Genomic DNA, 576,716 nt, shown 5'->3' with positions numbered 1-576,716 from the left:
CCCTCTTTAACGTTCATGGTGCTGTGCATACTCATACCAAAATGGTCCGTGTTTTGAATGTCTCTTATGCCTTTTCTCATGTTCTTTTGGCTAAAAGTTTTTTACTGCGACTGTCACTCAACAACAACCTCATTATCTCAGATGTAGCCTCACAGCACCTTTCCTCAGATGCACCATTCAGCTGTCAATCCTGCTCTAAGGCCTCCCCACTGCTACTGCCTGGTAGACCTGTGGAAACTGTTCAGCCATTCTGATACATGTGCAGCACTGGAGGCATGAAGAAGTTAATACCACATGGGAAAACAGGAAACTCTAAGACACATTCTACAAAGCTTATCAGAGGGGCCCCTTCAGATCACACAAGGTTGAAATCAAGATGTTGACCAAGCTTGACTCTTATTTGGAGGCTTTGAAGGAGAAGCCGTTTACTCCAGTGGTTGAAGGAATCCAGTTCTATGGCAGCCACAGGGTGAAATTCTCATTTCCTTGCTGGCTGTCAGCCAGTGATCACTCTCAACAATTTGAGATTGCTCTCTGGTCCCTGCATGTGGGCCCTTCCATCTTCAAAGACAGCACACTGAATCCTTCTTACACTTCACATCCCTCTTAATTTCCTTCTGCCACCAGCCAGAGTATATTTATCTATATAGATATGTAGATATTTATCTATATAGATATGTAGATTTCTATATCTATATAGATACAGCTATATATCTATATAGATATGTATATAGATAAGTAGCATAGACTAAGGCTGGAAGGACACCCAAGGAACAAGTGGCACTGTGCTTCCCAGAAAATGAGCCTCAGTGGCTGGAAGATAAGGTTGAAGAGAGAATTTTTCATGAATACTCTTTTATGAGTTTTAAATTTTAAACCATGTGAATATATTGACTATTTGAAAATTAAATAAAGTTAAAATTAAAAAGAAATGCAATTATCTGTCATTGATGTTATAACATCTTATTGATATGAGAAGAGCTAAATATTGAAGCTGATTCCAGTCATACAATTTGATTTTTAAAAAACAGATGTAGCAGGGTTGTCGTTTTGAGAAATTATCTAAGCAATTTAAGCTTGTCATAGATTATCTGCCCATAAAAGATGCCTTTTATACAGGAAATAGTAATTCAGAAAGCAATCATCGTGTTATCTGGTTACATTTTAGACAGTGTAAGTCAAAAATGTAGGAATATAAAACTGTTGGTTAGAAGTTATTTCTGGTGCCCTCAAATTGATTATAGCTCAAAAGTGGTGGAAAAGTGTGCGCCATACATCAGACTATGAAACTAACAGACAAAGGCATTTTGCTCTTCTGTGAAATGTTATACAGAAAGCTTGGTCTTGAAGAACATTCCAGGAAGATTTCTGTGGTTACTTCAGAGGAAGAATTCCTTGATTTTGGTAGGCCTCTTTTCAAAATAGCCCTATGTGCTTCCAGTGCCATATTGAATTTTGGCTACAAAACTCACAATTAGTCAGCTATTAGCAAGATTTGTATTGCCTGGAAGTATTTTTTACTTTGAGCTTCTCTCTTTTTCCCTTTTGTGGAATTTCAGCAATTTACAGATAGCAAATTTATAACAGCAGTTGTTACGATCCCTTATAAGCAAAGAGATAGCTGAAGAGCATATGTCAGTCTCTAAGATGAACGAATAGGAAAATTTGAAGAACTGGGCCACTAAAACTTGCTAGATTTTTCATTCTTCCACGTGTATATTCCATGAACAGGAATGAAAGTCAGTCCTGCTGAGCTGTTATTGAAAGAATGACACAAAACTTTCAGAAGTCTCCATTCAGTCCAGACTGGAAATTCCAATAATTGATTTTTTTTTTCTAGGAGACATAAAGCTGAAATATGATGACTTCCTAACATTTTCTTAAAGTCCTAGTTTTCTGTCAAGTCCTTTGTTCAACACGGTATTGCCTATTTAAAGAATTGGATCTACCCCCATTGTATGAGTTTTTATGCTGTGTAACAAATGATCACAAATTGAACAGCTTAGCACTATAATCCACTTATTAGCTCACAGAACTGTAGATAGGAAGCCCAGGGGGGCTCAGTTAGGTTCTCTGCTTCAGATCTCACAAGGTTGAAATCCTGATGTTGACCATGCTTGACTCTTATTTGGAGGCTCTGAAGGAAAACCCACTTGTTCTGGTGGTTGAAGGAATCCAGTTCTACTGGCAGCCACAGGGTGGAGGTCTTATTTCCTTGCTGGCTGTCAGCCAGTTATCACTCTCAGCTCTTAGAGGTTGCTCTCTAGTCCCTGCACATGGCCCCCTCCATCTTCAAAGACAATACGTTGAATCCCTCTTGCACTTCACATCCTTCTTACATTTCCTTTAGCAACTGGCCAGAGAAATCTCTGGTTTTCAATGACCCATGATTAGATTAGGCCTACCCTGATAATCTCCATTTTTCCACACAAAGCACCACAATCATGGGAGTGATGCCAGTGGCAAAGGTCATCAGGACCATTTTAAATTCGGCCCACCATGCCTGCTAATGTCCTCTCCTGCATTCACCATAGAGTGAGCACACAAATTGTGATGTAAGCAAACACGGTCTTTAGGACTTTCCATTTATGTCTAATTACCAAATTCACAACAATAATTCTGTCTATCAACAGGTCTGAATCAAATCAACTCTTTGTCAGTTCTATGGGATACCAATGCCATATTCTGTTCATTCATAGGAGTTATAGTTTTAGGTACAACAGTCAATAGTAAACAAGGGTCGATTCCCGTTCCCCTCACCCACATATATATGCCTAGGAGTTATAGTTTTAGGTACGACAGTCAATAGTAAACAAGGGTCAATTCCCGTTCCCCTCACCCACATATATATGCCACATTGGGGGTTTGGTTTTGTTTTGTTTGGGGATTGCATGTTCATTTAATCACAGTCTAAAATTTTTCCTGAAAGCATGATGATAAAAATGTACCAGGATTATGAATACTACAATATTCTAGAATTCTACAGGGCATAACATGATGTATTCTGGTAAGCTCTCTGTGAGTCAGGATAGTTGAGCTATCTGTGGTAAAAGACAAAACACACCTCTGCCAAGACTAGCTCAGCAATCAGAATGATTAACTCCGAGTGCAGAGCTTGGACTTGACTAAGAACTGGAAACTCACTAACTTAAGGGGCAAGTCTCTTCTCAGTCTCCAGCCTCATGTTTAATTGGAGAACTCTGTTAATTCGAGATGCAGAACAACTTGAAGGGAAAAATGTGGAAACTGTATCCTCACATTAATTCTATTCTAAATACAATGGCTTCCTTTTCTGATGGTCTCTGCTATATTTTAAGCAAGCATGAGATATGAAAGTCCATTTTATAGGAAGATTAATCAATGAAATTTCAAATAACCAGTTCACTTAGTGAATTTAATTTTCTACTCACATAATCTAGACTTATAATGAAAACTTACAAGAATATTTTTGTGCATAAAACATGGCTATAATATTTTATATTACAGAATTTTATTGCTTTTTCTGCAGCATCCTTCTAAAAGTAGTATTAACTACATTTTTTTCATTTTACACATGGGAAAACTGAGACTAGAAGGTGGATTTGATATGCCTGAGTCACATGGTGTGACAGTACAAGAAAATATATAAAGATTTTCAACTTCCATTGTGACCACAAAAAGAAGGTGGTTTACTTGCACAAGACCAAACTACAGGATACGCTTTTTTTTTTTTAACTTTCTATGTTTTACTGATCAGATAGGAATTTAGTCTTGATAAAATTACAAAATCTAATATGAGTTGGATTAAACTGAAGAAAACGACAAAACTAGGTGTTTTTAAGCTTAACAGAAAAGCAAAGAACCACCACGCAATGCACCTACCCTAAAAATTGCACTGTTGGTTCCTCTCACAAGTGTTAGCCCACAATATTTCACAGGATATATCATCACATGCTAGAAGAAAGCATAATTAAGATTGCCTGCTGGCATTACCCTATGTTATATAATCAGTTTATTCAGAAGCCCCACTTTGTCTTCCGAAGGTTGATTCAGGAGCTTCTTAATCTGACAAGGTATGTTTTATTATGTTTTCATTCATAATGAATATTGGAGTAGTTAATGTAGGAGCTGATTCTTTATTGAAAACAATATATTATAGAGAAAAACTCTTACTCCATCTGAAAAAGCAATCTCCCAGTTCCCAATTTATTAACCATCTCAGTTTGAGTTTTTCATGAAGCTAATTTTTAATTGTGTTCAACAAGTATGTGAAAGGTCTTTTATACTAGGAAAAAAAAAAACAACAATGACTATTTTAGGCTAAGTGCTTATTAAGTAGCAAAAGCAATGAGCTTCACTTAGTTTGCATTTAATAAACCTTATATTTATTGAAGCTTGAAACTCTTGGTTATTAACACTTACATAACGTTGATTTGGTGCTTATATAAGAGCATGATCCAGGTGACATTATCCAAATTAAAGAAGAGAAAATTCCTCATAGGGATTACCTACTGCTTATAAAGGGACATTTTAGCACTACCTGAAGATCTGCTATACTAAAGTAAGCTTCAGGGGTGGTTAACAAAAATATTCCCTGGAACCCTAGAAATAAACCATTGAATTTTGAAACATTAATTTACCTTCCTATGACTTGATTCTAGTAGGTGAGAATATACTTTTAGTCCCAGATATGTAGTTTCTGGGCCCTGGTAACAACTCTCACCCTTCTTCACCATTCCAAAAATCCATAGCTCTCCTGGGAACAATAGGAGTTTTTTCCAAAAGATAGTATTTATTCAATTCCGAAATCATCAAGGCCTTCTGTGGGGCAAAGAAATCAGTCCATTCACAAAATCATTGCTGATAACATTTAATTATGTAAGCTGCCATTTGGTAATTGTGTAAGTTCAAGAGCCAAAATATGAATTTATATTTTCAATTCGTAGTCCGGATCAAGATTATTCTCAAACCAATCTTGAAGGGGCCAGATGACATACCAAGAAGCTATTTCAGGGATGATCTTCTAGCATTAATTTGAAAGAGTGAAGAATCTGGCTTTTTTGTTTGTTTATTTTCTAATACGTTCCAGAAGCCCCTTCAAAGCATGAATACATCTTATTCATGGACTTGTTCGAAACACCTTCCTTCTATTTGTGACTCTCAGCGGCAGACAATCCCCAAGGAGCTACTCTGGGTGTGCCAGACATCATGGACCTGACAATACACAGAATGAGAAATGACAAGCTAACCCTCCACTTGAAATCGATCTGTTCCTTTAAACTTTGAGGCTTAAAGACTTATTTGTCATTTTTACTCGCTCTGTAGATATGGAATTCTCTTGCAACAGTTTTTGGGGTTGAAGTTTGGTCACTGTGCAGTATTTTACTTCTTTTCCTACTTCAGGGATGCATGGTCTGAGTATGATTTATAGCCCAGCCAGTAACCAAAATGACGACATGTAGGAAAGAGGAAATTCACTGACTCCAGAGCTGAGCATCCATCTCAAAGATTTACAGTAAAAATGACAAAGAGATACCCAATAGCCAAGAAGTACTGCTAGACTCCTTGAATTCATGGTGTTCTTTATTTCAACCCATCTCAGAAACGGGGTGGAAACAAACATTTTCTGATATTCCCCTCACACTACAGTAATGGTGGTAATGGCAGTGATGCTGAGAGAGGAGAAAGAAAAAAAAAACAATCAGGCAGGCAGTTAGGGTGGGTCCTTGGTTGAATTCTTTAAAACAAAATAACAGCCTTCAGGCACAGATAAGGGAACTTGCACAGGGGGCCTTGCCTAAGACAGGCCCACAGCTGCACACATAAGAAAAGCTACCCAGGTGACTTGCCCAGACACGGCCGCAATGGAAAATACTGTCTCTTGACACATGTGCAGTAAGGGAAACAAAGCAATATGGAGTAACCTAAGCTAAGGGTCCACATATGCACTAGGAGGATGGGGTGGAGCTACCAGAAATTTGCACCTTATGCAAATAAGATGCTCAGCCCTCATTGGTTTCTTAATAAAAGCCTTCATATTCAACTGTAAAAACAGCAACCCTCTTCCAGGTCCACTCTCCACAGCAAAGAGTTTTCTTTTTACACTTATTAAACTTTTGGAAGGGCACAGTGGCTTATGCCTGGAATCCCAGCACTTTTGGAGGCCAAGATGGGCAGATCACGAGGTCAGGAGATCAAGACCATCCTGGTTAACATGGGGAAACCCCGTCTCTACCAAAAATAAAAAAAATAAAAATAAATTAGCCCGGCATGGTGGCATGCACCTGTAGTCCCAGCTACTTGGAAGGCTGAGGCAGGAGAATTGGTTGAAATCGAGAGGCAGAGGTTGCAGTGAGCTGAGATCACGCCACTGCACTCCAGCCTGGGTGACAGAGTGAGACTCTGTCTCAAAAACTAAAAATAAAAAACATTCACCTCAACCTCACCCTTTGTGTCCGTGCTCCTTAATTCTCTTGGTTTTGAGCCAAAGAACTCCACGTGATGCCTCACAATGAGAGACTGCTACATTGGCAAGATTGTGACAATGTTATTAGTAGTAATAGTAACAATTGTTGTAGAAGCATTACAATTTGCTATCCTTACAGTTCTGTAGTAGATTTTATCCTCACAGTTCTGTAGTAGATTTTACTATAACCTTTGAAGAAGACTTACTGACTCTAACCGAGAAAATAACTAATAATATATAAATAGAAACAATTTTACACTGTTGGTGGGAGTCAGACTCCCACCAACTAGTTCAACCATTGTGGAAGACACTGTGGCGATTCGTCAAGGATCTAGAACTAGAAATACCATTTGACCCAGCCATTCCATTACTGGGTATATACCCAAAGGATTATAAATCATGCTGCCATAAAGACACATCCACACGTATGTTTATTGTGGCACTACTCACAACAGCAAAGACTTGGAACCAACCCAAATGTCTATCAATGATAGACTGAATTAAGAAAATGTAGCACATATACACCACAGAATACTATGCAGCCATAAAAAAGGATGAGTTCATGTCCTTTTTAGGGACATGGATGAAGCCGGAAACCATCATTCTGAGCAAACTATCGCAAGGTCAGAAAACCAAATACCTCATGTTCTCATTCATAGGTGGGAATTGAACAATGAGAACGCTTGGACACAGGACAGGGAATATCACACACCAGGGCCTGTTGTGGGGTACGGGGAGTGGGGAGGGATAGCATTAAGAGAAACACCTAATGTAAATGACCAGTTAATGGGTGCAGCACACCAACATGGCACATGTATACATATGTAACAATCTGCATGGTGTGCACATGTACCCTAGAACTTAAAGTAAAATTTAAAAAAAAAATGAAGAAGAAGAAGAAGAACTAGCCTAAGTGTGGTAAGAGGAATGAGGAAGAATCTTCAGGTAATACACAAAAAAATTCCATGAGGGAAAGCAAAGAATTTGAAGCCAGAAAATGTATGCCCGTAATCAGCTAATCCAACTTGAGTATTTATTGAATCTCCCTGACTCTCAACCTTATCATTCACACAATGAGGGATTAAATAATATCCAACTTTCTTCTCAATTCAGAAATTTTAAGTTTCTATAATTCAATATGTATCTGTCCAGTAGGAAGTGAATATTCATTTCCCACCAAGATTACTACCAACTCTGCATTTCACATTTTTAACAACATAAACAATATTTGTTTGTTTTTCTTATTTAACTTTAAGCAACACTTGCCCAGCCATTTGACCAAGACTATCAAATACCTTTCCTCACAGGCTGACCATCATATTATGGTTTGCCCAGGACTGTCCCAGTTTTATAAGTCTAAGTCTGTTGTCCCAGGAACCCCCTCAGTCCACTCAAACCAAGGCAGCTGGTCATGCTTCTCACCACAATATTATACCAGTCACTCCCTTCATACCTCCCTTCTCCTGCAGGTTCCCTCAATGAAAAAATTCAGGTCCACCCAGTTACTGATTCAATTTCAACCAAGATAGACCTTCTACAAGGAACCGTAACAGCTGCCTTGTAATGGGCCTGGAAAGCTTTGGCCAGTTGCTTGCTCACTGAGAATTTATTCCTATACTGAGCCTGAAATCGTGCTATAACCCTGTGACCTCTTAACAATGGCCTTGACAACTTGGCAAACATTTCCCCTATTCTCAGATAGCGGTTGTAACCTGTGTTTGTATTCCTAAATGAGGGTCAAAATTCTCTTTGAACCAGTTAAACTTCCCACCTGATAGTGAGTTCTACTACTCTCTCAACTTCTATGAAATATCCCTCAGACTGGGCTCTCTTTCCCTGTTACAAACCCTCCACCCACTCCTGATGAGGAATCTAGACCAGCCTAGATCAAGCTGAGATGGCCATATACCTCCGAGCACCATAATTTGTGCTAACAGCCACCTTTGCCACCATCCCTGGTTCCTCTGAATCTTGGCTTCCCAATTCTCCCGCTAGCTTGTTATTGGAGGTTCCAGCATGAGGTATGAGGTTCCAGCCCAAACTATGGCCATGCTCACTAACATGGGATATTACCCTGTCATCCTAAACATGGCATGTCTCATCTTCGATTCCCTTATCTTTGATTTATTGCTGAAACCTGTTGTGGAACAAGTGGTGCAAATGCAGTAGCTCGGGTTCTCTCCCCACATTGGTACCAGCTGTGCCGCAGTGTGGCTAGAGAAAGGATTAAGTCAGAAAGAGAATGAGATTGCTAACACTTCTGACTCTCTTCAAATACTTAATGACCAAACTAGAAATTCATGCAACTTTTTAAACATACATGGATTATATAATTTTAACACGAAAAAAGCATTCACAGAATAAACCAGGATCTTCAGCCTCACATGATGTCTTCAGAGGCAATGGGGTAAGAATTGGATCTCCTGACAGCTGTCAGTCAATAGATAAACCAAGAATATTGTTTGAATTGAATTCACACTTTCTATTGGAGCTCTGCAATCCTTAGTGCCAAGCACCAGGAATAATAAACACAAGCCCTCTGAGGATGTAAGACCCTCCCTTCCTGGCAGAAGGTGAAAAGTAGCCGTGCTGCGGCCTTTAGGAAAGTAAGATCCTCATTCTAAGCCAAGACACGGACCTCACAAAAGGCATAGTCAAATGTGGGGAGGAGAGGAAAAGTCCAGTAGCAAGTATTGTCCAGGGACTGTTTCCCCAACAGCAGTATCAGAGGATAGGATTCAAGTGTTTCAAAAACTGGGCAACTGTCAAATTAAAAAGAGAGTCAAGACCCGTATTCACCACATGCTGGATAGGGAACGGCACGCAGGTTGGGAAGTTTGAAGTAGAACAGAGGACAGGAAGACAGGCAAATTAAGTAGTGGCAACAAAGAGGAGAGCAGTCATGGGGCAAAAAGCCAAGAGCTGCTGGAGTTAGAAATTGCTGAAGAGGCAGGATTGGCACCTACTGTGGAACAGAACAGCAGAGCAGAAGGGAGAGACAAAGGGAACTATCCATGTCAGGGTGGCAGTCTGCTGAGTCAGGGCAAAAACTGAGCTCTCTCTGGACAAGACAAGGTTATACTGGGATCTAAAGAGGTGTCATGAAGGTGATGCACCAGTGCTAAGGCAGGAAACCACGGAAAGGGAAACTAGTGGGTTTGCTTCTCCATTATGACCTCATTCTTAAAACTTCTGACAAAAGGCTCACATTGCTAAGTTCTTGTTCCAGCATTTCACTGCCAAGTGCCAGAAAAATCGGGTATGTGAAATTACCCCAGAGACCAACCAGACATTTAAGTAGTAAACTCATACACGTCCAAGACTTGTCCAATAAGGAACAATGGAGGAACCTACTAAAAATTTCTGCAGGGTCTGAGGGTTATGGAATTTGGTCAAACTCACTTTCAATAATAGTGCTCACTGCTGCCATTAAATTCCAGATGTGTAAGATGGAGTACAGGAGAGGCAACTGGCCTAGGAAAGGCCAGTGACAGTCCTTCTATAAATCCTCCAATGATCCCCACCACCTCACCCTCCCTGAAACACACACACACACACACACACACACACACGCACACACACACACATTGGAAGAAGATTGAACAAAGAATTAAGAAACCAAAAGTCAAGATCCAGATAAGCCACTCATAAATTATAAAATCTTAGACACTATGTAAATGTTCAGACTTAATTTTTTTATATGCAAAAATGAGGGTAATAATGTTGCCTTTCAGTCTTATCACAAAAATAAAAAAAGTAAAATGTGAGGAGTATAAAGTGCTAGAAATGTACACTACCATTATGACTACATAAGGATAATAGGAGAAAGCTTTTTTATTTCATTTCATTTTTTCCTTATTTCTCTACCTAAACCTACAGAAATATGTTACTTCCAGATTGAACATCTTTCAATCCTAGTAAAATATGACAAAGTACAGAGAAGCCAAAAAAAATTTGGAACATCAAGCTCATCAGAAATGCTGCTTATTGGCTGGGTGCGGTGGCTCATGCCTGTAATCCCAGCATTTGTGAGGCCAAGGTGAGTGGATCACTAGGTCAGGAGTTCGAGACCAGCCTGGCCAACATGGTGAAACCCCATCTCTACTAAAAACACAAAAATTAGCCAGGCATGGTTGAGCATGCCTGTTATCCCAGCTACTTAGGAGGCTGGGGCAGAAGAATTGCTTGAACTCAGGAGGAGGAGGTTGCAGTGAGCTGAGACATCCATAGTACTCCAACCTAGGCAGCGGAACGAGACTCCATCTTACAATAAATAAATAAATAAATAATAATAATTTAAAAAGAAAGAAAAAAATGCTGCTTATTAACAGCAACTGTTGGATACTGTCTGCATACTAATCATTAGCATAAGATTAGCATAACTGGCTCAATGCACTAACACATTACAACAGCCTTTTCCCTTTGTTTCTCTTTGTATCCCTCTCACATTGTACATTTTACTTTGTCCTTCCTCCAAAATTATGATATTTACCTGATTTTCCACTGGTAGGTCTACTTGTCCTTGTGTATAGAATTTAAACTCACTTGATTCTACGTTGAAACATTATAAATATACCTTATTTTAAAGGTCTGCATAATACAGTTACAGTGTCTATTATTTGTGGAATCTCCTTCTAACGGAGACAAATCCTGAAGTCACTGTTCTGGCCTCATGGCTTTCTTTACACTTAAGAAAAGGAAAGGGGGCCGGGCGCGGTGGCTCAAGCCTGTAATCCCAGCACTTTGGGAGGCCGAGACGGGCGGATCACGAGGTCAGGAGATCGAGACCATCCTGGCTAACACGGTGAAACCCCGTCTCTACTAAAAAATACAAAAATCTAGCCGGGCGAGGTGGCGGCGCCTGTAGTCCCAGCTGCTCGGGAGGCTGAGGCAGGAGAATGGCATAAACCCGGGAGGCGGAGCTTGCAGTGAGCTGAGATCCGGCCACTGCAGTCCAGCCTGGGCAACAGAGCAAGACTCCGTCTCAAAAAAAAAAAAAAAGAAAAAAAGAAAAGGAAAGGGGACCAAGGAAAGTGAGATGGAGAAGAACTGGGAATACTAGCAAGATTATAATTTGAAATTCTAAATTGTCTTGGAATCCTCTCTCCCCCATCCCCTACATCCAACTGCTCACTAAACTTATCTTTAGATATATTTTCATTCTGGCCTCTCTCTCTCTTTTATTCTCAATTTCCTTTTCTAAATAAAACTACTGAAAACTCTTACAATACTATTTTAACTGGTTCTTTCTTTTGGTCCTTCATTCATCCAGTCCAGCTTCCAGCTCCAATCAGCTGTCTCTGTTTAAAGCCCTCTAATTGTTCTCTGTTGTTTACAGACTGACGCCGCATCTCCAGGCACTGACCCTCGATCACACATCCAGGAGACAGGTGACAACATCTTAGCACTTTTCACCATGCATCCTCCTCTTGAATCAGAGCGGACTATTAGTAACTTTCACTAGGTGAGATTTTCTTAAATGGAAGCCCATTAAAAAAAAAACATTGGCCGGACGCGGTGGCTCATGCCTGTAATCCCAGCACTTCGGGAGGCCGAGGCAGGCAGATCACTTGAGTTCAGGAGTTTGAGACCAGCCTGGCCAACATGGTGGAACTCTGTCTCTACTAAAAATACAAAAACTAGTTGGACATGGTGGGACATGCCTGTGATCCCAGCTAATCGTGAGGCTGAGGCAGAAGAACCGCTTGAACCTGGGAGGCGGAGGTGAGCCAAGACTGTACCACTGTACTTCAGCCTGGGTGACAGAGCAAGGCTCCATCTCAAAAAAAAGTTAGAATGATCCTATCTTTTGCATCTTACAGATTAGCTTTCCATGTAAAAGGTCTTTCTGCTCTAGACAATAAAACCATTGGTCTTGTAGAACTTAGAATTGGGGAAAAAATTACCAAATCTAAATTATAGCACACTGCTATGGTTGCTGATTTCCTTTACTCTTTCAGCAAATATTTCAGTGATCCCACGACGTGTTCTTACAGTGCTTGGTACATAAGACCAAGTGAATAGTCACTGTCAACTGGGACTGTTATGAATTCTTTTTTTTTTTTTTTTTTGAGACGGAGTCTAGCTCTGCCGCCCAGGCTGGGGTGCAGTGGCCGGATCTCAGCTCACTGCAAGCTCCGCCTCCCAGGTTTACACCATTCTCCTGCCTCAGCCTCCCGAGTAGCTGGGACTACAGGCGCCCGCCACCTCACCCGGCTACTTTTTTTTTTTTGTATTTTTTAGTAGAGACGGGGTTTCACCGTGTTAGCCAGGATGGTCTCGATCTCCTGACCTCGTGATCCGCCCATCTCGGCCTCCCAAAGTGCTGGGATTACAGGCTTGAGCCACCGCGCCCGGCCTGTTATGAATTCTTTATAGAAGAAACGTTAATCCATGTAAGGCCCTCTAGACAACAGGGCAAAGAACATCCCAAATGATTTGAAAGAGCACAGAAGAAATCACAAGTGTACATATACATGGGGGATAAGTTTTAGAATTACATAATTATAATGAGCATAGTATGTTAGAGAACATAAAATTAATGATTTAATTAATGCCAAGGTCTGGTGCCACCTGTTAAAAAAAATTATAGCAACTTTTGGGTACAAGAGTCATTATCTGCACGGAAGTGGGAGGAAAGCTAAGGATGAACTCCACATTGTATAATAAATATCTCATGTGTCACTTTCTGCACCTAGGCATGAGGGGTTTTGGTAAAGTACAGAATGAGAGAAGACAAAACAAAGGAAGGAGCTTCCCAGAACTGGAGCATATGTCAACATTTTCAAATATTTAGATCTCATTAAATAGGCAAAATGATACCTTCAAAAGGCCTCTTTGATGTGTTGACATTAATTTGTTGTGATTTACTGACTTGCTGGGTCAAACCATTTCTTTTAGGATTGGAGTTCAGTTTCAGGTATAATTTATCTGGATAGCATACTAATTATTAATTCTCATGTTAGTTTTAGAATAACTGAATAAAATAGTGTTTCAAAATAGTTGGGGAACATCATAGACAATCCGGAAGTAGACCCACCCACTTAGGATCAATTGAGCTGCAACAACTTGGGGAAAGTAGAGAACACTATTTTGACAGTAAAAATGAATGAACTATCGACACACTCAACAACATGGATAAATTTCAAAAACTAGTGTGCTGAATGAAGGAAACCAGACACAAAAGAGAACACACTGCAAGATCCTATCCATATAAAATTTTACAACAGTCAGAACTAGTCTATAGTGATAGAAATCGGATCAGTAACTACCTGGGGTAGGGGGTGGAGATTGGCTTTCTGGGTGATGGAAATATTTTACATCTTATTTAGAGAGCGGTGGTTACATGGTATATCCATTTCCTAGTGCTGCCATAGCAAAGTACCACAAACCGAGTGGCTTAAACAGCAGGAATGTATTGTGTCGTAGTTCTGGAGGCCAAAAGCCTGAGACTGAGGTGTTGGCAGAGCCATGCTCCCTCTGACGGTACTAAAGAAGAATGTGATCTGGGCCTTTCTGCTAGCTTCCAGAAGTTGCTTGGCTTATGGAAGCATAACTCCAGTCTCCACATGGTGTTCTCCCTGAGTGCAAGTCTCCATCTCCAAATTTGCCCTGTTTAGAAAGACATCAGCCATATGGGATCAGGGCCCACCCTAATGGCCTCATTTTAATTTGATTATCGCTGTAAAGACCCTATCTCCAAGTGAGGTTACATTCTGAGGTACTGGGGGCTAGGAATTCAATATATCATTTTTTTGGAGAGGACACAATTCAACGCATAACATATGGTTACACATTTGTCACAACTCATAGAACTGTACACTTAAAATGTGTGCATTATATTTTGTATAAATTATACTTCAATAAAGTTGATTTCAAAGAAGTTGAATACTTATAAAAATTTTATCATGCAAATATATATTATTATCAAATAGAACTTAAAATGCGCTCTCTCTACAATAGCATGCTATAAGAATAAAACCTGTTTTGTCCTACAGTCTTCTTAACTATATTAAGTCCAGCATATTAAATTCAGCCAAAAGACATCATTTCTTCCATTCATTTTCATTTATGAAATTAACCAACTCTTGTTGAATGCTACTTATATCTTACATAAATTGAGTTATTTCCTGATAAGAACTGACTTTTTTTTTTTTAATGCAAGGATAGGAGTACAGTTAAGTAATATAATGAGGTAATGAAAAGAGAAGTCAAGTCTAGGATTCTACATGATTTTAAATCACTTTACTTTGATTTTATCAGTGGAGTGCAATGTTGAAGAGGAACTTCCACCCTCGGATGAACGGAGGAGACCTCTATAAATCCAGAGACTTGCACAGCAAAAGGCATCTAACAGACCAACTATTGATACCCTCTTGTTGGAGACATACAGAGGTCAGGTGCTTGTCTCGAGGTCACATGGCTAAGATGTCAAAATGGGGACTGAAAACCACATCTTCTGACAACTTGACCTATGCCCTTTCCAAGCCCCTTCTCTGTCCACACTCCTGTACGCTCTGTGAAACGCAGAGAGGGGGAAGAGCTTAACATAATCACCACAGAAAAGGAGGATAGAGTTTCATGTCCAAAAATGTCAAACCCGAATGTCTTGGTGGATGAAAATATGAGAATGAAAAAATGCAATACTCTAAAATTGAATAAATTGTATTGCTTATATTTGGAGCAATCTTTATTGTGGATATGTAGTTTTTCAGAAAATTCCTGTCATGTGGTAGTGTGTGAAAGTTTGAAAAATGCAGATGATTTTTGTCTTAAATGGTTCTCAAATTACATTTTAGTATATTTGTAAGAGTTTATGTCTTTGGTTAATTAAAGTGCACTCGTTTTTATTCTTTCAATTATAAAAAGTTTCTTGCCTTTAAACAGAGTGAAGCCATAGAGATAGAATGTTATGGCTCTGTAATAACCAAACAATGCAAAGTGAAATACATTTTATTTGCCTCATTAAATAGGACTTCTGACACTATGGCATAGTCCTTGCAAAAAAAGAAATTGTCTGAAGATATAGTAATTTGTGATGTGATCTCAGTGTATATCATATATATATACACACACACACATATATATATGCATACTTGTATTCATTCTTTTATTTAATTCATTTATTAAATAAAATGTGTTGAGCATTTATTACAAGTCTGACCCACCACCATAAGATTGAAAACATGAAAATACGAGAGTATTCAAATTTTCCTTTCCATTCCTTATCAGAAATATTCATTTAGTCTGTAACAATTCTTAGAACAAAATAACAACTTCAGGCCAGCTGCCAAATACCACTATCAAAACTCTTTCTGGAAACAGATGCAACTTTGACTAACCTCACTGACAATAACTTAATTTTTCCTGGGTTCTAGGTGGTCTAGGTGTCCCAGACACAGTAGAGAAATAAAATAAAGACCCTGATACCAGGAAGCTTACATTCCATTGGGAGAAACAAAAATAAACAGATAAACAGAAAATATAATGCCAGCCAGGAAAGAAGAACGAGAAAGCATGGTAGAGAGGTAGCAAGTAATGAAGGATGGGGATTTGCCATCTAAATAAGATGGTCCAGGAAGTCCTAAGTAGACGACATGTGCGCAGAGACCTGAACAGAATTATGAAGCAAGTCTGTGTATGTGTTGGGAGAAAGCATTACAACCAAAGGGCACAGCAAGGGCAAAGACCCAGGTAAAAACATATTCAGTATGTTCAAGGAACAGAGAGACCAGTGTGGCTGGGGTGCATGGAAAAGGGGGAACATTATAGAAAACAAGATGGAAATGTAAGTCCTGTCTTTGATTTTACAGTTAATGGAATAGAAAGTCTTCTGTAGTGTTCTAAGATAAAAAGAGACATAATCTGATTGACGTATCTAAAAGGTCACTTTGTTTTCTGTATGTAAATTAGATCTAGGGGAACAAGAGTAGAAGTCATAAGGCTTTTGGTGACAATCAAGGCGATGGTTTTGACAAGGGTGATAATGATGAAGCACTGCTTAAAAGTAGTTGGAGTTTGGGTGTATTTCACAAGCAGAGCCAAAGGATTTATGAATGTGTCTTGGGTATAAAGGAAAAATACCATCAAGGTTGAGCCTGAGCACTCTGATAAGTGGTGGTTTCATTTATTAAAATAGGGAAAATTGAAAAGAAGAAGAAACCAGTGCTTAGTTTAGAAACATGATAAGTTTGAGATGCCCACTAGGCATCTAAATGGAGATGTCAAATAGTTAAATATGTGAGTCTAGAGTTCAGGGACAGCTTGAGACTACAAATAAAATTTGAGAAACACCATCGTAATAATTTGTAGAGCCACAGGACTGGAAGAGAGCACTCAAAGAATGAGTGTGGATTAGAAGACAGGAGGACCAAAGACTGAGGCCTGGGTCTTTAGCAACATTTTATGGATCTGAAAGAGGAGAAGCAGCAGCAAAACAGTCCAATAACAAATGGCAGTGGAGAAGCAGGAAAACCTGGGGAATGTGGGGTACAAGAATGCAACAGGAGAAAATATTTCAACATGGTAAAAGTTATCAACTGACTCAAATGTAGTGACAGGACAAGATGAAGACAAAACACTGCTCATATGGAGATTGAGATAGAAACTAAAAATGGACAACGCAGGGCACTAGTAATCTCCATGTAGAGTATAGCTTGGGACAATACCCACATAGAGTAGGCGCAACAGAAAGTAGCAGATTGTGGTAATGTAGGTAGTAAGTATAAAATCATTTTTCCAGCAGTTTGGCTGTGAAGAACAGAGTTATGTGGCAGTAGCTGGAAAATAAAGATGTTTATATATTCTATATTTTCTAGTCACAACTACAAAATTAGTTCTGCCCTATAACCAATGTAATGTGCATAGGTGGGGCTTTTCAAATGTACAGGCCTTTTCTTAAATTATAAATTTTAATTTTAATAATGGCCATAAAATTTGACCTCAGGACGTACTTTTGATACTATCTGGAAATGTTCAGCAGGAAAAAATACTGAGAAATGTGAAGCAAAATTTAGTTTCATTGAAGCTACTAAGCATCTTAGAGTTCTTCTTCCTCTCCCAGAGGACATAACCAATTACTGCACACACCAGAAACACTCAATAAATACTAGTTGGATTCAATTTTATGCTACCAAATCCAGAGAAATTAAGGCTTATAGAAATAAACAAAATAACACTTAAATAAAACATCTGAGGTTACCTACAGATCAAGGTTCTGCCAAGAAATCTCAATGGTCATGTTCACAAAGTGTAGTACAATCTGGACAAGAAACACCTTTAAAAGACATTCTGTAAAAGCCAGAAAAATGAAACTGAATTAACTAATTAAGAGATAGGTAGACAATGATAATTCCCCTACGTTTGTATTTCATCTTCTTTATGTTTTGTAACCAGAAATAAAGAGCAAGCCTTCTCCAAGATACCGTATCCATTCTCCATGTAATTGAGTTTCTCTTCTCTGAGACTGGCAACTCTTACAAGATTATTTCTTCTAATTAAAATAATTTACACTATGCACTCCAGATTAGACATCCCTTCTCCATATATCCAAGATTCTATCTTCAGGAGACTTGAGAGAATCTCCTATCTTCAGGGAAAGATCACCCTTTCCTAGCTGCTACATCTCACTCAGATGTACTGAGGGGGTGTCCCAAGCCCCCTCCTCACTACCTCTCAACATCCAGACTCAACATCACTCTTTTGTGAGGCCACCAGGATTCATCGAATTATGGTTCTTCCCACTACTTAAATCAGTCGTCCTAAGAAATTCCAACTCCCAGGTGACCAGTTATCTACTCTAATCCCTACGACTCTTTATCCCTGTGTCTGTCCCAATCCCTGGGTCATCCTCCACTCCTGAAATTTATATTGTGCCTTCTGGAATTCAGGTCAGACATCTCCAGCACGCCCAACCACCTAAACATGTCCTTAGGGTCTTTATTGGCCTTCTTCCTCTAAGTGAAACCTGGGTCTCCCTAGGGGTGTGATACCCCTGAAACCCTCTCAAGCAGTAGTTGTTTTTTCCCACAATCCCCAGACCCTGGATGGGAGACTCGGAAGTTCCCTCCTTGCTTCTCATTGCCACTTCCGGACCATTCTTCTTCCATCTTTCCTGAAAACTCCAGCTTTGAAGCCCTGTTTCTCAAAAACCTTAGCATCCAGCTTACTGCCACTCTCCACAAACTACTTCTAATCTTGACTCTTAGTAATGTCAATACCCATATAAATGATTTTTTCAAAGTCCCTGGACTCTCAGCTCATTAAACTCCTCTTGTCCATAATCTTGATCTCAACCTTTCTTCAACCACAAACTCCCATGGTCATAAACTGGACCTTGCCATGATAAATTAAAGCAACTTCTCCTAAATTTTAGTTTCAAGGATTCAATTATCTAAAATACAGCAATCTTTTGGCTTTAATAAAATTTCATTCTATTAACCTTAGCCCATTTACTGTCCCTCACTGTTCTAAATTCTTCTTCTTTTTTGTCCTCATCAAAACTTAAATTCCATTTCAATCATTATAAATCCTTCCTGGTAAACACTCTAAATCCCTTGCTTGTCTCACTTCATAGCATTTGAACCCTGGTCAAATTCATCTCTCCATTGTCACTACTCCTCCATCTCTGCAGCTAAATACTGCTAGAGGAAAATGCACAAAAATTCTGGTTGTTCTTACTGTCAATTCATGACTTCCAACTTCCAGTGGGCCCAAAACTTATGTTACATTTTCTTAGTCCACTCACATTCTCATTTACTAAATGATTATAAGATGCCTCTCCACTCTTCTCAAATCTTCAAACTTCCTACCCTCTCTCTCTCCCAATTAACTACCTTTAAAAAAAAAAAGAAAGAAAGAAAAAACTTTACTGAGAATATTTAAACAATCAGAAGGAAACTTTCTCAAGTTCCCACCACCACTACATTGACTCACCAGCATGGTCCCATACACTATTATTTTCCTCCTATTACCGTATTTCCGTGATCCATAAAGTGTGGTCTCCAGGCCAGCAGCAGCAGTATCACTTGGGATGTTGGAAATGCAAATTCTCAGATCCACCCAGACCTATTGAATCAAAAACTCTGGAGGTGAGGCCCAGCACTTTGTGTATTATTAGTTTCTTTTTGAGACAGGGTCTTACTTTGTCACCTAGGTTGGAGTGTGGTAGTGTGATCTCAGCTCACTGCAACCTCTGCCTCCTGGGCTCAAGTGATTCTCCTACCTTGACATCTCGAATAGCTGTGAGTACAGGCATGCACCACCACACTTGGCTAATTTTTGCACTTTTTGTAGAGACAAGATTCCACCATATTGCCCAGGCTGGTCTAGAACTCCTGAGCTGAAACGATCCACCAGCCTTGGCCTCCCAAAGTGATAGGATTACAGGTGTGAGCCACCACACCCACTTTGCGTTTTAATAAGTCCTCCGAGTGAGTCTGATGCATATTAAAGAAGTTTTAAACCTCTCTAGATGATTTCAATATGCAAGTTTAAAGTCCACTGCTATGAATGAATGAACCTACTTCTATCTAAGGCCAGCCCCTTGATTTGAACACTAGGATCCATCTCCCTTTGGCCTCCTCAAAGACATTACTGCAGCAATTCTTTTTTCTCTCTTTTGAATCCTCAATCTTTTTTCTCTACTAGATCATTTCCAGTTTCCTAAAACATGTTCTAGCTCTTGTTAAAAAAGAAAATAGAAAATCCCTTGACTCTACTTCTCTCTCCAGTTACTGCCCTATTTCTCTGCTCACTTTTCTAGCAAAATGCTCTTAAAAGAAATCTACACTATTTCCAATATGTATCTTTCCATTACCATTCTCATTAAACCTGCTTTAATCAGGTTTGCCCCTATTAGTCTATGAAGTTTGGATGTGTCAAGGATACTGATGACCTCACGCTGCCAAATCCAATGGATAAGTCTCAGTCCTTATTGTACTTGGCCTATCAGCAGCAGCTGTCACTGTTGATCACTCTCTTCTCCTAGAAATACTTTTGCCACGTAATTTCCAGGAAGCCACCTTCTCTTCTCTTTAATGTTTCCTCCCTCCTACATTGGCAGCTCCTTCTGAGTGTTCTTTCTTGATTCCTCCTTAGAGGTGGAGTCTCCAGGCTTTAGTCCTTGACCCTCTTCTATTTTCTTTCCACACTCTCTCCCTCAGGGGTCTCATCTCATCTAAAGATTGTCAATGATAAATATCATCTATACACTGACATGTACAAAATTTGTATCTCCCAGGAAGACGTTGTTGTGATTGCCTCTGATTTGCTCTTGAGGTCTTTCTCTTTCTGGAGAGTGACTATAAATTCTAGCCCTGCCCTCAGAGGGCTCCAGGGAAGGGGATCGTGGATGTTTACAATGTACCTTTCACATATACTTCCTTTTTTTTTTTTTTGAGACGGAGTCTCAGTTGCCCAGGCTGGAGTGCAGTGGTGCGAACTCGGCTCACTGCAACCTCCACCTCCCAGTTTCAAGCCATTCTCCTGCCTCAGCCTCCTGAGTAGCTGGAACTACAGGCGCCCGCCACCGCACCCAGCTAATTTTTGTATTTTTAGTAGAGATGGGGTTTTGCCATGTTGGCCAGGCTGGTGTCAAACTCCTGACCTCAGGTGATCCGCCCACCTTGGCCTCCCAAAGTGCTAGGATTACAGGCTTGAGCCACCACACCCGTGATACTTCTTTACCCCAGTGGATGACCTAATGCCTGAGTGTCTGACTTGCTACCAGGTGTCTCTTTCACAGGAAACCTGTTTATACTGCAAGATGCCCTTGTGACTTTTGTCTGATCTGTATCCAGTTTATTCCTACCAACATCGCTGCTCTCTAAGAGTCCCCTGACTAGGAAAGAAGTTAGGTTCAAGTGTGTTGGTTAGGTGAGACACAGAGGACGCAACACAACAAAACTCATGAAATACAGAAACAGTTTATTAATTACAGATCCCAGAATGAAGAGGGCAGCATGCCTCTCAGGGCCAGTGGGAAGGGGGGTAGTCATCCAGGACACACACACTCAACCAGTGAGTGGGAGGCAAGAGAGAGAGAGAAAAGGACCTTTGAGCCAATGCCTTTACCAAAGTCCAGGGCATTCCCCAAGCAGGTTTACCAAGGGGAATTCTAATTGATGGGTTTGAGCAAGAAGGCATGAGTTCCTTGGAGGTACACTGTGACTGAGAGGTGATCACTGTGGCATACGTACTGTCCATGCTGGGCTTGGGGGTTAAGCCAAGAATGGCTTGTATCACCAGAGAAAGGTTAGGCCATAGGGGGTTTTGAAAGAGTGTATGTTTGAGAAGACAGAGGAAAAAGAGATCCACCAAGTTTCATAAATAAGAAAATAGTGTGGTGAGTCAAGGAGGTTATATCTAGCTGTCCCATAGGCAGATGGTTACCAGGAGGTGATTGTGTTGATCACATTGAGGGACTAGGAGAAGGCAGAGAACTGTAAACTGTGTCACAGGTGATAAAGCCCTGTTGTTGGTATGTGAAGGTCCAACTTACATTCAAAATTGATGCTTAGGTATGATAAAATTATAAGAATTCACTATAGTCTCTCTCTTAAAGTCAAGACTCATAAAGCCAACTGCCTATTCCTCACATCCCAAGCGACATCTCAAGCACAACATGTCCAAAACCAATGCTTGAGCTTTCCTCAATAACTGCACTCCTTCCACAGCGTTCCCAAATCAATCCATGGCAACTTCATGCTTCCAATTTGGAGTCATCCTCAATTCCCTGACTCCTCTCTTTCCCTCACACATCTCCTGCCAATTCAATTTATCAGCAAATCTGATTGGCTCTACTTTTAAAATGTATTCAGAAACCTCCCCTTTCTTACAACCTCCACTGCATCCACCTGTTCAAATCACTCTCTCTTGCCCAGATTAGGCAAAAGCATCCTCCCTGGTGTCATGATTCCACCTGTGCCCCATGTCAGTCTGTTCTTAACTTAGCAGCCAGAGAGATACTTTTAAGTGATGTTCGCTCAGGTCATTGCCTCACACAGAACTCTTCCACAGCTCTTTGTCTGACTCACAGTGATAGCTAACGACTTCTCAGTGCCTGACAATGCCCATGAAACTCTAGTCTGCTATTTGTCCGAACTCATCTCCTCATATTCTGCTCCTCAATCCCTCCTCTACAATCACACTGATATCCTTGCTACTCCTCTTCACATCAGCCACGATCTCGCCTTAGAGCTGTGCCGGACACTATTTGTTTGCCCCTCCAGGCACACACACTCTCCACCCTTCTCAAGCCTGCTGTGTGCCCTGGAAGGATAAACTCTATGACCTATCTCAATTCTCCCCCTGGCCCTCTGCTTCCAGGTCAATTTCACCCAATGGGGAGCTCAGATGAAGATGTAAGGAAGGGACAAGAGTGGGGTCAGGGGGTCTTTACTCCAGTGCTTCTTTCCTGCGGTGTTTATGCAGATGTCACATCCTCAGCCTAAAGTCATAGCTCCCGGCGGGCAGACTCTCCACACAGCTGTCTCTTACTCTAAGTTCTAATAACTACTTTCCTGCCACTCAGGCAGGCTTAGTGATGATGATAGCACCCCACTGTCTCCGTCTCCTAAATACCATACTGCCCCTTGTCACTTCCCTATAGCCTGCTCACAGGTTTATCATTGACACTTTTAAAAATGCTCTTCACAATATCCAGTTTGATTGTGTCATCGATCTCCTGCTCCGAGTGATGCAGGCCCTTTGCATTTGCTGTTCCTCTGCCTGCAGCAATCATTTCCAAGATACTCACACCGCATGCTCCTGCCTCTTTCAAGTCTTTGTTCAAATGTCCCCTTCACATCAAGGTCTTCCCTCTTCTACTGACTTCAAATTTCCTTTCTCCTCTCTCCCTTTGCCCTATACATCTTTCCTACAGTGATTTTTATCCATGACACCTAATCGCACTCTAAATATCAATTGATTCAAATTCACTTGTTCATTTTATTTATTGCTTATCTACCACCAGCACACTCAGCACTAGAAGCTAAACTCCCCAAGGCCAATTTTGGTTCTATTCACTGCTCTAATCCTGAGCCTTTAGAATATTGCCTAATTGCAGGTGGTCAGCATGCAAAACAAAAACAAAATGAGAACAAACAAGCAAAAACAAAAAAGCCTCCTAAATCCCCACAAGGTTAGGAGAGCTTGAAGATTCTGCATGTTTTGCTAAATGAATCCGTGATTGGTTCAGCCTTGTCCAGACCCAGTTGATTCGTTACCTAGAGATTTTGCTGAGTCTCACCACTGGTGACTCAAGATTCATACTTGCACAGGTTAAACCTAGAAAAGACAGATTTGCCCTTCAAATTCTACTTTTAAAGTACACATTATAGTTCAAAAATCATTTTAGCTGCTTAATTAGACATACGGCAGAGTCTCAGAAGTATACAGCAGCAACAGCTCTTCAGTTTGATACATGTGATTACTGAGTGTTTTCTATCTCCTAGCAGTTTATTGATCCTCTATTTTGTGGGTTTGTAGTAGAAAATAATTTTTCTACTCAAGTAATTTTGCATGGATGAATTCCCAACATCTCAGCGCAGTTATTCCAGACTGATGTAGGAAACCCAGCAGTCCTGCATTTCTCTCAGCCTCTGGGTCTGTAAAATTCTCTGTATAATTTTCTTGCTCCCTCAGTTCATCTTTCCATCAGTAAAATTAGGAAATTTTTATTCTTTTCTGGATGAAGCTCTCTTGACACCAGCCTGCCCAGGATCCAAACACAAAACCCATAAATAATTTAAAGTTTGAAAAGCCATCACTCTGATGATTGTACTTGCATCTTGTTCTTAGAAGCTCCCTTTCATGTGAGGATCTGACAATTTTTTTACTGGCATTATTGGAGGATGGCAGTCAACTCTCTTCCTTTTTCCACTGTGACCTGCTTTGGAAGTCTCTACCGCTGATTTAAGCCTGCTATGAGAACTCCATTCTTCCAACAGATGATAAAATAATGCTTTCCAAGGTTTATGCATTGTGACTAATATTGTTGGAAGGATCCATTTGAATGTCTTTTACACTCTGATAGAGATACAGGATAAAATTAACATTGGCAATATCTGAAATTGATGTCCATTGCCTATGTATATTTCAAAATGACAAATATCAACTGATGCTACAGAAGAATCATTTTCTGTCAATTGTACAGGAGGATTAATAATGCCTTGATTTATTGGGATGGAATGTGTTTACTTGGAAGGGGTCTGCACATAACTTTCTGAAATAGACATTTTTAGTAAGTAACTAACTGTTCAATAGTTAAGATTGTTGGTTGCTATATATTATAATAATAACTTGTATTTCATTTGTGGTTAAAAAGCCGCTCATTCATTATTGGAAATGTGGAATACATAGAAACACAAACTAAAGGAAAATAAAACTCAGCCCATTGCCATGTGTCAGACACAGAAGTGTGTTAGATAGACCCCTTCAAGGAAGAATGTAATGCCCAGCTTTGAGGAATGTCACCGTCAGACGGCCTCCACCTGTTCTCTCCTTCAGCAACTGCCTCAGTTTTCAAGCTGAGGTCCTGCTCATCTCAGAACAGCCCCCAGCCAATAACCAGGCAAGGCCAAAGTCAAGGAAGTGATGCAAAGGCCTAGCCATGTCCATCCACTGTGGCCCGCTCTAACAGGCAACCTTTGTTCCTGAGCTCCCACTGGCCTAGTAGAGACTGTCAAGCCTGCATCACAGTCTGATAATTCCTCTTTCTTCCCCTTTCCTTTCATAGGTATAACTCCCCAATAATCCTTCTTTTTTAAATTGAGATAAAAATACACAATATAAAATTTACCATCTTAATCATTTTTAAATGTACAGTTCGGTAGCATTGTCTATTCATTGTTATGCAACAAATCTCCAGAACTTTTTCATTTCACAAAACTGAAACCCTATATCCATTAAACAATTCTCCATTTCCCATCCTGCCAGCCTCTGTTAACCACTATTCTACTTCCTGTCTCTATGAATTTGACTACTCTAGGTACATCATGTAAGTGGAATCAAACAGCATTTGTCTTTTTGTGACTAACCTATTTCAGTTAGCATAACCTCTTCAAGGTTCATTCATGTTGTAGCATGTATTCAAATTTCCTTTCTTTTTAAGGTTGAATAATATTCCACTGTGTGTCTACACCATATTTTAAAAATCTGTTCATCTGTCCATGGGCACTTTTGTTGCTTTCACCTTTTGGTTATTATAAAGAATGCCTGCTATAAAATTGGGTGTGCAAATCTCTTCAAGACCCTGATTTTAGTTCTTCTGAATATACTCAGAAATTAAATTGTTGGATCATATAGTAATTTTTGATTGCTTGAGAAATTGCCATACTGTTTATCATAGTGGCTGCACCATTTTACATTCTCACCAACAGTGCACGAGGGTTTTGATTTCTCTACATCCTTGTCAACACTTGTTATTTTCTTTTTGTTTCATAGTAGTCATCTTAATGGGGGTAAGGTGATATTTATAATTTTGGTTTTTATTTCTCTAGTGATTAGTGATGTAGAGTATCTTTTCATATGCTTTTTGGCCATTGGCATAACTTCTTTGGAAAAATGTCTATTCAATTTATTTGCCTATTTATTAATTAAGGGTTTTGTCATTGTTGTTAAATTGTAGGAATTCAGAATATTTTAATATTTTCAATATTATCTCTCATCAGATATATGATGATATGGTTTGGCTGTGTTCCCACTCAAATCTCATCTTGAGTTTTGGTTCTCATAATCCCCACATGTCATGGGAGGGACCCAGTAGGAGGTCATTGAATCATGGAGGTGGTTACGTCCATACTGTTCTCATGGTAGTGAGTGGATTCTCATGAGATCTGATAGTTTTATAAGGGGCTTTTTCTCTTTTTCTTGGCACTTCTACTTGTTTCTGCTGTGTGAAGAAGTATGTGTTTACTTCCCCTTCCACCATGATTGTAAGTTTTCTGAGGCTTCCTCAGCCCTGTGGAACTGTGAGACAATTAAACCTCTTTCCTTTATAAATTATCCAGTCTCGATTATGTCTTCAGAGAAGAAATTAATACAATAGATTGGTGCTGGTAGAATGGGGTGCTGCTGTAAAGATACCCGAAAATGTGGAAGTGACTTGGGAACTGGGTAATAGGCAGAGGTTGAAACGGTTTGGAGGGCTCAGGAGAGGATAGGAAAATGTGGTAAAGCTTGGAACTTCCTAGAGGCTTGTTGAATGACTTTGACCAAAATGCTGATAGTAAAATGGAAAATGTCCAGGCTGAGGTAGTCTCAGATCACACGAGAAACTTGTCAGGAACTGCAGTAAAGGTCACTCTTGCTATGCAAAGAGACCGGAGGCATTTTTCCCCCTGCCCTAGAGATCTGTGGAAATTTGAACTTGAGAAAGATGATTTACTGTATCTGGAGTAAGAAACTTCTAAGTGTCAAAGTGTTCAAGAGAAAGCAGAACATAAAAGTTTGAAAACTTTGCAGGCTGATGATGCAGTAGAAAAGAAAAACCCATTTTCTAAGGAGAAATTCAAGCTGGCTGCAGAAATTTGCATGAGTAATGAGGAGCCAAATGCTAACCACCAAGACAATGGGGAACATGTCTGCAGGGCATGTCAGAGAGCTTTGCAGCAGCCCCTCTTACCACAGACCAGAGGTCTAGGAGGGAAATATGGTCTCCTGGGCCAGGGCCAGGGCCCGCCCCTCTGCTGTGTGTACCCTCCAGACTTGGTGCCCTGCATCCCAGCTGCTCCAGTCATGGCTAAAAGGGGCCAAGGTACAGCTCAGACTGGCTTCAAAGGGTGCAAGCCTCAAGACTTGGCAGCTTTGTGGTGTTGAGCCTGTGGGTGCACAGAAGTCGAGGTTTGGGACCCTCCACCTAGATTTCAGAGGATATATGAAAAGGCCTGGATGTCCATGCAGAAGTTTGCTGCAGAGGTGGAACCCTTATGGAGAACCTCAGCTAGGGCAATGTGGAAGGGAAATGTGGGGTTGGAGCCCCCACACGGAGTCACCACTAGGGCACTCCCTCGTGGAGCAGTGAGAAAAGGGCCATCATTCTCCAGACCCCAGAATGGTAGATCCACCAACAGCTTGCACTGTGTACCTGGAAAAGCCACAGACACTCAAAGCTAGCCCATGAAAGCAGCTAGGAGGGGGCCATAACCTGCAAAGCCACAGGAACGTATCTGCTCAAGGCCCTAGAAACCCACCTCTTGTATCAGGATGCCCTGGATGTGAGACATGGCGTCAAAGGAGATCATTTTTAAACTTTAAGGTTTAATGACTGCCCATTGGATTTTGGACTTGCATGAGGCCCTGTAGCTCCTTCATTCTGGCCAATTTCTCCCATTTGGAACAGATGTATTTACCCAATGCCTGTACCTTCACTGTATCTAGGAAGTAACTAACTTGCTTTTAATTTTACAGGCCCACAGGCAGAAGGGACTTGCCTTATCTCAGATGAAACTTTGGACTTGGACTTTGCAGTTAATGCTGGCATGAGCTAAGACTTTGGGAGACCATTGAAAAAGCATGATTGTGTTTTGAAACCTGAGGATATGAGATTTGGGAGAGGCCAGGTTGGAATGATATGGTTTGGCTATGTCCCCACTCATCTCATCTTGAATTGTAGTTCTCATAATCCCCATGTGTTGTGGGAGGGACCTGGTAGGAGGTCACTGAATATGGCAGTGGTTACCTCCATGCTGTTCTCATGATAGTGAGTGGATTCTCATGAGAGCTGATCATTTTATAAGGGGCTTTTTCCCTTTTGCTTGGCAATACTACTTGCTGCTGCTATGTGAAGAAGTATGTGCTTCCCCTTCCACAATGATTGTAAGTTTTCTGAGGCCTCCCCAGCTCTGAAGAACTGTGAGTCAATTAAACCTCTTTCCTTTATAAATTACCCAGTCTCGGGTATGTCTTTATTAGCAGTGTGAGAACAGACTAATACATATGATTTGCAAATACTTTTCCCATTCCATATGCTGCCTTTTTACTCTGTGGATTGTATACTTTCACGCACAAAAGTTTTTGATTTTGATGTAGTCCAATTTATTTATATTTGTTTTGTTGTCCGTGCTTTCTAACCAGGAAATTGGGGTCAAAACCAGTGTCAAGTTTTTCCTTTATTTTTTTTCTAATAAGAGTTTTACAGTTTTATGTCTTTCATTTAGGTCTTTGATCCATTGAGTTAATTTTTGTATATAATGTAAGATAAACATTTAACTTCATTTTTTTGCATGAGGATACTCAATTTGCCCAACACCATTTGTTGAATCCCCAATAATCCTATCACACTCCTAAATTTATCACACTGTCACTGCCCAGAAAACCCAACCAGCACATCTCTGAACTAGAGGTAGCTACTACTAAGATTTTGTATTTACCTATTTCATTCACACACACACATACACAGACACACACACACACACACACACTGCTGTATATGCTGCTTTTTAACATAACAATTAATTGTATATGTGTTTCTGTTTCAATAGCTATTTTCAGCACTATCAAGTTTTAAAATTCTGCAGTGAGGCTGGGCATGGTGGCTCACACCTGTAGTCCCAGCACTTTGGGAGGTTTAGGTGAGTGGATTTCTAGACCAGCCTGGGCAACACGGCAAAATCCTGTCTCTAGAAAAAAAATACAGAAATTAGCCAGGCATGGTGGTACACACCTGTGATCCCAGCCAGGCATGGTGGTGCATGCCTGTGGTCAAAGCTACTTGATGGCTTGAGCCCAGGAGGCGGAGGTTGCAGTGATCTGAGATTGTGCCACTGCACTCCAGCCTAAGCAGCAGAGCCAGACCCTATCTCAAAAGACAAAATAAAACAAAAAACTCTGTATTGACTCATAATGCGGAAGTATCGATATTCACTTAACCAATGCTTTTTAATGGCCATATTTTAGATTCTTATGAAGGTGGTTTCTTAGGTGAATAATTTAATTTGATGTCCTCCAGGGGGATGATTGCTGGAGGATTCTATCTGGCTATCTTGCTCTGCTTCCTCCTTAATGGTCATATATTAAAATATTATTTTATTTTAAAAATTCTATTTCTTGATTGACTTACAAAAAAATTCTATGCTTGAATTATAGGAAAAAAATGTAATAGACTGATTATTCTTTCAATTGTTCTTGTTTTCATCTTCTACTTGCTTATGTAAAATATGCAAAAATAAATATTTTAAGCTTCCATGCCCTACATAAAATAGAATTTGCTAGATGAGACCTAAGAACACACTTAATTCAAGTCTGGTTAGGGGTGAAGCATTTTGTAATTCCCTGAGGCACAAGATTCCCTAGAATGGCAGAGCTATTTGTTGCTACTGTTATTGCATTTGACCTCAACAATGACCAATACTAAGAAGCTCATTCTCATCAAGCTCCAAGCTCTTGTTGTTCTGGAACTCCTAACCCCAGAAACCTACTGATTTCACCGGCTCACAAAACTCTGAAAGATTTCTGACTCCAGGTTAAGAACAACTACAGGTAGAGCAAAGCACAGAAGCCAGGACAACAAGTTTCCCCTTGGCCTGTTACTGGTTCTGTTATTTTAGTTACAGCACTGGAGCATCCTGAGGCTTGTTTTCCCTCATCTCTAAATTTGCAAGAATAATTCCATTCTGCTTAACATTGTTATGAGCTTCGAACAAGAAAATATGGGAAAATAACTTATGAACAGAAGGAAGAATACAAATTTCAGTTGTTATTTTTAATAAGTAGTGAAATGATGCAAGTGGGCAAATAACCAGTGACATCATTGTCCCAGGCTTCTGGGGAAAACAGGAGAACAGTCAAACTTCAATTTTAATGTGTAAAAAACAACTCACCACAGCTATTCACATATTTGTTAAGTTTAGCTAAGTAAGGCCCCAAAATACTATTCACTGATTGACTGGCTACAGGCTTCTGCCCTGTCAGTAGCAACTCTTTAACTATCATTGAGTATTCACAGCAGCCAATGTTAAGAGATTCTAGAGTTCTTACACATACACTGATGACCAACTGGTCTAAGTTATGCTTAACCATAATAAGCATAGATTCCAGGCAGTGTTGGCATAATCCCCTGGCAGAATAAGCCAATACCATTGGTTCCAGGCCATTTGATACTACCTCTGAGTGAAGTCACTGCCACTCAGATGTGAAGAAATTGCAGACTGCCTTGCTTATTGTTGAGAAAAGCTAAAGCCTACATACAAGTCCCAAAGGGCAGAACAAACCTGGGATTCTACATCTTCCAGCATCCTCAGCCCCCGAAGTATAATGAAACAACTCTATCTGAAGTTTCCTGACCATCTTACCTTCATTGTCTTCACTTGCTCCTCCTCCTTCCTCCACTGCAATCAAATGTGTCTGAAATGAGTAAGCTGCAACTTATTTAAAGCTTCAGTTATGAACACAAAGAGAATATTCACCGTGGTCTCTCTGTATGATTATAAATGCCTGTGTCCCTGCTCTAGTTAAGAAAGGGAGACTCTGTTTTGTGATTCCTGTACTGAAATACCCAAAATATTATATTGTTTAGTCTTTCAATCAAGTGTAACTAAAGTCAGTATAAAGGATCTAGCCTGTTTGCAAAGGAAGGATCAAGGCTACGGAAACAGAAAGTCAACTTGGCATTGCTGATAACTCTGGATACAGCACAGTATCCAATGAGCATCTTAACCGGCTCAAAATCTTCTGGCAGCATTGCCATGGGGACTGTAAATACTAATGTGCTGAAAGAAAAAAGCGACTTCAGTGAAGAAAAAAAATTTGTTGGTGGGGAATTAAGATCAAAGCTTCTATTCTCCAAGCTCCAGTGCTTTAGTGGGTAGACAGAAAGGGAGATAAAGAGGGAATAAATGAAAATGAAAGAAAACCTGTTTTGCATGTAAAGATGTAGCAGTTTTTGTCCAGGTTGCAAGCCTAAATAAGACGAAAAAGATATAGATGGCATCCCTCCTCCCTCACCTCACACACCCATTTGAAACAAGTCAATAATCAATCTCTGAGGTCTCTCAACATAACTGTTACCCAAGAATAATCTTTCCATCCTTTCCTTAGAGTCCATCCTCTCTCACATCGTCTCCACAGTCCCCTCCCAATAATCCTCTCACGACCCCAGTCCTGCTCCGGTGACCTTGCCATGCCTTCATACACCTTGGCTATACCAATCCTTTACTTTCTATCCACTCCTTCATCTGCCGGATAGATCCAGCTTCCTTAACACCAAGTACATTTCTTTTGATAAGCTGAACAATGACCCTGATATCATGAAATAAAGAGAACATATTTCTGTTTTTATCTTGTTTGTCCTCATCGTGGTATTTTCCATTGTTGGACACGTCCTTGATTCAGAATCCTTCCTCCTTAGCTTCTAGGATATCAGTCTCTCCTACCTTTATTCCTACTTCTCCTTCTGTTCCCTTTCAGACTCCTTTTCTAGGTTTCCTTCCTGTCAATGTTTAGGTTTCCTAGGCTCTATCTTAAGCCCTTGGCTCTACTCAGTCCACTAACCATCCCTAAGCCAGCTTATCTGTGTATGTGTAGATGGTTGTCCTGTAACTCATGATCCCCTACCGGGCTTCAACCCTGTCCTGCTCATGTCCTACAGGACCCTCAGACTCAATGCATCTGAGCCCCTTCCAAGCCTGATCCTCCTATATCTCTGTGAATGGCCCTGCTTGTCACTCAGTGGCCATGGCCATACACCTCACAGCCACTCTAAAGACTGCCCTCTCACTTGCCCTTTCTCACCCAGTAGTCACCATCCCATAAATTGTACCTCCTTTATTTGTATCAAAGTCATCTTTTCCTTCCTTCTTCACTGCCATTATTAGTACTCATCATTTTCCTCCAGGTTTAGTGAAATAGCATACTAATTCATCTCCCTGAATGTACTGCGCTGCTCTCCCCTTTCAATCTCTATTCTAGTCACAAGTAGAATAGTGATTAAGAATTTTGAGATTTTAAACTAGGGGTCTGTGAATTCGGAGCACATGCTGGCCATATTTTTTATGGGAAAGTTCTCTAAACTTCAATTTCCTTAATTCTAGAATGAACCGAATAATATTTTTCTTAGAAGTTTGTTAGAAGTATTAAATGAGATGTTATATAAGTAACTCTTAAAACATTGCCATTTGTTTTTAAAATAAATAAATCTTCAATAAATAAAGAAACCCTTCCTCTATTAACATTATCTTACTACCACACAATCATATTAATTATTTTACTTTGTTGATTATAATCCTAAAATTACTTTTCAGAGCACCCAAAATATGTTCAGATTCCTCACTGTAGCTTCCATGAACTTCATAATCTGGCTTCTGCCTACCTTTGGTTTCATCTACTTAACCACCTTCACATGCCTTCTCTTCACCAGACACATGAGACAATTGTGGTTTGCTAAACAACCTGTTGTATCCTCAGCATATCCACATTGCATGCATGTCAGGCATCTGAAGAGGTGAAGACACAGATGAGGTTCTTGTACCTACAGAGTTTATGGCACTAGATTGTAGGGCAAGGGGATACAGTGAAGCCAAAAAACACTTATAAAACAATCTGAAAAAGCTTTGATGTAGCACCATGCAGATGGGGGTACACCGGAGGTATTATTCCCATCCACGTGGAAGAGCCTCCAAATGAGACTGTGGGGAAAGTGAACATTATCTAGGAGCTTTTGAGATTTGATCTGAGTTTTAAAGAATGAATAGGAATCTTCTAAATAGAAGAAAGACATTCTAAATAGAGGTGAAAGCAATGCGGATATGCTGAGGATACAACAGGGCATTTAGGAAACCGTAGTTTTCCCACCAGTCTGGTGAAGAGGTGGCACGTGAGGGCGGTTAAGTAGGTGAAACCAAAGGTAGCCAGAAGCCAAATTATGAAGATCATTGAAGCTGCAATGAGGAGTCTAAACTTATTTTGGGTGCTCTGAAAAGTAATTTTAGGATTATAATCAATGAAGTAAAATAACTGTACTAGTCCATTCTCATGCTGCTGTAAAGAACTGCCTGAGACTGGATAATTTATAAAGAAAAGAGGTTTAATTGACTCACAGTTCCACAGGACTGGGGAGGCCTCAGGAAACTTACAATCAAGGTGGAAGGGGAAGCAAATATGTTTTTCCTCACATGGGGACAGCAAGGAAAAGTGCCAAGCAAAAGGGGAAAAGTCCATTATAAAACCATCAGATCTCATGAGAACTCACTATCACAAGAACAGCATGGAAGTAATCACCCCCATGAGTTAATTACCTCCCACCAGGTCCCTCCCATGACATGTAGGGATTATGGGAACTACAGTTCAAGATGAGATTTGTGTGGGAACACAGCCAAATCATATCAATAACTAATCAGATATGTACTGTAATAAAGGAACATTAATAGAGGAAGAGTTTCTTTATTGACTGAGGATTTATTTTTAAAATAAATATTTAAAAATATTTTAAAACAGGCAATGTTTTAAGAAGTATTTATATATCATCTCATTTACTTCTTCTAATAAACCTCTGAGAAAGGTATTTTTAGGTTCATTCTAGAGTTAAGGAAACTGAATTTTAAAGAACTTTCCGATAAAAAAAATATGGCCAGTATGTGGTCAGAATTCACAGACTTCTAGTTCAAAACCTTGAAATTCTTAATTTCAGTACAAGTATGACAAAGGAAAGGAAAAAAAGAAGGAATGAAGTGAGAAGGTAAGAATAAATGAAAGAAGAAAAAACAAAGCTGTTACTTACTATGGTAAAGTTCCAGGATCTTTTTTCTTCAGCTTCTAAGAACTCACAGATTCCCATTTTCCTCCATCAAGAGCTGCTGTAACCTCCCATAGAGAGAGTTCCTGCCATCATTTCCCTGCACGCAGTCTCCCAGGCAGCTCTGCTTCTGCGCTTTCTATTCAATGGAACCCCTGCCTCCAGCTCTGTTTAATCCACCTTCATCTGCAGCTCGTCACCCTTACAAATAACCCTTTATTAGTTCGAGAAAGATTTATTCCTTTGAGTTCTTATGGTGCCCTTACAATGAGGAGAACAAAAAGACAACATGTGAAAGGAACTAGAAGGAGGAATTTGTGCTTGTATTATTCCTCCGTAGTAACTCAGAGATTGATTGAACAAATATAGTTTGAGCACCTGCTCCTTGCCCGACAGAGCCTTATGATCAAGAAATACAATCGTTGACAAACAAGGAAGCTGGGTTGGCAATAAACTCACAAATTAGTGGATTCTTTCATTTATCTTGTGTGTGTGTGTGTGTGTGTGTGTGTGTGTGTGTGTGTGTGCGCCTACTGCATGCTAGGCACTTTTCTAGGTGCTGGGAAGATAACAGGGGCCAAAACAGAAAAAGTTCCTGCTCTCAAGGAGGTGATACTTTAGTAAAGAAAGCAGACAATAAACACCTGGGTTGCTCTAAGGGTAAAAGCATGGAAAGGAGCGAGTATGGCCACTGGGAGATTAATTATCTGCTTGAGACTCTTCAATCAAGAGGTGATTGGACATTTCTTGGAGTGGGGTGGTAATGGTGGTGAAAATTATTGAGTTCTGTAGAGCCAGCTGGATCTGCTAACAGATTAGGCATGAGATATTAAAAAGAAAAATGGCTGACTTTTTAAATTTTTTTTCTATATTTGTTTAAGGCATGAAGTATCACTTGGTTACACAGGTGTCTGGAACTCCTGGCCTCCAGTGACCCTCCCACCTCAGCTTCCTGAGTAGCTGGAATTACAGGCACGAGCCACCATGCCCCACAAAAATGGGCCAGTTCTGACACCAATGATTTTGCGTGTATACCTAGAGAAAAGGAGTTAGTTGCTTTTGTTTGAGTTGAGAAAGTCAGTAGAAAAAGTGGGCTTTTTTTCAATGAAATAAGAAGCAAGATCAAAATCTGAAAGTAGAGAATGGAGAGGAAATGCTAGAGGTTGAGAGAAGAAAATTAAATGTATGGAAGAGCATTTCATTAGTTATTTTCTTTGTGGTCTGAAGGTGAGAGAAAGATGAGAGATACTATTTGATTTTAGATTTTGGATGTTCAAGATACCTAGAAATAATGACAGCAAACATTTATATACTAATTCCCACAAGTCAGGCCCCATTCTAAGTGACTTGTATATATTATTTTATTTAATCCACACAACAACTCTTTGAGGTAGGGTCTATTGTTAACTCCATTTTTGTTGTTGTTGTTGTTTGTTTGTTTGAGATGGAGTCTCGCTCTGTTGCCCAGGCTGCAGTGCAGTGGCGCGATTCCAGCTTACTACCAGCTCGGCTTCCTGGGTTCCCGCCATTCTCCTGCCTCAGCCTCCCAAGTAGCTGGGACTACAGGCACCCACCACCACTCCTGGCTAATTTTTTGTGTTTCTAGGGAAGACAGGGTTTCACAGTGTTAGCCAGGATGGTCTCAATCTCCTAACTTCGTGATCTGCCCACCTTGGCCTCCCAAAGTGCTGGGATTACAGGCGTGAGCCACCGCGCCCGGCCCTGTTACCTCCATTTTACAGATGAGAAATACGAAGCACATAGACGGCAAGTAATCTGTACTGATCACGTAAGTTGGCTGATGAAGACATGACTTGAACTCAGGCATCATGATTGCAGGGTCTGTTCTCTTTCCTACCCCCCTGTTCTATACGTAAGTATGCAGATGAATGAGCACGGACTTAACAACTGTGCAGAAAAGGCCAAAGATATCACCAGGGGAACATCAGCATTTAAATGATATTTAAAGCCAAACAGCTAGATGAAATTATGTAGAGAGTGAATATAGGCGGAGGAGAGATTCCTGTGTTAAGCTCCCCAGTGTTTAGAGGCAGTAACATGGGGAAGATTCAGCAAACGAGCTAAGAAGGATGGCGGTGGAGGGAGGACACGAAGAGAACCAAGAGGATGTGGTGTCTCAGAGTTCATGTGTGAAAGTGTCTCCCCTAAAACCTCAACCTTCCAGAGAAGTCTAAGGGTGAGGACTTCACACAAGATGAGCAAGAACCAATTTCTTCTGGGGCGATGTTGAACCTGGAAATGAAAGCCAATCTTTCTTGGAAGACCTGGCTTGCAGAAATGTCAATCTTCGTTTCAAGCCATGGGAGAATGAGAAGCAAGACTTTAGGGAAAGAGAATAAAATAGATGTGAGAAATAACAGAGTGAGAAAGTCTTCAGGGTGTCACTAGGCCTAAATGCAGGCATCCATGATTCCCAGACCTTGGATTGCAAGAGACTCCTTAATATCTTCCCATGCCCACTTTTGCTTCACATAGTTTGAATGTGGCTTCCATTACATACAGATACAAGATTTCAAATCCAACCTCTACAATGACTGGCCTTGTGAATAAGCAGAAGAGGCACTAACAATATGATGTGTAGGATTCTGGGAAGAGCACCTTCTTGAACAGACATCTTCCCTGGTCCGCCAGCTGTGGTTTATGAAATTCCACAATGAGGATGAAATGGAATCACCATTTACAGAGTACTTTCCAGATGTCTAACCCTAAGCTAGGTACTTTTAAAATATTATCTAATTTAGATAATCAACCCTTTGGACTAGAGAAAAAGCTGCTTCTTCGAGAGTCCTTGGAAGAAATGCCTCTTCTATATAAGTAGGTTCAAAATATTGTATATGTCTTTGCCCCACTGTAATACTGGAGCAATATTAATTATAAGTAGGCTGGGCATGGTGGTTTATGCCTGTAATCCCAGTGCTTTGGGGGAGCCAAAGCAGGAGGATCACTCAAAACCAGGAGTTCGAGATGAGCTTGGGCAGCAAAGCAAGACCCCATCTCTACCAAAAAAAATCATACAAATACAATATTTAGAAATGTCAAAAATATAATTGAATGAGAAGAAATCAGTGAGACAAGGAAATGTGAATTATCAAACTGGAGACTGAAACATTGGAAACAAGATTAGGGACAGAGGACAGAGGGCTAGGAGTAAAGTGAAAGCCACAAAGAAGACAATAGCAGGCAGAAGTAAATCAGGTGTAAAAAGAAAAGGCAAGAAAGCTGTAGGCAGCTGTTGAAAGAAACATGAGCAGACTAATAGAAACCGTCTGGAAAAGAGAAAGACTTGCTCATGGAAATGCCTATTAAGAGAATTAATTATTGCTCAATATGTCAGACAGGCATTCTCAACTGGATTATAAGGTTTGAAGAGATTACACAGAAAGGAACAAATGTCCTTAGTTATCACGAGTTCAAAAAAGAGGATCTGCCTGGATTCAGATTAGAAGCAAGAGCAGAAGAAGAATGTGACATGAAAAATAAATGTCTGTGAAAGCCAGTTCTCTATTCCATGGAAAGCTTTCTATTTCTAGCTGGTATAAATAACAGGATGTTATACTTGTAATTGAGCTACCAAAACACAGAGATATCTAATGCATATAATGTGTGTTTGTGTGTGTGTGTATATATATATTTATATATTATATATAATTATATATTATATAATTATATATATTATATATATTTTTATATATTACTTTATATATTATTTTATATATTATTTATTATATATTATATATAATATAATATAATATATAATCGTATATTATAATATATATAATTATATGTAATATAATATATAAATTATAATATTAATATAATTATAGGTAATATTATATATAATACATAACATATATTACATATAATAATGTTATATATAATTTATATTATAATATTAATATAATATATAGTATTATATAATATATAATATATTTTATTCTATATAATACTATATATTATATATAATTATATAATATAATATATAATATGTAATTATATTGTATTTATATATTATAATTATATATATAATTATATATGTATCTGATTTGGTAACTAAATTATGTACATTACACATGTAATATGTTCTACCAAGCATATTGTTAAGAAAGGATTATGGGAAGGATTTAAGGTCAAGGTGACAAGGTTGCCATTTGGTGTGAAGAAATTCTTAGCAGAGTTCATTGCAGTGGGAAGAATCAATGTACAACCTTTACAATAATACCACTTTTAGAAACAGGAAACCTATCCAATACTTTGAGTGTTTGTTCTACAATTTTTCCTTTCCCAGCATTCAGGGTCCTATCTGCTTACTATCTGTGATATCTGCTAACAACCTATGGAATGTTCATTCAATTTTTTGAAGCTCAAATCTGCCCTCCCACTTGTACTTTCCCATCTCAGTCTCATTAGAGTTCTCCCTCAAGCAATTCTCTAATCAGCGTGTGTGTATAGAAAGACTATTTCTGAATGAAAGAGATTGTAATGCTTTTAAAAATGGTAGGTTCAAATGCCACTTGAACGCTTTAAAATGTTGACCCTTATCACAGACACAAAAAGAATGCTAAACTTGGAAGGAATCTGGGCATCATCTGGTACGCAATGTTCATTTTGTTCACAAATAAACTAAGACCCAGATAGACCAGAGACTGGACCAAGGCCACACTGAACAGATCACACAACTGGAAAGAGATCAGAGGTGTTCCACTCCCAGCTCCAACTTCCTTTAAAATATACCTTCTTGGACTTTTTAAAAACTTATATAAACTCCTGACAGCATTTGAATCTAGACACGAATAGCTAAAATAAAGGGGACTACTAAAAAGGCAGCGAATTAAGTCAAGAATCTCAACCACACATACCATTTTTTCTCACAGAAACTATTAGCAATTCAATGAAAGTTGGAAGGGGAGGGAAAATTGTAAATAGAAAAGAATACTCTATAATTAAAGTTTTTTGTTCTAGTTATCTATGTACCACATGGATGATTACCATAAAGTTATCAAAACATTCCATTCATTATACGTTCACCAAAAATAACTCTGGAAAAAAAATAGAATCCTGGAGGGATTGGTTACAGGCAGAGGGTAATCACTTGAGGGTGTCCTGGTCCTTTTTCAGTGTAAGCATTGGCAGCAGAATACAAACACGTCTTCATCCAAAACCAATAAACAAAAAACCCATAAGGCTGGTTGGACAGGTAGGGCAGAATGGTGAATGTTCTATATTAAATTCAAAAACTGTTTTAAACCGAAAAGGAGGTTTCTTACAATATGAAAATGGAAGCACTGATTACATAGTGAAACGAAATAGAATTTTTTTTTTCTTTTTTTCTGAGACAAGATCTCACTCTGTCACCTAGGCTTAGAGTGCAGTGGCACCATCTCGGCTCACTGCAACCTCCACCTCCTGCGTTTCAGTGAATCTCCTGCCTCAGCCTCCTGAATAGCTGGGACTACAGGTGCCCACAACCACACCCAGCTAATTTTTGTTTTTGTTTTTGTTTTTGAGAAGAAGTCTTGCTCTTGTCCCCCAGGCTGGAGTGCAGTGGCGCAATCTCAGCTCACAGCAACCTCCGTCTCCTGCGTTTCAGGGATTCTCCTGCCTCAGCCTCCTGAGTAGCTGGGATTACAGGCATCCGCCACCAAGCTCAGCTAATTTTTATACTTTTAGTAGAGACGGGTTTTTGCTATGTTGACCAGGGTGGTCTCAAACTCCTGACCTCAAGTGGTCTGCCTGACTCGGCCTCCCAAAGTGCTGGGATTACAGGCATGAGCAACCACGCCTGGTCAAAATAGGTCTCACTCAAATCTCCCAAGGTTCAGGAAGGTGCTTGCCCTGTCCGGATCTAGCACCTCCTTCCTGTAGATGATGCAGTACTAGGGAAAAAGAAGACATCCACTGATTGCTGTGAGGTCCAGAAATTCAGGTGAGGTCTCTTTCATGGCAGGGAAGAGAATGTGTAAAGACAAGTTACTCCGTGTAGGAAGAAGGGTAAGATATGAAGCCTGCAGGCCTGTGGGAGAACGGAGAATCCAGCAAAAACCCAGCTAAGTCAGGTACCAACAGATACTGAGGACTGGGCCATTCCCAGACACAAATCAGATGAGCAGGCCAGTGGTAATTAGCATCCCTGCCCAGGGATCTGAGAAACCAGCAAGGCTCAGATAAGCAGCTTGATTCTGTCTTAAAGAACTTTGATGAGACAACCTAAGGCCTTCACTTAACCTGGACTGCCAGTGAATATGAGTCATTTGTTTCAACCCTAAGCCATTTTAATACAGTGACAGATGAAACTAAAGAAAATGTGCTGCCTGCCCAGAGAAGCAGAAACAATAGGCCTGCTCGCTTTTCAGGGTATTAACCTTGAGGGGAGAAAACTGGCTTTGAGGACAGAGGAAGGAAGCAACAGCCTCCCAGGCATTAAAAAGATTAAGGGAAATAGTACTGGACTGGAGCAGAGAGGAAATTATTTGCCTGTCTCAGAGAGGACATTTCTGTTGTTATTGCCCCTATAAACTATCTTCACCCTCAGCCCTAAACCGGGCAGGGCTGATAGGATTTGTTGAGGTCATATATCAAGTTAGTCTTGCTGAGAAAACTCCAGGGGGAGGCCTGGGGCCAAGGAGTGCCCTGAAATTTATCTAAGTGACAGGATACTCAAAGCAGCAAATGGAGCGCTTGCTTGCCCCTATGGACATCACAGCCAAAACTATGCTAATTAGAGGAAGGTCTCTACCTTAGTTCCAGGGAAGAATAAAGGATCCCCAGGGTTAACCAATGACCACCTAGAATCCTTATAAACCAGGTTTGAACTTAGGTGAAAATGAAAGAAAAGGTCTTGTCATGAATATAATCAGAAGTTCAGAGATTTCCAGCAATGTCAGGAGAAAACATGAGAGCTGTAAGGTTGCACACCTGCCCTATTCATCGTATTGCAAAGATCAAGATTATACAAGTATTACAAAAGCAAGGAAGCTGTCTACTTAGCTATAAGGGGAGAAGATGTGGAAAGACATTCAGCCGCTGGGCAAATGCTGAGGATGTCTGAGGGTCCTTCAGGAGCCCCTCTCCAGCCTGTGCAGCCACCCATTTATCACCCTAAGGGCGCAGAGACATGAATAATGCCGAGCAAAGTCACAGACACACTCACCCACTCTCTGTGTAACACAGTCGGCTTTAACACATCACAGCCAAACACATTCTACTTGCTTAAACAATAGCTCTTTGGGGTTCATAGCATGCTCATCGTCTTCACATGAACCAAAAACAGCCCTTTGTCCTCCCCACTGCCCACCAATTATTTCAGTCTCCAGTTGTGTTTCCCAGGAAACAGACTTTCTAAAGCAGAATGTGGCATCCAGACACTCTACTGAGAAGAGCCCTTGCGTTCAACACCTAAGGGAGGGAGAAAAAGGGAGCAGGATTTAGCAGGAAAATGCTGAGTCATGATGCTGACTCAACGACAGCTTCAACCAACTCCAGGGCCAGCTCCAAAGTCCTGCCCCTTCAGGGTCGTCCTGAGTTGGGCCAGGATGGCCAAGATTTTATACCTTCACTGAGCAGTCCCTGGATCTGGACCACTCCAGAAATGAGTGCACCTTTGGGCAAGGCGGCTCACTGTAGCTCAGGCAGTCCCTGAGGAGCTGATGGCTGAAGGCTGATGCCAATAGCACTCCCAACAGCCGGGCAACAGTTCTTTCCTTAAAGCGGGATACGGACCACACAGCACAGCGTCTGCCAAATGTTCTACATGCATTTTCTAAATATTCACTAAACTTCAGAAAAACATAGGTGGAATTGAAGTTTGAACCTCCCAACCTTTTTCAATGCAGAAACCATAACACGAAAAGAAACATTTCTAAGTGTGAAAAATGCTTTGATACCTAGCACCCTGAAGAATTAAAGTAACAACAGCCTCTAGTATTGCAATGCTGGAACAAAGATAGAAAAGTTCCTCTGTTTTAAAACAGCCTCTCCTCTCTGTCTCCTTGTGAGAAAGGTTTATGAGTTTCAATCGGTCAGTGACTCCTTGTTGAGGGCCTGCTGTGTGCTCAGCATTCCACTAGATTCAGCTAGGCAGGATGCCAGAGAAATACATCACGCGGTCTCTAACTGAGGATGGTACGGTCTAGATGGGAAGGAGAATAAAACACCCAAGAGGATAGGAGAGCATCTTTTTGCTCAATTGCATGCTCCTGGGAGCTTTAGGTATCATGCTCTAGCAAAAAGAGCACAGGAAACTCAGCTCAGACCCTGACTTCTTAATTACTGTATGAAGCTGGTCACTTTATTGATGTGAGGTTGTTCGAGACATTTATGTCTCTGAGATCAGTTTCCTCATCTTTAAAATGGATCCACTCTGCCTAGCTTCCAGATATGAAAATGAAACGAGGCAGGGGTTGTAAACATACGTTGTACATCTTAAGAAACAATGAACATGCTTGCTGCTCTCTTCATACCCAACTCTCAGTGTGTCAGAGAAGAGACAGAAAAGCTGATGAGAGTTGGAGAAGTCAGAGATTTAAGGGTAGGGGTCTTTCGGCAAGGCCTTGAGGTCTTGAGCCTTTCAGCAAGGCCTGCAAGCTGGCAACGTTCTGCCTACCCAACATGCTCATAGTCCCTGTGGCCTGTCCTGCACAATGTTAAATTTGTGTTTACTTTGAATTCCTTCAGGAGGGGCGCATCATGCCTAATGTCTGTCTGCACAGCCCAGTGAGCAGAGAGCAGCAGGAACGGAGCTTGGGGTGAAAGACTTTATATTCTTGAATCTGCTGCAGCCCAGGAGAAACACACAGCAGAGGAACTACAGGTTGTCTCAAGGAAGTCACGAGGAGCTTCCTATAAGGATATGCATCTGTATAGGAGGGTTTAAGAAAGCTGGAAACAAGCCTGGATTGGAGGCCGTCAAAAGGCGAGGTTTCTTTTTGTGATGGATTAGCTTACTAATTTTTATCTAGGAGGCAGGCAGGAAGGTGAAATTGAGGTTTGAGGTGTCACGGGCAAAGGAGCAGACAGAAGGAGGGATCTTAAGCCTTTTTCCTGTTAGCAGTGTGGCCTTATCTCTGTCTTGTCCCAAGCCTGGTCACCGTGTAGCCCTGTCTCAACAGGGTGTCTACTCTGTGAGCATGTTTATGATCCATTGGGAAGATCACGGACCATTTGGATGTCTGATGTCTCAGCAAATGCATACATCTGCAAACTTCCTGGCTGCATTAGCTGTCTGAGTTTGCTAGCCTACCTTCATTGAGGTGGGATAATTTGTGAGTTAAGAGGTATAGGTTGAGAGAGGCCTAATTCTGACAGGGAAAGATGATACAGAGTGGAGTCTTAATGGATGAGTAAGAATGTAGCAAGCATTCTCTACAACAGAGATCATCAAAGTACGGCACCAGACAAGCATCATCTGCATCACCTGTGGACTCCTTAGAAATGCAGATTCTCCGTCTTCATCCCTCACCTACTAAGTCAGAAACCCTGGGGATAATGCCCAGCCATCTGTGGTTTACAAGACTTCCCAGTGATGCTGATCAGGCTAGAGTGAGAACCGCAGCCTTGAAGTAGGTGAGAAGGCTCACAAGTGCAGCTATGAGCAGCTCAGTGCAGCTAATAAATACTAGTGTGATTAGGAAAGGCTTTAAGGGAGAAAAGGGTGTTGAATTAGGCCTTTCAAGAGGTGGAAAAGTAGGTAGGTGTGAGGAGGAGGAGGAGGAGAGGCCGCCATAGATACAAAAACAGCATGAGCAGATGCTCTTGCCTCTGACTTAATTCTTAGCTTGGGACTTGAAGTCCAAAGATTGCAGTGCACTGAGGTTAGAATGACAAAAATATATAAGATAAGACCAAGGGTGCATTATTCTGGATTTTCAACTAAAATGAAGACTTAATGAGGAACTTTCCCAACATTAGTCTGAAGTAGTGAAAAATGCTTCAAGCAGTCCATCCGGAAGTTAGAAGTTATCAGTCAGATAATTATAGTAATTGAAAGAGATATTTTAGAGCCAAATTAAAGAGGATGTAAAAGTTACATTAATTGTCTAGAAGGCAGCCTTTGTATTGAATATGATAACACAACCTCAGCTATAAGCTTTTAGTGAAATTAAATCTCATCACGCCTAGCCAAACTTGTGACTTTCCCATATGAAGGAGTGGAACCCAACTTCCGGAAAAAACTGCTGCAACACCCACTTGCCAAGGTCTTACAAGAGGGGGACGTGACATGGAGGCTAAAAGGAACAAAACCATGATCCTAGTGAAGAAAAGACAATCTCCTTGATTTTGGACTTAATGAAATTACATGTTAACCAATTGAATCATTTCAAATCCAAGATGAGGATGTTTCAACTAGTCTTTTCATTTATCCTGGGTTGGTTTGGTTTTGTTTTTCAGAATTGATTGAGTTGCTTTTACCTTTCCTTGCCACAGGAATGCACCTGACCAATTATTCATCTTGTCTACTCCTTTGACGTGGATGAGTTTGTGTTCTGTAAACATCTTCCCAGATTGTTTTCTGGACCTTGGAATTCTGTTGAGAGTGCATGACTGATTTGCATGCTTCTGTATCCTCCCTGGCTCCATACCTCATGCAGATGTTGCCATTTATGCTTTAGCTTTTTCAGCTCCCTTTATAGCATGAAGTAGTTTCTTCATGTTCCTCTAATTGCACCCTGAGAAATTATCTATCCACATACTCACTGGCAAAAAGCAATAGCAGATGGCTTTAAAATGGAAATAGGAGTTCTTCTGGAACCTTAAAGGGAAAGATGGTGTGCAGGGAGTGGATTAATGTGCATTTCACAGTTTTAGTTCCCATTAAGAAAACTTGACTCCATCAAATCAGATACTGACTTGACAAAACTATTCATTCTGTGATGGTTGACTTGCCCTTCTTCAACAGTGACATAAGTGTCTGACTTCAGGGAAATAGAGCATTTTCTTTCCTCGCTGATGAGAAAACTATTCAAATGCATGGCCATAATATTTATTTAATTAGATTTCTGAAATCTTTCTATGGAGAAGTAAATGCAAGCCCTCCCTCTTTCCTCTTTAGACCTATAATAAAAGAAAGCTGACTTGCAGTAGTAAAATATTTTAATGTGATTTCAGTCTTCCAAAAACTGAAATTTGGAAAACACAAATTTAAGAGAAGCCTCCTATAAACTATACTGTTATTTTAATCAGCTCTTCTATTCACTTTTCTTTTTTTATTTGCCAGCTTTCCTTTTAATTGTATCATAATAACTGTCTAGACTCTGTTCTCAACTGTGATGGATTGTAGGAGACTTTGTATAAATGATGCTAGAAAAAAATAAATTAACGGTACTGTCCATTACAGTACTGTGCATTAAAGCTAGGATCAGAAAAAGCACTGACCACTTACATACCAGCTAAGATGACCTACTGTCCATTTTCTTAAAGGTTAGCGCTTGTTTGAAGACTTATATCTACCTTCCTATCAAAATGCAAGTATATAACTAAAGTGCTTCTGCACAGCCAAGGAAACTATCGTCAGAGTCAACAGACAACCTACAGAATGGGAGAAAACTTTTAATCTATCCATCTGACAAAAGCCTAATATCCACAGTCTACACGGAACTTAAACAAATTTCCAAGAAAAAAAAACCATTAAAAATTGGGCAAAGGACAGGAACAGACACTTCTCAAAAGAAGACATTCATACAGCCAACAAACATATGAGAAAAAGCTCAATATTACTGATCATTAGAAAAGTGTAAATCAAAATCACAATGAGATACCATCTCATGCCAGTCAGAATGACAATTATTGAAATGTCAAAAAAAAAAAAAAAAGATGCTGCTGATGTTGCAGAGAAAAAGAAATGCCTTTACATTGTTGATGGCAATATAAATGAGTTCAACCATTGTGGAAGACAGTGTAACAATTCCTCAAAGACCTAGAGGAAGAGATACCATTTGACCCAGCAATCCCATTCCAAGGTACATACCCAAAGGAATATAAGTCATTCTATTATAAAGATACATGCACTCATATGTTCACTGCAGCACTATTCACAATAGCAAAAACATGAAATCAACCCAAATGCCCATCACTGACAGGTTGGTTAAAGAAAATATGGTACATATACACCATGGAATACTATGCAGCCATAAAAAAGAATGAGATCATGCCCTTTGCAGGGACATGGATGGAGTTGGAAGCCATTACCCTCAGCAAACTAACACAGGAACAAAAACCAAACACTGCATATTCTCCCTTATAAGTGTGAGCTGAACGATGAAAACGCATGGATACATAGAGGGAAACAACACACACTGGGGCCTGTGAGGGGGAACAAGGGAAGGTAGAACATCAGGAAGAATAGCTAATGGTGGCTGGGCTTAATACCTAGGTCATGGGTTGATCTGTGCAGCAAACCACCATAGCATACATTCATCTATGTAACAAATCTGCACATCCCGCACATGTACTCTAGAACTTAAAATAAAGGTTGAAGAAAAAATGCAATTATAAAAAGTAATGACTTACAACAATAAGTATGTTTCTGTGTTCCTATTTAACATATTGTTTTATACTAGATGCAAAAGCTTCATGATAATCTTCATTTAGTGTTAAGTTACAGCTATGATTATAATTGTATCTGGGACTGGTCTTATGAGTTTTGAACCTTGGCAGTTTCTGGAATCACAGAAGTTCTGACTTCTTCTGTGATTCCAGGAACTGCCAAGATTCAAAGTCACAGTTATTTAGGATTTACTTAAAGCAACAACAACAATAACAATGAAAACATATTATATCAGAAGCAACTCTTCTGGGCTGATATTTAGTCAGTAGGTACTGGTATAGTCATAATGAAATACTTTCCAGCAGGTTAATCAGCTTATGCCCTGAGCCTCCCCAAACCCAGTGCCCTTCCACTCTACCTGGGCTGTCTCAGTACCTCCTCCAGTGACTCTATCTCTTAATGACTTGGCAATGAAAGAACGGTTAATACTTGGCTCATTAAGGAAGCTCTAACCATAGAATGGTCTGACTGGCTACTACTGATTGATTAGTATATATGTCATAAACATTTTAACGTCCTTCTGATTACATCTTATCAGTTACCATCTCAGTTAACATCTTAGTAGCAATATATTGGTTCCTTCTCCCATTGCTATAAAGAACTACCCGAGACTGGGTAATTTATGAACAAAAGAGGTTTAACTGGCTCATAGTTCTGCATTTTACACAGAAAACATGGCTGAGAAGTCCTTAAGAAACTTTCAATCATGGTGGAAGGTGAAGAGGAAGGAGTTACATCTTACATGGCTGGAGCAGGAGGAAGTGGGGTCGGGGAGGTGCTACACACTTTTAAACAACCAGATCTCATGAGAACTCACTCACTATCACGAGAACAGCAAGGGGGAAGTCCACCCCCATGATCCAATCACCTCTCACCAGACCCCTCCTCCAACACTGGGGATTACAATTCAGCATGAGATTTGGGCAGGGACACAAATCCAAACCATATCAATCAGTACCCTTGTGATAGTAAAGCCAGGTAGGACTGGGTCTCAGAACAACCTCTGGATGAGTGGAAAGGGATAAAAAGGAGGAAGAGTAAGCCATGAGGAGGGGGAAAAATATGATGGATGGTAGGGGGCTATTAATTGGAGGCTTCAGAAGACTGTTGTAATGGAAGACCTCTACTTCACAATTTCCTTTCAGGTCAACCTTATGAATGCCAATTACCTAATTGCTGTATTGGATTTTTCTCTGAGACAAGCTGATTTACTGTGTTCTGCAATATGGTCAGACATATTCAGCCTCTGAAGTTAAAAGCTGGTGATATTCAAGGGTGAGAAGGGTTCTGCCTACAAACATACATATATCTAGTAGATGCTTTGCCCCACCCAGATCTCCTTTGGTGTGCATCTGGGCACCCATCTCCAAGCTGTCCTAAGTGTGGGTTTTCGGTGGCTCATGGATGCACCGTCTTCTGGATAATTGGCCTTGGCCACGGAGAGCCCCTTTTCCTGGACATAGCTGAGACCTAAGCTTCCATCATCATTGGAATAGCTGCAGCTAAGGACTGATGATGCGGCCAGCCTCTTTGCAGGTTAATTTTGTGCACCACTCACACTCCAGAGTTACCAACGGCATCAGGCTGAAGTCACAGGTCAGCTATAACCACACCTTTGCTTAGTTTCTTCTCCTGTGTCATCCTGCTTGTGTCATGTCCTTAGAGATGTATTTAAAAATCTATGCATCAGGCTGCACTTTTAGGGAACCCAATGCATTTTTTCAAAACACAGAAATTGAAAACACTTTTCTTTCTAAATATACATGGCAAAAAAATTGTATTAATATAGTTTGGATATATGTCCCCTCTAAATCTCATGCTGAATTGTAATCCCCAATGTTGGAGGTGGGGCCTAGTGGGAGGTGACTGGATCATGGAGGCAGATTTCTCATGAATGGCTTAGCACTATCTCCTTGATGCTGTCCTCGCCATAGTGAATAAGTTCTCACGAGATCTGGTCATTTAAAAGCCTGTGGCACCTCCCTCCACCACACTCTTTCTTGCTCCTGCTTTTGCTATGTGTTGTGCAAGCTCCCATTTTGCCTCCCATCATGAGTAAAAGCTCCCTGAGGTCTCTCAAGAAGCCAAGCAGATGCCGGCATCATGCCTCCTGTACAACCTGCAGAACCCTAAGACAATTAAACTTCCTTTCTTTATAAATTACCCAGACTCAGCTATTTTAAAGAGATTGCAAGCAAACCTCTACTCCACAATTCCCTTTTAGGTCAATTGTATCAATGCCAATTACCTAATTCTAGGATTTTCTCTGAGACAAGACGATTTACTGTGTTCTGCAATGCGATCAGACATCTGAAGTTAAAACCTGGGATATCCATGTGTGGGATATTCATAAGTACTGTTCTAGCAATGCAAGAGCAGCCTAATACACATATGGACAATATTCAGACCTCTTACCAAACAAATTCGAGAGATATCACTACTGTGTAGCTTTGATTTTCTACAAATTATGCTAACTAGGAATCTAAAACAAATTGAATGCTGTGGCTCCATTGGCGCAATCGGTTAGCAGGCGGTACTTACAAAATGAATTGAAGCTCTGCATTTCTTTTCTGTCACAATACCTTTTGTGAGGGAGGAGGCATGGAATTTCATGGTTGAAATTTATTCTTTCCATTATGCTTTCCCTACCTCTGAAAGAGGTATTATCCTGCACAAATAAAGATTGGAAGGAAACTGTCAATACTTTGAAGACCACCAATTAACCACCTCAGCTAATAAACAGAGAAGGCACCTGGGTATTTGGGGTTTGCCCCCACCCCCACCAGATTCACTTTCCAACCTTCACTACCCTCCTTTGAAATCCAAGATTTTAACTTCTAGGGCCTGCACCAACAAGCTTCCTTGCCCTCCAGCTTTCAGTTTGGCCAATGGAAGACACTGGCCAGGGAATTAAAAGTTTAGTGCAGAATGACGTAAGCACTTTTATTCCAACAGCAACCTTCCTGGCAAGTCATCACAAGCCAGCTCTGGCCTCCTATCCAAGGACACTCTTCTTACTGGGTGGCCCTCTTCATGCAGCCACTCTACGTTCCAGTCACTAACTGCTTCCTCCCCCTGCCCCTCAGCACTCCAGCTTTTTCTGACTCCAAAGCACTGCACTCTTCTTTGATATAATACTGCACTTAACCCCACCCACATGATTCTAAACAATTCCTTTGTTGAACTCTCTTCTCTGATCCTTTTTGAGCATTTTGTTTTCTGCTTGATCACTGGGGAAAACAATACAACATCTTAAGTTGGCTAACATCAGAATTGAAAACATTTCTTACTCAAAAAAAATGCAATCTGGTAAAATATATTTAAGTAATTCTCATGGTATTGGATTACTTAGTGATATGGTTTGGCTCTGAATCCCCACCCAAATCTCACCTCACACTGTAATCTCCACGTGGTGCAGGAGGGACTTAGTGGGAGGTGATTGGATCATGGGGGCAGTGTCCCCATGCTGTTCTCATAATAGTAGGGGAGTTCTCAGGAGATCTGATGGTTTTAAAGTGTGGTGCTTTCCCTTCCTTCTCTCTCCTGCCACCTTGTGAAGATGTGCCTTGCTTCCCCTTCACCTTCCTCCATATTGGCAAGCTTCCTGAAGCCTCCTCAGCCATGTGGAACTGTGAGTCAATTAAATTTCTTTTGTTTAAAAATTACCCAGTCTCAGGTAGTATCTTCATAGCAGTGTGAGAATGGACTAATATACTTAGTAACTCCTATACACATTGCCCATTGATTCTTCGGTTATATTGTCATTCAATCATTGCTTTATTTATTCCACCAGTTATTGATCACCTAAGATTGATGCTCTGTGAGCTACAGTAACCATATGAGGCACATGACTATAGTGTCATGCACTACATCATACATTTCTTCCTATGGACAGTTTCTAGCTTACCTTTGAACAATAACTGTAGACAAATGAAGATGCTAAAGAATGGAAGGAAAGCATTCTGGCCTCTGACAGGGACTGAAGTGAGAAAACCCATGAATTATAAGGAAGTGAAAAGTGACTTAAAAGACTAGGTTTCTTACAATAAGCAACTGAAGTCCCACTCTGGAGAGGGCTCAGTGAAGAGGGTGATCAGTCCTTTGTACAGAAATGTCTATACCCTAGAAGATGCCTGGTAGCTAAGTAGACATTCTTGGAGCTGTGCTAAAAATTGGAGTGAAAGAGTCCCAAAAGCTTTGAAAACAATTTTCCAGGCTGCCCTAGCTCAGGGGCATGTCATTCAACAGTGAGTAGTCAATTTAGTGAAAGTCAGTCACACACAGTTTGATAGTCTCAAGACTAAAAAAACCAACTGCGTGACTGAATTTTTTATTTTTCACGGTAGTCATTATTGAAGGAATCTGAATTTTTCATATGATTGTTTTTAGAATAACACTGATGTTGAAACTTTGCATTATTCTTTCTGCTGCAGACATCTCGAAACAGAAAAATAAACACTGCAGAGTAGAAAAGTCTTCAGGGCAAAAGACTGGCTTAGGGCACCTCCTAAAAAAAAAATCTATAAGCAGCCAGGTGCAGTGGCTCATACCTGTAATCCCAGGAGGGATTGGGAGGCCAAGACAGGTGGATCATGAGGTCAAGAGATTGAGACCATCCTGGCCAACAGGGTGAAACTCCGTCTCTATGAAAAATACAAAAATTAACTGGCTGTGATGGTACACACCTATAATCCCAGCTATTCAGGAGGCTGAGGCAGGAGAATCGCTTGAACCCAGGAGGCGGAGCTTGCACTGAGCCGAGATCACGCCATTGCAACTCCAACCTGGGTGACAGAGTGAGACTCCGTCTCAAAAAAAAAAAAAAAAAATATATATATATATATATATATGTTCTCTTACTATATTGCTATATTTCTGAATCATAACTAAATGCTTTTTCAAAAAAAGTATTCTTTAAATGAAGAGTTGAAAAAATGTGAATATAATCAAGAAAAGCTATTGAGTTTAAGATAAACAGAGAGGGTGGCCTTCATCCTTAATCCCCACCATCTGATCCAGTTCCTGGTAGTTTCATAACTTTGTTGAATGACTTTTTTAAAAAAGCGGGAGCTATTTCTAGATGACAATAATCCCATCTAAGAGACTGAAGAGACATTTGACAAAGCTATGCAGCAGCATAGCAAATACTTAGGAAATGGTAGGTCCACATAATGTAAATTTATTTGCAGTCACATTAGGTGGATCTGTAAGTTTATTTTGAAATATAAAGACTTGATTATATTTTTGTGAAATACAGTCTAATTTCTATCATATGCTCATCTTCATCATACCTGCTATTTGCATTTTGACATCATGAGGGGAACAGGAAGCAGTATCTGCCCTAGGCACAAATTCATCTCCAGGTGAAGTGAGAGGGATGACCATTTCTTTGGTTCACTTGGTTACACTTGGGGAATAGGGATTTGGGAGAATTTGGGAACCACAGAGCCATTGTTTCTAAGGACTCTTCCCTGGTGCTGCCAGATTTCACAGTTTGAGGTTCACAACACAAGACACTTGGGATCTTCCCTCTCCTTCCCGTTCTGACATTCCAGTATGGGGCACTGTTTGTTGGCTGGTCTCTGTTAACTACAAGGGTTCGTCCATAGGATAAGAAATTTGGGAGTGAAGTAGATTCCCTGTCCCAGGCTTCAGAGTGCCTTGGGAGCTGGATAATGCCATTTAGCACCATATTCCAAAGCCAAGGTCAGTGCTTGGTAGATGGAAGACATGTAAACACTGGTAAGCACATGTAAACACTGGCTGCAAACATCTGTGGAGTGTATCAGTGCATTTTGAGATTTAGCAGAGGAACATCCACTGCACCTTTCCAAGCGGAAAGGTTTCAAAACCATAAGCAACTTCATTCGGCAAGGTAGGAAACAGATGTATTTTGTGCACAATTTGACATGAGGTAACTTTTTGGAAGGTATACGTGATAAGCATAATATACTCAACTTCCTAGAAAAATCAATGGCTTCCATGTATATTCAAACCAGGAGGTTTGGTTCTTTATGTATAATCGTTAATGGTCAACTATGGCCAAGATCAATTTAGTCTATACACTTTGGTATGGAAAGACTATTATGTCTTTATTTCTTTAAATCAACTTAGTTCAACTTTATGACTCACTCTATTGGAATTCCTACTCATGCTTGGCCCCATCCTCTAAATCCCACCACCATGCATGCACACACGTAGGGCGCATACACCCACATGTATAGACACATGCTCCCAGATAAGGCACTGAGAAGGCAAAGAAAAGGATAAAACAGCAGAAAGATCCTTCTAAGATCCTTTAATTTTTTGCTCTGCTACTGAATACATCTATTATGGTCTCTTTATGTGTAGTGACACAGCCTCTGGGTCTCACTTAGGGATGGGGATTTGGGTAAGGCTGGGAACCACAGAAGTATTCCTTTCTAAGGTCTGGTCACTGTCTCTGGAACTGCCAGACTGCAGGGCTTGAGGTCCTTTCTCCCTTTCCCATTCTGACTCAACTCTTTCCCTGCGTTCAGAACCACTCCCCTTCTCACCAACTTTGGAACTCCGTTTCTTCTAAAAGGCTGAGATTTTTATATAAAGCCAAAAAAAGCTTTGGATTTAAGATTGCTTATGTTTTCTGCCAGACTAACATCCATGTGGCAAGGAATTTCAAAGCGTGAATTCTGCCTTGAAATAGAGCAAGGAAAAAACAGGTAGAAGAGATAAAATTTATTTCCTTAGATTGTCTGCCACAGTACAAAATCAAAGTGTTTTTGGTGAAATGCAAGAGGGGTGTAAGCGGATATCTGTAAATACCAAAATAGGCAAAAAAAACACAGGTTCATAAAAGATGAATTTTAAAATACTGTTTTAGGAATTGTTTATTAATCATTATGATTTTGAAACAATCACTTTAATTCTACATTTTTACTCATCCCACCTGAAGTTCTAGTAGACTGCACAGTGGCGGGATGACAGTGTGATTTGTGAGGGTGTATCTGTGTATGTTTTCCTCTGAACTCTTACCTCACAGTATCATTTCTCTCTCAGGAGCTTGGTTTCTTTGAGAAATAAATTTAGAACTCAGGTGGGATGTCTGTGAAATAGAGGCACAAAAATCCTAGAAAACAGTTTTTTCTGATATTGAAATCTACCTCTGATAGGCATGATTTACCATCAGGTTACTTTGAGACTAACCCAACCTCTTCATACACATTTTTCATATATGGCATAGTTTGTTAAATATTTTGTTTTAAATACAAAAAAAAATGTGTTTGTGAAAAATTATGAATTGTTTCCAACTGACATGTTGTTCTAAAGCAATTTTTAAAACTTTTATGTAGAATTATTTATTCTTTTACAAGTTGACTGAGTATTCTGCTTAAAAAAGAAAAAATATTTATAAGTATATGGATAGATGCATTTTTCATGAGGAAAGAGAAATTAATATTCAAGATTTGTAGGCATATCACTGAGCTATGCTACGTGAGTTTCTGTGGAGTATATTCTCCTAAAATTTTGACCACCTACTATTTCTTGGGAAATGAGGCCCATGTTATGTTGTCACTAAATAGTCAATTAGATGCCTGCTTTCAGGGACAATTACACATTTGGTATGTTTGCACATGTCTACCAAATGTTTTCAAAATGCTTTGAAACCCAAACACATTCTAGAAGAATTGGCACTATTCTTAAACCCGTCAAGGGTCCTAAAGTTCCAGTAACAATCACAGCTTCCACAGCTGGGCTCAACATCTGTTCTGAATATAATATGGTTTGGCTCTGTGTCCCCACCCAAATCTCACCTTGAATTATTAATCCCATAATTCCCATGTGCCAAGGGCGGGACCAGGTGGAGGTAATTGGATCACGGGAGCAGTTTCCCCCATGCTGTTCTTGTGATAATGCTGAGTTTCATGAGATCTGATGGTTTTATAAGTGTCTGGCATTTCCCTTGCTTGTACCACCTCCATTTTGCTGCCCTGTGCAGAAGATGCCTGCTTCTCACTTTTCTTCTGCCATGATTGTAAGTTTCCTGAGACCTCCCCAGCCATATGGAACTGTGAGTCAATCAAACCTCTTTCCTTTATAAATTACCATCTCAGGTATTTCTTTATAGCAGTGTGAAAATGAACTAATACAAAATATGTATTTACTGGTAAACAAGAAGAATTCAGAGGCTGATCTGAAAGGATCAAATCAACTGGACCTATGTTAAATGTGGCCTGTATTTAAACCCTTTGCTGAATCTTTATACTTTTTCCTTGAAGCTACTGTCTTCCATTAATGAGGAAAGATGTAGGAGAATTCTTATTTTATACTTGTTTCACTTGGTTGACAGATGTAGGCTGATAATGAGTAAGGAGCCTTTAACAAGTGAGAAGGGTCCCAGATATGGGCTCTTTCCTTGGCTCTATAAACTTTATTAAATATTTCTATTATAAGACATGACTTATAAGAAATGTTGATTATCTTCAGGGCTTGTATTTAGCTGGTGTGACTCTGTATTAACATATTGAAATTATTTGGTACCCTTAAAATTATCCCAAATCCCCTCCCACACCACTGCTGGGTCCTCCTGACCTCCCCATTATCTAGCAAATTACCTCTAGGTCTCTTCTGATTGGTTTGGTGTCCATTTCATCTAGTTATTAACTGTTTTTCACATTGTCTCAGTTCTCTTAATTATCTTGCTTTTCTGTGCTTGAAGATAAGCCAGATTGATGGTAGGGTTTACAGAATACTTTTTATAAGTAAGTCATTTTCCATTATGAAAAGAACCTTTTATTTCAAGTACTTGTTCCTTTGGAGACCCTACTAATGTAGTCAACAAAGCAAGAAAGAACTAGAAATTATAACACATCATGTACCCAGTGCTTCTCCGCCCCTAGCTTCTCATGACAATCCCTTCATTACCCTCTCTACTCTCTTGTGCCATGCGTGAGTCCTCTTGCCATCCCACCCCACCATACACCTGACGCCCAAATTGGTGTTCCTCACTCAGCTTGCCTTACTTGGGACATGCCATGTTTACACTTTCACAGATTCCTCCCATTCTTTTTATATACCCCATCCATGACCCAAACTACTTGAAGGAGAACTCCACTGGGTTCTCATCCTTAGGACCCTGCTTTTGGCATTCAAAGGAATCAATTAGCTCCACATTTCACTGCTGTAGGGATCATTGATATTACTGTGAGAATGCAAGATTTTCTCTGATTACTTGATGACAATAAAAGATCTGATATTCTGCATTCCCATGTAGCATTTTAATTGAAGTCTGAAAATGTGGCTAAAATCTCTTATTTTTTGAGACAGGGCCTTGCCTCACCCAAGCTGGGGTGCAGTGGCCCTTTGAGGCTTACTACAGCCTCAGACTTCTGGGATCAAGTGATCCTCAGCCTCCCAATGTTCTTTGTAGACAGCTTGACGGAGTCTCATGGCACAAGAAGATTAAAACAGTGTCTCCAATTTTAATAAATTTTTGCAATCCAAAACAAAACAAAAAAAAAAGAGAATGCAGGATTTGTATCTAGTAAGCTGTGTTTTAACTGTGACATTTTGGAGGCAGAATTCTCACCTGTCCTTTGTTAGCCAATCCAAATGACACTCTCAATTGTGAGTGCTACAGGCCTGGATAGTGATGTTGACTGAAGAGGCTGACTGAACCTGGCAGGACCTCTACTGCTCATGCTTACATCCCATCTGTGTGAAAGTCCTTTCCAGGAGAATAAGCATTTTCCAAAATTGTACAGATATCTCCCAAATGAAGCAGAGCTGTTTAGACCATTATTTAGTGAGTTTAAGAGACTGTTCACAGTGCCTGCCTGCATGGAGCAAATAATAAATCAGTCTGATTTTAATTTTTCGGGATGACTGGATTGGATCCCAAGTCATCACGTTGTTATGGTGTCTTTGATTTGCTTTGGCTCTAGAGTTACTACTAAGGAATAATCTCTAATCCAGTTGCACTCACCCTTCTCTCAAGTCATCTTGTGTTCAGTAAGAATATACATTACTCATTGGTATATGGTTTTAAAAGGTTTCAAACACAATGAATATATGACTTTACTTCTTGTAGCACAATCCATTAGCCACACCTGACTGCCTGATACTTCAGACCACAAATATTTAAAATCTGCTCACTTCTTGCTCATTTTAATTCATCAAAGAATCTATGCTTAAAAATAGAATGTATTTCAGCTTTTGAGTTTTCTGTGAAAGAGCCCTCATATTCTGCCTTGGTCTATATTTTAGAAGGAGACTTTTGCCTTACACTGTCCCCGTTTTGATATTTAAGAAAAAATATTGGAACATACAGGTTTGCTAAAAATGACCCAAATTACTTGAAGGAGAAACAGTAGCCAAGAGTGTGGGGGTGGCAATGGCAAAGATGTTGCTGGTTTTCAGAAATATCAAGACCATCTGCTATGTCAACAACATTTCTGCCACAGTCAAAACCAGCTGGTGAGAGGAAAGTCTCTCGGGGTGTGAGGTTCTAACAGGAGTGAAGATGGCCCTCTCTAAAGGGGAAGTGTGTTTTATTTTTTTATTTTATTTTATTTTTTTTATTATTATTATACTTTAAGTTGTAGGGTACATGTGCATAACGTGCAGGTTTGTTACATATGTATACTTGTGCCATGTTGCTGTGCTGCACCCATCAACTCGTCATTTACATCAGGTATAACTCCCAATGCAATCCCTCCCCCCTCCCCCCTCCCCATGATAGGCCCCGGTGTGTGATGTTCCCCTTCCTGAGTCCGAGTGATCTCATTGTTCATTTCCCACCTATGAGTGAGAACATGCGGTGTTTGGTTTTCTGTTCTTGTGATAGTTTGCTAAGAATGATGGATTCCAGCTGCATCCAAGTCCCTACAAAGGACTCAAACTCATCCTTTTTTATGGCTGCATAGTATTCCATGGTATATATGTGCCACATTTTCTTAAGGATCTAGAACTAGATGTACCATATGACCCAGCCATCCCATTACTGGGTATATACCCAAAGGATTATAAATTATGCTGCTATAAAGACACATGCACACGTATGTTTATTGCAGCACTATTCACAATAGCAAAGACTTGGAATCAACCCAAATGTCCATCAGTGACAGATTGGATTAAGAAAATGTGGGAAGTGTGTTTTAGAAGAGGCCTGACAGCTGGGGAGAGAGCCCGTGGGGAGTTGCAGGCCACAACAAGGTCCGGGTTTGCAAACAAAGCATAGATCAGACTGCTGATGAGGGTGTGATCATCAGAGGCAGCCATCAAGACTTAATTCTACTTGTCCTGGACATGTCTCAAGAATGCATTAGTCACACATAAGGCATTTATAGATGTGAGACACCACATTACTCACTGGAGCTTCATGTTCACACCTTGACTGGAGATGTTATGGGACATCATTAGATTCTGTTATCTCCTTTTCTTCCTGTAGCTATCCTGGAAGAGCATGATGAGGTGGGTTGGGGTGGGAGGCTGTCTTAAGAATATTCTGGGCAGTGGTGCAGCACACGAACTACTTAGTCAGAGGACACACCAGCGGAGGTGGAGAATGGAGAGTGCTCTCCCAGGAAAACATTTTTCTAGGCTATGTTTACTCAGAAAGCAAGTCATTCTTGCCACTATTCATTTCCTCCTGCAAAGCTCATGATTCTAGTTAATCAAATGGCTTCATAAAGAATGCCATTATTATTTCAAGACAGGCAGAATTGTAATCTGATAGAAAGTACAACAAAGACCTGCATTATGTCAGGCATATCATTAAAATCAATTGTACTTTGTTTTCAACCTTACAGAATATTGGGGTCAGTAAAACCTTGTCATTTATAAGTCTAATCTTTTGTATTTAGATGTTACATTTGGTCTCTTTCAAACCACTATAATAATTAGGAATACTATAAAAGTAATGTAAGTAACTTGTGGAATCTTTATGTGTGTGTGTGCTTCTATAAATGTTCCTTCTGGTTTGGAAGCTATTGGCCACTACTCTTCTATGTTACTATGTTAATTGTTTTTCAAGAAAATAAGCAAGTGATAATCTCCATTTTAGTACATCTTAGATAGTGTCTTAGAAACCCAAATGATTTTTTCTGTGTAAAAACAGAATGGCCCACCTTCCCAATTTGACTTTATTTATATAGGTAATTCTCAGAATCACCATAGATCTTGTTCCCAAGACGATTCTCTTGAATAACTCATAAGATTGCCTTCATTGCACTGTTGTCTAAATGTGAACCTTGCAGAGATTCTTTTTCATGACCGTTCATAAATATTCTATTTCCTTTTTAGCCAGACTTGTCTCTAACCAAACATTTATAGTCAACATTTGTGAGATGGCTATCAAGACCTAATTCTGCCTCCCCATACTAAAGATATTTATGTACTTACAAAAACAGCTACTTGGATTCTTTAATGACAGCTTTAAATCTTTCTCCTAAAACAGTGATTCTGCTATTTTCAAGTCTGGCCGGGAGCAGCGTGCTAACTACGCAACACGTGACTTTAGCCTGCGGGTACACTGCTACTGAGACGTCATGGTCTGGTGGATAGAGTGGGACAATAATTTACTCTCTCATTCTACCCTGAGGTCTCAGGTGACCTTGAGCGAGTCATTTGGCCTTGTTTTTGCATTTCAAGTGTCTTTCCACAACAATGGAAAAATCTTTGCATCTGTTCTCTTTGCAGGGATGCTTCTAATATTGCTTTCTTTCTTCCTGTCATACACATTCTTTTTATTATTGTTTTTCTGTTTAATATTCCCTATGATGTGAGCATCCAGCATTCCTGGCTGACTGTGTAATTATTGCAGAGAGTCACAGGAAATTTTTTTTCAAGCAGGAAGTTGAGTTAGAAAGATTAGGCAACTGTAAAGGCCCCATGATTCCCTTTGTTTCTCATTCTTTGTTGAAAGTTTGTCTACCATGGGCCAGACACGGTGGCTCACGCCTGTAACCCCAGCACTTTGGGAGGCCGAGGTGGGTGGATCATGAGGTCAGGAGTTGGAGACCATCCTGGCTAACACAGTGAAACCCCGTTTCTACTGAAAATACAAAAAATTAGCCAGGCATGGTGGCGGGTGCCTGTAGTCCCAGCTACTTGGGAGGCTGAGGCAGGAGCATGGCTTGAACCCAGGAGGCAGAGGTTGCAGTAAGCTGAGATGGCGCCACTGCACTCCAGCCTGAGTGACAGAGCAAGACTCTGTCTCAAAAAAAAAAAAAAAAGAAAGAAAGAAAGTTTGTCTACCACTATCTCCATTTTCTAAAATTGCCTTCTTTCTTTCACATCTGCCCCATGCCTCCTCCTTATTCCTTTTTCATATATTTCACATTTGTTTTTAATATTCCAAGCTTCCTAAACAAAAGAAAGGGCTACATATTACTAAATGCTGGTATTTTGGAGACGATTTATTTATTCAGCCAACATGTAGTCAATAAAAAGGCTAAAGGGCTGTCATGCAGAAACAAAACAAAGTTAGAAGAGAGGTTTAAAGAGACAAATTTTGACTCAATATAAGTGTTTCAGGCCAGGCACAGTGGCTCATGCCTGTAATCCCAGAACTTTGGGAGGGCAAGTTGGGCACATCACCTGAAGTGTTCAAGTTCAAGACCAACCTGACCAACATGTTCAAACCTCATCTCTACTAAAAATACAAAAATTAACCATGTGTGGTGGTGCAGGCCTATAATCCCAGCTACTCAGGAGGCTGAGGCAGGAGAATCACTTGAATCCGGGAGGCGGAGGTTGCAGTGAGCCCAGATTGCACCATTGCACTCCAGCCTGGGTGACAAGAGTGAAACTCTGTCTCAAAAAATAAAATAAGGGTTTCTTCTCACATAATCTCACCTGGATGTGAGTCCTGTAGGATGGAGAGCATTGCACAGCCAGCAGAAGGTGGTGATGTGCTGAAAAGAAGAGGAATTCTGGTCACCACAACAAGCTTCATGCAACTACCAGAGTTTCACAGACTGGGCCAGCAGAATCACTGGCTTGTTCAGTAAGGTTGTTAGAACAAGTTTAATGGAAGTAAGAGTTGGTAACAGTGGGCCCCATTCAGTTATTGGGAAGGAAGCTTGACAAGATAGAACCAAAGTGGCAGGCTGCAGTGTGAGCTCAGCTTTTAGGCTTTCAGAACTTTATCCCATCCTCTGCAGTGGCTACAGAACCACCATCACCACAGCAGGTAAATTCCTAGGCAGAAAGGGATGGGTCCCCAGGGAAACTCAACCTTCAAGCCAAGGACAATCTAAAACCTGAAAACCAAAGTGTAAATCCACAAACCAGACTGAGAGCATTCCGTTTGGCATGCTCTCTCCAAATTGGTCCTTTTCCTTCACCTATTTTACGTATGCATACCCTTCCCCAATAGGTCCTCTACACTATTGTGCTTATTTCTGAATGGTGCTTTTTCAAACATACCCATAGACCAACCAGCACGCACTTCCCCATTTCAAGCCCATAAATATCCCTAGACTTAGCCTCATGGCTGGCAACCCACCTTCAGGTCCTCTCTCACCATCAAGAGCATTTTTGTTGCTCAATAAATTTTATTCTGCCTTACTCACTTTCTGGTGTCTGTGTACCTCATTCTTCTCAGTCGTGGTACAAGAACTCGGAACTTGTTGAACTACAGGAGTAAAAGAGCTGTAACATTAGTTTTAGAAAGAAACTGGGATTTTGGGCAGTGTAACCATGCAGGGCTGGGTACAGTAGTTCAGGCAAGTAATCCCAACATTTTGGGAAGCCAAAGTGGGCAGATCACTTGAACCCAGGGAATTGAAACTAGCCCTGGGCAACATGGTGAAACCCCATCTCTACAAAAACTACAAAAAATTAACTGGGTTTGATGGTGCATGTCTATAATCCTAGCTACTCAGGAGACTGAAGTGGCAGAATTACCTGAACCCAAGAAGTCAAGGCTGCAGTGAGCTGTGATCACACCACTGCACCGCAGCCTGGATGACAGTGAAACTTTGTCAAAAAACAAAACAAACAACAACAATAACAACAACAACAACAAAAAAGCACACTACTGAGAAGTAGCAGGGGAAAGGCAGCCCTGGCCCCCAGAAGCTGGTCTAGCACACACAGTTACGTCAAGTTATTCTCCTGTTAAACATAAACAGTCTCACAGAATACCAACATCAAACGAGATTACTCTGAGACCATGATAAACCGAGGTAAAACAAGTCCACTTCATAATTTTATCCAAGGAAAGATAAAACCAAGGTCACTACACTACCCACAAAATACCAGATATCTCCTCTTTTGGCCAAAATGTGTGACTGCTACTTTATAATTAATCTACCATCTCTATAAATAAGATTCATTAAGATACCCAATTATAGAATTGCCCCCACTTTCTGACAGCGTTCAATCTAGAGTGAACACCTTCTTTGTGGACCCTCTCTGACATCACTCAACCAAAGTCCTAATCCTGTAAGAGGGTCTTTCTAACACCCTGTCTGAGACACCCCATAGTTTCCTATGGTATATGTTCTCCTTCTGCAATAAATTATAAACTCAATTTATTTGATTACAGGTGTGTTCCTGGTGGTATTTGTCTGGAGGGTATTGACAGTACAAAGTTAGATTCAAAATAGAAATTCAGTTCCAAGAAATCGGCATACATTTAGACAATGAGCACTTATTAAAGCTGCAAAGTTAAGAGTTACTCAAACAGCCAAGACTTGCCCCGGGGTTGTGAAATTAGTTCTCACCATGATTTAATTCCAAACCACACCAGAAAATAAAGAGTTGATGTCACAATTCTGTCTGCAAGTGAGATTTGGGGGGTTACAAAATATACTGGGCCTGCAGTGCAGAGTTAGGAAAAGAAGCTGCAAAGAGGGAGGGAAGCTGTAATTAGTAAGCTGAGCTGTTTTAATAATGCTCTGTACATTCTGGACTCCTAGAGACCAGAATCTTCATGATCAGAATTGTCCAATCTGTCAATCACTTGGAGACACATTAAAGAAAACCAAATGATAACAATGCAGTTGCTAGGATCTAGGAAAATCTTAAGAAAATCTACCTTTGAGTCATTTTATACTATATCCCTTTATTTAGTTAATTTAGTTTACATGCTTTCTCGCTCTGTCTCTTGCTCTCTGTCTCACACATACACATATGTTATCAATATATCCTTTTTTTCTACTTTCAAGCCTCTAATACATACTCTCAAGGCTAGGTGTTCTAACTTGGTTTATTCTCTGCTTAAAGCAGTGAGTCTCGACTTGGCTGCACATTAAAATGGATGGAGAGTGTTAAAATAAATAAATAAATAAAACCTCAGTGCCCAGGCCACACTCCAGTCCAATTAAATTGGAATATCTGGAATAACATCCTGGTATTGGTTTTTGTTTTTGTTTTTTTTTCCTTATTCTTCATTCCAATAGGCAGCCAAGATCGAGACCCACTGGCTTAGAGTTACTCCTTCCCCAAACAAGGGTCTCATTATGTAACTGGTGAGTCCCTTTCAAATAACAGGCCATACCCTCCAGCTACATTCCTCTAACAACACTATTCTTAACCAGCCTGCAGATTATAACCACCTGGGGGGTCATAATCTGAGAGTTCTTGGGTGAACTCAGTCAGCTGTTTTGATCCTAAAGAGTAATAGAAGCTTGAGAACCACCACTCTTCCACCAGGTATAAAGGGGTAATAATATTTAAAATAATTAAGAACAGGTTGGTACCAACCAATCAGAATTGTGCTGGGATTAGGGTAGCATACTAGATGTCAAATCTTAATTACTGGACCAAAATGAAGCACAGGGAATCCTAAAGAAGTGTATTAGTCCACTCTCAAGCTGCTAGTAAAGACATACCTGAGACTCCGTAATTTATAAAGGAAAGAGGTTTAACTGACTCGCAGTTCCACAGAGCTGGGGAGGCCTCAGAAAACTTACAATCATGGCAGAAGGGGAAGCAAACACATCCTTCTTCACATGGTGACAGCAAGAAGTGCCAAGGAAAGGAGGTAAAGCTCCTTATAACACCATCAGATCTCATGAGAACTCACTGTCATGAGAACAGGATGAAGGAAGCCACCCCCATAATTTAATTATTTCTACCTGGGACCTCCTACAACATGTGGGGATTATGGGAACTACAATTCAAAATGAGATTTGTGTGGGGACACAGCCAAATCCTATCATTCCACCCCTGGCCCCTCCTAAATCTCATGTCCTCACATTCCAAAATACAACCATGCCTTCTCAACAGTACCCTAAAGTCCTAACTCCTTGCAGCATTAACCCAAAAGTCCAAGCCAAAAGTCTCATCTGAGACAAGGCAAGCCCCTTCCACCTGGGAGCCTGTAAAATCAAAAATAAGTGAGTCACTTCCTAGGTACAGGCATTGGGTAAATATACCTGTTCCAAATGGGAGAAATTGGCTAAAACCAAGGGACTACAGACCCCTTTCAAGTCCAAAATCCAATAGGGCAGTCAATAAATCTTAAAGTTTCAAAATGATCTTGTTTGAATCCATGTCTCACATCCGGGTCATGCAGATGCAAGAGGTGGGCTCCCATGGCCTTGGGCAGTGCCACTCCTGTGGCTTTGCAGGGTACAACCCCCATCCTGGCTGCATTCATGGGCTGGCTTTGAGTGCCCACAGCTTTTCCACATGCATGGTGCAAGTGGTCAGTGAATCTACCATTCTGGGGTCTGGAGGACAATGGCCTCTTCTCATATTTCCACTAGGAAGTGGTCCAGTGGGGACTCTGTGTGGAGGTTCCAACCCCACATTTCCCTTCTGCATTGCCCTGGCAGATTCTCCATGAGGGCTTTGCCCCTGTAGCAGACTTCTGCCTGCACATCTGGGCATTTCCATACAACCTCTGAAATCTAGGTCGAGGTTCCCAAACCTCAGTTCTTGACGTCTATGCGCCCACAGGCTCAACACCACATGTAAGTCATCAAGCCTTGGGGCTTGCACCCTCTGAAGCCACGGTCTGAGCTGTACGTTGGCACTTTTTAGCCACGGCTGGAGGTGAAGCAGCTGTGATGCCAGGCACCATGTCCCAAGGCTGCATAGAACTGGGGGGTCCTGGGTCCAGCCCAGGAAACCATTTTTCCCTCCTAGGCCTCCAGTCTCTGATGGAGAGGCTTCCCCAAAGGTCTCTGACATGCCCTGGAGACATTTTCCCCATTGCCTTGGTGGTTAGCATTTGGCTCCTTATAACTTATGCAAATTTCTGTAGCCAGCTTGACTTTATCCCCAGAAAATGGGTTTTTCTTTTCTACTGCATCATTAGGCTGCAAATTTTCCAAACTTTTATGCTCTATCACCTCTTGAATGCTTTACTGCTTATAAATTTCTTCCACCAGATACCCTAAATTCTCTCTCTCAAGTTCAAAGTTCCACAGATCTCTGGTGGCAAAATGCCACCAGTCCCTTTGCTAAAGCATAATAAGAGTCACCTTTGCTCTAGTTTCGAACTATTTCCTCATCTCCATCTGAGACGAACTCAGCCTGGATTTTATTGTTCATATCACTATCAGCATTTTGGTCAAAGCCATTCAACAAATCTCTAGGAAGTCCTAAACTTTCCCAAATCTTCCTCTCTTCTGAGCCCTCTAAATCTCTAGGAGGTTCCAAACTTTCCCAAATTTTCTTGTCTTCTTCTGAGCCCTCCAAATGGTTCCAGCCTCTGCTTGATAGCCAGTTTCAAACTCGCTTCCACATTTTTGGGTATCTTTACAGCAGCTCTGCCCCCCTACTCTCTGCAGTACCAATTTACTGTATTAGTCCATTCTCATGCTGCTAATAAATATATACGGGAGACTGGGTAATTTATAAAGGAAAGCGGTTTGACTCACAGTTTCACAGGACTAGGGAGGCCTCAGGAAACTTACAATCTGGCAGAAGGGGAAGCAAACACATTCTTCTTCACATGACAGCAGCAAGGAGACGTGTCAAGCAAAAGGAAGAAAAGTCACTTATAAAACCATCGGAACTCACTATCACGAGAACAAGATGGGGAAAACTGCCCCTACAATTTAATTATCTCCACCTGGTCCCTCCCACGACACGTGGGGATTACGGGAACTGCAATTCAAGATGAGATTGGATGGGGACACAGTAAAACCATATCAGGAAGGGATCAGAGAAGCCAGGGCAACAAAGGGTCATTTAGAGGATCTGGAACAGTGACTATCAACCAGTAAAGAGGTACTTTAATAATTTTAACATTTAATACAGGCTTTCCTGTGAGTACCACCTGAATGTCAGCCTTGTGCAAACCTACTGCTAGGATAGCACCTATCCTCCTTGTAGTGTAACTGTATATTGCTATTTGAGGACCTGTTATGTGCTTAACGAATGCCTGATAAATGGATAAGTGAATGAATTTTGCCTAATGCAGATGCCCCTTTTATTTTTTCTTACAATTTGTCAAAAGATTTTCTCTTTTATAACATAGTTAACTTCTTAGTGTCTTGATAATTGCAAAGACTGTAAAGAGTTTCATTGTTACATTTTTTTCAATATTGCATATCCTGTAAGTCTACCATGTGGTTAGGTGTTATAAGGAATAACAGAAAGTATAAGACGAGATTTCTGAGTTCCAGGTATTTGGAAATACCTGTGCCTCCAAGTTAAACCTTGGTGCTATTTCATTTCATGGTGCTACCAAGACCTATGGAATCAGCACCCAGGGGAAGCATCTACGATGGCGGCATCTCAGATCCCATGGTTGGCCACTGAAGAAGTATGTTTGGGGACATGAAGACTTTCCTGTTACTCTATTCCTTATAAATAACTTCCTATTCATAGGCACAAGAGATAACATTTCCTGTCAATATCGAGTCACATGTTGCTTGATATATGTTATTATAAAAGACTCCTCTTAGTCTAATTACCTAACATTATACTGGAAGTCAAGGTCAAAATAGGCAACTGTCATAACTCCAATATGTCAGTAGTTCACTTAATTTTTATGTCTCCCTCTTGAAGAAGGCTAAACAAACCACCAACAGGAATGAAGCAGAAAGAACTGCGTTTTATTCCACAGACAGGACCCATAGTGAGTGATGAGCATCTACTTCAGTATTTTACAATTCTTAAAGTGGTTTATTAATTATAAAAATTTTCCAATTTGAAAGAATCTAGGCAAATAAATTTTATTCACATTTTTAAATGTATGACTAATATATTTTATTTGGTTTAAATATTTGATATGCATACAATGATTCAATACGATACATGCATTGTAATCAGTCTTGAGAATTAATAATTTTTACACTTATTATAGTGAAATATCCACCCAAAGGTGCTCTCATATGCATATAGTGTCAGAAATAAAAGAAACACGGTTGCCCCTTGGCTAAGACCCTAACTTTCAGGACTACCTTCCTGGACTTTTTTCAAATGATGCATCCACAAAACAAATGAATATCTTGACTTTGGACACATGATACTATCTGTATCTCACTACTTTGACTCCAGTCTGGCTATGGGATTTTCCTTCTCTTTATCTTGGAATGTTTCTTTGCTATAGTAGCATTAATAATTTTTATAATTAGTTAATATTTAATATCAACTCATGAAGATAAACACTGACCTACTCCATCAATGACTGAAATAAATTATCCAGCTTTCTACGAAACAAAAGTCCATTTTCATGTTGGTGATGGGAAACAGATGGAATGAGCGACCATAATTTAATTTAATAACAGCATGCAGCTCTTATTATTCAGGGACTTAATTTGATTATTGGTATTCTTATGATAAATGTCTGCGTAACACTGAATTTTACGCCAGTTATTTAAATACCTGCACAAAGCTTAACATTCCATTAAGGTCAATCTTCTGAAAATAAGCTGTAAGTTTATATTCTTTTAATGTATTCTATCTTTGACATCTCTCTGTATTTGATTTTTATGAACACCTGTTTCTATAGGAGACGGCTGGGTGAATTTGTGACTGGAATTACTCATAAGCAGGAAAACATGCTGGGAACTCTTTTGAAGAGATGAAGCCTCGATGAAGGGCCTATATCATACCAAAGTAAGTGAAGTTGAGAGATACTTATAGGAGAGCTGGCTCCATGAAGATGAAAAAAACATCAAATCCAAAGTATGGAGAATAAATTCAAGCCCAGTCCTACCCGGTCACATCGTTAACAAGGTCCAAATTAATCAGGATGGAATGAGGAACTGGGAGTCGTCTAAACACCAGCTGTCAACTAGTCGTGAAAGACAAGGTCGTTCTCCAAATTTTCAATTGGAGGCAAGGCAAAAAAGGCCAAAAGCAAATACAGGTGTACCTTGTTTTGTTGCATTTCGCTTTATTGCATTTTTTGCAAATTGAAGGTTTGTGGCAACCCTGCATTGAACAAGTCTATTAGCATTATTTTTCTCACTGTGTGTCTCTGTCTCACATTTTGGAATTCTCACAATATTTCAAACTCATTCATTATTAGTGTCTCTTTTATGGTGATCTACACTCAGTGATCTTTGAGTTGTCATTGTAATTGTTTGGGAGCACCACAAATGACACCCATATGAAACAGTGAACTTAATTGGTAAATGTTGTGTGTGTTCTGACTCCTTCACCAACCAGTCATTCCTCAATCTCTCACCCTCTCCTCACACCTCCCTCTTCTCTGACACATAGCAATACTGAAATGAGGCCAGTTAATAACCCTACAATGGCCTCTACGTGTTCAAGTGAAAGAGTCACATGTCTCTCTCTTAACATCAAAAGCTAGACGTGATTAAGCTTAGTAAGAAAGTCATGTGGAAAACAGAGACAGGCTAAAATCTCGGGCCTCTTGCATCAAACAGCCACATTGTGAATGCAAAGGAAAAGCTCTTGAAGGAAATTAAAAGTGCTACTCTGGTGAACACATGAATGATTTTTTAAAAAGTGAAGCAGCCTATCATTGATATGTAGAAAGTCTGAGTGGTATGGATAGAAACTCAAACCACCACAACAGTCCCATAAATCAAAGCCTAATCCGGCTCAAAGCTCTCAGCATCAAGATGCAACCCTCTTTAAGAAAAAAAAAAAAAAAAAATTCCAACTCGCTGAAGGCCCAGATAATTGTTAGCATTGTTTACCAATAAAGAATTTTTAAATTGAGGTATGCTTGTTTTTCTTTCTTTCTTTCTTTTTTTTTTTTTTTTTAAGATGGAGTCTCACTCTGTCACCCAGGCTGGAGTGCAGTGGTAGAATCTTGGCTTACTGCAACCTCCACGTCCAGGTTCAAATAATTCTCCTGCTTCCGCCTTCCAAGTAGCTGGGGTAAATTACAGGTGCACACCATCATGCTCAGCTAATTTTTTTTTCATTTTTAGTAGAAATAGGGATTTGCCTTGTTGGCGAGGCTAGTCTCAAACTCCTGACCTTAGGTGATCCACCCACCTCGGCCTCCCAAAGTGCTGGGATTACAGGCTTGAGCCACCATGCCCAGCTGGGTATGCATATTTTTTAGTAATAATGCTATTGCACACTTAATACACAATAGCATAGTGTAAACACAACTTTTATTTGCAATGGGAGACCAAAAAATTTGTATGACTTGCTTCATTGCAACACCCGCTTTATTGCGGTGGGCTGGAAATGAATTTGCAGTATCTCCGAGTTAGGCTTGTATGGAAAAACCAGGGGCATGAATTAGAATGAAGTGGCAATGGTAGGCTCCCCAACCCACCATGGAAATATCAGAGTTAGCACTGCAGCCCACATCCTACCTAAACCCCCGGTGGGTCACATAGGAAGGGCAATTACTGATAGGGTTACAACGGGAGGTTGTTGTCAAGCACATCAGTGTCCATTTGCTTCTGGGCACTGGAACATCAAGAATGGCAATCTGAAGAATATTCCAGATCCTCTGGGCTACTGACTGGGAGACAACAAAAAGATATTTATGATAAGTTAGTTAGAAAGCGGAATGGATGCCATAGATGAAACAAATAATACAAAGTCTCAGGACTTACTGATTTTTGTGTATTATGAGTAAATCAGGTCAGTTTTAGAGTATGCTTCAATCTAGCAAGACCAAGTGTTCAAATGCAAATTGGCTTTCAATAAAAGTAAAACGGGCTCAAAATAAATCAGATTAAAAAACATTTTTTCACTAAAAAATTGGGTGATAAAACCAAAGGCCATGCCAGTGCTGCTCACTGCTTTCCAATGAATGAACCATCGATTTATTCATCTGATAAATATTTGTTGAGCAAATAACATGTGATAAGCACTGTTCTAGGCACTGATGAACCAGACACAAGAGCTATCCTAATAGGGTGAGGGTCATAGAACATGAGCAAGAAAAATGCAAAATAATTCCAGAGAATGACTGTCACAGGGAGGTAATAAAGTGGGTTCCCGTGACAGAGAATGACTGTGGAGGGGAAGTGGAGTACTTCTTTCAGCAAAGTAGTCAGGAAAGGTCTTTTGGAGAAGGGGTAGTGTTTCACTGAGACCTGAGTGGTGAAAAGAGGGTAACAGGGGAACAGAGACCAAGCAGAGGAGCAAGCTGGATCAGCTATTAGGGATCAAGTACTGCATGTGCTTGATGAACTGGTTTTAGGCCCAAGATATTTCAGTCTTTATGATTTAATTTGCCCTACAGCCTTCATGCTCACCTAAAAGACAGAGATAATCACCTGGAGAAAAAGAGAGCCACTGAGGAGGACTATATGGTGTCTGTTATCCAGCCTGGGTGCAGAGACCACTCCTGCAAGAAATGAATGGAGCTGCGACAGGCCAAAGGTGGAGGAAGGCACTTTTTTCACAAGGGGCAGGCACCTGAAACCAAGGTCCAGGGGACAAAGCACATTTCCAAGTAGAGGAGGGGCCTACCCCCATTTCTTTAAGAAGCCCAGTGTGAGTCAGGCTCATTGTGCACAAAAGAAGGAAACAACACTACTTTGACACCTGGAAAGCTTCAGAAAGTGCAGATATCAGCATATTTATAGAGGACTGCACCATTGAGATGGTGCAAAGTGTAACTCTCAGGGGCCCTGGGAAGGAAGAGACTCCGTGAATGAGCCAGGGTGGAGGAGCAGGAGAAGACTTTTCACAAGCACATATAAGACACCCCATCTCCTAGGTATATTTTGTGTCTACATGCAACAACGATGAGTCAGAAAAGTGTGAGGTGTGTCACCATATCCCCAGCCTCAAAATCCCCTACAATGTCACCCTCTTCTCCCAATCTTCCCTTCACCTTTTCGTTCCCCCGAGGATATGGTTTTTCTCTGCTTTCCTCTTTAGCGATGGCTATTTTCCCTCCTAGGTCTGGAGGTGGAGTAGGTGTCCTCGTTGCTCTTTATTGCCCCTTTCAGAGAATTCTCCCTCCCTCTTCCCTATACCCTCCCCAACCTTAAGGCTCACATCATTGCTGTTATAAACTGAATCATGACCCCCCTCAAATTCATATGTTGAAGTCCTAACTCCCAGTACCACAGAATGTGACTGTGTTTGGCTATGGGATATTTAAAGAGGTGGTTAAGATTAAATGAGATGCCCCGTCTCTACTAAAAATACAAAAAACTAGCCGGGCGAGGTGGTGGGCGCCTGTAGTCCCAGCTACTCGGGAGGCTGAGGCAGGAGAATGGCGTAAACCCGGGAGGGGGAGCTTGCAGTGAGCCGAGATCCGGCCACTGCACTCCAGCCTGGGCGACAAAGCGAGACTCCGTCTCAAAAAAAAAAAAAAAAAAAAAAAAGATTAAATGAGATGATTAGAGTGGGCCTTACTCCAATATTACTCATATCCTATAAGAGTAGGCGATTAGGACACAAACATACATGGAAGAAAGACCCTGGGAAGACGAGGGGAGAAGACAGCCATCTACAAGTGAAGGAGAAAGGTCCCAGAAGGAACCAACCTTGCCAACACCCAGATCTTGGACTTCTAGACTCCAGAACTGTGAGGAAATAAATGTCTGTTGTTTAAACCACCTGGCCTACGGTACTTGCTAAGGCAGCCCCAGCAAACGAATACAATCAGACAGCCATCCTTCCTTGTTGCTGTTATCTGCAGCCCTCCTTGAAGATCTTATTTTTTGATTGAGTCCTGTTGCTGTCTCCTACACAGCCTCTGTCGTAATCCTTGGTGACTTGATTTCTATGTGTATAAGCTTTCCAACACCTTGGCCTCTCAGTTCCTGGTTCCTCATTCTGGCCCAGCCATCCACTCCCACGGCCATAGCGCCAAGCAAACTCCCCAACTGAAGTCCATGAGGTGTCGAGCCTTTGACCCCTCACAGATGCTGAGCAGGATGGGAGCACCTAAAGTCCCCAGTCAATCACTCCTGGCCTCAGGCAGTCTCCTGCAACTCCTAGACATATATGCTATATAAATATTTTCATTTTCTATACGCACCACAACAGAAAAAAAATACTAGAAGACACTGCTCTAGGTCTTGTGATTACCAATAACAGCACTCCACTCACAGCCTCACTTCAATAATCACTTTTCTTCCAATCACCATCTCCCATCATTACCAACTCCCTTCTCTAGTTATTTACATCCAGGAATGTTTGACTCCCTTGAGACCTACATGCCATTGAACCTTCCAAAATGAATATTTGTTGGATCAATGAATGAATGGATGAATTTTCTTATCATATTCCTACCTCGCCCTTTAACTTTTCTTTTTCCCAAGCTTATAGGATTAGGACAGGGCTGTTTGTGTCCTGAGGAAAAGGTGACTTTCCTGGTACACAAAAACCAAAGAAATTAATCTTTAATTTAAAATCACAGTTTGCGGGACATAGCATGAGAGCTAGAAAGCCCTTATGGCAGCCATTCATGCCACCTTTTCTCATACTCCTCGTCATGGATGTTGAGAAACACAGAGACTGTGTTTTGGGGATTCTGTATTTTTCTTAGCTATTATTCATCACAGCTAGCAACAAAGACAAGTATTCATGCAGTTGTCTTCAAGGACAATGTGAAGCAACAGTTGATATTCTGCAAAGGATTGTCCACATCTTATTTATGGATTAGATGTGATAGCATATTTTGCCCCTGCCCTCCAAAAATCCACTAAATGTAGACAGTGAAAAATTCAATAGTCCACAGAAAATGTTACAATCTGCTTAGATGTCCTAATATTACTTACCTACTATCTTCAAAAATATATAACTCCCTCTCTTCTAAAGCTTTATATATGTATCTTCAAACTCTCCTGCCCAACTAATCCTACTGAGCCATGAAATTGTAGCTTTTGGCAAGACCATCAGACATCACGATGACTGTACCTTCCCTGCCAAGATCAATAGTCTCTATCTTTCACTTGCCTTTGTCTAGGTTTCTACCCATATGGCTAGCTAAAACACTGTCTCTTTAGTTACCCTCATCTTACCTCCACCTATTCCAAAATTACAGAGACTTCTCTGTTCTTTTTCTCATTGTTGTATTCTCATAACTATCTCACTTTGAATTCTCTCGAGTCTAGACAATTAATATGTGCCTTGTGGAGGGCATGTGTTCCAAAAAAAATTTTTAAGCATCATTGTATAACATTGTTCAGCCTCGTGGGATTTTTTTGAAAGAATTTAATGTGTATTCATGTCTCAGAGCTATATCTATATATAGCTAAAACTACATATGGCTTTACGGCTGTTACTCTTAATGACTATCACTTTGTTCATACTTTACAACACTTATTATTGCATATTATGGTCAACGATTTAGGTGTCTGTTTCCTCAGCTAAACAATGAGTTCTTCAATGGCAAGCAGCAGGTCTTATTTACATTTATATTCCCAAAATCTTGCCAAGGGCCAAGGGCCTAGCACAAGTTCAGTAACGATTTGTTGAGTGAAAAAAAAAAAGGTGTCATAAAGTTATCTAACTGTGTCTGCATGTTTATGCAGGGAAAAAAAACTGGCCATTGAGTTCTACCTTCAATGATGTAACTAAATCAGTAGGGGAAAATTCTATTTTAGGAATTTCTTAAAACAACTACCCAAAATGTTCCATTGCAGAAGTAGAGAAGCAGTCACACATAGATACAGTCACTCTTAAAGCTGCTTTGGAACCTCAGATTTGACGTCATTAGTAAAACTGACAGCATCATCACCAAGAATAGAACAAGAGATCCGAAGTTGACAAAAGAAGCATGTGTGATCTACCACCATCTACCACCAAAGATCAGGTTTGATCTTTGACAAACCTGATACACACAGGCAATGGGGAAAAGATTCCCTATTTAATAAATGGTGTTGGGAAAACTGGCTAGCCATATGTAGAAAACTGAAACTGGACCCCTTCCTTACACCTTATACAAAAATCAACTCAAGATGGATCAAAGACTTAAACCTAAGACCTAGGACCATAAAAATCCTAGAAGAAAACCTGGGCAATATCATTCAGGACATAGGCATGGGCAAAGACTTCATGACTAGAACACCAAAAGCAATGGCAACAAAAGCCAAAATTGACAAATGGGATCTAGTTAAACTAAGGAGCTTCCGCACAGCAAAAGAAACTATCATCAGAGTGAACAGGCAACTTACAGAATGGGAGAAAATTTTTTCAATCTATCCATCTGACAAAGGGCTCATATCCAGAATCTACAAAGAACTTAAACAAATTTACAAGAAAAAAGCAAACAACCCCATCAAAAAATGGGCAAAGGATATGAACAGACACTTCTCAAAAGAAGACATTTACGCAGCCAACAGACATATGAAAAAAAGCTCATCATCACTGGTCATTAGAGAAATGCAAATCAAAACCACAATGAGATACCATCTCATGCCTATTAGAATGGCGATCATTAAAAAGTCAGGAAACAACAGATGCTGGAGAGCTTGTGGAAAAACATGAACACTTTTACACTGTAGGTGGGAATGTAAATTAGTCCAACCATTATGGAAGACAGTGTGGCAATTCTTGAAGAAGAATCCTTAAAGAAGGATCTAGAACTAGAAATACCATTTGACCCAGCAATCCCATTACTGGGTATATACCCAAAGGATTATAAATCATTCTACAATAAAGACACATGCACACATATGTTTATTGCAGCACTATTCACAGTAGCAAACACTTGGAACCAACCCAAATGTTCATCAATGATAGACTGGATTAAGAAAATGTGGCACATATACACCATGGAATACTATGCAGCCATAAAAAAGGATGAGTTCATATCCTTTGCAGGGACATGAATGAAGCTGGAAACCATCATTCTCAGCAAACTATCACAAGATCAGAAAACGAAACACCACATGTTCTCACTCATAACTAGGAGTTGAACAATGAGAACACATGGACACAGGAAGGGGACTATCACACACCAGGGCCTGCGGGGGCTGGGAGGCTAGGGGAGGGATAGCATTAGGAGAAATACCTAATGTAGGTGACAGGTTGATAGGTGCAGCAAAGCACCATGGCACGTGTATACCTATGTAACAAAACTGCACGTTCTGCACATGTACCCCAGAACTTAAAGTATAATAAAAAAAAAGAAAAAATACTGGAATATGAGGTGAACTGCATAAATACACAATTAATGCATAAATAATTAAAAATTAAAAAGAAGCATACATGATTCAAATATTATCACTATTCTTGGGGTCAAAACTTTCTCTTCTAGTTTAATATAGATTCTCCTAATTCCAAGTCTAGCTTTTATGCCAGTCACAAAAATTATACCCAAATATCCCAAGTCACTTTGGGAAGAAAAACAATTGATTCTATCCGTCAAATAACATTCTATGTTAAAAGCCAACTGAATCTAATCAATTTCTTAAAAACCAGTTATCAATTATGATAAATTATTTAGATGTATTCAGCCATAATAATTTTATTTTGTGTAGGTTATCTGGGAAGAGTTTGATTCAGCCCCCCAAAGTCATAACTGATTCTTTCCTGTGGACTATTGTTTATTCACCAGCCACTGTCTGAGAGAATTGAGGACTCACAAGAAAATATATAGATTTCATAGTTACTTATAGAAAAGATATTTACTAAAGACATAATCTCTTACATGTAAAAAAGCAATAATAATTGAATGAGGTTGGTTCTCTTCAATTTTTATAGTCTGAGCATGCCTGTTAACCTATATGGAGCATTTATTAGTTGTTAACAAACACTGAGACATCCTGACGCTAAAGTACAAAAATCTGCTATGATGTTGCTCCAAATATCATATTATGAGTAAAGAATGTTTAGGTCATTTTCTTTGAGCAAGAAACATGCACACTCTGTGATATGGTTTGGCTGTGTCCCCAACCAGATATCATCTTGAATTGTAGCTCCAATAATTCCCACAAGTTGTGGGAGGCACCCAGTGAGAGATAACTGAATCATGGGTGCGGTTTCCCCCATAGAGTTCTCGTGAATAAGTCTCACAAGATCTGATGGTTTTATAAGGGGTTTCCCTGTTCACTTGGCTCTCATTCTCTCTTGTCTGCCATGGAAGACGTGCCTTTCACCATGATTGTGAGGCCTTCTCAGTCACATGGAACTGTGAGTCCATTAAACATCTTTTTCTTTATAAATTATCCAGTGTCAGGTATGTCTTTATCAGCAGCATGAAAACAGACTAATATACTCTTGAATGAGGTCTACATGAAAAAGCAAATCTTTATAGTGCTCCAAACCAGGGAAGAGGTCAGCTGTAAGAATGGAATTTGAAAGAAGAAATTAAGTAAAATATATTGATATTTTAAAATTATGTCCTTTCATAATATATTGTTCAGACAGTTTTTTTCATTGTTTCTGAAATGCAATTTAAATGTAAATATATTAGAGTTTGAAATGAATAGAGCTTAATTTCATTAAAAAATCACTTATTCAATTGACATATAGTGATTTAAAGTAATCTTTTAATAGACATGCTTTTAAAATGTAACTGAAAAAAGATATTTAACATTTTGTCTTTAAATAAGATAAACTATTTACATGATCTGAAGAGATGATCCAGTTAAACATATTCTCCTATAAAGCCCAGCTAGATTTCTTAGTATACCACACTCTAAGTCCATATACATATACTTAACACAAAAATAAGCATGACTAATAACAAAAAACTTACTTTATCCACAGGCAACCCAGTGTAAAATTATCTGAATAAATGATATGAATAATCATTTATTCATAGGCCAGAGAGACCCTATATAAAAGCAAATTTTTCAGGCAGAGGTCACGAGGATTTGGAATACACATTCTAAAAGAGGAAATTCTATTCTCCTCCAGACTTAACAGGGTTGTAAGTCAGGTCACATGCTGGCTTTCCCTGTCCTCAAAGAAGCACTTGTATCTATATGCTTTTGGGGTCAATGTGTAAGACTTCTATCTTGAATATACTTCTTTTTTTATAGCCTATGTATTAGTCAGCATTCTCCAGAAAAACAAAACCAATAAGACATATAGATTTATAAGAGATTTATGATGGGAACTAACTCACATAGTTAGGGAGGCTGAGAGGTCCCATGATCTGCTGTCCACAAGCTGGATAACCAAGAAAGGCCAGTCCGAAGGCCTAAGTGCCAGGGGAGTTGATGTAACTCGCAGTTGAAGGCCTCAGTTTGGCTGGGACCTCAATAGATTGGATGATGTCTGCCCACATTGGGGAGGTCAGCTCTTCTTTATTAAGTCTACTAATTTAAATGCTAGTATCTTTCAGGAGCACCCTTATAGACACAATCAGAAATAATGTTTTACCAGGTATTAGGGTATCCCTTAACTCAGTTGAGTTGACGCAAAAAATTAACCGTCACAGTCTACTTAGAGAAACTTCAGCTGCAGGGAGTGCCAACTCCAGACTTGTTTTTTCTTCCCCACACACCTTGCTAGAACGAATCACTGAAGCAGTGAAAAATTAGCAAGAAAGTTTTCTCTTTTGATGTTTTGGCTTCTTATATGATTATGGCTGGTTCCATTCTCTTTGAACTGGTATCCTTGCTTCTCTATTTCCTAGGAGGTGAATATGTTCCATGCATTCACTTTTGTGAGAGTTCATCTCTCCCTTAGAACATTTTTCTCTCCTGGTAATTCCTGGAGGCTGGAGACTTCACAAGAGGTAGATTTTCTTAGTAGACTAATCACAGCCTGGAAAGGAGTATGCTAATGTTTTCACCATGCTTCGTCTGCCCCACACACTAATTTCAGCAAGAAATTCACCTCCGAAATGGAGCTGGAAGTAGGGTGGGGGAAATAAGTATTTTTTCCCTTCAATCTTTAATGTCCTCACTAATAGAACCCTCCAAATGGAAAGTATAGGAAAACGTTAAAATCTATGCTTATGCATAGCAAATAAATAACCCTGATTTGAAGTAATGCTGGCATTCACACTCTGGAATTTTTAGTAACAATTAATAGTATTATATTTTGCATTTATATAGTACATTATTCCAATCCATTTCCTTTTTTGATTCTCACAACAATCTACTAGGGAGACTAAGTCAAATATTTTTATTTCTATTTAGAAATCATAAGAGTAAGCCGGGCGTGGTGGCTCATGCCTATAATCTCAGCACTTTGGGAGGCTGAGGCAGGCGGATCACGAGGTCAGGAGTTTGAGACCAGCCTGGCCAACATGGTGAAACTCTGTCTCTATTAAAGATACAAAAAATTAGCCAGGCGTGGTGGTGCATGCCTGTAATCCCAGCTACTTGGGAGGCTGAGGCAGGAGAATTGCTTGAACCCATGAGGCAGAGTTTGCAGTGAGCTGAGATCATGCCATTGCACTCCAGCCTGGGCGACAGAGTGAAACTTTGTCTCAAAAAAAAAATCGTAAGTTTAAACAACTTCTCAAGTTCATAATAGAATAAAACTAGAAACTGGAGCCTTGATCTTTGAAATGTTGATTGTATACCACCAAGATTCACTACTATTTGGACAAATAGTCAACAAATATCAAGTTATTGTCTCCAGAGAAAACAATAGGCAATGCTGTAGCTGTGAACACAAAGTATTTTGAAAATATGTTTGTATATTTATTCATATTTATTCTGTGAAACCTTTAACTAAGTCTTGGAGATTCATCTTTCCTACATGACAGAAAATCAACCATGAAGCCATACAGATGGCAAGCATACTCTTTTAGAGGATTATATAAGGCTTTAGGAAAATATCATACATAATTATAGACATCTTTTTAAATACATAACATATTCAAGAGAAAAATTCAGAGGAATTTATTACATTAAGTTCTAGTTGTAGTCTAACAGTAGAATTTAAAGCGGAAGGAGGTAAGGAAGAAAGGGGGGAGGGACAGGAAGGAGTATGGGAGGATATCCAACCCACTGGGCTTTTTCCAACATCCTAAACTTAAAGAGAGTGCACTTTAAATTCAACAAAGTCTGGAGTGAATGTAATTAAAGAGTATATCAGTTAAATGTATTCATTCAGCTACAAGTAACAGAAAACTCAATATATAGTTGCTTAAAGAATTTATTTTTATAACATAGAATAATCAAGAAGGAGATAGTCTGGGCTGGTGTATTTCTTTAATAAAATTATCAAAGAACCAGGGCCCTTCTATTTGCCAGCTCTGCCGTCTTTAGTGTGGGATTATCGTCCTTGGAGTCACGAAGAGGCTCCTTGTCCTACCTAGCATTATTTGTACATTTTAAGCAGGAAGAAAGAGAGGAAAAAGCAAGCAAATAGCTGCTTTTTGCAGTACTTTCACCTATAATTCATTAATCTACACTCTGCCACATGGCCACTTCCATCTATAAGGGAAGCTGATGACTCAAGTACTTCTCTTAGAGGCTTCTATAGTACAGAAAGGCACGGAGGAGGGTGCTTTTGAATGAATCTACCCATCATATCTCCTACATAATGTTGTACTGCAAGGTATGTCTTAATAGGGAGCGCTTTAAAACTAATCCTGAAAAATAAGTCTAGAATACAGTAAGAGAAAGAAAATCAAGAAGGAGAGAAGAACACAGTGAAAATTCTGTGAGGTGCATTTTGTTTTTCTCTTTGACAATGTGAAATGTAAGTTAAAGTGGACCTATGTAATATTCAAACTTGGGAAAACTAACAAACCCATCTGAGGGCATATTAGGTGTTTGATAAATATTTGTTGAGTAACTGAATGGATGAATTGTAGACCTACTGCTTCTTTTGCGACAGTCAATTGTGCCTTTAAACTAAGGCTGTGTTATGTAAAGAGGTGTTCAGGTTTGAAAACGAATTCACTTCAGCGCACTAGAGTGAAAGGTAAAAGCTTGAGATTATGCTTCCAATCCTGATCACTAGAATTAAATCTCAAACCTACTCTTATTCAGATTAGTTTTAGCATTTGAAAGCTCAAGAGAAACACATTATTTGCTTGTTTTACTCTTTGATAAAATATTTCTAGAAAATACCTGACCACAAAACCTCCATCACTGTTAACTTTACTTTTTATCTTTTTTAAAATAAATGAAACTATAATTTCACAAAGTCTCAAGTAGAAAAGGAAGATTGAGCTTTTGCAGTGAACTGGTCAAAATTGTTGTTTTGTGGGAGAGACCTCACCCAGCTAATCTCACTTGAGCTGGAAAAAATGAAGGTAGACAATATCATGTACTAGAAGATTGGCTCTTTTTCACAGGAAAGGAAAATTATAGGTTTTGGCTCAAGTAATAACCTGAACACAATGGAAGATTTTCTTTCTAAAAAAATGAAGAAGAATTGTGAGTACATAATATAATTTAGTTCTCAAGATGAAAAAAAGCAACAACAGTGACTACACAGTATTTTTCATTTCAGGAAACTATTATCCTAGAAGATAGATTTTTTTTTTTTTTTTTTTTTTTTTTGACATGGAATCTCACTCTGACACCCAGGCTGGAGTGTAATGGCATGATCTTGGCTCCTGCAACCTCTGCTTCCTGGGCTCAGGCAATTCTCCTGCCTCAGCCTCCCAAGTAGCTGGATTACAGGCGCCACTCCCAGCTAGTTTTTTGTTTGTTTGTTTGTTTGTTTTAGTAGAGACGGGGTTTCGCCATGTTGACCAGCCTGGTCTTGAACTCCTGAACTCAGGTGATTCGCCCACCTCAGCCTCCCAAAGTGCTGAGATTACAGGTGTGAGACACTGCACCCAGCCTAGAAGATAGATTTTCAATGCTGAACAGAAACATGTAATGATTTGATTCAATGAAATCTGCACCTGTTGGATCCCCACTTTGTGGCTACGAATAGGCCCAGGGGAAACAGACATGAAATTGCATAGCGTCTGCCTTCCCATTATTCTTAATTTTGTGAAAAAGGCAGATGTAAACAGCAACCACACAAATAAACTCCCGAACACTACAAGTGCTTCCACAGAGACACCAAAAAGATAAATGCAAACAAATCTGCCTAGAGTAATGGGAGAAGATCTCAGAAAAGTTGTTAGACCCCAGTAATCTGGCTTCCTGGCTTTCAAGCCTTTGTGGAGTCCCCTCCCACAATGAGTCAGGGCTTGCCTGGATGACTAGTAGAATACTGAGGAAATGACAGTGTGTGGAATCCAAGACTAGGCCATAAAATATATTTCCACTTCTACTTGCTCTCCCCTTGATCTAAGAAAAGCCAGCCTCCATGTTGTAAGAATACTCAACAGCCCTAAGAAGTAACCTACTCATTGAGAAACTGAGACCTCCTGACAACAGCCAACCAGCTTGCCAGCCATGTGAGAGGGCAACCCTCAAGGCAGAACCTAAAGCGGAACCTCAAAGTCAGCACCAAACCTTCAAATTAACTACAACTTAACTGCAACTGCCTGAGAGACCCTCAGCCAGAACCACCAAGCCAAGCCAATTTCGAATTCCTGGACCATTGCATGAGATAAATGTTTACTGTTGTTTTACATCACTAATTTTGGGGCTAACTTGTTATGCAGCAATAGATAACTAATGCAGGTCTTAATGGATCAACTGAAATGAGCTAGACAAAGGAGTACTAGAAGTCATTCTAAGAAGAAGAAACAGAAGATGCAAAGGGACAGAGATGTGAAACAGTCTATTAAGAAATGATGAGAGACTCATACAGTGGTATGGGGTATGTGGAGTGGCAGCAAAGAAGATGAGGGTAGGAAAGATAAAGCATGAAAGCCAAGATAAGGAGCTCAAGTCTTATCACTATAGGCAATTGGGAGGCAATTGAAACTCCTAAGAAGTAGCAATAATCAGTCTCATTATTATAATCACCTATGCAAGGCTAACTATGTACCAGACATTGTTTCAAGCATTTTTTATAAATTCATTAAACCCTCACCCCTCCTACCCCATGAAATAGGCACTTCTATTATCCCCATTTTACAGATGAAGAAGCTGAAATACAGGTAAAGAGGCATGGAAGTTGAGGACTGTTTGCAAGGGAATGATTAACAAGATGGATCAGAAAAACAATGGAATTGGAGACAGACTGGAGGTACTGATGAGTACTCAGGGAAGTGTCATCAATCCGTGGGAGGTCACAGTGGGCTGAGTTAGAAGTACTTGAGCAGGTGAGTTAAAATGTAGAAAGCTGTAATCTTAGAAGGGAGTCCAGAGGCAAGAAAGATGTTGTCACTGCTAAGAAGAGGGTAAATGATAATGGAGTTAGCTTCAGGGGCAGGTGATTGGTTAATCCAAGATTAGTTCAAGACACAATAAAAAGAAAAAATAAAACATCTTATATTGGTTGTGTATCCCTTATCTGAAATGCTTGGGATCTGAAGTCTTTTGGATTTCAGATTTTTCTCAGATTTTCAAATATTTGCATATACAGTCATGTGTCACATAGCATTTTGGTTAGGAACAGAATGTGTTTATACAACAGTGGTCCCAGAACACTATATTACATTTTTACTGTACCTTTTCTATTTTTGTCATGTTTAGACACAAAATTGCTTAACATTGTGCTATAATAGTCCACAGTATTCAGTACCGTAACAAGCTACACAGGTTTGTGGCCTAGGAACAATAGGCTGTACCAGGTAGCCTAGGTGTGTAGCAGGCTAAGCCATCTAGGTTCATGTAAGTACACTCTGTGATGTTTACACAGCTACAAGAATTACCCAACAATACACTTCTCAGAATGTATAACCATCATGAAGTGACATGTGACTGTACATAATGAGGTATCTTTGGGATGGGACCCAAGTATAAAGATGAAATTCATTTTGCTTTTCATATATACCTTATGCACATAGCCTGAAGGTAATTATATACACTATTTTTAATACTTTTGTGCACAGAAGAAAGTTTTGTCTGCGACACAAACACATAGCCTGAAGGTAAGTTTATACACTATTTTTAATAATTTTGTGCACGGAAGAATGCTTTGTCTGCAACCCATTGCCTGAATTCAGGTACAAAATTTTCCACTGTGGCGTCATGTCAGGGCTAAAACAGTTTTGGATTGGGATCATTTCAGATTTCAGATTTCTGAATTAGGGATGCTAAATTCGTAAGTGGGAACAACGAAAGAAAGCTATCTAAAGGAGGAAAGAAGGAAAATGTAAAGAGTACAAAGGGTCTCAGTATTGTCTACATGGAAAAATTTAAGGCTGCCCGTTGAGAGTGAAAGGATTTACTATGAGACAGAATACTAACTACAGTACAAAAGATTGTAATGGCCATCACAGGAAGTGAGAAGGGAGCTGGCAGGTACTAAAAACCAACACCAGGCCACCAAAAGATCTCCTTGGGTTTGTATGTCAAAGGAATTCTTTTTAGAGAGTGATTTAACTGGCTAGAAAATAATCTATAAAAGCCTAAAAGGTAAACTCAAAAAGGACATAGACCAGAGTCACTGGTGTGATAAGTAATTGTAAGTGGTCTCATAAGAGGAAAAAAAATGTTATTTTTTGTTTGCTTGTTTGTTTGTTTGTTTACTGGTTCAACATTCTGTTCCAAAAGAGTTTGCTTTATTCAAAAAGTACTATGTTCTTGGGCTGGGCGCAGTGGCCCTTACCTGTAATCCCAGCACTTTGGGAGGCCAAGGTGGGTCAGGAGTTTGAGACCAGCCTGGCCAAGATGGTGAAACCCCATCTCTACTAAAAATACAAAAAATTAGCCAGGTATGGTGGCAGGTGCCTGTAGTCCCAGCTACTTGGGAGGCTGAGGCAGGAGAATCACTTCAACGTGGGAGGTGGAGGTTGCAAGGAGCCAAGATTGCACTACTTGCACCACTGCACTCCATCCTGGGCGACAGAGTAAGACTCTGTCTCCAAAAAAAAAAAAAAAAAAAAAAACACTACTGTGTTCTTAAGACCAAGCTGTGTATTAGGAGAATCCCCTTCTCACACTGATCTTACAGTCAGTTCGGTAGGGTAAAATCAATTCATAAAACAGTGGAATCAAGTATTAAATACAGAATAACTCCAAGTAAGAGGGGAAAACTTTGAAGTATGTACAATTAAGATTCAATCTGGAAGTTTATCATTTAACCAAGTACTGAATGACACTGATAACAGCAAATATTAATATTGCTATTATATTAAACCTTCAATATTAATATGGAAGGTTTGCTATTGTTATAATCAATAATAAATGTGTCCATTACCAACAGTCACTGTGTACAAAATTTGGTTTCTCGTAAGAAGGCTCTTCCGTCAAGGATATTTTTAGGGTAGCTATAAAATCATCATATCACCTCACTTTTCTTTTCCGTAGAGATTCTCTGGGAAGACTCATCTATAAATGCAGGCTATGAATTTTGCCACCTTCCCACTGGGAGTTCTCGTATATTTGTTTGTATTTTGCAAGATGTTTTAAATGCCAAGGGGGAAAGGTGCTGTGAAATTACTATTATTATGCAACTCCTGCTTTCATCTGTATTTTTCTCTATAAGCCCTTTTCCCAGTTTCTGTAAAAGCTAAACACAGAATGTGTTATCTTGGGATGTTAATGAACAACTAAAAATCACCCAGAATTGCTTCTGAAGTGAAAGTCAAGTGCAACAAAAAGAAAAGACCATCTAGAAAGAAAATCAGAATGAATATACTTATTATTTAGAGATAAGCATTTCTTTAACTGGCTCCCAAGATTTTTTTAAATTAACTAATGACCTAATTTATCTCCTTGGGAATCAGATTTCATCAAAAACCACACCAATCTGGTCATATCATTTTGTGGAATAAGTATGAATAGAACCAGCACCGGCCCCCTGAGGTAGCCTGGATGTCAATACCAGGTTTACTATCAGTTGAAGTTCTTCACTCCCTCCTCCGCTCGCCCACACACTGTTTGCATTCCTTATAATTGCACTTTTAATTTTGCATTGTGATTACATTCTTTTCTGTTTTATTTACTCTTCCTTAAATCTATCCAGGTAACTAACTATATCTAACTCATTTTGAATAACCACAGTGCCTAGCAAAGTTCAGAGCAAAAGAGAAGTGAATGTTTTTATCCTAAATTACTCATTTGATCAATTCTACTCGAAGATCAGTACGATCACCTAACACTCATCAGTTCTAAATTCCATTTAAAACACCCTTCTAAAATTTAAAAGGCAAAAGCCAAACTTAAGGTGAAAGGAGTGCTAAATAGAAAACAAGCTGAGTAAACAGTCCTTGAATATGCTAAAACAAGCCTAAAACCCACTGATGGATCAAAAGTTCCTTCATGTCACCACCACGACGTTAGAATGTTCCAAATTATATCAAATTTGTTAATTATGTACTGTACTAGATTGAGAGTTTTGTGTTCCTTATTCATCTTTGTACCCCCAATTGACCTATTAACATAGAGTCCTGAGACTTAGTTTTGTAAGAATAATGAAGCTCTTATCACTAAAATGGATGAAATGTATGTGTTTTGATTTATTTCTAAAGCAAAAATGTTTCTTCTCTGCTTCTCCTCTCTTGAGCACAATAAACACACTAAAGTTTCTGCTCATTCCTCATCTCCCCTATGAACCACTCTGTTTAAAAAATATCCCCCCCTTTTGTTCCTCTCTATCCTTCTCACCTATTTCTATTTTCTCCATGGAACCTAGCATTATATGAATTCACCTTACTCATCTGTCTATGGCCCTTCATTTTCACACCAGAACATAAGTTTCTTGTGAGCAAGACCACCATCTGTATGTTTCACCACTGTATCCAGCACACAGAACAATAATGTTTGAACCTGGCTATATACTGAAAACACAAGAGAGCTTCTAAAGTGACAGATGCCCAGACTCAATTCAGAACAATTAAATCAGGATCTCTGGAATGAGGTACCCAAACCTCACTGTTTCATCTTCTTTGAAGACTAACATGAAATTATAATTTCAACCGAGTTTGAGAACCACTGACCTAGAACATAATTGATAATTATAGGAAATGAGTAGATGAATAAATCAAAGAACAGTTGACTAAAACTCACCACTCATTGCTCAGTGTCTGACTTTTGCATAAAAAAATGCCCCTTTTGCTTGGTTCAAGGCTACAGCTTTAACCCTAAATAGCTGTCTTGGAAACGATGGATTTTAATTTGAGCATCTTTCCTTTACCGCCACTGGAAAAGCTACTCATGGTGAGTCAGTAGCAGATTCTTTGTCTGTTAAGGACAGTGCATTATGGAGCTAGAGTGAGTAAAGAGAATCCTTAGAAAATCCAAAGATAAACAAACCTATACATGACAAATGGATGGGTGTGAAAAGAGAATTGGTTAGCACAAACCAACCCATACATAGCTTTTGAAAAATGGGAGATTTTTTCCAGACAAAAATGTTTGTTATCCAGACAAAGCAGATATGCAATATCCAAAATCATCATCTCATGAAATCTTTTGAAAATATTCTTGAAAATATTTATTTTACTCTGCCTTCTCTCAATCAATAAACTCCTTATGCAGTTATTAGAGGAGGAAATATTCACGCTGATTATATCTTGCTCTTCAGTGATTTTCTTGGGCTAGATGGATTTATTCCTGTATTTTATAAGTTATTCCATCACCCACTCAGGCTCTGCTTCAACCAGTAATAGAGAAAACATTAAAAATCCCATCAAGTTCTGACGCTGTAAAAGACAGCCATGACTTTCCCTTTGGGTAAGGCACATATTTCTTCAGTCTTTCCCATCAGCCATGGGATAGTTAAAACAATAAGTGGTTGAAAAGATTCACTTAACTTACTGGAGGGGAACCTTTTCTTTTCTTTGCAAAACTCTATTCCCTCCGTCCTGGCCACAAGTGCCAGGTGCCAGGTAATATGGATTTTGACAAAAATTACTTTATCCAATTTCCAGGTCATGAAGGTGCTACAAGTAATTCCTAGGAACAGTCATTAGTTAGTAGAGTGGACTTGGAATTAACTTAGGGTTAAATTTTTGTATTTTATTTTTTACTTTAACTTTTAAGTTCAGGAGTACATGAGCAGGTTTGTTACATAGGTAAATGTGTGTCATGGAGTTTATACTGCACAGATTTTTTCATCCCCCAGGTATTAAGCCTAGTTCCCATTAGTTATTTTTCCTGATCCTCTCACTCCTCCCACCCTCCACCCTCCAAAAGGTTCCAGTGTGTGTTGTTTCCCTCTATGTGTCCATGTGTTCTCATCATTTAGCTCCCACTTATAAGTGAGAACATGACATTTGGTTTTCTTTTCCTGTGTTAGTTTGCTAACGATAATGACCTCCAGCTCCATCCGTGTCCCTGCAAAGGACATGATCTCATTCTTTTACATAGCTGCATAGTATTCCACGGTGCCGATGTACCACATTTTCTTTATCCAGTCTATCATTGATGGGCATTTAAGTTAATTGCATGTCTTTGCTATTGTGAATAGAGCTGCAGCAAACATATGTGTGCATGCGTCTTCATAATAGAATGATTTATATTCCTTTGGGTGTATACCCAATGATGGGATCTCTTGGTCAAATGGTATTTCTGTCCTGAGGTCTTTGAGGAATCACCACACTGTCTTCCACAATGACTGAACTCATTTACACTCCACCAACAGTATATAAGTGCTCCTTTTTCTCCACAACCTCACTAGTATCTGTTATTTTTTGACTTTTTAAGAATAGCCATTCTGACTGGTGTTAGATGGTATCTCGTTGTGGTTTTGATTTGCATTTCTTTTATTGGCTAAACTATGTCTTTCTAAAGTAAGAATGATTTCTTTGACTCTAGGTAATATTCATATGCTTTGGAAAGTTGTTTTGTGTTTGCCAAAAGTAAAACCCACGTGGAAAGATACTCCCTTTTCTGTCCCTCAGAGCATCACCTGAGACACGTACTCTGGAGAGAAAATCTGTGGCCTTGACCACACTTTTTCTTCATATGAGTTATTATCAATCATGGTAGATCCACCTTCTACCATTGTTTAAACCTGAAGAATTGCTATTTCCCACTGGATAGCTGCCAGGAGTGAGAAGGTGGTTAACCTCCTGTCTCTACAGAATACCCCTCATCTGCCTTTCTCCAAACCTGCGCCAACCACATAAGAGGTTTTAATTTCAAGAACTGGTTCGAAAACTGAAAAGGGGAGGGTGGGTATCTGATATCATACCCATGTGCCAAAACATTAGTAAGTCTTCAAGTGTAGGCCCTAAAAGGATACCTTTGAAGAGCCCTCTGTCCCCTGACTCTCTTCTCCCACTCACTCCTTGCAGTCCTTTCTCTTAAACCTCTTTACATCCTGTCCCCTTCACTGAAAAACTTCACCATTCTCTGATAAATAGTGAAATTCAATCACCTGGGTCCTTTGTTCATATCGTGCAAATTCGGCATCCTTGGGCTTGTGCAGAAGGTCCATGGCGATTCCTGCCCAGCGTCGACTGGTTCTGCAGATGGGAAAGGAGAACTTTGGTTTCAGGTGGGGATGCAGTGAGAGCGTGCAGTGGGGTGAAGCAAGAGAGGAGTGGGCATCACGTCCTGTGGCTGGGATGTGGGGGCCTTCTACTCAGGCTATAGATAATGATGTTTCCAAATTATGGGAGATCAAACATACTATATTAGCTTCCTAGTAGAGAATTCTTGGAATTACGGCTGCCATAACAAAATTTCTGATGTTTAAGCCATCATAAACTGGATGGTATAAAACAGAAATTTGTTCTCTCACACTTCTAGAGGTTAGACATCCAAAGTCAAGGTGTCACCAAGGCTGATCCCTTCTGAAGAATCTATTCTCTGCCTCTCTCATTGCCTTTGGTGGCCACGGGCAGTCCTTGTTGTTCCTTGGCTGATGGCTGCATCACTTCAATCTCTGCCTCCATGATCACATGGCCGTCTTCCCTGTGTGTGTCTCTGTGTTTTGACCTCTTCTTATAAGGACACCAGTCATTGGAATTATGGCAAACCATAATCTGATATGACCTCATCTTAATTATTACATCAACAAAGATGCTATTCCTAAATAAGTTCACATTCTGAGGTTATGGGTAGATGGGAATTTTGGAGACTATACTATACAACTATCCAACCCACTACATGTACTTTACCAAGGAAGGAGATTAATTTTTTCCAAACTTTCCTCCTGCCACCCCCCGCACACAACTAGCAGACAAGATCAGTTTTTATTCCTCTTATTATCATCAACTACATTCTATTTTTTTACAAAATAAGGCAAACAGAATTTCTAAGAAAGTACACACGCACATTTCAAATTGCCATAATTTAATAGTTAATAAACTTTGACACACATACACTCCACTATCATGTCATTGACTGAAGAACAGACTTCAGTTTAGAACAATCCAGAGCTCTATCCAAGGACACTTATTACTAAAGTAACAGGGTAACTTACTATATGTCAGTATCTTGCATGGACTACAGGCAGAGTTAGGGTCTAAACTATGCCATTTAAATGCTATATTGTCACATGTAAATAAATTACCCTTTCCCATTCATTCATTCAATGACTGTTCTTCATGGTCTACTATGTCCCAGAGAGTGTTCTAGGTACCAGGGAGACAACAATTAATTATATGGTCCTGTCCTGAGAGAATTTACAGACTATGTGATAAAAGATATTACACAAATAATCAAATATATAATTGAATGCATGACCAATTTTATAAAGTAAAAAGAACAGCAAGGCCATAAATCAAGGCCTTCCAGTCTCCTCTTGGGCCTGTTGATGGGCACCAGGGAGTTCATAGAAGATTTCCCTGAGTCCTGCTCCTAATAGAACTGGGAAACTGTTGCAGGGTTTGAAGTAAATATGATATAATCAGCTTTTAATTTTTGTAAACAGCTGTAGTATATGTCAATAGAATGTAGAGGGTAAATACGTGATCTTATTTGGAGTCAGATAGCCATTCACTCACTGTCACTTTCAGTGTCCACATATTTAAAGCAGGAAAATAATGGTTCATCCTCTGAGGATTGTATTAAGGATTAAGTGAGATAATCCATAACAAGTGTTCTTAAAACTACCACCCATTTTAATACAAGAGAAAGAAAACGGGAACTTAGACCAGTCTGGGAAATTCCAAATGTTTGATTTGATGATGAAAAAAAAAAAATCACATTTTCTTTCCATTAACTATGCTATTAAAAAGAAATAAATAATCAACTTTGGAAAAATCTATAAAACTAGAACCAATTTTTCAAACTAAAAGAGTCAATTTTCAAACTGATGATTAATATGGAATATTCCCAAGTTAAAAGATGAATAACACTAAAGAATATATTTTATGTTTATATACTATACTCATTGTGCATTTATAAGACTATCAATTCATCTAAAGTGCATTAATAACCTGAGTATTCAACCACATAAGGGTATTCAAGATAAGAATATTTAAATTGGCATCATTTTTCTCACTTCTTAGGCTCTGCTCATATCCAAAGTCATGAAGGTGATAGCTTGGCTAAGTTAGGAGTTAGTCTGCATTTTATGACTCCTACTTAAATAGTTTATCTTGTATTATTCAAACAATACCAGATTTTTTTAAATCCCCAGAATTCTCACTTATCCTAATCTCATCACCATTGTAAAAAAAAAAAAAAAAAAAGTAAGCTTACTGCTCCACCAGTTTTAGCTGCTGCAAAATTCATGACAAGTTATAGAAGTACTATTCTTTTGTTTCTTAAAAATATTTGACAATTGTTAAAATTGCTCTTCTAAGAACATTGCTGTGTGTAGAATTCTGTTTTCTCATTTTTGTTTTGTATGATAAGCTTCAGTGTCAGTCTAGTCAAACATATCTAAACATGAAGATCAAAAAGTAACTGTTCTGGTCACTAATAGCTGCCACCCTTTTCTAGCAAAGCAGCACACCCACAGCAAAGGCTACTTAGAGAAGAGAGTGCCGCCCAGGAAGTTCAGTTGGCTGATTTTTGCAATTGATCATGGTGCAGCTTCTGTAAACCCTTTACTAATGATGAGGCTCTTGTCCTATCATCTGCAAAATAAAGGAGATCAACTAGATTACAGATTACAAATTGGGCATCTATGGATTGATTTTCATTGCAAGTCAATTCCATTGTTTTTAATCAACCTGCAAAATGTTAAACAGTCAGGGCATTCATTTTCTAGGATCTCATAGGTCCTACCCCTCCCTTTAATTGGTTTTAATTAATAGACAATGTTTGAATAGTTTTAAAGAAAAAATGATCAAATAGAACAGACTTCCCGTATATCCCCTGCACACAGTCTCCCCTATGATTATCGTCTTATAGTGGTGATATGGTTTGGCTCTGTGTCCCCATCCAAACCCCATACTGTTCTCATGGTAGTAAACAAGTCTCATATATTTATATGATATATTTATCAGGGGCTTTTGCCTCTTCCCCGTTCTCTCTTTGCCTGCTGCCATCCATGTAAGATGTGACTTACTTCTCCTTGCCTTCCACCATGATTGTGAGGCTTCCTTAGCCACATGGAACTTAATTCAATTAAACCTCTTTCTTTTGTAAATTGCCCAGTCTCTGGTATGTGTTTATTAGCAGCATGAAAACAGACTAATACAAGCAGCTTCCTACATTGGTTACAAGTAATAACCTAGTATTTATACATTGTTATTAACTGAAGTTTATAGTTTATTTGGATTTCCCCATTTGTTACCTAACATCCTTTTTCTGTTCCAGGATCTTATCCATGATACACCATTACATTTAGTCATCAGGTCTCCTTAGGCTCCTCAGAGCTGTGCCAGTTTCCCAGACTTTTCCTTGTTTTTGATGACCTTGACAGTTTTGAGTAGTATTGGCAAAGTACTTGTAGGATGCTCATGTATTGGAATTTATCTGATGTTTTTCCCATAAGTAGACTAGAGTTGAGGGGTATGCAGAGGAAGTAACAGTTTAATCACATCATATCAAGGGTATATACTATCCACATGATTTATGACCTTTGATGCTGACCTTGATCATCTGGCTAATGTAGTCAGGATGTTCCACTATAAAGTTACTTTCTCCCTCATCTTTCCACACCATACACATTAGAAAGAAATAATTCTGTGCAGCTCACACGTAAGATGTGGGGAGTTATATTTGAAATTCTTCTGCATAGGAGAGTTGTCTCTTCTTCCTTATTTATTAATTTATAAAATCACGTATTTATATCAGTATAGACTCATGGATATTTATTTTATACTTTGGGTTATAATCCAATACTGCTTTATTTTAGTGCTCGAATTGTTGTAGCTCTTGCTATTTGCAGCTCTTTCTGTTGGCTCTTGTTCTCCTTTGACATATCCTATCAATGTAGGTTGGTTGGTTTGTTAAGGACTTTTTTACTTCCAGCACCTTAAGATGCTCCAGATTGATACTTATTTCATATGTTCTGCCCCAGTCCTAGAATCAGGCATTTCTCCAAGAGCCCTTGTTCCTTTTATTGGAAAATAGTATTGGAAATCAAAATCTGGGTAGCAGGTATGTTTACTGCTGCCAGAATATTGTTTATTTGAGGCCCTCTCAGTTGAGACAAAGTCTCTCTTTAACTTTACCATATCACATATTTGGTTACTAGTCTGGTCATTGAAGATACTTTTCTTTTCCTTGCCCAAGATCTAGATTATCTCTATGATTCCTTCTAATTCTAATAGTGTTCTTAGGATTCAATCAATTAAAGAAAGCATGGCCAATTATGGACTGAAATTGAAATGCAAAAGAAAAAAGATGAGGGGAAAATTTCAGGACAAGTCTTTTATAGGCTCTACCCAATCAGGCACACACCCCCATGGGTTCATTTCTGGCATCTATATACTTTTTAATTTTCATTTTACCCTAGTCCAGAGCTTCCTGATCTCAACAGAACTCCCTAATGCAGGATTTCTCAATCTGGATACTATCGACATTTTGGGGACAGACCATTCTTTGTTATGAGGGGCTATCCTGTATAATGTAGGATGTGCATCTATGAGACTACCCACTAGATAGCAATCACATTCTCCCTTCTGATTCTGAAAACCCAAAATATCTCCAGACATTACCAAATGTGCTCTAGGAAGTCAATTACTATAATTTGAGCTTCTCTCTATCTCTGACATACCTACAAATGGCTACAATATATAATTGTTGGTTCACTGATCCTTTTTCAACTCTCTACATTAAAAAAATCTCAGTACATCAAAGGGTTTTTGAAAAAAAAATCAATAGTAGTTGGAAGCAAGAGTAAAGCAACTTAAAGTTCTCTTCTTTGCCAAGTTAACAATATTACAACTTTAATGCAGTAACAAGCTGCTACTGTTCTGGATCCCTATTCATAGGTTTACAAGGAACACGTGGGGAACCATTTTTCCCCAAAATTGATTTTTGAGTTCTGTAAATTTTACCCTTTGATTATTATGACAAAACTTTCTGTATAACTATGGAAATAGGGAAGCACAAATTTAAAGAAAGATGAAAAACTCACGTTTTTATATTGTCTGTTTATATTCTGTCCTACTGCATTTCGGTGAAGTCACCACTTTACACAGCTTCTGGGCTTCCCAGTACCTGTACCCCTGCCCTCCTTTAGGGAAATATTCCCCTTTAGGGAAATGTTTCTCATCCAGTCAAGACATAACTATGGGCCAGATGAAATCTCATTCCTGTACTTTTAGCCACACTACTTTTAGACACATGGGAATGGTCAGTCATGTTATTGTAAAGCAAAGAGAAGTCATTTCATTTTAATTTAATTTAATTTAATTATTTATTTATTTATTTTGCTAATTGGGGAAGTATAAATCTAGGACTGCTGTTGACTTCCTCTTCATAGCTGGAAAGAATGTAGCTAAAACAAAGAGAAGCAGAGATGACTGCAATTGTGCCCAGTTCTAGTTCTGTCCCTATCTTCAGTGAGCCATCTCAACATCTGTGATGGATGATATTATTGTTCACAATGATCTCTTGTCCTCTCTGTAAGAGGACCTATATCCCTCCTATGGTCATGTCACCGGCAGCACCTCCCCGTGGAAGGAGATACTTCCCTCACCCATTGACAGACAGCATGCGTGGTCATATGGTTTGCTTTAATTGATTGAATATGGGCAGAAGGAATATATGATATGTCCAAGTAGAGACCATAAGATCCATCAGCTTGTTCTATGATTTTTTTTTCCTCTTCCACAAGTCTAAGACAGGGGCTGCTCCTTAAAACTGTGCCCCAGAATGAGAAGATATATGGAGGACAGCTACAGCCAGAATGTAACATGAACAATAAACAAAGCTTTGTTATTGTAAACCAAAAGCTCTTTCTGAAAAATTCCTTTCTCTCTCTTTCTCTCTCTCTGTGTGTGTGTGTGTGTCTGCCAGAAGATGGTTCCACTAGGTTTCTAGCCTTATAACTGAAAGCATTCTAATTATCCTGTGACTAATATATATTCTTTAGTCTGTGACTAATAAATACAACTTGGCAACACATTTACAAAGCATATTACCAAGGTCAACATGTGTAAACAAGTATACACTGAACTAGGCTATCCCAGAAGAGGTTGTTTTAGTGACTAATAACAAATTGTATTCAATATTAAACTTATGTTCAGAGATGCTAAACAAGTTTTTATAGTCACACTAGTTTGCTCTTTCTAATGCTCATATTTACATTATTTGCTAGTGTTTTTCCTAAGCTTCCTATAGTCAAATACAATAATTACTATTTCAACTTCTTTAAATAATTCTTTTAATATATTTTTACTACAAATGTTTCTTTCTACAACTTAATAAAATTTAGTTCATTGCTCAGAATTGTTAATTTACTTTGGACATGCCTATTTATTTGTTTTGTTGTATGTTAAAATTGAAACACAGTAACATTTTTCATATGCTTAGATACATAGTGAAATGATGAAAAGTCTGTATTTCCATTAGCTAATATGTTGCAGTCTACTAGTGCATATCCATGTCTGATTTTCCTCACCTTACTGTAAACACAAGAAGACCATTCTTCCCGAAACAACCTTGCAGTTAGAGCTAAATGACTACCTCTGGTTCAGTGGTTTTCAACCAAAAGCAATTTTTCCATTCACTGCCAACCCCACCCCAACCTCTAGAGGTATCTTTGGTTATCATAGCCAGAGGGGACATCTCTGGTATCTGGTGTGTAGACACCAGGGACACTGGCATGCATCCTGCAGTGCAAGGAGAGTCCCCCAAAACAAATTATTCACCCCAGCCATAGTTGAGAAACCTGGTTCTAGACAGTGAAAACTGAGTAGAAGTAATGCAGGTCAGCTCCAGGCTGAGACATTCAAGAACCTATCTTCTCTATCTGGTTTCTAAGGCAACTGTAGAAACCATGTGTTGAAATGGAAATACCACAAGAAGCAAGTGACCTCTCATCACAGAGACAGAGGTCATCGCATAGAGAGAGGAGCTACTCTGAAAACTCCCTGAGCCTTAACAGAATTTATGTGATCATTACATAAATCTGTTTTTGTCTTTAACCTTCACTGTATGTCTTAAACCACATTTCACGGCTATTTTCATAGAAGCCTAACCTATTCTATCCTTACTAACATAGTTAGTTTTATAAATTTTCACTTATATGCAATAAATATAGTACTTTTTTTAAATGCCAGGTGCATTAGTCCATTTTCACACTGCTAATAAAGACATACCTGAGACTGGGCAATTTACAAAAGAAAGAGGATTATTGGACTTACAGTTCCACATGGCTGAGAAGGCCTCACAATCATTGCAGAAGGCAAGGAGGAGCAAGTCACATCTTACGTGGATGGCAGCAGGCAAAAAAAGACCTTGTGCAGGGCAACTCTGTTTTTAAAACCACCAGATCTCCTAAGATCCATTCACTATCATGAGAACAGCATGGGAAAGACCTGCCCCCATAATTCAATCATCTCCCACCAGGTTCCTCCCACAGCACATGGGAATTGGGGAGCTACAAGATGAGATTTTTGGTGGGGACACAGAGCCAAGCCATGTCACCAGGTAATATCATATATATAGCATCGAATAGCTTTTAAACATAATGTACTTCTCAGGCAAATTTCTTTTAATATTCCAGTCATTAATATATGCTGAAGATAGAGATGACATTATTCAAGCAAAAGCAGGATTTGAAGAATATATTTTAAAGACCAGTTGGCAGTACACTCAATAAATCCTCAGAATGTAGAACATAATTATATGTGTGTCAGAAAAGGGGATCACCCAGGTCTGAAAATGAAACTGAGAAACTATAACTTTCACGGGGTATAGAATGGTTTTCCCCAAAAGTTATAAGAATGTGAAATAAGAGGTTTAAAATTTTTTTTTTCCTCAACAGAGTGAAAAACAGAGTTGATCCTATACTTCATTTCACAGCTGCCTAGCTATAGTGAGTGATATATGTTTCTAACACAATGGATGGTAGCTTAGGAAGAGGATCCAATAAAATCTATATTGGAGCCCAGCATAAAATTCAAAGAAAATGCCTCTAGTTAATCAGTTCCCTCGTACGCCAGAGAAGGGCTCACATTTAAACCCCGTATTATTATAGGTATTTAGATTAGTCAAGAGCAGTGCTATAGGGATGAGAATCCCAAAGTTTTAATTTAAAGCCATGGGTTTCCTAATTTTTAAATATTTTCCACTTTTTTTCTTTCTCAGTTAAAGTCATAATAATAATTTGTAAAACTTTCAAGTCATGCTTCAAAATTTTCAACAACCACCTTTTTATGAGACAAAAAGTTGTGTGAAACCAAAACACAAATAAGAAATGTGAGTTCAACTGTGATCACTTCAGTGTACACAATATTGACAAGTTCCAAAATGATGATACCTGCAGTAAGTATGTGTATAACTTTATATTTTCCCAATAGAGACGTTTAATTGCCAAGGAAGCAGTTAAAACCAGAACTCACATATTCCATATTTTTAAAATCTGAAGTTAATTCTATATGAGCATATCTCATGGGTAGAGACCAATTAGATGTAAGCAAGGGAAAAGAATTCCTTGCCAAATGATTTTGACCTTGAAATTTTGCTAATTTCCTTAAAACGGTCCTGTGGCAGTGAGACTGCTTGATGTCCGGGGAGCTCCACTCAACTGGTAGTTCCGGGATTCTAATTCTGTTCTAAAAGCCTCTAAAACACTGTGGACTTTGTGCAAATATTGTTGACTCTCAGACAGGTTACAACACAGAACACGATGACCTCACTATCACCCAGAGAAGGGAGGAGAAGTCCACATTAAAGAGTACCGGATACTAAATCCCGTTGTAGGAGTAGCCAACAAATTAATGTTGTTTTTTTTTTTCAAAGTCAGATAGGGTAGTCAGCCTGGCTCACATAGATCCAACTACTCAAGAAGGTCCAATCCAAAAGATGAGATGCTCTGGGAGGACAAGGCAGGCTGATCAAGTTCAAGACCAGCCTGGACAACATGATGAAACCCAAGCTCTACAAAAAATACAAAAATTAGCCAGGCGTGGTGGCACGCACCTGTAGTCCCAGCTACTCGGGAGACTCAGGTGGAAGGATTCTTTGAATCTGGGATGTGAAGGTTGCAGAGAGCTGTGATCATACCACTGCACTCCAGCTTGGGCAACAGAGCAAGACTTTGTCTCAAAAAAGAAAAAGAAGAAAAAGAGATGGCATGGGCCAAGATGGGTATACATGACAAGACTGGCTCCTGCTGATTCTCAGAGAGGGGTAACAGGTTACTGGTCATATGGGAAGTATGACATGCACCATGAGGAAAACATCAGGGTCTTAGTACCACAGATTAGAATTCAAGATTGGGTTTCTGGCACTACAGGACACTGGAGTGCCAAAGACAGAGTGGCACAAAGCCACATGGGAGCGGCACAAAGCCAACCCCATGATCTGGGCTACCTCAACACAGGTATGCACTGGTTGCTCAAGATAAAGACTGCCAGGACAGTATCTGTTATAATGACATTCTGCTTCCTAGAGAAACTGTTAAATAAAACTCCTAATTTCCTCCTCATCCTAGCCAGAACTGGTATCAAGACCAGGAGTAAAGAATGTTTGTTACAACTCACTTCAGAGCCAGTGAAAGACAATGACTGTAAAAACATAAGGAATGATTACATTTATCTCCTGAATTTTTTATCTTACATTTTTAAAAATGTTTCTATGCTTTCCTTGGAATCAAGACAATTACCAATGTAATTGTCAAATCTAAATACTATTCAATATATAAGCATTCCAGCATGGGGGATAAGTGGAGTCAGTATTATGAATTTCACATTGACAGTACATAAGACATTAGAAATTTGATTCTTAAGAGAAAATACTCAGTTGCTTGAAATTGTCTCATAGTTAGAAACTGAAATATTGAGATGAGTTTGTTCGAAGTATAAAATCATTTGTCAATGTACTGTCAATGTACAAAATATGTTACATTACATGATCTTTATTTTCTGACTGCATTTAAATTGTATCCACCATCACCTTCACTAGCCTGTGAAGGTGGAGAATGCATATTCTTCTTCTTTACAACTCTTCCTGTTACCTGACTCACAGTAGGTGCTATTTCAATGAATGTTTTCAAAAGGGATATTTTAAAACCAAGGTTATGATGTTGCTGGAAGGCTTTATGATCTTGACTTTGACGATAGGTTAAGTGTACTAAAAATTATGCCTATTCTACCCACACAGTTGATCAATAAAGCAATAACATTATTAACAGCAAGTATAAAGCCCCCTGGAACTTCCTGAATTCAGCTTCAATTTTGTCTATAGGGAAAAAAGTTGCAAGGAAGTCATGGTGAGGTAGCTCTGAAATACAAGTATCAAACTGCAGGAAGGCTGAGTTTAACAACTCAAGTTCCATTGAGTTGTATTATTATTATTGGCATCCAAATTTAAGTAGTTTATTTTTAAATATTGTGTTGTAATACATTGTTCCTAGTAAAGGAAATTCTCTGACATTGAAATAAAATTTGAAAACCAAGGAGTAAAAGAGGGAAAGAGATAGTAGTAAGCATCAGTTTATCAATTTTATAGCTAAAAATTAATGTGAAGTAGAAACAGTGAAAGATAACAGACAAACATATTGTTTCAGGTAATTCATTTATGGTACCTCATTATAAATGGAATGAGGATTTGGTTATATAAAAACTATCTTTAAAAAAGTATCAGTGGAAAGACATGACGTCCATGCACTGTGTTGAATGGCCAGGGTGAAAATGCTGCAGCACACAACAGTCCAGGATTGACAACAGCAGCCACTGTGATTGTCAACTTGTCTTTTGTAGGTGGACCACAGGAACTTCCATAAACAGTTGTATTGTCTAACCATTTCCTTTGTATTACCATAACATCCTACGTGTACCCATGGTTTTAACAGCAGACTGTTTAGAACCGAAACACAAGGAAATTCTTGGAAATTGATTGAAAATCATACATTGGAATTAAGCAATAGTTGCTCCTTTAACCAAGCATGAGCTCTCTGGCATCTCAAATTCACAATTACTTCTTAACATGGAGGCCTGATATTATTTGCCATTGATCACTAAACTTGAGTTGCTAAACTCAGCCTGCCCAATCTCCATGTCCTTGACCAAAGAAAGATTCTGCCTTATCTTGCAAATGTTTTCTCGTATCTCTTGATATCTCTCGCAAAACTCTGGGAAGAACAGGTGGAGCTATGATGAAGGCAGGAGATACTCACAAGGCCATCCAGACCAACTGTCCTAACTCACGCTATCAATGGGGAACTATTACACTTAAGATGATCCTTTTCTTTTCACTTTTCATATGCAAATATTCATAAGCTCAATGTTACTTTTAAATGTCTAGAGTGATTTCCACTAAGTGTGTATTTTTAAATGCCAAATATATCAAGAACCAGTTATTGCATTGTTTTATCTTGCAACATCTTTTAAAGGCAAGAATTAAAGAAATTGGTATCATGTATCATCATTATTTATCAGAACTTCACAGGCTACACATCTAGTTGTCCAACAAAACTTGAAGATGAGATCTTTGTAAAGAGTGATAACATGCTATTGAGAATCTACTACTTTGCTGAAGGTCCTTAGTCATCCAGTAGGTTCACTTTTCTAAATGCCTACTTTTCTCCTTCAGTGGCTTTGATTATAATTCTGAGAATAGATGCGACCCTTTTGTAATATAGCAGACAAAATGCAAAGCAGACCATATTAATCTGTCAGCAAGCTTTAAATACTCTTTCTCTTGTCTTGTGCAAAACAATCTTAATCTACCATGTATTTTCATCCCTCTGGCTTCCTTCCGGTTATTGATCTTTGTGTTATTTCTGCAAGCACATGGAAAGATTTTATTACGTGTATGAATTAAGCCTATGATACATACAGTCTGCTTTATTCAGCTGAACGTGTCTTTAATACTCTTCAAAGTGAATCTGTAAAATAAAAAAAAAAAAGTCTCCATTAAGAGCTGTTGCCCATTATAACTTCTAAAGTTACTTCATAGCCTTACACAGTTTTACAACATGCACTAAATATAAATGAAGAGCAAATAAAGATAAATATTACACATCGGGGGGCTCATAAAACCACTGTGTAATTGTCCTGTCCTCTAGCCAAGCCCCAAAAAGTAGCACATAAAGTCCTATTTTTAATGTTTTACACTTTTTGTCAAAACCTTGGGACTGCTCCCAAGATGAGGCCATATGCTTAAATCAGTAGTAGGCAATTTCTCTCTTTCTCTCCATTAAAACAACAGAAGAAAACAAAAAAAAATCTAGAAGGGGAAAAAATCTGAGTTCTGGCTTTTTAGTATCAACCTTTTAAATTAGGAAGATAAAACTTTTTATAGCAAATTATTTATTCCTCAGGGATTTATTTTTCTATAATATATAATACTGAATGTTCACAATACATTATTTTAAATAGAGATGGGTCTCTTGGCCCCAGGATATAAATACATACCATGCTATTCTAACAACCAAGAAACAGTTTATTCTCTTAATTACTTACAATTGCTTTATTCTCTAATAACATATATGATGTGTTAAGGAAATAAACAACAACTTAAAAGTAGAAAAAAATATGGAAGAGTCTCTGTGGAGTTTACGAAATCCCACTGGATGAAGAATGGAAATTCCGAGCATTTGGAGCAGGGTGGGGCAGCTGTCTAACACTAATTTTGGGTGTCAACGTTAACAATAAAAGATATAAATCTTTTATTCTCTCATCGATTACTATTATTAACAATACCATCATTATAATATTACAGTTATTATATTACTAAAAATTAATATTTAATTGATCAATCTACAGAATGTATAATTTATGTACTCATCCAAAGAATTATGCATTCTGATATCAGACAATGTAATAATAGCTTTGTATTCAGAAAGCATATTTTAACAGAAAAAAAGTCAAATGACAATTTTAATAGACTTTAAAACGGTGTACAAGTAAAAAAAGACACTAGTTTTGTACTTCAAAATTTGGAGGAAGACATCCAGTCATTAAACAGTCTACAAAACACATGCTAGCAGATTACATTAAAAAACTATGCACAATATAAAAAGAGCTGAAAACAGTCTTCACTGTAAAAATAATTTAAAATAAACTTTTCAATTTAAAATATCATCTATAGCACAAACACATCATGCAAATGGAAAACTAAATATACTGCATTCTTTAGTGTAGCCAAATAAATTCAGATTGAGACATCTTTTAGGTAGGGAAATTCAATATGACTTTTTTCAATATGACTTTTTTCATTCAATATGACTTTTTTTCTCTGGCAGTACTGGTCCTAGCTGGGTCTTTTATGCATAAAGAACAGCTATATTTCAAGCCCTTTTTATTGTAATCAATACTAAAGCAGCATTAGAATACTTTATTAATTTAGGAGTAATGTTCAAAAATGATCTGAAAAATAAATGCTTGCTGTGCAATTTCATAAAGTATGAACTTCTTGAAAGGTTAGAAGCTTTTGCAGCTAAGAAAGTTGATCTCTAGTTTTAAGCATTTTGGTGACTAAAATGAAATGGGAAAACTAAAGAACCAGAGTCAAAATCCATGATGTATAAAAAGGTGAGCACAATGAAGCAAGATTTAAAGCTCTCTAGGAATAGACCAATGCACGGAAAAATTAAATTCTACCCATGAAACAGCCACTATTTATGTCCCTGATTCACTAAAGCAGAAAGGAATTTTCAATAATATAAAGGACAAAAAAAAAACTGTTTCATGGGCAAAAGGATCAAACAGGCATTTGATTAAAGAGGATATTAAAATAGCCCAAGCATATGGGAAGATGCTCAATGTAATTATTCAATAAGGAAGTGCAAATTAAAACACAAAATAAGATACCACTAAACACCCACCAGTGGCTAAAATTTAAATGGCAAACAATTGTGTCAGCAAGAATGTGGAGCAACTGGAACTCTCATGCAATGTTGATGGAAGTGTGAATTGATACAATAATTTTGGAACAGTTCTTAATAGTACCTATAAAAACTAAATATATGCCTATCCAATGGCCAAATAATTTCACTCTTACATATATACCCAAGAAAAATAAACCCGTATGTCCCTAAGATATAAGACCAAAATATTCTTAGCAATTTTTTTTACAATTGCTTAAAACTAGAAACAACCCAACTGTAGGTTAAGAGTAGAATAAACATTTTGTGGAATATTCACCTCCCTAATTAAAAAGAAAAAGACCTATTGATTAATATAATTAATATGGATGATTTTTACACACATAATAATGAGCATATACAGACAACACATTACAGACAAATAATGACACAAAGAAATATAAACTGTATGATCTCATTTCTATTAATAATAGAATGAGCTTTTGTTTTGTTTTGTTTTGTTTTTGAGACAGGTGACCCTGTCACAAATCTTCTGTCACCTAGGCCGGAGTGCCGTGGTGTGATCACAGCTTACTGTAACCTCTACCTCCTGGGCTCAAGCAATCCACTCACCTCAGTCTCCCAAGTAGCTGGGACTGCAGGCATGCATCATTACACCTGGCTAATTTTTGTATTAAAATCGAAGTATTTTTTTGGGAGAAGATTGTGGGCAGGTAGGATTTGACAGGATATGGACTCTAGGTAACTTTCTTTTATGCTGGAAATGTTCTATGTCCAACTGAGTGGTGGTTACAGTTACACAATTGTATGCGTGTGTAGAAATTTGAACATATAAATACATAAATATATATGTAAAAATTATCACCTGAGATTTTGGTACTTTATAGATGTTATATCTCAATAAAAAATTAACAATTAAAAATTTTATATCTTGATAGTAGATACAGGTGTAAGACTTATCTCCTTTTAGAGGAGAGCACAGGAGATGAACATGCCAGATAGCTTGTTTTCTTCCTCACTACTCAGCATGAAGAGTCAACAAATCATTTGTTTTCTTTGGCATACTGGTCCTCTGCCTATTTGATATATAAATTAGTTTCCGAGGGCTGCTATAACAAATTATCAAAAACTTAGTGCCTGAAAACAGCAGAAATTTATTCTGTCACAATTTTAGAGACCAGAAGTCCAAAACCAAGGTGCTACTAGGGCATTATGCCCAGGGCTGCACTCCATCTAGAAAAGAGACCTTCCTTGCCTCTTCGAGTTTCAGGTGGTTCCAAGTGGTCTTTGGTTCATGGCTGCATGACTGCAAGCTCTGCCTCTGTCATCACACAGCTTTCTCTTCCGGGTCTCTGGGCCTCCTCTTCTGCTCTAAGGAACTCGTCATTGGACTGAGGAGCCACTCAGAAAATCCAGGATGTTCTCACTTCGAGGCTCAATTATTTCTGTAATGACTCTTTTTACAAATAAGTTCACATTCACAGATTATTGCTGTTATGATATGGACATATCTTTTTGGGGGGACCACCATTGAACCCACCAAAATATTTGTAAATTAAAATGAATGCGACTCTGCATTTATTTATTATAATACATTTAAGATAATATAATATGTAATCTCTGGCTAGTTAAGAACAATAAAAATATACATGTACTTTGTGTCTTACAGATGTAAAAGACATTTTTCCTTTTAAAATTCTGATTTGACCTTGATAATGAGATAATTTTTCAAAAGATCGCCACAGTAACCATGCTATATTTATTCATCACCCATTCATTTATTTAACCAAAGGATAGGATACAGTGTTGAAAGTTTTAGTCTTAATTCATGACTGAGAACTGATTTGGGTCAATTTTAAAGAAAGAGAGTATGACATTCAACTTTTGACTCGCTCAGTAAAGAGTTGAAAATTGCTTCAACAGAAACACTTAATGGAATATGATAGCACAGTATAGAGCACAAAATTGTTCAACCAAAACTTCCTGAGAAAGAAGTTGAACCCTACACAGGATTATTTGAACAAAAATATAAAATTGTCCTTAACTAAAGTTAACGAGCTGTTTTCTATTTTCTCCTTTTATGGTTGCTAGCCTTTGCCCACTTCAAGTCATAATGATCTATTATTAGTTCATGTAAATTCAATACATTTATTTTTCAAATATCAAACATTATATTTATAATTTTAGAAATTTATAATTTTTAGAAACACTATAGTTTTTAAGTATTGTTTTTCTCCCAAAGTTATATAAGATATATATGTGTACTTTATATGTATATTATATGTGTTTCTTTTTTAAATTTTGGGGGGTATATAGTAGATGTGAATATTTATGAGGTACATGAGATATTTTGATGCAGGCACACAATGCATAATAATCACATCAGGGAAAATGGGGTATCCATCTCCTCAACCACTTACCCTTTCTTTGTGTTGCAAAGAATCAAATTATTCTTACACTCTTACATATTTTTAAACGTAAAATAAATTATTATTGGCTGTATTCAAACAACCCTATTTAAAAATAGGCAAAAGACACGAACAGACACTTCTCAAAAGAAGTCATACACTCAGTCAACAAGCATGTGAAAAAATGCTTGGCATCACTAATCATTAGACAAGTGCAATTCAAAACAACAATGAGATACCACCTCACACCACTCAGAATGGCTATTACTAAAACGTCAAAAATTAACAGATGCTGGCAAGGTTGAAAAGAAAAGGGAATGCTTATACACTGGGGGTTGGAATGTAAATTAGTTTAGCCACTGTGAAAAGCATTTTGGAGATTTCTCAAATAACTTAAAACAGAACTTCTATTCAACTCAGCAGTCCCATTACTGGGTATATACCCAAAGAAATATAAATGTTTCTATCATAAGGATAAATGCACATGTATGTTCATGGTAGCACTATTTGCAATAGCAAATACATGGAATCAACCTAAATGCCCATCAATCGTGGATTGGATAAAGAAAATGTGGTACATATACCTTAAGGAATACCACCTAGCCATAAAAAGGAATGAAATCATGTCTTTTGCAGCAACACTGACAGAGCTGAAAACCATTATCCTTAGTCAAGTAACCCAGGAATGGAAAACTAAATATGGCATATTCTCAATTCTAAGTGGAAGGTAAACAATGAGTGCACACAAACACAAAGAGGGAAACAATAGACACCAGGACCTACTTGAGCAGGGAGGTTGGGAGGAGGCTGAGGATTGAAAAATTGCCTATTGACTTCTATAGTTATGATCTGAGTGACAAAATAACTGGACACCAAACCCCTACAACACAAAATATATCCCTGTACTAAACCTGCACCTGTACCCACTGAACCTAAAAAGAAAGTTGGAAATAATTGTAAAAAAATAGGAATGCAGAGATCTTTTTCCTTTCTTTTGGGCATATACCTAGCAGTGTGATTGCTGGATCTTATGGTAGCTGTATTTTTAGTTTTTCAAGGTAACTCCAAGCTGTTCTTCATAGTGACTGTACTAATTTACATTCCCACAAACAAGTATTCAAAGATCCCCTTTCTCCACATCCTCACCAGCATTTGTTATTGTCTGTCTTTTAGATAAAAACCGTTTTAACTGGGCTGATATGATATCTCATGAAATTTTGATTTGCATTTCTCTGATGATCAGTGATGTTGAGCACCTTTTCATATGCTTGTTTGCCATTTTGTATGTCTTCTTTCGAGAAATGTCTCTTCTGATCTTTTGCCCATTTTTTGATTGATTTATTAGATGTTTTCCTATAGAGTTGTTTGAGCTCCTTATATATACTGGTTACTGATCCCTTGTCATGTAAATCACTTGCAAATATTTTCTCCCATTCTGTGCATTATCTTTTCACTGTGTTGAGTGTTTCCTTTGCTGTGCAGAAGCTTTTTAACTTGATGTGATTCCATTTGTCCATTTTTGCTTTGGTTTCCTAGGCTTGTGTGGTATTACTCAAGAAATCCTTGCCAGATCCCAAAGTCCTGGAGAGTTTCCTCAATGTTTTCTTGCAGTAGTTTTATAATTAGAGGTCTTAGATTTAACTCTTTAATCCATTTTGATTTAATTTTTGTATATGGCAAGACACAGGAGTCTAGTTTTATTCTTCTGCATATGGATATTCAGTTTTCCCAGCACCATTTTGTAAAGAGACTGTCCTTTCCCCAATGTAGGTTCTTGGCACCTTTGTTGAAAACAAGTTCACTGTAAATGCATGGATTTGTTCCTGGAATCTCTGTTCTGTTTCATTGGTCAAAATGTCTGTTTTTATGCCAGTCTCATGCCATTCTGGTTACTATACCCCTGTAGTAATTGGAAGTCAAGTAATGTGATTCCTCTAGTTTTGTTCTTTTTGTTCAGGATAACTGTGGCTATTCTGAGTGTTTTGTGGTTCCATATAAACTTTAGGATTATTTTTTCTATTTCTGTGAAGAATGTCATTGGTATTTTCTAGAGATTGCATTGAATCTATAGATTGCTTTGGATATTATGTACCTTTTAGCAATATTGATTCTTCCAATCCATGAACATGGAATATCTTTCCAATATTTTGTGCCTCTTCAGTTTCTTTCATCTGTGTTTTGTATTTTTCATTGCAGAGATCTTTCACTTTTTTGGTTAACTAAAATAGTTGCTAAATATTTAAGTTTATTTGTAGCTATTTTAAATAGTATTACTTTCTCAATTTCTTTTTCAAATTGTTTGCTGTTGGTATATGGAAATCCTACTGATTTCTGTATGTTGATTTTGTATCCTGCAACTTTACTGAATGTGTTCATCAGTTCTAATAGCTATTTGGTGGTGTCTTTAGATTTTTCCAAATATAAGAAAATATCATCTGCAAACAAGGATAATTTGACTTCTTCTTTTCCAATTTGGATGCCCTTTATTTCTTTATCTTTTTTGATTGCTCTAGCTAGGACTTCCAGAACTATGTTGAATAACAGTGATGAAAGTGGGCATTCTTGTCATGTTCCAGATCTTAGAGGAAAGATTTTTAGATTTTCCCTGTTCATTATGATACTAGCTGTGGGTCTGTCATACACAGCTATTATTGTGTGGAGGTATATTCTTTCCTTTTTTTTTTTTTTTTTTTTTTTGAGACAGAGTCTCGCTCTGTTGCCCAGGCTGGAGTGCAGTGGCGTGATCTCAGCTCACCACAAGCTCTGCCTCCTGGGTTCATGCCATTCTCCTGCCTCAGCCTCCAGAGTAACTGGGATTACAGGTGCCCACCATCATGCCCGGCTAATTTTTTTTTTTTTTTAAGTAGAGACAGGGTTTCACCGTGTTGGCCAGGATGGTCTCGATTTCCTGACCTCATGATCTGCCCGCCTCGGCCTCCGAAAGTGCTGGGATTACAGGTGTGAGCCACCATGCCCGGCCGGTATGTTCTTTCTATACCCAGTTCTTTTAGGGTTTTTTCATGGAGGAATTCTGAATTTTATCAAATGCTTTATTAGCATCAATTGAAATGATTGTATGGTTTTTGTCTTTAATTCTATTGATATGGTATATTACATAGATTAATTTATGTATGTGAAACACCCCTGCATTCCTGGAATATATTCCAATTGGTCATAATGAATGGTCTTTTTAATGTGTTGTTGAATTTTGTTTTCTAGTGTTTGATTTTTGCATCAATGTTCATTAGGGATATTGGCCTGTAGTTTTCTTTTTTCTTTTTTTTATTTTTTGATGTGTCTTTGTTTGGTTTTGGTATCAAGGTAATACCAGCCTTATAGAACGAGTTTGGAAGTAATCCCTCCACCTCTAGTTTTTGGAATAGTTTGAGTAGCATAGGTATTAGTTCTTTAAATGTTGGATAAAATTCAGTGATAAAGTCATTGGGTTCTGGTGTTTTCTTTGCTGACAAATTTTTTCATTATAGATTCAATCTCACTACATATTGGTCTGTTCAGGTTTTGAATGTCTTCACAGATCAACTGTAATAAGTTGTAATGTCTGGGAATTCATCTATTTCTTCTAGGTTTTCCAATTTATTGGCAAATACTTGCCCATAGTAACCTCTAATAATCCTTCGAATTTCTGTGATGTTGGTTGTAATGCCTCTTTCATAATCTCTGCTTTTATTTATTTTGGTCTTCTCTCTTTTATTCTTCGTCTGGTTAAAGGTTTGTCAATTTTATCTTTTCAAAAAACCATTTTTTGTTTTGTTGATCTTTTGTATTGTTTTCTTCATTTGTTTCATTTATTTCTACTCTGATCTTTATTTTTTTTTCTTCTATTAACTTTGGATTTGATTTGCTTTCACTTTTCTAGTTCTTTAAGATGCATTGTTAGATTGTTTATTTAAAGTATTTCTACTTTTTAAATATAGGCACTTATAGCTATAAACTTTCCACATCATACTGCTTTCGCTGTATCCCATAGGTTGTGATATGTTGTGTTTTCATGATAATTTGTTTCAATAAATTTTTAAATTTCTGTCTTAATCTTTTCATTGACCCACTCGTCATTCAGGAGCATATTGTTTAATTTGTATAGTTTCCAAAAATTCCTCTTATTGTTGATTTCTAGTTTTATTCCATTGTGGTCAGAGAAGACACTTCATATAATTTCAATTTTTGAAGTTTTAAGACTTGTTTTATGATCCAGCATATGGTGTATTCTTGAGAATGATCCGTATGCTGAGAAGAATGTGTATTCTGCATTTGTTGGATGAAAATATTCTGTAAATATCAATTAGGTCCATATGGTCTATAATTCAGATTAGGTGCAATGTTTCTTTGTTGACTTTTTTGTTTGAAAGATTTGTCCAGTGTTGAATATTGAGTGTTGAAATCTCCAGCTATTGTTGTATTGGGATCTAGCTCTTCCTTTAGCACTAATGATATTTGCTTTATATATCTGAGTGCTCTAGTGTTGGGTGTAGATATATTTCAAACTGTTATATCCTCTCGCTGAACTGACCCCTTTATCATTATATAGTGACTTTCTTTGTCTCTTTTTATAGTTTTTGTCTTAAAATCTATTTTGTCTAATGTAAGTATAGCTATTCCTGTTTATTTTTTGGGTTTACATTTGCACAGAAAATCTTTAAGTTTATCTCTGTCTTTATGGGTGAAGTATTTCTCTTGTAAGCAACAGATTGTTAAGTCTTATTTTTTAATCCATTCAGCCACTCTATGTCTTTTGACTGGAGGGGTTAGTTCATTTTCATTCTATGTTATTACTGATAAGTAAGGACTTATGCCTGCCATTTTATTCTTTGTTTTCTGGTTGTTTAGTGGTCTTCTCTTCCTTCTTTCTTCCTTCCCCTTCCTATCTTCATACTAGTGAAGGTGATTTTCTCTGGTGGTATGTTTTAATTTCTTGCTCTTATATTTTGTGATTTGTTATATATTTTTTCATCTGAGGTTATCATGAGACTTGCAAATAATGTCTTATAGCCCTTTATTTTAAGCTGATGACAACTTAACACTGACTGTATAAACAAACTAACAAACAAGCAAAGAGAACACTCATAAAAACTCTACACTTTAACTTTATCCCTCCACTCTTTAATTTTTTGTTGTTTTTATTCATATCTTATTGTGCTGTCTATGTCTTAAAGAGTTGTTGTAGCTATTATTTTCTATTGTTTCATCTTTTAGTCTTTCTACTTAAGATATGATTAGTTTATGCACTCATATGCACACTCATATTTTTCTACTTAAGATGTGAGTAGTTTATGCACAATATGTTATACTATTCTGTGTTTTTCTGTGTACTTACCAGTGAGTTTTATACCTTCAGATGATTTCTTATGGCTCATTAATCTCCTTTTCTTTCAGATTAAAAAACTTCTTTAGTATTTTTTGTAAGACAGGTCTGTTGTTGATAAAGTCACTCATATTTTGTTTGTCTGGGAAAGTCTTTATTTCTCCTTTATGTTTGAACGATCTTTTCACTGGATATATCATTCCAGCATACAAATTTTTTTCCTTCATCACTTTAAATATGTCATTCCACTGTCTCCTGGCCTGCAAGATTTTCCCTGAAAACTCTACTATCAGATGTATTGGTACTTCATTGTGTGTTGTTTCTTTTCTTTTATTTCTTTCTTTCTTTTTTTTTTTTTTTTGAGATGGAGTCTCACTCTTTTGCCCAGGCTGGAGTGCAGTGGCATGATCTTGGCTCACTGCAACCTCCCCCTCCTGGGTTCAAGCAATTCTCCCACCTCAGCCTCCCAAGCTGGGATTACAGGCATGTGTCACCAAGTCCAGCTAATTTTTGTATTTTTAGTAGAGATAGGGTTTCAACATGTTGGCCAGGCTGGTCTCAAACTTCTGTCCTCAAGTAATCTGCCCTCTTTGGCCTCCCAAAGTGCTAAGATTACAGGTGTGAGTCACCACACCTAGCCTGTTTATTTTCTCTTGCTGCTTTTAGGATCCTTTCTTTATCCCTGACTTTTAAGGGTCTGATCATTAAATATCTTGAGGTAATCTTATTTGGGTTCAGTCTACTTGGAGTTTTATAACCTTCCTGTGCTTGAATATTTATATCATTCTCTAGGTTTGGGACATTCTCTGATATTAACCCTTTGAGTAAACTTTCTACTCCATGTCTCTTTACCTTTTATTTAAGATAAATAACTCTTAGATTTGCCCTTTTGAAGATATTGTCTAGCTATTATAGAAATGCTTCGTTCTTTTTTATTCTTTTTCTTTGTCTCCTCTGTGTATTTTCAAATAGACTGTCTTTAAGCTCACTAATTCTTTCTTCTGCTTAATCAGTTCTGCTGATAAATTTTCCCAATTATTTGTGGGCGTTAAAAATGAATACAATACAACTCATGAAGATAGAGTGTAGAATCATAGTTAACGGAGACCAGGAAGGATAGTGGGGAGTGGTGGGAAGTGAGCATGGTTAAGGCATAAAAAAATATAATCAGATAGAATTAATAAAATACAGTATTTGATACTAAGATTTAGAATTTTGATAGCACAACAGTGTGACTACATCCATAATAATTTATTGTATATTTAAAAATAACTAAAGAAGGTTGGGCGCAGTAGCTCATGCCTGTAATCCCAGCACTTTGAGAGGCCATGGTGAGCAGATCATGAGGTCAGGAGATTGAGACCATCCCGGCTAACACGGTGAAACCCTGTCTCCACTAAAAATACAAAAAATTAGCCAGGCATCGTGACGGGTGCCTGTAGACCCAGCTACTCAGGAGGCTGAGGCAGGAGAATGGCGTGAACTCGGGAGGTGGAGCTTGCAGTGAGTGGAGATCGCACTACTGCACTCCAGCCTGGGCAACAGAGCAAGACTCCATCTCAAAAAATAAATAAATAAATAAATAAATAAATAAATAAATAAAATTTAATTGTTTGTAACACAAAAGATAAATGCCAGAAATGATGGATACCCCTTTACCCTGTGATTATTAGACACTGAGTGCCGTATCAAAATATCTCATGTGCCCCATAAATATATGCACCTACTAACTGCTCACAAAAATTAAAAACTTAACAAAAAAAAAATCTGCTGAAAGACTCTGATGGATTCTTCAGCATGTCAATTGCAAATTGCTTTTTTTTGTTTTGTTTTGTCTTTGAGATAAACTCTCACTCTCTCGCTCAGGCTGGAGTTCATTGGTGTGATCTTGGTTCACTGCAACCTCTGCCTCCCGAGGCAATTCTCATGCCTCAGCCTCCCAAGTAGCTTGGATTACAGACATGCACCACCACACCTAGCTAATTTTTGTATTTTTGGTAGTGATGGGGTTTAATCCTGTTGACCAGGATAGTCTCGATCTCCTGACCACAAGTGATCCATCCACCTCGGCCTACCAAAGTGCTGGGATTATAGGCATGAACCACCATGTCCAGCCTTCAATTGCAAATTTCTACTTGATTCTTTTTAATTATTTTAATCTCTTCGCTAAATGTATCTGATAGGATTCTGAATTCTTTCTCTGTGTTCTCCTGAATTTTGTTGAGTTTTCTTAAAACAACTATTTTTGAACTGTGTCTGAAAAGTCATATATCTCTGTCATTATTGGTCATTGCTGCCTTATTTGGTTCATTTTGGTGAGGTCATATTTTCCTGGATGGTCTTAACGCTTGTGAATGTTCACTGATGTCTTGGCATTGAAGACTTTGGTATTTATTGTAATCTTCACAGTCTGCGCTTGTTTGTACCTATCCTTCTTGGGAAGGCTTTCCGGATATTCCAAGAGACTTGGGTGTTATAATCTAAGTTTTTGGTCACTGAAGCCATATTTGCATTAGGGGGCATTCCTACTCGAGTAACACTGTGGCTCTTGCAGACTCAGAGACACCACCTTGTCTTCAACAAGATCCAGAAGAATTCTGATTACCAAGTAAAGACTCTTGTTGTCATCTCTTACTTTCTCTCAAATAAATAGGGTCTCTTTCACTCTATGCTGAGCTTCTGGGGGAGAGGTAACACAAGCCCCTGTGGTCACCACAACCGGAACAGCACTGTGTCAGATCTGAAGCCAACCCAGTACTGGGTCTTGCACAAGGCCCATGGTAACTACTGCCTGGCTACCACCAATGTTCACTCAAGACCTTAGGACTTTACAATCAGCAGCTGCCAAAGCTAGCCAGGTTGTGTCCTTCCCTTCAGGGGAGCAAGGTCCCACAGGCCCTGAGAGAGTCCAGAGATGCCATCCAGGATCCAAAGCCTCGAGTCAGAAATCTTAGAAATCTACCTGGTCCTCTATTCTACTGTGGCTGAGTTGGCACTCAAGCCACAGGATCAAGTCCTTCCTACTCTCCCTTCCCCCTTCCACAAGCAGAGGAGTCTCTCAATGGCCACCACTACCCTAGGCCAGCAGTCAGTACTGCCTGGCTATCACTGATGTTCACTCAAGGCCAAGGCTCTTCAGTCAGCTTATACTGCCAGGCCTCGGACTCTCTCCTCAGGGCAGTGAGCTTCCTTCTGGTCCAGGTGAAGTTCAGAAATGCCATCTAAGAACCAAGGCCTGAAATTGGAGACCCCAAGAGCCTCCTTGGTGCTCTACCCCATTGTGGCTGAGCTGGTACTTAAGCTGCAAAAGAAAGTCCCCTTTCCTCTTCCCTCTCCTTTTCTCAAGCAGGAGTCTCTCCCCATAGCCACCACACTGGGAATGTGTTGGGTCACAACTGAAGCCAATCGTCTCTGAGTTTCACCCAAGGCGCATGCGAGTACTGCCTGACTACCACTGCTGACTACTCAGGGCCCAAGAACTCTTTAGTCAGCAGATGATGAATCCTGCCAGGACTAGATCCTCCCCTCTGGCTCAGGGTGTGTCTATAAGTGTCATCCAGGAGCTAGGGCCTGTAATAGAAGCCTCAAGACTCTGCCTGGTACCCGATCCTACTGTGGCTAAGCTGGTACACAAGTTGCAAGTCAAAGTCCTCTTTACTCTTTTCCTCTTCACAAGTGGAAGAAAGGGGTCTCTCCTAGAGGTGCGAGCTGTGCTATCTAGGGTTGTGGGAGGGGCGGTGCAAGGAGTCCCTAGGCTGACCCGGCATTCCACATGCCTTCCCAAGTCCACTGGCTCCGAGTCCAGCACAGCACTAGGACTTGCCCAGGAATTGCAGTCCTTGTGGTCTAGGCTATCTTTCAAGTTTATTTAGAACCCCAGACCACTTTAGCCAACAGTGGCAAGGCTTGCCATAAGCCAGAACTCAGGTGCTGACCATTGGGATGGGTGATTACCCTCTGGCTGGGGCTGGTCTAAATGCTCCCTCCATGAGCACTGGCTGAGTTCTGCCCAGGGTTGCTTTCCACTGTGACAGGTCAGCGCTGAGTTCCAATGGAAAGTCCCAGAATCACCGCACTCTCTCTCCCTTGAAGTGCACAGATGCTCTCTCCGCACCACACAGCCATTGCCAGAGGATGGAGAAGGCATGGCATCAGCAAGTCAAGACGATCTTTTCCATCCTCTTCAGTGTCTCTTCCAGTGATATGAAGTTAAAACCAGGTGCTGTGATTGCTCACTTGATTCTTGGATCCTATGAAGGTGCTTTTTTTGTGGGTAGTTACTCAATCTGGTGTTCTTACAGGGAAGATGATCAGTGGCGGCTTCTATTCAGCCATCATGCTCTGCCTCCTTTTAAAACAAATTTATTACCATAATTAAATAGCTGAAGTTATATAGTGAATACTGAGCACTTATTTTTGCAAAAAACATTTTGCTACAAAAATTATAAGTAATTTATGAGAATTGTGTTTTTAAAATGTAATTTCATTTACAAAAATTTGATTTCCATACAACTATTTATCTATGCATAGAGTGAAACCCATCTGTGTTATTTAAAATGCAGTCGCTATTGTATTATAAGAAACAACTCTGGCTTTCACCAACAGTGTAAGCAATTATCTGAAGCCAAATATCTTTATTCTTCTGTCCTCTGAAACTTAAAAAGGCAATTTTCATTTACTCAATATCTGCATTGAAATGGAGAATTGCCTTTTATTGTGCAAAAGACAAGATTCTATAAAAACTGCTAAGAAGTATTTCCCTGCATTAACATATTATGAGGTGTGGATTGTTAAAAGCTTTTCTATTATCGAAACTATAATTGGACAGATGTCTGCTACATACTCCTTTTCTGCACTAAGAGCCAGATTTTCCTAAGAGGTGACTATTGAAAGCATTTTAAATTAGAACATAAAATACTCATTGAGTATTTTGGAAATGAAAATTTTAGTCCTCCTGAAAATTTTGTAGGTGTTTTAGAAGGTAGTCTTTAAAATGCAAAGCATAGGCAGTAGGACAAGACGTAGCAAGCCAGACACAAGAACACAAAAGAAGAGCAGAAGCTGAGGGCTAGACATTTTACAGGAGTCAGTAGCTGTGTCATATCATGGAGGCATTTTCCTCAAGACACGCTGATTCCAAATGGTCTGGCAAGGTGGGGCTGGATGTCAGAAATTAGTCTAGCTAGGTTAGGACTAACCACTTGGCTACAGATACAAGCTAGAGGAAAACAGCTAGCAGTATAGCAAGGTGGTGAAGGATGTGCTTAAATTATAGGCATATCCAAATTCAAACACTATGTGAACTATTTACTAGTTATGTGACTTAAATAATCTACTTAGACATTGCTGTGGTCTGAATGTTTCCTTCCTCCAAAAATTCATATGTGGAAAACTAATCCTCAGCACAATAGTACTAAGAGGTGGGACTTTTAGGAGGTGATTGGATCATGAGGGCAAACCCTTCATGAATTGGATTAGTACCCTTACAGAAAAACCCTGAGGAAGCTTGTTTGCCCCTTCTGCCATGTGAGGGCACAGCAAGAAGCTGCCATCTATGATGCAGAGAAAAATTCCTCACCCCAGACGCTGAATCTGCTGGTGCCTTGATCTTGAATTTCCTAGACTACAGAACTGTGAGCAATATATTTCTGTTATTTATAAATTACTCCATTTATGGTATTTTGTTACAGCAGCCTGAACAGACTAAGACAGACACCCTGAGACTTGGTTTTCTTATCTGAAAAACAGGGATTAAAAATAATATCTACCTTGTAGAGTTATTATTGGCATTTAGTAAACAGTCATTATTATTTAATTGCATAGGGAGGTGGTAAAGCCAGTCTCAATCTTAATTGTTGTTAATATTTAATTGCCATCTGAGTAGTGACTCCAACAGCAATTTCTTGAAGGTGCTGCTGCTCGTTAACACGTAAGTGACAATGCTCGTCACTCTTTTTTTGTAAGATCTCAGTCAACATTTGGTAGGGGAGGCATTGGTCTTTTAATTAGAATTTGTGTCAGAATCTCATTTGTAAAGTTGTTTATTTGTTTACTTGGTTGAATAAAAGTACGTCTTTTCTTTGTCTTTTTTTCTGAAGCACTTCCATAGTGATTCCGATGTTTAACCCTAGATGAAAGCATCCACCCAAGGAGAGAGAGGTTTTTTAACAGCTAAGCAGACTATCTAGTCACCACCCAGATAGACTACAATATACGGAAGCTGGAACTTGCATTCAGAAACCAATGAGAAGGAACAGATGTGAAGATTTAGAAAATTCAATAGGGCTTGGAGAAGATCCCATCTCTGTGGATATGTGGGTCTTGGAGTCTCAACCCAGACTGACTTACTTAGGCAAATCCCTCTGCTAAAGAGGTCATGAACCTTATTTTATCACTATGTTTAGAATTGGCTCCTGAGGGCAAACAGACTCTGATGAAGACAGGTTGTCACGGGCTGGATTGTGAGCCCCCCAAAAATTCATATGTTGAAGTCTTAACACCTAGTACCTGACAATGTAAACCATATTGGAGACAGGGTCTTTAAAGAAGTAAGTAAGCCAAAATGAGGCCATTAGGTGGGTCCTAATCCAATACAACTCATGTTCTTACAAGAAGGGGAAATGTGAACACAGAAAATACAGAAGAAAGACGATATGAGGACACACAGGGAAAAGGGCATTTACAAGCCAACGAGAGAAGCCAGGGACAGATCCTTCCTCCATGGCCCTCATCCTATAGACACCTTGATCTCAGACTTCCAGCCTCCAGAACTCTGAGAAAATAAATTTCTGTTGTGCTCCTCAGTGTGGAAATTCAAGGAGGAAATGTGGAACAGAACAACAGCCTTGGATTATCCAAAGTGCTGACTGTCCAGCCTTTCTGTGAGAAATCTTTGGGTCACTACCCAGCATTGGATATTATTTGGGCACTGTTGATCAGAAAGCTTTAGATCAAAATTAAGACTAAGAAAAAATATTATCTAAATTGCTTCTTGAAACTTCTCCCTCTTGAATAAGAGACACCATGACCTAAAATGAATTAGCTTTAAACATGACAAGGTGCTTTTGACTGTTCTTTTTTGTTCCTTGAGAAAAAAGAATGAGGGCAGGACATAGGCATGGGCAAGGACTTCATGACTAAAACACCAAAAGCAATGGCAACAAAAGCCAAAATTGACAAACGGGATCTAATTAAACTAAAGAGCTTCTGCACAGCAAAAGAAACTACCAGCAGAGTGAACAGGAAACCTACAGAATGGGAGAAAATGTTTGCAATCTACCCATCTGACAAAGGGCTAATATTCAGAATCTACAAAGAACTTAAGCAAATTTACAAGAAAAAATTAACTTAAGCAAATTTACAACCCCATCAAAAAGTGGGCAAAGGATATGACCAGACACTTTTCAAAAGAAGACACTTATGCAGCCAACAGACACATGAAAAAATGTTCATCGTCACTCGTATCAGAGAAATGCAAATCAAAACCACAATGAGATACCATCTCACACCAGTTAGAATGATGAACATTAAAAAGTCAGGAAACAACAGGTGCTGGAGAGGATGTGGAGAAATAGGAACGCTTTTACACTGTTGGTGGGAGTGTAAATTAGTTCAACCATTGTGGAAGACAGTGTGACGATTCCTCAAGGATCTAGAACTAGAAATACCATTTGAACCAGCCATCCCATTACTGGGTATATACCCAAAGGATTATAAATCATGCTACTATAAAGACATATGCACACATATAATTATTGTGGCACTATTCACAATAGCAGACTTGGAACCTACCCAAATGTCCATCAATGATATACTGGATTAAGAAAATGTGGCACATATACACCATGGAATACTATGCAGCCATAAAAAGGATGAGTTCATGTCCTTTGTAGGGACATGGATGAAGCTGGAAACCATCATTCTCGACAAACTATCACAAGGACAGAAAACCGAACACCACATGTTCTCACTCATAGGTGGGAACTGAACAATGAGAACGCTCGGACACAGGGCAGGGAACATCACACACCGGGGCCTGTCGTGGGATGGGGGGATGGGGGAGGGATAGCATTAGGAGAAATACCTAATGTAAATGACGAGTTAATGGGTACAGCAAACCAACATGGCACATGTATACATATGTAACAAACCTGTACGTTGTGCACATGTACCCTAGAACTTAAAGTATAATTTAAAAAAAAAGAAAAAAGAATGAGTGGTTTTTCTAATGTTTTCTTATTGTAACCTTTTCATCTGTTTTCACATAATCTTAACCACATCCACACAAACACACGCAAACACTACCTCATTGCCTGCACACAAACACATTCTCTTAAGTCTGCCCATATAATCAATACAATCAATGGAACAGCACTTTATTGAATAGATTGTGAGTTACAGATTTTTCTTCCTTTATTTTTTAAGATAGTCTTCCTCTGTCACCCAGGCTGGAGTGCGGTGGTACAATCATAGCTAACTGCAGCCTCAAATTCCTGGGCTCAAGCTATCTTCTCACTCAGTACTAAGTATTTTAGCCAGTGTGATAGCCAAGTGTATTTTTCCTAAGTCTTTTATTATTTCAATCTGCTCTTGCCTGGAAGCTTTTCTTCATTAACCAAGCTACAGGTATTTACTGTAGAAAGATCATAAAACACAAATGCAGAAGAAAAAGAAATAAGAAATTTTACCCCTGTGGTTGATCAAAGGTAATAATGTTTCCAGTTTGTCAGTCCTCCTTGTCTCTATACTATGTGCATATAGCTCGATAGTGCTCTCTCATTCTGCACTCAGCCATAGGACTTGCTTTCGGTGAAGCAGAATTGGGCAGAGGGAATAGGTGAGCTCTGTCGCAGGTCCAGTGAGTCTTGGCTGACTGGTTGGGAGCTCTGGAGCTAGAATGACCTAAGTTGCCCCAAGGAGACAACTGACAAATGTGGCACAAACAGAGGCCTGAGATGCACTTGCATGCTTGAGCTTGCTTGCTCTTACCCTCTGCTACTGCCATAAGAACTTGGCATGCTTGCTCTTACCCTCTGTTACTACCATAAGAACTTGACCAAAGTGCCCCTCTCGTCCCAGGAGAAAGATGAGAGATTCAAGGATCAGAAGCGAGCTGTCCCAGTCATCCCCGCCAAGGCCACCTTAGATGCCACCTAGACTTGTGAAAGGGCCTACCCAAGGACAGCAGATTCACCTACTGAACCTACAGCTGACAGTAAACACATGGGAAAAGCCAAACCCAGGCCTGATCAGCTGAACCCTGTCGACTCATAAGCTAAATAGATGCTTATTGTTATGAACCACTGAGGTTTTGTGGTTTGTTAAGAATTATTGTGATAATCAACTTCTGATATACATACCACTCTAAAACAGAACAATTTAACATTGCTCTCATTTTGCTAAAGCATTTTGTGGAACTGATGGTCTTTTGATAGCTATCCCCATCAGCAGAGAGCAGGATATATGAATTTGGTTTCCTGGTTCCCTACCACAACGGCTGGAATAGGTGTTAGGAGAGAAAAATCCAACTGTAGTTCTAACAGTGGAAGTTCACTGTAGTAAAGTTGAGCAATTTTCTTTTTTTGAGACAGGGTCTTACTCTGTCACCCAGACTGAGTGCAGTGAGGCGATCACAGCTCACTGCAGCCTCAAATTCTGGGCTCAAGAGATCCTGCCACCTCAACCTCCCAAGTAGCTGGGACTGCAGGCACATGCCACCATGCCTGACTAATTTTTATTTTTATTTATTTATTTATTTATTTATTTATTTATTTATTTATTTGTAGCAAGACTGGTCTCAAACTTCTGGATGCCAGTAATTGTACAGCTTTGGCCTCCCAAAATGCTGGGATTACTGGCCTGAGCCACTGCACCTGAACAAATTAGAGCAATTTTTTATTTGCCATCCAGTCAATCAGTAAGGAAAAGACTCCAGGAAAAAGATAAAGTAGACAACCCCATCTATATTAGGGTTCTCCAGAGGGACAGAACCAAAAGAATATATGTATATATAAAAGGGACTTTACCAGGAAGAATCGGCTTATACGATTGCATGGCAAAGTCCCACGATAGGCCGTCCACAAGCTGGGGAAAGAAAAAAGCTAGTAGTGGCTCAGTCCAAGTCGGGAGGCCTCAAAACCAGGGAAGCTGACAGTGCAGCCTTCAGTTTGCAGCCAAAGGCTGAAAAACCAGGAGTCTGACGTTTAAGGACAGGAGTGGGAGCAAGTGTCTGGCATGGGAAGAAAAATAGAGAGGAGACTCAGCAAGGGAGCTTGTTCCCCCTTCTTCCACCTGCTTTGTTCTAGCTGCGCTGACAGCCAATTGGATGGTGCCGACTCACATTAAGGGTGGATCTTCCTCTCCCGGTTCGCCGACTCAAATGTCAATCTCTCTGGCAACACCCTCACGGACACACCCAGAAACAACACTTACCAGCCATCTAGGCATCTCTCAATCCAGTCAAGTGAACACCTAATATTAACCATCACACTATCAAGTCCATAGAGTAAAACAGACTGGACACTTGGAGTGAACCTGAAAGTGAAACTGGGCTGCAGCGAGGCGTTCCAGATGGAAGGAACAGTGTGTCACTGCCGTCTCTTTCCTTACAAGCAACTCTGGCCAACTTAGGTAAACAAAAAAAATTGTTGGAAAGATTCTGTTTAGCCCACAGAATCAAAAAGAAAGCTAACTTGGCAGGCTTAAGCAAGGTTAAGGAAAAAGAGTCCCTCTGGAGAGCTCAGGGCAGTAACATGTCTCTGTTGGATGTTTCCTGTAGAGAGAGTTCATTTTAACCATCCTTAGTCTATGCATTTCTCCGTTCTGAGTATAAGGTCTGGCAAAGATTATCCAAGGTTCTGGAGATGAGGGCATGGACATTTTCAGGAGGCCATTACTCTGCCCTCCACACCATCTTAGAGTGGGAAGTCCAAGTTTTAGCTAATTTTGTGAAGCTTACTCCATGTTCCTGCACATCAGTGAGTTCACCAATCTTGCCCCTCTCCATTAATGAAGTTGAAATTCAAGTCTCCAACATGAAGTTCTTAGGCAATTGGTTTTCAAAACTCCTTGAAAGAGCTGTCTTTATTTCTTGCTTCTGGCTTTTCTTTATTTAATCCTGAATCCATTCCAGTTAGATGCTCACCCCCAGCACTCTACCACTAACTAATCTTATCAAGATAACTGTGACCTCCACATTTCTAAATTCAATATTCAATCCTTAGTCTTTATCTTACTTGACGTAGCAGCAGCCTCTGACACAATTATTTCCTTTTACTTTTTCAAAGTACTTTATTTCATATATTTCCAATTTTTTCTCTAAACCCCTCTATCCTCTCCATCTCAGTCTTATTTGATTATTTTTTCTTATCTCCCCTTCATCCTAATTTCAGCATGTCCAACATATCCATGTGTTATAGACTGAATTGTGTTCCCCCCAAAAATGTATATGTTGACACCCTATCCCCCAGCATGTTAGAATATGACCATATTGGTAATAGAGCCTCTAAAGAGGTAATACTAAAGTTAAATGAAGGCATATGGGAGAAGCCCTCATCCAATATGACTGGTATCCTTATAGAATGATGAAGACACCAGGGATATGCACACACAGAGGAAAGGGCATGTGAAAACACACCAAGAAAGCAGCCATCTGTGAGCCAAGGAGAGAGGCCTCCAAATAAATCACCCCTGCTGGCACCTCGACTTGGACTTTCAGCCATCAACACTGCAAGAAAATTAATTTATGTTGTTTCAGCCATCCAATCTGTGGCATTTTGTTATGACAGCTCTAGAAAATTCATATATCATCCTTGAATTTCTTCTTTTCTCTATTATACATACTCCCTTGCAAATCTCATTCAGTTCCAATGTTTCAAAATATCATCTACATACTAGTGACTCCCTAATTTACATATCTAGTCCTGACCTTGTTTCTTAAATCCAGATTCATATATGCAATCACCTATTTTCCTTGACATTCCTCCTGGAAAGTAATAAATAGGGAATATGTTTAATATGTGGAAAACTGAGCTCCCATACACCCCTCCAATCTTCTCTTCTTGCTTCTTTCCTCAACTTAGTAAATGGCAAACGTAATTATTTTAGTTTCTCAGCCCAAACACATTGGAATCGTCTATGCCTCCTTACCTCTCTCACATCCTCCACCTCATTTGTCAGCAAATTCTGTCAACTCTAGCTTCAGAATATATAGAATTCAACACTTCTCACCACCTCCACTGCTAAGACCCAGGTTCAAATCACTATAATCTCTCTCCTGGATTATTGCAATAACTCATAACTGGCTTCTCCTTCCACCCTTGTTCTCTCGAAGACTATTCTCCATATAGCAGCCAGAATAATCCTTTTGACCTTGAGATTCTTCTGCTCAATATTCTTCAGTAATTCCCCATCAAATGTAAAATATACAGTTAGAGAGCAGGAATAAGTTATAGTAGTTGATAGCACAGTAGGGAAATTATAGCTAACAATAATTTACTGTATATTTCAAAATAGCTAAAACAAAAAAAAAAAAGGATGATAATGTTTCCAATACAAAGAAAAAATAAATGTTTGAGGTGATAGACATCCTGGTTACCCTGATTTGATCATTACACAGGTATCAAAACATCACATGTACTCCCAAATAGGTACAACTATTTTCTTTTTGAGATGCTCTGTCACTAGATTGGAGTGTAGCAGTGTGATCTTGGCTCAGTGCAACCTCTGCCTCCTGGGTTCAAGCGATTCTCCTGCCTCTGCCTCCCGAGTAGCTGGGACTACAGGTGCGCACCACCACATCCAGTTAATTTTGTGTTTTTAGTAGAGATGGGGTTTTACCGTGTTGGCCAGGATGGTTTCGATATCTTGACCTTGTGATCTGCCTGCCTCGGCCTCACAAAGTGCTGGGATTATAGGCATGAGCCACCATGCCTGGCCTGTACAACTATTATGTATCAATTTGAAGACCCCAATAGATAGAGTCATGGCTTCCCTGTCACTGTAGATCGGCATAAAGTATAAATAAATAAATAAATTTTAAAACTTAAGGTAAATACCAAAGACCTTAAGGTTCCCACGTGACCTGTCTAGTACTTTGCTTCCTCTCTGGCAATAGCACCTCCTTCTCCTTCACCTCCCTTCATCCACACTGGTCTTCTCAATATTCCTAAATGTTCCAGACGTACTCCTACCTTAGGACTCAGGCATTTGCCATTGCCTCAGATGGAATATTTTTCCGACATATCTTGATGTGGCTCACCTTCTTCAGATATTTGTGCAAATGAGGCCTTCTCAATAAAGCCTCTCCTGGCCATCCTATCTAAAACCGCAATGCATCCTTTTCCCCAGTCATTCTTCCTTTCTTCCCCTTAGCACTTCTGAAGTCTAACATTTTGCTTACTTATTGTACTCATTTTCTGCCCGCTCCACTAGAATGTAGCTCCAAGATGGCCAGAATCTGAGTCTGTCTTCACATCCTCCACAAAGCAGTGCCTGGCATAGGACTGACCCTCAATATTCAATGGCTGAGTTAGTTAACTGAATGTTCTCCAAGGGAAGGGGAAAGAACTCTGCATTGTTGCAGAAGAAGGGAAAGGGATGATATCGTGCTTAGGGTTTCCCTCAGAGAAGAGTCTAGAACAAAGATTTGGTTGCAGTTAGTTTATTTCCAAACCGATCCTCGGAAACAGCAATGAGGGAGGAGAGAGAGTCAGACACAGAGAGAGAAAAGACATTATATGGTGCTTTACTGAGGTTTCCGCTGTAAGCAACAAGAGTGGAACTCTGCCAGAAGCTCTGAGAAGCATACGTGGAATGCCTCCCAGAATTGTCTACCAGAAATATAGGAAATTGGAACATTTTTTTCACTATCTCCCATCTCCCATTGGTTGAAGGGTGTCCTCTGGGCATTAATCCCTCCCCATCCCTGCACTTTTAGGCAGCAAAATTCAAGCCAGTTGGGAGATCTCTGTGTTGAAAAAGACCCTGGGGAAGAATGCAAGAGACAGCTGCAAGAGCTTCCAGCAACATCCTGGCAGGAAGAGAAGAATATGAGCTTTCACGAACTGTCTACCACACTGTGGTTAAAATCAGAAGAGAGCTGAATAAAGGCAACGTGGGCACCAGGAGCATCTGTCTAAGATTAGGATATCGAAGCATAGGATATGTTCTTTGCAACTGATTATCATTTATGAAGATTTTTCATTATCACCATAATGGCTTAAAAACAATAATTCCCAATACTTACATAGCATTTTATGCACATTTGTATTTCCCAATTTTTTATGAGGCAAGTATTATGATTATTTTTCAAGACTTAAAAAGGGGAAGGAAAAAGAGTGTTTCTTATGGAGGTAATAATGTAGCAATTGGGGATAAAAAGATAATAACTTTAAAAACCATGACAGCTTTGCCCAGAAAACTGGCTAAGTTGTTCATAGCATCATATTACCTGGTATCCATGATAATACAATGAAATGATGCTATGAGGACAGAAACTATGAAGAGAGAAACACTATGAAGAGAGAAACTGATAGACTCCAGAGGTAAATTTAAAATATGCATTAAATATATACTTTTAAATGGTCATTCATTCCCTCTGACCCATTAATTATTTCAAAGGGAAATATAAATTTTATATTCAAAAATATTAATTATAATATTATAGTAAATAACAAACAATTGGAAACAACTAGAATGCCCAACAGCATGGGGTGATAAAATAAAATATGGGGCCTCCATATGTTCTTATCCTCTGGATGCTTTAAATTCATGTTTATGAGAAACACCCAATGACAATTGTTAGGTGACAAAGCATCTTTTAAAACTGCTTATTCAGAATATTACAAATTTGTTTTAGGTATCAATATATACACGTTTTAAGTATGTCAATGTGTATATTTATATATGCACTAATATGCCTGAATAGAAAAAATACAAGAAAAAAGTAGACCATTAATAGTGGATCATTCTGGGTAGTAATAGAAGGATTCAGGGTACTTTTTATTTTCATACCGTTCAGTATGCTTTACATTTTGAACATAAATTCAGAAATGATTGTTTTCTTCACATGTATAAGAAAATCAATGCCGGCTTTTCCAAAATTTGTAAACTAAGGTGGAAATCAAGATAAAATCATAATTTTTAAAACCCTAAAAGTAAGTCATAAATGTACATATCAATTTTTACATCCCAATCTCAATGATTCACAAGTTCCCTTTTTTTGTTGTTTTGGGGTTTTTTTGTTCTGTTTTGTTTTGTTTTGTTTTGTTTTTTTGAGACAGAGTCTGGCTCTCGCCCAGGCTGGAGTGCAGTGGCGCGATCTCGGCTCACTGCAAGCTCCGCCTCCCGGGTTCCCGCCATTCTCCTGTCTCAGCCTCCCGAGTAGCTGGTACTACACGCACCCACCACCACGCCCGGCTGATTTTGTTTTTGTATTTTTACTAGAGACGGGGTTTCACCGTGTTAGCCAGGATGGTCTCTATCTCCTGACCTCCTGATCCACCCACCTTGGCCTCCCAAAGTGCTGGGATTACAGGCGTGAGCCACCACGCCCGGTCCACAAGTTCCCTATTTAAAGAAAGAGGATTGTTAAATGTTCTGAAGATAAGTAAGATACCAAATAATCTGTATTCCTTTTATTTGGACTCCTTACATGTTTAATTCAGCATTTTACCTGTCTGTGGAAAGACTAAAAAGAAACCCTTCTCTGCTAAAACTAGAATTTTAAATACATCAATATTAAGGAGGTAATCTACTGAGTCCTTCTGGGGGAAAAATATAGATTATATTGAATATAAAAATTTGTTAGGGCAAATAAAAAAGAAGGCAGCAAACCTTTATACTTAGTACAGATTCTTGCCTCTAGCTAAAATATAGAATTATCCAAGCTACTTTGCTTTGGTAAGCTCATGAGGTAGTCCGTCTGCAAAATTCCTCTAAGGTCAGGCAAGGTCACTGAGTCAGTCTGGGTTATAGGATCAGAGGCAGCCATACATAAAGCTGTGAAGCCAGTATCCTTTCTCCTATGCACAGTATGTACCACACACAGGCACAAACCTATACTTTGGAGTTCCGGCTTCCATTCTATACCTACAAAGTCACCTTGTCCTATATCTAAACATATTCCCACTCTTACCCTAGCCCTCAGGGTTGACCCGTCACGGATCATGCTGCTTTCCGGGTAGAAGGCTGGGCTATTTTTCCATTCCTCCCCTTCTTTGTCTCTGCTCTCCAACCAACCTGAAGAATTATTTCTCCCTTAAAAAAAGACCGTAATGGCTGATGGGGCATGAAAATTCGTTATGAGGTTTTCTTCTTCTGGGCAGCAGACTCAGGGCTCTTCAGGAGGTCATGAGTAAGACAGAAGAAGGGCTGTCATAGTAAGAATTGCAGATACTATTGTCTGACCACTGATGGAAATACTCTGGGGCAGGCTAGGCTTTCAAGTCACACCAAGCCAACAGCCACCATCATTCCAACCGGCAGTGCTGAGCCCTGAAAGAAGGAGTAAATGTTGGCAAGTTTAAAGGCTGCTAAGCAGGGTTTTGTTGGAGTTGCTGGGAGCAGTTAAAAGGGAAGGTCACTAAAACTTATACCCCCTGTCTAACTGAAACTATTGCACAGCATGGTGACCATTGTTAATAATAATGTACTGTATATTTCAACATTGTTGAATAGGTTTTAAATGTTTTCACCAAACACACAAAATAATAAGTAGGTGGTGATGGATACGTTAATTAGCTTGATTTAATTATTCAACAGTGTGTGTATATATATCTCAAAGCATCACATGGTATCCCATAAATATATACAATTATTATTCATCAACTAAAACTTCTTTAATTTTTTAAAAGGAAGAAGAAAAGAGAAGGGAAAGAAACCTAGAATCTGAGTTGATGGAAATGCTCAAGGGACTCCATAGAAGCAGAATGTGAAATATTCAGCTGAACAGTTCATCTGCTATAAAGCTGAGCTGTAACCTCCCTTTCTATTACCCTATGTCTTCAGTAATATTAACAACTCACGCAAATGTCTTGTGTGCTTGATAGTTCTCACTGGGAGTAGCTAGGTGAGAAACAAGATAAGAATTCTCAAAATGGCTAAATATGTCATTGCCTGCATTTCTTTGTCAAAATTAAAGACTCCCAGCCGGAAAAGATTAGGAAAAATGCAAACCACACTTTTATCTGGGATTCCTGCCTGTGCTGCTCCACCTCCCAATCTTTTACCCCCAGTGGGAAGGGGTTCTAGCTACTAACATCATCTGATTCTTAAAAATCAAGCTGTCTCAAAGGACACATAAGCTACAAAAGCGACGCTGAAATATAAGTGCCATCAATGCCACTCCATAGTCTCAGGATATGGCCAAGATAGTTACTGAACAAAAGCAATCAGATCATGAATTTATTTGCTCCTTGTCCCTTTCCACTTAGGTTTTGCATAACAGTATTTGCTGAACAAATGAAAGCTCCTTTCCTCTGCAGGAGTTTTGCCCTTCCTCTGGAATTCTTTTTTCATGGCTTTTTGAATGTCGAGCACATTCTCATCCTTAAGTCTTATCCTCAACTGTATCATTTTATTTACTCTTCCTATTACTTTCTCTATAAGGCCCTGCCCTGGTAACTCTCTTAGGTATCACCTTGCTGATTTTCTTCATAGTAATGGTCACAATCTGTAATGATCTTACTTCCCTCTTTACTATTTCATTAATGTCTGTCTTATACATTACCTCACAGCAGGAGCCTTGCCCATGCTGTCTACAGCTTCCTCCTCACTAGAACATAGAACTCAAATGTTTGTTGAAAAGATGATGCTCAAATCTGGATTGCCAGCAGAGTTCTGTATGGGAGATTTCTGTCCAGGATACAAACTAAGAAATATCAGATCCCCAGCTAGTCTTTTTTGAGTGTGAATGTGTTTCTTCCTTGCTAGGTTCGTACTTACTTGTTAGGCCTGTGAGGTATGACACTGATACAACAGCATGAATCTTATGGCTATCAGTGCAGGTGTCTGTACATCATGCATCGCAGCAAGCCCATTGGCAGAGGTCCAAATTCGTATGAAAGCCCTCTACCAGCCAAGCAGCACACAGCTGCAAAAGAATGCTGAAGATTTTCCTTTACATACACATCATTCTTTGTGGTCATTAGCTTTATTTTGAAAGAGAATTTGGTTGTTTAATCAAAACTATTTATAGGTCTTAAATAAAAATTGGTTTAATCTTATTTCAAACTTCCATAAAAACAGTGATGTTTTAGGAATGAACTGATATTCACATGTTAGGATTATTTACCATTTAAGTGCTTGAATGAATTTGTTCTAAAGCTCTGCATGTGCATAAAAGCCTTCAGGCATCTACAGAAGTGTATGAATTTCTTTTTAAAACTACAATTTATCTTGTTCTAAATACCTTAATATTTCCTAATCATAGCAAGTCTTCTTTAATTATGTAATTAAATTCTGGATAACATCATCATGGAAAAACTGGCTTTCTTCAGATTCTCTGTAGGACAAAGTTACGGCTTTAGGACATATATTTATTTCCCTTAAAAGCATAACATGTCTTGATAAGGAGAAAATTTTTTGCATGAAATTATCTTGCTGCTTCAATTTTGTATGTAGCGGTTGAATAATTTCTTTCAATTTTTTCTCGAAAGCTAGTATGGAAAACATATTTTATTGTGCCCAATTTTCTTTTCTTTCGTTTTATTTGTATGCACATGTGTATGTGCAAATGTCACAGAATCAGTCACAGAAGCAAATTTATAGGTTTTTTGTTTGTTTGTTTGTTTGTTTTTTTAATAAATCACTATCTGGAAGTAACATATTGGGAGGAGATGGGAGGTGAAAACCCATGGAGTCTAATATAAAATAAGATTTGATGTAAACTGGCTGGGCGCGGTGGCTCACACCTGTAATCCCAGACTTTGCGAGGCCGAGGCGGGTGGATCACCTGAGGTCGGAACATCCAGACAAGCCTGACCAACATGGAGAAACCCCATCTCTAGTAAAAATACAAAATTAGCCGGCTGTGGTGGTGCTCGCCTGTAATCCCAGCTGCTCGGGAGGCTGAGGCAGGAGAATCACTTGAACCCGGGAGGCGGAGGTTGCGGTGAGCAGAGATTACGCCATTGCACTCCAGCCTGAGCAACAAGAGCGAAACTCCATCTCAAAAAAAAAAAAAAAAGAAAAAAAAAGAAAAGAAAAGGAAGGGAAAGGAAAGAAAAGAGATTTGATATAAACTATATTCCTTATCAAGCAGATATTTTTGATCAATAAATTTGTCTATCAAATTCAGCATTTTGATCAAAACTAACTCATGTCTATTCACCAATAAGAGAGACCATTAGTGATAACGTCTCTCATCCACCCCGCTTTCTACATCTCATCCTTTCCAAAAAAAGCAAAAACTCACCAGCTTGGCATCCAGGGTTGTCTTCACAGCACATCACCTAGGCCCTCTCCTACTGCTCTATCTGACACTCTATTTTCTAGGCACACTGGATTCTTCTCTACTTCTAGGTCATTGGCACAAGCCTTCAGACTTTTGTGCTTTTCTCCACAATGTTTCCTCTTTTTCCTTCCCAGCTATTCGGTCAGGATTAAAAATTAATTGCTCTGTCTTCCTGTACAACTTGACATATCTACAGTTGTCAAATTAATTGTTCGTCTATCTGTCTCTCCATCTCCCCATCTTCATCTCCTCCCGGATGGCAATAATCTCTTACCCACTATTCTCAATACAAAGCATCATTCTAACATATTCTGGGCTATGCAAGCATGCAAAGGTTGTCTAAACTATGTGTTAATTATTTCAACCTGACTGTATGTGCTTCTCCTTTGGTCTGAAATTTTCCAACTCTTAAAAGAAAAAATTTACATCTAATAAAAATACTGTCAACTAATTTTTGAATAATTTAAATGATGGTCAAAGAAATTATACAATTTACTTCCCTATGTATTTTTTTCAATCCTTATTGACTGACTGCCTTGCCACAGTATTTGTGTTCAATGTTGGATTTAATATCCACATCTTCCATCTTCTCTTCAAAACAGAGGGCAGGGAAAGTGTGCACTATTCTGAGAACAAGAGGAAAATATTGAGATTGCTTCCTCCTTCATAATTCTTGCTGATTTAAATAATTCATATTGTGTGATTAAGTCTATGAACCAGAATTACACTGGAAAATCATGTGAAGAAGGGTATGTTTGCTGAAAGTTCTGATAACAATATCAGAAAGAGGAAAAATTTACACCAAAAAAAGATGTGACTATTATTAGCAATCAAGGATTTTATCAAAAAAAAATCAGAGATCAGATTAGCTATCTCTGTCAGAGCTTACCTCTCCACCTTTTTTTGTTTCTTTAGACGGAGACTCTCACTATTGCCCAGGCTAGAGGGCAGTGGCGCAATCTCGGCTCACTGCGACCTCTGCCTCCCGGGTTCAAGCAATTCTCCTACCTCAGCCTCCCAAGTAGCTGGGGTTACAGGCGTCCGCCACCATGTCCAGCTATTTTTTTGTATTTTTAGTAGAGACAGGATTTCACCATGTTGGTCTGGCTGGTCTGGAACTCCTGACCTCGTGATTCACCTGCCTTGGCCTCCCAAAATGCAGGGATTATGGGCATGAGCCACCATGCCTGGCCACCTTTCCACCTTTGTTCAAAATGAAATTTTTATCTCACTGGTACAAAAGGAAAATTGCATAAAACCTAGCTCTTTTTGCTTAGGTCAGATAAATTAATGTATATAGGAGTGATTTTTTTTCTTTTAAAAAATGTTTAATTATTATGGGTATATAATTATTTGTATTTATAAGGTACATGAGATATTTTGATATAGGCGTGCAGTGTGTAATGATCACATCAGGATAATTGGGGTATCCATCACCTCCAGCATTTATCATTTCTTTGTGTTAGGGCTGTTTCAATTTCACTCTTTTAGTTATTTTTAAATATACAATAAATTATTGTTAACTATAGTCACCCCATTGTGTTACCAAATACTGGATCTTATTCATTCTATTTAACTATAATTTTTGTACCCATTAACCATCCCCACTTTATACCCGCTCTCTGCTACCCTTCCCAGCTTCTGGTAACCATCATTCTACTTCCACCTCCATGAGTTCAATTTTTTTTTTTTTTTTAGCTTCCACATATAAGTGAGAAGATGTGATATTTGTCTTTCAGAAGAGTTTTTAGAGAAAAACTTTGGTGATATGCTCCAGGTCCTGGCTGGTGAGAAAGTCCAAGAAAGTCCCCATTTTAGCCATCAGGAGCCTCTGATCACACAGCTTCCAAGCTGGAAGGCACCTTAAGAGTCATGAGACCCCATCCCCTTATTTTCTTGATTGTGAAAATGAAGCTCAGAGAGGTTCAAGGTTAATTTGTCCAAGGATTAAGAGTTAGGCAGCCGGAAAGAAGTGGAACCTGGTTTTTTGACTCAGCCTGGGACTCTTCAGAGAGATAATTCTATTAGTTGTTCTAATAGACTGTATTACTGTTCCCCAAATATTATTCCTCCCAACTCCTTTTAGTGCTCCGCCCCTGCAGTTTATGATCTTTTCTTCCTGCTTCTGAGTCAACAGCCTGAGTGGAGCAGAGGTGATAGACATGTAATGGCAACGAGTAATACTCTTTTCCATTGTGAGCCACTAAAGTTATGGAGTTTCTTGTTGCCATAGGCTAACTTAGCCTATCCCAACTATTACATTTTTCTTCTGCATTATAAGCAGGCTGTCTTGCAAGTGAAGGAATGCATTACCCATTGGTCTACCTGGCAACTACACTTCTGTTGTAGCTATTAATTTGGACTGTTGCTACAGATATGTTTTCTTTATTCTTTTTTTTTTTCCATAGGTTATTGGGGTATAGGTGGTATTTGGTTACATTAGTAAATTCTTTGCTGGTGATTTGTGAGATTTTGGTGCACTCATCACCCGAGCAGTATACACTGCACCCTATTTGTAGTCTTTTATATCTCGCCCCCCTCCCATCCTTGCTCCCAAGTCCTCAAGGTCCGTTGTATCATTCCTATGCTTTTGTGTCCTCGTAGCTAAGCTCCCATATAGCAGTGAAAATATACAATGTTTGAGTTTCCATTCTTGAGTTACTTCACTTAGCATAATAGTCTCCAGTATCATCCAGGTCACTGCAAATGCTGTTAATTCACTCTTTTCTATGACTGAGTAGTATTCCATCTCATATATATACATATATATGTGTGTGTGTATATGTATATATATATAATGTGTGTGTGTGTGTATATATATATATGTATCATGGTTTCTTTATCCACTCATTGGTGGGCATTTTGGTTGGTTCCATGATTTTGCAATTGTGAATTTTGCTGCTATAAACCTGTGTGTACAAGTATCTTTTCTGTATAATGACTTCTTTCCTCTGGGTAGATACCCAGTGGTGGAATTGCTGGATCAAATGGTAGTTCTACTTTTAGTTCTTTAAGGAATCTCCACACTGTTTTCCATAGTAGCTGTACTAGTTTACATTACTACCAGCAGTGTAGAAGTGTTCCTTGATCACCACATCCATGCCAACATCTACTGTTTTTTATTTTTTGATTATGGCTATTCTTGCAGGAGAAAGGTGGTATCGCACTGTGGTATTATTGATTTGCATTTCCCTGATCATTAGTGATGTGAGCATTTTTTCATATGTTTGTTGGTCATTTGTATGTCTTCTTTTGAGAATGGCCTATTCATGTCCTTAGCCCACTTTTTGATGGGATTGTTTGTTTTGAGTTTGTTCTAGATTCTGGATATTATTAGTCCTTTGTCAGATGCATAGATTGTGAAGATTTTCAACCACTCTGTGGGTTGTCTGTTTACTCTGCTGACTGTTCCTTTTGCCATGCAAAAGCTCTTTAGTTTAATTAAGTCCCAGCTATCTATCTTTGTTTTTATTGCATTTGCTTGAGGGTTCTTGGTCATGAAATCCTTGCCTAAGTCAATGTCTAGAAGGGCTTTTCCAATGTTGTCGTCTAGAACTTTTAGTTTCAGGGTTTAGATTTAACTCCTTAATCCATCTTGAATTGACTTTTGTATGAGGTGAGAGATGATGATCCAGTTTCATTCTCTTACATGTTGCTTGCCAATTATCCCAGCACCATTTGTTGAAGAGGGTATCCTTCCCCCCACTTTATGTCTTTGTTTGCTTTGTTAAAGATCAGTTGGCTGTAAGCATTTGGGCTTATTTCTGGGATCTCTGTTGTGTTCCGTTGGTCTATGTGCCCATTTTTATACAAGTACGATGCTGTTTTTGTGACTATGGCCTTATAATATCATTTGAAATCAGGTAATGTGATGCCTCCAGATTTGTTCATTTTGCTTAGTCTTACTTTGGCTATGTTGGCTGTTTTTTGGGTTTTATATGAATTTTAGAATTGTTTTTTCTAATTTCATGAAGAATGATGGTGGTATTTTGATGGGAATTGTGTTAATTTGTAGATTGTATTTGGCAGTATGGTCATTTTCACAATATTGATTCTACCTATCTATGAGAGTGGGATGTGTTTCCATCTCTTTGTGTCATCTGTGATATCTTTCAGCAATGTTTTCTTTTTTTTTTTTTTTTTTTTTTTGAGATGGAGTCTCGCTCTATCACTCAGGCTAGAGTGTAGTAGCCGGATCTCAGCTCACTGCAATCTCCGCCTCCCAGGTTCACGCCATTCTCCTGCCTCAGCCTCCCGAGTAGCTGGGACTACAGGCGCCCGCCACCTCGCCTGGCTAGTTTTTTGTATTTTTTAGTAGAGACGGGGTTTCACCAGGTTAGCCAGGATGGTCTGGATCTCCTGACCTCGTGATCCACCCATCTTGGCCTCCCAAAGTGCTAGGATTACAGGCTTGAGCCACCGCGCCCGGTCTCAGCAGTGTTTTCTAGTTTTCCTTGTGTTTTCCTTGTAGAGGTCATTCACCTCCTTGGTTAGGTATATTCTTACTTTTTTTTTTTTTTGCAGCTATTATAAAAGTGGTGGAGTTCTTGATTTGATTCTCCACTTGGTCACTGTTGGCTTATAGAAGAGTTACTGATTTGTGTACATTAATTTTGTATCCAGAAACTTTGCTGAATTCTTTTATCAGTTCTAGGAGCTTTCTGGAGGAGTCTTTAGGGTTTTTGAGGTAAACGATCATATCATCAACAAAAAATGACAGTTTGACTTCCTTTTTACCAATTTGGATGCCCTTTTTTTCTCTCTCTCTTGTCTGATTGCTCTGGCTAGGACTTACAGTACTACACTGAAGAGGAGTGACAAGAGTGGGGATCCTTGTCTTGTTCCAGTTCTCAGAGCGAATGCTTTCAACTTTTCCCCATTCATTATTATGTTGGCTGTGGGTTTGTCATAGATGGATTTTATTATATTGAAGTATGTCCCATGTATGCCAATTTTGCTGAGAGCTTTAATCATAAAGAGATGCTGGATTTTGTTTAATGCTTTTTCTGCATCTATTGAGATGATCAAGTGATTTTTGTTTTTAATTCTGTTTATGTGTATAACATTTATTGACTTGCATATGTTAAACCATCCCTGCATCCCTGGTATGAAACCCACTTGATCATGGTGAATTATCTTTTTGATTGTGTTGTTGAATTCTGTTAGCTAGTAATTTGTTAAGGATTTTAGCATCTTTGTTCATCAAGGATATCAGTCTGTAGACTTCTTTTTTGATTATGTCCCTTCCTGGTTTAGGTATTAGGGTGATGCTGGATTCACAGAATGAATTAGGGAGAGTTTCCTCTTTCTCTGTCTTGTGGAATAGTGTCAATATGATTCGTATCAATTCTTCTTTGAATATTGGGTAGAATTCCACTGTGAATCTGTCTGGTCCTGGACTTTTTTTGTTGTTGGTAATTTTTAAGTTACCATTACAATCTTGCTGCTTGTTATTGATCTGTTCAGAGTATCTAATTCTTCCTGATTTAAGCTAGGAGCATTGTGTCATTTCAGGAATTTATCCATATCTTCTAGGTTTTCTAGTTTATGCATGTAAAGGTGTTTATAGTAGCCTTGAATAATCTTTTGTATTTCTGTGGTGTCAGTTGTAATATCTCCTGTTTCTTTTCTTATTGAGGTTATTTGGATTTTCTCTTTTCTTTTTTTGACTAATCTTGCTAATGGTCTATCAGTTTTATTTACTTTTTTGGAGAACCAGCTTTTTTATTCATTTATCTTTTGTATTGTTTTTCTTTGTTTCAATTTCATTTAGTTCTGCTCTGATCTTGGTTATTTCCTTTCTTCTACTGGTTTGGAGTTTGGTTTTTTTCTTGTTTCTCTAGTTTCTTGAGATGTGACCTTATATTTTCAGTTTGTGCACTTTTAGTCTTTTTGATATAGGCATTTAGGACTTTCCTCTTAGCACCACCTTTGCTGTAACCCAGAGGTTTTGACAGGTTGTGTCACTATTATCATTCAATTCAAAAAATATTTTAAATTTTCAGTTTGATTTTGTTTTTGACCTAATGATCATTCAGAAGTAAGTTATTTAATTTCCATGTATTTCCAGGGTTTTGAAAGTTCCTTTTGAAGTTGATTTCCAGTTTTATTCCACTGGGGTCTGAGAGAGTGCTTGATATAATCTCAATTTTCATAAATTTATTGAGGTTCTTTTTGTGGCCTATCATATGTTCTATCTTGGAGAAAGGTCCATGTGCTGTTAAATAGAATGTGTATTCTGCAGCTGTCAGATGGAATATTCTGTATATATCTGTTAAGTCTACTTGTTCCAAAGTATAGTTTAAATCCATTGTTTACTTGTTGACTTTCTGTCATGATGACCTGTCTAGTGCTGTCAGTGGAGTAATGAGGTCCCCCACTATTATTGTGTTGCTCAGGTCTATTAGTAATTTCTTAGGTCTATAAGTAATTGTTTTATAATTTTGGGAGCTCCAGTGTTAGGTGTATATATGTTTAGGATTGTGATATTTTCCTGTTGGACAAGGCCTTTTACCGTTATATAATGTCCTTCTTTGTCTTTTTTAACTGCTGTTCTTTAAAGTTTGTTTTGTCTGATATAGGAATAGGTACTGTGGCTCACTTTTGGTATCCCTTTGCATGAAATGCCTTCTTCCACCCCTTTACTTTCAGTTTATGTGAGTCCTTTTATGTTAGGTGAGTCTCTTGATGGCAACAAATAATTGGTTGGTGACTTCTTATGCATTCTGCAGTTCTGTATCTTTAAAGTGAAGCATGTAGGCCATTTACATTCAATGTTAGTATTGAGATGTGAGGTACCACTCCATTCATCATGCTATCTGTTGCCTGTGTACCTTGGTTTTCTGATTTTTGTTTTTGTTTTTTAAATTGCATTTTTGTTTTAATAGATCCTGTGAGATGTATGCATTAAAGAGGTTCTGTTTTGATGTGTTTCCAGGATTTGTTTCAAGATTTAGAGCTCCTTTTAGCAGTTCATGTAGTAGTAGCTTGGTAGTGGTAAATTCTCTCAGCATTTGTTTGTCTGAAAAAAGACTATATCTTTCCTTCATATATGATGCTCAGTTTCACGGGATACAAAATTCTTGGCTGATAATTGTTTTGTTTGAAGAGGCTGAAGATTGGGTCCCAATGTCCTATAACTTGTAGGGTTTCTGCTGAGAAATCTGCTGCTAATCTGATAGGTTTTCCTTTATGGGTTACCTGGTGCTTTTGTCTCACAGCTCTTAAGATTCTCTCTTTCATCTTAACTTTAGATAACCTGATGACAATGTGCCTAGGTGATGATCTTTTTGCAATGAATTTCCCAGGTGTTCTCTGTGCTTCTTGTATTTGAATGTCTAGGTCTCTAGTAAGGCTGGGGAAGTTTTCCTTGATTATTCCAACAAATATGTTTTCCAAACTTTTAGATTTCTCTTCCTCCTCAAGAATGCCGATTATTCTTAGATTTGGTTGTTTAACATAATTACAGACTTCTTGGAGGCTTTGTTCATATTTTCTTATTTCTTTTTTCTTTGTCTTTGTTGGATTGGGTTAATTTAAAGACCTTGTCTTTGATCTCTGAATTTCTTTATTCTACTTGTTCAATTCTATTGCTGAGACTTTGCAGAGTATTTTGCATTTCTGTAAGTGTGTCCAACGTTTCCTGAAGTTTTGATTGTTTTTTATTTATATTATCTGTTTCATTGAATAGTTCTCCCTTCACTTTTTGTATTATTTTTTTGATTTCCTTGCATTGCACTTTGCCTTTCTCTGTTGCCTCCCTTTTATCTTACTAACTAACCTCCTGAATTCTTTTTCAGGGAAATCAGGGATTTCTTCTTGGTTTGGATCCATTGCTGGTGAACTAGTGTGATTGTTGGGGGTGTTGAAGAGCCTTGTTTTGTCACATTACCAGAGTTGGTTTTGTGGTGCCTTCTCATTTGGATAGGCTCTGTCAGAGAGAAGGTCTAAGGCTGAAGGCTGTTGTTCAGATTCTTTTGTCCCACAGGGCATTTCCTTGATGTAGTATTCACTTTGGGTGGGTCTTGCTGTGGCTGCTGTGGGAGATAGGGGTGACATTCCCAGGTCAATGGAGTTATGGATGTAGGGGCATTATGGCGGCCTCTGGAGTCTGCATGCCAGATTCACACCCTTACACGAGTTCTGGCCAGGAGGCTTCTCGATCAGTTCAAACTGTCACAAAGTTCAGCTGGAGATTTCCTTCTCCTTGTGGCGTTTTCCCTGCACCTCTTGCAACCCTCCTGAAGAAACCCTGTAATACCAAGCAAGAATGGCTTTGGGGACCCACTGACCTCACAGGGCTTTTCCCATGGCTTCCTGTACCTCTGCATCTTGCCCAGCTTTCTAAATTGACTCAGCTCCAGGTAAGGTCAGGATCGTCTCCTGTAAACTAGACCTTCAAATTCCCCAGTCAGGGCGTGTGTTTGGGGGCAGAGGATCTCCCTTTCCCACTTCCATAGTTTGGGCACTCACAGTATTTGGGGTGTCTCCTGGGTCCTTCAGGAGCAATCCACCTTCTTCAGAGGGTCTGTGGGTCCTCTCGGGTTTCATGATTTATTCCTGCAGTCATTCTGGAGCCAAAATTCATGATGCTAGCCACCACATGCTTCTCTGTCCACCTGAGTCAGAGCTGCAGTCTAGTCCTGCCTCCTGTCCGCCACGATGGAAGCTCAGGAGTGATTTTTCATTGGCACACCTTCACCTTTGATCTCAATGGATTATAACTGACACTGATGAAAACCTAGGGCTCAGGATTTAGCAATGGTGTAGCACGAGATGCTCTTTAATGCCATGTAAACAAACTGTCTTTGTGGCCAGTGTAATTATAATGGAAAGTTTGTCTAACTGGGACTGCCATTGCTATGTACTTTCCAGTATCATCATATTTATCAAACACGTAAAATATTAGAACTCTTATTTAGTGTACATATGAATGTGTACTAAGATTTCTTTTTCTAAATGCCTATTAAAAGAATATGTTGCATGATTCCACCCAATCTGTGAAAACTCTCCTACCATGAAATTATGTACACTTTTATATTAAAGCCAATCTTTAAAAGTCCAACATATACTAAAATGAAATAATTTAAAAGAGAGTTAGCTGATGAATAGGCAGGAAATAAAAACTGAAGTTTAGATAGTGGGGAAAAATTTGTCTCAGAAATTTTCATAGACGATTATTATTATTAAAGAAGAAAATAAATGTCAAAGCATTGTAAATATTGCAAAGGAATCACCTGTCATTTTCTGTTTTGTCAACATCTAGAAAGGGACAGGGATTAGGTAAGTGATGAATGAAAGAAATTTAATATCTGTAGGCACATTTTCTCACAAAAGATTTATCATCCTAAGTTCAATTTCTTATTAAGATGTTTCATATCATGTGTTAGAATAGTAGAATTTTCAAATTATTTGAAGAATATAGTGCCTAATATATTCCTATTTTTCTACTGGAGAATAAGAAAAGCATATGTCTATAATGGGAACGTCCTTTTACATATTCTATACCAGCAAATCTGGTACTGATTCTCAGACATTGCAACATTCAATAATTTGATTTTCTGAACCTTTCCTTTCAGATCAGTATTTACAGAAAACAACATCTGAAAAAGAATGGGAAAGAAATAAGGCAGAAGAGAATAAAGTAGTCATTTAACTGCTGGTGTATAGTGTTCTTAAACTAAGCTTTCAAAAAAACGGAGAATGGCATGAGAAAATATCCACTTTAGAGAGCAATTATCATCACATGCATAATGTTACCAACTTGGGTTCTGCTCATTAAAGTTTTAAGACTGTAATCTTGTGGCCCTTCTTAGATGTGGCATTCAAGACATGGTTGTCTCATGCTATTTGTACACATACCAATATGTAAAGAGATCAAAGGGAAGCCTGAAAGTAAACATCAAAGCATTAGAATACACTAATGCCTGATAGAATCTTTTTCTCATTATGGAAGCAACACAAAATCCTTAACCAAATTAGAAATTTATTGTGATGAAAAAATTATACAGAAATATACATACATAGCACACACACTGGCACTCACACAAAGATACACATACAACATACTGCCCTTCTTTTTAAAAATAACTTTAAAGATTCTTTGCTGCTGCATTGGCTCATGCCTGTAATCCCAGCACTTTGGGAGGCCAAGGCAGGTGGATCACAAAGTCAGGAGATCGAGACCATCCTGGCCAACACAGTGAAACACCATTTCTACTAAAAACAAATACACAAAATTAGCCGGGCGCAGTGGTGGGCGCCTGTAGTCCCAGCTACTCAGGAGGCTGAGGCAGGAGAATGGCGTGAACCAGGGAGGCGGAGCTTGCAGTGAGCCGAAATCACACCACTGCACTCCAGCCTGGGCGACAGAGCAAGACTCTGTCTCAAAAATAACAAATAAAAAAATAATAATAACTTTAAAGATTCTTAAGTTGAGAATACCAAAATACTACTGCCCTTTCCACTAAGGATCAGACAACATGGTGCTTCACAGTGTGAGTTCTGAAGCCATACTACTCAATTTTTATCCTGCCTCTTTTATTCAAGGTGTATGATCTTGGGAAACTTACTTAACTTCTCCATTTGTCAGTTTTCTCATATTAAAAAGGAATTAATTTTATATAGTTGTTTAGAAGTAGCAACTAAAATATGAAAATAAGCAACACACACATGCTATTTATTATTGTGTAATAAAAGCCACACTTTCAGTTCCTGCTCTAAAATATTATTAGAAATTAAAAGGTAGACAACATTTTTATTAACTACAACATAAAGTCATAATTGGCTTATTTGCTTTTTCCAGAAACTAATTATAAGAAGTATCACAAATGAAAGTTTTTCTATGAATAAATTTTAATTCACAGAAAACTCATTTTCTATGTTAAGTGTATGCTAATTCACTCACTTATTCAGTTATTTGGAGGGGGAAAATCCCTGCAAATCAAATTTTGTCTTCATAAATACATTCAATATTAATAAGCCTCTGTTCTATACATATCAAATTACTTTAACAAATAGCTTATGTATAAAGTAGTGATATTATAATAGATTTGTTTAAACTTTAGAGTAAAATAGTATTTTTATTTAACTTACCAAATATCTATATGTTGGGTAATATACTTCTAAAACATAAGAAAAGTTATCAGGATGGGTCTACATTACATGGTTAATCAAAGATCCAGTTTTTTAATAAAGTAATCATTTTAGAACCTATGTGGTATTGTCTGAATCCCATCTGAAGTAGAAAAAATTGGTTCTAAGTAGACTGCAAACACTTAAGCCTATATATTATAATTCCTACAGCAATCATAAGATAAACTATATAAAAATAGTAAAAATATATTAGATGAATTAAACTGATTTTTAAAATGTTCAGATAAGACACAATAAAGCAGGAAAAGGGAAGCAGGAATACAAAGACAAGAAATAGAATATAACAAATAATAAATGGTAAACCTAAACCCGAATACATCAATAAATTACATTAAATATAAATGATCCAAGTATGTCACTTAAAAGACAGAAGTTGTTAGAATGGATTTTTGTAATGATCTAATAATATGCTGTCTCCAAGAAACTCATTGTAATGAACTATATCGTTTAAAAGTGAAACAGTAGAGAAAGATATATCATGAAAATACTAATCAAAATAAAGCTGCAGTAGTAGACTTAGCATTAGACAAAATAGACTTCAGAGATTTAAAAATCAGGAATAGAAAGGCAAATTACATAATGATAAAAGAGTATGCAACTAAGAACAGAGTTTCAAAATACATGAAGCAGAAACTGATAGAACTGAAAGAATAAATAGGTAAGTTCACAGTTATAATTGGAGTCTTCAAAACTCCTCTCTCAACAAGCAATAGACATAGTAGAAAGTCATCAAGGATATAAAAGAACTGACCAACACCATCTAACAACTGTAATTAAGTGATATTTATAAAACATTCTACCAAACAATGGCAGAATAGATTTTCTTTCTATGCACATGGAACAGATACAAAAAAGAGGCTATATTCAGGGTTATAAAACAAATCTTAACAAATTCAAAGAACTTAACTCATACGAAGAATGTTCTCTGAAATAATGGAATTAAATTAGAAATGAATAACAGAAATATAACAGGAAAAATTCTACACCTTTAGAAATTAAAAGACAAACTCCTAAGTAAACCATGGATCAAAAAAAACTCAAAGAAACTTATAAAATAATTTGAAGTGAACAGCAATGAAAATACAGCATATCAAAATTTGTGAATGTAGCTGATATCATTGGGCTGTGTCCCCACCCAAATCTCATCTTGAATTCCTATGTGTTGTGGGAGGGACCCAGTGGGAGATAATTGAGTCATGGGGGCAGGTCTTTCCTGTGCAGGTCTCATGATAGTGAAGAAGTCTCACAAGATCTGATAATTACATAAGGGGGAGTTTCCCAGGACAAGCTCTCTTCTTTTGTCTGCCACCAAGTGAGACATGCCTTTCACTTTCCACCATGATTGTGAGGCCTCTCCAGCCACATGGAACAGTTAAACCTCTTTCTTTAGTAAACTGCCCAGTCTCAGGTATGTCTTTATCAGCAGTGTGAAAGCAAACTAATACAGTAAATTGTTACCAGCAGAGAGGGGTGCTGCTGAAAAGATACCCAAAAATGTGGAGGCAACTTTGGAACTCGGTAACAGGTAGAGGATGGAACAGTTTGGAGGGCTCAGAAGACAGGAAAATGTGGGAAAGTTTGGAACTCCCTAGAGAACTTGTACTTTGTGGAATTATTCACAACTTATATACTATAATAACTGAAATTTGAACAGTATTGTTGGGAGACGGATATATCTAATTTAACAGTTGTAGCTGAAAGTCATGTATATTGGAACTGTTCAAAGTCTTCGTGTGAACCGTGTTCAAAGTCAGCTGTTCTTGGTCTGTGAGTGTGAGCATTTATTGCCATAAATTTCCCTCTGAACACTGCATTAGCCACTGTATTTGTCCGTTTTCACACTGCTGATAAAGACATACCTGAGAATGGCCAATTTACAAAAGAAAGAGGTTTAATGGACTTACAGTTCCATGTGGCTAGGGAGGCCTCACAATTATGGCAGAAGGTGAAAGGCATGTCTCACATGGTGGCAGACAAAAGAAGAGAGCTTGTGAAGAGAAACTTGCACTTATATAATCATCAGATCTCATGGGACTTATTCACTATCAGGTAAACAGTAGAGGAAAGACCTGCCCTCATGAATCAATTACCTCTCACTGGGTCCCTGTCACAATGCATGGGAATTTAAGATGAGATTTGGGTGGGGACAGAGCCAAACCATATAATTCTGTTCAAATTTCAGTTACTGTGGTATACAAGTTGTGAATAATTCCATAAAGTGCAAGTTTTGCAGCATTTCAGTCCACAAATCACTACATAATAACAGATGTGCATCATGATACATGACTGTCAATAGCTTATTTTAATATCTATCAGTGATTATCACTGTATATCTATTATGCAATTCATGCACAAATAGCAAAGCATGTAGTCATGTTGTCTCCTGGTCTCCCAGTGATAAACTAATGTGACATTTTTTAAATGTATAATGAAAAGAGAACATTGTCCAACAAAGGTGAAAGCACAGAAAGAAGTGAAGTGAAATTTGAATGCAACACCGATGGAATTATAGAAGAAATAGCTGATAATAGAATGCTGACACTGCTTTATATGGTTTCACTCTGTGTCCTCACCTAAATCTCATATCAAATTGTAATCCCCATGTGTTGGGGGGAGGGACCTGGTGGGAGGTAACTGAATCATGGAGGCAGACTTCCCCCTTGCGGTTCTCGTGATAGCGAATGAGTTCTCACGAGATCTGGTTGTTTAAAAGTGTTTAGCACTTCCCCCTTTGCTCTCTTTCTCCTGCTGCCATGTGAAGAAGGTGATTGCTTCCCCTTCACCTTCTACCATGACTATAAGTTTCCTAAGGCCTCAATCATGTTTCCTGTTAAGCCAGCAGAACTGTAAGTCAATTAAACCTCTTTTCTTCATAAATTACCCAGTCTCAGGTACTTCTTTATAGCAGTGTGAGAACAGATTAATACACTATTGCTTTCAAGGAACTCCAGATATGTAGCCAGAAGAACTCATAGAAGGTAAACTTATTGACATAAATAAGGAATGCAGTAGTGACAAAAAGGATGAAGATGACTTAGAAGAAGTGATACAAAACTTCACATCAAAGGAACAGTTGAAAGTAATCCACAACACTGGGAACACTACTATGGACAACTTACTATAAACCTATATTATGAAATAGTCTGACTGACTATAAAGCTGTCTTATGGTATTGGTGGAGGGATAAAAACATAAAACAGGTTGGGCATGGTGGCTCACACCGGTAATCCCAGCGTTTTGAGAATCAGAGATGGTGTATTACCTGAGGTCAGGAGTTCAACACCAGCCTAACCAACATGGTGAGATCCCATCTTTACTAAAAATACAAAAAAAAAATTAGCCAGACATGGTGGTGGGTGCCTGTAATCCCAGCTACTCAAGAGGCTGAAGCAAGAGAATTGCTTAAACCCAGGAGGCGGAGGTTGCAGTGAGGAGAGATCGTGCCATTGCACTCCAGCCTGGGTGACAGAGGGGGACTCCCTCTCAAATAAATAAATAAATAAATAAATAAATAAATAAATAAACATAAAGCAATGAAACAGAATGGAATCCAGAAGTAGACTCCCACATGTATGGACAATTGATTTTTTTTCTAAAAATTCTCTGTTTATTCATCCCTCTCTACACCCAAAAGCCACTGGCACCATTGATATTTTTATTGTCTCCATAGTTTCTCCTTTTCTAGAATGTCATATAGTTGGACCCTCTACAACAAATAATACTTTAATATTGGCTTCTTTAACTTTGTAATATGCATTGAAGTTTCCTCCATATCTTTTCATGGCTTGATAACTCATTTCTTTTAAATGCTGAATAATTTTCCATTTCCTGAATATACCACAGTTTATCTATCTACTCACTATTAAAAAACATTTGAGGCCAGGGCATGGTGACTCACACTTGTAATCTCTGCATTTTGTGAGGCTGAGGTGGGTGGATCACCTGAGGACAATAGTTTGAGGCCAGCCTAGGCAACATGGTGAAATTCCGTCTTCACTAAGAATACAAAAATTAGCAGGCATGGTGGCACGCTCCTGTAATCCCAGCTACTCAGGAGACTGAGGCAGAATTGCTTGCACCCAGAAGACGGAAGTTGCAGTGAGCCAAGATCATGCCACTGCACTCCATCCTGGGTGACAGAGCAAGACTCTGTCAAACAAAAAAAAAATTGTTAGCTACCAAGTTTTGGTAATTATGAAGAAACTTGCTAAATACATCTGTGTACATGATTTTGCATGGATATACGTTTTCAATTCATCTGTATAACTACCAAGAGCACAACTGCTAAACGGTATGATAAAAGTACATTTAGGTTTTTGAGAAACTACTAAACTGTCTTCAAAAGTGACTGTACCACTTTGCATTCTGACCAGAAATGAATGAATGAGCATCCCTGTTGCACCACATCCTCACCAGCATTTGTGTTTAGTGTTTTGAATCTCAACTGTTCTAATAGGTGTCTATAGTGACAGGAAACAGGTGTAGAGCCATATCTCATGGTTTTAATTTGCAATTCCTAAACAATATGTGACTCGAAACATCTTTTCCTATGTTAATTTTCCATCAATATATATTCTTTGTTGACTGTTCAGGCCTTTTGCTCATTTTTAAATTGGATTGTTTGTTTTATTATTATTGAATTTTAAGAGTTATTTGTATACTACAGTTAACAGTTCTTTATCAGGTATATTTTTGCAAATATTTTCTCCTAGTCTGTGGTTTGTCTTTTCATTCCCTTGAGCCAACTGATTTCTTTTACAAAAGTGCAAAGGCAATCAGATTGTGAAAAGATCAACATTTCCACAAATGATTGGACAAATTGTACATACATATATAAAAAATGAACTTCAAACCTTATACCTCACAGAAAATTTATCTTAAAAAAATCACTGACCTAAATCAAAATGTAAAACTATAGAACATTTCAAAAAATAGGAGAAAATCTTTATCACCTCAATTAGACAAAGTGTTCTTTGGCATTATATCAAAAGCATTAGTCCTACAAGAAACAAATTCATAGGTCATATTTCATCAAAATTAAACACTTTTACTCTGTGAAAAACACCACTAAGAGACTAAAAAGATAAGCTACAGACTAAGGGAAAATATTGAAAATCATATCCAACAAGTACTTGTATCTAGAACATATAAAGAACCTTCTAAACTCACCAGTATGAAAATAATCCAATTTTAAAAGTCAAAGACTTGAACAGAAACTTCACCAAAGAAGGTATACAGATGATTCAAAAGAACACGAAAAGATATTTAACATTGATCATTATTTGTTAGGGATATGCAAATTAAAATCATGAGCAGATATCACCACACATCTATTAGAATGGTTAAAAATAAACAATTTTTTTTACAAGGAGACAGACCATCTGTAACTCTTGTATATTGCTGGCAGGAATGCAAAACGGTAAAGTCACTCTTGAAAACAACTTAACTTTTTTGATAAAATTACATATACTTACCATATGATTAAGCAATTCCATTCCTTGGAATTTAAACCAGAGAAATCAAAACTTGTGTTCACAGTAAAATCTGTACATGAATTTTATAGCAGTTCTAGTGCTAATCACCAAAAACTGGAAAAAAACCCAAATGCCCTTCAACAAATCAATGAATAAACAAACTGTGATACATCCATAGAATGGAATACTACTCAGCAATAAAAAAGAATGAGGTCAGGAGATTGAGACCATCCTGGCTAACACGGTGAAACCCCGACTCTACTAAAATAATACAAAAAAATTAGCCGGGCATGGTGGTGGGTGCCTGTAGTCCCAGCTACTCGGGAGGCTGAGGCAGGAGAATGGCGTGAACCTGGGAGGCGGAGCCTGCAGTGAGCTGAGATCACGCCACTGCACTCCAGCTTGAGTGACAGAGTGAGACTCCGTCTCAAAAAAAAAAAAAAAAAAAAAAAAGAATGAACTACTTTTATATGCAACAACTTGAATGAATGTCAAAAACATGCCTGCTGAAAAAAGTCGGTCTCAAAAGTGTACACCCTTTATAATTCTGTTTATATGACATTCTTTAAAACACAAAACTAGAGTGACAGAAAATAGGTCAGTATTTGCCAAGGGTTGAGAGGATGGAGGAGAGATAAAGGGGTGACTACAAAGGAAGAGCAAAAGGGAAATTTCTAGGGCAGCAGAACGTCTCATCTGGTTTATAATATGGTAATTCAAATCTATTTATGTGTTAAAATTGTTTGAACTGTACACCAAAAATAGTTAATTTCACTGTTAGTTTAAAAATTAAATTTTTAAAAAATCAAATTATTTTAAAATAGCAATATATCTAGGTGAACTCATTCTTTTTAAAATAATTTCAACTTTTAGATTCATGGAGTACATGTGCATTTTTTTACATGAGTATATTGTGTGATGCTGAGGTTTGGGGTACAAATGCTCCCATCACCCAGGTAGCAACCATAGTACACAATACGTAATTTTTCATCCCTTGCTCCACTCCTCTCTCCCTCCTTTAGTAGTCTCCAGTGTCTATTATTCCCACCTTTATGTCCATGTGTACTCAATGCTTAGCTCCCACTTGTAAGTGAGAACACATGGTATTTAGTTTTCTATTCTTGCATTAATTTGCTTAGGAGAATGGACTCCAAGTGCATCCATGTTGCTGCAAAGGACATGATTTTGTTTTTGTGTATGTGTGATTGCTTAGTATTCCACAGTGTGTATGTACCATATTTTCTTTATCCAGTCCACCACTGATGGGTATCTAGGTTGATTCTATGCCTTTGTTATTGTGAATAGTGCTGCAATGAGTATACAAATACATGTGTCATTTTGATAGAATGGTTTATAAGTCTCCAAAAGCAATATCAAGGAAAAAAAATAGAACCTAATTAAAGAGCTCTGCACAGCAAAAGAAACTATCAACAGAGTAAACAGGCAAATTACAGAATGAGAGAAAATATTTGCAAACTATACATTAACAGAGGTCTAATATCAAGGATCTATAAGGAATGTAAGCCAATTAACAAGCAAAGAACAAACAACCCCATTTAAAAATGGGAAACAGACATGAACAGACACTTCCCAAAAATGGATGTACACACGGTGAATAAGTATACAAAAAAAAAAAATTCAACATTACTAATCATTAGAGAAATGCAAGTGAAAACCATGAGATACTCTCTCACACCAGTCAGAACGACTATTATAGAAATTCAAAAAATAAGATGTTAACAAGGTTACCGAGAAAGTATAATGCTTATACACATCTGGTGTGAATGTAAATTAGTTCAGCCACTGTGAAAAGCAGTTTGGAGATTTCTCAAAGAACCTAAAACAACTAACATTTGACCCAGCAATCCCATTGGTGGGTATGTATACCAAAAGGAATATAAATACAATGATATTTTTAAAACTCAGTGAGATAGGCTGGGTGTGGTAGCTCAGGCCTGTAATTCCAGCACTTTGGGAGGCCAAGGTGGGCAGATCACTTGAGGTCAGGAGTTCAAGAACAGCCTGGTCAACATGGTGAAACCCCATCTCTACTAAAAATACACAAATTAGCTGGGTGTGGTGGCAGACACCTGTAGTCCCAGCTACTCAGGAGGCTGAGGCAGGAGAATCACTTGAACCTGGGAGGCATAGGTTGCAGTGAACCAAGATCATGCCACTACACTCCAGCTTGGGCAACAGAATGAGACTCTGTCTGGAAAAAAATAATATAAAAAAAAAACATACTGAGATAGAAGAGAACACAGATAAACAATACAAAGAAATTAGAAAAACAAATCAGCACATAAATTTAAAATTTGCCAAATGATAGATATCATTAAAACAAACAAACAAAAAAAACCCAGAAATCCTGGAATTGAAGAATTCACTAAGTAAAATAAAAAATACACTTGAACACGTCAACAATAGATGAGATCAGGCAGAAGAAAAAAAATCTCAGAACTTGAAGACAGGCTTTTTGAAATAACTCAGTTAGATAAAAATAAAGAAAAAAGAATTAAAAAGAATGAGTGAACCCTACTTGATATTAGGGAACCATAAAGAGACGCACTATTCAGTTTTGGTGTCCTAGAAGGCAAAGAGAAAACCACATGTACCCTGAAAATATATCCAATTATTATGTATCAAAAACATTAAAAAATAAAAATAAAATAAATTACAGATGTGCTTAGTAATAAGTCCAAAAAAAGCTACAACTATTTACAATGTATTAATCTAAATATTTGAATAATACCCTGATCCTCTAAATAGATATATGCATCTTTGCATGAAGACATGTGTGTACTAACATATATACATATGTATGGCATATATATACACACATATACACACATATATAGCATATATATGCTAACCTACTAAAATGGATGTGCCAGCTATAAGAAGAATGAATGAATTATTAGTGTTTATTTCAAAACTTCTCTCAAAACAAAAATCATTCTACTAAAAGATAAACACTGGGCTGGGCGCAGTGGCTCATGCCTGTAATCCCAGCATTATGGGAGGTCGAGATGGGCAAATTACCTGAGGTCAGGAGTTCACAACCAGCCTGGCCAACATGGTGAAACCCCGTATCTATTAAAAATACAAAAATTAGCCCAATGTGGTGACACATTCCTGTCATCCCAGCTACTTAGGAGGCTGAGGCAGGAGAATTGCTTCAGCCCAGGAGGTGAAGGTTGCAGTGAGACGAGATTGTGCCACTGCACTCCAGCCTGGCCGACAGAGGAGAGCCTCTGTCTCAAAAATAAAATAAAATAAAATAAAATAAAATAAAACAAAACAAAACAAAACAAAACAAAACATTGCTCAGTAGTACACCAATGTCAGTTTTCTTGTTTTGATATTGAACTGTGATTATATATTATTTACCATTGGGGGGAATGAAGGGAAGGATTCAAGGCACTCCAGGTGCTATTTTTGCAGTTTCTTATAAATCTATAATTATTTCAAAATAAATAGTTAAATAAATTGCACTACATCCAAATATTTGAAGATTTTTTTCAAAGCTAAGGTATGGAGAGCTTTCTTTATCTTCACACCTCTCTGTATCTCAAACTCAATTTAGAAGCAGCTAGAAGAGAAAATAATCTCATATTAGTGTTTTTGTGTAGGGAAGTGAAGATGAAGGACCAATAACAGGTCCTGGCCATGGTGCTGTTGAGTCATTGAAACTCTTAGGATGATTTCATTTGTACATACTAGAGGGCCCAACACAAACTGACTAATAAATATAATAAATATTTATAACATAATGTAGTAAGTTATATAAATATAATAAACATTTATAACATAACATAATAGACTGACTAATAATAAATGGAATGCATCGGCTCATGAAGTTCGAAAGACATTTAGGCTTCTGGCATAGTTTGATCAGATCTCCAGTCTATTTCTCTATAATTCACAGATCTCTGCACACCCTGATGTGTCAGCTTTATCCTGAGACTAGACAGCAAAGTATCTATAGCAATTCCAGGCCTCACATCAACACACCACACCACACAAAAGGAAAGACAGCTTTGAATAAACATCATGGTCTTCACTCTGATGAGAACAGTTCATTCATGTCATGCGACACTCCTGAAACAATTACTGGGACCAGGGAGACAGGATTGCATTTTGGGCTGAGCCAATTAGAGTCCAATTCTGAAGCTGGAGATCATGTCAATTATCCAGGTCAGCAGCTGCTCTATCACAGGGGAGTGATGGAATTAATGCTGGAGAAGCAACAATGATGTCTACAGTTGACAAAATTACATTTAAGTAACAAAAATTGTGCCTGCATGATAATGATTTGGATAGTATGACCAGAAAGGTCTGTTCCTTCATTCAAATAACAGACCCATTTAATCACATATGCAGGATAAAAGGCATTTTTACATAATTAGTTCATCACTCATTTTTTTCAGTGGTTGGAGAATTCAGTCATTATTTCAATACCTTAGCAAGATGCCTTGACAGTGTGTCCAAATATTAGTTAAATGTTATGTGAGTATGTACTCAGGCTCTATTTACGTAGGTCTAGTGTTTCTCAAGGATTTCACTGCCAATTTTTTAAAAATCAACTAATTAAAACAATCAAATAATTTAACCTTTATAAGATGATTAATCAATAACTAATCACTAATGCAATCACATTTTGTTTATACAATATGAATTCAACCAATTTAAAGGAGTTGGGGGAATAGAGAAGTAAGTAAGGATTTTCTTTGTTCTGCAAGTTGACAGATAACTGATTTATTACTCCCTTCTCTTCAACTCCAAAATGTACTTGTAGCTTTATCAAATCAACTGGGTATTTTGGCATTGTAAACCCACAATATATATTCGAGCCGTTTGCCAGTAAATTAACTACAATATTATGGAAGCATTTTTCATATGCAAATGTGCACTATGAAGCTCACTAAACCGCACTAAAAACCAACAGCAGTTTCCTTTAAAATTTGAAAAATCAACTCTTAAAATTTATCTTCTTTAACCATCTGGTCATAATTCTAAGTGACTTCGTTTAAAAAAAAGTGTCACTTTTCACTAGCTCAAAAGAGGATACATTTTTAAAAAATATTTTGCATTAATCTTGTATTCAACGGAACCAGGAGAAGGGCATTGATATTAGTATATTTACTATATAAAAATGTATCGGCTGTGTAAACATACTATTTTTTATATTTTAGAAATTTTTCTACATATCTTTTTCACTGTTACTCTCTTCTAGCCACATAATTCTTTTTGAAAAATGGTTTCATATATACAAAAAAGCCTTTTCATGTCTTTATTCTTTTGATTTACCCTGACTGATTCATGGTCATTTCCTTCTTTTATTCTAATTATACTGTATCATCCTCCATCTGAACCTCTTTAGCTTATTAAATGCAGAGGACCATGCATATCCACTGAGTCTTTTTTGTTTTTAAAACACAGCATAAACATCATTTCCTCCATGATTTCCAGATCAGTTTATTTTTAAATAATTTAATACTCTTTTTCACAATTTTCCCCAAAAAAGTTTGCTTTTCTTTTTCTGTCAAGATTTACTCCTTGGGAATAGCTTTCAGACTTCCTAGAATAGAGAGAAGATCGCAAGTCATTTTATTTATAGAAAAAGAAAATATGTTAACTGAGCAACTGCAGAGGAACTGTCCAAATGTAAAATTTTAGAAATTTCGAAATCACATATGTATCTTTTTCTCTCTGATTTAAATGTAGTTCTATTCCATATTATAGTTTTTAAAAATGCAAGCCGATACACTAAATCAACATAAAGTTCTGAAGCAGAAAAGATAGAGACAAGTCTTCAGTGGAGTAATTTTCACCACAAAAGTTCTGTCCTCTAGCCTTTCCTCTTTCTCCAAACATCCAGAGAGAACTACAATACAAGGTGACTTGAAACAAAAATATATTGATTCCCAGGGGTCTCTGGCAAAAATGTTAACACCTTCTCTTGCTTAGACAACTTAATCTTTAACAGTGCATGGGGTGGGAGCTCCAAAAACACGGTTTCACAAGAATGGCTTTGCGTTACATTTTTAAAGAGACATACGCCCAATAACTTAGTAATTATATAGCCAGATGAGTTTTCATTCTTTTTATTCTATCGAAATAACTAGCTAACCCGACCCCCCAAAAAAGATGATCTCAGAGAAAGTAAAGCTAATGGTTCTGCTGTCACCCCAAGAGAAACACCTTTGCAGCTGGTCATCACGTGGAAAGTCCTCTGGCTCATCTGTACTCTGTACACATCGTGTCAGACTGTGATTACATGCAGGGGTCTATCCATGCAGCATTGCAATTAACATCACACTGACTGACTTTCTTCACATCCCAAACTCTGCTTTGGTTTCTACTCATAACCTCTTGTTGTCTTTTTTTTTTTTTTTTTTTTCCGTCTGTATAAAGGAGAAAATTACAGTACCAACCTCATAGGACAGTTCTGATGCTTAACTGAGATAATATATCAAAGATGTGAGACACATAGGTTTTTCACAAAAGTAAATTCCCAATCTCGCCCTCTTTCAGCAAAGATCTAAACTAAGGGTTTTTTTTTCTTTTATGTCTTTTCCTGATCCATACGGACAGGGCTAAGGAAAATCTTCAAATGTCAACTCCAAGATTATTCAAAACTACTTTCTTTTGTTGCAATCAACATTATTCTTTTTATTTTTTTCTTTATAGCAAAAGATGCACCTCCAGCATTGGCAAATGGAACAGTAGTTTAACACAGAAAAAGCTGGCTCCTTCTTATTAAAAAAACAAAACATAACAAAACAAAACACTGAGCAGTATAATAGCAAACACCTGCAAATCATGTCCTCTGTCATGCACATATGTTTATCATTTAATCTTTAAAATGCAATGAGGGAGGTACTATAATTGTAATAATATTATTATACCCATTTTTAGAGATGAGAAAACTGAGAAACACAGAGTTTGACTTTCCCAAAGGCACTAAGAAAAAAAATATGACAGAACTGTGCCCTGAATTGAGCAGTCTATGCTTTTAACCACTATATACTGTCTCCTTATGGATGAGAATCTATAATCAGATCGTTCTGATGGTGTTAAAGCCAAAATGTGAACCAGTTCTTTCTTAGGAGACATCTGTGATGGCTCTCTTGAGATGGCAAGTTGAAATTTTTCCATACAGAGGTAGAACAGTACATTTACAACACAGCCTTTTAGCTTTAACCCCAGGCTAACCAATTTGACCTTCAGCAGCAGGACAAAGGACCTTAAAAACAAACATATTTGATGTTTTAAACTGTCTTTATGATTATTAACAAATTCATCCCGAATGCATACATCTCTATCTTGGAGATGCATTCATCTCACACTATGTATGAGAACTATTGTCAATCTGCAGAAGTTGAAGCATCTTACACAAGAACTTCTAGAAATGGCACAAATCTAACATTTCATTGCCATGGAATTAATCAGTATCACCTGATGATATTAATGGGTATGAGAGATCTTGGGCTTGATGCTGATGGGTTTTGAATGAAAATGTATTCCTTCAAAATAAGGCTTTTATCATAATCTACATTTGAGAACCTGGGTTTATATTAATTGTGCTGTATTCCTCAGTAGTTCAAATAAGCCTTTGCAGTAGATGCTAAGGAGTGCCCTCTTCAGAACTGAGACAATTATTCCCCTAGCTGCTGCAAATATTGATTGCCGAGAATTCTCAGCTGACCCTCATTCCAAGAACTGCCAGTGTCAAAAAAGAGTCATTTTACCCAAAGTTCCGACCCTTCCTCTGCGTCAGCCCACGTCCAATGATGGTCAACATCAATGTATAAGGTACTGACCCCTTAACCTCTATTTGGTTCATTCTAGGGCTAGCCCAACTGTGCCTGTGGGATAAGCTGAGGCCTTTGTTGCAACTATATCAAAGTTCAACTTCTCCCTCTGCCCAATTCTACTTTCTTTATTCTTCCAGAGTATTGATCCCAAGAGCACTCCTCCAATAAACCTGCACACAAACTCTGTTTCAGAGTCTGTTTCCTGGGGAACCTAATCTGCAACAGTTTCTAACAAAAAGAGTCTGTAGATCTTCCCACCTTCAGCAGCCAACACTGGCACAGTCCTCCCTTCACATGATGATCAATACTTGTATTTCTGTGATATATGGGCACTGTGTCTCTTGCAAGGATATTTTTTCAGGTCAATGTAATTATGAAAATTACTTCAGTCAAGGGCTGCCCTTGAAGGAATTTATTATAATGTCAATGTGCAAGATAATCCCATAACATCATTTAAGAAATCTCTAAAAGTTCAATACTGAGACCAATAGTACAGTCTGCAAAATAAGCACCAATGAGTTTACCTGACTCAATCTGTGAAATTCAAATCTAACAATAGCCAATAGTTCTATTGAAAATTATAATTTCAGGCTGGGCGTGGTGGCTTATGCCTGGAATCCCAGCACTTTGGGAGGCTGAGGCAATCGGATCACTTGAGTCCAGGAGTTCAAGACCAGCCTGGACAACATGGTGAAACTCTATCTCTACAAAAAAAAATGAAAAAATTAGCTTGGCATGGTGATGCATGCCTGTAGTCCCAGCTACTCAGGAGGCTGAGGCAGGAGTATCACCTGAGCCCAGGAGATTGAGGCTACGGTGAGCCGTGATTGCACCACTGCCCTCCAGCCAGGGCAACAGAGCCAGACCCTGTATCAGAAAAAAAAAAAGAAAAAGAAAAGAAAAAGAAAAAAATACATGATTTCAATGATTACAAGATTTCATAGGCTACTTATCTCAGGTGAAACAGAAGGAACATTTTTCTGCTAATGTTGCTTTCTCCCTGATTTTTCAAGCGTATGTGCTACATGCATCTTTTCAGAGTTTTCATTTTGTTTGCTCAAGAGTCATATGTTGAGAAGTTTTCATTCCCATAATGGAGACAAATGACATCAAAGCAAGGTGTGCTCCACAGCAAGAAGTTTGTCTGATTACCAACTAATACCACACAGTGTCTTGTCCAGTTTTCTTATATTAATCATATCCAGTTTTTTTCTCAACCAGGAAAAAAAAAAATGTTCTATTGGGCAGCAGCTTAAAAACAGGCAAAGAAAAATAGCATCTTTCTAGAAACAAAACCTATTTTGCAAAACTGCTCTGGACTTACAGCACCAATGGCAGCTATATATATGGACCTATATATGTGGGGGGACCAAAGCAATTTTCCGAAGAATCAAAAATTTGAAGCGAACATTAAAATTAATAAACTATTATTGTATTCACCAGTCATGTCTCCTAGAACCTGTAACTTTTAACTCACTGACCATTTTGTATTGATTTAACATCATCCTTCCATGTATCTCTATATTTCTTTACAGTTTTATCTGTGGTTCAAAAAAGAGAAGTGTTTCAAGCCTACATTTATATTGATTGATTCTTGTTTTACTTACAGTAGATTGTTATTTCCAAAGATGGCCACAGCAATATCTCCCAACATGCTTGTTTTTCTTACAATGCAATCTTGATATCCCTCCCATGAACCTGCAGTAGCTATGTCCTCTTTCTTTAAAAGTAGTTGGACCCTTGTGACTTCTTTGCCAACAGACTGTGGCAGAAGTGAATCAATGTGACTTCCAAGGCTTGTCATAAAAATGCCATGTTTGGGTCTTTGTTCATAAAATCTATTTGCCATGCTGTAAGTGGGCCCAAGCACCCTGAGCAAACACATCCCTTCATTGGGCAAAACTCTCCCCAATCACAGACACCCCTTCAAGTTGTGATAATTAAAAATATCTCTGGGCATTTCCAGATGTCCCCTGGCAAGCAAAATTTCCACTAGTTGAGAACCAATAGTCATAGAGATAACACGGAAAAGTTGCCAGGCAGCCATCAATTCTTTGCCTAAAGGGCACAGCACAATTCATGCCGACACCAAGAGCGTCAGTGTCCACAAGGTGTGACTGGCATCCTTTCCAACTCTCCCTCATAGCTAGGTCCAGGTGGATCTGGCAGTACTCTACAATAAAGCCTTTAAAGAGTGCTGTCATGTGTTAAATACCTTACAAAATTTTTAGAAAACAACTCTTTTACGTTTAATTTTTGTTTTGTAATCCCTCTTCATAGGGCCTAGGATGAGGACCTATGGCCATCCAGAGAAAAGTAATAGACACAGGCTACACTCAGGACCCCTGCTACCATCTCAAAGGGCTCCTTTCGGACTCAAGACACACCCAAATGTGTAGGAATCCAAGGATGAGCGTAGCTTAGACTCAGTCTGAAGACTTCACCATAATCATGTGTCAAATAAGCAATGCTCATAGCAGGACAGAACAATAAGTAACTATGCTGAGCTCCTGTTCACATTTCCATTCCCAAATCTTGCTGGAAAACATTAGCTAAAAACCATGACTAACATTTGCTTTATTCACTCATTGGAATATATGCAAGTTAAGTACCATAAAATGAACATCTCTCCACTTTCCTTAAAGTAGCCCAGACTTTTCCAGTGGTCTTATTCCAAATAAGGGATTCCCTCAAAGAGATCCAATCCAAACGGGATTCCCTCAAAGATACTTCTGCATTTCAGTGCATTAAAATTGATGTTGTCTCCCCAAGTCCCAGGCAGTAGAGATGCAATAACTCACACGGCTTTCTCCTTTCCTGCTGAAGTGTTCACAGAGGAGGCAGCTTGCTTACAAATTATTCAAATAGAAAAGCCAGATAATGATATGTTTAAACAGCTTCTGAAATATTGCTTATGCTCAATCCTTCTCATGTTCCAGGGCTGTCTATATTCTCTGGCTCTGAGAGTTCTGGTTAAATGGGAGGGCGCAACTGTGGCTTAGTCCCCATATATCTCTCTTTAAAAAGTAGGCACCCCTGTGCAGAGAGAATATGGACATTCCCAGGAAACACGTGGTAGCCACTGCCAGCAATTTTAAAGCTTCTGACTGCAAATATTCTCCCCTGGGACTAAAATGTTAGAATGAGGAGAATTTTTCTTCTTTCTCAATCTCCCCAAATGCTCTGGAGATGAATTTAAGAGTGTCTGTTAACACTGATTGACTCAAACCTCATGCTGTAGTTGCTATGTGAAATCTTTGAGAATTATTTATGTTGTTTATAAATTCAGATAATTATTTACCTATTACAGAGTAATCCTGGGTGGATGGGTGGGAGGGTACTATAATATTGAGAGTGAGATTTGAGGGCTTTTCTCACTATAGCTAAATAGATATATGCAATGTTCTTAGTATTGTATTCATGAATAGGAAGGTTCCAGTGTCACCAATAGTCTAGGACATGAATATTCAGGTTATTTATGATGAAACAGAACTCATCACTCACATAGATGCCAATGACTGTGACCTACCTGTGCTGGGTAATAGAGAAACTGTCAGTGAACCATTTGGAATGCAGATCACATGTTTCAGAGGGTGGTGTAGCTGAGCAGAGCAAAGCCCCAGGCAGGAAGGGCATCTTGCTCCTTTCAAAAAAGAAGTGAATGGGGAATCACAGGTCAAAGGTCACAGGTCACAGGCCAACAGTGTTTACCAATGGCCTGCATCACAAACAGTATCAGGCTCCTCAGCTTTGAGCAGCAAAACGAGGTTCTTTCATTTTAAGCAATTATTTCTGTCAACCAATTAACATCCTAATCTAATGGGAAAACTACTTCAGGCAATAATGTTCTTTGATTGATAACAAGAAAAAGAAATAGAACATTAAAAATAAAACTTCATGATGGACCATGACCTTTGCATAACTTTGAAGGGAAGAAAAACTAATAAAATATCACCAAAACTGCACAGCCAGTCAGCAGAACAAGTCCAGGTTAGTTCAACTCAAACTTTCATTTGGGGTGAAGCTTAACAGCTTCTCTGTCCTATCGTTTAGACGTTTCATTGGCTGGACGGTGGATGTTAGTATTTGCTTCAAGACTCTCTAGGGCAAGAATAGCTTATATTTTCCACCCAGACTTTTTCCTAAGAACCAAAAGCAGGTAAGCCTCATTAGGAATATAAGGGAGACAAAATGTAATATGGAAGTGATGGTATTTGAAGTCACTAACCCATGCTTGGGGAACATTTGGGGTAGACTTCTGAGTGCCTCTGCTTCTGTTTTTATTGTCAGTTAACTGCAGAAAAGTAAATGTGGTGGAACAAATAAAGTAAAAATGGCAAAGAAAGAAAATTAAATAAGCATATTCTGAAATACTCTCAAGAACAACAGGAGTTATGCCAAATAATGAGCATAAACACAATATTTAACTAAATGCAGCTAAAACCGTCAAAACTTTCCATTTTTATTTGTGTCCAATTTTACCATTGCTGTAACCACTGTTGGAATGTCTTTGTTGCTACACTGGAAATATCTAGGCTGCGAACTGAAAATTGACATACAAGAGAAGAAAATGTGTTTAAAAGACATTCTTGTTCATCTTTTGCATTCTCAATGGGACTGAGAATTGGACTGCAATGTGGCTATAGTGCTGTTGTACTCTGTCCAGATTCTCTTTTGAGGGTGAATGCACCCAGTTCCCAATTGCTGAGGGTCCACAGCTGCATCCCACACTGGGAACTGGCTCTGCCACAGAGAACTCCTGCCCAAGGTTACACTTCCTTCTGCAGAGAATGATCCCACAGTCAATGGCTAGCTGCTATAGGGATATAAATGTGTATCCCCCTTGCTTCCATTTGAGAGAACTTAAAGGACCATCTCAGCTCCAGAGGGCTCTTTGGGATCAGCTGGAGCCTCACTTGCAATTGAATTGGATGGAGGTTATCTTCTTGGTCTTCCTAATCTTGCCACCCTGGCTTTCTTACCAGTGTATCTCCCAAGAACACTTTTCCAATAAACTTTCTACTTCTACCTGTAGCTCTTCATCTCAGAATATCTTTCCAAAGAACCCAATCTAAGTGAGTTGATGCCAAGAGCTACCCCAGGAAGAAGACTCTAAATTTGGATTTTGGAGCTGTATCACCTGCCAGCTGGCTGACAAAAAGGCCCCACCACTAGTGGCAGGTAGAGTATAGATAGCAGCGGGCATGCTCTAGTGGTGCAATTATTAAACCTTTCACTGGTTGTACACTGCGATGTGATGCCAGTGGAAGGAGGGGCACTAACTGGCTTTTGAGATATATGAGGGGAAAGGCAAATATAAGGATGGAATTGGGTGGCTATTGAGTGCCATTGATTCATTAAAAGAGATAATGACTGGCTAAGAGTGATTAAGGACCAATTCAAGGAAAAGCGAAAGCACCAAAGGTGCTACAGGCTCTGGTTGATGTAGACTAGCTGGAACTTGGAGATTATGCCCCCAAAAATGAATCCTGAAAGAGTGCTAGACAAATGGGAGAGGAGGGAATTGTAAAGTTGGATGAGGCAGAGTTTACTAGTACAGAAGCACTCTCTCAGAATACAGATTTGACACTCTGACAAAGACCCTGGGAAACAATGCTCGTACACTGCTAGGATGGCCCTTGGAAGCTTAGGCAAAGCAATAGGTCACGCTAAGAGAAGTAGAAATGCCAGAGCCAACATAACAGAGGGCAGAGGATGGAATAAGGATGTGGTCGGTAGAAGACAGAGTTCCTAGAGGCAAAATAGGTGGGCAGCAAATGAGAGTAGTGTTTAACTGTTACAATCAGGGTGATCAGAAAAGTAGAGCAGCCACCCCAATATAAACTGGGTATCCCCTGCCCAGTTTCCAAATATAAGCCTGGTCTCACATCCAGAACTCACTGAGTAAAGAAGAGGGAGGTCCCTTTGAAGAAAAACTTTGAAACATCACAGTAAATATATTCTCATGGTTTGGGGTCAGAGACCAGAAATGATGAGAAGCCTGTGGGGTAGAGTTAGATTTGAATCACGAAGGCAAGACCATCAACAAAAGTTGTCTGTGGTTTTGAAGGGATCCAGCCATGGTGTTAGGCGTGGCCCAAAGAGGGCCTAGAAAAGACATCTCACCTCTCTCCTCACCCTCCAATCTCCCCTGGTACCTCTTTTTTGCAAATATTGGAAGCCAATTAACTGGCAAGGGAACCCTAGTGATGTGGTCTACAAGGATGAATCATTGCAGAGAAGATGAAACATGGATGCAGGAGCGAGGAGAAATGGAGAAAACATTAAACAGTATAAAAGAGGTATCATTTCTTCTATTTTAACAGATGAGAAAACAGAGGCTATCCCCATTAACACAAGCAAAATTGCAGAGACCGAATTCCAACCTAGGACAAATGATTCCAGAGTCATTGCTTTTAATCAGTACCTTATTTGCCTCTAGGCATCCTGACTTCTGGAAAATACGAATCTTCATAATTGCATAAATTATATTTTATGTTCCCAGAAGCACCTACAAGTTAGATTCTTGGTAAATGTTAGCTGATAAAGTGGCAACACCCTAATGACAGACCTGGGAATTCAATCACAGAAAGTTGCTTGATGGCCAATTCATTTCAAAGGGGAGTATGCATCATGTGTGGGAGCTGCCAGCCCTAACAAAGGACAGTGCTTGCCATTCTGGCCTTATTGAAATGCCTGGCATGAAATGACAGTGGAGAGTATCCTGCCCCCTACCAATTTGTGCTTCTGGGCTGTGTACTCCTTGGCGGGATACATGAAAACTCCCCAGGGGATACACATCAGAGTGATTTTAAGCAGATTCATTTCCTGATTCTCAACTTCCATAGGCATCGTTTCTAAAATTAGTTTGCCTAATAATGTGTCTACAGGCTACTAGTTCTCCTTTTCCCACCTCCCATCTCATAATGACCCTTCTCTCACTTTCCAAAAGAAAAGTGTATCTCTCATTCAATCTGAAACTGACACGGTGGCTCCTCCCATTGTTTACAGACCTCGGAGCCACTAAACAAAGGGACAATTGGAGACTACATTGCTCTTAAGGACCAGTACTTTAAGGACAAGTTAAGAAATTAAGGGCTGGCCAACTCATGGCAAGGATCCCTGCTTTAGCTAGCTGGCTTACTAGTTTTCGAAGTATCTAATTAGTTATTCATCCTAGAATTAGAGTTCCAAAATGAGATGACTGTCAGCAGGGTGCATGTTAATGTATTTTTTAAATTACAAAATAAAGTCAGACTTTTTCTGACAGAAAACAAGTCTTATTTGGCTGAATGATCTGACAATAAGAACTGGCTTTGTTAAGTAGGTGATGTGGTGACATGTACCATAAGCTGAATGAGCTAAATCCACTGTTTTGAAAAACATGTATTTAAAACCCTTATGCAATAGACAATATGCTGGAAACTACAACTTTTGTAACTAATTAAATTTATGGCATGTCATCTTTAAAATGTGGGGGTACATACCCTTTTAAAAAATTCTTTTAGCAAGTACATGAGCAAAACAGTTGGAGGATGCTATTCTAGACCCTGTAGTAGAACAAATTTTAGCTCTGGAAGGGATGTGTTATTTGGTACAACTTTCTTTATAGATAAGCAAACAAACATAGAGAAATTAAATGACCTGCAACCAATGTGTGAGAGACCCAGGATCAGAACCTGAGGAGCCTGGTCCCTGAGGAACGTTCCCATTTGATGCATTCCTCTTCTGGAATTCTGCCCTCTTTCCCAGCCCCTCAACCTCACTGAAAAGCAACTAATGCCAAAAGTAGATACTTGCTAAATAAATGAACAGCTCTCTTCAGAATAGAACTGTAGGCAGAAGTAGGCAGAAGCTGCTTGGTTGCTTATCCTTCATGGACTCTAGCTGTGACACCAATGCAGAGAAGTGGGATGAAATCTCAGGAGTCTGAAGGATTAACATTAGTCACAAGGATATCCTGATTGGCCACAGGTTACCTCACAGTCCCAGTCCAGTCACAGAACTGGAAGATAAATTTCACCCAAGCCTCATACAGTGATCACATCTGTCTCCTGAAATGTATGTTCCTTGAGCTTAGCCAGCTCCCTTTACTGCCAGACTTCAGCCTGACATCTGGTGGCTTCCCAATATGCTTCCCTTTCCTATTTAATTAGCACAATGCTCTGGGGGATTCCACAGGCCCCTCACAGACGTCGAGTACCCCATGTCTCTGAGAACCATTAGATGATGATTTTGCTCATAGGCAATGAAATGATATCCCCTATGGATCCAGTTATAACTTCCCATGACATTTTTATGCTTTAGTTTCCTGGCGGGTTTTGTTTTGTTTTGTTTTGTTTTTGCTTTTGGGTTTTCTTTTTTTGGGGGGGAGAGGTTGTTTGTTTATTTGTTTGGGGTTTTTTGTGGGTTTTTTGTTTTTTGGTTTTTGGTTTTTTTACTATTCTGGAGAACTTCTATTCTTCTCTTCAGTTTAATTGAAAACATTTACCTGCTTTGGGCTCAGGGGAATGAGGGATACATAAATTATCTCTGAGAGTAGGTGAGGGAAGTTGTTAGAGTTTGTTAGATTCCACTAACTTTCATGTGCAATGACTAATAGTGCTAACTGGATGAAAATCGAAAACCATATGTTAATAGGAAAAGAATCACCCATGTTAAATAGGCATACAATTATAGTGGAACATTTAATAAGCAAAGTACAAGGGCTGAGCTGACTCACAATAAAAATCACTGAAAGACATTAAGTGACCATCGATTTTGAATGGATGTCATTAATTTATGAGCAATCAATACTTTTTTAATTGGAATTTTGCTGTGTCTGGGTACCTACACAGCACAGTATATGAAGGCAAATGATAAATTCTCTTTGTTTTAGAGCTGAAAGCAGAGAATTGGAAAACAGGTCTTAGATTGGTGCCTTTATTCCACTCACTACTATCATTTTAACTTTGAAAGAAAATTAAAGGAGCAGCTCTACTTATCACAGAGACTCCAAATCTAAAGAGGCATTCTCTCCCTTTGGATATTTAAATTCTTCCTTCGCAGAGGTCCACTCCCCCACTCCGCCCACATCCTTATTATCCATTATTTAAAGAAAGCAAGGCCAGATACTTTAGAAATGGAATTTTACCCTCTTGGGAGATTAGATACTAGAAAAATCTATAGACCAGGCTGAGCTGAGAGCTCCAGATTTCATTACAATGCCAATTCTTTTTTTTTTTTTTTTTTTTTTTTTTTGAGATCGAGTCTCGCTCTGTCTCCAGGCTAGAGTGCAGTGGCACAATCTTGGCTCACTGCAACCTCTGCCTCCTGGGTTCAAGTGATTCTCCTGCCTCAGCCTCCCGAGTAGCTGGGACTACAGGCACACGCCACCACGCCCAGCTAATTTTTGTATTTTTAGTACAGACGGGGTTTCAACATGTTGGCCAGGATAGTCTTGATGTCTTGACCTTGTGATCCACTTGCCTCTGCCTCCCAAAGTGCTGGTATTACAGGCGTGAGACACTGTGCCTGGCCCCAATGCCAACTCTTACCACCTGTGTGACTTCTCTGTGCTTCAACTGCATTATTAAAAAATGAGGATAATAAGATTTAGTTCCTTAACATTATGGTGAGGTTCAATGGGCAGAAACACTATACCTGTATGACACAAGTTAGTATAACATTTGCCAATGAACACTTCTGGATGAATACTTCATATTCTAGCCTTAACTACTCACCCATTATTCCAAACTGAAAAGTTCCCAAGATTTTAAGAGACAAGGCAGCTCCCACAAACAGTACACCATGATCACGTCTGTATTACGTTTCCTTGCTCTCCCTGCACCTCCAAAATTCACATCCTTTCCAGAAAAAGCCCACTCCCCTCTGAACTAGTCTGATCAGGGCTTGTTGAACATCAGACCTTCACATCCCCTCCAATTCCAGACAAACTGAAGGATGGATGGGATGGTGTCCTGAAAACAAGGGCAGTGAGGGCAGATGCTGGAGGGGCCTGTTGTCCTGATTGGCCTGATTGTAGAGCAAATCAGTCCTAAGCAGACAATTTCAACATAATCTCTCACCTCTGTGGACGAACAGTCAATGGAGAAATGTGAGAAGAAAAGCCCCGTAAAGGGATAAGTTGCAGCAAAACTGTGAAAGCCTTGAAACTGGTTGGCCGGGCGCAGTGGCTCAAGCCTGTAATCCCAGCACTTTGGGAGGCCGAGACGGGCGGATCACGAGGTCAGGAGATCGAGACCATCCTGGCTGACACGGTGAAACCCCGTCTCTACTAAAAAATACAAAAAACTAGCCGGGCGAGGTGGCGGGCGCCTGTAGTCCCAGCTACTCAGGAGGCTGAGGCAGGAGAATGGCGTGAACCCGGGAGGCAGAGCTTGCAGTGAGCCGAGATCTGGCCACTGCACTCCAGCCTGGGCGGCAGAGCAAGACTCCGTCTCAAAAAAAAAAAAAAAAAGAAAGCCTTGAAACTGGGAAGAGAAACTGCCAGAAGAAGAAACTGGAGTGTGTTATGCCCAAACGCATCATCTGTTCTGACAGGCAAATTTCACAAGGAGCCAAACCCTGACAATTCTCCTCCCCTGTTTTTTTAAAAACCTCTTCCCTGGCAACCCCTTACTAAGCTGGCAGTCACACTACATTGCAGGTGCGGTCTTTGCTGTCATCTTCTTCTCAGTGAGGCTAATTTATTCAGATGAATGGTGCAGGTGGAGAGTGAGGGGATGGAGAAGGAGATGGGAGCTACTGCAGAGACCTGGTGCCCCCTAGGATGAGTCCCCAGCTTTGGAGTAAGACAAAGCATCTTCCCCTTATGCTCAGCTCTTATTATTGATAAATTTTTCCATCTCTGTAATGCAATGAGGGTTAATGTGTTACATTATCTGCTTGGGGGCATTTGTTTTATTTCTTTGGTAGTAAGTGGGAGAGCAAAACAATGCCAATTCACTATGGGGAGTTGACATATTTAATAAACAACATAGAAGAGCTAGCAACATAATGGCCATATCTCACACAGTGACAGTTTTGTATATTTAAATGGTGGTAGTAGAAGGCAGTAGAGAGGAAGGTTAAAAATAAACAAAAACTATATTACAAGTTTTCCAGTATGCCTGGCTAAGATGTGAAGTGCACACAAAGCACCGTAGAGAAGGTACCATATCCTTAAAATCTACCATTTAAACAGATGAAGAATAGAACTCTGGTTTTTAATAAATATTTTCTTAATATGGCCATCTGTGGTCAAAAGAGGTTAAGGCAACAGAAAGTCTGTCTTTAAGCATGGTTGAAATACTACAGGCATGTGCTAATTCCATTTTCTATATATTTGCAGCAATAATGGAGGATATATTTTTTTCACTGAGCTATAAGCTTCTATTTTAAGCTCTAAAACACCTCCACTGTCTTGACCCAGAGGTCATTTGGAAGTCGAACCAGAATATCCCACAGAAATGTGTCAGTCCTTGAACCTCTAAATCTTGCTATATATCTCACTTGTTAACTTATTTTTTTAAAGAACAAATTCTAGATTGGTATGTTTTCCAATATATTCAAATAAGTTATGTCCTTTGCTCCAAATTCCATTCCTCTCCCCAATACGACTCAGACAATAAACATTTATTTGCCAATTTTCTCCTACGTGCAAGATATTGAAAAAAATGAATAAATAATGTTAAACCTGGAATTTGCCCTTATAGAAATTTCCACTCAATAAGGAGGTTAAGACAGTGAATTAATTGTAATTCAAGATAATACTGAAAGAAATAATATTTTCTTGATAACTCAAGAAAATAACCCTCAAAACAAAAATTAATAAAGTACTATAATGATTCAGAGGGAAGAGAGATTATTTTTCTGGGTTTAACAGAAAAAATTTTGTCAAAGAAATGGCATTTATACCAAATTTTGAAGGAAAGGCAAAATTTGAAAAATCATGGAGGAGAAAAAGGTACTTCAGAAAAGGCAAAAGCTTGACTAAAGCAGAGAACAATAGAGAATTGTGTCAAATATGAGGATAACAAGTAGGTTCTTTCTGGCTAGAATATAAATTTGATCAAAGAGATCGAGAGGAATAAAAATGGAAGACCATGGAGGGCCCTAAGTGCCAAGATTAAATTTTTAAAAATTGACAAATAATAATCCTCTGTATTTATAGAATATGCTATTTTGTTTTGATGTATACATTAATTAAAGTTTCAACCAAGCTAAGTAAAATATTCATTACCTCACTAACTAATTTTTTTGTGGTGAGAATGTTAAAGATCTATAATTTTAAACTTGGAATATACGTACATTTTTTTTTAGTGTGGTCACCATAAAGTGCAATAGAACACTAAAACTTATTTCTCTGGTCTAACTGAAACTTCAGACACTTTGAGCGACATCTTCCCTTTCCCCGTTCCTCCAGGTTCTGGTAACCACCTTTCTACTCTCTAGTTTTGTAAGGTCAACTTTTTTAGATTCCACATATAAGAGAAATCAGATAGCATTTGTCTTTCTGTGCCTAGATAATTTCATCTACTGTCCTCCAACTCTATCCATATTGCTGCAAATGGCAGAATTTCCTTCTTATTTAAAGCTAAATAGCATTCTATTGTGTATATTTGCCACATTTTTTAACCATTCCTTTGTTCTATATCTTGGCTTTTGTGAATTTTGCACGTCTTGGCTATAGTGAATTATGCTGCAATGAACAGGAGAGTGCAAATATTTCTTTGACATCAATTTCAGATCTGTGGATATACACTTAGAAGTGGGATTGCTGGATCATATGGCAATACGATTTTTCATTTTTTGAGGAACTCCCATACTCTTTTCCAAAATAGCTATACTTATTTACATACCACTAAACAGTTCCCTTTCTCCACCTCCTCGTCAAAACTTCATCATTCCTCTTTTTAAGTAATAGCCATTCTAACAGCTGTGAGGTCATATCTCATTGTGGTTTTCATTTGCATTTCCCTGGTGATTAGATATTATGAACATTTTTTTCATATATCTGTTATCCATTTATATCTCTTCTTTTGAGGAAGGTCTATTCAGATCTTTTACTCGGTTTTTAATCAGGTTGTTTTTTTACTATTGAGTGGTTTGAGTTCCTCATATATTTTGGATATTAGGCTCTCATCAGATGTCTAAGTTTTTGCAAATATTTTCTCCCAATTCATGGGTGTGTCTTTACTCTGTTAATTGTTTCCTTTGCTGTGCTTTTTAATTTAATGCAATCCCAATTGTCTATTTTTCCTTTTGTTGCCTGTGGTTTTTGGAGTTCTATCCAAGAAATCATTGCCCAGATCAATGACATGGAGCTTTTCCCATTTTCTCCAAGCAACTTTACAGTTTCGGGTCTTAACATTTAAATCTTTTATTCATTTTGAGTTTATTTTGTATATGGTGTGAGAAAATGATCCAATTTCATTCTTCAGCATGTGGATATCCCATTTTCACCAATGTTTATTTGAAATATTTTTCCTTTTTTGATGTAGGCATTTATTGTCATAAAATTCCCTCTTAGGACTGCTTTTGCTGCATTCCATAACTTTTGGTATGTTGTGTTTCCATTTTCATTTGCCTTAAGATATTTTTTAATTTCTCTTTTAATTTCCCCTTTGACCCATTGGTTATTAAGAAACAGGCTGTTTAATTCTCATATATTTGGGAATTTTTCAAGATTCCTCTTGTTACAGATTTCTAGTTTTATGCCATTGTGGTCAGAAAAGATACTCAATATTATTTCAATCTTTTTAAATGTGTTAAGACTTGTTTTCAGCCTAACATATGATACCTCCTGGATAATGTTCCAGATGCACTTGAGAAGAATTTATATTCTGTTGCTGTTGAATGGAAAGTTTTATAAATGTCTGTTAGGTTTATCTGATCTGAAGTGTAGTTCAGGGCAGGTGCAGTGCCTCACATTTGTAATCCCAGCACTTTGGAAGGCCAAGCCAGGTGAACTGCTGAAGCCCAGGAGTTTGTGGCCAGACTGGGAAACACGGCGAAACCCTATCTCCACAAAAAAAATACAAAAATTAGCTGGGAATGGTGGTGCATGGCTGTAGTCCCAGCTACTCAAGAAGCTGAGGTGGGGGTATCCCTTGAGCCAGGGGAGGCAGAGGTTGCAGTGAGCCATGGTCGTGCCACTACATTCCAGCCTGGGCAAAAGAGACCCTGTCTCAAAATAAATCAATAAATAAAGCATACTTCAAGTCCAGTATTTTCTGTCTAGATGATCTGTCCAATGTTAAAAGTGTAGTATTTAATTATCCTATTATTATATTACAGTCTATCTCACTCCTTGGATCTATTAATATCTGCTTTACCTATTTAGGTGTTCCAACATTGGATGGATGCATATCTACAATTGTTATATCTTCTTGATGAATTGACCACTTTATCATCATATAATGACCTTCTTCATCTCTTTTTATAGTTTTTGACTTAAGGTCTATTTTGTATGATATAAGTATAGCTATCCCTGCTCTCTTTTGATTTCTATTTGCATGGAATAACTTTTTCCATCCCTTCATTTTTGGTCTATGGATGTCCTTAGAGGTGAAGTGAGTCTCTTGTTGGGAGCATATCATTGAGTACTTTTTTGTTAATCTATTTAGCCACTTGATTTCTTTTGATTAGATGACTTAGTTCATTTACATTTAAAGTAATTATTGATAGTTAAAAACTCACTATTACCATTTTGTTAATTGTTTTCTGGTCAATTTGTAGATTCTTTGTTCCTCTCTTCCTCTCTTATGGTTGTCTTTTGTGGCTTGATTTCCTATAGCAGTGTGCTTTGAATTCTTTCTTTTTATCTTTTGTGTATCTATTAAGGAATTTTTTTTTTTTTTTGGCCACTATGAGGCTTATATAAAACATGCTAAGAACATCACTTGTTAAACTGGTAATGATTTAACTTTGACCACTTGTACAAACTCTATACTTTTGTTCCTCTCCATTTGTTTTTTTGACATGTTTTGTAATTTTTAGTTTGTGTCCCTTAACAAGTTAGTGTAACTACAGTTGTTTTTATAGTTTTGTCTTTTAATTTTCATGCTAGAAACAAAATTTATTTTCACACCACTGTTACAGTCTAAGAGTGTTCTGAGTTTAACTATATACTTACTCTTACCAGAAAGTTTTATGTTTTAATATATTTTGATGTTGCTACTTAACAATTTTTCCTTAAGCTTGAATGACTACTTTTAGCATTCTTGTAAGGTAGGTCTAATGGTGATAAATTCCCTCAGCTTTTGTTTGTCTGAGAAAGTTTTTATCTCTTCTTCCCTTTTAAGGGACAGGATTGTTGGGTATAGTATTCTTGGTTGACAGGGTTCTTTTTTTATTTCAGTTTTGAATATATCATTCTTTTCCCTTCTAGCCTTCAGGATTTCTGTGGGAAATCCACTGACAGTCTTCTAAAGGTCCCATGTAAGTAACAAGTCACTCTTCCCTTACTGCTTTCAGTATTCTCTCTTTGTCTTTAACTTTTGACAATTTGATTATAATGTGTCTTGGTGTGTGTCTCTTTGAATTTATCCTGTAACGGTCCATTGAGCTTCATGGATATGGATTTCTATTTTCTTTTCCAGACTTAGGAAATTTTCTGCCATTATTTCCTTGAATGTTTTTCTGTCCTTTTCTGTTTCTTTTCTCCTTCTGGTACACTGATAATGTATATATTATTCCACTTAATGGTGTCCCACAAGTCCCTTACACTGTCTTTACTCTTTTCCATTCTTTTTTCTTTTGACTTCTTAGATTGGATGATTTCTAATGACTTGTCATCAAGTTTGCTAGTTCTTTCTTCTGCTTTATATAGATTGCTGTTGAAATCTTCTATTAAATTTTTTGAGTTCCATTATTGTATTCTTCAGCTCAATTATTTTTCTTAGCTGCTATTTTTATATTTTCTATCTCTTTGTTAAAGTTCTCAGTTTGTTCATGCATTGCTCTCCTCATCTCAGTAAGCATCTTTATGACTGTCCTTTCGAATTCCCTGTCACATAAATCACATATCTCCACTTCATTGGGGTTGGCTTCTAGAGATGTATCTTATATTTAGAACACATTTCCATGATTCTTCATTTTTCCTTGACTCTCATGTTTGTTTCCGTGCATTAGATAAAAGAATCATCTCTCCCAATTTTTTTAGACTGGTCCCATGTAAAAGATGTTTCTCCCCAATCAGCCCAGCCAGAGATTCCTGGTGCCTCTAAACTCCTTGTACTCATCTAACCTGATGTCTTTGTTCTTAGTGTCCCCCAAGAAGTTAGAGAGTGTCAAGTCATGCTATTGCCTTGAGAGAAGTGGGATAGAAGTCAGTTCCTTAGAATGCAGCTGAAGAGGCTAGGGTGTTAAATATGTTCCAGTTCCTTCTTTCTTTGTAGAAAAGTTGACAGCCAGAGTTTATCTCACACTTGTTCTGCTGTACACCAAGGTGAGTGACTGAGAGAGATACTTGTATTCTTGATCAGAGTTCTCACTTTGGACCTGTGGAAATAGTTGCTGAAATTTTGCAAGTTTAAAAGTCACCTTTATGTTCTCTGTAACTTAGCAAACTCAGGAATGTAGAGCTCCATTAACTCCAAGATCTAGGTAATTTAGAAGCCAGTACCTGGCTGGAAACTATAAAAGGTGGAGTGCTTGATGCTTGCAGAAACTACTTCCAGGATCTGCAGATCTGCATTTACTGATGGAGCAAGCCAGAGAAGATATTTCAGAGAGTACCCACTTTCCTGTTCATGCAAGCAAAAGTCTCTCACTCTTCTAGCAGGGACAGGCTTCTGGTATGGAGTTATTGCTGAAATAAGCCAGGGAACAAGGGTCAGGGACTTCTCACTTTCCTTTTCAGTCATGGAGAGGTCCCTCTGTCTCCTTCCAATGAAATATTTCAGGAGTTTATCTCTAGAGCAAACTGAGAAAAAGAGCATGAGGAGTGCCATCCCTTTCATTCTTGCTGGTGGAGGCGTCCAACTTCTTTCCATGAAGATATTGTAAGGCTGAAATTATCACTGGAACAAGCCAAGGGAGAAAGTGCAAGTGATGCCCACTTTCCTGTTCAAGCAAGCAGAAGTTTCACACCCTCCTTGTAGGGGGAGCCTTGTATGATCTTATCGTGAAAGCAAGCCAGGATAGAGGCATAGAGAGTGCCCCCTTTTCCTTTCAGACATGGAGAGGTCCACCCTTCTCTTTCTGATGAGAGACTGCAGAAATTTATATCAGGAGACAGCAAGGGAAGAAGGCACTCCCGGTGCCTTCTTTCTGATTTAGACTCAAAGAAGTTTAATCCTTATATGCTCCTTATTAGGCTCCCAGATACCAGCTTGTTAGAAGCCAGAGCCACAGGGAGTTCCCTGAAAAGTGTGAGGCCAAACCCTCTTTAGTGGGAAGTTAGAAGTTGGGCAGATCCCTGGGGGCTAGAGCAGCTGGGAGTCCTCACATGGTTCAAAAGTCCCTTTGTTCATTGTGCTTGAGAAAAATCCTCCAATGCACTGTCCCTACTGTTCTTCAAGCATGGTGACTTAAGATCAAAGCCCTCCCACAGGAACTGTAAAAGTTGGGTGCTATACATGTGGTACAAGTCTCTCAACCCTCTGGAAGAAGCTGGGAGTTGGAGTTTCCTTCCTAATTTTAAGGCGTTGTACTTATGGTAGGATTAGTGCAAGCGTGTCTCTGCTTTTCCTACCTGTTTGTATGTGGGTATTTTCTCAGTCTTCCAGTGTGTGGGAGACTTTCAACTGAATTCTAGCATCCTCTTGGAGAGAACTAATTCATGTGTAGGTGTTTATTTGTATGTCTGTAAGAGATGGAATAGTCAGGAGTCTCCTATTCTGCCATGTTGCTGACATCCCCAGGAAAAGGATTTTGAGTGGAGACTAAAGTATTTTGAGTAACAGTATTTAAGCACAAATTCTCTGGGTCAGACAGATTTGCGTAGGGAGAAAGTATAGGTATAAGCTACGGAAATTTTTTAAATAAGAGGTCATAAAGGGCTAAAATAAGGCAATGAGAATGAAAATGGAAAGAGAGAAAGAGAAAGAAGAGCTGTGAGCCAGGAAAACAGAATGAACAAGAGTTGGTATCAATTGGAGCAAGAGAGACATTAATTGGGGCTCATGAGTTTTAGAGCCTATGTAACTAGAAATATCACAGTCTTTGAAAGAAGACAGAGAAGAGCTACTAAGACATGATTTCAGTAGGAAGACACTGGCATAAATAAACAATGCCAATGAAGATTGCTGGTAGGAGAAATGTTACAATGCCACTGAATGCATAAACAGTGATGCTTTACACATACACATACACGCACACACACATACACACACACACACGCACAAAACCATGATTGAGTGGAAGTAGATATTAACAGAAAGAGTCATAACTTGCTTTCAAAAAGAAATTGTGCATCTTCTCTGCTAAGAGCTAGTCAAAAAATGTCAGGGGAATCAGAAAAAAAAGATTGACACTCTCCACTGAGTGGAGTGTCCACTGACACTCTCCACTGACTGGTGGGAATGTAAATTGATCCCAACTTCTGGAAGGGATTTTAATAAAGTCCACTAAAAGTTTTGTAAAATAAAGCCAAGTTATTTCACTTTTAGAATCACAGTCCAAGTACATAAATATGAAAAAGCTTCTTATAGGTGTTCATCATTAGACATTATCAAAATGAGTTGGCCAGGTGTGGTGGCTCATGACTGTAATACTAGAGCTTTGGGAGGCTGAGGGAGGAGGATCACTTGAGGCCAGCAAGGGCAATATAGTGAGACCCTGTCTCTATAAAAAATGAAAAAAATTAGTCAGGCATTGTTGTGTATGCCTGTAGTTCCAGCTACTCAGGAGGCTGAGGGCAGGAGGATCCCTTGAGCCTAGGAGTTTGAGACTGCAGTGAGCTATGATTGTGCCAGTACACTTTAGCTTGGGCAACAGAGTGAGGCCCTGTCTCAGAAATTAAATTAAATTAAAAAGTGAGTCAGGTAAATATGCTGTATCTGATTGGGGTCATGATTACTTAAGTGTAAGAATTATCAAAACATCAAATTAGACACTTAGGCTCTATACACTTCATTGTAGGTTTTATTTCAAAAAATTAAATAATAATGCATAAAAATAGAATTTCCTTCTTAAAAATAAAAGAGTTAAATACCAAATTAACCCAAATGGCCCAAGACAAGTAAGTATTACCCTTGGAGCATCCATTTGACAATATCTTATAAAATTATTTAAGTAAAGATTTAATCATGAGTGTCCCTAATGATACAGGAATTGTGTTAAAATGGTAAGTGGAAAATATAAATACAAAATGCTGTAGAGAATATAATCACAAGAATGTTAAATATACATCAGGAGAGGACTGATAGTCCTCTAATATATCTAATATATTATATGTATAGTATATTATATATTTTTATATAAATAAAATTTTCATATAATTTTTTATTTTTGTATAAAAACATATAAATAAAAATTATATATATAAAATATGATATCACTGCTAATATATCTAAACATTAGCAGTGATTGTCATGACTGAATTATGAATGATCCTTTTCTTCCTCTTACTTTTCTGTTTTGCTTTTTTGTTTTGTTTTGTTTCTGTTTTTGTTTTTGTTTTGAGACGGAGTCTCGCTCTGTCACCCAGGCTGGAGTGCAGTGGTGTGATCTCAGCTCACTGCAAGCTCCACCTCCCGGGTGGCTCACTGCAAGCTCCACCTCCCAGGTTCATGCCATTCTCCCGCCTCAGCCTCCCAAGTAGCTGAGACTACAGGCACCCGCCACCACACCCAGCTAATTTTTTGTATTTTTAGTAGAGACAGGGTTTCACCATGTTAGCCAGGATGGTCTCGATCTCCTGACCTCATGATCCACCGGCCTCAGCCTCCCAAAGTGCTGGATTGCAGGTGTGAGCCACCACTCCCGGCCTTTTCTATATTTTTTACATGCTATATAATGAGCTTTATTATAGAAAAAAAAACTTTATTAAATAGTGAGTAATGTGTCACACTCCACCCACCACCTCTCCGCTCAGTTCTTGAGCAAATTAACAGGTCCAGATGGCATATCCCTAACTAAGGATAAGAATCAACGAAAAGGATCTAACACAAAGTCTGTACAGAAATACAATAGATACAAAGGAAATAAATTAGCAAATTCATAACAGCATTGAAAACAAGGTTTGCCGGTAGTCCAGGACAATGAGGAGTTTCTAGAAGTGACAGAGCAATAGCAAACAGACTGACAACATAGTCCAAAATAGCTGAAGAAACCTCTCAGTAGACAAGTAAAACATTCTGAAACAGTGTGTTTTCCCAACAGAACTCCAGAATAAATCTACATCCAAAGGCAGTGGAGGCAGGAAGAAGAGGAATGAGACAATGTTTTAGGTAATTTAAACAGGGGCACCAGTAAAATGGCGACTCCCCTTTCCTCCATCTTCTATATTTATCCCCAGATTAGGGCTGTGAGTACCCTCTCTTAAAAACTCTGACGTTTCAGACTACCAGAGTGGCTACTGAATAGAAGAAAGGGAGAGTGTCTGTCAGCCAACAAGCACCGAGAGCCTCAAATCTAGACATCAAGCCACCTTCACACCTTACAAGTCATACTTCTGTTTTCAGCTCCTGCGAAGTTTGTATCAACTGCCAGACAAACTGGTACCCTCATCTGGACTGAGAAAATACACTTCAAAAGCAACACACTGTTTAATCTAAGTCCTCAGCAACAAATAAGAGCAAGCAAGAAGCACTAAGTTTTTAAGAAATTAACACCACAGTGGAGATCTTCCAAATTCAATAAATAATCATTACAGGAAACTGCAAAAAAAAGAAAACCTTGAAATATTAGGAGAAAAAAATGGGGTAAATATTAGAAAGAAAAAGACAAACTATTATTTTTATCAGACACTGTGAGTAGCCATCTAGAACACCCAAGAGGCACTACTAACAAGCATTTAGAACAAACCCAGGATTTAGCTGGGATACAAGATCAACACAGAAAAATTAAGAGTAGCTTTTTTAACCTGTCATAACCAATTAGAATGTATTTAAAAGATCCCATGATAATAACAAAGTATATCCTGTTCATAATTAAATTCAATAAGAAAAGTATATTATAATTATAAAGAACGCTATAAAATTTTACAGAAGAAAATAAAAGAAGCACTAAATTAATAGAAGACCAAATTATGTTTCTGGATGTGAAGACTCCATAGTAAAAGGTATCAGTGATACAGGAGGGAGATAGGGAAATGCTGGATAGAGAAGGGCAGTGTCCCTAGTGAGGGCGTCACTCTCAGGCCTGTGCCCAGGGACCTACGTAAGGACAGGCACTCCTGTTTCTGTGCCCAAATGTTGCATTTTCCAAGACCTCTCTGGCCCATCACATCCTCCATCCTGTGCCCATAAAAACCCCGAGACCCTAGCGGGCGCACACACAAGTGACTGGATGTTGAGAGGAACACACTGGCAGAAGAACACACGTGCAGATGCCAGCAGGCCATCAACGGAGGAATGACGCAGACAACATGGGAAATTCAGGTGAAGAGTCCGGCCACTGGGTGCCCCAATTCCAGGGGAAGACAAACTTCCCACTCCATCCCCTTTTTGCTCTCCCCATCTGCCTCACTGAGAGCTACCTCCACTCAATAAAGCCTTGCACCCATCCTCCAAGCCCACGTGTGATCGGATTTTTCCAATACTCTATGGCAAGAACCCAGGGATACAGAAAGCCCTCTGTCCATGCAATAAGGCAGAGGGTCTAATTGAGCTGATTAACACAAGCACCTATGGATGGCAAAACTGAAAGATCACACTGTAACACATGCCTACTGGGGCTTTGGAGTTGTAAACACTCAACCCTAGACGCTGCCATGGGGTCAGAGCCCCCGACCTGACTGTCTGCATGTTCCCTGTAGCGCTTTGGACGGTGGAGCACTGAAGAAACGAGTCATGCCCTTGTCATAGGCCCTGCGAGGAGGATAAGGGAACTTTCTCATTTCATCAGTTCTCTTCCAATTTACATATAAATTTGATACCATTTCCAATCAAAACTCTAAAAAGATGGCTTGAAACGAAATAGCCAGCACAATTTTGAAGAGAGGAATAATGAGTAAGGATTTGCCTGACCATTCTAAATATCACGAACAGTGTGGCACTCATCCCAGAATAGATAAATCAATATGGAAAGATAAAGCAGGTGATATTTCAAATTAGAGGAAAAAGAACCAACAAGTCAATAAGCAGTGTCAAAATAACAGGCTAATTATTTACAGACAGATTAAAAACTAAGCTCAATAAAACATTAAAAGTATTAAAAACTACATACATATTAGAAAAAATATATAGGCAAACTTCATCTTAACCTTAGAGAGCATTCTTATAAGCAAAGATATAAAAGCCATAAAGTTAAAACATTTGGCTACATAAAGGTTCAAATAGTTTGAATAATGGAAAGATTATAAATAAAATTCAAAAATGAGAGACTGAGAGAAAGTATTTCCAACATCTTCAATAGAGAAGCAATTAACAATCAATATAAAGGACCTCTAGAAATCAAAAAGAACTGTAAAAAGCTACTAAAAGCAGACAGAAATTTATGAAAGAAATGGGTCAGTGAATATTTTAAAAACATGCTGAAATTCCACTGCAATTGGTAGTATGCAAATTTTTAAAGTAAGGAGTCACAATTCTTAACGGGCAAAAATTTTAAAAATCAGAATAATATTCTTTTGATAAGGGTGTGGGAAAATAGACTGATTAATGAGACAGTAAATTGGAACAGGCTTTTTGAAGTATTATTTCTCAGTATTTATCAAAATTTTATTTGTCCATATTCTTATACCCACAAAATCCACTTCTAGGATTATATGCTACAGAAACTCTCATAATATCCACATAGAAGACTGTTCACTACTGTATTTTAGGGCAAATGTATGACCAAGAATAGTAGATAAATGAATAATGGGTATATAATACTATACAATATATAGTATACAATGAGTACAATATATAGTATACAATAAAAGTATATAATACTATACATGTGATTTTTGTAGTGGAAAAATATTTACTGGTGTAGAAAGATTGGAAAGATATATTAGTAAAGACAGAAAATTGTTATGTATAAGCATACACAGGAAAAGGTCAAGATGTAGACACAGCAAACTGTTAAACAGTAGTTACTTCTCAGCAAGGAGGTGAATTGGGAGGAAGTTAAGATCAGCTTTCATTTTTATTATGTATATTTTTTATTGCTTGTTTTTTTTTTTAATGGGAATATGTGGAGACCAGCAGAAATGATAGAGGCAGAACAAGTTTTCACAGTGGTAAAAACTGTGTGCTTAACCAAGATCAAATAAATAATTTGGTCATTCAAAACAAAGGTATACTCGATGGCAGTGTGCACAGTTCCCTAGAGCTTTTTGTGCATGGATGAGCTTATTCCGGTAAGGTAGGGTAGAGGGCCTTGCTACTCAGATCAACCTTGTTCCTCTCTTTACACTCAGGCTTTTTCTCCTAACAACTCAGAATGTCACATCTCAGCCCCATTCTCTGCCTTACACAATGACGTAACCACCCTGTGTCTCCCCATCATCTAGATCCAATCTTCCTGCTACTGATGTCAGATTTCTAATTCCCCCACCTCCAGATTTGCTTTCCATATTACATAAAGACTTTCCAAGGAGCAGACCTGGCCATAGTACGATGGCATGTATAATTTACCACTTGTAGAATTGTTATAAATATAGAAGAAAAACACTTAAAAAGAATAGATATTAGAAGAATTGCCACAGGAAATGAAAAAAAGGTAAACAAATAATACTGTATATGCTCAAGAAACTAAAGAGGGAAAAACCTATCTGAAAAGGAGAACTTTGTGAGAAGGGATATGAAAGTAAAGAGGAAATAAAGATAGTGAAAACAAGGTACCAGATTTCACAAAAGAAACAAAAGTTAATAATACAAATACCATAGAAATAAACGCAATATAGAAACACAAAAACAATGTAATACAATTTATAACACAATCGGGAACATAGAAGAAAGGCTGATAAAAATCTGAAAACTGCCAGGCGCGATGGCTCATGCCTATAATCCCAGCACTTTGGGAGGTCAAGGCGGGCGGCTCACGAGGTCAAAAGATCGAGACCATCCTGGCTAACATGGTGAAATCCGTCTCTACTAAAAATACAAAAACAAAATTAGCCGGGCGTGGTGGTGGGCACCTGTAGTCCCAGCTACTCGGGAGGCTGAGGCAGGAGAATGGCGTGAATCTGGGAGGCAGAGCTTGCAGTGAGCAGAGACTGCGCTATTGCACTCCAGCCTGGGCGACAGAGGGAGACTGTCTCAAAAACAAAAAAAAGAAGAAAAAAAAATCTGAAAACTTAAATAGCAAAAACAAAGATGCAAAAGTAATTTAAAAGATAGATATGTAAGAGAGACCAAATAAAATTGGCATAAACTTCACTAACCCTGAGAGTCAAGCAAATCAATCAGAAGATATTTAAAAATTAAATAGAAGGAAATGTTCCTGAAATAAAGGAACACCTGGGTCTGAGGATCAAAGGATTCATCGTGTTTCAGGAAAAGGTAATTTATTCCAGCAATCAATTTGATATATTCTGGTGATGCTGTTTACCTTTAAGAATAAAAATGAAAACTATATGAGCATTCAGTCAGAAAAAGCAATTCACTTGCATAGGAGGAAAATCCGACTGACCTCAGATTTCTTCATACCAACATTTAGTATCCAAAAATTGTGAGTCAAAAGATTATAGACAGCCCTTCTTAAGGGATATAAAACTTCTCTATAACCAATTCCCACCAAACAAGTGCTATAATCAAGAGAACTTGAGAAAGGAAGAATTCATGACATAAAAGTATTGTTTGCACTGAATTGATTAAAACATAGAAGTAAGGCTCGACAATTGTGCAAATTTATAAACACTGAAATGTATAAATAAGAGTATAGCTAAGAAAAAATGGATGCTGGCAGAAAAAAATGATATCAGAAAGAAGGATGTATGTGCCAATTTCCTAACCATTCATATCAGAGTTAAAATATATTATTTATTCCTAATGTTCCAAGTTTTCTTCTGATATCATTTTTTCTTCTGTCTGATAAACCTACTTTAGCAGTTCTTTCAGAGCAAGTCTACTGGCAATAAATTATTTTCTAGTTTTTCTTCATCTGTGGTCTCTATTTTACCTTCATTTCTGAAAGATATTTTCACTGTATATAGAGTTCTAGGTTGACATTTTTTTCTCTCAGCACGTTAAAAATATTGCTTCACTTTCTTCTGACCTTCATGGTTTCTGTGAGAGATGAACAGTCATTAGAATCATAGTTCAGCTATAAGTAATGAGTTGCGCTTCTCTAGCTGCTTGCAAGCTTTTTTTTCTTTGTCTTTAATTTTTAACAGTTTGCTTTTGATGTACCTAAACATGTTTCTTTAGGGTTATCTTCTCTGGGTTTCCCTGAGTTCCATGAATCCATAGGAGCTACACAGAAATTTTGCCAAATTTGAGGACTTATAAACATTTTTCTTCAAATTTTTTTTTCTACAAAATATTTCTCCTCCTTCTGAGACTCTGATGACACAAGTATTAGACATTGTGGTAGAGTTCCATAGATCCCCAAGTCTGTATTTGTTTTCTTTTTCATCTTTTTCCTCTCAGTTGTACAATTTCTATTTTTCTTAGAATTCACCCTTTCCACTGCCATCTCCATTCTGCTATTGAAACCATCTGGTGAGGTTTTTATTTTGATTGTTATGTTTTTCAGTTTAAAATTTCTATTTGGATGTTCTTTAAGTCTTCTATTTATTTGCTAAAATTATCTTTCATTCAACTCATTTCAAATGTATTCACTCTTTCTTCTTTTAAAGACTTTGTCAGAAAATTTTAACATTTGTGTCATCTCAGCATTGGCTTCCATTGACTATCTTTTCCCATATGAGTTGAGATTCTTCTTATTCTTAAGGTACCAAGTTACTTTAGATCATATCACAGCCATTTGAATAATATGTTATAAGACTCTGGGTCTCATTTAAATCCTATGGAGAATGCTGAAATTTTTGTTTTATTATAGCAGCTGATTCAGTCAGATTCAGGCCACAAATTCCAACTGACTTTTTCCGGGTTGTAGTGGCAATAATGGTTTGGGTTGGTTTTTTTTCCCCTCAAAGCATTTGTAGTGCTATTCTAATCGGTCTCATGTTTATGTCACCCAGTGGCCAATATGGAAATTAAGTGATGATCTATTCCTTAGTTCAGACCTCAAAGTCTCTGATACGTTGTTTAGAATCAGATCTGTAAGTGGGTAGCTAAGGAGTGAGCCTGAGAGTTCATAAGCTACTTTCAGGGAGTCACTTCCCTGAGCTCCTTTCTCACCACGTCTTGCTGATACTCTTCAGTTTCCTGGGGCTCCCCTTTCAGTCCTCTGGCCAAAGAGCTGGGGCTTCAATTATCCTGCTCTACCATGCTCTTCCAACAACTGTCCTACATATGAGGCCACTTGGTGGGAGGATAAAAAGAGGGGAAAAAAAGCAATGAGTGTTCGTATCACTCTACTGAGATCAAGCTTCTCCAAATGAAGAGGAAGGGACCCCCTGACTCAGACTTTTAGCCCCTTGCAGGTCCCAGTAGGTCACTGCTGTCATTGCCACAGGGTTGCCTGGGGACTATGGTACAAGGAAACATAGAGAAAAAGAAAATAAAAATGATGGATTGCCCTCACTGTCTCTGGATATAAAGTGATGCCTCCCACCCCCAGCCCCACTTCATACTGCTTAAGTCGAAAGTATAGGGCTTCTTCTGGAGCTTTGTCTGTACTTTGTTCCTTATCCATGCCACGTCTATGTCCAGGTTTTGAGTTTCAGGCTACCTTGAATCCATGCCAAAGGACAGCGGTAAAAATATAAAATAAAAATTAAAAAATAAATAAACTAACTAGCAGTTCATAAAACTTTAAAGTCTGGTCTTCTTCCCAATCTTCTTGCTACTATTTACTTTTCAGTGTCCTTATATCGTTGTTATATGCATTATGTCCAGGTTTTGAAGCTGTATTTAATGAGTTAGCTGTATTCAGTGTGTACTCAGAGATGGGAGGAGTGTGCTTACTCCATCGTACCTAAAATTAAAACTCCAGAATATATTATTTAAATTTGATATATATAGAAATAGAGTTTAAAGTGTATATTTATTTAAAGTCTTAAATGTAACCAGTGGAAAAACTAAAATACGACTGAAACGCTTTTATCTCATCCAAAGGTAATGGTATTATAAGGAAACTATAGACTAATATCCCTTATAACCATAGATATAAAAATGTTAACAATACTTCAGTCAGTTGAAATATATTAAAAGGATAATACATCATAATCCAGTGTAGTTTATCCTAGTAATGTGAAGTTAGTTTAACCTTAGAAAAACAATAAGTCATCATATCAATTGTCTAAAATGGAACTCACCATATGATCATCTCAATAGATGCAGAAAAAAGTTTTCATAAAATTCAACACACATTTGTAATTGAAATAAAAAACTTGCAGCAAACTAGAAATAAAATAAAAGCTCTTCAGTCCAATAAAAGGCATCTATAGGGGCTAGGCACGGTGGCCCATGCCTGTAATCCCAGCACTTTGGGAGGCCAAGATGGGCAGATCACGAGGTCAGGTGTTCAAGACCAGCCTAGCCAACATGGCGAAACCCCATCTCTGCTAAAAATACAAAACTTAGCCGGGCATAGTGGCAGGCGCCTGTAGTCTCAGCTACTCAAGAGGCTGAGGCAGGAGAATTGCTTGAACTGGGGAGGCAGAGATTGCAGTGAGCGGAGATTGCGCCACTACACTCCAGCCTTGGTGACAGAGCAAGACTGTCTCAAAAAACACAAAAGCATCTATGAGAAAACTAAAGACAGTATCATACTTAATGGCAAAACACTGAATGCTTTTATTCTAAGATCTAACAAGGCAGGGATGCTCTCTCTCATCATTCCTATTCAACATTGTATAAATGTTCTTATCAATATAATATAAGGCAAGAAAAATAATGAAAAAACTGAAAAGGTATAACATTGGAAAGAAAATAAAACTGTTCAAATCCAGCAGAGTCTCAAAAAAAATTAAAAATAAATAAATAAATAAATAAAACTGTCTTTATTCACAGACATTATTGTCTATGTAGAAAATTCTAAGAAATCTTCAAAACATCTACTAGAACTAATTGCAAGGTCACAAGATTCAAGGTCAACATATCAGTAACATTTTCATATATAAGTAGTGAATAGTTGGAAATTTTAAACAAATGTCATAAAAATATAGTAAAAATATGAAAAACAGAGGAATAAATTTAACAAAATATTTGTAAAACATGTAGACAGAAAATTACTAAACATTACTGAGAGAAATTAAAGACAACTGGATAATGAAAAGATATATTATGGTCATAAATCAAAAGATTCAAAATTATTAAAAAATCAATTCTCCCCAAATTGATCTATAGATTCAACAGAATTCCAAAATCCAGCAGTGTTTTCCACAGAAATTACAAGAAAATTCTAAAACATACATAGAAAGGCAAACCAACTAGGACAGCCAAAATAAAAGAAAAAGTCAAGCTGAAAGTCTTTTGAAAAAGAAAAATAAAGTCGGAAGTCTTACACTCAGGCTTAATATAAAACTTACACTTAGACTTAGTATGAAGCTCAAGTAATCAAGACAGTCTGGTATTGACATGAAAATCAATGGAACAGAATAGTGAGTCTAGAAATAGACCTACACCTATATGGCCTATTGATTCCCACCAAAGGTGCCAGTGTATTTCACTCTGGAAAGGCTACCATTGTCAACAAATAGTGCTGGGAAATTGGATATTTATATGCCAAAAGAAGAGAGACAAATTTAATCCTCATCTTCACACTATATCCAAAATTTAACTCAGAAAGGAACACAGACCTAACTGTAAGGGTTAAAACTAAAAATTTCTGGAATAAAACAGAAGAGAAATCTTTGATACCTTGGGTTACACTTAATTTCTTTAAAAAGCATAAATTATAAAGGCAAAAATTAATAAATTGGACTTCAAAATATTTAAAAGTTTGCTTTTCAAAAGATATCATTCAAAAAATAAAAAGGCAAGCCACAGACACTGGGAGAAAATATTTGCAAAACATATAGCTGATAAAGGATCTGCTTCAAGAATATATAAAGAATTTTTACAACTCAGTAAGACAAACCAATAAAAATTGGACAAAAAAATTCAAGTAAACACTTCATCAAATAATATCTATACGTGATAAGTAAGTACATGCAAAGATGCTCAGCAACATTGGTCGTTAAGGAAATGCAAATTAAAAACGCACTGAAATACTACAAAACACTCACTAGAATTTTTTTTAAAAGACAATACTCATCTTGGTTTTGTGTTGCTATAATAAAAATACCTGAAATGGTAATGTATGAATAACAGAAATTTATTTTGTCACAGTTCTGGGGACTGGGAAGTTCAAGATTAAGGTGCTGGCAGGTTCCTTGTCTAGTAAGGGTCTTGTCTTTGCTTTCAAGGTGGTACCTTGAATGCTGTATCCTCCAGAGAGAAGGAACACTGTGTCCTCACATGGTAGAAGAATGAAAGAGAATGAACCCACTTCTGGAAGCCATGTTTATAACAGACCTAATCCATTCTTGAAAGAAGAGCCCTCATGACTCAATCACCTCCCAAAGACCATCCCTCCCAATACTATTGCGTTGGGCATTCAGTTTCCAACACATGACTTTGGGGACACATTCAGCAGATAGCAATACAAAAGGCTGGTGAAAATGTGGAGCACCTGGATCACTCACATAATGCTGGTGGCAATACAAAATGGTAGAGTCACACAAAGTGTTTGTCAGTTTCTTAAGTTAAAAATTATACTCTTTTTTTTTTTTTTTTTTTAAGATGGAGTCTTGCCCTGTCATCAGGCTGGAGTGCAGTGGCACAATCTAGGCTCACTGCAACCTCCGCCTCCCAGGTTCAAGCAATTCTCCTGCCTCAGCCTCCTGAGTAGCTGGGACTACAGGCATGCGCCACCATGCCCAGCTAATTTTTGTATTTTTAGTAGAGACGGGGTTTTACCATGTTGGCCAGGATGGTCTCGATCTCTTGACCTCGTGATCCACCCACCTCAACCTCCCAAAGTGCTGGGATTACAGGCATGAGCCACCACACCCGGCCCAAGTTAAATATACTCTTATAATACAACTCAACAGGCTCACTCCTAAGCATTTACCCAAGAGAAATAATAACATACACGCAGACAAGACATGTACTTGAATGTACATGAATAGCCTCTTTATTCATTTATAGCCAAAAAGTTGTAAACACCCCAAATGTTCATCAACTAGTGAGTATAAACGAATTGTTGTATAGCCATACCATGATACATTGTGTGAAAAAAGCAAGACACAAAAGACTGCACACCATATGAGTCTATTTATATAAAATTCTAGATAGGGTAAAACTACAATGACCAAAAGTTATTTAGTGGTGCCAGGAACAAGAGATAGGGAGAAGCAATTGACAGGAAGGGAGTGGGAGAGAATTTTCTGGAAGGATTGATATGTTTTATATTATGATTGTGATAATTATACAGCTGTACTACATGCTTGTTAAAACAGAATTACAAATGTAAAATTGGTCAATTTTGTTGTATGGAATTTACTTAATTAAAGATGATTTTTTAAGAACAGAAAAATTTTCAAAAGGTCATATTCCACCATAATATTCATTCCATAACAGAAGTCTAATTTCAAAAACAGGCTGCTTTATATTATTCATAGATAATTATTACAACCTTGTGTATTAGTCTCTTCTCCCCTTGCTATAAAGAAATGCCTGAGACTGGGTAATTTACGAAGAAAAGAGGTTGAATTAGCTTACAGTTCTTCAGGCTTTAAAGGAAGCACAGCTGGAGAGACCTCAGAGAGCTTTTACTCATGGCAAAAGGCAAAGCTGAAGCAGGTATGTTCATATGGCTGAAGCAGGAGGAAGAGAGAGGGGAGGCTTTACACATTTTAAACAACCAGATCTCATGAGCACTCACTCATGATCAAGCAGCTCCAAGGAGGAAATCAGCCCCATGATCCAATATCACCTCCCGCCAGGCCCACCGCCAACACTGGGGATCACACGCAGTGAATGAACAGTTGGAAATTACAATTAAACATGAGATTTGGGTGGGGACACAGATCCAAACCACATCAACTTGGAAAACATCAGAATCCACCAAAAACTATTCTAATAAAAATAATATGAGAATTCAGTAAGGTGATTATGAAATCAATACACAAAAAATTGAGCTTTATTATATGCAAATAATTAGTAGAAAGGTTACTTATAATAAGAAACATCACATTCCAAAAGTTTATAAAATATGTATGTAATAGCTATATAAAGAACCTTTAAATCACTCCCAAAGGAAAAAAAAATAAGTAACTGTAAAAGGATACTCTGTTCTTGGTTAGGAAAACTCTGGGTTAAAACTCTTTTTTTATTGAACTATAAGTTAATTATAATCTCAATCAGTGGTATTCCAATGGAAATGAAAGTTTATGTGTATACTTCAGTTGTTAAGTCACAATAAATTCCATTCCCATCAAAGATGTATATGCTAAAAATAAAGCCATAAAGTTTAGGAAAAAATACGTTTTTTTATCCTAGGGTTGGGAAGATCTATCTAAGCATAAATAAAATTCAAAATTCAGACATAAAAACTTATAAATTTGACTACGTAAAAATCTTAACTCTCTGTGATGCAAAAATTTATTGTAACCAAATTTAAATGATAGATGACAAAGTAGGTAAAAATAAATTTGCAACACAAATGACGAAAGGCTAATTTCCTTAGAATTAAAACAGCTCTTACAATTTAATTCTTTCTAAAAAGACAACCAACCAATAGAAAATATGACAAATATGAAAAGTAATAAATAAAGAGGAAAACGTGCAAAGTGGCCCATAAAAATAAGAAGATGCGCAACTTCACTTATAATTAAAGAAATGCATGTTAAATAGAAATGAGGGGCCAATTTTCAGATAGACAAGAAGCCAAATTTTTGTTAATGTTTAGCATGTCCACAGTACACCTAATGCAGTAAGAAACAGAACACAGAGCTTTATAACTATGGGACAAGAAGAGTTGCCTTACATGGAAGTAATACACTGAACCCCAGTGGGTCCTCTGCTCTGCCCCAGTGGGGTGAGAGGCATGGAGTACAAAGCCCTGGGTACCTTAAACCTAAAGCAAAGAACTCCAAGTTCACCTCCAAGAGGCATAAGGAAAGCACTGGGAAACTGCGTTCTCACTTTCATCAAGCTGTACTGCAGTAGTTCTCCAACTTGAGCCACCATCAAAATCAGCTCGAGATCTTGTTAAACCTAGATTCCTGGGCCCTGCCACCAGAGCTTCTGATTCAGATTTAATATGGGACTTGAGAACTTGCATCTCTAACAAGTTTCAGGTGATGCTACTACTGCAGCTCCAGGTGTTGACAGTTGAGACCCACGGGTCTAGTCAGTACCCTTTCCCTTTCTTGCTAGCTGTTTTATTAGTAAATTGAAGTCAAAGCAACATTGATCAGTCTCTTTTTTGAGACCAAGTTTCACTGTGTTGCCCAGGCTGGAGTGCAGTGGCATGATCTCGGCTCACTACAACCTCCGCCTCCAGGGTTCAAGCGATTTTCCTGCCTCAGCCTCCTGAGTAGCTGGGACTACAGGCGCACATCACCACGCCCAGCTAATTTTTGTATTTTTAGTAGAGATGGGGTTTCACCATGTTGGCCAGGCTGGTCTCAAACTCCTGGCCTCAGGTGGTCTGCCCACCTGGGGCTCCCAAAGTGCTGGGATTACAGGCGTGGGTCACCGCGCCCAGCCCAGAGTCTCATTCTTCCCTGTCAATCTTCAAAAATAGACCAGTCCTCTGTCATCTGTCTTCTGGCTTAGCTGACCAATGTTGGTAAAGACATGGATAAAAAAGGTTTTCCAGGCCAGGTGCGGTGGCTTATGCCTGTAATCCAAGCACTTTGGGAGGCTGAGGCAGGCACTTGAGGTCAGGAGTTCAAGACCAGCCTCACCAACATGGTGAAACCCCATCTCTATTAAAAATACAAAAATTAGCCAGGCTATAGTGGCGCGCCTGTAATCCCAGCTACTCCGGAGGCTGACACAGGAGAATTGCTTGAGCCTAGGAGGCAGAGGTTGCGGTAAGCCATTATAGCACTACTGTACTCCAGTCTGGGTGAAAGAGTGAAACCCTGTCTGAAAAGAAAAAAACAAAGCTTTCCCAGTGCTAGCGGGAGAATAAATATATGCAGTCCTTTTTAATTTGGCAATATTTCTCAAAATTCATATGCCCAGAAATTCCATTTCTAAGAATTTCTCCTGCAATATACATACTCTCCCCAAATGCAAAAACATTGTATGTACGATGATGTTTATTGTAGCATTATGATAATTATTGCTTCTATGAAAATAGAAGCTACTTAAAGCCAGTCAATTGGGAATCATTTAAGAAAAATAAATTAGGATATCTCTCAGGACAATACTTTGTAGCCATTAGGGTAAATACAGTAGATTTATCACACTGAAGCAGAAATATGATGACAATGTATAAAAGGTAGATTACAGAATAGACATAGAAAGTGATCCCTTTTTGTCAAATTAAAAAGATATATCTTATGTATATAAGGTTTGACATACAATATGTATAATGTGATTGCTATGGTCTGAATATTTATGTCCTCCCAAAATTCATACATTGAAACCTAACTCCCAAAATCATGATATTAAGAAGTGGAGCTTTGGAAGGTGATTAAGTGATGAGGGCAAAGCACGTGGGAATAATGCCCTGATAAAATAGAACTCGGAGAGCCTTTCTGCCCTTCCTTCCACCTTGTGTGGACACAGCAAGAAAACAGCTATCTATGAAGGAAGCAGGCCCTCAACTGACACCAAATCTTCCAGCACCTTGATCTTGGACTCCCCAGCCTCCAGAACTGTGAATTTCTATTGTTTAAGCTACAATCTATGGCATTTTGTTATAGCAGCCTGACTGAAATAAAGCAGCGATATAAATAAAGACATGATTGATACATATGTACATAATATGCACACATGTGTGTATACAGAGAAAAGATTTTTGAAAAGCTCCCAACAGAGCTAACCTAGGAAAAGGGGGCTGGAGTTTCAAAAGCAGTGAAACTGCATAGCTAGGGGAAGAATAGCTACGACATCAGATGACATCTGCTTTGCAATTTTGCTGTTTGAATTATTTTACAACAAGCCCATATACCCTATTTATTTTTTTAAAAAATTTTAAAAGCAAAGCAACCAACTTAATTCCACCAGTGCTTCAACATTGATTATAGATGCTTGGCAGGATCTCTAACTGGGAACATTTTTTTGCCTATGGTGTATAACTGAAATTAATAAAACTATGCCTCACAGAAAAAGATAAAAATAAAATAGAAAATAGATAATACTTATTGTAAATGGAGAGGCCCTTTTCTCCTGTCATGCCCTGTTCTTTGCCCCCCACATTAATTCTCCAATGTCTTAAAGAAAATTTAGCATCATTATATAACCTAAAATGTAAGTGTTTATTTTACATGTCTATGATTTCACTTACAGACTGACTCAAGAGTTCCTTCAACAATTCCTTCAATAACTATGAATTGAGTTGCCGTGACTGATGATACCTACCTCATGTTGTCTCCATCTCTATAAATTCTGGGGAAAGCCTGTACCAGCAACAACAGTATATTATGCCAGTAGAGATGACAGTATACATGCCAGTGTATGACAATAACACTGGGGACCTAGAACCTCTCTCGTGGCAAGGATGGACCTGAAATTAGCATTACTTAAGAGAAAATAAGAAATTACCAACTCGTAAAGGAAAACTAATAAATTATGCTGTGGGATTAATATTCAGGACTTTCTGGCAGCTAGGTCAACCTGGCATTTTGATATGCAAACCTACTGCTGTAAAGAATAAAGCCAGATCTCAGGGGAGAGAGAGCAAGGCTAGAGATACAATCCAATCTTAAACTTCTCTTTACAGTCATGAAAACTTCAGCCATGAGATAAATATTTATATGTTCTGGATTTTTTTAAGTAAAAGGTTTCACAAAGCCATAGTGGAGCAATATCTTACATTATTCCTCAACCTGAATGAAGAAAATAAGATTAGGAATTCCAAAGGACGACACATTTTCTCAATCCTCCAAAAGGATATAGTGGAGATATTATTGCAGTTTTTCAGTTGCTCCATGAAGAGGTGCTAATATTGTCCTCTGTAAAGATTCTGTCATTTGAAGGAAATTGTAAAACTGGACCAACATCAAAACGTATTCAAAATTTAATGTATCAAGCAATGTGAACTATGAAGCTTCTTTAATGCTGGAGCCACTTATTATTTTTCCTTAGGAAGGCAAAAATGTCATGGCCAAGTGCCAATGAACATAACATTTCGGTGAGGTTCCTAATTGATTTCAGCACCCGCTGATAATCTTTCTCCACTGCACCCACTCTAAGTGTTTTCCTTAGTCATCTTCAGACAAGCTGAAAATCTTCTCACTTTTCTAATTTTTCTACATCTACCCAACTAGTTAATCTGATGATAGCCCCATCATTTGGGATGTATAATTGGTTATCATTACACCCTTGCAATTGTGTACAGGAACAAGGATGGAACTGGGAAAGTCACAGAAAAGCAGGTGAACTACAAATGAAAGACAGAGATTCAACCAATGCAAAAAGACTTTCTAACTAATACTCCCAGCTAAAATATTGTGTCCCTGGCTTTCTCTATGGGACTTAAAGTGCTTTACAGGATTATCAAATGAATCACCCAAACATCCTTGCACAAGAGTAGGGAGAAAGTACTATAATAGACACTTAATGGATTGGAAAAACTGTACCGCAGAAAGGTTAAGTGATGTACCAAATACTGCAAAGCGAGTCAGGGTGAGAACAGAAAACAGACTTCAATGACCCTGATCTGGTCACCATTCCTAGCTGAATAAGGACCTTTGTTTGTCTGTTTTAACTTTCTCCATGTAATAGGTATTACCAACGCATTTAACATTCTCCCTATTGACTGCTATTTGTTGTTTCTCTTTTGTTCCTTTTTATGTTCAATCCAGAATAATGGAAATGATGCCAGTAATATTTGAATAGCATTATATCTCACAAAGTGCTTTTATGCTCATGATCTATTCTAAGTAGGAAAACACTATTTCTACATTCTATATCCCCTAATCCCTGACTCCAGCTGACCTGAATTTTTTTTTTTTTTTTTTAGACAGAGTCTTGCTCTGTTGCCAGGCTGGAGTGTAGTGGCGTGATCTCAGCTCACTGCAAGCCCCGCCTCCCGGAGGTGAGGTGTTTTTTTAGTAGAGACGGGGTTTCACCATGTTGGCCAGGGTGGCCTCGATCTCTTGACCTCAGGATCCACCCACCTTGGTCTCCCAAAGTGCTGGGATTACAGGTGTAAAGGATTTCTTTTTAGCCATTATTTTATTTAAAGACACCAGGACAACTATGACATCATTTGTTCTTCTATTTAGCAAACATATATTAGGTACCACTGTCTGCAAGATAATGCTAACTACTAAAGATATGAACATAATTAAGATATAGTTCTTCACTGAAGGAGATAAGGTCTAAACATGGAAATAATTTACAAATATAGTATCACAGGTGCCCCAGTTGAGGGACCAACAAAATGATATTTCTCTTGGAATATCAATGAGGGAGAAATGTGCTCTGCTTGGAAGAGCCAGAAAAGGCAACTGTGCCGAATGGTGTCCATATATCCTTTTCCCCACCATGTCATCTCTCCACCTAGTCTGCACCCTAAGAAGCTAACTGTTGTAGATAGATGGTATCACCCATGCTCTTTTGCCTGCCCTCGAACTTTTGGTTGCTTGTGGCAGTGGGTGGCCCCAGCAGGAGATGAGAGGACGTGCAAAAATAGGATGGTGCATTTGTTTTCCATTAAGCTTCCATCCTTAGAGCGTTTCACCATCTTTTCTATTAGTTAACCTCTTGTGAATATTTTCTCTATTAAGAGTTTCAAGAACAATGACCTAATGGATTTAGAGTGACGAGTTATTAAGAAAGGAAGATCTAGTAAGCAGGGAGCCTCATTAGTGTTGGGATTAAATTCATGAGCTAGAACACGAGCAGCGGTAGCTCAGGATGGAAAGGAGATAACTGAATTGCGAGGGATTTTTGGAAGTTGAATTGCCAGGCCAAATAACCAACTGGACATTGAAGAGGATGAGAGAATGAGTGAAGCTGAAGTTCACTGCCAGACTATTTGTAAAAGATACAGTCCCTTAAAAAATTAAAGATAATTTGGCATAAATGCTGCCATCTGTTCATTAAGTCTCTTGCCCTTGCATTTGGCAGCAAATCAATAGCTACCTCCAAGGGAGCTTGTACAGCAAACTCGGAGGGCAGAATACACACCTGAGCACATGTATCCTTTTTGGGTGCACTTACTGCACATGTATGCAGCCACCACAGCCCCTTGTGGGGCTGTGCAGCACCATCCAGGAGAGAAAGGAAAATCACGATGTCTTTGGAGTCCAATTTTTTCCCACATACATTGAAGTCAATACCTTCTGACAGCTGGCAACAATAAAATTACCCCTCAGTCTAAATACACTGGAAGGATCTCTATGTCGGGGATGATAAGAGCATTCCACATTCTAACATTTATCTGAATGGTGATAAACCTGGTGCTATTGTTGCTTTTTCTCAAGGGCTCGGCTGCCCACCTGTGCCTCAAATTTCTCTTACCTTTAAAAAGCACACAGTGCAAACAGAGGCTTTTAAAATGTTATTGCCAGAGTACTCTCACGTGGTTGGAAGTCTTAGAGAAATGCTTGTAAAATATACTTATAAGTGGGTACAGAGCTACATGAAGGTGAAAGCTCAGTGATAACAAAAAATGCATCCTTATTTCTGAATTATTAATAATCAGATATTATAATCCTGTTGTAAATGTATTCCAATTCTATCACAGATGGAATTGAACCTTAAGAAATGATATTCAAATAAAAAGAGGCTCAAATGACCTTGTCATGTCTTCCATTTGTTAAATTTGCTGTTTTAAAAAAAAATTGAGTAAAATTACACTAAGTCTGAGGAAGAAGCAACTTTTCTGGAGGTACACTGGCAAAACACAATATGTAAAATGTGCATGGGGGAAAAACGAAGAACATGCAAAAATATGTGATTTGGGGTATTGATGGCATTATTCATAATAGTTTAAAACCACACACATTAATGTTCAACAATAGAGAATCTGGAAGGGAATTGACATATCTGTGACATGTTTAGGCAGGTAGTGCTGCAGGAAAAATTGCGGAGGGAATTGAAACCTCTGGCTTAAGTGTGGGCGCGTTTTTCTGTAAGCCACAACGATCAGGGAGACCAGGTCTCTGTGCTGAAGAAACATGACCCTATCATGGGGAGGGGGAGGGAGGAGGGATTGCATTGGGAGTTATATCTGATGTAAATGACGAGTTGATGGGTGCTGACGAGTTGATGGGTGCAGCACACCAACATGGCACAAGTATACATATGTAACAAACCTGCACGTTATGCACATGTACCCTAGAACTTAAAGTATAATAATAATAAAAAAAAAGAAAATGTGTATTTATATCTGCTGTCTCTGAAAATACTGCTAAAGTGGTGACTTTTAAAAAATCACCTGCAAAAACAAGGAAATGAGATGAGACAACAGCAATCAAGCTTGATTGCCAGAAAGTGGATGGCGAACCTGCAACTGAGAGAAAACATAGATCGTATCCACAGGTCGGGAATCAAAGAGCATCTGTCTTCCTAACAGAAGCACTGGACATCAGAAGACAATGAAGTAATGCCTTCAAACCCTCAAGGAAAATAATTTCCACCTGAGAATTCTATACTGAACCACACTGTTATTAGAACATAAGGGTAAGATGTCATCCTCAGCACTCTAATACAGGAACAGAAAACCAAACACCACATGTTCTCACTCATAGGTGGGAGTTGAACAATGAGAACACATGGACACAGGGAGGAGAACATCACACACAGGGGCCTGTCGAAGAGTGGGGACAGGGGAGGGAGAGCATTAGGACAAATACCCAATGCATATGGGGGGCTTAAAACCTGGATGATGGGTTGATGGGTGCAGCAAACCACCTTGCACACGTATACCTATGTAACAAACCTGCACGTTCAGCACATGTATCCCAGAACTTAAAGTAAAAAAAAAAAAAAAAAATGTGAGGGTAAGATAAAGATTTTTTTCAGACATGTGAAATTTCAAAAAATCTTATCTCTTATACAGCATTACTTAGGAAGCTGCTAGGGTAGGTGCTCCCCCAAAAAGAGAGTTGCCAAAAAAGAAGCAAAAGACAGAAACCTAGGAGTCCAATAAGGAACAACTATATAATCTGCGGGACCCAGTGCAAAATGAAAACACAAGGCCCCTTGTTCAGAATTTATTAAGAATTTCTTTTTTTATTTTTTATTTATTTATATATATTTTTTGAGGCAAAGTCTTGCTCTGTCGCCCAGGATAGAGTGCAGTGGCGCAATCTCTGCTCAATGCAACCTCCACCTTCTGGGTTCAAGAGATTCTCATGCCTCAGCCTCTAGAGTAGCTGGGATTACAGGAGCCTGCCACCACACCCGGCTAATTTTTGTTTTGTTAGTAGAGATGGGGTTTCACTATGTTGGCCAGGCTGATCTCGAACTCCTGGCCTCAAGTGATCCACCAGCCTTGGCCTCCCAAAGTGCTGGGATTACAGGTGTGAGCCACCACGCCTGGCTATTAAGAATTTCAAAATGGCAACAGCAGAGTGCTGAGCCAAATGTAGAGCCCTGTAAGTGCAATTACGACGGGCACAGACACCCATGAAACCCACCTTTCATCCAGTCTAGGAAAGGGGAAAGGGAATTCCCAGGAAGATGGTGAAAGAAGTCCCCATGACAATCACTGTGCAGCAACTCTAGAGATTCACCAACCTACAATGGAGCCAAAAAATAGGGTGCTCTAAGAAGGATGTCTTCAAGTAAAGAATGAAATGTAGAGATTACCCAATGTGTTTTAAGGTATTGAGAGGCCATTTCCACTTCTTGGGGAAAATAAATGGAAGAATTAATGATCAATACAGTTGAAGGAACTTTCCAAGCAAATTGGTTAGTGGCTAGTGTCAATATTTTATGTCAAACTTGCTGCAAGAGCAAAGGCTTCTGATAAAGCCAGTCAAAAGATTTCTTTGGTAGAGACATTTAAAGAAAAAGAAAGCTGGCTAGATAACTTTGTTAGACTGGGTATAATAAAGTCTGGCTAAAGTTTATGGTCATCATAAGGCTGACAGTTAGCTGGGCAGATAAATCCAACCTCTAAAGTGGGCTCTTCATCCTGTTAAATTCTACCATAAAATTGCTAAAGCAATTTACTAGGAATTCTAGCTCGTTCTCAGAAATATTCCACCCTAAACCAGGTGTTGGCACTGGTAAAACTGGAGTAACTTTTTTTTTCTCAGTATCTAAATAAACATACCAACAAACAAACTAAAAAGCAACACAATAAACTCCAGAAAAATACAAAATGTTCTACAAGAAAAATTAAAGTAATAGAATGACACATAGCATAACTGTAAATAAAATGAGAAGATTATCGGAACAATGTCTTCAGTTGTCTACTCTGAACAAAAATGATGATGAACAGTATTTGGAGCATAGGGAAGGAACATGGGTTGGAGGAGTGGGGAGGGGGCATGTAAGAGAAGGAAATCTTCATCTTCCATGGTAAGAATAGGTAACTACTAAAAATGAAAAATCCAGAATAGCAACATAGGCATGTCCTTTAAAAATAATGAGATACTCGTGAAGAAAAGTGCAAATGGTTGAATGTCCTTAGCTTTGGCGAACAGGAATTTGAAGTGAAGAGAGGGTGCATGAGGCAGCTGCTTTCTGTTATATCTTTCCAAAATTTATAACCCTTCATTCATGTTTACTCTTGATTTAAAAAAAAATTATATTAGTAAAAGGGAAGTAAAAGCCACACAAAGATCTGTTAATACTTCTTTTCCCCAAGGATAAGAGTTTCTAGCTAGCCTTAAATTTACAAAAGACAAAATGTACAATCTGTTCAACCGATATTCCCAAGAATAAAGAACACTTCCTTTTTTTTTAATCTATCAGCCACTTAAATATATATATGCAAATATATATGCATATATAGAAAAGACTGAGAAAACAGACAGCAAAACTCTAACTGTTCATCTGTAGGTAATGGGATATCAAGTGATGTTTCTTCTTTATACTTTTTTTCTATAGTCTAGTGTACATTGAATATATATTCATTTTTCAGTGAGAAAAATTATAAGTTTTTTTTCGTTTAAACAAAGAACTAAGGTCATGTGAAATATGTGGTGATGTTTTCTTTTCTGTTGTTTGTGTATATGTGTATGTATATGTGTGTATGTTGGGTTTGTGTGTGCATGTGCGTGTGCGTGTGTGTGTGTGTGTGTGTTGAATTTGTGGATTATACTGAAAGCTACAAGAGTAGACAGGTACAAGTAAGGAGAGGGCATCAAGAAAGCAGACAGACTACCTCTAAGGCAGCATAGGACACTACTCCTGTGACTGACTCTGATTTCCCCCCCCTTTTTTTTTTTTTTTTTGAGACAGAGTTTCACTCTTGTTGCCCAGGCTGGAGTTCAATGACACGATCTTGGCTCACTGTAACCTCCGCCTCCCAGGTTCAAGCAATTCTCCTGCCTCAGCCTCCCTAGTAGCTGGGATAACAGGTACCCACCACCACTCCCAGCTAATTTTTTGTATTTTTAGTAGAGACGGGGTTTCCCGATGTTGGCCAGGCTGGTCTCAAATTCCTGACCTCAGGCGATCCACCTGCTTCGGCCTCCCAAAGTGCTGGGATTACAGGTGTGAGCCACCGCACCTGGCCTGATTTCCCTTTCTTTAGCATTTCTTATAAAGCCTTTTACAGTCTGACCACCACCTGCATGCACACATGTATGCATTTATTCAACAAACATTTATTGAGTGCTGCCCGTATTCTAGGCACAGTGCTCACAGTATTCCAGGCACAAAGTTCTGGAGATGTGAATATAGATAAGCAAGAAACAGATCTCCAGGCAGTTTTTACACAATATTGGGAGCATAGATGTGAATCAAAGCCAGTCTTGGTAGAACAACGGGATTTGTCTAGGAATTCAAGGTGGAGAGGGGCTTTTTAGTTAAATATGGAACAGCCTGGGTATATTAGTTTGTTTTCACACTGCTATAAAAAGACTACCCAAGACTGGGTAATTTATGAAGAAAAGAGGTTTAATGGACTCACAGTTCTGCAGGCTTACTGGGAAGCATGACTGGGAGGCCTCAGGAAACTTACAATCATGATGGAAGGCAAAGGGGAGGCAAGCACCTTCTTCATGTGGTAGCAGTATTACTGGAAAGGGGTCCAGATCCAGACCCCAAGAGAGGGCTCTTGGATTTGGGCAAGAAAATATTCAAGGTGAATCCATAGAGTAAAGTGAGAGCAAGTTTACTAAGAAAGTAAAGGAGTAAAAAACTGGTTACTCCAGAGCTGCTGGTTGCTCATTTTTATTATTATTTCTTGATTATATGCTAAACAAGGGGTGAATTATTCATGAGTTTTCTGGGAAAGGGATGGGCAATTCCTAGAACTGAGGACTCCTCCCCTTTTTAGACCATATAAGGAAGCTTCCTGACATTACCATGGCATTTGTAAACTCTCATGGTGCTGGTGGGAATGTCTCTTAGCATGCTAATGCATTATAATTACCATATAATGAGTAGTGAGAATGACCAGAGGTCACTCACATGGCCATCTTGGTTATGGTGGGTTTTGGTCAGCTTCTTTACTGCAATCTGTTTTATCAGCAAGGTCTTTATGACTTGTATCTTGTGCCAACCTCCTGTCTCATCCTGTGACTTAGAAAGCTTAACCAACCATCTGAGAATGCAGCCCAGTAGGTCTCAGCCTTATTTTACCCAGCCCCTACTCAAAATGGAGTTATTCTGGTTCAAATGCCTCTGACAGCAAGAGAGAGAGAGAGAGAGCAAGAGGAGGAGTGCCACATACTTTTAAACAACCAGATCTCATGAGAACTCACTCACTATCTCAAGAACAGCAAGGGGAAAGTCCACCCCCACGATTCAATCACCTACCACCAGGCCCCATCCCCTGACACATGGGAATTGCAATTGGGGATGAGATTTAGGTGAGCACACGGAGCCAACCATATCAATGAGCACATTCATGACAGAGCATGAACAATTCTGAACAAGACTGGATGAACTGAACCTTCTGGGCTGATGATAAGTGCCAAAATAGGAAATGTTTACATTTCTCTCATCGTGTCCCACAAATTTCCATTCAAAGATAGATGTGCTAGAAATAAATGCTAGAAAATGGTTCCTATTTAGAATCCTATTAGGACCTGTAAAACAAGCACATTTTGTTTTTTGCATATTGATTCCAGTGTATCAATTCTAATTTACTTGTTTTAATTAAACTTGTGTAATTATTGCAAGGAAATTCAATGAAAACAAGCTCCTGTGTTTCTCTTACACCAGCTCTCCGTGTTACTATAGTTTATTGAGATTCTCTTGTAGTTTGAAAGTAGGAATTCAGGGTCAAAATGATGTGGTCCTCAATAGTAAGGGGAGATAGTGGTAGGCACACTTCAGAGCAAAATTATTCTTCCTTTGAAAGTAGCTTTATTATTGTTCTTATGATACAGGCTGAATTATTTTAGTTCTAACAGCAGAGAAAATCTCAAAGGAGAAACAAGAAGCGATCCCAAATTCCAGCACCTAGAGGTAAACACTGTTCACTTTTACCAGTCATCCTGCTGTACATCTCCTTACATACACAAATACAAAGAGAGGAAGGTGAACGTTTTCACAAAAGTGGTAAGAGACAAAAGGTAAAATGGCATATTTCTCTGTGACACACTGTTTATTCAACAGAACAGGCTGAGCATCCCTAAACTGAAAATCTGAAATCCGAAATGTTCCAAAATTCAAAACGTTTTGAGCAACTACATAATGCCACAAGTGGGCAATTCCACATCTGACCTGTTGTAACAGGTCACAAGTGGGGACTGAAAGCCTGTCATTGTTCATTGCTGCTATTGTTTAACAGCTGATACAGATATTCTGGCGATGCTACTGTTCTGCTTAGCTACCCTGAACACGCTATTTTTTCACTGTATTCATGGTATGTCATATTCTTTACTGTTAAAGACTCATGTATAAATAAGTGTAAGAAAATGAATGTTTATTGGTGGCATATAAATTCAGAGTCAGGAATGATGGTGATGCCACACCACCACACAGGTTGTCCACATGGGTGGCTGAGATAGTGACACCTTTGTTTTTTGATGGCTAAATGTATATAAACTTTGTTCCATGCACAGAGTTATTTAAAATGTTGTATAGGCCAGGCACCATGGCTCACGCCTGTAATCCCAGCACTTTGGGAGGCCAAGGTGGGTGGATCACTTGAGGTCAGGAGTTCAAGACCAGCATGGCCAACATGGTAAAATTCCATGTCTACTAAAAATACAAAAATTAGCTGGGCCTGGTGGCGTGCACCTGTAATCCCAGCTACTCAGGAGTCTGAGGCAGGAGAATCTTTTGAACCTGGGAGGCGGAGGTTGCAGTGAACTTAAATGTACCACTGCACGCCAGCCTCGGTGATAGAGCAAGACTCTGTTTCCAAAAAAAGAAAAAAGAAAGAAAGAAAAAGCTGTATAAGATTAATTTCAGGCTATAGATATAAGGTATATATGATACATAAATAAATTTCATGCTTGAACTTGGGTACCATCCCTAAGAAGTCTCATTATGTATATGCAAATATTCCAAAATCTTAAAAAATCCCAAATCCAAAACACTTCTGATCCCATGCGTTTTGTATAAGGAACCCTTGACTTGTATATCATGGGTATTTTATGTGTGAAATATTTATTTCCACACCATCATTTTAATGGCTCCATAGTACATCATGTTGTGTATATCAAAAAAAATACTATTTTTTAAAACTTCTACTGCAGAGTATGTTTCCAATTTTTTTATTGTAAAAGAAGGCTGCAATAACTTGAGCACATATCATTTCATCGTTCTGTCATTATCTTCTTAAGGTGAATTCCTACAAATGGGCTTGTTGGCTCGAAATGAATGAAATTGCCAAACTGTCCTCCAAAGTGAGTGACTTTTTAAAGTCAATTTGCGCTTTCACTAACAGTTGAAGAATATACAGATGGCCAATAAACATATGAAAAGATGCTCAACATCATTAGCCATCAGGGAAATGCAAAGCAAACCACAATGAGATACTACTTAACACTCACTAGGATGGCTTTAATCAAAAAGACAGATTTTATATTTAACTCTTTAATTATTCTGAGTCAATTTTTGTATACAGTGTGAAATAAAGATCCAATTTCATTCTTCTGCCTGTGGTTAACCAGTTTTCCCAATAACATTTATTGAAGAAACTGCCCTTTCTCAACGGTATGTTTTGACACCGTTGTTGAAAATCAGTTGTGAGTGTGTGTGTTTACTTCTGGGTTTTCTATCCTGTTTCACTGGTGTCTGTTTCTATGCCAGTACTATCTATTGATTAAAATCACTTTATAACATATTTTGAAATCAGGAAGTGTGATGCCTCCAGCTTTGCTCTTTTTGCTCAAGATTGTTTTGGCTATTTGGAGTCTTCTGTGGCTCCATTCAAACTTAAAGATTGTTTTTTCTATTTCTGTGAAAAATGAAAGAATTTTGATGGGATTGCATTGAAGCCGTAGATCTTGCAGAATGGGAGAAAATATTTGCAAGCCATACATCTGATAAGGAGTTAATATCTAAAATATATAGGGAACTCAAAAACCTCAATGAAAGGAAAACAACCTGATTTAAAGATGGGCAAAGGACTTGAACAGATACTTCCAAAAAAAAAAGACATACAAATGACCAATAGATACAGGAAAAAATGCTAAGCATCACTCATCATTAAGGAAATGCTCATTAAAATCACAATGAAATATCACCTTACATCTGTTAGAATGGCTTTTATCAAAAAGATGAAAGATGAGTGTTGGCAAGGATACAAAGTAAAGGGAACCCTTATACACTGTTGGTGATAATATAAATCAGTACAGCCACTATAAAAATTAACATGAAGATTCTTCAAAAAACTAGAAATAGAACTACAATACGATCCATCAATCCCACTTCTGGGTATATATCCAAAGGAAATTGAAATCAATATGGTGAAGGTGTATCTGCACTCCCATGTTCATTGCAGCATTATTTACAGTAGCCAAAAGGTAGGAACAACCCAAGTTTTCATCAACAGATGAAGAGATAAACAAAATATGGTATATCCATACAACAAAATATCATTTATTCATAAGAAACGAAGTTCTGATACACGCTACATGGTGAAATAAACTAGATACATAAGGATAAATATTGTATGATTCCACTTACATGAAATATCTAAGACAGGCAAATACATAGAGAGAGAAAGGACATTAGAGGTTACCAACCCTTGGGAAGAGGGAGGAAAGGAAAGTTATTGCTTAATGGTTGTAGTTTCTGTTTAGGGTGATGAAAACGTTTTGGAAATAGCCGTGAAGGTTGCATGACATTATGAGCATAATTAATGCCACTGAACTGTACATTTTAAAGTGGTTAAAGTAGCAAATTTTACATTAGATATATCTTATACCAATTTAAAAATTTTTTTTTAATTCAATTTTTTTTAAAAGGCACAAAGTGAATGTGCTAGAGTATGGATAAACTTTGGAAACAATTTGCTAAGCAAAACTAGCTAATCACAAAAGACAACATATTGTATGATTCTGTGTATATGAAATGTTTAGAACAGGCAAATATATAGAGACAGAAGGTAGACAGTAGACAGTGGTTACCTATGGCTGGAAGCTAAGGGGAAAGAAAAGATTAAGGGATAAAAAGGGAATGACCGCGGCAGGGCACGGTGGCTCACGCCTGTAATCCCAGCACTTTGGGAGACTGAGGTGGATGGATCACGAGGTCAGGAGATCGAGACCATCCTGGCTAACACGGTGAAACCCCGTCTCTACTAAAAATAAAAAAATTTTTTTTAAAAATTAGTTGGGGGTGGTGGCGGGCACCTGTAGTCCCAGCTACTCCGGAGGCTGAGGCAGGAGAATGGCGTGAACCCAGGAGGCGGAACTTGCAGTGAGCCGAGATCGTGCCACTACACTCCAAATTAATCATGATGACAGTTGTGCAACTCTGTGAACATACTAAAAACCATTGAAGTATACACTTCAAATAGGCAAATCATATGGTATGTAAATTATATCAAAGCTGTTATTTTTTTAAATTGTGGATCTCTCTGATGATAAAGTTGGACCATTTTTTCACATATTGATTAACCATTTGTGTTTATTCTGTTGTAAATGGCTTGTTCTTGTTCCTTGCCCTGATTGTTTGTCTGTTTTTGTTTTTAATGCTGTAAAACTTCATTCAGAGTCCACACTGACAAGTATTTTGTAAGTACATTATGTTCTTGAAGTTGGTGCAAAGTCCTGCAGATGGCACGCCTCAAGCCAAAAGAGAAGGCCAGTTATGAAGGCCCTGACAGTCTAACAGGTTGAATTCATTTTATTTGTAACAGGATAAACACAACATGGAAGGGCAATGCAAAGACAACACTCCTTGACTCTGTGATACCACACCTGGTGATTTACAACTATGGTCTCATGTTAACGTATTGTGCCCACTTATGAAGGAGAGAGGTCAAACTTCCCAAGGTTATACAGTCAGCTGTTGCAACTGGGATTTAAACTTCTGCCTATAAAGTGCTAATCCATCTTCAGTCCCCTCTGAAGAGTATTGGTCATATATTCGTGGAGCTGTGATGATGTCTTTGCACTTTCTGGGCTTCCAGACACCTATGACTGAAATAATGCTGAGCAAACACAGGCAGTAAGAAGTTGGAGCTGTCAGAAAATACACTTCTTTCATTGCTCCCAAGGAGGCCACATGAGGGGAAATTTACCAATACAAACATAATTCTTCAGGGTCCCTTGAATGTTCCTGTAGGGAATTATGAGCCTCTCTGGGTCATAAGGAATGTACCTGGACATCCCTGCTCAGCCAAAGCCCTGATTCAGGATATAGCAGTAGTAGCTCAGCTGCCACACAGACCAGGAAAGGTCAAAATCATGTTAACAAATGGCATGCAACTATCAGAAGAGATCGTAAATATCACACTTGGGAAATTAATGTGTAGTTCCATAGGGTTAGATTATACATGTGTGTAATTACGGATAATGCCATACAAGGATAAAACTTTTTATTTGAAAGAGACCTTAGAGTTTATCCATTCAAATCTTTTACTTTACAGATGCAGAAGTTGAGAATCTAGGATTTTAATTAACTATTAACTTAGAAAAATCTCAGTGAAGGGGAAATTTGTTCTTCCTGCCCACCCTAAAAATCTCCATAGTCAGCTTTCAATGGCAAAGCCTTAGCCTGTGAATTTAATATTTTCTAGCTTTCTGTGCTGTTCTGGGAATTGTTCGACTCTAACTCCCTTTAGCTATGAAGACTGGAAGACAATATAATTCTCGGCACTGCTCATGTTTTCGAGTCACATGTCCTCAGGTTGCTAAAAATTTCTAGTCTGTGAAACACAAAATAATATGTCAGGATACTATTTTTGATTGACACAGAAAGTAAGGAGGCAGATTTCTTTTTTTTTTTTTTTTTTTTTTTTTTTTGAGACGGAGTCTCGCTCTGTCGCCCAGGCTGGAGTGCAGTGGCCAGATCTCAGCTCACTGCAAGCTCCGCCTCCCGGGTTCACGCCATTCTCCTGCCTCAGCCGCCCGAGTAGCTGGGACTACAGGCGCCCGCCACCTCGCCCGGCTAGTTTTTTGTATTTTTTAGTAGAGACAGGGTTTCACCAGGTTAGCCAGGATGGTCTCGATCTCCTGACCTCGTGATCCGCCTGTCTCGGCCTCCCAAAGTGCTGGGATTACAGGCTTGAGCCACCGCGCCCGGCCTCAGATTTCTATCCATTGGCAAAATCTTATGTGGATAGTGAGAAATTGACTAGTGATAAGCTATGTTATCACATAGCATTGGCAAAAATTTCACTTATCCTGTTGATTTAGATAAAAGTACTTCTCTGTAGCCTCTACTTTCTAATACCCTGAAACTCAATATTTAGCTTCATTTTCAAATGAATTGTAAATGTAATTTATCATAAGTGTGATTCAGCAACTAAGAGAGAAAAGGACAGCAAATGGAGTGCAGCAAACACTTGCTTTTTTAATCACCTTCCACTTTATCTATGCTTCTCCTCACTTGAAATTTAATTGTTTAAATATATTTTAATCTTTAAAAATAGTGCCGTGGCTCACACCTGTAACCCCAGCACTTTGGGAGATAAGGGCAGGTAAATCACTTGAGGCCAGGAGTTTGAGACCAAACTGGGCAACATAGTGAGATCCATTCTCTCAAAAAGTAAACAAATAAAAAATAAACAAAATTAAAATAAAACTATACATTTGAAGATACATTGCAATTGTAATCAATTAAGTCATTTTCTAAGGGAAGGGACTACCTTTAGACTTTAGAGGTTTTACGTTAGGTTTTTCCAAGTTGATTTTGTTTTGCTCTTCAAGTTCATGCCGTCGTTTGCTGATATATTGAAATGTGATTTACAGCACAATAACCAGCCAACTGGAGAACATATTATCTGGAAGCTGGGAATGCTAGCAGTAGAGAATGTCAGGATTCACTAAAAATAGAAGGTTTCATACTTTCAGTTTAATCATCTTTGTTTGGTATAAAAATCTCTTACTTCAGCTCATCATGAAGTTTTTTGTTTTTTAAACAGAGTAGAAAGAACAATTCAATATGAATGGTTTTCTTTTTAACTGGGTTTTTTTAGCCCATCGAATTTCGGTATATAGTTAATAACCACTTCAAATTGCCACTCAAGAAGAAACTACTCTTACCTAATTGCCTGCCAAGACTCATAAAGCTCTTCGGCATCATTGGCAATTCATTGGTCTATTGATATCATAACTCACATTGATATTTTCTGGCTCTCATATTTCACTTGCTCTGATGTTCATTTCCTTTGCTTTTTAACACCTCGTCGTTCCAAAATTAAGAGACATGCCTTGGCTATATAATTTTTAGTAGGCTCTATACAACTCTTCCTAAGCAAGAAGATTTTTTTTCTTTCTTTATACCACACACATGTATGCTGCACATACACACATATGCACAGTGCCTGTGCACACAAAGGCAGGCACAAGCACACACACTTTTACTGGCTCCTCCAAGAGGAATATTCTTATTAGTGGATACATTTCATTTTCATATTGATCTACTGTGCCTTTTAAAGCTTCTCCAAAACCTCTTTATATGACATATTGATGATCAAATTCCTTTATCTCAGAATGCCAGAATTTTTGCAAGATCACAGCTAATGAGTTAGTTTCCAGCATGGTGTCATGAAACTCACTTCCCAGAACCAAATCAGATCCGTCAGTTCTTTTCACAGGAGCATTCCACTTCTCTGTTGGTAAAGAGTGTCATGCAGTGGCCAGCACCGTGCAATGAGAAACAGTCTCACATCAGGACAGCACCATAATTTTCCCCAGATGACTCTACTTGATGTGAAGAAAGGACGTTCACACCTGCCAATTTGGGCAAATTTCATCCTTTCATGCCTCACTCCAATTAGTTTTACATTCTCTCGAGGAAAGCAAGAGTGTGAAAAGCTGTCTTCTGGCAGTGACCTGATTGTCCTCCACTACCCCAGAGGAAGGCACCATTCATCTTCACTAGTAAGATGGAGAGAAGTTTGAGACATGATGGGAGATTATTCCTGTAGGGAGCAAAGCATCCTTGGATGTGTCAATTCATTGATAGCTCAGCAAACACGTCTACCCATCTCCACGTGGGTCAAGCTCCTCATTCCTCTTCATGCCTCTTCCTGAGACATTCAATGACCCAAGCAAAGGGTGAAAACATCATCATTGAAGACTGTATAACTCTAGGCTGAGCAGTTTAGCTGCCACAAAGAAACCCATCATTGTACAGAGATCAGTCAACTTCAGCTACAAACAGCCACATTGAGCACAGCTCATAATTCTGATTGAAACATGTACCATTTTATCATTTTCCGTTAAGTGGCTAATACTTCACACCAATTACCTTTGCCTTAAAAGTTCAATCTTTTAAAACCCTGTACTGCTTACAGGTATAAGCTATTGAATATAAAATCTTGTTTGTACCTATCTCACAGATCTTAAAGGAACTCAAGAGAGCCATCCGTATGATTAAATAATAATCAAGGAACTGCTGGCAAAATCATTTTCTCCATGAAAGGTTCCTCATGAACTTTCTCAGCCTAACCAGATGCTCCCTGTGTTTCTCACCAAGGACTGCTACTGCCTCTGCTACATTTTCTCTGACAGTCATGTGAACTTTTAATTTTTTCTAGTTGTTGCTTCTTGAAGAGTCATATTCTTGAAAATTTCAAAAGAAATATTATTGCCATCAAGTGAGCACTCAGCATTAATGTAAGTGATGTGCCTTGAGAGGAGAAGAACCCGGGATCTAAATGCAGTGAGCTTTTCCTAGGGGTATGTGAGTAGCAAGGGAGAGGATGGACAGGAGTGTGGTGGGTGGGCATGGGCGGGGATAAAAACAAAAATGAGCATAAATATAATCTGGGATGAAGGGCCAATTTTTCCCCCAGTTTGACAGTAAAAAGACTAAAAATGAAACCTAAAATGTCCAAGACATGCACAAGTGTACTGACTCCAACACTTGGATATAACAATGTCAAATTGCTGTCAAAGGCTATCAAATTGCTATCTCAAGGCTTACTTGCAATTACTTGTCTAGGACATAGAAAGCAATTCGCAGGCCAAGTACTTCATCTCTCCAGTGAAACCTGCAGTCATTTCATGGTGGCCTGCTGGTATGAAAGGTCTGGTTGAATTTTAGCATCTGGATTTGTAGGCTTCACCTGCTGTGACCCCCCCAGTGAGCACTCTCTTTGCTCCGGGCTGCTGCATTTCAGCCATGCAGCTGCTCTCGTCCTCGGAAAATCCTGGAACTCTGATTCAAAGATGAAAAAAGCCTTTCCCAATCTTTGTCTGAAGATCCTGCCCAAATTTTGCCAAGCTTTCTTTTACTCATCTAGAGATTTCTAGGGCCATAGAGCCCAGGGACCTGCTCTCCCCTCCTGGCTAGGACAGCTTCATAAAAACGTGCTTTCTCTAACCGCAAAGTGGTTTAACTTCTTGGGATGCTCAATTTCCTTATCTATGCTTTTGGACATGCTGAAACACCCATTTGATGTGGAATAAAATGATGAATGATGAACTCTATGGTCTAAATTCCTTGCTCTCCCCTTAAGCTTTTAATGTATTCCGGAGTTGTTCCAGGGCCCACTTCCATCCCTCCCACTCATGGTAGGTTTTCAGTCTGGAAAATACAAGTTAATCTCAGTACTTTTGCAGAGCTTAGGTGGTTTACATACCCCACACATATCAATGCTGTCCTTGACCAGTCCAAATCTCTAATTTTACTTCTAACTGCAGGATGCTAACTCTTGCCACCCGCAATCTTAGTACAAATACTTGACATCAATCTTTTTTTATTTTACTTTTTTTAGCACAAAATTTTTGTTTTTTCTCCCCTCCCCACAGATCCCATCTCAAATCATTCTGTTAACCACCATTCCAACAGGTTGAGGAGAGCTTAAACACCTTCTTCCTCTGCCTTGTTTCTCTTTTATGTTTTAATTTTTGCATCAGTATTAATATTTTTGCATACTTTGCATCTTTATTCAAAAATGTAAACTTTCTTTGTCCATATATGGACATGGCCATACATGAAGGAGATGGGTGGGTCAAAAAGGGATATCAAATGAAATGATAGGGGTCACAATGGGGAAACTGATGTGGTGCATAACATTGCCAAAATAATGTGCCACTAGAAATGGTGTAAAGGCTGTCTTTTTTTTTTTTTTTAAAGAAAATGTATTATCATGTATTTTTGTGAGGCAGGTTTACAACAGTACAAGTCTTGACTAAGAAGGAAAGAGGAAAAAAGAAAAACCACCAATACCCAGATTTAAAAAAAATGATTATAGTCTTAGGAGTTCATTTAAACCACAGGAACTTTTCACTTATCTCATGTTAGCTGTACCAGTCAGTAATTAAGTAGAACTACAAGTTGTATAGGCTTTATTGTTTATTGCTGGTTTATGGCCTTAATAAAGTGTAATTATGTATTATCTGCAGGGTGTTTTTCACTGTGACTATTGTATGAACACAAATCTCGGTATCCAGAAGCACATGAAGTTTGCAACTTTCCACCCTGCCCATTTTTGTAAAACTGCAGTAATCTTGGACCTTTTAAACACAAATTTTAAACCCAACCAAGCTGTGATAAGTGGAATGGTTACTGTTTATACTGTGGTATGTTTTTGATTACAGCAGATAATGCTTTATTTTCCAGTTGTCTTTGAGAATAAAGGGAAAAAATCTTCAGATGCAATGGTTTTGTGTAGCATCTTGTCTATCATGTTTTGTAAATGCTGGAGAAGCTTTGACCAATTTGACTTAGAGATGAAATGTAACTTTGCTTACAAAAATTGCTATTAAACTCCTGCTTAAGGTATTCTAATTTTCTGTGAGCACACTAAAAGCAAAAAATAAATGTGAATAAAATGTACAAATTTGTTATGTTTCTTCATGTTCTAATAATACTGAGACTTCTAAGTCTTAGGTTAATTTTTAGGAAGATCTTGCATGCCATCAAGACTAAATTTTCTTGTGGTTCTTAATCTGAAGTTTTCAAGCTCTGAAACTCATAATCTGCAGTGTCAGATTATGTAGAGGAAGATCTTAGAACATTCCACGTCAAATCTGTTACCATTTATTGGCATTTAGTTTTCATTTAAGAATTGAACATAATTATTTTTCTTGTAGTTATATAGCATGTCAGATTAAATCATTTAGAACAAAAGGGGTGTGAATCTAAGACTATTTAAATGTCTTATTAGCAAATTTCATAAAGCAATTCTCTTGTCATTCAGGTCCAGAAACAAATTTTAAACTGAGTGAGAGTCTATAGAATCCACACTGCAGATGGGTTGTGAAATGTGGCCAAATGTGTTTCAAAAACTGATGGTGTATTACCTGCTGTTGTAACTGCTTAGTGCTTGGCTAATTTCCAAATTATTGCTTCATATGTGATACCTTAAGAAAACAGGTTTATGTAACAAAGTAATGGTGTTGAATGGATGATGTCAGTTCATGGACTTCAGCATAGTTTTAAGCATTTTTTTTTTCTTGAAAGCGTGTTAGCATCTTGTTACTCAAAGGATAACATAGACAGTAATACTTTGCTGACTACTAATAATCTTTACTCGTTTACTAGTTTACCTCCTCTGCTCTTTACCACCTGGTAACTGGATATCTTTTTCTTCACTGGACCCTAAACTGAATTGAATTTTAAGATATGTATCAAAAACCATTATTTCATTTAATGCACATCGGTTTTGCTGTTTTGAGCAGTGTGCAGTTTAGGGTTCATGATAAATCATTGAACCACCTGTGTAACAATCTGAATGCCAAATCTTAAACTCATTAGAAAAATAACAAATTAGCTTTTGACACGTACTCTTAATTGGAATAATGGATCAAAAATAGTGATTCATGACCTTACCAAACACCCCTGCTACTTACTAATGAAATCAAATAACACTTAGAAGGGTGTGTATTTTTAGTTATGGTTTCTTGTTCTTGGAGGATGTTTGAAAGTTAAAAATTGAATTTGGTAACCAAAGGACTGATTTATGGGTCTTTCTGTCCTAACCAACTTTTTCTTAGTTACCTAGATGGCCAAGTACAGCGCCTGGTATGTAGTAGGACCCAGTAAAAAAGGGGATTTTAAAAAAAAACTCCCAAAGTGAATAGTCAAAAATCCTGTGTAGCAAACTGTTATGTATGCTAAGTTTGTTCTTTTCATAGCTGGAATTTATTAAGATGCATTATTTTGACTTTATTCACTGCCTGAAACACTTTGGGTGGTATTGACAGAGTTGGTGGATTTTCCTCCAAGTAATTAAATGAAATTTGACATATGTTTTCATCCAAAGTTTTGTATGTCATGTTTTCTAATGGAAAAAAAAATGTTAATATGGTTTTTTTGTGTTATTAAAATAGCTTTGAGATTAAGGAAAAATAAATAACTCTTGTACAGTTTAGTATTGTCTATTAAATCTGTATCGGCAGTATGTATAATGGCATTTGCTGTGGTTACAAAATACTTCCTCTGGAGTATAACAATCATTTGATCCAATCCCTACTGCTTGTAAAATAAAATTTTACCAGTTGATATAAAAAAAATTGACATCCAAAACCCTACCCACACATACAGGAATGCTCTCATATGTAGTGACAGGAGAACTGTTCTAGTACATGCTTTCAGGAAGAAAAATGGAAGATTTATGGACTTTCAGTGGAATTTTTCCTGACTCTTGGAGTCTGGCTAGGCAGACACAGGGAAGATTTATTTTCTGACTGTCCCTCATATGTGCAAGCTCAATCATCTGCAACTCAGCTAATCAGAAAGGTCAGTGGTACCTTCTGAGCAAAGCAGAGAAATAGACCTGCGCCAAACTGGAAATGTACATATTACTGATGACTGCCACACTGAAGCAGTGGGAGGACTAAGAGTAATGCTCATGCCTAGTGGAGAGCTTTTGTGAGAAATTTTTTAAGGCAAAAGAGTGAATGCTACTACTGGAGAGGTCACTATCAGCTAGCTCTGTGCAAAATTAATAACACAGCATGGTTGGTCCTACATTTCACTGTTTCCATGGGTAGGAAAGGGATGACTGCATTATGAATAAAGGAAAATTATAGGAATAAGAAAGAAAAGATGAAGTCTAAAATATTCCCAGATCAAAAACAAACTGTATCTAAGCATACACAGCTACAAAACGCCACCTAACTCTTTTTCTCCAGTGCAATGAAGGGCACTAAATTTCGTGAGCATTTGATATGTTCCAGGTACTATATTAAACTCATTTTCTTTCTTTCTTTCTTTCTTTCTTTCTTTCTTTCTTTCTTTCTTTCTTTCTTTCTTTCTTTCTTTCTTTCTTTCTTTCTTTCTTTCTTTTTTCTTTCTCTTTTTCTCCTTTCTTTCTTTTCTTTTTTCTTTCTTTCTTTCTCTTTTTTCTTTCTTCCTTTCTTTCTCTCTCTCTTTCTCTCCTTCTTTCGTTCTTTTTTGAGACAGAGTCTCACTGTGTCACCCAGACTGCAGTGTAGTGGCACGATCACAGCTCACTGCAACCTCAGACTCCTGGGTTCAAGCAAGTCTCCTGCTGTAGGCTCCCAAAATGTTAGTATTACAGGTGTGAGCCACCATATTGACCTTAAAGTGATTTTGTTTGTTTGTTTGTTTGTTTGTTTGAGACAGAGTCTCTCTCTGCTGCCCAGGCTGGAGTGCCTTGGCTCACTGCATGATCTTGGCTCACTGCAACCTCTGCCTCCTGGGTTCATGCCATTCTCCTGTCTCAGCCTCCCGAGTAGCTGGGACTATGTGGTGCCCGCCACCACACCTGGCTAATTTTTTTGTATTTTTAGTAGAAATGGGGTTTCACCATGTTAGCCAGGATGGCCTCAATCTCCTGACCTCATGATCCGCCCGCCTCGGCTTCCCAAAGTGCTGGGATTACAGGCGTGAGCCACTGCGCCCGGCCGTGATTTTCTATATCATAGAAGTAATATACTATTGTCCTCTTTTTGTAGTTAAGAAAACACAGATTCAGAGAAGCTAAATAATATGCCAAGGTTCACACAATGAGCAAATGGAAAAGGTGAGACCAACATCTACATGAATCTAAAGCCCATTCTCTATATACCAATTGCCACTCCAAAGCAGATGGATAAATGTCTGTAATATCAAATCTTTGCTTCAATTCTACTTATTTGTCAAAAGTAAGTAGTATAAATTAATATTAGATCATTATTAAAGCTATCATATTTGCTAATAAAACAACACAAATAATATACATATTTTCTAATAATACAACTATCATATATTTGCTATCATATTTGCTAATACTATCATATTTGCTAATAATACAACACATAAATAATATACATAGACACAAATCTATTTGCCCTACTATGCTATTCAAAGAGATGTCATCCAAATAACTGCATGGAATTTTATTTTATTAGATTACATTCCAATGCAAGAACTAAAAGTACACTCAGTGCCTCAGCACATTTAGCTATCAGACAGAACTTTTAAACATGAAATTTCCCTAGAACAAATCAGGAGTTGACAACAACAGAAAGTTATGTCACCTGTGCAGGTCGAAATATTTTTGTGAAGGCTTTTGCTACTAATGTGACTATTGGTTTGTCCATAAGAAGAAGCTCTATCAAAAATATCTCAGCCCATTTGAGCTACAGGCTCAAAGTTCTACCTTCATTCCCACTTGGCTGGTTTGACATATCCCCAAGGATAAGTGTCTACTGTAAAATATGAATAAGAACCTTCTAGCATATCTGTGAATATGCATATTCTTAGACCCCACTTCATAGAAATTTTGCTCCAGTTAGCCTGAGGTAGGGCCCAGGAATCTGCATTTTAAAATACATACATTTCTGACAGAGATGATCTAATGTTATTCTAACGCTTATTGAGAATCACTAGACTAGAGAATCCTTCATTCTAGTTGGGAATTATTCATTGAGTGAATCATTCCCTCAATGATTCTTTCTGTCTGAGTCAAAGGAGTCTGAGAGGTTTTCCTGGATTCTCAAATTGCTAGAGCATCCTCTAAACTGAACCGAGTCTGTATATGTTAAATCCCAAGGAAGCACGTGCGTGAGACTGGCTATCACAAGCAAAACCGTTGAAGTTCTACTCAGATAAGCATTTGCTCCTCTTTACTTGCTCAGAGTCTTTCTCAAAACAAAGCTGTCAACTGGAAAAATTATTTATTATATTCTACTTCCTATATCTTCATATCCAGGTACCTATATCCTAACCATACGTGGGAAACTAAAGCTTCTTGGATACCCAGTATCATCAACTGAGATGTCCAACCCAATGTAGCCTGGCCTTTTTCCTCATGCTCTGAATTTCTCTCTATGTCCTCCATAAAATGTGCTCCATCCGCTTCCCTCTGGTGAGGATCCTAGCATCAGCACGGTGACAGAACTTTAATACAACATGTGAAAAGGAATGAACAAAGTAATGTTTTATTTTGGAGCAAAACTGGAGCTAATGGCAGATTTCTGTTTTGAGTCGCACAGATTGCAAAATAAAGTTAACGAATAAAGTTAAAATGATGGTGTCAGGTAATGTGGAAATGCAAGGACATTCCTCACTCCATTTTCCTGCTAGAGAGAATATATACTTAACGAATCAGTAATCCACTGTCTCTGTTGACAATTCAACAAGGCCGTAAAAAGACTCAGCTGAGTAATAGGACTTAGAATTCAACAAGACAAAACCTGAGCTCTCAATATGTTTTATTCTTTAGAGAAAAATTCAGGGTTTTTTTTTTTTTTTTTTTTTTTTTGAGTCAGGGTCTCACTCTGTTGCCCAAGCTGGAGTGCAGTAACATGATTTTGGCTCACTGTAGCCTTGGCCTCCCCAGGCTCAGGTGATCCTCCCACCTCAGCCTCCCGAGTAGTTAGGACTACAGGCATGTGCCATCATGCCCAGCTAATTTTTGTATTTTTTGTAGAGATGTGGTTTCAGCAACTGGTCTCAAACTCCTGGGCACAAGTGATCCACCTATCTTGGCCTCCCAAAGTGCTGGGATTACAGGTATGAGGCACTACACCCAGCCCAGGATAATTTATTAAAATACAAAATATAATGACTATCAAAGACAAGAACTGTATGCAAAAAATGCTTCATAAATGCCACTCTCCATGACAGTGTACAAAAACACAGCTCTGTCTGAGACCAACTACCATGCCACCTAGGACAGACACAACAGATAAGCAAAATTCTCAAGGAAAAACACAGAAGACAACCAGTTCTCCCATGAAGCTCTGGAAAGAAAGTAGAGGCTCCACGTTGTAGACCACCCTTGATAACCTCACAGTAATCAGCATGACTAAGAAATATATTGTGAACTAGTAGCAGTTAGGATAAAGATGAAGGGTGGAATGAGAAGATCCCATAATTTCTTGATATTTTTGCATTATTAGAACCACCTGAACTTTTGACTCTGTACTTGGAGTCAGACAAATCCGGAAGCCTTTGGCTTCTGAATAGTAAATCATTTAGCCCAAATTTCATGATTATAATTAACACTTAAGCCTTAATGGATGTTAATGGGTTACTTTTCTTAGGTAGCATGCTATTTTAACAGGGGCCTTTTATATTCAAGGCCTTACAAATTCCAAGGAATGATTCTTACAGTGTAAAGTGCAGCACTATAACAAGAGATAAGAAGGATATTGAGGAAGGAAGGTAAGTGGTCTCATACCCTTAAAATAAATAATTCTACATTGTCACCTACTGTCTCCAACGTGTATAATAAACCTACACTTGCTTTAATGCAGGGCTTACCACATGGTTCCATTTCAGCAGCAATTGCCTTCATAATCTGCTAAGATGGAGAGTAGGAACATAATTTATTTTGAAAAAGGTCCGTCAGGATATAAAGCATAATCCCAGCCCATATGGGCAGAATTCTTAATATCATTTATACTTCTAGGAAAATTCATTTACCTTGGAAATTTCTCCTTTGGGCTGAGCTGAAGATTTCTGAAGAGATCTTGGTTGGCTTTGGAGAGTAGGAGAAAAAACACCAGGAGTCCTCCATAGAACCTCATTTCCAGCATTAAGTAAGATCCTGGGATGTAAGTGTGAAAGGAAAGTCTGGGCGTGGTGGCTGAAGCCTGTAATCCCACCATTTTGGGAGGCCGAGGCGGATGGATCACCTGAGGTCAGGAGTTCAAGACCAGCCTGGCCAACATGGTGAAGCCCCGTCTCTACTAAAAATACAAAAATCAGCTGGGCATGGTGGCATGCACCTGTAATCCCAGCTACTCAGGAGGCTGAGGCAGAAGAATCATTTGAACCTGGGAGGCAGAGGTTGCAGTGATCTGAGATTGAATGACTGCACTCCAGCCTGGGTGACAGAGCAAGACTCAGTCTCAAAAAAAAAAAAAAAAAGAAAGGAAAATATCTTGGACCCCCAAAATCACCAAGCTAAAGGGAAAAGCCAAGCTGGGAACTGCTAAGGGCAAAACTGCCTCCCATGCTGTTCAAAGTCACCCCTCCGCTCACTGAGATAAATGCATATCTGATGGCCTCCTTTGGAGAGGCTAATCAGAAACTCAAAATGCAACCATTTGTCTCTTATCTACCTATGACCTGGAAGCCTGCTCCCTGCTTCGAGTTGTCCTGCCTTTCCAGACTAAACCAATGTTCATTTTACATATGTTGATTGATGTCTCATGTCTCCCTAAAATGTATAAAACCAAACTGTGCTCTGACCAGCTTGGGCACATGTCTTCAGGACCTCCTGAGGCTGTGTCATGGGCGTGCATCCTCAACCTTGGCAAATAAACTTTCTAAATTAACTGAGACCTGCCTCAGATTTTTGGGGTTCATATAAGTATGTCTAGATTGTATATCTTCCATAAGAGAATGCATACCTGGGGCTCAAAACTGACACAATGGTAGTAATAAAATGGTCCTAGCTAAGAACATTGACTGTTCCCTGACAGCCAAACACTGCAATCAATTCCTCACTGTGTCAACACAGTGTACCTCTACATTTCTCTCAGCCTTTACTTCTGCATCTGTACAATTGGTATGATAATAATGCATTTCCACAAGTCTACAGTGAAAATGAAAGGAGGCTACAGACACTTGACAAAAGCTCAAGCATTACACAGTTCTTAAGTAGTGGCAATGCAGAATCAGATCCTTTTCTTTTCTACATATATCTTTCAGCAAATGAATAATTAGCCCTAACCCAAAGATAGAACAGCCTTTTAAGAATCATTCACTAACAACTAAAATTCTAACACTTTTTAAGAAAAGGCTATTAACAATCTGATTGTTTAAGTTCTTGATAAATATAATTGGCAGAATTACTAAACATGTTTTGGAGATTTGGGAGAAACTTCAGTGTAGTTGAGTAGGAGGATAGCTAGACACCCAGTGCCCCTGGCTGTTTATCTGCAGGACAGATATCAAGTGGTTAATTTGCAGCCTCATCTCTCTCTCCTTGTGTTCCAAGCCATATGGACCTTGTGTGCCTGGGTGGCAGACATCTTTCCCTCATGTCATATAAATAATATCTCAGTTCAAAGTCATTATCTCAGGGAAAAGTGAACCATTGACCCCATTTTAGACAGAGCCAGATCCCTTTTTTAACACTCTCTTATAGCATTTTGTATTTTCTTTCTTAGCACTTAGCATAGTTGATGAATAAGATTTATTTCTGTAATTGTTTACTTAACACCTGCCTCTTCTCCAGTGTAAGCTTGTAAAGGGTAGAAAGTACGACTATTAAACTCACTGTTGTATCAATCCAGAGCCTGGTCCAAGGTCTGGCACATGGGAGGAGTTAAAAAAATATTTGGTGCTTCAATGAAGAGAAAGGACTTGATGCCAAATCCTCTGAGACCAAAGCCAGTATTCCTTTTTACTACCAAGGAAATGGTTCTGTATAAGTAAATATCACCTGAGAAGCCCATTAAAATGCAGTCCTAGGTCTTTCTCCAGTGCTCCAGAGTCAGAAACTCCCAGGGATGAAGGAATCTGTATTTTCAGGTTGCAGCTAGTTCTTGGATTAGCTGCAGGAGCCACTGCATTCTACTCAACATGGATGTGCTTTTAAAGAGAGAATCCAGAATCCTCATGTTTTTCTTTCTACCCGCTGCTCAGTGCTGGAAGAGAAACCCCTCCCATCAGTCTCATATTGTATCAAGGAAGTAAAAATATCAAAAGCAACTCCCATGTCTTCACTTAAAATACGCTCTATGTAATCCTTTCCATTAACTATAAATCACATGCATTTTTAAAAAATGAAACTCTAAGTCATATTGCTAAGTGAAAGACAGCAGACTGAAAAAGATACATACTAGATGATTCCAACCATATGACATTTTGGAAAAGGCAAAACCATAGAGACAATAAAAAGATAGTGGCTGCCAGAGATATTAGGGGAGGGACAGAAAGATGAATAGGTACACAGGGGTCTGTTTAGGGTGGTTAAATTGTTCTGTATGAAACTAGAATGAATATGTAGGGGAGGAAAAACTTCCTCTACCCTCTCAGTTTCTGTGGCTGGAATTTAAGAGTAAAACTGAAAAAAGATAGATTAATCAGAGAAGAAGCAGACAAAGTTTATTTTTAATTTTATGTGTACAGGAGCTTCATAGAAGAGAACTAGAAACTCAAAGAGGTAGTGAGACCCTGGGGCTTACATACCATTTGATATGGTTTAGCTCTGTCCCCATCCAAGTCTCATCTTGAATTGTAGCTCCCATAATTCCCACGTGTTGTGGGAGGGACCCAGTAGGAGACAACTGAATCATGGGTTTCCCCCACATTGTTCTCATGGTAGTGAATAAGTCTTATGAGATCTGGTGGTTTTATAAGGGGAAACCCTTTCGCTTGGTTCTCACTCTCTCTTTTTGTCTGCCACCATGTGAGACATGTCTTTCACCTTCTGCCATGATTGTGAGGCCTCCCCAGCCACATGGAACTGTGAGTCCATTAAACTTCTTTTTCTTTAAAATTACCCAGTCTAGCATATGTCTTTATCAGCAGTGTGAAAAGGGACTAATACACCATTTTAGCAAAGGATGATAACTTGTGGAGACATCACTAGACAAAAGAAAGGGGGAGCTCGGGTTCCTAGGGGTGGTAAATTGGGAGAAGGTGACTAGGGAGTACATGGTAGATAAGGGTTGTTTACTGAGATTTGCTACACAAACTCAAGTTCTCTCTGGTTGTAAGAATGGAGAATCGTTCTCCTCTCCCAGGTATGGGAAAAGGGAAATTTATCCCCTGCTTTTAGGCAGAAAAGAGAGGTCAGGGAGCTCTTTCTGAGTCTGCTGTTTCTAAATTGCCTTCAGTTCAAAATAATTCTTATGACAAAGTAGAATATTTTGGGGGTAGAATATTCTGATCCCTTTCAGTGGATACATGTTATTATACCCTTGTCAAAACCATAGAACTGTACAACACAAAGAGTGAGCCCTCATGTAAACTATGGACTATAGTTAGCAATAATGTATCAATATTGGTTCATTAATTTTAACAAATGTACCACACCAATGCAAGTTGTTAATAATAGGGGAAATTGTGGAGGGAAATTGAAGAATAGGGATAGGGTGGGTGTATAGAACTCTATGCAATATCTGTTCAATTATTCTATAAATCTAAAACTGTATTTTTTAAGTCTAAAAAATCAAAACACATACACAAAAATGACTGTGGGAATGGAGCACAACAGTAAGCGTTACAGTTCACATTTACCGAATGCTCACAGTGTGGGCAACACCAAATTAAAAATTTTCAAACCACACTGACACTCTAAGGTAGTGTGTTAGTTCATTTTCATGCTGCTAATAAAGACATATCCAAGAGTGGGCAATTTACAAAAGAAAGAATTTTATTGTACTTACAGATTCACATGGCTAAGGAGACCACACAATCATGGCAGAAGGCACGGAAGAGGAAGTAACATCTTATGTGGATGGCAGCAGGCAAAGAGCGAGCTTGTGCAGGGAGACTCCTGTTTTTAAAACCATCAGATCTTGTGAGAACCATTCACTATCACGAGAACAGCAAGAGAAAGACCCACCCTCATGATGCAATCATCTCCCACTGGGTCCCTCCTACAAGTGGGAGTTATGGGAGCTACAAGATGAGATTTGGGTGGGGACCCAGAGCCAAACCATATCGCTACACCCCTTGCCCCTCTCAAATCTCATGTCTTCACATTTCACAACCAATCATGCCCTCCCAACAGTCCCCCAAAGTCTTAACTCATGTCAGCATTAACTTAAAAGTCCACAGTCCAATATCTCATTTGAGACAAGGCAAGTCCCTTCTGCCTATGAGCCTGTAAAATCAAAAGCAAGTTAGCTACTGCCTTAGATACAATGGGGGTATAGGTATTAGGTAAACTCAGCTGTTCCAAATGGGAGAAATTGGCCAAAACACAGGGGCTACAGGCCCCATGTAAGTCTGAAATCTAGAGGGGCAGTCAAATCTTAAAGCTCCAAAGTAATCTCCTTTGATGCCATATCTCACATCCAGGTCATGCTGATGCAAGAGGTGGGTTCCCATGGTCTTGGACAGCTCTGCCCCCGGGTACAGACTCCCTCCTGGCTGCTTTCATGGGCTGGCATTGAGTGCAAGTTGCAGGTGCATGGTGCTAGCTGTGAGAGGATCTATCATTCTGGGGTCTGGAGGACAGTGGCCCACTTCTCACAGCTCCACTAGGTGGTGCCCCAGTAGGAACTCTGTGTTGGGGCTCTGACCCCACATTTCCCTTCTGCACTGCCCTAGCAGAGGTTCTTCATGAGGGCCCCGCCCCTGCAGCAGACATCTGCCTGGGCATCCAGGCGTTTCCATACATCTTCTGAAATCTAGGCAGAGGTTCCCAAACCCCCATTTTTGACTTCTGTGCACTGGCAGGCTCAACACCACATGGAAGCTGCCAATGCTTACAGTTTGCACCCTCTGAAGCCACAACCTGAGCTCTACACTGGCCCCTTTCAGCCATAGCTAGAGTAGCTGGGACATAAGGCACCAAGTCCCTAGGCTGTACACAGCACAGGCATCCTGGGCCTGGCCCACAAAACCACTTTTTCCTCCTAGGCCTGCAGGCCTGTGATAGGAGGGGCTGCTGTGAAGACCTCTGGCATGCCCTGGAGACATTTTCCCCATTGTCTTGGGGATTAAAATTTAACTTAGGCAAATTTCTGCAGCCAGCTTGAATTTCTCCTCAGAAAATGGGATTTTCTTTTCTATTGCATTGTCAGGCTGCAAATTTTCCAAACTTTCATGCTCTGCTTCCCTTATAAAACTAAATGCCTTTAACAGCACCCAAGTTACCTCTTGAATGCTTTGCTGCTTAGAAATTTCTTCTTCCAGATACCTTAAATGATCTCTCTCAAGCTCAAAGTTCCACAAGTCTCTAGGTCAGGGGCAAAATGCCACCAGTCTCTTTGCTAAAACATAACAAGAGTCATCTTTGCTCTAGTTCCCAACAAGTTCCTCATCCCCATCTGAGACCACCTCAGCCTGGATTTCATTGTCCATATCATTATCAATATTTTGGTCAAAGCCATTCAACAACTCTGGAGGGAGTTTCAAACTTTCCCACATTTTCCTGTCTTCTGAGCCCTCCAAACTGTTCCAACCTCTGCCTGTTACCTGGTTTCAAAGTCACCTCCACATTTTCAGGTACCTTTACAGTACCACTCCACTACCTGGTACCAAATTACTATATTGGTCTGTTCTCATGCTGCTGATAAAGATATACCCAGGCCAGGCATGGTGGCTCAAGCCTGTAATGCCAGCACTTTGGGAGGCCGAGGCAGGTGGATCACAAGGTCAGGAGTTCGAGACCAGCCTGGCCAATATGGTGAAACCCTGTTGCTACTAAAAATACAAAAATTAGCCAGAAATGGTGGCAGATGCCTGTAGTCCCAGCTACTCGGGAGGCTGAGGCAGAAGAATCGCTTGAACCCGGGAGGTGGAGGTTGTAGTGAGTGAGACTCCGTCTCAAAAAAAAAAAAAAAAAGATATACCCAAGACTGGGCAATTTACAAAAGAAAGAGGTTTATTGGACTTACAGTTCCATGTGGCTGGGGAGGACACACAATCATGGCAGAGGGCAAGGAGGAGGAAGTCACATCTTATGTGGATGGGAGCAGGCAAAGAGAGAACTTGTGCAGGAAGACTCTTGTTTTTAAAACCGTCAGATCTCATGAGACCCATTCACTATCACAAGAACAGCACAGGAAAGACCCGCCCCCATGATTCAATCACCTCCTACCGGGCCCCTCCCACAACACATGGGAATTATGGGAGCTACAAGAGGAGAGTTGGGTGGGGACACAGAGCCAAACCATATCAGGTACTAAATATAATCACATGCACCTGAGGGTTGAAGGAACTAAAAGTGAGAGCAGTTAATCCCTGGCCCAAGGGGGCATAGCCAGGAAGTGTCATCAGGTTTCAAACCTAGGTTCATGCATTTACCCACTGTGGGAAACTTCTGTTTATTCCTAGTTGCTTTTGCCTACACACAAAATGAGTGGGTTACTACTAAGTTTGATCGGTAGCTACATTAGAAAATAGTAAGGCAGATTAAGAGGAAAAGATTCTCAGTCGATGCTTCCTGATGATCCAGGGACACACACAGTTAAAACTGATGGTGGAAAAACAGGTCAGGTGGGCAATCGCATGACTGTCTTGGCATAAAATTTTGTTTCAAATAAACAAATAATGACAGCATTGATATACAAACTTAAATGACAATACTTCACTTTAAACAAGACTATTAATAACCAAGAAATTGCCAATAAAACAAACAAACACAAAAGGCAGGGGAGGGAGAAAGAGACTAGAAATGGTCACACATTAAAAGAGAGATATATGAGTCATCAGCCTAATCCAGTATGTGAACATCATATGGGTCTTGATGTTATAGAATCTCCAAATTTAGGTCTGTGCACCTGATGCACAGTAAGCCAAACACTCACACTTCAGCACTCGGGAACAGAGAAAGCTTGACCAAAGCAAGAGGGAAGAAGAGACAACCTCTCAAATCTGCCCTGCCTTTGAATAAAACTGAGGACTTGTATGAGTAAGGTGGGTATATGGGAGATGAAATTCCCGCAGTGATCAAAGCTGTTTGCATCCCTCTACCCAAATTTCTGGGCACCATCAAGGAGGTCTGCATAACCTAAGGATCATGGTTCTTTAAAAAAAAACAAGTTCATCAACCTGATAGGCACTCCTGTGGACTAGGATATGAAGTTAATCAATTATTAGTGACCACCCTTTACTGAAATAATGACATGCAAACAAGTATGCATAGAGAAAGAAAAGGACAAGGGGAAAGGGAAAGTAGGTAAAACAAACATAGTATGATCTTTGTAATAGAGACTCAGTTACAGTGATTCAAACAAAACAATTCTGGGGTCAGTTATGAATGAATCAGTAAAATTTGATCATAGATTGGATGATAGACAATACCAACACATTAGTAAATTTTAGGTATAATTATTTTATCAAAATGACACTAAAAAATAACTTATCAAAAACATTAAAGGTAAGCCTAGGCTAAACACAGTGACTCACCCCTGTAATCCCAGCACTTTGGGAGGTCAAGGTAGAAAGATTGCTTGAGGTCAGGAGTTCAAGTCTGCAGTGAATAAAGATTTGCCACTGTGCTCCAGCCCTGGGCAACAGAGTGAGACCCTGTATCTAAAAAAAAAAAAAAAAAAAAAAAAAAAAAAAAAAAAAAAAGATTAAAGGTAAATCTAAATATGTCCAGTATTTCCTTCAAAATAATTTGAGAAGGGACAGAGATCAAATAAAATTGACTGTGAACTGATATCATATAATCGTTGGAGCAAGATTAGATGGGTACCCAGGTTCATTATGCTATTCTCACTCCCTTTAAATAGGCTTGACATTTTCCACAATAAAGGGTTTTTTAGAGTTTATTATAGAGCATTAGTTCTAGCACTTATCTAACCCATTGAATTGTTTTCATTCAATAAATAAGGGATGTGAACATTAACTATAAAAACAATATTTGAAATTAAAACATAAGATTAGGCCTGGCGCAGTGGCTCACACCTGTAATCCCACCACTTTGGGAGGCCGAGGCGGGTGGATCACCTGAAGTCAGGAGATCCAGACAAGCCTAACCAATATGGTGAAACCCCATCTCTACAGAAAAAAAAAAAAAAAAAAAAAAAAATTAGCCAGGTGTGGTGGCATGCGCCTGTAATCCCAGCTACTCAGGAGGCTGAGGCAGGAGAATCACATGAATTCGGAGGCGGAGGTTGCAGTGAGCCAAGATCACGCCGCTGCATTCCAGCCTGGGTGACAGAGGGAGAGCCTGTCTCAAAGTAAAATAAAATAAAATAAAATAAAATAAAATAAAATAAAAAATAAGATTAGCATATACAAGCATTTTCATCCGGATTATTTCAATAAATCATGCCCTGTAGTTTCTGTTAACCTTTCTGGGAAAGAGCTGACATCAGTCTCTACTCCTTCCCCAGACCCTATGTCCTTGGTCTCTCATTGATTTCTTTCAAGTGCCCGTGGCCAGAAAAGAGCATCCACAGAAGAAAGAGCAAGTCTAAGCGGTGCTGCTACTTGTTGATATTTTTCCTTCAAGTGAAGGACAGAATGAACTCTCAGGGTTCTGAATACAGTGACAGGTCTCCTTCACCCATGGGCATCACTCACTACCACAAATACCAATCCTTGGGTCTAGGAAATCCAGAGGACCTCAAGAAAGTCTATCATCCCCACTGAGTTTAGATTGGTTCATTTGTTATTCCTGGGAAATATGATTTCGAGGACTTTGAGTGACTCACAGGGAATGTAGAAAGGAAAATGAGGTTCTGTCCCCTTCCCAAACAGACTAGGAAATGTTCTTGGCTAGCCATTGGGAGACACTGGCTTATGGCTGGTTCCAAGCTGGAGGTAAAAATGGAAATTCCATGTCCCTAGCAACAAAAGTATAAACTAAAGTCACAAAGCACTTATATTAAATCCAATTTCAGGGACTGGTGTGTTCTTTTGTTTCAGGAATTTCTTTTTCTTTCTTTCCTTTTTCTGTTTGTTTGTTTATTAAGATAGTATCTCATTGTGTCACCCAGGCTGGAGTGCAGGGGCACAATCTCCGCTCACTGCAACCTCCGCCTCCGGGTTCAAGCATTTCCCCTGCCTCAGCCTCCCTAGTAGCTGGGATTACAGGAGCCCACCACCATGCCAGGCTAATTTTTGTATTTTCAGTAGAGACAGGGTTCCACCATGTTGGCCAAGCTGGTCTCAAACTCTGGACCTCAGGTGATCCGCCCGCCTTGGCCTCCCAAAGTGCTGGGATTACAGGCATGAGCTACCAAGCCCAGCCCATGTTTCAGAAATGTCTTCGATAGTGAAGTGCTAGGCTTGCCCTGACATCAGATGGTCACAGCAGTCTGGACCCCGCACCATGTGTCTCCTTGGATTCAAAAGTTTACTTGTGACTGGATGCAGAGGCTCACACCTGTAATCTCAGCACTTTCGGAGGCCAAGGCCAGAGGATTGCTTGAGGCCAGTAATTCAAGGTCAGCCTGGGCAACGTAGTGGGATCCCTATTTCTACAAAAAAATTAAAAATTAGCCAGGCATGGTAGTGTGCACCTATGGTCCCAGCTCCTCGGAAGGCTGAGGTGGGAGGATCTCGAGCCCAGGAGGTGGGCTGTGAGCCATAAGCTGTGATTGCACCTGTGCATTCCAGCCTGGGCAACAGACATTGTCTCAAAAAAAAAAAAAAAGTGTAGTTGTGTGTTATATATCACACATATGAATACATATGCAGCATTTTATTTCTAGACGTGGCAAACAGTGAATATGCTTACCTGTTATCTTCTTTCCCTCAAGGGAGTCCCTCACTTCTAGGAAGAAACATTTCACAGACAAGGGAAAAGAGTGTTTCAGCTTTGGCCGATTTATTCAGCCAGCTGTTCAGACATTCTTTTTAAATGATGCTTGTCATTTACCTGTACTGGTTTTGGCTTTTGGTATTCAAAACACTCCAAATGCTTGCATTCATATGCGTTTCTACTAGTTTTTAAATGTGTTTGGGGATTTCACTAAGCCTAGTGATTTAAAATTCTAAAGGTCAGGAAGTATATCACTGTGTACTTAAACAATGACCCTGCATGGTACAAAAATAAAATATTGATTATGCAAATTGACAAATGCATATTATCTATGATGCCATTGCAGAGTATTGAACTGAATTCCAGTCTGAAGAGTTCCTGTCCATTCACAAACTATTTGATGTTAGGTCAATTATTAATGTCTACTAGCCTTTTTATAAAATAAGGGATGCAGATTAAGTGACTGTTGATGATTATTCAAAATCTCAGATGCAATTACCCTAATAACCTTTCAAATCACAACTCTGATTTTCTCTGGGATAAGAATTTGATACATGATAATAAGCCTCCAAGAGGCTGCCTCAACCCTGCACTGAAATATGCTATTGATAGAGACAGAAGCCAGCCATGGGTCCCTGGCGAAAGGGTCCCCACCTCCAAGCATAAAACAGCTTGAAGGCTGAAAAACCAAACTGTTGGTCCCAGATGAAACCTGCCCTTTCCCGACTGCTTCTGAATAATGCCCACCTGTGCCCGGAGAGGACGGGGTGGAGCCTTGGGAAGTCCACAGCTTTTGCAGCAGGGAGGAGCCTGGGCTCTTCAGTTCCTGGGTGGTGACCTGGGATTCAGTCTGTGAGGCAAGAGACCTGCTGGCGGGACTCTCACTTTGCTGAGAGTTCCTCTTTCCCGTTTTCTTTTCACTCAATAAACCCTGCCCTACTCACCCTACAATGCATCCGCATGTCTAAATTTTCCTGGTCGCATGACAAGAACCCAGTTTTTTTCTACAACACTATTCCATATCTTGGGAGCTTTATCTGAAAAATGGCCATTCGCACAGGACATTCACTTCCTGAGGGTAGGTCCATCTGGGATACCAAATTGCAGATCAGTGGTTACTTAATGAACTTAGGATCGGAACATATGACACTGTGTTTCTGAAAACCTGCTTTCTTCAAATCAGGATAGCTAATTAGGCTGCAGCCATTACAGAAAGACATCAGTTTCGATACTCATCATTAATCATGAAAAATCACAGCATTCTTCCTCTTCTGTGTAATACAAGAAAATGCCTTTAACTCTCATTTTAAACTGTAGGGGAGGAAAAATAATTTTCTTTCTAACTTTTAGAGTTCTTAGTTGAGATAGACCCAGTAACAGAAGACGCATTAACAAGAGAAAAGCAAAAGGAAGTTTATTTATTTTTATTTTTTTATTATTATACTTTAAGTTCTAGGGTACATGTGTACAACGTGCAGGTTTGTTACATATGTATACATGTGTCATGTTGGTGTGCTGCACCCATTAATTTGTCATGTACATTAGGTATTTCTCCTTATGCTATCCCTCCCCACTCCCCCCACCCCATGACAGGCCCTGGTGTGTGATGTTCCCTGCCCTGTGTACAAGTGTTCTCATTGTTCAGTTCCCACCTATGAGTGAGAACCTGTGGTGTTTGGTTTTCTGTCCTTGCGGTAGTTTGTTGAGAATGATGGTTTCCAGCTTCATCCATGTCCCTACAAAGGACACAAACTCATCCTTTTTTGTGGCTGCATAATATAGCAAACAGAAGTTTAATAACATATATACCTCATGTATACTGGAAGATACCCAAAGAAATGAGCAAATCTCCAAGAGATGACTTAGAATTCAGGCTTAACTACCAGCTTCTGCTGAAACAAAGAAAGAAGGGTGTTGGGAAGGCCAGTAATGGGGAGGTGAGCAGAAAAAGCACGGTAAAGAAGAGTAAGGCTTGTTATGCAGATTTAGGTGGATGGGTCTCTAGTAATTTAATCATCTTTCCCTTCTTGGTACAGAGAGGGAGACACACTTACAAATGGAGATTTTTCTTTATAGGTGTAAGTTTCCCTTATAAAAGAGAAATTTTTGTGTTTTCAAAACTTCTCTTGTGTCTAGTGTCTAAAAATGATCAGTTCAAAGTAATCTTTATTTTGGCATACTTTGGGGTAGCACATTCTCATGTCATACACCACTCTATACAGACCGTGACCCTACAGCTATGACATTCCCTTAACTCTATTAGAAATAAATGGATAACAACTTCTCTTATACTATTTGCTTTCTCTTATCTGTAGCAGACACTTGCGGTGCCTCAACCACTTCCCTTGGCCACCAGATTTCAGCACAGCTGTGAAGGACAAGTCTGTGCAAGTAACCAGCATCCCACCTCAAGCTGTGCTGTGGCATCTCACAATCTGGACTTTCTCTGCAGTCACTCAAAGCAACGCACCCCGCCTCTTCCCTACACAGGCACACTTAGAAGTGCATGGTGCCAAAGTGTCTCTAGCAAAACCCATAATCAATGGCAGACACGAAATTAATAGATGGGTGTCCCAGTCTCCCTGTCCTTCCCTAAAACATCCCTGAGGGATTCCACAAAGTTTCTTAGCAACTCTTCAACAGAATGGAGCCCCAGTTGTCCATAGAGGTAGCTATACCTCAATAACTCCACGTTTTCCCATGCCTCTACTCTCTCACTTCTGCTTCCTAGGATTCACTCCCAAAGAAACTACCTGAGCCCACATATTTGTCTTAGGCCCTCTGCTTTCAGGGAAACTCAAATGAGGATACTCGTCTTGAAGACAACTGGAAGACATTTCAGTCTCATGGACAAGACACTAAGTTGATGTTCCCCTTAAGAGTGAGAAATAAAAATATAATCCTGAGCCCCCCAACCAGCTGAACAGAACCATCTCTTGGCGAAGGGTACCACAGAGAAACCTTGAAAACTTCGCTCCTGGCCATGATAACATGGAAGATTGAACATGCCTCGTTCACCTCCCCTGCAACCTTGCCAACAGCCATGAGGCTTTCTTTCTTAGGGGTTAAACAGAAACCAGCCCTCGGGAAAGGCTGGCTCCACCAGTGATTTCCACCAACCTTGTGACTGTCCTTCCTTTTGCAGTTTTGACAAAACGACCACTCAGCTTTCCTTCCTGACAAGAGAACATCGAACATGAAATGGCTCTGGCCAGTTTATAGAGGATGCATAGTAAGAGTTTTTGTGTTCCCTGCTTCACCTTTTCAGTCAGAGGGCTGAAAACTCCATCCTCAGATTATACTAATGCCACCATATTTTGAACATGAGGCCCATGGACAGGCATGAAGCTCAACTGTGTATGTGCATGTTTCTCCTTTCATATATTTGTGCCTTTTCCTGTAGCTGATTAAATATGTATATTCAGGTGGGGCATGGTGGCTCATGCCTATAATCCCAGCATTTTGGGAGTCTGAGACAGGAGGATCACTTGAGGCCAGAATTTCAAGACCAGCTTGGCCAACATGGCAAAACTCCATCTCTACTAAAAATACAAAAATTGTCCGGGCTTGGTGGCACACGCCTGTAACCCCAGCTACTTGAGAGGCTGAGGCATGAGAATCACTTGAACCTGGGAGGCAGAGGTTGCAGTGAGCCAAGATGGGGCCCCTGAACTCCAGCCTGGGCAACAGTGAGACTCTGTCTCAAAAACAAACAATTGGGAGGCCGAGGCAGATGGATCACCTGAGGTCAGGAATTTGAGAGCTGCCTGGCCAACGTGGTGAAACCCCATCTCTATTAAAAATGCAAAAATAAGCCAGGCATGGTGGCGGGTGCCTGTAATCCCAGCTACTCAGGAGGCTGTGGCAGGAGTATCACTTGAATCCAGGAGGCGGAGGTTGCAGTGAGCTGAGATTGTGCCACTACACTCCAGCCTGTGTGACAGAGCGAGACTCTGTCTAAACAAACAAACAAACAAAAATATATATTCAGCTACCTCATTCAGTATAAATTCCTGTCTTATTCTTCCTTCCCTCAGAGTGCCTGTTTCTGGCTTCTGGCAGGAGGCTACACTTCCTACCTTGTCAGAATGGCCACGTGAGGACTGCAATTCTTTATAAAAAACAAAGCTCACCTTTCCAAATTTATGAACCTCATCATTATTCAGTTGACAAGAGAAACATTTTACTAATCCTTCCCCCAAATTTTGGAATTACCCTGCAACATAGTGTATACATTCCCATTATGCAACCCGAAGTATTTCAGGCCTTTTAAGTGGCATCTGATTATCTGACTACCTACAGCACTATATGATTTCAATAAAATGGTCAGTGGTGAAATTGCTGAAACCTAAAACTAGAATACAAGGTGATCTTTCCACGTACCTAAGCAGAAATCTGTGGCCATATTTTCAACACAAATGCCAAAATTCTATACATGCTTTTGTTTGTACAGACTATTACAGTATATTATACAGAGTTGGGTGCAGCATTTTGGGAGGCTGAGGCGGGTGAATTACTTGAGGTCAGGAGTTCAAAACCAACCTGGCCTACATGGCGAAACCCCGTCTCTACTAAAAATACAAAAATTAGCCAGGCATGATGGTGCACGCCTATAATTCTAATTACTTGGGAGGCTGAGGCAGAAGAATCACTTGAACCTGGGAAGCAGAGGCTGCAGTGAGCCAAGATTGTGCCACTACACTCCAGTTTGGGTGACACAGCAAGATCCTGTTTCAAAAACTTTAAAATTAAAATATATATATATGTTTATTTATTTGTATATAAAATATGTATAACATATATTATGAAAAGTAAAAAGACTTTGCTAAGATTTTAAGCTGTTTCAATAGGATTTTTTGTATTAAAAATCAGTACTAATTTTCAAATGTAAGACACAAGAATTTAAATATCATAATGAGCAACTGTTTCAAGGAAAATTGAAAAGAGATAACACAGAACCTGGTGAAATTTTTACAACAAATATATTTTTAAGATTTTGAACTTTAAATTACAACCAATTAAGTAAAACCAGTTCTATTTTAATAGAAAATCATTATAAAATATGTGTTTGTTGAATTGTTTATTTTTAGAATAATGCCAATTAAATGCTTCTTCCTCTTGTCTAACCTAGAAGGTTTGTTAATGGGAGAAGAAAACTTCTTTTGTCTGCTGAAGTCAACACAGTTTTTCCAAGATGTAGAATCTGACACATTCTGAAGTTAATATTGGCTAAAAGAGTTATGATAATTGGCCTTTTTCTGATCATATTTGATTGAGTCTTCTGGAGTCACTAAATCATTGTTCTTAATTTTCATTATCTTAGAATATAAACTAGCTGACTTAGAGTCAGGGGTTCAATTCATTTTGAATAAGACTTAACACCCCCCCTTACATTAATAGACTCTTAAGGCTGTTACTGCTTAGGAAAGGTTTGGGTAATGAATAGGCATATTGTCCCTGAAGTTAAACTTGCTTTTAAAGCAAGGCAGAGACTTTTTGCAATTAAAATGTTTGAATCTTTTTGAAACATCAAATAGCTACTTAAAGGAGTAAATATATGTATATTCATTAAATTCAAAAACAGATTTCCATCTACAAAATCAGAATTCTCTCATCAGTTCTTAAGGTAATTTTATTTATTACTTTGCTTTCATTTGAATTTTTTCTTCATGAATTATCTTCCCTTTAAAGAAATGACTTTTTACAAAATACTTATAGTGCCTCACACTTGCATGGCATTTTCAAGTACTGAAATGACTTTAACTTAACATTGTTTTAACTGAGGCTGAAAAAAACTTTGTCAGACAATGATAATATCCTATTTTACTGAAGAAACTGAGGTCATGCTGCTAATAACTGGCAATATCTGCATTCAAATCCAGGCCTTCCAGCTCCAGGTTTAACAATGAGCCATTTGTCCCACAACTACTAACATTTCCAAAAAGAATTCTGTAAAAATCACCTCGAGCATTCCACAAAGTGAAATAGAAGCACAATCGTCAGCAGCGGTATTCAAAGTCAAAAAGGGAGGTCTCTCCTTCATGGAATGAACATGAGCAGGTAGTTAACCAGAGAACACCAGCTCATCTAGAAGAGTCGGTGGTCACCTCCCAGGTTTTTGGACTCTAGGAAACACAATTTCATTGAGCCTGCAAGACAACTGCAGCAAACTGACAAAAATGATAGCTTTAAAGGATTCATTTTGATCTATCCAATCATTGATCTGTAAAGTAAAAAATCTGCCTTAAGTACAACTTGACACAATAAACTGTAAAAATTCTGTGGGACCTGTTGAAGTTTATCACATTAATGGCATTCTGCATGCATTTGATAGATACGAGCAAATCTTAGAGACATGCTAATGCTCAGGAAAGAAGTGACCATTGATCAACGACATGAGATGGTAGGGCGTTAATCATGCAATCCTAACCAAATGTCCCCTGTGGTTCCACCTGAATAATCCATGACCTGCTTCTGTGTGTTAATCTTAACTTTACTATGGGGTGGGTTCTTGGATCTCAGACAGGAAAGAATTCAGTGTGAGTAGCAGAGTACAGTGAAATTAAGATAGTTTGTTAGAGACTACTCTTATTACAGAGTAGGGCGTCCTCAAAAAGCAAGAGAAGGAATGCCCTCATGTCAAACATAATGCTTGCTTATATACAGTGTTAGGACTAAGAATAATGTGCTTTATTATTATACAAAGGCTTGTGATTAGCTTGTAACAGTCTATTAGTATCGTTCTTCTCTTGTTTACCTATTGATATCAGCAAGAATTTATGGTTGTACTATAATCTTTAAAGCGAAACCTATTCCTAAACTAAGAATGCTTTTTATTCTGTTGCATAGGCTGGGGTGCAGTGGCACGATCATGGCTCGCTGCAGCCTGGATGTCCCATACTCAGGTAATCCTCCCACCTCAACCTTCTGAGTAGCTGGGACCACAGTTGTGTGCCATCACCCTTGGCTAATGTTTGTATTTTTTTGGAGAGATGGAGTTGCACTGTGTTGCCCAGTCTGGTCAAGTGATCCACCTCCCTCAGCCTCCCAAAGTGTTGGGATTATAGGTGTGCACCACCCTGCCTGGTCTGTTCTTAAGATATCTGGACGTCAGAACATTTCCTTAAGTTCTGGGTCTTATTTAGTTGGCATAATTAACTTGTTCCCTCAGTCATAAACATCTTGTGACCAGGAGTGCCTAACTTCCCGGAAGTGTAACCCAGAAGGTCTCACTTCATTCAGCCTTTATTCAAGAGGGAGTCACTCTGGTTTGGATGCCAATGACAGATAGATAGATAGAGAGAGAGATAGAGAGATAGGTAGATAGATAGATAGATAGATAGATAGATAGATAGATAGATAGATAGATAGACAGACAGACAGACAGACAGACAGACAGACAGATGATAGATAGATAACAGGAAATTTATTAGGGGAATTGGCTCACATGATCATGGAAGCTAAGAAGTCCCACCATAGGGTGTCTGCAAGCTGGAGAATCAGGAGAGCTGGCAGCACCGGTCAGCCCAAGTCAGAAAGCCTCAGAACCAAAGAAGCTGATGGTGTAACTCTCAGTCTGAGGCTTACAGCCTGATTACACAGGGGGCTGCTTCTTGTATGAGTCCTGGAGCCCAAATGCTGGAAAATCTGGGATTCTGATGTCCTAGGCCAGGAGAAGAGGGTGTTCCAGCTCCAGAAGAGAGAGAAATCAAATTCACGTTTTGTCTGCCTTTTTGTTCTATCTGGGCCCCCAGCTGATTGGATGGTGCTCACCCGTGTTGAGGGTGGATCCTCCCCACTTAGTCTATCTACTGACATACCAATCTCCTGTAGTGTGCCGCACCCAGACATAATGCCTTACCAGTTATGTAGGTATCCATTAATCCAGTCAAGTTGACACCTAAAATAAACCATCACACTATGCTTCTGTCTTACTAGCAGTTATATTTTGAGGAAATGGATCCCTATCCTTCATATAAAATGTATGGTACTCTGACTTAGTAAAGCAACAAATGACTTAAAATAACTTAACACCTGTGGAAAATATTTAAAAGTATTAACGTTGATGTTACAGTAAGGTAGCATCACAAAGTCCAGGACTATTTCTCAGTAGCAAAGAAATAAAAAGGCACCATAAAAAGGCCGGGTACAGTGGCTCACACCTGTAATCCCAGCACTTTGGGAGGCCGAGGCAGGCGCATCACGAGGTCAGGAGATCAAGATCATCCTGGCTAACATGGTGAAACCCCGTCTCTACTAAAATACAAAAAATTAGCCGGGTGTGTTGGCAGGCACCTGCAGTCCGTCCCAGTTACTCAGGAGGCTGAGGCTAGAGAATGGTGTGAACCTGGAAGGCGGAGCTTGCAGTAAGCCAAGATCGTGCAACTGCACTCCTGCCTGGGCAACAGAGCGAGACTCCATCTCAAAAAAGAAAGAAAAGAAAGAAAGCATCTTCATGCAGGGATGCCTGGCATAGGCCAGCAGAGCCCAAGCAGAATGAGACAGCACCCATGGAGGGTGGAGAGCAGAGTGGCAATGGAAGCTTAGCCACATACTGTGGACTGTTGGAGGGAAACAGGTGTGATAAAATAAACAAATATATTCAGTATAATTGGTGAACCAGGTTTCTCACTGTCAGAGAAGAAAGCTACAGATACTGAAATGAAAGAAAAATAGAATGAATTCAGTGGTGTTGAAATGGAAGGAATTGGTATGAATTTATAAATTTATATAAATGTAGACATATGAGTAACAGATACATGGATGCATGTCTGCATATTATTATATATTCCTTAGTTTTTGTCCTCTGAAACAGTCTGGAGGCAGTGACACCACAAGAGTAATGAGTACCTTTAGCACCCAAATCTTGGCTTCTAAATACTATTCTCATTAAAAAGAAACAGGACCCTTTAGCAAAATGACCAATTCCTGGATGGGAAAGAAAAAATACAAAATGAGCCTAGAATATTTTCTGTACCGGAAAGTCAGGAAATACTTAAAGAATAGTAGAGAAATGTCAAAAGATAACAAAAGCAATCAAAGTGGCTCCCACAGCAACAATTTGAACATTAAAATAAATAATCATAGTAGTGGATTTTAGTCCATTAAATAAGTAGACCACAAATCTATAAAGGTATAAAGAAAGCGGCCAGGTGTAGTGGCTCATGCCTGTAATCCCAGCACTTTGGGAGGCCAAGGCAGGTGGATCACCTGAGGTCAGGAGCTCGTGACCAGCCTGGCCAACATGGTGAAATCCTGTCTCTACTAAAAGTACAAAAATTAGCTGGGTATGGTGGTGGGTGCCTGTAATCCCAGTTACTCGGAAGGCTGAGACATGAGAATCACTTGAACCCAGGAGGCAGAGGTTGCAGTGAGCCATGATCATGCCATTGCACTCCAGCCTGGGCGACAAGAGTGAAACTCCGTCTCAAAAAAAAAAAAAAAAAAAAGAAGAAGAAGAAGAAGGAGAGAAAGAAAATATATAAAGAAAGAAATGAATAACATGAAAGTTTGAAGAGGAATGAAATTTCTGCAGAGTTTTAAAGTACTTCACCATGCAATACTTATTATTTCTTAAAGAGGAAAGAATAAACTACTGTGAAGAAACCTGGCAATCACCACCTTAACCCAGTTATCACAGAGACACCATCAGTAATTGAACAAGTCACAGTTGTGTACCACAGACAGCATGCAATGAGGGAGCAGCATTATTTCTGTGATATCCCTGCCAAAGATGCATGGATTTAATCATGAGACAAAATCAGCCAAATCCATATTGAGAGATAGTCCACAAAATACCTAGCCCATGAGTTTCAGAATTGTCAAATTTATGAAATTCAAGAAAAAATTTAAACTTTCCAAAGCCTACAAATGCTTAAGAGACAGGGCAGTAAAATGCAGCCCATGATTCTAAACTGGATCCTCTTTCTACACAGGACATAATTGGGCCAACTGGCAAGCTTGATGTTAATAATATCAAGGTTAATTTCCTGATTTCAATGGTTGTATTTTGTAGTATGATAGTGTCTTCATTTGTAATCTACCAAGGCATTCTGGGGTCGTAAGGCATCGTGTTGGCAATTTGCTTTCAAATGGATGAGGAGAGGGAGCAAAAATTCTTTGTACTTTTCTTCTGACTTTCTTGCTATTTTATTCTTGTTTCAAAAAATGTCAAGCTTGATGAACTGTTATAAATATTTGGTATATATAATTAAATGTATAAGTGTATGACATTAAATTTTCATAAACTAAAATGAATATATATAACCTGTAAGAGTTGCACTCCATACTTTAAATGATGTTCTTATTGTAAACCCTATACAGAGTGTAGATTAAAACAAACTGATTAATTTATCATATGATATAAATAAATCAAATGGAGAGTAAACGAAAAAATTAAATTGGACTCAGCTACTATCCATCCCCCAATATACATTCAAGCAGAAGTAGAATTAAGAGAAATCATTCAATAAACTACAGTTCTATTTAGCTTCATAGAAGAGCAAAATGACATCTGTTAAGCTCCTTGTTTTGCCCTCTCTGGGCATTTCCATACAAATTTGACTATGAAACAAGCTGGTCTCACATCAAATTAAAAGGAAGAAGGAAATGCTTTTATGCCTGAAAACAATACAACCCCTTTTCTTTCCTTTGTACAATGTGATTTAAACATGTATACACATTTTTTTTAAAGACTTGATTTAATAATTAAATTTTACTGGTAGCATTTGTTTCATTACACCAGTAAGTGATAACTGGTAAAAAATAAAGTTGCAGATTGTCATTCCGGCTTGCCAAGGTTGAAATAGATGTTCTAGATTGGTGTTTCCTCCCCCAAATCTTCCTGATTATACTAATGTTATTTCAGCCCATATGTAATTACAATTCACCATTTTTTCAATTGCTTTTTCTTAAGCAATTACAATTAACTGGCACCACGTCCTGTTTATAAGAGGCAATGTCACGCAGTGAAAAGAAGACTCAACAAGAGGAGTCAGCTCGGCCACTGTCTAATGGTGACTTTGGATGAAAACTTAACCTCAGTATGTCTCCATTTCTGCCTATATAAATTACAGTACCAAGCAAGACAATTTCTAATGTTCCATTGAATTAGTCTTATGTCCTCATTTGCATTCAAACTATTGTCTTAATTAAATTGCAATGACCAACTTTAATTTCCTTTTACTTTTTTTTTTTTGAGATGGAGTCTTGCTCTGTCGCCCAGGCTGGAGTGCAGTGGCCGGATCTCAGCTCACTGCAAGCTCCGCCTCCCAGATTTAGGCCATCCTCCTGCCTCAGCCTCCCGAGTAGCTGGGACTACAGGCGCCCGCCACCACGCCCAGCTAGTTTTTTTGTATTTTTTAGTAGAGACGGGGTTTCACCATGTTAGCCAGGATGGTCTCGATCTCCTGACCTCGTGATCCGCCCAGGTCGGCCTCCCAAAGTGCTGGGATTACAGGCTTGAGGCACCGTGCCCGGCCTCCTTTTACTTTTTTATAGTGCCTAGTTTTTCGTTGTTTCTTTGCTTTTCATATGGCCTCATAACTTGTCAACAAGCTCAGTAACTTGTCTTAAATTTGTAGAAGTTTTCTATAAAATAGTACAATTTATCCACTATAAGCAAACATGTTATTTCTGTGTTGTTTCAATTCATGCTTCCAATTTTGAACCTGCTTTTAAAAAAAAGCATTTTTAGTGAGCTAAAAGCCTGCTATATGTCAACCATCACTGTGTTTGTCTTCTGATATGCACACCTGAGGACCAATTCTAGTAGTATAAATTATACTAAAAATCCAGGCTATTTATAGGATACCAGTGAACCAGTAAATATAAAAATGTATGTACTACAGAGGCAGTGATAGAATCCATAAAATGTAGAATTTCTATAAAATATACATTTGCTAATTCAGGATACTCCTAGGTTATTTTGCTTATTAAGGCTTTTCTTAGAAATTAACAATAAAGATGTAAATATCAATTTAGAAAAAATGAGCAACGAATTTGGTTATAATTGTTTAAAAGTTTAATGTTTCTTGGTATAGATAATTTAATTATATATATATTAATTAAATGTGTAACTTAATTTATGCCCATTGTTTCATTATGTGAATTATTTGCAGAATGTAGGCTTTTAACAATGTGGTAAGATGGATGGAGGTTGCTAGGTAATATAATTCATTCCTCAGAAGTTAACTTACTCAGGTATGAAATGTTGAAAAGAAGAACCTTTTGGTAACATCAGATAAAATATTACTATTTTAGTTGGTATTTACTCTTTTATAAAATGTCTACTTAATACAAATGAATTTTTAAAAATTCAACATCCCATAAATTCCAAGGGTCTCTATAGGCATTAAACTGACACCAGCACAAACACACTGGTCAAGTTTCTTTTTCTTTTTCTTTCTTTCTTTTTTTTTTTTTTTTTTTTTTTTTTTTTTGAGGCAGGGTCTCACTCTCTTACCCAGGCTGGAAGGCAATGGTGCCATCTCAGCTCACTGCAGCCTCAACCTCCCAGGCTCAAGCAATCCTTCTATTTCAGCCTCCTGAATAGCTGGGACCACAGGTGTGCACCACCACCCCTGACTAATTTTTTTTATTTTTTCAGTGACAGGATTTCACCATGTTGCCCAGGCTGGTCTTGAACGCCTGGGCTCAAGTAGTCCACCTGCCTCGGCTTCCCAAAGTGCTAGGATTACAAGCATGTGCCACCTCGCCTGGCCTAAATTTTCAATGATAAAGATAATTCATATAGTCAGGGACAGCAGTGGGCATCTGTAGTCCCAGCTACTTGGGAGGCTGAGGCGGGAGGGTCACATGAGCCTAGAATTTTGAGGCCATCCTGGGAAACATTGTGAGGCTCCATCTCTAATATGAATAAATAAATAAATAAATAGTTTCCACAAGTTAAGACACAGAAGTATGAGAGTTCTTCTCGGATGGTGTAGTTTTATAAAAAGGAAAACACTACAAAATACCCAACATAAATAATTTTTAAGTACTTGGAAAATTTATTCCTATCAATTCAACTCAGATTAGAGTCAAAATATTCATCAGAATGTAATAAGCCATATTAGCAAATAATAAGCTCCTATTCTCTAGGAGATAACATTCAAGCTACTTATCCAGAATTCTAATTGTTCTATGCAGCAAAATTACATGTACAAATAATATATTTAATTTACTAAAATAAAATCCTCAAAGTTACAAGAAATCAGATACAATAAAAAGATATTCGCAATTTCTAGTCGCTATGGTTATTGGATGGGTTAGAGATTAACAAGAGGAAATATATCAAGATAGTGAACGCTATAATGTATAACAGAAGATCGTTTAATCTCTCCATGGGGGAGTTCTTGTTCCCCAGAATCTCAAAGAATTTTACACCTTGGATACTAATATTCACCAAAGTACTCTCAGGGGCATAAGTAACATTTTCATTTTTCAGGGGAAAAAAATAAGATACAGAATATTTAATGAAGAATATTCACACATTAATTTTCCAGAACTATAGGCTTGTGGGGTTTTTTCCCTGGGAGAAAGAAGAGATCCCTTTTTCCCTGTGCCAGTTCTGGAATATGAATTAACTGAAGAGTTTAAGGCAATGGGAAAGGGCTTGGATATTTTTAAATATTTGAAATATCTAGGAAACCACACAAATGTAGACACAGCCTATAAACTCCCAGACATGATTAGTAAAAAGCATGGAACGAGAAATGACACAATCCTGCATACTTGGCTTGGGAGCTCTCCTGCCTCTTCGTATCTGTAACTGCAGCAACAACCACAGGACCCAGCACGTAAGAGGAGCTCTCTAAATATTGGTTGAATCAATAAATTAATGAATCTTAATCTCAACTGTACAGTCTTTTCATTTGAAAAATCAGAAAAGAACTTCCTGTCCAGTGTCTGACTCAGTGCCTGGTGTTTAGCTTTATGCTCCTCCTCAAGCTTTGTACTTCTCTGGATTTTCCTAAACTCCTCTGCCCCAACTGGCCACATGAGCATAACATGACTGAGAAGAAGTACATTTCACCTTTCCATCATTTAGGGTGGAATGTGATTGTTTAATTGTCCTTGCCCTTTGGGAACCCAATTTAAAACATTTGTAATCTTTGTCCTCTCCAAACAACATATTTTAGTTCACACTTAACAAAATGTGCTAAAGATTCTATTTATGAATGATTCATAATGCTAATGAATTCATCAATCCCATTATCGCACATCATTCTATAAATGTCAAACAGGATGTAGCTGACAAGTTCATTGCCATTAAATATAAGGGCATAGATGCACACATTTGCCCTTGATGAGGGTCATCCATGGCCAACCTTTGACTTTTTATGTTTCTGCTATTTGAATGTCAATAATTGTATATAATTTTCACATTATTCTGTGACTACATGTCAAAATTTCCAAACATCTATCATATTTTTATATAATTAAATGTGTATCCTTTACTACTTTGTAAATGAGTGCCCTCTATTTGAAAGCGGTTAAATCCTTTTATTTTAACATTTTTTAATCTTTACTGTCATTTGGGACTAGTGGATGCTTTCACAGAGTCCTGGAGGCAGAACCTGAGATAGAGGTTCTAATGCAAGTGGTTTATTGAGGGAATGTTTAGGAAGAAATTAGCAAGAAGGTGAGGGAAGCAGAAAAGGGCAGGAGGAGAAGCAAATGCAAGTTATGGTTACGGTGGAAGTCTGGCCTCAGCCTGAGGTCCTAAGAAGTTTTCTGTTTTTTTTTTTTTGAGACGGAGTCTCGCTCTGTCCCCCAGGTTGGAGTGCAGTGGCCGGATCTCAGCTCACTGCAAGCTCCGCCTCCCAGGTTTACGCCATTCTCCTGCATCAGCCTCCCGAGTAGCTGGGACTACAGGTACCCGCCACCTCGCCCGGCTAGTTTTTTTTGTTTTTGTTTTTTTTGTATTTTTTAGTAGAGACGGGGTTTCACCGTGTTAGCCAGGATGGTCTCGATCTCCTGACCTCGTGATCCACCCGCCTCGGCCTCCCAAAGTGCTGGGATTACAGGCTTGAGCCACCGCGCCTGGCCTAGAGGTCATAAGAAGTTTAGGAACAAGAATGACACCAGGAAAATTGTCCCAACTTAAGGCAAAAAAGCAGGATTTCACACCAATCAATTAACTGGGTGTGTGCTGCCCATGGTTGGGGTGGATACACACCACCCAAGGCAACTTACAGTGAGGCAGCCCAAGTCTACGGAGGACAATTCTCCATCCAGTGGGGTAGTTGTGGGCTTTTCGCAGCCAACACTCAGAACACAGGAAGGTGGGTGCACAGGCCTACTAGTAGGGTTGTTTTCTGACGTTTTATTTTACCAAAAGAAAAACAGAACTCTCTATGGATTGGTGGTCTAGTTTTATTGTCTTAGTAATATATGTATTCATCATTTTTTAAATACGTAAACATATTACTTAAAACAATAAAACTGTAGTAATTTGGTAACCCATGACTGGAGAAGTAAAGAATTATGATGCAGATGAAAACAGAATACAGTTGGCCCTTGAACAGCATGGGTTTGAACAGCACAGATCACTTATAGGGGATTTTTCTCAAGAAAAGTTACACCAAGTGTGCTTGCCTCTCCTGACTTCCCTTCTACCTCCTCCATTTCTTCTGTCTCTGCCACCCCTGAGACAGCAAGACCAACGTCTCCTTCTCCTCTTCTTCATCAGCCTATACAACCTGCAGATGATGAGCATGAAGACTTTGGTGATCCATTTCCATTTAATGAACAGTAAATATATTTTCTTTCTTATGATTTTCTTAATAACATTTTCTTTTCATTAGCATAATTTATTGCAAGAATACAGTATATAATACGTATAGCATGCAAAATATGTGTTAACTCTTCATGCTATTGGTAAGGCTTCCAGTTAAGTCAGCTATTAGTAGTTAAGATTTGGGGGAGTCAAAAGTTATATGCAAAGTCTCAGCACCTCTAACCCCCCCCATTGTTCAAGGGTCAACTGTACTTAACCAACGCTCGTAATAAAAACTTAAATTCCAAACACAGCCTTATCCTATGAATTCAATTTGGGAAATGGCATTCCATCAATGATAGCCACTGTGCAAATTTTAGTAGATATTACAACTTTCAAATTTTTATGTCACAAATAGTGATAATTTAGGCAACCTCTGTACCACATAAGTCAACAGTAGATATACCAGCACAGGTCAGTTTCACTCCCCTTCATTAATGGCTATGGACTGGTGTTAGCATACGCCTTTCTCAGGGAGCATTGCGATGGAGAATCCACTGCTGTATGATCTTAGAGCAATTTTGGAACATAGACTTTCAGTTACTTAATTTAAACCTGTGCTTTGATATCATAGTGAGCTTCTGTCTTTACTTTCTGTGCCCCTTACATTTAAGGTCTTACAGATCCCACCATGCCTTGTTCCCTGCTCATTTCCATGTTCTTGTTGCTCTTTCATGGGGATGACTGTTAAAGAACCAAGACAACCTTGCAGGTGAATCAAATGGATGCAAGAATCGGAAATGCCCTGTCTCTTTGCTCCTTGTGCTTACATACGTTTATGACTGAGTCCACTATTTAGGAATAGTTGTGTGTAGGCATCAAAGCAACCTCTTGGTCTTCCTTACGGCTCTATGTGAAATTGTAAATGAGAGCAAAGGCTCTGGAGGCTGGCATATGTTGGCTGGCATTTGCCCAACTTAAAGGGTTGCTGTGGTACTGGGAGTATCGTGCTCCTTCAATTTGCTTGTGTATGGCTGCCATGAGGTAGAGGCAGTAAACGCAGATCAAAGATAAAGATGTACAGCCTTCAGATAGGAAGAGAGGAACCCATGACTACTGTTGGTGTACATCTCAGAATAAAACGTGATGTGGCTCCCGATGGAGCATCCTCTAAGATCTTAAAGACCTGGAAACAGCCAAATGTTACAGAAGTTCATAGTAACCATATGATCTGTGAAGAAATTGGTACTATTGGATGGCTGGATGGGCTCAGAACGTTATGAACAATCCACGATCTTCAGAGACACACCAAATGTTCCAAAACAACTATTACAGGAGAATTTACGGTTAGATAGAAGGTGTGCCCTTTCCATGAGTCATGAAGGGTGTTGTTGGGGAAGGATAAGTGCAGACTTGAGCTTGGGGTTTGGGAAATGTTTTCTCCAGGTCATGGCATGAGTGGCATAGCATCCTTGAGGCATCAGTTGCCAGCCAGTTAGAAAGTCCTTCATTTCTTAAAGGGTTTTTTAACTTTAACCTGTTTAATCTAGAGTCTAATCTATAACACATCTCCTCTATATCATTTTATCTGCACAAGACTTGGCTACGTATAGGACAATATTAGAAAGTTCTTAGGCCGGGTGTGGTGGCTCATGCCTGTAATCCCAGCACCCCAGCACTTTGGTAGGACAAGGCGGGCAGATCATGAGGTCAGGAGATCGAGACCATCCTGGCTAACACGATGAAACCCCGTTTCCACTAAAAATATAAAAAATCAGCCGGGTGTGGTGGTGGGCGCCTGTAGTCCCAGCTACTTGGGAGGCTGAGGCAGGAGAATCGCTTGAACCTGGGAGGCGGAGCTTGCAGTGAGCCGAAATCGCGCCACTGCACTCTAGCCTGGGGGACAGCCTGGGCGAGACTCTGTCTCAAAAAAAAAAAAAAAAGAAAGAAAGAAACAAAGTTCTTTAGAACTTAATTTTTCTTTTTTCAGCAATTCATGTGTCACTTTAGAAAGGAGATAATTCATGACATTTTATTCCCACGCAGCATTTGATGACAAATGAGGCACAGAGATGTTAATGGCTTGTCTGATGTCACACAGCTATCTGGGGGACAGTTATAAATCATTGCATAATCCCATTGGTGAGCCGTATATTAAGCAATTATATCTCTCCTTCTTTGAAGATTCTTTATCCCAGAAGCCCTTATGATCCAGCAACACTGGACTACTTGTACTGCGCTTATTTCTCACATAAGCTATGTCTTAGTTTACACTTTTCTCCATGCCTGGAAAGCCTCCTTGCCCCACCCCAGCCCCTGTATACCTCCACTTCCTACTCATGTCTACTTGTCAGGTAGCATCGTTCAGTTACTCCAAGATGAGTTGGGAGCATCTCATCAATACCATATTGTATTAACCAAGTTGTTATAATACAATAACCAGCTTGTTCACATTTTATTCTTAGATGTATGCCAGTAGTGCCCATGAGTTCCTCTCTTCATTTTTAAAAGTTGTACATCTGCACCGGGTGTGGAGGCTCATGCCTGCAATCCCAGCGCTTTGGGAGGTCAAAGTGGAAGGATCGCTTGAGGCCAGGAGTTTATGACCAGCCTGAGCAACACAGCAAGGCCCTGTCTCTAAAAAATTAAAATTAAAATTAAAAAATTTGCCAGCCATGATGGTGTGCACCTGTTGTCCCAGTTGTCTGGGAGGCTGAGGCAAGATGATCTCTTCAGCCCAGGAGTTCAAGGCTGCAGTGAGCTAGGATCGTGCCACAGCACTCCAGCCTGGACTACAGAGTGAAATCCTGTCTCAAAACAACAGCGACAACAACAAAGAAAGTCATACATCTTTATTTTTATTTTTAAATTTTATTTATTTATTTATTTTGAGACAGAGTCTCCCTCTATCACCCAGGCTGGAGTGCAGTGGTGCGATCTCGGCTCATTACAACCCCTGCCTCCCAGGTTCAAGCGATTCTCCTGTCTTAGCCGCCCAAGTAGCTGGGATTACAGGCATGCACTACCACGCCTGGCTAATTTTTGTATTTTCAGTAGAGACAGGGTTTCACTATGTTGACAGGCTGGTCTCGAACTCCTGACCTCAAGTGATCTGCCCGCCTCGGCCTCCCAAAGCGTTGGGATTACAGGCATGAGCCACCGTGCCCCCGGCCCTACATCTTTATTTTTGATCCACATTTACAGCCTCTAGCTAAAGGCAGACGTACACAAGCAAATAGAAAAAGTATGATACTCAAAGTATCAAAGCAACCCTATAAGTTGGGCATACCAGATGTTCCCATAAGGTAGCCTACAATTATGCCTGTTGTGAATAAAAGTTGTCACTAGTGTCAGGCTCCATCTTGACCCGGGAGAGATGTGCCTAGCAAAGCGGTCCAGTGCCTAGAATAGTAGACGGTATGTAGTAGGTGCTCAGTCATTATTAACTTAGGATTCTTACAGGAAAGTTTTTAGGGGGATAAGGGTAGAGTCCTTAACTCTTGATCTTCCCTGTAACAGGAAAACCAAGAGAAGGCTGAAACCCAGCAATTCTACTCCTAGGCACATACTCAAGGGAATTTATTTCTTTATTTATTTATTGGCATGGAGTCTCGCTCTGTCGCCCAGGCTGGAGTGCAGTGGTGCGATCTCGGTTCACTGCAAGCTCTGCCTCCCGGGTTCACGCCATTCTCCTGCCTCAGCCTCCTGAGTAGCTGGGACTACAGGCGCCCGCCACCGCGCCCAGCTAATTGTTTGTATTTTTAGTAGAGACAGGGTTGCACTGTGTTAGCCAGGATGGTCTCGATCTCCTGACCTCGTGATCCACCCACCTCGGCCTCCCAAAGTGCTGGGATTACAGGTGTGGGCCACCGTGCCCAGCCAAAATTTTTTATTTTTAATGCCCACACAAATACTTATGCACTTTCTTTTATTTTTATTTTTGAGACAGAGTCTTGCTGTGTCACCCAGGCTGGAGTGCAGTGGCGCCATCTCGGCTCACTGCAAGCTCCACCTCCCGGGTTCACGCCATTCTCCTGCCTCAGCCTCCCGAGTAGCTGGGACTACAGGCTCCAGCCACCACTCCCGGCTAATTTTTTTGTATTTTTAGTAGAGACGGGGTTTCACCATGTTAGCCAGGATGGTCTCAATCTCCTGACCTCGTGATCTGCCTGCCTCGGCCTCCCTTAGTGCTGGGATTACAGGCCGGAGCCACCACGCCCAGCTAATTTTTTGTATTTTTAGTAGAGACGGGGTTTCACCGTGTTAGCCAGGATAGTCTCCATCTTCTGACCTCATGATCCTCTGGCATCGTCCTCCCGAAGTGCTGGGATTACAGGCCTGAGCCACCGTACCCGGCCTTATGCACATATGTTTACAGCAACAACATTCATAATGGCTAAAAGGTGGAGACAACCCAAATGTCCATCGACTGATGAATAGACAAACGAAATAAGGTATACCATCCAATGGAATAGTATTTGGTCACAAGAGAAATGAAGTACTGATACGTGATACAACATGGATGAACTTTGAAGACATTATGTTAAGTGAAAGAAACCAGTCACAAAAGACCACATAATGTATGATTCCATTTATATAAAATACCCAGAACGAGAAAATCTACAGAGAAAGCATGTAGATTAGTGGTTGCCTAGGGCTGGGGGAGGGAGAAGCAGAGCAGTTTCTTTTTGAAGTGATGAAAATGCCCTCAAATTGCCTATGGTGATGGTGGCACTCCTCTGTGAATACACTAAAAACTATTAAATTGCACAATTTAAATGAGTGAATTGTATGGTATGTGAATTATAGCTCAATAAGATGATGAGAAAGAGAGTGGAGGCTGAAATATGTCAGACTAAAGGCCACCCATCAGAATCCTCCCAATACTTTAACAAGAATCATGGCAAGCTTTTGCTAAAGATGTCCCAGCCTGGCTCTCACTTTTCCTTTGTCTATTTCTAAGGCCCCGACCAGAATTCACTTAAGTACGACTCAGACTGTTTTAGCCAACTATCACATTGTGTTCTCTTCTGTTTTGTTGTGTATAGTAACCAGCTAAATCGCATGAAAAATCCTTGTCTAAATTGAGTCCATAGTCTCAATACCCAACTAGCATTCATTGAATGCCCATTGGTGCCAAGCCCTTCACAGATGTCATCCCTAAGCCTCATAATAGCCCCAGGAGCCTCATAAGAACCCCAGTGAGTACGTTGCATTACCGTCATTTCGTAGAGGAGGAGAGAGACTAAGCTTAGCTAATAGGCATGATGTCACCATGTGGGAAATGATGGACCCAGGTTTAACATGGATGTGCCTGATTCACAAAATCTGTGCTCTATTGACAAATTATGTATTCAAAGTCTAGCACAGAAATGCATAAAACCCGAACAAGAGAGGGAATAGAGTGTAGACCATCTGATAAAGATAATCTGATTCAGTGTTCCAACGTAGAGCCGTGATGTGAGAATCCTGTTTTAAAATCCTGTCCTAATGGCCTGGACACTGACAAAGAGTTCGCCTGGGTCTGGGGCTACCAAAGCTGCCTGTTTGAAGAGGGAGCTTTTAAATGTTTTTCCAGCTGAGCAAGCAAAAGAGCATACTCCCAGGTCAGTTTCTTTTGAAAAAGAACTACACTCTCATTCCTTAACTCCAGTTATCAGTTTTACTCTACCACCACTTGGTGTCATCTATGAAGCCATGTCTATTTGCCTGTGGTAAAATATCAGATTGCTTCTTTCCCACTCTGAGCAACAGGACGTAGACAGAGAAGGCATCTACACAAACTTTTTTTTTCCCCAGTTGACTTCCTGATTTTCTCCTGCGAGCATGTCTGAGGGCACTCTTCTCTGTTGCTTCTCTCTCCATAACATCCTTTCCTTCATCTTTGTTGGTGCCCTTTTATCTAGACACTGCCCTCCAACCACCCCCTCTTTGGCAACTTAGTTTCGAGTCATTTCCACGGTAGAGTGGCCAATCCCTTGTCACGTGATCCTCCACAAAGAATACAAGCCCTTTCTTGCTTACAATAATCTGGAATCCTAATATCAGGTCTAATAAATCAAATCCAGCTTTGCTACCACTTACATGGCAAGTGGTTGCTGGCTTTCCCATCGTCCTTTCTCCCCCAGAGTGAGTAACTTCAACTGTCAGAAAATAAGAAAAGATCACCTCCACACAGATGAAAGCAAGGAGGCAGACTGGAGTGTTAAAAGACTGGCACGAGAATACACAGAAAAAAGAAACAGACACCTCTGGAAGCTGATGCTCACACAGGTTCACCAGGAAATTCATGCCAGACCAATCTCTATTAGATAAGTGTGGCCGACATGGAATTTTCGGACTTTAGCAGAGCATAGGACTAAGACTTTCATGACACTTTTCTGGAAAAGCTATATTGGGTTAAATAAGAACATATTTCTATATAATCACATACAGCTACCTTAAGATTGAATATATTATAGTACGTTTGTATTCTGAAAGGAATGTTCTGTAGAAATCATCCAACTTTTGCAACCTCATCACCACCACCTAGACCTGCATAGTCCACCGCACATATGGTTATTGAGCACTTGAAATGTGTCAGCTCTGAACTGGGATGTGCTTGAAGTGTAAAATGCACACCAAACTTGGAAGACTAACTATAAAAAAATAAGGATGTCAAATATCTCAGTAATCTTTATACTGATTTTATGTTGAAATAATATTTGGGGCTAGGTGTGGTGGCTCATTCGTGTAGTCCCAACACTTTGGGAGGCTGAGGTGGGAGGACTGCTTGAGGCCAGGAGTTTGAGACCAGCCTGGTCCACATAGCAAGACCCTGTCTCTATTATTTTTTTTTAAGAAATTTGCAAAAACAACAACAACAAAAGAAATAATATTTTTATACATTGGATAACAAAACATACTATTAAACTAAGTTTATTTGTTTCTTTTCTAGTAAGGTCAATAAAAGATTTAAAATTATCTGTATGGTTTTTACTACATTTATGTTGATTGTGCTGATTTAGACCAGCAGGGCAGATCGCCATGTGCCCTCTACCCAGTTTGTATTTGTCACCCAAGAAGCCCTAAATTCCCAGCCCATCTCTCATCACTCATCAGCCTTGAACACTTCTCAATCTGATCCCGTCCCCCATCCCTGCACAAACCCCAAGTGCCTTTCTTTGCACCTGTGGAACCCATGTCCATCAGTAACACAGTTCCCCATCCTTCATCTCTTCTCCGCCCATTTCCTCCACATTCTTACTCTAACTCAGTGGTTCTTAAACACATATCTGGCCTGTAATCCCAGCACTTTGGGAGGTCGAGGCGGGTGGATCATTTGAGGTCAGGAGTTCAAGACCAGCCTGGCCAACACTGTGAAACCCCATCTCTACTAAAAATACCAAAAAAAAAAAAAAAAAAAAAAAACTAGCCAGGTAGTAGTGGCATGCGCCTGTAATCCCAGCCACTTGGGAGACTGAGGCAGGAAAATTGCTCGAGCCTGGAAGGCAGAGGTTGTGGTGAGCCAAGATGGCGTCACTGCACTACAGTCTGAGCAACAGAGTGAAGCCCTGTCTCAAAAAAAAAAAAAAAAAGAAAAAAATCTGTGTTAGAATCACCTTGGGAGCTTTAAATGAGTGTTTGTTGCTCAGGCCCCATTTTCAGAATGTTCAATCAGATCCTTTGGCTACAAGGATGAGGCTTCTGATTTTTTTTTTTTTTTTTTTTTAAATAACTCACCCAGGTGATTCTAACATGCAGCTGGGACAGAGAACCACTCATTGGACGAGCCCCAGCTTTCTGTCTACTCTAACAGTGCATTCATGCCAGTGAACGTAAGTTGGAAAAAACTCCACAGCATGCTGACTGGTCTCCCTAAATTAGAGATCACTAACCTAAAGTGGATATTTTAAAAATTATTTTTAGAGACAGGGGCTGGCTCTGGAGTGCAGCAGTCCACCATAGCTCACTGCAACCTCAAATTCCTGGGTTCCAGGGCTCCTCTGGCCTCAGCCCCCCAGGTAGGTAGCACTACAGGTGAGCACCACAGATCTGGGTTGGCTCTGTGTCCCCACCCAAATCTCATCTTGCAGCTTCCATAATTCACACACGTTGTGGAGGGACCCAGAGGGAGATGATTAAATTATGGGGGTGGATCTTTCCCGTGCTGTTCTCATGATAATGAGTAAGTCTCATGAGCTCTGATAGCTTAAAAATAAAAATGGGAGTTTCTCTGCACAAGCTCTCTCTTTGCCTGCTGCCATCCACGTAAGATGTGACTTGCTCCTCCTTGCCTTCCGCCAGGATTGTAAGGCCTCCCCAGGCACATGGAACTGTACGTTAATTAAACCTCTTTATTCGTAAATTGCCTGGTCTTGGGTATGTCTTTTAACAACAGCATGAAAACAGACTAATACAACCACCATACGGGACTTTTTTTTTTTGAGACGGAGTCTCGCTCTGTTGCCCAGGCTGCAGTACAGTGGCGCGATCTCAGCTTACTGCAAGCTCTGCCTCCTGGGTTCACGCCATTCTCCTGCCTCAGCGTCCTGAGTAGCTGGGATTACCACCACCACGTCCGGTTAATTTTTGTATTTTCAGTAGAGATGGGGTTTCACCATGTTAGCCAGGATGGTCTTGATCTCCTGACCTTGTGATCTGCCCGCGTCAGCCTCCCAGAGTGCTGGGATTACAGGCATGAGCCACCACACCTGGCCACACCTGACTAACTTTTAAAATTCTTTTTTGTTGAGATGGGGTCTCACTACGTTGTCCAGGATGATCTTGAACTGGCCTCAAGTGATTCCCGCACCTCAGTCTCCCAAAGTGTTGGGATTACAGGTGTGGCCAGGTGTGGTGCCTTATGCCCAGCACTTTGGGAGGCCGAGGCTGGCAGATTGCTTAAGTCTAGGAGTTTGCAACCAGTCTGGGCAACATGGTGAAACCCTGTCTCTACAAAATATACAAAAATTAGTCGGGTGTAGTGGAGTTGATATGGGAGGATCACTTGAGTCAAGGAGGTTGAGGCTGCAGTGAGCCGAGATTGCTCCACCACACTCCAGTCTGGGTTATAGCACAAGACCCTGTCTCAAAGTTTTTAAAAAAGGGATGAGAGGTGTGAGCCACTGTGCTGGCCTGAAGTGGATCTTAAAAGTTGTCCTGCAATCCTGCCGTTTTCCCCGTGTCCCCTCACTCTCTTTATCTCCTAGAGATATAGTCTGCACCTTTTCCTCAAAGCTCCAGGTACTTCTCCTGAGTAGCCTTAAGTGAGACACAGAAGAAATCAGGAAAGACTTTCCACAAGCTCCCCCCACCACATCTACTCACCTCTCTGCATAGGTGCTCATACATATGTCTGCCTTCCCTCATTTCTCAGCTCAGGCCTGCCCAGCAGATCTTTCTGTAATGACCAAAATATTATTTGTTGGTGCTGTCTAGTACTATAGTCACTAGCCATATGTGGCTATTGAACACTTGAAATATGGCTAGCACAACTTATTATTATTATTATTATTTTTGAGATGGAGTCTTGCTCTGTCATCCAGGCTGGAGTGCAGTGGCACGATCTCAGCTCACTGCAACCTCTGACTCCTGAGTTCAAGCGATTCTCCTGCCTCAGCCTCCCGAGTAGCTGGGACTACAGGCATGTGCCACCACACCCAGGTAATTTTTGTATCTTTTTTTTTTTTGAGACGGAGTCTCGCTCTGTCGCCCAGGCTGGAGTGCAGTGACTGGATCTCAGCTCACTGCAAGCTCCGCCTCCCGGGTTTGCGCCATTCTCCTGCCTCAGCCTCCCGAGTAGCTGGACTACAGGCACTCGCCACCTCGCCCGGCTAGTTTTTTGTATTTTTTAGTAGAGACGGGGTTTCACCGTGTTAGCCAGGATGGTCTCGATCTCCTGACCTCGTGATCCGCCTATCTCGGCCTCCCAGAGTGCCGGGATTACAGGCGTGAGCCACCGCACCCAGCCTAATTTTTGTATTTTTAGTAGAGATGGGGTTTTGCCATGTTGGCCAGGCTGATCTCAACCTCCTGACATCAGGTGATCTACCCACCTCGACCTTCCAAAGTACTGGGATTACAGGCATGGGCCACCTAGCACGCCCAGAAAAAATTTAGATTGTCTTCATTTTAAATTAATTTACACTTAAATAGCTACATGTGGCTTTCTATAAGGCAACATAGCTAGAGATGTTAGTGCCATCTAAGACCAACTCCTGCACTTGTATTCTGTGTGTCATTCTCTCTTACACTCTAGGACATTGCTCCAACAATTGTTCCCTCTCCTGCTTTATTCATTTTCCTTTGTTACAGAATCATTCTCCTCTGCATACAAATATATCGTCACATATTCAATTTTTTAAAAAGCCTCTTTGCTAGGTATGGCGGCTCATACCTGTAATCCAAGCACTTTGGGAGGCTGAGGCAGAAGGATCGCTTGAGCCCAGAGATTCAAGATCAGCATGGGCGATACTCCATTCCCAAGCTGGAGTGCAGTGGTGCAATCACAGCTCACTGCAACCTCAACCTCCTAGGTTCAGGTGATTCTCCCACCTCAGCCTCCCAAGTAGCTGGGACCATAGGCACACGCCACCACATCTGGCTAATTTTTGGTGTTTTTTTTCTATGTGCTTCTACAAATATATGAAACGTTTTACGAATGTGCGTGTCATCCTTGCACAGGGGCTGTGCTAAACTTCTCTGTGTTGTTCCAATTTTAGTATAGGTGCTGCTGAAGCAAGCACTAATTTTTGTATTTTTTTGTACAGATGGCGTTTCACTATGTTGCCCAGACTGGTATCAAACTCCTGGGCTCAAGCTCATAAAAAAATTAGCTGGGTGTGGTGCATGTGCCTGTAGTTCCAGCTACTCAGAAGGCTGAAATAGAAGGATCACTTGAGTGAAGGAGGTTGAGCCTGCAGTGAGCTGTGATCCCACCACTGCACTCCAACCTGGGTAAGCTCTGTCTCAAAAAATAATAATAAAATTACTTTCTCTTCGTATTTCCCTTTAGCTACCTTCAGCTTTTTGCTCCCTTCATAGCAAAAGTCCTCCAAAAGAATATTTTAATCATTGCTGACTCAAAGTTCTTTCCTCTACTCTCTCTTGAGCCCACTCAAATCATACTTCTGTCCCCACCATTCTGAACCGGCTCTTGTCAATGTCACCAGTGACTTCTCTATCACTAAATACAACGCAGTCCTTATCTTATTAAACACACAGTATCTGCAGCATTAACCCAGTAGTCATTCTGTCCTCATGAAACACATTCTCGACTTGGCTTCTTGGAAACCACCCTCTTTCGCTTCCTACTCCACTTGCTGCCCCTCCTCTGCTTGCTTCTCTGGTTCCTGCTCATCTTAACAACCTCAACATTTCCAAGTACAGTAGGGCTTAATCCCAAATCCTTTACTTGTGGGGAGTTCAGGGGGACTGGGTCTCATTCTGTGGCCCAGACAGGAGTGTAGTGGCGCCATCTCAGCTCACTGCACCCTCTGTCTCCCAGGTTCAAGCCATTCTCATGCCTCAACCTCCTGAGTAGCTGAGATTACAGCACCTGCCACCACGCCTGGCAAATTTTTCTATTTTTGGTAGAAACAGGGTTTTTCCATACTGGCCAGGCTGGTCTTGAACTCCTGGCCTCAAGTGATCCACTCACCTCAGCTTCCCAAAGTGCTGGAATTGCAGGCATGAGCCACCGTCCCCAGCTTCCAAATCCTCCTTTTTGTCCTCATTTCACCCTAAGTGATCTCACTCAGTACCATCTGTATCTTTACCCTGACCACTCCTCTGAATTCTAAATTCATACATCCAACAGCCTAGCTGGCATTTCAAACTCAAAGATGAGTAGGCATCTTAATCTTAATGTGTCCATACTGAACTCTTGGTCCTCCCCCTTAAAACCCATTGCTCCATCAGGAAGAATAGCTAATGGATGCAGGGCTTAATACCTACGTGATGGGATGATCTGTGCAGCAAACCACCATGGCACACATTTACCTATGTAACAAACCTGCACATTCTGCACATGTACTCCTTAACTTAAAAGCTGAAGAAGAAAAAAAAAAAAAAGCCCACTGCTCCGACAGTCCTTTCCATCTCGATGAATGTTAACTCCATTCTCCAAGTTGCTGTGGCCAAAAGCCTTGGGTCATCTTTGACTCCTTTCTCTCTCACACATCACAATTCCAGTTCATCAGAAAATCCTTTTGGCTCTAACTTCAGAATATATTCCAAAACTTCCCTCTCCTCACCACCGCCTTCCACCCTCATGTACATTTCTGCAACAGCCTCCTCCTGGTTTTCTTCCTTCTGTCCTTGCCTCCCCATAGACTGCTTTCAGTACAGAAGCTAGAGTGATGCTTTTAAAATATGAGCCAAATCATCACCTTCATCTGCTCAGAAACCCTCACTGGCTCCCCTTCTGCTCAAAGAACTGAAAATGGTTTTCAAGGTCTTACACTATCTGGCCCTTTTCCCCTCTGTGTTAGCTTTCTAGGGCAGCCATAATAAAGTACCACAGATTGGGTGACTTAACCAACAGAAATTTATTTTCTCACAGTTCTGGAGGCTGGAAGCCTGAGATGAAGGTGTCAACAGGATTGGCTTCTCTGGGGGCTTCTCCGCTTGGCTTATCGCTATAGATGGCTCTCTTCTCCCTGTGTCATCACATGGTCTTCCCTCTGTGCCCATCTGTGTCCTAATTTCCTCTTCTTGTGAGAAAATCAGTCATATTGGATTACGGCCCACCCTAATGACCTCATTTTAGGTCTTTAAAGACACTATGTCGAAACACAGTCATGTGCTGAGGTTCTGGGGCTTATGGCTTCAACACATGAATTCCAGGGAGACACCACTCAGCCCGTAACAACCTCCCTGACCTCACTTCCTCCCACTCTCCCACTCACGCCCTCCACTGGAGCCTCAAGGGCCACCTTGCTGTTCTCCAAACACATCAGACTTATTTCTGCCTCAGGAGCTATTCTCTATGCCCAAATCCTCTCTCCCCAGACAGTGGCAAGTCTTCCTCCTTCATTTCCTTTACATGTTTGCTCAAAGCTCACTACATCAGTGAGGCCTTTCCTGATCACTGTGAGTATTAACAGAATAGCAAGGCACCAAGCTCCTAACCATACACAAATTTTCCACCTCCCCTTGCTCTGCTTAACTTTTCTCCACAGCCTGTATTGTTATATACCACTTTGTATATTTTCTTATTCACATGCTTGTATTTTTAAAATCTCCGTCAACTTAGTAGGTGCTTATTAAATATCTGTCGAATTAGTGGATAAATAGGATACAGTCATTTGCCAAAAGGAATATATCCAAAGTTCAGCATCACAAAGGATCCAGCAACTGTAACCTATAAGGCACAGTTTAGACAACTCAGATATTTAGCTTTGAGAAAAAACAAAAGAAGCTTGAGGAAATACTGGATAAGTATTTTAACACTTCTAAAGGAGTGTCCTGTGGCCGAAAGCACAGTTTGTCTTTGCATTTGGTGTTACTCCATGGGGCAGTGTTGGGATATAAGGACGGAAATGAAGAGAAGGTAAATTTTAGCTATATGTAACAACACACAAATTCTAGTGAAATGTTGTATTTCCTGAAGCTGGCTCCTGATAATAGAAAGTAAGGAGGCAGAAACCAGATTGTCTCAAGAATATTGCAAGAGAGACACCTGCCTTGGTGGGAGGATCAAACAGTTGATTTCTGATTTGGGTTCCAACTCTAAGATTCTAGAAAGATAACCCAACTTTAGGTGAGGAAACTGTCACCACTTCATATAGTATGGCTGGTCTTAGCACCCCATTGTTTTTATGACTCAGGTCTAGCAAAGTGGCCATATCCTGGAAGCACCACAAGATGAAATGAGAAGTCAGGGGGACAAAGGCCAAGCTTTGCCAATAAATATTCAAATGACCGTATGCAAGGGACTTCATTTATCTGGCTCTCCAGTAAATCCTCAACAAATTAAAGACGTGGCCTAAATGACTACTTCATCCCTTTCAGTTGTAAACACTGTAATTCCAGATGTTTTTTCCTCAACTAACAGGAGCTGTGAAAAACAGGAGTTGTGAAAAAGAGACTTCAGACAGTCCCGGAGGCCAAACACAGTGACTCACTCCTGCAATCCCTGCACTTTGGGAGACTCGAGCCCAGGAGTTTGAGATCAGCCTGGGCAACAAAGTAAGACCCAATCTCTATGAAAAATTTGAAGGAATTAGCTGGGCATGGTGGTACCCACCTGTAGTCCCAGCTACTCAGAAGACCAAGGTAAGAGGATTGCTTGAGCCCTGGAGGTTGAGGCTGCAGTGAGCCATGATTATGCCACTGTACTCCAGCCTGAGCAACAGAGTGAGACCAGAGTGTCTCAAAAAACAAACAACAACAACAAAAACAGGCCGGGCGTGGTGGCTCAAGCCTGTAATCCCAGCACTTTGGGAGGCCGAGACGGGCGGATCACAAGGTCAGGAGATCGAGACCATCCTGGCTAACATGGTGAAACCCCGTCTCTACTAAAAATACAAAAAACTAGCCGGGCGAGGTGGCGGGCGCCTGTAGTCCCAGCTACTCGGGAGGCTGAGGCAGGAGAATGGCGTAAACCCGGGAGGCGGAGCTTGCAGTGAGCTGAGATCCGGCCACTGCACTCCAGCCTGGGCGACAGAGCGAGACTCCGTCTCAAAAAAAAAACAAAAACAAAAACAAAAACAAAAAAAAAAAACAAACAAACAAAAAAAAAAACAAAAACAGGCACAGAGTATATATTAAATGAGATGGGAAAGAAGGTATACTGGCATGTTCAGATTGAAGGAGAATCATGTTAAGTCACATCCTTCCTTCCTTACCAGAAGATTACATAAATGAGAGGAAAAACTTCTCTGGGCCAATTGTTCAACATCTTGTCTTCAAGCATGTGAAAGTGTAGAGAGCGCTGAGCTTGAAAAATCAGGATGAAACTGCTACTTAATCACAGACACCTTACAGAACTGCTTCTCACTCCCAAGGGTCCAGTAAAGCTTCAAGTTGTGCTGTGCTTCAGTTTATGGAGACTAAATCTTACACTGAATGAATATCACTGAAAACTAATTTCAAAAACAAGTCTACCTATGAGTGAGCACACATCGCAGTGCTTGCCCGAGCTTCTTTGTTTTGATTGATAAAATGTCTTCTGTGGATGTTTCCTAGGTGTTGAATTACTGAGACTAGTAAGACAGCATTAAAGACTTGAGTTACTCAAGCTTGGTTTCTAATATCTTTGTCTGCTTTTTTCTAGCTATAGTCTGTTTATGGCTTTTGGAGTTATTTAGAGATTTTGGTCAAAAAGCACCAAACAGGACTGGGCGCAGTGACTCACGCCTGTAATCCCAGCACTTTGGGAGGCCAAGGCGGGTGGATCGCGAGGGCAGGAGATTAAGACCATCCTGGCTAACACGGTGAAACCCCGTCTCTACTAAAAACACAAAAAATTAGCCAGGCATGGTGGCAGGCGCCTGTAGTCCCAGCTACTGAGAGGCTGAGGCGGGAGAATGGCGTGAACCCGGGAGGTGGAGTTTGCAGTGAGCAGAGATCACGCCACTGCACTCCAGCCTGGCCAACAGAGCAAGACTCTGTCTCAAACAAAAAAAAAAAAAAGAAAAAAAAAAAAAGCCCCAAACAATCTTGATACAACCTGATTTTAAAAATAGAAATTCCCAGTAGCTCCCAAGTAGTTAAGGCAGAAATGGTACAATCGACTAAGCAAATCTTTGACCTGTTTTCTTATGTTGGTCAAAAACTAGCATAAATTTGATATCTTTCAGGATTTAAGCCAGGGTAGAGCTAGTGCTCTGGAATGACCTGAAAACCAAGTGGTATAGTTTGGATATTTGCCCCTGTCGAAATCTCATGTTGAGGTGTAATCCCAGTGTTAGAGGTTCCTGTCTGAATTATGCAGGTGGATCCCTCATGAATGGCTTGGGCCACTCCCTTGGTGATAAGTGAGATCTCCCTCTGAGTTCACATGAGATCTGGTCTCATTAAAAGTGTGGGGCAACACCCCCAACTGCTCTCTCTCTCTCCTGCTCATCACATGCGTTCACCATGTGCCGTGCCTGCTTCCCCTTTGCATTCTACCATGATTGAAAGCTCCCTGAAGCTTCACCAGAAGCCAAATAGATGCCAGCACTGTGCCTCATGTAAAGCTTACAGAAGTGTGAGGGAAATAGTCCTCTTTTCTTTACCAATTTACAAATCTCAGGTATGTCTTTATAGCAATGCAAGAACGACCTAACACAGAAAATTGGTACTGAGAAATGGGGGCATCACTATAAAGATATCTGAAAATATGGAAGTGATTTTGGAACTGGGCAGAGGTTGGAAGAATTTGGAGAGCTCAGAAGACAGGAAGATGAGGGAAAGTGTGGAATTTCTTAGAGACCTGTTAAATGGTTGTCACCAAAAGCTGACAGAAATATGCATAGTGAAGTCCAGGCCTGCCACCGTCTCAGATGGAAATGAGAAACTTATTGGGAACTGGAGCAAAGATCACATGCGCTATGCCTTAGCAAAGAACTTGGCTGCATTGTCTTCAGGCCCCAGGAATCTGTGGAAGTTTGAACTTGTGAGGTTGATGACCTAGGGTACCTGGCAGAAGAAATTTCTAAGCAGCAAAGCATTCAAGAATTGATCTGGCTGCTTCTAGCAGCCCAACTCAGATATAGGAGCAAAGAAGTGACTTAAAGCTGGAACTCATAAGGGAAGGACAGCATACAAGTTTGGAAAATTTGCAGCCTGGCCATGTGTTCGAAAAGATAAGCCCATTTTCATGGGAAGAACCCAATCAGGTTGCAGAGCAAACCACTTGCTAGAGGTATCTGCCTAACTAAAAAGAATCCAGACAGTAATATCCAAGAAAATGGGGAAAAGGCCTTGAAGGTATTTAAGAGACCTTTGCAGCAGCCCCTTCCCTCACAGACCCAGAGGGCTAGGAAGAAAGAACGGTTTTGTGGGCTAGGCCCAAGGCCCCCCTGCCCTGCACAGCCTTGGAACATTGCTCTCCATATCCCAGCTACTCGAGCTCCAGCTGCGGTTCACAGGGACCCAGGTACAGCTTGGGCTGCCGCTTTGGAGAATGCAAGCCATAAGACTTGGAGGCTTCCACACAGTGTTATGTATGTAGGTGCACAGAATATAAGATTGAAGAATGCTTGGCAGCCTCAACTTAGATTTCAGAGGTTGTACAAGAAAGCCTGGGTGCCCAGGCAGAAACCTGTTTGCAGGTGCAGAGCCTCCAAAGACAACCTCTACTAGGGCAGTGACAAGGGGAAGTATGGTGTTGGAGACCCCACACAGAGTCCCCAGTGGGGCATGGCCTAGCAGAGCTGTGAGAAGGGGGCCCCTGCCTTCCAGGCCTGAGAATGGCAGATCTACCAGCAGCTTACACCTGTGCCTAGAAAAGTCATAGCACTCAACAATCGGTGAGAGCAGCCACGAGGGCTGTACCCAGCTGCAAAGCCACAGAGGCAGAGCTGCCCATAGCCTTGGGAGCCCACCCCTTGCTCCAGTGTGCCCTGGATGTGGGACATGGAGTCAAAGGAAATTATTTCGGAGCTTTAAGGTTTAATGACTGCCCTACTGGGTTTTGAAATTGCATGAAGACTATAGCCCCTTTCTTTTGGTTTCTCTGATTTCTCCCTTTTGGAATGGGAATATTTACCCAATGCTGGTTCTCCCATTATATCTTGGAAGTAAATAACTTGTTTTGATTTTACAGGCTCATAGATGGAAAGAGATTGAGTCTCAGATGAGACTTTGGACTTGGACTTTGGACTTTTGAGTTAATGCTGGAACAAGTCAAGATTTTTGGGGACTGTTGGGAAGGCATGATTATATTTTGAAATGAGAGAGGGACATGAGATTTGAGAGAGGCCAGGGGCAGAATGATATAGTTTGTATATTTATCTCCACCCAAATCTCATGTTGAATTGTAATCCCCCGTATTGGAGGCGGGACTGGTAGGAGGTGATAGGATCATGGGGGTGGATTTCTCATGAATGGTTTAGCACCATCTGTTTGTTGCTGTCCTTGTGATGAGTGACTTCTCATGAGATCTGGCTTTTTAAAAGTGTGTGGCACCATGCTCTGTCTTGTTTCTGCTCTGGTCATGTGACATCCCTACTCCCCCTTCACCTTCCATCATGATTTTAAGCTTCCTGAGGCCTCACCAGAAGCCAAGCAGATGCCAGCATCAGGTTTCCTGCAAAGCCTGCAGAATCATAAGCTGATTAAATCTCTCTCTTTTTTCTTGAGATGGAGTCTTATCCTGTGGCCCAGGCTGGAGTGCAGTGGCAGTATCTCTGCTCCCAGGCTCAAGTGATTCTCCTGCCTCAGCCTCCTGAATAGCTAGGATTACAGGTGTGTGCCACCAGACCCAGCTAATTTTTGTATTTTTGGTAGAGATGAGGTTTTGCCATGTTGGCCAGGCTGGTCTCGAACTCTTGACCTAAGGTTGTCCATCCACCTCAACCTTCCAAAGTGCTGGGATTATAGGCATGAGCCACTGCACCCAGCCTGTTTTCTTTATAAATTACCTAGTCTCAGATATTTATTTTTAGCAATGCAAGAATGCCCTAATATACCAACATTTGTGTTCTCACCATTTTTTTCTGTTTATAGCCATGTTATTTTACTGTTTATCTAAGAAAAGAACCTGGCCTGTCAGTATCTTTTATTAGACGGACAAACTCGCCAGAATAAAGTGAGTATTAGGACCCTTGGTTCTGCAAGGTTTAGGTAACAGAATCTGTTTTTAATGATTGTTGGGAAACATAAATAATATTCCTTTTAGACTTGGCTCCCTAAACCTTTTCCTTGTTTTGCTTTTTGGTAGGGCTGCCAGGGCCACTTGACACCTTTAGCAGTAGACGAATTTTTCAATAAGGACTAACAGAGGAAAACTATGGAAATTCTGATTTATTGTTTGGCCCAGAGAGTTCTCTATCTCCTCGTGCCCTTGCTCTCCATGTATACTTTATGAGACATTTCAGCAAAGGCATCTCTCAAAATTAATCCCATAGCTGTCTCCTTCAATTCTCCTCCTTGAAACTCTTCACCAATCTTCATACGGTCCTGGCCACTTCTTGAGGGCCCTCCCACCAGATGATTAAAGGCAATACACTGAAGGAGAGTCCTATTCTGGGACTTGTCTTTGTAAACTTAGTGATCTTCTTCCTTTCCACTTATGAAAATTTAAAGAGAAGCACTCTCAAATGTGAACTGAATGCCGTCCCATTTCTCCCCCAAACTGGGAAGAAGCTGGTCATATACCTGCACATTTATATAATAAATATTCAAAGACTCTAATCTGGTATCTTCCATATAACACACACTTTAACTCCTATTTTAAACTTTCAAAAGGCTTTTTATGGCATCTTATGCCCTACTTTAAAATGTCTGTCAGCCTAATATTTCTACCTTTTTTCTTTTTTAATTTATTTTCAAGGTCATGTGTGAAAACAACTTGCAGTGAAAAGAACCCATCTGCTTTGACAAAAATGTACACTATAAACCTTCACTTCTACAAGGGTCTAAAAAAAATCCAAGGGTTCAATTCGAATGCTTCCAAACCACGTTCCCTAAAGCATGCTTTGTGCAACACTAGGAGTCGATGCAGCAAACAAAAACAAAAAATGGGGAGGGGGCCAGGCAGGCACGGCGGTTCATGCCTGTAATCCCAGCACTTTGGGAGACCCAGGCGGGTGGAACACTTGAGGCCAGGAGTTCGAGATCAGTCAGCATGGTGAAACCCCGTCTCTTCTAAAATACAAAAATTAGCTAGGTGTGGTCATGTGTGCGTGTAATTCCAGCACTTTGGGAGACTAAGGTGGGTGGATCACTTGAGGTCAGGAGTCCAAGACCAGCCTGGCCAACATGGTGAAACCGCGTCTCTACTAAAAATAAAAAATAAAAAATAAATTAGCCGGGTATGGTGGCACACACCTGTAATCCCAGCTACTCAGGAGGCTGAGGCATGAGAATCATTTGAACCCTCGAGGCAGAGCCTGCAGTGAGCAGAGATCTTGCCACTGCACTCCAGCCTGGGGAACAGAGTGAGACTATGTCTAAAAAAAAAGGAAAAAGAAAAAAGAAATGGGGAGAGGGAATGATGCTACATACTGAAGCTACCTACCTTCTTTAAAATTCAAAATGCAGATTATCATCTTAAAAAATTATATGCATCTTAAAGTGAAGATATTTGTTTAATTTTACTTAACCTCCTATTTCTCAAAGTTACTTGATTACAGACCTCTTTTCGGGTATGCATGCAACACCGAGCAACATACGACCGAGCTAGGGTTCCATGGTACACAGTTTGGAACTTGTGCTAGAAAATGTTATTCATTATTTTATAAGAAGTGTTATTCCAAGGCATCTATGCATTGGAGAATAATCTTGGTATGAAATATGACTCGATCCCTTCTCATACCGTAATTACAGGGTATGGTGGTTAACTTTATGTGTCCACTTGTCCCTTAGCCCATCCTGGGTTAAGGGATGCCCAGATAGCTGGTAAAATATTGTTTCTGGGCGAGTCTGTGAGGTATTTCTGGAAGAGAATAGCATTTGAATCAATAGACTGGGTACCAAAACCCATCCTCACTGATGTGAGTGGGCATCATTCGATTAACAGAGCATAGGAATCACAAAAAAGGTAGAGGAAGGCAAATTTGCTCTCTCTTCTGAAGCTGGGACATCCATCATCTGCTCCTGCCCTTGACTTCAGAGCTCCAGGTTCTTGAGCCTTCAATACCAGCAGCCACTCTTCAGCCCTTCAGCCTCAGATGCAAGAATTACACTGGCTTTCCTGGTTCTTCATCTTGCAGGGGGCACATGTTGGGACTTCTTGGCCTTTATAATCTCCTGAGCCAATTCCTAAAAGAAGTGTCTTTGTATATTTCTATATATATCTCATTGGTTCTGTTGGTTTGGAAAACCCTAATACACAGGGCTATCTATAGCTCATCCCTCAAGTACTAAGTAAGTCTCCAAATGACTATCAGGTTCTTACAGACACAAAACATGTATGCTTATTTTGTAACATCAAGTTGTTAACTTCATCTGAGTAGTTTTCAGCACATATGATGGGGGTAAGTCATCAGTTATGACAGACAACTTCCAGAGTTACATCACCAATGTTCATCTATCACTCACCTTTCCTTCAAACTTTATACATCATATTCAAGTTAATTCCTATTGCACGTACCTCTGATTTCTACATACGAAATGAAAATTAAATTTATTATTTCCCTCATTAAAAAAAAGATTTCAGGCTGGCTGCAGTGGTTCATGTCTGCAATCACAGCATTTTGGGAGGCTGAGGCAGGTGGATCACTTGAGGCCAGGAGTTCAAGACCAGCCTAGGCAATGGTGAAACCCCTATCTACTAAAAATACAAAAAAAAAAAACCTAGCCAGGCGTATGTGCGCCTGCAATCCCACCCCTACTCAGGAGGCTGAGGCAGGAGGATAGCTTGAGTTCTGGAGGCAGAGGTTGCAGTGAGCCAAGATCACGCCACTACACTCCAACCTAGGCAAGACAGTGAGACTGAGACTCTGTCTCAAAAAAAAAAAAAAGTTTTCAAATCACTTTTTCTCCTTTGCAGCTCAGCATTGTCACTAAAGGTGTCCAGGTAAGACAGAACTGGGTATAAACCCTCCCTTCTCTTCCCCTTACTCTTTCACCTCTTCATTTGTGACATGCAGTGTTAACCCAATATAACTCATGAGTGTTCAGAGATCTCGTCTGTCCTCAGCTTGACACACTGTAATCTTTAGGCATCCTTATTAGTAATAAGGTGTCCTTGTGTGATTTTTTTCACAAACTTTTCACAGACCCTATCTATGGTCATTCCTGGAACCCCTGGCACATTCTTCTTCCTTCTCTTCCTGATCTCAACTTTTTCATCCTCCAAATCTCCCTCTGCTTTGCCCGTGGACAAACCTCTAGAAATGTTAAAATGTCACATCATGATCGGGAAATCTGTAGTGAGTAGTTGCCTACTGCTGCCCATTCCATCTGACCTAAATTCCTCAGCTCTTCTAACATTAAGACCTCTTTCTAGCCAGGCGTGGTGCCTCACACCTGTAATTCCAACATCTTGGGAGGCTGAGGCAGGCGGATCACTTGAGGTCAGGAGTTCGAGACCAGCCTGGCCAGCATGATGAAACTCTGTCTCTAACTAAAAAATACAAAAATTAGCTGGACGTGGTGATGCATGCCTGTAATCCCAGCTACTCGGGAGGCTGAGGCAGGAGAACCACTTGAACCTGGGGGGCGGAGGTTGCAGTGAGCTGAGATCACACCACCGCACTCCAGCCTAGGTGACAGAGCAAGATTCAGTCTCAAAAACAAAACAAAACAAAATCTCTTCCTATAGCTAACTCCCATTTACCACCCCCAGCATGAACATTCTTGATGTATTTACATGGTTTCTCCTTGGAACTTCCTCTTTTTCTTCTTTCTTAACGGTTGCTATCAAATACCCTGAAAAAAGAAACAAAAACAAAAAACCTCCTCTGAATGTCCCTTATTCACCCTTCCAATGCTACAAGTCTGTAACTCTCATTTTCTTGTTAAAATTTTTTTTAATTATTATTATTTTTTCCAGACAAAGTCTTGCTCTGTTGCCAGGCTGGAATGCAGTGGCATGATCTCGGCTCACTGCAACCTCTGCTTCCTGGGTTCAAGTGATTCTCCTGCCTCAGCCTCCTGAGTAGCTGAGATTACAGGTGCCTGCCACCATGCCCAGCTAATTTTTATACTTTTAGTAGAGGCAGGGTTTCACCATGTTGGCCAGGCTGGTCTCAAATTCCTGACCTCAAGTAACCCACCTGCCTCAACCTCCCAAAGTGATGAGATTACAGGTGTGAGCCATCACGCCAGGCCAAAATTTTTAAATTTTAAAAAATATATTTTATTTTTTGTAGAGACAGGGTCTCACTTTGTTGCCCAAACTGGTCTTGAACTCCTGGGCTCAAGTGATCCTCCTGCCTCAGTCTCCCAAAATGCTAGGATTACAGGCACAAGCCACCACGCCCGATGCTTAATTTTCTTCTGATGAATTCACATATATGTGCACAAATACTGTATGCTAAATTGTACTTACCGATGTACTTTTTTTCACTGTGCTTTTTTTTTCTTTTGCCCAGATATTTTTCTCATATAAACATTAGCTCCTTAATGGGAGCAAATGTACCAGTCTTTTTTTTTATTCTCACCTGTAGTGAGAATATAAACATTTTTTACTGATCCACCAATACTGAACCCTTTTGTTTCTAATAGTTATATTTACTTTAACTGAATAAATTACACATGGGACAAAAATGTTATTTGAGGGATGAAGTTGGGTGTTTGCTCAGGGACAAAGCTGATGGTGCCTTTGTGAATTTATCAAAAAGACCATCGCGATGGCTAAATAATAGAAGGCTAAATAATAAAAATTGTTTTATTGGCAATATCAGTTTGCAAACCCGGAAGATATAGTCTTCAGCATATGCCGAATGTGCTCTCTCTTCAAAGAGGGGAAGGACAAGTTGGGTTTCATGCCTCACAGGGCCCATGTCACACAATGGAGTCATACATATTCAGCAGGTTTGGAGGAAAAGATATACATATTTATGAGGGGAGCTGAGTGCATGGGCAATGGGTAAACGCGTATGTGACATACATCCCATATACACTTTGGGGCAGGGTTTTCGTGTTAAAATGAGGTAGAATTTGGCTCTTTACATCAAAAAGTGGACTACAGGACCCAAAGGCAGTTTGTGGACGGCCTCCATAAACTGGCTGAAACTGGCTTCAGGTCTGCAATTGCTTATCAGAAAAGAATGCTTGTAAGGGTGATCCTCAGTCCAATCAGAGTTGCAGTGGTCTGGGTTGTAAATCAGAGGATGGGTCTGATAGTTCCTATTATTAGGGAGTTTAGAGCCATAGAAATTGAGAAATTGGTCATGCCAGCCAGTCCCCGAACCCTAACCCTGTAGGTAACTTTGTTTCCTTAACCTTACAGTCCCTCTTAGGTGATAAAGGAGTGCCTGTTTTGGTATCCCAGATCACAAATTGTTGGTTGGTTTGTGTGTTTGTTTCATCATTCAGGATGTTGTTTCACGAGGCAATGTGAACCTGAATTCTCAAGGCTTGTCAGACTGTAATGTTCCCATTCATTTTAGGTTCAGGTCATGCTTCTCTGGCCACAGCCTTCACTTGGATTTTAAAAGTCGAGTTACTCATCAAAGTCTCCAGGACATGAAAGACAATCCCCAGGTATGATTTGACTAGTGAAAAAGAGGTCCAGCTGCCTTGAAGCATAAGATCCCCTCAACTCCAATGTCTATCCTAGTATTCAGTGTTGGCAAGGATCCCAGGCCACAGAGCTGTGGCTTCCTGCAGCCGCTCTGGGGAGTGACTCTCCTGGAGCATGTGATGTGGCCTTCCATTGTGCAGGACCAGCCCAGTGGCATCCTTTCAACAGCTCTGGCAAGCAGCCTTTCCAAGCACTGTGCCATCTGAAAACAGGAGGCATTATCTTTCACATCCTAGGCACACGCCCTAGGGAGTGGTCAGGCTTTTGTCTAGTTCTCAGCAAACTAGCTGCAGCTCCATTCCTTACTCCCACACTCAAGAGAGATACTAGAAGTGAGAGTAGCCTGATATGATGCTAACCCTGAGTTGCTTTTATTTAAATTAAAGTAAGAGTAAATCAATCAGGCATGGTGGCTCATGCCTAAAATCCCCAAATTTTAGGAGATCAGGGAGGGTGGATCATGAGTTCAGGAGTTCAAGACCAGCCTGGATAACATGGCAAGACCCCATCTCTACAAAAAGTACACAGATTAGCTGGACATGTTGGTGTGCACCTGTAGCCCCAGCTACTCTGGAGGCTGAGGTGGAGGATCACTTGAGTCCAGGAGGTAGAGGTTGCAGTGAGCTGAGACTGTGCCACTGCTAACAATTAATTAATTAAATTAATAAATCATGCCACTTTTATTTATTTATTAAATAAATAAGAGCAAATCACTCACAAATTTAGAGCTTTTATTAGCAAAACATTACTTAGGGAACCCAAATAAATAACATGGGGTTGACAGCCCTTGTGCTAACTGGCAGCCCCTGGCAAAGTCAGCACAAGCTCAAAGCCAGGATTATGCTGGTCACTTAAGTGACAGCTATTGTGAATTGCTGTTCTCTCAAGAAAAAAGAACTGATTTCTGTGGTAAACCAGGCACTGTGCTGGGTGCCTTTACAATTCATCACCACACCACCTAATGAAAGCAGCATTTTTCAGAAACTGTAGTGGTCAGGCTTTCTCAAGGCCTGAGTTCTTTTCCACCAGAGCATATTGTTGTCCTATTATCCAAAGTTCTCTCAGGAAAAGAATTGACGTAAGACCCACACGGCTCCATTAAATCTTCTGGCTACTTGATGGATTTTCATACTCCCTACGTCTGGGGTTGGTAGGTACTATCTTCTTTCTCCTCTCTTATTCTTCCTTTTTATTCCATAAAATACAGGAATATTCTTGTACATTAGTCCTTGCAGCAACCTTGGAATTACTACATTCCTCAAACAAGTTACGGAAGCCAGCTGCCAACATTGGTCCCTGCTTAAACAGTGAATTTTGTTGTTCCATAGAGTTACTACTGAAATACCTAAGCCCATTTGTAAAATATAATTTAGTTGATCTGAAGGCTGTCTCGAAAGCAGTTTTATGTAGTTATTACAGAGAAGGACTAATTTTAAGACTATTTTATTGTTTAAAAAACATGTAAACATTTTATGGATGCACTAGTGAAGTAAAGACCAATAAATGAAGCAGTAACTTTAATAAAAGGGTAAGTAAAATGTCACATCCTCTGCCTATATTCAGGTCTGTTAGGTATGTGTAGTTAAACGTAGGTATGTTAGTTGATAAATATTTATTTAAGCATTTCTTTATGTCTACTCATTAAAAAGAAAGAAAAGATTAAAAGAATCTTACTATGTGAAAAACTGCCCACCACTGGGGGAAAGAATTTTATTATGCAAAGCTTCAATGTTATTTACAGTTTAGACTTCTGTAGATATTGAAGGCTGACGTTAAGATAAAGAAGTTAACCCTGTCCTGTCTTGGAGAAGGTAGAAAGAGATGAGAATGAATACAATTCAGGATCTAATTCTGGTCTTTGATGAGGAATCAGCATATAGTTTTGGGAGGAAAGACAGGTTAAGAGGCATGTGGAACTCTCAAACACATCACTGTGTCTGCCAACATAGATGATAGGCAGCAAGGTCACATCTTCATGGAAAGCACGGTAATTTCCAACACTACTGGAAGTCTGGAGTGGCTAAATAATCCATATATTCAACTAGGAAGCAGCTAAAGAGATATCCTAGTTACCTAGGAAGCTTTCTGATTTCAAAAGGACATGAATACAAAGTAGAAGGAATCCACTCCCAAGGACGGACATGAGAGTAGCTTAAAATGTGAGAATAATTTTAGGAGTTTAGTTATAGACTTATGTTCCCTCAAAATTCATTTGTTGAAGCCCTAACCCCCGGTACCTTAGAACATGACTGTATTTGGGTAGGGCCTCTGAAGAGCTAATTAAATTAAGGTCACTGGGGTGGACCTTAATATAATCTGACTGGTATTCTTATAAGAGGAGGAGATTAGGACACACAGAGACACCAGAGGTACTTGTGCAGAGGAAAGAACATGTGGGGACTTAGCACTGGTGCAGCCATCTGCAAGCCAAGGAGACCTCTGAGGATTCCAATCCTACCTGCACCTTGATCTCAGACTTTTCTGGAACTGTGAGAAAATAAATTTCTTGGTTTAAGCCACCCAGTCTGTGATATTTTGTTATGGCAGCTCTAGTAAACTAATACAGATTTTAAATGTCAACAAATGTCAGTGTTTAAGCTTTGACAAAACTTTCTAAAGGAAAGTATAAAAGGTCATTTTCTTTCTTTTCAGAGCCTGATGATTGCGGGAGGGGTAAGCTAGCTGCATGGGGATCACCACGCAATACTCACGCAGGACAGAGAGAAAGCTGATCTCTTCCATTTCTTTTCCTTTTTTTTTTTTTTTTTTTCTGTTGAGTTGAATGATCTTCAAACTGCAAATGAAAGAACCATTGCTCATTGGAAATAAAGGCCAAAGATGAGTGACAGGATTATAGAATAAGTCTTAGCTGTTCTAAATCCAAGTCCTTACTTGTTATGTACCCCCACCCCCAAATTCATATGTTCAAGTCCTAACCCGACACTACCTCAAAACGTGACCATATTTGGAGATAGGGTCAAACATGTAATTAAGGTTAAATGAGGTCATTAGCGTGGATCCTAACCCAGTATCTGGTGTCCTTATAAGAAGAGGAGATTAGGACACAGTAAAACACAAAGGGAAGACCATGTGAGAATACAGGGACAATACTTGCAGATGGCTATCTGCAAGCCAAGGAGAGAGGCCTCAGAAGTAACCAACCCAGCCAAAACCTTGATTTCAGACTTCCAGCCTCCTCAAATGTGAGGAAATACATTTCTGGTGTTTGATCCACCCAGTCTATGGTAAGTTCCGGCAGCCCAACATGCTCATCTGGCTCAGACTTAACGATTGCTTTTGGTGATATTTATGGGGCGCAGATAACAGCCTAAACACAAGACGACAGAAATGTGGCCCAGCAGACTATGCATAAAATAGAACTGGGATATCTGGACCAATTGGAGTCTGCAGTGGGATGCGGTTACTAAAACAGTCAAATGCAACATGAGGCTCCAGGCAGAGTGGTAGGCAGCATCTCCCATGCTGCAGTAGTCACAGCATACGTGGAGTACTGTAAAAAGACACAGACAAACCAGAACACATCTAGAGAATGGCCAAGGTGTGGAGGGAACCAGAAAACATGCCAATATGCAACTGTTGAAGGAAGTGCCTGTTTTACCTTGTGAAGAGGAGACTCTAGAGGAAGAAGCATGAAAACCACTGGCAAATGTGTAAAGATCTGAAGTGTGGAAAAGAATTATTCTGCTTGGTCACTGGGGATACAAGGATATCTCAGTGGGAGTTTAAAGGCGGGGGATGTGAGCTTTAAATGGGGTAAGAACGTTCGAGTAACCAGAAATGCCTGAAGATAGAATGCACAGTCTGGAGAGCCGGTGAATATCTCACAAATGGAGACACTGAAACCTAGGATGGGGATGCTGCTGTAGGAATTCCAGCAGACAAGTGGCTGTTGGTTCCTTCCCCAACTCAGCAGGATTCTAACTAGGGATGTTCCTGTATTTGGTGCTTAGAGGATCTGGAAGATACCTCAGGGCAGGAAATGGCATTAAATGCAGAACAGAGGTACTGACTGAGAAGCAAAAAGCCATCAGGATCTCTGAGTAGTGAAGGAACCGGAGAACATGCAGGCAATGTCCATCATTCTGACGCAATCAGCAGCAAATCATCTTCCCCTAGGAACATCTTGACCAGGGAATGTGTCAGTGTGGTGAATTTCAACCGTGGAAAGAGAAACTGCTAAATCTAAGAACTTTAATTTTTATAGATTATGATCTCATCTCTACAATTTTGAATTTCATGCTCAATAAAAGTCTCTTACTCTTAAACTAAAACTGCCTCCTCCTTCCCAGGGCTGGCTTCACAGGCATGCAACCCTGGGAAGTCTTACAGGCCCTGCGGTGGGAGGAGCTGCCATCGACATCTTAAAATTCTTTTTTTTTTGAGACAGAGTCTCGCTCTATCGCCCAGGCTGAAGTGCAATGGCATGACCTTGGCTCACTGCAACCTCCACCTCCCAGGTTCAAGCGATTCTCCTGCCTCAGCCTCTGGAGTAGCTGGGATTACAGGCATGAGTAACCATGCTCGGCTAATTTTTGCATTTTTAGTAGAGATGGGGGTTTCACTCTGTCAGCCAGGCTGGTCTAGAACTCCTGACTTCAGGTGATCTGCTCACCTGGGCCTCCCAAAGTGCTGGGATTACAGACATGAGACAACAGGCCGGGCCTTAAAATTCTTAATTTTGAAACAAAAGGTCTCACATTTGCATTTTGCAATGGACTCTGCAAAATTTGTAGCTTTGGGCCACCTTTCTCTTTGCATTCAGATGCCTTCTTTTTTGCCTTATTTGCTCATGCAGACCTGGAACAAATAGGGAATTGCGGTGGCTTTATGTGGTGTAGAAAGTGAACAACTGGGTTTGTCCTGTCACTTTAGGCTTTTCCCTGCTGTCCCAACTTCATGTCATTTACTTGCTGTTAGATTTGGGAGTTCATTAGTTTCACTTTCCTGATGTATAAATAGATAAATAGGAATCATAATAGTAACAGCTTCTTTGGCTTTCGTAGGAAGTAAAGGACATGAAGCATACAAACAAATACTGCATGACAACAAATATTTGCCCTTTTTTGTTGAGGACGTTCAAAGGACATTCAGGGGCAAAAGTAATCCAAGGGTCAAGATTGAATGCCGAGTGCAGGGAAAGCCATGAGACAACATTTAGGGGAGCTGGTACAGAAATGACGTCCCAGGAAGGAAATCTATACCCCACTGGCTGAGCCATCCTTCCCGGGCCTAGGCACCCTTGTCGCGAAATGAGCAGGGGAGAGAACGCAGGCTGCAGTGCAGCCCTCGGAAGGGCCAGGGCATTCCCTGGCTTCAGTCCTTCCGCACAAGCCCTGTGTGGCTTGGTGACTAATGCTACTTCAGGTCAAGAGCAGGGGATACATACGGGCAGTTCTAGAGTATTCTAAACTATCTAGACACTAACTGGACAGTGGACGGTTTGTGTTTAATCCAGGAGAAAGTGGCATGGCAGAAGGTTCATTTCTATAATTTAGGACAGACACAGCGAAGAACAAGGGCAGAGTTTGAGGTCAGGAGTCCTCATTTACGGGGGTCGAATACGAATAATCTCTCCTAATTTTTCCTTCGTCCCCAACTCAGGCGGATGTTACATCCCTGCTTAACAACAACAAAAAAAGACCCCCGCCCCCCGCAAAATCCACACTGACCGCCCCCTTGAACAAAACAAAACCAAAACAAACAAAAACATAAGAAAGAAACAAAACCCAAGCCCAGAACCCTCTGCTTTCAAGAAGAAGTAAATGGGTTGCCCGCTTTTTTGCCAGGTCCTGCGCCTTTCTCCTTTGGTTCGTTCTAAAGATAGAAATTCCAGGTTGCTCGTGGCTGCTTTTGACGTTGCGGGTTAAAAAATGAGGCTTTTGCTGTCTCAACAAGCAAAGAAAATCCTACTTCCTTTAAGCTTCACTCGTTCTCATTCTTTTCCAGAAACGCCTGCCCCACCTCTCCAAACCGAGAGAAAAAAACGAAATGCGGATAAAAACGCACCCTAGCAGCAGTCCTTTATACCACACCCCCGGGAGGCCTGCGGGGTCGGATGATTCAAGCTCACGGGGACGAGCGGGAGCGCTCCCGACTTTTCTAGAGCCCCAGCGTCCTAGGACTCACCTTTCCCTGATCCTGCACCGTCCCTCTCCTGGCCCCAGACTCTCCCTCCCACTGTTCCCGAAGCCCAGGTGGGCCGTCGGCCGGGGAGCTGAGGAGGGCGCGTGTGGTGCAGGCGGCGCCTAGGGCGCTGCACCTGTGGGCCCGGGGCGCGCGGGCCCCTCCCGGCGCGAGCGGGCGCAGCTCCCCGGCGGCGCCGCTAGGGGTCTCTCTCGAGTGCCGAGCGGGGTGGGCCGGATCAGCTGACTTGCCTGGCTCCGAGCCTCGCCGCCGCGCTCCTGCTCCGTCAGTTTCCTCGGCAGCGGTAGGCGAGAGCACTCGGAGCAGCGCGCGCGGGGGCCCCCGGAGACGGCGGCGGTGGCGCGGGCAGAGCAAGGACGCGGCGGATCCCACTCGCACAGCAGCGCACTCGGTGCCCCGCGCAGGGTCGCGATGCTGCCCGGTTTGGCACTGCTCCTGCTGGCCGCCTGGACGGCTCGGGCGCTGGAGGTGGGTGCCGCGCCTCGGAAGGCGGGGGGAGGCGGGCATGGCGGGGACCCAATCCCCCCAAAGACCTTAACGCAAGTCTTTAATGCAGAGAAGCCGAGGGTCCGTCAAGGGGACCCCTCTCCTCTCCGCCCCCGCTTGCGGACGTCCAGCGCATCCTCGCTTTCGGCCCAGCCCTGCCCCAGGGACGCGCGCTCCGGCCCGCGGAGAGGGAGCGGGAGAGGCGCTGGGCTCCCTGGTTCCGCGCCAGCCAGGGGCGAGAAGGGGAGGGGACGACCCTGAGCCCAGACCCCGACTCATTCCCTGCCTTGGAAGCGGGGTCCGGGGGAGGCGAGAGACATTCAGATGGGAGGAAGGGGGAAGGAGCACGTGGAAAAACCGAAAACGCAGCGTCCCTGAAGCCAGTCCTCTGCTCTTGAATCGTTGCCCTTTCCTTTCTCTTGGGCCCTGGGGAGGAGGAGGAGTCGGGACAGCCCGGGAAGCTAGGGGCCCCTCGCTTTTCCCTGCGTTCTCCGCCTCGTTTCACCTTCCCCTCTCACCCCCACCCCCCTTCCTTGTTCGAACCTCCTCTTTCGCGGCTGCTGGCGGCGGCCGCCTGGGTGCGACCCTAGCCCGAGCCGGCGCCGGGGTCGCGCACCGTCTTCCGCAGGCAAACTTTGTGCATTTCCGCGTCTCCCTTTTGTGTAAGTTGCGAGAAATGGGAGGGGTCGGAGAACCATAGCCTCCCCTCACCTTCGCCAAGCCTGGACGTCCCGGGAGTTTGCTGGCACCCTAAGCTTCTGCCTGAGAGGCAGAAGGTCCCCGGGAACAAAAGCCGCGACACCCCGCCCTCACCGGCCCGGGCGCTCTGGGCCGAGCCGCGTTAGTCTCGGTGCGCCACCGAGACTCCGGCCCGGCTCCCAGGCTGCGCGTCCGCCCTGGAGGGGGCAGAGACGCTGCCGGGGCCTCTGGCGGAGCCTTGGGGCCCCTCTGCTTCCCACCCTCGGATCACCTCTGAGGCTTAATTCCCTGCTGGGCTGTAAAGTCCTTGGCGGGGAGGAAATAAGGCGGAGAGTAGGGTGTGCGTCTGGAAAGGGCAGTGGCGGATGGTGGGGAGGCACGGGCTCTGTCCTGTGCATCCAAGGAGGCGTTTGTCTTACTAAGGCGCGGCCTGTTCCCTAACACCTCTGGGGACTCTGGGTTAGTTCCCCTGGGGGCACAGGATGCTGGGGAGGGTCCAAAGGGTCTTTTTTTTTAGGGTACAGATAAAAGGATTGAATTGAGTGAAGATTAAGACGGAGAAGATGGCGCCTCTGCAGTGCAGCAAAGAAAAGCTGTGTGGAGGCTGCAGCCTAGTGAAATCCACCCACCACTAGGTGTATAACAAGTCTTCCCCATTCATCCAACTCTCGAACATTCAGCTAACGCCTGTGCACAATGACTGTTTTTCTTTACATCTAAAGATGCTTAGAAGTTGTTTGCATGACAGTTGGGCCAGAGAAGGTTGTATTTCACTTCGGTTGGATTCCTGTTTGGCATCTTAACCATTTGCAACCTTCCCTCCCCGTGTTTTCCCCTCTTTTCTCCCAACCTCCTAGTAATTTTCCAAAAGAAAAAAAGCAATTTCCGGACAGATGTTTTCCTGAGGCTGTATAGACTATCACACCATTACAGTTTTTTAGTTCGTAATTTGCAAGGTCATTGAACTTTTTTCCCTTCTGATTTTTACCCACAAGTGGCTCAGGAATCACCTTAGGGCTAGTTAAGACAGGTTGTTTTAAGAGTTAAAGAATTTCGTTTTCCATGTTTTAAAAAAATGCTCTTAACTAAGAGAATTCAGATTTCTCTCATGACTTACATTTATTTGTAGAATTATTCCCGTTTTCCCGGTCGTAGTACAAATTAAAAACCGTATACTTAAGGAATTAAAAGCATATGATAACCTTATTTTTGAAGCTTTTGTCAAAACTTAAATATGTAACTGTTGAGCAATATTTCTGTATAAAAAGAGGAAGCGTGTAGGCAGATTCGAATTTAGTTTTTCGTCTGTTTAATTGCATTAATTTGCTCTTTCTGCCATCTTTTGGGAGCTTTTCACTAGCTATTGTTAACTCCTCTAAAGGGTGGAGGTGAGAGTCACATTATTCCATTTTGCAAAGTGTTGATAGAAGGGTAGGTAATTCAGTCTACTGAGGTTTGGGAGTGGTTTATCTGGCCCTCTCTGTGTCCACTGAAAAGATGTAATTACGAGTTGACTCTCTTTTATAGAGCTTAGAAAATAGGTCTGCTGCAGGTGGCTGTAAAAAAGAAATGAATAAGGGCAGTGATAATGGGGCCTTGGCTTGCAGGGGAAACATGGTTATTATCTGGGTGGATGATTTTGGCTGGTATGTTGATAGAGATGTGAGTTTAACCCTAATCTATATGATGTTTCACTACCCTAATATTTATTTATTTTTAAATCTAGCTTCCTCTTAAGTTTTATTTCCCTCTCTTGAGGGTGTAACCTAGTCACAATCATCTTACCTTTGTGGTAGTGCTAATTTATAGTTTATGGAAACCTACTGCTACTGACTAGTACCTCCCTAAAGGTAGAAGCCCACACACAGAATAGTAAAGCTCAGGTTTAATGGTGATCTGTAAGGAGTCATGGTTCTTGCTAATCGGTGAGAAACCATGATAACTGGCAGACTGCAGAAGCTTTTTCTCTTGTCACTGTGACCAGCAGAGGCTCCTGAACGACACTTGCAAGGCTATTAGTACTGCGGAGAAGTTGCTAAATGGAATAATACTGGTCCTGACTGAGGAAATGAAAAGGAACATGCAAGTTCTCAAGGTTAAATGAGGAATGACTGATTAAAAAAATTAAAAAAAAAAAAGTGATCAACTGAATATTGGCTTGAAGGAATGGGAGAGGTTATCTTTATGTTAAGTCTTGTTGCTAGAGGATCTCTATTTTATGTTACTGTTTTTTGCATACTAGAGTCTTCTACAGATATTTGTATGCATGTAGTCAGTCATTCTGGAAATAAGCATAGCTATTACTTGCCTTTCACGTGGCCACTAAACTATCATTGAGAAATGCATTAAATTCAGTAGAAATGTACGTTGTTTCTGCAAATTGTATTACCTTGAGAATCTTACGAAGCATCTTTCATTAATACATTTCTTTTAAAATCTCTATCAATCACAAATGTAAAGATCAACCTGTGCAGATGCTTTTTAAATGTAAAGCTTCCAGAATGTAAGGTGTAGTTTGACTGCATACCTTATTACCTCCCCTTCCCTCCTCCCTCCCCTTACTGCCAGGAAGTTTGCAGGGTAAATAAAACATGCACATGATAACAAAACAAAGTGGAATGTACTAAAATACCAAAAGGAAAATACAGATTAAGTATACTGAGTAAATATGTTACAGAGAAAACTTCCTGTATTTAAAAACTATAGGAATAATGGGATGAGATAATAGATAATCCTGGAGCATTTCCTGGTAGTAAATTTCCAGCCAGGTTTGTATCCCAAGTCTGGGGATTTGAGGTTAAGTTTTTGCATATACAATATGTGTTTACATTCCTCTCTGCCTCTCCCAGACAGACAGACACACACACATACACATCTGTCTGACTGTCTCTCTCTCTCTCTCACTTGAGTGACAGATGCTGGTGCAGGGTACTCCCAAGAGGAGTAGGGAATTCGAAATAAGGAGTTGAGAGGTCAAAGGTAAGGGGCTGAATGCAGGACCAGAGAGCTTCAGTAGCATCACAAAGTGATTCCCTGAGTGGCAACGAGGAGGATAGGGAAAAAATCATATTTTCTGTTTGTGTTTTTTGTCTGGTGGTTTTCAACCTCTCTCTGTTTCACTTGACTATGCTTGATTATGAAATCTTTTTTTTTCTTTGTTAATTTAAAGATCTCAACTGGCTTTGTTGTGATTCTACATTCAGGCAACACTATTCCATAAAATAGTATAAATGTTCCCATGAGTTCAACAGAGGGGATCGGCTTTGTAGACAGAAAAGGGCTGAAGAAAACAGAAACAGAAAAATCTTTTCCTTTTCATCGTGAGAGCTCAGATGCAAATGTATGGAGTGGGGATGGACGGGAAATGCTGTCACCCCGTGGGTCTCACAGCCGGCAGCCGGTGTACAGATACACCCTCATGAGTGGGTGGGGGAAGACAGAAGGTGGCAGGGGAAGGAATGAGCACACCCGAGAATGAGTAGCAAGTTTAATCAATAAAAATACGTCTTTCTTTTTTTTATTGTTGTATAAGAAGAAAAGCAGACAGAACTCAAACCCTGAAGCTGGTTTGGCAAGTGAAAACTTAGTAAAGGGGGAAATGTTACGTAACTATTTCTTCAGTTTAGTGTGGATAGCTTAAGAAATAACCGTTACTGTGAGGACACTGGCATTTTTCTTGGAAGAAAAGTTTGGCACATTTTCCTCTTTAATCTTGGTTAATAGATACGCTTGACCGGTACCTCTTTAGAAGTAGAAATCTAGCATAGACTGGAGTACAATGATTGCTCTAGGAATAAATTCACATATTTAAATTTAACAGCCTGGATATGTTCATCCATTAATAACTTCATGAAAAAGGGATGCTGAATAGATTAGATAGTGGACTATTCAAAGAGGGCCACATGAAGTCTCAGGTTCACATGCATTAAATCTGCTGAAATAGAAACCTAAGATATTTTATTTAGGTTTATTTTGTGTGGCTGCATGTTGAAGAAACATGCAATGCAGAATTAGCTTGAACCTTGCGAGAGTGATAGTGTCTCACCAAAGAAGATAGTTAAAATGGGGAAGATGAGAGGTTTTTAAAAAATCTCACCTCTGTAGAAAGAACCAGAGTTATTCTCAATTTATAATGTTGATTTTGATGCCAGGCATGATGTTAGGCCGATAACACTGAGTCATTGAGTGTTCTCAGGTGTGTAGAGAAGGTGGCACTGCACACTAATCAAGAGTTTGGACCAGGGCAGGAACGCATGGGTATACATTCTGTCTTTGTCTCTTTTGAGCTAGTGTCCATGGGCAAGTTTCTGTGCCTCAGTTTTTTCCTTTGTAAAATGGGATGAGTATTTCTAGTTATTGAGGATCAAATTAATATCTATGTTAAATGCTTGAAACGGTGTGTGAGTTAATATGTATGTAACCTGATGGCATAGCATAAGCACTGTGTGTTAGTTACTGCTAGTATGTATGGTGATGATGATGATGTACAATGAGTATATGTAAGTTTCCCGCATAGTTGAAAGTTAAAAATCTATATGATGTTTCACTTACTGACAAATTAATTTACTTATTGGCCAATTAAGACTATTGCAGGAAATTGGCAGATCGTTGTCTATGAGTTTGATCTAAATTTAAAAAGCACATGGTGTCTCAGATACAATTTTTAGAATACATGTTATAAAATTTCATTTATTAAATATGTATTGTGCATTTTGATTGGTTTTTTGAAAAATGAAAATAATTCATGCTCATTGAAAAATTTAAAACAGTACAGAAATGTGCAAAAAGCATAAGCATTTTTTACACAAATGGGAAAGACCTAGTTTTTTTTTTTCTTTTTTTCCACATAACATGGATGTAGACCATTTTAATTTTTTATTTTTATTTTTTTTTTGAGGCAGAATCTCGCTGTGTCACTCAGGCTGGAGTGCAGTGGCACAATCTCGGCTCACTGCAATCTCCGCCTCCCTGGTTCAAGTGATACTCCTGCCTCAGCCTCCTGAGTTGCTGGGATTACAGGCCCTCACCATCATGCCGAGCTAATTTTTGTATTTTTTTAAGTAGGGATGGGGCTTCACCATGTTGGCCAGGCTGATCTCAAACTCCTGACCTCAAGTGATCCGCCCACCTCGGCCTCCCAGAGACCTATTTTTGATGTTGTACACACTGACAGCTTGCCACAGATCTCTAATATTGAGCAAGATTATACACTGGCTTGATTATTAACTGTTAGTTGGCTATCAGCTATTTGCAAGGAACTGTGAACAAGCTTGGTTTAGTTTTTAGCAGAATCTTTGCTAGCAAAATGAATGAACAGGCTTTGCCAATCGGTAGAAATGGAAGATATCAAATGCCAGCAAAAGAATTTTGGTCCTACTATGGATCCTTGAAGTTATGTTCACCCAAGGACAGGGAAACCAAAAAGCAGATTGCTTGAGAATGCTGCATTTCTCTAAGAAGTCAGTTTCAAAATAAAATGAATTTGTATAATCAGCCATGTTATGGCTGTTACATCTTTAAAACTTCATAGTGATCTGCTGTTTAATTGAAATTATATATGTATTTTTAAAATCAGCATATGTTGCTCATAAAATAAAAGGTTTTTAGCTTCAAAAGCAGGCTAAGGATATTTGAAAGCTTTGAGTGAGGAAACTGGTGATACTGAGGTTAAATTATGATTAACACAGTGAAAAATCAAGAAGCAGAGTCCCAAAGAATTTACACGGGTTTTTGTTAACCAGCTCACGTAATTCTAATTGTCCTGTCCAACCAAAGACAAGAAGACAAGAAATGGGTTCAAGTATGAGAATGTGTAATGACAGAAGCCATATTTGTAATAAACATCCTGTTTAAAATAGATACAGTGAGGAGTGAATAAGATGGTTTCAGAAGCGGGAGTGGAGGGTCCATGAGCAGGGATGAGGAATAAATAGGACAAACATTTTGGAAAAGGGAAAAGATGAATAAGCCTGTTTTGTAACTGAATGGATCCTGATGAGTGAAGTGCAGATTCCTTAAGGTCTTATTAATGATGGACCCAAAACAGTGTTTGAATCTCCTAATTTCCAGATGGTTCCTCTCTTCTTTTCTTCACAAATTCAGAAGCTTTTCTTATGAGAAATTGATTCAACAAGAATAATTGTCATTCTTTTGTTTTTTGGTGATTTTTTTTTTTCTTGAAACCGAGTCTCACTGTGTCACCCAGGCTGGAGTGCAGTGGCGTGATCTTGGCTCACTGCAACTTCTGCCTCCCGGGCTCAGGCAATTCTTGTGCCTCAGCCTCCCGAATAGCTGGGTTTACAGGCATGTGCCACCACGCCCGGCTAATTTTTGTATTTTTTTAGGAGAGACAGGGTTTCACCACATTGGCCAGGGTGGTCTTGAACTCCTGACTTCAAGTGATCCACCCACCTAGGCCTCCGAAAGTGCTGGGATAACAGGAGTGAGCCACTGCACCTGGCCAATTTTTTGGTGATTTTGATAGGAATTTTTTTTTTTTTTGCCTGATTCTTTTTTTGAGAGAATCTAATAATTTGTCTCTTATCTAATAATTTGGCTTTCATTAGCTTCTGGAAAGCCACATACTATCTTCATTGAAAAATGTAAGGCATCCTGGATGATAGAGACTGATAAATTACTTTTCAACCATAAAGGATACTTATGAGAGTAAGAGATCTGTTGCATAAAGAAAAGTCATTTGTATTAAGTGAAGAAATGCATCATTACTCTTGTTGCTTTGCTAAATTTCAAACCTTTAATGACTAATAAATTTTGACCCCATGGAGATATTTTACAGAAGAAAAGTGAGAGGTTTAATCCTACCGTTGAGATAGACACGTGTTTTAGACCTGCTCCTCACCTCAAGTTACTACAAACTCATTTGTTTAGTTTTTCCTTGTCTGTGTGTGCGTGTTACTTCACAGTAAAATTAGTGAGGCAACATAAATTTTATTTTTAAGAGAAAGTAAAGAAAATGGCATTATCCATTAAAGGCTGATTCATCTTAAAAAAAAAGGACTTGTTACATCTACTCCTACTATTGGATGAATTTTCAAAAGCACAATGATATTGTATTTGGTTTTGTTTGTTTGTTTTCGGGACAAGGCCTTACTCTGTCACGTAGGCTGAAGTGCAGTGGTGTCATCTGTAGCTGTGGCCTCCTGGGCTCAAGCCATCTTTCTGCCCCAGCTTCCAGAGTAGCTGGGACACTACAGGCACCTGCCACCACACCTAATTTCTTAAATGTTTTGTAGAGATGGGGTCCCCACTATGTTGCCCAGGCTGATTTTGAACTCCTGGGCTCAAGCGATCCTCCTGCCTCAGCCTTCCAAAGAGATAAATTACAGATGTGAGCTATGGTGCCTGGCCAACGTTGTTTTTATAAATATCATTACTCAGTTATTTTGTTTATAATTGAGTTGATAGGCTCATAGAATAAAGATGGATAAGCACTCTTTCTTAACCATATTTATTGATTTTTTTCATCTTTTAAAAAATCCTCATCTACTTCAAAGATTAAGCCTTTAAAACTGATGCAAAGTTTTTGAAGTCTTAGCTTAAGTCTTCAGAGACTAACATTAAAACCCATCATATGAAAAGTCATATGTAATAGCAAATATTCTCCATCCTGATGCTCTCAATTGCTGCTTATGGTTTAACACAAATATAATTTTGTCATTACAGTAAATTAGTTTGAGGATATAACTGACGAGTACCTAAGAAACTCCCATAGAAATGTGAAAATATGCAGACTAATTATTCTAAGAATAATTAATCATAGATATTACATATTAAATTGATTAGTAATTTAAAATTAAACCCAAATTTCTTTAGAAATTAGCTTATTTTTATACACAAAGAAACCTAGATTCTTAGGGGTACAACCAAGAAAGGTTCACTCCTTCATTTCACAAATATTTTCAAGGTCCTTGTCCCCAAGCGGGTAGACAGAATTAAAAGGAGGAAGGAAGTGACTTGGGAAAAATTAAGTTGGATAAGGAATATAAGAGAATGCTACGCAGAAGGATGTGTGTTGTGAATGTGATTGTTACTGTAGTATTGTCAAAGTTCTCTGACCATTTCACTACGTGAAGGTAAACTTAGGTATCTGGGGGCAGGAACTATATATTTACTGTAATGTAAAAGAATAATTGTAGACAGGAGATCTACTTTGGGTGATTAAATGTTGCAAACAAGTGGTGGGGGAGAGAAGTTAGTATTGATTGTGATCACACACTTTTCTATACAGTAATTTGTTTGATCACTCATGATAATGCCTTACATTTTGTATGTACTAAATAACATCATTGAGTGCTCTAGAAATTCTATGTTGGGGTGATAAAGAATTACGTTCAGATTAAAGATTCGAACAGCTGTGGGACCTTCTCTTATGTTTAAGAAATTGTGAACAAGCATAGAAAGAAGATTAAAGCCTTTTAAATAAGATGCATTTTTTTTCAGCCTCTTTTTGGAACATTTTATTGTGAAAAAGTTTCATAAATACTGTCAATAACTTCATCATGTTCAGTCATTTGCAACTGTATTTCAGAAATTCAGTTGGCCTGCAAAAAAAATGCCTCATTCTTGAAATATTTCATCCATGCCCTGATTGATTGGGACACTTTCAATAGAGGGTGCCTAGAAATAATTTTGTGTGAAGAAGATAGTAGAGTCTAGAAAGAAAATGTGTATTGGAATTAAATTGAGTGGCACCAAAATGAAAATTTTCCTGTCATTGTCTTTTTTTTGGCTCCTTTTCTGGCCATTTTACAGCTAGTGTTTAGTGTTATGAGGATCAAAATTGGCCCTTTAAAAAAATATAGTGAATTCTATTACCTCTGTTATCTAGAAGAATTGTATTTTTCAATTTGAAGGGCTTGAAGCCAGTACCACTATCTACCATTAACTTGACAGGCATTGAAAATCTAATTGAGGTCATTATGATTAGCCTTGTATCTTGCTAGTGTTTTCTCAATCTTATTTTGAATGTTTTGTGTCAAGTGTTAAATCCTCTTATACCACAGAATCCCGAAAATTTAAATCCGACAAAAGTAAACCGAATATAAAAATTCTGTGGTTGTCCGTTCTTGGCTAACCCATAGGGTGTTTGAATGCAAAGGCAGCTTACAGCACTGCTGCTAGTTAAATTGTGGAGGGTTTCACTTTTAAGAGTACATCTGAGACAAAATTGCAATTTTGGAATCACTCTTTCCTGCTTGTTCAGTGAAATAGGAGAGGGGGGAATTCCTGAGGGAAGCTGGGAGATTTCCAGGTGATGATAGAGCAGCCATGTGAGTATTTGGCTGAAACAGAGTAGAAGCAAAGGCTGTTGGACAGAGGTGGCCTTAACACTGAGTATCAATCAGCATGGCCATTAGAACTGTCCAGGACAAACATAATGAATGTTGTGGTGGCAGAGAGGTTATACTTAAATGAACAAAATAGGAGGCTGACTTTCCCTCTTTCTTGGTAGTTCCTTTCTTTGTATTTGCTATTTGGATATTTCACTTCACTTTTGTGAGCTAGACTCAAAGGTTAAATTTATGTCATTGTGAATATTCTGGGTCATATTGTAGGGACACAGATGGGAAGCATCCCTTCAGTTTATTGGGAATATTTCTTATGTGCATGTATTTTCAATTGTATTTATTGATTTAATGAATAGCCGATGAGATGAGAAAAAAATATTAGTGTCTTTTCGTTGCACAGAAAAAGACATGGGATGCATTCTTCGAGTTTATCATCACATGTGAAGTTATTCAGATTTACAAAGCAGTCTGACATGTTAACCTCACTGCTTGTTTGCTCGTTTCTATCAGAGGTTGGATACAAAGCCAGGCCAAGCCCATGATTCTTCTGCCAGCAGATGAGAGAGAAGGTTTAATGCAGAATGTTTCACTGAGTATTTGGATTGTGCATTCACCTGTTATGTCTCTACTGCAAGTTTTCTCAGGGCATTTGTGATTGACTTCTGTGATGTTGACACTGATTTGGAGTTAAGATGTTTTAAAAAGTATTAATTCATGGCCTGGCACAGTGGCTCATGCCTGTAATTCTAGCACTTTGGGAGGCAGATACGTGTGGATCACAAGGTCAGGAGATTGAGACCATCCAGGCTAACATGGTGAAACCCCCTCTCCACTAAAAATACAACGAATTAGCCAGGCGTGGTAGCAGGCGCCGGTAGTCCCAGCTACTCGGAAGGCTGAGGCAGGAGAATGGCGTGAACCCGGGAGGTGGAGCTTGCAGTGAGCCGAGATCATGCCACTGCACTCCAGCCTGGGCGACAGAGCGAGACTCCGTCTCAAAAAAAAAAAAAAAAAAATTTTTTTTTTTTACTATCTCACTGTTTCTCTTACTTTGAATTTTTGAAATTGTCATTCATTTTATGGACATATCCTGCGAGGATTCTGTGTTTCATTTATGACAGGAGATCTAGAATCTGGGTGGAGCTGTGAGTAAATGAAAAGGTAGCTCAGTCTGTGCCTTGAGGAATTCCGCAGTCCAGTGGGAGAAGAAAGAGGCGGAGAAATAATTAGGTGCAGTGTGCCAAAGGCTATAACAGAGGAGGTACAGAGTCTTCCCAGAGAAGGCAGGCAGCATTTTTGAACTAGGTTTTAAGGATGCGTGAAGGTGAACTGGGGTGTGGAGGGCTTCCCAGACAGAAAAAACAGCGAGGGTGTAGAGTTTCAAAGGAGGAAGCCCAGGGGCAAATAAGTGAGAGAGACAGTGGGAGATTATACATTTTGGATGCCCTTAATGAGTTTGAACTTCATTTTCTTAGCAATGGAGTACTTCTAAATGTTTGTAAAATGGGGACGAGGCATTGATGACCATGGTTCAGTTAGGTTTGTAGAAGTCCTTTTCAATGTCTGCTTAATCTCATGGGCTGGTTAGTGACACCTCGACGCAAGGGAGCGTGTAAATGTGCTCTGTTAGCTGGGAGCACTGCCATCAGAAATAACATTTCTGGCTCTCTTCTTAAGGATAAAGGACAGGTAGGATATTGGGTGACAACTGGCATTCTGGGATGTAGAAGAAATACAGTACCATAAAGGGATAGAGGAACATGGGTAGACTTAACATTCTGAACCAAAACAAAGATTCTCCATGAGCGATTAGAGTAGGCTTTTGGGATTTGCTTACCTTCCCTTATCTGCTAGTCAGCCACACAGGAAGCACATCTTTGTGGGCTGATAGAGGAGGAGGTAGGAAATGCTTTCTCATTTTTATGGTAGAAACATCCAAGAGCTGAGCTTTCATTCTGGCTGAGGGAACTCAAGATGGTTCAGACTTGCATTCCTGGGAAAGCCTTCCAACCAGAGTGATGGAACAAAGGGATAATTTCTGTGGCCCTGTGTGGATAGCAGTGGCAGTCAGCTTACTCTCCCTGTTGGTTAACTATCTTTCGTTTGATCTAGAGACTTCCTCAAAGCAATTTTGTTGTGCTTGTTCTTTGAAAGCAACAGCAGACAAAACAAGCTTTGAGGTTTTTAGAAAAGAGCTTGATACTGAGCACCTCTTTTGAGCTAGATCTGTCTGTCATGCTGAACCTCTTTTCTGTAGCTACATAGCTTTTCAGATCTGTTTATGCTTGCTGGTGTTATTGAAACAGAATGGGAAGATCTATGAAAAAAGGAACATGGATCTTAATAAATTTATGTCAGTAAGAATGGGACTGCCATTTTAAAATTTATTTTAATTCCTTACCTATTTTCTTGTTCATTTCAATTATTCTAGAAGTGATGAAATGAATATATATGTCACAGAAAGTATGTGATAAAATCAAGATGTGGGGAAAACTTGTAGTTCTGAGTAGGCCTGATAGAATCATCATTGTTAGGGAGTATTTGGAGGTTTTGTATTAGGGATTTTGTCTTCACTTAAATATTTAATTGAAATATGTTCCAATAGTTTGACGTATTACAGTATCTGTCTTAAAGAAATGTCTAAAATATGATTCCTCAGAAGCTGCTCTTGGTTTTGTTTTCTGCTGTTGGTTTTATTTTGTAACATTTCATTTTGATCTCGCAGTTTTAAGAGTAATCAAAAAGGCCGGGCGTGGTGGCTCACACCTGTAATCCCAGCACTTCGGGAGACTGAGGTGGGTGGATCACTTGAGGTCAGGAGTTCAAGGCCAGTCTGGCCAACATGGTGAAACCCCGTCTCTACAAAAAATACAAAAATCAGCCGAACGTGGTGGTGCATGCCTGTAGTCTCAGTTACTTAGGAGGTTGAGACAGGAGAATCGCTTGAACCCAGGAGGCAGAGGTTGCAGTAAGCTGAGATCATACCACTGCATTCCAGCCTGGGCAACAGAGCCAGACTCTGTCTCCAAAAAAAGAGTAATCAAAAAGTTAGATTATTTAAATCTTGGCATGTCTTCTTTAAAAAATGTTAAACTGTCAGGAAAATTATCATTTCTGAATACCACCTTCAGAAAAACACATGAAAATTTGTGCATGTGTCAAATAGTTGATTTATGAAAATTAGAGTAGTTATCAGATGTGTTTGAATGTATATTTCTGTCATATTACATTGGTCATATTTTAAAATTATACTTTTTTTCACCCATGAAGCCCATGTAGTAAGTTTGAAAATTTTCTTTAATTATATTAGAATTTGAAAATTAAATAAATCTCCTTTAATTCATGCATAATTTTCTAATAGTCATATAGTTTGTATTATATAATTTGAGAAACTTGGTTCTAAAAAATAGTCTGCCAGAGAATGTATATTTCTGAATTCTGTTCTGCTTTCATATATCTGAAAATATTTGAGCTATCATAACTGGCTATGCTTCAAACCCAGTCTGAAATGGGTGGCCTTTGCTGGCTTTGGATTGCAGAGCTGGGGGCTGTTGCTTGCTGTATCTGATTTAAAATAGTCAGTAGTTGATTTTGCAGGCAGTTAGATGTATACCTTTGCATAAAATCATTGAACAGAAAAACTTGGCACTGCAAGTGTATGGTGTGAGAAAAGAGAACTTGAGTACTCACTCTCATCTCACCTGAATCTTATTAATATTTTATTTATTCATATTTGTTGTATTTTTAAGTAAATAAGCTCTCTAGAAACTATCTCTACTTCTTTGATCATTTAAAATACATTAAACAAACTAATAGCGATTGCAAAAATTGGTTGCAATGTTCCTAGTTAGATATCGATGAAGTAAAAATGTGGTCTATTCATATGAGTTCATTTTAGTTATTCCTACTAATATCAGATGTGTTTTAAAAAATGGGAGTATAATCTTTTATGAAGTAAGATATTACTTTATATATTCAATTCTTAGAAAACAAAATAGGCTACAAGTGCCTGCATAAAGGCACATCCACTTAGGATTATTGTTAAGGCCTACATGATAATTAGGATTCATTCATAGCGTAAATGAAGTGATATCAATTTTTTTTTTTTTTTTTGAGACTGAGTCTCGCACTGTCGCCCAGCCTGGAGGGCAGTGACGCGGTCTTGGCTCACTGCAAGCTCCGCCTTCTGGGTTCATGCCATTTTCCTGCCTCAGCCTCCTGAGTAGCTGGGGCTACAGGCGCCTGCCACCACGCCTGGATAATTTTTTTTGTATTTTTAGTAGAGATGGGGTTTCACCGTGTTAGCCAGGATGGTCTCGATCTCCTAACCTCGTGATCCGCCCGCCTAGGCCTCCCAAAGTGCTGGAATTACAGGCATGAGCCACCGCGCCCGGCCAGATATCAGTTATTTTTAGACCCAATGATATTTGCTGTCGACTTATTGTTGGTGCACAAAATAAGAAAACAAAAGCATGGTTTTAAAACAGCCCTTTATACATTTAATATGGAAATGGTAACCTCCAGGTCTGTATTCCATACAGGTTCCTGGGCTCCTTTCATCTGCGAATTCCTCTGGGCTTCATGCATGCCCAGGTCTGAATTTAAAGCAGAATTATCCAATAGAGGTATAATGGGACCATTAGATCTAATTTAAAGTTTTCAGGTAGCCACATAAAAAAATAAGCAGATGAAATTAATTTTAGTATGTCACTAAATTCAAAATGTTATTTCAACAGGTGGTCAATATAAAAGCTATTTATGAAATACATTATTTTTTCATATTATGTCTTCAAAATTTTCACATTTCACATATTTATTTTTTATTTTATTATTATTATTATTTTTGAAACAGAGTCTCACTCAGTCGGTCGCCTAGGTTAGAGTGCAGTGGCACCAGCTTGGCTCACTGCAACCTCCACCTCCCGGGTTCAAGCAATTTTCCTCCCTCAGCCTCCTGAGTAGCTGGGATTACAGGCGTTCACCATCACACCCAGCTAATTTTTTTTTTTTTAATTTTTGGTAGAGATGAGATTTCACCATGCTGGCCAGGCTGGTCTTGAACTCCTGACCTCAAGTGACCTGCTCGCTTTGGCCTCCCAAAGTGCTGGGATTACAGTTGTGAGCCACCGCGCCTGGTCACATATTTCACATATTTTAACTCATACCAGCTGCATGTCAAGTACTTAGTAGCCACAAATGGCTAGTGGCTACTGTATTGGACAGTGCAGCTCTAGGAGCGTCTGCTCAACCTGCAACTGTCTAGGAAGAGAATCATAGTTTCTGGAACAGGTAGACCTCCTTTTTAAGCTTCTCCACTTTACAGATAAAGAAAGTAGTATCTGGAGATGTTGAGTTGTTTAAAATCACCCACATTTTAAGAATCAAGAGCCCAATGCATGTTCTCTAACTTCTAGTCTCTTTCTTCATCACTTTTTCTGCTCCATGTTGCTGCATCCCATTTAATTACTAAGGTACTAATGTTAGGTTGTTGCTATCAGTTAAATATTAAGCCAGGAGCTTTAAGACAATCTGGCCCACTTGAAGGCATGGCCTGATTTGGACAAAACTTTTGGGGTAGGATGAATAGCATTACCAGGCATATCTACAACCTCTCTGTGGACTAGTATTATTCATAGATCAGTTCATCTTTTTCTGTTGTGAGCGCTGTTGGAATAGGAATGGGGGAACCTTTTGGAACCCAAGGTATGTGATCCTGAACCCTGAAATGTCAGATGCTCCCTAAAAGGAACGGGGGAGATAGACATGCCATTACCTTACACATTTTATTGTCTGTATGGGTATGTAAACATGTACATATTATAAGGAATTGCACTTCATTTCTGGGCTTCTGGAAACATCGGTATTAAGATTTCATTTACCTCCCCTTGTTTTGGAAGTCTTCTTGTGTGTGTACTGCCCATAGTTCCTACCCAGTAACACTTAAATTATGATAGATACTTTTTGACAACTTAAGCCTAGTGCATTCCTGGCACGTAAAATAGTTATTTTCAGAATGTAAGCAAATGTAGAAAGCTTACTGCCTGACATGGAGGGTTGGAGAAGTGGGATTGGTGTTCTTTTGTTGTAAACTCATTTTTGTGAAATATTTGTTTTACAATGTGAAGCATGCATGATGGATGAACTTTTAGAATTGAAAGTTATTTTTCATTTCATTCCTGAAATATTTACCAGCATGGATGTTGACTGAGTGCTTTGAAGAGAGTTTGCTTAGTCATATAACTTAGGTTTAATGATTTTAGATTTAATTAAACTTGAAGTTTTCCTGTTTGATCCTCAGGACTTCTCATCTGTGGCAAGGCTTTACTCACAAAGAACATGTCAACTTTGAAGTGAGGCATGCCCTGTGTTTCTTTATATTCAGATGAAAATGACTGAAGTTTGCCAATGCTGTGTCTGGGACAATGCTTAGAGGATTCATGGCTTGGATGGTGACTGTCGCCTGTAGTCCCAAAACTTTGAGAGTCTGAGGTCGGAGGATTGCTTGAGGTCAGGAGTTAGAGATAAGCCTGGGCAACATAAGGAGATCCCATCTCTATATTTTTTAAAAAATTAAAACAACAACAACAAGGTACAGGAGTATCTGCATTTCCTTAGGCAGCTATCTTATACACCTTTAAACTTATAAAAAATCCACCATTTTTAAAACAGTGTTTTATGTTCTTTTCTTAGTAAATATAAACAATAGGAACTGAGGTTTAGGGCTTAAAAATTTTGAGAGAATATTTTTTATTTCAGTAGCTTTTGGGGTACAAGTGGTTTTTTGTTACTTGGTTGAATTACATCGTGGTGAATTCTGAGATTTTAGTACACTCAAGTAGGGTACCTGGTACCTAATATAGTTTTTTTAATCCCTAGCCCCTCCTACCACCCTCCCCCTTGTGAGTGTCTGAAGTCCATTATATCCCTCTGTATGCCTTTGCTTATTCCTAGCTTAACTCCCACTTCTAAGTGAGAACACATGATTTTTGGTTTTCTAATTCCTGAATTACTTTACTTAGGATAATGGCCTCCAGCTCTATCCAAGTTGTTGCAAAAGACATAATTTTGTTCCTTGCAATGGCTGAGTAGTATTCTGTGGTATGTATTTGCCACATCTTCTTTATCCTCTCATTAGTCGATGGGCACTTACGTTGGTTCTGCATCTTTGCGTTTGTGAATTGTGGTCCTATAAACATATGTGTGCAAGTGTCTTTTTCATACAATGACTTCTTTCCCTCTGGGTAAATACCCAGTAGTAAGATTTTTAGATCAAATGGTAGATCTACTTTTAACTCTTTAAGAAATCTCCACAATGTTTTCCATAGAGGTGGTACTGGTTTACATTGTGAGAGAATAATTTTTTTTAAAACTATGTTTAAGCTAGATTTTGAATTGGGAAAGAATTACATTCATTATAGGAAGCTTTTGAAAAATATATTTAAAAATACATGAAAATATGCATAATCCTACCACCCACAAATGTCTGTATTATGATGTCATTTTCTAAACCAGTTTTGAGATTGTGCTATAGATTATATTTTATATCCTACATTTTATTTCTTAACGTTAAGTCTCATACTATTTTAAGTTCTTTGTACATGTAATGTTTATTGGATGGGTAAATCTGTTTAGGGAAACTGCAGCTATGTAGTTGTGGACTTGTGCTTTTTTATTTGGCATTTCTAGCCTGAACACAGGCTGGAAGTAGTGACATAGAGAGGGATTGTTTGCCAAATATCAGGTAATATTTTAATTATTTATTATTTATTTTAAAGCTCTAAATCAGGAGTCCTCAACCCCTGGGCATGGACTGGTACCAGTCTGTGGTGTGTTAGGAACTTTGCTGCACAGCAGGAGGTGAGCAATGGGTGAGTGAGCGTTACTGCCTGAGCTCCGCCTCTTGTCACATCAGCAGGGCATTAGATGCTCATAGGAGGGCAAACCCTATTGTGAACTACATGTGAGAGAGCTGGGTTACACACTCCTTATTAGAATCTAATACCTGATGATCTGAGGTGGAGCAGTTTTATCCCGGAACCAAACCACAAAATTGTCTTCCATGAAACCATTCCCTGGTGCCAGAAAGGTTGGGGACCACTGCTGTCAATGGCTGCTCTCAAGTAGTGTGACACATGGTGGTCTTTAACATAAAAAAAAAAAAAGTAATGAACGTACACATACAGATTAGCAAAAGTAAGGAAAAGCTGATCTAGTAGTTCAAACAAGCAATCCTCTTATTTAATGGTTCTGTGATTGCTTGTGTAGGCAGAAACTTAAATGTAAGTTGCTGCATTTGACAGGCAAATGTAGCTGGGGCTGGAATGTAGGTATCAGTGAAATTGTGATTTCAGTTTACTGGAGCCATTCAGTGGGAGCATGAAGTGGGTTACATGATTACACAGATATAAATAAAGCATCCTCCTTCCCACTTCACTGCTGTTAAAGTCTCTCCTGATGTTATGTGGTGGAAAAACAAGTCAAAAACATTAATTCTGTCAAGTTTCCAAAGATAGAAGAATCTTTGACCACAAAAGAGACAGTATTTATCTCCAAATTTAACAACATGTGATGAAATGCTGCTGTTGTATAAGCTTGTGTGAGGTTGTGGAGTCCATTCAGCCAGACACATGTAATTTTTGTTATTAACTTGCTGTTTCTGCAGTCAGTCGGCCAGGTTTATATTATTATACTTCACTATAGGTTTTTGGAGCAAGGACAGTGTTGTTTATTGTTTACTTTAAAAAAGAAATATAGTACTGTAACTAAATAATGAATAAATGTTGGTACTGTTGAAAACTAATAAAAACAAACTCTTATACTATCAATACCACAGAAATTCCAATTGTAAGAAAATATTGATCTAATATGGAAATTCATTCATTTATTCAGTGCATTAATTGAACACCAACACTATGCCAAGCATTGAGACACAACTATGAAAGAGGCCGGCTTCCCGATCTCACAGAGCTTATACTTTGTTGAGTGGGGTGGAGAGCAAATCTATGTATGTACATATGTATGTATGTATGTATGTCAATCAATATATTCTGTGCCACTTGGTGGTCAGTGCTCCAAAGAAAAATTAAGCCAGTGAGGAGCTGGATAGAGACACAGTCTGGAAGGGTATGAAGGGGGGATCAGAATATGCTACCCCAAAATATGCCATTTTGGCGTAAGTACTAATTTGAGCTGAAGACAATTGAGAAATAGCAGACACAGGACAAGCTTAACCCTTTCTATAAAAATGTTGCTGTGTGAAGGTATCCTCCCTCCCCTCTCCATCCCTGGAGAGACCACTAGAGGTGGCACCATCGTCTGCAGAAACAAAACTTACTGAAATAACCCTTACCTTCTATTAGTTTCCCCCATATATTTACCTTCCCACACTTCGTCTGGAAGTCCTAACCCCCCTCTCCTTTGTCTTGTGACTTTTCCACAGTTTATTGCTCTTTGTTAAGATGGTACGTAGACTCTCAGACCTAACTGCTTCTTTTGGGTTTTTGCTTTTCTATGGTACTTCCTCCTCTCCACTCCCTCATGTAAAAATATTAACATTAAATAAAATTTATGTGTAAATAAAATTTATGTGTTTTTTTCCCCTGCGAACCTGTCTTGTCAGTTTAATTGGCAAGGCCTCAGGTGCTGAACTTGACAGGGTAGAGAAAAAAGTTTTTTTCCCTTTTCTACAAGTATTAAAGCTGGAGAGAACACAGTGTAAAGACTGTGAGGTGGGAGCATGCTGGGGTGTTGGAAGAAGCACATGAGCTTACAAACATTCCATCAGTTGTGTGTATGTAATTTTTCTGTGACGATTCCCACTGATTGATCATTTATAAAAACCAGTGGTGAGGGTCTTCCATACTCAGTTTACTCCTTTCTTGGAAAAGAATGCACATTTTAATCAAGAGGATTTCAGGAAAGACATTCTGTACTCCAAACATCTAAAAGATCTTTGACAGTATATAGCAATTCTTCTTTTCTTGTGTATTTTAAAATTGAAGACAGGGAGAATTACTATTTTATGCTTAGTTCAGATTTGGTGGTGGTTTTGTTTTTTGGTTCCAGTGGAAAGAAGTTGCATTAGTCACCTGGCAGTCAACCATGCCATATTGTTTGTGGTTTATTAGTGTGGAATAAACAACTGTATTTCTGGCATATGTAAAAATAGTTTTTTGAGAGGCTTCCTTGGTCGTGGCAGTAATAATACTAATTACCAGGTACTGTATATAGCTCATTCTATGAACTAGGCCTTGTTGAAAAGTGCTTTCACTTAATTTTTTCTTAACGGCAGCCTGTGAGGTATCTACTGTTATCCCCAGCTGGGAGGGACCTGGCCAGTGGACTGGATTTAAACTGTGTCTTCATTGTCTGTACTCTTAACTAGTTATCTTCACTGCCTCTAGCAAAATAGATCAATGAGTTGAGCCAGTGTTTCCTGTTAGCCTCCTGAGTAAGCAAGCCTTGGAATGCAATTGGTTGGTAAGATACTAAAGTAATCAGGCCCTCAGTTCCTGGCTGCCAGCCTGTTTCACCCTCTTCTCCAGGAAGTTCTGAGTGCTGATATCTCTACTTGGTGTCTTCTCTGTCCCTCCCAATTCCATTATTTCCCTTTTTCTTAATCCCAAGTAAAGGAAGTTCTGAGTGTGGATGTTGGAGTCATTCAGACCTTGGATCTGAGTCACAACTCTTTCAATTTACTAGAAATATGACTGCAAGAAAATGATCTAAGCTTCCCTAAACCAATTTCCACATCTATAAAGTATCTGTAAATAGATTGGTTAGGAGAAAAATTGAATTAAATTGAATAAGGTATAAAGCACAGAACGTGGCCAGGAGTAGGCCCTGGATGAATGAGGGAAAAATTGTTCTGATTTTTATTTTTGAGTCTCTTTGTAACATCTGTTGGGCCCTTCAGAACAGTCCTTAAAGTTCATATCAGCCACCCTTTATGCCCCCTGGGGCTAGGCCAGGGAAGAGGCCCAGTTGCCTGTGACACTGCTTAGTTTCACATTTCACTGAGTGTAATACATGGAAGGCTTGAGCATCTTAACATTTCATTGGTAACATTTTTGATGCCTGAAAAAAGAATAACTTATTTGTAACTGCATACATTTTGTTTGCGGTCAGGTTGTTAGAATCGGAAATGAGCCTCATTTCCTTGAGTTTTGTCCCTCCCCATCTGACCTTCTTCTCAGTGAACCCTGAAGAAAAAACACTAGCAAAGGAATCTCAAAAATGTTAGTCCGGGACACAGCTCTCCGTCTACTCTCCGCCCTAGTCCTGCCCCTCCTTGTGTTTTCAGCGGTGACCAGGCACTGGTGGCAGCCTTGGCTGCTTGGATCAGTTGGAGATAGCTGCAACATGCCTGCCTGCTAGCTTTGAAAAATCTCTTCCAACCTCACTGAAATAATTGTTTACCACATATCAGAGGGGACTGGGAAGCGGGTCATTGAGAGATCTTTTTGAAGGGGTTTGTGGCTTCTCCACTCGCAGAGGCTTCTTGAAGTGGTGGGTAATGTTCATACCTCGGGGAGAATCAATATCCGTCTCCTAAGACCTGCTCATACGTAGCTCTAAGCATTAGAGGTGCACTTTTGTTTATATTTTATCAGTGCATTTTTCTACCTGTGTCATTTGGACATTAGTTTCCGGAGAAAATCACTGTGTACCTTTGGTGGTTTCACATGACTCTTAAATTTCATTAATTCACAAAATCTGAATTGAATGGAATAGTCTGTTTTGGTTTTTTTTTTTTTTTTTTGGTGAGGGGTGGGGAGGGATTGGATTTTTCAGTCCTTCCAAGAGACTTCAGGGTTTTTTTTTTTTTTAATGTTTTGATTAGCCTGGCGTGTGTAAGGCCCTATCAGGTGTTCCCCTCTTTGATCCTATCACACCCACATCCTGTAGCTTCATCCAAGTGCTTTGAGACCGACTTAATGGGGATTAACTTAACAGTTGCTCTGTGGAAACAGATGCTCTTTGCTGCTTATTTCTAATAAATTGATCGAGCCATTTAAGACTTTTTTTTTTCTTTTAAGAAGTTACATCTTCCTAAGAAACTGTAGAGCAATAAAGCAAAACTAAAATACTTGGGTCTAAAATTAGCGTATTATATTTAAAACACTGGGCTTCAGACTGATTATATCATGCTCTTTTACTGACTTTCTAGTCAGATGCTTATTTATAAAAATAAAGCTTATATAAAGGGCAGCATTCAAATGTTATACCAGTCGCTTTGAGCTATTTGACCTTCCACAGTAGCTAAATATTTTTTACACTGAGAAAAGAATTATTTAACATTATATGCTATCAGCATGTCAAGTGAATTCTGAGCTTGCCTGCAACAGATGAGACCCTAGGTAGAAACATAAAAACATGGCAGTGTGAAAGAGAAAAGCAGGCTCTCTGTCTTTGGGAAGCAGTTCTGCAGGGAGGGGAGTTTATAAGCGTAGTAGATACTTAGGAAAATGAATACAATTATTATAAAAGTCATCAGGGAAAAACCATTAGGTAAGAATAGCCAATTAAAAAAAACAGAAGCGGCCGGGCGCGCTGGCTCATGCCTGTAATCCCAGCACTTTGAGAGGCCGAGGTGGGCGGATCACTAAGTCAGGAGATCGAGACCATCCTGGCTAACACGATGAAACCCCGTCTCTACTAAAAATACAAAAATTAGCCGGGCGTGGTGGCGGCGCCTGTAGTCCCAGCTACCCGGGAGGCTGAGGCAGGAGAATAGCGGGAACCCGGGAGGTGGAGCTTGCAGTGAGCTGAGACCGAGCTACTGCACTCCAGCCTGGGCGACAGAGCAAGACTCCATCTCAAAAAAAAAAAAACCCCAGAAGTGAAATGTAAAAATATGGAAATTAAAACTGCACATCGCGTGCATAGATAGGTCAGTGGGGCAAACTGAAAGTCTAGAAATAAAGTCGTACGCATAATTGAAATTAGTGCAAGATAAAGGTATCTTTTTACATCAGAAGGGGAAAGATAGATTATTTAGTTAATGGTGTTGGGATATCTAACTGTACATAGAAGGAAGGTGGGTAATTATTTACCCAGTAACAACACTGGATTACCTAGTATTATGTACCCAGTACAGTTTGTCAGTAACAAAAGGCAAACTTTTTTATTCCATGAAGTGTTCTTACAAATGAATCAGAAATACTAAATATGAACATCTTCAGAGAAAAATGAACATTTTTGAAAACTTATTATGAAAAGAAACATATGCAAGAGAGAATAGTGCACTGAACCCTCAGCAATGATCAGCTCTCATCCAGTTTTGTTTTATCTGTCTCGCCCTTTCTCAACCTGCTCAACTCTCTTTTCCCTCGCTGGGTTATTTTGAAATAATTTCAGTTATATAATTTTATGCATAAATATTTCAGCGTGAATGTCTAACAGAATCTCTATTAGACATGGACAGAAAAGGCAAATAGTTTTATAGTACACAGGAAAAAATACACATAGCCAATAAATCTGTGAAGAGATACTCAATGTCACTAGTAGTCAGGGAAATGCAAATTAAAACAGTGATATAACATTGTTTTTTAAAACCCTGATTGTCAAAGACTAAAAAGACTTGCCAGAATGGCATTTCGTCTACTGTCAATTGATAACAGATATTTTTTTGCTTGGAGTACAGTGGCACAGTCTGGGCTCACCACAACCTCTGCTTCCCAGGTTCAAGTGATTCTCCTGCCTCAGCCTCCCGAGTAGCTGGGATTACAGGTGTGCACCACTATGCCTGGCTAATTTTTTGTATTTTTTAGTAGAAGCGGAGTTTCATCATGTTGGCCGGGCTGGTCTGGAACTCCTGACCTCAAGTGATCTCCCCGTTACAGGTGTGAGCCACTACACCCAGCTGATACAGAAATTTTTGAGATCAGTCATTTAAAATTTTATGTATGTATCCCTTGATCTAGGAATTCTAGGAACTAATTAATTAGTTCATAGTATATTGTATAAATGTGCACAGATGAGGACATTATGAGAGCATTATTTGTGTCAACTAAACAAGCCTTTTAAAAACTCTTGTACAGTAGAATATTATGCTGATACATTTAAAGTGGGCATAACCATACTGATGTATAGAAATATCTAAAATCATACCGATATAAGTGAAAACAAATTTTCAAAATGCAGGCATAATCACATATTAAACAATAATTTATATAAAAACTGGAAAATTTTTACGTGTATTATGTCAGTAACAGATTCAAGTAAATCTGACAAAATCTGACTCTGGGTTAAGTGAACTTTGGAATGGAGAAGGTAGTACCTATTTACTTTGTATGTTATCACCTTTTGTACTATTCGAGTCTTTTTAACTGTACACAGATACTCTAGAGCAGGGGTCCCCAGCACCCAGCCACGGACAGGTACTGGTCCATGGCCTGCTGGGAACCGGGCCACACAGCAGAAGGTGAGTGGCAGGCAGGTGAGCCAGTGAGCATTACTACCTGAGTGCTGCTTCCTGGCAGTAGGTTCTCACAGGAGCACAAACCCTATTGTGAACTGCACATGGGAGGGATCCAGGTTGCCTGGTCCGGTCCTTGTGAGAATCTAACTAATGCCTGATGATCTGAGGTGGAAGAGTTTCATCCCAAAACCATCCCATCCAGTCTCATCCCATCCCAACCCCAACACCCCATGGATAAATGGTCTTCCACAAAACCAGTCCCTGGTGCCAAAAACAGTAGAGATCACTGCCTTAGAGGTTGCCCCCTCCTGGCACATCTTGGATGTAGGACTCGTTGGTTCTGCCATTCCTGGTAGGTAGTCAACCAGCTTTTGACAGTTCTCCCCAGAGACTTCATCCCACAGGCAAGCCATCCCATTCCACGTAAAACATCTCTAATGTTAGGAAGGCACGTATTTTGATGTGATATCTAGAATCCTCCCAGCTGTTCTTCAGAGGAACATTACTTCTGTAAAGTTGAAAAGAACAAGTTTTATTGTATTATAAAACTAGGTCATATCAGTGAATTTCATCTGTTTATTTTCATGGGTAACTGATTCTTATATCAAAACTTGCTTTTGAAAGTATTGGAAGCATAAATTATTACTTCAGGCCCATTTGCTTTACTTTGTTCAGCACATTGAACATCAAGGAGCAGCTCCCTCAATCTAAAATTTCTAGTGTTGGTGCTTGTAATATCATTTTTCAAGTTGACACTAATGCTAACTGTGGAATTCTCATGGTTTAAGTCAGAAGAAAGCAGTTTAGTGGAACTGTTCTTTTTCCCACTGAATTGTATACTGAGTTCTGTTATATTTTCTGCATTTTAACCCAGAAAGTTGTTCAAGAGAATTGACCATGGTAAGACATCTGTAGCTTATTTTGTATTTTCTTTTAATGGAAATTTTAACTTGACTTTTAAATTTAAGGTTGAGTGTAGCCTTTCCTGAACCAGTAACTAATGTTTTTTTAACTATTTAGTGTAGGAGATTATAATAAAATCCACATTGCTTAAGACATAAAATATTTGTGCAATAATAGGTTGAATAAAAACAGTAAATTGAGATTGTATCGGGAATAATGTATTATAAACCATATATGAAACCAGGTACTAACTTGGTATTCTTCATAGCTTTATCAGGAAGACAGAGCAAATACTATCTCAAAATGAAATATAAACAAAATGAGGTTCAGTGAGTGATGTGGTTTGGCTCTGTCCCCACCCGGATCTCATCTTGAATTGCAGTTCCCATAATCCACATGTGTTGTGGGAGGGACCAGGTGGAGATAACTGAATCATAGAAGCAGTTTCCCCCATCCTGTTCTTGTAATAGTAAGTTAGTTCTCACGAGAACTGATGATTTTATAAGGGACTTTCCCCCCTTTTGCTTGGCACTTCTCCTTCCTGCCACCATGTGAAGAAGGAAGTGTTTTCCTCTTCTAAGGTTCCTGAGGCCTCCCCAGCCATGATAAACTGTGAGTGTTCAACCTGTTTCTTTTATAAATTACCCAGTCTTGGATATGTCTTCATTAGCAGTGTGAGATTGGACTTAATACAGGGAGGCTACATAACTTTGACCCAAGTAGCAATAAACTATAGGGGTGAGGTTGGAGTCCAGGCCCCTGGTACTTATGGCCTTAAGCTAAGTGAAATAAGCTAGATACAGAAAAACAAATACTGCATGATTTCATTTATATGTGGAACCTAAAACACTCAAACTCATGGAAACAGAGTAGAAGGGTGGTTACTAGGGTTTTGGATGTGGGGGAAGTGAGGAGATGTTGGTCAAAGGGTACAAACTTGCAGTTATGAGATTAGTACCTAATGTACAGCATAGTGACTGCAGTTATTATTAGTGAATTGTATACTTGAAAATGGCTGCAAGAGTAAATGTTAAATATTCTTACCACACACAACAAAAAAAGTAACTCTGAGGTGATGGATTTGTTAATTACCTTGATTGTGATAATCATTTCGCCGTGTATACATACATCAAAACATCATGTTGTATGCATTGAATATACATAATTTTTGTCAATTATACTTCAGTAAAGCTAGGGAAAAATAAAAGAAGTGACTTAACCAGGACACCTCTCTGTAGCTCTGTGGTAAAGCCAAAAGGGATAATAACTTTTGATTATCAAAACTTCGTCAACATCATTATTTTTTAAGACTGGGTCTTGCTATGTTACCTAGGCTGGTCTCAAACTCCTAGGCTCAAGTGATCCTTCTGCCTTGGCCTCCCAACGTGTTAGGATTATAGGCATGAGCCATCACACCCAGCTAGTTTTGAAGGTATCTTTATTACATTTTTTGTTTAAATATTTAATAGTAAGTGTTTAACTTGAAGCATTTTTTTATGCCTTAAAGTTGATTTTTCCCACTCATTTTATGGATCAAAACTATTATCAGATTCTAATTCCCACTCCACCACCTTGTTTATAAAAGTTGACAGTTATGGAAAGTAAAGTAATACTGAGTTTTTCTAATGCCTATCTTTGACATTGAATAAAGATTATAAAATTTCTTATAACTTGAATGAATTTTTACAAATTTGACATCTTTTTATAAAAATCTAGTATTGACCATTTCAACATAAGTTTTACTTATCTCTGAAATACAAGTAGGACCTATTTTTATTAATTTTCTTAAGTGATGCCGAGTGACACTATTTTTTTTTTCACTTTTTCTTTACCTTTTTTTTTGAGACAGGATCTCAGTCTGTTGCCCAGCCCTAGAGTGCAGTGGTGTGATCTTAGCTTACTGCAGCCTCAGCCTCCTGGGCTCAAGCAGTGCTGCCACCTCAGCCTCCTGAGTAGCTGGGACTACAGGTTTGCACCACCAGGCCCAGCAATTTTAAAGATTTTTTTGTAGAGATGGGGGTCTTGCTGTGTTGCCCAGGTTGGTCTTGAATTCCTGGCCTCAGACGAGCCTCCGACCTCTATCTCCCAAAGTGCTGGAATTATAGACATCAACCACTGTGCCTGGCCCCAGTGACACAGTCTTAATTTAGAATGGGGAGCATCTAATAGTATTAAAATGGCCTGGCAGAGAAGTGGATATGAGGCTTGGTGAAGATAAGCATAGGATGTACCATCTTAGAGTAGGTGTTAGTTTCTGCAGTAAGCCAGCAGCAACATTCTTAGCAGAGCCTAGAAAGATCAAGTGAGGGCTGTGTGGTGGTGCAGCCTCTTAAGTCTCTCTGGTTCTTCAACATGCTCAGGTTGGTGGCTTTGATATTTTCTTCATCCAGAATGGGTTGTTCTAAGTTTAGGGAAGATCCAGTGGATATTTACCAAGCCTCTTATACTGCCCAGCATGTTGCCATGAGACAGCAGTGTTACCACCTTAAATGATGCAAATACTCCTTGTGCATACCCTGTCCCTGAGATCTAACATCTGGATTCTGGAGACTGTTGCTTATTCTTCCATCTTGCTTCATGGTCCCCAGGTTATGTACGTAGTGTGGCTGGGCACCACACATGTCCCCTGGCTCCTTGCAGCCATACAGAGGTGACCTAACTGGATGTACTTGGGTGTCTACCAGGTATTGGCTACCTGTGTAGGCTGAGGGCCTTCCATAGTTCTAGCAAAGCAATTCATTGCCTTCCTGAATTTTTTAATGCTTCATTTGTGAAACCCTTGATGTAGTAACTGTTGATATTATTTCTTTTTGAAAACTCCCCTTACTCTTCCCAGTTTCTTCATTTGTGAACTGGAACCAACAGAAAAGTACCAAACTTAGGGTTGTTGTGAGGCTTCAAAGAAATAATACAGCCCAGAGAACATAGTATATACTCAGCAAATATTTATTAATACGACTACTAAGCCAGCATTGGTGATTGATTGGGTCATAGTGTCTTCTGTTTGCCAGATGTTTTCAGAGGCTCTGTTCATGTTCATACCCATGTTTGTAAATGACAGAACATAAATTTCTTAATCCTCTGTCTTCTCCTTCAGCATCAGCTCTTGTCCCCAAAGTAAAAGAACTCAGTCATCCAGAACCCTGTTTTGTAGATCTGTTTTTCATAATTGGGCAGTTACTAGAAAATTAAAAGCAGTCTAGGGAAAAGCCTTTCCTTTGGGTTTGTTGCTTTCTTTTCTCTCATAATAAGGCTGTGCCCAAACTGTAAGGAAAAATCAAGAAATTGTAAAATATATCGTCAGGGTGTTTATGGTAAATGTAAAACATTAAGTAACATTTGAGTTAATTTGTGCTTGTACAAACCTCAGAGGCTTAAATAATGAACCAATGACACATAATTTCAGAAAGTTTTCATTAGACTCTTTGCGTTGGTCTTTGCAGTGTCATATTTGCTTGTCATCAGTATTAGCATTCCTCTATTTGGAGTGTTGACTAGGTGCCAGGCATCATGATGAGAAATGTATGTGCTTATTTAATTCTCATACTGACTCCATGAGATAGATACTCCATTTTATAGATGAGGACCCCAAATCATAACCTTTTGGCCAGAATTACAGTTAGTGTTAGAATTTAAACCTATGCAATCTTATTCCAAATCCTCTATCTTTACTCCTCCAGAATGCTCCATTAAATGAATTGTTGCTTATAACCCGGCTGTGTTAACACTGGAAAAGAACTTGAGAACATTTAGCCCAGCCACCCCATGATGTTTGGCAGTACTTCTTGCCATTCTTTCAGTAGATAATTTATTTGAGTTTAAGGGAGAGTCTGTGAATTAATACCAGTACCAAAACTCCCATGAGAAAGTAATGGAGACGCCTTTTTTTAAAAAACCAGAATTTTTAAAGGTGTTCATTCCGTTATCTTCTTGCCTAACAAGTTCCTATGTTGATTACTTAAACTATTCTAATCCTGATACAGACGTGATAGACTTTGAATTTGTTAAATATGAATTGGCTTCCTGATTCTAGCTGTTTTGCCAGAGGCCTGATTTAGAGAAGGGATTAAACCACTGGTCAACCTTGGATGGAATCTGGACCAGCAGTTCCCTCTCCACAACCCCTGGCACTTGGCTTTGTGCCAAGAATATCCTACAAAAGGAAATTGATTTACTCCACCCAAGACAGACTTCCGGAGGCTGTGGTTGTCCCTTGTTAGCTTAGAAGTTGGTGCAGTGTACGTGTGATCCACGTCTAAATAGCACAGCATTGCTGTGCCTAATGGAAGTTGGGTTAGTGCTGACATGCTATTGACTCACCCTCCCAAGGATGGAAGCTCTGGCCTGGGTCAAGTTGTGGTCACTGCAGTTAACAGTTTGTTGATCTCAGGGAGCATTCCACAGTTGCTGATGTAATTGACAATGGTTGGAGCCAGCTCTTCCCCAGATTCAAATGGACCGATTAGAGGACTTGTTGGTTCCGTTTATCAACCATGTAAGTGAGTGCTGTGAAGTTGGCATTGTTTTTAGACTGTGTTTGGGTAAGATGAAACTCTGTTCTCAGGCATTAATATCTTTCAAAAGTACAACGTTACTTATTATGACCAAAGTAGGGATGAAGTTTGCAAATTATTTGGTGTAACTATTTAATTTGGTTATCCATGCAATGCAATTCTCTAACCAGTGTGATTGTTCTCTTTGTACAGTACTCTTACTTTGCCATAAAATTGTTTTCTTTGTTTTTTTGTTTTTGAGACAGAGTCTCGCTCTGTTGCCAGGCTGGAGTGCCGTGGCACGATCTCGCCTCACTGCATTCTTCAAGCGATTCTACTGCCTCAGCCTCCCGAGTAGCTGGGACTACAGGCGTGTGCCACCAGGCCCAGCTAATTTCTGTATTTTTAGTAGAGACGAGGTTTCATCATGTTGGCCAGGATGGTCTTGATCTCTTGACCTCGTGATCTGCCTGCCTTGGCCTCCCAAAGTACTGGGATTACAGGTGTGAGCCACCGTGCCTGGCTGAAAATTCTTCTTAATAAGATATTTCTCATAGAATGTGTACGGAGTTTCAAAAAATTGTGACTGGTTTCAAAATCAGATAATTTGCAAGAATTAGCCATAGTATAAACACATAGTTCTCAAACTGTTGTTTGGGAGTGGGTCCAGAGATCTGTTTAACAAAACTTTGTGTAGAGTCCGGTGCAAGTTAAAATTTGAGAACCACTAATGTAACCTTACCTTATCTGTGGACCACATTTTGAGCTTTGGAAGAAATAACCCTTTCTAGCCTTCACAAGATAACAGGTGATTTTTTTGCGCAATTATTTGATAATGAGCTTATATTTGAGATTAAGGTATGCACACAATAGTGTACATTCTCACTCTAGGTCTGGGGACCTTGACTCTTTGACTCTTCTGTCCTTTTCTCTCCAGTTACTTGGTTTTGTGCATTAACAAACTTTTTAATTTACTTAATTTTTTTACTTGTTTACTTATTTCTTATCCCTTACTTAACATTGCATCATTGTTTTTTGTAGGCCCTGCAGTTCAAGATACTCATCAGCCCTTTCCACCATATTAAAATACACAGACTCCATCTAAAATCATGGATCAGAGTAACATGATAGATATGAAAGTGTAAGCATGTCACAATACCCCCCTGCCCCCAGTCTACATAAAACTGCAAACACTTTATTGCTTGCCAAGAAAGTAGACAATAATATTGAAGAAAGTCCTCCTTTTCCTCTTCTTTGACCAACAATGGAGCAGTTCCTGACAAATGTCAGTTTGCTTTTTGAGTTCTTTAGGTTTATGTGTTGTGTTTGCAGTGGATGAATATTGAGTAACAGGTACTGACTGTATTGTATACATTGAAAACTATCCACCAACAGAGTATTTGTGGGAGGACAATGTTCTTTTTTTTGCGGAGGAGGATGATGTTCTTTTTTTTTTTTTTTTTTTCTGAGACAGGCTGTCTGTCACCCAGGATGGAGTGCTGTGGGGTCATCATGGCTCACTGCAGCCTTCACCTCCTTGTCTCAAGCGATCTTCCCACCTCAGCTTCCTAAATAGCTAGGACTACAGGAGAGGACCACCACACCTGGCTAATTTTTTTTTTTTTTTTTTTTTTTGTAGAGACAGAGTTTTGCTGTGTTGCCCAGGCTGGTGTTGAACTCCTGGGCTCAAGTAATCTCCTAAAGTGCTGGGATTGTAGGCATCAGCCACTGTGCCTGGCCTGAGAATGACATTCTATAAATAGTTTCAGTCCCTTAGTTTAATCCCATATTTTGATCCTATAACTTATACAATATTTGTGTATAGTATATGATCTGCCAACTCTCTAAGAAGATTTTAAAACTTACTATGTTAAATTTCAAACATATACACCATCCAGCTTCAAAAATTAACCACATTTTGCTGTTCTTGTTTCAGCACCTCCACCTGCCCCATTTTCTTTTCCGAAGCATTTAAAAATAATTCTCCGGTATCATATCATTTTACTTGTAACTACTTCTGTTCATAGGTTTCTGAAAGGATTTGATGCAGAATGTTATAATTCTATAATGTTATAATTCTAAAATGTTATAATTCTATAATTATAATGTTATAATTAAACCAGTATACAGAGAGAAAGGCCACTGGATATTAGTACATGTTTTGCTCAGTCCTTTTAAGAGTCTATTAAATCACATAGGGATTTTCCGAGTATCCATTAGAACCACAAAAAATACCTGTGAGACCTTTTTCACTGTAGTAGATGAGTTTCCTAGGGTAGCCCTTTGTTGCTAGAACAAATAGGTGTTTTGTTTCACCAGGAAAATCATTGGAACAGCCGTGACTCAGATCCACTAAATGAAGGAACAAAAATAGGATCTGCCTCACCTCCTGATTTTTTTTAAATCTCTAGGATGAGTAACCAGAATATTTTTACGTTGTGCTAAGTAGGTTTGTTTGTTTGTTTTTTACTCTGACTTACATGATTTGAATTTTAGAAATATATTGTTTTTTCCTTTTTTCTTTAAAATTCTGTCTGGAGTTTCCAAACGAGAGATTGTAGCTCCTAAAACCTTTCTTGGTGTTAGTGTCTTGCTTTCTTTTCTTAGCGTCTGTGGCCATTTCTAACTCCCAGTGAGGAAAGAGCTCTCTGGTCTTGTTTCTTTGTTCAATGAAGGAGCAAACCTCCCTCTCCTTGATCCAGCCCCCACTGACTTGTTTTGTAACAACGAAAGTTATCTCCTACTTAAAAGACAACTTGAGGCCGGGCGCGGTGGCTCAAGCCTGTAATCCCAGCACTTTGGGAGGCCGAGACGGGTGGATCACAAGGTCAGGAGATCGAGACCATCCTGGCTAACACAGTGAAACCCCGTCTCTACTAAAAAATACAAAAAACTAGCCGGGCGAGGTGGCGGGCGCCTGTAATCCCAGCTACTACTCGGAGGCTGAGGCAGGAGAATGGTGTAAACCCGGGAGGCGGAGCTTGCAGTGAGCTGAGATCTGGCCACTGCAATCCAGCCTGGGCGACAGAGCGAGACTCCGTCTCAAAAAAAAAAAAAAAAAAAAAGACAATTTGAAATTATAACACACCTGTAACAAAGTAAAGTGTATGGGTTTTTACATAGGTTTAAAAAAAGGGCAGTAACCCTTTTTTTAAAAAAGCAAAATTTAGATGGGATAGAACCCCCATCTACAAAATATATTTTAAAATCTCAGTTGCTGTCATTGAAATCTTAACCTCCCCTCAAATACTGGCGCACCTCTGAGGAACTTCAAATACTACTTGAAAACTAATGGTCTAAGGAGGGCTGGGCGCAGTGGTCATGCCTGTAACCCCAGCACTTTGGGAGGCCGAGGTGGGCGGATCTCTTGATGCTAGCCTGGGCAACATGGCAAAATGCTGTCTCTACTAAAAATAGGAAAAATCAGCTGGGTGTGGTGGTACATGCCTGTAGTCCCCGCTACTCGGGAGGCAGAGGCGGGAGGATCGCTTGAACCCAGGAGGCATAGGTGCAGTGAGCAGAGATCGCGCAACTGCAGGCCAGCGTGGGCAACAGTGAGACCCTGTGTCAAAAAAAAAAAAAAAGGGAAGACGAATGGTCTAAGGAAACTAGTTTGTGGTTTCTCAGCGGGGAATGCCATTCTAGTTTCTACAGATCTGGCAACAGAAGACAGGGAGATAAACTGGCTTGCTTTGGAGGCAGGCCAAGACTTAAATCCAGATTAAAAACCAGCTTTTTTTTTTTTTTTTTCTTCTAAAACAACCAACCTGTGTTTTGGGTCCAGTGTCTGCCTTGTAAGTTGCTCAAAGCTCAGATACAAGGAAGTAATCAGCACACATTTTTATGATAACATTCCTGAAAAGAAAAAGATGAGGTGGACTAAGGTAAATACACTGCTCCTTAAACATCCATATTTTTAGGTTATTTATGAATCAAATGGGCATGGTTACCAAAGATGAATTATAGAGGTATAAAACTCCAGTCTTAGACCTCAAATTTCAGTTTTCCTTAGGGAGTAAAACACTTCCATAATCTTACTGAGGACCTAAACAAGCCTGTACATAGTTTAAAAATAACACTCCCTAGATAGGGCCTGATGGCTCCAGGATACAGTAGAATCATGAAATTGCCTGTTTCTTTTTTAAAAATTTATTTTGTCCATCGTGTGTATGTGTGTGTGTGTGTGTGTGTGTGTGTGTTATGTTCATTCTTTCAGAGAGGCAGTGGTGTGCAGAGTGAGAGGGTCACAGATGTGTATATGACAAAACTATTTCCTTTTTTCTTTTTTTTTTTTTTGAGACAGAGTCTTGCGCTGTCGCCCAGGCTGGAGTGCAGTGGTGTGATCTTGGCTCACTGTAACCTCTGCCTCCTGGGTTCAAGCAATTTTCCTGCCTCAGTCTCCTGAGTAGCTGGGATTACAGGTGTGCGCCACCACGCCTGGCTAATTTTTGTATTTTTAGTAGAGACAGGGTTTCACCATGTTGATCAGGCTGGTCTCAAACTCCTGACCTTGTGACTCGCCTGCCTCAGCCTCCCAATGGGCTAGGATTACAGGTGTGAGCCACCGCGCCCGACTGACAAAACTATTTCTAAAACGTAAGTCCAGATATTCCTACCAAGGGCTCTCTGGGGCTTCGTTTTGACTTATATGCAAAACACTCCTAATGTGGTGATGTTGGGGAGATGAAGATCTAGGATGAGAGAGAGAAAGGCAGGTAGGACACATGCCCTTCCAGTAACTTTCCAGCTAGGGCTTGCATTTAGCCTCTGATGGAGGCCTCACCATCCAGGCAGATGTACTTACTTAGGAATGAGTTTGAGATAATAAGGCTAAATGTGCTGCCTTCTGTATATAGTTTGCATTTGTCCTAATGTACGACTAAGGACATGAAAAATGAAAATTTGAGTGACTAAAATAAAAGAGATCGGTGGAATAATTGGATTGAATTTGCACCAAGTCAAGGAGAAAACTGCTCTGTATTTTGTATGTTTTGTCATGGTTCTGTGATTACTTGTTAGAAAGTGATATAAAATTCAGTGACTTAGTTTGATATGAACTTGGCTATCTTTAAGTTATAGAATCCATACATATAATGTGGCTGTTTTCAACCCCCATACCCTGAGCGGTTGGGGATGTCTTGAATTTCTAAGTGAGAAGGTCTGGTGCTGTTGCATAGGTAATCATGTTAACCAGCTTTACCTTCTGATAAGCTCTCAATTTAAGAAAGTACTTCTAATCCTGGCTTTTTCTTTGGCTTGCTATCTTATTATGCACAGAGCATAATGGTAAGAAGGGATAATATCTCTTGCTGTCTATTCCCTAGGAATAGTGTGAGTACAGGGCTCTTTTAAAAACATGAAGAGGTGGGCACTATTGTATAGAAACAGAGATTTGATGAAATGTTAAAATGTTGGATGATTTTAAATGAAAAGTGGAGTGGTGAAAAGTTTATTTTTAACCTATGTGGATACCTTAGATATTTAGAAACATTGAAGTTGTAAGGAAGAACAAATATCTTGACTCCAAGAAAATGGTCATATGATATTGTGGAATCTATTTGGTCTTCTGATGTGTATGTTTCCTGACATTTAGCTCCTAAAATCCTTGGAATCTCCAGTGCTAAGAAGGTCTTATATGCTAATGAGATGACTGGGGGCTGGGTAATCTGCCATGTGATTAGAGGGTTAGGACTTTCAGATACCCTCCCCAACCTCCAAGAGCTGAAGTTTGAGTTGATAAACTAATGATCAATGGTCTGAAGTTTGAAGTTGATAAACTAATGATCAATGATACCTACATAATGAAGCTTTCTTAACAACCCTGAAGGACTGCGTTCTGGAAACTTCCAGATAGATGAACCGCATGGAGGTTCCTGGAGGGTGGGATGCTAGGAAAGAGCATGGACTCTCCTTGTCTCTTCATCCGCACCTGTGCACCTCTTCCATCTGGCTGTTCATCTGTGTGTCCTTTGTAATATCCTTTAAAATAAGTGGGTGAATGTAAGCAAGTATTTCCCTGAGTTCTCTGAAGGTGCTCCGGCAATGAATCAAAACAAAGGAAGGCGTGGTGGGAATGGTAGCCAGTTGGTCAGAAGCACAGGCTACAACCTGGGGCTTGTGATTGACATCTGAAGTTGGGGGAGTTTTGTGGTACTGAGCCCTCAACCTGTGGGATATGTAATCTCCAAGTACAATGTCAGAATCCAATTGAATTAGAGGACACTCAGCTGGCATCCACTGGAGAATCATCTGCAGTATTTGTTGTCATGAGCTTGGGCAACATAGGGAGATCTTATCTCTACAAATATAGCTGGGAGTGGTGGTGTGCACCTGTGGTTCCAGCTGCTCAGGAGGCTGAGATGGGAGGATTGCTTGAGTCCAGGAAGTAAACATTGCTTCTCCTCCAAATGCTTTACTTTAACATGTTTGGAAACTCCTGAAAGGAATTTCAACATGAGAGAAGTTAATGGGTTATAAAGGACTCAATGCCATTTTGTAAATGTCAGAAATCAAAGTCACAACCAAATTAAGTTGGAGATTAGGGCCAGGAAGAGAAATGTAATATCTGGTCAACCATATCAAATCTGTATTTTGGTGGAAGAAAATTTTCTTACATTGGTTCTGATTGGTTTGATACGGACAGAGAACTGTTTTCCTTTATTCTAGTATTTTTTTTTTTTTTTTTTTTTTTGAGACGGAGTGTCACTCTGTTGCCCAGGCTGGAGTGCAGTGGCGCGATCTTGGCTCACTGCAACCTCCGCCCCCAGGTTCAAGCAATTTTCCTGCCTCAGCCTCCCGAGTAGCTGGGATTACAGGTGTGCTCTAATTTTTGTATTTTTAGTGGAGACGGGGTTTCACCATCTTGGCCAGGCTGGTTGTGAACTCCTGACCTCGTGATCCACCCACCTCGGCCTCCCAAAGTGCTGGGATTGCAGGTGTGAGCCACCGCCCGGCCTATTGTAGTTGTTAATCAGTAAACATAGCCAAAAGATAAGATTGTAGACTGAGTCCATAGTCTAATGATTTGTCTTCCTAGCAATTGTGAATAATTCAAACATTCAAAATTAGTCTGGCATCATACAAACATTAGCCTAGTCCTAAAATGAGGATATTGGCAAGTGTGTTAATAAAAATTGCATATGCAATATTAATAGGTTCCTTGTGTAGGCTGCTGATTACTCAGGAACTGTCAGATGTTTTGTTTTGTTTTGTCTTTGAGAGATGGGGCAGGGTCTTACTCTGCTGGAGTGCAGTGGCATGATCGTGGCTAACTGCAGCCTTGACCTGTCAGGCTCAAGCGATCCTCCCTCCCCAGCCTCCCAAGTAGGTGGGACTACAGGCGTGCGCCATCATGCCTAGCTAATTTTTGTATCTTTTTTTTAGAGACAGGGTTTTTGCCATGTTGCCCAGGCTGGTCTCCAACTCCTGAGCTAGAGATCTACCTACCCAGGCCTCCCAAAGTGCTGTGATTACGGGCATAAGCCACTGTGCCCAGCGCCCAGATTTTTAATATTCTCTTTGACATTGAGTTTCAGAAATGAAGTCTAAATAGTGAATTTTTAGTGTAGAATATGATGCACCAGGAAGATCACTTATCCATTTATTCATCTTCCTTAGACCATGTCAACCCGATTCTTAATTTATTTTGACCCTTGAGGTCTTTACACCAACAACTAGAATTTAACAGGCACTAAAGTAGGGTTCTGTTGTGATGGTGTTTTTAGAAGTGATTTTAATACTCAAAATACTATAGTCTGTAACATAATTTATTGATTTTTTAATTTTTGCAAACTAAGTTGAAGTAATCAAGTGTTTATATGTTCTTTGGATGAGGCCATCTGTCAAAGAATTCTGGCCTTAATGGAGATACATATATGTTGTGAATACTAAACAGATATCCAGGTAATAAAGCAGAAATCATATGCTGTATAATGGAAATGTAAAGTTCTGAATTAGTTCACGAGTAGGAGAGAAACTTTTTTTAGATGTAGAGAACTACAATTAATTTCTTAAAGACTGCCTATTTTACATCTTCAATATTAAAAGTCGAATTCAGTGCATTGGGACCTTGTTCTTTTTGTAGATTTTGATTTGAATGAACTTCAGTTCGCTGAAATGTCTAATGGGTGCAAAGTACAGATTTAATTATAAGGTTGAGCTAAAGTCAGAATTCAAGCATATGGCATATATAATATCAATTTAATCTTTCCCCGTTAAATTTAGTTATTTTTAGTGAGTCCCAAACACCATATTTGAGGCATAACTTTTTGCTTTCTTTTTTTTTTTTTTTTGAGACGGAGTCTTGCTCTGTTGCCCAGGCTGGAGTGCAGTGAGGTGATCTTGGCTCACTGCAAGCTCCACCTCCCGGGTTCATGACATTCTCCTGCCTCAGCCTCCCGAGTAGCTGGGACTATAGGCGCCTGCCACCATGCCCGGCTAATTTTTTGTGTGTGTTTTTAGTAGAGATGGGGTTTCACCATGTTAGCCAGGATGGTCTCCATCTCGTGACCTTGTGATCCACCCGCCTCTGCCTCCCAAAGTGCTAGGTTTACAGGCATGAGCCACCGTGCCTGGGCCCTCAGGTTTTTTCTTTTTTAAAGAGGCAGAGTCTCATTATGTTGCCCAGGCTGGAGTGCAGTGGCTATTCACAGGCTCGATCATAGCAAATTACAGCCTTGAACTCCCGGCCTCAGTGAGTGTAACTTCTCACCATGCCGTAGTACTTTTATCTTAAATTGTTTATTTTTTTGTTTATGCTTTTTTAACTGCCTCTGTTTACAAAATTGACCCTGTATCTAGTGATAGCTAGATTGTATCACATTTGTCATCTAAAGATTCTATGGGCAACTTATGTTTAGTTGTTTAATATGGTAAGTTTATTGTTTTTCCTTATTTAAGAAAACAGGATCTGGATGAAAAGAAAATATCTTAATTTAACTATCACAATTCCAATAGGAAGTAGACAGACATTCATCTGTATACATTAGGTGTCAAAGTAGAGTTTTGTGGTTTTTCATTTTGAAGATTTGAGATTTAAGACTTGGCTATCTTTCAGTCATATTGTGCTATAGATAACATTATATAATGTTTTTCACTGATGAGAACAATTGGTTGGATCTCTCAGATGACTTGAATTACGTATTAGCTCAAGTCAGTGGTCAATAAATTTGGCTTTACAGTTCCGAGGAATTTGTTATGACTGGATGTTTCTCTCAAGTATTGCCATATTGCTCATTTTGGCTACCAATGCTTAAATTATACTTAGTATAGTAGAAATTTTCTTATTTCCCTTATTTAAGCATGCCTCCATTACGCTGTTGTTGTCTCTAACAAGAGTTTAATAATCTTTGTTTTGGCTTAGTAAAAAGAGCCAACAAATATGAGAGTGACTGGCTGAGTGTACTGCTCTGTGCTCAGTTATCTTAAAGGGAAAACGTTTATAGGATCGCTGTGAACTATAAGATGGTTACATTTTGCTGGAAAACCTTGCTGCTGCTTTGGTAAATAATGAAGTGTTTTGTTTTATGGGCCTTTTCACTACTTCATTGACAACATATATGTATTTTTATTTTATTTTATTTTATTTTTTTTGAGATGGCGTTTCGCTCTTGTTGCCCAGGCTGGAGTGCAGTGGTGCGATCTCAACCTCTGTTTCCCAGGTTCAAGTGATTCTCCTGTTTCAGCCTTCTGAGGAGCTGGGGTTACAGACATGCACCACCACGCCCAGCTAATTTTGTATTTTTAGTAGAGACAGGGTTTCTCCATGTTGGTCAGGCTAGTCTTGAACTCCCGACATCAGGTGTTCCACCTGCCTGGGCCTCCCAAAGTGCTGGGATTACAGGCAGGAGCCACCGCGTCTGGCCAACAACATACGTTTATATTACCCAGTAATAGGCATAGTCTAAGGAAGATAATAGAATTTATTCTTAGTAGTGAACTCTGGCTTTTTAAGCAAATTTTTTTTTCTTTGTTCTTTTCTGTGGTAGTGAGGAAGGAAGGAAGGGAAGGCTACTACTAAAAATACAAATTGCTAAATAGAAGTCAAGTCTCTGTTTGGGTGTTGAGGCTCACGTATGGTGCTGTCCAGACTTGACACATTTAGAAACAGGAATTTGCCCTTAGCATAAGCTTAGCCAAAGAGTTGAGTCATTTCTAGGTATCTTAACATGATAGAATGCCTTAGGAAGTGTCGTGAATATCTAAAACAGGTTTTCTTGAGGATTTTATTAGTTTCTTAAAACATGGAGAGGAACTCGATTCTCAGCGCTGGTACCTAAAATTCAGAGACATCAGTTGTGAGTTGCTGTGCTCCTCAGCTCTAAGCCGCAGTTGTCATGGTCACGCATGTCCCCTTCTGGAGAGAGGCCTTGCTGTTTTCTGCAGAGCTTCTCTTGTGCCTGGCTTGTGCCTGGAAGTCAATGTATCACCACTTCAGAGAAACACTATAAAAGCTTGGTGATCTTCAAACAAGAATTTAAAACAAGGAAGTTTCCTTTCACAGATATCTTAAAACTTGGAGCTAAATAAAGCATGTGAGTAACTGTGAGAGCCTAATTATAGCCATTTTTTAAAAAGCAGTGCACCTTTCGTTGTATCTTAAACATCGAAGAATGGTATTGTGTGTCCAGTTTTGTTTGTAAATGTAACCTTCGTGTGAATGACCATCTATTCCTTTCTTTTTGGAAGGTTAGCCAGTCAGCTGTTGTGTGATGTTCAACATTTTATATAATGACATTTTGCACAAGGTTTCAATATAACATCTGAGGAAACATTATTTAAGAAATAGTGCAGTTCTCTGGGTATTGTATTAATCATATTAATTACCTGTTGCTTTTATCACCATGTCACCCTAGTATCACAAGGCATGTGTAATACTATTTTGTAAAGATTTTCTAAAGACCTTCCCTTTATAGAAAGGAAAATTTAATTCAGAAATTGGGCTGAACTCTCTTTCACTTGTGTGAAAATGGGAAAATTAGAAGTAATTTGTGTTTTTTATTGTGAAATCAGTGTAGGAACCTGTGCTTATATCATGGAAACAAAAGCACTAATATTTTTCTCCCCTCAGGTGTGGGCTTTGCTTCAGATATCCATGTCTTCTACTTTTTCTATTCTTAGTTCTTATTCACTTATTGTCTTTACTTCGTATCACTTTATTAAATTTCACAGATGCAATTTAGGAATCCAGGGATGTGATCAAGTTTGTGCATCTGCTTGTCATTGGCCATCTCACATTTATATCGCTAAATGAAAATTTAACTTACTTTGGAACAAACCACCATGATTTAGTTCACCTGTGTGGTTTAAATGACAGAAGACCTAGATTTTTTTTTTTCTTTTTTTGAAATGGAGTCTCACTCTGTCGCCCAGGCTGGAATATAGTGGTGTGATCTCAACTCACTGCAACTTCTGCAACTGCCTCTTGGGTTCAAGCAGTTCTCTGCTTCAGCCTCCTGAGTAGCTGGGATTACAGGCACCTGCCACCACGCCTGGCTAATTTTTGTATTTTTAGTAGAGACGGGGTTTCACCATCTTGGCCGGGCTGGTCTTGAACTCCTAACCTCATGATCCACCCGCCTCAGCCTCCCAAAGTGCTGGGATTACAGGCGTCAGCCACGGTGCCCAGCCAAGACCCGGAATTTTACACTGCACACAGTGCCCGGCCAAGACCCGGAATTTTACACTGCATTGGGATCTTATAAAATTCTTGACTTGTACTTTTTTGGCGTGTTCTGAACGCTCATGATCTGCTTCTGAAGTATTTTAGGCCTTTGGAAACACCCCTTCATTCTAATCCTCTCTTTTCTTGCTCTGAATTCTACATGTCATGTAATTATTTTGCCTAGATCCAAATCTGATGTGTTATTATAATCATCATTTCTGCAGGAGCTTGGCAACACTCCTGCTTTTGTTCCCTTTAAAGCTTCTTTTGGTTTTATTTTGTTTCAGTGAGAATGATCTGGTTAAGTTTTGCTTGATCATCCATTTCAGATCTCTTAGTACGTTTTTCAACTTCAGTTCCAAGTATGTTAAATGTGTCACAATGGAAGGGTCCCACCGTCAAATACATTTTGGGAAACCTCCGTTTTAAAAAAGTTAAACTGACTTCATTTTTATGGGATTTTTTGCAAAAGCCTCCCGTATGCATCTTGAATGATCCCATTTCCCGTATGTGTTTTATGACAGAATTCTTCCCCCTCCCAGGTAATAACTGTTGACATTTTCTGAAAACTGTTTTTGAGAACACTGAATTAGGTGTGAAATGAGGCATTTATTCATACTTTGTAACGAATGCCTTAAACATCATTGGGCTATTTTGAGTATACATTGATAGTGATATATTTAATAACTTAGTGGTATAAGCATGCAATAAAAAATTTCTTACACATAAGAAGTTCTGTGTAGACACAAATTTAATACTGTGGCTGAAGAAATGAACCAAAAAATTTAATATCTTGAAATTTGCTTCTCAGAGGTATTTAGAATCATTGTGATTCACGGATTGTAAATTGTTAGAGTGGACTTCATGAACCTTATATCAGACATTTTGAAAAGAGCTAAAATTGCCATTAAACTGCATGAATTAAAATATCTTAGATAGTTTAAAAATACTGTGTAGACTTGGTGAGTCAGATCTGCCACACTGAGCGTGTAGCTGGGGGTGAGGACACACGTGCTGCAGTGTCGTTACCAGTTTGTCTCTTTTAGAGACAACTTGGCAGGCGGACGCCTTGCAGATAAACAAGAAAAGATTGTCTATTTCAAGTGGCATAAGACATTCTTTAAACCAATGTGTCATATCTGGTTATATAGTCAGCATTTTCTTTAGTGCTGAAAATCCTCTCTCAGGATTCCTGAATAAATAGCAGATATCTTGGTAGGGATAGCTCGCAGGAGATTTCAAATGCTGTATATTCATCCATTCAGTCTCCCCAGATGTCTTACGAACGTGCTCATATTCGTTTTCTTTTCTTTTCCCTCTTCCTGCTAAATACAAGTTGAGGCAATATGATTAGGTCTTAAAGTACTTACTCTCCCTTTTATGTATATTATTGCATTTTAATTCTCATAATATCCTGTGAGGTGGGATGTTACTATGTCCATTTGACAGATAAGAAACTCAAGAGATAAAGCTATCGGCTTCCTCCAAACAGCCGGTAAATACTAAATACAGAATTGACTTTTGCCTTGTGATTCCAAAGACCATATTGGTACTTTGATGTGTGGGTCCCTTCAGCCAGTTCCTACAGTGACCCTGACCCAGCTATGAGTCCCCTGAGGTCTCTAGAGATATAGACAGTGATGGATTAGACCCTGTTCATAGTTGGAGATACAAGACATAGAGAAGTTTCCAGCAATAATTTTTTTAGTTATATATTTTCATAGGGCTTTTGATTTATGTAACCTATTCGTATATATTTGTTATTCCAGTAGAGTTAATGCATTATTCAAGGAGATTCCAGTTTTTAGCCTTTTCTCCATTTGTCTAAGTTGTTCATTATGAAATGATTGGCTAGAATTAGAAAGTCTTTACCTATGGAGCGATTCTGACTGGCTTCCTTGGTCTTGGAACCCTAGTTATGAGTGCATTGTCTTGCTTCCTGCTGAACTTTGCCCAGAAATAGTTACCACCTCATTTTTTTAAAATGAAAGCTGGATAATCAACCCTCAACATTTCTTAATTAAAAGATTACTGCTACAGATTGACCCACAGGGAGTTAATGCAATAAAATTATTTTTGATCATTCTGTATGAAATAATTATGGGCCAATCTTCTGTAATCTTTAGTTGAAGGGGTTATCTTACTTAACATTAATAACTTTTGATACACCAGCTACCTTTTAAAAATTAACGTAGGTTTTTTTTTCTTTTTTTTTGCTTCTGTGGAAGGCAGGCTGTATTTTATAGAATTTACAGTTTACATAGTTATTGTTTTATGTCAGTTGGATTAATTATGTTTTGGGTAGAAACTCTGGTTCAACCAATATTTGAATGCCAATTTTGTTCTGTGAACAAATAGAAATACAGAGATCAGTAAGACATGACTCTTTCCCCCTAAGTAAAAACTGAGGTTGGAGTTTTCAACCTAGGCATTATTGACATTTTGGGCCAAATAATTCTTTATGTGGAGTGGAGGGGGTGCAGGCAGGGGAGGCTGCCTGTGCATTGTGGGATGTTTAGTAACATTCCTGGCTTCTACCTACTAGGTAGATGCCAGTAGCACCACCCAAGTCGTGACAATCATCTTTGCCGAGAACTTTGAGCTTCTACGTAGAAACAGTTCCTAGGGCTCGCAAAGCAAGGTGGCCTAGGACCCATGTAGTTAGCAAGCTTTCCTTGGTGGAGAACCACTGCATAGCTGAACAACATGGGTGAGGCTGGTGTCAGGGTAAAGGAACTCTTGACTGAAGATTGGCCGTGCACAGAAAACAAAGTGAGCGCATAAGGATCTTTGGGGATTTACCTTCATTAGGCCACTGTTGGTTAGCGTTAGGTGTACACCATTATTGCCTCTTTAGAAACAGCCATGCATGTAACATTTTAGCAAATCTGAAAAGACACTTCTATTCTAATTACCTAAAATTCTTATTACCTAGAATTACATGCTATGAACAACGGCAGTGAAGTCAGAAGCCAGAATCTATGTGATGTTATCTGTTTTGTGATCACAGTTGTGTTCTTCTCTTAGTTTATTTGAACGAGTTTGTGAAAAAAGTTTTTGTGCTTATGTAAATACTCTTTGCTTAGATTTTTTTGGTAGAATGTAAATCTTTCCCACACAATGCTATACCCCTCCTGCCCAAGGGCAAGATACAGATTGTACAGCTTGTTATTTCTCTGTTTTAGGGCTTATTCCTCTGTAGACATGTCAAAAAGACAACCGTGGGGGGTCAGGAATGCATTAGCAATTCAAGCTGATAATCTGCATGGTGAGAGTCCAGATAATTTTTTCCCCAGGTCACACAGGCAGCTCTGCACAGATCTGTTAAACATCTGCTGGTTTTGAAAATTAAAATAAGTTCCCATCACTCAAGGCAGTGAAATGTAGATGAATTGCTCTGCGAGATTGACTCTTAGAACTCTTGATGTGATGTGGGGCTAGACAGAATGGGCTGTTTGCTAATAAATCAGGGAAGGGGTGATTGTTTTCCTTCTTTTTCTCTCCCACCCCCGTTAGGACAAACTCACATTCTCTAGCCTGGTGCACTCTAATAATGCCTGTTGACCTTGGCCGTGAAAGCACTCCAGACTCACCCTCCAAACACTGCACCGAATGTGCTCATCCTTGAAATTTACAAGCCTTAGAATCTTTCCCACCTCCACTCCTGTTTTCTGCCTCCCTGCCATGCCTGGTGCTGTTACTCCTGGTGCTTCCAGTCGGCCCGTAGTCTTGGCTGTGCAGTACCTTTAGCAGCCCTCAAAAATGTTTAATTTCGTTTAAAATCAGAAGGAAACATAAAGAACATGACAATAATCATGAATATACAATAATGAATCCAGCTTGACTTAGAGTTGTCTTTATACCAACAGAGCCCTAAAATACAGCTTTTCATGGTTTCTTAAGAGAGAAAGGGACCCACGAAAGTTGTCCTGGGCCCCCACATCCTCCTCATACACAGGTGGGATGCTGCTCTTGCTTGCTTTGGAATGTGGCAGCAGCTCCCAGTGACTTCACACGTTTATTACAAATTCAAGGTCATTCGCACGCTAGCCCTGTGCTACCTTTCATGCCTCCTGTCCCCACACTCAGCCTGGACACGTTTTCTGCCCTGGTCTTTGGTCTGCCTTCCTTCTCCTTCTCCAAGTCAAACCAGTCACTCTTTCCTGAGAGCTCTTTGATACACCCCTGCCAGATCTCTGCATTAACACTCCAGCACCTTTGCTTAGCCAACTTGGCGTTATTTGTGTCTCCACCATTAGATTTTCTGTCCATCAAGGTCAGGAATGTTTTTGGGTTACCACACTGTCCCTAACTTTGAATATGTTCACTGCCTGGAAAATGTTTATCTGAATACAACGCATCAAGCCAGAACTTGCCCAAAACTTAACCTAGGACTCAAACAACTCTGAAATCTTACCTGTGTAGAGTGGGAAGGGCATGTGTTTGATAACCATCAGCATTTGCTGTTTTGCTTAGCCATCAAGAGTCCGTTTCTATCTCTTCCTCATAGTATTTTCAGGTGTATTTTTATACACCAGGCGTTCACTCTGGGTGTTAGGTTACGCTGAAATCTCTGACAATCAGTTCTGTGCTACTGAAGGCTTTTAGTTGCAGGATTAAAAAAAAAAATAGTTGATTGCACATTCGAAGTCTCGCTGCTCATACTGTTTGTGTAATTCTCGGAGTCTAGTTAATCTGATTTTTAAAGTGTTGCCTGAATTACGGAGGAATTCAGGAATGTGTTATCAAAGAATCAGGAAATTAACATTGAAATTTATTGAGCAACATAGCTAATAGGTTGTCTTGCTTTTTAAGCCTTCTTGTTTTCTAAGAGGAGCCTGAGGTCCGTGGACAAGTTGAACTGTAACTGGTATTTAGGAATTGGTAAAGACAGAGGTGTGGATACTGTGTTTTCTTTAATCTGTTAGGAAATTACTCTGCTGGTGCCACAAGAAAAAATTTCACAGGTATCTAAATTGGAATTTATTTTGTATTGTTCCACGCCTTTGTCAGTAATTACATTTTCTACCTTCTAGTTTATTACTGTTATTGTTTTTCATGCCAGGTGTTTCTTACTTGTTGGCCTAAGTATTATTGGATGCTTATATGTGGGAGTGAGAGAGTGAGGCCAATGCTAAAGAGTAGGGACAGTGAAGTAACTTTTGTCTTGTTTGCACATTAAAAAAAAAAAAAAAAAAAAGATTAGAAATCCTTGCTCTATATACTAGAAATATTTGATGTTCTCTTCTCTTCTAACAGAGAAAACTTAGATGAATACTTACAGGATCTACTGTCAACTAACCGCACCCCCCTAATATTGGCATCTGCATATTTACCATTGTCAATATCAGATTGCCTCCAGTGTTGTGTCACTGAAACTGACTTTACCATTACATCCAAGAGTAAGACTGCAGTGTGATTTTGTGGCTCCTGGTCTTCTGTTCTTTCGGCAACAATCTTTTATAAATATAGTCAAGAAAATAGAAATAGAGTCTTCACTGTTACCTTCCCTTCAGAATTATTTTCTCTTAGTATTGTGGTTCCTGATAGCCTTTATTCCTATAGAAATGGCAATTTGAAAAATTCCTTTTGTGAATCTGAGGGCTCTACAAAGGAAAGCTTCTTTGATAGTGCTTTGGTGTAAGTTATTTAAGAAGGACAATCTACCCATGCTTATCAAGCAGATAGCCTGAAATTTGGACCTGGAGTATTCTTTAGTGTTCCAAGTCTGCAGGAAAAGAAGTAATCTTGGCTTAAACTAAGTAAGTTAACAGAATACAATTTGAACAATGAACAAGAATGCTGTTCGAAAATTATCTTGGGTTCTTTATGTCAAGTTAATGTTCTCACTGAATTTCTATTATGTTTGTAAAGCAGTTTTCTCCTAGACCAAAAGTCCTAGTAATAAAACCACAGCAGTATGAGAGTTATAAGCACACAGCAAAGGCTGATGAGTAAATGTTATGACACTTTGAAAGGGAATAACCAAATGATACAATGTAAATATCCTTTGTGCTTATCAAAAATATGTCACTTCATGTTCTGTTCCTGCATTATTTCTGTAATTATGCTAAAAATAGAAAGGTAAAGGTCTAAGACCATAAATTCTTTGATGCCCTTTCCTTAAAAGTAAGGAATTCTTATCTTGGATTCCTATGTAATATACTTACTTATAATCTCACTCGTTCTGACTGCAGGTGGCCTCTTACTATCTTTACATCCATGTGAATGTGTGTGCTTTGATGTGTACCTGTGAGAGATAAGAACAAAAACAAATGTCAAATATCTGAATTCCTGTTTCAGTGAGCTTTCGTGGAGTAAATCCTTTTGTCTACTTGCCTGTGACCTCTTCTAATATGACTTGCATTAATGACCTTTAAGAAATCTTTTAATAAAATAAAAGTGTTTATTAAAATCTTTCAATAAAAAATTTTTATTAAAATCTTCTTCATACGTGTTGCTTGAAAAGAATCTACTCATGGCAAGGACCAGTTAGTACCATTTTATGAAATCACAAGCTCATGGGCTTGTGATAAAACATACAAGTACGTTAAATTTGGCATTGGTAACGGCAGGCAGACTCACGTGAAAAATGCCCTGAACTGCTCTGCCTCATGCTGGTGGGAAGTCAGATGGAAATGACTTTCTAGAGAGTTTAGCTGGCCTCCGAGCTTGATGGGTATTCACTCTCCTTATCCTCCAATAGCTGCTCTGAGATTTTAATGCACATTGAAGGACAATATGATAACCTGGAAAATTAGCATTTTGGTAAGGGTCTTGAACTTCATTAGCATTTTCATACCACTTTGGTACTAGAAATTGTAAAGATATTAAAGGGTATGGACAATGTGGAATATATGTACCAGACCCAGAAATGTGTACTGACTCCCTCACTGTAGCCCAGAGCCGGAAATCCCGCTAACTGCCCCTCCCCATCCTAGCCTGAATTGCCTCTCCACCTATGTTGGTTTTACAATGGCCTGAAAAGCCTGAAAGCTGGTAGCAACTGTATAGGAAAATAGGGTTGGGATAAATTTCTGGGCTGACAAAAGGATAGAGGAATATGCTTCTTTTTCCCCTTGTCCTAGTACATCAGCCACTCTAAGATACAGATGTATGAGTATGGCTCTACTGTGCAAGTTCTAGTTAAATGGTAGACCCACTACCTCTTCTGGAAGCTTATTTTCCTTTATATTCCCACCTGCAGCTTTTCAAAGACTTAATCTCTTCTCTAATGATCTCAAGGTGCTCTGTTTTGTCCGTGCTCCACGTTCCGAGTGTGTCAACATTGCAGTAGGTCAATGAGAAGAAATGGGAAAAATGTAAGAACCAGAAACCTGTTAAAGTTGCACTTACTTGTGCATTAAGCATGTTGGCCTAAGTCTTAAACTCCAGAAAACACGGTAGTGCCGTAAAGTACCACTGATAAAGTAAAAGTTCACTTTAACGCTGTATCCTTATTTAGTGATGAATATGATATTGTGTAAAAGATGAGGATCTGTGTATACCCGCTAGGTGATGAGTGAGGTAACATGAATAACATGGCAATATCCTAACTGTGCAGGTATAAGGAGTGACCCCCAGGAATATAATTGCAATTAAACTTGCAAATTATGTGGGGATGCTCTTTCAGGGCAATAAAATAAATTATATCTAGAGGTCATAACTCTTATGCATACTTGGCTAGGTCTATGCAGCAAAGCCCAGGTGATACTGAGGCTTTAACTTTGGGATTTGTTTGGTGCTGAGTCTGCCACAGGGTGAAATGTGATATGAGCTCAGTGCGAGCGTCACGTGATCAGTCTGGTTGCCCCAACATGCCAGAATTCCATTTCTCACCCCACTGTCTCCTCTGCATACATACCTACCTCTCAGAGAGGGCTAGGTGGGAGCTATGTGTGGCAAGAGCCCTCATTGCTTTTGTTACACAGATTTCAACACATGTGGCTTGATGGAGTGCGATTGCAGTAGCATGAGTCTTTGGTGATGAAATGTACATGTCCTTTGCTGGGAGAAGTATAATTATAAGATTTTTGTACTCACATAGCGACATGTGAGGTATGAGCAGGAACGTGGTCTCTTTAATAGCATTGGATTGCTTTCAGATTTGAAATATTTCCTTTTAGAAATACATTAAGTGTAAACAAAATACATTTAATTTTTTTTAAAAAAACATGCCTTTGTACAAATTGTTTATCATTTACAGAGGTCTAAAAAAAATAGGAGAAAAGTTAAGAAGCCCACAAAATCAATCAGATCTAAAGATTGCAAAGATTGTTTACCATCTCCTTAAAAGCTCCAGTGCATGTGTTTACAATATCACTCTGTTTGCCAATGCTCAGATTCTTACTTTCCAGGTCTAGGACAACCCAAAGATCATAAGCCATAACTGATCCTACCTTATATAGTACATTAAATATAAAATATTTATGGCCAGGCATGGTGGCCTGTTCCTGTAATCCCAGCACTTTAGGAGACCAAGGCAGGAGGAACACTTGAGGCCAGGAAGTTGAGACCAGCCTGGGCAACATACTGAGACCTTGTCTCTATAAAAAAAATTAGCCAGGTATGGTGGTACAAGCCTGTACTCATACCTGCTCAGGATCGCTTGAGCCCAGGAGTTTGAGGCTGCAGTGAGCTGTGATCACCACTGCATTCCAGTCGGGGCAATGGTATGAGACCCTTTCTCTTAAAAAAAATACAAAATGTTTATGAAGTTTCTGGCTAGGTATGTGCTAATGTATGCCAATTGAAGTAATTGAAGTCTTGATTTTCCAAGAGCTTATAAAAAAAACCTGAGAGGAGATGGCAGGTATGCAGTAAGATTAGTAAAGGACAAATGTGTAATATGTTGTCATGTACCTAACTTGTTATTGTATATTTTATACTGGTTTATTTCAGGCATGTTAAGGGCAGTGCTGTCCAACAGAAATATAATGCAAGCCACTTACAGAATTTAAAATTTTCTAGCAGCCATATTTTAAAAAGTAATTGGCATTAATTTTAGTCATGTATTTTATTTAACCCAATTACGATCATAGCATGTAGTCCATATAAAAAATTTTTACAGATTTTTTATATCACAATTTTTGTACTATAAAATATTTATGGTCAAGCATGGTAACTGATGCCTGTAATGCCAGCACTTTAGGAGGCCAAGGCAGGAGGAAGTGCTTGAAATCCAATGTATATTTTACACTTAAAACGTATCTGAATTGGAACAATACATCTTCATCAAAAAATTTATTTTAAGTTCAGAAAATTTATAGTTAGAAAGTAGATTCACTTACCTGAGTTCTGGACATGCTTCAGTGTTTAATAATGGGATGGTGTAACAGATTTTAAGTCTACATTTATATTAAGTATAAATAAATAACATGAAAAGCTTCTCCATCTCACTAGCCTTGTTCCAAGGGCTCATACACCACAAGTGGCCAGTGCTTTTGCCCTGTTAGATAGTATAGGTTTAAGATATTCAACGGTATGCAGTTGACCCTTGAACAGTAATGGATTGGAGTGCTAACCCCTGTGCAGTCAAAAATCCATGTATAACTTTTGACTCCCCCCCAATTTAACTATTATTAGTCTATTGTTGACCAGAAACCTTACTGATAACATAAACAATTAATACATGTTTTGTATATGTGTAATATACTTATTTTTTTCTCTAGCTTACTTTATTAGAATAGTTATTAAAGAAAAGCATAAGGAAGGGAAAATAGGCAGTTCCTTAAGTGGAAGCAGACCAGCCTAAGGGTCTTCCTCCTCCTCTTCACGTTGTGTAGGCTGAGGAGGAAGAGGAGGGGCTGGTCCTGCTGTCTCAGAGGTGGCAGAGGCAGAAGAGGTGGAAGCAGGAGAGTCAGGCCCGCCTGCTGTAACTTCTGTTGAAAAAGATCTGTGTATAAGTGGACCTGGTCCGTGCAGTTCAAACCTGTGTTGTTCAAGGGTTAATGCGGTATAACCACATAACAGAACTGCACTTGTACTGCTTAAATTAATATATATGTATAAAAAGAACTGTGTAAGGGAGGAGAGTTTCCAAGAACAGCAGCAGGAGGGAGTGAAGGTGCTTGTGGGTGTAGGGCAGTAAGGCCTATAAGGCTACAATCGAAAAGTCTAGAGGTAAGCCCCTGAGCACAAGGGATTAAGCAAAAACAATCAAATGAAATGCCACATGTTAATCATAGTATGATGACTTTAGAGCGTGACTAAAAGCATCATAGCGTATGGCTTTAGATCACCAGTGCTTTACATGCTATGTGGGGCAGGAATGCAGGTTTCAAGCAGGGAGGTGCCCAGCTATGAGGGTTTCCCATAGATTTTAAGTACAAGGTTCCACTGCTTAAAAACTGTGGAAAAGTGTGAATCTCTGACTTTCTACCAACTTCGATAATCTCTTCGGAAATGCTGCTGGTTGATTGTCCATCTAATTTAAGTGACTTGTTGATGAGGTGCTCATGATCTTACGATGTTTCTTCCCAACCCCAAATATTTCTCCATCACTGTTGTTCATTTCATTGGGCACTTTCTTGTGATTTTCCTTCAGATGTCTTCTGCCCTCAGTTTTTTCGGATGAGCTAGTTCTGTTTTCTTTAAATTCTCCTGATAAAATTTTCTTTCCCTCCAAGTTTATTTTTATTTTACTATTATTATTATTATTATTATTTATTATTATTGAGATGGAGTTTCACTCTGTCACCCAGGTTGGAGTACGGTGGCATGGTCTCGTCTCACTGCAACCTCCGCCTCTTGGGTTCAAGAGATTCTCTTGCCTACTCCTCCTGAGTAGCTGGGACTGTGAGCATGTGCTACCACGCCTGGCTAGTTGTTTTGTATTTTTAGTAGAGAAGGGGTTTCACCATGTTGGTCAGGCTAGTCCTGAACTCCTGACCTCAAATGATCTGCCCGCCTCGGCCTCCCAAAATGCTAGGATTACAGACGTGAGCCACCACAGTGCCAACCCTATTTTTATTTTTATTTTTATTTTTTTACTGTTTATCTAAAAATGGGATTGCATCCTTCTAGATTTTTTCTGATGCAGCAAGATTTCCTGTGGTCATCTGGAGCTGTATTGGTGAAGCTTATGAGTGTTAATAGCTGTTTTTTCATCTTCTTCTCTTTCCTGTCATCTAATACTTCAAATAATTATTTAACACAATAAATAGGATCTTGCATATACCTAAAAAAAGGCAACTTGAGAAAGTTTCTACCTTCTGAAATAATCTATGCCTTGATTCTATCACTTAGTATTTTAGTTATTCCTATCAAATACATGACTGTGTTAATTTCTCTTGCCACAAAAATGCAGCAAAGCCACAAACCCACTCCAAAATTTCGTGGCTTAGAACAATAACCATTTATTATAGCCCACAAGCTCAGGGTTCAGCTGATCTTGGCTTAGCTTGGCTACATTTGATAGAAAACAGTAGAAAATTAGAATTGAATATATGTAGAATATCTCTTGTACCAAAAATGAAGAGGAATAATAGGTTTTGATTTTCTTTGTCGTATTCTGTGCTGGGTGCTAATCTGTCCTAGCTGTCAGAACCAGTGGAAGTCATACTGGAAAATCATTTATTTGTTACTATCCAATTTCTTTCAGTGAATGCCATTCAAACCGCTATCTCTGAGGAGCCCAGTTACCAAGTCCTCCACCTTGTTAGCAACATGGACTTAAATGCACTAATTCTAGAATGAGATTTTAGCAAAGCACCAGCATTTGAGATTTGTGCAAATTGAGCTCTTAAACCATGTGTATGTATGTGTATGTGTGTGTGTGCATGTGTTTATTCTAGCACTACCACTACATACCATACAGGTAGCTGTACAGCAGGTATATATACAGGTGTATATGTATATAGGTATATGTCAACTGTTGAAAAACTAGAAAATACAGACTAAATAATGTAATGGTTGAAAAACATTAATAGTTGGAACATTGGGAGATTTGGACTCCTAGTTTGCAGATGCAGTTGGCTGCATTTGATTTAAGGAAAGAACTGACTTTGGAGAAATTTGTGTTTGCATTTCAGGAGAGATTTCTTAAAGAGGAGACTACCAAAGGTTAGTACATATTAACATCTAGTGATTTAAATTTGAGAAATGCAAATTAGACATTTAAGCAGTGGGTTTGCTTCCCATTTTACTTGCTCTAAAAGTATTTTTTTTTAAAGCCAGTAACAAAGACATGCAAAATAGCACTGCCATGGGGGAAAAATTACTTGAAAATAATATTCAAGATTGAAAAATAAAAAAGCTTGAGATCTAGTACCAGGAATGCCAGCTGGCTTGTTATGGCAAAAAGCAAACATGTGCTTTGGAATGACGCTCTCGATCAGACTCTAGGCGGGTTTTGAGCCCTTCTGATTATCTGACTAGATGTGGAAGTGACTTATCTTGGTTTTTCTGAGTCAAATGAGATAATGAGTAAAGGCCTTAGTAGACGTTGGATTTTTGCCTGTTAATAACCCTCTTTCTGTCTCCATGTTCACAGGGTCAAGGCTGATGAGATATGGCAATATTGAGAGAGTCAGAATAGGATAAAGATCTCAAATACTGTTTTTATATATATATATATATTTATTTATTTATTTACCTGTGGTGACTGTGTGAGACATGTCAGTAAAACTTTAAAGACAAGCCAGGCTTTGTGACTCATGCCTATAATCCCAGCACTTTGGGAGGCCAAGGCGGGCAGATCACTTGAGGTCAGGAGTGGCACCATGGCAAAAACCCATCTCTTCTAAAAAATACAAAAATTAGCTGGGCATAGTGGCGCATGCCTGTAGTCCCAGCTACGCAAGAGGCTAAGGCACAAGAATCACTTGAACCTGGGAGGCAGAGGTTGCAGTGAGCCGAGATCACCCCACTACACTCCAGCCTGGGCAACTGAGCGAAACTGTCTCAGAAAACAAAACAAAACAAAAGACACACAGAAAAACCGTAAAGACAGAATGAAAGAGATGAACTGTTTTTACATCAAGGTGACCTTGGGAAGAATTAGTCTTACCAATGCAAGAGTACAACATTAGACACAAGTATACATGGTATAGTATGTGTATGGTTTCATATGTTTGTGTGTATGTATATATATGAAGTTAAAAGAAAACATTCACCTTTTAGGACTAAATGGACATTGACTAGATTGTAAACTGTTTTTGAGGCTAAGAGTTTGGTTGCCATGTGTAAGGCTCTATTTTTTGTAATTCCAGTTTTATATCCATTTACATCAGTCCTAGCCGTAGATGCCACTCTTTCTGGATACCGCCTAAATGCATGCTTCAGATGTTGGTTATTAATTTCACAAGTGGTGAATAACAAAGGCTCCTATTGAGGCACCTCTTGATTTCCTACTGGGCACCAGCAGCAAGCATGATTTACTGGCCTTGTTATGAGTGGGTAGGAGTTTTCGGTCAACTTGAGAACATCTATCCTTTGAGTAGAAAAAAAGCTTGGTATTAGGTTGGTGCAAAAGTAATTGCGATTTTTGCACCAACCTAATATCAACAGAGACCATGAAAAACATCAAAGGAGGATAGCTTGTAATTAGAAACCAGATCAACAGTGACCCAAAAAGAATTTCAAGTTTCCAGGAGTGAAACATGCAGATTACTCCGCTGAAAGGAATTGTTTTTCTCCCATTCACTTTTACGGCAAATCATTTTTAGGCTGAAACTCAAGCTCTGAAATAATTGTGCAGCAAATAGTGGCTGTGAATAGATGTGGCAGCTCTCCACAAGGGTAAATAGAAACCATGTGCAGTTTCAGTCATCACATTTTATTTTTCTTTTTTACTAGCTTCTCTATTTTTGCCCACCACAGATACATGCACACACACACACACACACACACACACACACACACACACAGGGGCACAGCCTTGGAAAATTGCAATTTTCCATTTTAATTTGAGAGACAGCCCGGTCACATTAACAGAACCTTGACGGAATAAGTTGAATTCCCTTCTCTATCTCTGTAACCCCATGGCCTTGGACACATCCTTACCCGGCGCCTTTTCCTCCCTCTTAGGGTCCACTTATGTGATTCTGATTTTAATTTCAGTTCTCAGTTAGTGATGAAATGAGCGATTACAGATGTTCCGCTTCCACTGGAAATACTTTTCTTTGGCATTTAAAAGAAAACCCTACAGATGAATTATTCCCTTGAAAGGAGTTCACTCAGATTTTCTAGATTATGATTCTAGAAAACAGTTCTTTACATTTGACAATGGAGAATTTAAATGTTTTAACAGGAAAATGTAAAGCACTCTTCTGGGGTATAATTGAATTATGCCCAGGTTAAGGGAATCCAGTATTTATGTCAGGAAACCATGGATGTGGTAGAAATAGTATCGCTGCAAAGCTGGGCACAGTGGCTCATGCCTATAATCCCAACATTTTGGGAGGCCAAGAGTTCGAGACCAGCCTGGCCAACATGGTGAAACCCCGTCTCTACTAAAAATTCAAAAATTATCTGGGCGTGGTAGCACAGGCCTGTAATCCCAGCTACTCAGGAGGCTGCGGCAGGAGAATAGCTTGAACCCAGGAGGTGGAGAGGTTGCATTGAGCCGAGATCACGCCACTACACTCCAGCCTGGGTGATGGAGTGAGACAGTGTATACAAAAAAAAAAAAAAAAAAAAAAAATGAGATTATGCAAGAATCTGACTCTAAGAAGTTCGAACTGATTAAAAAGTACCACATACTTCATTATATGAGGCCAGCTGTTTAGACTAGTGAGAGCAGTTAGTTCAAATGCAGAAAACAGATGGCTTTCATTAGCCAGAAACCTTAAAATTACATAAATCCACGGATGCAACTAAGCTATGGATCTGTGCCCTCTCCTTGCCAAGCAGGACTTTTCGGCTAGCAAAACAGAGAGCTCCTTGTTCACTCTTCCCTCCTAGATGGGACCCTGTTGGGGAGGAATGCTGCCAAGCCTGCTCATAAGGAATTTTGATCTCCTAGATGATAACAGAGAGAAACTTTTTGAAGAAAGGGAACACCCTGTTTGAAAGGACAACAAGAGAACTTGTTCAAGAAGGTGGCTTTGCATTTAATTGAAAATTGCAGCAACTGTAGGCATAGGGTTTCCAGGTTCACCTCTGCAGACTGGTCCAGATTAGGTATATATGTTTATATTTGTTTATGTTATCCCCTTAAGGCTCTTTTAAAACTGTTTCTAAAAATTCCTTCGGAAAGTCCATTTCACTTCAGTATACTTTGTATTGTGGCTCAAAAATATTTTTTTTTTCCGGTAACAAAAGTATTTCTTTTCTGTTTTTAAGAGTTGCAGCATTTTTAAGTTTGATATGTACGTCTCTGTAGTTCAGAGCACTCGGTAAACAGCCTCTTGCTTTTGAGGCAATTTGTCAATGCTTCATTGTTTTCAGCTGGTTATTTTGTTCATTGTCAGGAACACTGTTTTCCCATGGGAAACATCTCCAGTTTTATGATGTCAATGGAAAGTCATTCGGTTTACAAGAATTACCTTCATGTTCAGTCTTAGAAATGCATAGACCACGAATGAGAAATGCATAGACCACGAATGGCCAGTTGTATCACAGTTCTCATCTTTTAAATGTTGTCTTAGATTTTTGCAAAGTAACCTTAACTCACCTTAGAATAGTGTTAAGACATAAATAGAACTAAAATGTAGTAGTTAAGTGGTTATAGTTCCCATCTACTAAGGTATTTATATTTCTTTTCTTTTAGAAAAGAAAAATGTTTAAAAACATTAGGAATAATTATCTTTAGGATGACTTTGTAAGACGGTACTTTTTTACTGGCAGCAAATATCTCAAAGATTTCAATTTTAAGAGTGTCCTTATTAACAGATTCTGAATAGGACCCTGTGTATGATTTATTAAGTCATTTCTTTGAGACTTCATTCAGGAAAAGGGAATTAACCCTTGGATGGCAATGGATTAATGTGGCCATATTTCCTTCTGGCTGAATGCCAGGGAGTGGCTGCGCTTAGCAACCAGGCTTTGTTTCATAAATGGGTTACTTGATGCAGGTGAGGATGCCGTGGGTCGTTTGTCTTGTTTTAATTAAAGGGGACAGGAATATATAGTGAAAGCATGGAATTGTTTGCAGATGGGCTTCAGTAAGAATAGGAAGGCGTCTGGTTCAATTTGTATCTCCAAGCTAATTGCTCTGATTTCCATATACACACCTGGTGTTGGTTCGGGGAAAAATTTTGCTTGAGAAACGTGGCTTTTGTGAGTTGATATTTATTTGTGAAGGGCTCTTGTAATGTCAAATGTAAAAAGATCTATACGTACAACCAATTTTACAATTTCTAATTCAACAGCTTACCCTAATTATTGAGGATTCACAGTTTAAATTATTAAACGATCTCCACTCGAAGAAAATAGAGCATGTTAATCATCACGATTCTCCAAACATTTATTTTTAAAGTTAATATTAAATCTCATTTGGTGGAAAACCTGAAAGGAACTGAAGCATATATTTTCTAGTCTAAACTCTCATTATTAAATATTAAACATTAAAATGAAGACAACATGAGACAAATAATCAAGTTATTTGAAAAAAAGTTTTAAAAATTACCACTTTTTGGTAGTCAGCATACACACATATGCCAACAGATGGCATTAAAAAGTGATGAGAACGTGAGGCAATTATAGGGTCATAATCAATTTATTTGAAAAAAATGTTTAAAAAATTACCACTTTTTGATGGCATACACACATATGCCAACAGATGACATTAAAATATCTGTAAAGTGAAGAAGCAGGGAGGATGACAAAAGGAAGAATAGAAGAAACCAAAGGAAGTTAAATCAAAAGAGGAAAACAAAAATGAAGAAGCATTTACTTGGTTTGTCAGGTAGGGGGACACATTGTATTTTGCCAAAAACTTTCCTGGTTTTAGCACCAGATGTCTCAGAACATGGCAGCTGACCTCCCTCACAGTGAGTGATTCCAGAGAGCAGTGAAGAATTGTGATGCCTTTCATGACCTTGTTTTGGATGTTACACATCATCATGCCCTTCATGACCTTTCTGGTAGCAAAGGGTTTGTTTTTAAGAGTTGCAGCATCTTTAAGTCTAATATGTACATGTTCGGAAGTTACACCGTCATCATTTCTGCCGTACTCCATTTGTTGCACAGACAGACCCTGATACATTGTGGGATTGCCCAAGGTCCCTGAATAGCAGCAGGCTGGGACTACTGGGGGCCTTCTTGGAGGCTGGCTACCCTGGGGAGAGAAATTGTCAATTAAATGCTCCCTGTGGGAAGGAAATGGAATGAAGGGCATTTGTATTGACAAGAAGGTAGAACGCTTTCCTTAGACATTGTAATGAACAGATTGTGGATAAACAAAAGTACAGAGAGAGTTTGAGGCAGAGAGGAGGAGATTGATTCAACAGAATATTTACCAGCTATGGTAAAGGCTCATTAATGTCTCTGTACAGTTACGAACATGCTGCAAAGACTGGAAATCCTGGGGACAGGAATGAATTCGGAAGGTGAACAGAATAAAGTACTGTAGGAACAATGGCGATTCCATTAGTGAATTGTATGTTCCTTAAGATCAGGGCCCTCCATGGCATCTAATATATGGCCTTTTCCACAGGTACCTGATTATTATTTGACTTTCTTTAACGTTTTTGCAGTGTTATTATCTGTACTTCTTATTTCAGTAAGATTGGCAACATTTGCATTTTGATTTCTAAGATCAAGACAATGAATTCCTCTTAATCCCCCAGGAAAGCTGTGAAATTTAAATTTATAAAGCATTCTACCTAGCTTGCTGCTCTGCATCTGTCAGGGAATGAGACCCCCAGTTTCGTGGAAGTCGCAGGAAGTGGCAAGGGGCTCAGATGGAGGAGTTGAGGGGTCCTAGCTATTTCTGCAATTGATCTGGATATTTTGGCATCGGCTGCTTTTACTTAACCATCTGGCAATGTCAAGGCAGAATTTCGTTAAATATTGGAAAAGTTACTTGAAAACATGGTTCTAGAGATTTTGCCAGCAGCTTTTGCACTCATGACTTGGTCCAGTCTAAGACCTGTTTTGTTTTTTTTGTTGTGAGGACCCCAGTCCTCTGTTGGGTTTTGATGAAATATGTGTACAAATGACTAAAATGGCCAGATGTATCCTATTTTACATTTATGTGGGAAGAAATGTTTGGAAACTATTTCACGTCTTTAGCCAGAAATTTCTCAGTGCAATTTTAGTTGGTGTTTTTCCTCCTGTGGACCGATTTTAGGAATGATACAAGTTATCATGGAATCACCCAGTTCTTGAGTGTGTGAACGAATGGCTTCTGCTGGAGGTTAATTCTTCTTGGCATGATGTCTCTTATTTCCCCATTTAACAGAGGAGGGCCTATCATGATTAATATGCCTTCTAATTGGTTTAAGTAACACCTTTACTCCTGTGGATATATTTTTCATTTCTTGCTGAATTTTTTTTTCTTTTTGAGATACCAGAACCTATTAAGTGACATAATACAGATATTTCAGGACTTCCATTTTTTCTTTTAAAAATATTTTTGTAAAGGTAACGCCTGTACACAGAAGGGTTTGAAAATGCAGAAGGCACCCTTTTTCATGAGTTTGTGAAGTGGTCTGTTGCCTGCAATGGTAATAGCTAGGACTGCTTACTTACTACCCAGCAGGCACTATGCAGAGCTCTGAATGAGAAAATGTTGGCTCCTTGCAGATGGTTGGGAGAGGAGACACCAGCACCCTTAACAGACTTTTTAAGAGCTGAGAGAGTGATAACCAGAGAATATTCTGGGGAAAATCAGGTAGAATCACCAACATACTCAGTTATTTTTGTGGATGGTGATTTCTACAGTGAATTTTTCCGTTCAAAATCATAATGCAGTCACTTGTTAACTACCAATGCCATGCTTGCTGTCAGTGCTGAGAGGTGGCACACAGTATTACTTTCAGGCTTGGTCATCAGGCAGGGCCTGGCAGGCATTGTGCTCTGTGTGAGTCAGTGGAGTTTATTATGAGAATGTGGTAGCCTCCACAGTGATTATATTTATTATAGAGAAACATGTTATTTTGTTGTCAGAACGTTTCAGCAGGTACCACAAAATCTCACATGGGAAAATGTTTAAATTTTTCATGAGTAAATTCCTTTCGGTATTGGTAATTTCCTTCTCTGTTTCAGTGTAAAAGAAAGCACTATCTTATAGGCGGCTAGAAATGTCTGTAGCGTACATAACACTTAATCTAAAGCAGGGTTGAAGACCGGACTGATTCCTAATTAAGAATGAGCAAGAATAGAGCTCTTTTTGATCCCTGTTCTTCCCCCCAGCCTCTGCCTTGGAGCTATGGATTCTATCACTAACTGAAGCTTCTTCTTTCAGGTACCTACGGATGGCAATGCTGGCCTGCTGGCTGAACCCCAGATCGCCATGTTCTGTGGCAGACTGAACATGCACATGAATGTCCAGAATGGGAAGTGGGATTCAGATCCATCAGGGACCAAAACCTGCATTGATACCAAGGAAGGCATCCTGCAGTATTGCCAAGAAGTAAGTCCTGTCTGGTGGCTAGCAGTTCACGTTGGATCACGTGCACTTGTTTTCAGAAAATTTAACTTCTTATGTTTTGCATCAGTATTTTAACCCTACAGTAAAAATCTTGGTTCCTAATGATTTGCCATACCATTAATATATTTATTTGCATTACCCTATGATATACATATAAATGTTTTTAAAATTATGATGTCATATTATGACCATCACTAAGCAGTAAAGTTTAAGATGTCTCAGCACTTTTTTTTTCCCTCACTCTGTTGCCCGGGTTGGAGTGCAGCGGCATGTTATGGCTCACGGCAGCCTTGCTTGACCTCCTGGGCTCAAGCAGTCCTCCCACCTCAGCCTCCGAGTAGCTGGACTATAGGCATATGCCACCAGGCCTGACTGATTTTTTAAATTTTTGTTTTTTGAGACGCAGTCTCACTCTGTTGCCCAGGCTGGAGTGCAGTGGTACAGTCTCGGCTCACTGCAAGCTCTGCCTCCCGGGTTCCCGCCATTCTCCTGCCTCAGTCTCCTGAGTAGCTGGGACTACAGGCACCCGCCACCACGCCCGGCTAATTTTTTTGTACTTTTAATAGAGACGGGGTTTCACCGTGTTAGCCAGGATGGTCTCGATCTGCTGACCTCATGATCCACTCGCCTCAGCTTCCCAAAGTGCTGGGATTACAGGCATGAGCTACCACGCCCAACCGATTTGTTTAATTTTTAGTAGAGATGTGGTCTCCTTGTGTTGGCCAGGCTGTCTGAAACTCCTGGGCTCAAGCCATCCTCTGGCTGGACATCCCAAAGTGCTCAGATAACAGACATGAGCCACCATGCTCAGCCCTCCGCACGCCTTTCATCTTTAGTATATATCTTACCACGGCTCTACAGTCAAGGTCTTTTGGTTAAAAGTGTTAGAATCAATTTTTTTCTGTTACCAGCTTGATATATATTTTAGTTCATTTATATCTGTTTGTATTCTGTTTTAGTTTTTTCATCCCTTACTAATTTTACTTTTTGACTATCATGTTAGTTCTATAAAATATACTCGGAAAGCTCACTTTTTACTCATTCTCTATCGATAAACATTTTCATTGTTCCTGATTTTTTTTTTTTTTTTTTGGCAAAAGAAAATACATGTTTTTCCTTCTTGTACAAAAAAAAAATATAAAGTGCACTGTTCTGCACTTTGCTTTTTTTTTTTTAAACTTAACTTTATATCCTGGAAATCATGCCTCCTCATTTCGTGGAGATCTTCATTTTTGTTTAATTCTTTGTAGTCCTTTTGCTGTTACTGTACGGGGTGCTCCTTTCTTATTCAATTTAAAATAGCTGGAGTTCCAGGCATTTCATCTCACACTTCTTAGATAGTTATCTCTTCTAGGACATGTGTCTGCATCTTAAGAACATTGGAAGTAATTAGTCTTATGCTTGTTGGCAAAGCAAAATTCTTGACACTCATTATAAATAGCAGATAGCCTGGCAACATTTTATTTTGTTGTAATCCTTTTTGTACTAGAAATTTTTCTTTAGCCTACTTGGATAATGAATGTTTGTTGTTTAATATTACTATTCTATTGAGATCCTTTTATTTTAAATTATAAATACTAAAATTATTATTAAAAGGTTTAATTTGTTTTGATAGCATTCTGTTTAAGAAAGGACAATAATTACTAATTGGTGTTTTGAGAAGCAAAAATCATCTGCATTATCACAATATATTACATATTAAGTAATTTTTATCTTGAAAGGAGTATGAACCATGATGTGAAATGATGAATAGTGGAAATCACTAATGCTTAAGTTCATTATATGTTGGTTTTTTTTGATTTTTTTTTTTTTGAGATGATGTCTTGCTCTGTCGCCCAGGCTGGAGTGCAGTGGTGCAATCTCAGCTCATTGCACCCTCCATCTCCCAGGTATAAGTGATTCTCCTGCCTCAGCCTCCTGAGTAGCTAGGACTGTAGGCACCAGCCAACACACCCAGCTAAATTTTTTGTGTTTTTAATAGAGACAGGGTTTCACCATATTGGCCAGGCTGGTCTTGAACTACCGACATTGTGATCCACCCACCTTGGCCTCCCAATGTGCTGGGATTACAGGCATGAACTACTGCGTATGGCCCATGATATTTATTTTTACAAGAACATTCTCTGTGCTGATTTACTAAGTATGGATTGATAATAAATCAACTTTTGCCTGGGTATGACTTTTATAAAGTATCAATTTTAGAAATAATATTCGCATTCTGCTGAAGAGATCTTGTAGTACAATTATGTAGATAAGTTATAAATGTTATAAATCGGAACTCTGTGCGTACTTATATGTTTTTGATACCATTTTTTTTTTTGGATATATGCGTACAGATTGTGTATTCTGAGTGTTAAATAAACTTTTTTTAAAGGCTAGAATTAAAATTTAGTTTATGACATTGACCAGATTGTCCTTTTCTGGTGAATCGACTATTTTGATACATGTGTCATAGTTTGCATGTAAGTTTTTCCTCCCTTAGTTTCACGTATGAATAACCAGATGTTTTCACATTTGTATGGTGGCCATACAAAAATTACTCTTCTTGACCCCAGGAACACCCCTCTTTTCCCATTTCACTTAGAGATCCTACTAATGGCTGGGTAGCTTTACTTTCTGTCTTAGCCTGTTATTTATCCCAGGGTATATTAGTCTGCTCTCACATTGGTATAATAAATTACCTGAGACTGAGTAATTTCTAAATAAAAGAGGTTTAATTGGTTCACGGTTCTGAAGGCTGTACGGGAAGCATGGCTGGGGAGGCCTCAGGAAACTTACAATCATGGCAGGCGGTGAAGGGGAAGCAGACACATGTTCACATGGCTGGAGCAAGAAAGAGAAAGAGTGTGAAGGGAGAGGTGCTACACACTTTCAAACACCCAGATCTCATGAGAACACTGTCACGGGACAGCACTTGAGGGATGGTGCTTAACCATTAAAACCACCCCCATGATCCAGTCCCTTCCTACCAGACCCCACCTCCAACACTGGGAATTACAATTCGACATGAGATGTGGGTAGGGACACAGAGCCAAACTGCATCACAAGGTTAAGCACAGAGTGGTTCTTTCCAGTTCTGGACTTTACCAGATTGTTGGTGGCCACCATGAGTGGAGAGAATTAGCCCTTCGCTGTCGCCTTCCTCTTGCAATTCTGGTATTATCTATCCTCTGCCTACCACCCACCCACGGAAGTCTTGTCAGATGATATACACCAGCCAGATTCTTCAACATTAGGCATCATAAGTAAGAAGGGTCCAAAACATCATATTTTGTGAGCCATTTTAATGGATTTGGGCTTTATTTTGTAGCAACTGGAAGTCACTAGACTTTATTTATTTATTTACTTATTTTATTTTATTTTTGAGATGGAGTCTTGCTCTTGTTGCCCAGGCTGGAGTGCAGTGGCACAATCTCAGTTCACTGCAACCTCAAACTCCTGGGTTCAAACAATTCTCCTGCCTTAGCCTCCCAAGCAGCTGGGATTATAGGCACCCGCCACCACGCCTGGGATTTTTTTTATTTTTAGTAGAGACAGGGTTTTGCCATGTTGGCCAGGCTGGTCTCGAACTCCTGACCTTGTGATTCACCCTCCTCGGCCTCCCAGAGTGAGCCACTGCACCCAGCCTAGACTTGCACTCATTTTACCCACTCAGTGACACCTGTGGACAAGAACCCAAGGAAAGCACCTTGGGGAATTGCAACATTGAAGGCAAACAAAGAGAGACGATTCCCCATGATTCCCCATGATGGAGATGAGCAGTGACCAGAGAGATAGGGTAGGAAGTAGGAGGTGTAACATGCTGGAAGTCAAGCTATATAAATTTCTAAATGAGGGGAAAGGTAAGAGTGCAAGCATGATGCAAACAGAAAGCAGTTGAAGTGTAGTTTTTGACAAGGTAAAATCATGTCTGTCATGCAGACTGAACACATGTCAAATATTTTATTCAATTCATTAATGAGATGAACTGTAAGATGTTCATTTTGACTTGGAGAGATTTAAAATTCCTTCCCCAGCATACTTGATTTGCATGGCTATGAACAGGAATCATCTGGAATTATCTTGAATATCATCAAATTATTTGCATGGTACAGGAACACTTGCATTGCTATGAGGGTCTGCAGTATGCATCTTTACAAAGCTGTAAGGGTGCAAAATAGCTTGTAAGGATGTAAATGATAAGGGTGTAAGAGTTTTATGGGTGTAAGTTGTAAAATAGCTTCTTTAGTAGCAAGTCAACCGGAGGAACATGCTGTAGAATCAGATAATCCTTTCCCCACCACCCTGAGGGTCTGAAAGACAACACCTGCATTTCATTGCTAGGATACTCAGGAATCTCTTTTGCTCATATCTTGTTTTTGGGCATTTGTGTGTGTGTGTGACAAAACATTGTTAGGATCTGGCAAATAAAAGGTCATTGTTGACCCTGTGGAATAGCATGGGGAGAAGTTAAATTACAGTCCCTTGCAGGAAAAACAACGTGAGTCAGTGGTGAAGTCAGCTGTGGACTCCTGGAGGAAAGACCTAGAGGCAAAAAGCTTGAGGTCATTCAAGACAAAAGGAAAGACTTTGTGATTTTGCTTTTTAAATGGAAGGAATTTGGGCCAAAGGAAGCTTAAACTAAACTGTGGGAAGGACTGATATCCATCCTAAGCACTAGCCGCAGGTATCTCTAAGAACTAGGTTTTGGCCCAGCTCCGTGGCTCAAACCTGTAGTCCCAGCACTTTGAGTGAGAGGGTCACTTGGGCCCAGGAGTACAAGGTCACAGTAAGCTATAACCGTAGTACTCAGTTCTGTAAGAACTAGGGAGAAGGGAGATCCAGTGGTGGATATGTGATTGGCTGGGTCTTGGAAGGGGGAGGGAACATCTCCTTTTCTGAGAAAGACTGGGGAGATAGTAAGGGTGGGTTAATTAGGCAGTTTCTTTTGCTAGTTGATAAAAACCCCCTAAACAATTTGTGTTTTATATATGGAGAATATTTTCTCCCATTGATGGGAAGGATCGTAGTGCAGGGGATGCTTACACAATTTCTTAAAAATGCACACAGAAATGAGATCCGCAGGTGCTGGAACCGAGAGTCAGTATTTCCCCATTAGGGTCTCTTTTGTTTCTGCTTACCTTCCTGCTGTGCGTTTGCTCCTTTTCTTCTGCTAAGATGGGCGTCCTCCAGGGACGTTGGTAGCCACTACCTCTGGTAGTGTTAGTCCCAGTTTGGCATCCCAACTTTGTTCTGCCCATGCGCATTATCAGGGAGTGCTTCTGGTTGGCACTGCTTTGAGTTACACATCCGCCCTTGGAGCCGCCACCATATCTTCAGGGACTCAGTATCAGGACTTGCCCATCTTGGCCTTGTACATGTGGCCATGTGATGTGGGGAGAGGAGCTGTTACCAGAAGAGTGATGAAGAACGGCATGGGCAAAATAGAAGAATGACCCCAGTGCTGCAACACAGTGGGTATGGATTAGAAAAGGCTTGTAGGCTGGACAGGACGAGGTGAGAGAGTGCATCATGCATTAGGATTTTAAGTGGCTTTTTGGGGAGTATTGAGCAGGCGTCAGGGAGAGAAGTTCACTCAGAAGTTTTAGACAGTGTTGACATTTTCTGTCAAATTGTGCATCTTGAATTTTCTAGAACATTCTTTATAGATATTTCACGATCTTCCTGCCACTTTCCACATTGTAGCTATTCTGGTGTTTTTCTTTTATAATTAGAAATAATGAATAGTTCTCATTTGTAGGCTTGGATTTTCGTGTGTGTGTTGGAGAGTGTTCATTTTGCCTTTCTTTTTTTAACTTCATGTTTTTATTTTTTAAACAGTATTGATGGATTCATTGCTAGGAATGACAAGGAAAAGAATACTCTCACAATGTTACCATGTTTCTTTCTCACGGGTTTTATAAGTTGTATTATTTTTATATTTTCAAAGTTATAATCTTACCATCTCCTCTGTTGCCATAATTCTCATTCATAGGGTCTGTCTGTAACTGGACTCACTGTTTACAGCTAGTCTTTTCATCAGATCATCTCAAACCCTGTATTTTATTAATATTTTGATTCCCTTTTGTTGGATGAGTTTCATCTTAATCATTCTTATTGTTGAACAATGTTTTCTTATTATTGAAAATTGCTGCGTTAGGTATAGAATTCCTGATTGACGGGTGTTTGATTCAGCACCATGAAAATTCACGGTATTCTGATATCTGTCATTGGGAAAATTCTTCCTTTTTTTTTTTTTGAAAAAAATGCGTGGAAACCATTAGTTCATTAACAGAGCTACTCATTTAACAATTTGTTTTTCTCCCAGTAGTGGTGGATGAATTTTTTACTTTCTCTTCTCACTTTGTGTCTCTCGTGACCAAAATATTTTAGAGATAGCTAGCTGGCTAAGTCTGAGGTGGCTGTTAGCAGTCTGGTCCTAGGATAGAACAAAACCAACAGAACTCATCACTGTCACGTCATTTTGACTGTCTGCTCACCAGTTTAACTCACTTGTTTAATTAGCTTTTCCAAAGGATTGCTTTGCATTATACATTTTGGTGCTTAGCTTAACATGATGATAAATACATTCTTCAACTGTGAATTATCTGCTGTGCTCCTTTCATAATCTCATGCTTTTCTGAATTTGTATTTTGTGCTACTGGGTTGTTTTGTTGTTATTCATAGTGAGTTTTTTTGCCCTTGATTTATTTGATCCAGTTTTTGGTCAAGAGCAAGATTCAAGAGAAAAAGTAAAAACACAGTCTTTTATCTTTGCTCTTGGTTATAAACCCTTGTAAAGTTTGATTGAGAAGATAACTTGGATCTTATGGTTTAAATTGAGTCTTTGTTTAATCCCAAGTCTTCCAAATTCTTTGTGCTAGTGTATTCTTTGCTCTTTCCCAATCATAATAGTTTTGCCTCTGCCTAGTCATCATTCAAATACCTGCCTTTCAATGCTTTTAAAAAATATTTTGTGTTAGCACCATTTGAGATTCCCCCCCCTTTTTTTTCAAGTATGTTATGGGATGAATGTGTTCCCCCAAAATTTGGATATTGAAACCCTAACCCCAGGCATGATGGTATTTGGAGATGATACCTTTGGGAGGTGATAATTGTTAGATGAGGTCGTATGTGCCCTGGTGATGGAACTATTGCCCTTATAAGAAAAGATACCAAAGAGCTTGCCTTTTTCTCCCTGCTCAAACAAAGAAGAAGTCACACGAGGACACAGCGAGGAGGTGGCTATCTGCAAGGAAGGAAGAGCGGCCTCACCAGAACTTGGTCATGCTGGCACCTTGGTTTTGGACTTCCAGCTTCCAGAGCTGTGACAAAAGACATTGTTGTTGTTTTAAGCCATTCACAGTAAGGCAGCATTTTGAGCTAAGACCGAGACCTACTGTGGCTTCTGTAGGCAAAAGCCCTACAGACCCAAAGTGTTGTGAGAATTAACATTTCTAGGGATCATGCCTTACAATGGATTTTTTCCAACACTTAGCTCTGACCTACAGCACGCTAAGTCATCATTAGGTAAATGCTTGTGCATGGTCAGTTTCTGGCACAGAAATTGGAACAGTATGGGTAGGAGTTCTGTATCCAGCTTATGCTGAGAGAGCCTCCCATAAAATGGAGCCTGTACTTTCCTTTTGCAGAGACCATTTCTTTCCATTGATAGAATTCTTTTTTTTTCTTTTTCTTTTCTTTTTTTTTTTTTTTTGACAGAATCTCACTCCGTTGCCCAGGCTGGAGTGCAGTGGCATGATCTCAGCCCACTCCAACCTCTGCCTCCTGGGTTCAAGTGATTCTCATGCCTCAGCCTCCTGAGTAACTGGGATTACAGGTGCACACCACCACATGTGGCTAATTTTTGTATTTTGATAGAGATGGGGTTTTACCATGTTGGCTAGGCTGGTCTTGAACTCTAGTGATTTACCTGCCTTGGCCTCCCAAAGTGCTGGGATTACAGGCATGAGCCACTGCGCCCAGCCTTCCGTCGTCAGAATTCTAAAGACATGTTTAGGCCAGAGTTAGCGGAATGTTGGCCCATAGTCCAGATTTGCCTTCAGTTTATTTTTATCCACTTCAAATGCAAAGGCCATGATAACTCAATAGTAAAGTCATGAATCCATAGTATGACTTAAAATATTTGGTTGTAATATTACAAAGTATGCTTCTGAACACATTAAGCAATTAAGCATGCAGGATCCTTATATTGTTCTTTTTATTTAGTGTTTAGGGTAGTTTGTGTGAATCATAGATGACCACGGCAGAGTGTCGAGTTACTTTCTTTTGGCATTCTTTGATAGAAAACAGTGCTTTTCCTCTGTTCTATACTAGAAGCAAAAAGTGTCTCTTGTAGCATTATGGAAACAACTCAAATACGACTACGTCAATTATTTATCTTTTTTTTTTTTTTTTAAGACAGAGTCCCACTCCATCAACCAGGCTGAAGTGCAGTGGCACAATCTTGGCACACTGCAATATTTGTCTCCTGGGCTCAAGCGATTCTCGTGCCTCAGCCTCCCAAGTAGCTGAGATTATAGGCGCCCACCACCATTCTCAGCTAATTTTTGTATTTTTACTAGAGATGGGATTTCACCATGTTGGCCACGCTGGTCTCGAACTCCTGACCTCAAGTGATCCACCTGCCTTGGCCTCCCAAAGTGCTGCAATTACAGGTGCGAACCACTGTGCCTGGCAGTTATTCATCATTTAACAGCATAAAGTGGCCACTTGCTTTAATAAACTCTTATAGTACCATAATTTTGGCCTGAGGAATTTATAAATAGAACAAAACAAAAATAATATTCCCCTTGAAACATATTCTAAAACCAGGGGCTAAAAATTAAAATTGTTAGATTTTATTGTCCTGTTTCCTTGGGATGAAATGAAGTTTTTAAAAAACATAGTTTTATTTAAACCAAAGGCTTTGGGATTTGAGAAGAATAAAAGAAGTATACTTCAATTCTACATCCCAAGAATCTATTTCTTCCTAACTTTAATACAGGCAAATTTAGTCTATATTTATTGGGCACGGTTCGGTTTTTGTGTCAGGTGTTGTTGAGTGTCGGGATACCATTCTTGGCCCATAAGGACCTTATGAATCTATTAATACAATTAAATTGTGAAGACAATTTAGAAAATTGGAAAGGGAGAATGAGGTTGCAAATTAGAGGGTCTTATTCTGGAGATAAGTAGAAGCATTGGCAGATATTTAGCATGAATGCTTTCTGGTCAAGACACTTTTAGAAAAATTAGCTAGTTTCCAAGAGTAGGTTAGATTGGGGAGAGAAGGAATTCAGATTACAAAATAATAGTGTGAAAAGCGTTGTGGGAGATCATCCTGTCCATCCCCTCATTCATGATACCCAGAGGTGCCGTATTAAGGGCATCATTGGTCTTTGTCACCTGAGCTGTCCAGGAAGGCTGCCTGTTCAGTTTTCAGACTGTGTCCTCAGTCTTAAACCATATCCTCACTTTATGATAGAAACACACAGGCAAGTGTTGTAAAAGTTATTATCAGTTAAGCAAGAAATTGGATAAGTCCCCATACTATTCTTCGTCTTTTAAAGAGAGAACTTGGGCCGGGTGCAGTGGCTCACACCTGTAATCCTAGCACTTTGGGAGGATGAGTCGGGCAGATCAGGAGATCAAGAGATCGAGACCATCCTGGCCAACATGGTGAAACCCTGTCTCTACTAAAAATACAAAAATTAGCTGGGCATGGTGGTGCACGCCTGTAGTCCCAGGTACCCGGGAGGCTGAGGCAGGAGAAATGCTTCAACTTGCAGGCCGAGACTGCAGTGGGCCAAGATCACGCCACTGCCCTCCAGCCTGGAGACAGAGTGAGACTCCATCTCAAAAAAAAAAAAAAAAAAAGAAAAGAAAAGAGAGAGAAGTTAAAACGGCTCTTCTAGCCTCTGTATTCCTATTAATAGCATGCAGAGCACTTCTTGGAGCTGGGGGCTGGGGGCTTCCTGAAAGTGTTGATGTTTCTGGTAACTTACACTGTGGAGCAGGTCTCTGGAGGTAACTTGGAACAGGTTAAGCCCCAAATGCAGGCAGAGATTTCCAATTGGGACAGTTAGACAGGTGAACGTGGCTTTGTTTATCTCTTTTATTGGTTTATGGGTATATTCTCTTTTTCCTGTTTTCTTTTCCACCATTTAACATTATCTGTTCTCTGCCTCTTTAACCTTCTGGCTTTAAGTGAACAGTTACTTTGTCTGTAGATTAACAGGATCAGCAAACAAGCACAGAGGTGCCTGCACAAAGCGAAAACCACCTGTTAGATGAGTTGAGCAAAACCATTTCCTTTGCCCAACTTTCTCCTCTAAAATACGTAACTGAACATGGGATTCCCAGACAAGAATTGTTTCTCAACCTTTCTTTTTCCATTCTACAGTTGTATGAAATTAAAATTAAATAAAAAGCAAACAACAGAGGTGGTCTTTTAATCTTAGCAAGTTGGAAGGTGTACTATATACATTATCCTGTGGTAGAAGGCCTGGTACATTCTTGACCATTATTACTTTGCTATGGGCACCCTTCACCCTTGTAGGCTGAAAATTGACAAATCATAGGCACGTATACATTGTGGTTTTGGAATTTGAAAGATCTCAAATTCATATTAAATGAGACAGTTTTTGAATAGAGGGATCAGGCTGTTTATACATGAGTGTGGATATATTTTATGCACTTCTGGTCTGTATAAATGTAAGGATTGCTTTACTGACCATGGGATTTCTTCTAGGGCTAAAAAAGTTGAAGCCAGTTTGGATATTTTAAAATAAGAAAATTAGCTCTATGTTGAGAGAGAGAGAATAGGAGAATCTAGGCTATGTGTACACATCTGCTCATGTTTTCACATTTGTGTCCTGTCCTATTTATTTTGATTTCTCTCCCATCTCTTCCCCCCGACCCCAATTTGTTTTTCATTCAACACTTTGAAATTAGAATAGCTTATCTATCAAACAAGGTTCTTTGACAGTATTTTCCAACTCTGAGTATGAAAGTGTGGATATAGCAATATATTTATTTAGAATGTCAGAAGCAGAGTTTGGCCAAATTATTGGGAAATAGGCTAACGCCCTGCAGCATTTTACCGCCTTTGCTTTTACATAAGGCCATCATTTGGAAACATAGCACGCTGATACCTCCTGTTACTGCAGTAGCGTTTCATCAGCTGCACGCCGGCTCTCAGCGCCTCGTTAAGTTGCAAACAGAGAACGTTTTCATTTTCCAGTTCTCTTTCTCAATTAAATTAGAGATTCTGTTTTCACTATTCCTCATTAATAAAATAATTTTTGTTGAGAACAGTTTAAGATGTGATATTTCTTTGTATTCCAGGAAAATTTAAAGAATGTCATTGAAATCCAGAAACAGAAGTATATATTGTCTAGGACTTGCTTTGTCTTGGTTTATATGCCTAAGTCCGAGTAGTTTAAAATTTATAATTAATGTACTCTTTGAATGCTTAGAAATGGCATCTATTTTAGTTGTTCTAGTTTCATCTTGCATAAAATGGAGCGATTTCTATCTCAGGATTATGATGTGCTACACATAAAACATTTGCAATGAAGAGGAAACCCTCAGTTATGACATTTTTCTTACTTTCTTCTTGGATATGTTCTTTGAAAAAGGGACTGGCATGGAAAAGCTTTGAGAAGATGGAAATATACAAGATAGGCTATCTCTGAAACATTTTTCTATAGAGCATTTGATTCTCTGTTTCATGTATATATTCATATATGCTAGCTGCAGTCATGCAGGCACAATTTGGATCTTGGGTTTTTTTTTTCCCTTTTACACATGCAGTTATAAATTTAGAAAACTGGCTGTTTCCTCTGGACTAAATTTATTTATTTAAATTTTCAGTGCTTTAAATGCAAAATTGCAAGCATAGGTACAAGTAGAAAGAAGAGTAAAATGAACCCTCCCATCCACCTGTCACTCAATTGCAGTAATGATCAAATCTAGTCACTCTTGTTCCTGAGTCAGTCTGGAATGCAAGGTTTTTATCTTAACTGTTCAGGTTCTCCAGCAATCCTGGCAAAACACATGCGGGTTTGTTGCTCATCTCTTCTAGTGACCTGTAAAGTCTGTAAATTCAGATGTGCTAAAGCATCACATGTTACTAATGGATGTTTTGCTAATATATTTAAAACATCTTACTAGTACCACATAATTTTTAGTGTTTTCAAAAAGAAATGTCTTTGAGAATTTGGTCAAAGGTGAATTTAATAATTGAATGACTAAATAAAAAAGTGGACAAACTGTTTTCAGAATTAGTAACAATTTCCAATTCCGTTTACTCTGTTCATTAACTTTGTTTGCAGTCTTTTGTTAGCCACATTTGATTTTGTGTTTTTAAAATACTTTTGATCATAATTCAGACTTTCAGCATTAATCACCTGTCTTAGGTGGCCTGTTTACAAAAGGGATTTTTAGGTTCTCCATTTGCCCTTAATATTGGGAATAGAGACAGAGTTTCTCTAGGACTCTGACAACATACGGCTTTACGAAGTTTTTTTAAATATATATATTTATCTTCTTGGCTTTCTTAAATATCATCAATGTCTTTTCTTGCTTTACGTATTTAGCAACTTAAATGTCATCTTGTCTGAGATCAATACATTTCCAACTTGGAGAGATAGTGAGAAGAGAGACTTCAGATTTTTAAAATGTGGAACAACACATTCTGATGGTGACCAGGTTTTAAGCTATTTCTTCAGTAGACAAAAGTACTTAGGCTACCAATGATAAGCTTTTAATATGGATCTAAGATTGTCTCTGTTCTCCTTCTTTCCTGGTTGTTAGTCTTTGGAATTTCTTATGCACTCTTAAAATTATTTCATGTACTGACACATTCACTTTCAGTGATAAAACATGACTGTATGACCAGGTAGGTAGGCTGCTTTTCAGATTCCTGTACTAACTGAATGGGCCCCATTAGCCCAAGTGAGAGCTAAACTTGTCACTCTTCCTAAATGTCTTCCTCAGCTGAGTGCCTATTTACAGTAATCTACTGCTGCTTATAGCAGATGCTATGATTTGTATAAGCTGTCATATCTGCTTGGAAGAACAATATTGAAAGGCATTGAGATACTTATTTTCCTCAAAAGCCCATAATCCAACAACTATTTAGAATATCTTATTTAAGAGATAGGTTTATAATACCCAAAGGGAACTTAATATATTCTGAAAGTCCCTGATTGAATGGATTCTGACCTTAACCAGGAATATTAATTAAATGCTTATCAGACACTTACTGTGCTATCCCAGGGTTGGCCACTGTTGAGAGAACACCAGATGAATCATATTGTCCCTGCCTTCAAGGAGTGTATATTCTAATAGGACAGACAGCCCATCAGCAGACTAGGAGGTAGAAAGTGCTCAGGGATCAGATAAAGTGATCAAGGAAAGTGGAGGATGCAGCGGTAAGATAGAATGCTGTGCACACAGAGATTGAGGGGATCATGTGGTGGGAATTAGTTATGCAAGCCAGGCCTTTGTCTTGGCTTTTGTTCAGTTGGAAGGAGCATAAAACCACTAAAGTAGCTTATGTTTAGAAATAGGGCTTACTGAAGGGGACAAGGCATCTCCTGGAATCCAAATGCATATCCCAAGACTCACAAGAGTTAGAGGGCACAGGCAGGCCCTGTCAGATCCTGTCTCTGCTAGATCCAGTCATGTCTGTTTCTCATCTTCCCTTGTCTCTCTGGGTATTTCCCTGCTTTCCTTTCCTGGACTAACTGTTTCTTCCAGATGCCTAGTTTGAGTCCACCCATGGTTTTTTGGGGGGTTTTCTTTGTTTTTTTGTTATGTTTTGTTTTTGTTTTTGTTTTTGAGGCAGGGTCTCACTCTGTTGCCCAGACTGGAGTGCAGTGATGTGGTCACGGTTCACTGCAGCCTCGACTTCCTCGCTCAAGCTATCCTCCCACCTCAGCCTCCCGAGTAGCTGGGACTATAGGCGCAAGCCACCATGCACCCATGGGTGTTGACATGCCACCTGTGGCTCAGACTTATCCTCACCTCCAGTCAAATTTCTTCCTTATCTAGCAGCAGCCTTTGTGTGTTCATGAAAGCCCTTGAGGGAGAGAATGCTATGTACAGTTTGGTTTTCTTGGGCTCTTATGAAGTATAGGGATGGCACTGCAGAGTTGAAATACAGTCACTAATGAGTCCTCCTTCAGAGAGCTGAGGGTGGGAGCACCACATAAAAGGAGTTGGGGGTCAGCAGCCTCCTGATAGTCTGAAAGCCAAAGATGATGGATGTGGAGCTCCACGGGGAGGCTATAGCATGTCACATTATGTTTCCTGCCCTTGAGGAAAGCTTTTCACCAGGCAGGCAGTACAGATACGTACTTAATAGCAATGTGAGGTACACTGATAAATACCAGAAAACATTCCCTGAGAGGGGTTAGCATTATTTCACTGCGAGCAGAGGAGGTTTGTCCGTGTGGGGGGACCCTAATGGGCTTAGGCATTTGAAGTGTAGTCTAAGGGATCTTAGGTAAGAGTGTGTTTGGAACACAGTGTATGTATTTATACAACAAATGTTCTGTGTGGCTATAATTTAGGAAAATTTGTAGGAATTGAGGACAGCTTATTTTTCTACTAGCTGACAGAGAGCTGGGTTTGCTTCTGCTTTAAGTATAAGTATCTCAAGTCCTTTTTTAAAAAGGAAAATCAAGAAAATAGTCGGAATTGGGTTTCACATAAGAAACATTTTAGAAAAGAAGGGGAGTATGAGAGTTGGGATTTGCTAATGTGTGCTGTATTAGCAAATTGTTTGCACTGCTTGTCATATTAGCAATACATGTATGTTTTGAAAAACACATGCAAATTAAACAGCTTAAGGAACTTCTATCTTTATTTCCTATGTAAGATTCAAGATGCTGCAAAGAAAATATTAAAACACTGAACCAATGCTTATAATTATAGTAGTCCTCCTGTCTCTGCAGAGGATACCTTCCAAGACCCCCAGTGAATTCCCGAAACCTTGGATGGTATGAAACCCAATGTATACTATGTTTTTTCCTATGTGTACATACCTGTGATAAAGTTGGATTCACAAATTAGGCACAGTAAGTGATTCACAACAACTCATAATAAAATAGAGCAATTATGACACTCTGCTACCATCACTACTCTTGTGCTTTGGGGCCGTTATTAAGTCAAATAAGAGTTACTTTAACACAAGCACTATGATCAAGTGACCGATGGGCAGGTAGCATGTACAGCATGGTGACGCTGGACAAAGGGATGATTCACTTTCTGGACCGTATGGGTTTGAGATTTCATCACACTTCTCAGAATGGTACACAATTTAAAACTTATTGTTGGCTGGGCGTGGTGGCTCATGCCTGTAATCCTGGCACTTTCAGAGGCCAAGACAGGAGGAGCTCTTGAGGCCAGGAGTTTGAGACCAGCCTGGGCAACATAGGACAACTCTGTCTCTTTCTTAAAATTAAATATAGGCCGGGCATGGTGGCTCACACCTGTAATCCCAGCACTTTGGGAGGCCGAGACGGGTGGACCACGAGATCAGGAAATCGAGACCATCCTGGCCAACATGGTGAAACCCCGTCTCTACTAAAAATACAAACATTACCCGGTGTGGTGGCATGCACCTGTAGTCCCAGCTACTCAGGAGGCTGAGGCAGGAGAATCGCTTGAACCTGGGAGGCAGAGGTTACAGTGAGCCGAGATTGCGCCAATGCACTCCAACCTGGACAACAGAGAGAGAGTCCATCTCAAAAAAATAAATAAATATAAAAGAAAAATAAATCTCGTTTATAGAGCTTCCCATTTAATGTTTTTGGACTGAAACTGTGGAAAGCAAAACTATAGATAAGGGACGACTACTATAATTATGATAAAAATCAGGAACTTCATCTAGCCATGAGGACATTTGTGTTTCTGATTATTTAAATTTTTATTCTTGACTAAAATGATGAACTATATTTATATTTATATCTTTAAATGAACTATAGTTACATCTTTATAAATATAAATGAGCTATGTATTTATATTTTTATATAAATGTAAATATTTTTATATCTATGTAAACATAAAAATGCTTTTTTTCCTCTCTGGATGTTTACTGGGGTTATTTAATAAAAACCTAGGGCTGATATTGGGAATTTTTGTTGGGATTTTAAATTTTAACATGTTTGTTTTGTTTTTTGTTTTGTTTCGTCGTTTGCTTTCTGAGCTGGGAGCTGATTGTGCTTGTGGCAACTGCTTTATCTAAAGGGTCTTGCTTTGCTTCAGAAGAAATTTTGTTACCTTGATTGCTGATGTTCTCCCCCTTAAATAAACCTCAGCTCCGCCTCCCGGCTTCATGCCATTCTCCTGCCTCAGCCTCCTGAGTAGCTGGGACTACAGGCGCCTACCACCACGTCCGGCTAATTTTTTGTATCTTTATAGAGACGGGGTTTCATCGTGTTAGCCAGAATGGTCTCTGTCTCCTGACCTTGTGATCCGCCCGTCTCGGCCTCCCAAAGTGCTGGGATTACAGGCGTAAGCCACTGTGCCTGGCTTACTGCTTCCATTTTAATAGTTAGTACAGTAGGAAAACTACGCATGGGCTTTATGTGTTTTGTTTTGTTTTGTTTTGTTTTGTTTTTGAGACCGAGTCTTACTCTGTCACCAGGCTGGAGTGCAGTGGTGTGATCTCAGCTCACTGCAGCATCCACCTCCTGGGTTCAAGCAATTCTCCTGCCTCAGCCTCCCGAGTAGCTGGGAATTAACAGGCATGCGCCACCACACCCAGCTAATTTTTGTATTTTTAGTAGAGACAGGGTTTCACCATGTTGGCCGGGATGGTCTTTATCTCTTGACCTCATGATCCGCCCGCCTCGGCCTCCCAGAGTGCTGGGATTACAGGTGCGCGCACCACCGTGCCCAGCCTGGTTCAAATTTTATAATCTCCACATCCATCTGCATATTAAAAATTGTCATTGTCGGTGTTAGAGAGAGAGAAGCTGAAGCACAGAAAATAACACGCATGTCCTAGATTTCATGGCGGGAACTGGAAGTAAATTCTGTGTTTGGCTCATCACTGTATAAAGTTCTAGAACTAGTCTTTAGGGAAAAGCCCCATCTTCATGGGTTTTAATTTGTCAATTTGCAATTCTACCTGCTTGGAAATAGTCAACCTAATCAGTTACTGCCCTGTTGCACCAACTACTACCACAGGAACCTGAAGATGGTATGCAACCAACATGAGAAACAGATCCTTTTCTCCTGGTCATCAATGTGTACCCTACAAACAATTTGTTGGTTTTAAACTGTATAGAGGGAACCATGATGTGAATGAATATGCCTGCTACTGGGTTTATAGAAAACCAGTGACTCCTGAGGAAATTCTCAGCAGGGTTGTATTTCAGTGAAGTGGCAGCTAGAACAACCCCTTTAGAAAAATGCAGTAACTCACACTTTACTGCACATAAAGTTGTGTCCCTCAGGGTGGACTCTCAAGTGTCATAGAGTTTATGACTCATGAGTGCTGCAGCTTTGTGATCTAATAAACAAGTAAAAATGGTGGGAGAATTATATTCCTGTACAAAAAGCCACTTCACCTTTCATTATATAGAAAAAAAGCCATGGGAATATTAAATTTTTAGTGGCATTTTTCAGTTGAGCATTTTCTGTGATCTAAAGTGCCTGCATTGAGATATTAAGATACTTAACAAAGGAAAATAAAGAGAAGTCATAATAGCTGGATCCCTCTGGAGCTAGGCTACTGTGGCAGTGGCTTCAAGAATAACTCTCTCAACACCCACCCCAGGATTCTGATTTAGAGATTTTTTTGTGTGTTCTCATAGCATATACCTCTACCACTGAATTTGTCCCCCGCTACACTGATTGATACCTTATTTTTAAATTTTGTTTTTAAAATAGATGGGTTTTTTTAGAGCAGTTTTAGGTTCACAGAAAAATTGAGAAAAAAGTAAAAGGCTTCCCATCGACTTGCTACCTCCACACAAGCTTAGCCTCTCCTATTATCAACATCCCCCACACAGTGGTACATTTGTTACAGTCGATGAACCAACATTGATACATCATTAGTACCCAAAGGCCATAGTTCCCCTGAGGGTTCAGTCTTGGTGGTATACATTTTTTGGGTTTGGACAAACGTATAATGATATATGTCTATCACTGTGGTATCATACAGAGTAGTTTCACTGCCCTAAAAATCCTCTGTGCTCTATCCGTTCATCCTCCCCCTGCCCCCAACTGCCCAAACCCCTGGCAACCACTGATCTTTTTAATCTCTGGAGTTGTGCCTTTTCCAGAATGTCATAGAGTGGGAAGAATGTCATATAGTATGGAGCCTTTTCAGATGGGCTTCTTTCACTTAGCAATGTTAGTGAAGTTCCTCTGTGTCTTTTCATGAGTTCATAGGCCATTTCCTTTCAGTGCTAAATAACATTCCATTGTCTAGGTGTGTACCCCATCGTGTTATTTATCCATTCACAGTGCTTTATTTTTTAACTGATTTTTTGGGGGTCTGGGACTAAGGTAAGGTAAACAAGGCACTCAGGAATTGAGATTAAGAATTTTTAATGTGATATTTTTAAAAATCAAAATTACTGCAAAAAAACTCTATGATGAACAAAATATCAACTTTTTAAACAAAGATTGAGTCACGCCGAGCCCTCTGAATGTCATGGACAATCATAAGCAAATTTCTGTGTATCGTCTAACTCTCTATGGACATTATCTTGCTCAGAGACCTTGCTCTCCCTCCAAGGAAGGCACTACTTCTCCTGTAGCCTTCTCAGGTCAAAGTTCTTTTCTCAAAATCCTCACAGCATTGCCCCTACAGGTGGGAATGTCCTCTTTGCCTTTTCCTTTTTGTTTCCAAACCACTCTTCCTTTCTCTTCCCTAAAAGCGCCCCCCACCTCAGCTGTGAAGTGCATGCTTTCAGACTAGATGGTTTTGCTCCTCCACCTGTTGGTCATCTCCAGACCTCTTTCTACCTCATCGACGTTCACCACTCAGACTTTGAAGATTTTAGCTCCTTCCTTGCTGTCATCCAGTGTAGCCACTCATTTGCTGATTCTTAAGTGATCCTAATATTGATCTCAGTGATCCTCCCAATATTCCAGTTTGTCAGTTCATGATTCTCACCCCTCCAATCACATTGTTTTCATCATTCTCCATCACCTGTTGCTTACAATGGTCATATTATACTCCTTGCAATGACCAATAACTACAACTCCTCCAAAATTTTAATTTCAATTATCTGACTCTGCAAGTACTACTTATTACCACCTCACTTTCTCCAGTCATGTACGCCACACATTCTTTAGCCCCTGGAGTGTGATCAGTGGACCCAGACTCCGCTGGTCCTACCACCTTTTACCTGTGTCTAATTCCCCTCATATTCTCACGTTTGCCACTTCAGATTGCATGGCCCAGCATTCTAATCATGCCCTTGCTTATACCATCAGATCTCTTTATTCATTGTTATTTATTTGGCAAAACAGCCACCCTGGTGAAATGCAAGATTTATGCAAGGGAATGCACATTGTAGAAATAGATGTTTGTGTTTGTGTTTTTCTTTCAAATCTCATTAATAAATAGAAGTGGTTTGATATTTCACAAATATGATTTAATCGAGTTTCACATTTCATTCTAAGTGCTCAGTAAACACCATGATTTATTCACAACAGTAATCAAAGCAAGGGACTGTAGTTAGTTATAGGAGCAAAGAGAATTCATGAATTTATCTAAATGACACCCTTGATAAATTTTTGATAAATTATATTCATGTAAGTTACTTGGAATAAGAGGAGAATTTTTATATAGAAAGCTTTCTGTGTGTCATATTCTGTAAAATATTTGTCTGATTAGTGAGATCTAGGGGGAGGTTGAATTTAAGTAAAGATAATATCCCCAGCCATATCTATTGTAACATTTATTTAGAACATTACAGATTATTACCCCACACCAATTTATTTCACACCAAAAATCACCCCATGCTTGTAAGAATCCTCCTTTCCCCCTCTTGTTTCTATTTGAGCTCCCCTGAGAAAATATTTTCCGTCTAAATGAGTGCAATAAATTAAAAGTTGCATTGATAAATATTTTGAATGGAATGGCTAGATGCTTGTTATTTGCATCTTTTTCTTTCTACTGGTTTTTTTTTAGCTTGGTCAGAAGTAGAGCAGGCTTGACTGTTAGGGAATAGCAGCACAAGTTGAGTATCCCAAATTTAAAAATCCAGAGTCTGAAATGCTCAAAAATCCAAAACTTTTTGAGTGCCAACATGATGCTTAAAGGAAATGCTCATTGCAGTATTTTGGATTTTGGACTTTTCAGATTTGAGATGCTCAGCCAGTAAGTATATAGTGCAGATGTTCCAAAATCGGAAAAAGTTGGAGACCTTGAAAGCACTTCTGGTCCCAAGCATTTTGGATGAGGGACGCTCCACCTGTATCTTACAGTGGAGGCTCATTAGATGCTTGTACATGCCAGCCCCTGCCTCAAATAACAATTGATTCTTTTTGTGTGCTCTCCCAGGTCTACCCTGAACTGCAGATCACCAATGTGGTAGAAGCCAACCAACCAGTGACCATCCAGAACTGGTGCAAGCGGGGCCGCAAGCAGTGCAAGACCCATCCCCACTTTGTGATTCCCTACCGCTGCTTAGGTGAGCCGGCCGGCCGTGGAGCTGGTGTTGACTGGGGGCCTGGTCTTTAGGGAGGAAAAAGAGGATGCTCCTGGTAGCTCACGTACACAGACTTGTTCTTCAGCACGTCGCCACTCTGTGTCGTACTGTGGTTTGGACTCTTGCAGTTCCAGTCTGTGCACTGACACTCCAGGAGCAGTATTTTTGAGTTCTCTGCCTCAGAATGAATTTATCCAGGATGTTGATTGAAATTACAAATTCCTGAGCCAGTCCCAGGACTCCTGAATGAAAAATGCCCATAGTAGTGGATCCAGGAATTCTTATTTTACCGTATCCCATAGATGATTCTCATGAACTGGGGCCTTGTGTGTTTCTTCACATAGACTTTCTAGAAGAAAGAATCTAATGTGAAGCTGAAGCATTTTGCTCATTTCTAAAAAAGAAAAAAAAACTTTTTTACAACAACTACTCCTCTTATTTGGTGATAGTAGAGGAATTGGAATTGAGAAGGCTTTTTTTCTGCTTACATCAAACTGGAGGAAACACTTTGATCACTAATGTTTAATGTTTGTTTTGTCCCAAACCTCAAATTTACTTCAACCTTTTATTTTTAAAAATTGAGTAGTTTTATGTGGTATCGTGCTCTTTTCCTCTGGAAACTGTCATTCTCCATATTTAATCTGACTTGGTTATTAGTCTGTTCCTAGTTGTTGTTTTTGTGTGACCAGTCATTGCAGAAATCAAGTTCTTTGCTCTGATATCTTACATCTAGATGTTTTCCACAAGTGTATTCGTCAGTAGGCAGGTTGTAAATAAGGATATAGAGATTGTCTGTGGAGATTGTGGACGAATATTGATGTGCATTCTGATGACTTCTTATAAAAGTTAAAAGGAATATTTCAAAGAAAATCCAACAGCAAACCTAGAAAGTAAGGATAATTGCTGAAGATTCTGGAAATCTTTGTAATATGTGGTCAAAAATGAATGTCATAAGAGCATATTGATTGCTGTTCATTCATGTGCATAATTTGAGACATAAAATGAAAACACTGGGCGTTAGAATGAAGATTTCACCTGGTGAATTTACTTACAATGTAATTTATTCACAATGTGATTGATGAAGAGAGTGTAGAAAACTAGATTCTTAAACATTTGATAATTCAAGAGTTTCCTTAAAAAACAAAAACAAACAAAAAACCTCCAAGTGAACAAACAGTACAAGTAATAAAAATATAAAAAGTGTCCTCAGATCTCAATATCAAGTCAGAAGATTTTGTAATATTATAATTACACAGAGACTGTCCAAATATTCGTATTTGTTGTGATACACTGTACTATGTACCATTTAGTGAAACAACAGCCTAAGAAATGTGGTTTTAAATAATTAATCTCATCTAACAAACACCTATTTGATAGTAAAGTTAATGACCTGTCCTCACCTTATGTTTTTAACCATTATGGAAAGAGAACCACTTGAAAATGTATCATTCCACTAACAAATAATTACAGAGCTGTGATGCACAGGCTGGAGACTGGCAAGGAGAAATGGAGAGAAGCCCATAAAATAATTTTCTCTGGGAAGGAGTTTATTCCTGCCAAGGTTTTGCCATCAGCCATTATCAGATTTCTCTTTCATCCTCCGAACAGATTCTGGACTCCTTTGATGTGGAGGTACATAATTCAAGAAGATGGGTCACTTGCGACATGTTAAGCAAATTTCCCCGTTCTGGTGTAGTGTCTGATGTGAAATGAGCATGTTGACACTAACTGTTCTTGACTACTACGGGACTAGATAATCATTAGCTATTTCCTGTAGGTACTTGGCCTGTTCGAATCATTTTACCATATTTTCTCATTTTATGAATCACTGGTCCTTTTCCATTGGACCTGAAATTAGACCCTCATATGACAAGTAGAGCATATGTTGTCTCTTACTTTGTTATTAACCTTAGATTAGAATTAAGGAATATAGGCACTGCTTTTTTCTTAGGTAGTGGCAAATTTTCCAAAGATCTCAAATCCAGAGTTTTATACAGAGTTTATAAAATAACCTGGTAGAGTAGGCAGACTATGCCTTGTCTTTCCGGAAAAGGAATTGAAAAACAGGCTTTTCAATAGGGGTAACATAGGTAACATAGGTACGTAGGTGTAACTCATGTCCATTTTACTTGCACTTAATAGGCAGGCAGTGTTGGTTCTTAGTCTCTCTTCACAGGCTATACAGCTACCGAGATCCAGAGAGGCTGAATCTCTTGCTGTAACTCACAGCAAATAAATGGGAGAGTCAGTACTGCAGTCAGCACTACAGTCCAAGATCTCTTGATTATTGGTCCAGTATTTTTTACAGTATAAACAAAAATTTGTTTTAAAGCAAATATTAACTATGAATTAGAGACAATAAATAACACTACAAAAGAAACTCACAGCTATCGCTGTGTTGATAAAGGAGACAAGCATGACCTAGTACAGGATAAATCTCCATGTGATATGTTTTCTACTTTATAGTAGTAGTAGGTAACATTCTTACATATTATTGCTGCTTAACAAAGAATTACTGTTCAGCATTAACATAAGTATGCTCTAAAATCTCTGGACTGTATCCAAATACATGTTTTAGACAAAAGAGGTTTTTTTTGTTTTTTTGTATTTTTTTTTTTTTTACTGACCTAGCAAACAAAATAAGATTGTCTTAAACATTAAGCGTATTAAAATTCAAAACAAAGCTTGAAGAGAGAAAAATGCTTGTTATGTCTTGCACGCAACCTTCCTAACCTCTTTATCAGATGAAGGATCCAGTGTGGCACTGGATTATTTTTCTGTAATGTTTTGCTTGGACATATGTGCTCTCCATTTCTTGTCTGCATGGGGAAAGTATGTCAGGTTGCTGTTGCCATTTTCTTCCCATAGAGTGGCTAATTTCCCTTGAGAATCAGTTGGCTTTCTCAAAAATCTCACCCTTTGCTCTTGGTAGTACCTCTGCGACCAGAGGGGAAGATTCGTCTTAATCATGTGAGCATCTTATTAATTCTCTCATGTGATTCAAGCACATCGTTACTGTTACTCAAGGAGAATATTTTCTTTGCAAAGCTTTCAGCCCTTTCCATTTGAATGACTTCTGTTCGTGGCGTAAGAGATCCACTGTTGAAATTGGCACTTTCGCCGGGCGCGGTGGCTCACGCCTGTAATCCCAGCACTTTGGGAGGCCGAGGCGGGCGGATCACAAGGTCAGGAGATCGAGACCACGGTGAAACCCCGTCTCTACTAAAAATACAAAAAATTAGCCGGGCGCGGTTGTGGGCGCCTGTAGTCCCAGCTACTCGGGAGGCTGAGGCAGGAGAATGGCGTGAACCCGGGAGGCGGAGCTTGCAGTGAGCTGAGATCCGGCCACTGCACTCCAGCCTGGGCGACAGAGCGAGATTCCGTCTCAAAAAAAGAAATTGGCACTTTCCTGTGCTTGTCTTTCACCAGCAAAGGCAAGGAACATTGCGTAAAATAAATTACTGTTGAATTATTGGGGCAAAGTCAGGTTAATAGCTTAATCCAAAAGAAGAATTACAAGTTACAGAATTTTACCTTAAATGTCATTCTGTTTCATTTTGTAATTAAGACTTTGCAGATATGTAAGTAGTAATGACCAGAAATCTAATCAGATATGGTCAAATGAGAAAGGTATTCAGTTCATGTTAATTTTGAATTTTATTGTTTTAAAACAATTTTAGGAAAAGCATGCCTTGTTTTCTAGGTTTCTTGGCTGCCTTTTACCAGTTATCTCAGCTATCTTCTTTCGCATGGAAAGGATGTATTTGAATACTCTGACATACCAGGGTAGTTCTTTGAATTTATGTAAACAACAATTTTCTTGAGACACATCAATACAACGCAATAGTTAGAAATGTCACATGAGAGTTCACCAAACTTTAAAAATGGAGGTGAGGACGGAAAAACATTTTTATTGTAGACTTTAAGGATCTTGTAAATCCCTGCATGTAATCCAGTGTGCTAGAGAATTGGTGCCCATGGTGCCTCCTGTCCCCACCGACCTGCTCTGTGTAAATCCTACTAATTCTGAAGTCGTGGGAGATGCATGTGCAGGGGCTATACATGCACTGTGATGAGACTGGTACTTCATCATTCTCATTATTTAATGAGCCCAGCCTCTGCACACAAGAAGGATGCAAATTCTTGAATGTTCTTGATTGTTTACATCATGGTCTCATAAGGAATGACCAGAATTGCTGGGTATTTCTTCATCAGGGAAGGCTAATCAGCCATCCTTGGAGAGACATCAGACTCCTTTATATGTGGCCTTCCCATGGGACCTGTGAATGGTCCACGTTAATCATGCTTCAAAACCAGTATATGCAGCCTGATTCTCAACTAAGTAAAAGAAAACATGTCAAGAAAAGAAATCTTACCAGTGTTTATCTCCAAACAGTGGGATTACAGGTGATTTTGATTTTATTTAAGCCCTTTTCTATGGATTTGAATGATAAATGAGTAGCTTTTATCATCAGCAAAAGATAGACTATGAAATCAGTACATATAATTTTGTATCTGTGTGTAGTACCATCGAATGGTAATAGAGAAAAGTAGAAAGACTTGAAAGTCGACACAGAATGATCATTAATTTGTTTTATCTCTTGGTAGTTGTACTTTATGAGCTTTATACATACAGTATGGGAAAATACACTTTAGTTTTAAAAACACCACGCTGCCAAATTAAAAGAAAATATGTTCGTTCATACGATCTTCAACAATATTTAAGCAGCGTTAATCATCACTAATTCTTCAGGAAGATTCGTGATCTTCCTTACTTTTTTTCCCTCCAAAATTGCATATGGCAGCCACATAGGCCAGAAGGAAGAATGGGAAGAGCTTACATTTATCTCATAGATTCCTTCTGGGTGAGGAAGACTTAGAAAGTGAAGCCCTCTTCCATTTGATTAAGCAAGAACACCTATAAAAATGGTGTCCTTCTAGATAGGTCATCCTCCGTGACTCACTGCCGCACTTCCTTGGCCCTGTCCCAAGTTCCACAGTGGCCTCAATCGCATTGGCTCCTGCTTGATTTGCTTTCTAAAACTCAGGACAGGGGATGAGTTGAGAAGACTGACTTTTTTAAGAGTCACATTTTGAAAAGAAAGAAGCGTAGTGGTGTTTCTTGGCTCCATTTCCAATTTTGTTGCTTTTCGTTTTAATTATTGTACCTGGTATTGTGTCCTCTTTCTGGGACTTTTAACAACGAATGTTTTGATTGATAAGAGCTGTAATAGTATGGGTGATTTATACTTCATTACATCTTCAGTTTTGTCTTCTTTACTGGAGTTGTATTCAGGTGTCATTAAGTAACAGGAGATATTGAAAAGAAACAATAACTTTTGAAAGACTGCTGTTATGGCTTATGAGTGGGCTTTGCTGATATTTTCTTGAAGCACAGAATTTAGCTATCTGTGTAGGTCCTAGATGACAGGTGAGAAAAAGAAACCCAACTTATTTGTCATGATATTGTCCCAAGGCTTGTTAGTAATTGCTTTGAAAAATGAATAGCAAGGCTAATGGACATCTCATTTGTAGTACATGCTATGAATTGCAAATATGTGCTCAAAAGAAATTTCTCTGATTACAAAAGTAATATATATTCAGTGTACAAAGTTGTGAAAATGTAACCACTAGCTAAAAATAATCAAAACCATTTGGCTTCCTTGCAGTCTACATTCTTTTCATATATGTTTTGCTTTTGTTTTTAGTGTTATATAATTGTTTCCTGTTTTGTGACTTGCTTTTTTCACCTAACATTTTTAGAATACCCTATCTGTGAAATTAAATATTCTTGGAGAGCATAATTTTTAATGTAGCATCACACCAGACACCGTAATGTGTTTACTCTTTATTTATGGTTATTTAGGTGGTTTTCTTTATTTTGTGGTGGTGTAATAGTTGTTATAAGTGATGCTGTGATAAACATCCTGGTAGATAAATTTGTGTTCAGTTGATTTTTATATAACAGTTATTGGCGGAATGCCTTGCAAATCTAATAGTTGGTGTAATAAAATATATGTGTCACATAATTGTATATGAAAATATGGAGGAAAATTTTAATACTGATTTATGATCCTGAGTTTAACATAAGCATAGATACCCCTACATTTAGCTATGATTTTTTTTTATTGATGGAGTAAAAGCACGTGTAATTTCTACTTAAAACCATTTAAAATAATTACTATTTAAATCTATTTAAACAATTTTAAATACTCCTTTTCCAAATTTCCACCTTAGGAAACAGTTAATTGAATATTCTCAGAGAAATAAGTCCTACAAAATTGACCAATAAAAGGTCAAACTTATGTATTCATTGTGTATGTTTTATTGATCACCCACAGTGTGAGAGTCCCTAGAGGTGGCTGAAATGTGGGCCTTCCTCTTACAGAGTAGATAGTGGGCATGAAGGGGGATGGAATTTCAGCTCCGGAATTTAAGGCAGACTTGACAGGAAGTAGCATTGTGAGCCAAGATCTCAAGGATAAGATTTCAAGGCAAGAAAGGAGATGTATTTTAGGTATTCAGACAGAGGGTCAACAAAGTCTTTAAGGTAGGAACTGAAAGGATATGTGTAGAAGAACATGGTTCACAGTTTTCAGAAAGAAGAGGTAATTGGTCATGATAAGAGTAGTAGTTTTTAAAAATCATTACTATTTTAATTCATTTATAACAAATACTTTTATGTTATAATTTTAAAGTTTATATCCAAATAATTGTTTTCAAGATGGTAATGAATGTATACTGCTTTTATGTATACACATAATACTTTTTGCTTTTTGGTAACTAAGTTTATAATTTTTGAGGGCAGAAAATATTTTTGTTTTTCACTTACAAAAGAAATTATTATTTTAACAAGAGTTTTTGACAGCAGTGCTTTATGCCAAAGGAAAATAAGGCAACATTTAAGATATCAAAGAAAGCAAATGCAAAACAAAGATTATTTATTTATTTATTTATTTTTGAGACAGAGTTTCACTCTTGTTGCCAAGGCTGGAGTGCAATGGCGTGATCTCGGCTCACTGCAACCTCCACCTCTTGGGTTCAAGCTATTCTCCTGCCTCAGCCTCCTGAGTAGCTGGGATTACAGGCACCCACCACCACACCCAGCTAATTTTTTGTCTTTTTAGTAGAGATGGGGTTTCATCATGTTGGCCAGGTTGGTCTTGAACTCCTGACCTCAGGTGATCCACCTGTCTCGGCCTCCTAAAATGCTGGGATTACAGGCATGAGCCACTGTGCCCAGCCAAAACAAGGATTGTATATTCAATCAAACTGACATGCAGATATGATCACATGAAATAAATATCAACATACAATAACTCACGGCATATTTTCACATTATTTTCCTGTAGAGTCTCCTAGAGAACAAGTTTCAGATAACCAGAATACCTAGAGAAAAACTGATATAAGGATGGGTAATGAGCATTAAGTAGAAACATAAAAACTAAGACTCAGTGATGGTAAAAAGTAGGATAATACAGTATTCCACAGCTATATGCTGTGACAATAAAGAGAGTCTGTAACTGTCAGGCCTCAGAGCCCAAGCTAAGCCATCGTGTCCCTTGTGACCTGCACATATACACCCAGATGGCCCGAAGCAAGTGAAGAATCACAAAAGAAGTGAAAATGGCCTGTTCCTGCCTTAATTGATGACATTCCACCACAAAAGAAGTGAAAATGGCCGGTCCTTGCCTTAACTGATGACATTACCTTGTGAAATTCCTTTTTCGGACTCATCCTGGCTTAAAAGCTCCTCCACTGAGCACCTCATGACCCCCACCCCTGCCCACCAGAGAACAACCCCCTTTGACTGTAATTTTCCTTTACCTACACAAATATTATAAAATGGCCCCACCCCCATCTCCCTTCTTTCACTCTCTTTTTGGACTCAGCCCACCTGCACCCAGGTGAAATAAACAGCCCTGTTGCTCACACAAAGCCTGTTTGGTGGTCTCTTCACATGGACACAAGTGAAAGTAACTTTAATGGGGAAAAATGAGAAGAAGATGTGCATAAAGAAATGTTAACTGTTTTTATATTAATGGAGTAGTATTAGTGTGTAATTCTGAGCCTGGTGTATAAGTAATGTGGCATAACGTAAGTGAATAGTTGTGTGATATTTTAATTCGATCATCCCATGTATTTGAGAATCAGAATTTTTGATGCGGAAAAAGAAGATTCACATGTAACATATAATCTATTAAAAAGATACCCTGTAGTCATGAGTTTGACTTCTAGGTATCATTTCTCAGTATAACATATTGTTGTAGATTTCAGATAACGTTTTTCCCCATAAATACTGTCCACTGCAGGCCTAAAAATAATGAAAAGGCCTAAAAGACCAACTCAGTAGCAGTAAACACCAGTACTGCACCTAGATTATGGTCTTTAGAAACCATTTTCCAATAAAAGACATCAGTAATCTTTGGAAAGCAGGAATTTTTTTTTTCTTCTTTTTTTTTGAGACGGAGTCTCGCTCTGTTGCCCAGAGTGGAGTGCAGTGGTGCGATCTTGGCTCACTGCAAGCTCTGCCTCTGGGGTTCAAGCCATTCTCTGCCTCAGCCTGCCGAGTAGCTGGGATTACAGGAGCCCGCCACCACACCCAGCTAATTTTTTTTCGTATTTTTAGTAGAGATGGAGTTTGACCACCTTGGCCAGTCTGGTCTTGAACTCCTAACCTCATGATCCACCTGCCTCGGCCTCCCAAAGTACTGGGATTACAGGCATGAGCCACCACAACCCGTCAGAAAGCAGGAAATTTTTTAAAAGCTATTTTAATTAAGTCTTGTAAAAAAAAAAATGAGCAGAAAGAAACAAAAAACTTTAAAAAAACCTTAAAAAATGAGCAGAATCTTAGGAATCACCTGCGACTTTGGTTATTCATGCTTAGCCATTTCTGTAGGAAATTCCAGCACTATTTGAGTTAGACCACTAATTATATATGTGTGTTGTAGCTTTCTCCAAGAGATAATGGAATTCACAAATCAAAATTTTGAGATTATTAAGTGTTACAAGTGAAGTATAACCCCTGTCATTTGCTTTCAAATGAACAGCTAGACATATTTTGTGTTGATTTCTTAGGGATACTGCTTTTTTTGTTTTTTTGTTTGTTTATTGAGATGGAATTTAGCTTGTCACCCAGGCTGAAGTGCAATGGCGAGATCTTGGCTCACTGCAACCTCAGCCTCCCGGGTTCAAGTGACTCTCCTCCCTCAGCCTCCCAAGTAGCTGGAATTACAGATGCACACCACCACGCCTAGCAGATTTTTTTATTTTTAATAGAGACAGGGTTTCACCATGTTGGCCAGGCTGTTTTCAAACTTCTGACCTCAGGTGATCCACCCGCTTTGATCTCCCAAAGTGTTGGGATTACAGGCGTTAGCCCCCATGCCTGGCCTAGATAGGCTTTTAGTTGATTTCCATATACAGTGTATATAGGGAGAAACAGACTAAGACAGACACTGGTATCCACAGAAGTGAAAAAAATAAAGTGAGATATAATTTAAATTTCACACGGTCATGGTCACATTTTTCAGCTTTTTGCACCTATGTTATATAAAAAAGACAAAAATGCCTTTAGAGGCACAAGTTTTCAGGACTTCCTGAAGCTGTGTCATAATTTTAAAATGCCATTAAAAAATGCCATCAGATTTAATAACATATCAGCTGAACACTGTGGATTTCTGTTAACGTTGAGTCTTCAAAAATTTCTCCCTGTATTGGGAATTAGTACTGTTATGTCAGAGCTGGTGGTCTGAAATGTGAACCTTTCTGTGCCAACCAGTAAACAGCTGCTTCTGCTTTCTAGCTGGGTAATTCAGTCTTGGAAATTATTAGATAATTCCCACACCATTTCGGCTTGCTGTTTTAACATAAATTTAATATGAACAATATTTTTAGCTAACCTCAAACTGTGTTTATTGTCGTGGAATTTTCTGTTTTATTCTGAGGTAAATGATTGCAAATGGTTATGATGAAGAATCAGAGAAGAAAGTGGACTTTCATCAAAGTTCTCTTTCTACTCCAGCCGCTTCTGAACATCTTTCTCAAGCACTGTGTTTCCATCAGTCCCTACCCCAGCAGAGAAAGGAAACAGTTTTCCCTTTTGTCTTTAGAACCCTCTTTTCATCATGTCATTTCCCTAAACAAATAAAAATCTTGAAATACTGTCTTGATTTTTTTTTTTTTTTTTTTTTTTGGAGACGGAGTTTCACTCTTTGTTGCCTAGGCTGGAGTGCAGTGGCGTGATCTTGGCTCACCCCAACCTCCGCCTCCTGGGTTCAAGCAATTCTCCTGTCTCAGCCTCCCTAGTAGCTGGGATTACTGGCATGTGCCACCACGCCCAGCTAATTTTGTATTTTTAGTAGAGACGGGGTTTCTCCATGTTGGTCAGGCTGGTCTCGAACTCCCGACCTCAGGTGATCTGCCCACCTCGGCCTCCCAAAGAGCTGGGATTACAGGCGTGAGCCACCACGACCTGCCGAGTTTGATTTTTTTTTTTTAATCATTCAAGCCAGTAAATAACTTTCCAGACAGCTGTAGTAGAAAGGAGAACTTGTGTGTGACAGACTGATGGAAGATTTTGCGATTGAGAGCTCTATGGTTAATGCCATGTGATAATTGTAGCCAGATGAAGAATATGAAATTTAAGGAAGTGTACAGATAGCTATTATTATGATTCTTGGGGTGGAAGAGTAGCTTACATCCAACATAAAAAAAATGGCATTAACTGAATTAACTTCAGCCTTTGACATGAAACCCAAGCTCTCATTATGTTTTAAATAATGAACTACATTAAAAATAGTATATAAATATGTAAAATGTATTAGACTCAGACTTCTCATAATTATAGGGAACTTTTGATGTATTTCTTCCCTATGAAAAGAACTAAAGAAATGCTTTTGTGTGGACTTAAAATTTTTCAGTTTTACTATTGTGAATTAGGTACAGCATATCTTTATAATAATTCCAAATAATACCCATTAAAGCAGAACTGTTTATTTACTTATTATGAAGGGAATACTGAAATGAAATTAAGGAAATTTTTTCTCACATATTATATTTTTAAAAAGTTATTTGATGTTTGTACTTAAAGAATGGTTTTTTTAAAGCCAATTCTCATTTAGCATTGAGGAAAAAAATATGCTTTTTTTCAGGTACACAAAAGCATCATGGATGTAAGAAATGACATAAAGATGAATCTACAGTCTGGGTTAAGATGTATTTTAATTTCAGTGTCAAAGGCTGTTAGGAAATATTCAGATTTTAGTACTTGACACAGAAGGCTCTCGATATTTGTTTTAGTGTTCAGTCAAGGGATAAATTCTGTCGTCTCTTTCTCTTTTATCATATTAGTCACTGAGTGGCTTCATTAAACATTCCCTCTTCCATATCCCTTGATAAATATCAGTTTGGTGATGCATCCCAGGAGTGTCTGTCTGGTTTTTTTTTTTTTTTTTTTTTTCCTTCTCCTGTCAGTGAGTCTTAGGCTTTGGCTTTGAAACCCTACAGTGAAGGGAAATCTCAGGCAACAGCTGTGCAACCGTCTGGAGTCCAGATCGGAGGAGACGAACAGGGCTGGTCCCAGGAGAGAGGCCTCCAGGAAAAAATGGCATTGATGCATTACCTTCCTTAAAGGATTTTCCTGTACTTAGCATGCTTTTTAGGGTTCTACTGGAGAGTTTGGGAAAGATATAGTATTGATGGGTGCGTAGAAAATGAGGCAGTTTTTTTAAATGGGGCAAATATTAACTGTAGACAAAGAAAAACCAAAAGTACAAAATGACAAAGAGTTGTAACATACAAAGATAAAAATATGCCCAAGTATGAGCATTCTGGCACTCACAATACAAATGCCATATACGGGGTAAAACTATACCAGTAGGATGGTGGGAAAGGGAAAGGGGTGGGCTCATGTTCCATGGTGGGAAGACCTACAGTGGAAAAATCAGGAGAAGAGCTATTTAAGCACAGAGTTTAGGGTGTAAGTTGAAGAGACAACTAAATGAGATGGCCATGAATGATTTTTATGACCTCCTCTTGTTATGGGGAAATTGATCAAGGAGGCCTATATTTGATGGCAGGAAGACGTTGAGTTTAAGGTTTCCAGACATTTTTTTTTTTTAATCTGGAAAATTTCTTTTAAGCTTAGAAGTTGCAAGTCAAGTTACTCTTAAAGGTGTCCTAATTTGGTTGTCTAACTTGGAATTAGATAAAGCTAAACTGTGGTTTAACTGAGCTGAGTTTGTTTTATGCTATATCCCAACTTTACAAGATGTTTGCTTTTTCTTGGGTATAACTTACGATTATGCATATGTAAAATTACCTTTATGCCCATTTGACAGACTTTAGGGCTGAATTTCCCTGTGTAAGATGTTGCAGAGGTTGTACTTGTGATTGTTTTTACTCTAGGAACATGTTGATCTTCACTTCTTTAGTGATCGGGTGTTTGTTTAGGAACTTCAAACTCATCGTGATCAAAACTAGACTCATGCTCCCTAAATAGTCTCCCCTGACCACAAATCTGTTGGAAACTTCCAATCCTAATTAATAATCATAAACTTTTTAATGTAAGTCATATGGGGGGGCGTTGCTGTAAGCATAGGAGGTAGGGAGATGGTAGTGTGAGCTGGAGCATATGGTAAAAGTCGTTTGAAAGAAAGTAGAGCCGTGATGTGGATCCTGAGGGATATGTAAAGAAAATGAAGAGGTGTAGGTTTAAAAATGTTTATGGGGCCTGGGGGTGGTAGCTCACACCTGTTAATCCCAGCACTTTGGGAGGCCCAGGCGGGTGGATCACCTGAGGTCAGGAGTTCAAGACCAGCCTGGCCAACATGGTGAAACCCCATCTCTACTAAAAATACAAAAATTAGCCAGGCGTGGTGGCGGGCACCTGTAATCCCAGCTGCTCAGCAGTCTGAGGCAGGACAATCACTTGAACCCGGGAAGCAGAGGTTGCAGTGAGCCGAGATGGAGCCACTGCACTCCAGCCTGGGTGACAAGAGCGAAACTGCATCTTCATAAATAAATAAATAAATAAATAAATAATTTATGGGGATGTTCCAGGGAAAATAGTGAGCCGAGATGGAGCCACTGCACTCCAGCCTGGGCGACAAGAGCGAAACTGCATCTTCATAAATAAATAAATAAATAAATAAATAAATAATTTATGGGGATGTTCCAGGGAAAATAGTTTGTGTTGGGAGCATTGAGAAATTATAATAGAAAATTAGAATAGAACGAAGGTGGCTCCTTAAAGTTGGAACACTTGTAGAGATTTTTAGTTTGGAAAGACATTAATTCGTTTGATTATTTCTCTTATTCGATGTCCAGAAAAATATCTGTACATTCAATGTGGTTTTATTTGTACTGCACATGTCATTAATATGCTAAGTTACCTCTAAGATAACTGCTTTCTTAGTCTTTGTTACGCTGTAAATTCTGGGCATCAGGATATAACTTTTTATTATGTTAGCTCTTTTAATAGATGATGCAATTGGATTGGAGAAAAAACTGATTATATTCTGGAGTAACACTTTCATAGCCTGTATTATCCTGCAAATAGTTCCTGGTCATCTTTGAATTTTACTAGCAAACTTGTAGGGTGATAGGTTGGAAGAAAGTATTATAATCAGTGGCTTTGAGGGCCTGATGAGAGGAAACAATAATTGTACAACTATACTGTGAATAAGTAGTGAATGATGCTGACGGTTAGCCCTTTCCTGCGGTGCCTAGACATTTGGAAATAACTGTTTTTTGTTCAAAATGTAAGCTCTTCGATAATTGAGACTTTTATTAATTCACTGAAATATTCCCAGAGCTTGAACATGTCTGGCACATAGTACATACTTAATAAATATATTATTTATTATATATTATATATAATTATATATTATATGTCATAAATTATATATTACATATATAATATATTATATATACACCTATAAAATGAATGGAGGATGTAGCTGAATATTGGAACAGGAAAGGGAAAAGAAAGAATAGCCCAAAGATTAGAAAGACAGAAGATGTTGAGCAGCAATTTCACATGCCTAAAAGAATTTCTGAGATTATGGCAAAATCATTTACTTTACTTACTCCTTACTGATCAACAGAGGAGGAGCAGGTTTTATGTAACAACCAAGAAGTAACATAGGGATCTCAGATGAGAAGAAACCAAGTGTCTTAGGATCTTGATAAAAAGAACATTAAACTCCAGAAATAGGGTTAAACCTATGCTACACATGTCTAGTAAAAAGTCAGTGTATCGGAGGCATCTGTGTTTAGAGATAAAACATACCATTAGATTCATTTATAGTAGTTTCATTGTCCTTAGTTTTCAAGGCTAATGATAAAGACTTTTTTTTTTTTTTTTGAGACGCAGTCTCGCTCTGTCACAAAGCTGGAGTGCAGTGGCACAATATCTGCTCGCTGTAACCTCCACCTCCTGGGTTCAAGCTATTCTTTTGCCTCAGCCTCCCAAGTAGCCAGGACTACAGGTGCCCTCTACCATGGCCAGCTAATTTTTGTATTTTTAGTAGAGTGGGGGTTTCACCATGTTGGCCACAACGGTCTCGATAGCCTGACCTCAATAGATCCGCCCGCCTCGGCCTAGTGCTGGAATTACAGGCGTGAGCCACCACACCTGGCCTAAAGAATTATTTTTAACAGAAATCTGCTTCTAGGTATTATTTAGTGGTAATAGATTTTAGAAATTTCATATTCTTACATTGTACCTTAAAGGTTAGGATACTATTTATGAATGCTAAACATGAACTCCTGTCATCCTATTTTAGTGTCTTTATTAAATGATTACATGAATGTGGTATTTCAGTAGGTGATGTATTAATAGATGTAGGTACTCCCCTCCTAAAGCTTTAAGTATATTTATGCCATGAAAAATTTGGGGGGTATTTTCTTTATTTATTGATTAGGTACCTGTATTTTCAAGAATATTACCCAGCTTCAGTTCCCTCAAATATTTTCTTCTAGTGTTCACTACCTTGCAAGAATATGGTATAACATTTTAAAATATATTTTTGAAGGTTTGGATGTCACTGAAGATCCCCCTATTTATTGGATGGTATCTTTATCAACTGGGAAGATAATTAGTTTCCCAATGTTGCCATGTTTTTATGAATAGGTCCTGTAGCTCTTGCTTTCTTGAAAGCTTAGAATTGATTGTAAGCCGTGAACTAATGATATTCTCTAAACATATTAAGATGAATAGGCTCATGTTCGGTATGTCAAGAAGTTGCCTTGTTTTACTATTTAAATAATTTGAGCTTAGTTTTCTTTTTCCACATTTGTTCTAAAGTTTTAGGTGAGTCTAAATTCCTGGGCATCTGTGCACCTTATTTCTTCAATGAGGTTCTTTAACCTCATTGTATCTGATCTTTGACTTCATAAAGACCCTTGGCCTACTGACCCTGTATTTAATTTCACAGTATCAGTGGTATTTAGCCATCTCATATTTTTCCTCTTCTTTAGAGCTCCCTGGTTTCTCACTCCAGTCATTCAACTCTGTGTGTTCCTTTAACTTCCACCCTTGCTCTGTCTCTTCACCGCCATGCTTCTTTATATGGTAGTCAGAAGTTCCTGTGAGATCTTCGTAACCTCCAGTTCCCTTCACAGTCACCTGTTATCAGGCATCTGTTCCTTGAGCTCCAGGGAATGAGCTCTTTGCTATCTTTCTGGTTGTCGGACTCACTGGGCACTGTTGTGTCCTCCACAGTCTCTCAGTGGCATCGGGCCCTGTTGATGGGTGCATTCTCCCCACACTGATGTCATTCTGCTGCTTCTGGTTGTCTTTCCGCTGTCCTCCATTTTCCTTTCAGGCTCCCTTCCCACCCACCCACCTTTTGCAATATTTAGGATTCAGAAATTCCAAATATTGCAAAATATTTAGAATCAGAATTCAGAAATTCTAAATATCAGTGTTTAATAGGAGTCCCCTGGGGTTGTCCATCTTCTCACATAATACATGCTTGCTCGGAGATCTCATCAGTGCAGTGGTTTTTCAGAGGCCTGCATTGATGATTCCTGAGTCATTATGTCCAGGCCAGGCCTCATACATACTATTTACCGGTCCTCTTTCCGCAGGTGCTCCACCAAGAGTTCAGATGCAATGGGATACTTCATCTAAGATGTATACCAGTTCCTTATCAAAAAACGGCAACTTCAGGCTTCTTAGGTGAAACAGAGAACTCTTGAACATGGCATATGTCTATTATTCCATTTTTCTCTGTTGGCTTAGTGCTGAGTACCATTTGGGATAAAAATCTGTTTTGGGCAAAGGATAGGATTGTTTTATTAAATTCTCCTAGACCCTTGATTTTATGCAGAGAACTAATTAAATTTGAATGAGTTTAATGTGGAAACCCTGCTATTGATGCGGAAATCAACCTGATTCTGAACTGTCACCAGAATCAAGTATTTTTGTTGTTGTTGCTTTCTGGTTTTTTGCTTTTGCTGTCTCTGCTGGTAAATAACAACTAGTATGTAAGAATCAAATGAAACAAGCATAAATCCCTAGGAAATACTTATGTATTCATTTTTAACGATTTGAAGATCTGAAGATATATAATTAAGTATAATCCTCTCAAAGTTTCACGTTGAAAAGTATTTCAAATACATCAACTTAAATATATTTTTTGCAAAATGTCTTTTTAAAAAAAAAAAACAGATGTGGTCTCAGCGGTGTAATTATCATCTTACAGTGTGAGGAGAGCTTACAGTTGTACCAAAATTTATAACTGGGAAGAAGAGAATGTGAAATAATCCAGAAACCTAGAAAACTGTCCTATATAGGAATACCAATTAAACAGCTACTAAAAACGAGTGTAAAGCGACAATATGGCTTTATCAAATGCTTAGGATCTGGAAAAATGCGCATATTGTCTGTTATTGATTGTTACAGTTCATGAATGTTCTTTTGCACGTGACAACTGTTGTCAAAGATGTCCTTGGTACTTCTTGGTACAGCAGCTGGCTTTTTACCCCTCAGCGCTGTTTTCCCCCAGAGGTGGCCTACTCTAGATGGCTTTAAAAATACACATCTTCCAGGGACTTACGTCAATAACCAACTACCCTGTTATGGAAACTTAAAAGCGAAGGCCCTGAAATACTCAGACAGTTTGAACATAAACCAAAAATGTAGTGAATCTCTAGAATTGCCGTGTAATAGCATGAGTGGGGAGGAGGTCCTTCAAGAGAGGAAACTGACCTTTTTCTTCCTTGTGGGTGACCTTGAGTACACACTTTATTTAGTCATTAAATGGGTCACCTTAAGCTTAGAGAATGAAGGTCCTACGGCCTGTTGATTTTATCGTTGTCAGAAACTCTCTGCCTTTGGCCCCAAAATGGTAAATCACCTTTCTTAGAAGATTCTCATATCCAGATATTCTTACCAAATCAGAATCTTTTCTCAGCATTTTCTTCAAAAACCACAGTTCTGGGTTAAAACACCTCAGATCCTAACTATAATTTTCCTTTCATGTACATTTTAGTCATCTTTATAATTTTAAATCAAAGATAGGAACTACATTATTTGAAATAAGGGTTAACCCCCTCTAATTATAAGCATTAATCACACACAGTTTTTTCATTTCTAAATGTTAAATATAAAAAGGGAGCTATCTCTTCTTCAAACACTTTCTGTTGCCTTCTGTGTGCGGCAGGACCTTACTTTGAAAGACTAGTTAAAGCTTAGTTTGATTTAAAGGCTGAGTTTCTGCTTGCTTGGAATGCTTGCTCTTCAAACTGTTTGCTCCCTGGAGAGGGAAACTGAAGATGGAGTTTTCACATGACTTTGGATTGTTGACCTGGAAGACGTCCGGGGCAATAGGATGGGCTAGGGCCCGGTTCCACTGCTTTCTGTTTCAGTAGCGTCAGGAAAGGAAGGCGGGGCTTGCTGTGTGCAAGCAGGAAAACATAGTCTGAAGATGTTTGAAGCCTGAATGCACTTTCATTTGATGCCTTGCTTTATTGCTTAAGAGAATTTTAAACTGCTGCATCCGCAAATGTGCTGCAGCCCATAATGACGGATATTTAAATGATTTTTGCATCTAAACAAATGCATTCACTCTTTGCCTGGTGTGTACAATTTGAATGACACTCGTGCTCTGTCTGGAAGGAACAGACGTTTTTCATTATGAAATTCAGTCAAGCAGAAAAGTAGCAAAGGGAGCAGAAATTTCCATTTACATCTATGATTGAAGTTGTAGTGATAAAAGAAGATGACTAAGTTGAAGAACAGCCTTGTTCTCGTTCTGCTATCCGACATGGGATCTTGTCACTTTGGTAATAGTTTTTAAACTTACGTTATTGAGGAAGGCTCTGATCAAAAGTCTCAAATTATACATGTTCTTCAACCTTAAATTTTTCTGGGTGTTTTGTTTGGTTTTTTGGTTATCTATAGATAGATTTGAGTATCTCTTTTTTTCCTTAAAATCCATTACTTATTAGTAATAAAGACTTAAGTGGTAGCTTTATGCTCCATTATCACAGAGATTCACCATACTTTTTAGTTTTTACTTATGAGCCTCAGCAGGTGTAGACAGATACCTTAGTTGCCACTGATAACATCCAGTTGCCACTAGATCAAGAAATGGATCGGAATTCTCCAGGGACATTTTCTGCTAAAGAAGAGTTGGTGATGATCTTCCTTTTGGAAGCCTAAATGTAGTTAAACCCTCTTCCTTAGAAGTCCAGAAATTCAATTATTTCAGCTCTCTGTGGAGTGATGAGTCCTGCCAAATTGATTTACAATAATGAAACTAAGTCTCGTTTACAAATCTAAGTGGCAATTGCTAAGTCGACAGAGGAGTGGTAACAGAAAGAGAGATTCTAATTTATCTAGGGGTCTATCCGTGTTTGAACAGATTGTGTGATTTTTGAAACATGATTCAAAAAGGATGTTGATTTTCATTGAAAAGCTTGATGAATCACATATACTTACTTTGTTATTCTATTAGATATTATCTTCCTCATCCCTAGGTAGTGCTACCAGTACAGTGACAGAATTCAAATCCTTATTTTTCCTCTGTTCTAACAGAGCTTTGTAAACACATAGCAATGTTGTAATGCTTCGTAAAAGGGGGTGCCAGTTTCAAGTACTATATCCTAATTACCTCATGGCTAACTCTTTTGTTATTGTTAACAATATTGTTAACTCTTTTTGTTAAATTCAATGACATCTTTTTTCTTTCTCATTCTCTGTGTACTTTTTGCCCTAAATAGCTCTGCATCTTTTTAAGATACACGTTTGTTTTTTCTTGGAGGTTTTTAGTTAGAAAATGCCTGAAATATATAGAGCAACATTTGTTCCTCCGATGGTTAAATTACATTGTCTCCCAAAGTGAGAGATTTTAAGTCTGGACTATACCCAGGAGAATCTAAAAGAGGCACTAATAAGCTCTTGAAGAGCACAGTGGGGTGGTTGTGTATTTATTGAGTCTCACACTTAGGAGAGAAATAGGCTGGATCAAATGAGCCTGGGCATCAAGAGCACGTGGGTGGTCGTTGGTGATACACGCAGTGATGAGTGTGTGTGCTGAGGGTCCTAGACCAGGCTGGCAGGGAAATGAAATGAAGACACTGAAGCCTCCCCTCATAACCGCAGAGAGTGCTGCAGCATCCAGGACCTCGGGGTCATGATGAATAAGCTGGAGTGGATGAAAGGGAGAAGAAGGATGGAAAGGACGAGTTTCTTACCAAAAAGTGGTTTACTGGAGTGCTGTGTCTGAGTATTACATGATCTGAGGTCCATGAGGTCCAGCTTTGGGAGTGTGGAGAGTGAGTGGAGTAGAGGTATAGTCCCATGGTCTTCTGATTCACAGACATTCATCAGCGATAAGTATCTGTTGAGAAAGTGGAAGCCTGGCATCGTGGGAAAGGGGGCATGGGTTCTACAACCACATAGAATGTGTTCAGCAGGAGCCATGTTTTGGGCTCCTCATAGTGTTCAATGTTAGTTCTGTTCCCTTCTCTTGCTTCCACATAGGAAAGACTTTGACCCACTGAGGAATTAGTCATTGTCCTTTGGGTACACTTCTGGGATTTGATAATCAGTTGGGCACTGGATTCTAGTGCATTTGCTAAAAGTAATTAATACCCTGCAAATGGAAGCATGCAGCAAGCGCCTGGGAATGCCTAGTGAAAGGTCAGAATTGAAAGAGTGGAGGAGGCTGTTGACCTTTAGGCATGGATGATATGTCTAAGTGAGAAAGCAAGAAGAGTAGAAGACAAGAGTCTTACTTTATAATCAGAATTATCACAAGAGGAGCCAGTGAGAGGGAAAGAATGATTATCTTGAGGTAGATTGGTGGAAACTGGAGAAGATTGAATTTAAAGAAGAAAAGTGGGCCGAGTTTAGTGGCCCGTGCCTAGAATCCCAGCAACTTGGGAGGCTGAAGCTAGGAGAGTTGCTTGAGGCCAGGAGTTTGAGATCAGCTTGGGCAACGTGGCAAGACCCCTGTCTCTACAAAAAATAATTTAAAAAAAAGTTAGCCAGGCATGTTGGCGTGTGTCGGTGGTCCCAACTACTTGGGAGGCTAAGACAGGAAGGTTGTCTGAGCCCAGGAGGCTGCAGTGAGCTCTGATCACACCACTGCACTCCAGCCTGGGTGACAGAGGGTATCCCCATCTCTCTTAAAAAAAAAAAAAAAAAAAAAAAAAAAGGAAGAATGTGATGTGGCAGAGTAGTCAGAGAACTTGAGGGCTGAGAAGAGACTGATGGCATTTGTTGCTCTTGATCTTGAAACAAAGTTGCAGATTGTTGGAGCAAGGCCAGATGGTAATAGGTTGGAAAGAACAAGTGAGGGGCATGAGAGTGACAGCCCGCAACTCCATTAAGAAGTTATCTGTGAAAATGCCTCTTCCTGTCTTGATAACAGCCTTCCTCACACATGGCTTTCTGAGCATGGTATGTGAAAATAGCATGCTGTATATCTTTACCTTCCCATGTGATTGAAGGTTTTGGTAATGATTGGTGGTTCTTTTGCCTCACCGTACACCAGCCTGGTTGGTATTTTGTCAGCGATTATGTGGTTTTTAAAAAGGCCTGTGTATAACCGTAATTAATTGCATCTCTAAAATCTATCGGGCTTTGAGTTTTGTTTTGTTGTTGTTGTTTTTGTTGTTTGTTTCGTTTTGTTTTGTTTTTAATAAGGCAGAAAGAAAGGAAAGTGTTAGGTGAAAGCAACCAATGAGAATACCTGCATTTTGAAGAAACAAAGTAGGGCATTTAGAATGATCTCTACCGTATCCGCTTTTTCAGCTCCTCTCTCGGGATACAGAGTACTGAACTCAGCTAAACTAGGTTCAGGTCTAAAGGAAACCTCAAATTCATTTCTGTATTAGAATTAATCACACACCTATAAATACAATTTATAATATGAGAACTGCAACAAGAGAAATGGGGGGAGATGAGCAGTTTGCTGACCAATAGGGTTAATGATGGTAACATAGAATCCTCGTGGTATGCCTCCCATTGACTATTAATGACGGTAACATAGAATCCTAGTGCTATGCCTCCCATTGACTAAAATGTGTGTGTTAAGATAGCATGGCGCATAAAACAGTGTACTGCAGTGTCAGTGTATTCAAGCTTATGGTTTCTCTGCTTGGGTTTGTATCTTTGGCTTTAGATTTTCTCCCATAACCCCAACCTGCCCACGTTCAAGTCGCCACTCCTGGAAATATATTCTTGATCTCTCAAATCTGATGCTAAGTCTGTCTTGCCCAACGGTGGCCTCTAGCCACCCATGGCCATTGAGTATTTGAAACCTGGCTAGTCCAAACTATGCTGTGAGTATTAAAAACCCACCAGATATTAAAAAGTTAGTCTGGTAGAAAAAAAAAAAAAAAAGAATGTAGAATGTCTTAATGATGATTATTTACATTGATTGCATGTTGAAATGATGAAATTTAGGATGTACTGGGTTGAAGTATATTAATAAAATTAATTTTACCTGTTTCTTTTTACCTTTTTATGTTAATGTGGCTACAAGAAATTTTAAATTAGGTGTGTGGCCTCTATTATATTTCTGTGAGACAAAGCTGCTCCAAGCTGTTCTGGTCCAGAACTATGTCTCGGTTCTTTTGTATCCTTCATGGACCTGCGTGGAGTGGTATTTAGTAATACTCAGCAGTAGCAGAGATGATCTCTTAAGATTATCAAATTGTGTTAAGTTTTAATTTTTATTCTTGCCTCTCATCCTATGTGCACCTCTCTGGCCAGGAGGCATTTATAATACCACCTTTTAATATTTGGAAATCACTTGATCCGCTTGAGTCATTGTGTTGTTTTCAAATCTAGAACTCTTTCTGCCATATTTTGTAACTTCTATAATTAAACAAAAGGCGAACCCAGAGCAGCTTGGCTCTTAGGGATGTGTGAAAAGGCGCTCAGTCCTTAAGATGGTGCCAAAAGTGACAAATCTATGGGATGACATGCAGGTTTATGGAAGAGAAGCATGAAAATTTTTATTTTTTAAAAGGACAAACCAGCTAGTCACCAAAAGACAGATACTTGATTCTACTTATATGCGGTACCTTTTTGAATTTGAAGAGTCAAATTCAAAAAGATGGAAAACAGAATGGTGGTTTCCAGGTACTGGAGGTGGTGGGATGGGGAGTTGTTTAACGGTGTGCAGGGTTTTAGTTTAGCAAGATGAAAACGGTTCTGGAGATGGAGGGTAGTGATGGTTGTATAACGATATGAATCTACTTAACACTAAACTGTATAATTAAAAGTGGGTAAGCAAAGAGTGTCTTACAGAGCAATCACTTGTAACTTAAAAATTTTAAAAACCTGAAGGAGATTAGTTATAATGGGTGATCTTAAGTAGACCCTAACTGCCCGAAGGAACAGCTGGATCACATCGCTTGAGAGCCTGTTAGAAAAGCAGACTCGGTCCCACCCTAGACTTGTCCAATCAAAACCTGCGTTTTAACAAGGCCCCCAGGTGATTCATAGGCACTTTAAAGCGTGAGAAGCCCTGCTCCTAATGTCATTTGTCAAAGTGTGATCCATGAGCCGCCTGAGTCAGAGCCACTCTGGGGAGTTCTGTTTTCAGGCGCGTCCCAGAACACATAAATCAGATCTGGGCTGTGGAGCTAGACAGAAGATGAATCTTGCAGACTGATCAAGATCCTAGATGATTTTGAAGCATGGTTTGAGTTTGAGAGCCCCTGATCTGGAAAGCTTTAACAACTATTACTCTTACAATTCCATCTTTAATGGATGTTGGAATTATTAAATGCTTGTAACAAGAAGTCCCGTTATTGATAAAATCAAGAATATGACTAATAATGCAGTCAAAAAGAGGCAACAGAAAAAGCACCTATAACTTGTCTTGGGTTGGTTAATGAGGAAGCTGTCATTCAAAATTAGTAGACTATTGTAACACTTCTTGGGGTCCTGAACATTGGAATCAGAGTCGGGTTTCAGAGTTGAGCTGTTTCTGTCATTAGCTTTGTGCAAACCTCATCAGGCTCAAGAGTCCTCATTTGTAAAGGGGAATGAATTCTCTGACCAGTTAGTTTACATTCCTGAGACAAGGTTAAATTTGGAAAGCAAAGAGTTTTCAGTATATATGTGATAATTTTGAAATTCTTGAATTTTTAAAAAAGAATTTAAATGCCGCATTACTTAAATTATTTTCTAAAGAAATAGTCAAACCAAACCCTGTCTAGTTATTAATAGATACCGCAGATGAGATGCCTGAGTTGGTAAGCTCTTTTTTTTTTTTTTTTGAGACAGAGTCTGGCTCTTTCGCCCAGGCTGGAGTGCAGTGGCATGATCTCGGCTCACTGCAAGCTCCGCCTCCCGGGTTCACGCCATTCTCCTGCCTCAGCCTCCCGAGTAGCTGGGACTACAGGCGCCCGCTGCCACGACCGGGTTTTTGTATTTTTAGTAGAGATGGGGTTTCACCGTGTTAGCCAGGATGGTCTCGATCTCCTGACCTCGTGATCCACCCGCCTCGGCCTCCCAAAGTGCTGGGATTACAGGTGTGAGCCACTGTGCCTGGCCAGTAAGCTCTTTTTAACTCTAGTTATTTTCAACTACAATAATTTTATAGACTTTTTTTTAAGGCTAGAATGTTGATGTGGAATCAAATAGGTATGCCTGTATGTATGGTAGATGCATCTGACAGGGATCACTTGACTTGAACATGCCCTGACAATGATCCTGTGTGGCAGGCTTACCTGCATCCAAGTTCTGAGTTAAGAAATCAGGAGCGGGCTGGGCGGGGTAGCCGGTGCCTGTAATCCCAGCACTTTGGAAGGCCGAAGTGGGGCGGATCATTTGAGGTCAGAAGTCCAAGACCAGCCTGGTCAACATGGCAAAACCCCGTCTCTACTAAAAATAGAAAAATTAGCTGGGCATGGTGGCGCAGGCCTGTAGTCCCAGCTACTTTGGAGGCTGAGGCAGGAGAATTGCTTGAATCCAGGAGGTGGAGGTTGCAGTGAGCCAAGATCACGCCAGTGCACTCCAGCCTGGGCAACAGAATGAGACTCTGTTTCAGAAACAACAACAACAACAACAACAAAAACCCAAAACAAAAAAATGACAAAGAAATCCAGGAATGGCCAACCCAGAGAGCCATTCCTTATCTGTAAGGAACATCTGAGCCCTCATCTCCTTCCATGGAACATGGGCCACGCCGGGGATTGAGACCGTTTGTTAAGAGTTAAGTGAAAGTTGCCAGGTGGAGATTGTTAGGGGCAGGGGTGTTAAGTGAAAATGCTGTAGAGACCACATGCCTTTTGCAAGCGGCTGCGGTTCTTCTGTCCGACCCACCACCACTGGACTCTCTCCCCTGTATGCAAGCCCCCAATAAAACCCTATGAGACATAGAGTTCACTAGCTCTGGGGCTCTTGAACCTGGTGCCATCCACATTGGAGTCAATAGGAGTTTGGGATGACACCTTATTCTATGAAATTTTATATGAAGCCATAAAATTTTCTTTCAAATAGACTTTATATTTTACAACAGTTTTAAATTTACAGAAAAATTGAGAGGATAGTCCAGAGAGTTTCCATATGCTTTGCATCCGGTTTTCCCCATTGTTAACATCTTATATTAATAAGGTACATATGTTGCAGTCAGTAAACAATTTTGATACCTTGTTACTTATTCAGATGTCCTTACTTTTTGTCTAATGTCCTTTCTGTGTTCCAGGATGCCATCCAGGAAGGCACATTATCTTTAGTTGTCAGGTCACCTTAGCCTCCTTTCCTCTTGGCTGTGACAGTTTCTTAAAGTTTTCTTGTTTTTTAATGACCTTACTGGTTTTGAAAGGTACTGGTCACATAATTTGTAGGAATTGTCTCATGCTTTGCCTGGGGTTATTGGTTTTAAGAAGGAAGACCGCAGAGGTAAAATGCCCATTTCATCACATCATATTAAGAATACATATTTGTCAACATGATACAGCCCTGTTGGCATTGACCGTGATCACCTGGCTCTGGTGGTGTTTGTCGAGTTTCTCCACTTGAAAGTTACTCTTTTTCCCACTTTGTGTGCTCTACTCTTTGGAAGGAAGTCGATTTGCACAGCCCACAATTAAGGAGCAGAGAATTATGCTTCATTTTCTTGAGGGCAGAGTGTCTACATAAATTATTTGGAATTCTTCTGTACAGGAGATTTGTCTCTTTTTTCCTATTTATGTATTCATTCAGTCAGTCATTTAGACTCATGGATATTTACATTGTACTTTGATTTATAATCCAGTACTACTTTATAATTTTTATTGCTCAAATTATTCCAGCTTTAGCTATTAGAAGCCCTTTCAGTTGGTTCCCAGGCTGGGTATGGTGGCTCTTGCCTGTAATCCCAATACTTTGGGAGGCTGAGGCAGTAGTGGATTGCTTGAGGCCAGGAATTTGAGACCAGCCTGGGCAACATGGCATAACCCCGTGTCTACTAAAAATACAAAAAAAGTGCTGGTGGTGGTAGCATGTGCCTATAGTCCCAGCTACCGGAGAGGCTGAGGTGGGAGGATCACCTGAGCCCAGGAAGTCAAGGCTGCAGTGAACTGTGATCGTGCCATTGCACTCCAGCCTGGGAGACAGAGTAAGACTCTTTCTTTAAAAAAAAAAAAAAAAGTTAAAATATGTCTTTTTAAAAGCTGCAAGACTGCTAACATTTATTTATTTATTTATTTATTTATTTATTTATTTATTTATTTTTGAGGCAGAGTCTCACTCTGTCACCTAGGCTGGAGTACAATGACACAATCTCAGCCCACTGCAACCTCTGTTTCCCAGGCTCAGGCGATTCTCCTGCCCCAGCCTCCCGAGTAGCTAAGATTACAGGCACCTGCCACCATGCCCAGCTAATTTTGTATTTTTCGTAGAGACGGCGTTTCACCATTTCACCATGTTGGCCAGGCTGGTCTTGAACTCCTGGCCTCAGGTGATCTGCTTACCTCGGCCTCCCAAAGTGCTGGGATTATAGACATGAGACACCATGCCTGGCCATAAATACTTATTTTGTTCCCTTTTTTTTTTTAAGTAAATCCTTTGCACTATTTTTATTATTTTAAGACCAGTGTTATTCAGAGCCTGGGTTAAACACTATTCTTTTTTTTTTTTTTTTTTTTTTTTTTTTTTGAGACAGAGTCTTGCTCTGTCACCCAGGCTGCAGTGCAGTGGTACGATGATCTTGGCTCACTACAAAGTCCGCCTCCCTGGTTCAGGAGATTCTTCTGCCTCAGCCTCCCGAGTAGCTGGGACTATAGGCATGCACCACCACGCCCAGCTAATTTTTGTATTTTTGGTAGAGACAGAGTGTCACCATATTGGCCAGGCTGGTCTCCAATTCCTAACCTCGTGATCCACCCACCTGGGCCCCCCAAAGTGCTGGGACTACAGGCATGAGCCACCACTCCCGGCCAGCACTCTTCTGTCCTGTACTCGCTTTGCCATCTACGTATGTATATTGGATGTATATGAGGCTGGATCTGTACTTGGAAAAGTTGGAGAGATGATTTAGGTAAAACTTTTAGTTTTCACTTCTTTTGCCTTTTTGCTTGTCTTGATCCATTTAGTTTCTGCCATCTGGCAAATAGTTCTCATCTGAAGAATCCCATCTGTTAGTTCTCACTATTATCCGGTAATAGTTACAGTGAAATGCTGGTGACGACAACAGCCACTTTTTAAAAGGATGTGTAATTCACCCTCGTGTCCTCTTTGAGAACCCAGTAACTGCCCACACTCTGAAGCTAAAACCATAACAGTTCTATCACATGGAAAGTTTGTTGAGAAATGTTTGCCTGCTTCTGTGAAGTAATTGTCCCGTCTCTTGAGTACAGATGCCTCCCAGGAAAATTTTTCCAGCCTATTTGTTAATGCAAAAGTTACAAAAGATCAGTATATAATGAACACGTTCAAGAAAAAAAAATTTGCGAAGAGTCTGAAATGGTAAAATAAAAAATCACTTAAGAAAACATTTATCTGCAGCTATCATTTTCATATACACATATCTAGTGTATATAAGTTAGTAAGTACATAATTCTGGCAAGTTCTACCTGTCTACACATCTACACAGAAAAATTAGGAAAGTCTTGTCCAGACTTTTCCATCATCTTCAGTATAAAGCATCTTCTAGCTGTTCGAATAGAAAAAAGCTGGATTCTTGACTCCTTTCTATTTGGTTCTTTTTTTTTTTTTTTTTTTTTGAGACAGAGTCTCGCTCTGTCTCCCAGGCTGGAGTGCAGTGGTGTGATCTCGCGATCTTGGCTCACTGCAACCTCCACCTCCCGGGTTCACGCCGTTCTCCTGCCTCAGCCTCCCGAGTAGCTGGGACTACAGGTATACCCGCCACCACGCCTGGCTAATTTTTTTGTATTTTTAGTAGAGACAGGGTTTCACTGTGTTAGCCAGGATGGTTTCAATCTCCTGACCTCGTGATCCACCCACCTCGGCCTCCCAAAGTGCTGGGATTACAGGCGTGAGCCACCACGCCTGGCTCTGTTTGGTTCTTTAGATCTGACCTTGAGACAACATCCAGAATCTGAGAACTACTCACCGTCTCTACTGCTGTCATCCTGGTCCAAGTCATCGTCATCTCCCACCTGGATTCATGCCAGAGCCCGCTTCCTGGTCTTCTCACTTCTAGTCTTGACCCCTAGGGCAAGAATGATTAGCTTAGAAAACCACCCCAGAGCCTTCCAGCATTACTCCGAGTTGGACAATGTTTGAGGCCCGTTTAAGTTGGACGGTTGGACTGTTCAGAGTTGGACAATGTGTAAGGCCCCGTGCAGTCAGCTGTGCCTGTCCTGTCCTGGCTCTCACTCACTCACTTGCCTATGGATCTCCTCCACATCATTCCTCCACGACAGCACTGATCTCCTTGCTCTTCTGTGAGCTCACCAGGCATGCATCAGCCTCAAGACTTTGTGTAGTATTTATTGCTTCCTCTGGGTAGAATATTCTTCCCTTTGATTCTGAGTATTTTGTTCCCTCACTTCCTCAAGTCTTCACTGAAATGTCCTATTTTCAAGTAGGCATTCCCTGACCACCCTATTTAAAATTTCACCCCTCAGAAAAAACATACAAAAAAAACCCCATCCCCTTTCTCTGCTTTATCTATGTAACATTTATTGCCATCTAACAGACACTATATTTTATGCTTTTTTATCGCTTCCCCCCAGGATCATATATCATTTTATTGGTTTTGTTCACTGCTGTATTCTTAGCACTGAGACATAATTGTAAGTATGCAGTGAAGAGTTAGTGGATAAAGGACTGTGACTGCCAGAGGGGACTCAGGAAACACCCCCTCACAGCCAGGACCCTCACTCAATGCAAGAGTTGAAAGAGGCGATCACTCTGATTCTCTGCTTCTCCACTCGTAGGGCCTCCATCCCACTGTGTTGATTGCTGTCATGTATTCACCTCATCATAAGCAGTACTCACGTGCCAGACAGTACCATGTCATCTCTGCGGGGCCACAACTAGGTAGTGATGGTGTAATGAAAATAAAACCCCAATGTCTTCAGTAGGTACCAAATGGGTGATTAGTAAATGATGAAGAGTAGCTGTTGCTCTTTTGATTACTATGATTATTATTATGAGAAACTATGGTGGTTGATGAGATACTGGGGAGAAGGATACTATTAATATATAATTTATTGAGCAACTTTGTTCTGGGCACTGAGTTGAGTGCTTTATGGATATTAATTCATTTAGTTCTGCCAGTTCTGCCATTTACTCTATGTGTGACCTGGACTGTTACATAACCTCTCAGTCTCACCTTCTCTTTTTTTTTTTTTTTTTTTTTTCAAAAACACAGTCTCGCTCTGTCACCCAGGCTGGAGTGCAGTGGCACAGTGCCAGCTCACTGCAACCTCCACCTCCCGGGTTCAAGCGATTCTCCTGCCTCAGCCTCCTGAGTAGCTGGGATTACAGGCATGCACCACCACGCCTGGCTAATTTTTTTGTATTTTCAGTAGAGATGGGGTTTCACCATATTGACCAGGCTGGTCTCGAACTCCTGACCTTGTTATCTGCCTGTCTCGGCCTCTCAAAGTGCTAGGATTACAGGCTTGAGCCACCGTGCCCGGCCCTCACCTTCTCTTATAAAGTGAGATCATTGTAGCTGCTTTGGTGTGGTTCTGAGGACGGTGAGAGAAGATGCACATGACGTACTGAGGGTAATGGCAGGCACATGGTTCAGAGTTACTGACACTACTGATGTTTTATCTTCACTAGGCAGATCCGGGCCCATAGCACAAGGAAACCGAGACTTTGGCGTTTTACAGTAATTCCAGTGCCAGAACACTTCCCCCGCTTTCTTGAATCATCTTTACCTCTTGAGAGATGAGGAAGAGAGGGCGCACCTTGGGCAGAAGTCCAAAGACCTCAGGCATTTTTGGCCCTTCATTCCCATGATTCTGGCCAACATCATTTTAGTCCCCAGCAGTTCATAGAAATATTGTCTTTTAATCTGATATTTGAATAATCTGTGTCTTGAAGACCCTGCATATGGCTCTGGAATCTTTTACATTAATCTACTCAATCCCACTCTGACGCTCAAAACTTTAGCAGTCTGGTTTTTTTTTTTTTTAATTATTTTAATATCTTGATTTTAAACATTTATTTTTAGAGATAGGGTCTCTCTAAGTTATGCAGGCTGGCCTCAAATTCCTGGGCTCAAGTGATCCTCCCACCACAGCCTCTCAAATAGCTGGGATGACACCCCTAGGTGCCGCCATCCTGGCAGCAGTGTCAGTTTTGAGACATCTTTCCCTTCTCATTTCTCCAAGTGTCTTGGATTGGGGAGTTACTGTGGTTTTAGTTGCAGTACTTTTTACTCTGAATTCTGTCTTCTTCCTGGAATTCTGTCTGTCTTTTGAAAAGACAGCATAAAGAAATCGAAAAATATACTTTAAATTCCATAGCGTGGGAGCCTCTGCTACTCGCCTGTTTGATATTCATTCCCATTTTTTCCTTTCTAAAAGAATTCCAGATTTTTTTTTGTTCAGGGTGACAATGCCCTCTGCTGAAAATACTTTCACAGATTCCCTTGCAGGTGTGTGTAGCCAGATCATAGTAATGGCATATATGGCCTCAGTGGGATTTGCTGAGGAGTATGTCCCTCCCAAGTAACAGAGCAAAGCTTTATTAGAGGAAAATAAACAACAGAAAACCTTTCACCTTTGTCTTGTTTCCCCTGCCTTCTGCCTGGAACTTGGACACAAAGTCTTGAATTTCTGTGACCATTTTGTGACCATAAAACACGAGGATAAAACCAACGTGCTAAGGATGGCAATACAGAAAGATGGGAATACCCTGGTCCCTGATGGCATCATGGAATGTCTGCGGTGGCCCTAGCTTCAATGTCACTTCTTAGGTGAGATACACAATCCTACCGTGTGTTTAAGCCAGGTTTGACATGTGGTCTGTTCTCTGCCGCCGAATGCATTCCCAGCTGTTCTGTGTGGCTTGCTAGCTCATTTAAGTCGAGTTTTATTGTCCAACTGACCACATTGTGGATTATAATATTAAAGTACTTCACAGTCTAAAAGTGAACTACTTTTGTAAAAGCCAAAGGAAATGGGCCAAATGAACCATTTTGAACAGAGTTTAAATGAGTGAGTTGAGTTACCACTCTTGGATGGAGAACTGGAGACCTGGATTTTCAGTCTAGTTCTACTGCCAGTTGGCTCTGTGGGCAAGTCACCTGACCTGGGCTCTTTTCCTCCCATCTGCACAATGAGGTAATTTGAGCTAGACAGTCCTCTCAAAGACCACCAAGGAGCTAGCAGATTGAGGCCTGCAGACTCCTATTGAATTTGCCATCCTTGTTCACCTTGCCAAGACTTCATAGCCAAGAAGACAGACCCAGATTTTGTTCATTAGCTTTGAAAACTCCCTTTCAGTTGTGGGGGGGGTGTGTGTGTGGTGTGTGACATGTGTTTTGAATATAAATTGTGAATTGTTTAAGCAAGAAACCAGGTTGTATGTTTAGCAATAAGCATGCGTAGTGTATATTGATGAATTTATCCGCTGGAAATAAATGGTGCCAAATTTCCTAAAGTTTGCCGTAAACAGGAACATGATTTCTCATTATGATGCTTAATTTGTTTTGGTCTTTGATCTCTTATACCAGAATTCTGTTACGAACTTTTTTTACCTGAAAGATCAAAGCAAATAAACAGAAGCATTTGTAAAAAAATAAGGTATACGTGGCTGTGGAGAGAAACTCAGGTATATACGATCATAGTCTTTTTAAAATTAACAAACTTTGTTTTTAAAAACAAAGTAGTATAAGTTCACAGCAAATTTGAGTAGAAAATACCGTTTCCATATACCTGTTGTCCTAGCAAAGATTTTTAAGTACAATATTTTTTAATTAAAAAAAGAAAATATAAACCATGCGAAGCCAGTTGGTGAAAAAGGCTTCATTATATTTTAGCACTCTTAACTCTTATTAAAAATTTTTTAAAACAGATTTTTGCGGTTGAATCGCTTACAATTTCTGATGTGTAGCATTCTAACATGTTTCATCAAATTTTAAAAGTAACATAAGCAGTGCTGTCCACTGCTAAATTTTATTTTAATGTTAGAATACAGTGAAGTTTTTGTTTTGCCATTAGTCCTGAGAGCTTATTAAATAACCAGTTTTAATCCTTTAAAAAACCATTGTCATTTTGAGGAACACATTTCTTAGCTCTGTGCAATATAAGAAACTAAGACATCGTGGCAGTATCAAATGAAATGTTTTGCAAGTTAGAAGGTTCAGTAGCCACTTATAAACATAATGAACGATTGTTATAGTCAGACTAATGCAGAAATACAGGTGTTGGGGGCAGGGTGGGTGGGTGAGCAGACTTGGTCCACAAGTAGTAGTTTGCCAACCTCTGTCCTAAACACAAGTTCAAGAATATGGTTCTCTTGGATAGATTTTCTGCCAGATGAAAGTAAGAATAACATCCTTAGCTAATGAACTCCTAATATCCAAGGCAACTTTTATTTGATACAGGCTTTTAAGAAAAGCTTGTTTACCAACTCCTCATTAAAAATGCTCAGACTGGCTGGTCATGGTGGCTCATGTCTGTAATCCCACACTTTGGGAGGCTGAGACTGGCAGATCGCTTGACCCTAGGAGTTCACGACCAGCCGGGCAACATATCTAGACCCTGTCTCTGCAAAAAGTAAAATAATTAGCTGGGCATGATGGGGCACACCTGTAGTCGCAGCTACTCAAGAGGCCGAGGTGGGAGGATTGCATCACCCCAGGAGGTCGGGGCTGCAGTGAGCCCTTGATCCAACCACTACATTCCAGCCAGGGTGACAGAGTGAGACCTTGTCTCAAAATACACAAAAAGATTAATGCAGTACATGTCCTTTTGGTGAATAAGTAAATATGTCTTGGTAACTTTAGCTTTGCATTATGATCTAGTCCTCAGCAGATTGACTAAGGGCAGATAAAACAAGTTGATTTGGTGGTGGTGTTTGGCACTTACTGTCTGGTTTATGCCCCCAAGAACTCTGGCAGGCCAAGGTCGAGTGGATCTGATCCCTGCTCTGGCTCTTCTCACGAACTGATTTAGTAGCTTTGGGCCAGCATTAATTTTTTTAAACTCTTTGACCTATTTGTACATGATAGGCATGTAATTTTTCGAATAATTACTCATTAAATAGAAAAGCATCACTTCTTAGTTTAGACATTTGCAAATACGGCTGAGCAGAGCTGACAGATGAGGTGAGCATCTTCAGGTCACAGGTCACTTGTGGCCTCCTGTAACCTAGAAAATCGGGATGCCTCAGACATCAGGTGTTCTTCCAAGCAGCTAGGGTTGGTCCCTGACCTCAGAAACCCTGAGAGCCCCCAGAAACCCTGAGAAATGCACCTGGGAATGGTATTTGTTTTAGATGAGATTACCTTTACTTTCCATTCTCCAGCCCTTCTTGTGTTTTTGTGTTTTCTTTTACATCATCCTATATAAAAGAGAAATGTGATATCATTTGCATTACCTTGTTATTTCTTTCCTTGTAATTTATATCTTAATGCTTATCTCTGGGGCTAGGTTATAATCTCCCGAGGTAGGTGGCCTTAGGTTTCTTGGCAGAGATTCCTCCCCTGGGAAGTGAGGGTTATAAAAGAACCTGTGATGTGGCCCTGTGGAGCCGCATGGGATGGGTGCTCAGTACTCACTGATTTCTTCCCTGCAAAGTGACACCTGCAGTCTTTGGGGTATCATGTCTCATAATTTTTGCATTCCCTGCAACACACACTATACTGCTATGGGCAGCGTCGATCATTTTAAAGACTTAAGGAATGACAAGATACAGTGCTTATTCTCCCCTATGATTTGCTTAGATTTTTATCTAAATAGTACTTACTGAAATAAGTACTTCAGTATCACGATACATCTTATGTGTTTGAGCTAGAAACAGACTAAAGTTTAAACACCTTTATGAGAATGCAAAGTTACTTCCTTCCCCTTCTTAGGGCTTTTCATCCCTCTTTATGTTGCATTTCAGGAAGTGTCCTGTAGCTTACTATGAAGGAAGGACATTGGTTCCTATCTTTGCTGGTGTGTGGACAATCTGTATTCTTTGCTCCGTGGGAATTGTGGGTTTATGTGTATTCTTGCATGTTTTGCTGGAAGGACCACAGTGACCTACTTGGTGGTCTCCCTGCTTTCATGGTTTCACTATGCTGGTCTATCCTTCACTTAATTATAGAGTTTCTCTGGGGTCGGGTGGAAACTTTTGGCCTATGTTGCTTCTTCCAAAATGGCATCCAAAACCTAAGCCTCTTTAAAATTAGAGTCCAACATGCTTCCCCCATGCTACTTCCTTCTGGACTCCCTTTGCCACTTCCTTTGTGCTCCAGCCATGATGGGCTGCAAGTACGCCTTGCTGGTTCTTTTCTCTTTCTTTGCACGGAGGCTCCCTCATTTTGAAGGGTCTTTTGCTACCCATCCATCCATCCATTTGGATTCTATAATAGAGTTCTTCATGTTTGCCAGAACTAGGCCATTGTGGGGTTATAATGGCAAGTAAGACAGATTCTTTTTTTTTTTTTTTTTTTTTTTTGAGATGGAGTCTTGCTCTGTGGTCCAGGCTGGAGTGCAGTGGTGCAATCTCGGCTCACTGCAAGCTCCACCTCCTGGGTTCATGCCATTCTCCTGCCTCAGCCTCCTGAGTAGCTGGGACTACAGGCGCCCGCCACCACTCCCGACTAATTTTTTTCGTAGTTTTAGTAGAGACGGGGTTTAATCATGTTAGCCAGGACGGTCTCGATCTCCTGACCTCGTGATCCACCAGGCTCAGCCTCCCAAAGTGCTGGGATTACGGGCGTGAGCCACGGCGCCCGGCCAAGCAAGACAGATTCTATCCTTATATCATGAAAGTTCAATTCATTTCCCATGTGGCATACTACTTCTCACCATTCAGATTCATGTTATTTCTTCTTTGAGGTTTTTCCCACTGCACGGAAGATATTGGCCTGGCACTTTCCTCATCTCTATTACAGAATTTAACTTGTTCATTCATCAACAGATATTTATTGCCTACTAAGTGCAAGAATCTTTGCTAAAAACTGGGAATATTGCAGTGAACAAAACGAAAATTAAGTTTACAGCTTACATATAATGTGCTAATTATCTGTCTTTTACGTTAGACTGAGTTCATGTAGGACTTTATGTAATATCTTTATATCTTCAGTATCAGAAGTGCCTGGAAATAATTTTCATGATATAAATTTTCTTTAAAGATATAGCAAAAGTCTGAGGAACAGTTTTCAGAACTAAAATGAATTAAACTCTCTCTTTCTCTCTTATGCGCGTTATGTAAACATATATATAAAATACAATTTTGGGGTTTTTGCCTAGGAAGTAGAAAAATGCTAAAATCTCTATTTGATTTACAAGCAGATTAAAATGTCCGAGAAAGAGAAGTAGACAGGGATTTCTATTGATTTTGCTCAAATGCTCACCTAGACAATGTCAATATTTGTATTTTACCCCCCGTTATAATAGAATGGTAATTGGTTCTCTAGTTAAGCAGCTTTTTAGGATTAATTTTGAAGCAAGAGATTCAGATTAATTAAGGGAGAATTTCACTGCAGCATTTAGGAATTACTTTAACCGTCAAATTTGGTGTGGCAAGAAACTGAGTTGCTTAAGGAGGCCAGACATAACATTCTAAAGGTAGTAGGGTCTCGATTGGGTTGCTTAGGCATTGAAAGGCTGTTTTAACTTGTCTTGAAGTCTGTCTTTCTTTGATGCCTTCTCTGCGGTAAGAACACTGTGATACAGATGGAATGACGGGAAGTAGTTTTCCTTTCTTTCAGTTGGTGAGTTTGTAAGCGATGCCCTTCTCGTTCCTGACAAGTGCAAATTCTTACACCAGGAGAGGATGGATGTTTGCGAAACTCATCTTCACTGGCACACCGTCGCCAAAGAGGTACCAGCCCATAAATTCTTTCTTATTGCAAAGTGAAGATTTCCTGGGGACATACCTAATAGCATTTTAGAGGGTATTTTGAGGCAACAGCTATGTTAATAAGTTATTTAAGAAAAAAACCCAATGCTACTATCTGTAAACCAGATTTTAGTTTTTAGAGTGATTTTAGGTTCACAGCAACATCGAATGGAAAGTAAGAGTTCCCGTGTACCCCCTGTCCCCACACATGCACAGCCTCCCCATCCGTGAATATTTTTAAAAAGTCAAAAATAGGGCCAGTTGAACTAGATTCATTATGTGCCTGTGTCGTGTTTCGCAACTTAAAAATAAAAGTGGTCTGTGCCATGCCTTATAATTTAAAAATATAATCTTTAATAGTCACAACTTTAAAGTTTACCCTTCAGACTATTTTTATTCACCTGTTTTTTCTTTTGTCATATATAATTTTTTAATAATTTAACCTTTTCCCCTGTTATCTATTAGTGAATACGGTGGTAGAACAGTGAGGTAGCTTGTTTGTACCAGCCTGAAAGCTCCAGTCAGAATTCAGTTTCTAAGTTATCCTGTCCAATTTTATATACGTAAGGCCACGCATACTATCTTGAGTTTTCCACAGGGTGAGTCTGACCGAGCACTTGGTTGACCTCTGCTTTTGGCTAAGCCAATAAAAGATACAAGATACTTAGCATGAAAAGGCCACTGTGTAGTGTGACCACCTTCATAGCTAGCTGTGTCCCTTTGATAGTTTTTCTAATAATTTCATATAGTTTATTTGTGGTAAGATCAGTCTACTAGAATTAGGCACCTTTGTCAAGCTCCCTAGGGCTTCACTTGGGTCAATTTTGATCCCCTGTCCCTCCCCGGCACATGTGTGGAGACATTTTTGGTTATCACAACTTGAGGGAGTGGTGTTACTGGCATCTGATAGTGTCCAGAGGCCAAAGGTTCTGCTAAACATCCTACAGCCAACAGGATAACCACCCTCCACCCCCAAGAATTATCCAGTCCAAAACATCAGTAGTGCTGGGGTTGAGAAATCTGATCTAGCTTAGCTTAACCATTGTATCCTAGCTTTATAGCTGTTAGGCAGAAAATACCACGGAAGATTTAGCATTATTTGTTGCCTCTTACAAAATAATACATTTGGATTCACTGTAGAATAAAATTTTCATTATATAAAAATGTGTTTTGGAGGTTTAAGAGCTTGCTGAGTTTAAGAAAACCAAATAAGTTGAAGTCCAGCTACCTATTTGATAACCTCATTTTTTATTCCTTCTGTGTTTTCATAAGAAAAATCCTTTGTCTCTAAGAAACAAAAATGACTCCCGTAAGGTCAAAATACAGTCTCTAATATTTTCATTGTTTACCTTTGTGTATTGAATTATTAATCCTTCATTTATCACTAGTGGATGCTCTCAGAGCTTTATGCTAATCTAGATTTGTGCAAATTTAGCAAATCCCAAAAAACAAAAAAACATTCAAGGAGAAATCTCTAATGACTGTAAGTTCTGATGCATAGTGGCTGCAGGGGATAATTTCTTCTCTTCTCAGGATTGTTTTAGAGTAACAAAGTGAACCAAGAGAGTCAGAATTTCTAGGATAAGGCAGGTCCATGTGAGAGAAACTTCCATCTGTAAGGGAGGTAGGAGTGAGCTGGGGATCTACCTGGATACACGAATTAAGCTAGAAAGCATTAATTCTCTGGTATCTATTCGCCAGTGGAACCTTCTACATCTTATTTCTCAATTAGTTTTCTTTCCAGTTGTTCGTATAAACCTCTATTATATAACATCATGGTCTTATTAAATAAATAATAATCTTAAGAAAAAAAAGAGTACCAAAGCGTAACCCATGCTAAAAAAAAATCCTGTTGTGAATTCACTCAAAAAGCAAATGATCTTTTCCTTTGTGAAATTGGTTCCTAATATATTGGGTCTGCCTGTTGATTATTTTATGTGGAGTTTTCTTACAATGAAACACATCTACTCTACCACTCCCTGTTTTCTCCCCACACTTTGTAGACGTGCAGTGAGAAGAGCACCAACTTGCATGACTACGGCATGTTGCTGCCCTGCGGAATCGATAAGTTCCGAGGGGTAGAGTTTGTGTGTTGCCCACTGGCTGAGGAAAGTGACAATGTGGATTCTGCTGATGCGGAGGAGGATGACTCGGATGTCTGGTGGGGCGGAGCAGACACAGACTATGCAGACGGGAGGTAAGGTGGCCTTTGTGTTCAGCCTCAGAGATGCTGAAACATCGTGCACAGAGTATTTGTATCCTGTAAATGAATCTTTCTGTTTATCACTAAAAAGGTCTCTGCCCACTCCCATCAAAGTCTGCTGTTATGCAAAAAATCTTAACTATCACTTTTTATGGCATCCTGTTGAATTAATAATAATGTCAATCACCCATCACAGAGTTAGTTTTAACTGTTTAATATTAAACTTGGGATCAAAATCCCACTGGTAGCTATCATAGGTTACTGGTGGTTCTAACAGGGAGTTGAAATAATAATGGCATTCTGTTTTGGTCATTAATTTTTAAATATTTTTTAAATGCTATCTGGGATTGTCCGTCATTAGTTCAAGGTGAATTTTTGTTAAGAAAGGTTTGGTTTGAGATTTTGGGGGTTTTGTGTGTGGATGTGTAAGGTTTTTTTTGGGGGGGGGGGGTTTTGCCTTTTATCATCTTTTCCTTCATTGTGGAAGTCAAAGGCATTAATAAATGCTTGATGCTTGTTAATTTTTTTTAACTACCTTTGATTTCATGATTGTAAAGAAATCTGTTTTCACCTCTTTTTCTTATGGAGCTTAGTCCCATTACTTCTTACCTGATTCTCATTCTTTTTTTTTTGAGACGGAGTCTTGCTCTGTCGCCCAGGCTGGAGCGCAGTGGCACAATCTCAGCTCACTGCAAGCTCCGCCTCCCGGGTTCACGCCATTCTCCTGCCTCAGCCTCCCGAGTAGCTGGGACTACAGGCGCCCACCATCTCGCCTGGCTAATTTTTGTATTTTTATTGGAGACGGGGTTTCACCGTGTTAGCCAGGATGGTCTTGATCTCCTGACCTCGTGATCCGCCTGCCTCGGCCTCCCAAAGTGCTGGGATTACAGGCGTAAGCCATTGTGCCCAGCCCTCATTCTTAATTGAAGGCGAACATTTATATTCAAATCATAAAATTATAAAATGAGAATCTTTGGGTTGGAAATGCCATCTGGTTCAGGCATTGATTTCATGCTGTCTCATCCCCTGAGGTGGGATGATTGTATCACCTCTCTTTTTCCTTCAGTATTCTCTCAGATGTTCCCTAGAGCTACAGATTTCCAAACAGGACTTTCAATAGGACTTGTAAGTTTATAATCACCAAACTACAGGATGCTTGTTTTTTTTCTTTAAATTTCCCATGTAATGTGCTACTAGGGCCCCCATAGAGTTTGTTATCTATATCAGCTAGAACACTGGGACCACAGTCATAAACTGAAGGACCCAGGCAAACTGGGTCATATGGTTACCCCACCTATTACAGTCTTCAGTGATGATGTCACTGTCCAGGTTGATATTCAGTTGACATGCTCGCCAGCTCCTTCCTAGTTACCTTCATTTGTGTTCCATTTCAGTACCTGAACACAGTCATGCTTTAGACTCTCAGATTGCTCAGAAATATTGTACCCATAAGGTTTCTAGTTTTGATATTCCCCTCTGACCATGATCTTCCCTCATAATCACCTCCCCAGTTCAGGCTTTTAGTCCATTATCCTCTTTTTCCCTGCCTGCGTTTCTAATCAGGATGGAATCAATGAATAACCATTCTTACCTATTCCATTGAACATCCTTGACTTGGCTGATACCCTTCACATTTTCTAAACATATTTTTGTCAATTCTCCATAGCTAGAAAAAATTAATTTTTTTCTTTAGTTGCTTCTGGGATTTCTAAAGTATCAAGTCATGTAACCTTACCACTTAATTCCATTTCTTATTCATGCTGTAACATCAGCTGGGATCTTAATGTTACTAGATGCCCCTAATTATCTCTGTCTTGATGACCTATCGTCTTCCCCATAGCAGTTGATCCAGGCAAACTTCATTCTCCTTGGTTCCCAGCGTAACTCTCTCTCATGCTCTACATATGACCCCTCCACAGTCATCCATTGTGAATTTCTGCAACATGGTGCCTGACATTTGGTAGGTGCCCAGTACATGTTTGTTGAATAAACCAATGAATTTTCTCCTGTCCCTCAGCATCCCTTGTACCTTCTTCTATTCCCTTTGTTTCCTGTCTTCCCTCTTACGATTATGTTCTGCTGGACTCTCAATTATCTCTTCCTTTCTTGCATTTTCGGTCTCCTTCTCCCCCACACCTCCAGGCTTCATCCACTGTCCTCCCAGGTAATTATTTCCCATGCATTACTATCTTTCTACTATGTGTTTTTAATCCTGTTGGCAGTTGGTAGGAAATATTTGATGGTTTATTCTACCCGGAGAAAAGTCCAGATTCCCTTGCACGGCATCCAGAAGTCTCTTACGTGGCTTCAGCCTGCATTTACTTTTTTTTTTTTTTTGAGACGGAGTCTTGCTCGGTCGCCCAGGCTGGAGTGCAGTGGCCGGATCTCAGCTCACTGCAAGCTCCGCCACCCGGGTTCCCGCCATTCTCCTGCCTCAGCCTCCCCAGTGGCTGGGACTACAAGCGCCCGTCACCTCGCCTGGCTATTTTTTGTATTTTTTAGTAGAAACGGGGTTTCAGCGGGTTAGCCAGGATGGTCTCGATCTCCTGACCTTGTGATCCGCCCGTCTCGGCTTCCCAAAGTGCTGGGATTACAGGCTTGAGCCACCGCGCCCGGCCCAGCCTGCATTTTCAACCTTGTACATGCATGCATGTCACTCTGTCTCCTGGCGCCCTAAAACCGTTGACCTTTTCTTTCTCTAGGCTTTCGTTCCCACCATTCCGCCCCATCTGAAATATTTTTCCTTTTTTGTCAGTGGGGTTAATGTATGATAAAGATATTTGTCAACTCCAAAGTGCCACATCTTATGACCCATCAAAATCCTATATATTTGTAAATGTTCACCTGAAAAGATGGGTTCTTTACAAGTGCCTTGCTCTGCCATGCAACGCTTGCTTTACCTTTTCTTATAAGACCATAGCATATCTTCCAATGAATTGTAGTCCTATCTCTTTTTGTCTGTTAGAATCCAAACTATAGTTTATGTGTCTGGTATGTCTTGCACATAGGTCCTCAATAAATATTAGACAAAGTGAATTGTATATTTAAAATTTTTTTTCATAGCTTTTGGTAAGGACTTTGTGGTCCAAAGTTGGATGGTATAGCAAACTTGTCCAACTCATGGCCCAGGATGATTTTGAATGCAGACTAACACAAATTCATAAACTTTCTTAAAACATGAAATTTTTTTGCCTTTTTTTTCTATAGCCCCTGTTATAGAGGTTCCCATCTTTTAGAAAGAACTGTCCAATACAAATGTAACGTGAGCCACTTTCTTTTTCGTTTTCTTTTTTCTTTTCTTTCTTTTTTTTTTTTTGTTTTTTGAGATGGAGTCTCACTCTGTCACCCAGGCTGGAGTGCAGTGGCGTGATCTCAGCTCACTGCAACCTCTACCTCCCGGGTTCGTGTGATTCTCCTGCCTCAACCTCCTAAGTAGCTGGGATTAAAGGTGTGCGCCAGCGTGCCCGGCTAATTTTTTTTTTTTTTTTTTTTTTGTAATTTTTGTAGAGATGGGGTTTCACCATGTTGGCCAGGCTGATCTCAAACTCCTGACCTCCTTATCCATCCATCTTAGCCTCCCAAAGTGCTGGGATTACAGGCTTGAGCCACCACGCCCGGCCTTACTTTTTCATATTCTGATAGACAATTTAAAAATAGTAAAAAGAAACAGGTGAATTTAGTTTTGGCAACATTTTATTTAATCCAATATATCTGAAATACCATGTGACCAATATGAAAAATTTAATAAGATAGTTTACGTTCTTTTTTTTTGTTTCTTTCTTTCATAAGAAGTCTTAACACTTCTTTTAACATTTAACAGCGGCCGGGCGCGGTGGCTGACGCCTGTAATCCCAACACTTTGGGAGGCCGAGGCGGGCGGATCACGAGGTCAGGAGATCGAGACCATCCTGGCTAACACGGTGAAACCCGTCTCTATTAAAAATACAAAAAATTAGCCAGGCGTGGTGGCGGGCGCCTGTAGTCCCAGCTACTCGGGAGGCTGAGGCAGGAGAATGGCATGAACTCGGGAGGCAGAGCTTGCAGTGAGCCGAGATGGCACCACTGCACTCCAGCCTGGGCGACAGAGCAAGACTCCGTCTCAAAAAACAAACAAACAAACAAACAAACAAAAAATTTAACAGCACATCTCAATTCCAACTAGCCACATAACTGTGTTTGATAGTTACATGTGGCTAGTGACTACTGTATTTGGACAGTGTAGTTCCTGGATGACTTGAAATTTCTTATCACTCTTTATTTTTCCATTAAGACAAATGGTATGTATAACCTAGTGATGTTTTCTAAGGTTGAGCCACTGAATTTTTATTATTATTTTTAACTATTCTTGTTTTTAAAATTTTAAAAAATTGGTTTGGATTCAATATAATTAGAATATGAGGTCACTTGCAACGTTTTATTTTTTTAACTTCTTTTCCTGTAGCCCTGCAGGCAGACAGGGCTTCTTCCTCATGTGGGCAAAGCCAGAAAGGTATTGCATCACTGATCCACACACAAGCTGGGCTCCTACCAACTGGCAACCTAGGAACCAGCCCTCCTTTTGACACTTGAAATGTAAAATCAGAATAGAAGTTTAACATACATGACTTGAAACATCTTCAGGGGATGCTACATGACAATTGTTGAAGAAGGAGAAACACGCTACCATCTTCCTGGAAATGGTATTTGATTCACAGTTTTTTGTTGTTTGGTAGTTAATGAGACTTCTTTTTATAGAAGGTGAGTGTTTTTCTATTGCTGGTGAGGCATTTAGAGAAACATTCCTAGTGGGATGAGCTCTGTTTTATGACCTCATTGAAAAAGAGGTATGAAAAAGAGGTAAATCTTTAACATAGGCAAAACAAGTAGTGTTTCAGAAATTTATGTGTAAATTACCAAGTATATATTTCTCCAGTGTTGTAATGGTCATGTTCTCAGATCACCTCAGAATACCTATTTCTGCAGTTTGTAATGTATAAATAATCCAGACTGTTACTAATATTATGTAGCATAATGTTAATAATAATAATTATGTCCATAATGTTAATAATATGCAGACTCCAGCTGCCATGGGTAAGAATATTTTCCATGGGAAAATTCACTTGGAAAGCTAACTTGTAAGACTAGCCAGGTAGGCAGCCTAGCCCTGGAGGCAGAGCTGCTCCTCACCTGAAACTGCAGAATCTGATTGAACCCAGTGTTCCATGGGGGTTGCTGAATTCATAAAGCAAATGAAATGTTAGAAGACCCTCTAATTGTTGTAGAGTCACACTTTTCCTCTTGCAGAGGAGGTACTCACTTTTTTTTTTTTTTTTTTTTTTTTTAGGAAACAGAATCTTTTAATTATTGATGTATTTTTTTAGGTTTAGGTTTGCACACAATAGTGAGAGTATGCTGAGCGGTAACCTGATGTATCTTTCTGGATAATTAGATGATTTTTTTTTCCTATTTCCTTTAAACTTTTTTTTTTTAAAGAGCTGCTTAAGATCTGGAGGAGTGATTTCCTTTTGACTGCATCTTATCTTCTTTGAAACTGTGTAACTCAGAAGAGTTTTCTTTTTTTTCTTTTTCTTTTTTTAAGATGAAGTTTTTGCTCTTGTTGCCCAGGCTGGAGTACAGTGGTGCCATCTTGGCTCACTGCAACCTCTGCCTCCTGGGTTCAAGCGATTCTCCTGACTCAGCTTCCCAAGTAATTGGGATTTCAGGTGCTCACCACCATGCCCAGCTAATTTTTGTATTTTTAGTAGAGACAGGGTTTCACCATGTTGGCCAGGTTAGTTAATGTTACTCTCTGGTTTTGGGGGCAGTGATATGTTTTGGCTTTTTTCCCACACTTGAATCATGGGGGCAAGTCTTTCCCATGCTGTTCCTGTGAAGTGAGTAAGTCTCACGAGATCTGATGGTTTTAAAAAGAGGAGTTCACCTGCACAAGTTCTCTCTCTTTGCCTGCTGCCGTCCACGTAAGACATGACTTGCTCCCCCTTGCCTTTCACCATGATTGTGAGGCTTCCCCAGCCATGTGGAATTGTAAGTCCAGTTAAACCTCTTTCTTTTGTAAATTGCCCAGTCTTGGGGATGTCTTTATCAGCAACGTACAAATGAACTAATACAGCTCGGGGTGGCTTGTGTGGGTGCGTATGGCCGTGTATGCAGGTGTGCATTGGAATATACAATTCTGTATTGAACCCAGTTTAAACTTCATCAGTTCTGGTGATTGCTGCAGTGTCACATATGGCAAGACATCACCTTGCCCCCTCACTACACCAGAAAACCAGGCCAGCACCATTGACTGTCTGGATACGGTGGGCCCTTTATATTATTATTATTTTATATTTTTAGATTATTTGGCAAACAATTTACAGAACTAAGAATAAAGGAATAGTGAGAAATAACTATTAGCAATTTTAGTAAGAGTTAACATAGTACATATTTTAATTTTACAAAGAATTTAAATATGGTGAACCCACATTTTTATTCTGTATTTTCCCAGTTTTGAAGGTATGGATTTCTGAAATGAGCATTATCCTTTGGAATGCAGCTAGCTGCTAATCACCTGCCATGCACGAACCTGAAATGTATCCGTCTTACAAATCCTGCTTCTACATTTCAAATACATCTCTATTAGGTTCATCATATTTCTTGGTCTTTTTTTAATAGTTGCCGTTTCATTTAATTATTGTAAAAATTTGAGATATTTAAAACATTGACAGCTCATAATTTTATTGAAGAGAGAATATAGCCATCTTCCCTCAGGAATAAAATGTGTTCAAGTTTGGATTTGTAAACAGCTATTGAAATGATCAAGCCAGTCTTTTTTTCCCCCCCTTTTTTCTACATTATCTCTTCTAATCACCTTAGAGAGATTCCTGCCTTGGGCATATGTCTACTTCCTAATGGTATCAAATAAATGTGTTGCACAGACATAAAATTTGTTGCATAAGCATCGTAAAAAAGGAAGGAATACTGTCACATCATTTTAGCAATGATGGTTAATGTTTTTGTCACATAATATTGAGTGATGATATCCTTCCTGTTGAATGACTAAGTGGATGAGAATACCATATTTTCATTTTATTCTTAGAAATACATTGCTCAGCCAGGCGCGGTAGCTCACGCCTGTAATCCCAGCACTTTGGGAGGCCGAGACGGGCAGATCACCTGAGGTCGGGACTTCGAGACCAGCCTGACCAACATGGAGAAAGCCTGTCTCTACTAAAAATACAAAATTAGCTAGGCATGGTGGCAAATGCCTGTAATCCCAGCTACTCGGGAGGCTGAGGCAGGAGAATCCCTTGAACCTGGGAGGCAGAGGTTGCAGTGAGCCAAGATTGCACCATCGCACTCCAGCCTGGGCAATAAGAGCGAAGCTCCACCTCAAAAAAAAAAAAAAGAAAGAAAGAAATACATTACTCACTTGTCAATTCTTGAGCTTGAGAAAATTCGTCTAGGATATCATGTGAAGGCTCATAGCCTAAGGTTTTACTTACGTGATCAATTTCATTCTTCTTCTGGTTTATTTAATTGGCAAAATGTCTCCTTCTGTCAGTTTTTCCTGTTTGCCAATATGTGGAAAATGATTTTTGACTATATTCAGTGGGTCTCTAGACTTCTTTTTATTATGCTTTTTAAAGAGATGGGACCTCACTCTGTTGCCCAGACTTGAGTGCAGTGGCTGTTCACTGGTGTGATTATGGTGCATTACAGCTGCAAACTCCTGGGCTCAGGTGACCCTCATGCCTCAGCGTCCCAAGTACCTGGGACTATTCAGACTTTTTTTAAAACCATCTTGAAAGATGATGCAATACTTTGGGAACACAGCAATAAAAATGTGGTAATTTCCCTATTGCATCACCTTTCTAGGCAATTCTGTCATTCTTTCATACTCATATTACTTGGTCTTCTTTAGCACAGTTTTTAAATAGTTGATGGCTAATGATGAAATAATTCTTGGGATGATAAATATTTTGTAACATAGGAACAAAATGTAGGAAAAAGATCGAGATTCATAATATATCTCAGACTCATGGTTAAGTACAAGCTAGAATGAGTTTTATTCAATTAAAATTTTCTTTGTCTCTATGAATGGATAAAAGTAAGAAATATCAAGCCCCACAAGTAGTTAGAAGTGCTCAGAAACTCAAAAGGTAAAATTGTTTCCAAAGGACCCTGATGGTATTCTAAAGGTTAACAGACTATCCTACTTACCAAGAGTTTACATTTATTCTGAGGCCTGTACAACCTGATATAGGAAAATACTTGACATAATTTTCTATAAGTTAGGTAGTTAGGTGCTCAACAAGTATTTGAGTTGAATCACATTGGCATTCACAAACACATACACCTACATAGTCATTTTAACTTCAGGTTGATATATGTCACCAAAACTAACTGGTCTTTAAAAAAGAAAAACTCGGCCAGACGTGGTGGCTCATGCCTGTAATCCCAGTACTTTGGGAGGCCGAGGCTGGCAGATCTCTTGATGTCAGGAGTTCAAGACCAGCCTGGCCAACATGGAGAAACCCCCACTCTACTAAAAATACAAAATAGCCAGACATGGTGGCGTGCGCCTGTAATCTCAGCTACTGGGGAGACTGCCAGAGAATCGCTTGAACCCAGGAGGTGGAGGTTGCAATGAGCTGAGATTGCACCACTGCACTCCAGCCTGGGCGACAGAGCAAGACTCTGTCTCAAAAAAAAAAAAATGAAAAGAAGAACTAAGGACTATCATTCTAGATGTGCAGTAATTAAGTAAAATTGCATTAGGAGTCTAATATAATGTGATAGGTCCCATGTTTCATTATTTCCATGGGCAGAAGAGGGATGGCTACTTTATAAATAAAGGAAAATTGTAACAATAAGAAAGAAAAGATGAAGTATGAAATATTTCCAACTCAAAAATAAACTGTATCTGAGCATACAGAGATACAAAATGTCACCTTTTTCCTCCTGTATAATGAAGGGCACTAAACCTCTTGAGCCTTTGATATGTTTCAGATTCTATATTAAAGTGATTTTTTTTTAAGAGACAAGTTCTTGCTCTGTCACACATGCTGGAGTGCAGTATGTGTGATCAGTGAACCTTGAACTACTGGACTCAAGTGATCCTCCTGCCTCAATCTCCCAAATGGCTAAGACTATAAGCATGTGCCACCTTGCCTGCTGAATTTATTTTTATTTATTTTTTATTTTTTGTAGAGACAGGGGTCTTGCTATGTTGCCCAGGCTGTTTGCAAACTCCTGGCCTCAAATGATCCTCCTGCCTGGGCCTCCCAAAGTGTTGGAATTACAGCCATGAGCCACCACGCCAGACCAAGGGGTGAAATCTTGATAACAATCATCAATGCAGTCATCATAAAAGACTTGCTCAGGCTCAATTTGTAGGTGGCACAGTGCTACATCTAGTCAAAAGCCAATTCAATTATGGTCATTGTGCTCTGAGAACTTTTCTCAGAAAATAATAACCAGATGGTGTTATAGATGGTGCATTTCACGAATACATGATTTGTAGTTAGTGAAAACTTGTCATTCAATCATGTAATAAATTATGCACATACTGTCTTCCACTTAGCTAGTGATGTTGAAACATTCATAGCCTTACCTGATGAGCTCAGGCTGTCATGAGAATTTATGTCTATTCATAGGTCAGTACTTTGTCTTTAAAATTAGATGAGAGAGAAAGAGAGGCTCTATTTGACTATATATCTTTTTATTTGTATCTCCGGAGTTAAAAATTTTTGAATATACAATCTTTCAGCTGCCTTTCTGCATTGCATTTTAAGAAATGATATTAAATGCTCAAGGAAAAAAAAAACTAACAACTTTAGAGGACCGTGAAGTGAATCATACAAAAGATAAATTAAAGCTTTATATCTTTGCCAGTGGATGAGTCAAGTAAGAGTGGATTTAATGAAATGGCTCATGGCTTTGAGGAGCAGCTGTCATAATGCTGGGTTGGCAGCTTCCAGGACTGTGCGAGGCTTTCCGACTGTTATGTTGAAATAGGAGAACTCATTTGAGAACGACGAATAGGAGAATAGCAGAAGCTTGCATTTTCTCTTGAGGGAACTGGCTGCCAGTGTTGAGGTCTTACTAGAAATGCTCGATTCCTGTATTGGATAAACTTGGACTACATGTATGTCAAGAAGAAAAGCAAAACATTTTTATAGCCTTAAGCAGATTACAGATGTGTGGCCAAAGCAGTGGGGTTTGTTTTTGTTTCCAAGCAGGTAATGACTGGAAGAGGAGATGCCTCTGCAGTGCAGGGCCTGAGTTGCTGCCATATGAGCTACATCTGGCAATGAGACTGTGCTTACTGAGACCTAATGGCATAGGCTGCCCTTGTAACAGGATATTGCTGAATGAGAAATACTGTATGATTCATTTGTAAGAGTTATTTGGAGGGTTGGATTATTCAGTGCTAAGGATTCTAAGCTACTGATGCATAGACTCTTTTCTTCCCCCCCAGTATCTTTTAATTAAACTGTGCAAATTCCCTGGCTTACAAAATAGTAGGAAAAGAGGAAGAAAATACAGATTCTTAGAATTTTAACTGGTTTCTGGCAGTAGTACCCCGAAACATTAACTTCTTGTTGAAAACAACATCTGGATATTTGTATCTTCAGTGTAAAACCCCTAATTTAGATAGAACTTTCCATTGTGACATGGAAAAGTAACCCTTTAATTAGTTAATTTTACTGTGGCCTCAAAATCTACATATTAGCATATCAAGCCAAAAACTGTTGGCTTTACTTGGAAGCCATGTGGTTTAAACTAGTACCAATAACTTACCACAAGGAACTCAGCAAAATTATAAGTCCACGTTTGTTTTGGAAGGAAGGCAATTATTAAGAAAATAATTTAGAGATGTTCAAAACTATTTCCTTTGAGTAGAGGTAGAAAAATCTGTCCCAAGTGGGAGCTAACTAGCTTCCTTTTTTGCCTTCCTTGTTTACAAAGTAACACTTTTAGTTTACAAAGTAACATTTGCAGTATCCCCAAGTGTTTAAATGTAAAACTGTAGGTGGTGGACTAATGCCACTTAGCCGGAGCCACGATCGCATGAATTTTTAATATATATTTTTGTATGGAGTGAGATACTGGGAGAACAGTCTTCATTAGCTTAAACTCTAGAATGTACTACTTATTTGTTTGTTTGTTTATTTATTTATTTTGAGACAGAGTCTCGCTCTGTCACCCGGGCTGGAGTGCAATGGTGTGATCTCAGCTCACTGCAGACTCCCCTCCCAGGTTCAAGCGATTCGCCTGCATTAGCCTCCCAAGCAGCTGGGATTACAGGTGCCAACCAGCATGCCCGGCTAATTTTTGTATTTTTAGTAGAGATGAGGTTTCACCATGTTGGTCAGGCTGGTCTCGAACTCCTGACCTCAAGTGATCCACTGGCCTCGACCTCCCAAAGTGCTAGGATTACAGGCATTAGCCACCACGCCCAGCCAAGAATGTACAATATTTTTAAAGAAATACGATTTATTACTATAAAATACAAGTTGAGCATCCCTAATCCAAAGTCTGAAATGCCCTAAAATCCAAAATGTTTTGGGCACTGACATGACAACAAACACAGAAAATTATGTGACCTTATGTGTTCAACGTATACAGACTTCCTTTCTGTAACAAAAATTATTAAAATGATGTATAAAATTGCCTTCAGGCTGTGTGTATAAGGTATTTCTGAAACATGAATGAATCTTTTGTTTAGACTTGGGTCCTGTCTCCAGCATGTCTCATGTATATGAAAATATCCCAAAATTTGAAAAAAAGTCTGAAACCTGAAACACTTCTGGTCCCAGGCAGTTTGGATAAGGGTTACTCAATCTATAAATATAGTAGCTCAAATTGATTTTGTAAAGCATTCAAGTTATTATTTATAGTATTTTAATTTGTATTATTTTAATATAGCAATTTGTTTTATGTATTTATATAAATACATTTTTTGCAATTGAGCAAATTTAAAAAATTAAGTGATTCCTTCAGATCTACATTTTATTTTCTATTCGTTATCAATGTAATAAGTAAAGGACACACAGATCATCTGATTGTGTTATCAGACATTTGAAGGTGCAACGATGGATGTTCACTGTTGTACTTTGTTTTGTCATGTAAATTGTTTTAAAGAGAAGTGGATGTTGAGCATATAGCAGGCCTCATGTGCTTGTGGATTGGTGCATTGTTTTAGGAATGTGTAATTCTGGAAAAGATATGCCAAGGGTATTCAAAAGTATAGTTGGGTATTAGAAAATTATTTGAAAATAATCTTTATAGCATAGCACCATTTTATTTAGATCAACAGTAATTCAAGCACTATACATAATCTCCATAGCCTATAACCGAAGTTTTCTTTTACATTTGAGATCACTGTTTGCTGTTGGTCGAATTTGGTCTTCCAAGATTTTCTGCTTAGCGTCCTAATTGCCAGCCTATGTGAAGAGCTGTTACTTATGGTCAAACCAGGCAGTAAGGGTTTGCTTCTATCTTTTTATCAATTCTTTCAATGCTAGTAGTCATGAGATGAATGTAGTTGGATACTAAAATGTTAATACGTGTTAGCTAACAAACTGGAAAATAGATGAATGACATCATGAAGGAAAGGGCAGTATTGCACTTACGGTGATTTCTTGATGATAGAACTAACCTGCCTAAAAAGACATTGGGTGGAAACAGAAACCAGGTGTAATAGATGCATCCAAGTAGTCAAGGAAAGAAAAGACCTGTAAGTTAATAAGATGTTCTTTGCTTCAAAAATATCTTCAGAGGTTTAAAATGTGCTTTACCCTCATATATATAATATTTTTGAGCCTACTTCTTTACCTCATACGTGGGGAAAATTGCAATAATCTGTATCACGGTATTTGCTTCCAAAACGACTAATCGATGTGAATGCCTATCAAGCTGGTAAAGTTTACAGTGGACTTGTTTATAATGCATAGATTGGAATTGTTGGGGGAGCAGGCCAGCGGCATGGGGTGTTTTTTGTTTTGTTTTGTTTGTTTAAGACTCTGTCGCCCAGACTGGAGTGCAGTGGCACAATCTCAGCTCACTGCAACCTCCGTCTCCTGGGTTCAAGCAATTCTCCTACCTCAGCCTCCCAAATAGCTGGGATTACAGGTGCCTGCCACCACGCGCAGCTAGTTTTTACATTTTTGGTAGAGACAGGATATCACCGTGTTGGCCAGACTGGTCTCGAACTCCCAACCTCAGGTGATCTGCCTGCCTTGGCCTCCCAAAGTGCTGGGATTATAGGCATGAGACACCACGCCTGACCAGGGTGATTTTTTTTCTTAGCCAAATCACTTCTTTACCCGTCATCTCATACTGTTGAATACAGAGACTCTCCTTGGGGCTCAATGACAAATCTCCCACCTCTGGTTTGATAATCATGGCTATTACAACATGTTCCCTTTTTAATTATTTATTTTAAAATTATTGTAGGGCTCGTAATCATATTCAATAATAATACATAATGGCTTCTTAAGCACTTTCTAGCTTAGATGAGGTTGAGAACATTATTAAAATTAGTTTTGGTAGTAATCAAGTAATGATCATTCTTATTTTATGAATTTAAGTATGTAGGAGGTTTTTTTTTATTTTAGGGAAGCAAAAAGGACTAGAAAGTATGATTTCTCATGATTAGGAAACTGCTATAAAAATGAAGGTAGAATTGATTTGGGCTCTTTTGGAAATAGAAATTTAAATAGGTATTCAAATAGCAAAGTCGTTTTACTTGAAAACTTCTATACTTTTTAGGACCTTCAATTTTATATTTAAATTATATTTTCAAAATGGTTTTAGAAGAAATATTGTATCTTAAACTCTACTAATAAGTAAGGGAAGACATATCAAAGGTTTGATCTTTTATCTCCCAGAATGTTCTATTCATTTGTTTCCCATTGTATATTATTTGAATGTTAATGGTTAGCCTCAAGTGGTTTGCAAGATAATTGTATAGCTACTATTATTGGAAAACTGGAGCCAAGGGTTCATACATATATTAGAAGTGGTAATGAAGCACTTTGGTTTTGTTTACAAGGTAGTCACAGGATAGCAATATTGCATTTAATGTAATAAAATGATGGTGGAACTAACTGCAGTGGAACAGGATGCTGAGACCACAGTTACAGCATCTCTAAGTGCCTCCTCTAGTTATGGTCCGACCTCAGATATAACTCATTGGTGTTGAAACATGCCTAGCAACATTTAAGCATAGACCGTTCATTAAAAGGTAGCTTTTTAGAAATTTTTATTTTTAAAAATCGACATGTAATAATTGTACACATTTACAGGGTACACGGTGATCAGATCAGACTAATTAGCATATTCATCTCAGCATGTATCATTTCTTTGTGTGGGGAACATTCAATATCCTGCTTCTAGCTGTTTGAGATTATGTCATATATTACTGTTAACTGTAGTCATACTACAGTGCCGCAGAGCACTAGAACTTACTCCTCTTATCTAGCTGTAATTTGGTATCCTTTAACAAATCTTTCTCTATCCTCGGTTACCCGCTACCCTTCCCAGCCTCCATCATCCTCTGTTCTACTTTTTACTTCTATGAAATCAACATTTTCTAGCTTCTGCATATGAGAGCATGTGGTGTTTAACTTTCTGTTTTTGGCTTATTTCACTTAACATATGTCCTCCAGTTCCATCCATGTTGCTTCAAATGACAGGATTTTATTCTTTTGTATGGCTTAATCGTATTTCATTAAATGTGCGCGCCATACACACACAACACACACACACACACACACACACACACACACACACACACACACACACCCCACATTTTCTTCATCCGTTAGTCTCTTAGGACACCTAGGTTATTCCATACCTTGGCTATTGTGAATAGTGCTACAGTAAATATGGGAGTGCAGATACCTCTTTTAATATACTGATTTCCCTTCCTTTAGATAAATGCCCAGTAGTGGGATTGCTGGATCATATGGTAGCTCTATTTTTAGTTTTTTGAGGAACCTCCATACTGTCCTCAAATGGTTGTTCTAGAACAGAGCTTTTCTACCTTCCTTCCATTCAGGAATCTTCTTACTCAACATGCTTGTTAGGAACTTGGCTATGTATGTCGCATCTCTCTGTCGCAAATACTGTGTCTAGGACATCTGCAGTCTTTGGCTATGACCATGACTCCTAAAGTGCATGATGCTTTTGCTGTCATCAGTATTAGTTGACAGGCAAGTAAGATAGTACTTCTCCTCATAACCCCTTTACCTGCCCAGCAGAATACCAGTACAGACAGACCCAGATATCTCTGGACTCAAGAATCCAGACATTTATAGGACAGGACTTTTTCTATAAATCACCTTAAGATTAGTAAGTTCTTAGAATTGATTACCTTTGCCATTTCTCAGAAGCCCTTTGTCTAATGTAACTTGTGTGTCGCTGTCATTTGAAGCCTGTCTTTCCTACACATTCTTTACGCAGGCTTTAGGAGATCCCCCCACCCCACCTTTGTTGTTTTGACTATCCTGTCTTGGCTGTTGTATTGTTTTGAAATTTCATCCATTGAATTCCTGACCCTGGTTATCTCTTTTCAATTATTATAGTAGTTTTCTTTTGGGCTCGCTCTTCCTGATTGTTATAATCCATGCCCTTAACTTTAAATACCAGTTGTAAGTAGCCTAGGCCAAGGTTTATTTCTCTAGCCCAGACTCTACCTAGTTATTTCATAGGCATATGAATCCTAACATGTCCAAGTGAGGGTTCTTAATTCCCCTGCTACCCACTCCTCAGTGTGATTCTCAAAGCTATTCTATCTCAGTAATGGTCCTACGCCCCCTCTTAGAGATTATTGCTAAGAACCTAGAACTCGTCATTGTCGCTTCTGCACATCCTGTCAGTTCTGAATTTATCCATCTCTCTCCGCCTTTTCCAGTACAGTCCTAGTGTAAACTCCCATTGTTTCTTCCTGGAGTTATCTCAGTATCCTGCTAATCTCTGCTGTCGTTATCTCTCCCCGACACACTTGCCGCTTTCTTCTCCCACACTAAGCCATTCTCTGTGCAGCAGCCAGGATGTAGAGTGTTTATTTACATAAAGCAGAGCCTGGAACCCCCCAATTTAAGTTGCGTTCGTGGCTTTCCAATACGCTTAAAAACCAGGTGCACAGAGAGAAAACAACGAAGCCTTATTTGGCTATGCTAAGGATAATGATAACGGGTAACAACACACACGTAGTTTGTGTCAGGCCCTCGTTTGACCTCCCACATTCCTTATAGGTATTAGGGCATTTGACCCAGCTCCTCCCTACTTCTCCAGTATCGTCCCCTGCCTCTCTTTCCCCCGACTCTCCCCTGCTCAGTGTCACACAAGCCCATGCGCCCAGCTTTCCAACCCCAAGACTGACAGATCTCATTGTCTATAATGGATCTTCCAAGGTCCCACCTTCAGCCTCAGTTTTGTTGCCATCTTCCCAGAATGAATTCCCTTGATCATTCTGTTTTCTGGAGACAAGGTCCTGCTCTGTCACCTAGGCTGGAGTGCAGTGGCATGATCATGGCTCACTGTAGCCTCGACTTCCCTGGCTCTAGAGATCCTCCTGAGTAGCTGCGACTACAGGCCACACCTGGCTAATTTTTGTTTTCTTAATTTTCAGTATAGACGAGGTCTCACTTTGTTGTGTTGCCCAGGCTTGTCTCAAACTCCGGAGCTCAAGCAGTCCTCCCACCTCAGTCTCCCAAAGTGTTGGAATTATAAGCATGAGCCACCATGCCTGGCCCTGAACATTCTTTTCTGAAGAAAACACCCCTTCTTCATTATTCTCAATCTTAGCAGCCTATTTACTTCCATTCTGAAACGAATCACATTTTAGTGTTTTATTGGTTCATTGTCATTCTCTCCCCCCATAGAATGTAAGCTCTCTGAGAACAGGGAGCTTATCTTTTTCCCTCTTGGAACCTCGGATCCAGCAGAATGCCAGACACTTAGCAGCCACTAGCATTTGTTGAGTGAATAGCTTTTCATACACAGTTTTAAACCTTGTTCCTGATTAGGCTCTCTAATCGATAATAGATTTATCAAATCTAATCAATAGTAGATTTCTTTTATTGATTAGAGAGACTAATCAGGAACAATGTTTTAAAATTCTCACATAGATCTCTGAATTGGAAAGCAGTCTCGAATTATGCTTGTGGGGAGAGAGGGGAAGGAAGGAGGAGGAATGGTATAATTAGACTTTGGAAGGCTAGATTTTGTTTCTGCTTAAATAATAGTATCACAATAGGACATATTATCCATGCAGAAAGTGAGTGGGCATCTGGTCTATTATCTGTGGTCTTTCAGGAATGGCAGCTCTTTAGTTTAAAAAACAACAAAGAAGTGCAGCGCTATTTATTTAATGGAAATAGAAAAGCAGTGCCTGTGTATTAGTGGCTCACATTTTTTGTTCTTTTTTGTTCTTTGTTTTCAGCTGTCTACTGTATGCCTCTCCAGCAGGGTCTTACAGAATCTCAAATCTACCATGATCAAAGCCGAACCCATTAGCTCCATTTCTTAATTCCTGCTGTATCCTCTGTTACCATTAGTAACTATTCTCCAACTCAAAGCATCAGATTCCTCCTCTTACTCACTCCCCCTTCATCCCCAGAGTTACCAGTTCTGTGCTGTTATTTTATCCAGATTCTCAGTAGGCTTCACAAGCATCTCCTTCACATCCCACCTGTCACTCCTCCACCTGTCTGTCCTCCATGCTTCTGCCAGCTCATGCTTGTTGTAATACAACTAACCTTGCCACTCTTCTGCTTTAAGCTTTTCTACTAGGCTCTGCATCACTAGTAGATAATGGTCCAGACTCCTCAGCTCATGAAACAAAGCCCTTCATAAAAGAGCAGAGCTGCAGCTACAGTCAGCTCCCTTCCCACAGTCCACCCCCTCCTCCACCACACTGAGAATTGGCAATTCCTGCAGCACTCTTTATATTAGTCCATTTTCACACTGCTATAAAGAAATAACCAAGACTGGGTAATTTATAAAGGAAAGAGGTTTAATTGACTCACAGTTCTGCATGGCTAAGGAGGCCTCAGGAAACTTACAATCATGGTAGAAGGGGAAGCAAACACATCCTTCTTCACAAGGCGGCAGGAGAGAGAAGAGTGAGGAGCAGAGTGGGAAGAGCCCCTTATAAAACCATCGGATCTCCTGAGAAGTCCCTCACTGTCACGAGAACAGCATGGGGAAACCCCTCCCATGATCCAGTTATGTCCCACCAGGTCTCTCTCTAGACACGTGGGGATTATGAGGATTACAATTCAAGATGAGATTTGAGTAGGGACCCAGCTAAGCCATATCTCTCTTCATCTGTTACAGGTACAATTCCCTATTTCTGCAATGTCTTTTTTGCTGCCTTTGTAGATTTCTATTCGTCATTTCCCAGTTTACCTGTTAGCTCTTCAACAGATTATTCTTCACTCTGTCCCTCCCAAACTCCACCAATGAACATTCTTTGTTCATCCCATTATTGTCAATATGCACATCACTGAACACACTGTTTTATGCTTGTTTACATCCCATCTCTGCAGGGCTCTGAGCCTGTGGTCAGCAATTGGGAACTTACTACGCATAGCGCCCAGTAACGGATAGCTTTTTTCCTAAAATAATAAACCCCAAGAAAAACATTACATTTCAAAAACAAATAATATTTTTATTTATACCATTTTCAAAACCTAATAGGAATAAAAAGAAAAAATTATGTCATAAATATACATTTAAGCTGTAGTTAAAAACAGCAAATAGGCACAGTATTTAGCTCTTATCACGTGCTGTTCTGAGTGTGTTATTTACATCATTGGCTGTTCACAGCATCCTCTGAGGTGGTTAATGTTTCCATCCCATGTTAAAGATGAGGAAACCAAGTCACAGCAGGCTAAGTGACTTATTCATAGTCACATCAGCGCTTGCAGGTGGCAGCACTGAGAATGAAACCCACATGGCTGAGCTCTGGAAAGTCACCATTAATCACCACACTAGACCTTCTCTCTAGGATCTACATAACTAGAACATTCAATTAACTGGAGTACATTTAAGTGTAGTCTTTCCTTGAGAAAAGAAAAGAATTCACAAATTTCATAGCCTCATCATCCCTTGTACATTTGTGGCATTGTACTAGGAGTGTCTATTTGATATTTGACCCTACACATTTCTTCGACGCCAACCAACCACAGATACTTTAAAAAAAGATACTTAATACTTACCAAGGCAAGAAAGTGGGCTTGTTGGAAGAGGAAAAATGTTAGCTCACTAATGGAAAATTCAGCTAAAAGTCTTACCTCTTCAGAACATGCTTTTCCTAAAGTTCCGGCTAGCCCAAGAAGCTCCAACACCTTTACCTTTATAATTCAATTTAAAGTACTTTTCTACTTACTTCAAGTCCTCAGAGCCCAGAGGCAAGGAAGGCCTTAGGCTGTAGACCCTGTAGCCTGAGCCATATGGCTTCGTCTCCTGGACAGATACCTGGCATATTCTGCCATTGAGGGTCAGCGGTGCAGATGTGTCTGTTTTCTCGAAGGAATGGGGCTCCACTTACAAGTCTGGGGCAGGACAAGGTATTGCTGCATTTTGGGGAGTGTGCTAGAAGGAGGAGCAGAGTTTGTTGTTTTTGCTTCCTGATATGGACTGGCTGTGTCTCCATTCAAATACCAACTTGAATTGTATCTCCCAGAATTTCCACATGTTGTGGGAGGGACCCAAGGGAAGGTCATTGAATCATGGCAGCTGATCTTTTCTGTGCTGTTCTCGTGATAATGAAAAAGTCTCACAAGATCTCATGGGATTATCAGGGGTTTCTGCTTTTGCTTCTTCCTCATTTTTCTCTTGCTGCCACCATATAAGAAATGCCTTTCACCTCCCGCCATGATTCTGAGGCCTCCCCAGCCATGTGGAACTGTGATTCCGATTACACCTTTTTCTCCCCAGTCTTGGGTATGTCTTCATCAGCAGCGTGAAGACGGACTGATATACTTTCTTAACAGAACCACTTATTTTTTCACAAAAAAGAGGGGGAGAAGCCCAGAAACATGCAGCTTCTCTCTTTTTTCTAAGGAATAGGTCTTCACAAAGTGCTCCCAAAAGAAAAGGACCAGGATTTTCTATTGCTTTGTGGCCTTCCTAGAGTGCTTTGTAGCCATTTTGGACACAGACCACCTATAGCTGTATATTAATTCTCATGTGTGTGGACACAGTGGAAGGGGATGCCAGGCACACAGTTCTTGCTGCCTTGGCACCTTTTCAGGGCATTGTCTCTTACTACCTTCTGTAGAAACTGCAACAGCCCAGCCAACTACCAGCCCCAGCCCACCCCCTAGCTTTGCTGCTTTCATTTTCTCCATAACACTTGTCACCTTGTCATGTTCTACTGTAACATTGTTGTTTTGGTTTTCTTACATCTCTCTCTCCCTGTAGAATGTAAATGCCAGGAAGGGAGGGAATTTTGTCTGCTTTATTCTCTGCACCATCCCCAGACTCCGGAGCAGGCCCTGGAACTCAAATATTTGTTAGACAGCCAAAGGTCATATACTTCTAACTCTCCACCCAAAATATATATGGATCACCCATCCTTAGTAGCAGCTAGACCTTTGGAAATGAGGAATTTGCTCGTTCACAGTTTTCTGGCCTAGCATCTGATTAACCAAACTTTTTCACATGTCAGGAATTTAAAATGACTCCAAAACTTTTTATGACCTTAGGTGCTTCTCCTTAATTCTAGTTGGTTCATAAAGCTGTCAGGACAGTAATCTGCTTTTGATAATATATGGCTTTTCTTGCCTCCAGGATAGCCTTTAAAAAAGCAATTTAGCCTTTTGCTATAATTATATTCCAAATTTAAGTCTTGCCAGAATATCGTTTTCCCCCTTTAAACATAGTTTTTATGATGCCGGGATATTTTAAAGAAAAGTTGAGACAGGAAGAATATTTAAGATGTCAGTATATGTCTCTAAAATCTAAGAACATTTTTCTACAAAGTCCAGATGATACCATCTCACCCACAAAATTAACATAATTTTTTAATACCATTGGATACCATGTCCATACTCAGATTCTCCCTGAGTTCCAGAAAGGTCCTTCACAGGTTTTGCATATCACATCTTATCCGGCACCAGAGCCAGCATCTTACATCCTTAATTCTTAGGATTCAGAATAGCACTTTTTTTTTTTTGGAGACAGAGTCTCACTCTGTCTCCCAGGCTGGAGTGCAGTGGCACGATCTTGGCTCACTACAACCTCCGTCCCCGGGTTCATGTCATTCTCCTGCTTCAGCCTCCCAAGTAGCTGGGACTACAGGCCCCCGCTACCACGCCCGGCTAATTTTTTTTGTATTTTTAGTAGAGTATTTTTGTATTTTCACCATGTTGGCCAGGGTGGTCTCCATCTCCTGACCTTGTGATCCGCCTGCCTCAGCCTCCCAAAGTGCTGGGATTACAGGCGTGAGCCACCATGCCCTGCCCCAGAATAGCACTTTTTATATCCTGACACTGACTTGCTGAAGAAGCTGTACCAGTTTTCCTATAAACTGTCCACTCCTTGGATTCGTCTTAGATCATGTCCTAGGGGTATTGTTTAGATTGTTGCTCTGTTGGTAGGATATTCATCTTACCCTAAGCGTGTACTGAGATAGTGGAGTAAAGAGAGATTGTCTTTTAAAGGTTCTACCCAGAAACTGCTAGTTTACACAAAAGCTTGCCTTTAGTGCTTCTCAGATCTCTTTTCTTGTTTCAGTAATTTTTTTTTTAAGAAATTCACTAATTCACCAACATAAACGGTGCAGGGTTCACAGGAGCATGTGTTAAGAGAAGTTGGTTTGACTTTAAAGGGTCATTTTTACAATCTGTATTTAGACTTTACAGGTCACATACATTCTCTGTCACATATTGCTGTCATTTTTTGTTTTTACCCCCTTTTATTTTTATAATCCTTTAAAAAATGCAAAGCCCACTCTTAGCTCACAGGATGTCCAAGAACAAGTTGCGGACTGAAGTTTGCCAACACCTGCTCTGTGCCACTGCTGATTTGCCATTCTTGGAGCCCTCTTTTTGTTCTTGTCAGCCGATTCCCTTTCAGGTGCTCAGGTTTCCCTGCCTCCTGTCACCGGTCCTTTGCACATGCTCTGCCCTCCCTGCCTGGTGGAGAGCTATCTTTAGCCTCTGGACTTCATTCACTTTGGACCTTCTTTGGGTCACTTTTCAGTCATGCCTCACCGGACACCTGGAATCTGGTTAGCACTCACTCTTTCTTTTGAGTCTCCTAGCTATATGTAATTGTTATCAGAGCAGTGATTTTACATGCATACAGGTGCTGAGGTCAGTGTCTGGCCTTTTGGCTACTTGCCTTGTGAGCTACCCTTGCTTTCCAGTGTATCCCTAGCTCCTGGCCCAGTGTCCAGCCTCCCAGCTTCCACTCGTGTTTTCCCTCTTAGAGGCCACTCTGTGCGCAGCAGCCAGAGACATCATTGCAACTTACATCTCATTGAGTCATTCCAGTTGCTATAAGAAATATAATCTTACTGGGTAACACTATGCCTGTCCGTCTCCACCACCAGATCTTATACTTCCTCCCTCATCTGCTACTCCCTAAGCTCAGTGGCCCTTTGTTGTTGTTTTTGCTGAACGTGCTAAGCTCTTCCTCATTCCTGGGACTTTGCACTTGTTCTTACCTCTGCCTCAACCATTTATGCACCTTCTTGGTTTTGCCATACCCGACTTCAGCATTTTCAGTTCACATGACTCTTCCGTGGGGCCCTTTCCTGACCACCCTGTTTGAAATGCTACCCATCTCCAGCACACGTCTATCATAGTCATTCATTAGCAATTAGCCCCATTTCCTTTCTCTATAGTACTTTTCCATAATTTTTTTTTTCTTGCTTATATTACACCTCCCCAACTAACAGATAGATTCCAAGAAATTGAGTGCTTTATCTTCACTTGTGTAGCCTCAGTGCCTGGAATAGTACTGGCACTTGGTAAAGCACAGTGAATATTGTCGATTGAATTACTAGGGGTTGGCTTAGAGAGGTACTTAATGGAATGACTCAATGGATGAATGAATGAATGCATTGCCACTTTTTTGCTCATTATCATCAATCTGTACATACACCTTTCAACTCAAATATTTATCCATTGGCTAAAGAAAAAAATACCTGAATACCCTTGTCTCTGCAGTTTACCCTTCCTCACTGTTAAAACTCAGTGCCTGTGTAAAATTTCATTGTATTTTATTTACTTGTTATTCCACTTGTGCATTATGTGGATATTCCTGCCTCATCCCCACAGCCACCTATCACTTCCGGCCAGCTCAGATGCCTCTGGCTCACAACAATCACTTCTCTGTTGAATTTCTAAAGCGTTTAATCTGCAGTATGGCTGTTAGTCATACAGCAGTTAGTGTGGATTCTCTTAGCCACAATAAGTATTCATTAAATGTGTAAGAATGGTGATATAACCTAATTTCAGATCAAGGTTGTGATTTATAGCTCATTCTTAATCAGCTGAGTCATGACTTTATTTATTTATTTATGTATTATGAGACAGAGTCTCACTCTGTCACCCAGGCTGGAGTGCAGTGGTGTGATCTGGGCTCACTGCAGCTTCTGCCTCCTGAGTTCAAGTGATTCTCCTGCCTCAGTCTCCTGAGTAGCTGGGATTACAGGCATGCATCCCCACTCCCAGCTAATTTTTTGTATTTTTAGTAGAGAGAGAGAGAGTTTCCCTATGTTGGCCAGGCTGGTCTCGAACTCCTGGCCCCAAGTGATCTGCCTGCCTCGCCCCACAATGTGCTGGGATTACAGGTGTGAGCCACCTCCTCAGGCCTGAGGCATGAATTTTTGGTAGTCCAGTCGTGTGGTTATCTTCCTAAAGCTTGAGACCTTAAACTCAGGGCCCCAGGTGGGCTTCGGAACCCTCTGCAAGAAATGCCTTTAGCTGCAAGTAACAGGAAACACTTTTCAACCTTTTTACTGATTTGTTTAGAGAGAAGTACACATAACAGGTAATACAACTATGCAACATTTTAAGACCACACAACTGGATAGCCAGCATCCAGACCAGAACACAGAGCCTTGCTGGCCCCTAGAATCTTCTCTCCTGACCCCTGCCAGTCACTGGCCTTTCCCCTGAGCTCTATTTGCCTGGAGTTTGCTTGTTTTCATATTTAATTCAAATGGAATTAGGTGATGTGTCCTCTTGTGTTTTGCTTCTAACGGTGCCTTTATGTGGGAGAAGTACTGGCTTTTTCTTACTTTGCCCTCCCTCCCCTGAAACATCTTCCTAATTTAATAGGAGTGATTTCAGAAACTGCTTTCCTTTGGGACAAACTGACTTCTCCAGCCATTGCACCTTCCAGTTTAGACTCTGGCAGTTTGAAGAGCTGAGGCGGCGAGAAGGAGAACCATCTGTTTATCTTCTTGAAACAACGGCTGTAGTTTCTGTCTCTTCCTGTCTCTGGGAGCCTCTAGACTCTTTTTCCCCATTTCATATCCACACAGAAAGAGTCTGAACTTCTTCCTGCGGAGCCTTCCCCTGGTTGGTTGCATTTCGGGAACCGACATTGGTTGTCTTCCCTCTTCCCTCATCAGTGCAGTAGTTTAGATCTCATGATTGTCCACAGTCATGTAACCATGAGAATCAGAGCTCTCTATCCCTGTCATTTCCTCCCTGTTTGTCTATAGCAGGAAGAAAAAAGTCCGTCTTAACAGAGACTGTGAAGGAATAAATACAGACTTTATTGTTTTAGAGCAGTTTTAGTTTTACAGCAAAATTAGGCAGAAGGTACAGAGATTCTCCCATATGCTCCCCGTTCATACACATGCACAGCCTCTCCCATGATCAGCATCCCCCTTAGAGGGATTTGTTATAATCAGTGAACCATCATTATCACCCAAAGTCCATAGTTTACATTAACATTCTCTCGGCATTGTTTATTCTGTGAGTTTGGACAACTGTATAAGACAAGTACTCACCATTATAGTGTCATATAGAGTACTTTTACTATCGCCCAAAACCGCTGCATTCCTCCTGTTCGACTCTCTCTTCCCTTTAACCTTTCCAAGCCACTGATCTTTTACTGTCTGTGTAATTTTGCCATTTCTAGAATGTCATATGACTTTCTTAGAAAATATAAATGGTGACTTCTTTGGCATGACTTTAATAAACAAATGAAAATTGGTGTGAGAATCAAAATCTTTCACTCTCTAAAGGGACTATCAGGCGGCACCTGCACGTGGAATTATATCAAAGTCAGCTTTTATTTAGAAACAGAAGGAGAGTCATCTTTGTGATGTCGTTTCTCCTTCACCCAAGTAAAATCTCGCATGCTGACACATAAAATTTTATCATGAGTGATTTATTTCCTCGCAGTAATGTCCCTTTGACCTTATTAAATTCAGATGCTCTGGGGACGGTCAGCATTTTCACACGGTTCCCTCATTCTGTAAAAGTGTTTTTTATTGGTGTTTAAAAGCTGTAAAAGCCCCCCGCTATAAATTGATAGCCATTAAAGTCTGCGAATGTGGTATGAATATTCCACTATGTTCCCAAGTGTTTATTTTATTGTGAGTTGTTAGTTGATTGCTTGTAAGGAAATTGTTTTATGATGCTCAGCTTTGTATTTCCACAAACTGCTCCTTCCTTGCAACTTCTTAAACTGTGATGGATCAGCTTTTCAAAACAAGTCCACAGGACAACAGTCTGTCCGGCATTTGAAGAAGTGGTGGGAAAGTCATTTTTTTCCTTTCAGTGTTTCTAGCTATTCATGAAAACTGCAGTTAAAAGTTGTAATATTGTGTTTGTCATTCTTTGGGAAGATGCAGCATTATTCAAATGAAACCATGTGCTCTTGTTTTAAATAGTGTCCAAATGAGTAATTGAATTCATGGACGTCTAAATTTCATTCCAGAAATCAAAGCTGTGGTAATAACAACTTGGACCTGAGTTCTCTTAGGCCAAATAATTTAATTCCTTAGGCAGATGAACTATTTATTACATGTCTCTGTTTCTGGTTATTATGCCAGTAAATTGCTCAGGCAGATGCAGGGATGGATGATGGGCATATAATTCACTCTTTTTCACGGCTAGACACATACCAGAATGCAGATCACACTAAACAGCTGTTTTTACAAACATGGTTTCTATTCAGAGCTTTAAGAGCCACATCCAAGTAATAACAAAGAAGCCTGGAAGAGGAACCTGGGGATACCAGGATCATGTTTTCACCATCCCACCTGGAAACACGGTGCTATCCTAACCCTGGATCGTACACTTGGACATCGTCATTCCAGTCATGGTTCAAGATCACGTGTATACATCATGATTTAAAGAGAATACTGGTTTGATTTTTCTTGCTGACTTTCCCTGAATTTTCCACTTAAATTGGAAAACAGCACCAGTGCCCGTGATTTGATTGAATAAGTAAGAGATCTCAAACACAGTAAATTAACTGATGACATGCATTAGGTCATCTTTCTTTGATTCACTAGTAACACAACATAGATATCACATAGAAAAATGCAGACGCAATATACTGAGTAAAGCTTAGGGCAGCTGAGCAACTGTTAAGTGTAGGATTCTTTTGAAATGTTGCCCCAAGTAGTAAACTTTTGTGCAATAATTTGGGCAGTCAAAAAAAAATCGGTTATTTCCACCTCATTTATTTCTACGAGGAGATAAAGGCTTCCAGCATCTGATTTTCAATGCCAGTATTTTCTGTTTCTCTGTTCTCCTATTTCTTCCTGGTCTTGTGGAAATGTTACAGTAACTGATTAGGATTTTCTCTGTATTGACACTTCATTTATTAGCATATGAATACTTTGCTATTAATAAATTGTTCTGCTTAATCAGTTTCTTTTTATTCTTTAGCCACATGCTTTCAACTTCTTCGGATGTCATCACTTAATATCCTTTCATCATATTTAGTCAGAATTAGAAAGGCGTTCCACTTAGGGGTCATACACATTTTTTTGGAACTTTTACAAACGCCCTTTATACTATTCTTGTATCCTATGTAATGACAGTCATGTGTTCCGTGGGGAGTCATACACATCTTTATACAACTTGTATAACACATGCTTTAAATGCTGAGTTAATCAGAGCATTCCTGCCATTGATGGATTCATCTCTGTAAGTATCTTTCCCTTTCACTCTGAGTAAAACTGCTTGTGGTGGTCCTGCCAGACTTTGAAAGCCTTTCAGGTTTGTAGAGGAGTCTTCCTTTCTGTTGTTGTAGATCATGGAATCATAGTGTTTGTTTGTCTCACGTGTTGGAATCTGATTTCCTACATGATGCTTTGCTCTCACTACAAGTCCAAGGCCTCATGTGGCTGATAGAAACACCTGGGTTCCTATCACTTTTCTCAATGATGAGCTTCTCCTTCTTGGCCAGAATCAACTCTGTGATAATAATTCCCTTCTGCTCGCTCTCTCTCTCTCAATCTCTCTCTCTCTCTTTCTCTCTCTCCCTCTCTCTTTCCTTCTGGGGATATTATAATGTCAGCATAGCAGCTTTTAATTCTGTTACTATGGTACTTCTCAAATAGACCTGTGGCAGCTGCCCCGGAGAAGTTGAAACCACATGCCACATCTCGGTCTTTCTCCTGTATTGGTTTTGTGATCTGATCAAGGACATCAATTCCTCTAGTCCCGCTAGGTGGTATATAATAGGTTTTTACTATTTGATACTTCCTGTTCTTATCTTCATTTATCTTCTTTCAAATACTGTCAACTATGCCTGCCTTGGCAGGTACATGATTTCCACAAGATTTCCTAACAGGCCTTTTTAATTTTGTTCTAGACATGCCCTTCTTTCACCATCCAAATTTGCTAATTTTTTACACACTATGATGCATCAGCATGTAAATGTTTAATACCATAAATATTATTTCTGATCTTCTTCCCAATTTCACTGAGTTACTGGCTATCTCTTGCCATTATTCACAGCATATTGCAGTGGATCTCAGAATATTATCCTCTGACCACCAGCATCAGTATCACCTGGGAATTTGAAATGCACATTCTCAGGCCCCACCAAGGCCTCATGATTCAGAAACTCTGGAGCTGCATTAGAAACTGCCCGTGGTACCTGGTGATCTATGTTGGTTTTTGCTTGTTTGTTTTTAAAGAGATGGTGTCTTTGTCTCCCTGGCTGGAATGCAGTGATACAGTCATAGCTCACAGCAGCCTCGAACTCCTGGGCTCAAGCAGTCTTCCTGCCCCAGCCTTCTGAGTAGCTGGGACTACAGGTGCACACCACTATGCCTAGCTTTTTTTTTTTTTTTTTTTAATTTTTGGAGACAGGGTCTCACTGTGTGGCCCGGGCTGGTCTCAAAGTCCTGGCCTCAAGCTTTTTTCCTACCTCAGCCTTCCACATTGCTGGGATTACAGGCATGAACCACCACACTTAGCAGGTGATCTGTGTTTCACTAAGCCTTCCAGGTGATTCTGATGCTTACTGAAATTTAAGAACCACTGAAATATTTGGTATTCTGCAAAACATAAGGAATTAGCAAGCGTAGGGTGCACAACTAAATAGTTTCAGCAGGCATCCCTGTCCACAGGGCATTGCAGATTGACTTAAGCCAGTTTCACCTTCCACCTCTGTGTCCAGTTTAAGTTCTCAATTGCAGTTTTTAAACCAATTTGCACCAGCACATACTGAGTATCTGCTACCGTGCAGTGTGTTGCGGCTCTTGTATGTACACTATGAGAAGTAATTCCCGTAATACAGCAAACTCAGTTTTGGTGTCCACCCTGCCCCGCCGCTGCCGCTTTTTATGATGGACTGCATTTTTCAAAGCAGTTTTAGGTTTACAAAGAATTCGAGCAGAAAGTACAAAGAGTTCCCTCTACCTCTCACTTCCCCACTCCCCCACAATTTCCCTTAGATTAACATTTGGCCTTAGTATGGTACATTTGAACCAATTTTGATACATTATTATTAACCAGTGTTCCTGTTTTAACATGGGAGGGGCTTTTTGTGTAGTATAGTCTATTGGTTTTGACAGATGCATAATGCTGTGTATCTATTATTACTTATGACAGTATTGTACAGAGTAGTTTCTGAAAATCCTCCGTACTCCACCTATTCAGTCCCTTCCCCACTCTCCCTGAACCACTGGCAACCGCTGCTCTTTTTACTTTCTCCGTAATTTTGCCTTTTCCAGAATGTCCTATGGTTAGACTCATAAACTGCAGAAACTAAGAACTGTGCCCAAGGATAAAAATGTTTGCAGACCCACTGAGCTGGGATTTATACTTAGACCTGCTGGCTTTAAGTTTTGGGTGTGTTTCTTCTCAAATTGCCGAACTTCCATGCGGACGATTTTCTTTTCCTTCCCTGAAATTGGTTTAATTGACTTTTTTCTGTTGTTTGTGTTTGCCCTCACAGTGAAGACAAAGTAGTAGAAGTAGCAGAGGAGGAAGAAGTGGCCGAGGTGGAAGAAGAAGAAGCCGATGATGACGAGGACGATGAGGATGGTGATGAGGTAGAGGAAGAGGCTGAGGAACCCTACGAAGAAGCCACAGAGAGAACCACCAGCATCGCCACCACCACCACCACCACCACGGAGTCTGTGGAAGAGGTGGTTCGAGGTAATCCACTGTTTGCTTGGATTCCCCCATCCCCAAGGTAAAGAAAGTGCAATACCAGAGTTTGAAATAGCCACCCGAGCACCACTGCCTACCCTAATCAAAAACATTTTGTTTTTCAAAAGGATTCTTATGCTTGTTGAAATTTTTTTGGTTTAACAAGCAAACAATTTCAAATAATGTGAAATCTTTATTACACAGTTTGTTTTGTACCTTGTATATGCTACTTGGCAAATCCCAAGTGATTTTGCTAGACTCCACCCAACCAGGTGGTCATCTAATTTGACAAACACTGAGTTAGGTGATTCGCTGGTTTGTGTTTGTTACATGATATTGTCTGTTACCACCTAGACTATGAGCTCCTTGAGGGTAAGGACTTGATTTTACTCAGCATTGCACAGAGTGCCTGGCTTGTAGTTTTGATAAATCTTAGTCGAGTGAGTAGTTGTGATTATATTTCATTGAAAAAGGAGATTTGGGCCAGGCACAGTGCCTCAGACCTATAATCCCAGGACTTTGGGAGGCTGAGGCAGGCGGATCACCTGAGACCAGGAGGTTGAGACCAGCCTGGACAACATGGTGAAACCCCATCTCTACTAAAAATGCAAAAATGAGCCGGGCATGGTGGCAGGCACCTGTAATCCCAGCTACTTGGGAGGCTGAGACAGGAGAATTGCTTGAACCCAGGAGGTGGAGGTTGCAGTGAGCTGAGATCGTGCCACTGCACTCCAGCCTGGGTGACAGCAAGATTCTGTCTCAAAAAAAAAAAGAGTATCACATTATTTTATGCTATGAAATTTAACCGAGGTGATTTGTGTGGAGATTACATTGTTTTATTGGGGAGTATGACAGTGCTTTCTTCAAGAGGTAAATATAATATTAATGTCTTAGACTTTGTCTATTGAATTACTGTTTGTGTTGCAAATATTGTGAACTAAAAGAACTAAAAGTCGTTACTTGTCTCCATGAAATAAAAACAAACATTCAGTTGATGTTAAATGACCAAATGTTACAGAAACAAGTAAACTGTTGGACTGAGTTCCTTAAAGAGTATGCATTTGTTCCTTAAAGAGTTCTGCCTTTTGTATCTGCCATTTACTTGGCAGATAGTAAAAGATGCTTCTAGAGCTAGATTGAATATGTACTTACTGAATTTTAATGTATTGCAAATGCTTGCAAAGCTCACCCACAAATGTTACGGCATTTACAAAAAGTGGCTTTCTCTCACTTTTTACTAAAGTTTAATGATTTCAGATTTATTGTTCTATTGGAGCTTAACATGGGCTACTTTGTCTGCCTCAGCTATAGTCATAGTTGTCTCTGTAGTATTTTCTTCCCTTTGTTGCATTTTTTACAACCTTATTAAGATGTAATTTACATATAAGATTCATTTGTTTTTAAGTATATAAATCAGTGGCTTTAGGAAATTTGCCAAGCTGTGCAGCTATCATCATAATCTAATCTTAGAACATTTTCATCACTCCAGTAAGATCACACATACTCATTCCCAGTGAAGCCCTCTACTCACCTCTAGCCCCAAGCAACAACGAATCCACTTTCTGTCTCTATAGTTTTTGAACCATTATTATAAGTGGGATCATATAATATATGGTCTTTTGTGTCCGACTTCTTTCAGTTAACACAGTATTTTTGAGGTTCTGCATTTCTTTAACTTGTAGCTTTTAAAATTGAGACTATTCTGAAATAAACAGGGTTAGCTTAAAATTTATTGAAAGTTTTACATGTTCTTTAAAAAAAAGAACATAGAATGCAAGATGGATTGTTTAACTTTACCAATCCCTACTTAATGGCAGACAGTTTCTCACTCATTTTAGCACATAAGTAAATGTGCTAGTAAATGCACATTTTGTTTGAACCACCATTTTTCAAACACTCAAACATCCTTTCTCAGGATGTTTTTCATACACCTGGTAGGGCCAACTGTGGCAGATCTGGTCAAATGAACTTGTTAGCCTGATGCCTGTAGCAGGGAGGGGCAGCTTTTCAGGGCTTCTTTTCTTGAAACCTAAATGAAGTGTGAATACAAATTCCAGCAGCTAGTATCCTGCAGTGGGACTGAAGTCCGTGTGATCTCCATGAAGCTAGCTGTTTATATAACAGTTAGCGTCCATTTACTGAATATTAGATTTGGAGCACCTGCTTGGCACAAGCCATTTCGCTTGGCTGCTTGGAATGGGTGAGCACACATAGGCCAGCTGACCCTGGTGGATGTTAAAATCTCACAGGAAATAGAAGTCAAAGAAATACAAAGCCATCTGTGTTGTAAGAAATACGAACACAGAACCTACTTCCAAGAGGAAGAGGGAACTTCTGGACTGATCAGAGAAGGTTCCATGGAGAGCCTGGCATTTGAACTAGAGCCAAAAGTGTGGGTGGGTAGCGTGTCTACCAACGGATTTTGCTGTAGAGTCGTCAGGAATAGCAAAGCAAATATGGCGCCCTGGAAAGGCATATTCGAGAGACAGGATTGGTCCAGTTTAAGCTGGAGCAGATGTCTTTTAGGTTGGGACCAAAATATAGAGACCTTCAGTGCCAGGCTGGCAAGGATGGGCATTAACTGCAGGTGATTAATTAACAAATAAATATTCAGAACCTACTGTGCACTGCAGGTTTTTCCAGTAGACAATAAAGAGATTTTGTTTCGTTGTTACTACTGTTGAGGTAACAGGTGAACAAGGAGTGACATCAGTTATGCAGTACAGTGAGAGGATGCCACATCAACTTAGGCCCATGTTCTAGAACAAGACAATTCTCTTGAGGTAAAGTGGTCTCATTATCGTCTGCATTAGTCCAGTTCTTTTTGCTTGAGTTTTACAGGTAGCATTATTTGATATTAAGTCGAAACATAGAGGGACGTAGATGTTGTGTTATTTCCTGTAGAAAGACGAAGGCAGTTAAAAGAATTTCATAAAAAAACACTCCAGGCTAAAGGCAAAAAAGAAATGACCCTTAAAAAATAGCAAGTTAATAATGTTGTTGGCGAGAAGAGCAATAAAAGCAACCTTCTGAAAGCAAGATACCTGGTCATTGAGAGGTACCAACTGTTAATGCCCCAGAAATAGAATCTTTAATGCAAGTCCATTCATTCCACCTCAAACTCCTGAACGAAAGCTCTAATTGAGGCAAGTCTTCCTGGGAAAGTCGGCCTAACAGAAACATGTTATGGTCTGTTGTGCCCATGTGAGATAGTTTTTTGTACTTGTAGCTAATTCCAATAAAGAAGTAGATGTTTTTAGCGGGTAACATTAAAGGAATCAGCAGCAAAGAGTCCTTTTCCTCCTCCTCATTGTTACAAAAGGTGATTTGTGGTTCTTCCCTAATTGAGAGCAATGGCGATGCCATAGGTGATGACTCATTTCTTAAAACTCTAATTATAAGTAGCTTGCTTCTGTGTTCAACATAAAAATGAGAAGTGACTTGCAAATATGAGATAGTGCAGGGAGGCTTACCATCTTGTTTTCAGTGTTAGTGTTTCAGTACCCAGAAGAAAATGTGATTTACAGCCATCCTTTCTAAGAAAATTGTTTCATCATTACCAACGTATTGCTGCTGATACCAGTCCTTCGTGTGCTTCATAAAAAACTCAACAGTTTCAAAACCATTCCAGTGTGAAAGAAATGGAGGGAAGAAAAAGAAGACATTTTCAGCACAGTCATAAACTTCTCTGCCATTTTGTGTTCGAATCGATGATACCCAAATGAGAAGATGTCTGCTCTCTGTAACCGATTCCAGTAGAATAAAAGTATTGTTTAAAAGTCAGCACATCCGCTGCACTCCAGCCTGGGCAACAGAGTGGGAGCCTGTCTCAAAAAAATAAAAATAAAATAAAAGTGAGCACACGATTGCAAGATCTATCCAGTTCGGGGGGGTCGTTGTCATCTTTGGTTGTTAAAAAAAAAAAAAAACTTGGATAGTGTTGGTTATTGGTCTAATGGAATAAGCCATTAGCGATTTGAGTAAAACAGTGGTATATTTAGACACTTGCTCCTAACTTTCTGTTCTTTGAGAAGGATTGTACTTCAGAAACCCAAGTTACCAGGGTAGTCTTGATTGAGGCATAAATTCTAAACTCTGATTGAATATGGATATTGTAATAAATGGCACAGTCTTTTATTTAATCTAGCCAATTGTGCCTGTCCAGAGGAACTGGTCATTTTTTCCTTATGTTCACTTATTCAGCAAATATTCATTGTACCCCTGCTGATGGCTAGGCTCTTTGCTAGTGTGAAAGGCATCACGGGGGCAGAGCAGACAGCATTTTACCTCCCGGGAGACGAGCAGATTTTGGAACCCTTTGTTGCAGATATAGATTTTCAGACTCACCATTCCTCTTGCCCTTTCTTTTTTTTCTTTTTTTTTTTCTTTTTTTTCTTTTTTTTTTTTGACACGGCGTCTTGCTATGTTGCCAAGGCTGGATTCAAACTCCTGGGTTCAAGCGTCAGCCTCCCGAGTAGCCGAGAGAACAGGCCCCCTGTGCTTCAAAGCAGTGATTCTGTCTTTAAACCTTGTAACTATGCTGTGTGTTGAAAATTTTACTTCCCCATTTAAAGCCGAGATCTCTAAGGCCAAGAAAAAAAATTTTTTTAATTGCCCCAGGCCGGGCGTGGGTGGCTCACGCCTGTAATCCCAGCACTTTGGGAGGCAGAAGCAGGTGGATCACGAGGTCAGGAGATCAAGACCATCCTGGCTAACACGGTGAAACCCCATCTGTACTAAAAATACAAAAAATTAGCTGGGCATGTTGACATGCGCCTGTGATCCTAGCTACTCGGCAGGCTGAGGCGGGAGAATCACTTGAACCTGGGAGGCAGGGGTTGCAGTGAGCCGAGATCATGCCACTGCACTCCAGCCTGGGTGACAGAGCAAGACTCTGTCTCAAGAAAAGTAAAAAATAAAATAAGTTGCCCTGGGTCACGTAACTGGTTAAGTGATGAAATCAGAATTTGGACCCGGATAGGCCAGGATATTTCTGCTACACTCATATCAAAATTACACTTTTTATTTTCTTTATAAATACACACAAATTCATTTCAACCTGTGTTCCCTTGTAAATGCATATTCCTTTGATATAAGCATATATTCATCTATTATTTTACACTGTGCATTTCTGAACTTTTAGAATTTTTACTTAAATTAAAGTGATTAGGCTGGTGCTGTGGCTCACGCCTATAATCCCAGCACTTTGGAAGGCTGAGGTGGGCAGATCACCTGAGGTCAGGAGTTAGAGACCAGCTTGGCCAACATGGTGAAAGCCCATCTCCACTAAAACTACAAAAAAATTAGCTAGGCATGGTGGCACATGCCTGTAATCCCAACTACTCAGGAGGCCAAGGCAGGAGAATCATTTGGACCCAGTATGCAGAGATTGCAGTGAGCTGAGATCACGCCACTGCCTGGCGACAATGAGCAAGTCTCCGTCTCAAAAAAAAAAAGTGATCGGGGCCCACAAATAAGAGTAATGATCAAAGGTCAACAAATTGGGGCCAAAAATAGCCTGATTCCTGTTTTCTGCACAAAAATTGTATTAGGACACAGTCAATCCCATTTGTTTACGTATTGTCTATGGATGTTTTCATGCTTTGGAAGTAGAGTTGAGGGTTGCAAAAGAGATTGTGTTGCCTGCAGAACTGAAAACATTTACTATCTGGCCTTTTCAGTAAGCATTTGCTAACCCCTGATTCTCACCATAAGATGGTGACTGCGAAGTTCTTTCTATTTCACATACTGCCGTATCAAATTAATTTCTTTTGAGGTAGGTTTCTTTTTTGTTTGTTTGGTTTTTTGTTGTTGTTGTTGTTTTTGGTTAGAGACAGACTAGTATAGTGTTTGAGAGAATTTTTATGACCTTGGACGAGTTAAATAACCTGTTTTTTATGTGTGTAGTATAGATGGTAATGTTATCTCGCATGTTTCTTGTGAGAATGACTTTAGGTAACCTATGTTAAACACTTACCATCGTGCCCAGTAGGTGTTCACTTTCATTTACAGCTCAAGCTGTCCAGATTCAAATCTTTGCTCTACAAGCTACTAACTGTGTAAATTTGTATAAATCAAATAACCTTGAATCCTCATTGCTTCTCTTTGTAAAATAGGGATTAATAAGACCTATCCAATATTTAACTATTTTGTGAGGACTAAATTAATTAATTTTTAGGTAACACTTTGCATAGTTCCTGGTATACAGTAACTGCTCAATTAACCTTAGTTGCTCTCTTAGTTATGGTTATAATCATCATTCCGATCCTCCATTGGCATTTGAAACGTTAGCAAACTAATGTTTACTACTAATCAGGAATGTTGAAGGTAAACCAACAGGTTGACTTTTAATTATAAAAGGCATAAATGCAACCTATCCATATCTATTAGTATAATAAAACTGATATTTACAGAGAACATTATGTTATAATTAAAAGAAACAATTTCTTGCTTAAAATGTTTTTTTGTGAATATGTGCTGTATATTGAAATATCTGCAGTTAAATTTTAAGTCCAGCTGAAAATTGAATGAGATAGTATTAGATGCCACCACGTTTCAAGGTAGAGTTTTATTTCTTGCAGGTGTTTTAAACCTTGTGGGAGTTCTTCTATTAAGTGGACAGATAGAGACACTGATACAGATGACTCTTTAACCATCTCATGTGATGATAAAAGCTAAAAGGTTTGATCTCAGTATTGCTTGTATTGGGCTAAGTGATTGACCTTGGCAGAATTCAATTATTTTTCTTCTCCTTCTGGTGACCATTAATCTGGGAGAAGTATCGTTTAATTTACTGCTATACATTTCAACAATATCCACAAGGCACTTCTAGGCACCAGACATGGCATTGGTTGCTGGGGGCACAGAGATGGGAACAAAGTGGCTTGCTCAGGTTGCTTCTAGCCATATCTGCATAGGGATGAGTCTTTCAGGCCTGCCTAGGATGGAATTTTGGCAGCATGGAGAAGAGAAAGTGCTCAGTCTGGAACAAAAGTTTTCACCTACTACATTGCAGAGAAGTTGGCATATCAGTAATTATAAAGGAAGAATAGGGATTTACTGGGTGATAGAGCACCAAATAGAATGAATGCAATACATACTTGAAGTAAATCATAGTGACTTGTATTGATCTCAAGGGGAGAAGAAACAAAGCTTAGCTTACTTCTCACGCCTCTGTTGTTACCTGTTTGTAATGGACATGACACTTACAAGGTATCCTATAATTCACTAATGGGATTTTTACTTATGATTCACATTTAACTCTCCACAAAGTTCCGGGTAAACTGTGAGCTTGACTTGCTGTGAACCCGAACATGAACTCACATACTTCAGCTGGAGGCCTCAGTAGCAGCATGCTGTACAAAAATGAAATTAAAGTTCCAGGGAGTATTTGGGAGCAGGGCAAAAGGGTAATGGCTCCTCCTTTTACAGCAAGCATCAGGCCTTTACGTTTGTATTTTGAAGATAGAGAGGATGCACTTCTACTCCTGGCCCAGGCTGTAGCATGCTTGCTAGTGATGTCAAGAGAACCAGTGTCAGCACTGGCCATAAATGTGACAGGTAACAGCCTGTTATTTTGTGCCCCATGTCACGGCAGCCATTGATTCCGAGGTGTTTGATACACACTTTGATAGAGGCAGAGTGAAGCAGGACGTTGACAAGCATCTTTCCATGTAGTTTAATGGTCTCAATCTAGAAAGCTCACTCAGATAATCAGGTTGCTTAAAGTGTGATGAGACTAGGGAATAGAGCCATATAGAAGTGTGTGTGAGAGAGAATTCAGTGGTTTACTATATTCACAAAGATACGCATTTGACACCAGCCTGGGCAACTTAGTGAGAACCTGGCTTTACCAATTTAAAAAAAAATAAAAAATAGAATAACAGAAGTAATCGGTAGAAGGTATTTTAATACAATTATATCTAGATTTATTAAAAATAAAATTGTAGTCCAATTTAATTAAAGGCTAGAAACTAGATTTTTAAAGAATAATAGTCTTTCTTATGTTTTTCCCCAATCGGTTGCTTAAAAAAAAAAACAATGTCTCACTCAGTCACCACTCAGTCTCACTCAGGCACAACAACTGTACTCAACTCAAGAATTTGCAATTAAGAGAAAAAAAACCAAACCTAAAAGAAGAAATCCGGCAACTCAGAGGTTCAGGTTCATTTAAACATGCATACGTTTTCACGGGCACACTTTTTTTGTTTTGTTTTTGTTTTGTTTTGTTTTGGAGATGGAGTTTTTACTTGTCGCCCAGGCTGGGGTACAATGGCATGATCTCGGCTCACTGCAGCCTCTGCCTCCCATGTTCAAGCGAGTCTCCTGTCTCAGCCTCCTGAGTAGCTGGGATTACAGGCGTGCACCACCATGCCTGGCTAACTTTTGTATTTTCAGTGAAACATGTTGGCCAGGCTGGTCCTGAACTCCTGACCTCAGGTGATCCACCCGCCTTGATCTCCTAAAGTGCTGGCATTACAGACGTGAGCCACTGCACCCAGCTGGGTACACCTTTTTTTCGGTTTTGTTTTGTTTTGTTTTGTTGACATGGAGTCTCACTCAGTCACCAAGGCTGGGGTGCAGTGGCACGATCTTGCAACCTCCATCTCCCGGGTGCAAGCAGTTCTCAATTCTCCTGCCTCAGCCTCCCAAGTAGCTGGGACTACAGGTGCATGCAACCACACCTGGCTAATTTTTGTATTTTTGGTAGAGACGGGTTTCACCATGTTGGCCAGACCGGTCTGGAACTCCTGACCTCAGGTGATTTCACCCGCCCCGGCTTCCCAAAGTGCTCGGGTTACAGGCGTGAGCCACCACACCCAATTGGGCACAGGTTTTTAGCTAAGCCATACGTCTGATTAAGTAGTGTCAGATTCCTTGAGCAGGTAACAAAGCTGTGGATTTGAATGGAAGTCTTTAGTTCCCTTGTAGAAAAATGAGTTTCCAAAAGCAGAGTGGAATACAGCCTAACCATCTGCTTCTCTTAGCCTTGAACCATTTTGCCCTCCTGAAAATTCATCTTTGGTTTCCAACTACCTCTTCCAATGTGCCTGACTTTTTGTGATTCTGTTAGAAGAGTAAAAAGTCAAGGGGAGGCAAGAATGAATCTCATATAAAAATGATGCTCAAGGGAACCCCTTAGTTTTCAAGACAGCAGCCCAAATTGTGAACATCAAGAGACTTCTACAGTGTAAAAAAAATGTTTAAAGGCCAGGCGTGGTATCTCACAGCTGTTATCCCAGCACTTTGGGCAGCTGAGGCAGGATGATCGCTTGAGCCCAGGGGTTTGCGAGCAGCCTGGGCACCATAGGGAGACAAAAAAAAAAAAAAAATTGTTGTGCTGGCTGTGGTGTCACAGACTTATAGTCCCAGCTACTCGGGAGGCTGAGGTGGGAGGATCGCAGGAGCCCAGGTGAGGTCAAGCCTGCAGTGAGCCGTGATCACACCACCACACTCCAGCTTGGGTGACAATGAGACCCTGTCAAAAAAAAAAAAAAAAAGGTTAAGGCAGAAGAAACGTTAAAGTTACGCTGTATTTAGTTGATAATAATGGTAAGACTATTCAGATGTTTTAACTGTGAGGGTAGGATTGCCTTTTTCTTAAATTTTTATATGTTCTTACGGGGTATAATTTCCAGACAGAATATGCATGTATCACAGAATATGGATGGCAATTTTATATTGCTTGCACGTGACTTTAGGTTCTTGATGTTTCATGATAGGAGCAAAGAAAGGTCTTGCTTGCCAATTCCTATGATTGCATCTGTTCTGGAAATTTACTAGCATTTGTTACCCAGGATTTCTAAAGTGCTAGTGACTGCTGCCCGGTAGTATTGATGGGCAAAATTACTAAAACGCATCACGAATCCTTCTGGTGTTTGCTTGGGCTATGGCAGGGTTTCTGGACCTCAGTACCATTGGTATTTTGGGCCAGATAATTGTTGCGGATGATTGTTCTGTGCATTGTAGGATGTTTAGCTGCATCACTAGCCTCTACTCAATGCCAGTAGCACCCCCAAGTTGTGACAATCAAAAATGTCCCCTGGGAGGGAGTAGGGGATAGACTCTCTCTGGTTGCAAAACACTGGGCTATGGTGTTGAGATCTGCAGTGATGAGCGGCTTTAAATATGTGAACAGAAGGCCGGGCACGGTGGCTCACGCCTGTAACCCCAGCACTTTGGGAGGCTGAGGTAGGTGGATCACTTGAGGTCTGGAGTTTGAGACCAACCTGGCCAACACGGTGAAACCCCGTCTCTACTAAAAATATAAAAATTAGCTGGGCATGACGGTGGGTGCCTATAATCCCAGCTACTCGGGAGGCTGAGGCAAAAAAAAATCACTTGAACCCGGGAGGTGGAAGTTGCAGTGAGCCGAGATCGTGCCACTACACTCCAGCCTGGGCAGACAGAGTGAGATGCCGTCTCAAAAATAAATAAATAAAGGTAAAAAAGTGAACGGAGAAACACCCGTGCAATACTATGTCTCATCTCCCCCTCCCTCCCCATAGACGGAGTCTCGCTCTGTGGCCCAGGCTGGAGTGCAGTGACATGAACTCAGCCCACTGCAATCTCTGCCTCCAGGGTTCAAACGATTCTCCTGCCTCTGTCCCCCGAGTAGCTGGGATTATAGGCGTGTCTCACCGAGACCAGCTAAGTTTTGTGTGTTTTTGTTGTTGTTTTGTGTTTTTTTTTCTTTGATATGGAGTCTCACTCTGTCACCCAGACTGGAGTGCAATGACACAGTCTTGGCTCACAGCAACCTCTGCTGCCCAGGTTCAAGCGATTCTCCTGCCTCAGCCTCTGGAGTAGCTGGGATTACAGGCACCTGCCAACTGCGCCTGGCTAATTTTTTTTTAAATAGTTTTAGTAGAGACAGGGTTTCACCATGTTGGCCAGGCTGATCTTGAACTCCTGATCTCAAGCGATCCGTCCATCTCAGCCTCCCAAAGTGCTGGGATTACAGGCATGAGCCACCAAGCCTGGCTGGTCTCATTTTAATGTCAGCTCTAACTTCTATATCACTGCTTTGCACATTATAGATAACCAGTGAACATTTTTTATTGTACAAGAACAAGTAAAATAAACAAAAATATGCCAAAGCAAATATGATAAATACACATTTAGTAAGGTAAAAACAAGTATTTGATAAAATGTGTCATGTAGTCTAGTAGCTTTATTTAGACACAGAAAAACAACATAAAATGTTGACTTGAAACATTGCGTATGCATATTTACCATGTAGACAGTGAGATAGGGAGGTAAACCGCCTTCCTAGTTTTTTTTTTTCTTTTTTTTTGGTTCAAAAGGAATTCACTCTCCCCTTGTCCACTGTTACAAAATAGCAAATGGTGATTGGCATCTGTGCTGTAACCAGGGACACTGCTGTTCCCAGCTGGAGTCTGGGTTCTTTGCCTGCTAGGGATTGTGACAAGAAGCCAGTTAACATGGAGAGGTGGACATGCTCAGTCTTCCCCAGAGAAGGTCATAAAACAGCAGGACCATCCTTCTAACACATGACCTACATCTAGAGGCCTTCTTTCTTTCTTTTTTTTCCCCCTTTGGTTTTGTTTTTTTTTTGTTTTTTTTTTTTTTGTTTTTTTATTTTTCTGGTTTTTTGAGACAGAGTCTGGCTCTGTCGCCCAGGCTGGAGCGCAGTGGTGCTATCTCGGCTCACTGCAAGCTCCACCTCCCGGGTTCACGCCATTCTCCTGCCTCAGCCTCCCGAGTAGCTGGAACTACAGGCGCCCGCCACCACGCACGGCTAATTTTTGGTATTTTTGTATTTTTGTTAGAGACAGGATTTCACCGTGTTAGCCAGGATGGTCTCAGTCTTCTGACCTCGTGAGCCACCACTCCTGGCCTCTTTTTTTTTTTTTTTTTTTTAACCGGAACAGAAATACCATCTATTTCTTTCTTTACAGAGAAGTGGTACAAGGAAGTATGTTCTGGCCGGGCACGGTGGCTCATGCTGTAATCCCTTTGGGAGGCCGAGGCGGGTGGATCACCTGAGGTCAGGAGTTCAAGACCAGCCTGGCCAACCTGGCGTGGTGGCACGCACCTGTAGTCCCAGCTACTTGGGAGGCTGAAGCAGGAGAATTGCTTGAACCCCGGAGGTGGAGGTTGTAGTGAGGCGAGTTCACTCCATTGCTCTCCAGCCTGGGTGACAGAACGAGACTCGACTCAAAAAAAAAAAAAGAAGTATATTCTAAGCCCTTGAATTGATCTTGGCTTTCTTCATTATTTTTACAAGTAAAAATAAAAAATTTGATATTTCTTATGTTCTGAGATATTATAGGAATGATACTACTTGGATTCAGCTTTCTGAGAAGTCTGGTATTTTCATAGTCTTAATATGAGTAAGAGAATTATGATCTTGGTACTGGATCTAAGGCAGAGGTATTGAAGCTGTTTTAATATTGCTTGAGATAGGACAGAACTTCAGAGTAAAAAAAATTTGTATAGACAATCTGTTCAATCTGTTCGAATTAAGTTGTTGAGATGTATATTTGAATCTTAAGACTACTAATTTATGTTGTATCTGTCTTTTACCAAATATATGTGTGCTTCTTTTAATAAGCCAAAACATATGCAACTTTTACTAATTCTTCCCCAGTGGTTCTTTTGGAAAATGATTAAATCTTGTGTCTCACATTTTGACATATCTATTGCATTTAAAAGATAAGGTCGATCATGCTGCTTCTCAAACTGAGATATCCATTTGAGTTACCCGAGGCCCTTGGAAAACAATCGTTGTGAGTCTGCATGGGGGCCTGAGTCCCAGGTGGTGTTGACTCTGCTGGTGCACAGATCTATTTTGAGTAGTAGACTCTAGTAGTGTCTCCTGCCTTCCATATGGTGCGATTTGCGGCATTGAGACAGGAAATAAGAAACTGAAAAGGAAAACCATTCTTACCTTTGGTGTTATTGTTCTTGGTATATTACAGATACCAACAAGTGTGAGTGAATCCTGAGACATCTACCTACTGAGCTTTTCTTTCCTCAAATTCACAACTCAAGACCAAGGAGATTGAAAAACTCTTACAGTTTCCCTGCATGTTTTCACTTGTGCCCCTATTTCCTGTCATTAACATGGTAGTGTAGTCAACTCCTGCTATCCTATAAAAGCTAATTATTACAGTATAGAGGAATTTTGTAAGCCATAGCCATTAGTAGCTTGAAATACCAATGGTGGGAGTATTTATACCATGGCAATTGGCATACACTATAACTCAAGAGTGTTCTATTTGTTTTTCTAGACAGTGCCAGTTTCCCAGCATACTCCTGTCTTTTATTCAGCAAGAAAAAGAACTTCCCCCTTTTTTTCCAATACAGGACATGATATCCCGAGTTTTGAGCTTCTTGTTAGTAGTGTGTTGCACACTAACCATGCAGCTCAGCGAAGAGCAAGTTTATTCCCATAACAAACAGGAAACAAAGATTGAGGAAAAACCATAGTGGTACCCTTTTGTGAATGTTCCTTAACACTGTCACAGGAGTCCTGATTAGTCTAAATACTTTACAAGTAAATCTCCCTCCTTCAGGTGGCACTTTATAAACAATCTTTCATCATGGAGAGATGAGAATTAGGTCAGGTATAATTAGAATGACAGATGTATTGGCTAGCCTTAGAGAATTAACGCAATTCAGTAAAAAGGCTAGCCAACTGCGGATATCTTCTAGAGACTTCCGTGACAAATTAACACCCATCATCTTGTACTGAAGCAGTGCTTTCATTAACATGCACAGCTGTTTGCATCATCTTTGTTTGTATTTCAATCCATATTTGGAGCTTAAGTGAGATTTGTCATAAGACTTCAGTTCAAGCTTGCTTGCCTAATTTCACATGCTTCTATTTAGTAAAATATGATTACTGGGTCATAAATATTTGATAATTTATTGCCTTATTAGAGTAATTTTCTAAACATGTTTTTTGATGACTGCTTGCTACTATGTACAAGAACACGATAAATGTTCTTTTCTATTGAAAGTACATGGTTCCAGAATTGGGAAAAACATGTTCTTAAAAAATAACCAGTTTTCTAGTGTGTTGACTTTTAAAAATTTTTAAATAGGATCAAATGCAAATATTGTCTACTTATTTTTCAACAAAATACACGTTTGATTTTAATAACAGGCTCATTAAATGTCACCGTATAGTAATACTTAGAATTGCAGCAGTAACTTAGGCTAAAAAAGTAAAGTTGTTATAAACTACATTGAGCTCAGCCTTTTTCATTGTTAATGGATTAAGTGATTAGACAGACATATGTGTTAATTATATAAACATTTATATAAATATGTAAATTGTATATTGTATATAATATATAAATTATATTTATAAATTATAAAGTTTATTTGAAATATTGAAGTTCTGTATACTTAGTGGATTTTAATACTTATGTCCTTGTTTTCATTTTATTCCACTGTTACATTAAGGAAGTAACTTATTACATAAATAAATTATATTTGCCTTACATTTGCCCTTTTTACTCTACTTAAAATTGGACAAAAAGAGTTCAAGATATAGAATTTCTCTCAGAAAGGAGAAATATTTTTATTATGCGAAGTTTAAGTAGATATTCTTGTAGAATATGGAGAAAATAATGCTCTAAAATGTTGCCTTTTTAAAAAACTTCAGAAAATATAGTTCTCTCTGAATAACTCTAATTTGATTGTGGCCGCTTTCCCAAAATTTGTAAATTTAAAATGTATACATTACATGTAATATAGTTTTATTTCACATACATTCCAGTAGGCTGAGAATACTTGAAATTCAATTATTAAAAACGAAATAATAATAACCAGCTTTACTTTATTCTAAAATATATCTTTACTGGTTTATTAAAAACAACTTATTTAGGCCGGGAGCGGTGACTGACACCTGTAATTCCAGAACTTTGGGAGGCTGAGGCAGGTGGATCACCTGAGGGTCGGGAGTTCAGGACCAGCGTGACCAACATGGAGACACCCCGTCTCTACTAAAAATACAAAATTAGCCAGGTGTGGTGGCGCATGCCTGTAATCCCAGCTACTCGGGAGGCTGAGGCAGGAGAATCGTTTGAACCTGAGGGCCGGAGGTTGCAGTGAGCCGAGATCGCGCCATTGCACTCCAGCCTGGGCAACAAGTGCGAAACTCTGTCTCAAAAAAAAAAAAAAAAAAACAAATTATTTGCTAATGTGTTAACTTTGCTTCGTAAGAAGGCATTGTAATTATCGTACATTTGAAAAGTGGAGATTTTCTCCCCATACTGGTTGCCAGTTTCACAACTGTGTTCATTCTAAATTTCTTAAAACATGTAAAATTAGCTTTCTAACCTTGGTTGTCCACAATTTCAGTCCAATTTGAAATACCTATTCAGAACTAATTTTTTGTGATTGAGCATTATTTTTTAAACAGTGAATTTCATAATCATTTTATATAATCCAGGGAGCTCCGGCTTAGTTCTGTGTTATTTTGTATTATATTGATTTTTAGAAAATGGAATATAGTGTTGACACCAGCACAAATCTCAGCAAGGGCCTACCTTACAAAGATAAAATGCATAGAGTTTGATTAGGAGCAGATAACTTTACTCTGTGTTTCATATACACCAGCATTTCAGTGTGTTAAATGCCATTTTGTCTTGAAGAATGAGTAGAGTTTTTATAAAAGAAGGCATAATGCTTCCTTGCTAGTAGAATTCAGCTAAGTGAATATCAGAAAAGCTATTTGTGATCTTGAAAGTTTAAGAAATTCAACATGAATAAAGGATTGTGGTTCGTTAGATATCCATATAAGTCTTTGCCTGTGTTTCTATCTAACATTTCTCTTTAAGAAATATTCTTGCTTTTATTTTTCTGAACAAATTTTCTCCATTATTATCTGATATTTACTTTGAACAGAAAGGTAGATTGGAAATCAAAAAATAAGTTTGATTTCAAAAATGATTTCAAAATGTTAGTTTTCTTAGTATTTTACATTTTGAGAAGAGAATAAAGATAAGGCAGATGAAGAGGTTTTTGTTTTTCCTTAAATTTGTTTTTCTTTTCAACTTTATTTTTAATTGGCATAATAATTATATATGGTATACATTTTGAAGATACGGTTTTAATTTTCACAGGAATCCTATTTGGGTTTAGTTACATAAGGTCTAATTTTGCATCCTCTACATTTAGTGACTGATGTATATATTTCTACTGAGTGATAATAGTAATTAATGTGAAACAGGTTTTTTGCTGATGTTTTTAGAAGTTTCTGTAGATTGGGAAGGAAGAAATTATGCTCTTGAGAAAAATAGAAAATGTAAACATAAGCATTTGAACTCTCTCGAGATATTTTTATCTTCTGTGAAACTAGATGCGGCTTATTGAAGATGTGTTTCAGGTCTCAGTGCTCTAAAACTCTTCTAGTTGGTGAGCATCTTGATTGGTTAGATCTCTCATTAATACCCCATTGCTAGAGAGGGATGTAAAGGAAATTTTCTCAACCTGATTATTTCCAAATCCTTCAATCTGTGAGTCAAGGAAAGAGACAAGGTTAGAATTCTTAGGCAAACTGAAAAATCAGTATTCCTACATTATTATTATTTGTGTTTTTCTTTTTTTGAGACTGAGTCTCACTCTGTCGCCCACGGTGGAGTGCAGTGGCGCTATTTTGGCTCACTGCAACCTACACTCAGGTTCAAGTGATTCCAGTGCCTCGGCCTCCCGAGTAGCTGAGATTACATGTGCACGTCACCACGCCCAGCTAATTTTTGTATTTTTAGTAGAGACAGGGTTTCACCAGGTTGGACACGTTGGTCTTGAACTCCTGACCTCAGGTGATCCACCCGCCTCGACCTCCCAAAGTGCTGGGATTACAGGCGTGAGCCACCATGCCCGGCTTCCTATATTATTTTTTTAATGTGGGCTTTTTAAAATCTTTTCAGTAGCGAAGACTTGACACCAAACCAAATGTCCATCAATGATAGACTGGATTAAGAAAATGTGGCACGTATACACCATGGAATACTATGCAGCCATAAAAAAGGATGAATTCATGTCCTTTGCAGGGACATGGATGAAGCTGGAAACCATCATTCTCAGCAAACTGTCACAAGGACAGAAAACCAGACACCGCATATTCTCACTCGTAGGTGGGAATTGAACAATGAGATCACTTGGACACAGGGTGGGGAACATCACACACCACGGCCTATCAGGGAGTTGGGGGCTGGGGGAGGGATAACATTAGGAGAAATACCCAATGTAAATGATGAGTTGATGGGCGCAGCAAACAACATGGCGCAGGTATACATATGTAACAAACCTGCACGTTGTGCATGTGTACCCTAGAACTTAAAGTATAATAAAAAAGAAAAAAATTAAAAAATATTTTCTGTGAGACAATTGTAGATTCACATGCAGTTGTAAGAATTAATACAGGCTGGGCACAGTGGCTCACACCTGTAATCCCAGCACTTTGGGAGGCCAAGGCAGGCGATCATGAGATCAGGAGATCGAGACCATCCTGGCTAACACCGTGAAACCCCGTCTCTACTAAAAATATAAAAAAATTAGCCGGGCATGGTGGCGGTCGCCTATAGTCCCAGCTACTCAGGAGGCTGAGGCAGGAGAATGGCATGAACCCGGGAGGTGGAGCTTGCAGTGAGCGGAGATAGTGCCACTGCCCTGAAGCCTGGGCAACAGAGCGAGACTCCATCTCAAAAAAAAAAACAAAAGAATTAATACAAAGAGACCCTGTATAGTCTTCACTCAGTACAGTATCACGTCTGTGAAGTTGACGTTAATCCCTTAACACAGCTTTAACCTAAGTCTGTGCTGCTGCTTCTCCATGTTCACTTCTGAGACGCACTGGCCATTTTTTGTGTGCCTATTCATACTTTGTGTAAAAGCATTAGCATCATACTTCCCTGGTGCTGACCCTCCCCGCAGTCCCAGCTTCTCCCAGAGTAGGCTAAGATTCTCTTTTCTACCACATGGAAAATTGTTGTGGAATAATAAAGGGTTAGCAAAAAGGTCAGAGAAAACAAGCAGTTGTATTCCCTTTCCCCACAGTAGAGTAGGAATATAATTATGAGTGATAGAGGATACGTTATCTGTTCCTTTCCCAGTCCCCTCTGAAATCAGCTTTACTGCTGTGGGAAGTTGAGATTCTCATTATATCCCTGAGGGAAAGTGTTGGAAAGCGGGAGGTGATGGGGAATCAGGGTTGCTGACAATTGGGGGAATTATAACGAGAAGCTCTTTTTCACCAGGAGAGGGGTTGCATGTTAAGAGAAGGCCTGTCTGCTCCCCCTCCATGTCAGCAGTTGAGAACCTGCTGACATGGACAAGGTAGCTGGCTTTTAGAGATTCAGAAGTAACAAAGGCACGCTGTCAGTCCTGTTCTTCCAGCCTCACATACGTCTTCTCCATACGTTATGTATTTGGCATTAAATTAACATACAGTGTTACACCCAATACACCCATTCCTGACCACATTATCTCAGAGAGCCTTTTGTATTTGAGTATTGTGGGATCTTTTGCTATTGCCCGTGATGCCCACTTGGACTCCTCCAAGGCCATGAAACTCTTGGGGGCCATTCAAAGTCAAGAGCACCAACTACCCCTAACAGGATTGGGAGAACCAAGCAACACTCCCCAAATAGGGATTAGCTCACTCTTTTCTTGGCCTTTATGAAAGGAAGGAGTTAAGACTCTTACAGCTGGAGACTCCAGCAAGAGTTGTAGGCTCAACATGTAGCTTATACTATTTACTTAATTAACATGTAAATGGATTTTGAGTTCTGAATGCTTGTTCTAGTTGATTGGGGCTCATTTGGCCTGGTTTCTACGAATTAGCTATAACAAATGGTTTCATAGTTGTTATAGAATGAGGCAGAAGAAAATAAAAATGAATGTGGCATTGTGTTTTACTAATGATATAGGAAAATGTTAATATAATGTCATTTAGGTTCTGGACTGGGGAGATTTTGCCTTTATCATAAGAAAGAAATTGTTGCTAGGTCATACACAAGGGCGCATATTTATCATGAACCATCTCCTTCGATCATCATTCTTTTATCCCATTACTTGACTTGCACCCACCCAAAATTCTACCACTTTTATGTAATATGTAGACTCATAAAGACAAGGTTTGTGCATCTACAGAGCCATGATGTGCACTGTGAGGCCCGTGACACACATCTATAAGAAGACACATATTTGGTACTCTAAGATGATACTTTTTTAAAATGCCAAAATGTGAGGGTCAGCATAAATTTCCAAGGCACGGTGAATTTTGTTGCCAATGCTCCTGTGACTATGGGGTGAAGGGATTCTGTGCCTCCCTTGGTAGCAGTGGCCACAGTGCTTGCAATCCCGATGCCAATTCCCGGCGCAGTGTAGGCTTAGGAGGCACTGCTGCCTTGAAGTCTTGTTGGAATTAACACTGCCTGAGTGAGAGATTAATAATGTGTTTTGCTGTGTCTTAGAAACATTAAAGAGCATGTGGCATGAATACGTACACATTGGTGAAGGAAATACAGAGAAGGAAAGGAAAGTGTAGATGTTTGTTACAACTGAAGATAAGCTCTGGCAGCAGAGACCACTGCTGGCTATAGTTGATGGGGGTCCTCACATCTAGGCATGGCTTTGAGCTTCACAGTCCGGAAGCTGCTCTGTCAGTAACTTAGAGGGGATATGGCCCCTAGAACCAGTTCACTTTTAATAAATCAGGGTGCCAGTCCTTTAATTTTGGAAGATAAATAAAATTGCAAAGTAGATGGGATTCTTACGTCAACAAGTTGGCTAGTTTTCATCCTACAAGACTATTGTATACAGAAAACCAATTTCAAAGACATGCTTTGGGAACATGGACTTTGAAAGCAGCGGTACTGAGTGAGATGGCCTTAATGATGGATAATAACGAGGTTGATGCTTTTGTAACCATGTTTCCATCTGAAAACCACATGAAGAGAGCCAGGTCATCTTAGTGCTCTTTGCATGGGGCATTTCTCTTGCAGAGTGTTTGACACCTTCTGGGCTTAGTGCTGACTGTCCCTCCTGTTGACATCATCATGATGGTAGCAACCTCTGGTTTTGCCAGGACTTTATTGCATCTACTGAAAGAGCAACATGTGTAGGGAAGTAAAACAATAGTTAGTCCCCATTTGTATTGACATTGTGGATCCTTGTCTTTGATTGGCTAACTAGAATCAATCTGTTGAAGGACCAGTTGCAGTGACTGACGCCTGTAATCCCAGCACTTAGGGAGGCTGAAGTGGGCACATCACTTGAGGCCAGGGGTTCAAGACCAGCCTGACCAACCTGGTGAAACCCTGTCTCTACTAAAAATACAAAAAAATTAGCCAGGCTTGGTGGTACAGGGGTAATCCCAGCTGCTTGGGAGGCTAAGGCACAAGAATCACTTGAACTCAGGAAGTGGAAGTTGCAGTCAAGATTGTGCCACTGCACTCCAGCCTGGGCGACAGTGCAAGACCCTGTCTCAAAAAAAGAAAAAAAGAATCAGTCTGTTGACTATCCCTAACTTGGAAGTTCTGGGTGATGCATGGCTTTCATCTTTTAGAAAGGTATTTTTTCCTCTGTCATGTTAGTAAAACTAAGAAGACATCTGCGTGTGCTAAGGCATCAGCCTAGCAAGGACAGGGCACAAACCCAGAGGGAGAATTGGGCTGTTGTTTCACTTCCAGTGCAAATGGGATATACATGGGAGGTAGAATTACAAGTCTACTCAGGGTTGACTTTATACATGTAATTGGAGGGGTCACTGATTGACTTTGAGGCAATCAGGGGTGAGTGAAACCGATCTTGGGGAGGGTGGCAAGACCTATTGACAGGTAAGATATGTTTTAATTTACGTAAAACAGTGCATGGTGTGTATTAATAAGTTAGAGCTGGTTGACTATGTTTTATTGTTTGCAACATCACTGCCCAAGGGTCAGGTAAATATACAAAATATACAAATAATACAGATTTTTAATACATAAATTTCAATTAAGTAGCATAATTAAATAATATGTTGTTATAGTTGTACTTAATGCATATGTAATTAAATATATTCAAATACAAATTTTTAATATATAAATATCAATTAAATAGCAGCATTAATACATTGTTATAGATGTATTTCATGCATATGTAATTAAATTATTAAAATATGTAATATAACATGTTAATACATATTTTAATATACAAATAAAATGGTCTTAAATTGGAGTTAAGACCATTTATATTGGTACATATTTTAATATGCAAATGAATGGTCTTAAGTTAGAGTTAATGTCATTGAGTATAAGTCACATTTACAGATATGACATATATTTCTAGATAAAGTCAATGAACAGACAGCCTCCAAAACCTCGAAAACATTCAAAATATATGCAATTAATTTTATACTTGAGTTAAGGCAGTCATTTGTTAAGGAAAGCAATCAGATGTTTGTGAGGGCTTAAACTTTCGCTTCATAACCAAAGCAGTTTCCTTACATGAAAGTTGACTTCTTAAAAGAGAAGTTTATTTTTTATAATGGAGAATTGTTTTGATGTGCAGACACCTTCCGTCATTTCATACTCATCTTAAAAGCAGCCAAATGATCTTTTCACCTTTGGCCAGAATCCTTTTATTACTACCGAGTCCTGCACTCATTAAACCAGATGAGAATGCATGCTCTGAGAGGTAAATCTCTAGTCCTGGTGGGCAGTTAAATTCCTCAGTAAATGTTTGGTAGATGCTGCCTAATAAACCCAGTCCAGGTTGCCACGGGGAGGATTAAAAGAAGTAAACGTGTGTACGTGAACAGAGAGACGGTGCCTTTTCATGCTAAATGTGGTTCCCCACATCTCCTCTGATTAGAGGTGTGCTCTGAACAAGCCGAGACGGGGCCATGCCGAGCAATGATCTCCCGCTGGTACTTTGATGTGACTGAAGGGAAGTGTGCCCCATTCTTTTACGGCGGATGTGGCGGCAACCGGAACAACTTTGACACAGAAGAGTACTGCATGGCCGTGTGTGGCAGCGTCAGTAAGTGGACCCTTCTTCGAGCCTGGCCACCTTTCGTCTCTCTCGCCACTGACTCTGCTCTTTGTAACAGATTGGTTTTCCTGGTTCTTGGGAATGGGCCTGTTGCTACCACTAACCACATTTCTGTCCACTTCTGTAATTGCTCAGTCTCCTCAGTATGTTCAATCATGAGCACACCTCTCCGTCTTTCCCTAATAAAGCATGGCCGTGGATGTGTTCTCTTCCTAGCTGTAGCAGATATGTCTTGCAATCCAGAGGGGCTTTTGAGTGCTTCTCTTTTACACAAAGCTGAAGTGGCTGTTCTGTCTTCTGCAGCCAGCCGTTTCTGCAAATGCATACTGGCGTGTCTGTCTGTGTACATACGTGTTCATGTTTATGCATGTGCACTACCTGTGCAGATACTGTCTACCAGTGGAAGCCTGGCTGATGCAGCTTGAGTTGCATTGATAAGGTGTATGGCTATGATGAATACCTTTAAGTTGGTTCATAACATGTCTTTTATTGTGCTGTTGAGGGAATGTGATTGGATTGAGCTCATGCATCTCAAATGCCGGAGGGTAGACATGCCCATTTTGCCCCCTGAGCTCAGCACACAGACATTTGCCAGGTCAAACTTCTGCTTCTTCTCCTGAAAGTAAAAGAAAACGTTTGACTTAACGTGAGAAACTTTCAATGATATAAGGCTCAAGGAACATAATTTTCTTTCCTTCCTTTTTTTTTTTTTTTTTTTTTTTTAAAAGACGGAGTCTCATTCTGCTCAACAGGCTGGAGTGCAGTGGCGTGATCTCGGCTCACTGCAACCTCCGCCTCCCAGGTTCAAGTGATTCTCCTGCCTCAGCCTCCCCAGCAGCTACGATTACAGGCACATGCCACTGTGCCCAGCTAATTTTTTGTATTTTTGGTAGAGACAAGGTTTCACCATGTTGACCAGGCTGGTCTTGAACTCCTGACCTCAAGTGATCCACCTGCCTCGGCCACCCAAAGTGCTGAGATTACAGGCCTGAGCCACCGCTCCTGGCCAGAACATAATTTTCAAAGTCTTTCTCTTGAACATTAAGCTTTTCATAATTCTGGGGATAAAAATATGAAGTCATGATGACTTAAGTGCACAATGAAATTTTCCCCAAAGAGGTAATTCTCAGGAGGTCCAGTACCAGACATGAGACTTCCATGTCCTTAACAGACTTCCAAGTGAAATTCCCAATTGTGCTTATTTATTTCTTTATTGTTGTTCACGAGTAGGAAGTGTGAACTACTCAAGAAGTAATTATTCAGCTCAACTTGATAACTAAAGACGAAACTCAGTAACTGTGCATTACTTTTTTGAGAGACTCCTGCCTTTTCTCCGCTGTGTTGCAAGGTGGCAGCCCCATTTCCTGCCTGAGATTCCTAGGGATTACATAAATTGTTTTCCAGCGAGATCATAGGATTAAGCAAAACAACAGAAGGACCTGCACTCCACTGTAAAGGAGCTCAGGATCTAAGAGGAATCTAATGGAAAAGCTTCTGTTGGTCTCCTGCCATCGCCAGTGAATGAGATGACTGCTTCAGTCCCATGGGTGAACAGGTGTAGGAACTGGTAACCTCAAGAGTTTTTTTTGTTTTTGTTTTTTTTTTATCTGGCTCTGATGGGATGATTGCAGCTTCTGGCTCAAATGACTCCCTTCTTCAGTTTCAAACAAAGCAGTCAATTAGGTCAGGTATTGTGAACACAATGGAGAATTCTGATGCCTGCAGCCTTTGGAACAAAGGCCTTTTGTTACAGTGATTCTGACTGGTTTAGCGGCTGGGAGAGGTTTCCTGGCAGATTTGCAACTTTTTTCTCCCTTGCCCTGGGTGGATTCATTTTCTGAAATATCATGTATATTTTTTGGTAATAAGAAATTTATTTGGTTTTAATTATTAGCAGTGATGAATTTACTTCAAGAGATTCAAATTATCTCTCCACCTCACCCCAGTACTGCCATCCCTTCCCCTAACACTCTCTCCCTTTGATCAGTTTGGTCTGGGAGCGAGCAGTGGGCACCTGTCCAGGTTGGATGGAGGTGTCCTGGGTGGCACACACTTCGCTGAGGCTTTTGCAAAAGGTAGATGCTCCCAACAGAGAGGTATTAGATAAGGCTAGCTATACCTGATTTTAGAGGGGATAGGTGACAGAATAATGTATGAAGAAAGCAAAGGCTGAAGATCAGTTAGATGGGTGGACAAGAATAAATAGAGAGTATAAGTCTCAGCAAACAGCCAGAGCTGAGAGCCACATGCTGTTCTGTGAATGAGTGAAATAAATGGAGTTTTTGTGAAAAAATGCATCGAAGGGAATTGGGGATATTTGGCACAAAAGAAGGAGCAAGAAATCCTCTTCTGTTAAGAAACCTGTTGTTACTTGGATATACATATTATCAGAGACAAGATATCTGGCATTCTCAAATGTTAACTTCTTGCAAAAATAGATCTTATGTTAATATGTTCATTTTGGTTTTGTTGGAGGGATCAAACCTAAGGAGTGATTTTGTTTGTTAGGTTGTTTTTTTGTCAGTGGACTCTTGTGCATTTCAGCGATCATTCCCATGTTTCTCTTTTTGTTTTTAGTTATGTTCTCTTATTTTTTCCATAGTGTCCCAAAGTTTACGCAAGACTACCCGGGAACCTCTTACCCGAGATCCTGTTAAACGTACGTTGTCATTGTCATTCACCTGAGGGAAGGGAAGAGGGGAGGAGGATGCTGCTTGGTTCACATAACTCCAGCATCATCACCTTCTTTGCATGGTTTTGTATTTCTTGAGCACCTGTCTTAGTAAAATGTTTCTTCCCATTACCTTGCTTATAATTACATCTCATTTTTGCCAGACAGCTTGAGATGTCGGGCTAAGAACATCATTGACCAAGTTTCTTCTGTTTCTGACCAATTTCCTTTTTATTTAGTCCGGTTTTATTGAATATTATAGGGACAACATCATTGTATTGTATTTGCCATTAACTATTTTATTTCCTAAAAGCTATCAGTGTAACTGAGAGCAGGCTCCGCTTCTTACTGCTTGCAGAACCGAAGAACAAGGGCTAGGTGCAGTGGAAGGAAAGTGACTTTACTTTGCAAAACTAGCAGTGGGGAAATGGTCCAGGCTCTTGCGTTAAAGCAACCATCTCAAATTTTGGATTAAAAAACAAAGGCTTAAAAAGGGAAGCTTGGAATGCAGGGCATGAAGGAGGGGTGAGGAGGTGCTGCTATACGGGACTTGTTCCAAAGACTTGAGTTATTATCCAGTTCGGTAAGTGGGCTGGTGCATCCCAGGCACAATCGGGTTGTAAATTAACTGCAGCCTTGAGGTGATCTCCTGATGAGGGAGAATTCTGCAGGTGCCTAACTCAGTCAGTGGAAGTTCTAAGCAAGCATTAATAATTTTAATAAGAATTATAAGCGTAATTAGATAAGGGGAGCGCTGTGCCGGGAGTGCCTAGTGGGAAGAAAGAGAGCAAAGGTTACCATTTCCTTACTAAAACTGGAAGGAAAAGAAAGGAAGAAAGAAAGATCTTTAAAATAGAGTACTCAGTTACATCAAGATGCCATGATTTAACAAGAGACTATAATGCATGAGTAACTTGTTTCCTCAGAAAAAATACTTAATATTCATGTATCGTAGTACATGGGCTAATTCGTATGCACAGATTTCAATTATTTGTGTTGTAAGACCCGGTTTCAACTTCATGAAGGGTCACTTTTAGACATTAGGAACCCCTCTTTCTCCTCTCCCGGAAGACATAGTGGTAGGTTAGAGGTTCTCAACTTCTGACTAGGAAGTAGAGAAAGAGCCTTCTATAAAGAAATGCATTGTCCTGTCACTGCAGGCCTTTAGTGTCTTATGTTTTGTTTTTATTTCAGTTGTACCATCAGCCTAACTTAGTTTTAAAACGTGGTTTTAGTATTCATATTTGAATTTGGATTCCATCCAGAAATAGATTTATCCAGTGTTAGCTTAGGGATGATCTATACCATTTATGCTTATGATTGCTGGAAGAAGAGACACAATTTCAGTTGTAGCTTAGATATTTTATAATTAAAATTAGCATTTATGTACATTATCCTGAAAAAAAAAAAGAAAACCCTCATCTCAAAATTGATGAAGCCAGTTATCTTTTTCAAAGATGATAAATTATAGACGGGTGATTATGTATTTTAAAAAAGATTGCATCCTAAACTGGAAAGCTTTTTAATGGCCTCCATAAAATATTCAGAATAATTCACGTTATGTATGACTTTTGAAGGATGTGGTTTGTACTGCTGCAATGTACACATTTCTTTTGCTATTGTGAAAAAAGGGTTTTTCTCTAAAAACAGTGTAAGTACAGCGAGTGGGTTGACACAGACTAGGAAAAAGCTCTAGCCCGTCCACTGTAGTATTGATAATACATAGGTACGCATGGTAAGTTGTATTGTACCAAGCGTTTTCACAGATCATTTATTTTTCTTCAGAACACTTTGTGGGCGTTTTCCTCATTCCTTTTGTACATATGAGAAAAAATGAGGCTTCAAGAGCCTAGTGACTTGTCCCAAGCCATCGAACATGGCAGGACCAGGCTTGAAACCCAAATGACATTTTGGCTGCACTCCACACCAAATGGCTAAGCATTTGGTTCTGACATTGTTTTGCAGGTTGGTAAAATCACATTTGCGATTCAGAAGCACATTTTAAGAATACAGCAAACAGTGAAAAGAGGATGAAGAATGTTAGCGTTTTTTCCTAAATGCCATGAATATAGCACGCATCAGTAAATCAAATGTCTTTCCCATTCTTTTACAAAACTGATTATTTTTCTCTTAAGTTTCATTTTAGCATTTATAAGAATTCTATTTTTCCATTTTTAATAACTGATGGAAACAAGCATCATTGTTGGATAAATTTATTTTCATGCAGTACACATAACTACCACTTTCATCATCCGCCATTCCAAACAGATACTGAAAGTCTCTTTTGTAATTTTCTCCTTCCCAGTAATTTTCTTCATCTACTTGCAGTGTGTTTGGGATCCTGACACCTTTCCATTCTAGGAAGATGAAGTGATTTGGGCAGCTATATTTTCTTGTCTACCTACAGAGACTATTCAATCACAGCAAGTGAGGGGTTTAGCAGCACTAGTACCAACAGACAAGGAAGAAAACATATAATTTCTAGTTATTTATAGCCTGTGCAGCTATGTGGTCTTATTTATAGCAAACTGCACATTTGATTTGAAAAAGTCATGGTCATCTGGAGGTCAGATGCAGATGGCAGACTCAATTCAGAGCAAAGGAGCTGAACTAGAAGGTAAGCAAGCCTGTTAGACTGGGCACTTGGACTTGACTTTGCTCCTTCATCAATCTAGGGCTAATTGGGTGATATTTCTGCACAAAGGTGGTTGGTTTTACAGGTTGCTCAGTCTAAGCTGCTTCTAGGCAAATAATAAATGTGAAAGGAGATAGAAAAAGCTCTTCAGTTGAACTGATGTAAGATTACACTTAGGGAGAAAATGTATGATGGTCTGCATTATAAAAACAATAATTTGCCACAAATCAAGCATTTCTAGGTTTCAAACTTTTGTCATAAAAACTGATTTTGAGCATTGCAATTTTAGGGACATATTTTATTGTTGTTGTTATTGTAAATGAAAATCTAAACTACAAATATAAGGCTGAGAGCTTTCATTTTATTCATGAACATAGGAATTCAAATCATTAAAAAAAATCCTTTCTCATTTGGGATAAAGAGTCTTATAGCTGAGTTAATTTCTGACATTAGTTTTGCACTTGCCCATTTGGGTTTAGGACAGTGCAAAAGTTTAACATTTAACCTTCAAAATGTAGTATTTGTAAACAATACAATTATATAAATATTTGTTGATTCATTTATATTTCAAATATGAGAGTGTGACCATTTTTTCTAGTGTTGTCTCCATCAGATTGGTTCCCAAAAGGCAAACAGACCAACTTCTTAATGGCATTTAATCTCTCAAAGAGCATCATGCTGATTTTCAGTCAGCAGATTGCACCCTGTGATCTGGCCAAAGTGTGACCCATCTCTGGCTCCTTCATTTGCACTGACATGTGGTACAAACAACTAAACCAAGGTTCTTCAACCACAGCACTATTGACATTTTGATCCAGATAATTATTTTAGGAGTCTGTCCTATGCATACAGAGCGTTTAGCAGCATCCCTGACCCCTACCCACTAAATGCCATTAACACAACTCCAGCTGTGATAACTAAAAATGTCTCTAGACTTTGCTAAATGTGCCCGGGGGAATCACATTCTGGTTGAGAATCCTGTTCTGGAGTAGTAGTTTCCCCACGTCTGACTCAGAGATAGAACTATCCTGGTGTAAACAGGTGTACTTTCCACAAATTTGGGGGCATGTTGAAATGTTAGAATGTCAGTATCCTCTGATTCTCGACAGACGTTTGAAATTGAATTTGTTAGACTAATGTCCAAGCTCTCAATATTTGCAAGATAAGGTGGAAGTTGCTGTTGCTGTTCTGACTATAGTATTGAAGATCTCGTAGTTTTTCTGCTCGAATGTAAGCTACTGTGGCAGCAGAAGAGAAACCAGCAAACCCCTTAGTTGGAAGTCCATGGTTCACCTATGCCCCACCGTTTCTCCTGTCTGTTTCATCTTAGTTTCCTAGAATCCCAGGATATGCTGGAGCATAACCATCTGTAGAGATGCCCTATAGTTTTGCTACACAGGTTATTTGTACTTTAGGATTATGTTTATGGCCTTAGGGTGTGTACAGAGCTATAGATCTGACCCCATGCAGGATTGAGGGAGGGAAAAATACTGATTTCTAGGCACATCAAAATGGTCCAGATGACATGAAGCAGACTGGTACACTTCCAGAGAATATGAAAAAAATTGGAACTTAACAAATCAGGTCCCAAGTTCCCTCCCCAAGAACCATCCCCAAGTTCCATCCCCAAGAACCATTCCCAAGTTCCAAGTTTGTTGCTGCAGAAGCTCATAATTTGCAAATCGTAGATAACTCACCATGCAGCCTTTGAATGGAATATGCCACCTTAACCCCAGGGTCGTTGTAAAGACAGGAGCCATAGACAGAAGTCTGAATGCCTAGGCCATTTAATCTTTGGCCAAATTCGAACTATTGTTCTTAATCACAGTATTCTTGTTCTTTTCACTGTGCAGTAGCAAATATTAGTTCCCATTAGTACATTCTGCAATACCATTGGAACTAAAACTGCCAAATTAGATTGGACAACCTGGGCTTACACTTTGCTCCCCAACCAACCTAGGGAGGGAGAACAATTAAAGCATTAAAAGATGTGATGGTGAATTAAACTATATGTCACATCATTGCCAGTAAATTCTATCAGATTAACAAGTGTGAAAAGCCAAATCTTTGGTTTCTGGAAATGCTTAGATGAGAAAAATGATTTTTTCCTCAAAGCCATAATAATTAGAGATGACCCTAAAATTTAAAGGAACTGGATTGCTTAGCAGCTCAGCTTTTTTTTTTTTTTTTTGAGACGGTCTGTCGCCTAGGCTGGAGTACAGTGGCACGATCTCGGCTCACGGCAAGCTCTGCCTCCCGGGTTCACGCCATTCTCCTGCCTCAGCCTCCTGAGCAGCTGGGACTACAGGTGCCCACCACTGCGCCTGGCTAATTTTTTGAAGTTTTAGTAGAGACAGGGTTTCACCGTGTTAGCCAGGATGGTCTCGATCTCCTGACCTCGTGATCTGCCCGCCTCGGCCTCCCAAAGTGCTGGGATTACAGACGTGAGCCACTGCACCCGGCCCAGCTCAGCATTTTTTAAAAAGAAGGGCCATTTACTTTGAATACAAGTTAAATATCTCTTCTCTGAAATGCTTGGGACCAGAGGTGCTTCAGATTTTGGATTTGGGAATGTTGATGTATTCATGATGAGATAACATGAAATTCATTTATGTTTTATGTACACCTTGTACAAAAGTCTGAAGGTAATTTTATACTTTTTTTTTTTCTTTTTTTTTTTTTTGAGACAGTCTCGCTCTGTTGCCCAGGCTGGAGTACAGTGGCGTGAACTTGGCTCACTGCAACCTCTGCCTCCTAGGTTCGAGATGCCCCTGCCTCAGCCTCTCAGGGGAAGCTGTAATCACAGGCACCTGCCACCACACACAGCTAATTTTTGTGTTTTTTAGTAGAGATAGGATTTCACCATGTTGGCCAGGCTGGTCTTGAACTCCTGACCTGAAGTGATCCACCAGCCTCGGCCTCCCCAAGTACTTTGATTACAGGCATGAGCCACCATGCTTGGCCTTATACAGTATTTTTGCTAATTTTGTTCATGAAACAAAGTTTGTGTACATTGCACTGTGAGAGAACAAAGGTGTTGCTACTCAAAAAAGATCAGATTTTGGAGCATTTCGGATTTTCAGATTAGGGATGTTCTACCTGTGGTAAAAGAATGCTCGTTATTTATGTGGTCTGTTGTTTAGCTATTTGCCAGAAGAGGGTAAGTAGATAGTTTAATAAAGCAGTCAGCAAATATTTTTCATACAAGGCCATATTATAGATTTTAGGCTTTGTAGGTCATGCAGTTTGTCATAACTACTTAACTCTGCAGTGGTAGCATGAAAGCAACAATAGACAATAAGTAAACAAATACACAAGGATGTGTTCCAATAATACTACTTTTATAAAGGTAGCCAGTAGCCAGGTGCAGTGGCTCACGCCTGTAATCCCAGCAGTTTGGGAGGCCAAGGCAGGCAGATCACCTGAGGTCAGGAGTTCGAGACCAGCCTCGCCAACATGGTAAAACCCCATCTCTACTAAAAATACAAAAATTAGTGGATGTGGTGGTGCGCGCCTATAATCCCAGCTACTCGGGAGGCTGAGGCAGGAGAATCACTTGAACCCAGGAGGCGGAGGTTGCAGTGAGCCGAGATCGCACCACTGCACTCCAGCCTGGGGGACAAGAGCGAGACTCTATCTCAAGGGAAAAGAAAAAAAAAATGTAGCCAGCAAGCCGATCCTTGGTTTAATACAGCAGGTTTTTTTATTTTAATTTTAATTTTTTTTCCAATAGCTTTGGGGGTACAAGTGGCTTTCGGTTACGTGGATGAAGTGTATGATGGTGATGTCTGAGAGTTTAGTGTCCCCATTAACTGAGTAGTGTACATTGTACCCAATATGTAGTTTTTTATCCCTCACCTCCTTCCCACTCACCCTCATTCTGAGTCTCCAATGTCCATTATGCTACTCTGCATGCCTTTCCATAATCATAGCTTAGCTCCCAATTTATAAGTGAATACATACTGTGTTTCCATTCCTGATTACTTCACTTAGAATAATGGCCTCCAGCTCCATCCAAATTGCTGCAAAAGACTTTTATTTTGTGATTTTTGTGGCCCAGTAGTATTCCATGGAGTATATATACCACATTTTCTTTATCACTCATTGGGCGATGGGCCCTTAGGTTGGTTCCATATCTTTGCAATTGTGAACTGTGCAGCAGTTATTTTGGAGTCCAGGATGTGCTAGGCCAGGTATTTTGAGGGACACCAGCAAAGGAATCTGAGTACTGGCTTTCAATAACTTGATAATTTTATTGATGAAATGAGACCCAGATATGTCATAGAAATAAATAACAATATAAAGTAAAATATACAAGTGTGGGAGAAGATTGCTCTGAAAGTCTGGGGTAAAATGAAATCAACTTTATCCTTAAGACCCCCATAGAGGTTAACAGTTCCATCTGCTTTTACTGCTACTATTTATATGAAAGTGGACAATATTGAAGATTGTGACTTTTTGAACTCATCTATTGAGTGTTGAGCAGCTATGACAGATTATTTCTTTATGTGCCTCCATTAATGAAGTCAAGAATAGCTTCTGACAAATTGACAAAAAACAATACCCTAAGGTTAACCCATTCTGAATGCCAGTTATTATTGCTATTGCTTCACGTATATTTTTTAGATTCATACTTGAGGTTGCTTTTAAGTTTTAGTGTGTGGTGCTGAATAGAGAATAGACGTTAATAAAAAATAACGCCAGCATTCATTCTTTCACATTCAGTTCATATATTTGAAAAAATTCCCATGTCAGTATGTGTCCATGGACATGAAAAAGAAATGTAGCTTGACTAGAGTAAACACATCATAGATTACATTTGTATTACCTTATGTCCACACGTTGCATTGATAGTGTTCTCCACCAACTATGATTGCACTGGCTGTAAAATTATAATACAGGGGCTTATTAGGGGGAGAATGCCTTTGTTTCTTCTTCTTGTTGTTGTTATTTTGTTTTTAAAAGAGTCTGATATTACACCGGAGGATCACAAACTGTATTTTCTTGTTATAAATGGCTCTTCTATCTTGGACTTAGTGGGTAGGATAAATATTTGAATTTAGAATGCGTTAGGAGTTTTAGCTATTTTAAAATTAGAAAAATGGAGAGACACTTTTTTTTTAAGTTGGGGTGGCACTCGGAAAGCTCTACCATGTTTCAAGATTAAATTTTCACATAAACGCTAACAGGTTTCTATTTCACCCATATATAAATGATCCCCCTTGTCTCCTCTCCTAAATTATAGCCATCTCAAGTGACAACCTTGCTAGGTCTGTATCAAATAGCATTTTCAATGATAAGGCAATGATTTATATAGGTCTTAATTTGTTTTAATCTTCTGTTATCAGTGCTATAGAGATAAATTGCTTTTCTGCTGATGAAAGGAGACTAAACCAATTTTCTTGTTAGAATCTAACATTAATATATCGACTGAATGCCATTCATAAGCCTTTGTTTAGGGAAGCATTGGGCCCTCTGGCCTGTTGGAGGTGGCCATGGTCATTGCTGTTTGAAGGTGGGTTGTTTTCTCTTTTGTGTCCTGAGCCCATTGTGACTGTAAAACTGTGTGTCACCCCAGAGACTGAGGAAACAAATGAATATCAAAATGATAGGGGCAATCTTTCCCAGTGTCTTTAATTTTGACCCCACATTCTTGTTTGAATGTGAAATACCACATTAGTATGAATATGAAAGGGAGTACTCTGCAGCGATTATAAAATCGGAACTAAAATGAAGTAAATCGGTGCGTGTGCAGTTCAACTTATTAGATTATCTTCTGAGGAGTCTTCATACAGGCTAGGAGAGTGATTTCTGCCTCGTCCTGAAGATGTTAGCAGGTTTCACCCAGTTTTGAAGTAACTTCCCTTCAAATGGTAACAATTTTCTCAGAGGAAGCACAGGTATGGAAATGTTTCATTGCTGTCTTGGCGCCAGTGATGGAGGAGCATTTTGTGACAGGAACGTTGCATGCAGCATCAGCGTTCGTGAATAAACTGAAAGCTAACCTGCCATTTTACTTCGCCCCAGAAAACAGAGCTCTGGCAGGTATTGAGAATAGATTACAGTGTGAAGTGGCAGTATTGTGACAAGCATCCATGTATCAGTATTAAAATCGAAAGGAGCCCTCACGCACATGTGGAAGCAGTTTCTCCCGTTTTCATACTCAGTTCCCTGAGGTAACAGCATTTTGGTGTGAGAGAAAGAAGGGAATCTGACCATTCTCGTGTGGGAAGGGGGCTGAGGACAACAACTTCCTATGACAGCCACCCCGCTCCAAGCCACCGTCATCTTCATCTTTGTCTTCTTTTTTTTTTTTTTTTTTTTTTTTTTTTGAGACAGAGTTTCGCCCAGGCTGGAGTGCAGTGGCACAATGTTGGCTCACCACAACCTCCGCCTCCCTGGTTCAAGCGATTCTCCTGCCTCAGCCTCTCGAGTGGCTGGGATTACAGGCGCCGCCACCATGCCCAGCTAATTGTAGTATTGTTAGTAGAGATAGGGTTGCTCCATGTTGGTCAGGCTGGTCTCAAACTCCCGACCTCAGGTGATCCGCCCACCTCAGCCTCCCGAAGTGCTGGGATTACAGGCGTGAGCCACTGCACCCAGCTTGTCTTCTCCTCTTAAAAGATCTTCCTTCTGCTGTTGTCCCATAGCAGCCAGAGTGATCCTTCAACAAAACACCCCATCACATATACTCCCCCTCAAACAGCCCACACTGGTCCTTCAGAATCCTTACTGTGGCTTCAAGGTTGTACATGATATCCCCCATCTCTTCCCTGCCTCTCCCACTACTTCCTCTGTTGCTTCTTCAGCTCTGGCCATGCGGGTCTCGTGGAATTTGCCAGCCAGCCTCAACTCTTAGGGCTTCCAGGCTAGTTTTGTCATCTGCCTGCCATGTTCTTCCGGCAGCCAGCTGGGAAGATCTGAATGTCACCTCTTCACTTAAGACTCTGCCTGGTCATTTACTTACTGAGGTCTACCTTTCCCCTCTCCCCTCAGCTCTCCCAGTCCTTCTGAACTCTGCTCTATTTTTCTTTTTCCTCTTTTTCTCCATAATACAAATCACATATTAACAGTATGACTTACTGGCTTTTTAAAAAGTCTTGCAGTAATTGTTTCTGTCCCTAGAATATAATGCCACCAGGACCAGGGCCTTCATGTTTTTCTCATTGGTTTCTCCCATGTGCCTCACATATAGTAAGGGCTATAATGTTGGCGGGCTGGAGAAATAAAAAAATGAACAGGCTCACTAAAGGCAGGATAGTTTGTCCACGTCAGAGCTGCTGTCTCAGCCGCTTTGATACCTCTGACTTCCCACTGTGGGAAAGAATAAGGATGTGGCTTATGTAGAAGGCGTAAGTCATCCAGAGTACCACTGTATATTTGGAAGCAAATGTTCACCTTGAAGCAGTAATGCACTGGGAATTGGAACTGCTTTTGCAGTTAGATTTTTTCATTTGTTATGAGTGTTTAGATACACATGATCACTATTAAAAGGAAGGGAGGTAATAGCCTGCCATGGTCTACAAGGCTGTGTTAGGAGACTAAAATAAAATAAATACAAAGGTCATTTAAAAAGTTAAAAGCTTGTGAATGTGATGTTGGTAGTGCTGCTAACGTCTAGGCATCTAGAGGTCAAAACCTAGAGCTAAGGATATTGACCCCTGAGTTTTGTCTCATTTTAAGTCGTTTTCCGCGGAAAGGGGAACATACCCAGCCAGCTTGCTTGCAGAAGGCATGAGTGACCAGGTTGGCGGAGGGGCCTAAGGCCAGAACGTCCTCCGTATTCCATCCTCCATATTCCAGCACTGTGGGCTCTTTTCACTTGATCCCTGCTTTATGACCCAACTTCTGTTGAAGGTCATTTGCCAGATAGTGTTTGGGGCAGGAACAGCTGTTTCATAGAAAACAAGCCATCGTAACAAAGCATATGTTGTTTAGCCAAGTTGTGTTGCTCATTAACAAAACAAAACAACAAAAACCCTTTCCAGTGCCCCAGCATGTGGATGGATTAGCCCTTTACTGCCCTAAAATTAGCTTTACAGCCTTTTTATGGTTTACCCAATCTTAAGAAACTTTATTTGTGTGTGTTTAGGGATGCAAATAAGTATGTTTAATGGCAGTGTTTTGCCTCTACACAATAAAATAGGGTAATTTTTTCTTCCCATGTATTAAACGAGAACACATAGAAGATGCCTAGCATGGAGGACTCTAATGAAAAGAGGCTGTTATTCATTTGACCAACATGGAAATCTAGCCTGTAGTTAGTTAGTTAGTTTGTTGGTTTTTTGAGACGGAGTTCTGCTCTTGTTGCCCAGGCTGGAGTGCAGTGGCGCGATCTCAGCTCACCGCAACCTCCACCTCCCAGGTTCAAGTGATTCTCCTGCCTCAGCCTCCCGAGTAGCTGGGACTACAGGCGTGCGCCACCAAGCCTGGCTAATTGTTTTTTTTTTTTTTTTTTTTTTTTTTTTTTTTTTTTTTAAGTAGAGACAGGGTTTCTCTGTGTTAATCTGGCAGGTCTCAAACTTCCAACCTCAGGTGATCCGCCCACCTTGGCCTCCCAAAGTGCTGGGATTACAGGCATGAGCCACCGCACCCGGCCGAAATCCTAGCCTTTATCAGACGTTCTGTGGAACCTCATAGGTCTGTGAGCAGGATAAACTGCTCTGTGATAGTTAAAAATGCAAAACAGAAATAAACCCTCCCAAAGCCAGTTTGTTTCCACTTTCTAAGTGGTGACAGTGACCTGTGTTTTAAGTACCTTAAATATATCAGTGACCTGCTGATAGACAGCTTCCTGTTCCCTCTGTGTCTTGTGACGTCCTGTGACATCCTGACATTCCTTGAGCCCCACTCCCTTCCCAAAAGGAAGTACCTTGATGGGTGAGGACATAGGGCACACGTGTCTCCGGCCTTCTGTGGACGTAATCACAAAATGGTAGTCAGTCCTATGAATTTAATCTCTTTAGGACATAAGGATATTCACGAAATAGAAGGCGAGCTCTCTGGACATACTCCACCGTAAAATTGCTCTCTCCTTCCTCCTCAGCAGCTGCAGAGCAGTAGTCATAAACTATTAAATTCATTTAACAATATCAGCATATGTTATCCTTCTCCGCTTGACTAGACAGTAATCTGGTTTGCTGGTTGATATGAATATAGGATAATTTCACACTAATTGAGATGGGGGATTGTATGAATGGCTGAAAAAATAAAAATTTGAGTTACAGATTAAAAGAGACACAGCTTCCTCAACTATGGGAAGTAACTGGACCGTTAACAAACATTTACTTGAAGAGAAATTGTATTGCTCAGGGTTCTCCAGAGAAACAGGACCAATAGGTATATACGTATAGGAAGAGATTGATTATGCAGAATTGGCTCACACAACGATTATGGAGGCTAAGTTCCATGATCTGTTATCTGCAAGTTGGAGACCCAGGAGAGCTGGTGGTATGACTTAGTCCGAATCTAAAGGCCTGAGAACCAGGGAAGACAATGGTGTACATTTCAGGCCAGGGGCAAGAGAAGACCAATATCCTGGCTCAGGCAGCCAGGAAATAAAAAGGATGAACTGCTCCATCCTCTGCCCTTTTGATTTCAGACCCTCAGCAGATTGGGTGATGCCTGCCCATGTTGAAGAGGGTGATTTACTTTACTGAGTGCACCAGTTCCAATGCTAATCTCATCCAGAAGCACCCTCACAAACACACTCAGAAACAATGCTTAATCTGGGCACCCTGTAGCCCAATGAAGTTGGCAGGGAAAATTAATTACCACAGAAGTATTTCTGGATTCAATGGAATAAATTGGTAGTATAGTATTCGTATTTATTTCCGTGTGCCTAAAAAGAAGATTTTTATCCTTTTAAATATCCTCAGTCGTATTAAACATACCGCACATTCACGTTCCATAGTTATTCTCTTATTATATTGCTACATGCATTTCTACTTAGGCCAGTGTGATTATAGTGATTCAGATTATAGTGTCTATCTTCTTTCCTTTATACAGTAGACAGTGTTTGCAAACCATAGGAGCTGAAAAAACTTCCTTCTTACATAGTAAGTTTTATGATTCTAGTTTTCCAAAGGGGTGCTTATGTTATAGTTACAACAGTTACAGCCAGATGACTATCTTCATCAGGGAATATAACCCCAAATATTTATACATTTTCATTTGTTTCAAACATAAAATACGGTGTGCCTAAACATGTCATTCTGCCAGATTGGGCTATGCAAAATAATGTTATTGTTTTGTTTTCTGCTTTTACTTTAACTTGTTCTCATTTGAGCTCTACCAGTTAAGGTGAGAAAATGACTGAAGCAGGGGAAACATTTTGAATGCTAAATACCACGTTCATTCCAAGTTGGGATTCATTGACTTAATGATTAAGTTAAAAAAAACTACTTGCATACTGGTTTGCTTGAAGCAATGGAGAAAAACATTTACCTTTTTTTCGAAAAGGATGTAATATTCAAAATTATTGTTTCGATCTTACAAATTAACAATGTACTTATTTTTGATACTTTCGACCTTTTTTATGTGGGCTACCCCTAACATTTTTTGAAAAATACATATTACTTTTCCTGTAGGTTGCACTCTGTGATCCTGTGTGTAATTCATTTTCAGTGGTTCTATTTTGTTTTTTGTTAATGTTTATATTTTCTTTTGGGTTTTTTTCCTCAATTTTTAAATTTGTCCTTTTCTTTTTTCTTTCTTTCTTTATTATTGCGCCCTCCTACCAAAACATTTTCAGTGGCTTTGAATAAAAGTAGCAGAACTTTCCCTTGGTTAGCATTAGCTCTAAGATTTGAGCAGGATGTAATAAGCAGAGGAGGAGGCAAGGCCGCTAATATGTATGAGCTCTGCTGCGTGTCACCCTGTCTGCCAGATGACTTACATGTGGTATGGTATCTCATTTTCCCAGCACTCCTATCATATCGTGTGGCATGTTATCACCACTTGATAAAGAAACTGGAACATGGAGTGCTTAAGTTTCCTGCCCCAGGTCACAGCCGATCTGAAAAAGAAATGGAATTCAAATCCAAATGTGCTTAATTGCAAAGCCCCCACATGGCTCTTTCCTTCCTTCCTTCTCCCTGTTGCTGCCAATGTGAGAAGGAACACCACTCCCTCATTTGCTACAGAGAAGATAGGGGCAGCTGTGTAAAGGCACCAGGAATATGCCCTGCCTCCTTCCTTCCACTTGAAAGCAACATCTGGATAGACACTCAACTGCTTATATTTTTTGAAAAATGATTATTAATCAGGATTGAAGTGGAGGGAAAAAATCAAAACGAATGTTGCTCTTTAAAATGAAAGATACTGTTTAATTATTGAACAGCCTTCCGGTTTTAGTTAATATCTTTGAAGACTTTGGATTAAGATTCCAGACATTTTCTTGAAGGATGTAGAAAACGTATTTAACTTAAAGTTTAGTTTCAAAATGACTTAGCTATAAATTCTTCTCATTCAAGTCCTCTTTGAGGTATTATATCCCAAATGTAATACACAAGTATTAATAATTTGATAGGAATACTTGGAACATTCGTGATATTTGAATAACCTTTTGAATGAAACAATTGATTTGACCTAAAAAGATAGTGAAAACATCTCATTTCATTTTTTATGTTAAATATGCTTCTTCTTAAGTCAAAATCCTTTTTTCTTTTAAGCTCATAAATACTCTGAATTCTCACTAGTCATTACTAATCTTTTGGAAAATTGCTTCTATAGGTATTATAATTCACTTGGCTCATGAGTTAAGACATTTTTGTTTTATAGTGTACTCTTGAATTTTATAGGTATTTATGTTTTCACATAATATAGCAGTGTATGTTGCAGTTCAAATATTGCTTAGCAGTATTGGTTGAATTCAAAATAGAAATCACTTTTTGACAACTGGCATAATGAATTCATTGACTAGTGTCAAATTTGTGAAGGCAGAAAGGTCCTTTTGTGATTCAAAAATGTGTTTATTGATTTTTTTGTGTGTGGAGTTTCACATACTGTCTCATAAAGGTTGTCTTTGTAGTTAAGTTATCTAAAATACATCATACAATTTACCTTTTCTCTGGGGTGCAGTTATTCTACAACAGGCTAATTACAGTTATCTTTGGTTTCTGCAGGAGTCTGAATGTATGATATTGATGATATCATCATTTACTTTCAGAGTTGCAAAATATGAATTCAGGAAAGCATGGGGATTTGGAAAAACGTGTCTATCCAGCACCAACTGTTTTTGCTCTTTGCATGCTTGTTTCGTAAAGAACTCTAATACTATATTGCAAAGTGGACCATTTTAAAGATTTTTCCTTCATTCTGTACTTGGGAATGATGAAACACATCCTTACTGTGCTGCACAGTGTCTCATGGTGTTCTCTTAAACAGCATTAACGTCTTGTATGCGCTGCTTTACTAAATTCTCTGTTCCGAGAAATAACTGAAAATATGGCTTTCTTTTAAACAAGTGGATATTCTGTTGTTGGTGTTTTTTTGTTTTTTTGTTTTTTTCCTCAAACCTCCTTCTCTTCTACTTTATAGTTCCTACAACAGCAGCCAGTACCCCTGATGCCGTTGACAAGTACCTTGAGACACCTGGGGATGAGAATGAACACGCCCATTTCCAGAAAGCCAAAGAGAGACTTGAGGCCAAGCACCGAGAGAGAATGTCCCAGGTAAGTCTGGCACTTCCATCATTCAGCCCTACGATATCAGGAAACCTCAGTCTCCCCCACGGGCCTGCTGGCTTTATCAAGATCTTTAAAGATGCAGAGTTCTAATTTTAAATGTTTACTGTGTGGGCACAGTTTGTGAGTTTTTTGCATCCTCCATGAACATGCTGCCTAAGAAGGATCCAAGTATAGTTGGATTTTGTAAGCACAAATTAAATGGTGTCCATAACATTCTCTCTGGTGAAGAAAGGTACTTGGCATTATTATTCTGTATATATGTAGTACCTGTAATCAACATATTGTAAATTAAAATCCATCTAAGAGCATTTTTCTCTTTAGTAAAGATGAGTTTCTGTATTAAATCCCAGACTGTTATAATTGTGAACCTACCATTGTTTACAGTCTACAGAATCATAGAGACTTAAAACTGAGCTGAACCATAGTGATTATTTCATCTAGTCTCCTAAGTGATACATAATGGAATAGAGGTTCAAAGAGTGGCTTCCCATTTTAGCACAAAGCAAAATCAGTGAGCCAGAGACAACATTTAGAATCCAGGCCTTTCTTGCTCGTAGTACGGTACTGCTTTCACTATACTTTGCTGGGGGAAAAAAAAAAACCGTGGTTTGGTTTGGTTTGGTTTTTTTTTTTTTTTTAGCAGATCCTTAATTAAGCAAATTGAAAAATAACTTGTGTCTAAAACATGGCTAATCCATATATACTATCTATATTATCTATACTATCAACTACAATTTAAGCTATGTCTACTACCAGGCACTGGATGTTGTATTGGAGTTTGATAATACAGAGAATTTTAGCCCTTGCTCAGATTCCTCATTCATTCATTCAATCAACAAATATGGGCATATTATTTTCCAGTCACTTTTTCAATTTGTAGTCTACAAACCTGGGAGTGAATGTGGGGAAAAAAAAAAAAGTTGGACATATAAGTGAATGAATAAAGATCTCAGGTTAAAGTAAGCCATTCATTTTTAGTGTTAATATTCTGTGGCAAATATCAGAAGATAGGAGAAATTTTTGTCATACTTAGATACTTAAAAGGTCTGTTGAGAGACATTAAATGCAATTTATGAATGAGACTGCTGCATATTTTCTAAGACCATAGTCAGTCTTTAGTAGACAATTAATCTTGCTTTCCTGTAATTTCTGATCTGGGTCCCTGTTGACCCCAGAAGATTCCTCCCTGCCAGGGCCAAATGAATGGCCTCTGAGCATGTCTTGCACATGCAAACCAATCAGTCAAACGCTCCTAACTCCCAACCATATTCTTTACTTACCTCTTATACTCTGGGCCACTATACACCTGCTGTAATCACCCTAGAGCCGGGTACCGGACCACTAGGGAAAACCTCATGCCCCATCACCATTATTTGAACTAGTCAGTCCTAAACGTGCCTACCTGCTTCGCGCATTCTTTCCATGAAAACCACAGAGAGCTCTTGTTCATGTGTTCCCCTCCTGACCAACCCTGATGCTTCCCGTATGAGCCTGCTTGTAGTGGCATATACCGGCTTCTTGGGAGCTGTGAGTAACAAACTGTCTTTTCCATGATAATCATCTCCTGACCTCTTGGCCTCACGTGAATAATAAGAAAACCTACACTTGAAAACATATAACTAATAATGTATCTAGAAAGGTACAACACAGATACTGTGTTTTGGTTTGTTTTGTTTTTTTGTTGGTTTGTTTTGCCTTCAGATGAGTAACAATACTTGGATCTACTTTGGTATAATAACATAAAGAGGGAAAACGCCTTATAATCACTATACTTTTGGCTCTGGAATATAATGTGCAGTTCTAGTGGTTGCCCGTGATGAAAACCTAGCAGCGAATTGAACTAGAAAGCTAACCACAGGGAATTAGTGAGTTTTCACCTGATGCCAAAAAAATCAGATTTTTCATTAGGAAAGACATAGGCACTGTCCCGAAAGCATTGGAGGACTATGAATCATACTTATTACCACTGAAATGTCCTCCTATCTCCCTTCTTTATGAAGCTTTCAGAGGCTTCCTGTGCCCTCACAAATCCACTTCTGGGCACATGAAGTCTTAAAAAAAAGAACAATGACAAAAATAAACACCGAATGCTCAGCTTGTCATTTTCAGCGCCTACCGCTGTACCCTGACTCTGGTCTTCCTACCACCTCTTCCTTCTCAACTGTTACCCTTGCCTTCTGTACAGCGTTAAACTGCTGTTCTGATCACGCCACTCTGCTCACCATCTGCTCATCTCATCTTGGACTTCCCTTTGTCCTCGGCATTGACTTCTCCTGGAAATGCCCCCCCACCCTTCTTCACGTTGGCACATCTCACCCATTCCTTACACCCCACTTCATACTCAGAATGAGACAGACAGTCATTGCCCTTACCTTTCATTTAATTCTAAATATTTGCTCTCCGGTTTTATTAGTGATTTTTCGACACACCTGCGTTATCTTTCCAGCTGGATTGTAAACTCCTTTTAGTACCTCTAAGTTCATGTAAGTCTTACTAACCTTGCATTTATCTTGGACCCACTTAGTCATTTTTTTAAAATTTTGTGGTTTTTTAATCCTGGTTTTTTTATCCTAGTATAACTTGGTCATTTTTGATCTTATTAAGAAAACGTATTTCAAATTCTCTATTAGTTTTAGATATGACAGGTCTTCGATAAAATAATAATTTAACTTTTCTTTTAGCACATCTATTTAACTTGTGACTTAGTTCATATGAGTTTTGATAGATTTTGTTCATCTTTTAGTTGTCAGATATATCTGATATAACCTAAGAGATGTTACCCAGAGCAGGGAATTTTGTCTACTAGATTCCAGTGGTCACAGGCATATGAGACACCTGAAATTAGTATGTATCTGATAATCTGTAGTGCTGAAATCTAGGGACTTTTCAACTTCAAACTTGCCTGCCTCTTAAATCTCTACTAAGTAGTAGTCATTTTCTCTGCATGAAACAGCCAAGTCTTTGAAGATCCATCAATCCAAATGAAATTGATACCTTTGTGCCTGCAGTGGAAAATTGCTTTGTAAGAATCTATAGAGGCACTGCAAGGGCCAGGTCCTGAGAATTTTAAATTTTAAAAATTGTGCAGTTTTTTAAATAAGTTTTATTGTAGTTTTTGTTATATGTTTTCTTATAAATACAGAGGATTTTGGGATTTTTCATATTTTCATATTTTTCAAATTTCAATTTTTCATATTTTATATGAAATATATGAAATATAATATGAAATATTTCATATAACTCTAAACCTGTAGATTTTTGTTGCTCTATGTCGTGACTAGCATCTAGTCAATAGAAATCAGCAGCTGAACCATGTGTGAGCACTTTTATTACTTATAAACTTACTACTTTGAGCTCCAGTCTCCAACTCCCAGCACGAGCGACAAAGAAGACCAGTGATCTCTGCATTTTCAACTGAGGTACTGGGTTCATCTCACTGGGGAGTGCCGGACGATCGGTGCTGGTCGATCTCACTGCTGCAGCCCGACCAGCGAGAGCTGAAGCAAGGCGAGGCATCGCCTCACCTGGGAAGCGCAAGGGGGAAGGGAATCCCTTTTCCTAGCCAGGGGAACTGAGACACACAACACCTGGAAAATCGGGTAACTCCCACCCCAATACTGCGCTTTAAGCAAACAGGCACACCAGGAGATCATATCCCACACCTGGCCGGGAGGGTCCCACACCCACGGAGCCTCCCTCATTGCTAGCACAGCAGTCTGTGATCTACCGGCAAGGCAGCAGCAAGGCTGGGGGAGGGGCGCCCGCCATTGCTGAGGCTTAAGTAGGTAAACAAAGCTGCTGGGAAGCTCGAACTGGGTGGAGCTCACAGCAGCTCAAGGAAACCTGCCTGTCTCTGTAGACTCCACCTCTGGGGACAGGGCAATAACAAACGCAGCCGAAACCTCTGCAGACGCAAATGACTCTGTCTGACAGCTTTGAAGAGAGCAGTGGATCTCCCAACACGGAGGTTGAGATCTGAGAAGGGACAGACTCCCTGCTGAAGTGGGTCCCTGACCCCTGAGTAGCCTAACTGGGAGACATCCCCCACTAGGGGCAGTCTTGACACCCCACACCTCACAGGGTGGAGTACACCCCTGAGAGGAAGCTTCCAAAGCAAGAATCAGACAGGTACACTCGCTGTTCAGAAACATTCTATCTTCTGCAGCCTCTGCTGCTGATACCCAGGCAAACAGGGTCTGGAGTGGACCTCAAGCAATCTCCAACAGACCTACAGCTGAGGGTCCTGACTGTTAGAAGGAAAACTATCAAACAGGAAGGACACCTACACCAAAACCCCATCAGTACATCACCATCATCAAAGACCAGAGGCAGATAAAACCACAAAGATGGGGAAAAAGCAGGGCAGAAAAGCTGGAAATTCAAAAACTAAGAGCGCATCTCCCCCGGCAAAGGAGCGCAGCTCATCGCCAGCAACGGATCAAAGCTGGACGGAGAATGACTTTGACGAGATGAGAGAAGAAGGCTTCAGTCCATCAAATTTCTCAGAGCTAAAGGAGGAATTACGTACCCAGCGCAAAGAAACTAAAAATCTTGAAAAAAAAGTGGAAGAATTGATGGCTAGAGTAATTAATGCAGAGAAGGTCATAAACGAAATGAAAGAGATGAAAACCATGACACGAGAAATACGTGACAAATGCACAAGCTTCAGTAACCGACTCGATCAACTGGAAGAAAGAGTATCTGCGATTGAGGATCAAATGAATGAAATGAAGCGAGAAGAGAAACCAAAAGAAAAAAGAAGAAAAAGAAATGAACAAAGCCTGCAAGAAGTATGGGATTATGTAAAAAGACCAAATCTACGTCTGATTGGGGTGCCTGAAAGTGAGGGGGAAAATGGAACCAAGTTGGAAAACACTCTTCAGGATATCATCCAGGAGAACTTCCCCAACCTAGTAGGGCAGGCCAACATTCAAATCCAGAAAATACAGAGAACGCCACAAAGATACTCCTCGAGAAGAGCAACTCCAAGACACATAATTGCCAGATTCACCAAAGTTGAAATGAAGGAAAAAATCTTAAGGGCAGCCAGAGAGAAAGGTCGGGTTACCCACAAAGGGAAGCCCATCAGACTAACAGCAGATCTCTTGGCAGAAACTCTCCAAGCCAGAAGAGAGTGGGGGCCAAAATTCAACATTCTTAAAGAAAAGAATTTTAAACCCAGAATTTCATATCCAGCCAAACTAAGTTTCATAAGTGAAGGAGAAATAAAATCCTTTACAGATAAGCAAATGCTTAGAGATTTTGTCACCACTAGGCCTGCCTTACAAGAGACCCTGAAGGAAGCACTAAACATGGAAAGGAACAACTGGTACCAGCCATTGCAAAAACATGCCAAAATGTAAAGACCATCGAGGCTAGGAAGAAACTGCATCAACTAACGAGCAAAATAACCAGTTAATATCATAATGGCAGGATCAAGTTCACACATAACAATCTTAACCTTAAATGTAAATGGACTAAATGCTCCAATTAAAAGACACAGACTGGCAAACTGGATAAAGAGTCAAGACCCATCAGTCTGCTGTATTCAGGAGACCCATCTCACACGCAGAGACATACATAGGCTCAAAATAAAGGGATGGAGGAAGATTTACCAAGCAAATGGAGAACAAAAAAAAGCGGGGGTTGCAATACTAGTCTCTGATAAAACAGACTTTAAACCATCAAAGATCAAAAGAGACAAAGAAGGCCATTACATAATGGTAAAGGGATCAATTCAACAGGAAGAGCTAGCTAACCTAAATATATATGCACCCAATACAGGAGCACCCAGATTCATAAAGCAAGTCCTTAGAGACTTACAAAGAGACTTAGACTCCCATACAATAATAATGGGAGACTTCAACACTCCACTGTCAACATTAGACAGATCAACGAGACAGAAAGTTAACAAGGATATCCAGGAATTGAACTCATCTCTGCAGCAAGCAGACCTAATAGACATCTATAGAACTCTCCACCCCAAATCAACAGAATATACATTCTTCTCAGCACCACACCGTACTTACTCCAAAATCGACCACGTAATTGGAAGTAAAGCACTCCTCAGCAAATGTACAAGAACAGATATTATAACAAACTGTCTCTCAGACCACAGTGCAATCAAACTAGAACTCAGGACTAAGAAACTCAATCAAAACCACTCAACTACATGGAAACTGAACAACCTGCTCCTGAATGACTACTGGGTACATAACGAAATGAAGGCAGAAATAAAGATGTTCTTTGAAACCAATGAGAACAAAGATACAACATACCAGAATCTCTGGGACACATTTAAAGCAGTGTGTAGAGGGAAATTTATAGCACTGAATGCCCACAAGAGAAAGCAGGAAAGATCTAAAATTGACACTCTAACATCACAATTAAAAGAACTAGAGAAGCAAGAGCAAACACATTCGAAAGCTAGCAGAAGGCTAGAAATAACTAAGATCAGAGCAGAACTGAAGGAGATAGAGACACAAAAAACTCTCCAAAAAATCAATGAATCCAGGAGTTGGTTTTTTGAAAAGATCAACAAAATTGACAGACCACTAGCAAGACTAATACAGAAGAAAAGAGAGAAGAATCAAATCGATGCAATTAAAAATGATAAAGGGGATATCACCACCGACCCCACAGAAATACAAACTACCATCAGAGAATACTATAAACACCTCTACGCAAATAAACTGGAAAATCTAGAAGAAATGGATAATTTCCTGGACACTTACACTCTTCCAAGACTAAACCAGGAAGAAGTTGAATCCCTGAATAGACCAATAGCAGGCTCTGAAATTGAGGCAATAATTAATAGCCTACCAACCAAAAAAAAGTCCAGGACCAGATGGATTCACAGCTGAATTCTACCAGAGGTACAAGGAGGAGTTGGTACCATTCCTTCTGAAACTATTCCAATCAATAGAAAAAGAGGGAATCCTCCCTAACTCATTTTATGAGGCCAACATCATCCTGATACCAAAGCCTGGCAGAGACACAACAAAAAAAGAGAATTGTAGACCAATATCCCTGATGAACATCGATGCAAAAATCCTCAATAAAATACTGGCAAACTGGGTTCAGCAACACATCAAAAAGCTTATCCACCATGATCAAGTGGGCTTCATCCCTGGGATGCAAGGCTGGTTCAACATTCGCAAATCAATAAACATAATCCAGCATATAAACAGAACCAAAGACAAGAACCACATGATTATCTCAATAGATGCAGAAAAGGCTTTTGACAAAATTCAACAGCCCTTCATGCTAAAAACGCTCAATAAATTCGGTATTGATGGAACGTACCTCAAAATCATAAGAGCTATTTATGACAAACCCACAGCCAATATCATACTGAATGGGCAAAAACTGGAAAAATTCCCTTTGAAAACTGGCACAAGACAGGGATGCCCTCTCTCACCACTCCTATTCAACATAGTGTTGGAAGTTCTGGCTAGGGCAATTAGGCAAGAGAAAGAAATCAAGGGTATTCAGTTAGGAAAAGAAGAAGTCAAACTGTCCCTGTTTGCAGATGACATGATTGTATATTTAGAAAACCCCATTGTCTCAGCCCAAAATCTCCTTAAGCTGATAAGCAACTTCAGCAAAGTCTCAGGATACAAAATTAATGTGCAAAAATCACAAGCATTCTTATACACCAGCAACAGACAAACAGAGAGCCAAATCAGGAATAAACTTCCATTCACAATTGCTTCAAAGAGAATCAAATACCTAGGAATCCAACTTACAAGGGATGTAAAGGACCTCTTCAAGGAGAACTACAAACCACTGCTCAGTGAAATAAAAGAGGACACAAACAAATGGAAGAACATACCATGCTCATGGATAGGCAGAATCAATATCGTGAAAATGGCCATACTGCCCAAGGTAATTTATAGATTCAATGCCATCCCCATCAAGCTACCAATGAGTTTCTTCACAGAATTGGAAAAAACTGCTTTAAAGTTCATATGGAACCAAAAAAGAGCCCGCATCTCCAAGGCAATCCTAAGTCAAAAGAACAAAGCTGGAGGCATCACGCTACCTGACTTCAACCTATACTACAAGGCTACAGTAACCAAAACAGCATGGTACTGGTACCAAAACAGAGATATAGACCAATGGAACAGAACAGAGCCCTCAGAAATAATACCACACATCTACAGCCATCTGATCTTTGACAAACCTGAGAGAAACAAGAAATGGGGAAAGGATTCCCTATTTAATAAATGGTGCTGGGAAAATTGGCTAGCCATAAGTAGAAAGCTGAAACTGTATCCTTTCCTTACTCCTTATACGAAAATTAATTCAAGATGGATTAGAGACTTAAATGTTAGACCTAATACCATAAAAATCCTAGAGGAAAACCTAGGTAGTACCATTCAGGACATAGGCATGGGCAAAGACTTCATGTCTAAAACACCAAAAGCAACAGCAGCAAAAGCCAAAATTGACAAATGGGATCTCATTAAACTAAAGAGCTTCTGCACAGCAAAAGAAACTACCATCAGAGTGAACAGGCAACCTACAGAATGGGAGAAAATTTTTGCAATCTACTCATCTGACAAAGGGCTAATATCCAGAACCTACAAAGAACTCAAACAAATTTACAAGAAAAAAACAAACAACCCCATCAAAAAGTGGGCAAAGGATATGAACAGACAGTTCTCAAAAGAAGACATTCATACAGCCAACAGACACATGAAAAAATGCTCATCATCACTGGCCATCAGAGAAATGCAAATCAAAACCACAATGAGATACCATCTCACACCAGTTAGAATGGCGATCATTAAAAAGTCAGGAAACAACAGGTGCTGGAGAGGATGTGGAGAAATAGGAACACTTTTACACTGTTGGTGGGATTGTAAACTAGTTCAACCATTATGGAAAACAGTATGGCGATTCCTCAAGGATCTAGAACTTGATGTACCATATAACCCAGACATCCCATTACTGGGTATATACCCAAAGGATTATAAATTATGCTGCTATAAAGACACATGCACATGTATGTTTATTGCAGCACTATTCACAATAGCAAAGACTTGGAATCAACCCAAATGTCCATCAGTGACAGATTGGATTAAGAAAATGTGGCACATATACACCATGGAATACTATGCAGCCATCAAAAAGGACGAGTTTGTGTCCTTTGTAGGGACATGGATGCAGCTGGAAACCATCATTCTTAGCAAACTGTCACAAGAACAGAAAACCAAACACCGCATGTTCTCACTCATAGGTGGGAACTGAACAATGAGATCACTTGGACTCAGGAAGGGGAACATCACACATCGGGGCCTATCATGGCAGGGGGTAGGGGGGAGGGATTGCATTGGGAGTTATACCTGATGTAAATGATGAGTTGATGGGTGCAGCACACCAACATGGCACAAGTATACATATGTAACAAACCTGCACGTTATGCACATGTACCCTACAACTTAAAGTATAATAATAATAAATAAATTTAAAAAAATAAAAAAAAATCACATTGTAAAAAAATAAATAAATAAATAAACTTACTACTTTTAGTATATGCTTAAAATGAAGTCCTTCAAATTGAAAGCTGACCCAACTCTTCCTTCCTTCCTTCCTTCCTTCCTTCCTTCCTTCCTTCCTTCCTTCCTTCCTTCCTACCTCCCTCCCTCCCTTCTTTCCTTAATGGAGTCTTGCTCTGTCGCCGGGCTGGAGTGCAGTGGTACAATCTAGACTCACTGCAACCTCCGACTCCCTGGTTCGAGCGATTCTCCTGCCTCAGCCTCCCCAGTAGCTGGGATTACAGGCACATGCCACCACGCCCAGCTAATTTTTGTATTTTTAGTAGAGACATGGTTTCACCATGTTGGCCAGGATGGTCTCGATCTCCTGACCTTGTGATTCACCCACCTCGGCCTCCCAAAATGCTGGGATTACAGGCATGAGCCACTGTACCCAGCCTAGGTTTTTATTTTTCAGATAAGCAGCAACATTTTAAGAGCGCCCCTTTCTCCTGTCACTAAATGTAAATAAACTTAGCTCACCTAATGAATTTTTTATTTTATAATGGAAAATTGGGTACCATAGGGTACAAAAACATGATCTTTAGAACCACATAGATCTTGGTTTATATTCTTTCCTCCCCCTTTTTTACCTGCATAGTCTTGAGCTGGTACCTTAACCTGGCTAGTCACAAGCTGTTGTGAGGAATCAGTTAAATTAGATAGATGTTGTAAAGCACTTAGTACAGGGTCAGCAGTAATGCTATTATCAGTTCCACAGTGAAATTCACTGTTGGTAGGGAGATGCTCAGCCTACATATAGTGTGTATTCATTTGCAGTAGAGTCTTAGTGGGATGGTGCAGGTGATTTATTTATTTGTGGGGGTATAGGATATTTTTAAATTGTTCTGAAAATCAAAATTTGAGTTAATTTTTATAGTAACGCTTATTTGCAACTCATTAGCTAAATGAATCTCTTTAATTATTTCATGGATGCCTCCAGCTTAAAGCTTAAAGTCCAGGTTCTGAGTGTACAAGGTAAAAATGGAAAAAATGTAAATGTAATATGGGAAATCAGTTTTCACATTGCAGTAGAGCATTGAACTTCTATCTCAAACTAATTTTGAGATTCCTTGCTTGAAGAATTGTGGGTAGAGTACCACCACTGTGAACATTCCCAAAGCAGGAAATTGAAATATTTATATTGCAAGGCTTATCTCATCTATAAAGCAAAGATGGTCTTCCATGTCCCCCTTGCCCACAGGTTCCCTTTATTAACTTGGTAGAAGCACCAAAGCAGATGGGACAATATGTTTCTTTTCTTCCATGTTCTATTCTTGTTCATTGCAGCAGGGCATTTGTCCCAATTTTGCTGTAAACCTTGAGATTATTTTTTATATGCTTTTTAAGTATAATGGAATATTTATTCCATCTTGTTTTCTCCATACTTTTACTAAAACAACAAGAAGAAGCTAATTGCCTATCATATACAAAGAATTAATATCAATAGACAATAAAATCTGTAATTAGGAACCCACATGGTGATTTGATGTGGTATTGTCTCATAGAAGTCTTCTATCTGTAGTTATTTATTCCAAGCCTCTTTTTCTTTCCTGTCTTGAAGTATGTCAGAAGAGTCTATTCCTTAGGGCTAAATACCTACAAATAACAGGCTCTTATAATACAGTAATCAAGTTTCCTCATACTTTGGGAGTACACAGAGTATGCAAGTACACATCTGGCACCAAGCCAATATTTTTTTTCCTTGATCTTTCTTTCTTCATTTTACCTAGCTCAGTTATGAGTTGCACTTTAAACAAATTCTACTTGTCATACACTTGAAAAGGCAGCTCTAGGTTACCTTGAACAACATACAGAGATACAGTCTTTTACTTTTTTTATCAGGTTAATGAGTGCACTTCACTCAGGGAAATCCATGCAGGAAGCATTGATTTCCTACAAAACACATTCACCTGATATCTTAGTCAGTTTGTGTTGCTATAATAGAATACCCCAGCCTGGATAATCTGTAAAGAAAAAGAAGTTTAAAATTCGGCTTTCAGTTCTGCAAGTGGGGAAGTCCAAGAGCATGGTGCTGGCATCTGTTGAGGACCTTCATGCTGTATCATTTATGGTGGAAGGAAGAAGGGCGAGAGGAGCGCAAAACTCAATTTTATAACAACCCGCTTCTCACAATAACAAACCTACTCTCCCCATAATGAAACTAATTTACTCATGAGGACAGAGACTGAATCACCTCTCAACATTGTTGCATTGGGGATTAAGTTTCCAACACATGCTTTTTAGGGGATACATTCAAACCGTAGCAGTTGGTTACTAAATTAGTGCTATTTGTTAAAAAATACATTTTTTCTGCATTCAGAATATTATATGTTTTCTTGGAGTTTTTGGAAGGACTTAGAGTAATCCTTGCTGTTCATGACTTAGGTTGGCAAGCTTAAAGGGCCTTAATTCCCCATCAGTTCTTTAAAGGGGGATAGGTCTTAGGATATCAGACAGCAGAGGTCTTCTTTTTCTCCCCCATTATATACTTCTCTTTGGCATTGTATTCATCACACACACACACACACACACAAAATGTCGTATTTTCTTTTAAAGTCAAAATATATAGTTTAAAATGGTTTCAGTCGCTTTCATAAGAGAGTAAAACTTCCATGTTTCAGTTAAATATCGGAAGACCTTGTTCAGTTAGTGTATGCCTTCTATGAATAGTTGGTGTTTGTTCACATCAAATAAAATGACTGTCACTCAGTTCTAGGGAAAAAAAGACCAACCTTGACTCAAAAGGCTATATATTCCTGCAGTAAATGTGAACATTTATGTTTAATATACTGCTGTGATTAATTATGTATATATCCTAGTGGGAGGTCACATATTATTCAGATAGGAATGGGTATGTAATACATTTTTAAAATATCTAAAATGACAAAAATAGAAGAAAGACATAATCATCCATCCTATTAAGTCTGTATTCAAAGGATGAACTGATGATTTTAAACTCAAATGTTTTCTTAATTTATAGGTCATGAGAGAATGGGAAGAGGCAGAACGTCAGGCAAAGAACTTGCCTAAAGCTGATAAGAAGGCAGTTATCCAGGTAAAATCTGAACCCATTTCGTACCAAACATCACATGCCAGCAGTCTGTTTAATGAGTGTCTGCAGGTTTACCTGCATCTGCCAGCACCTCAGGCGTGATTGTTCATAGTCCCATGAACTTGAACTGTTCTTAATCATTGTCTAGTAATTGAGTTGCTTAAATCCTGCCTTATATCTGCTCCCAATTATTTCAAGTTATAATTCATTGCCATAAAACTCATATTGTAACTTGCAATCTACTTTTTATTAATCATACATCTTTTCAGTCACCCACAATCTTCTGCTGCTTCTCCCTCCTGCAAAAATTATGAGAATTTGAATTTTTGACTTAAACCAGTCTCAAAATTACCTTAAGTAAACCAAGAGTTTGTTATGATCAATTACTTGAGGTACTTTTAGTAAGAGAGGACTTTTTTTTAATATAAGAGTTTCAAGAGTGCATATATTTATCCAATGTTATTATTAGTCAAATTGGTCTTCAGAGAGCCTATGAAATACTGATTTTCAATGAAAAAGTAGGTTTGATGTAGATTGGAGAGTGCAGAAAAGTGACGTAACCTATAAAACATGCAGAGTTAGTCAAAATGTGGAATGACTATGCAGTCTTTAGGATACTTTTTAGCACTAGAAGAAAATGGAATAGGATGTCTTTTTTAGAAGACTTGAAATTGCTGCTTCATCCTACTTGTTCAGTCCCCATGGACATATGTGTTTATGATGGCAGCATTTCCAGGAGAAAGTGGAATCTTTGGAACAGGAAGCAGCCAACGAGAGACAGCAGCTGGTGGAGACACACATGGCCAGAGTGGAAGCCATGCTCAATGACCGCCGCCGCCTGGCCCTGGAGAACTACATCACTGCTCTGCAGGCCGTTCCTCCTCGGGTAGGTCTCCCTGTGGTCGAGTTCCCACTTCAGGTCACAGCACAGACAGTAAGGATGGGGACTGGGAACTGGAAACCATGAGAAGCAATGCCTTGAGCACTGTTATTCACAGGTTCAACCCTTGTCCATTCCATCTTGAAAGTCAAAGGGTCACAGGGCAGCTGCCTCCACAGGGCCATCTCTGCACAGTGGACACTCACACTTCTCCAGAGCAGCCAGACAGTGTTCCCAGGGACTCACAGTGCAAGCCCTGGCTTGATTTAATATTCCTGAGGTGGTGACAATTGATGGCATAGTTCAGGTTCGAACACGAAAGCTGGAAGGATGTCTTCCCATACCTTCAGACTGCTATAACAGAATACCATAGACTGGGTACCTTATCAGCAACAGAAGTTTATCTTTCACAGTTACAGAGGCTGAGAAGTCCAAGATCAAGACATCAGCAGACTTGGTTGTCTGGTGAAAGCTGGCTTCCTGTTTCATAGAACTTAAATTGTTTTTTTAATCTTTTATTTTTGTTTTTGTTTGTATTTTGCTGTATCCTCATATGGTGGAATGGGCAAGTGAGCTCTCAGGGGCCGTTTATAAGGGTACTGATGTCAATCTTGAAGGCTCTGCCCTCATGCCTAATGGTTTCCCAAAGGTTTCACCCTCAAAAAGCATCACATTGTGGCTTAGGTTTCAGCATATGAATCGGGGGTGGGAGAGACACAAACATTTAGACCATAGCAAAGGATTTTAGAAGTAACCTTGCCCAGCCCCCTCATCATGTAAGTATAATTATATAACTAAGGTCAAGGAAAGTTGAGATTTGGCTGAGTTGTAAGAATTTTTAGTGGACCAGAAGGAATTAGAACTCAAATGTCTGTCTCAGAGCAGTGGCCATATTCTCTGTGGGGAAGCGTTTGTCAGTCATGATGACAAGTAAGCTCATGAGAGCTTACTTGGAATGGAAGGAACATTCTGAGCATGAGTGTTTGGTTTATGTCCACTTGTTCTTTCTTGTGTTTTTTTTTTTTATGAGACGGAGTCTCACCCTGTCGCCCAGGCTGGAGTGCAGTGGTGTGATCTCTGCTCACTGCAACCTCTGTCTCCTGGGTTCAAGCAATTCTCCTGCCTTAGCCTCCCAAGTACCTAGGATTACAGGTGTGCCACCACACCCAGCTCATTTTTGTATTTTTAGTGGAGACGGGGTCTCTTCATGTTGGCCAGACTGGTCTCGATCTCCTGACCTCAGATGATCCACCCGCCTCGGCCTGCCAGAGTGCTGGGATTGCAGGCGTGAACCCCATGCCCAGCCACTTGTTCTTTCTGTTTGTCATTGAGCGAGGGATATGGAAAACTATACCTGTGATTGTGGACTGGTCCATTTTTCTAAACAGTGCTATCAGTTTTTACATTGTGTACTTTGAGGCTGTGTTTTTAGGTGCGTAAACGTTCCGGGCTGTTAGGCCCTCTTTGAGCCTCTTCTTATGAAATGATCTTTTTATCCTTTGTAATGCTTTGCTCCGAAATGTACTTTAATATTAATAAAGCTATTCCAGCTTTCTTTTGATTAATATTAATGTGGGGCATTTTTCCATCCTTGTACTCTTATTGAACTTATTTGTCTTTATATTTGAAGTGTATTTTTTTTAGGCAGCATATAATTGGGTCTTAGTTTTCCTTTGGATTGAGAAGACCTTGTACACTGAATGAGTTTATGGAAATGGTGTGACAAAATCTGTCATCTTGCTATTTGTTTTCTATTTGTCCAGTCTGTTCTTTGTTCTTCTTTTTTCCTCTTTTTTTTTGTTTGAATTAATTGAACATTTTTTATGATTCTGTTTTATTCCTTTTATTGGTTTGTAAGTTACAACTGTTATTTTACTGGTTCATCTCTTTTGTTGGTTTGCAAGTTATAACTAGTTTGTTATTTTACTGGTTGTTTAGGCTTATAGAAAACATTCTAAACTTGTCACGATGATATTATGTCAGTTCAAGAGATATTATACCACTTCACAGATAGTGTAAGAACCTTACAAAAAGTACTTCCATTTCTCCTCTCTCATTCTGTAAGCGGTTGTTGTCATACTTTTTCCTTACTACATTTTTGATGTTTTTCTTTAGACAGTCAGTTATCTTTTAATGAGTTATAAATTTAAAAAAAAAAACCATATGTTTACCTATGAAGTCACCGTTTTGGATGCTCTAAATTCTTTGTGCAGATCCAACTGGTATCATTTTCCTTCTGCCTAAAAGATTTCTTTTCAAATGTCTTAGAGACTGGGCTTGGTGGCTTGTGCCTGCAATCCCAGCAACTCAGGAGGTTGAGATAGGAAGATCCCTTGAACTCAGGGGTTCAAGACTGCATTAAGCTATGATTGCCTGACTGCACTCCAACCTGGGTGACAAAGGGCATTCCTGTCTCTTTTAAAAAAATAAAAAGTTTGAGTGCATGTAAGTTGGTGATGGAATCTTTTGCTTGGCTTTGACGGAAAATGTCTTTTTTATACCTTTGGTTTTTGAAAGATATTTTTGCTGGGTATAAAATGCTGGGTTGAGGTTTTTCTCCCACTGCTTGGAAGATGATACTCTGCTGTCTTATTTGTGTTGATATCTTTATCTTTATTTCTCTATAAATAACATGCTTTTTTTTTCCTCTGTTTTTACAGTTTTCTCTATTTCACTGGTTTTTAACAATTTAATTTTGATATGCCATGGTATAGTTCAATCTGCCCTTAATTCCATCTGGCCATTTTTCATCTTATCACTTCACATACTGTAGTTGTTATATATAGAAATTTGACCTAGGCTCCGCTCAACCCCCTTAATATTGTCTATATTTTTACTTAACTTTTATGTACTGTCTATATCTTTACTTAACTTTTGAACCTATGGACTACAGTTATTACATGAAAACTGTTTAAATATCCATGTTTGCTAATTCTAACACCTCTGTCAACTTTGAATCAATTTTGATTGCTTATGATTGCATGTGGCATTTCCCTGTATCATTTCATGCCTCTTAATTTTTTATTAAATGTCAGACCCTGAAATTAAGCTTGTTGAATGCTAGGTGTTTTTGTAATATTCTTGAGCTTTTTTCTGTCATGTAGTCGAATTACTTGGAAACAGTTTGATCCTTTTGAGCTTTGCATTTTTAGATTTGTTAGGTGGAATCGGAGCAGTTGTCAGCCTAGAACTAGTTATTCCTTACTAGTGAGGCAAGACCCTTCTCAGTCATCTACCGTGAATGTTAAGTTTTCTCATCTGACTAGTGGAAAGAGGCATTATTCCTGTCCCTGTGTGAACACCAAGCACTGTTAATGCTAAGTGATTTTCCCCCTGGCCTCAGTTTCTTTCACATTCATGTACCCATCATTACTCAGCTGTGTTCTCAAGGATCATTCTGCACGTCTCTGGATTCTCTTTTGGAGCAACTCTCTCCTCACCAGCCTGTCCTGTGACCTTGGTCTCTCCATACACTTCATGTCCTCCACTCTGTGAGTCCTCTAGGCTCTGTGTGGGTTTCCCCACCTGAAGTCATGACCTGGAAATTCAGGGCCATGAGTTTGGCAGCTGTAAGTCCTCATTTGTTTCCCCTTTTCAGGAATCAGTGTCCTTCACTTGATGTCTAGTATCTTGCAGAAACGTTATTTATGCCAGGTGAGGTGGCTCGCGCCTGTAATCCCAGCACTTTGGGAGGCCAAGGTGGGCAGATCACGAGATCAAGAGATCACGACCATCCTGGCCAACATGGTGAAACCCTGTCTCTACTAAAAATACAAAAAGCTAGCCGGGCGTGGTGGCGCACACCTGTAGTCCCAGCTACTCAGGAGGCTGAGGCAGGATAATTGCTTGAAACCAGGAGGCAGAGGTTGCAGTGAGCCGAGATTGTGCCACTGCACTCCAACCTGGGCAACAGAGCAGACTCCATCTCAAAAAAAAAAGAAGAAACGTTGTTTATATATGAATATATTGTCCATTTATTCTGCACTCCAGTCTGGCGACAGAGCAGACTCCATCTGGGCGGTTGAGGGGGGGCGTGGAGAAAGAAACATTGTTTATATATGAATATATTGGCCATTTGTTGGTTGTTCAGGCGGGAGGGTAAATCCAGTTCTTCTCACTCAATCTTGGCGGAATTGTTTGTGCATTTTATGCAACTTAACCAAAAAGTCGCCCATTTGCACTGATCTTCCTCGCCATTTTGATTTTTCTATGGATAAAGTGACAGTGCACAGAAAGCCATGAGGAGCTGTTAAAGAGCTCGTGGCATTCTTCCAAGAAGTAAGATACTATTGACCCTGTTCTACCGATGATATCACTGCAACCTCGGGAGATGGAGTGGCTGGTTCAGGGTGACACTGCTAGGAAGGGGCAGGGTAGAGCCGCGAGTCACTGCGGTGCCTTCTCACTAGAACAAGCTTCCTCTCTGAACAAAGAGCTTTTGAAAAAGAATATTCATATTAGCGTTTTCATTTTCATCTTAGCAAGGCACTTGTCAGGAAGTTTTTTTATGTCTCTGCAGAACAAAAGCTCCTTGGTTCTTCTCTTTTTTGGAGAACACGCTTTCAGGAGAGGAGCCGTGTGATCATTTGCCAGAGCAGGAGGGGGTGGTGGGTGCTGAGACCAGAATCTTCATAGCAGACACTTGTGAAGCGTTCCAGCTGAAAGTCCGATCTCCTTAGTCAGATCTTTGCTAAATGGACATTGATGGGACTAAAAATAAGATGAGGACTGAATGGAGGCTTTAACAAATGTACATTTAAACTCTCAGTTTAGTCTCCTCAGCCATCACAGGAAAGGCAGTGGCAAGAACGTTTGCCAAAGTGTCATCTTTTATCAAAGGGGATAATTTTAGAGTGCTTGTAATCATGCTTGTTGTGGGCCTCCGCATCACTTCATATGGAATTAGACAACATGTTCATTTGAAATAAAAATTAAAAACTGGATTAGGAAGAAATATTTTACTGTCAAAAATCAGATCACTGTTGTTGATTCATCTAACGATTCCTGTTAAATTCTGACGTCGGAATTCCTTCCTTCCTTCCTTCCTTCCTTCCTTCCTTCCTTCCTTCCTTCCTTCCTTCCTTTCTTCCTTCCTTCCTTCTCTCCCTCTCTCTCTTTCTTTCTCTCTCTTTCCATCTGTCTCTCTCTCTCCCTCTCTTTCTCTCTTCTTTCCTCTCCTTCCCTCCCCTCCCCTCTCCTCCCTTCCCCTCTCCTCCCCTCTCCTCCCCTCCCCTCTCCTCCCCTCCCCTCCCCTCTCCTCCCCTCCCCTCTCCTCCCCTCCCTTCTCCTCCCCTCCCCTCCTGTCGCCTTCCTTCCCTTCCCTTTTCTTTCTTTCCTTTCAGCGTCTTGCTCTTTCACCCAGACTGGCATGCAGTGTCCCAGTCATAGCTCACTGTAGCCCCAACTGCCTGGGCTCAAGCAATCCTTTAGCCTCAGCCTCCTGAGTGTTGGGTCTACAGACGTTCCACCATGTGTGGCTAATTTTTAAAATTTTTTTGTAAAGACAAGATCTCGTTGTGTTACCCAGGCTAGTCTTGAACTTCTGACCTCAACTGACCTTTCACCTCGGCTTTTTAAAGTGCTGATATTACAGGCATGAGCCACCATGACTCACCTTTATATCTTTCCTTTGTAATAAAATGTGGCTGGGTAGTCACAGGCCTGGAGTCTAGGGGGCATTACCTGCCATTTTTGTTAAGTTACCATCTTTAAGTGTTCATTTAAGTTTTAATGTTGTATGACTTGACCTGGCATTTAGGTCTGCACTTTGGCAGGCACAAGAAAATTGTAAATCCCTTCTTTTTTGGTGGGGACAGAGTCTTGCTCTGTCGCCCAGGCTGGAGTGCGGTGGCACGATCTTGGCTCACTGCAAGCTCCGCCTCCCAGATTCACACCATTCTCCTGCCTCAGCCCCCCGAGTAGCTGAGCCTACAGGTGCCCGCCACCATGCCCGGCTAATTTTTTGTATTTTTTTTTTAGCAGAGACGGGGCTTCACCGTGTTAGCCAGGATGGTCTCGATCTCCTGACCTTGTGATCTGCCTGCCTCAGCCTCCCAAAGTGCTGGGATTACAGGCACAATTAAATCCCTTCTTGAGGACTTATATACATTCCTCTTGAAGACATAAATCCAGAGCTTGCTGGTGGTGTTGGAACCGAACTGTCGATTCCCTCCTGGGCAGGGGTCGCCGCGAAGGATCACCGACACGAGATTCACAGCAGAGAGTTATTTATTACTAGCGCGCTAGGGTCCCAAGCTCTAAGTTGGCCCTGGGACCCCGACTGCTTGTTACAGGCTGTTTATATAGGCAAATACAAGTTCAAACACAGCTTAGGGCGCGAAATTCAAACAAAGCTTTAGGCGCGTGGTAATTGGGTCTGTCTATGGCCTGAGCAAGGTGTCTTATGCTAATTGGTTAGAGCAGGACCTTATGAGGTTTTTTTTTTTGGAGTTGTTGATTCCGGGAACTTCGAGGCAGGGTGGGACCCCATGAGGTTGTTTCCCGGAATTGGCAGGGTGGGACCCTATCAGGGTGGGACCTTATTGAGGCAGGGTGGGACCCTATCCAGAGCCACCTGGTGTTAATTTTTTCTATATGAGGCCTAGTTTCTAAGTTTTATGAGGCCTAGTTTCAGTGGCTGTCTGGAAAAGGTCACATCTTGTAATAGGAGTCATACATAAATATTTCTGAGATCTCTCTCTTACTTACCGCCGTGCCTGGAAAATTCAGACAGCTGTATTCAGTAAATGTTATTTGAATATAAGTAAATCAAAAGTGTTCTTTCTATAGATTCGGTAGATGTTATCACTTAGACTAATTCTCTCTCTAACCCTCACCAAATTCTACCCTATATTCTCAGATTGTGCAAACATGGGATTCCAAAACAGTGTGGATTGTTTTCAGTCTCTTTGAAGTTCGGATTTAAATCATACTTTTACACAGTTTTTCAGTCTAAACGTGGAAGTGGTATGAGATGTTGTTTTTGTGCAGCTAGAATTCTTTGTTCTACTAATGAGTATCATTTTGTGAGTCCCTGTGTCTGAGTATACTGTATATTTCAAATTTCTTTTTTTTTTTTTTTTTTTGAGACAGAGTCTCGCTCTGTCGCCCAGGCTGGAGTGCAGTGGCCGGATCTCAGCTCACTGCAAGCTCCGCCTCCCGGGTTTACGCCATTCTCCTGCCTCAGCCTCCCGAGTAGCTGGGACTACAGGCGCCCGCCACCTCGCCCGGCTAGGTTTTTGTATTTTTTTAGCAGAGACGAGGTTTCACTATGTTAGCCAGGATGGTCTCGATCTCCTGACCTCGTGATCCGCCCATCTCGGCCTCCCAAAGTGCTGGGATTACAGGCTTGAGCCACCGCGCCCGGCCATGTTTCAAATTTCTGATTTAATTATATACCTATAGGCAAATACATTGAATGGTCAACCTAAAAATGCATTATTCAACTCATAGAGTCATATGTATATATGCACATGTATTTAAAATAAGTACTTTGGGCTGGATGTAGTGGCTCACAGCTGTAATCCCAGCACTTTGGGAGGCTGAGGTGGGAGGATCCCTTGAGCCCAGGAATTTGAGACCACCCTAGGCAACATAGAAAGACCCTATCTCTACCAAAAAAAAAAAGATTGTTTTAATTAGCCAGGCATGATGGTGCGTGCCTGTAGTCGCAGCTGCTCGGGAGGCTGAGGTGGGAGTGTGAGCCAGGGAAGTCAAGGCTGCAGTGAGCTCTGATGGTGCCACTGCACTCCAGCCTGGACAACAAAGCAAGACCCTTTTCCAAAATTAAAAATTAAAAAATGAAATAAATACTTGAAATACTACAATTATTAAAACAGTTGTTTTCCCCATGGGAAAAAAAGTTGAGCAGAGCGGTGTCTTTGCACTCAGAAAAAACTCTTATCTGTTGAAGGCTAGTGACTCTTCTAAGTACCAACCCCTTAACCTTTTTACTTTCCTAAGACTTTCTTTGGAAAATCAAGGAGTTAGCACTTTTTCCCCCTGGAAAAATTAAACGCCTCTCCGGAGTTGCAGCACCCGTGGTAAACCTCCATCACCTTTGTAGGCCTCCAGGCTACCAAATTAAATACTTAAAGCTAAGCATTCATCATTTCTTGACCTGCCCTCTACAGTCATGCACTTCCTGCTTTTTGCTTTGTTAGGGCTGGTACTCAAGCTATTCATAGCTTCATGAAACAGGAACTAAATGCTGTCTGAGCCTTTCCTCTTGTAACTCTCAGGATTCTACTTATCCTTCATAGACAGAAGATGATCATATGTCCTGACTGTTAAAGAGAAATTAGACTTAATGTGATCCTGTACAGTTAAACCAAAGGCTAGATAGGGATTTTTTATTTAAATCAACTTTCTATTGTAGGCCTAGGTCTGGAAAACCTTAGCACCCCCTAATTAGTAAGAATTGAAGTGTTTTGGGTGGGGGGAGGGGGGAGGGATTGCATTGGGAGTTATACCTGATGTAAATGACGAGTTGATGGGTGCTGACGAGTTGATGGGTGCAGCACAGCAACATGGCACAAGTATACATATGTAACAAACCTGCACGTTATGCACATGTACCCTAGAACTTAAAGTATAATAATAATAATAATAATAAATTAAAAAAAAAAAAGAATTGAAGTGTTTTAAAGATAAGGGATACACAGCCAAACCCTTCTTTGTAATTCTGAGATTTTTGGTGTTTTTACAGATACTTAGCATAAATCTTTCATTAGACAGTATCATGATTATTATTCTGACTTCAACAACTTTTGCATTTGCTAGAGGGAAATGAGAATTAGAAAACATTTTCCTGCACATCTGTCTACTTATCTATGCCAGTTGTGTTGTTTTGATTTTCCCAGTGTCTTACGATTGAAGCCATTTTATCTATACTAAAATTCATTTCATGCTTGTATCTGCTGCTTCACACTCAGGCTCTCAGTTTAATTGAGCAAAAAAGAATGTTGGCAGTTTCTATAGCATTGGCACCCTTCTTTCCTTTCTCATTTTTGAATGGTTCAGCCAAATGTTAAATTTTGCTGAGATCTCTGAAAATTTCTTCATAGAATTCTTCGATAGAACATGAATTGTGTGAGACTCTTCATTAAAGAGTATGGTTTCATCTCTAAGTTGAGATTTTGCTCAAAGCTATTTGGTAAATTTCAGCAGCAGAGCAATAAATGTTCAACAAAAAGCAGCAGTCATTGGAGATAACAAGGGTAGGAATTAATGGGAGCTTTCCCACAGGTAAACAGGTGATGGCATGAGGAGGTTTTAACCACCTCATAAATACATTCTTAGCCATGATACGATGTGGATTGCAACTCAACCAAACTTTAATCAATGTAGGTATTGGTGTAACTTTGTTTTCTAAAGCAAAAAAGAAATTGAGTTACTAAATTTGAGCTTTTATATGATACTGCTAATTACCCTTCACTGAAACAAACCAATTATTTCTACTCATCTGTTTTCGTTGCAAAAGAAATTATCTTTTAAAATATATGTATATAGCATATATCTCCAAAGCAAATATGGGACATCTGTACCTCCATGTAACTGATAATAAATAAGTTAAAAATTATTCGCTGAGTTCTTGGTATGTGGAGAGATGAATATTGCAATGTTTAAGGCATTCCACCAGCAGGTTTTGATTGTAATCAAGATTTTATAAAGCTAATCAGAATGGAATTAAAAGTTAAAAGACTGCCAGGCAAAAAAAATCATCTTTCGGAAAAGTAAATAATTGTTCTGTACCTACATATTTAATCTTTATTTGTTCACCATTCATTTATTTTTAGTTGAGTTCTGCATACATTGGTGAGCAAAGGGGGACTCATTAGCTTGAGCACTTCTAAGGGCAAACTCAATAACAAATAATGGATGGGAAGGCAGATGGGAGAATTAGCATTTATTGAACAAAATCTTATAAACTATGCTGAATGGTATACATGCTGTTTCAGTAAAACCACTGAGTGCTGTTACTTCCCTACCTTCTGAATGTTTACCAAGTTCAACAAACAGATCTTGCTACATGCAAATGGGAAGTATGTAACAAGAGATACTAGTGGTCTCTGGTTTTCATTAAGTTACATAGAACATTAAGAAGGATGTTGGAAAGGCATTAGCTTAAGAACTGTCTTGTGCCACTGAGGCCATATTCATCATCCAGATTCCCTCCACAGTGGAGCCCTGCTCGGTCACTGCCTTCAGAATGCAAACAGGTCTTCATAGGATGCCATTAAAACCCATAGCACCGTATGGTTTGAAGCTCTGCTTTCTTCCAGCAAACATACGTATTGTAATGTTAATATATATGTTCATTTTATCCTTGAGAACGAAAATGTATTATGAAAATATAAATATTTAGTTTTTGTAGACAAATAGCACATTATTTAAAGATCCAGTAGTTATTCACCTGCCTGGTATGACTGATATTTGTCCTAAAGAACAGATGGGCAGCAGAGTATCCTCACCCCGGAAACACGTGTGCACACACACGCAAACACAGTCTCACATAAGCTGTAAGGGGTTTATTCATTGTGTGAAAGCTGACCATGGATCCCAGTTTAAAGATGCTAGGTGGTGTTTGGATTTTAAGCATCATTACCTTGAGTTTCCTTATATAAACGTTTTAAAATCAACAAAAATACTCAATTTCTAATAGGTCATAACACTGACTAGGTGTGGGAAAAGGAGAGGGTAAAATTAAAAGAAGCGCAAATGTACTTTTCTTTGAATAGGCTAACCAGTTAGAGAATGTATGAAGCAGGACCGCCATAGTCCAAGTATGAATACGTCCAAAATTAAAGTAGATTGCTGTAAATCTCTCTAAAAGTCAAGAATATGTCACAGTTGACATTTTTCGGATGATCAGACCGTTTGACAAATCTTTGCGAGGGTCTGAGTTAGTTGAAAATATCTTTTGTTTATGATGTCAGCAGCACTGTGGGCTTCGCCTTCTGGGTTGTACTAATAGTTCTGTTCATCATTAAGGGCTTACACGTTTCACTGTTTGACTAAACAAAGCTCGAAGACATACTAGTCCAAACATTTTCTGTCCTTTCTGCACTCCTAGGTCAGAAGATCTTAGCTCTTTATCCACTCTATGCTAGAGTTTTTCTGAAAGCATGAATCATGGAGTTGTGTTGGGTGCTAAATTTCAGTTCTGTATGCTGTCTTCACTAATTTATGACTGTGGTCTGTACAACCAAAATAAATTATTTCTGAGAACTAGCAAAATACTCTGGAAAAAATTTATGAAACCTACCGGATTTGAAAAAAAGCTCAGCCGGGTGCAGTGGCTCACATCTGTAATCCCAGCACTTTGGGAGGCCAAGGCGGGCTGGTCACCTGAGGTCAGGAGTTCCAGACCAGCCTAACCAACATGGAGAAACCCTGTCTCTACTAAAAATACAAAATTAGCTGGGCGTGGTGTCGCATGCCAGTAATCCCAGCTACTCGGGAGGCTGAGGCAGGAGAATGACTTGAACCCAGGTTGCAGTGAGGGGAGGTCACGCCATTGTACTCCCCCCTGGGTAACAAGAGTGAAACTCCTTCTCAGAAAAAAAAAAAAAAAAGAAAAAAGGTCACTAAATGATGAGAGAATTAAAAACACTCCTGTTTTCTGCCTTTTATATAAACTCCTGTCTTTAATTCCCAGGTTTGCCATCTTTATAACCTCTAACTAGGAGCAAGTGATTTAATAAAGGGATTCCTCCTACTCCGTCTGCAAATTGGAGTTCATTTTTCTGCTCTTTCTGCAGTTAATGTTGTTCTAGCTTTTGTTATTCATAATAAGAAAAGCAAAAGGATTAATCGAAAGTTGAGACAAAATTGTAAAGTAGGAAGATGTCTCCCTCCCTAAGAGGAGAAAGATTGTTAGGGGAAATAACGTGGAGGCTGTGGTGACACATCCCTATTAGGAAGTGATCTGCTTCCACGGGAAGGAGAGAACAGATGATAGATGACTCCTGGATACGCCTGTGTTATGTCCAGTACAAAATCAGAGCCGTATCAGCAAACCGGATACCCTGGGAAGGGACATTGGGATAACTCGTTGGCCATAAGCAAAAGTTTTGCTCTGGCCTTATGAACTAAGGGGATTAATAGAGATTAGTTGTTCCATGTCCTTCCATCTAATGCATCCATATTGTCAAAACTTAAGAAAACACCAAAGGGGGAGAGTGTGAGAATCCACTGCCATTTTCTCCATTGCTTCATTCAAGACTTCTGTGTCCAACTTTGCATGGGATTATCATTTGCCCTTTTATACTCACCTTAAACTACAAAAATCATTTGTTTGCCTTTCTAAAGAAAAGAAGGTAGGTAAATTTTGCAGTAGACTTTTAAAATTTAGCTCAACTCCTGGCATTAAAGACAATAAAGGTTGTGATTCGGAGGTTCCCGTGGCAGTTTTCCCAAATGTTATGTTTAACTAAGATCATGTCAAGCACAGAGAGATTTAACTCTCTAAAGTGTGATTTTTTAAACCTGCACACAATTTTCTACATTTTATATGCTCAAGATTTCTTGAAATCCAAGGTGTAAAACTGTGAAAATAATAGCTGTGAACCTGTTTAGGAAAGCAAGAGAGAATTCCTTTGTTCAGTTTTGGAAACCACCAGGGTGCAATTTAATGCTCCAGGAGAGGGTTTTCTGTGACCTGGAAAGGTTAGGGTGATTCCCCTACAGTGAGTCATTTACTTCTTTCTTGGCAGGATTATGCCCAGGGCTTTTAAAGGCTCTTGACAGTTCACTCCCTTCCATAAGAAACGGGTTCATGGCACAAGTGTCTATTATGATAAGATGCCAGATTTCTAGATCAAGCATAAAGCTATGGAGTGGGACAATAGGACTGAATAATTTTAGTACACTTCCCATGTGAACTGTCAAGTAATAAGCTACATATTCAGACCATGACTGGCATCGAGTCATCCTGCCATTAGTCAAATGTATGAGACTTTTCCCAAGTCCCAGCAACGCCAAATTTGAGAAATTGTATAAAAGAAAAATGAAAAAGTAAATGCATCTGAAAAATGGGGAAATTAATTTAAAAAAATGTACTAGCACTGGGGGCGGTGGCTCACACCTGTAATCCCAGCTCTTAGGGAGGCCGAGGCAGGTGGATCACCTGAGGTCAGGAGTTTGAAACCAGCCTAGCCAACATAGTGAAACACCATCTCTACTAAAAATACAAAAATTAAGTCGGTGTGAGGGCACATGCCTGTCATCCCAGCTATTCAGGGAGCTGGGGCAAGAGAATTGCTTGAACACAGGAGGTGGAGGTTGCAGGGAGCCAAGATCACGCCACTGCACTCCAACCTGGGCTTGTAGTGCAGTGAGACTCCATCTCCAAAAGAAAAAAAAGTATTAGCTTTTATCAGGAAAGGCCATTAAATTTTCTTCAATGTTACCCACATCAATTTGCCATCAAACTAGAAGAACACAATATGTGAGATGTTTTGAAATTAATGAAACAAATCTTTTTGAGATGAGTTTGTACATGCTGTGGAGTCCATTAAATATTTTCTGGGAAGAGTTCCCAGTTAAAACTACTTTCCAAAGCACCCAGGCACACTATATAGATAAATCAAGTGGGTTTATTAATATCAATATTTCTGTGAAAATTGGGGAGGCCACTGTTCTGAGGAGCGAGGTGCTTGTTTTCTACTTGAAGACCACGAAGGATATTCTACACTACTGGGTCTATTTCTGAAATTGTATCTAGCTGTAGTTTACCCATTAATTTAACTAACAAATATTTGTAAGCAACCAAATTGTGGCAGGAACTGTGCCTAGAGGTAGAAATACGTTACACTCTTGTTTCCAGAGAGGAAAATGAGTAATGTTCTAAAATGTAAATCTTATGTTTCTCTTTCCTCTTGCTGTAAATGATGTCTAAGCCATTTTGGTCGTGCCTATTCTGAATCCTTTAATAAATTATTTTGAATGATTTTTGTAAAAGACAGTGTGATTGTGAGGTGAGTTTAGTACAAATTAAAAAGTGCCACATCAGTTGCAAACAGCACATAATTGTGAGCTAAACACTCTTTCAGAAACAGTAGTGGCAATAAATAGGATTCGGTATAATTAGTTCCCCTGCGACACATCTCTTCCTCTGTTCTTTGCCATATATGTTAATAATAAGATTAGCCATCTAATGCCAGTATAAGCAGACTGTAGTATTAATACACAGAAAAATTATTGCTAGTAACAGAAGATTTAAAGACATGAGGGTGATCCGGATTACATGCCTGCAGTTTAAAAGAAAAAAAAAGTGTCTCTTAAACTCTCCTTATCAATATCCTTTTCGTGAGCCACTAAATTCTTATGTTTTTCTGATCATATGAATAACCCATCTTATATGAATATTGTGACAATAGTAATAGCAATTACTTTCAGAGAATATGTTTCTATAGAGATAACAGAGGGGGTTTTTTCCCCTACCATTCCTGTATGAAGGTTTCTGCGTTTTGAATTAAAATTTTAAGAAATTCATCTATGTCCTCCTTAATAAAATAAACCTCATTAGACAATCAAGAGACCTTGTTATTCTTAGATACATTATTATAGCTCTAGAAATAACAAATGTTAAGCCTGGAGGATTTGTGTTTTGGCCAAAAGTTGTAAGGGCAATTATTTGTTTATTTGAATGAAATATGCATGAATCATATCAAAAGGAGGGAGGTCTTTTTTTTAACCTAAACAAAAATATAAAAGTATAGGGAACTGTTACCTGTGTGAACCCCGCAAATCTGAGACAGGTCTCAGTTAATTTAGAAAGTTTATCTTGCCAAGGTTGAGGGTGCACCTGTGTCACGGCCTCGGGAAGTCCTGACGACGTGTGCCCAAGGTGGTTGGGGCACAGCTTAGTGTTACACATTTTAGGGAGACATGAAGCATCAGTCAATATATGTAAGAAGTACATTGGTTTGGTCTGGAAAGGAGAGACTGCTTGAAACAAAAAGCAGGAAGACCTGAAGTGGGGAGGAGGCTCCTAGGTCAGAGATAGGTGAGATGAACAGTTGCATTTTTTGAGTTTCTGATTAGCCTCTCCAAAGGAGACAGTCAGATATGGGTCTATGTCAGTGAGCAGAGCAGTTGGCCCTAAGCAGTTCCCAGCTAGACTTTTCCCTTTAGCTTAGTGATTTGGGGGCCCCAAGACTTCTTTTCTTTTTACACCTGTTTTTTTTCTTTCTTAACTAAAAGTAGTATTTGTTTCTGAGGGATAGACATAACTACCATTTTATTTGGTATGATTTATTTGCCCACTGTCCAACAAAGAAGCTAATCTGATTTTGTTTTCATTTCCAAGCATGATTCCTAGAAATGTGTTTAGGTGGCCAAATCAATGAAGCAGAACCCTGTATGTCATTCATTTATTGGGAGATCCCCTAAGGTCTTCCTGAATTATCTGATGTTCCCAGGCTTTGCTTATCCAATAGGCATTAGGAAGAAAGGGCTTGAGTTTATGTAGATTCTCACACAATGCTCATCTCAGCTCAGATAAACAGTGAAGGGGTTTCCCAGGTCTCATTATCCCTGGAGGAGCTGAGGCCTGGGGAATCTTGAGAGCCTGCTTTGCTACTCTGTTATTGTGGCGGGCCAAATCTCACTAATGCAGGCCTCCATAACAACTCTTTCAGTACTGACCCAGTGGTTAAGTTAAATACTAAAAGCTAAAAAAAGCCAGTGCCCTTATACAAAGGCCGGAATGTAACAAAAGCCCACCAAGAGTTTTGCCTAGGCCTTTCCTGGCAAAACAAAGGAATTCTTAACGGGACCCATTTAGGATTCACAAGTTTTATTGAGGGTCTGAAGAAACTCTCCAGGCCTCCACAAACAAGTTTACTGGGGTTCTAAAGGAACTCCCCAAACCTCCCTGATTTAGCAGGAGACAAGATAAGAGTGATCACCGTAGCACCTGGACCCATTTAGATGAAGTAAATTTACTGAGGCTCCAGAGGAAGGTCTTCAGGACTCAGAGCTTAGTTACAGATTAAAAGAAGTTAATCACTTATGTCTTGAGGTGGATGTACATGTATGCGTAGACATATAGCTTAGAAGGCATATAAGCTCTGGAAAACTTCGTAATTTTGAGTTGGTCTGGCACTAATTTCCAGGCCGTCTCCCTGTAACAGGTTACAGAAATAAAAACTCTCTTCCTCCCCAGTTCATCTGCATCTCTTTATTGGGCCATGAGATACAGTAGCCCGACCCTCAGTTCAGTCCGGGAACATTATCATCAAACTCTGGGGATTTTCAGGGTAAGTTAGGAATATATTTTGAAGCAGAATGGCAGTAGTAAATGAGATCAGCAATTGAAAACATGCGAAGACATTCACCATTTAATTATCTGTCTCAATAGAAGATAAGGATGAATTTAGCACTAGAAACCATGAATGTCACAAAAGCCTAACGTTAATACCTTGAATCACTTTCCAGTAATCCTAATCCTTTATCCAGATTGACAGAGGACATTCCTATCTTGCTATTTCTTCTCCCCACACATTAGCTTAGTAATTAGCTAAATAATTTTATGCATTAGCTAAAGAATAATGGAACTCCAGAAACCTAGGACAGGAATTGAGAGACTGAACAAGCTAAATCTGAACCTTCTGCACAATTAAAGGAGCTGATGTTAGCATGGCCCACAGAATATTACCTGCACTTATAAGAACTAGAAAGTCAGGCAAGTACTCCTGGAACAGACTGTCTTTTCTAACCATGCAGTTATTTCTTTGTTTTTAACTTTGTTTTCCTTTGTTTATTTGTTTGTTTGTTTTTGAGACGGAGTCTCATCCTGTCGCCCAGGCTATAGTGCAGTGGTGCAATCTCAGCTCACTGCAATGTCCGCCTCCTGTCTTCAAACAATTCTCCTGCCTCAGCCTCCCAAGTAGCTGGGACTACAGGCGCCCGCCACCACGCCCAGCTAATTTTTGTATTTTTAATAGAGACGGAGTTTCACCTTGTTGGCCAGGCTGGTCTGGAACTCCTGACTTCGTGACCTGCCCGCCTTGGCCTCCCAAAGTGCTGGGATTATAGGCATGAGCCACCGCATCTGGCCAGTTTTTAACTTTGTAAATTGCTTTATAGAACTATCTTAAACTGGGTCCATTTTAGATTCTCCTTGAAGGACCAGATCACAAAGTGATTAGGAGAAGAGGCTCTGGAGCCAGGTAGTGAGACTAACCCGTTCTCACTCTAACAGTAACTAGCTGTGTAACCGTGGGCCAGGGATATAGCCTATGTAACCACAATCTCCTTTGTGCTTCATGCCTCACCAGTAAGGTGGGGAGAGCTGCTATGACTCTGTCGTAGGGCTGAGATGAAGATTTGATGAGTTACCAGCAAAAAGCATTTAATATACTGTCTCATTCAGAAGCAGTCAATACACATTGAACTCTTACTACCTAGAGGAAAGAAAGGGGTCTATGATTTATAGATAAGGCCTGAATGAAAGAAATAAATGTGTATTGAGTATGAGCAATGGACTACACGCCATGCTGGGTAACTATCACAGAACACGTTTAATCTGAAAATACTATCTGAAAGATACTGCCATCTGAATTGCATAGATGGGAAAAGTCAAGGCTTTCATGTTTATTTTTAAATGTATGTTAACATTAATAATTAATTGGCTGAGTGCAGTGGCTCACACCTGTAATCCCAGCACTTTAGGGGGCTGAGGTGGGCGGATTACGAGGTCAGGAGATGGAGACCATCCTGGCTAACACGGTGAAACCCTGTCTCAACTAAAAATACAAAAGAATTAGCTGAGCGTGGTGGCACATGCCTGTAGTCCCAGCTACTCAGGAGACTGAGGCAGGAGAATCGCTTGAACCCGAGAGGCGGAGCTTGCAGTGAGCCGGGATCGCGCCACTGCCCTCCAGCCTGGGAGACAGAGCGAGATTCCGTCTCAAAGAATAGTAACAATAATAATAATAATAATAAGTGGTAACATATGCTGTTTGTGGTGATAGTAGAAGAAAAAGGGAGATCCAGATGTTGGTTATCTGAAATGACCTCCACGTTCTCTAAATTGAAATTTAGCTTGAAGTAGTAATGCCAAGGCCAGCCTGGGGCCATAGCATCCTGGTACACCTGCTTGTTGGTGACAGTCCTTTTAGGACAAAATATCGTACAGAAACATTCATAGGTAACTAACTGGAAAAAAAGAAGTTATGATGAAAAGCAGTTCTTACTTTTTTTTTTTTTTTTTTTAATTAAAAGACTGGCTGTTACTCTGTTTCCCAGGCTTGAGTACAGTTGTGCAATCAGGGCTCACTGCAGCCTCAACCTCCTGGGTTCAAACAATCCTCCTGACTCAACTTCCCAAGTAGCTGGGACTGCAGGCATGTGTCACTGCACCTAGCTAATTTTTAAATTTTTATTGTAGAGACCGGTTCTTGTAATGTTGTCCAGGCTGATCTCAAACTCTTGGCTGCAAGTGATCCTCCTGCCTCAGACTCCCAAAGCAATCCTTACTTTTTTACTTGAAGTGCTTTTTTTTTTCCTTATTTAAACTCTTTAAAGAAAAATTCATCCCATTTTCTTCAAAACAATAAATCATTTCCAAGGGAGAAAAATGAAATAGAGCAACTAAGAAAGCATCCATGAGGGCCAGGAAGGAACATCATGATTAAATGCAATTAGTTGCAACCCCTTCTGTCTCCAACGTTGGATGTATAAGGGGGATGTTAATAGAACTAGAGATTTCTAAGACCTTGGTGCTTAATAACAAGCAAGCATTGAGGGTGGTTGGGTAAGATCCTGATCACACAACCCTGCATATCAAATACCCTTCACAATCAACAAGAGTCAGCCTTTAATCTCTGATGTTTTCAAATGTGCTTTTTTTTTTTTAAATTCACATGTATAACCTGTCCTCTTTTCGATATATAGAGATCTAGCTTGTCTGTCATTACCTCTTTTACTGCTTTTCTTCTAAGATTTAAAAGGTCATATTCTGATTTGTAAATTCGACCAGATTTCACAGTACAGATGCGAGTTGTAATGATATGTTGCCAAGAACTGTTGCAAGCTGTGATGTCTGTCTGGGGATTATGGAGCAGCACATTTCTTTTAGGAAAAAAGAATAAATAAGGCAGATGAGTGCAAGTTTGTTTTATTTTTATTGTGTATATGTATTTGTTTTCTCGAGTATAGGAGCATGGCCTCTGTGGCAGGCATTCACCAAGCAAATACAGAGCACCCTCTGGGTCAGGCACTATGTTTTTGGGGTTCCAAATAAAAAAAAAGAAGACCAAATCCAGCCCTATGGATCTCACATTAAAGAGGGGAGTAAGAATCATACATAATTTAATAAGTTGAGTTAGGTATGTTAATGGGGATTTGCACCATATTTCATGGGAGCACAGAAAAAGGGGACCTCGTTCCACCTGAAATGGCAGGGAGATGGCTCCTAAGTTAACTAAGCAAAAGGGGAAGGAGAGGCACATCCCACAGAACATGGATAACACAACAGAAGCCCCATTACCCTCTGCCCCACCGCCACACACACCATCTCTGGAATAAATTTTGTAGCTTCCAACTGGTTTTCAGGGTACTCATGACACATGGGTTAATAATAACTAGGTTTGCCCAAATGACCAAAATTCTATTCCTGACATGAATTTTCACAGCTGGTTTTTTGTTTGTTTGTTTTAATGAAGAAGAAATGTGTGTCTTTGGAAATCATCCTACAAAATCATATAGTGGAAAGGATATAGTGATGAAATTGTTGAAGACCAGGGAACCTTTGTCCTTACTTTTTATTAGGATGGATGTTTTCAGGTAAAACTAAAATAAAAATGAAATGGAACCAATCAGAAAGAAGATAGGAGCACTTAAGACAATGTAATTGTTGCTGAAAGAAGTAGACTCTGATAGCTCAGAAAGAACTTAATTAAATTTCAAAGTAAAATAAATACAGTTTAGCAATGACCTTTCTCCTAGAAAAATATAATGTCTCTTACAGCTCACTTACTCCTTGGCTTACAAAATAGTGGTTAAATTTCCTGGTTTTCTCATTTTGATTATCGTATATTACATGTTACTGGTGATGGGATTATCTGTGCGACGTTACTCTGGTCTTCAGAATACGCACGTGGCAATGTAGTCTCACATATACCCCTGTATACTTGGGTGAGAAAAGAGAAGGACCTAACTTAACCTGAAAGACCTCAAATCTATTCTCTTTCTATAGCAGAATACTCCTATTTAGAAAGAAAATATTGAGTAAGGAGGACAATCATCGTATATGTCGAGAATGCTAAATGCTCTTGTGGAAATGAAAAGCAACCCATCGCCGGGCTCGGTGGCTCAAGCCTGTAATCCCAGCACTTTGGGAGGCCGAGACGGGCGGATCACGAGGTCAGGAGATGGAGACCATCCTGGCTAACACGGTGAAACCCCGTCTCTACTAAAAAATACAAAAAAACACTAGCCGGGCGAGGTGGTGGCGCCTATAGTCCCAGCTACTCCGGAGGCTGAGGCAGGAGAATGGCGGGAACCCGGGAGGCGGAGCTTGCAGTGAGCTGAGATCGGGCCACTGCACTCCAGCCTGGGCGACAGAGCGAGACTCTGTCTCAAAAAAAAAAAAAGAAAAAGAAAAAGAAAAGGAAAGCAACCGATCTAAGTAATTACCCATTAAGAAAGGAGTAGGAGAAATGTTTAGAAGGGAGACCTGCAGAAAGATGATTCACAGCGCGTTCACATCACCAGATGCATTAGTGGAACCTCTAACCCAACGCCAGTGGAAGAAGCAGTATTTTGCACAAACTTGAAAAAGAGTTTTTCATTTTCCTCCCACAGCCTCGTCACGTGTTCAATATGCTGAAGAAGTACGTCCGCGCAGAACAGAAGGACAGACAGCACACCCTGAAGCATTTCGAGCATGTACGCATGGTGGATCCCAAGAAAGCTGCTCAGATCCGGTCCCAGGTACGCGCGGGGTATAATCATCTTCTGCAGCTTTGACAATCCAGGATTCTTGCTTCTTGGGTTGAAGACAGGATCCTAGGCGTTCTCCGAGCACCTATAGGTGTTTTCCCTGTGGCAAGAGCTCTTTAACTTCTGGTAAATTCTAAAAACTTGTCTTAAAGCAATATGTGGTTTGGCAATTTTCTTGACTTGTGAAAATAACAAGAAATATAAAAATCTTAATAGTCTACTGCTGATTGCTAAGGAACTGATTAAAACCAATGACTAAAATGAGGAAAACAAAAGTTGTGTGAACTAAAATCTTGTTCATAAGTATGGCTTGCAATCATAAACCTGCCGCAATGTTTAGATTTAATGTGAACCTAAATGAAGCCCAGTAATAATGTATTTTATTCTCCCCGCTTCCCAGAGGCTGAAAACTGGGATCCGCCTTAGGAACTCTGAAATTTTAAATTTTCTTGAATGGAAGAGTTAAAATATATATATATAGTTAGCATGAAATAGCCAATCAAATTGAGATATGTTGTTTTCTATGAGGAAATTTGCAAAGAAATGTATTGAGGGCATCAGGGTCTGTTTTAGAGAGCCTCAGTATTAGGAATCAGACTTGGCAGAGGTGGCATTTTTAATTGGCTGTTATAAGCATACAAGATAATGGTCAGTTTAAAGATAAGCCTTAAACCTGAGCTTAAAAGTTAGAGAACAGAAATAGAGAACAAGAAAAATAAAGCTGTCCTTTCAGTTAAACCTTTTAGCAGTAGCAGTGTTTGCCAGTTTTATTTTGGAAGCTTGTATCTACCTGCAGTGCTTGGTAAGAAAAGTAACCATTCCTACCCCAGACATAGTTGACCTGGAGTTGTCATCCTTTAATGCAGGTTATGACACACCTCCGTGTGATTTACGAGCGCATGAATCAGTCCCTCTCCCTGCTCTACAACGTGCCTGCAGTGGCCGAGGAGATTCAGGATGAAGTTGGTAAGTAAGCTGTTCTCTTGATGCTGCACATGGAAATATATTTTCCCCCAGAGGAAAAAGTTATCTGTTTGAGGAATATGAAAGTTAATAGAACAGGTTGTCTTTTATGATGAAACTGTCAGGATGGAACTAGCCTTAGCAATTGAATCAGTTCTTAGAACCTCTCCATACTTGTAAGGCTGGAGGAATGTCACCTGATTTAGGGTATAGTTTTATAATAATTGGACACTTGTTATTGAATTGTACATGGCAGCATTATTTTCTAATTTGCCCAGTCTTGTTATGGCTCTCAAATTATGATGCTTTGGTTCTTTATAATTAATGGGGGGAAAAAACTCATTTTTCATCTTTCGAGGGTCATGATTGTTCCATCTTACAAATGGAAAAGCTCAAACTGAAAATTTGAGTAATTTACTGGCCTGTGTCACATGCATTCTGAGTAGCACAGCCAAAACACATAACTGTGACTTCTGACTTTGAGGTTATTGTTATATTCAGTAAGTCACAGCTCTCTTTGATGGCGGAGCGGGGAAGCCATGAGTGTTCTTTGAACCACATCGTTGTTTAAACTGAAAAGATAGTGGGCTATTAAACTTGTATTCTGAAATAATTATACTCTCACAAGAACCTGGAAAAATAGTACAGAGAGGGCCCATGCGTCCATCACCCACTTGCCTCACCAGTGACGTCTTACATAACTATAGTCCATTATCAAAACCAGGAAACTGACATTGTGTGCCCACTGTCTTTTATGTCCCTACTTTTCCGAATGACTTTCCTAATAACTAATGATTTCATTTAAGGTCTCCCATTTCTGTTTTTCTGGGAAAGGGAATAAAATATCACATGAGTCTCTGTCAACTGCCAAAATGCCCATAACTGTTTAACTTTACTTCACAAAGGTACATAGATGACAATTATGTTGGTACATCTTTCAACGTAAGCATATGTACCTATCCTGGAGATTTAGTGTGTAGTCTACCAACATATAAGCAGTATGTGTCTGGCATATCCTTCCCCATAAAGAATCGTGCCCTTTGTTAATTGGGTTGGAAATAGATACAGGTTATCATCTGGAATCAGAACTCCCAGCATGTTGTTGATGGATGTACCCATTACAGTAAGTCCAACTTTGAAGTGCCTGAAACACCACTCAGGAGAACAGCTGGCCCTCACTTCTTCCGTTTTGTGCCAGTGTTACTCTGCTCCTACTTTCCTGACTTACATGGCCTTGTAAATGTTGTTTGTATTGCTGTGAAATAGTTGGCATGTGTCAGGTGATGATGTTCTGTTCAGTACTGCACATTAATGGATGGAATCGGAAATTATACTTTGAGCTGCGTAACTTGCAAAAGAAACCTCATTATTCAGGGAGGCACAGTGTCCCAGCACTTTGGGAGGCCAAGGCGAACAGATCACATGAGGCCAGGAGTTTGAGACCAACCTGGCCAACATGGTGAAACCCCTTCTCTATTAAAAAAAGAAAAGAAAAAAAGCAACTTCATAGTGTGCCAAGCTTTTGTTCAGAAGGAGCAACTCAGTGTTGAGCAAGAATTCATGACGATAGTGGAGGTGGAGTTTTTAGTCTACACCGTGAATTGAGAACAGAGATTTCCAATTAATTTTTCACTGTATCAAGTTTCTTTAGCAAACGAATATACTTTTCAGATATACTTGGAGAATAGACATCAGTAAGGAACATTTAAAATACTGTATATTAAATAAGTGTAAAAGAGTTCTCCAAAAAGTTGTAGAAGATACAAAATCAAATAATGTATCAGTCTTAATGAACTGAAGCTAAAATCTTCTAGATAACATTTTTTTTCTTGCTATCTTAAGCCTATTTTCACATGTGACTTCAGTTGAAGTGGCATAGGCAATACCAAACTATAGGGAAATAAGCCACTACAAAGGACTAAAAAGTTGATGACCAGTATTCCACCCTCACCCAGCAATTACTGTTGACTCTTTATAATTAAATTATTAGAACTTTTTATTTGGCACTATACTGCTGAACACATTAGCCAGTAATTAGTCACACTTCCACAGAACAGATGGTGGTTCAGATATCTTGAGTATTACGAAATACCCAAGAACAGGACAGCACAATAAACTTCAAATCTCAGTAACAGGGAGGATATTTAGATAGTTCGTATCGTGGAATCTTTTTCTGTCAAAAGAAAAAAAGAGCCATTAGGTTGGATTAAGAACATTTTACATATATGCTCTTAATGTATGTGTGTGTGTGTGTTGTGTGTCTGTGTGTGAGTGTATGTAATATGCTCTTAATCCAACCTAATGGCTGAGTCTTTATATATATACACACACACACATACAGACACATATATGTGTGCGTGTGTGTGTGTGTGTGTGTGTCATTCTAAATATACTAGAAATGCCACATTCTGAAAGACAATCTTTTTTAAAAATCTTTCGTTTGGAATCATGGGTGCTTCCATTTTTAAATGACTGTTCTCTATAGAAAGAGAAGTTTGCAGTAATGAACCCTGTACACTATCTGAGCTCCTAGTGTCAAAGCTACAGAAGTGGTTCGCTGGGAAGAATAGCTTTTCTGGGTTGAACCTAGCTGTCATCTGTAGTCCTTTTTTCATTTGAAGGAACGTTTAAAACAGTACGCCACTTTTTAGTAGGAATATAGTTGAAACTTCAGGATTGGCCACGGGTGCTAATTGCTTAAGCCAAATGTTATTAGAGGTTCCTTATGTTACTCTTTTTACTTTTGTATGTGTTTGAAATTTCTCCTAATAAAAAGTGTCACTTTTAGCTTACTTTCTAAGTAGGTTCTTCATAGATTTTTTTTCCGGGTTATGTCTTGTACTGTTTCTAATATTCTCTGATTAAATGCTTTGTCATTAGTCTGAGTTGCATTTATTTGCCATTTCTATATATAATCAAATTTTAGATTTGGAGTCAGTTCAGTACAGATAGGATACTAAAATTCAGAGACACTGGCAAAAGGAGAAAATTTTAAAGTCCCGAAAAATGCGTGTCTTTTGTATAAAAGTTTGTGCTTATAAATGCAAGCAATTAGGATGTGCTTAATGCAGTCAAACATCTGTAGGGAGATACAATGGTTTAATTAAATAATGGTAACAGGTGCTTTATGGATAAGAGGTTTTCACCAGTCTAGGGAACTGCCAGTATCTTTAGTGGGACAAGTATATCTGCTTCAGTAAATTACGCTTCCAATTAGAATTCTCTTTTATAGGTGAAAGGAAGAATAGACTCATGCTTAGAAAGAAAGAGTGCTGTGGGTAAAGGGGAAAATTGACATCAAATTTGTGAGCAGTAAATTGCAACCAGAGCATAGGGTTCATCATGCTTGTGAGTTCTGGCCCTGGCCCTTTTGTCTTCCATTGTGCTTCCCTGAGGCAGCCTGTCTGTTTATGCTACTTTCCCACTAACTTCAGTGAATCCCAGATTCATAGGCCTAACCACAGCCAGCGTACTGAATCCCAGTGCCATATTCCAGACCCCAAATATCCCATGTGCCTCTGAATGGGCAATCAATGTGTGTAAGACTCATGTCCTTCTGGAAATTTACTTGTTTTACACACACTATTCTGAGTTCTCTTGGTTGGCCTAAACTTATCCATGATGCCTTCCTCTCTCTCACGCATTATTTCTTATCAGTTGCAAGTCCTGTATATTCTGCCTCCTGTGTTCATGTGAAATCTCTGCACATCCACTCCTTACCTGAGATCCTGTCCTCTCATCAGTGTCATTAGACTCCCAGCCAGTCACCCTACCTCTTGTCTCACATTGGCCCCCTCCCACTTCAATTCCTCCTTTTCGGAACTACGCAACTTCCCTGCAGGAACCAAAAAAAAAAAAACAACTGTAGGCTGGGTGCAATGGATCACCTGAGATCAGGAGTTCAAGACCAGCCTGGCCAACATGGTAAAACCCCATCTCTACTAAAAATAGAAAGATTAGCCGGGCATGGTGGCAGGCGCCTGTAATCCCAGCTACTCAGGAGGCTGAGGCAGGAGAATCACTTGAGCTTGGGAGGCAGAGGTTGCAGTGAGCCACGATTGCACTATTGCACTCCAGCCTGGGCGTCAAGAGCGAAACTCCGTCTCCAAAAAAAAAAAAAAAAAAACTGCTTGTGGTTTTTCCTTGCTTGAAAAGTTGTACCTTTCAAGATTCAAGTAAAATGCCCAAGTCCTATAAACCCGTTCTAATTTGCATAGAGAACAGAGAAAAGAGCTGGCATTTGAGTGACAGCCATGTAGCCAACTAATAGTGCCTGTTTGTGATAATGCTGATGGTCAGGTTCTTTCTTTATGAATGTTCCCCCCTGAGGTACAGAACCCCCATATAGAGATGTGGCTTTCTTGCATTTCACACAAAGGCAGCATATGGGCTAGTGATGACCTCGCAAAATTCAGTGGTAGCATCCCCGATTTACAGCTGAAGAAACTGAACCTAAGAGAGGTTACCAACTTGCCCCGCCCAGATAGTAAAGTAATAAAAGTGGGGTTCTCTCTCCTACCCATTTTCCTCTCTGAAGTAGAATTTTCCCCTACTTAACCTCAGTTGGAAAGCACTGGGTATCCACCTCCAATACCATACTCTTAATTTGTAGTAAATTATTTGTTTACATATCTAACAACCCTCTATCCTGTGAACTCTTCCAGACGTTCACAGGATATATGTTGGTCATCCTTGCCTCCTCAAGATCCAGCAGGGACCCTGGTACTTTTTAGATATTAGTAATTATAAATATAAGGTTGAAGCCAGTCCCCAGGATAAAAAGGCAGATGCTCCTTAACTTGGACTGATCAAGTGAGCTCCTCCATAACCCTAAAGAACTGCCCGAAACTCCTTCCTTGACGTCTAGCATAAGCGCCACACAAAACAAATTTCTTTCCTAGGCCACAGCATTCTCTAAAGCTGTAATTGATCAAGTCAACTAAATGGATGCGGTTGGCAAAGATAACAAAGCATAAATCAGGATTCGGAGGACTGTTATTAATAAAATTTTACAACATGGTCCTTTTTTGTACCATGACCCTCTGCTCTTTGGTCATCTACCCAATTCACATACCTTGACACTTGATTTAATTATGCTGCCCTCTTTGACCGCCAAGCACAGTCTGAAGCTATTCATGTGACAAATAAGTGTGAATTTTCCTGTTAGTTATGTTATAAAAGGCCCGTGTTTTATTTTTTTATTTATTTTTATTTTTTATTTTTTGAGACAGAGTCTCGCTCTGTCGCCCAGGCTGGAGTGCAGTGGCGCAAGCTCTGCTCACTGCAAGCTCCGCCTCTCGGGTTCACGCCATTCTCCTGCCTCAGCCTCCCGAGTAGCTGGGACTACAGGCACCCGCCACCACGCCCAGCTAATTTTTTGTATTTTCAGTAGAGTCGGGGTTTCACCGTGTTAGCCAGGATGGTCTCGATCTCCTGACCTCGTGATCCGCCCACCTCAGCCTCCCAAAGTGCTGGGATTACAGGCGTGAGCCACCACGCCCGGCCCATGTTTTATTTTATAATTTCATATTTTTTCATTCCATTTTAATTATTATGTGCAAGTTCCCAGGCTCAGTCATTTATTACTTAATGTTTTTATAAACAAAAAAGTTATTTTCAGGCAGATTATGAAGATTTTTTGCAAAGAATGGCGTCAGGCATTGTTTGTATATGGATAAAATCTCCTCTGTTTTAAATCACTATGTAGAACTTTCTTAATATTTTTTTCATTCAACAAACGATGGAATCATTATTTCAGTGAAAATATGGCTGCTCTTCGATGTTCATATTCTGCTTTAATTATTTTTTAATCCTTCAAAAGGGCAGAATCCCTTTATCCCTTCAACCTTTGCTTTGTCAAATTGTTATTTAAAAATGATTGGTGTTTTTTTGTCCTTTATAATCTTCCTTAAATCTCTGCTAAAAGGATTCTATTCTACTCTCTGTATTGGCACTGAGGTTATTTATCAAAGTGTGCTTCTCTTTGCAGCTACCTCAAGGCTAAAAATGTAGCTCTTTTCAGAGATGGCTGTTTTACAGAATGCTGTAACAACCAATTTATGAGAAAGGCAGTAGGAAATAAAGAGGGAACAAAGGCATAATTGTTTCATATCCATTTTTTTTCTTCTAGCATTCAAAATTAATAAAAACATGAATTATTATAAACCAGATGCAGGAAAGATCTCTGCCTGAATAAATCCATAGTGAATGGGGTGAGATTGAAAGTTGTGGCGGGGAATCAAGAAATTCGCAATAATGAAAGAATGCTTATTTTTTATTACAATTTTACTGTGGCCTCTTCATAAAATGTTCCACTTTTCAGGAAAAATGCAGCATGGTTATTTCAAAGACAGTGTTTCCATATTCTGTTTCTAATAAGCCTATTGATTTGGGGGTTTAGTGAGTCCAAAGTAGACAAGGTTTAAAATAGAATATTTGTAGCACCTCTCAGTCCAACAAAATAGAAAGTTAATACTATTGAGAATTTCAAGTGTCCCTATGTGTAATTGTTAGTCAAGGATGAACATCAAAAAAAAAAAAATCATAAAAGCAAATAAAGTGAGAGAGAGCTGTCACTTTGTTCTTATAAGAACATAGCTGTCACTTTGTTTATCATAAGAAATGACTTTTAAATTTATATAGATTTAATAGTTTATAGCTGACTTAAGTATTTAGATATAAGAACTCTCTCACTGCAACCTCCACCTCCCGGGTTCAAGTGATTCTCCTGCCTCAGCCTCCCAAGTAGCTGAGACTACGGACACATGCCACCACACCTGGATAATTTTTTTGTATTTTTAGTAGAGACAGGGTTTCACCATATTGGCCAAGCTGGTCTGGAGCTTCTGACCTCAGGTGATCTGCCCACTTTGGCCCCCCAAAGTGGGGGATTATAGACGTGAGCCCCCGCACCCAGCAGGAACAGTTATACTTACCATCAACAACCAAAGCCTTGTTCCCCCATTGGTTTCATAATAGTCTCAGAGCCCCTTATTCATGTATTCCCTAGTGTTATTAACTAACAGACATGACCTATAAGTTTAGCTGCCTATGTCTAAATGTGTATCTTTGACCCAAGACAACTTCTATTCCAAAATAGAACCATTCATTTATAAATGAAAATGCATTGTCAAATGAATGGACCTACATATAAAGTATTTTATGCTTCAAAATGGCAAAGTACAGTATACTATTACAACAGCCTCCTAGTTTTCTAACAGTTGTGAAGGGGTGGCCTGCCCCTCCACACCTGTGGGCGTTTCTCATTAGGTGGAACGAGAGACTTGAGAAAAGAAATGAGACACGGAGACAAAGAATAGAGAAAGAAAAAGTGGGCCCAGGGGACCGGCACTCAGCATACAGAGGACTCACGAGGGCACCAGTCTCTGAGTTACCTCAGTATTTATTGATCATTATCTTTACCATCTTAGAAAAAGGGAAGTGGCAGGATAATAGGATCATCATAGGGAGAAGGTCAGCAGTAAGACATATGAATAAAGATCTCTGTGACATGAATAAGTTTAAGGAAAAGTGCTGTGCCTTGACATGCATATACAAACATCTTCATAAACCTTTTTAGTACATAAAGAGCAGCATTGCACTAGCAAGTCCCACCTTTCGCCCTAAGGTGGTTTTCTCCTTTCTCGGTAAACAGAACATACAATCGGGTTTTACACCGAGATGTTCCATTGCCCAGGGATGGGCAGGAGACAGATGCTTTTCTCTTGTCTCAACTGCCAAGAGGCCTTCTTTCCTCTTGTACTGGTCCTCCTCAGCACAGACCCTTCACGGGTGTCAGGCTGGGGGACGATCGGGTCTTTCCCTTCCCACGAGGCCATATTTCAGACTATCACATGGGGAGAAACCTTGGACAATACTTAGCTTTCCTAGGCAGAGGTCCCTGCAACCTTTGGCAGTGTATGTGTCCCTGGGTACAATGAGATTAAGAGAATGGTGATGACTTTTCACAAGCATACCGCCTTCAGGCACTTGTTTAACAAAGCACACCCTGCACAGCCCAAAATCCGTTAAACCTTGAGTCACCACAGCACGTCTCTTGCAAGGACAAGGTTGGGGGTAGGGTCACAGATTAACAGCATCTCAAATACAGAACAAAATGGGGTCTCTTATGTCTACTTCCTTCTGTATAGACACAGTAACAGTCTGATCTCTCTTTCTTTTCCCCACAAGTTGGACTGCCATGTTGAAATGTCTCCACACGTAGATACAAATGTGTACATGCCGGTACACTTGATACTTTAGGTCCCCAACTGGTCTGTCTACAGACTTGAGGTTACAGACCTCAGATGTCACCCTCAGAACTCACCCATAGTAGTGGCTCGTAGAGTGATTTGTATACATTTAGCTATCTATGCCTTTTTTGGTTGTGATAATATGTAAGTTCTCTTTTTCTTGCTTTGGAGTTTAATTATAGAATCTGTAAATATAGTGTATGTCATCCAGATGATCTGTAGAAGTCATTGATCATGACCTTTAAAAGTTCACATGTAATACAGCATCTATTTTCCTGAATGATTTTTATAGTTTTCCCATTTGGCAAACAGATACTTTCTTTTGTGTATTTCTACTCCATAATTTTAGGAAAAAGTAAATCATTTTAGCTACATTTAAAAAAAAAATACACTTTCTAGGAATAATCAGTGTAAAAACTGTTTCCTTTAAAAAAAAAAAAAAAACTATCTCTACCATTCTGTCAGACAAATTATTGACCTTAATATGTATAATCCAGTGCAGTATATTGATCTTGTTTATTGTGCTCCAAATGGACGCTGGCAGAAATTTGATGAATTAAACATCAACCACAGTGTTTTCTTCATGCCATTGCAATGATTTATTATGGATTATTTTGTTCAGTTCAAATAAATGATGTATGTTCAGATTCTTTCCCATTTTTTAATTGGGTTATCTACCTTTCTTACTTTTTTTTTTTATTTTTATTTTTACTTTTATTTTTATTTTTGGAGACAGTCTTCCTCTGTCACCCAGGCTGAAGTAAAGCAGCACGATCTCACTTCACTGCAGCCTCCGCCTCACAGATTCAAGCGATTCTCATGCCTCAGCCTCCCCAGTAGTTGGGATTACAGGCACGTGCCACCACACCCAGTTAATTTTTTGTATTCTTAGCATAGGAGAGATGGTGTTTCACCATGTTGCCCAGGCTGGCCTCAAACTCCTGAGTTCAGGCAACCTGCCCACCTCGGCCTTCCAAAGTGCTAGGATTACAGGCGTGAGCCACTCTGCACTCTGCCTGACTTTATTATTGATTGGTAAGAATTTTTATATATTCTTCATACTATTAAATTCTTATCAAATACATTATTTGCAAATATTTTACCCATTCTGTAGGTTGTATTTTCACTTCCTTGATAGGATCCTTTTGACACACACAAGTTTTCAATTTAGAAGTCTATTTTATCATTTTTTTCTTTTATGGCAGTTATTATGATATTGTATCTAGGAAACCATTGTCTGAAACAAGGTTACAACAATTTATACTTGTGTTATCTTCTAAGAGTTGTAGTTTTAGCTCTTACAATTAAATCTTTGATTCATTTTAATTTTCATATATGGTGTGAGGTAAGGGTTTGACTTCATTCTTTTGCATATAAATATCCAGCGTCCCAGCACCATTTGTTGCAAAAGACTATTCTTGCCAGGTGCAATGGCTCATGCCTGTAATTCCAGCACTTTGGGAGGCCAAGGTGGGCAGATAACTTGAGCCCAGAAGTTCAAGACCACAATGGGAAACATAGCAAGACCACATTTCTACAAAAAATTATCCAGGCATGATAGCATCTTTCTGTAGTCCCAGCTACTCAGGAGGCTGAGGTGGGAGGATCTCCTGAGCCTGGGTAGGTTGAGGCTGCAGTGAGCCTTGATCATGCCACCTGGGCAACAGAGCAAGACCCTGTCTCAAAAAAAAAAAGAAAAAGACTTATTTCCCCTAGTGAATGGTGTTGGTACTATTACACAAAATCAATTGTCCATAGATAATATGGGTTTATTTCTTAATTCTTAGTTATTTTCTTTGATCTGTGTGAGTGTGCTTATTGTAGTACCAAACTGTTTTGATTATTGTAGCTTTGTAGTAAATTTTGAAATCAGCACGTGTGAGTCTGTTACCTTTGTTCTTCTTTTTCAATATTGCTTTGAGTATCCGAGGTCTCTTGCATTACAACGTGAGTTTTAAGGTCTTCCTCACCCCTACCACCATTTCTGCAAAAAAAAAAAAAAGTGAGGATTACATTGGATCTGTAGATCATTTGGGGGAATATTTATATATAAATTTGTTAATGAGGTTTTAAACAACACTTTAACTACTAGAGCTGATATCTGGTGTGAAATGATTCCGCCTTGAGCCCCATTCAGGAAGGTTAGTATTTAGAAGCAGCAAGAGAATTGATTTAGTATGCTGTCATCTTTTACTCCAAATTATGGTGAGATTCCAGAGAAATTATTTGTGAGCTTTTCCTTAAACCATAATGACTGTGACATGTCAGTAGTTTTTGTCTGTTTTTATGCCATTCTTTTATTTTTGTGCGTGTGTGGGCACCTCAACCAAATGGATGGAGCCTGAGGCAGGGTCTCCCACGCCAAAGTCTGCTGTTTCTTTTGATGATCCAATGCAGTTCCGAAGCTATTTTCTCAACTCACCAGCTCGTTTGTATGGCCCTGTAATTTGAAACAAAATCTAAAAAGAAATCTGAAGTAAAATGATTGGGGAGTGAAGTCAGACCACAGTGGTGGCTGTGGGACTACTTCCTGGCATGGAACACTAGAGCAGATGTGTCCTGATTTTTTTGTTGAGTCTTGGGAACAGCCAATGATTTTGGACTGGAACAAGGGTTGGTTATTCTGTTTTTCACAAGCATCTGCCTTCAAGGTTCATTTTTTTAAAAGAGGAGGAAAGAAAAAATCAGTGATGTTTGCCACCCTGAGTATGGAGATGAATCCAAATTGAGATTAATTTTGAAATATGTTTCCACAAACACTAACTGGGAATGACAGGAATTTGTTTCATGTGAGACAGAGTTTGGAAGGCATGTTAATTTGCTTCTTGGTGTTCAACTCAGAAACAAATTTTGCATGTATTCTCTGAGTAAGCTCCATTATTAGTTAACAGTTTTCCTGCCATATACACTATGGACTGCTTTAGAAAGCAAATCATAGAATGTTAGTTATAATATCTCATCAAAAATAGTGGATCCATCTAATAGCCAGTTCCAAGTTATGAGACGTGTCCGAAGGAATGTTGACTTGGTGTGCAATCTAAACACGATTTATGAAGAGGCTTTGGACTTGGAGCATGAAACAGGTGGTCAGAGGGTCAAGGGCAGGGTGTTACTTAATTTCAGCTCCTGTCGATGGATTCAGTGACCTCAGATAGCACATTTAAAATAGCATGTTTTATGTGTTTGTCTTTTGATAATTATGCATTTACCTATGCTCATGAAAGCGTGAGTTAAATCTTACTTTTTTGAAACAGTGCTTGGCAACAACTTGTTTTGTCTTGTACGTGTCTCTTTTGTCTTTGCTTTTGGTTCCGGGGCATTGAAATTTGTCTGCCCATCCCCTGAGGACAGATGTTTAGGTGTGGACCTATGTCTTCAGCTTCCTGTATAGTATTGAAGTTGCTATAGCTGCATGTTCTCTAAAATTTTTGTACATGTGATTTAATTGTTAATGCTTATGATTTTTAAGTATAGTATTCTGATAGCAAATAGATTTTATCAAATAAAAACTAACTTTATCATCACCATTGAGATATCACTAGGTATATGACTTAGTTGTCAGTCACCACTTTCATTTGTAAGGAAGTCTTAGAGGTTTTCACAAGTGCATATATGATAGACTGGGCACGGTGGCTCATGCCTGTAATCCCAGCACTTTGGGAGGCCAAGGCAGGCAGGAGTTCGAGACCAGCCTGGCCAACATGGCAAAACCCCATCTCTACTAAAAATACAAAAATTAGCTGGGCATGGTGGCACATGCCTGTAATCCCAGCTACTCTGGAGGCTAAGGTTGGAGAATCACTTGAACCTGGAAGGCAGAGGCTGCAGTGAACTGAGATTGTGCCTCTGCACACCAGCCTGGGCAACAGAGGAAGATTCCATCTCAAAAAAAAAAAAAAAAGTGTATATATGATGCTTGCTTTAGCAGCACATACACTAAAATTGGAATGATTAAAGAGAAGATTAACCTGGCCCCGGTGCAAGGATGACATGCAAATTTTGTAAAGTGTTTTATATGAAACTTTACTTATATGAGGTGCCTAGGGTAGTAAATTCATAGATACAGAAAGTAGAATGGTGATTGCCAGGAGCTGAGAGGATGAGGGACTGTGGAGTTAGTGTTTAACGGGCACAGAGGTTCAGTTTGGGAATACTGAAAATAGTTCAGCGGGGAAGATGGATGGCCGTAATGCACCATCCATCACAGTTGCACAGCAGCGTGAACATACTTAATACCCTGAGCCTTGCACTTAAAATGGTTAAAATAGTAAGATTTATGTTATATGTATTTTACCATGATAAATATGTATACGTACTTTCATATCATTTGCCACTGTGAATAGCAAGGAGATTCAAGAAATAAGGACACAGGATCTTCAATAAATATGTATTAAATGCTTCCCATGTTCCATATTCTTTGCCATTGCCAGAGACATCACAGGTATGAGGGCACAATCTTTGTTCCTCAAGTAATTTAGAATAATTTAGAATTTGCTTGGGGAGACTTTGGATAAACAAGAAAGAAGCTGCATCCATGAGGTCAAGGGAAATTGGTTGCTGTGTCTCGTAGCATTTGGTAGTCTCATTAGACAACCGTTCTTACTCCTGTTGTTTGCTGAAATTTATTAGTGAAGGAAAGAACCTTAGTTTTCAGTTCGTTCAGCCAGATGATTTCATAGGCTCGGGGAAACCATGTAATATGCCCAAGGTCAGACGTGGTGAATAAGACTAAAGACTGAATCTATTCCAGTGTCCCTGTGTCCAGTGATACTTACTTACTGCTGTTGCCAAGTTAAACAAAACTGGGTTTGCAGAGCTGTTTATTCACTTTCAGCATCTTTTCATTGACAATGTGGTATGTAGAAGAAATGTCCCTCTTTTAGCACTTGTGACTCAGTACTAAGATGCTTCCCAAGCTCAAAGCTCCACACCCTTAAATATGTAAGTCAGTGTTAAGATATTTAAAGAGAACACGAATATCAGATACATGGTGCGTGTTGCAGGATTTTTATATTATTTTGTATCTTCTGCTTAGAAGTCATAAGCCAGCCCATGAAACATGCCAACAAACATACCTTCTTCCATGTAATTATTGCAGCCAGATTTTTCAGTGCAGGACAAGCAAAGGTTTCTCTGAAAGCATGAGATAATAATTCTCAGCCAGGCCTTCGCCATTTGCAGGGGATCAGACATACAGAGTTTAGCTCTGTGGATGTTAATAGCTAGAGCCCCTGTTAGCAGATGGCGTGTTAGTGGCCTGTTGCTGCTGGCTATTAAATCATACACATCGGCTGGGCGCAGTCGGTCACACCAGTAATCCCAGCACTTCAGGAGGCCGAGGCAGGCAGATCACGAGGTCAGGAGATCGAGAGCAGCCTGACCAACGTGGAGAAACCCCATCTCTACTAAAAATACAAAAACTAGCCAGGCATGGTGGCGCGTGCCTATAATTCCAGCTACCCAGGAGGCTGAGGCAGGAGAATCACTTGAGCCCGGGAGGCAAAGGTTGCAGTGAGCTAAGATCACGCCACTGCACTCCAGCCTGGGCGGCAGAGCAAGATTCCATCTCAAAAATAAATTAATTAATTAATTAAAATTTAAAAAAATAATACACTTCATGAGGTCACCTCCCAAGGCAGCAGAGAATTTTGTGTATTTTTTTCTTAGTTTATATTGCTGCAACAGAGTAATTCTTCTTGATCACAGACTTTACTTTTTTGTTGTTGTTGTGTCTAAGTTTTACTTGATCCTCAAAATAACCTGAGACAGACAAAGATAGTTTTTCCCGTTAATCTCCTTCATGAGTCTGACTTTGCCAGCCAGGCTGATCGAATATCCATAGCCCTGGATGCCTTTATTTATGTTATTCCATCTACCTACAATGCCCATCCCCAATCTTGGCCTATTACATGTGTCTAACATTACTTTGATGTGTACATGTCAGTGAATTACCACTTACTGATTGTTAGCTTTTTGAGAGTATGTATCAAATCTCACGTGCCTTTGTGTGTCCTGAAACAAATGATTAGGTATAAAGTATGTATTGCAAACACCATGCCCAGTGAATATTTTAGAGCTGTGGTTCTCAGCATCAGCATCACCTGGTATCACCTGGGAACTTGTTGGAAACACACATTCCCTGATCCCACCCCGACCTCCTGAATCAGCAAAGCTAGGGATGGGGCTGAGCAATCTATATTTTATCACGCTGTCCAGGTGACATTGATATATGCTAAACTTTGCAAATTAGTGATTTAGAGACCAATCAACTTGTTGAAAAGTTAATAAATAGGCGGGGATCCATTGTAGCACCCCAATAAGCCAATTAGAGTTACCTATGCTATTATCTTCTAAATTCACATTATACAAATTGTATGCCACAAAAACGTCTAAGGTGAAAACCCAAAGGAATTGATGCATTTGATTAATTCACAAAAATACAACAGCTCCAATTCATATAAAAAAATGCATGCATATCTGATAAGTAGTTGTAGATTAAAAGGTGAACAACTTCTCATGATTAATACCAATGAAAATGTAATTTTTTAGAAATCTGTTATGCCTTGTCATGACAAGGATAGGTGAAAAGGAACTTTCATAAACTATTGGTAAATGTACGGGTGAAACCTTTTAGACTATGTGGCTCTACCTAATAAATGTTCAGTCTTTTCTAATTTTAGCACCGTATTTCTACAGATACACTGGCATCTTTTCTAATTTTAGCACCGTATTTCTACAGGTACACTGGCATCTTTTCTAATTTTAGCACCGTATTTCTACAGGTACACTGGCATCTTTTCTAATTTTAGCACCGTATTTATACAGATACACTGGCATCTTTTCTAATTTTAGCACCGTATTTCTACAAGTACACCGGCACATCTGTGGAGGGGGCACTTCTGCTTGTCACCTGATATCCCTTAATACTGCTAATATTTTTTTCATAAGCATTATTACTTTTAAAATCATGTTAAAGAAAGGATAAATGATGTGCATCAGACTCAGTTTTCCTTTTCTGACTCCCCTTTAGTTTACATCTCTCTGTCCCTCACTTGGGGCCTTAATACCCTTAAGATTATAGAGAAATTGCAGTAGGTAATGTTGACTGGAAATGCTAAATTTTAAGAAACGTGGGTGGAAATGGTTTAAGCCATCAGCCTAAATGATCAATGAAAATGTCAGACATTCTCCGTTTTCTTCTTCCAAGATATTATACTCTACTGTGGCCTTAGAGCTCTTAGTTCCTATGTAATTCTGATTAAAAAGGAAGGATATGCTCCTCATATACCTTGCTGTTGTCCCCTGCTGTTCATTAGAGTAGCTGATGTCAGTCAAAAGAAATTCTAGAAATGCTGGAGTACATTTTTTTGTAATATACTGAGAATGCTTGAAGCAAACTAACCAAATTTAAGTGTTTTAAGGATATTAACAATAACAGGAAAGCCCCTCGATTTTCTGCTAAGAATCAACCTGAACAGTTTCCAGACTGCTGGTTGGCAATGTCAGTATCATGAGAGAAACTGAAACAAATAGGAAACTTTAGAGAAAAAGAGGAATTGGTGCAGGCTGGGGGAATGAACTTTGTAATCCAGTAGTCTTTCCCTGCCAGCATGTGTTTTGATTTGATAAACGAAGTCTCTGCTTTTTCTCATCCTTTATTTTTTGGCAGAAAACCAGTATTTTGACACTTGAATGCCTTCTTTCCATCTTAAGGGAGAAGCCTTCTTACACTTGAAGTGTGAAGTAGCTCCTTCAGGTATAGGATGAAAAATTAAGTGGGACTATCTGTGAATTACTAAATCGCAACCATTAAGGAAACTAATGTCCTAATTAGCCTGTCTTTTGACAAACGTGGCATCCATATGTAAGTCTAATATTGTATGCAAATGTGAGACAAGTTTTGCTTTCTAGATCTCTGATGTGAAAGGAAGAGCTGGCTTCCTGGCTTCCTTCCCACGTTCAGTATGAACCTGCCTTCATTCTGGTGCCAACAGCTCCTCAAGGGAACATGAAAGTAGAATTAAACCCTCCTGGTTTTCAGATTCAGAATACTGGGTGATTAAGTCGCGTGATCAAAATCAGAAACTGTGAAAGTGCTAAAAATGGTCAAGGCCCAAGGACTTCCTCATGTGTTGCCAAAGCCTTTCAGAAAGCAAAGTGGGTATTTAAATACCTGGGGTGCAAAAATCAGATGTTTTTTCTTTAAAGAAAAATAGACATATTAGAGCAGAATTGGAGGCCCTCTGCAGGAGCCTGAGTTTGGGTGTTGACTGTCATCTAAAGCCTTGTTAATGTGGGCTTGAGGCTTCAGAATCCACAAACAGGGCAAGCTAGCGTCTCGCTGACTCCAGTCCTAGCTCGAGCTTTCTGTGCTGCGCTATGTGACTTCTGCACTTTTGTGCCATCAGCCAGTAGACAGAGAAAAGTATCTGGTATTTGTTGGTGTCTTTGGTTTAGTTGCTTTAAGTGCTTGGATGGAAGAGGTTGAATGTCGTCTTGAAATCATTGTTTCTTAATGTGTAATTGGGGCCAAGTGAAGCACATTAGTTTAGAGGAGTTCTAGTTAAAAATACAGATTCTTGGGCTCTGCCTCAGACCTACAGAGATCTGCATTTTTCTTATTCCCCCAGGTGATCCTCTAAACATTCAGAGGTTTTTTAAACTCATGCTTCTATGCAATGACAAAAATATAAGGATTCTTAGAAACTTAGGTTATATTTATATTTGTCTTGAACATAGGATGACAGACATTGCCATTTTCATTGGAAAAAAAATGAAGCAGAGACTTAGTCTAGCCAACTCTAAATACATTCTGGCAGAGCTTAATTACTGGATTGCAGAGATGCTCCCCGCCCCCACCCAGTCCCCATCTATAAATTGGCCATGTGAATTTCTAGTGGTGTTCACTTCCAAAGTGGTGATTTTATAATATATTACAATGAAGCATTGTTGACCTCAAGAAGTTCAGATGCATAGAGAGTTTGTTTGGGTGTGGCAGCATTAGTGGCTAGGTTTTATTTATCCAAGATAAGACATCTTATTAGCTACAAAAAGAGATTGGCATAAACTGCATATTAATGTCCATTAACTGTATCTAAAGGGAATAAACAGTATAAGAGGCCGGGCATAGTGGCTCACACCTGTAATCCTAGCCCTTTGGGAGGCTGAGGCAGGAGGATCACTTGAGCCCAGGAGTTTTAAAGACCAGCGTGGGCAACATGGGGAGACCCTGTTTCTACAAAAAGTCAAAAAAATAATAAGCTGGGCTTAGGGCTACACACCTATAGTCCCAGCTACTCAGGAGGCTGAGGTTGGAGGATCGCTTGAGCCCAGGAGTTGGAGGGTGCAGTGAGCCCTGGCGGCACCACTACACTCCAGGCTGGGTGACAAAGGGACGACCTTATCTCAAAACAAACAAACAAAAACAAAAAACAGTATAAACATAGGACGGGCTTGAGTCACAAAATTCTGCCTTTCCTAACTTTCCCCCATTTGCTGTTTGATTTGCTCTTTCAGAAATTGTGAACCTACTTCTCTGCTTACAGAACATTCACCTCCCTCTTAGATTCTTCCCTTTCTATCATTGATACTGGCATTCTGCTTAAAGAATTATCCATTTAGGCTCTCTCCAAATCCAAAGTGATATTATTTAATAAGAGATGAAAGGGAAAATTGACAAAATATGCCTGGAGTTGTCAGCATTGTAAATAATGGACTGTAAAAGCTTCATCTTGGAAGATTGTCAGAGAGCCTAGTGCCAGCTCAAAAAGTGTGGTCTTTTTAGAGAACTGACAAAAATATTACAAAGAAAACACATGCTGAATACCAACTCCAGGTGCGAATCCTGAGAAGCAACTCACTCTACTCTGCAATAGGAGATGAATTTTGCAGGTTATACAGAAGAGCAATTTAAACTCCCTTGTTTCTTAAAGTATCTCCTATAGTGACTTGGGATGGAAGTCATATACTATCCCCTTTTTTTCCTTCAAAATAAATAGACCACAGAGCTGGAGATGTCCCAGACACAGGGGGAAACTGGATTTTTCCCACTGCCTGTAGTGAAGCAAGATAGGGAGGAAGCACTTGAGAACTTACATGGCAAATGGTCAAGTAAAGAAAAAGAAAAGCCCAGAGGTCAGTTGTGCTTTCAAATCCTGAACTGAGTCACATCTGAAATAAATCACTTCCTTGTCATTTCCATGAAAGGGACAGTATAAGTAATTCCTTGCACATCCCTGGTGAGCCCTTGTTACTCTCAGATTCGGCTTTTGCCTTCGGGGAAGAAAAAAGACGAAGAAAGAAAAAAAACAGAATCCTCTAGAAAAACCTATTCTGACCTTTGCTTTTTCTTTTGTCTGGGTGTGACTACATAAATGCATTAGTCTGCTAGGACTGCCATAACAAAATACCAAAATACCACAGACTGAATGCTTCAACAACAGACAATAATTTTCTCATGCTTCTGGAGGCTGGAAGTTCAAGATCAAGGTACCAGCAGGTCGGTTTCTGAGGAGGCCTCTCTTCCTTGATTTACAAATGGCCACCTATGCACCATGCCCTGACATGGTCTTTCTCAGAGAGAAAAAGAGGTGTCTCTTCCTCTTATTCTTTTGTTTTCCTGAGACGGAGTTTGCTCTTGTTGCTCAGTCTGGAGTGCAATGGCACAATCTTGGCTCACGGCAACCTCCACCTCCTGGGTTCAAGCAATTCTCCTGCCTCAGCTTCCCAAGTAGCTGGGATTACAGGCATGCACCACCACACCTAGCCAATTTTGTACTTTTAGTAGAGATGGGGTTTCTCCATGTTGGTCAGGCTGGTCTCAAACTCCCGACCTCAGGTGATCCACCCGCCTTGCCCTCCCAAAGTGCTGGGATTACAGGCGTGAGCCACTGCGCCCGACCTCTTCCTTTTCTTATTAAGGACACCTGTCCTCTTGGATCAGAGTCACACCCCCATGACCTCATTTAACCTTTATTATCTCTTTAAAGGTTCAATCTCCAAAGGTCCCTTGAGGATTAGGGCTTCCATACATGAATTTTCAGGGGGACACAGTTCAGTCCATAGCAGTTGGCTTATTCATACTTTGAGTAGATCCTCTTTATCGTTCCTCAGCTACTATCTATTGAGTGCACAGCTTCTTTATCCTAAAACAAGTCAGGGGAGGCATGAAAGGCATTATTTCTCCTGCTTCTGCACCTAAGGCATTAAAACCAGGTTGTGGTCCGGCAGCCTACACTCGGCCTTGATGAACTTCAAATCCAAGACTTCCTTGGTATGTGAAGAGCATATACTTGTATGGAAGGATTTGACAGATGTGTGTTTGGTTTTCTTTTTGTTTGTTTTTATTTGTTTGTTTGTTTGTTTTTTGAGATGGAGTCTCACTGTGTCGCCCAGGCTGGAGTGCGGTGGCACGATCTTGGCTCACCACAACCTCCGCCTCCCGGTTTCAAGTGATTCTCCTGCCTCAGCCTCCTGAGTAGCTGGGATTACAGGCACGCGCCACCATGCCCAGCTAATTTTTGTATTTTTAGTAGAGATGGGGTTTCAGTATGTTGATCAGGCTGATCTCAAATTCCTGACCTCGTGATCCACTCACCTCGGCCTCCCAAAGTGTTGGGATTACAGGCGTGAACCATCACGCCCAGCCCAGATTTTTTTTAATTAATTTTTAACTGGTGTATCCACACTGTTAAAGCAGGGGGATACTGCTGGATAGTATAACAAAGTATAGTGTGACAAACCCATAACCAAGCATTGTTAGCTATATTTTCTCATGTCTTGAGCCAAACGGTCACAGTTAACCAATGTTGCTACTAAACACTTGTACCATAAAACATTCTATTCCAGTCTTCCAGATTTTATATAAGAATAAAATAAAAACTTTTAGACTAATGGAGAATTTTTTGTTGTTGTTGTTAATACAGTTTGCTGAATGTGAACCCTAAATTGAAATTAACGTGCTAAGTTTTATAGATTACTTCAGCTGCCCTGACTTCAGTAAATTTAGTTGTGACACACAGGTACGACAGCTGACTTCATTCTGGCATTAGAGGTGGTAATGTTTCATCACTCTGGAGTTAGTAAAACCTGAAACCCGCCAGGCATTTGACACAGAGTTTGCTGCCAGGGACAGCTGAGCTTCTGGCTTATTGGAGAGGAAATGACCTAACCTCTGTGTTTACAAAGCGTTTGAAACTGAGGCCCTTCCACTTTCTTGCTGAGTGTAAGGGTTGACCTGGCATCCAAAATCCCATGGTCTTCTCAGGATAAGACATGCGGCCATTGGTGGTCAGTAAAGGATCTATTCCCTGTGGAAGGGCATTGGAAGAGGAGCAGAGCTGAAACACACGGGTGTTCAGAGAGAAAACATCTCTGCACTTAACGGCTAGATTAGACTATTACACTATTATCATAGAGCTCGTGATTCCTCTCCTTTATCTGTTTAATTCCAGCCTTGAGTAAAGGACTCACTAAGAAACCACCTTCGGCCAGGTGTTATGGCTCATGCCTCTAATCCCAGCACTTTGGGAGGCCAAGGCAGGCGGAGTTCAAGGGCAGGAGTTCAAGACCAGCCTGGCGAATATGGTGAAACCCCATCTCTACTAAAAATACAAAAATTAGTCGGGGGTGGTGGCAGGCGCCTGTAGTCCCAGCTGCTTGGAAGGCTGAGGCAGGAGAATTGCTTGAACCCGGGAGGCGGAGGTTACAGTGAGCAAAGATCGCACCACTGCATTCCAGCCTGGCGACAGAGCGAGACTCCATCTCAAAAAAAAAAAAAAACCACATTCTATTCCAGTAGATTTATTATAACCAGAAATTACTGTCTTATCAGCAAATAGCTAATATTCACTTACATGGGCAGTGTATTAGATTCCTAGGGCTGCTGGAACCAGTTACCACAAACCGCATGGCCAGAACCAACAGAAATGTTCTTTGTCATTATCTCATTATTCTAGAGGTTCGAAGTCCTAAAGCAAGGTGTTGCCAGGGCCACACTGCCTCTTACAGCTCTACGGGAGATTCTGTTTCATGCCTTTCGCTTGCTGTAGTGACGCTGCCAGCCCTTGATATATTCCTTTAGTTGGTACATGCACCCCTCCAGTCTCCACCTCTGTCTTCACGTGGTGTTACTCCCCGTGTCTCTGTTTCTGTGTCTTCTCTGGTATGATTGACGGCCCACCCTTCTCCGGTATGACCTCATCTTAACTTAATTATATCTGCAAAGACCCTGTTTCCAAGTAAGGCCATATTCTCAGGTGTAGGCATTAGGACTTCAACATACATTTTGGGGGAAAATTCAACGCATAATGCAGTTATTTTTTTATTTTCCTTGACTTTTAAGAATGTGAAATATTGTCAGATTTTTTCAACCACTATCAAATTTAAATCTAAGAACTACATGTCTTAAATTTATGACCTCTTCATTTGAAAAAAAAAAAAAAACATTTAATTGGTACCAAATCGTGAAAGAGTTTAATGCTTTGCATTTGCTTTGAGGCTGATTAATGAGTAAATATGTAAACTGTGGCTGTTTTAATTAGCCAGGTTAATTAATGTTTACCACATTGGAAGATGAAAAGGCATGTATAAATGCTCTATAATGTGAATCATGTTTTAGTTTGTTGTTGAAGTTTATAGTGTAACCAAATAAGGATTGCTTATGTCACACTTAAAAAGGGAAGTTCATTAATGGATACAAATATACAGTTTGATAGAAGAAGTAAGACCTAGTATTTAATTATCAGCAAGGTGACTAATTTACAGTAATCTATTGTATATTTCAGAATAGCTAGGAGAACCTTATTTGAATGTTTCTAGTGTAAAGAAGACAGGCTGGGCACGGTGGCTTACACCTGTAGTCCCAGCACTTCAGAAGGCCGAGGTGGGAAAATCGCTTGACCCCAGGAATTCAAGACTAGCCAGAGCATCATAGTAAGACCCCGTCTCTACAAAACAAATATTTAAAAATTAGCCAGGTGTGATGGTGCATGCCTGTAATCCCAGCTGCTCTGGAGGCTGAGATGAGAAGACCACTTGAGCCCAGGAGTTCGAGGTTCAAGTGAGCCATGATCACACTATTGCACTCCAGCCTGAGTGACAGAGAGAGACCCTGTCTCAAATAAAAAAGAAAAGAAAAACATGTAAGTGATGGATATCCCATTATACTGATTTGCTCTTTCCAAATTATATGAATATATTGTTTTCTCATATAATCTAAAAATAGGCACATAATATCATTTAATATCTTTAATCATTTAATATCATTATTGATACATAATATATTTAATCATTTAATATTATTGATACATAATATCAATACAAAATACAATCAATACAAAATATCAACACAATTATTGATACATAATATCAATACAAAAATTTAAAAATGTAGAAAACGATGTTGGAGCACTATGGTAATTAACGTAGAGGCTCTGACTTTTGAGGTACATTAATTACCTGTTACTGAAGTTGAACATGCTTTAACATTGTATGTTTAGAAAAGGTAGTTACATTTTTTAATCTGATTGTGTAAGAAGGAAAGAGTAGAAATGTTTAAGGCCAAGTCAATAACTATTTAGTATATCATAATTTCAGATGAAATGTGTTTTTTTTTTCTTTTTTAGTTTCAAGTTGAAACATTGTAAGATCTGATAAGGAAAGGCTAACTGTGCTGAGATGAAAATAACATTTGTAAAGTAACTTTCTTAAAGAAAATACATTTCTAGAATTCTGTGTAAATGTTCAACAAAGCCTCAGAAGCCTGGATGAGGTCTTGTGCTGAGACTGGAAAGTGTGGGGATTAGAAAAAGTTTGGAGAGATTGGAGTGAGATCCCCCCATATGAGGCCTGAAGATGTACATCCGTGATTTGTGGTTCTCTAGGTGAATAAAAATGACACCCCCTTCATTTCACTTCACCATTGTCTGCATGGAGGACATATCTAAAATCAAATCAGCAGAAAGGTCGGGTCCGCTTTACTTTTCATCTCCTACACTATTTTCTTTGTTCTCGGGAGGAAAAAATGAAGTTGCATTTTATTATTATCTCATAGATTCTTATACTAAAATGGTTTGATTTAAGACCCATTGCATTTTATTTGGACAAAAAATGCTTTGCTCTCTAGTTCTTAACAATAACACCAGCCTGGTTGTGTTGTGTTAAGCACTGCAATTAGACAAGGTGTGAAAAATACAAAGAATTTCAGCAAGGACATATGATTTTATCATGGGTGGAGCTGTTCATTGTCTAGCACAATTTGATACCAGATAAATCCCCTTTGGGGAATCTAATGTGGATGCTTTTTCCAAAGCACCTGCGAAGCTCCTCTAGTATTGGGAAGGCTTCCATTTTCGTTCTGATGCTTCCCTATGGGCTGTTTCAGCATAGAAGTGAGCTCTCGGTCCGTGTTTCCAAAGGCTCCACCCAATGTCCTGAAAGATTGCAACTCAACATGGGTAAATAGAACCTTTCTCCCCCATATTTGCTCTTTTCATACATTAAACTCAGGTCAAGAATTAGAAGTTTGCCCTCCACCCCATTAGCATCTCAGCCCTATCCCAATTACAGCCTCCCCCAAATACCGCCACCAACATGCCCACTGTTTTTCCTTGGGCCACTTCCTGAAATATCTTTCTGGCTTTATCACTCTTGTGTGCATCCTTATCGGCTATGCTTCTGGCCATTTTTTTACTGCTGGCTCGTCTGGTTAGTCTTTTATAATCTCCAGGCTTCTCCTCCATCCTTTCTTCACAGTTTACCTGTTAATGAAGCACAGGTCACTTGACCCGTAGAATTCCCATAGGTTGGGATTTTACTAATTGTATAGTCATGGTATAGGCCAGTGTATTCCTCTGCCCTCTGGATCCCACAAACTGAAAGCCTCTTGGCTAAGCTGCTTCCCTTTTCACTTCCCTTGTATCCCAGCAGCCAGAAGAGTCACGGAGCCTGGGCAGCTCATCCTCTGTGCCTTGGTACATGCACTTGCATCTGCCAGGACAGTGCTCTCTTTCCCTTGGGCCCCACTGTAATATCACTAGTCACATCCCTAAAGCCCAGGCTTGTTTGCTATTCTGTCTGTTTCCCTACCGTAACACTTGTATGGTAATTATTCTTATGCCCATCTTTTCCTCTGAACCATGAGCCCGTTAAGTGAAAAGACATTGACGAAGTTATTTCTAGCGCTCGCCTGGAAAAAGGAAGGAAGGCGGGGAGGGAGGGGCTCACTAGTTTATGATAAAGTGGTTTGATTTTCTTGGTTGCAGATTATTTCTTTTAAAGTGACTCTTCAGCTTCTCTCACTCCTGTGCATCGTGAATGCTCTCCTGAGGACAGACACTTTCCATTCATTTCCAAGCTCCCCATGTGAAGTGCTTTCTGTTGCCAGGCTTGGTTTCCCCACATGTTTTTTTGTTGTTGTTGTTTTGTTTTGTTTTTGAGACGCAGTCTTAGCTCTGTCGCCCAGGCTGGAGTGCAGTGGCGCCATCTCGGCTCCCTGCAAATTCCGCTTCCCGGGTTCACGCCATTCTCCTGCCTCAGCCTCCAGAGTAGCTGGGACTACAGGCGCCCGCCACCATGCCCGGCTAACTTTTTTGTATTTTTAGTAGAGACAGGGTTTCATCGTGTTCGCTAGGATGATCTTGAACTCCTGACCTTGTGATCTGCCTGCCTCGGTCTCCCAAAGTGCTGGGATTACAGGCGTGAACATTGTTAAAGAAGCATGTGAATAAGCTAAAGCAGAAGAGAAAGAACCATTGCTATATCTAGAATTTTTCCCCAGAAAGCAAGTTTTGTGTTAAAGAAAACACAGTAGGCCACTGTGCAGAAGTGCATGGAGGGTTTGTGTGCTTTTTTTAATCTGCATAAATATACACTTCAAATGAGCTATCATATATAAAAGAATGATATGCTGTGTGTGGGAAAAGGTGCCAATCCTGTGTTGTGATTTTATATATATATATATATAATTTGTGCTAATCTTATACACTTGCCTGATCCCGTTATAATTATCTGCATAAGGCTTTTTAGGCTCTTTGAATGAAATTAACTATGTATGGATGTTGAAAATCATCCTTTCTACCATGAGCTCATCAGACTTGCTAACCAATTCTTTGCATCCTTTGAAGTATAAAATTCCATCAATTCAGCACGTATCAACATGAATCAATTAAAATGCACTTTCTTCACAGCATGGCAGTTTTTGCTGGCTGCCGGGAGGGGCACTGTTTCCCATTTAATTCATTTGCTTTGGCCCACCCCAGGATCTCTCTTACCCCAGTCATACAGACCTCTCTCATGAGCTTGAGAGAGGTGACTGGTCACACAGGACACAGCTTTAGGGACAGTGCTCACTGAAACTACAAAATGAGTGCTGCTTTTAGAGTTGTACCCACAGCCTGCACAGCTGTTATGGCAGTGCTGTGGGCATGTCTTGCTAAGGCCCATACTCCTCCGTCGCTTGTTTTGTCGGAAAGTTCAAGTTGAAGCTGAAATTCAGTCCAGCACGCAGCTGGACAAGCCATGTGTCCTATATGTGACTCGCTCCCCAGAGAAAGCAAAATGTGGACTAGTAAGGGCTTGGTTTTATCAGAAGTAAAGGAGCGGTTTACATCTCTTCTTGCTCTCTCTTAAGAGAGAGGGTTCAGAGCTCCAGTAGAGAAAATGGGACACTGTGGATTAACTTTCAGAAAACCCTAAAACCAGCACTGAAGGCTCCAGGCGATTGTGCCTTTAGATTTCATATAGGCACCAGAATGAATTTTGCCTTTATAAAAATGCACAAAAGAGTATGAAAACTGATATTTGAGGAATTTTTTTTCTCACTGTACTTTCTTGTCGTCACTGAAAGCATTAGTTTTAAAAAATGAAATGTGATACTGTGGTAGACGGAGCAAACCTCACATTTCATTTTTTCCAATTCATTCTACATCTAAGAACTTACTTAGAAGGAGAAACAAACAAACTATACCCAGGAAAAGGAATGAAACTGGATAATTCGTTCTCATGATTCCTCTGTGTCCTCAAGCCTAATTATCGTCATTCCAAGGACTCTCCGTGTGTCTCAATTACTTTGAAAAATTTACTCTCATTAAGCAGTCATAAAAATTATGCAGTAAAGTGATGATAAGGAAGAGATGAAATAATGCGGTAAAGAATAAAACCATTTAAAAAAAAACACTACTTGATTATTTCTGCTGGTAGAATTGCAAATGAATTATTCTTATTTCTTTTTTCTACATTTTTGGCACTGAATTTATGTTACTCTTATAATTAGTAAAAACTGATTTTTTTAAAATAAAAGAAGACTCACAGTGAAGTCATGACATATGCTGCAGAGGTTGGGCTGTTGAAGTCAGATTTGAAGAGAGAATTTCATGTAACAATCACCTTGAAATTTCTTCAGGTCAGCCATCAAAGCACACATCTCTCAACCAGCCAGACAGCCAGCTTTTCCTCCAGCATGTGAAGAGATAGCTGTTTCTTGGGTTAAAGACCATGTGAAATAATTGACTTAAGTTTAAAAGATATGAGGCATTGGGCCGGGGGCGGTGGCTCATGCTTGTAAGCCCACCACTTTGGGAGGCCAAGGCGGGTGGATCATGAGGTCAGAAGATGGAGACCATCCCGGCCAACATAGTGAAACCCTGTCTCTACTAAAAATACAAAAATTAGCCAGGCATGGTGATGCGTGCCTGTAGTCCCAGCTACTTAGGAGACTGAGGCAGGAGAATGCCGTGAACCCGGGAGGCAGAGGTTGCAATGAGCTGAGATTGCACCTCTGCAGTCCAACCTGGTGACAGAGCAAGACTCTGTCTCCAATTAAAAAAAAAAAAAAAAGATATGAGGCATCAAAATCACATTCATTTTTATTTTTGTTTGTAAAAGACATACAGTTTGTATCACATTAATGGGCATATGATGTAATTTCACTATAAATCGAACCAGAGGAAAACATCCAAATATGTATAAATTAAAGCTGACAATGCCTACAGTACTAAACTTTTTGTTTTAGTATAATTGGAGACTTAGAGAAAAGTTTTAAAAATAAATTTAAAAAAAAATTTTTTTTTTTTTTTTTGAGACGGAGTCTCACTCTGTCGCCCAGGCTGGAGTGCAGTGGCACAATCTCGGCTCACTGCAAGCTCTGCCTTCCGAGTTTACGCCATTCTCCTGCCTCAGCCTCCCGAGTAGCTGGGACTACAGGTGCCCGCCACCTCGCCCGGCTAGTTTTTTGTATTTCTTAGTAGAGGCGGGGTTTCACCGTGTTAGCCAGGATGGTCTCGATCTCCTGACCTGGTGATCCGTCCATCTCGGCCTCCCAAAGTGCTGGGATTACAGGCTTCAGCCACCGTGCCCAGCCATAAATTAAAAATGTTTAAAAGGAAGTTGCAGACATAATGGCCCCTTACACCTAAATACATCACTGTATGTTTCCTCAAAACAAGGAGGGGTGTGTGTGTGTGTGTGTGTGTGTGTGTGTGTGTGTGTGTGTGTGTGTGTGTGTGTGTGTGTGTGTGTGTGTGTTAATCTTAATACAGCATCGTTCAGAGATTATTTCTATAGTATGTAAACTTGTTTTTTAGTCTGTACTTTAAGTTCCTGACAACCCAGGCAGGACCAAGACTCCCTAATGTAGTTGGAAATCATATCAGTACATTGGCACAAGTTCTACAGGTAAACGGGAAAAAGGGTGCCCACAATCTGCTTTTAGATGCCAGGGAGCCTGGCTGGTCTTTATCTTCATTACTGACTGATGCCACTGGTAGATCTAAGTTCTTTGATTTATGATGTTTGAAAGCCAAAAGGAAATGTGTTCTAAATGAAAAGGGACTCCTTCTGTACCCTCAGTCTAAGCTAGACAAGTGATATTTCAGGAAAACGTCCCTAGCAATAAGGAATATTTTCACAAGTGATGTGGAGCTTTGTTTGTGTCCCTTCCAGGGACAGTTTGTTACCATAAGGGGACAAAGCATGCTTCATTTAAAAATGTGTGGCCAGGAAACTTACTTTAAACAAAAATAAACCCAGATTTAGACATGTAGTCTGAGTTTGAACTCTGGGAGATTTTCAAGGTTGATAGTGTAGCTAAAAATAACTTACCTGATTTTCTGGAGGTCAAGATAAAAACTGGATTTGTGGTACAGCATTTACTTTGTGATAATGTGTGTATAAATTTTTCCCCAAGTTGGGAAATGTGGCCGCGTCATACAGGGCTGTATCCCTCTTGACCATTGAAGTGCTCAGGTCACTACACTGCATCGTGAATGCAGATGGATATTTGGGTTGATTGAGTCAGCAGAATAAATATACTGTTCAAGCCTTTAAATAGCTCAAAATTAAAAGGAGTCTAAATTATTTCAAAAAAAAATTCTGGCCATTCACGTAGCCGTCGTGTCCATCCTGAGAAAGGGAGACGTAAGGAATTGGGAGAATGTTCTGGGGGGAAAGTGCTATTGAGGATGGGCTGTCCGAACAGAGTGACAGGCAGGCCTCACTTGGCTAGAAGAGGGAGCTTTTCACAGCCCTTCTCTGCCATCAGGAACATCCGTGACCTTGGACTGCTGCTTTAATCTCTTTTACCTTGGGTTCTTTATATGAAAGAGAAAAAAAAAGATACCGTCAAGTTCATTCCTTTTCAAACCTATCAAAAATTTGAAATGTTCATACATTTCAAATTTGAAAAAGAGAGTGCTTGTGATGATAGATGGGTTTATGCTTCCTTTTTTTGTTTTGTTTTGTTTTTTGTTTTGCTTTGTTTTTTTTAGACGGAGTCTCTGTCGTGCAGTGGCGCGATCTCGGCTCACTGCAAGCTCCGCCTCCCGGGTTCACGTCATTCTCGTGCCTCAGCCTCCCGAGTAGCTGGGACTACAGGTGCCCGCCACCATGCCCGGCTAATTTTTTTTTGTATTTTTATTAGAGACAGGGTTTCACCATGTTAGCCAGAATGGTCTTGATCCACTGACCTCGTGATCCACCCACCTCGGCCTCCCAAAGTGCTGGGATTTCAGGCGTGATACCCTTCTTTAATATTAGTTTCTAATCCAAGTTATATAGCCATGTGCTGTATAAAATGGAACTTTCCATGGAACAGTGAGAAGGTTGCATTAGGAATTGGGATACTTGGGTTCAGATTTCAGTTCTGCCACTTGTTAGTTTTTTGTTTTTGTTTTTGTTTTTGTTTTTTGTTTTGAGACGGAGTCTCGCTGTGCCACCCAGGCTGGAGTGCAGTGGCGCGATCTCGGCTCACTGCAAGCTCCGCCTCCCGGGTTCCCGCCATTCTCCCGCCTCAGCCTCCGAGTAGCTATTTTTTTGTATTTGTAGTAGAGACGGGGTTTCACCGTGTTAGCCAGGATGGTCTCGATCTCCTGACCTCGTGATCCACCCGCCTCGGCCTCCCGAAGTGCTGGGATTACAGGCTTGAGCCACCGCGCCCGGCCCACTTGTTAGTTTTAAGTGTACTTCTCAGGATGTATGTCAGTTTGTTCAACCATCAATGGGAGTAGTGATCCCACTAAGGAAGGTTATTGTGGTTATCAAATCAGCAGATGGGTATGAAGAAGCCATGAGTGCAGTTCTCATGGTTATGAAGGTGTCGTAGCTGGCACAGTCCCATCACAGTATGGCTCTGGCATCTCAGATGGCTGTAGCATATATGCCAATCAAAAAATCCCTACCATCCTTAAAACGATCACGTGGGTTCTCCCCCAAATCAGCTGCTCCACTGACCTACAAGTAAGTCCATGCTTTTTAAGCATATTTACTCACTAGTGAAGGCCCGTCTGCTAAAAGTGTCTTCAGTAGGGGAGAGCTGCTCTTTTCTGGGAAACCCAGCAATGAAGTTTGTCCTATGATGCCTTCTACACTTACTGACCTGTTTCCTGAAAGCTTCCCGTAACACATGGTCCAGGGAAAAAGGAAGTCCTTGACCAGTCTTTCCTGTGGCTTTCTGGTTCAGAAATGTGACCCTGATGATAAGAAACTTCAAGGCATGACTCTGGACTCTCAGAACTTGACTTTTAAGGTGTTTTGGCAATATTCCCCTGGCAATATTGTTTCTTGGCCCACACTCATCTCATGCCTTGTTTTGTTTGCTTTGTTTTTGAGACTTTTTTGTTTGTTTGTTTGGTTTTGGTTTTGGTTTTTGAGACCAAGCCTCGCTCTGTTGCACAGGATGGTGTGCACTTGGCGCAGTCATGGCTCACTGCAGCTTCCACCTCCCGGGTTCAAGCAATTCTCCTGCTTCAGCCTCCCAAATAACGGGGATTACAGGCACACACCACCGTGCCTGGCTAATTTCTGTATTTTTTTGGTACAGACGGGGTTTCACCAGGTTGGCCAGGCTGGTCTTGAACTCCTGACCTCAAATGATCCACCCACCTTGGCCTTCCAAAGTGCTGGGATTACAGGCGTGAGCCACCGCGCCCAGCCATTATGCTTGTTTTTCTTTCATGAAGGGATAACCAAAGCTGTTGTGTGGTGGTGTCTTGATACAGCTGGTGGCTGTGGTCAGTGTGGTGGAGGGTAGATGGTCACATGCATGAGAGTCACCTGGGGATCACATTAACATGCAGATTCTGATTCCCTGGATCTGGGTGGGACCTGAGGTTCCGCATGTCTAACAAACTCCCAGAGAACACCCATGTAGCAAGAGTATGGACAAAAGGATTCAAAGCGAAGGAACTGTAAAAACCACGGAACCAGCCTCCCACGATTTTGCGGATGAGGAATCCGAGCCTTGAGGAGTTTCAGAGGCCATGGAGAGATTAAATATAATAAACAGCATAGCAGTTGTATGTTGAGCCAAGAATCAGACATGCACAGAACTGCTGATTGGAAAATGAAATCTGATCTCATAGTCCTGGTGTGGGCAAAATGCCTAGCTAGAGTGGGTGACCGCTGATTTTTAGTGGAGCTTCTTGATAGGGAAAATTAGCCCATCCTATTTACAGATACTTCCAATGCAGCTGTGTCAGGGGAGAGAGAAAAAGGGACATGGAGGAGCGTGTGGGGGTGTGATCTTCAGTCCTTTCAGGCAGGCACATGAGTAAATTTTTATTTAAAAGATAAGAATTGGTCATATCTGAATCTCCTGTTAGATAAGATTAACAACAAATTTCCATTTTGGGAACCAAAAGAATCAGAAAATAAGAAAAACAGTAATAGCAGTGGAGGTTCGATCCTAGCCAGAAGAAAAACCAGCAAGCCTAGGGACTTCATATTCTCACTGGTGTCCAAATCAGAGTTTTTTTGTTTTTGTTTTTGTTTTTTCTACTTTTTTTACTTTTAAGTTCTGGGATACATGTGCTGAACGTGCAGGTTTGTTACATAGGTATACATGTGCCTTGGTGGTTTGCTGAACCCATCCACCCATCATCCGGGTTTTAAGCCCCACATGCATTAGGTATTTGTCCTAATGCTCTCCCTCCCTTTCCCCCCAACTCCCCAACAGGCCCTGGTGTGTGACGTTCCCCTCCCTGTGTCCACGTGTTCTCATTGTTCCGCTTCCACTTATGAGTGAGAACATGCAATGTTTGGTTTTCTGTTCCTGTGTTAGTTTGCTGAGGATGATGGTTTCCAACTTCATCCATGTCCCTGCAAAGGACATGAACTCATCCTTTTTATGGCTGCATAGTATTCCACGGTGTATATGTGCCACATTTTCTTTATCCAGTCGATCATTGATGGGCATTTGGGTTGGTTCCAAGTCTTGGCTATTGTAAATAGTGCTACAGTAATCATATGTGTGGATGTGTCTTTATTGTAGAATGATTTCTAATCCTTTGGGTATATACCCAGTAATGGGATTGCTGGGTCAAATGGTATTTTTAGTTCTGTATCCTTGCAGAATCACCTCACTGTCTTCCACAATGATTGAGCTAACACTCACACCAACAGTGTTAAAGCATGCCTATTTCTCCGCATCCTCGCCAGCATCTGTTGTTGCTAGACTTTCTAATGATCACCATTCTGACTGGTGTGAGATGGTGTCTCATTGTAGTTTTGATTTGCATTTCTCTAATGACCAATGATGATGAGCTTTTTTTTCATGTTTGTTGGCCATATACGTGTCTTGTTTTCAGAAGTGTCTGTTCATATCCTTTGCCCACTTTTTGACGGGGTTATTTTTCTTTTTTTTCTGGTAAATTTGTTTAAGTTCCTTGTAGATTCTGGATATTAGACCTTTGTCAGATGGATAGATTCAAATCAGAGCTTTAACAGCCGAACTTTACAGGGAAAAGGCTAAGGTGGCATCTCCTTTATATGAAGAAAATGTTCTTCTCCAACCCAAATGTGTTCAATGTATGGAAGAGGCTGTTCAGTTATTATAACTGACACTTGTAAAAGATAACTGATTGATTTAATGCCTATAAATTTTATTTTCTTTAAACCTAACGTGTGACCATTACATTTTTAGAAGGCATTTGGCTGGTGGATTAATAACTAAAAGAATATTAGATGAATTCATCTGCTTCCTATTCAGTGATTGTTTTATTTATGAGGCTATTTTTCTCAAAATGAATGATCATGAATGTCTAAAAAAAACAAAATCTTTAGCTATTTGAAGAGGAAATTACTATTATCTTTTGATGCTTTCTTTAAAGTATTTTTAAGTATTTACAATGGTACTAAGTGGTGGGGCTTCTTCCCTCTGTTACTCTTAAGTATCTCTAAGTATGCCTTGTATACACCCTCAAAGCTTTTTTTTTTTTTTTTTTTTTTTTGTGAGACAGGGTCTTACTCGGTTACCCAGGCTGGAGTGCAGTGGCACAATCTCAACTCACTGCAACCTCCGCCTCCCAGGTTCAAGCAGTTCTCCTGCCTCAGCCTCCCAAGTAGTTGGGATTACAGGCGTCCACCACCACGCCTGGCTAATGTTTTGTATTTTTAGTAGAGACGGGATTTCACCAGGATAGCCAGGCTGCTCATGAACTCCTGACCTCGTGATCCACCCACCTCGGCCTCCCAAAGTGCTGGGATTACAGACATGAGCCACCATGCCCAGCCGCCTCAAAGCATTTTTTAAAGAGCGCGGTGATGTTGTTCATTGGGTGTTTGGTATTTGAAATTAAATACCTCTGTTATTGATTAAGCCATATTTTAAATATCATCACTAAACTCAGTTAAATATTTCCACTTTTAACTGCAAGGCTCGAATGCTTGGATAGTGTAGAAGATATTTGACTTCAAAGATAACTGCTACAATTTCGGGTCATAACAGAGAGCTTTTAGGGGGGAAAAATAAGTCCTGGGAGGAAAATAAGCAAAGTCTCTTAGTTTAATATAGCGGTTGGCAAATGTAGATGCTTAAAACCTCTGAAAATCCCCAATACAGACCATCAGAGCACTGTAATTAAGTATTAAATTAATTCGGATAAAAGGATAATCCATCAGGGCCACTAATGTAGTGGAAGTGTGGTTTCGGTGTGATTAGTCTCACCATGGAAGTCAAAGTCCCACTCAGAATGAACAATGAAAGAATCATATTTGTCTCTGGGTATTTTGTCATAGGCTCAGTCGCCCAGTGCCAGTGTGTTAGCAACTGGTAAAATCCTGAGCCCTTAGTCGTGTCTGCAGGTAGCTGGCTGCCTTAGACATTTTATGATGATGAAATTGAATTCTACTTCTGATAATGGTAATCCATCATGTCTGCCTCTTTTTTTTTAATCTTAAAACTGCACTGACAGCCAGGCACTGTGGCTCCCACCTCATCCCAGCACTTTGGGAGGCCGAGGCGGGCAGATCGCCTGAGGTCAGGAGTTCAAGACCAGCCTGGCCAACATGGAGAAACCCTGTCTCTACTGAAAATACAAAAACTATCCGGGCATGGTGGTGTGTGCCTGTAATCACAGCTACTCAGGGGACTGAGGCAGGAGAGTCACTTGAACCAGGGAGGCAGAGGTTGCAGAGAGCCAAGGTCACGCCACTGAACTCAAGCCTGGGCGACAGAGCAAGACTGCGTCTCTAAATAAATAAATAAATAAATAAAACCACACTGGCATCACTGTTCTAAATGACATAGCCAGGGGTGGTTATTTCTAAATTTTCTGTGTTGAATTAAGATAGACATGTTCCTATTTTGAACAACAACAACAAAAGCTAAGTGTATTTCACTCTGCTAAAAATGTAACTTTTCTTGAGTCTGTCATTCTTTCACTTACATTTTCTGAAAATGAACATAGTAAACCAGGAAAATTAACCACCATGGAGCTCAGCATGCTGGTGGCCAGTTGGAGGAACTTTTCTACCAACAGTGTAACAGAGAAAAGAGAAACCGAGGTACCACAGCGTACCTCAACCTCAGATACCCTGGCTATTCTGTGAAGTACGAGTGTCAGAGTTCTCTCTGTGATCTTTTGCTACTCTGCCTTTTTACTGCCAAGGGATAAGATGGGTACAGGGCCCTTTCCAGCTGCCCCTGCCTGAGAAATGCCATTTGGTGACCAAAAGCAATAACCATTCCATAGGACTCGCAGTGATTAAGTCAGCTTACGAATCCACAAGAGTGGAAGAGACTGCTAAAGACACTGGAACAGACACGCTTAATAATGCCTGATTTCTGCAGCTACTTTTGTGATAATACGAGAGGCTGAAATAGATAGGGGCTGAACGTGGGAAGACTGGTGTTTAGAAGCCCAAGACTTGGATTTCAGCACTGGTGCTTACTGGCCATTGGGTCTCAAAGAGATTGGTTCCTTTTTCCCAGCCTCAGTCTCCTTATCCCATCAGAATGACAATGCCTGCCTTGGGAGAGGAGAGTCATATAGGAGAGGGCATTGGAGCTGGGCTCTAAAGAGTTCAAATAACGTAGGTGAGCAGAGATGGGCTTCCGAGATAGCAGGAATAGAAAACAAAAGTGTCAGAATGGGTATACATGGTCTTTCGTGAGAGTACCCCAAGATATTTAGCCTGAGAGAGAGGTGTGGTGTAGACAGCTAGGAGCTGTGAGTTTCATGGCTAAATATGGGGTGGGCCCAGACCACAGAGGGCCTTCAGCATCTGGCAAAAGAATTGGAATTAATTCAGTAGAAAATGAAGACCTACTGAAACAGAGGGAGCCATTCCTCATTCCTCTCTGTCAGGAAAATATTTGGGGAACCAAAAAATAAAAAGTAGCAGGGAAACCATTGTCTCAGTCGGTTTGTGCTGCTTTAACAATGCCAGAGACTGGGTAATTTGTAAACAATAGAAATACTACAATTCTGGAGGCTGAGAAGGCCAGGTTCAAGAGTGGGCCCGACATTGTGTGCCAGGGGCCTGGTCTCTCTACTTTTAAAATGGCGCCTTGTGGCTGCATCCTCCAAAGGCAGCAAACCCTGTGTTCTCACATGGCAGATGCACAAAAAGAGGCCTGTGCTGGTTTCCTCTAGCCCTTTTAGAAGGCACTAATCCATTCGGGGGTGTGGAACTCTCATGACTTGCTTTCCAGAAGACCCCATCTCTCACTACTACCACAGTGGAGATGAGGTTTCAACACATGACTGGGGGACATTCAGATCATAGCAAGCAGCGAGGAGACTATTGTAATTATCCAGGCGAAAAGTAATCATACTCCCAGGGGCGGTGCGGGTGGTGTGGAAAAGCAAGCGGGAAGTGGTTGAGAGAATTCAGAAATAGAATGCAAAAGGATTCGTCAGTAGTGTAAGTACCAGACACGAAGAAGTACAGGGAGTCCTGGATGGCTCTGAAGGATTCAGGCCTGTGACTGGGAGGGAGAATGAATGGTTCTGCCATGATTAGAAAACAGAAAAGGCGGGTGGGAAAGCCAGGGACCTTGAGTGCAGTTGTGTACCTACCAAGTGCATGGATCAGCAGGGAGCCCTAAGTTGGTATCTCCAGCAAAATGCTGGAAATATACAAATTTGAGTGGGAGGGAGAAGTCAAAGCTGGGGAAATACATTTCAGATTCATCCAAAGGTAGGAGATCTTTATAGTTTCAAGAGTCAATGGGATTTCCAAAGGGAGAAGTGTAGAAAAAGATAGAAAGAGATAGAAGAAGAAAATGACAGGGATGAAGAGAGGAGAAAAAAAGAGTGAGAAGAGTTATTCAGAGATGCCACAGGGAAGAAGGTAAGTACTGTGTATGCAAAACAGTAAAAACATTTCCAGATAAAGGACAGGGTAGGCTATAGTAAGTACCACAGGCCCAAGAACAGCATAGCCCCTGGGGGGTCCAAGAGCTTTTTTGCTGGCAAAGGTTATTTCCTCTCAAGATGAATGTGTAAGCACCAATAATTATTAGTATTCCAGAATATCTTCTCTTTAGCATAGTAAGTGCATAACAGTCACAAGCAAAAGATTTATATAAAGGAAATGCTCATTTAATTTATTTAATCGGACATTGGCTAAGTTATCAGCCACTGCCTATGGCTTTGTAAGACATGAAAAAGTTGGAAGAAATGTAATGAGGGCCTTTTATCTGTAAGGGAATAAAACCACATGGTTTTTTAAGTATTTACAATGATAGCTAAGTGGTAAGGCTTCTACCCCCTGTTACTCTAAGTATGCCTCGTATACATCCTCACAGTCATCATGGGAATCAAGTATTGAATTTTAGAAACGGTGCCACAGTGAATAGGGATATATTATAACTCAGATTAGACTTCAAAAGGACTGATTTGCTTGAGATTTCATCACTTAAAATCTCTTGCAATAAAACTGACTCCATGAAAAGATATTACTCAACATGCTTTAATGCTGTTCCATCAAATTATTTTAATGGGCATATTTGAACAGAATTTTAAGTTTTCAGATACATTTTTTGTCGATATAAAAGAGAATTTGAAAGATGATTATAAAATGTTACAAATCAAATTTAAATCCTGATCTTTTCATTTTCTCTAGCAATAAAGCTAACCAGCGATATGTCTGAAATATATACTACGGCAAACTCAACACAGATATGATTGGAAAATGAGACATTTTGGTTAATCAAATATTGTTATTAGTGCGATGCTATCTGTCGGTCTCTAATTTGTAAAAAATCAGAGAAAAACATGGTGAATCTTTGGTGACATAAGACTCACAAATCTTGATATCCTGGGGTCAGTTTTTAAAGCAGTAATTACACATGATACAAGATTATATTCTAAGCTCTTTTTTTCCAGTAAAAAAAAGATAAGTCAATGATGTTGCTTAAAGTTGATTCTTGTTTAATCAATTTTTAAAGTGGGGGGTAGGCAGGCACTGACAGCATTCTTTGGAAAGGGAAGCAACAGAGGAGAAAGGCAGGACATTTGCCGTCTGCTCACATTGGGAAATGTGGGGAGCCAGGGGTGGTTAAGTCCAGAGAAGGCTGGATGTCCGTCTGCAGGGCTACATCTGGAAGGGCAAGGGAACGGTTTCCTTGTTGCCTCAGGGCATAGATCATGCAGCACAAGAGGAGCATTTAGGAAATGCAGATTTTTTTTTCAAGGCAAAACTGAAAACTATTCAAGAAGGTAGCAAACTGCTGACCCATTAATGCTTTGCTTATCCTTGCAAGTGTGCAAGGCAAGACAGGAGATTCCCCGTTGTCTTTCAGCTTGAATGAAATTGTGCCTCGCTTACTGCCACCACACCAAAGCCTGGTGTTTATTCCTGTGCGATCATTGTATACTGGGGACGTCTAACTGTGTCAGGAGGAAATGGCAACGGAGCTCCTGTGGCCTTTCACCTCTAGGGGTGCCACGCTGCAGCACACTGGCCCGCTACCATGCTCCTGACGCCAGTCCTGCCAGCAGCTCTTGTGAGCTGTGACTTTGCATAAGTAGCTTGAATGCCATGTGCCTCGGTAATTGTCCTTATTTCACTATCTATCTGTTCTTTTGGAAGGTGGCATTCTAGGTCATTACGTCATAAACACAAGTTGAACTTTGTGCTTCCATTCCAGAGGAAACAATATACCTCATAGTTAAAAAGCATTTCTAAAAAAATTCCTACCAAAAGTCATCGCTTAAGAACTTAGTCTCCTAGTGCCTCCACTTCCTCATTTGTTGCTCCTCTGTTCCTTCCCTTTCCAAAGAATGCTGTCAGTGCCTGCCTACCCCCCACTTTAAAAATGGATTAAACAAGAATCAACTTTACAGAATATCATTGACTTATCTTTTTTTACTGGAAAAAAAGAGCTTAGAATATAATCTTGTATCATGTGTAATTACTGCTTTAAAAACTGACCCCAGGATATCAAGATTTGTGAGTCTTCACTTATGTTACCAAAGATTCACCAAAGATGTAAAAGGGAGATGATAATGGTACCTATGCCATGGCTGTAAACGAGGTCATGCCTGTGGAAGCAGTTGAAGTCATGCCTGGCAGAAGTGAATGGTGGCTGCTGCTGCTGCTGTTGTGATTGTTGTTACTCACCAAAGAGATGGTTTTGTTTGGTTTAGATGAGCTGCTTCAGAAAGAGCAAAACTATTCAGATGACGTCTTGGCCAACATGATTAGTGAACCAAGGATCAGTTACGGAAACGACGCTCTCATGCCGTCTTTGACCGAAACGAAAACTACCGTGGAGCTTCTTCCCGTGAATGGAGAGTTCAGCCTGGACGATCTCCAGCCGTGGCATTCTTTCGGGGCTGACTCTGTGCCAGCCAACACAGAAAACGAAGGTAAGAGTCCCCTGAACCAGCAAGGGCGTTCCGGCAGGTATATATAGACATACATACATGTGTGTAGGAGGGAGAGAGAGATTTATCTTTTGTATGTTCTTGAGTGGTGAATTTTTTTGATGTAATAATAAATATTTTCATTTCCATTTTACTTTAAAAAGTAACTATTAGGAGTTACTATGTCATTAAAATAATATTTTATCTGTGTAAATTATTCTTTATATTTTTTATGCTGCAAAGCAAGTAAACTGCCAATTGTTGGAAAAGATAACAACCCCATTGTATAGGTGGCAAAACAGAATGGTAATGATTTACATAACATTTGCAAGTAAAGGACCTCTTGTTTCCCAAATGTCCAGATTTATATTCTAGGGAATATTATCCTTCGAGTGAACACTCCTGGACAAAGGGGAGCCACAGTGTATTATTCAAGAGGCAGTTCTTCACATGGAACATGTGTGGCAATAACATTCTTCTAATTTTTCTTTTCCCGTTCTTCTTCTTAATATAAAATAATACAGTGTATAACAATAAAAGCATATACATAAAGAGCATGTACTGTATGTCATATATCATTTTTATGACTTTTTCAGATGAGGAAGTGGAGGCACTAGGAGACTAAATTCTTAAGCGATGACTTTTGGTAGGAATTTTTTTAGAAATGTTTTTTAACTATGAGGTATATTGTTTCCTCTGGAATGGAAGCACAAAATTCAACTTGTGTTTATGACATAATGACCTAGAATGCCACCTTCCAAAAGAACAGATAGATAGTGAAATAAGGACAATTACAATTTATCCACAGAGAGGAGGTTTGACAGGGCCTGCGGAGATGGAGATTTGACAGGCACCAAAGTAGTCTTCATTGGCTACTTACTTGTACATGAAATTTCAGATTGAATTAAACGCTAAAGGCAAAGATAGAGAACTGCATATAAATAAAATTTAATTTTGCTTAAGACTTAATTTGTGTTTAGAAAATTAAATTCAAGGCAGCTGCCAAAATTAAGGAGCACATTGCTCTAAATGTTTTTTCCTTTGGTATCTCAAAGAAGTAAGATTCTTCTCTATCAACAAATTTGAGCAGTAGATGGCATCGTTTTTCACAGGGATTTCTTAGCAGAAATATCTGTTCAAGCGAGAGCATCTTTCAGCTTCTTTTCTTTTTTATTCATGTTCAGAAGTATAAAATTACACACAAACACCTTGATTTCTAGATACAAATAACATGTTTTTTAAGAACACAGCATTTTACCTGATTTTCTTTATTAAGGTAGCAAATGTTGATGGAGATTTCATATTTATAATATACCTTATAGGCCGGGCGTGGTGGCTCATGCCTGTAATCCCAGCACTTTGGGAAGCTAAGGCGGGTGGACCACAAGGTCGGGAAATCGAGACCATCCTGGCTAACATGGTGAAACCCCATCTCTACTAAAAATACAAAAAAAAAAAAAACATTAGCCAGGCGTGGTGACGAGCGCCTGTAGTCCCAACTAGTCGGGAGGCTGAGGCAGGAGAATGGCGTGAACCCAGGAGGCGGAGCTTACAGTGAGCTGAGATCGCGCCCACTGCAGTCCAGCCTGGGCGACAGAGCAAGACTCTGTCTCAAAAAGTAAATAAATAAATACATACATACATACATATGTAATTTTTAAAAAGTAAAAATATATATATAATATACCTTATAACATGCAGTTAGTACATTCCTCAGACTAAATCTAAATATAATATTAGACCTTAAGTGCACTGGACAAGTTTTTTTTAAAGAACCATTGCAGAAAATATGTAGACAGTTTTCACAATGTGAGTCATCACCCCAAATTTGTTTCCTTAATTCGAAAAAGGGCACCTTATAGTAATAGCAAATACAAACAGCATGTTACTGACCATGTAAAAATAATTAAAACTTTACCATTTATGAAAACAATTCTTAATCACATAGAAGAAAACAAATTTAGGGACAGTTCATTATCAATGACCTGGGCAACTACCCTATTAAATGTATTATTAATAGAGTGCAGATTGTGTTCTTTCTTTACAGGTAGATACATTTTGATCATTGAAAGTCCTTTTCATTCAGTCTCTAACGAGAATTTTTAGTGAAAAATGTCCAATCTCATTTTCTAAATTGAAGGCACACTAAATTTGCTCTTTCACTAACAGCATAACGTGTAGCAGCAGCCTTAGGAGACAATCTGCGTGCACACGTGTGAATGTACACACACACATACACTGAAACCCTTGGGTACTGCCAAGATGTCCATTTCAGCAAAGAGCTTGATTAAGTACTTCTGGATACTTGACAAACATGCAGCTATTACATTGCCTAGGCCTCATGAAAAGAGCTGATATTCTTGTTAAATAAGGATTCCGTTTGAACAGTAAAATCTAGTATAACAGTATTGGGAGGCAATAGGACTTGCAGTGTCAGAGTCTTGAGTTGGGGTACTCTTCATTATCAGTCCCAACACTGATATATATTCATTATAGCAAACAATTTGAAAAACCTCTCCAACAATTTTTCAATAAAATTGATGGCCGTCATCTCATAGGATATTAAATACTATTCCACACTCGTGAACTCCTGAATGATACAGACCTGAGTTTAAATTCCAGCTCTGCTCTGCGCTTATGAGCAAGTTACTTAGCCTCTCTGGCTGCTTCCTCATCTGTAAAATAAGGTTGATAATAATTCCTAACTCAGAGGTATAGTACAAGCATTAAATAAGAAGGCATAAAATAACTCTTATCAAAATTCCTGGAACATAGTAAATGTCAGTGGTAGCTTTTTTTTTTTTTCTTTTTTTTCTTTTTTTTAATGGAGCCAGGATCTTATTAGAGAGACTTTATCAGCCTGTCTCAAGATGGCCTGAACAATGTATCCTTAAAATAATGAATATAATAAGCCATATAATGAGATACAGTCCTAAAGCCATCTCTCTTCTCACACCGTCTCCCACCTGTCCCCAGAAACTTGTTAGTCTTTCTTTTTACAGACATGTACGCGCACACACACACAACTACTGAAAACATCTAAAATTCTCAAAGGATTTCCTTTTGTTCTTCAGGCAGTCCTCATTATCATAGTTTCAAATGCTTGCCAAAAATGTGTTGTTTTTCTCAAGAACAATCAGGGAAATCCAGAGGAGGGTCTGATGCCCATTTTTTAAATTTGCATTGAAAAAAATAAGCATATCAGAGTTTTCCAATATGATATACTCTTGAACAGCTGCAATTTGCCTTAAGACATTTTTATTCTTTGGTTTTCACATTCACAAAACGTAAATGAATGGCTAGGCTGCAATGAAGCTGTTGTTACAGAATTGTGCTCACAAATCGTGAAATGATCTGGCTGGGAGCATTAGCGTTAATGACATTTGTGTTTGTTCTGCTTTTTCCTGACTGCCTGAGAAGGGCAGCCACAAAGAGCGGCATAGCATGCAGTAACCGCCAGGAAGCCTTTGTGGCCATCAGTCTGCCTCTTCGTAAATAATACCTAGATATAATATGTAGATAAAATACTGTAATATTTTTAAAGAGACACAGCAGGTCTTATAAGACTGTATGGATGTATTTGCAAAGTGTGAAGCTGCCTTCTAGTATATTTTTAACTAGCTTTATAGAGGCAATGAGGAAGCCAATTTAAATGCTGAAATTTAGATTAAGTAAGTATTTCATTAAACTTACAAACCAGTTCTTGTCAGGCCTCTTATCCATATGTAAAACTGGTGTACTGCTGATTCCTCATTACCTTTGACCTGGTAGAGAGTTTGTACAAGGCAGCACTGTTAATAGTTTAGGTTTATTACAAAGAACACCAGAAGTAGCAAACTCAAAAATCCCAGAGGTCTGACCATTCTGTTTCTCTCCTCTTACAGCAAAGGATTAGATTCAAAGCTACTGAGATCAAAAGAATAACTCATTGCTGCTTACATTTTATTTTAACTCTATTAAAAGTTAAAGATAAGATAATCTATTTCTTGTTTTTAAATTACTAAACGGCCAATGTAAAATGTTTTTAACACTTTATTGATGAAGTTACTTTCCGATTAAGTAAAGGTCCATTGGAAAAATTGGAAAGTATTTGCAATGGATTGGGAAAAACACTACTTTGTTTTGTCGGTGTGTATTTTTTTTTTTTGGCAATGATATCATAATTGCCTTTTAAAAAAGAACTGTATTTTAATGTCTGCTCCCTGTGCCACTTATTTTTTTAGCATTAATTTATACTAAATCAGCTTCAATCTTTTAAAGCAGATTAAGGTTTATGTCACTGAAACTAGTTTTGTTTAATCTTCCTAAAAAATAGGAAAGGTTTTATTACTGTTTTTAAATAATACATGCCTATTTAAAAAAAAAAGAGAGAAGAAGAAGAGTGGGGAGAGGCAGAGAAACTTATAGGACTATATCATTTGTAAGTTTCTTTCGCATAAGTATACTCATTTGAACCCTGGAAAAACCATTTACTCTGTGACACAACTGAAGTTCAGAAAGAATGTGATTGGCCCCAGATCACGGAGAAAGTAAGTGGTGACATTAGCAGTGGCCCCTGGGACCACTAGCTCCTCAGCCTGCATTTAAACCACAGGTCCACTTCACTTACTTCCCCTGAGTTGCATATACATTTTCTAATAATGTAACTATTGATGTATGTGCTCACCACCACCTCAAGGTACATGTTTGCCCTCGTGCATGTGGTTTGGTGTGTTCTTAACTGCAGTTGAAGCACTATTTGGGTTCCTCATCATCAGGAAATTCTCAAAAAGTACAATGACCTTTCAACTAACTGCATTTTACAAGGAGTAATAACAGTTACTCATTACAGGTTGTTGCAGATAAGAAAAAACATGAAGTATAGAACAACCAAACTTCATTGTCAAAATGTATTTGGGAGTTGCAGAAGAAAGTGAAGTATGTCTTCCTCTAAATGCACTAGTGGAAAACTAGAGAATAGTCATTCTCGCATCAGTTACTACGGAATATTTAATCATAGGATATTTAATCAGTGCAGTTCTGTAGTATTTGGTAGTGTCTGAAACAGGCTTTAAAGGTTATTTGTTCCTCACTATAATTAGAAGATGCAGATGTTAACATTTCTATTTCCATATGGAGAAGCAGCCACAGAAGTGGGCGCTTGCCCAAGGTCACAGATGTTGTCAGTGTTGGGCCCAGGCCTGGGATCAGATGCCTCACCCTCCTTTTGGCTCCACCATGCTGCCAGTCTCTACATGAGAAGGGACCAAACCACCTTACTCTTTTATTTCATCCAAATGTCCTAGTGCTCCCCGAAATATTTTCTCACATTTTGGAGACTTGGCTTACTGCCACTTTTTTCCTCCCTCACTGTTTCTATTAACATGTGTCATCCAAAACTGATTTGGACTGAGAATCCCACCTTTGAATGCCTGGCATGTGTGCATCAGTAAGCTGGATGGTTTTACTGAAATTGTTAGGAGCCATCTCATCGAGCACACCGTGTCTCCCTTAGCACCTGTGCTCGCTTTGTCTTACCTTCTTCCCTTTACACTTGCCACCTTACCAAAGGGGCTTCCCCCTGTGCCTCCACCCCATGGCTTCATTTACCCTATGACCATTTATTAATCCTAAAAACTTCGCCTTTGTCCCCATTCCTTGTTTCTTCAAACACCAGTGTAAACAAGGAAGTATTTTCTGAGCATCAGAAGTGCTTTGGAAAGGTCAGATGGTGGTGAGGAATATCGTACTGTCCACACTGCTTTCTTTGGGTCAGACCCAGAACACATACAATGGAAAAATTGGGAACAATGGCAAATATAAAATGAAATATCCTCATTTCACACGTTTCAGCTGTGTGTCATCTGTCAAATGGAAACCAGCCTTTTTGAAAAAGAGAAAGACAGACTGCGGTTTCCCTCTTCTGCCCTCATACTAAGGACAAATTTGATTCACTCACTAAATGGCAGATGATGTGGTAAAACTTGGCTCTCCTGATAAATTCATATTTGCACTTCCCCTGGAAATTTAAGAATCCTTTTGTAGTTAATTAACTGTAAAATAAGATAAGATTGGGCAGTTGTAAAAGGAAGTATCTTTAAGGTTTTCTGCTAGGCTGGGAATATTTTATTTCTAATCAAAAGCCAAGAAACTATCTCTAAACTAGCTCAGAGGAAAATCCACCCTCCCCACCCCTCTTCTTTGAAGTTGCTGCCTATCCTGGTGAGGGCTTTTATTAGAAAACTAAGGAGCAGGACTGGCACATCAATAGCGATCAACCATTTAAAGTGCTGCCCCTCCTGGTCCTCGATGCTCGGGATTAACTCACTGTGGTTCCTTCCTGGCTGCTCCTTTTTTGTAACTTGTTTATTGCATATGCTTTTTTTCCCTGCTCGACTATGTTCGGGAGCCACGACTTACCATCTCGATTTGTCTTGTTTGCTTTCTGTGTCTCTTGCTTCCTGTGCCCAGTTGAGCCTGTTGATGCCCGCCCTGCTGCCGACCGAGGACTGACCACTCGACCAGGTATTGGAACCGCTTGACTTCTGCCTCTCCGCATCTTGTGCCTGAGCTGAGCAGACGTTGTCTCCTTTCTGCATGTTAATAAGCCTCTTACTGCTTACTGTAGAGTAGAACCTGAAGTGACCTTAGAAACCACACTTTTAAAAACTCCCCTTGACTTTTCCTTACTCTTCATTTCCGAAATTCCGAGTGAAGTGATTGGTTTTTTGTTTCTGAGCTTTCCTTCTGAAACCTCAAAGAGACCCCTTCCAAATTTGGCTTTTCTTAAATTTTATTTTAGTTTATTTTTTCTTTAAAACAAACAAACAAAAAACAGAGAAGATTATATAGCTCCTGTCCTTACAAACAGAAGCCCAGACAGATGTAGACTGTCCGGTGATGACTTGGATACCAGTGTGAACATCTCCTTTCTTGTTTGGTGTCCAGATGGGTCACCTTCTAACTAAACTGCACTCAAACTTCAGTCAGTTACTGAAGTAGACATGATTTCCTGAAAATACCAGAATTGGTTTCTCTCCAGAGCCAGAAATATATCTTCTCTTTTGTGGGTTGTATGTACTTATTCTCAATGAGTGGCTAAAGTAACACAACAGATGTAGATGCATAATTTTGCACATAAGCCCTTTATTTTTTTATATTACTGAAAAATCCCATTAACACTGAAATAGACACTTATTTTTTTTACAGTTTCACAGGCATTAAGAAGAAACACATTTTTATTTTATGAATAATGTCGTAGCACAGCAGAAGCACATACGTGCCTGGTGTCTACTCCATGAACAGCCTCACCCAACTGAGAGTAGCCAGCGCTTTCAGTGAATCAAAAAGAGGAAGAAAGTTATTGAATTGACAAATCTGTATATTCCAGAGAGATTTTAATCCTAAATAACACATACTTTCCCGTATTTATTTTCTTCTTTATCCTCATCATGTCCCCAGGCAATAATCAAAGAACAGGGAATGAACCTTCTTTGAAGATATTAATACACAGAGGTCAGCCTTTGCTGCCTGGTTCAGATACAGTCAGCAGCAGAGCCAGAAGGAGACCCACGCTGTCCCTCACGCTTCCACCACAGGCTCAAGCCATGACCGCCTCCTCCAAGCACAGTCACTCGTGAAGACTCAGAGTCTGCCTTGTGGCATCTTCATGCCTTTATGCTGCGATTAACAATGGCAGCAGAGACAGTAGCGTGAGACGTCTTGACAGCTGGTCTCGTTGATGTTATGAATTTCTGTCTGTAGGCTTTTAAGGGGAATTTAAATTATAGTGAGTCAGAGACAGTTTCAGTTCTTCTGATGTCCTCCTTATTGTCAGTGTCATGTAAGGGAATCTCAAGGAGCCAGGAGTTGACATTCCTGTTCTGCTCAGCCAACTTGTAAGGCCTCGGGCTGAGGGTCAGTTCAGTTCTAATTGCAACCGCAGCCAGCTGAGGTTGGTCATTTGCCTTGGGACTTTTTTCATGGTGCTTCTCACTTTAAAAGATTTGCTTTTCATCTACAAGCATAAAACGTAACTTAGAAAGTGCTCATTTGACTCATTCAGTTTTATCAAATTTCTCCATTGGGCCAGCAGAGCCTATATGTTACTATTGAAATCTCCAGGAAGAGGTGACACTACCAGTCAATGATTTTTTTCTTTTTAAAAAAAAAAAAATTGTTTTTTGGTTTTTGTTTTTTTGAGAAGGAGTCTTGCTCTGACATCTGGCTACCCAAGTCCAAGTTCTTATGACTCAGACCAATCGCAGGCTAAGAGAACTTGAAGGTGAAATAGAACCATTGCCTGTGGTCTTTGTGGAAAGCTGGGAAGATAGGGATAGGAAAATGAAGTTCTGAATAGCAAAAAGGAGAGAAGGTAACTTCACAGTCTACAAGCCAGGTATAGATTGACATTGATTATGGATCTCTCTTCAAACAGGTTATCAAGTGGAAGCTTTTTGAACACTTGGATGAGGGAATGGGGCTATGTCACAACCAGCGTGGATTTCCTAGGTTTTGTCAGATTATCCTTACCTTCTCCTTGTATGGGCTGTGCTGTTAGACTGGCACAGCATATGCTGTGGACATTGTGCTTTTCAGTGTCAGCAAGATGTGTGACAAGTTTCCCAGCATCTCATAGACAAGACTGAAAGAGTGATTAGGCCAAGAGCAAGAAGTAAATTCCCCTGGGAGCCAAAGGAATTGGGAATGTGTAGCCCAAGTAAGACAAGAACCAGCAGGAACATGCCTCTCCTTAGGGATGTGATGCCTGTTCAAGGTTTTACTGTGGAAGGGAGAATTAGGCTTGCTCTGTGTTGAATCAGACTTCAAGGATGGAAGTTACAGGGAAACTGATTCTGGCTTCATGTAAATAAGGCCATTTTGGCAGGCAAATCTATCAAAAAATGGAGAGAAATTGATACATTCCTCTGTGTTCAAACAGGAACTGACAGTCTGCCCCTGGGTGGGAACACCGTAGAAGAGATGACTTCAAAGCCCTTTTCATCCTAAAATCTGATGTTTGATAATTAAATGTTATAGCATGGACACTGACATTTATATTTTGTACTTAGTTTTTGGTTTTTAAATGACTTTGCGTTTTGTTTTAAGCTTCAAATTATTATTTGAATAATGAAATTCATCAGAACAATTCGTATTAAGAATCATATAGCAATTTATAGAGAAGGAAGAGTTTGTAGGTTATAAAATCTGTTAGTCGCTAAGAAGCATTTTAAAAATTATGTACTGTAGCTCTTTATTCAGCAGACGAACCAATTACAATCTGTGTCTATAACTAGAACACTTGACTAAAATCATATAATTTTTACAACGCTTCACTGCATACATACATGAACATAATTTATTTGTAATTGGAACAAAGCCCCAAAGTAGCAGTTTTGTTCCACTAGGTAATTAATGCTCATTTTTAAAGCCTTTTATTGTTATTTCTGAAGTAATGAGTGCCCATGGAAAAAGACACATAATAGGCTAAACAATGAGCCCCTAAGCCAAGCCAACATATTCCAGGAACAAATCCTTGCCAACCTCTCAACCAGCATTTAACTTCTGCATTTCCCCCATTTTCAAAAATTATAGCATGTAATTAAAGGCAGCAGAAGGCTTACGTTCAGGTTTCCCTTACCTTTTCATTTCTTTTTGTTTAAAATAGATAGTAATTAAGGATTTAAATATAGGGTATCATTTTTCTTGAAGAAAGTCGTTCATCAATTTTCCTCTAACTTCAGGCCTAGAAAGAAGTTTGGGGTAGGCTTTGTCTTACAATGTTATTATTTATGAGTAAAACTAATTGGTTGTCCTGCATACTTTCATTGTGATATAATACAGGTTCTGGGTTGACAAATATCAAGACAGAGGAGATCTCTGAAGTGAAGATGGATGCAGAATTCCGACATGACTCAGGTTATGAAGTTCATCATCAAAAATTGGTACGTAAAATAATTTACCTCTTTCCACTACTCTGTTTGTCTTGCCAAATGACCTATTAACTCTGGTACATCCTGTGCTAGAAATCAAATTAAGGAAAAGATAAAAACAAAAATACAATGCTTGCCTATAGGATTACCATGAAAACGTGAAGAAAATAAATAGGCTAGGCTGGGCACAGTAGCTCACGACTGTAATCCTAGCACTTTGGGAGGCTGAGGCGGGTGGATCACAAGGGCAGGAATTGGAGAACAGCCTGGCCGACATGGTGAAACCCCGTCTCTACTAAAACTACAAAAAAAAAAATTATCTGGGTGTAGTGGCATGTGCCTGTAGTCCCAGCTGCTCGGGAGGCTGAGGCAGGAGAATTGCTTAAACCTGGGAGGTGGAGGTTGCAGAGAGCCGAGATCATGCCTGGGCAACAGAGCGAGACTGTCTCAAAAAAAGAAAATTAAGAGGCTCTGTGTGTAGTTCTTTCAGACTACGGGGCAGCTAAGTTCGTGCAGGACTCGGGACTTAAAGTAGAATTAATTTTAATATAGCAGCCACTTTAATTTCCACTGTGTTTTCTGGGAAAATAGGTTTACAATAGGTTTACTTGAAGGATCAGAGTCAAACGCGTGCATACGCTGCTTGGTTTTCTAGAACACTTTATATAGCTTAAGTTCACATCTGGAACTGTCTTCCTTTGCTCATTCATCTCTCCCCCAGCTTTTTCTTTTCATTCCCTCCCCTACCTCCCATGCTTTAACTTCTCTTGCAAGAAGAAGATCATGGGGTGAGCAGGACCCCGTGATGTTCCTGATAGTGTTATTCATCAAAAGGTTTGTGCAAAGAAGACAGCAGCTTCCTTTTCAGATGAAATCACTTTTCCCCCCTAATGTTAGAATTGGAGTAAATCAAAAAGCCACATCTCTTTTGTGGTCAGCTCTAGTAGTTACATAAAATCCTTTACCAAAAGCTTAGAAATTCAGATAAATCAAATAGTGGATTCTGTTAGGGTTCCATCTTATCAGTAGGTGCAGTAAGGGGTTAAATTAATAAGACAATTTTATCACATTCAGTGGTGGACAGAAAAATGGTAATAAAATTTCCATAGCAATTATACTTGAAGTTATCTCAGGCACTTCTTTTGTTTGTGTGTGTGTGTGTGTGTGTTAGCTTTTTTCAAGCAGAAAATGTCTTTTCAGTATTCATAAGTAAAGTTGATAAATCCTAGTATTAATCTCGAAAAGAAACACCTTCAAATTATTATTTATGCCTCACTTGACTCTTAAATAATTGTAGCAAATAAAAAACTGACTTGGGATTTGGATTTGCATTCTTAACTCCCATCGTTCTTTTTTTACACTAAGACATTTAGCTTTTTGAAGCATGGTTTTCATTGGCAAGATAATCTAGTATCAATTATTATAAAATCAGGGTTTCTCTTGATGAGGCTGTTGCTGAAGAGGTTAATAAAAACTGGGAAACCGCTGAAGAGTTGAGATTTGGTAGGGCAGAAAGCTGAAGATTAATGTACAGAAAATTTGCATTCACTGGGGCTTGTGTCATATAAGCCCATCTCCACAATTACACTGACGCCTATAATGTGACAGTGACTAATGGCAGCGGCAGCAATTAGGAGAATCAGCTCCCTCTACTGAACTAGTTGATAAGATAATGTACTATAATTAGTGCAATGAATATCACAGAATTACAGTATTTTCTTAAAGGCACAGGAATATGTCCAGACTTGCATTTATTCCTGATTACCTCACACTAGTATATTAGCTAATTAATGATTTGCTTTTCATAAAAATATTGAGCTAGCATATTTGTTTAGTAAAGGGAATAATTATGAACAATTTCTCATTTTGTTATAAACCATGAGTAAAACACTTTTAGAAGTTGCTTCATTTGCTGTATTTTATATTGCCTTCCAGATTGCTAGTATGTTAGTTTTAACTTAGAAAAATCAGTCATTTGACTACCTTGAGGCTATATTGAAAGAATTTTTTAGGGAGGTAGAGGCATACCTTGGAAATTTCAGAACACCACAGTAAAACACATTTTGCAATAAAATGTCACACAAATTTTTTGGCTTCCCAGTGCATATAAAAGTTATTGGCCAGGCGTGGTGGCTCATGCCTGTAATCCCAGCACTTTGGGAGGCCAAGGCGGGTGGATCACAAGGTCAGGAGATCGAGACCATCCTGGCCAACATGGTGAAATGCCTTCTCTACTAAAAATACAAAAATTAGCCACATGTGGTGGCATAGCATATGCCTATAGTTCCAGCTACTCGGAAGGCTGAGGCAGGAGAATCTCTTCATCCCGGGAGGCAGAGGTTGCAGTGAGCCGAGTTAGCACTCCAGCCTGGGCAACAAGAGTGAGACTCCATCTCAAAAGAAAAAAAAAAATTTATATTTACACTATACTATAGTCTGTTACATGTGCAATAGCGTTGTGTCTAAAAAAAAGCCATGTACCTACTTTAATTACTTTTATTAGTAGAATATTTTATTACTAAAAAATGCTAATGATCTTCTGAGTCTTCAGCAAGTCCTAATCTTTTTGCTCACGGAGATTCTTGCCTTGATGTTCACTGCTACTGGCTAATCCAGGTGGTGATTGCTGAGGTTTGTGGTGGCTGTGGCAATTTCTTATGAAGTTTGCTGCGTCGATTGACTCTTCCTTCCATGAAAGATTTCTCTGTAGCATGTGATGCTGTTTGATAGCATTTTGCCTACAGTAGAACAGCTTTCAAAATTGGAGTCAGTTTTGCAGATCTAGCCACTGCTTCATCAACTGAGTTTATGTGATATCCTAAATCCTTTGTTGTCATTTCAACAATGTTCACAGCATCTTCACCAAGAGTAGATTCCATTGCAAGAATCCACTTTCTTTGCTCATCCCTAAGAAGTAACTCCTCATCCGTTCAAGTTTGATCATGAGGTGGTAGCAGTTAGATCAGTCATGTCTTTAGGCTCCACTTCTAATTCTAGTTCTCTTGTTATTTCCACCACATCTGCGGTGACATCCTTTACTGAAGTCTTGAACCCCTCAAAATCACCCATGAGAGTTGGAATCATCTTCTTCCAAACTCCTGTTATTGTTGATGTTTTGACCTCCTCCTATGAATCACGGATGTTCTTAATGGCATCTGGAATGGTGAATCCTTTTCAGAAGGTTTGCAGTTTACTTTGCCCAGATCCATTAGAGGAATCACTATCTATGGCAGTTTTAATAGCCCTACAAAATATATTTGAAATATATTTTGAAGTAATAAGAGGCTGAAATAATAAGACTTGAAAGTTGATCCATGGGCTGCAGAATGAATGTGGTGTTAGCAGGCATGAAAACAACAGTAATCTCCTTATACCTGTCCTTCAGAGCTCTTAGGTGACTAGGTGTTTTGTCAGTGAGCAGTAATATTTTGAAATGAATCTTTTCTGAGCAGTAGGTCTCAACAGCGGGTTTAAAATATTCAGTAAACCATGCTGTTAAGAGATGTGCTGTCATCCCAGTTTTGTTGTTCCATTTATAGAGCATGGGCAGAGTAGATTTAGAATAATTCTTAAGCACCCTAGGACTTTTACAATAGTAAATCAGTCTTGGCTTCAAAAACTTAAAAGTCACCAGCTGCATTATCCCCTAACAAGAGAGTCAGCTTGTCCTTTGACACTTTGAAGGCAGGACTTCTCTCTAATGATGAAAGTCCTAGATGACATCTTCTTCCAAATAAGTCTGTTTCATCTCCACTGAAAATCTGTTATTTAGTGTAGCCACCTTCATCAGGAGTTTTATCTAGATCTTCTGGATAGCTTACTGCAGCTTCTACATCAGTACTTGGTGCTTCACCTTGCACTTTTGTGTTACGGAGACGGCTTCTTCCCTTAAACCTCGTGAAATCAACCTCTCCCAACTTTTTTTTCTTCTGCAGCTTCTTCACCTCTCTCATCCTTCACAGAATTGAAGAGAGTTGGGGGCCTCGTTCTTGATTAGGCTTTGGCCTAAGAGAATGTTGCGGCTGGTTCGATCTTCCATCCAGACAACTAAAACTTTTCTCCCATCAGCAATAAAGCTGTTTTGCTTTCTTATCATTTGTGTGCTCACTGGAGTAGCACTTTTAATTTCCTTCAAGAGCTTTTCTTTGCATTCACAACTTGGCTAACTGGCACAAGAATCTTGGCTTTCAATATGCCTTGCTCACTAAGCTTAATTATTTCTAGCTTTTGCTTTAAAGTGAGAGACGTGTGACTCTTCCTTTCACTTGAACAATTGGAGACCATTGTAGGGTTATTTACTGGCCCCGTTTCAATATTGTGGTCTCTCAAGGAATAGGGAGCCTGGGAGTTGAGGGGCAGAGTGGCCAGTTTGGGGGGCAGTCAGAACACACACAACATTTATTGATTTAGTTTGCTATCTTTATGGGCATGTTTCATGACACTGCAAAACAATTAAAATAGTAACATCAAAGGCCACTGATCACACAGATCACCAAACAGATATAATAATTTTTAATGTTTGAATATTTAAATAATTACCAAAATGTGACACAGACACGAAGTGAACCTGTGTTCACTGTTGGAAAAATGGCACCAATAGACTTGTTTGATACAGGGTTACCACAAACCTTTAATTTGTTTTGTTTTCTTTTTAAAAAAAAATACTATCTGTAAACACTACTGTGCAATAAAGCTAGGTATGCCTGTATTTTCATTAAGTTGCAGAGCAAACATGATAATGTTTAGCTATAGTTTTACTTCATCTGGCATAAGATCAACTCCTTATATAACAAGATGATAAACGTTGTGGTGTGCTTCTATCATTTCATTCAAGTAGATAAAGTTGAAAAATAATGACTTGCTTTTATAAACAGTATGAAGCAATGTAGTGCAATAAATGAAATTTTATTTCTTCTTTACAATGTTCTCAAAATTCTTTTTATGTTTAATCCAAATAAAGAGCAAAAATAAAGCAACATTTCAGATTTTGGTTTCTGGAGACAAGAGTAAGAAAGCATGAGTTATGAGTGACTTAAAATTCTTGTTGCCTATACTTCCCTTTGAAATAACATTATGCTTTAAAAAGCATTACACTGCTAAAGGTTAATTAGAATTCTGCTGAATTACTATAAGTAACAAGATACCTTTTTTTCTATTGTTTAACTCCTTGGTTTCAGAATACCTATTCCTGTGCATTAAAAGTGTCCCTCCAAGGAAATTAGGACATCTACAGGGTTGAAAAACACCCAAGTCTCAGTCACTTAGAGTCAGACATCAGGGCTCAGAGTTTCAAACCTGCTGTGACTGGGAAAATGCTGACCTCCTTTCATTAGTATGATCCATGCCTTTCCAGCTTTTGATAGATGCAAGCGCCATCTTCCCACCACTCACCAAATGTTCCACCTGTCAGAGTTTCAGGTCGCTGCAGACTTTGGTTTTGACATGTGAGGGGAAAGTAGACTTCCTCAGACTGGGGAAGCCACATGTTGTACATCGTTCTGTAAACTATGATTGTCATTCTTAGTAAGGAGAATATGTGATTTCTTTTCTTTTTTTAAGTAATCATCAAATACGTGACCAAACAGTTGGCCAGAGAATATACTGAAACTTTTCATATAACCTCATCCAAATGTCCCCTGCATTTAAGAAATGAAATTCTTCTAATTGCATTTATAAATTGAAAATTATATTGCATTTACAAATTAAAATTATTTTTCTTAATTTGTTTTCAAGGTGTTCTTTGCCGAAGATGTGGGTTCAAACAAAGGTGCCATCATTGGTCTCATGGTGGGCGGTGTTGTCATAGCAACAGTGATCGTCATCACCTTGGTGATGCTGAAGAAGAAACAGTACACGTCCATTCATCATGGTGTGGTGGAGGTGGGTAAACTTGACTGCATGTTTGCAAGTGGGAATTAAAGAAGACTATGAGAGAATTAGGCTTAGCTTTTTGCTAAGAACTAGCTAAGTATCTCTTTCAAAAAATGAATCAATGTGCTTCCATGGTGCTTGGGTTACAGCTGTTCTTTCTTGTTTTGCATTTTGTTCATTGCAACTTATCGTGAATATTCTGATCAAGGTATTGAGATTGCGTGTTGTTATCTCAACTTATACTTTGTTTTGAAGTTATCAAAATAACACAAATGATAATGCGTGACTTTTAAAAAGTATGATTACTCTTAGACTTTTTTTTCAAAGACAACAAAAATCAGTGTGAGAAGTTAAAAATAAAAACAGAAGTAGGAAGTTGCTTTTTCCAAAAAAAACTAAACATATTTATTCCTGGATTTCTTATGTCTTAAATAGTCTGGCCTCTGAATACAACCAGGTAATAGTAAATAATGTGATTTTTCAGTGCAGACTTTTACCCTTTAAAGTTTCTCAGGAAATCACACTATACCAAATGGCCCACCAAAACATAAATGATTGTTATTTGAGAGTTCTTCAACCCATTACCCTGCACTTCCACCTGAAATATCTTAGTTTCAAGGTGCTATACAAAAACAAGAGAGAGAGAAAGAAAATTTACAAATAAGTTATTTTTATGCATTTAAAATGCCATTTGGATGGGGGAAAAAGTGTTAAAATCTCACGGTATATGCAACTTTTTAGGAAACTGTCTTGCAGAAAATATAGTATAAACATAGCTTTTATATGCACAGGGAAACTGAAAAATTTGTGTGACATTTTGTTGTGATATTTTAAGAGTTATGGAATTTTTAGGGCTGAAAGATATATTGATGGTGATCAGTCAAATTCATCTTCTCATCTTATAGATGAGGGAACTGAGGCCAAGGCAGAAGTGTTCAAATTACGCAGGGTCAAGCTCAGAGTCCATATTTCCCCTCATATTCCCCACTGCTTTTTTTTTTGAGACAGAGTCTCACTCTGTTGCCCAGGCTGGATCTTGGCTCACTGCCACCTCTGCCTCATGGGTGCAAGCCATTCTCTTGTCTCAGCTTCCTGAGTAGCTGGGACTATGGGCACACTCCACCATGCCTGGCTAATTTTTACGTTTTTAGTAGAGACAGGTTTTCACCATATTGGTCAGGCTGGTCTTGAACTTCTGACCTGAGGTGATCCACCCACCTTGGCCTCCCAAAGTGCTGGGATTACAGGTGTGAGTCACCACGTCCAGCCCTCATTGCTTTTTCCATCAGAGAAAGTCCAGATGTTGCTAGGGAGCTAAAGATTCCACTGTCCCCAAGGAACTGTGCTCTAAACCATTCTTGATTAGAAGAGGACAGAGTTTAAATAAATGAAATTTGTGGTGAAGCCAGAATTTCATTTTGCTCAGCACTTAAAACCTCTGCAGACTACAACAGAAGCTGCTGATGGAAGTTAGGTTTGAGCCTTATTTCCCCATTCATACTGACGTGGATGAGCAGTGTGAGGACGGAAACCAAGAGGAGAACAGGTAGCAGGGTGGAAAGGAACGGATTGGCTCATAGACCAGAGTGTGAGCACATAAAAGCAGTGACCCCATTGTCACGTTCGGTCATTGCACCTTTTGGAATGGTATCTAAGCTTGTGTCCCTCAAAACAGTGTAAGATATGTTCTCATTAGTATCAGTTTCTTTCATTTCTGCTCTAATTAATTTTTTTAAAAGTTTTAATTCCATATTTGAGCAAATAAAGATGTCCTCATACTTGAATAATTCAAGAGCTCTTTTTTGCTGTTGTTTTGTTTTGTTTTATTGTTTTGTTGTTGATTTCTTTTTTGTTGTCGTTTCTTTGTTTTTTGAGATGGGAGTCTCGCTCTGTTACCCAGGCTGGAGTGCAGTGGCATCATCTCCACTCACTGCAACCTCTACCTCCCAGGTTCAAGCGATTCTCCTACCTCAGCCTCCTGAGTAACTGGGATTACAGGAACACACCACTATGCCTGGCTAATCTTTGTATTTTTAGTAGAGACAGGGTTTTGCCATGTTGGCCAGGCTGGTCTCGAATTCCTGGCCTCAAGTGATCCACCCTCCTCAGCCTCCCAAAGTGCTGGGATTATAGGCATGAGCCACTGTGCCCGGCCTTCAAGAGCCCTTTTTAATTTATTTAATATAGTTCTATCTTTGCTGCCGGTCTATCCGTTGAAGTTGCCTGTCTTTGATGCCAAAGGCCAAAGACTTGGCTTCCTAGGGCTTCCATAACAGAGTAACACAGATTGGGTGGATTAAGCAACAGAAATTTACCTTCTCACATTTCTGGAGTGTAAGATCTAGGTATCAGCCAGGTTGGTTCCTCCCCAGGCCTCTCTCCTTGGTTTGCAGACGGCTGTCTTCTCCCCGTATCTTCACATGGCCTTCACTCTGTTCTGCTGTGTTCTAACCTCTCTCTATAAGGACACCAGTCATATTGGATTAGGATCCCCCCTGATGACCTTGTTTAACTCTAATTACCTCTTTGACCCTATCTCCAAATACAGTCACAGGTAGAAGTACTGGCAGGTTAGGACTTCAACATGTGAATTTTAGGGGGACACATTTTTGCCCGTAACAGGCCCCAGGGATGCTGAGCATAAAAGCAAGGCCTCCACCAGGAGCTCTTTCCCCTGGCTGTGCATGAGACTTACCAGGTCCTACCTCAGACCTAGGGAAACAGAATTCCCAAATAGGAGCCTGAGAATCTGAGTGTTGAAAATTTCCCCAGATGAATGAGACGTGCAGTAAGATTTGAGAATCACTGACACATCATTGTAACACTCCTTCCTTTCAGTTCTATGCACAAGCCTTAGTTGCCTCCCAGATGACCAATTGCCCTTTAAGTGCTCTTCCAGCTGCCTGAATTAAAATGGTTTTTTTATTTAGTCAGTTACCAAGCAGTGTCTCATTGGACTTAAAATGTCAGAGGAGAAGTTGACATTTTGACCCAGATTCTGAAATTAATTTTTAAGCCAGAAGGTATCCTTGCAGGAGCAAAGTCGGGAAAGATGGCTGTTCAGCTCTTCTCTAGATACTCATTTTGCTGTCTACTTGAGAGCAACTGGAAACCTTTCTAAATGAAGGGCCCCACCTCGTTTGTATTTTATGTCCTCTCATCTCCTTCTTCCTCTCAAGACCTTTGTGGCTGTCCTTCCTGAAAGCAGCCCTCTGTCCAGTGCTGTGGTGTGTCTGTACAGCAGTGTTGAAATAGACCACGTTCCCCTTTTCTGTCCTCAAAAAAGGTGTAGTCTAGCTGGGATGGTAGAACTTGAACACAGGGAGTTGCAACCCAGCCTATGCATGTTCTCAGCTGGGAGAGCACTGTGGGCTTTCAGAGCACCATTTTTCTCAGCATCCCAGCGTCTGCACGGAACGGAAGTGATGCTTCTGAAACATCCTCTTCCTACTTTAACAGGCTCTCTCACACTCAAGTACATGGAAATACCTTTATTTCCGGCTCTGGCTAACCTTCATTCATCAGTAACCCTACTTCAATAAGAACAAAACTGAGTACATGAATATTTCCAGTTGGACTCACCTCAGTCAGTCAGAACAGAATACCACTGTACTTACATACCATCGGTGCATGAAGAAGTCATGATGAAAGCATTGGTTTCCAGGAAACTGCTCGTTTTTAGAGTGAAAAATGCCTGCAGAAGATCACAGAGATAGGAACCCTAGAAAAAAAACCTGAGAACAAATGTATAAATGAAACAAGCCTAGAACAGTCACATACCACTTCACACTGGAGATAACATTCTGAGAAATGTGTCATGGGTGGTTTCATCACTGTGCAAACATCATAAAGTACACGTACATAAATCTAGATGGTAGCCTGCTACGCACCTGGGCTACACACCTACAAGCTATTGCCTCTAGGCTCCACACCTGTGCAGCGTGTTGCTGCACTGAATACTATAGACAGTTGCAACACACTGGCAGGTATTTGTGTATCTAAACATAGAAAAGGTACAGTAAAAAAATACAGTATTAGAATCTTACGGGACCACCATCATGTTTGGTCTGTCATGGACTAAAATGTCAGTATATGGCCCATGACTGTATTTTTATTGGTAGAGTTGTTAGCATTTGGAAATGAACACTTGCTACTTTTGTTTTCTTAAAAAATAATAATAATAAGCAGTACATATTGAGTTACTGATTTACTTAGCCATAAGGCCAGAGAGTCACTCTGTGAGCCGCTGGCCGTGCTTTCCCAAGGAGGTAACTGTGCCTTATTGGTGCTTCAAGCAGTGAAGCAATAGCCCTTTATTACTACCACTCCACAAATGCGTCCTCCATGTCAGAATACCCCTGTGGTGGCTGGAAATCTCAGCACTAGCTGAATCACCCACCCTTGCTCCTGTTTTAGGACATTCCTGCAAAGCCCACTGATCCCAGGATCTGTTTAGTGCAAGCGGTACTTTTCTACATTCACATACATAGACACTGGATATTTAAAAACACGTATTGTAGCTCTTTCTGCTACTCTCCCCAGAGATGTCACCTTTAATAAGGAGAAGTTGGGGGCACAGCTTCTCTTTATTATAGGATGTGAAAAAGTTTTCCTGTCACAGATCTGATCACTGGAACACCAGGAGTCTCCCCGTCCCACCTCCTGGTCATCTCATTAATGACCTAAATAAGAAGAGAGTTCCTTATTTGGCTTTTATGGAGGTATGGCATATGACTTCTTCTGAGAAATGTGCTGTCATACTAGTGACTTCATAAAAAGATGTCCTTAGAGGTCCTTTCTTCCCAGCCAGAAACTGACCCACAAGGGTACAGATATACTGACGTCGGCATTGTAGAGTAGTTGGAGAGAGTGGTCAGGTTGAACAGAAAGCCACGATAAGGAGAAGTGAGGGTGGGTGCAGAACCTAGGAGTGGCTTCCTGCTTACAGAGCAGCAGGAAGAGAAATTGGAAGATCAAAGGAAAGCATCAAAAATGATTACAGGCCGGGCACAGTGGCTCACACCTGTAATCCCAGCATTTTGGGAGGCCAAGACAGGTGGATCACTTGAGGCCAGGAGTTCGAGACCAGCCTGGCCAACATGGTGAGACCCTGTCTCTAATAAAAATACAAAAAATTAACCAGGCATGGTGGCACGCACCTGTAGTCACAGCTACTCAGGAGGCTGAGGCAGGAGAGTTGCTTGAACCCCGGAGACGGAAGCTGCAGTGAGCCAAGATCACACCACTGTACTTCAGCCTGGGTGACAGAGCAAGATTCTGTCAAAAAAAAAAAGATTATGAAGGGATAGCAAAGGAGTTCCTGAACCTGCCTGAAGAATTGCTTGATGTTGGCAATAAACACAGTCAACTGCTTTCTAGTTTTATATATAACTATAAAGAGATGGCATCAAAATTAGGAAAACAAGCATCTACACAACTAAGTAGCAAGCAATTACTGGGAGGTTACTAGGAGGGATAAGTCACTAGCTTGAAAACTCCCTGGCTGTTTTCTTTGCTTTTATTTTTTTTTTCCTCATATTTGTGGCTCCTTTGATGTGTCACACTATTGTTGTGTTGTACGTCTGAGTTCCCTTACCCTCCTTTACTTGTCTGGTCCATCTCAATGACAGGATTCTGTCATTTGGCCTGACTCAGTCCGTTGTATAAAAGGACATCTATCAATCCGCATCCTGCTGGTTACTGTTCATAATAAAATGTAAACGTTGTGTTTCCTGCCTCTTCTCCTAGCTCACACACCTCCATGTAAAGGGACAATAGGAGGAGACCTGGAAACTAAGGACACCCAAATAGAATGTTGTCCCTGCAGGTGGATAGCTGAGCTCTAAATTACTCTGGATACAGTGAAGGACTAAATGGTTCCAATGAATCAGGTTCAGGGAGAAAGGGAGAAAAGGGTAAGGGGGTATGGAGGTAAGCCAAAGAGTGTCAAAAGTTCTCCTCAAAGCTATTTTGGGGCAAGGCGGGGTCAGGCTGTTTGGGCTCAGCTCTTTTCAGCGTGTGTCATAGGCAGCAGCCAGCTGAAGCCGTGCCGCCATGCAGTACAGGGACCAAGTCTCAGGAAGGTGCAGCGTACTGAGAACCAAATGAAGACTTCAGATCAGTTCCTGCTGCTGTGTGTTCCAGGCAGTCTGGGAAGAGAAGGACTATTCAGTGGTTGTAGGTATGTGTGTCTTCATCCCAGAAAGTGACAGATGTTCCTACCTGGTTGGAAAAATGGAAATTCTGTCCCTGACTTGTCTTTTTTTTTTTTTTTTTGAGACAGAGTCTTGCTCTGTCGCCCAGGCTGGAGTACAGTGGCTGGATCTCAGCTCACTGCAAGCTCCGCCTCCCAGGTTCACACTATTCTCCTGCCTCAGCCTCCCAAGTAGCTGGGACTACAGGTGCTGCCACCACGCCCGGCTACTTTTTTGGGTTTTTTTGGTTTTTTTTTTAGTAGAGACAGGGTTTCACCGTGTTAGCCAGAATGGTCTCGATCTCCTGACCTCGTGATCTGCCCCTCTCGGCCTCCCAAAGTGCTGGGATTACAGGCGTGAGCCACCGCGCCTGGCCAACTTCATTGTCTTATTCCTTCCAGAACAAGCACCACGGGCTCAAACCTCCCCTGGCTCTGCTTTAAGAGAAATAATACTGCATCCATGCAGAGGCCCTGTCTGCACAGGGGCATGGTGGGGCTGGCCTTCACCTGGTGGCCTTGCCACTGCTGTAGCTTAGCAATGAGGAAGAGATTGGTGAGCCTGCTGGAGAGGAAGGCTACCCTTACCTGCTGCTCTTCCTTTAGCCGTAACTATCCATAGACATGAGTACTCAGTTTTTCACATCTAGCTTTCAAGGGCTTAGAGATTAAAGATCCAATCCATACTCCTTGGATGCCCTTTTGTCAAGATAATCCCTTCTCCTGTAGCTCCTGAGCCCTCTGAGGTATGGCAGGAATGGCACAATGTAACTGTCCGCTCAGTGGCAAAAGGTAATAGGGTTAGCAAGTAGCGAAACAGAAGCCAAGAAAAGACAGGAGAGTTAGAGGCCTGGATGGTGCACCAGCCTTGGAGCCTCGCCTCTCTAGCCAGGGACTCAACTATTTGGCTTTGGAGTTTGAAGGGGAGATAAACCTATCAAATTGCCAGGTGTTCCCCTGCCCCTGACGCATGCAAATGATTGTTGACAGCGAGTGTGGTGGTGGATGTGCCTCCTGGAAGAGATGAAAGCGTAATATTCCAACAATGAAGCAGCATGGGGGCTTTCTTCTACAGTCAGAAACGTAGCAGCTTTGTGCTTGATCTCCTAAGCAAGATCATTTTTTTTAACCTGGGCATTCTTTGAGATGTCAGTTACGAGGTGGCGGGGAGCAGAAATGATGCCCAAGTTCAAATGGCATACTGCTGCAGGTAGGCTGTCTCCTGGCACGCAGATTTACAGGGTGAATGAAATCTCTCATGATTGGTGCTAATCTTTAACCATGGTGTTTTAACTTACAAGTTGGAGGCTAATTACACAGTTACCAGTTAAAAGCCAGGTGACCTCATTTGTTGACAACAGTGCAGATCAAAGGAGAGAGGAGAGGATGAGGAAAACATCTGTGATTTGCTCCCAGAGGGACAGGGAAGCTGAGCATCCATTCGAGTAGTGTCCTCTGAGGACTGGCCTTGGTTAGAGCTTGTTGGTGGGAATGTGCCAAGGGGAGATGCCTAGGTCTGTCATTGGAGTAACATGAGAGTTTGGCTGCAGGGGAACTCAGGCAGCTCTGAGCCATAGGATGGTAGATTAGAGGGATTCACAGTGGCACACAGTCTCTCCATAAATGGGAACTTGAAAATCAGGGCACGTGGCTGTGGTGACTCACGCCCTTTAGGAGGCCGAGGTAGGCAGATCACCTGAGGTCAGTTCAAGACCAGCTTGGCCAACATGGTGAAACCCTGTCTCTACTAAAAATACAAAAATTAGCCAGGCGTAGTGGCAGGTGCCTGTAATCCCAGCTACTCGGGAGGCTGAGGCAGGAGAATCACTTGAACCTCAGAGGCAGAGGTTGCAGCGAGCCGAGATTGCACCATTACACTCCAGCCTGGGTGACAAAAGCAGGACTCCAACTCAAAAAAAAAAAAAAAAAAAGAATCAGGGCACATGATGGAGGGAACACTGTCCCAAGGGACGAGGGAGCTGTATATCTACCTTTTCCAGCTGCCTTGGGATGAGCCACTGCTAGTCATTCCACCTCCTTCCCAGACTGAAAAGAGTCAATCACTTCATGAAGGGGGGCTGTACAAAGGGACCACGGGGGACCTGATTATACTGACAGATTTTTTGAAACAGAGTCTCCCTCTGTTGCCCAGGCTGGAGTGCAGTGGTGCGATCTCAGCTCACTGCAACCTCTGCCTCCCAGGTTCAAAAAATCCTCCTGCCTCAGCCTCTAGAGTAGTTGGGACTACAGGCATGTGCCACCATGCCCAGCTAATTTTTTTTTATATATTTTTAGTAGAGATAGGATTTCACTATGTTGGCCAGGTTGGTCTTGAACTCCTGACCTTGTGATCCGCCCACCTTGGCCTCCCAAAAGTGCTGGGATTGTGAGCCACCACCCCTGGCCTTTTTTTTTTTTTTTTTTTTTTTTTTAAGATGGAGTCTCACTCTGTCGTCCAGGCTGAAGTGCAGTGGCACAATCTTGGCTCACTGCAAACTCAGCCCCCCAAGTTCAAGCCATTCTCCTGCCTCCGCTTCTGGAGCAGCTGGGATTACGGGTGTGCACCACCACGCCTGGCTAATTTTTGTATTTTTAGTAGAGACAAGGTTTCACCATGTTGGGCAGGCTGGTCTCGAACTCCTGACCTCAAGTGATGCACCGACCTCAGCCTCCCAAAGTGCTGGGATTACAGGCATGAGCCACCGCACCTAGCCATATTGACAGATCCTTTAGTCTGAATTATTATCAGCCAGTGTGGTCTAGTCATGACATATCTAGCTCCATCTCAAGACCTCATGTCTTACTGCTGACACCATGTCCTCACTGGTACTTTTTCTTCTTTGGCTTCAGGGGCATTGCTGTGTAGGCTCAGATCTGTGCCAGACAGGGTGTGTAGGGGGAAAAACTGCATAAGTGGGGGAATGTCACTTAGCAACACTCAGCAAGGGGGAATGGGCCTGAAGTATTCTCCCAGAGGTGAATGAGCAGCCCATTCTAGGGAATATCCCTTTGAAGGACTATCTTCTGTATGGTACATCCAAATTTTTCTCTGGAAAACATGCCTTTTCATTGTGATGATTTTGTATTTATTCTCTTCCATCTTACCATGGTTTTACAAAAAAGGAATTTTAACAGACAAAAAAGTAAGCCTTTACTCATTCAGCAGAGCTAAGGACCTCCTGTCTTCTGTGAACAGGGAGAGGTATAACAAATATAGTAAAACAAGAACAGCCACTGCCCAACCTGCAGAGTTGTAGTGGTAAGTACCCTGCCCAACCTGCAGAGAGTAAATTCCCCACACAGCTCTAACAGTGACACGGGAAGGAAAACGTCTTCAGTTACTGGCCTCACCTTAGTTAGAGGTAAAGCAACATATTAACAGAGAGGGTCTGATTTTAAACTTTTAGCTGAACATAATTCTATAGTATCTTAATTCTCAGTTTTTTAAAAATTACATAATCTAGAATGGTGTCGTCCTTGCTCTTCCTTTTTTCTTGTGCCAAATAATAGCCCCCTTTGGCATATGTATGTTATTGTTTTAATTAAGTGATTCTCAAACCTCTCTTTAACATTTTAACAAACATAAAATTTGATAGAAACGGGCTAGACTAAAATCAGCATGGGAAGATATTCAGCGGTCTAGGAAATCGAGTATTTTTCTACACAGATTTGAGTGTCACCCAAGATACAGTATACTTTGCTGAATCTCCCTGCATGATACTCTTGTGGTTTTATCTATCTTACCAAAACACTTCCAAGTAAAACAGGCTTTCATTGACACCATTTGTCCTTTATTGAGCCAACAGCAGAAGAAAAAATACCATTGCACTGGGTTTATCCACTTACTGTGGAGCTGGGGAACCAGAAACCACCACTGGACACCTCATAAGCGCACCAAGGTTTCCACCGCCACCTGGTGGCTAGATGGAGCACAGCATCTGTATAACTGGTGGGCAAAGGTGTTCTTCTCCAAGATGTCAAAGTGGGGGAGAAAATCATGGGTGTTCTGCAACGAAGAGTACTGTACTCCTTATCTTTTTACCGCTTCTCCATGTTCACCCTTAAAGGATTGATTTTTATTTTTTACTCAGCTCTCCTCTTCCTTGTTTTTCAGGTTGACGCCGCTGTCACCCCAGAGGAGCGCCACCTGTCCAAGATGCAGCAGAATGGCTATGAAAATCCAACCTACAAGTTCTTTGAGCAGATGCAGAACTAGACCCCCGCCACAGCAGCCTCTGAAGTTGGACAGCAAAACCATTGCTTCACTACCCATCGGTGTCCATTTATAGAATACTGTCGGAAGAAACAAACCCCTCTGTTTTATGATTTACTCATTATCGCCTTTTGACAGCTGTGCTGTAACACAAGTAGATGCCTGAACTTGAATTAATCCACAAATCAGTAATGTATTCTCTCTCTCTTTACATTTTGGTCTCTACACTACATTATTAATGGGTTTAGTGTACTGTAAAGAATTTAGCTGTATCAAACTAGTGCATGAATAGATTCTCTCCTGATTATTTATCACATAGCCCCTTAGCCAGTTGTATATTATTCTTGTGGTTTGTGACCCAATTAAGTCCTACTTTACATATGCTTTAAGAATCGATGGGGGATGCTTCATGTGAACGTGGGAGTTTAGCTGCTTCTCTTGCCTAAGTATTCCTTTCCTGATCACTATGCATTTTAAAGTTAAACATTTTTAAGTATTTCAGATGCTTTAGAGAGATTTTTTTTCCACGATTGCATTTTACTGTACAGATTGCTGCTTCTGCTATATTTGTGATATAGGAATTAAGAGGATACACGTTTGTTTCTTTGTGCCTGTTTTATGTGCACACATTAGGCATTGAGACTTCGAGCTTTTTTTTTTGTCCACGTATCTTTGGGTCTTTGATAAGGAAAAGAATCCCTGTTCATTGTAAGCACTTTTACGGGGCGGGTGGGGAGGGGTGCTCTGCTGGTCTTAAATTACCAAGAATTCTCCAAAAAAAATTTCTGCAGGATGATTGTACAGAATCATTGCTTATGACATGATCGCTTTCTACACTGTATTACATAAATAAATTAAATAAAATAACCCTGGGCAAGACTTTTCTTTGAAGGATGACTCCAGACATTAAACAGTCAAAGTAATTCTGGGTGGGAAGAGAAGAGGCAGATTCAATTTTCTTTAACCAGTCTGAAGTTTTATTTATGATACAACAGAAGATGAAAATGGAAGTGGCAATATAAGGGAAGGAGGAAGGCATGCCTGGACAAACCCTTCTTTAAGATGTGTCTTCAATTTGTATAAAATGGTGTTTTCATGTAAATAAATACATTCTTGGAGGAGCACCATTGTGCTGGTGTGAATGATTCTATGGTAACAATATTGACCATTTACTGACCTACAGTAAGAACTGTGGGTACCCAGTGAGAAATCTTCTCATGTTGAGTACCCACACCTGTTGTGTCTTAATTGCAAGTCTGAGTAGGACGTTAGGGCCAACTTGTGTCTCCCAGTGCTGGCAAAATATTTCCTAGACCTCATTTACAGTCTTTACTTGATCTAAAATATTTTGCTTCCATATTTTGGCCCTCAAGTTTGACCCAAATGAGAGACAAAGGGAAAAGTTCCAGGGAAATAAAAATTAAGACAGCTGATTGTTATCTGTAAAACAGAGTTTCTTTTTGTTCTCTTTGGTTTTGTTTGTTTGTTTGCTTTTTATTGAGACGGAGTCTCACTCTGTCGCCCAGGCTGGAGTGCAGTGGCGTGATCTCAGCTCACTGCAAGCTCCGCCTCCCGGGTTCAGGCTATTCTCCTGCCTCAGCCTCCCAAGTAGCTGGGACTACAGGTGCCCGCCACCACGCCCGGTTAATTTTTTGTATTTTTAATAGAGACAGGGTTTCACCATGTTAGCCAGAATGGTCTCAATCTCCTGACCTCGTGATCCAGCTGTCTTGACCTCCCAAAGTGCTGGGATTACAGGTGTGAGCCACCACCCCCGGCCAAAGCAGGGTTTCTTATCCTGAATGCTACTAACATTTTGTGGAGAATAATTACTTGTCAAAGGGAGTTTTCCTGAGCAGTGTAGGATATTTATTTAGCAGCATCTACCCACTGGCAATCAAATGTGTCTCTGGACATTGCCAGATGTCTTTTAGGGGACAAAGTCAATCACATTTGAGAACCACAGCTCTGTAGTTTAAAATAATGTCGTATGTAACATAATTTTTTATTGGGAAAGTCTCCTTCTGTTAGTTCAGGCTGCTGTAACAATCCCATAGACTGGGTGGCTTTAATACTTCTGTCTCTCAGTTCTGAAAGCTGGATGTAGGAGATCAAGGTGCCAGCACAGTCAAGTTGGCCAGGGCCCTGTCCTGGTTCACAGATGGCAGCCTCCTGGCTGTGTCCCTGTAACAGAAATGCAGGTTCAGTCACTTGCTGCTTGCCGAATCCAATTAAGAGTGAGAAAATGGTATAAAGAAAATGACTTTTTATTCCAAAGCTAGCTTGGGGGAAGACGTGCAGGCTTCCTGCCTTAAGGATATTGCTTCACTTTTGGAGCAGAAAGTGGGCACGGTTTTTTGTTTTTTGTTTTTGAGACAGGAGCCTCGCTCTGTCGCCCAGGCTGGAGTGCAGTAGGGCGATCTCAGCTCACTGCATCCTCCACCTCCTGGGTTCAAACAATTCTCCTCCCTCAGCCTCCTGAGTAGCTGGGGCTACAGGCGCGCACAACCACACCTAACTAATTTTTGTATTTTTAGTAGAGACGAGGTTTCACCATGTTGGCCAGGATATTCTTGATGTCCCGACCTCGTGATCTGCCCGCCTCAGCCTCCCAAAGTGCTGGGATTACAGGCATGAGCCACTGCCCCCAGCCAAGTGGGCACTTTTAAAAGGAGGGCCTGGCACGAATAACACGCAGGGAAGGCAGGGAGCAGGTGGGGGTCCCTGTACTCGTTTTGGTGCGTTATCTACCAGGCGACTGAGTCAATGTCTTTGTGGACAGAATTCGATTACAGAATTCTAGTTGCCCGGGCCAAAAAGATTAATGAGATTTTGAGAGACTTTGCTGTGGCTAATCTGATGGGTCGGGAAGAGTACAATCTCAGTACAATTTTAAGTTGTATTTATCTTATGAATAATGTGGGCTATTCTTTTATATGCCCAAGGGCCATTTTTATGTTTTTTGTTTGGGGCTTGAAGTCTCTACTTCGGTATCAGGGTTGCAATGCCTGCTGTCTTACTGTTTCCATTTGTCTGGTACATTTTTGTTCATTCCTTTATTTTTAGCTGTTTCAATGACTGCATTTTTGGTGTGTGTCTTGTGTGCAACACAGAGTTGAGGTTTTGCTATACAAGCCAATCTGAGTATAATCTTTTTTTAATAGGCAGATTAAGCTCATCCAGTTTTATTGATGTAACTGCCATGTCCGTGTTTGGTGTCAATTCTGTCATATCTCCAGGTTAGGGAGAGTTTTTTAGCAGGTATAATTTGGGTTGTAAGTTGACTGTTGTCTCCCGAGCAGTCTCCTGGTGAGAAAGAGTTTCACTGGAGCTTGGAAGCACATAGTTAGACGGCCTTGCCCTGTAGGGACTGTCTGGTGAAGGAGAGGTAAACAATTATAATTGCATTTCTAAAGGGCTAAATAGGACATGGGAAACTGGAAAATGGAGAAAAGAGAAAAAAGTAATAACTCGTTCTCTTTTTCTTAGAAAAATGAGGGTACTTGGTCATATCCTCACATGGTGAAGGGAAAGATGGTCTCTTCATTTCCCTCAAGCACTAGTCCCATCGCGAGGGCTCTGTCCTCATGGGGTTACTAAGGTAACCCTAAGTGCCTCCCCAAGGTCCAACCTCCACATACCATTATAGGGGATCAGGGTTTCAACATAGGGATTTGGGGGAAACACAAACATGCAGTTCACAGTGATATCTGACTGCGATTCCAAAGGTCTGAGGACACATTGGCCCTGGTGTGTTTGCTGTGTTGTCCTTGGCCTCAGGTGAACATTTTAGCTTTAGATTGCAACATTTTAAACTAAAAACACTAAGCTGGAAAATTAAACTTGCTTCATCACGTTCTGCATTATGAACAAACTCAAAACTCATCTGAGTGTATCTTGTTTTCATGAGAACAAAATGGTTATCTCCCTTGCCCTGTTAGGGGCAGTTAGACACGACCGCTGTATGAAGGTATGTACATGTAACAATTTATATATACAAGCTACTGTTTCATTTTGCCTGGCCCAAGGGGAGGTAGCTAGCTAGTTGGGGTGTCAAGGCGAATTAACCCTAATATAATAGTACATTTCTAATGCCACCAATGAAATGAAAACCAGCTCTCAAACATGGCACTGTATGGGATGGCGCTCCAAGGCCAACCTTCAGTTACAGTAACTACAGCTTTAACTTTGATCATTTTGTGACCAGAAAGGGGGTCCCAATGCAGACCCCAAGAGAGGGTTCTCGGATCTCATGCAAGAAAGAATTCAAGGCAGGTCCATAGAGTAAAAGGAAATGAAATTTTAGGAAAGTAGAAAAATGGAAGATTGGTTGCTCCATAGGCAGAGTGACCCTGAGGGCTGCTGGTTGCCGATTTTATTGTTATTTCTTGATTATATACTAAACAAGGGCTGGATTATTCATGCCTCCCCTTTTTAGACCATATAGGGTAACTTCCTGACATTGCCATGGCATCTGTAAACCAGGGTAACTTCCTGACATTGTCATGGCATCTGTAAACCGTCATGGCTCTAGTGGGAGTGTAGCAGTGAGGATGACCAGAGGGTCACTCTCATCGCTATCTTGGTTTTGGTGGGTTTCGGCCGGCTTCTTTACTGCAACTTGTTTTATGAGCAAGGTCTTTATGACCTGTATCTTATGCATACCTGCAATCTCATCCCGTGACTTAAGAGTGCCTTAACCATCTGGGAATGCAGCCCAGTAGGTCTGAGCCTTATTTTACCCAGCCCCTATTCAAAATGGAGTTGCTCTGGTTCAAACGCCTCTGACAATTTCAAAGCTAATGCAAAAAAATTTCTAGCCAAATATATATATACATATATATATAACTATGAAAAGATAATGCCTTATAATCTTGATTCTTAATTGAGGTATATTGATAGGATTCTTCCAGTGGTCTGGGGATTGATCAATAGGTAATTTATACAAAACTGAAGTGCTACTAAATAGAATTATAGTAGTAGTTGCCCGGGCCAAAAAGATTAATGAGATTTTGAGAGACTTTGCTGTGGCTAATCTGATGGGTCGGGAAGAGTACAATCTCAGTACAATTTTAAGTTGTATTTATCTTACGAATAATGTGGGCTATTCTTTTATATACCCAAGGGCCATTTTTATGTTTTTTGTTTGGGGCTTGAAGTCTCTACTTCGGTATCAGGGTTGCAATGCCTGCTGTCTTACTGGTACATTTTTGTTCATTCCTTTATTTTTAGCTATTTCAATGACTGCATTTCTGGTGTATATCTTGTGTGCAACACAGAGTTGAAGTTTTGCTATACAAGCCAATCTGAATATAATCTTTTTTTAATAGGCAAATTTTAAGCTCATCCAGTTTTATTGATATAACTGCCATGTTCGTGTTTGGTGTCAATTCTGTCATATTTCACGTTGCAATTGCTGAATGTATTATAATTTTATATTTACTGTGTCCTCTTGTGTTTTTTTTCTTTTGGTTTATGAATTTTGTATCTTTGGTTTTTTTTTGTTTTTTTTTTTGAGACGGAGTCTCACTCTGTGGCCCAGGCTGGAGTGCGGTGGCGCGATCTCAGCTCACTGCAAGCTCTGCCTCCCGGGTTCCAGCGACTCTCCCAAGTATCTGGGACGACAGGCACGTGCCACCTCAGCCAGCTAGTTTTTCACTTGTAGTAGAGACGGGGTTTCACCATGTTGGTCAAGCTGGTCTCAAACTCCTGACCTCAGGTGATCTGCCTGCCTTGGCCTCCCAAAGTGCTGGAATTACAGGTGTGAGCCACCGCGCTCGGCCTTGTATCTTTATTCTACTGGTTACTTTTATACTAATCTTCTGTAGTGCTCTTATTCCCTTTTTTCTGTCTTAACCTGTTACTATCTGTCTTTTCTAGATGATACTGATTCCCACCTATATGTCAGTCAGTGGTCTTACTCTACTTTTCCACTTTTCTCTCCCTTCTCCCACCTTTTTAGTTGTATTTGTTCTACTTTATCAGTATATAATGTTTACATGTCTTCCTGTGTTTCATTAACCCATGATCCAACTGTTACATTATTCTCAGCTCTACTGTCAAATATGTGAAATGCTCTCTGTTGGTCCTTTTGTTCCCAGAAGTCTTTTGGTTCGGTGAAACTCACCCTCCAGTAAGCTGCTCAGCAAGGGCACGTGTACTCTGTTCCTGGAATTCTGGTGAGTTTGAAACTGATTTTCTGTGACCTTGAAACTTGAAGAGCAGCTTGTTTCTCCTTGGGTTTCTTGAAAATGGTGTTCTAGTGTTTCCTTGCTTTGCATGTTATTTTTGAGAAATCTGGGGCCAATCTAATTATCTTTGTAAATATTTTTTGGGCCTGGAGGCCTTCAGAATTTTTTTTCTTTTAATCTTTAAAGTCTAATAATTTTCCAAGCTATCTCAGAATTGATTATTTGTGATCAATTTTCCTATATACCCCACTGGGCCCTTGCAGCTTATAGTTGACTTGGTTCTTTTATTTCGGGAACTTTTTCTTGGATTAGAGTTTTAAATATTCTGTTATATTATTTTTCTTCAAGAACACCAATAATACAAATATGCAGCCTCCTTTGGCTTCCATTTCAACCTTCTTCTGTGATCCTTTTTATTTTCTTTATCTCCTTTTCATTCTCTTGGCTGTCCTTCTTGTATTCAATACCCTTTATTCAGTTTTTATTTGAACCTATTCTCTTCGGGGCACCTTGTAATCTGTTCTTTATTACTGATAAAGTTTTGTAATTTTCTTCTATTTTTTTTTTCCTGAATTTCAGCAGCTCTGGCTTCATTTTCTCCTATTTTTTGTTGATTTCTCTACCTAGTTTTTATATTTTCAATTCAATGTATTAATATTTTCCATGCTCCCAGATGCAGGTTGGAGAATATTTCATAAATACTGAGTGTTGGCTTAGAATTTTCATCAAGTTCATGGTTATGTAGAGGAGACATCACCAGCAGAGAAACTTTGATTTGCAACTTCTGACTTTGGCATTCGTTCTCGAAAGACGTTGCTCCACTTCTTCCTCTTCCTGTTCATTCTGTGGGCAGGAGGCCTAGTTAGGAGCAGATTCTTCTCTCAGTTCAGCGATGTTCTGTGCAGTTTCTTTCATGGATGATGTTGATGGGAAAGATAGAAGAGTTGATGTGTCTCCTATTTTCTGCAGGATCCTTAATTTTGTTCTATTTCCTCTTCTCCTGCCCTGCCTGTCTCCCAGGAGCACCACTTCTCTCCCTGTGTCTGATTCTCCCCAACAAGCTCGGCTTCTCTGTGTCTGGGCTGCACACTGTCAGGCCCCACTCTGGAGCCTGGGCTCTGAACTGCCAGGTACCCATCAGTGTTCATTGTCTCTTTTTTTTTTTTTTTTTTTTTCTCTGAGACGGAGTTTCACTCTTGTTGCCCAGGCTGGAGTGCAATGGTGCAATCATGGCTCACTGCAACCTCTGCCTCCTGGGTTCAAGCAATTCTCCTGCCTCAGCCTCCTGAGTAGCTGGGATTAGAGGCGCACACCATCATGCCCGGCTAATTTTTTGTATTTTTAGTAGAGACGGGGTTTCACCGTTTTGGCCAGGAGATCTGGAACTCCTGACCTCAGATGATCCACCCACCTTGGCCTCCCAAAGTGCTGGAATTACAGGCGTGAGCCACCACGCGCGCGGCCTTGTTCATTCTCTTTGTAAATATTGTTTCACTTTCTCTTTTGGGAGTGGCTTTCTCTGTTTTTTCTCTAAGTTCTCTGCTTCCCTCCACCCTTTTCCCCAATCTCTTGAGACTTCTCTCCCCTGATTTCTGCACCCACGGGTTTGTGGTGGCTGCTTGCTGCAGGCCCGCAGTGCGTACTCTGTTGGATTTTTTTTTCTTCTGTGCACAGATAATTGGAAAATTGCAGCTTGTCTTATCTTTTAGTCATGCTGAAAGAGGGACATTTACCACCATTATGAGGAAATCTGCACACTGGTATATTTTTAAAGCGCCCAGATGATTCTAATATGCAGCCGTGGTGGAGAACATCTTATTATATCATCACAATGTGCTTTTAAATATGTTTTACGTATATTTTCCCAAAGTTCCTTTGGCTTCCCAGCCATGACTATCTCATTTTTCTCCTACCCGAGTCCTGTAGGTAAGAGAAGCACTGTTCTTCACATCTCTGTTTGTCAAAGAATTCACCTACATCAGAATCACCTATGAGTCTCGCCAAATATTGCAGTTTCCCAGATCCCATTCTGGGCTTACTGAGATCATCTCTGGAGACCCAGGACTCTGCATTTTCAACAAGCACACACACGCACACACACCCATGATTAAGCTATGAAGGATCATAAAAATCACGGCTTTGGATACTGGTGGACCCTGAGTTTCTGCTCTTGCTTCTCTTCCATACACTGTCTAATGTCAGCCACATGAAAAGTATTTATTATAATTCATATATGCAAAGCAATAGCTTAAACCTAAACCTTTTCCTGAGTTAAAAGACCCAGATTCCTGTCTTTGTTTTAAAATACACATTATGATTATAAATGCAATGCATGTTTTAGAAAATACAGGATGTACGCCGGGCACAGTGGCTCACACCTGTAATCCCAGCACTTTGAGAGGCCGAGGTGGGTGAATCTCTTGAGATCAAGAGTTCAAGACCAACCTGGGCAAAATGGTGAAACCCTGTCTCTATTAAAAATACAAAAATTAGGCCGGGCGCGGTGGCTCAAGCCTGTAATCCCAGCACTTTGGGAGGCCGAGACAGGTGGATCACGAGGTCAGGAGATCGAGACCATCCTGGCTAACACGGTGAAACCCCGTCTCTACTAAAAAATACAAAAAACTAGCCAGGCAAGGTGGCGGGCGCCTGTAGTCCCAGCTACTCAGGAGGCTGAAGCAGGAGAATGGTGTGAACCCAGGAGGCGGAGCTTGCAGTGAGCTGAGATCTGGCCACTGCACTCCAGCCTGGGTGACAGAGCGAGACTCCGTCTCAAAAAAAAAAAAAAAAAAAAATTTAGCCAGACATGTTGGTACGCACCTGTGATTCCCAGCTACTTGGTAGGCTGAGGTAGGAAATCGCTTGAACCCGGGAAGTCAAAGCTGCAGTGAGACGAAATCACACCACTGCACTCCAGCCTGGACGACACGGCCAGACCCTTTCTCAAAAAAAAAGAAGAATGAAAGAAGAAAGAAAGAGAGAGAAGAAGAAAATGGAAGGAAGAAAGAAAGAAGAAAGAGGAGGGAGGGAGGGAGGAAGGAAGGAAAGAAGGAAGGGAAACAATGTAGGAAGAAAAGGGATTTACTCATATTTTCACAATCCAGAGATAAATATTATTAATACATTTGCATATATACTGTCTTAGTCCATTCGAACTGCTATAACAAAATACTATAAACTGAGTGACTTATAGGCAAAGAGAAATTTATTTCTCATGGTTATGGAGGCCGGGAAATCCAAGATCAAGGAGCCAGCAGATTTTCTGTCTGGTGAGGGCCCACTTTTAGGTTCCCAGATATGCCTTCTAGCTGTGTCAGAACATGGTGGAAGGATAAGGAGTCCCTCTCATTCTTTTCTTTTTTTTTTTCTTTTGAGACAGAGTTTCACTCTTGTTGTCCAGGCTGGAGTGCAAGGGCGCGATCTCGGCTCACTGCAACCTCTGCCTCCCAAGTTCAAGCGATTCTCCTGTTGCAGCCTCCCAAGTAGCTGGGATTCCAGGCATGCGCCACCATGCCCAGCTAATTTTTGTATTTTTAGTAGAGACGGGGTTTCTCCATGTTGGTCAGGCTGGTCTTGAACTCGCAGCCTCAGGTGATTTGCCCACCTCAGCCTCCCAAAGTGCTGGGATTACAGGTGTGAGCCACCGCACCCGACCTTGTTTTTGTTTTACAACAAAAGGCAGTTCAGCATCTGCTTCAACAATGTAGACCCAACCAAGGCTGAGGCCAGCCAAGACTTGCCTCGGTTGAGTCTCTGTTTCATAAAATAAGATAATAGTACTTTATAAGGCAGTCATGAGGATTAAATGTATTAATATACATAGGTATAGAACAGTGCCTGTTATGTAGTAAATGGTACTTATGTGTTAGCTACTCGTGAGAGTGTCTAAGTAGAGGGATATTTTTAATTCTTATCTCTTTAATCATAATATCAAATTGACTTCCAGAAAAAGGAAATCCCACTTCCATCAGCTGTGAATGTGAGTGCCCCCTCAAGGTACCACCAGGACTAAGGGACTTGAGTAATGTCATGTATCACCAAATTGAAATGAAAGAAGAGACTGGCCTGGTGTGGTGGCTCACGCCTGTAATCCCAGCACTTTGGGAGACCGAGGTGGGCGGATCACGAGGTCAGGAGATCGAGACCATCCTGACTAACACAGTGAAATCTTGTCTTTACTAAAAATACAAAAAATTAGCCGGGCATGGTGGCAGGCGCCTGTAGTCCCAGCTACTCGGGTGGCTGAGGCAGGAGAATGGCGTGAACCCGGGAGGCGGAGCTTGCCAGTGAGCCAAGATCTCACCACTGCACTCCAGCCTGGGTGACAGAGCGAGACTCCATCTCAAAAAAAAAACAAAAACAGAAAAAGAAGAGACTAATTTTGGCCTAACCATACACACCATTTTCTGATTAGACTGGTTACTCAGGAATGACAGTCTTGTAGAGGATCCTTGAATGGCCCTGTGTCTATTCTCTTCTGTCCCCTCTCCCCTACCCACAAACATGTTAAGGCTCTACACTGGTATGACTTTGTGCATATAGGAAAAATTGGAGTGAAAATTATATAATTTTCTTGCTTTCATCATGTATTTACTCTGTTGAATACATGTGCAGATCAAATCAGAATATGAAGTTCCTTTATGGCTATTAAACCAAGAAAATCTATCCTCCACTAACTAACCAGCTCTGAGGCAACTAGCAGGGGCTGCATCTCATTTCTAACATTGCTGTATTTCAAAAGGTTTTAGAATAATTTCCAAAGTAAATGACTTTTATTGTCCATAAGATTTCTTGGACAACCTATTTTACACATTCAGTGCATACAATTTTTAACTACCTTGGCCGGGCGCGGTGGTTCATGCCTGTAACCCCAGCACTTTGGGATGCCAAGGCGGGTGGATCACTTGAGGTCAGGAGTTCGAGATCAGCCTGGCCAACAAGCGGAAACCCCGTCTCTACAAAAATACAAAAAATACTCGGGGGTGGTGGTGTGTGCCTATAATTCCAGCTACTCTGGAGCCTGAGGCAAGAGAATCACTTGAATCCTGGAGGCGGAGGTTGCAGTGAACCGAGATCGCGCCACTGCACTCCAGCCTGGGCAACAGAGGGAGACTCCGTCTCAAAAAAAATGAAAAAATAAAAATAAATTTAAAAAAAATTTGACTACTCTGAACTGTGTTCTTCCTGAGATGAACTCTATTCCTCCAAACTAGGAGCCTTTCTCAGTGCTTTCAGCCTTCCTCCTTTCATCTGGAAGATGGTCACAGATGCTTCATCTTGGCTCATTCATGTAAAGCAGCTATTGCATGCCTACTGCATATACTCAGATAATGTCAAGCACTGGCAATACAATGGTTAAAAAAAAATGTTTAAAGATGGCCCTGGCCGGGCGCAGTGGCTCACGCCTGTAATCCCAGCACTTTGGGAGGCCGAGGTGGGCGGATCACGAGGTCAGGAGATCAAGACCATCCTGGCTAACATGGTGAAACCCCGTCTCTACTAAAAATACAAAAAAATTAGTCAGGGGTGGTGGCGGGTGCCTGTGGTCCCAGCTACTCGGGAGGCTGAGGCAGGAGAATGGTGGGAACCCGGGAGGCGGAGCTTGCAGTGAATGGAGATCGCGCCCCTGCACTCCAGCCTGGGCGACACAGCGAGACTCCGTCTCAAAAAAAAAAAAAAAAAAAAAAAAAAGGTCCTAATTCCAACACCTTGTATGTTAAGTCTCTGGATAACTATTACCACCTTTAACAGTGGTTTATACAGTAAAAATTGTGTTTTGCCACAAATCTGCAATTTTGGTAGGGCTCAGTGAGGAATGCTCCTGTCTCCACACAGCACCCACAGAGGCAGCTGAACCGAAGGATGAGGAACATGTTTCCAAGATGGCGCCCTCATGTGACTGGTGGGTTGGTGTTGGCTGTCAGTTTTGGAGTTCGGCTGGGGGCCTCAGTTCCTATCCACAAACAATGTGCACCTCCATATGGCCGTGGCTTTCTCAGAGCATGGTGGCTGGGTTTCAAGGATGAACATCCCAAAGAGAGAGGCAGAAACTGTATTGCCTTTTATGCCTCACCCTCAAAAGTTCCATAACATTATTTCTGTCGTACCCAGTTGGTCCCAAGGCAACCACAAATGCCTGTCTAGGTCAAGGAAAGGGGATATAGATTCCATCTCTTGATGGGAAGAATGTCAAAGAACTTGTTTTAAAACTACCGCGTTGGCCGGGCGCGGTGGCTCAAGCCTGTAATCCCAGCACTTTGGGAGGCCGAGACGGGCGGATCACGAGGTCAGGAGATCGAGACCATCCTGGCTAACACGGTGAAACCCCGTCTCTACTAAAAATACAAAAAACTAGCCGGGCGCGGTGGCGGGCGCCTGTAGTCCCAGCTACTCGGGAGGCTGAGGCAGGAGAATGGCGTAAACCGGGGAGGCGGAGCTTGCAGTGAGCTGAGATCCGGCCACTGCACTCCAGCCTGGGTGACAGAGCAAGACTCCATCTCAAAAAAAAAATAAAATAAAATAAAATAATAAAACTACCGCATTAGGAAAAATATATACATTCTATTAGGGATAAGTAAGGGTAATGGCCATTTCCCTGTCTTGATCAGCTCAGCATAATTAACTAGTAATGAAAGACTGGGACATAAAAGGATGTGGTTTAATTCCCTTGGGTAGGGCAATTTCTTTTTATAATTTCCGTTCTGAACTCCAGATTCCCAGTTGCCTGCTCACATCATTTGAATATTTAACAGACATCTCACACTTAATGTGTCCAACATCAGACTCCAGAAGTCTTGCTCCTCCTTTAGCCTTTCACTTCTCAATACATAATAATTCCATTCCTCCATTCCTGCAGATAGAGGTGCACATTGCACATGGAGAGGAACTGAGGACCCCAGCCAAACTCCCAAACTGACAGCCAACACCAACCCCCCAGCCACATGAGGGCGCCGTCGTGGAAACATATCCCTCATCCTTTAGGTGAGCTGCTTCTGTGGATGCTGTGTGGAGCAGACAGGAGCATTCACCACTGAGCCCTACCCAAAAATCGCAACTCACTGGTTATCTGTTCACCTTATCCCTTGTCTTCTTAGGTCTTTGATCAAATGTCATCATTTTGATGATGCTTTGCCTGACCATGGCTGCCAAAACTTAACTCTCCACCCTGCCCTAACAGCACATGAAGAAGCATTTCATATATCCTTCTCTTCATCACTTTTCTCCTGGGCACCATCTGACTCATATGTTTTACTCTTTTATTTGCTTATTGCCTTCCTTTCACTACAATGTAAACTTTGCAAAGACAAGATTTTTTTGTTTGTCTTCTTCATGGATGAATCCTTGGTGCTTAGTCTAATGCCTTGTGCATGATGATGCTCAAAGAGTAGTTGTTGAATAAATGAGTGAATTGAAATTGGCATGCTTTGGCAAGTAGCACAGAGGAAGGATCAAAAAGGTAGGAAAATGGGAGGACAGAGGACTTACTAAAATATTAGATACTAGAAAGTGAAACTGCTTTTGCAAAAATTATAATTGAGGAGATTATGACAGTGAAAGAGATCAAACCTAACTGACTCCATCTTGCTTCTAATCTTTAAGCTGTTCTTGTTCATTCCTCGGCATAGGCTGAACTAACCTTGGGAATAAATTGAGTTTATAGTTTAACTCTGAAACAAAATTGTTAATAATAACCCTTTCCGAGGACTAACAAATTAACTGTAAGATTAGATATTACAGTTTAGGGACCATGCGACCTCCAGCTCCAAGAGTCTGAACCTCCCCAAATTGCTCCTGGGACTAACATCACTACTGTAAAGCCTAGGATCAGTGCTTAGACATTTCGTAGGCCCTGCACTCAATGCACCAGCTGACAACACCCAGACTGGTAATGTGGCTCAACCAATTCTACAATCCCACCCAGGAACAGAAGACAGCAAGAACTCACTTCAACCCTCTATGATTTCATCTTTAACCCAACTGATCAGCTCTCCCCATTTCCCGAGCCCCTACCCACCAAATTATCCCTGAATGCTCAGGGAGACTGATTTGAGTAATAATAAAACTCTTGTCTCCCACACAGCTTGTGCTGCGTGAACTACTCTTTCTCCATTGTAATTCCCCTGTCTTGATAAATTGGCTCTGTTTAGGCAGCAGGAAAAGTGAACCCGTTGGGCATTTACAAAATAACCAACATAACAATATATTTTGTTTTTCTGTCTCAAGATCCATTCATAAATGGAATAGTTTTGAATATTCTTAATGGTAGATTGGCTGGACTGAAGTGAAATATCTGTGTTTATGTCAGTTTCCTATGAGAGTTTCCTCTCCATGGGCCTGGGAGCAATAGGCTGGAGGACCCAGCAGAGAAAAACAGGCTTCTGATAAATTGCCTCCAATGTTTCCATTCATCCTTCAGAACCAGAGGGTTTTATCAATGGCACAGCTCCCCTTTCACAGTTAGCGATAGAGCCTAACAATAAAAAATGGAAAGCAATCACTTGACGAAAATTATACCTATTACTGAAGAGTCTTCTTAGGTCTTTGATCAAAATTGTTCTTAGAAATTATTATGAAAGCTTTAGTGAATTGCACAAAACCCTGGAATACAGATATTTAACAGAGGGAGAAAAATGGCAAACTCAGAGAAATAGAAACAACTCAGGAGAATTCAACCAAAGGCACATATAGCCTAGAATCTTATTAAAGATTCAAGAATTCCAGAAAGGTCGGGCACGGTGCTTCACTCCTGTAACCTCAGTACTTTGGAAGGCTGAGTTGGGCAGATCACTTGAGCCCAGGAGTTCAAGACCAGCCTGGGCAACATGGTGAAACCCCATCTCTACTAAAAATACAAAAAATTAGCCCAGCATGATGATGCCCACCTGTAATCCCAGCTACTCGGGAGGCTGAGGTGGGAGGATCGCTTGAACCCAGGAAGTCAAGGTTGCAGTGAGCCAAGGTTGTGCCCCTGCACTCCAGCCTGGGCAAGGAGACCCTGTCTCAAAAAAAAAAAAAAAAAAAAAAAATTTTTTTTTTGAGAAAGCGAATCCCTCTTCAAGGGAAAACACCTAGGAGAGATGAGTTCCTGTAGACCAGGAATCCCTGGAACAAGGGCCACACGGCGGGAAGCAAGCAGCAGGCCAGCACGTGAAACTTCGTCTGTAGTTACAGTCGCTCCCCATCACCCACATTACCGCCTGAGCGCCGCCTCCTGTCAGATCAGCCGCAGCTTTAGATTTTCATAGGAGCAGAAACCCTATTGTGAACTGTGCATGGGAGGGATCTAGGCTGTGCTTTCTTTGTAAGACTCTAATGCCCTCTGATCTCTCTCTGTCTCCCATCATCCCCAGATGGGACAGTCTAGTTGCAGGAAAACAAGCTCAGGACTCCCGCTGATTCTACATTTTGGTGAGTTGTATAATTATTTCATTATATATTACAACATAATAATAATAGAAATAATGTGTCCAAGAAAGGTAATGTGCTCAAATCCTCCCGAAACCATCCTCCCCTCTCCACTCCTGGTCTGTGGAAAAATGGTCTTCCACAAAACCGGTCCCTCGTGTGCCAAAATGGTCGGGGACCACTGCTGTAGACTCCACCTTGGCAATTTCAATGTATTTTTATCATCACATGTCTGGTCACTCCTGGCTCCTTTTAAACATGGGCTCTTCAAAAGAGCCCTGAATGAATGGAAGGCAGATTCTTCTTCAAACAGAAAGATAATTCAAAAGACACTCCCAGGAGAGGTCCTCAGCACTGTAGCCCCAGAGCTTTCCCTGACAGAGGTCAACTTGCATACAGCCCCTGGCCTAAAGATTCTGCTTTTATTGACTCCACAGTAGGGTTTATAATATCTTCCCTTCCAATAGGCCACACAGATAGGGGACTAAGAACATTATTCTACATTCTCTTCGTGCTACGAAGTGCCCTGCCCCATTCCCAATAGACTTCACTCCATAATATAATTTTGTTGAGGCAAGAGAATGAGTTTATGCTCCCAATTTTCATTGTGATGTATAGCAGAGCATGGGATTGTCGGAGCCAAGGAGGCTTGTTCAGGACTGAAAGTTGCTAAATTACTAGGAATAATAATTATTATTATTCCTGTAATTGTAATGATTTTATTGTCTGAAAAGCAAAAAGGAACAAAGAGGTAAGGAAAGGCAAATACATATATCATGGTAGTACTCTCTCCTTCTTCTTTCCAAAAGGGTGGTTAAAGGGAGATAGCCTAGAATCTTAAAGATTCAAGAATTCCAGAAAGGTCGGGCA

At 39.8% G+C, this 576,716-nt stretch overlaps 1 protein-coding gene and 2 non-coding genes across 8 annotated transcripts; 2 read left to right on the top strand and 1 right to left on the bottom strand.

The window, feature by feature from the left end:
• Positions 1–250,044: 250,044 nt before the first annotated feature.
• Positions 250,045–250,151, bottom strand: LOC112425141 (U6 spliceosomal RNA). Its single transcript, XR_003016153.2, has one exon. It is a non-coding gene; the product is annotated as a U6 spliceosomal RNA (small nuclear RNA).
• A 20,026-nt stretch (positions 250,152–270,177) lies between these two features.
• Positions 270,178–561,377, top strand: AP (amyloid beta precursor protein). 6 transcript variants are annotated; one of them, XM_011726335.3, is made up of 18 exons: positions 270,178–270,382; positions 331,239–331,406; positions 351,943–352,072; positions 387,904–388,016; positions 390,038–390,231; positions 419,629–419,831; positions 441,660–441,827; positions 444,442–444,498; positions 459,686–459,819; positions 472,360–472,434; positions 473,159–473,317; positions 494,126–494,254; positions 495,130–495,229; positions 533,844–534,065; positions 540,513–540,566; positions 543,885–543,985; positions 549,707–549,853; positions 560,152–561,377. In XM_011726335.3, exons 1-18 carry the CDS (start codon positions 270,326–270,328, stop codon positions 560,251–560,253), a joined length of 2,313 nt encoding a protein of 770 aa, XP_011724637.1. In that variant the 5' UTR covers positions 270,178–270,325; the 3' UTR covers positions 560,254–561,377. The 6 variants fall into 6 exon arrangements, with proteins under 6 accessions (XP_011724637.1, XP_011724639.1, XP_011724638.1 ...); XM_011726337.3 differs by lacking the exon at positions 444,442–444,498; XM_011726336.3 differs by lacking the exon at positions 540,513–540,566.
• On the top strand, positions 507,395–507,499 carry LOC139363043 (U6 spliceosomal RNA). The gene has a single exon (XR_011622929.1). It is a non-coding gene; the product is annotated as a U6 spliceosomal RNA (small nuclear RNA).
• Positions 561,378–576,716: the final 15,339 nt, after the last annotated feature.

Source organism: Macaca nemestrina, chromosome 4 (genome assembly GCF_043159975.1).
Source record: "Macaca nemestrina isolate mMacNem1 chromosome 4, mMacNem.hap1, whole genome shotgun sequence".
Lineage (NCBI taxonomy): Eukaryota > Metazoa > Chordata > Mammalia > Primates > Cercopithecidae > Macaca > Macaca nemestrina.
This window is presented reverse-complemented; position numbering and strand designations above follow the sequence as displayed.

Excerpts from the sequence above, each read along its gene's own strand:
- AP (XM_011726335.3), top strand. The coding sequence starts at position 270,326 with ATGCTGCCCGGTTTGGCACTGCTCCTGCTGGCCGCCTGGACGGCTCGG. Across the intron at positions 270,383-331,238 it reads GGACGGCTCGGGCGCTGGAG|GTACCTACGGATGGCAATGC; the intron begins GTGGGTGCCGCG and ends TTCTTCTTTCAG. Across the intron at positions 534,066-540,512 it reads AGCCAACACAGAAAACGAAG|TTGAGCCTGTTGATGCCCGC; the intron begins GTAAGAGTCCCC and ends TCCTGTGCCCAG.